The sequence below is a fragment of the Syngnathoides biaculeatus genome, chromosome 16 (assembly GCF_019802595.1).
Source record: "Syngnathoides biaculeatus isolate LvHL_M chromosome 16, ASM1980259v1, whole genome shotgun sequence".
Classification (NCBI taxonomy): domain Eukaryota; kingdom Metazoa; phylum Chordata; class Actinopteri; order Syngnathiformes; family Syngnathidae; genus Syngnathoides; species Syngnathoides biaculeatus.
The window spans coordinates 9,311,733-9,834,635 of NC_084655.1; the positions used below are offsets into that span (position 1 = coordinate 9,311,733).

General features: G+C 40.3%; 17 protein-coding genes, 1 long non-coding RNA gene and 1 other non-coding gene across 31 annotated transcripts; 10 read left to right on the forward strand and 9 right to left on the reverse strand.

Annotated features, from left to right (window-relative positions):
- Window positions 1-8,785: 8,785 nt before the first annotated feature.
- On the forward strand, window positions 8,786-68,515 carry smg1 (SMG1 nonsense mediated mRNA decay associated PI3K related kinase). The gene is made up of 64 exons (XM_061845738.1): window positions 8,786-9,028; window positions 14,435-14,583; window positions 14,777-14,929; window positions 15,087-15,223; window positions 15,309-15,367; window positions 15,764-15,977; window positions 16,451-16,576; window positions 17,763-17,835; window positions 18,029-18,126; window positions 18,204-18,377; window positions 19,453-19,674; window positions 20,433-20,534; window positions 21,614-21,904; window positions 23,809-23,939; window positions 24,959-25,120; window positions 25,266-25,384; window positions 25,479-25,566; window positions 27,005-27,106; window positions 31,278-31,418; window positions 31,774-32,000; window positions 33,794-33,993; window positions 34,642-34,803; window positions 34,891-35,045; window positions 35,274-35,407; window positions 36,804-37,115; window positions 37,292-37,433; window positions 37,578-37,728; window positions 38,133-38,253; window positions 40,225-40,470; window positions 40,678-40,829; window positions 40,947-41,082; window positions 41,481-41,625; window positions 41,774-41,912; window positions 42,074-42,292; window positions 42,591-42,771; window positions 44,597-44,758; window positions 44,874-45,088; window positions 45,223-45,377; window positions 45,505-45,727; window positions 45,855-46,101; window positions 46,723-46,952; window positions 47,078-47,323; window positions 47,439-47,577; window positions 47,754-47,863; window positions 50,705-50,923; window positions 51,040-51,233; window positions 53,543-53,715; window positions 54,031-54,310; window positions 56,282-56,554; window positions 56,664-56,898; window positions 58,444-58,655; window positions 58,766-58,922; window positions 59,888-60,077; window positions 60,197-60,471; window positions 60,808-61,017; window positions 62,811-62,948; window positions 63,175-63,327; window positions 63,424-63,603; window positions 64,827-65,054; window positions 65,168-65,379; window positions 65,456-65,556; window positions 66,294-66,467; window positions 66,727-66,833; window positions 67,307-68,515. Exons 1-64 carry the CDS (start codon window positions 8,949-8,951, stop codon window positions 67,382-67,384), a joined length of 10,959 nt encoding a protein of 3,652 aa, XP_061701722.1. The 5' UTR covers window positions 8,786-8,948; the 3' UTR covers window positions 67,385-68,515.
- Window positions 68,516-70,884: 2,369 nt separating this feature from the next.
- On the reverse strand, window positions 70,885-86,140 carry col1a1a (collagen, type I, alpha 1a). 2 transcript variants are annotated; one of them, XM_061846021.1, is made up of 49 exons: window positions 85,893-86,140; window positions 84,257-84,448; window positions 84,034-84,059; window positions 83,625-83,660; window positions 82,755-82,847; window positions 81,783-81,851; window positions 81,663-81,707; window positions 81,169-81,222; window positions 81,032-81,085; window positions 80,898-80,951; window positions 80,752-80,805; window positions 80,619-80,672; window positions 79,791-79,835; window positions 79,643-79,696; window positions 79,505-79,549; window positions 79,358-79,411; window positions 78,809-78,907; window positions 78,675-78,719; window positions 78,506-78,604; window positions 78,373-78,426; window positions 78,162-78,269; window positions 77,802-77,855; window positions 77,600-77,698; window positions 77,456-77,509; window positions 77,286-77,384; window positions 77,128-77,181; window positions 76,989-77,042; window positions 76,797-76,904; window positions 76,656-76,700; window positions 76,324-76,422; window positions 76,127-76,234; window positions 75,877-76,038; window positions 75,658-75,711; window positions 75,458-75,565; window positions 75,320-75,373; window positions 75,177-75,230; window positions 74,919-75,080; window positions 74,615-74,722; window positions 74,389-74,496; window positions 74,220-74,273; window positions 73,595-73,702; window positions 73,418-73,471; window positions 73,234-73,341; window positions 73,078-73,131; window positions 72,886-72,993; window positions 72,517-72,796; window positions 72,043-72,233; window positions 71,703-71,945; window positions 70,885-71,568 (listed from the first exon to the last, which is right to left on the reverse strand). In XM_061846021.1, the coding sequence occupies exons 1-49, from the start codon at window positions 85,972-85,974 to the stop codon at window positions 71,422-71,424; spliced, it is 4,347 nt and encodes a 1,448-aa protein (XP_061702005.1). In that variant the 5' UTR covers window positions 85,975-86,140; the 3' UTR covers window positions 70,885-71,421. The 2 variants fall into 2 exon arrangements, with proteins under 2 accessions (XP_061702005.1, XP_061702006.1); XM_061846022.1 differs by lacking the exon at window positions 85,893-86,140 and adding an exon at window positions 84,843-84,952.
- Window positions 86,141-126,102: 39,962 nt separating this feature from the next.
- On the reverse strand, window positions 126,103-127,537 carry LOC133514541 (cytochrome c oxidase assembly factor 3 homolog, mitochondrial). Its single transcript, XM_061846321.1, has 2 exons — window positions 127,337-127,537; window positions 126,103-126,536 (listed from the first exon to the last, which is right to left on the reverse strand). The coding sequence occupies exons 1-2, from the start codon at window positions 127,503-127,505 to the stop codon at window positions 126,430-126,432; spliced, it is 276 nt and encodes a 91-aa protein (XP_061702305.1). The 5' UTR covers window positions 127,506-127,537; the 3' UTR covers window positions 126,103-126,429.
- Window positions 127,538-155,133: 27,596 nt separating this feature from the next.
- LOC133514786 (homeobox protein Dlx4a-like) lies at window positions 155,134-164,087 on the forward strand. Its single transcript, XM_061846747.1, has 3 exons — window positions 155,134-155,431; window positions 157,932-158,128; window positions 163,425-164,087. The coding sequence occupies exons 1-3, from the start codon at window positions 155,134-155,136 to the stop codon at window positions 163,665-163,667; spliced, it is 738 nt and encodes a 245-aa protein (XP_061702731.1). The 3' UTR covers window positions 163,668-164,087.
- Window positions 155,876-193,055, reverse strand: LOC133514785 (homeobox protein Dlx3b-like). The gene is made up of 8 exons (XM_061846746.1): window positions 192,899-193,055; window positions 191,708-192,359; window positions 182,814-182,998; window positions 175,673-180,228; window positions 175,139-175,267; window positions 174,977-175,052; window positions 166,763-166,936; window positions 155,876-157,344 (listed from the first exon to the last, which is right to left on the reverse strand). The coding sequence occupies exons 2-4, from the start codon at window positions 192,027-192,029 to the stop codon at window positions 179,803-179,805; spliced, it is 933 nt and encodes a 310-aa protein (XP_061702730.1). The 5' UTR covers window positions 192,030-192,359; window positions 192,899-193,055; the 3' UTR covers window positions 155,876-157,344; window positions 166,763-166,936; window positions 174,977-175,052; window positions 175,139-175,267; window positions 175,673-179,802.
- Window positions 193,056-201,206: 8,151 nt separating this feature from the next.
- Window positions 201,207-225,482, reverse strand: LOC133514911 (26S proteasome non-ATPase regulatory subunit 11A-like). Its single transcript, XM_061847004.1, has 13 exons — window positions 225,300-225,482; window positions 224,585-224,686; window positions 223,635-223,831; window positions 223,468-223,525; window positions 222,248-222,442; window positions 220,942-221,086; window positions 219,615-219,675; window positions 218,200-218,262; window positions 217,435-217,560; window positions 208,670-208,705; window positions 208,544-208,595; window positions 207,667-207,810; window positions 201,207-202,266 (listed from the first exon to the last, which is right to left on the reverse strand). Exons 1-12 carry the CDS (start codon window positions 225,388-225,390, stop codon window positions 207,668-207,670), a joined length of 1,269 nt encoding a protein of 422 aa, XP_061702988.1. The 5' UTR covers window positions 225,391-225,482; the 3' UTR covers window positions 201,207-202,266; window position 207,667.
- Window positions 225,483-226,219: 737 nt separating this feature from the next.
- rpain (RPA interacting protein) lies at window positions 226,220-231,703 on the reverse strand. 2 transcript variants are annotated; one of them, XM_061847259.1, is made up of 7 exons: window positions 231,508-231,703; window positions 231,229-231,420; window positions 231,070-231,142; window positions 227,472-227,583; window positions 227,326-227,389; window positions 226,947-227,081; window positions 226,220-226,640 (listed from the first exon to the last, which is right to left on the reverse strand). In XM_061847259.1, exons 1-7 carry the CDS (start codon window positions 231,577-231,579, stop codon window positions 226,611-226,613), a joined length of 678 nt encoding a protein of 225 aa, XP_061703243.1. In that variant the 5' UTR covers window positions 231,580-231,703; the 3' UTR covers window positions 226,220-226,610. The 2 variants fall into 2 exon arrangements, with proteins under 2 accessions (XP_061703243.1, XP_061703242.1); XM_061847258.1 differs by having other exon boundaries at window positions 226,947-227,084.
- Window positions 231,704-238,476: 6,773 nt separating this feature from the next.
- On the forward strand, window positions 238,477-240,574 carry LOC133514721 (cyclin-dependent kinase 5 activator 1-like). The gene is made up of 2 exons (XM_061846616.1): window positions 238,477-238,992; window positions 240,044-240,574. Exons 1-2 carry the CDS (start codon window positions 238,477-238,479, stop codon window positions 240,533-240,535), a joined length of 1,008 nt encoding a protein of 335 aa, XP_061702600.1. The 3' UTR covers window positions 240,536-240,574.
- A 5,706-nt stretch (window positions 240,575-246,280) lies between these two features.
- On the forward strand, window positions 246,281-283,595 carry LOC133515032 (vesicle-fusing ATPase). 2 transcript variants are annotated; one of them, XM_061847252.1, is made up of 21 exons: window positions 246,281-246,409; window positions 265,879-265,964; window positions 266,300-266,399; window positions 267,815-267,854; window positions 268,356-268,522; window positions 268,623-268,733; window positions 271,668-271,743; window positions 272,363-272,518; window positions 272,709-272,908; window positions 273,000-273,165; window positions 273,352-273,426; window positions 274,405-274,592; window positions 275,607-275,702; window positions 275,790-275,946; window positions 276,551-276,684; window positions 277,648-277,794; window positions 278,024-278,158; window positions 278,398-278,511; window positions 279,385-279,440; window positions 279,607-279,672; window positions 281,724-283,595. In XM_061847252.1, the coding sequence occupies exons 1-20, from the start codon at window positions 246,398-246,400 to the stop codon at window positions 279,635-279,637; spliced, it is 2,247 nt and encodes a 748-aa protein (XP_061703236.1). In that variant the 5' UTR covers window positions 246,281-246,397; the 3' UTR covers window positions 279,638-279,672; window positions 281,724-283,595. The 2 variants fall into 2 exon arrangements, with proteins under 2 accessions (XP_061703236.1, XP_061703237.1); XM_061847253.1 differs by lacking the exon at window positions 279,607-279,672.
- Window positions 255,951-256,023, reverse strand: trnas-aga (transfer RNA serine (anticodon AGA)). The gene has a single exon. It is a non-coding gene; the product is annotated as a tRNA-Ser (tRNA).
- Window positions 283,596-284,010: 415 nt separating the features above from the next.
- Window positions 284,011-410,614, forward strand: LOC133514796 (thyroid hormone receptor alpha). Of its 4 annotated transcripts, none has more exons than XM_061846770.1 (12): window positions 284,011-285,082; window positions 300,260-300,303; window positions 322,604-323,738; window positions 348,116-348,344; window positions 368,885-368,946; window positions 371,652-371,773; window positions 374,164-374,311; window positions 375,748-375,953; window positions 376,692-376,838; window positions 377,534-377,792; window positions 380,310-380,437; window positions 410,552-410,614. In XM_061846770.1, exons 4-12 carry the CDS (start codon window positions 348,289-348,291, stop codon window positions 410,555-410,557), a joined length of 1,134 nt encoding a protein of 377 aa, XP_061702754.1. In that variant the 5' UTR covers window positions 284,011-285,082; window positions 300,260-300,303; window positions 322,604-323,738; window positions 348,116-348,288; the 3' UTR covers window positions 410,558-410,614. The 4 variants fall into 4 exon arrangements, with proteins under 4 accessions (XP_061702754.1, XP_061702751.1, XP_061702750.1 ...); XM_061846767.1 differs by lacking the exon at window positions 410,552-410,614 and adding an exon at window positions 343,990-344,141 and having other exon boundaries at window positions 380,310-389,565; XM_061846766.1 differs by lacking the exon at window positions 410,552-410,614 and having other exon boundaries at window positions 380,310-389,565.
- LOC133514933 (uncharacterized) lies at window positions 352,265-357,298 on the reverse strand. Of its 2 annotated transcripts, none has more exons than XM_061847045.1 (2): window positions 356,949-357,298; window positions 352,265-354,313 (listed from the first exon to the last, which is right to left on the reverse strand). In XM_061847045.1, the coding sequence occupies exon 2, from the start codon at window positions 354,126-354,128 to the stop codon at window positions 352,641-352,643; it is 1,488 nt and encodes a 495-aa protein (XP_061703029.1). In that variant the 5' UTR covers window positions 354,129-354,313; window positions 356,949-357,298; the 3' UTR covers window positions 352,265-352,640. The 2 variants fall into 2 exon arrangements, with proteins under 2 accessions (XP_061703029.1, XP_061703028.1); XM_061847044.1 differs by having other exon boundaries at window positions 352,265-354,292; window positions 356,949-357,297.
- LOC133514797 (dual specificity protein phosphatase 3-like) lies at window positions 406,018-409,293 on the reverse strand. The gene is given in 4 exon segments (XM_061846771.1): window positions 406,018-406,217; window positions 406,947-407,066; window positions 407,069-407,178; window positions 409,010-409,293. Coding segments are annotated over 4 exon segments (558 nt in total). The 5' UTR covers window positions 409,138-409,293.
- A 366-nt stretch (window positions 410,615-410,980) lies between the features above and the next one.
- On the reverse strand, window positions 410,981-414,824 carry prl (prolactin). The gene is made up of 5 exons (XM_061846107.1): window positions 414,740-414,824; window positions 413,050-413,162; window positions 412,842-412,949; window positions 412,049-412,231; window positions 410,981-411,967 (listed from the first exon to the last, which is right to left on the reverse strand). Exons 1-5 carry the CDS (start codon window positions 414,780-414,782, stop codon window positions 411,776-411,778), a joined length of 639 nt encoding a protein of 212 aa, XP_061702091.1. The 5' UTR covers window positions 414,783-414,824; the 3' UTR covers window positions 410,981-411,775.
- A 2,071-nt stretch (window positions 414,825-416,895) lies between these two features.
- LOC133514798 (uncharacterized) lies at window positions 416,896-428,999 on the forward strand. 3 transcript variants are annotated; one of them, XR_009798852.1, is made up of 5 exons: window positions 416,896-416,980; window positions 418,649-418,805; window positions 426,489-426,603; window positions 426,966-428,364; window positions 428,484-428,996. It is a non-coding gene; the product is annotated as an uncharacterized LOC133514798 (long non-coding RNA). The 3 variants fall into 3 exon arrangements; XR_009798851.1 differs by having other exon boundaries at window positions 416,899-416,980; window positions 418,597-418,805; window positions 428,484-428,994; XR_009798850.1 differs by lacking the exon at window positions 416,896-416,980 and having other exon boundaries at window positions 418,491-418,805; window positions 428,484-428,999.
- Window positions 429,000-431,656: 2,657 nt separating this feature from the next.
- On the forward strand, window positions 431,657-451,806 carry brsk1b (BR serine/threonine kinase 1b). 2 transcript variants are annotated; one of them, XM_061846764.1, is made up of 20 exons: window positions 431,657-431,796; window positions 433,379-433,473; window positions 435,839-435,924; window positions 436,165-436,305; window positions 437,023-437,139; window positions 437,843-437,876; window positions 437,946-438,014; window positions 439,708-439,854; window positions 441,512-441,543; window positions 442,038-442,202; window positions 442,707-442,804; window positions 442,930-443,080; window positions 443,156-443,216; window positions 444,202-444,805; window positions 445,332-445,380; window positions 446,226-446,349; window positions 446,478-446,579; window positions 446,885-446,993; window positions 448,122-448,211; window positions 448,310-451,806. In XM_061846764.1, exons 1-20 carry the CDS (start codon window positions 431,703-431,705, stop codon window positions 448,516-448,518), a joined length of 2,577 nt encoding a protein of 858 aa, XP_061702748.1. In that variant the 5' UTR covers window positions 431,657-431,702; the 3' UTR covers window positions 448,519-451,806. The 2 variants fall into 2 exon arrangements, with proteins under 2 accessions (XP_061702748.1, XP_061702749.1); XM_061846765.1 differs by lacking the exon at window positions 435,839-435,924 and having other exon boundaries at window positions 431,756-431,796.
- A 3,681-nt stretch (window positions 451,807-455,487) lies between these two features.
- On the forward strand, window positions 455,488-485,087 carry cpt1a2b (carnitine palmitoyltransferase 1A2b). Its single transcript, XM_061845584.1, has 19 exons — window positions 455,488-455,683; window positions 462,051-462,193; window positions 463,492-463,631; window positions 465,475-465,652; window positions 466,152-466,253; window positions 466,351-466,488; window positions 466,965-467,042; window positions 467,500-467,607; window positions 468,922-469,009; window positions 469,188-469,383; window positions 471,337-471,525; window positions 476,877-476,982; window positions 477,593-477,709; window positions 478,972-479,136; window positions 481,086-481,214; window positions 481,356-481,511; window positions 482,242-482,355; window positions 482,494-482,586; window positions 483,385-485,087. Exons 2-19 carry the CDS (start codon window positions 462,053-462,055, stop codon window positions 483,511-483,513), a joined length of 2,367 nt encoding a protein of 788 aa, XP_061701568.1. The 5' UTR covers window positions 455,488-455,683; window positions 462,051-462,052; the 3' UTR covers window positions 483,514-485,087.
- A 20,720-nt stretch (window positions 485,088-505,807) lies between these two features.
- pih1d1 (PIH1 domain containing 1) lies at window positions 505,808-512,583 on the forward strand. 3 transcript variants are annotated; one of them, XR_009798835.1, is made up of 12 exons: window positions 505,808-505,925; window positions 506,545-506,629; window positions 506,824-506,965; window positions 507,053-507,110; window positions 507,190-507,378; window positions 507,748-507,809; window positions 508,379-508,460; window positions 508,530-508,626; window positions 508,753-508,779; window positions 508,895-508,968; window positions 510,529-510,672; window positions 511,312-512,583. XR_009798835.1 is itself a non-coding variant. In XM_061846629.1 (12 exons), the coding sequence occupies exons 3-12, from the start codon at window positions 506,885-506,887 to the stop codon at window positions 511,345-511,347; spliced, it is 855 nt and encodes a 284-aa protein (XP_061702613.1). In that variant the 5' UTR covers window positions 505,810-505,925; window positions 506,545-506,629; window positions 506,824-506,884; the 3' UTR covers window positions 511,348-512,583. The 3 variants fall into 3 exon arrangements, 2 of the variants coding, with proteins under 2 accessions (XP_061702613.1, XP_061702614.1); XM_061846629.1 differs by having other exon boundaries at window positions 505,810-505,925; window positions 508,895-508,973; XM_061846630.1 differs by having other exon boundaries at window positions 505,858-505,925; window positions 506,545-506,590; window positions 508,895-508,973.
- Window positions 512,584-513,498: 915 nt separating this feature from the next.
- tnnt1 (troponin T type 1 (skeletal, slow)) lies at window positions 513,499-522,182 on the forward strand. Its single transcript, XM_061846631.1, has 13 exons — window positions 513,499-513,608; window positions 515,922-515,949; window positions 516,049-516,065; window positions 517,369-517,494; window positions 518,216-518,237; window positions 519,864-519,924; window positions 520,022-520,138; window positions 520,328-520,405; window positions 520,530-520,643; window positions 520,719-520,828; window positions 521,142-521,232; window positions 521,844-521,884; window positions 521,980-522,182. The coding sequence occupies exons 2-13, from the start codon at window positions 515,924-515,926 to the stop codon at window positions 522,023-522,025; spliced, it is 849 nt and encodes a 282-aa protein (XP_061702615.1). The 5' UTR covers window positions 513,499-513,608; window positions 515,922-515,923; the 3' UTR covers window positions 522,026-522,182.
- Window positions 522,183-522,903: the final 721 nt, after the last annotated feature.

The window sequence follows — 522,903 nt, forward strand, 5'->3', positions numbered from 1 at the left end:
AAGAGAGGAGAAAACATACCTAATACTGTACTCCAGATACTCCTGATATTGCAGAATCTCCAATGTCATTAAGGTCACCAGAATGAGCGCATATCAGCACCCAGGTTGAGATCAGAGTTTAAAATTGCATTAATTATGTTTACTTGTTCTTTGTTGCTCTTTGTTCTGAAGGGCAGCACCAACTCCCGGAGAAAAAAATCCTCGTGTGTTTTAACACACTTGGCCAATAAAGTTGATTCTGATTCTGGCACGTCATTGCTAAGACCCAAACTATTTTTTGACACAACTGCTTCAAAGAACTTCCTCGAGTCACAGGCAATACACATTAATCCAACTTCAAAGACATCCTCTCTAAATTAATTTAAATGGCGTACAAAAGAAAACACAGGCACAGTCTACTTTATCAAATGCATTTATTATATATTAATCCTATTTTTTGTAAAGTGCTTGATATGAATTTAGTTTCTGAATGAATAAAGGTTTTGGAAATCACAAATGTAAATATCAGTAATAAACATGGTCGTGAGGATCAGGTGGTTATGTATGGATACCTTCTCAAAGACAACTGCAATTCATGGTTAGAACTGTATGTATGCATACTACAGCTACATTACTCTTTGTATGTACATAATGTATGTTATGTTGCATTACGACACCTATGTGACCTTGGTTGAATGCGCATTGACCTTTGACCAATGACCGCTGACAATGAAAATTTCACCTTTTATCCGATGTCTCAGCTCAAACCATAAAAGAATAAAAAGAGTTCTGATCTCAGTATGCATGTCACGGCAGAGGCAGTGACATCAGGTTGGAAAGCAGGGACTACATTACAGTATTGAAAGTGTTCGATAGAACGGGATGTGGTCACACTGAGATTAGGACTGTCTTGTATCTCATTCCCATGGAAAACACTGAAATTGAATTACGATTCAAACTGCATAAAGATGAATGAATGAAAACAGTTAAGTTAGCACATGTGCACTCACAGGAAGAGCCGACACTGCGGTGGAGATGACTCAGCCGCTCGGGTTGCCATGGAAACACACCATCTTTCCAATCAGTCTCTAAGTAACCGCGCCGTTGCTGAGGACTGAATTTGTGCGTGTGCATGTGACACACGCAGCTTTGAATACCATTAGGTATGCTGAGAATGACCAAAGAGATGGTTCATTCAGCAATTTTCATAAACACAGTTCAAATCCAAGTATTTATTAAAACCTTTTTAACATCATTTATTAGAGATATACACAGACATATCAAGACAGTTGGAAATAAAAGAATGACTTAATTGTAAATAGGACCATGTACAGTTCTGTATTGTAATTCACTGTTCACGGTGGATACTGGCAAAAACTGTTTGCTGTGAAGCATACCTGAGATGCATAACAATCACCTCTCAAAGGTATTTATTATTCCTACAGTGGAAGGTAAGATAATGTCACTTTCCTGGCCCTTCAATGACAAACAAACAAAGGCAAGAGAAAAAACACAAAATGCATGTTTTTGACTTCACATTGCATCTATCGTTCACAACATAGACATCATAACATTACTGGTCCATGTATTTATTCTAGTTTATATAAGAAAACATTGTCTGTTATTGCATTATGGATTAATACAATAATAATGAATATTTTGTGAGGGTATGGGCAAACCAGCCTTGCAGAAGTAATATCAACCCCTGTAGTTTTCAAAACTAAATAATCAATTTGTTGTTTCTTGATCCAAAGCAAAGTGTTCAAAACTTTTGTTGTTGCAATTGAGACTATCAGAGTTTAATCCTTTAACATATTTATTATTGGCGGTGGCGTTTGAGAGGTGTATAAAATGATTTACTTGTCAATACATGAGACGAAATACCTGTATGAGATAAACTATTCCACTAGTGTGGTTTGAATGTACAGTGGACTACGATTTCAGCGTATAAAGTCAAAGATAATTATCATAATCTGTAGTACGGAGTATGTAAAAAAAATGGAATCAGTGATATCTTTTTCCAAAATCCCTTAAATCAGACATGTCGACCTATTAAATAACTGCCCGTATTTCCTTGCACATTCCTTCGCCTTCATCCACCTTGCTCCCCAGCCCTCTTTCCATTCATGTTTTTCATGCTATTCATTGTGCTCCGCTACCAAGATAAGATAACAGACCGACCTAACCCACCCACTGCAAGCTTTTTCTCCACACAGTGATCTGTGTGTTCGGATGGATTGACGTCAGGGCTGACGCACGGCAGCCTGGGATGTCCGGTGCCATCAAAGGCCTGTATGCCAGGCCTTGAACAGGGGTATTATTGGCCAGCAGAGGGAGAGCCACACAAAAGGAATAGGATGAGAGAGGAGGGGAGGAAAAGTGAGTTTTTGAATGAACCTCAGAATATCATGCAGATGAAGAATTATTTTATTACATAGCACAGTCAACCCTCGCTATTTGTGTTTGTGAGTGACCTATGCAAATCATGAAAGCTCATGGAGCCCGCCCAAATATATTCATCATTGCATATACTAACCCTAATATGCTCCAAACAAAAGATCCAAACTCAGTTATCAAACTCATTTTACGCTACCCATGAAAATAAACTGTTGTAGGGAGGATTTGATTTAGAAAATATGCAGGCGTGGACTTGTACAAATTATTACTTTGCTGTGAGCAATTTGATTTTAGTTTTGACTCATTATTTAATAGAGACCCTCAATTTCTAAAATTCATCCTGCTGCATGGACTCTTTTTGTAGACAGTGCAAGTGTGGTCGAGCACAAAAACTGCCATATAATAATAATAATAATAATAATAATAATAATAATAATGCATTACACTTATACAGCACTTTTGTAGGAAATCAAATGCACTTTGTCATGCACTATCCATTCACTGCTCTGTCACACCTGTTGGTGGGAAACTGCTTTTGAAGGCACAGTTGACTTGAGGCAGTCTGGTGCAAGCATGGCTGCCATCCTGCGTCTACGGCCCCTTCAACCACCACCAAACATCCAACTACATTCCTTCACGATATCTTGATTTCCGTACGCATGGACGGTGTGTTTGATCATGACTCAGACTAATGTACTCTTGAAGATGCACCTGGCGGAGTGAGAATTTGATGTAAGAAAGTCCTTTTAACCTTACAACTGCTGGGACCATGTCTACATTTTGTGCATCTGGTCTACGCAATTTTGGTCAACCTGACCAGGCCACATGCAGACAGATAACATCCTCAGACATGCATAGTGAATGACAGACATATTTTAACAATGAGCATCAGATCCTTGTAATCATTGTAGAACTCAACTCTTGCAACACATTATTATTGTCGTTGTTATTATTATCATTATTACTATGATTTTTAAAATATCCCACTTAATCACTGCCACGCATCCCTGGTGGGAGCACATGAATGTTCGTTGGTGGGGCTAGATACTGTACATATTTACGTCTTCAGTGGTTTTCAACAGCTTATTCCCTGCTCAATAAGAGTACCCACTAATGTCGTATGTTGCCACACTCGACGAGTGGGCCTCATGCAAGGATCGCTGGATTTATTCAAGGTGCGTCTCCATTTAACAGTAGTGCGGCACATTTACAGGGAATAACAGGAACCGCTTTGATTGGAGGTGAATCAAGTTGGCTGTAGGCAGCTCAATTTTTTTAATACACCGGGTAAATTTAATCATGAAAACCCTGTCTAACATGCCTCAGAGCAGAGTTATGTCACGCACCACATGTAATGTAAGATGGACATATTCATTCCCTTAATATTTGAAATGTATTTGTGATTATGTTACCTACTTACACCTCAGTCCTCTGCACTACTAATATTTACCAATTGCTCCTAGCATTTTTTTTTTTTGGTACTATTTTATTTATCTCCACACAATTTCAGGCATTACAGGCAAACTTGAGATTTTTTCTTGGACAACGTTTTTATGTTCTGTAAAGTTATTTTGAGGATTTAAAAAAAGATTATATTATTAAATTCATCATTATCATTATTAGTATTACTTTTGTTGTTGTTGCTTATATATGCTTATATATGCTTAAAATCTTTCCCTTTCACTTTTGGGGGGGATTTTTATTTATAATAACCTCTTTTGTGTATGAGTGTCAAATGTTGCCTGTATTTCTAAATTGTTGGAGCTGCATCATACTTTACAAAAGAAATTATTGCGGCCAGTGGAGTGTTATATGTGCGGCAACCAGTCCAGGACGTACCCTCCCTCCTGCTCGATGACAGCTGGGATAGGCACCAGAACTCCCGCGACCCTTGTGAGGATAAGCGGCTCACAAAATGGATGGATGGAGTGTAAAATGAACGTTTTTAATGACGCATTTGATGCGGTAGGATTCCCTCTGGTGGTCAAAATGTAAAGTACAATGTTGCCTCGAGATTTAGTGTCGCCTTCACAGTAAATCGGCTTAAATGTGTGGTATACAGCACAAGGCAAGCACTGAAAAGACAAAAATCATGGTTTTAAAATTGATAGCACGAATGAACAAGACTAATGTCTCTATATCCCTGGGCATCAGTAACCGAACCGTATTGTGTGAATGCTGGGATTCGAACATTACCAAAGTAATCACCATCACTCAGCAGATTATAACTGAAAGCGCAACAAGTGCAGCTCCTTTAGGACTCATTTTTGGTTTATACATTTTGTCTATGGACCTTTCCTGGAAGAAAATTGATAACAAATACAGTACATGGAGTATTCATAATATACCATGTATGTAATTAAAACACCATTTTCGATTACCAATGTTTTTGCATTAGAATGTAAATTCTTGTTTTTTTTTTTTTTAATATCTGTATCAGTTTCAAAAATAGCTGTTTTAACATAATCTTGCCATAACAGTGACACTCACCGTAGAACATAATGTTTCGTGTTTTATTTCAATGAACAACCATCACTTATGTCATGTCTTTATTTGCTACTACTTGGTGACTAAAAATGAAAATGTGACTACAAAACAGATTAGTAGACAGTATCAATCAGGACCTGGTCGGCCTTGGTCGGTTAAACCCAAAGTAAGTAGGACTTCTAGTATGCCCCGGTCGGTAAGGCGTAGTAGCTCTTAGCCGTGTCGACCCATCTCTTGGATGTTAACTTCCAGGGATCTTGGAACCAATAGAGCCAATAGAGGTTGGGCTGCTCCCCATTGACCCAGATCTGGTGGAGTCTGTTCCAGTAGTTCTCGGTCCAGATGAACCACGTCGAGAAGTCTGTGGTTGGGTCACCCAGTGTTGTCATTGCCCAACTGGTCTCTTGAGCAGCTGCATGGCAAAAAAGACACAAAGTGAACTATGGAATTGTTTTGTTGCAAACTTTGTCAGCCTAATAGCATAATTTCCTTTAAATTATGTTTCCAGATAGCAAGATAAAAACATCAAATTCAACAAGCAAGAAGAGTTCAGTGTCAAGATGAATTAAATTGAGTCTGTGGGTAAGAATGTGTGTGTGTATGTGTGTGTGTGTACCTGGGGTCACCGCAATTCTTTCTCCACTGGGACGGCCAGACGCGCCCATGATGACCACTGTCATCAAAACCAGGATTTTCATCTTCATGTTGGTTTCCATCTTGATCCTCACACACACGCTCTGTTTGTGGGCTGTCTTCCCTCCCTGAGAGCATGGATGGCTTGTGTGTGTGAGCGTGAGCCCGGGTGGGTTTAAATCTGCTTTCTTAAGTTTCGTTTTGACTTCTTACACTTGATAAAGAGTGTCACATCGAAGCAGATTTGTAGCGGGAGGGATGTGACAGTGATGTAAAAAGAAGCGATGACCTTGGAAGTAGTTGAGCACTCGCTTCTAATACTACTGTATATCAATTGTGCAAGGGGTGTGTGGAGAAAAATCATTTTGGAAATCGAATATATTATTAGTATATTTATTACACAGCATAATTTGCTGTTTTGATTGGTGTCCAGTAAACGTAGTGTAACATTTCCAGTTTTTTTTTTTTCCTATGGACTCTTATTTTCTCTGGCGGCACGGTGGTGCGACTGGTTGGAGCATTGGCTTCACAATTCTGAGGAATGGGGTTCAAACCCCCGGCCCTGCCAGTGTGGAGTTTGGATGTTCTCCCCATGCCTTTGTGAGTGGGTTTAGTGGCTTAGAAAATGGATGGATGGTTGTATTTTCCGGTGGCATGGTGCCGCAGCTGTAGAGTGTTGGCCTCACGGTTCTGAGGACCGGGGTTAAAATCCCGGCCCCGCCTCTGTGGAGTTTGTATGTTCTCCCCGTGCTATACCTCCTGCTGATGATAGCTGGGATAGCTTGCATGTACATGGAACCCAATCCTCTTGATTCTAGGCCAGCAGTGTGAGCCTGGGCTTGTTCCTTCTCTGCCTCATTGAAAATGGGATTGTGCCTATATCACCCTTCTGGGGCCGACTGGTCTTGGATCTCCTCACATGTCGGCCTTATACCTGGGGACATTCGCAGTCAGGTCCTTCAGGGGACAGGGCTGGCGCAGGCCATAATTATGCCAATGCCAAAGCTGGTTTTAATGCCTCTGGTCAAGTTGCTCCACTCCTCTGCTTGGCCAGTCCCCCGATTTTAATGCATCATAAAGCATTCAGTGGGGAGAGGGCCACGTTTGGATGGGGACGACATTTGGCTGGGTGTCCGGCACCCCCTGCCTAGTTCCCACCCCACCACCACATCTTACATTGTTTGTTATTTTTTTGGGGGGGCAGCAGGAGTCCACTCTCCTTACCTCTCCACTGGGGGGTGGTTGAGGCGGATTGGTGGTGCTGGGAGACCACGCTGGGTCTTGGGGGCATAGGTGAAGTCCACTTGACTGTATCTCCCCTATGATGGGTGTGTTGGCTATATAAGACTATTGACAGATAACTACTATACTCAACCACACATTAGTCGCACTACCTTGATTATGATACCTGTCCTGTCCTGTCCTACCCTGTCCTTTTCTGTCCTGCCTCTTCCTGTCCTTTTGATTAGTTGCTGCATCCTTTCGTCACAGGGTGTGTCCCCAGTTCACAAATGAGAAAGCGACTCCTTTGTAATGTCATTTTTGATCCAATAGCTAGCTATTTCACTTCTGTACTTTGGTACCCTATTCCGCGTGTCTGTTGTGTCTCTCTGTCTCTCTGCTCAAAACCCTTTCATTCTGGCTGCATTTTTAGTGAACACAATAATACAAAAAAACAACAGTGGGGCATTTTAAATATCCCTATTGCACAGCAAAATACTTAGAACATGGAAAATGGCACACAGACCCACCATTCTGCCAGACTATGCAGCTGAACAGGACAGGTTAAAAACATAATAATGGAATAATAATATTTATAACAACACATATCTGCATTCCTCAGACCGAGGAGGATGCTTGGCACAGGGGACAAGACATCCCATATTTCACAGGTGGTAACAGTGTATCCCACTCAGAATGTGAGGGTTGGCCATATCTCTTGGTGACTCAAGGTACAAGGTCATCATTCCATTGAATTTGTACATTCAGTAATCCAGAAATTAGTCCAAAAATGTAATCTAAACTGAAACTGCGAGGGAGAAAGAGACTGCAAATACAAATGTTTTAAGAGCTCATGTTTTGTTGTTACATTGAAAAAAAGTGTGTGTGCCTAATTGCTGGGAAGAAGCCTCGTTTCTGGTATTTATTTTTCTGGTATTTATGTGCTTATATTAATTTTGGAATTTTCATTACTTTGCTTTAGTCTGAGGAATAGTTTTAATTTTTTATTTTTGTAATAGTTTAAATTGGCCGGCACGGTGGATCAGCTGGGAAGAGCCTTGGCCTCACAGTTCTGAGGACCCGGGTTCAATCCAAGCCCCACCTGTGTGGAGTTTGCATGTTCTCCCGGTGCCTGCATGGGTTTTCTCCGGGGACTCCAGTTTCCCCCACATCTCAAAAACATACAACATTAATTGGACACTCTAAATTGCCCCTAAGTGTGATTGTGAGTGCGGCTGTTTGTCTCAATGTGCCCTGCGATTGGCTGGCAACCAGTTGAGGGTGTACCCCGCTTCCTACCCGTTGACAGCTGGGATAGACTCCAGCACTCCCCGTGACCCTTGTGAGGATAAGCAGCAAAAGAAAATGAATGGATGGATAGTTTAAATTGCCCTTTGCCTCTTTGGTCTGGAGGACACGATATCCATGAATTCACAAAACAATTTGAAACGTGGACTTGTCACACCACAGGTCACTTTTCAACTTTGTGCCAGTCCATCTCTAAAGAACTCGGACCGAAAGAAGCTGGTGGCATTTTTGGGTACTGTATGTTAAGAAGTTATTTCATAAAAGGTAAATACAGTTTACAGTACATTTGTCCACTTTGATCCATATAAATGAAAACAATGATCAAGAACATGGTTGAAAATAGTTTTTATTGAGACATTTCCGATTACTATTACTATTATTTGAAGCAAGATTTGCAACAAGATAATAATCAATAGTCCAAATGTATTGGTAATTATTTGAATGAATGAATGAATGAATGATGAATGAATGAATGAATGAATGAATGAATGAATTGTCATCATACGACTGTACTGTACAAGGAAATTGGAGAGCCTCTCCTGAGTCGGATTTTATGGGATTTTTTTTTCATTATTCCACGAATATACTGGTCCAAGTGAGATCAAACTGGAGTGAATGCCGCCCCAGACGTAAATTGAGTTTGATATTGACACCACTTGCTTGCCAGCATACATTTTCAGTAGAGCCAAGTACACTAATACAGTACATTGTAGTCTAAGGCAGCAGTCAATAGGTGGCAGTAAAGAAAGAAGACGTATGATTGGGATGCATCTTCCAGCACGAAGAAGGCTAACCAAACACAACCTCAAGCTAACTGTACCAACGAGTTGCGATACTTGACATTATCAGAAAGTGAAACAGAAGCACGCGGTATTCGCTTAACGTTACCGCTGCAAGCGGGCCATGCAGCTCCCCAGAAGGTAATGAGCCGGAAAGCCTCGAGGTCTCGGCTCAGCGGTGCCCACAAACTGCAGCAGCCACACCGGAATGACTGGCAGCCCAGGTTGGTTCCCTGTTTCGGGATGACCGATGAAAAGAAAACGCTGTGTTTTGGGGCCTATCCTCAGCCTCCTCGATAATTTGTCACCGCGTGGAAGGGAACTTGTTGTTATTCCCATGGTTGTTAAATTAAATCAACAGCTATCCGTGGCCTAGTAATGGCCTAGTAAAACTACGTGCTTGCGAGCCGTCACTTGTCTAGTTTGGGCTTGTGTGCGAGCCTTACATGCGGGATTGATTTGGCGGTATGACGCTAACGTTAGCATGGCATTCCTTTCAAACATTTATTCGTAATGTGTCAATGCCTGCTAAATTCTGAACAGTATTGGTTGGACGTCTGGCTTAAACCGCGCGCCAACGTGTCAAAAATTCTGACATAAATTTGCCTTTGTTTGATGCTATCTGGCGCCGAGCTGCAGTGGAGCGGTGTGTGTTCATTTGCATTATACGCGTTCATAGAGTTCAATACATCGTCTGATCTGATGTTTTCATGAAGGCAGCTCATCCTCACCAGTGGACCTAAAATTGCCCAAAGATTCAACTAGGTTTATTTTGCGAGGCCGAAGGACACATTTCATTGTTTTCGTTTCCACGAAAGCTTCCCCCGACCTACCTTTCCCCTCCGAAAGCGTCTGTTTTATATCCACCCCTACCGCCTTAAAGTTTTGTTTTAATTCGCGGCCTAGATGATATCCGGTTGATGAGCACTCTGTGTCCTCTCCATATTCAACTATGACCATGCGGAAACAACAATAAAGTGTGACGGCACTGCTTAACATTCTCACAGTGTTATTTGCAAGTGCTTATATTTGGATAACGGTCACATTTTGTAAAGTTAGTAACTTTTCCTTGGAAATGTTATACAGTACAGTATATTAGTGAAGGGTCCTGCACGCTCGCCCAATTGTGTCGACACAGCGGTGTGTTGTGTGTCGCTTCATGGTGACATCTGGTGGACTTAAAAAGAAAAAAACAATTTCAGGATGGGTGCATAGAGTGGAGTGCGGTCTATTAGTGGACAGAGTGGACATCAAATGATTAATTAACGTGCTTACCGAATGAAAGAGGTGGGTGTATTTCAGTTAATTTGAATGCCACTAAAATGACTAATGCATCAGTCACTAAAATGTTTTATTACATGGAAGTAAAAATTACATTGTAAATATGTTTAAGGTATCTGAAAATTACTTCTGACATATGAGTGCCTTTGCATGTTTATGAGCGGACGAATGAGGGGTTTCTTATTGAAAACTTATTGCTTCAAATTGTAGGCGGTGAATAAGATCTCTGAAACCCTCATCTTCCACGATGCTCAGGGGCTGACAGTCTTTGACAATCACATTGACCATCGCCTGATCTACTGTTTGCTATCGAGAAACGTATAGTCCAAAAAGATAGTTTCTTAAAATCTCATGGAATACTCATAGTAATATCAATCAATGAAGTGGTGGCTGCTGCTTTTTCAAGGAGGGGAAGCTCAATTTTTTTCTTCCTACATCATAAATGTTTATTCATTTACAATGGTCACATTGTAACATGTGATTAAGTAGTCAATTATTAGTTTCATTTTTTTGCAGTTTGTATTTTTTTTTTATTAATTTGGAGATTACCTTCTTTTTATTTATCAACATGTTGCGATGTTGTTTCAAGAATGACTAATGTTCAAATTGCGAGGTTCCACTGTTCATTCAAACTCTTCTTAAATGGGAGCACACTTTCCACCATTTAAAGTGTCTCTGATTAACCCAACTTAAAAAACCAAAGTTCATGGTGTACTTTTGTCCAAAGTTTGGTGAGATAGACTCCAGCCCTCTCACAACCCTTATGAGGATGAGCAGCTTGGAAAATGAAAATGGAAATAAAGCTGCTCTGGGAGCCATTGTCAGCAAAGAACCTCTGCAGGATCGAAGGGATGTTGTTCACAGGTTAAGGGTAGGTTAGGTTAAGCGAAAGGTATGAAAGAATTTGAAAGCGTTGACTGTTCCATCTATTCAATTTCTTAGCCGCTTATCCTCACAAGGGCGGCAAGAGTGCTGGAGCCTAACCTAGCTGTCAACGGGCAGGAGGTGGGGTACACCCTGAACTGGTTGCCAGCCAATCGCAGGGTACATCGAGACAAACAGCTGCACTCACAATCACACCTAGGGGCAATTTAAACTGTCCAATTAATGTTCCATATTTTGGGGATGTGGGAGGAAACCGCAGTGCCCAGAGAAAACCCACGCAGGCATGGGGAGAATATGCAAACCCCACAGGTGGGTCTGGGATTGAGCCCAGGACCTCAGAACTGTAAGGCCAACGTTTTCCAGCCACTCCACCATGCTTCCGCGTTGACTGTTCTTTGAAACGTAAGAAAATAGGGCACATAATTGACAGTACCAAGAATTGGTCATCCTGCCAAAATTGATGAAAAGACATGACGGCAAAAATGGAAGTTTGGTTTGACTAAATTTGCTGGTCAACACATTTAAGCAGTATTTTCACATTGGATCAGTATTCTATTTAGAAATAGCGTTTCATTTTTTGGTAGTTTTGTGTAGGAATAGGCATCATTGGAATTTGAGGAATGGTTCCTTATTTCGATTCCAGTTTGAAACGATTCAAATTTTTTTTCGGGGACTGGGTCACAAAAAGTTTCCATTGTTTGAGTAAAGAGTGTCTAAATTAGTAACATCTATTTTGTTAGCAGCCCGCAGCATTGACTAAAATGAACATTTTGCCAACCTCACACTCAACACCTACACATCCAGGTGTACTCTGAGTGACGTGTAACCTTTCACAGGATGGTTGCTACGCAGGCTAAACCATTGGACAGTGTGCCTCAGAGTGAGAGTCCAGGCATTGTGGGCAGCGCCAAGCCGTCACCGTGCTTGCTCCTTTCCCCCAGAATTCCTTGGAGTGGTGTTTTTAAATACAGATCATAGAAAATCAAGCTGAACTCTTTCATTTGTTCCATATTGTTGGCTCAACCAGTTCAATATTATTTCATATTGTTGCGTGTGTGCATGAGCTAAACTGTATATCCATTTAAGTTGCTATATTTGAATTTATTTCATGAAACACTTGCGGTAGCTTGTTTTAGTACACAGGTGTCAAACTCAAGGACCGGGGGTCAGATCTGCCCCGCCGCGTGATTTTATGTAGCTCGCGGAGGCAAATCATGTGTATCAACATTCCCTGATTTTTTTTTTTTTTTTTTTTTCCCAAATCTGTTCCAGAAGTTCAAATTGTTCTATCATAAATGATAACGTTGGGATCTTAAAAGCATTTTTGTGTTACCAAACAACAATAGTTGGAAAAACCCATTACCCTTCCAAAACTAATTTCATGTGTAAATATAATGAGGCAGTTAAGGATTTTTATGGTTTCACAGATATAACGGCCCTCTGAGGGGAAACTGCAAGTACAATGTGGCCCGTGACAAAAATGAGTTTGACACCCTTGTATTAGTAAGTACTTGGGAACTTGATGTGAGTTGAAATTGCCTTGTAAGATTTCTTTTTCTGCAAAGTAAAATAGCTGTTGTCTTTATGTGAGGCATTGCTGCCACACGATAGTCACCAGTGCTAACTGAATTTAGGATTTGAATTACGCATACATGCAAATAAATTGCCATTCTGTGAAATTCGTGTGCACTCGCGACCTACTTTGGATAAGTCACAGGAGTTGGCAAGACCAGAAAACACACCTCTGCTGCTTCTACTGTTAGAAAGTGATGTAATTTTACTTCTTTATAATGATCTGTCACTTGCGGCATTTATCAATTATTGGTTATTAAGTATTACCTCTGCTAGACTATGATGGTGACTTTTGCACTGGCCACTGTTTGAACCAGTTCAGTTTCAGGGCTAGTGACGGTTAAGCCTAGTTGGCCAATCAGACAACACAGGAAAGTCACATGACCTCATTCAGCGTCTTTTGGGCTTCCTAGGCATGGGTATCTACACTAGATAAACTAGCCCAGCTGATCGTAGTGCTTATTTGGAGGCCATGTTGGGAAGGTCTTTGTTACTTTGAAGGCAATAGTGGGCTACTTTTTTTTTTTTTTTTTTTTTTTACATTTAGGTGAATGAAAACAACAGCTTTCATGTATTTGTCTGACACTGTCTGCACAAACGTGGATGTTTCAGATCACTTATAACTAGGGAACTGTGCAGTAAATTGAAGATGTCTTAAGACTGCATGCGTGCACAGACTGCAACATCAGAAATTATTTTAATTGATGTTCATGCTGTTATTTGAAAAATCAGAAATTACTATTTACTCATTACTTGAGTAATTATTTTGCTGTGTACTTTTGACTCTTAAGTAATTTTTTTGGATGACTTCACTTGAGTCTCATTTTTATTGTAATAGTACTCTTACTTGAGCACAGTATTTGGGTACTCTACACACCTTTGAAGCGTACACCCTCTATTGTTACTCTTGCATGTAAACAACATTTTTTGTATATCAGATCAGCCAATGTCGTACCTGTTACAGTGGGATTTTGTATTTTCGCGTTGAGGTGCTTCGGGTCGTGACCCTGGTTATGCTCCCAGCAGAACTGCGAAGTACACGTAACATTGGAGACAAGCTGATCCATTAGTACAGCTTGTATTAATGAGGAAATGCACCTAAAATTATCTAATTATTTTATGGATCTTAATGGTAAACTTATTAAGCGATAGTGCAATTTTAGGTATTATGTCATAACACAGAATGAACTACAAGTTCAGAAGTGGCCAATAAAAATGGCAAAACATTACACTTAATATATTCCTGGAGAATGCATTAGGGTTTAGGCCTTGTCTTTGCTAATTATGAAAAATGAAGTGAAACAGAGATCAGGCCAAAATAAAAAAGCCAAGAATGGAGGCAAATTTAATGTTAAATGTTCAATTTCTATATCAACCTGTACTTAAGCACTGTAAATACGTTTTTCTCTGTGAAGTATTTATTTTTGTCAATTATTTAGCAACATTGTATGATTAATTTGTTACACAAAAAAATTCTGTGCGAGGGCCTGGGGGATCTTCCCAGAGTGCACAATAACATTTTTTTGGGGGGGGCATCTTTTTATGCTTTCTTTGTTTTCATGTCTGATCATCTGCTCTAAATTGATCACCCCACCCCCCAAAATGAATAAATATGATTGCACTGAATTTGCAACAAAGGAATTGCACCATAGCGAAGCATTCATGTACTCTAAATATGTACTCATTTTACTCCTACCAGAAAAAGGTTTACATTACAGTGTGTTATTCAGAGCATTTGTTTCAGTACTTTGCATTTTGTGGATTTACAGGAACTGTATTAAACACACAAAGCAAAGTTTCCATTTTTTTCCCCTTTTAACATTTTGAAGCATCCTAAAGATATCCAACGCAGCATTCATACCCTTTTTGTCTGGATATGTTCTATTTTCCAGTGTTGATAGTGTGTCATTCATCGAGGACGGAGTGAGGTCCAGAGAGCTCGGTTCGGCAGAATTTTCTGACACATTGCCCTTCAGCTTGGCTGAGCAGCCCGTGGTGCCCAGCGATGCCTATGCTGCTGCAGATGCACTTCTGGAAGAGGGTGCGCCTTCTGCACTTAATGCGCCAACAAATTAAATTTTCTTTCTGATTTGAGATAAACTCAGTAATCTGTTAGTCAACAAGGTCTTAGATATGTGCTATTGAGTAAAGAAAATAAAACACTCTTTTAGGTTTATGGGAACAGTATACATGTGAAATGTTGTTTTAATACAGCATATGTTAACTTCCCTCAGGTGGATATGAAGCTGGTCAAAGTGTCTGTGATACTAATTTTGGTTGGAAGTCGCTGGGGCAAGAGTTGAGGGCAAATGACGTGACGACGGATTTAAACTCTTTTCAGCATGGAAACCGTGCTATAGCTTCAAAGGACATGAGGAAATCGCAGGGTGAGACTCACTAAAAGTAGATTCCATTCAAATATTCAGTGGTATCTATCCTGATTTATCTAAAGGCTGTTCCAGCTTTACCAAAAAAGTACAACAATCTGAGTTCACGCACAACAGCCTTAATATTTAAGTGTTTCATGTCAATGTGTTATGATAGACAGAGGGATGGCTCACTCAGATGAGTCTCGGTTGGCCAACCTCCTGCGCCGAGTGTCAAGGGAGGATGATCGTGATCGACGGTTGACCACTCTTAAGCAGTTAAAGGAATTCATCAGTCACAATGAGAACAAAGTGGTCAGTAAAAACATTGCTCTTGGAAAAGAAAAAGTAAGTTTCACTTGCTAACTCTGTAAATGAATGTGGATATATTTTGTTTCAGAACTTGGTCAAACAGTTGGACACCATCCTCAGCACCTTGAATGATATTTTGAATGAGAGGTAAGATGATGAATAACAGATATTTGCTCAGGTTACACATGCATTCATTTTTAAACATGTTTGCAAAAGTTTTCAAATTAGCCGGGTTTGACTTCCTAGGCCTCGAGTAAATGCGGGTTACAGGTTGTGGACAGTTGAGCAAACCCGCATCTCTCTCATTGCGTATCCATTCTATTCCCATCTAGAAATTTTAACAACTTTCTTTATAAAGAACTATTACAAAAGCCTCAGCTACAGCAAAAATAAATAAAAGCTGAAAATGCAGTTTTACTGACGCTTTGAGAAGGTTTAATTACCTCCAGAGTCCTTGTGTACAGTACAGTGCAGTGTTTTCAAACAAAATAAATCGGAAGCCTTCTCCTAACATAGTCTTTGGTGTGTCATTGTTGGGTATAGTAGTAAGCTGCTCTGGGAGTTGCGTCAGGATGCAGCAGCCTGCTTGGGTCTGCTCTGCACTGTGCTCAGTTATGAGGCAGAGCGCATCTTCAAATGGATTTTCCTCAAGTTTACATCAAGCAGTCGTGACGAGGTGAAGCTGTTGTACCTGTTAGCAACACAGCGTGCTTTGGAGGCTGCGGGGGAGAGAAAGACCTTCACTCAAGTCATGCAGGTAACCAGAGGCACAGATCTCAATTGTGTTCAACAGGTGCTTGGTTCTCATTACTTTGTGGGGATAGTTTCTGAAAAGCATGTGTTCAGAATTTTTATTTTTATTTTTTTACAAAATGCCATCATCTGTATTAGAGCCATTTTTTAAAAGTTTTTGTCAATTTTCATTCATTAATTGTGTAAAGTGTACAGTGGACCCCTCGTATTTGCAAGTCCAGACTGCAAATAGTGAAATTTGCAAACTATTAACACCCATTATAATTCCATCGGGGGGGAAAAGAAACACACCAAAAAATGTAATAATTGGTAATAAACAACCAATAAGCATTTTTGAGTGAATGGAAAAAAAAATGGAATAAGAAATGAAACTGGTGTGACCTTGGGCTGGAAGGATTACAAGCTGCAAGTATTCATGGGTCCGCTATGCATATTTTTTTTCCCATCATTTATGACTTAGCCTTTTTTGTGTTATAGCTGGTGATGAGCAATCTCCAGTCAATCTTGGAGAACGTGGACACTCCGGAGCTGCTTTGTCAAAGTGTGAAGTGCATTCTTCAGGTGGCTCGTTGCTACCCACATGTCTTCAGCACAAATTTCAGGGTGAGAGTGTTGACCTTGGATATGATGTTGATGCATATGCTTGGGATATGTAATAATAATTAGACTTAACACCGATCTTGTCTCATTGATCCATAATAATTAGCATTTTATGCTGATCGGTTTAATTTCATAATTCGCCGATCTGATCGGTGACATTGATCAGCTCCGCAAAAGACAACTCCACATTGTCATCCCGTACAATATATTTGAATCCAAAAGCTTTTTTTTTTTCCCCGAGCCCTGTTGCATGTCTTTTGATGTAGAACTTCAAAGATCTGACTACCCCCCCAACAAAAAAATAGGCGGCATGCATCAGACAATACATCTGAAACAGCACATAATGCCTGTATCAGACTACAAGACAAATTGGTGTTTCATGTTTTCCGTCAGACTATAAATGATATAATGATAATAAAATGTCGCTCTCTGGTCAACTCAAATGTGAATGGATACACTCGTTACCGCGGCAATGATCACAATTGATTGCGGAAATATATTGTGGGTTGAATAATAAAATAAGGAAAAATGTGCGGGGGTCATCACCGGTGCAGAAGAGAGGATGTTCATTCATAGATTGCTTGAGGTATGTTCACATACTTTTGATAGATTACTGCTCGCAAGCAGGCAACTCAACATTCTGTAGCCGAACAAGCCTGCGCTAACACTAACGGCTGTACATAAACTTGTTAACATTCTGGTGAATCATGCTCTAAAGGTTTGGTGTGTGTGAAGTATTTTAATTATAATAAAGTCATTTACACACATTTTAATTGTTTTAATGTAATTTAATTAGATTTTACACTAAGTTAGCACCCATTAGTTTCATCATGTTGTAATGTTGGTTTGATGCGACTTGAAAACTTAATGTTTGTCAGTGGCCAATCTTTGAATGCCCGTTGGAGGTCATTGTTGTACCTTTTTGTCTGAAATGCTAGAGAATACTTTTGAAAATACTCGGTGTACAGTACACGGGTAGATACAGTAAATGAAAAAAATCATTTAAAGAGGCACATTACTATCTTGTGATCCGATAAGGGATTGCTTATATTTTTAAACCTGTTGGTGGTGGGGAACTGCCCCAAAAATCCTGAACGTTTAAGTCCTTTCAATAACAATTTCTTATAATGTGCAAGAGCATAAACATACTAACATTGTAACTCGTGCTTCCACCTCCTATTTTCATTAGGACACAGTGGATATCTTGGTGGGTTGGCATATTGATCATACGCAGCAGCATTCACTCACTCAGCAGGTGTCAGGTCAGTATCAATAGTGTTTTTTAAGGGAGGAGTTTTTATGTTCCTAAAACATATACCTCTCCCCAATTAAGTATCATACAGATACTACTGGTATGTGCACGCAATATTTGGAGAAAGAATGAAATGTCACCTTCATTATACCAGTATAATTATAGATTAATATAAGATCCTTGCTTTTTTTTCATGCATAAAGCCTGGCTGCAGAGTCTGGAGCAATTCTGGGTGGCAGATTTGACTTTTTCCACCACTCTGCTTGGACAATTCTTGGAGGACATGGAGGCATATGCAGAGGTCAAACTTGTGTTTCTGTTTGTATGTGTCCTAATTTTTTTAATTAAGCAGGCCTACTGACTTGATTTTGTTTTTAGGATTTGAGCCATGTTGTGTCAGGTGAGGTGCTGGATGAAGACATCCCACCTCCTGCAGTGTCTCTACCCAAACTGGCAGCTCTTTTGAGGGTGTTCAGCACAGTAGTTCGTAGTATTGGCGAGCTTTTCAGCCCCATCAGAGGACCACCCATCACCGAGGTCTACGTCACTGATGTAAGAGCAGCAAACATTGAAACATTTCTGGACTGGTCTATGTTGATGTGATCAAATATATGTTGAATTATTGATTTAGGCTACCAAGTCAGTTGGGAGAATGAAAATTTGATTGTGTCATATGGTGGGGAATTCTTGCAATGCATTATGTAAATATCCATAACCAGACATTCCAATTTTTGAAATGCATTTTCTTCAAATACATTGCATGTCAGTAGAGAAATCAGGAGAGGAACTAGTTGAAAAATAAAATTTTCTAAAAACAAAGTATTTCCTTATGAATATGTCAAGATCGATAGTACTGTAGAACAGTGCTTCAACTTTACTGATTTCCAATTGCCCAGGGCAACTCAACTTATGGGCAAGTTGGAAAACATACAACATTCGCAATTGGCCAAGCGTGTGTGTGTGTGTGTATTTATTTTTTGTATGTAGTGTCACAATATTCATGATGCAGCAAAATTAGAAGTCGTAAATTTGTCTCGGGACAAAATAAAAATAATGAGCTATTGTGCCTATATAGATACTAGCCTATAGCCTATATAGAGACTCCTTGTTATTCGCGCCGGCCTCTGTCCCAGCAAACGTAACAGTATCAGGCATGATTGTTGCTGCAGCAGTAATAGCGTTTAGGAAGTACTGTATACCTGATCACTGTATTTATACAAATGTGAAAATTTGAAAGAATACAATATCACCATAATATATGACATGAAGATGTCTTTTTTTTTTTTTTAAAACTGTGGGCAAACTCTGGCTTTAGTGGGTAGTGTGATTATGCGAGGAGGAGAGGTTTTTCACTATTGCTGCTTTCACCTCCTGGTTTTAAGTTTTCCATCACCCTTCCTGCAATACCGTGAGATTTCTCACAATACAGCATTAATTACCGTACTGTGAGGTTAATACCTTGATTAAACTGAACTGTAATATTTAGCAAACATTTGAATACACTTGGACAAAGAGGACAAGGTCAAATTTGATATGAGCAAGCAAAATTTTTTGGGCACTTTAAAAAGTTCATTTCAAGCAGAAAAATGACTAGTCAACCATTTAGCTTCCCTGTGCTTTTTTCCAGATTCTTAACCGGGTTCTGGCATGTGTGACAACAGCCAAGCAGGTTGAGTTCTCTGAGGCAGTTCTAACTGCAGGGAATGAGTGTGTGGGTGTGTTGCTGGCCAGCATGGAGCCCTGTGGTCAACTAATGGAGACAGTCTTAGCCTATGGCTTGGACCAGTTGGACTGCTGCCGTGCTTGTGGTTCAGACTACAACCTAGCAGCACTCAGCCTTCTCACTCTGGTATGGGCACATTTAATTCGCAATGGGCATTTAACACAATTCTGAAATTCGATGACAAATACTTTTTACTTGAATTTCAGATGTTTCCCCCCACAATTTAATCTACTTTCCATGAAGATCCAAAGTTACATTACTGCTCATAAAATTAAACATCAAATCTGTTCAATCAATAATGAAAAAAAAATGTCTATGCAGTAGGACAGTAAACGAGCTGAAACTCTTCATGGTTATATGCATTGAAGTGCTGACGCTTAAATCTTGCTGAGAAATACGACCAACAGCATCCATAGGTACTCTTACAGTCCATTCAGTTTATTGCATCAACTCGATTAAGCTTTGTTTGTACTTTCAATCCATTTGGATTTGAGGACAACAAACATTTATGGAATGTACTTCCTGTTGTAGGTCTTTTCCAAATTCCATCCTGTCTTCAAATTAAATGCGCAATAATGATTTCGACCCTTTGCTGTTTGTGAAACTAAAGGCCCATCTATGGTTGGCGCTGCACAGCATAATTATAATTATCTTAGCTCAATCAAGTTTCAAATGAGAAAAATAAAATCTTGGTCAAATATGTTAATTGAGTGAAAGTGATTTCCATTAAAGATGAATGTTTAACGCATGTATGTACACAAGTGAATTTTCAACTGTGCCATTTTTGGGTGGGGGGGGGGGTCAAATTGTTCAAATAGGTTATTTCCTTAAGTGTTGTATTTTCTTGATGAATTATTCTCCCCCCACATTTAAAAATGTTTCAGATTGTGGAGCAAATCAACACAAAGTTGCCTGCTTCCTTTGTGGAGAAATTATTAGCACCAGAATCACAGCTGCTGGAATTGCGTTTCCATCGAGAGAAAGAGGTTTGTGGATGTTTTCTTAATAAACGAATGACTTGTTTTGGAAAATACGTTTTGCTGTTAGGAAAACTCACTTTTACACACACAAAAAACATTGGAAAATACAATTCTCATTTATGGTTGTGTCTGTGTTTGTCATTCCTGGGTGCTTCTTTGATTGGCTACATTTCCATGTCACCATCCTCGGCGTCATGACTCAGGAGAAGTTCGCGTTCCAAACACACATGGAAAAAAAACATTTGTCATTCTCGACATGTTTTGGACCCTAAAATTGGGACATATCCACTTTTAAATCTCGTAGGATACATGCATTCTGTTACATTTTCATCCGCCACCCCCTGGACAATCGTAAACCGCATACTCATGAACAATATGCAGTGTTGCTACAATAGGATTTTTGCTTTCCCAGCAGGCAGAAACATTCTATACATAACCATAATTTGTTCAAAAGGTCACAATCCAGTATGCCTCCGTATATGGATTGTTTTAAAATGTAGGGTAGAAAAACATAAAATTAGATCATTTAAAAACAAAACAGTCTTTAAAAAATAGATACAAAAATCTCAGCAATTCCTATACAAAAAATAATTTTGTATATTACGATTAGTCCATAGGTGTTGGTTTGTGTGCCCTGCATTAGGCTGGGAACCAGTTCAGGGTGTACCCCGCCTCCTGCCAGAAGATTGCTGGAATAGGCTCCAGCACTCCTGCAACTCCTTTGAGGATAAGGGACTCAGATAATAGATGGACTAACTGTTATTATATGATACATATTTAATATTTTAAACCCTGTGGTTGTGTGTCAGTAATCTGCTCTGACAATGGGTTTTAATGTGGCTTGCTAGGACACAGCCCAAAATTTTGTGAAAATTTGTGAGGAAATAAGCTCTACTCTCGACTCTTGTATTTGATCCTGTTACCTTTGAAAAGGGGCCATATTGTTGTATGATAAAGTGAAGGGAATTATAATTTTGTTTTACATTTTGCATGTGCAAAATAACATTTTATTTTAAATCTGTGTATGATAGAACAGATTTTAAACTTTGACCTTGCTAATCTAGTTATGTATGTGCACTCTACAGGTGGTGATGAATGTACAAAGCGTGTACCAGGCACTCCTGAGTCTGAAAAACATCCCCACCCTGGAGGCAGCTTATAAATTGGTATTGGGAGAGATGGCGTGTGCCTTGTCCAGCATTCTGGAAACCCTGGATCTGTCTCGTGGATTTGAGCCACCAGATACCCCCTGCCTCAGCATCCAGCACCCTGTTTTCGCTTCTATCACCCTAAACCCAGAGAAGGCACAATTCATCCTCATCTTCAATCTGAGCACTCTCACCACCATTGGGAATACAAAGAACTCGCTCATTGGGGTAAGCTTAGCAGGTTACCAGCTCATTGGTGTTCATCTGCCTTCAATCCAAAATGTTTCTACATCTTTGCAGTGGAATTAGGCTTTAAACAAAATTCTATTTGTGCCGCTCAGTTTTCTGTAACTGCAGCTACCGTCTTGGCGTCAGAAAACTCAACTTTGTGTAGACGAGCGGCCATATTTTAAACGCAGGAGCACCCACATGCACATGCAGATGGCCATTCAGACTCTGATACTTTGATTCAAAGAGCATCATGGTGAAACCCATTGTGTGTCTGCTTTCAAGTCGAGGAAGTATTTTTTCCCCTCATGTTGTCTTCTAAAACAATTGCTTTACAAATATACCAGGGGTGCCCAGACTTTTTTACTTCAAAATCTACTTTTCAAACAACCAGCCTCTCGCAATCTACCAACAAAGGTGGGGGGGGCATATTGGCCACACCTGAATCGAGCGAGGAGATGGATGATAGTTGCAAGGCGCATTCACTCATTTGCTGTCAAGCTGTGCTCTCATCCACTCATCATCCACTGCTCCCACAGGTTAGACAAGTCTGCCCTTAAAGCTCTGAGTCACAGAGATACCAAATGCCTGTAGTATTTTGGCTAAGCCTTCCTGTATGATGGCTGGTATGGAGTTGAAAACGTTTTATTCATTTTTTAACTGTGGCGCAATGTGCGCTCGAATGCTAGCCATCATTAGTAGAGCTTTTCGTGCTCTAAAGATGCCATCCAGACCCTTAGTGTATCTGCATATTTCACTACTTGCATCTTGTAATCTGCCGAATATTATTTTTTCTTCAATGCCATTTTTGTTCAGCCCTTCTTAGTTTTTTTACAAGTTACTGCTAATGTTGAAATGATTAATTTTAAGAGGTTCAAAAGTAGCAGGTACAGATACACAGGCCTTGAGCGCCCTCTTGCGGTTGTCATTGTGAAAATAATGGATAAGCGGTTCTGAAAATGGATGGATGGATAAATTATGTTATAATTTCACATATAGATTGCTCTAGTATACATTGCACCCCCTATGAAAAAAACCTGCAATTTCTAGTCCTAAAAATACGGTATTTGTGAAATCAGGGCCTGCTAAATTGAATATAAAGATGATATGCTCGCAGGAAGCAATGAATTATTCTAGAAGAATCACCTTTCTTGTCATGAACATGCGTGCATGAACACCAATTTTTTCTGTATTTTACCCACCAACACACTCTTGTTAATGGAACACACCATAGCAGGGGCATTTAAAGCACCCGGGGAACAGTTCAGGGTATCTCTGTCTTGCTCAAGGACACCACAGCCACGAGACTGGGATGTTGGTTGATGGTCCGGTTAGGGTCTTGAACCCCAATGTCTCCCACAGTGGCAAGTGATGATCTTAACCATGCGGCCATGGCTGCCTTATCTTCTATCGTATGGAGGTCAACAGATGTTTATTGTATCTACTGCCATAGCATTTGTCTATGCTGGTAACTATTCTTTGCTGGCCTAAGAAATGTAAATCAATAATAATAATAAACTAGATTGTGAATAAAAATTAACTAATTTCCACACAATTTGGTGAATGGAGCCCTTCATTCTAGTTGAAGATCTCAATCATCTAATCTGAATTTTTAGTGTTATAATGTTATAATGAGGTTTGTGACCATGGGTTTGAAGTTACATTGTGATCACAATTTCCAAAGATGTTCGAGTATAAAAGTGCTACATATTTTGCTTTTAATACAGTAATCCGGAAAACTTTCCATTCCATTCCACATTTGAGCTTTTCACTGAAAGTACATGAGAAGCTTGAATAAACATTTTGACCTGCTTGTTTATTGTTTCATGGAAGTATTTGAAGAAAGGATGGACTGCTTTTTTCACTGTCTCTAATGTTCTTTCTTTTTTTCTTTACCCCTTTAGATGTGGGCTTTGTCTCCTACTGTCTTTGCCCTACTCAATCATACGTTGCTGCTGGTGCACTCTGAGTTGGGAGTTTACTACCCTGCCATCCAGTATGCTGTACTTTACACCCTCTATTCCCACTGCACCAGGTAATGTATAAACTAGCTCTTGGACCTGGCCTGTATATCCCCTCTGTGTGTGAGAATGTGTAAGAATTGATATTAAAATAAATATAATAAATATTTGTTGATTGAGTGAAAAATCCTTCATCTATTGGTAAACTTTGCAAGTCTTGTTTTGCAGCTGCATATTATTGGAAAAATTAAAAGAAAAAAATTGGAAAATGCGTGTTGAGCTTTTCACAGCCTGATGGCAATGTCAAATCATCTAGCGTTCGAATCTAAGAAGTCTGTGGTACATGCATATGCATATTAACATTTAATTTTGTGTGGAACAAAAAAAGAATATGGAACTGTGCAGTGACCAAACCAAAAATCCAGTATTTCCATACGTTGGAGGACATTTCACCCAAAAACCTACCCTTGGAGTAGAAGCAAACTATCATACACTGCAGGATTTGTTCTTTCAATTTCATCTGCGAAATGTGTCAAATCCTTTCCAATGGGGGATCTACAGAAGCGTTTAGCTATGGATCAAAATAGCTGCATCTGCAAACACATGGAGGTAGACTTTTTAAGTAAATGCAGCATGGTTGCAGCTTTTGTCAGAATTAAGTAAGTAATATGTTACATGCAATTCCAAAACCGCCTACTTAACTCTGTTTATAGTACGGACGGTAACCTATTATGTACATTTTATGTTGGTACGATGTCTTGTGGTTCGAGTGTGTTTTGACCATTTCCTGTGGTTCGGATTTACAGGGGAATCCAAAATGACCCCAAACTTAAGATTTTGAAGTAGAAGTCTAGATGTTGTTCGCTTCAAGCTGCTGCTCCTCGCTTTATTCGGCATGTTGTTGTTTATTCGAGTATGGCTTCTGTCCATACAACACGAATCACCCCCAAAGCACACCTCTCAGTGGGAAGAGGTGAATTGATTCAGAGGATTTGATGAATCAATACTGAATTGTTGAGGAGCAATTGTAATGGATTTTTTTTAAACCAACTCCTAACTGATGCTATATCTTCTTATCTGCTTTCTCAAATAGACACGATCATTTCATTTCATCCAGCTTGTCATCATCTTCCCCATCCCTGTTTGATGGTGCTGTCATTAGCACTGTCACAACAGCTACAAAGAAACATTTCAGCACTTTGCTCAACCTTCTGGGAGGGCTGCTGGTGAAGGAACATCTATACCCTGAAGCCAGGTTTTTTTCTTTCTCATTCTTCAGTCATAGCCCTATTAACACTGCCAAAATAAGTGAAAGAATTTGATGTTACTGTAAGCTTTGTAACATTGGCAAGTGGTTATGATATTCAGTACAAACAAACCTTTGAGAGTTTATGTATCAGGAGGCTGCTGCTGACATGGGCTCAAGAGATCTCACTGCTGATGAAGAAGTCAGACACGTACAGCCCTCTCTTCTCCTTGCCTTCCTTCAAAAAGTTTTGTCGTGGCCTGCTTTCCAATGGTGAGCTTGGGCTGTCTAATATTCTCTTATTAGGTTTACAGATTTTTGACAGTTAAAAAAAGTTACTATTTTTCTCTGCTTTTTCACTCAATAGCCCTGAATGAAGATCAGAGTATCTGCCTTCAGACCTGTAACAGTTTACTTATCCTCTCTTCATCTTTATCTGTGGAACTTCTGCAGAGGTAAATGCATTCTTGCCCACACATAAGACTGCTTCAGGCATCGTGTAGAATTTGACCAGTGACATGGAATACTGTGCTCATTTGAAGCTTCAGCACAGTCTGTTCTGTGACATTTGTTTGCATAATGAATAAATACATTTATCTTATAAGAAATAGAAATGAAGTAATTTGATGAAAAGTAAGCTTTTCATCATCATGAACTTTAATAACTGTACCAGTGATGAAATATGTTCGTTATTGTTCGATGAATGAAATGGGTGTGATAGTTATTCCAGACTCGATTAATTAAATATCTTCCTGGTGAGCCGGCGTGCAATTACGCTATTTACATGTAAAATGCGCTTCTACTTACAAATAAGTCACGTTACGACTTCTGGAACGGATTAGTTTTGTAAGTAGAGGTACCACTGTAGGTGACAACAGCGAATGTCAACATTTATTTATTTAACAGGTGAAGGGAAACAGTCATGTGACAAGAAAATGCTTAATACAAAATTTCTCAGCACTTAAAAATAAAAATCTCCACTTATGAGCTCTGTCGGAAGCTACCATATTTACGCCGTGCACATTTACATTGAGATGACGCATGAGCAGACAGCTTTTCCCGCCTCCATTCTAATGTTGTAAGTTACTTCTGATTGTTTTGGCAAAAGGAATGTTCCCCCCTCATTTGGATTTGGTCTTTTTATTCTGATTGAATTTTTTTATGGAACATTTTTATTTATTTTGGGTTTCTAAACTGATTATAATCTGAATAGAAGGTCTAAAGTAAATGAGGCTAGTTTGGCACCTCTTTATTCTTTATTTCAGAGCTAGGGGACACATATCACACAGTAAAGGAAAAAAAAACCAAGAAGTAATACTTATATAAAAGTAAAAAAAATAAGGGAGGGCCTTATTTTTTTTTTTTTTATGATTTCCAGACATTCTAAAACATTGTTCATCCTGAAAGGAAAAATATATCATCTTTAAAAAGTGATCAAGATAGGCATATATGTAACAGTTTAGCATGGTTTATTTTTGTTAATATTGATAGAAATACTTTGTTACTTCAAGTCATAATAGGTTGAAGTAATTGCTCATCAAAAAGATCTGAAAATTAATCAAAACCTTGTCTTTTGACTGCCAGTTAATTTTCAGGTCCATTTTCAGTTGTATCATAATTACCATTTTGATAATGCATACCCAGACACACAAATGCAAAAAAAAAAAAAAAAAAAAACCCCCCAAAACAGAACCTTTAAATACCTTTACTCTGAGGCAAGGGTCTCACAGTTTTTATTTGGTTTCTGAATTCTTGTTCAATTGTTGTATGACTGTCTGTGAAATGCAATTGTCTAGTTGTGTGACTGCATGACCATAGAGATTCTAAGGATCTGTTGCACCTTGACTCTGAGCTGCCTCTCCTGCTGAATTCAGATCATGTTTTTTGTTTTAGGTGTGTGGATGTGTGCAGAGTCCAGCTAGTTCACTCAGCGGTGAGGGTGAGGCAAGCCTATAGCAAGTTGCTTAGGACAATCCCCTTGGATGTTTCTTTAAGGTAATACTGGTCCCTTTGGTGGTGTGTTTCCGTTTTTAACATCTACATTATAGTCTTTGTTGTTGCAGCAAATCATGAGTTAGATCTTATGCATGCATGTAATGTAATGGCTCATGTTCTAACTTCTATCTTCATTTGAATTTTCAATATATTTGTAGGTTGGCTCAAAAAAACACATTTCTCAATTACTTTTTCAATACTATGTATATTGTCAAGTCTATACTAGACGACTAGTCCTAACATCTCATTTAGTTTGTTTTACTACGATTCTATTCATTAGCGTTGGTGTAACTCATCGTAGCAGAAAGTAAATAGTTTCTTGAATGCTTTTGCAATTACTTATAACAGTCGTGGATATTTTGACCAATTTTGTTTTTCTCTACGCCACAGAAGTAGTCAACGTCAGACGTACATTTGCATGTGCTCGCAGGCAATTGGTTTAATCGCAATCATGCAGAGACTGTGAGTTCATAACAACAATGCTTCTGAAGCTTTAGCACCCTTAAAGGACAGTGCGCAGAAAGACACTGTAGCCTACGAAGGAGCGGACTCATACTCGCGTAAACCTACAGCAGAGCTACCGGAACCGGCTCAATTGGGTGCGGAAACATGGTTGTTGGGATGGGCTAACAACTGAGCTGAAAGTTAAACCCCCTTGAGTGATGTTCCTATCCATCATCCTCTCCAGTTTTACTTACTGGAAAATGAATTGGATCGTCTACAAAAGAAGCTAAAGTCAAAACACGAACAATCCTCCTTTGTTGGAAAAAAACTTATTGTGCATACCTACTTTAAGATAAGGTTGGGGTTGTGCGCGTTTTTACCTATTTTTGTTTTTCTTAAGTGCATTTTATGCACCTGGTCTGCCAATAATCTTCCAAAACATTGCCTGTTAAAACCGCCAATAGTTACTTTTTCTTTTGAATCATTAAAAAATAAAATAAAATTCTGTACTTTCAAACACAGAATCACTTCGAGTTCTACAATCGAGTTGAGTTCATAAAAGCAGCGTTTAAAAAGGTGTGCAAACTTCAAATTTTCTCATTGTATTTAATGAACACAAATGCATTGAGGACACTGCACATTCTATTTCAAAGCAAGAAAATTGGGGAAAAGTCATTCAAGTTATTTTACAGAGTCAAGAAATATGGTAAACAAATACATGTTGACGTCTGCAAAATGCAAAAAGGTAATGTGTAAACTAATAAATGCCTGAATATTTCCTGAGAATAACAAACCAATATTAATTTGCATAACCATGGTTATCACATTTGTGATACATGGAGTCAACCAACTTCTGGCACCGGTCAACCTGGGATTCCAGCCCAGGGATAGTACCATGTTCCACAAGTCCTCTGCATTTCTTGGTTTTGCCTCATGAACGGCATTTTTTTATGCCCATAGATTTTAGATGGGATTATGATTGGTGAATTTTGCTCGCCATGCCATTACTTCAATTCTGTTTGTCTGGAACCAGGATTTTGCTTGCTTGCTGGTGTGTTTTGGGTTGCTGTCTTGTTGAAACACCCATTTCAAGGGCAATTCCTCTTAAGGATACAGCAAGATGACTCTTGCAGCAGTCTGTACTCAAATTGAACCATGATTCCTGGTATGAGATGAATAAGACCAACATCGTACAATGAGAAATATTCCCATGTGCGTTCATCTGAGATGACACGCTGTGGCGACCCCTAACGGGACAAGCCGAAAGGAAAAGAAAAAGAAGATGATGCTTGCACCACCGTGCTTCACTGTGTACTGTGGCTTGAATTCAGTGTGTGGAGGACATCTAACAACACCTTGAATGAGCAATCTTACTCTCATCAGTCTAGAACAGCGGTCGGCAACCTTTGACACCGAAAGAGCCATTTGAACCCGGTTTCCACGGAAAAGAAAACACTGGGAGCCGCACATCTAAAATGAAGAAAAAAAAAAAACTTTTACTACTTTACCGCAGCATGTTTCTCCATTGGCTTTGCCGGGCTTGAAAGTCGCTCAAAATAGACGGCGTTTCAGCGGGTATACCCGCTTCCGCAGTGTGACGTCTATTTTGAGCGACGAAAAAATAATATCAAATAATTTAATTAATATTTTAATATTTCAAGATCACAATCTTCAAATTTAGAACTAAAATAATATAAAAACTAACACAAATAAAACGCACTTCAATTAAATACAAAAAAAATTTTTTAGTAATTTATTTTCCCAAGCCAATGAGAGCCGCATTATAAGGATGAAAGAGCCGCATGAGGCTCCGGAGCCGCGGGTTGCCGACTGCTGGTCTAGAAAATACGACCCCATTTCTTTTTTGGCCAGTCAATATGTTCTTTGTCATCCGTTTGTCACAGTACTCATGGGCAATCCTAGATTATGTTTGATCGTCCTGGAGCTGCTCCTTGGCTGAGTCTTTGCCATTTTGGTTATTCACTGATCCATTCAATCGTTTTTCTTTTTCTTCAATTTTCTGATTTTGGCTCTCATTTTAAAGTGTTTATCATTTTAGCTGAACTTGATAGGTTTTCCTCTCTTTTATTAATTTCCTAATCAAAGAACACTCATCTTCAGAACAGTCTCTTGAAGGAACAATTTTCTGTTTTTCTAGAACAAATAGACAGTATGTGCAAAGTCTCTTACCTTGATCCTTTAATAAGTGCCATATTTAACCTTTTTTTCCACACAATTAATCTTTTTCTTTCTCTTTCGGCTTGTCCCGTTAGGAGTCGCCACAGCGTGTCATCTTTTTCCCTTTAAGCCTATCTCGTGCATGTTCCTCTCTAACATCCTCTGTCCTCATGTCCTCCCTCACAACATCCATCAACCTTTTCTTTGGTCTTCCTGTCGCTCTTTTGCCTGATAGCTCCATCCTCAGCACCCTTCTACCAATATACTCACTCTCTCACCTTGTCTCCGAAACATCCAACTTTGGCTGTCCCTCTAATGAGCTCATTTCTAATCCTATCCAACCTGTTCACACCAAGCAAGAACCTCAGTATCTTCATTTCTGCTACCTCAAGTTCTGCTTCCTGTTTTTTCTTCAGGGCCACCGTCTCTAATCCGTACAACATGGCCGGCTTCACCACTTTTTTTATAGATTTTGCCCTTTATCAAGGGGGATTCTCTTCTGTCACATTTCTTCACTTCCTTACCACACTCTCCATTGCTCTGTATTGTTGACCCCAAGTATTTGAAGTAATCCACCTTCGCTATCTCATCTCCTTGGAGCTTCACTCTCCCTCCTCTGCTCCTCTCATTCACGCACATATATTCTGTTTTACTACGGCTAACCTTCATTCCTCTCCTTTCCAGTGCATACCTCCATCTTTCTAATTGTTCCTCCACCTGTTCCCTGCTTTCACTGCATATCACAATATCATCTGCGAACATCATGGTCCAAGGGGAATCCAGTCTAACCTCGTCTGTCATCCTATCCATTACTTCCGCAAACAGGAAGGGGGTCACTACAGAACCCTGATACAGTCCCACCTCTACCTTAAATTCTTCTGATACACCAACGGCACATCTCACCGCTGTTCTGCTACCCTCATACATGTCCTGTACCTATAACATATTTCTCTGCCACACCACACTTGGGCATGCATTACCATAATTCCTCTCTTGGTATTCTGTCATAAGCTTTCTCTAGGTCTACAAAGATACAATGTTGCTCCTTCTGACCTCTGTACTTTTCCACAATCATCCTCAAGGCAAATAGTGCATCAGTGGTACTCTTTCTAGGCATGAAACCATACTGCTGCTCGCAGATACTTACTTCTGTCCTGAGTCTAGCCTCCACTACTCTTTCCGATTACTTCATTGTGTGGCTCATCTTTATTCCTCTGTAGTTTCCACAGTTCTGAACATCGCCTTTGTTCTTGTTCTACACAATCATTGACCTCATTAATTGAACTTGGCACTGCTATTTTTTTTAACACACCCCTTTCAGTAAATCATGCAATTTCACTGAATCAGAAGTACTCGTCTTGCCTGTTGGGTCTATGAATTTTCTATACCTTTACTAAATTTAGAAATGTACATGCAGTGTAGAAGTTGAAATTCTAATAAGTGATTAATCTTGCTACTGATGTGGGACTGCTATTATTTTGAACACATCTGTGTATGTTTGCTTCACTTTATTTATTTATATTTATTTATTTATTTATTTTTGTATCAGTAACAACAGTCGCCCAGAGATGACTCAAATCTCAATGGCCATCCGCCACCACATGAACCGAGCACCAAGCAGCACCTTGCACCCCCAGGACTTTAGTGACCTCATCAGCTTCATCTTATATGGAACCCTGCACCGTGGAGGGTATGCCCTAAAAGGATTCATAAATTCCCAATTTTAGCTTAAATGCATAATAAAGTATCTCTATCTTTAATATAATGAAATCTAGACATTTTATGCAGTTGCAGAAACAAAGTAAAAACCACTATTCTTCTCAAGTTTAACACTTCAGTTCAGTGAAATATATTGGTAGATACTCATATCCGCAGTGATATCCTCATAGAAAACAAAATTAAGATCCCTATTTTTCGTTAATGATGAGGAAAAAAAAGTTTTGTTAAATGTTTTAGTTGGGAACCCAAAACCACTTATGTGCTATGGTGAACTCTGTCTCTGTCAATATACTGAGGTTTTCTAAACTTGCCATTCTTGTCCACAGCAAGGATCCGTGGTTGGAGAGACTTTATTGCAGCTGCCAGCGCCTCGAAAAACGTGATGGCCGGGGTGGCGCTGATAGCACGCGTCCTGGTGTTGTGCCCAAGGCTCTGTTAAAAACTGAAGTGGTGCTGTGGCAGTGGGCAGTGTGGGAAGCTGCACAGTTCACTGTCCTGTCCAAACTACGAACTCCACTGGGCCGAGCTCAAGACACGTTCCAGACTATTGAAGGTGATAACGAAACTCGTGCTTGTATTGCAAGTTGATTGTGGCCCTATATCTGAATGTTTTTAGTAGTAAAGAGTAGACATTGCCGGGATGACAGCCAGCATCTTCAATGGTTGGTCGACATATAATGTTCAATTGTGACCTTCCAATTACCAATAACGGATATTGTGGGATCCTTGGTTTAGGTTAAATCACTTGGCTAGTATCATAACAACATTGAGGACCTGTCCACCCCACAACTGTAATGTGATGAAAGTCAAGTCAAAGTCGATGAATGAATGACATATGGAATGTTTTGCCGTACAGCAGCCCCCAACCTTTTGTATGGCCTGTACCATTTTCCCACCCTCCGGGCGAATGTCATCCAACCCTGCAGCCTTGCCACCGAGGAGCTTTTTAACTGCCTCTGTGACCTCAAGCCCAGAGATAGGAGAGCCCGTCCGTCTCAGAGAACCCAGACTCTGCTTCCTCATTGAAAGGCATGTCAGTGGAAATAAACACACTCACAATGTCTTGTTTTGAGGTCAGCAGTGCCTCATCATCACTCTACATGGTGTTGGTGGTGCACTACTTCCCCCTCCTGATATGCCAGATTGTGGAATATCAGCTGCCTCAAATGTCCCACAGGCCAAAAATGCCCGATAGGACTCCTCCTTCAGGTTGACAATGTCTCTCACCATTGGTGTCCACCAACGGGTTCGCGGATTGCCGCTATGACAGGCACCGACCACCTTATGGCTGCAGCTCCAGTCTGTTGCCTCAGCAATGGGGGTGTGGAATATGGGCCACTTGGACTCAATATCCTCTGCATCCTCTGGAACATGACCAAATTTCTTTTGGAGGTACAAGTGAAACTCTTTCCGCTAGATGTTCCCAGCAGACCATCACAATATTTTTGGGCCTGCCACGTCGAACCAGCATCTTTCCCACCACCTGAGACAACTCACCACTAGGTGGCAATCAGTTGAGAGCTCTGCCCCTCTTCATCTGAGTGTTAGACATGCGGTTGCAAGTCCACTGGTCGATTGCAGGTGTGATGCTGAGCTGGAAAAGCTTTGAGGAGATGAGTTCAGGGATGATGGTATCGAACGCAGAGTTGAAGTCCACACATTGGATCCTCGAATAGGTGCCCACGCTGTCCAGTTGTTCAAAGATGAAGTGCAGTTCCGTGTTCACTGCATCATCTGCTGACCTGTTTGCTTGTTAGTCAAACTTCAGTGGGTCGAAGCAGGGAACTTATGATGCTCTTGAGGTGGTCTAACACAAGGCATTCAAAGGATTTCATGATCACAGATGTCAAGGTGATAGGCCTATAGTCATTGAGACCCGAGACTGCAGGTTTCTTGTGAACCGGGATGATGATGGTGTATGTGAAGCAGGACTTTATTTCACACAGTTCAAAAGATCTGCTGAAGAAATTTGTGAAGACTGGAGTAGGTTGGTCCATGCAAATTTTGAGGCAGGATGGGTACACAAGGTCCGCGCCCGCAGCGTTGTTCGTCTTTAGTTGTTTGAAGGTGCATCTCACATCCTGTTCGTGGATGGTCAATGCAGGTGTTGTCGGTTGTGTGGCAAGGTGGGCGTGGGGTGTGAAAGTGTCCTTTTTAAAAGTTTGTTAAATTTCTTGGGACCAACAACTCAGAGATGCTGATGATTTTGATCATTTCCATTTATTTCTAAAGATATTATTCAGGGTATGCAAAAAAAATACAGGGTGCTAATCATAGTAAGCATATTTTTTTCTTCATACTAGCTTGTCAAGCCTTACCTTTTTCTTAACCTGATATCTATTTCAGGTATGATCCGCAACCTGGCAGCTCATAGCCTAAACCCAGAGCAGGATGTTGGACCATGGGCTGGTGCTGGAAGTGACGGAGATGGTCACCATTCCAATCAGCTCCGGATCACTCTACTGCTTCAGTATCTTGAGAACCTGGAGAAGCTTATGTATAATGCATATGAAGGCTGTGCTAATGCGCTCACTGCCCCACCAAAGGTAGGCTTTTTATAATCTCCCACTTGCATGGCCGACAATGCGCATATTGCGTCACGTGATCGACGTACTGGTTCCGTCCGGCCCCTTTGCATCACTTGTACACATGGCAGAAACTCTTGCCCGTAGAATCCTGTGAAAAAGAATGTTTTGTTTAGTTAAGTTGCATTGTTATGAAGTTTTCAGTGTTCACCTTGGTTTCACGTACCACCTACACTGCCTTCTTGATCGATTCTGCAACGACGTGTCATTTGGTCACCTAGATCCATTTGTTGCAGGAGATGCTGTTTCACGGTTGCCATTGTTACTGCCTTCTTCTGCCAAAAAAATAAAAATGGGTATCAAAAATGGCCAAAAATTACAGAGGCAACGCCACGCTGTGGTGTACTAGCCAATACCAGCCGTTGCAACACCCCTGACTAACTGCAACACATTTTCAACACAGTGTCTGTGGGTTGCTCTCTCGTAAAAAGACAAACTCCGTGTGGACAAGCCACAGTGATGACAGCACAATCAGTGTGCACGTGAGCCTTAAGTCTCACTGCACTATTTAAAATAATTATCTGGTCAATGTGTTGGGCATGGACAATATTTACACATTATTTACATCTACCTTTGTTTGGATAATACAAGTTTTTGCTTTTTACTCAGGGTATCAGGACATTCTTCTACACTAACCGTCAGACGTGCCAAGACTGGCTGACAAGGATCCGCCTTTCACTGATGAGGGTTGGTCTCCTGTCTGGCCAGCCAGCAGTGACCATACGTCATGGCTTTGATCTCCTTGCTGAGATTAAAAATAGCAACACCCAGGTTAGGATGAGGACATTCTCAGTAAATATTGCAGGTAAACAACCTCGATGCAAATTCTAATAATGATTTATCTTTTCTTCGCTTCAGGGTCCAGAATTAGAGGTTCCTCTAACATTATTGGCAGAAGCTCTTTGCGAGCTACGTTGTCCTGATGCTATCCAAGGACTTGCTGTCTGGAGCCTCTCTAACACTGGCAAGAGTCTCAGCTGGTTGTCCTCAGTTGCTTTACAAGCAGAAGGACGGTAGGCAAGCTAAAAACACTTTTAAAATTAGGTCAGCTTTCTTTTGCTGTAAAACATAATGTAATCTGTTATGGTTTATCTGGGATAAAATTAAAATACTCCATTTATTTGAGAAGTTCTCATTTATTTTGTTAGCGAAACAAGCCAATCATTTTTGTTGAATTAAAAAAATATATTTATATTTGGGCATTGTGACATGTTTTCTTGCATTTGTTTGTATTTGTTTAGGTTTGAGAAAGCAGCTCTGGACTACCAAGATCAGCTGTCTGCAGTTTCCGGGATGGACTGCAGCATCAAAAGCTCTGACTGTTACCTGTTGAAACTCTCCAGTAATGCTATCAGCCCCAAACATGCAACCAATGGTAACTGCTAAATTTACATTTTAACAAAGTTATACATGTTTCCTACTAGAGCTGCGCAACTAATTGAGTTTTATCCGTGGTGGTGGTTTTGGCTGCTAGAATTAAATAAGGCTTTTTTGTTGTTGTAACCTTTACAATGTAGGCACTGCTATATATGAAGAGTAGCAGTTTCCACCATCCAGTAAGCCAACCACCAGTGGGTGAATGTATCGTCTAGGCCAGGGATGCTCAATGCGTCGATCAGAAACCCAGTTTTGGTTGATCGCGTGACAAAAAAAAAAAAGACCTCGGCCTATCATCCATCCTTGATTCAGGTCTACCGAATACGTCAATCGCATCAACTGACTGACAGTCTGTTTGACCAATCCTGGCATTTTCCAACTTGTCACTGGGGATTTGGACATAACTGCGTTTTCTAGCAACCTGATGAGTTGGCCTCCAATGTATCTTCTGATTTTTTTTCATGGCCATCACAGTGACGATACGCTTGCTTATGTGTTCTTTGGAGTATCATAATTGTGCCACCGTCAGCTCTATCTGAAAAATTCCAAGTGTCTGAATGCCATGCTGTTGGGCTTCGTATTAAATGTGGTGTCATTAAACAATTACACCCATAAGCCTGCAAAAAGCCCATTTGTTTCTGGGGAAGACAGACGGGGCGCTGAAAAGAGATTTTTTTAAAGGAATAAGAAAACAACAACAGCTCCTGTGTTATAAGACCTCCTTTGAGGTTTAAAGACTCTTTGGAGACGGACCGGAGCAGCAGGAGTGTGTTTTCTTATTTTCTTTTTAATGAAATTGACACCTTTAGACTCGGTTCATGGTAGTCACTCTATGGAGGTCTAAATTGTTGTATTTTGCCCTTCTTAATAAACCATACTTTCTCAACAGGAAACAGGTTTGAACAGCTGGCAGGGCACTCGCAGTCTTTCACTACAAAGCCATACTGTTGTAACGTGCAGAACGCGGTTTCGCATAGTCGTGTCTAAAGGAAGACGTCCGTGAAAAAGTTGTTGCTTGGATGGCATCATATTTTGCTTTAAAACTCTGGGGGTATCTTGCAGCATTCATTAATGGTGCTTTCACAGATGCGCAAGTTACCAATCCCTTCGGCTTTTAAACGTTACCATAACAATCCATATGGTCCATTCCCCAAAACAGTATGAAATGTGGTCTCGTCTGACCACAGCAGTTTTCCACTTTGCGTTCGTCCATCTTAGATGAGCTTTGCCCAGACAAGCTGGTAGCCTTTTTCTCATGGCTTTTACTTAGGATTGTTTGAGTTTTAACTTATGTTTGCAGATGTAGTGACGAACTGCCAGCATTTACAGTATCTAACTAAATAATTATGTCTTTTCTACATAGAGTAATGTTTTTTTCCGTTTTCTTTAAAAAGGTGAAAGCAGGAAAACTGTGTTGCTGAAGTCAAATGAGTGCTCTCCTGAGGTGGTCAACCTCCTGGCCAACAAAGCATGCCAGTGCTATGTGGCACTTTGTGATTGGCCCTCAGTCAAGGAATGGCAGTCCACTGTTCATGCCCTGAAACAGAACTCTACCAGTCTAGTCAGCATCAATTTAAGGGCTGATTTCAACTACATTCAGGCCCTAACCCACTTTGAGGATGGAGATTTCACTGAATGTGGCGCTCAGCTGGAACTTCTGCCTGGAGAAGACTTCTGCTCAATTTCCAGTAACAAGGACAAGATGGGTAAGTGTTGGCTTATCCCTAGATTTAACTTTTAACTTAGGGAACAACAAGCAGTAATTTCAAAAAGGGTGACTGTGAGTTAGTTAATACTGAACAATACAACTATAATAAGGGACTGCACATAAGAGCTTTGCAAGTATTCCGTACTAGATGGGTTTTGTGTCTGTCTGTTTTAGATCTGAAGAGACTTCTGCCCTCATTGAGTCCTGATCCATTAGAACTTCAGAGAGCCATTGAGGTACAGCTCCTACGAACTGCTGTTAATGCCTTAGCTAAAGCTAGTCAACCAGTGGATCAAAGGGGCACAGCCAATCAAGAGTGAGTATTTACAAATAGGCATTGACATTCATTTAGGTTCTGAATGTGTCAAACTTGCCTTTAGTCAAATGACAACAACATTATTTGGTTTTACTCCAGTTATAATCTGTAGTCTTTTTTTTAACGAGTTTTGTATTTTTGTAGTACATCTGTGCGATGCCTGAAACAAACTGGACGGATTTGTCTGGGTCCTCTTCGCCTGTCAACCCTGACCCTCTCTGATGCCTTGCCCACACTTTCCACTTTGCAGCTCCATTGTATTGCCACTCTAGAGAACACTCTTTCAGGACAAGAGGCACGTACACAGCCTGTTGCATCTTAATGTTTTTTCCTAACAATGTCTTAAATGGTTAACCTGTTGGGGAAAAAATGTGATGTGTTCATTTGGGTATTATGACACTGCTGATAAGTTGTTTCAATTTTCACAAATGAAAATGGGGAAAAAAAACATTTCATGAGTCATTGTTGTTTGTAATTCTAAACAAACATTCTGTTTTGGAAAATATAATGGTACCATCAGGATGGTACCAATTGTACTGGTTTGAAAGGATGAATTGTCAACATATTATTTCAGATCCAGTACTCTTTAAACATGACTGGCTTCAGTTTGTCTGATACAAAATGACCAATGTAAACATCAATCCTCCGGCATGAATATACTGTTGAAGTATTATTAATTTTTGTTTGTATTCACTGTAGGACTCTGTGGTTCCTTTGAACAGCGAGGCTCTGAGCTCATGTAAACAACAGGATGTACAGCCTTTCCTTCAAGCCCTCAGATACACCATGTTCCAGAGACAACTCTTCAACAAAGTGAGAGGTAATAGCATTTCTGGGGAAAAAAAATCTTCCTCCAGTGTATATCTCTTTATTGCTCTCACTATATATACATTTTACACTCGTTAATATTGCAGCCATTTGCTAAAATTATGTATTTTTTTTTTCCTTAGTGTGCACACAGCACCTCCGTATTGATTTTATTTATTTATTTTTTTATGCCACTCGCTGCCATAAAGCCCCGACTGGTGAAGGGCATTCAGTGATGGTTGACTTTATAGAACTTTCTCCCACCACCCGACTGAATCTCTGGAGCTCAGCCACAGTGATCTTTGGGTTCTTTAACTCTCTCATCAACGCTATTTTCCCCCAGTTTCTCAGTTTGGCCAGCTACTTAGCTCTAGGAAGAGTTCTGGTTGTCCCAAACGCCTTCCATTTAAGGCTTATGGAGGACATTGCAGCAGAATTTTTTTTTGTCAACTTGGCCAGATCTGTCCCTAGGCACAATTCTCTCTCCCTAGCTCTTCAGGCAATTCCTTTGTCCTCATGATTGTCATTGGTCTGACATACACTGTGAGCTGTAAGCTCTTTTATAGACAGGTATGTGGCTTTCCTAATCCACTCCAGTCAGTATAATCAATTACAGCTAACATACTGACACACTGACATAAGTTACGATCCAATCAACATTACATGACAGAAATAATGGGTGTTAACTGTCTGTAATTAAGTTACTTTATTGCAATTAAATTAACAAATACCGTTAATAACATGCTCACTCTAACCTTGTCAGTGTCCCAGCTGTGAGTTTGCGTCCGTTTGGCTTTTTCCTTTTCTCTGGCTGTTTCTTGAATATGGAATGCTTCTCTTTGTGAACATTCTTCACGTGCTTGATCAAATTTGTTGTTAGAGCATGACATTCCCCACAATATACTTCAGTTGTGAACTAACAGCAAATGACACATTGCTTGTCTGAGACACCATATAGAAGTTCGGCAGAGATGTTTTTTACAAGATTGAAAAAAATATTTATTTAAAAAAAAATGTAGATAGCTTACTTTGCCACAAGGCAAAAAAAAAACCTTTATTGATTCATACGCGATGCAGAGTGAAGTTTTGCGCAGCCAATAGATGATGTCATTCATCAGATCAACCATTTATTACATGAAAGCCCATCAGCCAATGCCAGTCAGATTGGCGTAAAACCAAAAATTAAGTACAGTGATACCTCTACTTCTGGACGTCTCTAGTAACGAAAAATTCAGGTTACGAAACGGCTCCTCGGAAAAATATTGTTTCTAGTTACAAAGGAAAATTTTGGATACGAAAGGGAAAAAATAAGTGCTGGATTCGCAGCCCCCAAATTCAACCAAACGTGAACATCCTGTATCTTGGTTTGTGTGGTGCGATAGAGTTGCTCTCCCATTGGCTATCACCGTAGCATCTTTCTGGTATCCCATTGGCTAGGAAGAACATCACTTTTTAGTTATGATGCCTTTTGTTTCCCTTGGAGGCTCATGTGTCACAGAATCACACACTGTTGCAGGCTACCGCATTTTGGAAAAGTAGAACTTTTTTGTTTTTCATTTGTTTTTGGAAGTTTATTCATTTCTTCACCATCGGCACCAAGAAGCTTTAGTGGAATTGTGTGCGTGCGTACATTTGTACGTTTTGTCTCGGCTGTCAAACATTTCCCCCACAATGCCTTTTGCTTGTCACTCACACTTCTCTTTGCATAGTCCCCCAATGCCTAAGGTAAATGAACATAATTTTTATTATTCTTTACATTATGTACTTTGCTTATTTTGGGCTGTGTCGTAGGCCTTTAAACATTTTAGGCTATTTAAATGTAAAATGTGCTTCTACTTACGAAAAATTGATGTTATGAAACTACTTCCGGAATGGATTAAATTCGTAAGAAGAAATACAAAAGAAATACATCAGACATCGACCCAGTCAATTCAAATTAAAAACATATTCCCGAATCAATTTTTTTTTTTTTCTTCTCTTCCAGGTTTCTCTCCTACCATAGACTCCCACCTCATGGAACTTTGTTTGACCACTGTAAAGTTTGCTCGAAAAAAAGGCAATATTGCCCTGGCATCCCGCTTGCTCAACCAGTGTTGCGATGGAACCCAAGACGAGAAGCAGGGCGACGAACTAATAAAGGCCTTCCGGCGCCTCAATGTGGAAGGCACACTGGGAGAGAAGTGGGGACCAGAGCTGCAGATAGAAAAAGCCAAAGTAGTGAGAACTTCAGGTGAATTCAGTAGTCACTGATAATTCAGTATGAGCTCAATAAAAAGTGCGACCATTATTATATAAATTTAAGGCTTGCATGATAATTCAGGTCATAATGAATTGTCTGTAAAGCTAAGTTAGAACTGTCCAGATCATATGCAAGCAGCAACAAATATTTTTGTTTGATCAGCCATGTCACCATAAATATTGGAACTCAACTCCACAGGCCAGTCCATTACAGCAATGGAAATGCTGAGTGGGGCTGCTTTGTCATATTGCTATGTAGGCAAGAATGAAGGTGCTGCCTGTCGCTCACTCCTCACGCTCTGCAAATGGCTGTTAGCCGACTGGAAGGACATGATACCCCATCTTAAACAGGTACACCTTTTGAAATTGGTATTCATTTGGCGGTATGATTTGATTGTGTGAAAATTGTGATGTGCAGGTATTACTTTTTTAGGTTCTTTAAGTATGCACTGTGTTGTTATCCTCTAGGTTGCAAAGATGTCAGGGGCAATAAACTCATCCAATGCAGTGAATAACATGTCACCTTTGTGTCAGAACATTTCTGCTCTGCTCGAGCTTCCTCTCGTGGAACTGAGCATTCCCCACATCACCACTGAGACTTCAGGTAATTTTGTGTGCACCTATGCGCATACAATTTCTTATATAGTGCCACTTAGAGATGTTGTCGTTTAAAAAAAAAAAAAATTGTGAAGTAACGTTTTAGACATTTTAAACATCTTGTGGTCAAGTGCTCTCTTCATAATACTGCTTAAAGTCTGGTTGCCTCGAACATAAAATGCATGTTTTCAGAACATGGGTGGCAAGAATCTATACATACACTCCTTGCGCATAAACCCTATGTAAAAACGTATAGAGCTCTGGTTTGCATTTTGAAGAAATGTGATGAGCAGTCAGTCTAGTTTCAAAGGGTTATGATGTTTTAAAGGGTGTGACTATCGTATGACTGCTAAGCTTAACATGATGCCTAATAATAAATAATAAATGTTTGTGATTTCTGTGCAGTGAGTGTTGGCGTTGGGGAGCCAGACTTTGTGCTTGGTCAACTCTACCAGCTCTCCACTAGCTTGGCCCCAGAGGTAGCAAAATCCTGGGCAGCATTGGCAAGCTGGGCATACCGCTGGGGTAGAAAGGTTGTCGATAATGCCAGGTTAGTGGACTCCAAGCAGTTACAGGATATGACTGAACGTCAACATTGCTGACAATGATTTTGTTTATTTTTTTTTTTTACTTATTTATTACTGCATTATAATTAGACTTATAGACCTACATCACACTATATGTTTATTTCCCAATAGCCAAGGTGAGGGATTGCCTCTTCTTTCTGGAGAAAAGAAGGATATTGAAGAACTTCTCCCTGCAACTATAAGTGAAGAAGACAAACAAACTATTTTTAGCATCCTTGGTCAAGCCATGTGTCGACCAACTGGCATACAGGTAGAGTCTGACATCGATTAACATGCCTGTACTTGCTAAATTGATCTTACGTTTACTACAAAGAAAGCACATGCTTTATATTGGATTATTTGGTACATCATCCACAATATCTGTTGAAATGTTTGTTATATTGTTCTAATTGTATGCATGTTTTTCTTTAGGATGAGGATATGGCACTCCAGCAGGAAGATGATGAGGATGACATGGTGGATGTTATATGGCGACAGTTAACAGCTTCCTGTCCCTGGTTAGCAAAGGTTGGGCAACCTGTTGCAGATGGGCTGATTCGGGTTTGGAGACGTGTGGTTGACCGAATATTTGGCCTATACCGGCTCTCTTGCCAAGCGTATTTCACGTTCTTGAAACTCAATGCAGGCCAGGTAAGATTTGGGGTCGTCTTTGACATCCTGGCAAGGGTATCTGCACTGGGGGGCATCCTAGTTTTCTAGATGTAGTAAATGTGAAAAATTTCTACCATTTTTCTACCAAGAAAACATAACAAAAGAACATAACGTTCTTCACAACTGTTTTGTTGATGCTGTAATACATCAGTAAACATATACACAATGTATGTATTTTATGTATTAGGTAGAATAAAAATGAACAACAACTGACAAGCCATCATTGCCACTTGACTCCATGTGTGCGCAGCCTTTCGTCAAGGTTCTGTTGTTTCAGGTCCCCATCGATGAGGACGACCCAAAACTCCTACTGTCCTGTCCTAACAGCAAACAGAGTAATGATGACGTCATAGTCATGGCAACCCTTCGTCTCCTCCGTCTTTTGGTCAAGCATGCTGGGGAACTAAGGGAGGGGCTTGAACTAGGTTTGGCCTCCACTCCGACAGCACCTTGGAGGGGTATGCCAAACTTTAACAATTTATTTGCGTTTAGTTTGTATTAGGCTTTACATGATTAGGATTTTTGGGGCCGATCACTAATTCCCGATCAGCGAGTTTAGAAAATAACCAATCACCGATTCCATTACAAGATGGAGAATTAATATTTAAATTACCTGTTTATTTGTTTTCTATACTTTTGTACTTAATTGCTGAGAAATATATATATATATATATTATATTTACATTATTGTATCTGTTCATCTGTTTATGCCAGTGAGGCATAGTGACATACAGACCAAATGGTCTTCTCTTAGATGGCAGTAAGTACATACAGCAATTAATGTATCTACATTTTGTGACATTTTTCACTGTTGAAGTGCCATGAGCCATGTACCTTGGCTCCAAAAAGGTTGGAATTCGCTGCTCTGCTCAGATTGTGTTCAACGGAGGAGCTCCATTTTTACACACAATCGCTCGTGCTAGCACTGGCTTTCTAGATTAGGTAAAGTTTTCTTTTTCTGTCATATCTTATGAAAAGTATGCGAACATACCTCAAAGAAGCCTTGCACATAAGTCCTCTCTTGTCCTGAGCATTGGTGACCACAAACACTTTTTCCCCCATATTCTTTTTCATAAGAGTTGGCATGATCCGCTCGTGTTGTCATCCCACCGGTAATGACTGTATACAGTGGCATTTGAGTTGACCAGATAAAAGTCCACTGATCGTAAAAAACAGGATGTAGTGGTATAAGAATACAAGATTTTATTGCAGTAGTCTTACATAGTGCAATTGTGAGAGCAAATTTGTCTTAGTCTGGTCCACACATTGTCATTTCCCTCAGCCATCCGTCTTCTCTGTCCCATCCCACCGACATAGATTTTTTTTTTTTTACCACTGTACCTTTACTGACTGTCAGATGTTGACAGTCCTGTGTGTGTGTGTGTGTGTGTGCGTGTGTGTGCGTGTGTGTGTGTATATATATATATATATATATATATATATATATATAAAATACACACGCACATATATAGAAGGAAAATTCAGGATATGAAAGGAAAAAAAATAGACAATGGATTCGTAGCCACCAAATTCCACCAAACGTAAACAACCTATATCTTGGTTTGTGTGGAACGATAGAGCTGCTCTCTCATTGGCTATTGCCGTAGCATCTTCCTGGCATCCCATTGGCTAGGAGGGACGTCAATCTTTACCCATGATGCGTTTTGTTTCTGTTGGATGCTCAAGTGTTTCTGAATCACACACTGTCATACAGTGGAAAAGTACAACTTTTTTGTGAGATTTTTGTTTGTATTTTTGCAAGTTTATTCATCTTTCTTCACCATGGGCCCCAAGAAACTTTAGTGAAATTAAGTTGTGTGTGTCCGTACACTCGTACGTATGGTTTCTCTCAGCTGTCAAACATTTGTTTCCTCCTCTGTCCCCACAATGCCTTTTGCTTTTCACTCACCCTTCTCTTCACTTTTCTTTAACGCCAAAAGTAAATGAACATAATTTTTATTATTCATCTATAGTGTACTTTAAATGCTTATTTTTGCCAGGGCGGTGGGGGGTGGAGGCTTGGAACATGTTAGGTTATTTACATAAATCACATTACAAAACAACTTCCGGAGGAAATTAAATTCATACGTAGTGGAAACACCGTACTGTGCACAACGTGACTCGGAGTAAATGTCCAATCCGGTTGAGCCGATCAGGCCAATCAAATCTGTGTAAAGTCTAGTGTGTAAGTAACTTATTCTTGATGGAATAAAATCTTAAATTTAATTGATTTCAAAACCCTGTGATATAATTATTAATATTCTGAATGTCTCGCTATCTCAGGTATCACGCCACAACTTTTTTCACGTCTTAATCATCCAGAAGCATACATACGACAAAGCATATGCAGCTTGCTCTGCCGAGTGGCCCAGGACTCCCCACATCTCATCCTTTATCCTGCCATTGTGGGCTCACTGTCCTTTGGAGGGGATGCTCAAAATTCAGGTAGGGCTTAATATTTGTATTTATTGCTTATAGCTCATTATAGTTATTTTATCATGCATCACACTCACACTTAGAGTGTAATAGTCCTGTAAAACCGCTAATCTTCTAACGATAGGGAGCAAACTGCCATCGGCTTTGCCCACATTTTTGGGGAGCATTCAAGTAGAAGGCCTTGGTGAAGAGGAGGAGCAGCCAGAGAGTGGTGACAAAGGAGACACTCAAGAAGAGCTGGCAGCATTCTGCTCCAGTCAAGACCAAGCCATGATGCAGGATTGTTACAGCAAGATCGTGGAAAAGCTGTCTTTAGCGAACCCAACCATGGTGCTTCAGGTAATGGGCTTCACAGGTAGATTAAATTATGATATTGAGAGTTTGCACACTCTCAATAATAGTATTGTTTAATTTTTGTGCATCATTTTTAATGTTTCTCAATAACATCCTAACGAGTCGTGTGTCCCGAGCAGGTCCAGCAGTTAGTTGGTGAGCTGCGCAGGGTGACGTTACTCTGGGATGAATTGTGGCTCGGTGTGTTGCAGCAGCAGCACATGCATGTCCTACGCAGGATCCAACAGCTTGAGGACGAGGTTAAGAGGGTTCAGAATAATAACACGCTCCGCAGGTGCGATGTGCTCTCTACCCTCTGAAAAGTTTAGCTTCTTGTCACCAAAATCGCCATGGATATATTGCCTTTATTTTCAAAGGCAAAATTAAGCCTGACTTAGCTTTTTTGCTATTTTGTGCTTCAGGGATGAGAAGATAGCGATAATGCGCGAGAAGCACTCTGCTCTGATGCGACCTGTAGTTTTTGCCCTGGAACATGTCTGCAGCATCACATCAGCCCCTGCAGAGACACCTCATGAGACCTGGTTCCAGCATACTTATGGTGATGCTATAAAGTCTGCTCTTGAGCGGCTAAGGAACCCCCACAACCCTGCCAACCCTGCCAGCAGCTGGCTCCCATTCAAACAAGTGTGTTTGACAATTGTGACGTTCTACTCTAAATGTATATGATTTATTTATAGAACAGCCTCAACTTCAATGCTGTATGTTTTATTAATATAAGATGGACATAATTACTTATAGTTATTTTTTTTAGATTATGTTAAGCCTGCAGCAGCGTGCTCAGAAGCGAGCTAGCTATCTTCTCCATTTGGATGAGATCAGTCCACACCTGGCATCTCTGACTGCAACAGAAATGGCCCTGCCAGGTACGGTGTCAGCATCAGACACTGTGACCATTCAGAGCATTGGCAAATCCATCACCATTCTCCCCACCAAGACCAAGCCAAAGAAGCTGTTTTTCCAAGGCTCTGATGGTCACAACTACCCATACCTCTTCAAAGGTAAAGACCAGTTTACTACTGTTTATTTTCTTCCTTGATTGATTGTGCATTGTGCTTAACCCCCAAGTGCCTCAATCTCTGTAATTTTGCATGGACAAGTTGCCACAAAAGATGCTTTTGAAATCCAAACGACAAATTACAGGTTAATTGTGTTGGGCAAAAGTGTGGTCTGACGAGTCTACATTTGAAACTGTTTTGGCAAATTATGGACATCATGTCCACCAAGCCAAAAAGAAGGACTGTCTGGATAATTATTAGTGCAAAGTTCCAAACCCAGTATCTGTGGTGGTGTATGTTTGTGGCCATGCCATGGGTAACTTAGACATCTGTAAAGGCTTAATTAATGCTGAAAGGAACAAGCAAGTTTTGGAGAAACGTTTGCTGTCATCCAAGCAACCTATCCCTGATGACTTCAGCAAGAGGATGCCATCCCACCTTTTCCATGTTACGCTTTTCTTTTGTCGCTTTTGTTTTATGGTAATTTCTGTCCTGATGCATGGTGAAATTATAGATATTGAATTTAGCTTTTTAAAGGCAACTTTTCAGGTTCTTATTTGAAGCCGAAGACAAAGTAGGGAAATAACTACAGAGTGGTAACAATGATATTGTGCTGTATCTCAGGTCTTGAGGATTTACATTTGGACGAGCGCATCATGCAGTTCTTATCAATTGTAAATACAATGTTTACGAAGATCAACCAACAAGAGCACCCACGCTTCCATGCTCGCCATTATTCTGTCACACCCCTTGGAACACGATCAGGACTGATCCAGTGGGTTGATGGAGCCACACCACTCTTTGGCCTATACAAGCGCTGGCAGCAGAGGGAAGCTGTGCTGCAGGCTCAGAAGGTAACATACTAAAATGCTATGCTACTATTTACTACTACTGAATGATTACTAAAACTGATACAGCAGCAATATTTGTTGTACTTTAATTGCATAATTGAATGCAATTTCTTTCTTTCCTGATTCAGGCCCAAGACTCATATCAGCAGCAGCCAGTGCCTCTTGTACCGCGCCCTAGTGAGCTCTATTACAGTCGCATTGGTCCTGCCCTGAAAGCAGTGGGTCTCAGTTTGGATGTAACACGGCGAGATTGGCCGCTTAGTGTAATGAAGGAGGTGCTGAAGGAGTTGATGGAGGCTACCCCTTCCAATTTACTGGCCAAGGAGCTGTGGTGTTCCTGTACCACACCGAGTGAATGGTGGAGGGTAACCCAGGTAATCGCTGTTGCCATTTTTATATGCTGTATTGTATATGGTATCTTGATTGTAGGGATTTACAGTATTACATTTAATCCTTAAGGATTCTCATTTCTTATTTTCTATTCTGTAGTCTTACGCCAGATCCACTGCTGTCATGTCAATGGTGGGATACATAATTGGCCTTGGTGACAGACACCTTGACAACGTGCTTATTGACATGACCACTGGAGAAGTTGTACACATTGATTACAATGTCTGTTTTGAAAAAGGTAAGGAGAGATAATCAATTAAAATTATTTTCATTGTCAAATCTTAGTGCTACTAGAGACAAATGCTCACTCACACAATAAGTTGGGGTTTACTTTATTTCCCTTCCCTTTATGGCCTTGGTTAAATACCTGTCATTCTTATATACCTTATAACATAAATGCTTTTTGTGCTTTAGGAAAAAGCCTAAGAGTCCCAGAGAAGGTACCATTCAGGATGACTCACAATATTGAGAGTGCACTGGGAGTTACTGGGGTGGAGGGCATCTTCAGGCTTTCTTGTGAACAGGTAAAAGGCAGATCTTCAACGTACTAAGTTCACAATAACTGTTAACACTCCTGCCTCTGTATGTTATTTAAGACATATAACTGTGGTATGGTTCTTACAGTGTTGTCTTGCATCCCAAGCGAATTGTGTTGTTCATAATGAACAGACTTTGATCATAGTAAAGCCACACTATTTCAATAAAATGCGTTACAGTGTTCCCTCGCTACATTGTGGTTCAGTTGTGTGGCCTCACTATTTTTTTTTGTCTACATGTAAGTTTTTATGTTGTAGCAGGCTTTTTTTTTTTTTTTTTACAGTGTATAAATGCTCGTTGTGTTCTGTATTGTGATTCGCTAAGGGAAACCCTGCATTGTGTTCTGTGTTCTGTGTCCTGTTTGGCTAAGGGACTGTAGATCATTTTCAACCGCCCTAAGTATTAGACTGCTACTGGCTGGACCCACAACGTTCTGATGCGTTGTGCCCCAATTGTACCGTGGCTGCGGTCCGGGTACCTTGGGCGGGCAATGGCACCAAAACAGGTGCCCAGTCAATAGGGGGGGACATTGCGTGACGTGAAAGTACGCAAATCCCATCATGGTCTCTAAGCCAAGCAGAGATAGTGAAGGGGAACCTTTTTCTAATTGTTAATGTGCGTATGTACACACGAGCGAGCACGCTTTTGAAATACGGGCCCTCACATGCATGAAGCTAAATAACCAGACAATTGAGTGATTTTGATGGATGACTTCCAAAGCCTAATGCCATCACGATGATGTAGGAACATTTTGGTGTGAAGCCTGATGAACGCAACTATCCTGCTCACACCAATAAGCTAATAAGTGAAATTTGTAAGAAGTTGCAACAAAAACAACAACTTAAAACCCTCAATGTGACATTGTCCGTTTCAAACACAATCATCCCGCCCAATTTGTTGAGTTGGAAATAAAAAAACACGGTGGGACATTTCCCATTTCATGTCTTCTTACAATTATGGAACCTTTTCCCCATCAATGCAAATCCAAATGTGACAGCGTACGGTACAATCAGTATCTGAGTTACGACTTTCATCGATTCCGACAAACCAGATTGGTCGTAAATCAGAGCATATACAAAATGGCTGGCAAGAGGGTTATATTCCAAGATACATGATATCTGTTGCATTTTTAAGTTCTGTATTTTCACGACTATAAGACGCACTAAAATTTTAACATTTTCTCCAAAAAGGAGGGGGCGCCTTATAATGCGGAGCGCCTTATGTTCGCATCGATGTCGAAAATCTGTACCTGGCTGTAAGCATTTCCTGCCGGCATGCTTCTTATATAGAAAAAAAACGTACATATGAGAGGACAGCATGCAGACGTTACAGGAGGAAGTGTGGCTGTGGGAGAGAACGCTAAAGGCAAACCCCCCAGAAGGTATATAATGCCAGTGTGCATAGTGTAAAACATCGCTTTGGGTAAGGACCCCCAAAAATGGCACCAACGGAGAGACTCTTGCGAAGCACAGTTTAAACTATAAGCCATCAGTTGCATGGAGGAACATGGCAATCGAGAGAACTCAAGATAAACTTTATTTGTACAGTAAATTAATATATAATTGTACTGTATGATGAGAGATATTAGTGTGATGGTATCTAGTTACTGAGTGTAGTAGTGGAATGCTGCTGTGAGATGCTGGCATGCTGTGCTGCCATAATGGTCTTACATGATGCTGGGCAGCCACAACTGTTTTACGCACTGCACTGCCTGTAAAATCATACCTGTAAGGCATCTGCTGGACGTGGTCGTAAGTACGGGTGATCGTAACTTGCCAACGTCGTAACACGGATACTGATTGTAAATGATGCGTGTGTGCTTCCTCACATTACAAAAGGTATAGAGTTACTTGCAACTGTAATAGATGTAGCCATTGAACATGTTGACAAAGGCTGCAGACTTTTGAAAGGAAGTTTGTGTAGCAAATCCTGAATCGAAACAGCTTGCTTTGATCAACTTGTGTAGCTCCCGTGGTGACATGCGCTGCTTCAGTTCTCAAACAGAATTAAAGGTGCCAGGTCTCTTTATAAGAATATTCTTGGCCATAAGAAAAAGCGCACCAACAAGCAATTTTTTTCCACTCGTAAACGCACACTTGCACCGAGGTGCTTCAGTGGAAAAAGATGCCACAGCAAAGCCCCGCCAAGTGGAAGAGGCAGGGCCAGAGGAACTGTAAAATATACCTGAGTTGCTATTAATAATTTCTTGTCCAACATAATTAAAATGTTATTTATTTCAAAAACTAGATTTTTATTTTTATACGAAAACCTATTCAAGCAGAAGAATATGGATGGAGGGACGTTTATATATTTCTCAAATGTTTTGGGCTCAAACACGTTCTAGAATAGAACATTCTAGAACAAAGTGGTGTACTTAAAAAAAAAAAAATATATATATATATATATATATATATATATATATATATATATACACACACACGACAAATGTATAAAGTGTGTGGTTGGGGGTTTAACAGCCTTAGCACATACATAAGTAATGAATAAAAAAAACAGTAAATGGAAAAATCAAGAAATTAAAAAAAACATCCTGTAAATGAAAAAAATGTATCCTGTAAATTAAAAAAATAGAATGAAAAAAATATTGTACTACAGGGATTTCACTTAATGCAGGTATTTTTGGGGGGACGCAACCTCTGTGTTAAACAAGGTAACACGGTATTTGATATTTCTATATTCTTCCCAATGCCGTGCCTTTTAATTTTCACTGACTATTGTGCCATCATTGTGAAATTGTTCAAGGCCTTACATATCAATAGAGAAGGGAAAATTGCCATCAAACTGTTTCTTACCAGGTTTCAATTTCTCAGGTTGTTCAAATGATGCGCCGAGGCAGAGAAACACTTTTGACCCTCCTGGAGGCCTTCGTCTATGATCCCCTGGTGGATTGGACTGCTGGGGGGGAGGTGGGCTTTGCTGGTGCAGTGTATGGAGGAGGGGGCCAACAGGCTGACAGCAAACAGAGTAAAAGGGAGATGGAGAGAGAAATTACACGCTCCCTCTACTCCTCTCGAGTAGCAGAGATTAAGGTAAGGCCCAAGATGACTTAAAGAACCACAAATGTAAGATTGGTTCCTCCATGAATACCCACCCAATTGTTCTGGAAACAAAATAATGTTTTGAGTTGAGTATGCGCTTTGTGAAGGTCAACTGGTTTAAGAATCGTGATGAAATGCTGGCTGTCCTGCCACAAGTGGAAGAGGCTGTGGAAGAATACTTGGACCTTCAAGATTTGCTTTGCCGGGGAGAGAAACTACAGGCCAAGCTTCAGGAGGAAGTAGCCTTCCTGGAAGGAGCAAAGAACCAACCAGATCATCGAATTGTCACTCTAGAGCAGAGGTAAGCCTGACACAATGCTTAGTTTCACTCACAAACTACAATTCAAAAGTTGGACATTGTAAAGAACACAATTTATAAAAAGAATACAACGATTTTTAAATTGATTTTAATCTGTATTAAATTCAGTATGGTACAAATACAAGCTATTTAATGTATGATGGTTTTTTTTTTTGGGGGGGGGGGTTCGAATATTTTGTCATTTTAAATTTGATGCTGCATCACAGTCCAAAAAACTGGGACAGAGGCACCAAAATACTTGAGGAATGGTTGGGGGGAAAAAAATGTTTTTTGATCAGTCAGTCAGTTTGAACAGTTACAGTGGTACCTCTACATACAAACGTCTCTAGTAACGAAAAATGAAGGTTACGAAACACCTCCCCGGAAAAATATTCTCGAGTTATGAAGGAAAATTCATTCATCATGAGCAGCCCTCAAATTCCACTGACGTAAACATCCTGTATCTTGGTTTGTGTGGTATGATAGAGCTGCTCTCCCATTAGCTATCGGCGTAGCATCTTCTAATGGCAAGGAAGGACGTCAATCTTTACCCATGATGCTTTTCATTTCCCTTGGACACTTGTCACCAAATCATGCTAGCACACATTGGAAATGTACAAAATTTCTGAGTTTTTTGTGTTTTGCACGTTTATTCATCTTTATTCACCAGGGGCCCTAAGAAACTCTAGTGGAAGTAAGTGGTGTGCACGCACACATTCATACATATGTTTTCTCAGCTGTCAAATGTTTGCATCCTCCTCTGTCCCCCATGATGCCTTTTGTTTGTCACTCAGCCTTCTCTTTGCCTAGTTGCCCACTGCCAAAGGTAAATGAACATAATATTTATTACTCAATCCTCTTGGCATTATTTATATGTAAAAAGCACTTCTACTTAAGAAAAAAAATGTTAAACGACTTACAGAACGGATTCATTTCATAAGTAAAGGTACCACTCTCTTTGGAAACAGGCAAGTCGAATGGTTGGGTATAAAAGGAACTTTCCCAAAAAGCTCCGTTGTTCACAAGCAAGGGTGGGTTGAGGTTCACCAAAAATCTAAGAATTTTGTCAACATACATGCATCCATTTTCCAAGATGCTAATCTTCACAATGGTCACAGGAGTCCCAACATCAATGAGTGGGAACTGAACCCACGCTTTCTGCACGGAATTGAGGTATTTCTTCTGGTACAGTCCATCATAGCAGTCACTCACATTTGAAAAATGTACAGGTGTGTTCAGGCATGCCCCCATCTATAAAGTTACGGGTGTGGTCCACTAATCATGCCCACAGATATAAAGTTGCAGGTGTGTGTTATGTTTGTAATTGAGTATTCCCCTTTAAGAGCGGAGGGGGGTGGTGTCACATAAATTAGGAAGTAGAAGTAGGTTGAGCAGTAGCTGGTACTGTTTTTTTTTTTTTTTTTTTAAATAAATAAAAAAAGGCGTCAGGCTGTGGTTCACTAACAGGGCTCAGCTTAGAGGGAACATTGGCCAAGACTACACAAAATAAGCAACGTCTTTCAATATATGTATTTCTACTTGTAACAAATTTTACACGTGTGACTTTTGATGCTCGACTCTGCAGATTTGCGAGTGCGATGGGCCGCGTATGTGCCAGTGATATCGCAGTGACTGTAAGAGCATCAAATAATTCCAAACTGGGGTAGAAATCTCTGCGTAAGGGATGAGGCCAAACCCAACATTGAATGCTTGTGACCTTCAATCCCTCAGGTGGCACTGCATTAAAAACTGGTTTTGCTGTTAAAGGACATTGCCATGTGGTCTTGGGAATGTTTCAGAAACCCATTCTCAGTTAAAGTTCAAGTGTGCTGTGGTCTGAGGAGTCTACATTTCATATTGTTTTAAAAGGTCATGGATGTCATTTTCACTGGGGCAAAGAAGAAGTGCACCATCTGGATGATTATCAGTGCCAAGTTCAAAAGCCAGTATTGCCCATGGCATGGATAAGTTAACATTAATCCTGAAAGTTACATGCAGGGTTTGGAGCAACATTAGCTGCCATCTAAGCGGTCTTTTTTTAAGGATGTCCCTTATAGTTTTAAGCTAGACAATGCCAAGCCATATTCTGCATGTGTTACAACACGATGGCTTCGTAGTGACAGAGTGTGAGTACTAGAGTGGCCAGGCAGTAGTCCATACCTAACAGTCCAGAAGGAGGACCCTGGGCTGAGTAACTGAAGTTGTACATCACGCAAGAGTAGGAAACAATTCCACCAACGAAGCTTAAACAGTTTGCTTCGTTAAAAGGATAGGTGTAACACAGTGGTGAACATTTTCGCTCCTTTTTACAGATATTCTGAACACACCCAGCTGCAATCGCGGCAGAGGACTGTGCAAGAGGCCATTCAAAGTAAGCTGGCCGACCTGGATCAATGGATTTCGCAGTACCAGGCCGCATTTTCCAACCTGGAGACAACACAGCTGGCTGCTCTGCTGCAGGATATCAGTAGCGCCATAGATCTGGGTATAGTCTTATTCGTTTTTTATGAGTTGGCATGTCTACCATTGATCTTGTTTAGGGTCATGCGTTAGCTGTAGCCTCTCCCAGATGATTGTGTGTATATATAGTACACCAATTATTGGTCACAGTCACTCATTGGCAAATATAGACATGGGCAATTTAATGTTCGGTTAACCTCCCCTCCATATTTTGGGATTGTGCAAAGAAGCTTTACTATAGAACTAGAGAAAACACACTTAAGGAAGTTCAAATTGTGTACTGATCACATATGCTAAAATTTGTAAATGTTATTAAAAAAATAATAATGATTCTCCCCAGGTCCTCCCAGCTATGTGCCAGCTACAGCCTTTTTGCAGAATGCAGGCCAGGCCCATCTGATCAGCCAGTGTGAAAGCCTGGAGGCCGAGGTGAGCTCCTTGCTTCAGCAGCGCCGTGGGGCCCTTCGTGTTTGCTTGGAGCAGCTGCATAGCTATGCAACAGTTGCTTTGCTCTACCCACGAACAAATATGCTGCGCCATCGAACCCACCAGTGGAAGGCCTGGTTGGAGGAAATGCTGAGAGTCATGTCAGTTGATCACTGCCAGAATATCTACAGACAGTAAGCAAAACACATCCATCAATGCCTCTATTCCTTATAGCAATTGATAATGTTCCGATGCAACATTTTCAGTTCCGATACGATACTAATATTGTAGCCTGGATTGTTATGCGAAACTGTTATTGTTCTGACAACATAGCAACACGAATTATACATATTTGTACTTATTTTCTAGTGTGGAATGTTAGATACCAAGTGATGTTGCCCAATTCCATAGTCACCATGCATAGGTATAAGGAAAAATGTAAAGTATCTATATCTATTATTAATCAGTGTTACATAAAGTTTAACTGTAAACACGAGAATAATGTTCCCTTGCTACAGCAGGGTTCACTTTGTGTGTAATTCTTTATAATGTAGAAATGCGTATTGTGTTCTACTGTATGATTTGATTTGCTAAGGGAAACCCACGTGTGCTGCATCCCGATTGGCTAAGGGACTGTAGACCATTGTCAACCGCCCTGAGTATGGGACCACCAAGGGAGGGATGAGCCCCGTGGCAGCGTTTAGGCCTACCCCACGGTGCGGTCCCGGTACTTCGAGCAGGCGATCACAGTAAAAGAAAAAAAGAGGGTGCGGAGCGTTCAGGGTCTCAGTCGTGATAAAGAGGAAAAAAAACTTACACAACAGTAAAACCTCACATGAAAGACGTTATGGTCTCTAAGCCAAACAGAGTGACTAAACAAGCAGGGACCCTTCGTCTCATTCTCCAATTGCAACAAAAAAAGAGAGTGCCCGGGTGCCCATGAGGAAAATAAAAATAACTTTGACGTGAAAGTTTGTGTGTATATGCACTTGAGCATGCGTGCATTTGAAATACGGGCGCTCATGTGAACGCACCTATCCTCCTCACACCAATAAGCTGATAAGTGAAAGTTGTATGAAGTCGTAATAAAGATGTGTTGTCTTAAACCTATAAACCTCAATGTGACAAAATCAATTTTAAACGCAATTATCCCACCCAATTTCTTCAGTTGGGAACAAAAAACACGTTGTGACATTTCCCGTTTCATGCTAGCTTGCAATTAGAGAACTATTTGCCTCAAAATCCAAGTGCAAATATGAAAAATGTGTTCATATTCTATAAAGTAGGCTGTAGCGTTACCTACTTAGCCATCGAACATGTTGACAAAAGCTGCACATTTTTGAAAAGTAGGCTACTGGGCAATATGATCTCCCACTTTAACTAAAGGGGGTTGCCAGCGGACTCTGGCGTGTTTCGTTGTGGCTTCAGTTCCAAGCGTAATCAAAGCTGGTTATGAGAATATTATTGCTCAGAAGAAAAAAGTGCACCAACAAAGACCCATAGTCGTTGTTTTCACTCGCAAGCACACACCTGCAACAAGGTGCTTTAGTGGAAAAAGATACTACAGCGGGGGGGGTTTAATGGCCAGTTGCTAAATAATTTTTGTGTCCAACCTCAATAGATTGATCATTAAAATTAATTTTATTTCTTAAAATTGTATTTTCCTTTTTATTGGAAAATGCTTATCCTAGATAAAGTGGAGGAAAATGGATGGAGTGATATTTAGACATTTATTTCTCAAATATTGGGTTTTTTTGGTCTTGATCTCTGGTTTCATTCTGTACAATCGTGTTCTTTGTTTTTTAAACTATGAAGGTTTGAACTTTGAGAGTGTTTAAGCAAGAGAAATGTGAGAACATGTTAATGCCTGTCTGAGAAGTTTAGAAAGTGTGTGGTTAGGGGGTTTAACACCCTTAAAACATATAAGAAATACTGTAAATGAAAAAAAATCTCAAAATATAGTACTGTAAATAAAAATATAGGAAAAAAACATAAGCATACAGTATTGTACAATCGAATGATTAGATGAAAAATTTTGAAGACAATGAAAACCTATAAATCCGAATTAAATCGAAATCCAGAATAATTCTTCACTTAGCCCCTACACAACATAACTTTGTTTATATAACCCTTTGATTGACGTGAGCTATTATTTTTCTGCACAGATATGAGGTGCTCTTTGCCCCTCAGTCCAATGCAGCCACCTGCCAGTTCACGTCCAATGTAGAATTGGCTCTGCAGCGGCAAGTGGGTGAGACCAATGACCGTGTGATGCACCAAGCTGAACGCCTGAAAGCTGAAGGCACAACTCCAGCAGCCTGCGAGGAGCAGTTGAAGGAAATTGAGCACTGCATTGGGGTCTTCCTGCGGGAAAATGGAGAATCAGGCTCACTCAGTCTAGTTGGGATAATCACCTCTGCCCTTTGCTCACTCTGCAGGTTGAAATAGCTAATATGCCTAACAAATCATTTAAGACATCCATTTGATTTTCATATTACTAACTATATAATCATTTGGAAGAATATAATCGCAAATGCTTTTATTCAGGCGCAACCTTGTGATGGAGAGTGCAGCAGCCAGTGCTGGAGAGCAGCTGGTAGACCTTATGTCCCGGGATGGTGCATGGTTCCTAGAGGAGCTGTGCAGCATGATTGGAAACGTCAGTGCCTTGGCAACACTATTGCAACGCTGCCCCTTTCTCCCAAATGATCTAGAGCTCCCATCACCCTCTGCCACCATTCAGACCATTTACCTGGCCAATTCTGTATACACCTGCTTGCAGGTAATGTAGTCACAGCCTCAAAACACCAACCATGAACCTGGTTTGACTATCAAGTAGAGATATGATCTCATTAACTTCATTAACTTCTACCAGCTTGCTACAATAACGCTTTAATATTACTATATTACGTGGAGAAAACTGACATGTGCTAATGTGTAAACATTTGTCTCCTGTTAACTCAAGTCAACCACAGACTACAGTAATCCCTTGCTATACTATTTATTTGCTATATTTACTGTGGATTCAGTGCATGACTGAATTTTTTTCAAGTTCAGTGTAGTGCAATTACTCACCTGAACCTGTACATCTCTGATACAGTCATCTGTATAGGTCAGTTTGTTTGAATTTGAGTGATTCCGGTGTGATGGTCTGAGCGCTCCCGGTGCTGAAAAGTCTCCTTGTAATTAATGCACATTAATGCGCATGTATTTTGTAAACTTCCGGCCAGTCTGAAACGTCCCCATCCATGCTTCAACATGTGCCATTCGACTACTTGTCGCCAAGTGTTTGTGTTCGCTATGGACGTCTCAAAGACGAACACAGCGAGCGTACATATATGTATATATTTTATCAACTTTTGTTTTAAGGTTAGTTTAGGGTTAGAATATAAAGTATGTTAGCTCCCTCTATGTAGAATAAGGGAAACAATGAGACTGGGGGATTTCCCAGTAAGCGTCTACTACGTACCCAGAGTTCCCCTGTTAGTAACACATACGCATTAATCACAAGGAGACTTTTCAGCATACCGGTCTGGATTCTGGTTCATCATTTTGATTCCTGTTCCAAACAATTCAGATTATTTTAAGGAGCTGGGTAAAAAAAGGTTTGCATTGTTTAAAAAAAGGGTGCACAAATGATGAAACATTCCTTTTCCTAGCAGCCTCCAGCATTAACCAAAATAAACATTTGACTTTTTTTAAATAACCAGTATCAAAATCAAACCTATGAACTAAAAGAGACTGTGTGTGCAATATGTAGCATAAATCATGTTGCTTTTTGTAGTAAAGAGACGATTTAGCTGGCCTTCAGCGATTATACCCAGCGTCATGAATTGTTGACAGTGTTCTATTTTGATCTTCCATTGTCCAATAACAGATATTGTGGCATTCTTGGTTTAAGTGAAATCACTTGCTTCGTATCATCAAACCAGTTGAGTACCTGTCCATCAAACTAGGTGTTGAACAACTATAATCCGGTGAAAGTTAAGTCAAAGTTGATTAATCAATGACATAAGTGGTGTTTCACAGTACAAACACACAAGCACAAACCATTTATTATGCCATGGACTGATGTCACATGAAACATAGCATGGCAACAAACAAGTGATTTCAAATCCAACTTACCATCACGCTGAATGTAGTTGTTGTAAATACTGGGACCTAGAGTTCCGGTTCCAAACTATTCTCAATTGTGATTTTTGTATATTCAACAACAAACTAGGATAAAGAAAAAAAATCATCATCATAGTCATATTCATTTATCAACTGAATTAAAACATATTCCTTGAAGACTCTCCCCCGCCCTTTATTTATTTATTTTTTACAGGAACTTAACACCAATTTCCGTCAGATCATCTTTCCCGAGGCTCTGCGATGTATGGTCAAAGGAGAGCCCACCCTGGAGTCCATGCTGTCAGAATTGGAACAACTGGTTGAGCAGAGCTCTGATGGTCTTGGCTTGCAAGGGTTGGTTGACAGTCTCATGGCCACCGCAGAGCTAGACCATGGTGGACACAACCAATGTCTGGACATTACAAGGTGATCAGTTGTTATTTAGGAATTTGATTTGAAACTGCATTTGGCAACATATTTCAAATGATAAAGTAAATACTATATGCTGCATGTAATAATATTGTGTTCACTCACAGAATGTTGCGTGCCCAGTACTCTGAGCTCATTCAGCCACGCTGCACTGACGGGACGGGCCAGGACTCGCCGAAGATGTCTGCTGGTCAAATGCTCCTTGTGGCCTTTGATGGAATGTTTACTCAGTTAGAGACCGCTTTTGGACAGCTCACTGAAAAGGTTAGGCCCTGACTCAAATTGTAATAGTAATCAACACAAAGTCCCTGTATATGGGGAGTTCTAGGGTTTTAAGGTTATTTTGCTAAATGTCTTTTGAAATAAAATGAAATCAAAACACTCTCTGCATGCATCTTGAAGCCAATGTTTTCCCCCACTCTAGTCAGTCATTTTTTTTTTTTTGTAGTACATTGGATTATGAGTTCCCTAACTTCAGGTTACAAGCTGTCGCTTGGTCTTTTTTGTTGGGGTGGAGGGGGGTGGGGGGGGGGTTGTATATCTCCAACCTGACTGAACTCTGGCTCCTGATGTCTTACAAGGCCACGCTTCTAGAGGCAAACCTCAACATGAATACTCTAATTACTTTTAAATTACCGTATTTTCCGCACTATATAGGGCGTACTGCATTATAAGGCGCACCTTCAATGCATGACCCATATTAAAACTTTTTTCCATATATAAGGCACACCGCATTATAAGGCGCATAAAATAGACGCTACAGTAGAGGCTGGGGTTACATCATGCATCCATTAGATGGAGCTGCACTAAAGGTTCACTATTGATCCATATATAAGGCGCACCATTGGCTTTTGAGAAAATCAAAGGGTTTTAGGTGTGCCTTGTAGCGCGGAAAATACGGTATTTAAATTCTTCTGTTTTATTGTTTTTTAGTTATACGTTACATTACAATTTTTCTTTATTAAAATGTGACAAAATATAATCTTTGGAGGAGGGCTGAAAGGACTTCAGTTGGGGGAAAATAGATTGATAAAGTAGATTGATTTGCAAGCTTGTCCATACAACATATTAAACTCGTAAAACTATAGTCTGAAGTCTGAAATATTTATGTACCGGTAGTTAATATAAAAGAACTTTGACGTGGTTGGGCAGCTGTAATTTTTTTCGTACAAAACTATCTACAGTTTCCCGACTAATAGCGACCCGTTTTATCTACTGTTCATCCTCAGTTGAGTTCACTAGAAGTGCCATCAGCGTGGAGGAAAGTAGATGTTATGAGAGAAGCACGCGCTGCACAGCTCCACTTCTTTGACAGCCTGGCTCAGCGGGAAGTGATGGAGGAGGTTTTCTTCCTTAAAAGACTACAAACCATCAGAGATTTCTTCAGAATGTGCTCCTGCTTTGCTCAGACACTCTCTGGTTAGATTTATTTACTGCCAAAAAGATAACACATATGTACTTAACTTTTAAATATACAGCCAATGACGAATTCGCTAAATGCCTGTTCTCTTTTTTTTTTTTGTAACCTGCATGTCAAGGGCCCCCTGGTGATGAGCATTTGAGCTCCAATGGACCAGTCGGTTTAAGAAAGCCTTTCTACCGACAGACGAATGCTACTGCCATGAGTGGAGCAATAATCAGCGAGGAACAAATGACCCGCCCCATTAAAGCTTTTACTGCTGAATTTGTTTGGCAAATGCTCATGGGTCTGCCCAGCCAAACTCTTGGGCTAGCCCTCTGCAGCACCCTGTCCGCACTTGGTCTGGATGTCGTTGCCCAGGTTGAGGCTAAGGATTTTGGTGTGGAGAGCAAGGTATAACCTTTTTGCAATGAAATAGTTTTTGACAGAACTCAATATACTTTTCTCCCCCATCATGAACTGATGTAGTGTGAAGTCAGTCATTATTTTACTGGCAGGCCTTATGTCTTATGTGGGGTAGTGGTAGAGGGGGGGACTGAAACTGTGAAAGATTGTTTATATGTGCCCTGTGATTTGCTGGCGACCAGTTCAGGCTGTCTTCTCGCCCAAGTATCGCTGGGATAGGCTCCAGCACACCTGCAACCCTAGTGAGGATAAGTAGTACGGGAGATGGATGGATGATTTCCCATAGCACACTTGGGTCTAACCAACTCTTTAATGTTTTGGAAGGTGTCTTTGGACGAACTTTGTAAGAAAGCAGCAGAGCAGAACCTGGCATCAGGCCATGTCTCCCAACTGTTGCTAAACAGAGCCACAGTGCTCGCCGCTTCTTATGACACAGCCTGGAAGAAGTTGGACCTGTTGCGAAGGTTGGAAGGCAACCTGGATGCTGCAAAAGCCAGCCTACAGAGGATTCAGCTGCATGTGGCTATGTTTCAGGTACTCACCGGAGAGGTTTCATTCCGATCCTGATTTTGTTATTGTAACTTCTCATCATCTTTATATCTGTATCTGTGTACTCGGTACAGAAAGTATTAGACCTCAATACATTTTCCACTGTTAATTGCAACTATTTGCTAAAAGCATTTTTTTCCTCACTTACCTACAAACAGCACCGTTTAATACCAGAAAAAGAGGAATTGTGTGTTCCAACTATAGAGGGATCACACTTCCCAGCCTCCTTGGTAAGGTCTATTCAAGGGTGCTGGAGAGGAGGGTCTGTCAGGAAGTCGAATCAACTGTAGGATTCAGGAGGATCAATGTGGTTTTTGTCCTGACTGTGGAAGAGTGGACCACCTCTACACCCTCGGCAGGATCCTCGAGGGTGCATGGGAGTTCGCCCAACCAGTCTACATGTGTTTTGTGGACTCGGAGAAGGCGTTCGACCGTGTCCCTCCGGAAGTCCTGTGAGAGAGTTCTTTGGGAATATAGGGTAACGAACTCCTTGATACTGGCTTTTCGGTCCCTGTACAACTTGATTCCGAGTTTGGTCTGCATTGCGGGCAACAAGTCAGACTCTTTCCGTGAGAGTTGGACTCTGCCAAGGCTGCCATTTGTCACCGGTTTTGTTCATAACTTTTATGGATGAAATTTTTCGACACAGCCAAAGTTGTCCGGTTTGGTGGCCTCAGCATTGCATTTCTGCTCTTTGCAGATGATGTGGTTTTGTTGGCTTCATCAAGCAAGCAATTCATCAATGACCTCTAACGCTCACCGAAGCAGCTGGGATGAGACTCAGCATTTCCAAATCTGACACCATGGTCCTCAGTCGGAAAAGGGTGGCGTGCCCCCTCCGGGTCGGGGATGAGATCCTCCTCCAAGTTTAGGAATTCAAGTATCTTGGGTTCTTGTTTACGAGTGAGGGAAGAATGAAGCGGGGGATCGATAGGTGAATTGGTGCAGCATCTGCACTGATGCAAACTTTGTATCGGGCCATTGTTGTAAAGAGGGAGCTAAGTCGAAACGCGAAGCTCTCAATTAACCAGTTAATCTACATTCCTATCCTCACCTATGGTCACGAGCTGTGGGTCGTGATCGACAGAACAAGATCACGGATACAAGTCACCAAAATGAGTTTCCTCTGTAGAGTGTCCGGGCTTTCCCTTAGAGATGGTGTCAGAAGCTCGGTCATTGGGGAGGGGCTCAGTGTCGAGCTGGCAGAAGAGGTGGCTGGGGCATCTGATCCAGATGCCTCCCTGGTGAGGTGTTCTGTGCACATCCCACCAGAACGAGACACTCTGGATGACCCAGGATACGCTGGAGAGACGAAGTCTCAGGGCTGATATGGAAACGCCTTGGGATCCCTTCGGTAGAGCTGGATGAAGTGGCTGGGAAAAGGAAATTCTGGACATCCCTGCTAAAGCTACTGCCCCTGCGACCTGACCCGGAAAAGCGGTAGAAGATGGATAGATGGCTATCCTTCCACATACTGTACACACACAACTAGTTCATGGTGTACCCTGCCTATCGTTCAAAGATAGCTGGGATAGGCTCCAGCATGCCCGCGACCATAGTGAGGATTAGTGGAACGGAAGATGAAACACTGAAAGTGTGTGTATATCGATATGCATTTCGCTGTCTTTTATTTATATTATATACATATATTATTTATATTTATATTTTTTAGTGTATGCATACATATTTTTTTCTTGTAAATTACGACGACATTGAATTGTAAAACAGTTTTCAATCATTTATTGTTCAAGTAAAAGTTATTTTTGTCTTTCCTTCAGTGGCAACACGAGGACACCCTGGGTCCCAATAATCAGACACTAAGTGTCAACATTCCCCCTCGTGCAGTCATCCTCAGCAACATAAAAAAGAAGTTGTATAAGCTCAGTCAGGATGAGGGAGCCATTGTTGCAGTTCAGGTGTGTCATTACATTGTTAAATGTTGACATGTTTCTCGACCAGGTCAATGATATTACCTTGAATGCCGACAAAGCCTTTTTAAAGCAGAATTAGGCAGTCAAGCTGAGAACTACTTTGGTCTTGCATACAAGTCAATGATATTTTTTGAAATTTGTCTGCTTTAATTTAGCTCTCACGTGTTGAACAAAAATGTATTTTCTATTGTTTGGTAACTGTTTTCTTCAGGAGAAGCTTTCCTCACTGGAGGGCAGCATTGAGCAGCGCCTTAAATGGGCTGGTGGTGCAAACCCAACACTGGCCCCAGTCCTTCAGGACTTTGAGATGACCATCAGGGAAAAACGTGCCACGATGGCCAGGGAAAACCAGCGAGCAAGCCAGGTGCCGCAGCTTACAGGGCCTGTTCAGCAAACCTGAGACTGCATAGTGACCCCGTACCAAATGGACCACTCATTTTAACAATGTTTTGCCTTCTAGGTCACCTTCTTGTGTTCCACCATCCTTAACTTTGAAGGCCTTCGCACTCGATCCCCTGAGGCTCTCAACATGGACGCAGCCTTGTTTGAGGTGTTGAAGCGCTGCCAGCAGACATGTTCCTACGCGGCCCAGTTTAGTAACACAGTTTCTACACTGGAGCTGGAACTATTGCAGAGGCTGGTGGGTTTGACTGCTGTCATTGGTGTGACAGTGTATACCATTTAATTGCTTTTTACAAGACTTCTTTTTTTTTTTTATGTTCAGCAAGCTGACTCGTACTCGTACTTATTACAAAAAGTAATCAGCTCTGTCTGCATCTTCAACTGGAACATAGTTTGACTGGCTGTTTCCTTTGCAAATATAATGTCTGAAATCTACAGCTGAAGCCAGAAGTTTCCATGCACTGTGCAATTTTTTTTTTTTCTCACTGTTTCTCAAATCTTGTTCTGGAGTTGATTCGCACATTTCGGACCAAAACACGTTCATCTCTTGGACAAAGAGCCCATCTCCTTCCTGAGTGGTGTGATGGCTGGACATTCCCATGATGATTTTAATTGCGTTTAATTGTTTGAACAGATGAAAGTGGCACCTTCAAGCAACTAGAAATTGCACCCACTGATGAGCCAGACTTGTGGAGCTCTTTCTCTGATTTCCTGCTTGATTTTCTTTTTCTTCTTCTTCCCCATGTGCTTGAAAGACACAATACTTAATGTATGGAAACTTTTGACATTGAAGAAAAAAATACACAATTCTCTAAGAAATTGTCGTTATTGTGGCATATAACGAAAAATAATTTTGCTGTTCTTGACTGACCTGAAACAGGAGAGGTTTAGTCTATGACTTCAGATAGTAAGAGAAAAAATAGTGTGTTTTTGCACATTTCTGGCTTCAACTACACATGTGGTGGTGCAGTAATGGTTAACCGGCCATTGACTAAATGAAGTATTGAAAAGCTAAGAATGAAATTAAATGCCAAAGTATCAGAAGATTATACCTGTATGTCACTTGAAGTCATGAGATCCAGAATGATTTCAAAATCGTAAATGTATGTTAATGGCAATTTTATTGGAGAATCCAATGAGAGCTCTTATTGTTGCCAAAAGACATAAATGCTATATCTTTTAACATTTCTCTGTGTATATTTTCAGTAACCAAGGGTATAGATTGCATTTTTTTAACCGCTAGTACTTAATTTGTTGCCCATTTTTAGGGTATTGAAATATGTTGTTGTCAATGTTTGCCTTTGTCATTCACGTTAACAGTTCCACAGCATGTTAGCTCCATTTCTATCTGATATACGACAAAAGTCATTTGTGTCACCTTTTTCAGCATTTTTAATTGTAAAAATGAGCATGTTACACAATATGAATCATGCTTAAAAACTCTTTTTATTCGCACTACAGTGTCCGGTAATAGACTTACCAATAGGCAGCCCCGATTGGCTGAGCTGTGCCCAGAGACACCTGGAAGAGGAGCTAAGTGCGGAACAGAGGACGCAAGAAGAGCGTGAGCAGCAGCTGGAGTCCTGTGCTGAAACACAGCAACTCCTCGTCGACTCCATTAAAACCATTTTGTCCACCCACAACCGCCAACTGGCCGATGTCAAGCACCTCCTCCGAGCCATGGCTAAGGTACTTTCTCTCAGTTTGGGTGTGAATATGCCTTGTAACATTGCATACTATCAAGCCATTATTTTGTTTTTAAGTACTCCCGTCTGTTTAAACCTTTCTTTTCTTCTGTACAGGATGAGGAAGCCGCGCTGGCCGATGGCGAAGACGTGCCATATGAGGGCAGTGTGCGGCATTTTTTGATGGAGTACAAAGCATGGCAAGACAACATCCAGGTGGTCTTATTCACTGTCATTCAGGCCAGTGGGCAGCCACGTAATCAGGAGCAACTAGAATTGCTCGAAGAGATCCCTGCCACTGTGAAGGAGCTCCAGTCCCAGAGTCAGAGGTACTCCCAGTCTCGTACACTCAAAAATTTGCTGGTATTGATCAAGTGTTCTTTCCCTCTGTTTGCTTCTCTACAGTGTATATAATGGCCTAGTGGGCTTCGCCTCCCCACTGGTGACAGACAGAGAAAATGAATGTGCCAGCCCCCTGTCAGTAGCCCAGACGAGTTTTGCAGCGGGTAGGAGTTTCACAAATTAACACAATACATACCCATCAAATGCATTGTGTGCGTGTGTGTGTGTGATGGTGTGTATATTTTTTTATTTCAGTCTGAGCAACATGCCAGAGACTGTCACTATATCTAGAACTGTTATGTGGTATAAATGTGATCTGATTCACACAGGATAACTGTAGTCTTCTATGGAAGAACCACTTAAATGAGCTGCACACAAAGTAGAACAACCTTTTCGCAAGTCAAACATATTTTGATTTTTCAACAATTCCAAGAAAACGTCTAAATATTGATAAAGCATTTCACACCAAAACTCAATCACCGTCATAAAATTTTAACTTTGAAAGCTATGTTTTAAGTAATGTTAGCACGCTTATTGGCCAAGTAAGAAAACAAATTTAGCCACTTTTTTATTATGTTACAAATAAAGCCCTGGAGTGTAACGTGCAGAATACATTTGTGTTAATAATTTCACATGATTAATTTCAGATGCCTGAACATAGCCATGCTTAGTATAATTTCCTGAGCACTAGTGACATGCTGAGGTATGGGTGACTTTAAAGTTGTGGTTCCCAAACTTTTTTTGCAGCACCCCGCTTTTGGAGGTGAAATTATTTGTGTAAAATTGTCTTGGTTTTACATATTTTACTATATGACTCATGAAGTGTTTCCATTGAAATTGTCCATTCTGGAGATGAGAGGTATTTCATTCAATATGAAAACCAGAATTTCTTATCCTTAAGCTGTTCGATGCAGTGGGTTGAAGACCCAGCCAGAATCCATGTCCCAGAATGCACGGAAAGCTCTGCCACGCAACCTTGGAACCCCCGCAGACACCCCACCCAGCACACTTATGAACAACAAAGGCCTCAACCCCAGCCCCAAGAGGGCTGTGCGAGATCCCAAAACAGGAAAAGGTATAATAACTCTGCATTCACAAGTACGACCTAGGCACAAATATTGAGTTGCCTTTTGGTTTTAAAGAGGAATACAAATGCAAATCTAGATCTCTCTTATGAGCGTTGTGTTTGAATACAATCTACCAATGGAAACGTTCACTCAAAACGTTGTTATTCATTGCAAAAGAAGGTAAGTTGCGCTATACAGCAAAGCCACACATAGTCGCATAGTACTAGGTGCAACTACTTCAATTTCTACCTCTTCCTTTGGCTACAGCTGTCCAGGAGAGGAATTCGTATGCTGTCAGTGTGTGGAAGAGAGTGAAAGCAAAGCTGGAGGGCAGAGACATCGATCCCAACCGGAGGATGAGTGTCGCTGAGCAGGTCAGTCTTAAAATAAATGCTGCAATCTTTCAATCACTGTAATGATTATAAGATATAAACGCCCGGGGCATTCAATTATCTTGGTTAAATCTCAAAAGCATAATTTAAGACGGGATGTGTAGTCACTGACAGAGTATGCTTGTGATTGTTGTTTTTACTTTCCCAGCTGATAGTCAGAAAACTGAATTATTATTCTGGGGAAAAATAGTTATTTTAATCTTTAATCTTGCTCCTGCTGTCTGTTGTCCAAAAGGGTACTTTCACACTAGCACCGTTTACGCCACTGGAATTACAGAGATGGTCTTCTAAAGAGAAGAAACCAGTTTACCAGTGTACAGTTAGCTTGTAATGTCGGGCCAAATCACGCTTTCTGGGGTTTCACTGCACTGTAGTTTGAAGAAATCATACCAGCTCTGACAATTAAACCAATGAAGGGATCCAAATGTAACTGCTTTGCAACTCTTTGCTTACAGGTGGACTTTGTCATCAAGGATGCCACAAACATGGACAACCTAGCCCAGCTGTACGAGGGCTGGACCGCCTGGGTGTGATCACGGCACCAGGGTCATTTATGTCTTTGGTCCAGTGACGGCTTCGAGATCCACTAGAGTCCAGCGGGTCGGAACAGCAGTACCAGGCCACACTGCGAGGAGGAAATGGAAAGCGGAAGCTTAGCCCGCCCTCCCAACCTCCTGGGCACCCATACCGGGCTCGCCCCCCTCCCGTAGCACCGCCGCCACCACACTCCCGCAAACATAAGCGGGGCCAACGCAACGCTTAGTGGGTCTGCCGCCCCACCTCCTTTTCGGGGGTCCGACCGGGCAAAGCTGCGCTGGATCAGGGGAGGGGCGGGAAGGAGGGCAAACGCCTTCTCGCCGTCACTTGCGAGATACCCTCCCCCCCTTACCTTCGCAGCCCACTATCAAGTTGTACCCCAAACATCACTGCATCCTGTTGAGCTTGTGAAACTCCGCCCGAGTTCAGGATAAAGCAGGAAGTGAGCAGTTCCCCTCTGAAGTGCGGTGTCATCAAGCTGTGGGTGGGACTTTACCAAGGGCCCAAAGCTCATCAATGGCTTGTTGGCATAGCTCCCTACCCCTGTTCTCTTGAAACTCTCCCTCAACGGGTAAGTGATATTGATGGCCTGTGGGCCAGTTGGGCCAGAATAAAAAGAATGAAGGTTCCTCAGAATTCTTCTGAAGACTGAAACAGGAGGTGAAATCGATAATCAAGCTGTTCTTTGATTGATCAAACCATCGTTGGACTTGACCAAATAAAAGCTTCTTCGGATTGATTTGCTTGTTGGTCCTTTGTGCTTTTATAATGTCAAGAAGAAGCACCAATTCACATGGAACAGTCAAGTGTGAATTTATTTAGAGGAGACATAACATCCCTGAAATATTTCTTCTGTGTGCATCTTGATTAGTCTGTGTTGTGCTTTGTAACATATTTAGCCTTCTTTACAATTAAGTGTAGACTGTTGCCGCCTTTTTTGACTATCCTACGTCAAGGTTCTTGCTTTCCTTATTAGTCGTAACTCCCCAAGCCCTCATGATTGTATTTTATTCATCTGGACTGTCTAGTTTTACATTTTTAACGGGACATATGATGCTTTTGGGTGTTGGTGAAAATGTTTTCTGAAAGATTTTATTTGTTTGACTCCAAATAAACATTGAATTCATGTCTTGATTTTTTTTTTCCATTAGCTCACATTAACCAATTAGGCATTGAGCAAAAAAGAAAAATGAAAGGTGTTAACCAGTTTCCCCCAACCTTTCCCATTATAACATGCAAAAACAGAAAAAAATAAATAAGTACCAGAATTGTAGTTAGGAGTAAGTCATCAGAATTTGCAGTGAGTCCCAGCACCACATTTTTGGGAGACGTCATGTAACTTAGCTACAATTTAAAGTACTGTGTATATCTTGTATAAATTTGCAATTGGAATGTCCTGTCGTCATAAGAAATAACAGGAATACATTTGTAAATACAGTAGTGTATACTTAAGGTCTCCAACTATAGTTAAAAAGGTACAGCACTTTTAATGGGCCTCCACATCAAAATATACCGTAATTAGGCCCACCAACTTCAAATAATACATTCACAAAATGCAGCGACATGATGATACCCTGATGAGAAGCGGTTTATAAAAAGTATCAGATTGCCTTCACATTGCTTGATGAACAATCATCTTTATTGCCATTAATTTTCATGAACTATGACCATTGGTTTCAATCCGACACAGTTGTGAGCACAGCAAACTCGCACTGTTAGCTGAACACTGGAGCAGCTGGCTAACATAAGGGCCTTTTTCGGGGTGTCCGTTGCACTGTCCAGACCTGACAAAGCTGGAATTTTTTTTGCCCTCATTCTATTGCTGGTCGATCTGGGATCCCCCATAGAATCAGTCGGTGATCGTTACCACTTGGTCACAGGCCCACGGCTACCTGCTAAAATATATGTGAATGGAAGCTCTCTGCTATCACCTTACATTATTATCTGTATCTGGTCAATATTGATATTTTCCTTCCCTTTGTCCTTTCCTGGATTTACCAATTAGTCCATTTCTGATGCTCAAGCTTAATGCATTGACACAAGCCATCCGAGGGGGTTTCTTTTTAAACACAGCCTCTCCTGTGTTGGCAAGCGAGGAGGTCGGCATTCGTCTCTCAATACCTCTGGTACAGGGCCATATTCTTCAGAGGAACTTCCCTGGTGAGTGCGGGGCTGTACCCTCAAAGTGGACAATCAGCCTCTTTGTGATGCCCACGGCTTGCGCCTTGGCTGTACTCAGACAGTCTGGCTGTTTTGCTGCTGGAGATGTGTGATGCAGCCATTCAGGATTACTGCTTATGGATAAGCAAGAAATTTGCTCTCACTCCGATTTCTTGGTGGATTTCACCCCCATCCCACCTCACAATGGATTTTATATTTTCAGATAAATTTTGGGACCTCACAGGAACTTCTGAGAGGTAAGCTGCTTCACAATTAAGACAGTGAATATTGTCATTACAATGTGTGTGTGTGTGTGTGTGTGTGTGTGAGGGGGGGGGGTGAGTATGGGACATAAGAGGTTTTAAATTATTCAGATAAGTACTGTGATATGTCAAGTGTTACATTTATGAACAGTGTAGCCCTTTCTACAACCATGCAGTACTAAAGCCAGGAGTACTTTTAGGATACTCAATTTAGGTCAAATATGCTCCAGCACAACCAATTTGGGGGGAAATGTTTTGTAATCGCCTCTCTGTCTCTTTCCTTCGAAGCATTCTAAAAATGTGTTAAAGTTCTAGATCAGTCCTGCAGGGGCAGTCAGTGAGACAGTGAAGGCAGGATTCATTGTACGACCACTTAACATGCTTTATTTCAGCATTCAAATAATTAAAAACATCTCAAATTATTATACATATACAAAATAGGTACAGATCTTTGTGGTGTTCCTCCCAATTGATGTTTCTTTCTCTCCATGGCTCCCTTTCTGTGCATTTCATTTTTTTTATTTTTTTTTTGTATGAGAAAACCCACCTCCAGAAAACAAGAAACAAATGACAACAGAGCTTTGGAGGTTTCGATGAGGGTTAAGGAGGGGGAAGGCTTTTGGAGAATTTGCTGGACTTACATGACCAGGAGGTTGAGAACAGAAATACATGACTGAAAAAGAGAAGGTTTCATTTTAGGTGGTTTCATTTTAGCACCAAAAAAGGCCTCTGTCACATCACTGAGCTCAATAGTCAAGAACAGAAGAGACAAAGTGGATGTCGGGGACCCTAAACAAGAGAATAGCACCTGTTTTGTTTTTACTAAAGTGTCTCAATGACTCCACTGACCGCCACAACTCCTGCAGGCAAACACACTGAAACTTTTTTTGAGGTAGCCGTAAGATGTTCTTTCAAAGAAAAACAAGTTTTAAACCCATGTTTCTCTGCTGGTGGTTTTAATGTGACTTTCGAAAACAAGAGGAACAAACAAGAGAGTCGCCACAACAGCAAAACCGACGTGGTTTCGGGCAGATGGAGAGCGGGTGGCACAACAACAAAGACAAACATGGCTGTCAGTTTCACCGTTTATTCATCAACACCTGAAACGTGGTACAAAGCAATCGGGTTCTGTCTGTCGGGACTGTCCTTTCATTCCTCTCACCGCAGGGCGGGTGTATAAAAATACAAAAGTCACCTGTGTGTTTCTGTAAACTCCAGAGAGGCCTGGATTGGCTTGGTTGAAGAGGGGGAAGTCAATTTTTTACACTTTACAGAAGCATATATTATTTTCTTGTTGCCAGTGAAAATCTTCTCTATGTGATCCTTGGTGTTGGTGATGGTAAAAACGACAAAAAACAAAGAGTCAGAAACAAAAAAAAAAGTAGTGGTCCCAAACGCGACGATGCGAGCATTGCCGCATCACTGCCATCTTTGTTGAAGTGCAGGTTTTAGGCATGGTAGACCATTGGAACGATGGTCGTATAGTATCGGGGGCCAGATCATAAAAATGTTTTGGTGGCTTTTTCTTTTTTTAAGAGGGATGGTTGCTAGAAAAAAATAAAACACACACACTCACGCACCACAACATATTCAAGTCCAGATTTCTTTTTTTACAAGAAACAGACAGGTCCAACTTCAAGGCCAAACTCTTGGTCTGGAGCACCAACATCCATAGGAGCGATGTCAATGATGGGCAGGCGAGATGTTTTCGATGTCTTGTACTCAATGATTGTCTTGCCCCATGCACCGGTGTGTGACTGCAGGGGGAGAAAAGACATGGGTAGGATCAATATCAGGATGTGTAACATGTTTAAATGTGTACACTACATTTCTACATCAAATTGGGTTGTTTTGCCTATCAAGAGCCACGGATCCAAACAAATGTGCTCACCGTGCAGCCATCCTCCAGGACACTGTAGGTGAAGCGGCTGTTGCCCTCAGCTCTGATCTCAATCTCGTTGGAGCCCTGGAGGATCACAGCCTTCTTCAGGTTGCCAGTGGCAGCATCCATGTAGGAGATGCTGTTCTTGCAGTGGTATGTGATGTTCTGGGAAGCCTCAGTTGACATGAGACGCAGGAAGGTCATCTGGATGTTGACATCTTCTGGCAGAGAGCCCTCGCTGCCGTACTCGAACTTTTGTGAAAGCAGAGAGTAGAGGTGCTTATTGTACGTTACGATGGATAAGAAACTAAAAGAGAGCAAGGGCCTTGTTGGATTTAATGGGTTTTACCTGGAAGCCCTCATTCATTGCCTCGCCAAACCAGACATGCTTCTTCTCCTTGATGTTCTTGCTGATGTACCAGTTCTTCATGGCAACCTCACGCTGAGTTGGGGCCACGCAGGTCTCTCCAGTCTCCATGTTGCAATAAACCTTGATGGCATCCTGAGTGCAGCCCTGGTCGGGGTCAATCCAGTACTCTCCTGAAGATGGAGGGGTACAACAAGTTGTCAGAAATCCATCTCCATTTTAAAAGCCACCACACAGCATTATCTAATCTTTATAGTCTATTATGAATGCTATGTTGTTGTTCCTTATTCTTTCTTCTGAATGTCTTACCAGGGCAGCACCGACTGCCGGAGAAAAATTCCTTGTGTGTTTTTACACACTTGGCCATCAAGCTGATTCTGATTCTGATTCTATTCAGGTCTAATCTAAGTCCGTCTGTGTGTACTACCCTTTGAATAAACTGATAGAGAGACTCACCGCTCTTCCAGTCTGGGTGGCACATTTTCAGGTCACGGCAGGTTCTGGCAGGGTTCTTGCGAGTACCATCGGGGCTGCGGATCTGCTCAATCTGCTGGCTGAGGGTCTTCAGAGTGCCGTCCACCTCAAGGTCGCGGTCACGCAGAACATTAGCGTCATCGGCACGGTACAGACGGAAGGGATCGGGTCCCTTCTCCTGGGGCTGGGCAATGAAACCGAGGTCAAATCCGCCACCAGGGGCGCCTGGTGCGCCGGGGGGTCCGGGAGGTCCGGGAGGACCCTAAATGCAAAACAAGGGGTGCAGAATGGTGCCTTAATACAAGTTGGGTGGTGCATCTACTGTAGAACACAACATGATGCGAGCCTTACAGAAGGTCCCATCTCGCCAGAGCGTCCACGAGGTCCAGGAGGTCCAGTGGGACCAGAAAGGCCAGTCATACCATCCTTACCAGGAGAACCGGCAGCTCCAGAAGCTCCCTGTGGAAAGCGAGAAAGGCATTCTTAACTCCTCTAAAGGAAAAAGTACAACACAAAGCAAAGTAATTCTGTGCATTAACTCACTCTAGGTCCAGCGGGTCCAGCAACACCAGCAGGTCCTGCCTCTCCAGCATGGCCCTATGGGTGTACAAAGAAAACATTAGTTCAGACCCGAATGTGTAATTATCCACGCTCCATTAAAAAAAAAAAAAAAGTGATCATGAATTTTGAGTAACATACAGCGGGTCCAGGAGCTCCCTGCATTCCAGTGAATCCTCTGTGTCCCTTCAGGCCTCTCTCACCAGTCTCACCAGTCTCTCCCTTGTCTCCACGAAGTCCAGCGGCTCCCTATGAGGAGGTGACATGATTCATCTGATCTTTGTTCCTATTGTAGAGCTCTATTGCTCGTGCTTATCATGCTTACAGCGGGGCCACGAGGTCCAGCAGGACCAGCAGGGCCAGCAGGGCCAGCAGCTCCCTGGAATATATCAAATTAGCTGTCATGTAGCAACATCCTGCACATTCATTTATTTTCTCAAGTTCAGTAAAATCATTATGTATGAACACAGCATTAAGTTGATGTTAAAGACTTTTCACTTACAGTCTCTCCACGGTCACCGTTCTTTCCAGCAGGTCCGACGGGTCCAGGGGCACCAGGGGGTCCGGGGGCACCAGGAGCTCCAGCAGGGCCAGCCTCTCCACGGGCTCCCTAAATGGTTCCACAGGATCATCTCAGTTACTCTCTCTTTCAAACAGATTATTGATGTTGTAATAGCAGGTGGCCAATCTGTAGACGTGCTGAAATAGTTCACCATTCTGTAGTGTTCGAACTTTTGCACTTTTTGTACCATATACAGTATCTTGTTCAGTGACAGAGGGGAGCCACACCCTATCCATCCAGACTTGGTTCAAAGCAAGACAAGGCAAATGTATCTATATAGTGCATTTCATAAACAAGGTAACTCAATGTGCTTTACAAGATTAAAAGCATTTTAAAGAATAAGAGGCAAGGTACTGACTGCATTGCCTTCCAATCAAATGTGGGATGAATATGAATGGATCACCAATCGGGATTCGAGCTGTGGTTAGCGTAACATAGCCATTTATGTGATGATGCAAATAGATGACTGCAACTTGGGTCATCGCAGTCTGGTGCTGTCACTGGGGCTACCTAAGTGGTTTCTGATTGCCAGCACATATTTTGTAGTGATGTCCACTAAGCTTACCTTGGGTCCAGCAGGTCCATCACGGCCAGCAGATCCCTCATTACCAGGGGAACCCTAAAACAGAGACACAAGACCGATCAATTGTGTGACACTGCCAAAGCACTGACATCCATATACACATGGGTTCGACATATAACTTCAGTGACCAAGTACAACTTTCTTGTCATACCTCACGTCCGGTCTCACCAGCGGGTCCAGCCAATCCAGGGGGTCCCATTGGGCCAGCAGGTCCACGCTCACCACTGGGGCCAGCGTGTCCCTGCTTTCCGGGCTCTCCCTGTGGGTGACGTCAATTGTGTGATCAGTTACCATAGCCTAATAACCTTTCTCACAGTATCCTATCTGAAAGAATCAACACTTGATCATTTTGGGACTAAATAATGGTATGAGCTTACAGTAGGTCCAGGGAGACCGGGGAAACCTCTCTCTCCTCTCATTCCAGACAGACCGACAATACCACGCTGTCCACTGATACCCTGAGGTCCAGGAATACCAGCACTACCCTGCAAAAGATTGCAGAAGATAAGTGTTAGAGAGGCGGTTGTAGAGTGGAACAAATCACCATTACATGGGCTCAAAATTATGTTTAATACTTGCAAGCGAGGTTAGTAAAAATCAACTAGGAAGTTGTAAGTTGAGGGCCTTATTGCGGTCATTATTTTGTGGGGTAATTTTTATATTAAAGTGATAATAACTTACAGGAGCACCATCGGCACCAGGGCTACCCTTCTCACCAGCGGGACCAGGGACTCCAGGAGCTCCAATCTCACCAGGGCGACCAGCAGGTCCGGTGTCACCACGGTTTCCTTTGGGTCCTTCCTTTCCACCGGGTCCAGAAGGCCCAGCAGGTCCAGCATTGCCCTTTTCAAAACAAAAATAGAATAAACTTATCCTCAAGGTTCTCCAGCACCCTCAGTGCTATCACACTGATGTGTTTGAGAATCACTATAGACTTACAGCGGGGCCAGGTGGTCCAACTCTGCCAGCAGCACCAGGGAAGCCTGTAGCACCCTTGGTAAGTACAAATATAGTTCATTAGAAGGGCAAAAATAAACGTGACTTTTACATATGAGGTTAGAACAGTAAGAATTCTAACTTACAGGAGGTCCAGCGGGTCCGCGAGCTCCCTTGGGGCCAGAGTTTCCAACGGGACCCTGAATGATTGCAGTACACAGTTCTTTAGCATGGGAAAACTAATAATGGGCATCCAATCTAATGATGGATTTTGGTTTCTTGACCTGAGGTCCGGGGGCACCAGTGGGTCCAGAAGGACCAGGAGGACCAGCATCACCCTTAGCACCATTGTTACCAGCCTCTCCCTTAGCGCCAACAAGACCATCGGCACCCTAAAAGTTGGTGGTGAGGAAAAGGTTCGGTTGAGAGGATCTTTAACAACAGGAGATGTCTGTGGGGGAAGCCAGACCATTTATGAACTTACAGGAGGTCCAGCAAATCCAGCAGGTCCGGGTGGTCCTGCCTCACCACGCTCACCCTATGAAAGAAGAAAAGTATGAGAAGATAATGAACTGAAGCTTCTTCTGCTCGTGGATGGTCAAAAGAAAAATAGTACATCTGCATATCTAACTATGTCAAAGGGAGGGTTGGACGAGAGTCTACAGTGTTTCATTCAAAGGGATGTAGACAAGATGTAACTCACAGGGGCTCCACGGGCTCCAGCAGGTCCAACAGGTCCAGCGGGGCCACTCTCACCCTTGTCTCCGGTGGCTCCAGCAGGTCCGGGAAGTCCAATAGCACCACCCATTCCACGAGGACCATCTTTGCCAGGAGCGCCATCGGTACCCTTAGCTCCTTGTTCACCCTGGAAACAAGAGAAATCATCATGCATGAGATTCTGATACAACTGGAGCTTTCTTCAGGTGGAATCTGATGGAGGTGTGACAACTCACTCTGTCTCCTCTCAGTCCTGGAAGACCGGCAGCACCACGCTCACCAGGCATTCCCTGCAGTCCGGGTGGGCCCTGAGCTCCGGGAGCACCAGGTGCTCCAGCATCTCCCTAAAATTGAGAGAAGGACATTTAATGATTATAGACAATAATTACTACAGGTAGAATCCAAAACATTATTCAACTTCTGGCAAGGTTACCTTAGAACCCTCATTTCCAGCAGATCCAGGGGATCCACGGGTACCAGCAGGTCCCATGGGACCGGGGGCACCACGCTCACCGGGGAAACCTCTGTCACCCTGAAGTGGAGGGGGAGCACCAAGTTAGTACAGGTTCAGTTGTATCTAATTGTAATATGGCCTATTTTCTGGTTGCTCTGATTCAAAGGACAGGGTTTGGGCAAAACTAATCTAAAGGGCAACTCTTGGCCAACAGGGAGTCCAAAATGTCCTCATTGTGCCAGTTTTGGTTCTACACATAAAACATCTCAGTCATTACAACCGGTTGTCAAGTATTGGTGATTGACACTTACTCTAGCACCAGTAGGTCCTGTAGCTCCAGCCTCTCCGGGCACACCCTAAATAAAAACAAAGTTAAGTTTGTTAATTCATTTAAAAAGATGTAATTTTAATACTACATGTAAAAAAGTGATCACACTAAATTAATCCCACACCTGCTCTCCGGACTTGCCAGTCTCACCAATGGCACCCTGGGGTCCTGGAAGTCCCTGGAATCCAGGAGGTCCGGCAGGTCCCTGCTCACCTCTCTCACCAGCAGGTCCCTGAGAAGGGCAAAGGAAGGAAGGTTATAACCAAGATTGAGCAGGCTCAATTCTGAACTTTTTTTAATGTGTGCATCTACATACGTTAGGTCCAGCAGGTCCCTGAGCGCCAACCTCGCCGTCCTTTCCGGGGGCACCCTAAATGACCAAATATGTTGTTTTTGCATGTCTAGCTAGCTTCTATGTATAAGAAGGATTGAAGAGCGTGTCACAGAGAACTTACAACAGGCCCAGTAGGTCCCATCACTCCTCTCTCGCCGGACTTTCCAGCATCGCCCTAAAGATAAGTGGTGGGGAAAAAAATTCAATTATAAGAGTCATCTCAACAATGATCCAGATCATTTCAGGCATCTGATCAAATCAGTACGACTCGGTACTCACAGCAGCTCCCTTGGGTCCGGGGAATCCCATGACACCGGGCTGGCCTCTGGCTCCAACAGAGCCAGGGGGTCCAGGGCGACCATCTTGTCCAGGGGCACCCTGATGAAGTATATTCATTAGATGATTGTGCACTCAATTCAAAGACTGAGTGCATTCAAATGTGAACTTACAGTAGCTCCCATCTTGCCATCGGGTCCAGGGCTGCCAGGGCTGCCAGTCATACCCTAAAGGTCAAACAAATATGATCAGATGATGGCTTGGGGCAGTAAAGAAATCCTTTTGTGTATAAGAAATAATTAGCCACAACATCTTACCTTAGCTCCGGGCAAGCCAGCCTCACCAGTGCGGCCGGGCTCACCGGTGGAACCTTTAGGTCCAGCAACACCAGGGGCACCACGCTCACCAGTGGCACCCTAAGATTGTCAGGCAGAAAACAAATATTTGAGCACAAAAGACTTTAACAGAAAACAAACTGATTGTGTATTAATTGCTTATGTGATGACATGGTTTACTCACTTTGGGTCCAGAAGCGCCATCAGCACCAGGGAAACCACGACCGCCAGTTGCACCCTGTAAGGCGGATCAAAGAAAGCTTTGTTAGGTCTGTGACCAAAACCTTCCATTTTTAACTTAGGTTGATCCAAAATAAAAATTAATGGATTGTGTATTTGTATTGTTTGTTCTCGAGGTTGTAGCCTTTTTATTAACTACCTGCAGGGGGCACTATAATGTTTCTGCATGTAGTACAGATGATATTTTATGATGGTGGTACTGTATTCCTGTGCAATATTTTGATGTTGCCTGTGCTTGTTGCGTACTCTTCTCATATATCTTGCTATGAGTTAGAAGGACAGAGACTTTTGCTATGCTACTTACGCGCTCGCCAGGAACTCCACGGCCTCCAACGGGACCAGGCTCTCCTCTTGCTCCTCTCTTGCCCTCCTCACCGGAAGGTCCAGCAGGTCCTTGAACTCCAGGGGCACCCTGTTTGATAAAAATGCGCAGACCAATTTGAGTGACCCCCATTATATATGGTACTTGCATGTGCTTCTATGAGATCCAAACAAGTTGATGGCGTTGAACGTACAGCATCTCCCTTGGCACCAGGCTCTCCCTTGGCTCCAGGGGGACCAGCCTCACCCTGAGACAAACAAATGAGCAAACATGAGAAAACAAGACCAAAAACAAATTTGCATCTGTTTTGCAAGCGCTTTACTCACAGTGTTACCCTTGGGTCCGGGGGCACCAGCAGCACCTTGGTTTCCTGGGGGTCCACGGGGTCCGGGGAATCCGGGAGCTCCAGCAACTCCAGCAGCACCCTGCAGGGGGCAGTGCACAGCTCAGATCTGAGTGTCAGGGCAAATTATGAGCGCCTCATTGCTTACTTACAGGGAGTCCCTTAGGTCCAGCAGCTCCATCAGCTCCAGGGTTACCCTGAAAGGATAAAAAAATATATATATATATTTTTTCAACTCAATTAAGTCTGAGACCATTATAGAGGGATAAGTTTTCTTTTTACTTACAGAAGGTCCGGCAGCACCAGCGGGTCCAGGGTTACCGGGCTCACCACGGGCTCCAGCAGGGCCCTCGGGTCCACGAGCACCCTGGGCTCCAGCCTCACCCTGAAAAGTGGGTAAAATGATTTAAAAAAAAAAATACCCTCCAGAAAATAATCTAATGTTCAACTTAAACCCAAAACATATGATGAGACCTCATTTAAGATCCATCATAATGACAATGAAATTCTGAACACTGTAATTCATATTGTCCAGTATCAAGAGGATGCAAATATACAAAAAAAAAAAAAAATAGAGTAGTAGTAGAGTATCAAAATGGTGATATTTTCCCAGTTTCTATAATGGAGTTTTATACAAAAGCTAATATTGTGCTAATAGATGCATTATGTTTAACACGATCTTGGTAATAAACAAATCGAGTATACATAATTTTCACTCTTCTATCAACCAAATGCAAAACTCCTAAACAACAAGCTCTGCAACTGTCTAAGAATCTAAAAACAAGCCCTCATAAGGAGCACAAACTGAAGCAGGTACAAAGTGTTGTAGTTGTACCTTAGCTCCAGGGCCACCGGGGAATCCAGGAGGTCCAGCGGGGCCACTGGGACCCTGAAGAGAGCACAAAAACATCCATCATGTACTGACATATACGCGGGACAGGCGACTCAACTTTGCCATTCGGGATTTGAAATGCACACTTACGGGAGGTCCGGCAGCACCGGCGGCACCATCGTTACCACGAGCACCCTGCAGCATAATGATAGCCAAGTTTGGCTCTACTCTTGCGCTGTGACCATTTTATGGAACGATCAAGTAAAATAAAAGGCGGGGGGGACTCACAGCAGCTCCAGCAGGGCCAGCGCGACCTCTCTCACCAGGCAGACCACGAGGTCCCTGAAAGTCGGGAAAATTGGGATTAAATCCGCATCATTTGGTCACATCTGGAAGAGAATCCAATATTTCTGGTGTTTTTTTTTTTTTAACTCACCATAGCACCAGGAGTTCCGTTCTCACCAGCAGCTCCAGTCTCTCCCTAGAGACAAATACAGGTTGGAAAGTGCAATTTCATTATAAAAGTAAAATGTTGTTGCTGAGGCTAAAATGAAGCCAAACTTCATATTTATTGCAAAATTAAAGAAGACTTAATATCAAATGCTTCCATTCTACTAATACCAATACACTACGACTACCACATAGCAGTTAGTATAACACACTCTTCTTTTCCTATTACAGGTACAAATATTCTATGTACTTCTACTTGCCTAATTGAGGACTGACTGATTGCATGTCTGTATTATTTTACAAAATGGTATACCTGAATCTCTCTTTTCAAAGCTCAAATTTAAGTTCTCGCAGATCAAGCTGAAACCTTGTCTGAGTATAACTTTTATACCTTTGCATAATACAAAGAATCACTCAAAATGATCATTTTATTTTGTCACGTTTTATCGTACAATGTGTCACATTCAGTTCCACCAAAGTAGAGCAGAAAATGTAATTTTACCCCGCCACTCGGGCTATAAAATTAAAGAGAGTTAGCCCAGTTTTAAGTCAATATAATGGGATGTACAATCGTACATGTATACTGTCGGGATAAGTACTGTACAATAACAGCAATTAGTGATTAGAAATGAAATGCTTAATGTGACGGTGAACCCACTACTTTTGCCTACTGTTAAGTCGGGTGTTGGTTGTGGAAGTGACAGTTGCAATTTCAAGCGCTTTCGAACAGTGAAACTGAATTTGCAGCTTGACAAAGCAAAATGGAAACTCGTCAAGAGTTCCAACCCCGTAGTGTGTATCAGTAGGTATTTACCTTAGGTCCAGCAGGGCCACTGTCTCCCTTGGCACCATCCAGACCACTGAATCCCTGAGGACAAGCAGAGATTTACACGTCAAGTGGAGTCAAGAAAATCTTTTGAAATGTTTTTTTGAGTTTTTTTACTCACTCTGTGTCCCTTGATGCCGGGCAGACCGGGGGTTCCGGGGAAACCGCGAGCACCCTGAGGTAAAACGAAGTGCAAGAGTTTGTTGCTGCGCCTCTTTTGTTGACATGATGCCGTTCGGGTGAGGTGCGGTGTCAGCGGTGACTTACCTGAGCGCCGGCGGGTCCACGCTCACCAGGACGTCCTGGTTTGCCAGATTCACCCTGGTGCCAAAAGAACAAAAAAATGGTGAAGTGAGGCACCATGAAGCTAGGAACATTGAGACCAGATTCAAGCAACTTACATCCTCTCCGTTCTTGCCAGAGGGTCCAGGGGGTCCACGGGGGCCCATGGCTCCCTGCAGAGAACAACAATTGCGCATAAAAACTCAGAAGTGTGTCAAGACAGATTCGTATTTGGTGCTGCATTTGTAGTACTCACAGCAGGTCCGGCCTCTCCAGACTCACCGGGGGGACCAGTGAAACCCTGGGGGCCCTGAACAGAGGATACAAAAGCACTGTTAATAGTGCTGTCATACACAAGTTTTATACTGTAACTACATTGTAACCACTACAGGAAAGGTAATTTGTCTCTCTCTAGTTATCTTTACATCCATAGATGTAGTATGTTCATGGCAATAATGATATCATTCACAGTAAAAGATGCACGACATACAATTGTGTTCATTTAGTATGAGCCACATGCCATTTGCTTATAAATGAGATGCATGTTTACTGTAGTTGCCATAGCAACACTGTCACTGTTGTATTTTATACCCAAAATGAGCATGCATCATGTTTAGTGAAGCCTCCAAATGAGTGGGAGATTCTTTTTTTCACATGGAAATGGACTCAAGTGTAGATTTTAATGTTGATAATTTAGTGTGCATGTCTCCCATCATTTGATATTAAGGAGGAAGGAAGTTGTGTACTTACGCTAGGACCAGGAGGTCCAGGGGCTCCACGAGGTCCCATTGGGCCCTGTAAAAAGGGAAATCAGTGAGGCCAAAGGGAAACAATGTGTGTGTTGTGTGTGTGTGTTGGTGAAAGACTTACCATGGGTCCAGGAACCGGCATGACAGGAGACTTGTCCTCATAGCCGCTAGACATCTGAGGGGAGAAGTTCTGGAAGAAAAACAGAGCACGTTTTACACACATACAGTACAGTAATGGCAAAACAAAAAGCCAATAAGTCCATTCGGAAAAACTACACAGTACACAAAAGTTAATGTTGCTGCCCAATGAATGGCTGATTGTCCAGAGGGATATAAATGATTGGCTTATCACCATAAATCCATTTGTGTGTTTATTGTCATACAGTATGCTTCTTTTTAATTAATTCATTGTGTCACACACAAAATAATATAACTGCAGATTAGAGTAGGCAAGTGTGTGGTCTGTTTCCAACCACATTATTGACTTAGTTCATGTTGTCGTAAGTCAGTATAGATCTAAGAGTATATACAAAAATATCTGCAACAGTCACACCTTTCCGTTTTTCTATTGAAGCTTCATTGAATGTTAATACTGATAGAAAATAAGTACATGATCACTATTAGTATCGTCTTGCAAGATGACTTGAACGAGGTTTGGATCTGAATAACAGTGGTTATTATTTAAGTGTGCTGATGTAGGAAGTGATATCGAACTGGCTTGGTCGAGCATTAAAATTAAACAAATTCTACATACAAAAAGAATACTTTTTTTTTTTTTTTAAATCAACCATTTCACAATGTGACTTACTGTTTGTAAATATTGTGCTTCAGTAAAACTTCACGCATAATAAATGGTTATTAATAGTTAAAATAATCTGCCACAATGTTGCTGTGATTGTGCAATACAGTAATAATAATAAAATGATGAGTATTACTACAGAAAATACTGCTGACACACGTTACTTCACTCTACTAATTTGTAAACAAGTGCCCAATGGCAAACGCTGCAGTAATTACGTTCATCGTCTCGCAACGCAAATGGATCAGCAACAACAGCAAAAAAAAAAAAAAAAAAAAAAAAATTTTGACTTACTCCACCGAGGCCAGGGGGTCCAGGGGGGCCAGGAGGTCCAGGCAGACCAGGCTGGCCGGGGATACCATCGTTACCAGCGGGACCAACAGGACCCTGCGGGGGGGGATAAAATGAAAAAAAGGGTCTTAAAAGTCATCAGGAAAACACAACATTGTCATGTCTCAAAGATTCATCGTTCAAGTTTTTTTTTTTGTTCTCTCTGCAGTGACAAAAACAAGAATAATCCTCTATGAGAGTGGACAGCAATGACAGGGACTGTGTGACCATGTGGGTCATGTGACCATCTGGGTCATATGACCATGGGAAACGGGAACTAGGTAAGAACTGTTAAACAGCTTGAGGGGGATGCAATAGTCATCACAATGTCCACATCCTAAATTAATTACCAGTATTCTGAAAACAAATCACTAAAACTACTATACCAAAATAAAATTTGACAGCAAAAAAAAAAAAAAAAAAAAACACCAGGACTTTCAGAATTAACATAAAATTCCAATATAGCTCCTAAGAAAGCTGAAAGACTTATTTTCTCTGAATGACATTATTTTAACAATTCAATGTTATCTCACGGACGCAGAAGCCAATTTTGCCTTGTGCCTTTCAAACACATCCAGGCTTCAACTTGGCGTCCGCATTTTCATTCACTGATATTCAATCTATACAAACTCCTTAAGCAAAAAAAAAGTAAAATCCTTTCCATACTTTCCATTTCAATAACATGACGCCGCTTAAGTGACACTTGCACGGAACTCAATGGGATTTTCGTTACTTCTAATGACAAAATGGCAACACATCTGCAGTTCCCGAGCAGAGGCGCACGCATGCGAGAACAAAACAAGAGCTGAAAGGTGGGAAGGAGAGCGGCCTTACCCTATCTCCCTTGGGTCCACGATCTCCCTTGGGTCCCTTTAAGGGGGAAAATAAAAAGACAAGTGTCAACATATTAGCAAAACACACCGTGAAAGTAGATTAATAATGTGAATCACTTATCAGATTAATGTGGTCAAATACAGTAATGTACTTGCGATTAAGAAACATGAATCAACAGTATCTTACATTTTAGAACAGTAGGTAGGGATATGTAAATGTGTGGAAATCATTCAAATATCAAAACAAGCAATATTCAAATCAACATGTGTTTATGATTTTTTTTCTCTGGGTAAAATTCTTGAAGATATGATTTCATTTACAGTAATACTCGACACAAATGACGTATAATTAGCTTTGAATAAAAATATGTACCAATGATAGTATTGTAATAATGTGATAAAGTATTTACCTCGACCTGAGATTGACCATGGTAGCCTGCAGACAGACAGATATGAATTTAGTTGGACATGTACAAAGGGTTGACACTATTTTATTTTATTTTATAAATAGCGGGGCTTCGTAGCAGGTTGTGAACAATTATTTCACATTCATAGTCGTGTAAAAATAAAAAAATAAAATAATGCCTCTAGATGAAAAATTTTAAAAAGAAGGGAAACTAATGGTTGTAGTACCGTCGTCGGGACAGATGGGGCAGCACTCGTCGTGGGGGATGACGGGGTTGGGGCAGTCGGTCGTGTCCTCGCAGATGACTTCATCGCACATCACGGTGCCGCTGTCGCACACGCAGATCTGGCATGGTTCGGGTTTCCACACGTCACGGTCAGCAAACACCTGGCCATCGTGGGTGCAGCTCCCGCTTTTGCCTGCAGGGGGCGGCAGAGAAACGCGGACAGGTAAGACACCACACTTACGAGCCAAGAAGAAATAACAACGGAAATAAGTCAATAATAATGTAGCACAATGTAAGCACCATGGCTAAATCTGAATCTGGTTTGAAATTCACGAGAATTTAAAAAAAATATATAGAATTATAGGTCTTTACCCGACTAGCCAAAGAGATAAAACATCAAAAGTTGAAGCTGAATACAGGTAACATGATCAGTGAGGGAGGGAGAAAGTGGGGAAAAAATGCATGCCAGGACGCGATTTAAACCGATAATCATATTAAATGCCGCACGTTTCTTTAGTAAATCGCTCATTTCTTTGTCTTAGCAAGAAAAATCAACAAAAAAAAAGATAATAAATCTGCTAGAATACCAGAGAGTTGAGCTCAGAGGATTCGCCAGGCTGCGGGCTTGGCAGCAGCTGCTGGAAACACTTTCATACATGTGTTTTCAATCAGAGTGCCGAAAAGAAAAGGGTGGGAGGGCGGGGGTGGTAGCAAGGGGGGAAACGGTGCTCCAGATGTGCTTGTGCGAGGTGCACAAAGCCACCCCTAAGTGGCGCTAAAAGACTGGCAAATCTCATGTACATTATCAGCGGGTTTTACGACGAACTCAAGCTAAACCACATCTGGAGCATTGAATTTATGCTCCTTTGTTCTTGTTTTCGGAGCTTACTAGACATTACTGAAACCAAATCACACTTTGGTAACTGTTCACTTTTTAGTCGGACACAAGACGTTTCCTGCAGGCAAGACTACGCCTGCTCACCTCCTCCTCTCCCTTCCTATTTTTCCACCCCCAAGGTCTCACTGGCCTTCAGCTGGCAGGCTCCAAAAATGGGCCTCAGGCACTGTCTAGTTTGACGCATCAATCTAATGTCTCCCACATTTAACCGATGTCTCCTTGAAGTCATTGATTATGCTGCCGGGGATGCATCGACACTGACTGGAAGTAAAGGGCAGTTCAGGCCTATCTGCGTGCCAAAGGTTGCAAATGTGTCTGTGTTTTATAAAATAGAAAGCCTTAGGGAGATTTCTATCGAGTAGTTTAAAGCAAATTATGTTTGTATTTGGTAAAGAGTATTGACTGTGAGTCTATGCTAGGAAGCCTGGCCTGGAGGAAAGCCTGGAAAACCTGCAACGACTTGCTTTGCATGCATTATGGTGGGGGCGGGGAGGCAGAGAGAAGAGAGATGGGCCTCCTTGGGATGCCCATTGCATGACGCAAATCCGACCCTAGCCTGCATCTATCTATCTTGTGGAAACAATGTGTCAAAATTGCGATATCTAATGCAAACGCTTTCCTCCTAAATCTAATCCGTCACGTCCACACGAAGAGGAAAATATCCATTTTCCAAAATGACAAAAAACAAAAGGTCGGATGACAAGCTCCACAAAATCAGTGATGAGCTGATGAAACTTACTGTCGTCCTCGCCCTGGGCTCTCACCAGAAGCACCGCTGCGCTGAGCAGCAGCGCCAGCCGCATATCCACAAAGCTGAACATATCTAGATGCCTCTAGACATGTAGACTCTTTGAGGCAAGAGAGGAAAAAGTTGGGGGTGTCTTCTCTTCCTGCTACACTCCACTCATACACGGGTGTTTGGGGCAGGGTCCGCTTGTTCCACAGTCCTCCTGACCCCAGCAGAAAACTCCCTACTGCCTACACTAACTTTCCACCAGGGTTTTTATATGGGAGTCTGCACTGGGAGGCGCTGGGACTGGAGCGACTGGGACGCACCCTCATTACCCTTTTGCTGCAGCTCACGTTTAGGGAAGACAAGAATGGACCCCTCCCTCAAAGGAAGAAAAAAAAACAGATGAAAAGAAAGAAATGAAAGAAAAAAAAAGTAGGTCCCTCCTTGTATAATTCCACAGCAGAAGGGTTGGGGATTGGATCAGGAGAGGAAAAGGGGGTTGAAAAGAAGGAAATCTGACCCTTAAGAGCATCGGTTCGTTGGAGGAAGACCTCATCATCCTCCTCCTCCAGCGACGGCGGCGGCGGCGGCAGCAGCAGCAGCAGCCGCGCGTTTAATCCAGATTTTCTTTGTGGGCCTGGTCTACTTTCTGATTCACATCGACTTGACTTCCATCTTGTGAAAGTCAGGAGTGTTCACATTATCCAGGTTTATTTGACAAGCTCCTGCTGGCGTTCAGGCCTGTGTGTGTTGTAGTCCTGGTTCATGCAAAAACCCTTTGGACTGTATCTTGAGTGTTTGCATGGCTGGAACCTCTTGAGTACATGCTTGATGGTGGTAGCCTTTTGTTTCTTTTCCCACCTTGATCAACATTAACCATCTAACAAGATTGGTTTGTCTTTTTTGCATCCACTGCCTAAACGTTTAAGACAAAATCATCTGCTTATTGTTAATCTTTCACGTGCTCCTGTATGAATTGCACAGGCGCCACAGATGTCGAACATAAGAAAGCATCTAAATAATGGAACGTAAATTATCATCCACTCTTACGCTACACTGGCTCCCCTCAATCTGTCTAAAGATCCTGGATAAACGTCTCAAAGCTAATCTTCATAACAGACCCACTGCTGTCTTTATTCTGGTGTGTCATACCAACTCATACGCAACAGATATTAAGAGATCAGCACGTGGCCCAGGAATCTTCCATTATTGGGAATAGCGATATAAATAAGCATATTCCCAGCAGAACTCCATTTTATCATGTTATAATGGTAATAATGTTGCTCAGACTTCTGCTTCTCTTCAGAGGTTTGTTGCGAGTCACATCTTGAGGTTAACTCAAGCCCCCATTTCAGTAACAGTTAGCTACCAGGAAAAATGTTCATTGGATTTCGGGGGTGAGTGAAGGCTCAACGCTCTCTTATCTGCCCTTAAGAAGTTTCTAGGTAGATCATTGTTTATCTGATATCAGTATAGTTGAATTATGATCTCATGGAGCGAGATGGAGTGTTTAGCTTTCCTGCTTAGCAGTGTGACGTGGCTGTAAAATTCCTGGATTCAACTACAGTAACACCCGACACTCCTTTTAGATGGGAACACACACGAGGACCGCAAGTATTTAAACTGGTCTTTTCAAGTCATATCGGACAAACAGGATCATTTATTGTGACCAAATGGCATCACGGGAGAACCAGATGTTTTTGCGTACTTTAGGTACTCGCAAACCGCCTGTTTAGAAACGCCTCGACAATTGAGAGCCACATTCTGATGAGTTGCGATGAATATTCAAAGCCTTTTTGGTGGCTTCTCCTTCTGGCCCCTCCCCCACCAGCACCACCTTCAAGGTGGTGTTCAGGTGAGCTGTAATTAAGTGGAAGCCAGTCATTATTACCACGCAGCAGATGAGCTGCAGGGAGACGCGGGGCCATCTGATCCACGTTGCAAAATCTGAAGTTGGCCAACAACTTCTCAAATTCACTCCTCCTCCTCTCTTGCTTTCTCTGCCCTCCTCTCTCTCTTCTCCTCTCACACGCTGCAGATACCTTCATATTATCCATGTGTCGGCCTGTTCCTTTTTTTTATTTTTTTTTACTGGGAAGAGGATGGAATGCGATCTGCCTTTCTGGAGGAAAGAAGGCAGGCAGAAGAAGAACAAGAAGTGCCACCTCATCGTTCCCTGATTCGACCTTCACTCAGCTGTGTGAGCGTCACAAAGCAGCACAGTCGTTTGCACAAAATCCGACAACTTAACCAAAGCATGCAAAAATGCAGTACAATTGAACTGATTTTTCTCATTTTCTGTTAAAAGCGGTCTACACGTCATCATATCTTAACAGCTTGAGTTCCAGTCCATCAAAGATAGACAGAATAAAGACTTAATAAACAACTAAATAATTTTGTAAGTAGAGCAGGGGTGTCAAACTCTTTTTTTTTTTTATCGTAGGCCACATTGTCGTTCTGGTTTCCCTCAGAGTGCTGTTATGACTGAAAATATAGAAATCTTTATCCCCCTCATTATATTTACACATGAAATTTATGAACTAGTTTTGAAGTCAGAAATCAAGGGTAATGGAGTTTCCAACTATTATCGATGTTTGGTAAGATAAAAAAAATGCTTGCTGTGTCTCAATTTTATCATTTTTGATGTGACAGTTTGAAATTTGTGTACAGATTTGAACAAGAATCATGGAGATTGACACACATGATTTACCTTCGTCGGCCACATAAAATCATGTGGTGGGTCGGATATGGACCCCGGGCCTTGAGTTTGACACCTGATGATGTAGGGGTACACACACCTGTCTATGCTGAGGGCAGCGTGGGATTGATTCCCGCTCAGTGATGGTGTTGATTTCTGCCCTGCGACTGACTGGCGACCAGTTCAGGGTGTAGTCTGCCTTTACATGAAGCTAGCTGGGATAGGCTCCAACTTTTCCACAACCCTCGTGAGGATAAGCAACTTGGATAATAACATGACATAATTATCCAAGTACTTCTGTACTAAACAGTGTCAAACATCCATACTCATTGTATTTGTAGATTTGTTTAATGACACCCTTCGCATGGTAACTGTTGGCTCTATCTTGGTGTATCTTGATATTTGTGCAAGGGCAGGGCCCGCTGTGCGTGTCTGCCAATTTGCGCCAAGATGCCCGTTCCAGCCCAGCAAAGGCATGTCATTTGACGCACAGGCGAGCGTAGTGAGAATTTGGTGGCAGAATGCCGAGCTCAACTTACACCTTTTGAGACGATTTCTATCATCGCACAATTTTGGTAAAGTTGATCGGGCCACAAGCGGTGAAGTACGTGAGCCTCATGGTTGTTTGTGGTGGATGCAGATGTATTTAATTCCTAAATATTTGAACACCAAACATCAAACCCTTTGTTTCTATGTGGAAATGTCTTCATTCCTCATCATTTATGGTGCAAATGAACGATCATGGATGAGGATTGATACTTGAGGTCTGCAAACGTGGTTATGTCACCAGCATTTATAAGCATTAATGTATTTAATAAGGTCGAGAACAGAAACGTTTCCATTGCCAGAGTAATTGCAGCATATTTAAAGGGAATGAGAGGAGCCACTGTGATTGGCCAGGAGTTGTGTTTACTCCTACAACCCTGTAGATCTTTGATTAAATACGTGTATTTTCCAAATCCAAAAAATGGTCTAACCCACCTTGTTTCAACGTTACACCACATGGCAAGCTCGATTTACAAAATGTCTTCATATTCACTGAGTTGGACCCAGTCATTTTTTTGCAACTCACAAGTCTCAAGTCTTCACCCTCAAGTTCCGAGTGGACTATGAAATAAAATTGATCCATCACTCATTCAATTTATGTTTTGCTTGTCCATATTAGGCTCGTGGAGCCTATCCCAGTAGACTGGTCAGTGGTCACCAGGTCACATGCGGACTGACAACCACTCACACTCAATTTCACACTGAAATCTTCAACAGGAGGAGCATCCAAACCCCCACTCAGCAATGCTGGAGTCACTAAAAACTAATATTTTATAATCAGACTATCTTTCTTCCTCCCTTCATTGACTTTACATATTGATTATTAACATAAACTGTACAAGGTCCGGAAATCCTTGGTTATCTTAAAATACAGTCACTGACGAGGAACATCAATCGTATTCTAAAACAAAAAGGAAAGTCAGAGTGGTGTATACAATATACAGTCGGTTTGGGCTACATTTATTTATCAAATCGCATATTGATTTTCAATGTTTATCTGGCAAATCGATGACTGGGGGAGAAAGTCATGGAAAGGGTTTGCGATTCCAACGCCACAGGAAAAAAGATTAAAATGACATTAGTTATTCCCAAAGGCTGTGGACAAAGACGGTCTCAGTGAAAGTATCTGGCAAAAATATAGTGATAAGATATTTGAAAAAAATGGATAAGAATAAGTGACAAAACAAGGCTATTGCTCAAAAATGTTTAATTTGCGTCCAAACATTCTACTCAGGCATCACAATGCACCACACAAAAGGACAGCAAGAAATGCCCACCAAACTGCACAAACTTTCTCCAAAATGTAACTAGATTACCTTTGGTCTATTGTGTCCTGGCCAGGCCCGGCCATGTAGACTTGACAGAATCCTGCTAAATAGATTACCATTTAAAAAAAAAAAAGGATGGGATTTGAGACTGAAAGGTCAAAGTTTTGAATCCTGAATGAAAAAAGTGACTAACACCCTGGACTGGTCGCAAGGGCACATACTGTAGATGCCGACGAGCTTTCATGCTTAAATGTTCTCTGTCACTGAGTGGAAAATGAAACCCACCGCATGCACGGAAATCACGTGACCACAGCGCTAGTGACTTGCCAGAAAATATTATTGGTGTAACATTTGGAGGACCAGCAAAAGCAAATAATGGCCATCCAGAATTATGATCGTCGAGGAATGTGAGAAACGTGCAGAGACAACTGTTAACAAGCTGTGAAGTTGACTTTTCTTCCCTCTAACTATGTTTGACACTGAGATGGCAACACGGAATTGCTCCTACCTGTGCTCCCTCAAAGGTTTAATGATACATAGTTAGCGTGTCTCCATGCTTCCTTTAGTGCAGACTTTATTTAATTGGCCCTTGGTGTGATTATGAGGGCTCTGTGATTGGCTGGCAACCAGTTCAGGGTGGACCCCACCTCCTGCCCATTGACAGCTGGGATAGGCTCCAGCACTCCCTGCGACCCTTGTGAGGATAAGCGACAAAGAAAATGGATGGATGGAAGAATGCTTTACTGATAAATGAACTAGTTCACTTAAAAAATTGCATTCAATTACCACTGATTGTTAAAAAAGAAAAACAATCACAATACATTTGGTTCATACATTTTCTGTGAACTACTATATACTCATGCTGACATAGTACATCCAAATATTTCCTTCCATTGTATAAATCCAGTGACACAACAATTCTGCACAGAAGCCAAGAAAAACATCTGGAACACTAACATAAGGTGTTTGTTTAAAAAAACAACAACTAAAGTTAGGGGTATGAACTGTTCTTGAACAGCGGTGAATTACTGTATTAGATTCATACCTAATCATTATTATGTAACTTCCAAAATACTATTAATTGTTTTTGAAAACTTTGTTTCACAGTGCTGACTCTTTTCAAAAAAGGAGACTTGTGCAGGTGATCACAGGCACACAGAAAAACAAAAAGTTAAAGGGATCACTTTGTCATCATCGAAGCTGTTCAGGTTGTGATGCGCCACGAGGCCTTTTTGTTACTCTGGCAGGACAGTTATTGAACCTTCTGGAGAATAACTTGGATTATGCTTCCAGGAGACAGAATTTCCAGTGTGCAGGTGTCCAGTTGGAGGCTTCTGATGGGTTTGGGATTGAGGGTGTGGAGTGCACCAAATCAGCATATTCATAATATACTTTTCATCAATGTTGTACTGCTTTCCTTGAGGTGCGCCATTTTGGAAGGTTTGGGTTGTCTTGTCAATTATGCGTGCATACATTTAGAAAATAATGTTCCGATCTTGACGACTCCTATTAAGATCGCAGTGGAGCCGCGGAATCCAAAAGGGGTTGAAGTTGAACAATGCCAATTGTAATCATAGTTTTCTGGAAAAAAAAAAAAAAAAAAATACAAAGTAGAATTTCAGAGGTTGACCATCACAAGAGACAACATCTTGTGAGACGTTCAAATTGCATGGCACACTTTTGTGTGTGTGTGTGATGCCATTATGAATGCGACGGTGACCATAGAGTTAGAAATAGAAATTAATTCCACGTCCAGAAATCTCTAAATAGCTATTGAATATTTGTCAACATATTTAACTAACTTTCCATGTGTTCTGTTAAAAAAACAAATCGGCAGTTCACAAATACATAATACACAGAAATATGTAGAAATGTCAAAATATTTAAAGTAATAATGTGCTTTAAAGAAAAGTTCAGCTGTGTGACATTTGCAAGCCAAATTGTCAGGTGTACTCCTGGAAAAACATTTTCAAAAGGCAGCGGGGGTCTCAAATTGACAGCCCACGGGCCACTTGCGGCCCCCGAGATGATGTTTTATGGCCCCCACCTTACTATGAAGGTTTAATGTTCGTACGGCCCTCAAGTTTTATTTGAATGACACTTTTACAGTGTTGTGTGTGGAGCTGATGAATCTACCAATCACGGTGGGGTGTATGGCTCTTGGGGGCGTGACCTCGACCGGGCTTGGTACAAGCAGAGAAACATTTTTCAATGAGTGCAAGTTACAGGAATGTTGCCATAGTGAGTTTTATTCGTAGTTTTGCACATAACTTGTTTACACCAGCTTCCTTGTTTGTCAGACGAAATAACTTCCAAGAGAGATGCTGTCTTCAAAACCTTCATTTTAGCTTAAACCTAGCCCTTTCTTTTTTTGACCGAGTTATTAAAAACCAGATCGGGAAGTGGTAGGAAGAATGCAAAAGATGACACAATATAAATGTAGATTCTATTTACAGCTATGCAGCTCTTATTTCGTTGAGCGAACGAGTTACACAGCATGAACATATTGTATCCCAAAATTCATGTATAGTACCTGGGAGGTGAGTCTCTTTCTATCAACCCTAAGAAGAGCTGAATTTCCGATATGCATTATTGTATTCTTTTAAAAGTAATTGTGACTCTTGGTAGTTATACTACCCAAGACAGAGACGTGAAGAACTGCACGAGTTTTAGGTCTGAAAGTCTCTTGCCTTTGTGTCACTTTCCAGGTTCCAAGGTATATTCTCCAGTTATAATGCAATTTCGTTTTTCAGATTAAGATGAGGCCATTCATTTTTGGTATAGACTAAAAGGCTCAAATTTAAACAAACAAACAAGACTTCAGTCGGTGAAATTAAGGCTAGGATAGCATAGTGCCAGAAGGGACTTAGTGTAGCATGACTGTAAAATTTGCTGTACCTCAAGAATCCTGCAATCTACAGAATGAGACACTTGACATTTTTAAGTGTCCTAATACTGTAAGGCTAGTCTTGAGCAGAATGTGTGTACTTCAAAATTCTTCACAAATGTACTGTACTTTAAACCTTTCAAATTAAAAACCAAGATTTACATATAATGTGGCACACCAATAGAGAAGCCTGACCAAATTGATGAATTCATGATTTATTGATGAATTTGTGATTTATTTGATGTATTTTACACCATCCGTGATCCTTGTGGTATGTTAACTGGAGCCAACAGTTTTAGCCTTCACTACAAATGATCAATTGTTTTGCAGGAACCATGCACTAAAAATCACAAGTTACAATATCCGTGGAGAAAGACAGAAGAGCGTCATATTGAAAAGTTCAAAGTAGTCGGAGTGATCGTCGCAGTCGTTTTTTTGCACTTTACTGCTGAGACTGTTCACTCTGAAAGTGTGTTATTATTTGGCTGGGACATGTGGTCAGTGGACAGACTGCTTGGGTGGGGCCGTAGTCAGCGCAACCACTGACCTGCTGGCACGTCATCGGTTGCAACGCAGGACCGACACTTTGACAAGCAAATGCAAGCAGACAAAATTTTGTCTACAATAACTTCTAACACTCAACGTGAGTGTCAAAAGATCTCATCTGTGTTTGTAGCCATCCAGGAAAATCCTACACTATTGATAAATATGATGAGTCAATTTTTACTTTTGTCAGCCTGGCAATTAATGATTGTGTAATTGAATGCAGCAGAGGACCGTCTCTGACTGACTTGTGGGAGATCCTTGAATGTGTCTTCTTAAAACTGAGAACTTCCGCTTTCCATAACACACAGAAATAGAGTCTCTGGTCAGGAGACTCCTGCCTGTTAAAGAACCGTAGCCCTTTTTGAACTCTCCCTGCGCGAAAGTTATCCTTGCTGTGAACAAATGGAATTATAGTGTGTGTAACGTGAAACTGAAGAGGCTTCAAGATGTGGAACTGGAATCAGAAGAACGCAATGGATCCCAAAGGAATTCCCAAAATCTTGATTATCTGTCTCCCTGGTGCTCTGTTATTACTATATGCAGTATAAGCAAGAAATATATATATATATATTACCATCTAGAATCATCAAAACACTGGAGAGGTCGCCAGTATATCACAGGGAATAATTGGATATCATTTCCAAGATTTAGACTCCAGACAAATATGTCTAAATAATTTCTATTATAGTACCCCTTCCAGCAAAATCCTTTTTTTGTTCTTTTTTTCACTTTACTGTTTTCTGCAGAACATCGGTCAAAATGAGTCCATGACCTAGTCTTAGTTTCTTTTCTATACAGTTTATCGATTGAACGCAAAAGACAACAGACGGCAGGCACAAGGCTAGCAAACGACTGGATGAAATTTACGTGCGTTTGCGAGGGAAAAAAATCCGCTAGTGGCGGGAAAACTGGCTGAAAACGCGGCTGTGCCGTGTGCAAAGCTTTGCATCACCTGCCAAACATACACAAGTTAAGGAGTAAATATCTTCAATTTATTTAGCTAGAAATTCCAAAGAGTTTTGGCAACAGACTTATGCTGTGTAGAGATTTTGTACCATTTTGTAGTGAAATAGTAGCTGCCAAGCTATGCTAATACAGTACAGTGCATGAAGAATACATATATGGCATTGTGTTTTACAAAATTGCTTAATTCTATTCATGACGTTGAAAGCAACAACGGCCATGTCGCTGTTCCCAACATGTGTGTGGCACATGAACATCTCAAGACACTTATGTGAAGGTTGTTGAATGGGACAGGCTTTCAAAATGACTTCTTTTAGTTCACCCACGTGAAACGTCCTCTCCTCTGGGCGGTTGCGACTTGTGAGTAGTGGGCAAACAATCCAATACTTGGTGAATGCTACTTCACGATAAGACCCGATCGGCGTCATATGCGAGGTCGCTGTGAACGCTTTGTTGCCGAGACATGGCCAACAGTCAGTTAGCCAATCAGAGTGGAACTTTTTTCCATATTTAAATCTAGAAGATGACAGATGCAACCAGGTTTATTTAATTGTTGCATATTAATAAGAAATCAGATGTCTCGACTCCCACGCAAAATAGACCCACTAGAATATGTTTTTTTTATTTTTAAGAAGGAGATTCTGGGCATTTTTAACCCAAATGATCTTGCAAACCTGATAGAAGGTCAGTAAAGTGTATCTTTTTATATTTTTATAGTCTGCTGATACGATCTATCTGTGTTTTGTGTTGCTGTTGCTGTTTTCACGACCATATAAAACGTACTCAGACTGTGACACATATGAGAAAAAAATAAATAAAAGTATATCACTTGAAGCACAGTGTAAATCCAGATTTCCAACTCTTCACATGTATGGCTCGTTCAGTTGAGTTCACATGACTTTGACAAAGATTTTCCAATCAAGTTGCTCATTGCATTTGTTATGGATGTGCTTTTATGTGTGGCCAATAGCACATCATCTTTGTAGGAATATGAAATTTTCAATGGGTTCGAGATGAAACTATCCAACTTGAGAATGAACTGTAGACTTCTGGCTTTAGTTTAAGATGTTTAAGAGGGGGAAAAAAAGACACATTTCAACAAAGGGGACGTGATTGTAAACATAGCCATAAATATAGCTACAATAAACAATACTTGGATGGATTCTTGGCCAAAAATAATCTACAATTAATGATTGGCAGGTGTCTTGATCTCACCAGCCACTTCATTTGTTTCTTTTTGATTTGTGGGTCTTGCAGCCATAACTTTAATTTTAATTCCATCCTCTACTGCCTTCAAATCAAGCAGCAAGCGGACATGGACTCAAATAGTTTTTACTTTTCAGGTGCACATAACTAGCATGTGGTAAAACCTTTCCTCTCCACTCGTCATCTTGAAAATTTATCATGGCATGATTTCCGTGGTACGTGCTATGATATCAGCTATTTTCTGGCGAGATTCGCCAGCCAATCGCAGGACACACACACACACACCACACACACACACACACACACACACACACACACACACACACACACACAAAAAAACCTTCCTCCTCACATTCGCACCTATGGGCAATATAGAGTCTGTAAGTAAGAGCCATGTGTAAAAAAAAAAATCATCTAGGTCAAATATGCAAATTTAAAAATATAGTAAAAAAACGTCATGTATGGAGGTTACATGAATTATTAATGTTATCTTATCCTCACTAGAGTCACAAGCATGCTGTAGCCTACATTATATATGGAAACTATGGAAATGTGATGACATGCATTGTAGTAAGTGTGCTGTAATTAATGGTATTGTACAAAGCGCTTTGATGTTGCTCTACTGTTGAGTGTGCACTTCCTCTGAGGCAGTAAAAGCCCAAATACGCAGCTGATTGTCATCATACACAGCAAGACTGTGTGCATGTGTGTGGGTGTATACCTGTACGTAAGACACACATACAGAGTGAGCCCTAGCTGCTTTTTCCTCATTACTGCATTTAAGAGCGTCACTAATAAACTTGTATGTATGCGAGTGTGTGTGTGTGTGTGTGTGTGTGTGTGTGTGTGTGTGTGTGTGTAATTTGCTCTTTATGAACGGAAGCTATAGGCCGTTTGAAGTTTATGCTACTGGAAAAAATGAGAGAAAAGACAGATGAAGGGGTAAATACATGGCTGCTCAACTTGTCTATAAATGCGCATGCTTCTTGTTAATAATCATTTATAGCAAGAGTGTGCATATGGAGGGCACAATTACCAACGTACAGTATAAGATGTACCCGGCGCAGTGACACTTTAGTAGCAGAGAGTTAGTCTAAATTTACATCCGCTCAGAATTGTTGAGCAAGGCAGGCCGAAGGTCTAATGTGATTCTGGTGAACTTGAATGAGGGGAAAACTAGATACTGAGGTCCACTGACACAGTGACGTCTGCGACAGTGATCACTGGCCAAGGGGAGAGGTTTTGTAAATGAATATTACTCTACATCATAGCTACCATTGGTGGTCAAATGAAACATTGGAGAGATGCAGTTTCTTCTCCGATTTACTAGAACTAAATCCTAGTATGGGCCCTCATTAAAGTAATTTAACAAAAACTACTGCCGAGGAAGAGAGCGCCAAGATCAGTGCCATCTTCACATTATAAAGGAATTTCCTGGGTAGGCAAACGGTGGCAGATTGAACGAGAGGTGAAGGCCGAAGCAGTGCTGAGACCAAAGTCTTCCTCCACGGTAGAACTCGTTCTTGCTGTGGCAAAGGAGATAATTGAAGGCCTTTCTTTGGTTTTGGAAGCAACCGGAGGGATGGTTGAAGAATCAGACAGAGCTCCAGAGGGGGAGAGAGAATGGAAGGGAAGCCACGTCCACATGCATGACTCACTCTCCTTCCCTCCTTCCCTTCCTCCTCCTCCTCCCCCTCCTCTGTAATTCTTTCTCTGGATACATTATGGCCAGTAATCATAGCATTTATTTCGAGCAGCAGTGTGAGGCACTCATTGGAACTGCGGCAAATGTGTGCTGGGAAAAAGTCTGACGGTAAAAAAAAAAAAAAAAAACAAAAAGTATGCAAAGTTGAATCCAGTTTCAAGTCAGATCTGTGACTTTATTTCCAACAGGGTACTGCTACACTTTATGTACAAACTCTTCTCTTGGTTGTTGGTCTATGAAGCATATTATGATGTAGGTGATATGCGATTTTGAGTTTTACTCTTTTCAAAAGTACCGAGAGTTTGCAGGCCAACAGACAGACAGACAAAGAGATAGAGTGAGGCCTACGTCAGCAGTGTTTGATGCTCTAGACTTGCTCCGCTTAGGTACACGAGATCACCTTTTCAACAGCCAATCACGGGCTTGCTTTACCTGTCAAGAAGGTTTTACGTTTGCATGCATGTAACCGTTTAATGAAAGAGATTAGATACAGTGATGGAAGAAGAGAAATTGTCAAAAAAAAATCTTTTAGTGGCATTATAAAGAAAAGAAAAGAAAAGGGGGAGGAGACAAGTTGAGAGTGAACAAATGGAAAAAAATGGAGTGAGAAGTTACAGCCAGGCTGTGCAAGAGAGAGAGAGGAATGTTTAACACTTTATGTCTCTCTGTTGCGCTTCGGCTCCCATCCACAGAAGAATATTGGAGCCCTTCCCCCCCTCCCCCCAGCACAGAATCGAGACACACGCACGCACACAGACAGACAGACACACACACACACCACACACACACACACACACACCACACACACACACACAACACACACACACACACACACACACACGCGCACACATACACAGAGCAGACATGCTGAGGATGGAAACTATGAGTACTGCAGTTGCCAGACAGCAGAGAGAAATGATCAACACCAGTTAAAAAAATAAATAAATAAAGAAGACAAAGGACTCTACTTATTTACAGATCACTGAAACTGCTGGAACTAAAATGACATCACCGTATTGATCACTTCACTTGAACGACAACACAATTGTCAATACATTGGAGTCTCCTTTTCAATAATACATTGACAAACTAGTAAAACAGTAATACATTATAAATACAGGCAATAGTCCACAGTGTATAAAGCGCTTGATGTGCGCATCCTATGTATGCGTGATATTTCACATTAAAAGTTATGACAATAAGTGAATATGGATAAATATACAAACATGCTTATGAGTATAATACTGACTGTACATGTGAAAAATGTGTATCTGTTATCTTTTGTAGGTGTACAGCATTAACACGCTGTGCTAGTTCTCAAGTCCTGAAACTGGTGTGGTCTCTTGTGCTGCCAACAGGTGGAGGCAGGCCAAAGAACCTTTCCCCTGAACATCTGGACCGGGACCAAGTGGTGGCGGTGGAGTGGCTGTCAACATCTGCATGCTGAGGGAAACGAGACACACATCACAGAAACGTCATCGTCATAGAAACGGGTAGGTGATTGATAATCAGCAAATAAAGCAAAAGCGAAGGCGCATTCAGGTTGGCACACGCCACCGTAGCGGAACTGGAATAAATTGAAAGTACAAATAACAATGAAATGGGCTTATGTCATGTATTATTAAAGTTTTTATTACTCATGTTTTTGTGTTCGCTTTTATTTCGTAGTTCCGCTGTCTTCAGCCTGGTCGACATTCAAATGAGGTTTTTTTTCAATTGCCTTACTGAAATACATAATCATTAATAGAATATTTGATTGCTAATCACGTTTGGAAAAACCAGAAACGAGTTCATCCTGATTCTGAAATCTCTTGCAACGTGATTTTTTTTTAAAGGTTGATCTTGAATATGTATAATATATTTCCAAATCCCTTATGCGTTTTACAACTTGAGGAATGTGGGCTCAAAAATCATTCCGTGGGTCCATTTTATTTTATATCGCATTTACAATAAATATATAAAATGCTTTGCTATAGCGTGTGTGTGTTCAAGAAAGGAGCAAATTAAATGTGTACGTGTTTATGTTGTCTTATAACCTCTGGCAGTTATCCATTTCCTGGGTTGTAAATCCACTGCCTCGAGTCTCCTGTCACACCTGTGTGTGTCAGTGTGTGTGTGTTTTGTGCACATTTCTTTATGTGTGCTAATGGCTTAACTCAGGCGCCATTTCTATGTATTAAAAGTCAACCCTGCTGAGTGCTGACTCGTTTCGGCTCGACCACATGCACAACTGCACTCTTGTGTGTTTGTAGACACCACTTGGTTTGAATCTTGCTTTAATACGTTAAAAAAAAGCAGAAATGTTTTTTTTTGCGGTCTTATTTACCAAATGTGTGAGGAAATGAGAGCAGCATTATCGCCAATCTCTGTAAAAACTAAAATGATAACACCAAATTACCAATGGTGCGTACCAAAAGTGTAAAAACTTACGGACAAGAGGTTTTCGCCAATGGGGTCCGTGAAACTCGTGTCGAAGTCCAAATCCGAATGAACGCTCGATTTAGCCTTGTCAAATTTGAAAGCAACTGATCCCTTGAACCCAGAATGCAAGTTGGAGAATTGACTTTAGAGGGGTTACAATTGATCAATTGATCGAAAAATAATTGATCATCAACACAATCAACTATTTTTATGATCGATTCATGGTTTAGAGTCATTGTTGAAATTAATATTGTCCGATTCCTCAGATTTCAGCCTCTCAACAATTACTATTCTCACACTTTCGCAGTCCTCGTTGAAAATAATGTTATTATCTTTGTATTAAATTAAAATATGGTAATGTCAAGCTTTCGCAAACATTTGCGTTTACGTTGGAAAACAAATATTTTTCGGATTCTCAGCTATCCCTTAAAGTTAAAACATTATCTTGACTGGTAATGCTCTGATGTGGGTTGTATTATGAGTGCTCTTCTTTCTGAAAAAAAATATTTATGATGGAAAATTCTTGAATGTGTGCGCTTCAATAACAATTTGTCCAAATCACTGACTCCGTATAGTGACAGGAAACGGAAAGATTCACCCGCCACAATAAAAATGATGTAATGTGATAATGTAGTAATTGTATAAGATAAATATTTTGGCTAGTTTGTTAAATTTGTTTGTGTTCTTTGTGGTAACAATCATCCAGCGGGCAACAAGCTGCCATTTGCAAACAGCACAACTTGAGGTGTAGGCGGAGCTTAAGAATCCCTAAACATTCATCTCAAGGAACTTCTCGACAGTGAGAGTTTCAGCTTGCAGCACCCCCCAACCCTCCGGCGCCCCGCAGCTCCTCTCTCTGACACTTTCCCTGCAGACAGCAACCACAAAGCACCCAAAATGTGCATGTGAGTTTAGTTATACTAACAATGATTCGCAAATTTACCTTGCCCGATTTGCAACAAGACCTGATGAAAAACGAAGGAACTGTCTTAAATTTGCATCTTGGTTAGTATCCTGTGGCCAACACAGCAAAGGATGTCATAAACACGTTTGCTTGTGTTTATCCGTACCTCGAAAGTTCCATGCGAGAGCTGAGACATCATACTGCTCCTCTGCAGCTGGAGGTCAAAGATCCAAGCGACAGATTGGTGGTGGGGGTTGGAACCATTGGTGGCCCTGACACAGTAAAAGCTTTAGCGACTTCCTCATTGATTTATCCACTAATTTGATGAGGTTCACTTTTTACCCACAACCCAGATGAGTTGAGCTTTGCTGCGATTAGCAACCAGTTTACCTACAAATAGTCTTAAAGTGATCACTTTTGATCAAGTGTCTCATGTCCTTCACCAAAGTAGGCAAGATGTCTGTTTAACGGCGTTCACTCGAACTGTCTTTGACTGGATGTGGCCCAGAAATACTGCCTGTTGATTCTGAAAATTGGAGTAAATCAATTTGCTAAACTGGGTCCTTGGTCTGTAAATCAGTCCTCCCTGTGTTTTATCAATCACTGAGGCTCACACATGTTAGCATGGGAAAATATGTTCGCAAAAAGGCCCCCATTGAAGCAAGAGATGACTGACAGAAGACTTTATTTTCCACAAAATCCTGCTAATATTATAAACTGTAATATTGGATATATTTTTCCTTGTACTGTACATCAATCTGTGTTCAGATTTAATCGGTCACATTTGAATTTATGTTAAATGGGAGTCAGCATAGATGCACGTCCCCTTTAAAGATCTAATCCAGAGGACCTGTATTTTGTCCATCATACAAATGTAGCTAAAATTCCATCCATCCATCCATCCATCCATCCATCCATTTTCTTTGCCGCTTATCCTCACGAGGGTCGGGGGCAGTGCTGGAGCCTATCCCAGCTGTAGACGGGCAGGAGGCGGGGTACACCCTGAACTGGTTGTCAGACAATCCCGCGCACATCGAGACAAACAGTTGCACTCACAATCACACCTAGGGGCAATTTTAGAGTGTCCAATTAATGTTACACGTTTTTGGAATGTGGGAGGAAACTGGAGTGCCCAGAGGAAAGCCATGCAGGCATGGGGAGAACATACAAACTCCACACAGGCGGGTCCGGGATTGGACCCGGGAACTCAGAACTGTGAGGCCAACGCTTTACCAGCTGATCCACCATGCCGCCCTAAAATTTAATTTAAAATGTATTTTTAAAATTCTCAACACAACAGGAATGAAATAAATTGGAGTCAAAGTCATTCTCAAGGTATTAAAAATGTCACTTAGATTCGGCAAGTTCCGTAATGCCCTGGAATGTGACGTCACATCCAGACAAAATTTAGCCAAAGAGTGAAAAAGCTAGCAAAGATGGTGAGGAAGTGTGTTGTATGCTGCTGTTCTGCGTCAAACGTTGACGGAGTCAGCTTGTATGAATGGCCGAAAGATGAACAGTGATGCAGGTTATGGACCAGGTTTGTGAAGAATTGGACTTGCAAAAGAAAGGGGACAGTAATACGTTCCAAGCATTTTATGGAGGACTGCTTTGAAAACCTGGTACAGCGTTCACTTGGCTTCGGTAGCAAGTAAGTACGTACGTGTTCAATTGTTTAGTATTGACAAGTATCTACCTCATTTTAAATGTAAGTACAATACTGATACAGATATATATGTCAGCTAATATCCGTATCCATGTGATGTTTAGGAGGTGACGAAATTTGGACACTGTATGAAGTTAGTGTACTGTTGACGCTGAGGTCTTCCTGAAATGCGACTATGGCAGTGTGTGCTCACAAGTGTATTATTGAAAATACGAGCTAAATGCATGTAAATAATGTGAAGAATGGACTATAAACATGTGATCTTTAAACACAGAACGATACCGAAGGTTTAGATTTTTCTTTTCCGCCGACCCAGTCTCTCGTACAACAACAACAACACGAAACGACTCACTGTTGTGTACATGCGCATCAGACGTTTAAATGTGTTTGAATTAGATTATTTCGTTAACAATTTCTACGTAGATTTCATGCACCTACCAGTTCCACGTCAACTTCGTCAGGTCTCCCCGTATCCTGTCCTTGTGTTGCATTCGTCAACTCAGGTTCGAACATATATGGTTGAATAATCGCTGCATGGGATGTTTTTCGAACATGGGAAGAATAAGAAAATTCCTCCTCTTCAGTTCCTATCTCTTCCACAGAGCATTCCATAAAAATGTCTTCATCACTGTTTTCTATCTCCTCTAGATCCCACTCGCAGCGTGTATGCTTGTTCATATAGGAAGCCATTTCTGTACTGAGGTTGTCTTGGAGTGACGTCACATGGAAGCAGCTTCTACAGAGCCTCGGTTTGAAACAGACATCGGAGGCATTCGGTTTACAAAGAAAATGTGCACTTTGGTGCTAATTTATTTCTTAGCTCTAGTGTTGATAATTTTTAAAAAATTATGAAAAATTAGCTATGTTTGTCTGATATAAAAATAAAATATAGATCCTCTGGATTAGATTTTTAAAAGGCCACTGATTAACTCAAAATAAAGTTCAGCAGTTCATGTACTGACTTATCCTGACTTTTTTCTAGCAGAATCCTTACATTTTCCTCCCACTGACTGCTATTTGTAACTGCATAGTACCCCCTGTCTTGACTAAGGAACCAGTTCCATCTAAAGTGAAGCAGCCCCAAAGTTTGATGCTTCCACAAAAAGTGCTTAGGTTTATGTACATTGTATTGCTCTTTTGGTGATGAGTAGTGTTGTGTTTGCACTAACTTACTTTTGAGAATTGTGGACCAAAAAGTTGAACCTTGGTTTCATCAGACCATCATACATTTTCCAATGTGTGCTGAATATTCAAAGGGTTTTTTTTTTTCTTTCTAAGGCTTTACACTTTCTCTTGCTACAGCTCATATATGATGAAAACAATAGGCTGTTGTCACCTGCACTACACAGCCAATAGTTGGCAGAAATTCCTGCAGGTTCTTCAGTGTTTCTGTCAGCCTCCATGACCATTTTTCTTCTCAACTTTTTTTTTTTAATCAACTTTGCAGTCTTCCAAGGTATATTTCATGCCTGGGAAGTTGTTTTGTACCCTTTTCCAAATTGACACCACTCTGAGGCTGAGCAAGCATTAATTGGACTTAGCTGGCAGTGACTGAAAATCCATCTGCTCGAGTTAACCCACTGAAGCAGGGGGGAACCTGCATAGTCCTAGTGAAGTCCCAAGCCGAGATCCGAAATCAGGACCTCTCCACTGACTTCTCCTTTTATTTGCCTTGATGCATTCCAAGCTTTAGTTCTGTACCTCGTCTGTCTCCTAGCTGTAGAAATGTTTCACATTGGAGTTTTTGATGTCCACTTCTGATTAAACACACGTCTCATGTCACTGTCAGTCCCTCGCTGAGTTTCTAATTCTGTTCTGTAAACTCTTTTGACCTCTGCTTGAAGGAGGGGAAGCGAAACGGCTTGGTGCCCATCCTCGACGTGGCAGGATGGTGGAGCAAAACAACTGAGAGAGTCAGTCAGAGACAGACAAAGCGACAGAGAGCGTGAGGGAGAGGCAGAGAGAGTAGAATCAGGCATTTTTTTTTCTAGTGTGCATTGAAACTAGAGATGATGACCATTCAAGACTTTATTAATATGATTCAAATATTTCACTGAAGAAATATAAAAAAATAACAGTAAAGGAGTCAATACAAAGGAGGGAACTTCTACAAATAAGCACCAATTGACACTCAATATATATTTTTGAGGTCAACGAGAGACCTTAGACATTGAGAAGGGTCGGAAGAAGCACAGATCTGATATCACTTGCCGTTATCTTATGGACCGGGCAGGAAATCCTCACTTGAGAGAGGGTGGGGCTTACACGTGCGGAACCGGGGGAGAAGGCATGGCCACCCCTACTGGCTGTAATAAGGCATCGGCTGTCAATCAAGCGCATCTTTCCTTGAACGTTAACCTTTTGTTGGGGCCGAGTGAAGTTTGCGAGATCAAACTGACTTGGAAAATGGTTGAAAGACAAGGCTTGTTGTGCTGACATCAGAATGTTCTTTTAGGGTCACGGTTGAGGTGCAGCCTCGGTTTTTACAGTTTTCCTAGAGCCCATCAAAGCTGATTTTGTTGCTTCATTTTGGTCTTTGAGCTTGATTTGATTTGCATGAATTATGTCTTGATGTGAATAAGCTGAATTACTGCATTCGTCACATTCCTCAATATGGAAAAAGTTGCCGATAGCTGATCGACGATTAAAGCAGTGAATGGGATTTGCAACAGATCACTGAACAAATAGCAACATTTGCCTGACACAAAAGTTTAGGATGGGGAGAAAAAAATAAATGACAGTTCTGGAAAAAGAAATGCTGCACTAGAGAATAAACATGGTTACATTAAAAAGCATAAAGATGAGGTTTTTATGACTCACAAAAAAATCATGCATTAACATGAAGAATGCTTTAAAATAATTTTGTTATATTCCAGATCCATTCAGTTGGGTGTTTGCAGTAGATTGAACATCATGATACTGAACTGTACTGTGCACTCTGTTTGCTCGAGCGTGAGTTGGGAATTAAGCTCAATTTATAGTCTTTTAAAGCCTTCTAGGACACCTACTGGTTGTATAACCACAAAACAAGCTGGTTATGCTTACACAATGTCAGAGAATGGCCAAAGCTTGGCCGGCTATTTTCATTCAATTATTAGCATCTTAATGGGAATACTATTCTAGCATCCATTTACTTATTTGAAGAACGTGATCAATATTTGTGGGCATTGGACTCAACGGTGAGGAAAAAAGTGAGTAATAGGAGATCAGGCAAAAAAAAAAAGAAAAAAGTGAGAAAGAGTCTGGGTCAAAAGTGGAAAAAGAGCATTCCCTTTTTCTCTTTCCCTCCCTGCACTCCGTGGCAGTTTAATCTAAGCAGTATGTGTGCGACTCGCACATGAGGGGGAGGAGAGCGAGAAAGAGGGAGACAGAGTGAAAAAGACAGAAAGCGAGAGAGAGGGTTTGCATTCTTTTCCATTGAGGTCAATGTTTCAGCGAGTTTTTCACTGTGCACAGAAAAATGGGGACTTCCTTAAATATCTTTATTTCGCATCATAATCAATACTCATGTAGAGCAATTCTGCTGTTCTCTCTTTAAAATCTTTTAGACTGTCAAGTGAGCATTCCGCGGAGTCTCCAAAGGTGATGACTACCCCAGATGTTTTTTTCCCTGTGTCTGTGTGTGTGTGTTTGAAGCGAAGCGAAGCGAAGCAAAGCAAAGTTACTGCCTTTCCACTGTTATTAATCGATTGGGTATAAGTGAAGTGATTGACATCATGAAGAGTTAAAAATTCAGTGAGCGTTCCCCCTTTGAAATTGCACGTTTGACTTTTCCAAAGTTTTCCTCCATTCTCCTCCCATCTGCATCTCATTCTGCTTTTCTTTCCTCCTCCTTCTCCTCCTCTCATGTCCCCATCTGCTCAATCTGATTTTCAGGATTCTCAACCTCAACCCACCCCCCGATCAGCCCACGTCATGTGCACATTATGCGGGAGTTTCAACAACTTCCTTTGCTTCTTTCCATCACTTCCGTTCTCCATTCCTTCTCGTCTCTTGCTCTTGTACTACTTCCTTCATTTTTTCTTGACACCCTAACGGTCTGTTCTTCCCATTGTTCCTCATCTGCTATGATGTCCTTATCCACTTTCCTCTCTCGTGTCTCTCTGGGCAAATGATTAGTTTATCAATCTATGAACCCAGAACAGTTCTGTAGGAATATAGAGTTTTTTCTTATTCTGATATTCTGATCGTCTCCTGTAATGTAAATGTGTCAACCAAAATATTGATTTTGTCATGCCATCCAATTCCACACCGCTTTGTATTGCAGAGATTATATTAAAACATTACAGTCTATGCTTAATAATCTCTGACTGTGTCAGTCAAAACTGATGTTTGTTTCTTTATTTATTCTTTGTACAGGAAGACATTTGGCTCACATTGGAATTAGTTACATGATCAATAATATTAGTGTAAAGTGGTTTGAATGGATCTATACATTAACATTAGCTATGTTAAGCAAAGCAAAGCAAAGCAAATTTATTTGTAAAGCGCGTTCCATTCACGAGGTAACTCAATGTGCTTTACATGATTAAAGGCATTTGAAAACAAAGAGATAAAACATTTAAAATTACATAAAAACAATAAAAATGACAAACAAAATATAAAAAAAAGACAATTCAAACTGCATACAGTGCAAGTAATATGATCAAAAAGTGGATATATTCTAAAAAGTATGAGAAAAAAGAAGAGTTTTCGATCTGGATTTAAAAACATTCACACTTGGGGCTGACCTCACCTCTGTTGGAAACGTATTCCATTTGTGTGCAACATAAGAGCTAAATGCTGCTTCATCATGTTTGCTTTGGACTCTGCGCTTCACTATTTAGCCTGAGTCAGTCGATCTCAGAGCTCTACTGGGTTTGTATTCTGTAAGCATTTCTTTCATGTATTCAGGACCTAAATATAGACCAGTAGCAGAACTTTAAAATCTACTCTAAAGATAACTGGAAACCAGTGCAAGGACTGCAGGATTGGCGTTATATGCTCTGACCTCTTTGTTTTGGTCAGAACGCAGACTGCAGCATTCTGAATGAGGTGCAGCTGTTTAATACTCTTTTTTGGGAGTCCAGTCAGAAGACCATTACAGCAGTCAAGTCTACTTGAGATAAAAGCATGGATGAGCTTTTCCTTGTCTGCTTGACACATACAAGACTTCACTCTAGATATATTTTTCAGATGGTAGAAGGCAGTTTTTGTGATTGATTTGATATGATTGTTGAAAGTCAGGTCGGAATCAATCAGAACACCAAGGTTTTGGACTTGGTCTTTGGTTTTTAAAGACAGAGTCCAGGTGTTTACGAACAGCAATTCTGTTTTCTTTATTGCCAAAAACAATTGTCTCCGTTTTGTTGTGATTTAGTTGAAGAAAACTTTGGCTCATCCAGCTATTTATCTGATTTAGACAGTGGCACAATACCTCAATTGAACTGTAGTCATCTGGAGACACTGCTAAACATAACTGTGTGTCATCTGCATAGCTATGGTAGTCAAAATTAAAGGATTGAAGAATTTGACCCAAGGGTAGCATACACAGACTGAACAGGAGAGGTCCAAGAACTGACCCTTGAGGGACCCCATAGGTCATTGCATGTAGATGATATTGTGAAACAAACATCAGGTGTTGACTCCTATTCGCTTTAACATGAAGGTTTTGTCGAGGAAAAATGTTGACTCAACTTTCCAATGTAAACTGTGACAGTGCTGTACAATTGCACTTTTCCTTTTTAAAATATCACCCACTATTTTCTGCCGTGTCATTAAAGTGCTTATGAAAATGACAACAACTGTGGAAGGCTGCCTCTCTATGCGATACGGCATATACAGGCCTTCGAACACCCAAAATAAAGTAGGACGCACACAAACACACACTTTTAATTTTTTATTTATACAAGCTACCCTGTAATTTCACACCATGCTCTGTGCAGTTCTGTGCAAACGACTTCTGCGCTTTCTCTTTTTCTAACCACTCCCTAACATGAGTTATACCCTCCACCGCAAGTGTGTGTTTTGTAAATGCTTTGTCGGAGTCCTCGGTGTTCCTTTTATTTTTTCTCGTTGTGATTTAGTTATTCACAACGTGCGATGGCCTTCAATTCAATTTTCAAAGAAGAAACATGTTAACGAATTGATTTTGTGCTTCTTTTTTTCTTTTTCCCCTCTCGGTCTTCCACACTCACTTTCTGGTGGGAGTTTCTTTTCCCTTTTGTCTCCCATTACCACAGTCTGCTTTTTCACTTTGTGGCTTCTCTCCTCCTCTATGCTAAGTCATTTAACCACGTAACTTCCTCTCTCCTCCTCCTTTTCCACCCTGTGTTGTTCCCCTCATATCAAGAAGTCCATTTGGAGGTGATCATTCTTTAGACTACTCGGTGCTAGGTTTGCTTAACTGCAGTTGTCACGTGAAAACAGTAGAGCTGTGACTGGGCGTGGCGACAGTTATCACATAACTGAACTTATTTAAACTCTTTCAACAACTCTGAATATGTTCCTTTTCTCTTCTTAAAAACATAATCAAGCGGCACGGTGGATAAGCTGTAAAGTGTCGACCTCACAGTTCTGAAGTCCAGGATTCGATCCCAAACCTGCCTGTGTGGAGTTTGCATGTTTTCCCCATGCCTGCATGGGTTTTCTCTGGGCACTCCGATTTCCTCCCACATCCCAAAAATATGCAACATTAATTGAACACTCTAAATTGCCCCGAGGTGTGAAATCAGTGTGACTGTTCTCTGTCTCTATGTGCGCTGCGATTGGCTGGCAATCAGTTCAGGATGTACCCTGCCTCCTGCCTGTTGACATCTGGGATAGGCTGCAGCCCTCCCCGCGACCCTCGTGAGGATAAGCAGCTAAGAAAATGGATGGATGGATAGATGGATGGATAACATAATCATGGTCGACAACAGTGGAGTGAATAACACTGGTTGTAGATGACAATAAGTTAGAAACAGAAACAACTTCTGACAGATTCTGTACAATCAGCTTCAATTTACAATTGAAGCTGGCAGTACAAAGTCCAAGGCGTTTGCAGTTGAAGAAAAATCAGGGAATGAGGAAGGCATGTTTAACATGGGCCTTTGAAATTCTGCGACCAATTCTGCAAAATACATTTCTCAACACAATCTTCTGCCACTCCATTTGTTATTATCATGCGATTTGAGTTTTACCTGTTTATGAGAGCAGAGATGTGCCTTAGTGTGCGCATGCAAGGGGTGTTTGAAACAAGAGTACAACACTTTTGTCTAATTTGCAGTTTTTTGTCTTTAGTCAGGTGACAAAGGGGTCATAAGTTAGTTCAAAGCAAAACTTCCAAAAACATTTGCGTTGCATTGTAAAATTACAGAGCAACAAAGGCACAGGAAGGAGAAACACTCACAGCTGGTGAAAGAAAACTGACAGTGATGATGATAGCTTTTGAGAAGAGGCTTGTCTTTTTGTGTAAAGTTATTTTCCTCTTTTTTTCAGTGTGAAATTCAGAAAAGCAGCAATCCCAAAAGCTTCAGGTGGTCAAAAAATTATTCAAGTGGCCATATTTCACCAAGATACTAAATATAAAATAGAAAAATACTTTAAAGTGACTACAGGGTTTGGTCAAAGCTATCAAATAAGTAGTCAGTAACCGAAGCCATGGAAATGATCAAATACTGAATTTTTGTCTGGAAATACTTTGCAGGGTGGTCCCTGCAGATGTGTTTCCTTGCTGCTTGTTCATGGGTTGTAAGCGGGAAACACACATACCCCAAACTCTGCCTATTAGGCGCATCTCCCACCTTTAGATCAAAGTCAGTAAAGGTTTGATTATCGAATGTGTCTAAAAGAATATCAGGATCAATCATTCAGAGGGGTGGAACGGTAGATGTAAAGTGTTGACCTCACAGTTCTGAGGTCTAGGGTTCAATCCTTGCCTGTGTAGAGTTTGCATGTTCTCCCCCAGCCTGTGTGGGTTTTCTCTGGACAATCCGGTTTCCTCCCATATCCCCAAAACATCCAAGATTTATTGGACATTCTGAATTGATTCGCTCCAGCACTCCCACAACCCTTGTGAGGATAAGCAGCTAAGAAAATGGATGGATGGATGGATGGATAAATTATCCAAAGCTGTGGGATGTGATTAGAGTGATCGTTTCTCACCAATCTACTCTGAAAACGGTGGACCTGGTAACCACAGTAATAGGGTGGGTCATGGGTCTTGAGCTTTCTCTTGGCTCAACTTCTGGGGCCTGTCAACACTTCCCTTATGCTGTACACTTGTCACCCTTCAGTGGAGGTTGTGAGCTCCTGGCCACGAAGCCCTAGTCATTCTGAAGAATGGATGTTTTTCACTTGAGCTGGTGATCAATAGTTGTGCTCTTCAGGATTAAACAAAAATCTTGCAATGTCACATCTCTCTTTGTTGGTGTCGGAGCCTAATTTTCAGACATTTAGGCATTGAGGCTCAAGATGGATAAACAAACATACAACACAAATCCAAAGACATGCTAGGATAATCGGAATTGGTATGTGGGCTTCTATTTCCCGTGTCATATTGTTTATCCTTTCATTTTTACTCTGACAATATTTTGGAAATGGGCTTTTCAGCATGAACCCTGTGACTGAAAACTGTCCTAAATCTCATGGCGAAGTTTCAAGGAGGCAAGGAACTCATGGAAGATGGAAGCTGAGGGAAAAATCCGGATTGCAACATTCTAGTATCTACGTATATTCATGTCATTCCACTTAAATCAGCATGTCTGAAGACAGCACGTCCTGTCCAATCTCAGTCCTCTGAACTGTATTACTATCACTCACCACCTGATCCTTACTGTACTGGACTGGAGAGAGAACATAATATTTTAACAGATCCACATGTTTTTTTATTCTTTCTGCGCCAAACTGTCATTAATGGGGAGAAGAAGAAGGGACGAGTGACTTGCGTATTTAGTAAAACACAAATATGAATGAATTGACACAAACAGCAGAAGAAATAATATAGAGGGTACGCATTCCACTCACAGAATGCAGTCACTCAGTGGTCCAGCATGTAGGAGCATGTTCATCATGGAAGAGGAAAAAATGGAGTAAAAAAAAAAAAAAAGCAAACAACATTTTCTTTTGAACAACTGGACAGATCTGACCGACCTGAAGATGCAACTGGGCGTGAAGTGCCAGTTTGTAAAATTAAACAAACACGTTATGTATATTATGTCAGCTGAGACCTGTATATCTTGGGAGACATCATAATTTCAATTAGTTTTGAATATTACTATAGTAAATAAAAACATGATGTGAGAGACAGATGTAGAGAGACTGTATTAAAAAAATAACTTTTCAATGATAAGTTTACTACCCCATACACAAATGCATTAAACACACTTTTTAAACATAGTGGAAACATTTGAAAATACAAAAAAAATGTTGCAAGCATGAAATGTATTAAATATATTGGACTTATTGTCTTTGTGTTATATATAGCGACCTTGGTGAATCTGTATGTGAGTGTCTCGTAGTGAGCTGTGGTAGGCAGCAGCTCCTGTGTGTGTGTGTGTGTGTGTGTGTGTGTGTGTGTGTGTGTGCTGTTAAACTATTCATTTGTCCCAGTCTTATTTTGGTGGTCTGTGAAACAAACAGCATCAAAGAAATTTAAGGATGCTTAACAAGAAACTGCTTGGTTGACTTGTTGAGTTTTTCTAGAAAAGTGTCCCTGTCAAATTCATTTGTACTCGTGTCTGACTAGTCAGTACTACTCAGTAAATTCATCTCAGACCCTTATTCAGCTCAATCAATCAAGGGATGTGAATATAATCTAATCGGTTCGATCATTTCAACAGTGTGTGGGTGCATGTGTGACTTTGTGCGTGTTTGACGCCAAAACCCGGGATTTAATTCATGAATTCTGACGGCCTTTACTGCACGTCACTGGACTACAGAAAATGTCTTCTTTTTAAAGTGGACCATTTTTGTTCATTGTACTTTGATTGGTCATAATAATAATCATATTAATACTGTGTAGCAAAATAATATTGACTTTCCATGAGGAAAATGAAGGTCATTAGCTATCAAGCCAGACAGAAACAATACTATGGATGACAACAACTACATGCAGCTGGATGGCGAGTTGTATTTTGAATGATTTGTTAATTTCTACGTTATTGCCTTGCGTGAAGAAGGTCCCCCCAATGTAACAAAATAAAAATTAAAATGAAAAAAAAAAAGGTTGAAGACGGCTGAGCTACAGGAAGGGAGGAAGAGGCCTGAGACTGGCGGGGTGTAATCACGCCTCTGTTTTCCTCCATCCGCTGCGGCTTTCAGACCAGTCGGGCTGCTCAAGCGGCTATAAATACACCGTAAATTAGAGACTCCTTTTTGGAAGTTGCCCTTAGAAAGACTGAACTTTGAAATTTGTACGTTACATTGATGCACCCATAGAAGAAGGCCTCTTCCTCTTTCCAGTACTTACATTTATGTGTATTTTTCTTAAACATTTAGCTCTATTTATGATTTATTTAATAGTGAATTTTTGTGAGGTGTCAGAAATGTCTAATTTAATGGTTTATAATATTGCATCAGTGAATATCTTATCCCGTCTGACGCAAGCTTCTGTTGGGAAACACTGCTGAGGTGCACCAGCGCAACGACATGTATTTGTCCACACAATCTGTTATCTGCTAGCAGATGTGAACAAGCTCTAAAAAGCGTCCAACCTTTTCATTTGGTTGAACACTGAAAAGACACGCAAGCAACCATTAACATTACTACCACTGGTTGTCTTCTATTAAAGGTAAAGGCCTCGAAAAAACACTATAACTTTCCTCAAAACAGATGTTGCGTTCATTCCTGGTTCCATTTTGGAGTTAAGTGTGAATATTTGTTGACCTGAGGTGGTTGATCAGGAATCGATCACCCGTTTATTTTGTGCAATACCTGAACATGAACAGGAGTGGCAGCACATCAACTGATTACATGTACTGTATCTTGCAGTACAGCAAGAGTATGGAGAGTTTGAAAAAATATGTCTGCGTGTCTGTTTGCAATAAGGAGAATATTCTCAATCATTGCTAGATCACCAATATTAAGTACTATTATTATGTTTGTAGTTGTTGATGAATGTTATAAAAGAGTATGCCCACTTTTGGGACACCCCGAACTGCTGTAACACTCGTGCTGCTCGGTGGAAGTCTTACGTCACCACATTATTCTGTAGTAGTTCAGTTGTGCTATTTCCTACTCAACACTTGTGAGACAATAATGTCCGACGACCTCCGAAATGTCATATTATGTCATTATCCAAGCCACTTATCCTCACAAGGGTTGCGGGAAAGCTGGAGCCTATCCCAGCTAGCTTTGGGCGAAAGAAGGACTACACAGTGAAGTGGTCGCCAGTCAGTCGCAGGGCAGATATCTACACCATCACTGAATTGATCCCACGCATCCCACACCAAAGGAAGACGTGTGTACACCATCTACTACCATCCACTACACCATCAGTGACTCCCACCTCCAAAATGTGTCAAATGTAAATTTAGGTGACACATTTTGTCACAACCCCTGCTGAGATTGCGTTTATTACCAGGTAGATTTATGACCTTCACTCGTTCATGCAAAATCTGCAGGTTTTACCACCTGAGCTCCAAACAAATTTGGGGAAAGCCCCGCTAAGAGGCACATTTCTACTGCACATTAATGACGCTATTCATTCTGGTAATTGGCTCACCTTTTTGCCCTTTAAAATGCATTGAAAATGATTTTACTGCAGCAGTGTGCATACGTGTGCACACCCTCTCACTGTGCCTGGTGGCCCTGGGGGCTACTGTTTTTACAAAGCAAAAGATCAAGGGGGATAAGCAGAGAGCCTGGTGGGATACTGGCTGGGTTTACTGCTTCCTTAGAAACCAGAACCACATACTGGCATTTTATTGTGTATTTGTATAAAGTCAGCAAGAAAGACAAACAACAGTGAAAAAAAAAAAATATATATATAGATATATATATATATATATTGTTTTTTTTTTTTTCAAAAAAGGTGTACCTTGATTTGGTTTACAGTTTGTGATTGCTAGTTTGCCAGATTCGCCTATGACAAGCTGGGCATTCTGGCGGAAGGAGGGTGAATATTAGCAGAAAGAAAGACTAAACTTACATCTGCTCAGACTGTTGGTCTAATGCAAATTTGGTGAATTTGATGGTGCCACAAGCAGACAAATACCGATCTGCTGCGGACATTAAGTTGCCAGCAGTTATCACGAGCTCATTCTGTATTTAGTAAGGGTACCCGCTCAGGCCCTTGGAGTGTAAGGTCATGTTTTACACTTTTTAAAAAATGGAATACAGCTTTATCCGACTGTTTTTGCCTGTATGCTAGCAAAAAGGTTTTACACTACAAACAAGTTATTGGACACGTTAAGCATCAATGAATATAAAAATAAAATTGTAAACAGGCCTAATTGTCATAATAGCTCAGACAAAAAGTTGCCGTTTAACTGTTTATGTTCCTTTCAGCTGATAACCTACAGCAAGGTTAAACATGTCACTAGAAAACTCACAATATATGCGTATATAAGTGTTTTATTTCAAGTGAAAGGAGCATAATACAGTAAATGGTTTTTTTTTGGCCTATATAGCCACAGTAATTTGGCTAACATGCACCAATAATAATAATAATGTCACTTTACTGAAACTAAGTGATGGTTCTATTGCTCCACTTCAGTACAAAGTGAATTGTCAAGGTGTGGTTAAAGGGGGAAGAATTTATTTTCTCCAAAAATATAAACACCGCACGATAAAGTGTTTTCATTGGTTCATTGATTACATATTGGACCTGCGGGTGAATTTATGTTTAAAATTCACAATAAAGTGGAGATATGTGATGTTAATTGGTGAGTCATGGATGTAACATATCGTATGGTAAAAGTTTCACAGCAATGGAAATTTGTTTGCAATTTTGTTTACACTTCTTAGCCACAAACTATACTGCCATTCCACTTTCTTAAATATTGTTATCATAGTTGATTTTTACATACAGTAAGACACTTCTCTTTCAGACAGTGGCTTACTTCTTCTTATACTTATTTGACAGTTAAGAACTAAGATGAAGGTTTTATAAATCTGACCAGAACTCGCTATCTACCCATTCCCCTTCTTTTGCGCTATTATTTTTGCAATATTTAGTCTTGCTATTCTTTAGAAAATTAATTTGCTCTCAGCCGAGATCAGTGACAATAGAGTAATGATCAGTTGGTAAAAAGAAAAAGAAAAAAAAGGGATAGGTGTAACAACAGAACACCACCGTAAATGACGGGATTTTCTCATCACCCTTTGCCACATGACCAGAAAACCACAACCATGAACTCTGCTCATGTGGACCTGCAACTCAAGGACCTCGTTGCAGTGCTAGGCACCTATACCTAAATGTCTTTGTTTAGGAGTTTTAAACCCCCCCCCCCCCAGCATTTTCCAGCATGACATCAGGGGGCCACAAGTCACCTCTTCCTCCCCTTTCTTTTCCTCTTTTCATGTGCTGCTTTCTATCGCTCTCAGCAATTTACAAATGGTCCTTCTTTCCAAATTAACAGCTCAGGTTTAATAACGTGAGCCCCTAGTCCATCACCTCCACTCACGCTGTTGAACAGCTCCAAAAATGCTGGTTCCTGTTAGCACTTAGCTAAGTTAGCAGGGGGGTTATGGATGAAGAAGCAGAACTGCTTCCATTGAGCCCTGCACGGTTTTGAAGTCTAATGTTTTTTTTGTTTTAAAGAGCCAAATGGGGAAGTCAAAGATTTTCCATTCGACCTTGTTTCTTCATTCTGTGGCCATTTAATGTTACTGTACGTGTGAAAGTTGCCTTTTCCTCCAATGTGAGCTGAATAATTGTCAAGGGGCATTTGTAATCAACTCCAGAAGCATTATAGTTGGGTATTTCAATGATACATCCATCCATCCATCCATCCATCCATTTTCTTAGCCGCTTACAAGGGTAAGGGTCGCCGGGAGTGCTGGAGCCTATTCCAGCTGTCAATGAGCAGGAGCAGGGGTACACTCTGAACTGGTTGCCAGCCAATCCCAGGGCACTTGGATACAAACAGCTGCACTCACAATCCCACCTCGGGCAATTTAGAGTGTACAATTAATGTGGCATGTTTTTGGGATTTGGGAGGAAACCGGAGTGCCCAGAGAAACCCAGGCAGGCATGGGGAGAACATGCAAACTCCACACAAGCGGGTCTGGGATTGAACCCAGGACCTCAGAACTGTGAGGCCAATGCTTTCCAGCTGCCATCGAGGTGTTCTTCATCTTTTTTTTGTTGTTGTAGAATTCACTTGCTCAAGTGAATCTGTAAAGCACCAGTGACCTTGTTCAGTGAGCAGTTTTACATGTGAAAGGTCTTCCTCTGCCACGTTTGACATACTGCATGATGTGGTATGCATTGAATCATTGGCTTCTTTAGCCATACTTTTTTCAACCCATCTGATACAAATTTATCTTGCTGCTAAAGATTAGAGAATGTTTTAAAATGTTTTCTGGTTAAATACGTTTCAGCTTTTTTGTTCTTGATTGTAGCTGTCTTTTGAAATCTGTTGGGAATCTATTGTGAATCTGCTGAATTCAGATTTATGAAGCTATCTCTTGGAGATGGGAAAGGGTTTTCCTTCTTTTTCTTTAGGCCATAACAAAGGTTTATGCCATCTCTCTTCATGTTCTTTTTTCCATCAAACAATGACCTGAGTGTAAGACTTATTTCACCAGCTGGCAGCCAACCTTATAAGTCATTGTAGAAATCATTCATTGAATGCATTATCATTATCATAATCACAATCTTTTTTTTTTAAATCATCCCACACGGTGGTTCATTCTGCCATCTCCATTCAAGACTATTGCCCCGCGTTTAAAGGGAATGAAAGAAGCCACTTCCATTGGACAGGGTAGAACTCGGCAATGGCGACGCCGACGTCAATACTGACACTCCATCTTTTAATGTTTGCTGGGGTCACGCTGGTCCACAAAATTACTTAAATCGCAACTAACCTGCTTTCTTGCAAACCTACACCACACTTAGTGCTAGATTTGATCCATACAGGTGGTGCAAATGACATGTTGACAAATTTGAGTTTGATCCGTCAGAAGCTAACAGATAACATGGCTAGTAAATGTTAATCTGTCCAAAATTGCAAATTTGCCACATCGCATATTCAGCAAAATCCAGAAAGGCCTGTTTAAGATGTACATTTTCAAGCTGCTCACAAAATATTTACTTGATCGTAACTATTTCATACAAGCAATTTACAAGTAAAATTTTCCACATTATTTCCTATTTAAAGGTCGATTACTAGCTGTTCAAATTGTCACTGTTTGTGTAGGCCTTTGTGAGAGATTTTGGTATCTGAACAATGAACCTAAACAGTTGTCAGTTCAGTTCTGCAAATTTCTACAGCCTGAGGACAACCAGTTTGCTCAGGTGACCGACATTTCTCCTGCCATGTTCCAATCACCTAGAATCACCTTATTCAGCGTGTTTGTGTTCTCCTTCCTCACACATTCACTGATTGTCATTGGCTGTAACTTGGTTTCTTTTTTGTGAATTGTGAATATCGCTACTGAGCATTGCATTTCCTTATGGCTTCAAGATGTGAGAGCCCTTCAAAAATGGCCCCTGCAAAATATTTCTGGGGCTTCAACTAGAAATGGGATGTTCCCTTTCTGCAACAGGCCTCAGCAAATAAGTGTCAAGGCCTCATATGATTTAAACCTGGTTTCTGCATGTGTGGGTGGAGCACAGTGAAGTAGGTGGGCTCATGGAAATCGTAAGGTTGTGATTGGTTGACACGTGATTGGCTGCTGCAGCGTTGGGTCACAGTAATAGCTGCCGAAATGTAGCCATGATGTGATGCGCAGAGGATGAACACCCCACGTCACATATTCTATGGCAAGCCTGTACTGCGATACTTTTATCATTCTTGCTTATTGCATCCTCGTCTTTTGTTTATCCTCAACTAATTGTACAAGTGTCACCATGACAGTGCAGATTTTGGACGATTAATGCCTAAAGTCCAAATAGATTCTTCCTCTAAAATGAAGCATTTCAAAGCAGTTGTATGGATACAGTTTTAGTTGTTTGATGTCACAGAATGAAGACTTATATCAAACAGCACTGACCATATATCAGCTCGACCTTCAAAAGCAGTTGAGAAGTTCAGTTTTGCCGTAAACAGGAAATAGTAGCAGTCAGTTTTAAATGAACCTCGTCGCTGTGATAGATCCCAACATGAGATAACTTGGACTATATTAGACAACTTTATCAGCCAGACTGTTCTCTGAAACAGAAAGTTGGTTTCAACTCAAACTGTGGACTGACAAACCATACATAAAGCCTGTACTTAAGGTCACCATGTTGTTCAATCCTGCTCATCTCAAAATTGGAGAGCCAATGCAATGCCACGTTTAAGTCCTTAGAAATCTTCCTCTACAGGTTTCGGACAATGCTTCTAATTTTGGAGCAGTTTCAACTCTGAAGGAAACAATCATCCTAGCGGCACCTGCTGGCCAAACTAAAAAAAAAAAAAAAAAAAAAAAAAAAAAAAAAAAAAAAAAGCATCCTTTCCACGACCAGGACTTCCTTTCACACACATAGGCCCTGCTGTTCCTCCAGTAAACCTGAACTAGTACTCGTCTTGGTGACGGGCCACTTAACTGCTAAAGTTCTAAGACACGATAAGACATTAGATTACAATTAGCAATGACATGAAAGACGCACGTGGTGTCAGTAAAAAGTGAGGGAGGGCAACTGATGGCAGGGCTCTGGACGAAACAGGGTGGAGTTTATATTAGGGCGGTGTTGAGAAATAATGGACCGTCTCCAAACAAAGCCAAGCACTCCGAGCTGCAGCCAGATGTGCCATTTTGTTTTGTGATGTAAAGTGAATTGTCTGTACAATAAAGCCAGACACATTTTTCACCAATCCACTTTCTCTAACATTATAATTCAGTCAATAGAAATTCATGGAGCATTATTTGGCAAACCTGATGACAAAACTGGCTGCAGGCAATAAAATAAAATAAAAGTCATAATTGAAATCAGTTCAAAGGTGTTCTAATAACATGTCTGCATGAACCCCAATCAAGAAACACATCTTTTCTCACTCCCCATTTTCTTGTCGAGCTGAGATTAATCCATTTTTGGGGGCTAAGATAAAATAAGAGAACATAAGAAAGGATAAGATAAGCTAAGATAAGATAAATGAGACAAGATCATCTTTTCAAGAGCCTGAGTGAGGCAATGTAAGTGTTACAGTGTCACCGAAGAAAGTTCTTCAGCGCACCATGGATCTACTGTGGAGTTGTGAGGCCTACTGAGTTGCCAAGTAGGTAGATTTGTCAGTTTCAAACACTCCTGGGGTGATGTAGGGCAAGTCGCTCTTTCTCCAGACAACCTGCATGCAACCGAGTCCGAGACTTCCCGTGAGAATGGCTTCTTTTTCTGGAAACAGAGCCCAGAGTGAGGAGAACAAATTGAGCTGCACGATCGTATTTCGCCCGCCGCCGCTTGAAAGTGGCTCCGAATCTTTGCTCGGCATCATCACGTCACGGGCGGAGAAACTCAGAGGAAGGGAGGTTAGTATGTCAATTAGCCTCATTGTTACACAACAGCGGCGCGGAAATGCAAAATGGCTATCCTTTCGGACACTTTTCAGAACTAGGTGGAGAAAAGAATTACTTGGTTGATTGAGTCCACACGTGATGGGTGGGCAGCCACTCAAGACAATCAACTTTTTGCATTTATTTAGCATTAAAAAACAAATACCCCACAATGTGTCCACTTTGAAAGGATAACAATGATAAGCATCTCTGTTAATTTTTAATTCATAACATGTTTTTACACACCAAACATACAGTAGAAAGGCCTTTGCCAGCTAGCAGAATATAGTAATTACTCATTTATCACGGGGGATGGGTTAGGATCCACACTTGCAAGAGATGAAATCTGTGAAGTATCAGGCACATATTTTTGGGACTGATACATACTTTAAAGCTGTGTGAACCTGCCCACAGTATTATTTATCTTTCCCTCGCTGCTATCAACTTCTACCATACTCTTCCCAACTCAGGCACTTTTGAAACTTTTACACATACAGCAATGCACAATAGTACTGTACATGATGACATTATTCATTGTAATGTGTTGTGCTTTTCTTTCTTTTGTTATCACATATGATAATGGCTACGTGTTTTTTGAAAGTAAGCATCATGATGTGGATTCCGTTGCCATAGTGAATTCTTTCCTTAGTGCAGTTTTAACAATGCATTATTCGGTTTTCTGGTTCAACAAATACTGTGTAGGTGTGTGATTATCATCTGGTTGGAAATATATGTCCTGTCATGTCACTCTACCGCTTGAAAACCATTATATGATGAACCTAACAATAAAATCCATTTCCTCATTCAACAGTCATCTGAACATGTGCTCTTGCGATAAAATATGCTTTTGGATATCATGTATGTTCAATATTCTTTTTTTTCATGTAAAATGGCGACTTTTTGTGTTTTGTGCCTTTTAGAATAAGGTTATAGAGAGTGGAGTCATCCATTGCTGTGTGACTGCGGCTAAAAAGGATTCTCTGCTGTTGATGTGGATCAGCAAGCAACATCAGCACACCAGATGTGTGCATGTGTGTGTGTGCGTGTGTTTGCTTGAAGAAGGTGGAGCAAAAGGAACTGGAAGACCTCTGAGTGGATGTCTGCAGATGACGTTGCAATTCACTGAGGTGTACTTTTGGCATTAAATATTCCTCAGCTGCGTTCATTCTATATTTTCCCTTCCCCATTAGCTCTTTTGGGCGTGTGTGCGTGTGTGTGTGTGTCCGCACTCACACACACACACACACACACACACGCACACATGCTCCACCCCATTTGTCCACACTGGATGGAAAAAGCAGATTCACCCAGTGAAATGATTTTTGTGGTCCTCCTTTTCTCTCCATTTTTTAACATTTCAAAACGACAGATAAAAAGCGATTGATTTAGCTTGATTTATTACGTGTTTGTCATGTTAAGTAATACTCAGCCACTGGCCACAAATATATGACCATTTGCACAATGGAAATGGGGAAAAATGGTAAAAAAAAATGCCATGAATGTGGCTGTCAACCAATTTCGTGAAACGATAACACTTCACGATAAAAAAACAAAAGGGGTTACAACTCGGTCACGAGGGAAAATGTTATCCTGACTTCAGTTTCAGTTGCCTTCTTCTTTTTTATTTTTTTTTAATCTAACATGTACACTGCAGACGTTTACTCCCTTCCAAAAGTATTGGAACAATGAAACCTGTTCCTTTTTTTTAGTTTGGCTCCTCAGGATGCAAAGCCTGCCACGAGAGCTGCTAAGATACTCATTGAATCGATCTTGTGTACCTCCATCACAGTCTGGTTTGGTGCTGCCACACAAAAAGGACAAACTCCGAGTGCAATGGACAATCAAAACTGCTGAAACGTTTTCGGTACACCCTTCACACCCTCGAGGACTTCCATGCTGAAGTTAAGCTAAGTCAAGAGCAGACAAAATCCTGGCCACCGACCCTTGGAACTCCTTCCCTCGTGTAGGCTCTACCGAGCAACGCAAAACAAAACTAGCAGCCACTCCAATAGCTTCATCCCCCTCGCAATTAACTTCTTAAAAAAATGTCATTCAACCGCAACATGCTGCCAACGTTTTTGTCTTGGGGTTGTTGTCACGTTCTGCCAGGCCCATTATTATTGTATAGAGCTCGTGCACGTGACGCCATGCTGTTGACCAATACTAGCCTCTCGCAGCTGATTAGCATCTGCTCCCCTCCTCCAATCGAGTATTCACTTTAAACTGCGTACACTCCTTGAAGTCTTGACACCCTTTGCACACTGGCCATTGCGCTGGACTATTGCCGTATTAATCATTCTGACCTTGCGAACTTTGCACAACAGCGAGTTCATAAACATGTTCTCTGCTGTCTGCTGTCGTACTCAACATGTATTGTATGTCATACTAGAGCAGCTCCAACTACAGGAGACAATTTCCTTGTGTGTTGTTTACAACTTCTTCTTTTCCTTTCGGCTTGTCCTGTTTGGGGTTGCCACAGCGTGTCATCTTTTTCCATCTCTTTTTCGATCTCGTGCATCTTCCGCACTAACACCCACTGTCCTCATGTCCTCCCTTACAACATCCATCAACCTTTTCTTTGGTCTTCCTCTCGCTCTTTTGCCTGGCAGCTCCATCCTCAGCATCCTTCTACCAATATACTCAACATGTCCAAACCATGTAAATCTGCTCTCTCTCACCTTGTCTCCAAAACATCCAACTTTGGCTGTCCCTCTCACGAGCTCATTTCTAATCCTATCCAACGTCGTCACTCCGAGCGAGAACCTCAACGTCTTCATTTCTGCCACCTCCAGTTCTGCTTCCTGTTGTCTCTTCAGTGCCATCGTCTCTAATCCGTACATCATGGTCGGCCTCACCACTGTTTTATTTTATTTGTTGTTTACATACTTGGCCAATAAAAATGATTCTGAGTGTGTAATTTAATAATGTATGTCAACTGATTAAAGCCACTGATCAGGCTAGTAAGGTTAGAATTGGGATTGACCCATAGAACTGACAATTCTAGGTCTTGAAATAGATGTACATCAGTACAGTACTCATATGTTAAGTAAAGGTACACATTCAGATTTCTTGAAAAAAAAAAACCAAAATGTTTCTGGTACTGATTTCACAGAAGTTAAACTAATGAAGTGCATATACTGTATGTTAGCAGTAACCAAAAGAAGGGTATGAAGAAAACACAAAGTGGAAGTTGGAGATACTCTTCGTTATGCTTTAGATTTTCCAAGTGTGTTCATTAATAATGCAGTATGAATTTAGTGTTCTTTACTCAAGGGCACAGGTGTCAAAATTCAAGGCCCGGTGCCCAGATCTGGCCCGCCGCATGATATTATGTGGCCCGCAAAGGCAAATCATGTGTATAAACTTTCATGATTTTTGTTCAAATCTGTACCAAACTTTCAAATTGTTATATCATAAATTATAAGGTTGAGATATTGCAAGTATTTTTGCGTTGCCAAACAACAATAGTTGAAAAACCCATTACCCTTGATTTTTGATTCCAAAGCAAGTTCATGAATTTCATGTGTAAATATGATGGGGTTCAATACTTTAATAGTTTTACAGTCATGCCTTTCTTTCACTTTTTGCAATTGTCAAGAAAATATATGCACAGTGCACAGTGTTAAAATTGAAATGAAATGCAGTTTGTGGTTCTGAGTTTAGAAGCAGAATATTATTGATCATAGCTGTTTTGAGACCACTTTAAACCAGTGTATGTCCAGTGTATGTCACTGTCCACTGTTTTAATTGGGTTGAGAACTTAGTTTTTGTGTACATGTGACAGTATTATAGCCAAGGTGCTACTAATTAGCTGAATGACTGACATGGACATTTCTAATGACCCAATAAAACAGCCTGTAATTGGGAAGTGACCAGTTCAGGGTGTGCCCCCACCTCTTGCCCTGAGTCATCTGAAATAGGCACCAGCACACCAAAACCCTAGTGAGGATAAGCGCGATGGAAAATCAAGGCATGGAATAAAACATACATTTATTACTGTATGCCAAAAAATGTTGACTTTATTATGGTTTTAATTGTATACTGTGTATGATACTGAAACACTTACTGTATGGTAGTCTAATAAATAAAATTTTGGCTGATGCTATGAAAACATTTTTAAGGTGGTTAACCCAACCCAGCCATCTGTCAGCAACATATTGAGATTACAAACAACAAAAAAGGTTTCAAGCTATACCTCCACAACTGCGTACTACCGTTATTTAGTATGTCTTCATCTGCACATTTCCAGCAATTATCTTCAATCTTGTATAATAAATAAAGAATCAAGGTCATTATTTAAACTACACTTTTATCCATATGCTCACTTACACTTCAATTAAATGTATTTTTCCAAGGCCTGTGCCCCACTTCTCCGCCTTGGTTTGTGAAAATCAAACCGCTGCAGAAAATAACAAATACACTGTATCATTGAATCAATGCATATCCCATTCATTTATTGATTGGGATGGCAAAAGTAATCACACTGTAATTGTTAGAAGATATGGTTTAAGTTTTACTTTTTTTTTTTTTTCCTTGAATGCAAAGGATCCAAACGCAATTTGCGTTGGCTGGACAACCCATAAATTGCCGTGATATCGCCAAAGACCAGTCAGAACAAAGATGTTTGCTGCATTCAAATGAAGAATAACAGCGATCCAATCTGATTAAAGCTAATTTTCGCATCAAATATTACCAGTAAGGTCATCTGTCTCACTTGCCAGGAGGTAAAGGACTAACTATTGCACATACAATATTATGAAATAAAATGTGATTGGACCTTTAAGTAACGCAGTGGATGGGGAATATCTTGGTTCTCTGACTTAGTTGTCCCTATTATTTTTAATTTTGATCTACTCTCATCTAATAGCAAATGCTGCCAGGAGTGTGTCGCATAACTTGAGCTTCGATGCGCCTCTGTTCTTTGATTAATGCAAAAAAGATGAACGCTCTTGTCAAGCGCTCCCGTTGGGAAACCTTTTAAATTTCAAAAGTTGTCTTTGCACAGTTGATTGGACGTCACAGGGCCACATTTGTGTCTGGGTGGATCTTGAAGTTGGATCCTTCAACGACAAGCGCACTCGAGCGGATTTCTGGCGGGGAACAAGTAAGGTTTTACACGTGTACAGATTTCTCCGGGTTTGAGAGGTTGGCCGTCTCGCGTTGTGGTCTAGACGGATCAGGGAGAGTCGTGCATTATGGGAGTTCGTTTGTCCAACCATGTCACTCCACGTCAAAGGGTCTCATTTTCTGAACTACACGCGTATGCCTTTGACCTCGGTTGTCGAAATTCCTCCCGTTTAATTAAATGAACCCAAATTGTCGTTTGGACTGAAGAGCAACTTCCTTATACGACTCCCTAACACGTGCCAAGCTCCGTTCACCTTTCCTTCCAAGTGCATCTTATTGATTTACCTCTGCTTCATCAATCGATCGCTACACTAAAACAACCCATTGCACGTCCCTCCTTTTTCGGCTCTCTCTGTGCTTGTAGCGCCCCCAAGCGGACATTCTTGGATGTTACATACACTTCTGACTTTTGGGAGAAGCAATGTGTGACGGCTTAAGTTCAGGTTTTAATGGTGAATTGAGTTTGAAATTTTCCATTCATACCTTTCCTGAAACACGAAAAGCATAGATAGTTGTTATAACCCCCTCCCCAAAGTTAATAAAATCATCCAACATTCCTCTGGAGGTGTTTTGTGATGTACCACAAAGTAACAGGTAATAGTATAGCTACTAAATATTGTGTCTTTCCTTTGGTGGATGATATAAAAATGATTAAATAAAAAAGATGCGACACTTTTTGACTGAATTAACGTAGTTATTTTAATATGATACATTGCACGGCAACAGCAATTTGAATTAACTCACAAAGCGGGATTTTCCCTTGATGTTGATGAACTGTTTATCACTTTCTCAGATTTTAAAAAAATGAAATAATGGGAAGAGAAAATGTTGATAGCGTTGCATGACTCCTGACTCTCATTACTGATGTTTGGAATGGAACTTTATCACACAACTGACTTTTGAGAAAGTGTACGCTTTCAGAGCTTGGCAGCCACCAAGCAGCATCCTTAGTTACAAATGATGTAATCTACAGATGTCATGAAAACCGACAAGACAGCAAGTTCTCGTTCACGAGTTTGCACCATGCCGTGGACCTCTGATGGAATGGCTCCTGGCTTCATCGTCGATTTCATCCAGGATTCTCTCTTGCTTGACGGACAGGATGGTGTAACTAACTGGAAGACTACAGGTTAAAGTGAAACATATGACAATTCATGTACAAATATTCTTTCAATTACTATCAGACGTGTAGACTAAGTGGCAGATAACACATTCAATTTAGACAGCGTTCAAATAAATGTTGCAATCTCCTGCTGGTTGAAAAATTGAAAGACGAACAAATTAACTCCAGGGCAAAGAGCACTTGCTTCAAGAACCAAAATCTCCCATAAACCCACTAAACCTTGCATTTTTTTAGGACCACTTATTATCAGCAAAATATTTGCAACTATGGTGTACATAATCTAGTAGCGGCACGGTGGGCTCAGCTAGAAAGCATTGGCCTCACAGTTCTGACGTCCCGGGTTCAATCCCGGCCCCGCCTGTGTAGTTTTCATGTTCTCCCCGTGCCTGCGTGGGTTTTTCCGGGCACTCCAGTTTCCTCCCACATCCTAAAAACATGCAACATTAATTGGACACTCTAAATTGCCCCTAGATGTGATTGTGAGTGCGACTGTTTGTCTCTATGGGCCCTGCGATTGGCTGGCAACCAGTTCACTGTACCCGCCTCCTGCCCGTTGACAGCTAGTATAGGCTCCAGCACTCCCGCGACCCTCGTGAGGATAAGCGGCTCAGAAAATGGCTAGATGGATGGATGTACATAATCTATTTGGATTTAGCTCACAACAATAGATGGCATGTAAAATAAGAAGATAACTAATGTTACACAGTAGAATACTGTATAACCCAAAAATTCCACTCCATTTGGCGTTACATCACTACCAAGTGAAGGACAGATCGTCCACAACAAGGATACACATGCCGAGCACAAACGCGCCGATACACAAGCCGGTCACAAGGTTCCTGCTGCGGATCCGCGTTGCGTTTTTCTTCCAGTAATCCAACTCTTGTCGGCGGCGAAGGAGCTGCTCCTCTGCCGTCGTTAAGGTCCGCTTTGCTGACTTCGGTGCTTCTTCGTTCGACATGACTACCACAGTAGTTTTCGTTCGCGCATGAAGATGACGTTTACTATTATACGCATTATGATTGGCAGAACATGGAAGGACCGACGGCAATTGGCTCCCTGGGAGAACAAAAGTAGTCATTGGCTGTAAATTTGTGTCTGAGTTTCTGGTGGTTCGAAAGGTGAATAGCGCCCCTCTTTGATAAAACCATTGATCTGCAATGTAGCCACAGAATGGCTTCCAGACTGGGGGTCGTTATCTAAAGCAGGCTGATTGAGGAATTGGTCAACTTTTGTAAGTGACATTTACAAAAATTAGGCCATCGAGGGAAAAAAATGCATGTTCTCATCATCTTATCTTAAGTGCCTCCAAATAAATTGTAATCATTGGGCTCACACGAGGTTTCTTGGGCCCTCTTGAGCTCCGAGACAGCATTTCCGGGGTGTGCAAAAACAGTTTGGTTACTTTCAAATGTCTTTCTTTGATGACAAACTCATCTGATCATATCTTAATAGATAAATAAAGATACATGTTTGTGGAAATGTACAAAGCTGTTATTAAGAAGTTGGTTACCAAACCTCATGGTAAGATAAAATGTCCGATTGCAAAGATGTTTATTTTATCGTTGGCTTTACAGCTGGTTTTAGCTGAACTACACGCATGTATCCAATGCATTCTGCTAAGCGTTCTTGTTACACAAAAGAATGTGTCAGGATTCTGAACATTTTCCAGAACACATTCAACCATGCCTTTGTTGCTGTGCCCTTGATACACTGGGCCAAAGTAAAGTAGACTGCCCCAAACAAATCCCACACAGTTGTCAGCACACTATTCTCATATCATATCTTAGAACATTATACTGTATAATTTAAGTAATGACATAACTGAGAGCTATGCCAGACTTTTCTCCACATTGTCAATCAAAAATCCATTTTGGAGGTTAATCCCCATTTATGGGGTCATCCAGAAGCGATAACTGGACAACAATGTACTGTAGTTAGGAACAAAGATTTACAAATGAGCATCCTTGCCAATTGCTATTTGCATCATGTGCATGTAAATAACAAAATAGGAGTGATTACAGCATTTCCAGTTTTGCCTCGTTTTCCTGGTTCCGTAGATCTCCCGTGTTGGTCGAGATCATGATTTTGTAGAGCTGCAAAACATGGGAAATATTTGCTGTACCTTCCATTGAGTAAATAAATATACATCCATAAATGAACAAATTTAAAAAACATTACACAGTAACTGCTGTTGTTGTTATATTCATTCTAGGAACATACAGAAGATAAAAAAATAAAATAAAATAAAGATACATTTTCAGTGAGAAGTGAGGTTCAAAGATGGACATATTTCCAAATATAACATTTGAATTGAAGTATGACTGGTCATCCGATGAACACAGCGGCAAGGAGAGAAGCCTGGAGATGTCACTTAACTTCTTTTTTATAGCCTTGGAGGCACCCGAAGCAACTGAAACCAAATAGAAATGTCAGGTTACAAACAATTGGTAAAAAACAGAAAAACAACAACAAAAAAAAAACCCAAACGTTTTTTTTCATTATATATTTTTTTCACCTGCTTCCATGTGGAGCTTTGTGCAGCATTAAGGAAGCCTAAGTTGAAGAAAATAGCAGAACAGTTGCACACTGTGCTGCCCTACATATATATCATAATATAAAAATGTATTTGGCCTCATGCAGCCTATTTGGCATCACGTGGTCAAAGTGAAATGTAGTGTTTGAAGTCAACCACGAAAATGAGTTTTGCACTATACGCTGTCTGTTAGAGTGTTCAAACAAATAACGTTTTTACTTTTTGTTCAGTCTTTGTAGGTTGAACATAACAATATAGTAATCACACACATACTTGTGTTGTTAGTTGTTTGGGTTGTTAGTTGAATAAGTTAAGAGAGCGCTCCCTTCGCATATGCATCATACCTCTATTAAAAAAAAAATCCCATCATCTGTTGCACTGAATTACTGTAATTAATATTTAGTACAGTCAACCCACAGCTGTTAATGCATCCATTTTGCTTCCATTTTAACCTCAGTAGGGTCGCAGGTGTGCTGGCGCCTATCCCATCTGACTCCAGGCGAGAGGCGGGGTACACCCTGAACTGGTCGCCATCCAATCGCAGCAATGTACATGTCACGGCTGTAATTACATCTCATTAAGTTTGATCATGGTTTACATTGCTTATCCAATTATGTATAATCCACGTAAAGTAGAAGTTCCTGTGTCACTGGAACAATCATATTAGGTAATCGGCACAATGTGATATGAACATGTCATTTTCATTAATTTAGTCTTCAGTCTCACTGGTTTTATTGGTTGATTTAAGCACACGCACCATACACGTACGAGTGTGCACCTCCGGAACACAGAAAGGAGCCTTTGTGCAAAATGAAACAACAACAACAGTCAAATCAAGGCACATTATCGTTTGGGAGAGCTGAGTCAACAGCGCGCTATTGTCATTTACTCCAAACATGACAAATTCAAAATAAATACACAGGGCCCCGCGACTTACCACATCACCTCCTCTTTTGGAACCGATCTTATTTTGTTGTGCAAATATGTAATAAAAAAGACCAGGTACTGTGTACTGTCCACTATGTATGCATACACGCTCCAAACTTGGTAGGATTGTGTTCTCCAATCATCATCAAGGTCACATCCGCCAGAACATCTGACCCAGACCAACGCACATCTGGCTGCGTGCGCGCACACACGCAAGTGCAAGCGAGTTCAGCCTTCAGGAAGTCATTTGGGCACGTGGGATCAAAGATTCTTTTTTTTTTTCTTTTTTCTACAAATGTCAAACAATGTCCGCTTTAGTCCGCCTCTGCATCACACATCTTTCTTTATTTACCTGTCAGTGGCATAATCCAACCAACTGCGACGGCGCTGCAGCAGAATTATAGCTCCTGATTTTTGTTGTATTATTTGATATTGTTCATTTTTGTATTATACAAAAACGCTTTAAGCGTGTCGTTTATGTAGTTATATCAAAATCCGCCCCCCCAAAAGTATTTCTAAATGACCTGTAGAGGGCACTAGACACGTACAGTCTCGGTATACTTGTATGTCCGTGTTTTGTTATGGTAACGTTCATCCTTTAATGACTGGCACAGTCACACAGACGAACGCAAAATGAGAACACTCGCAAGGAGCTGCTGTGAAGCCACAACCACTTTTTTCCCCCAAATCTTTATTGGTACTCTTGGACCCCCCCCCCCCCTAAACACCATCAATGAAGACCTCAACCAGCTTTTACTGCTCCTTATTTAAATTATCTTTTTTTTTTGTCGACATCGGTTCTGTTTAAAAAGGCAACAAACCTATTTGACAGAGTAAGGTAAACGTCCAAATGTAAGATTTATCTGACCCTGGGGATCTTTTCCATTTCCATTCAGAGAATTTCAATCACTCATTGCAAGAAATTTTTATTCTGACATTTTTGAGAATTTGACATTGGAAACCATCAAATGAAAGCAAAACTGTTTCCTTGGCAAGTTACCAGGGAAAAGGTTCTTTTGCCATCCAAGGTAATAAACAGGCTTTTAAGGGGAAGTATCTTGGATGTCAGCACAATATTTAGTCACGCCAATAAATTTGAAGACAAAAGGCTGAGTCAAAATAAGTATAAATGTGCAGGTTAATGAAGTTTTGTTTTTTTCTCACTAAAAATTGTGAGAAAATGGTTAACAGCTTGTAGGGATCAGCGTAGAGAACCTCGGTAGTGCCACCCTGCCACTCTGCTGCCACACAAGAGCCACAAAATGGTAAATTGGTGTCAGTCATAATGACAGATTTGGACTCACAATCCGGGTGGGCTCAGTGATGTGCTTTGACGCCGCTTGTAGGTGGGCACAAAGCTTTTATTTTGCTGTTTTGGTTGGGCCTTGCTGATGTGCTCTTCCAAGTTCCCCTTTTTGTTCATTTCTAAACCTGCTTTGTCACTCAGGTTGGCTTTCCAATTAATGCCACCGGGAAGAGTCTCAATAGGTTGTCGCAATACACTAAAGGGATCTGTGAGTGAAGGGTATTCACACAATAGCAGACATAAAAATAAATGCTATTTCTAAAAATTGAATGAAAACACAAATTTGTGAATGTGTACATGAACCATTGCATGTCTTTTATGATTGAATAAAGACAAGCATGTGATGGGCTTAATGAGTAGTTCGGAGTCTAATTTTTGACGTGTCTGAGCAAACACGCTAAGCCCGTGAGCACTCAATGTGAGCAACATCAGGTGTATGCACTGTGGTCAGATTAGTGTTATTCATTGAAGTTACATGCCTCATTAAAAGATTCATACTACAGCATTTACATTACCATCAGAAAATTTTAAGAACAGTTTTGTGTTTTTTGCAAATTTGCAATGAAAATGTCAACAAACAAAAAAATACATTGCTAACCAAACCAACCCAAATATAAACTAAATTTGAAATGTTGCTTCCAACTTTGTTTCATTGATTTATTTTTAACCCACAATGATATCCCTGTCTGTTTTTCTTGGTGTAAAACTGAATTTTTGTTTGCAGAATCTCTGTAGCAATGCATGTTGAAAGCTGAACGATGCTACTAAACAGTTTTCAGGTTAATGTTATGAGGTCTCCTATTTTTAAAATACAGAATTGGATTTTTGTGCACTGTATTGTCTGTGCTTTCATCCTCTATCAGGCTGTGTCAAGGTGGAATTTTAACATTACACACAATCTCATCCTGCACTTTCTACATTGGCTTCAGTCCAGACCTTTTTTACTCAAAAAAGATAAAATCTTGTCCACTTTCACCACTTTTTCTTCATTATTATTAATATTATTATTATTATTATTCACATACTCCGACATTAATTAAAGCAACAGCATTTTTTTTTGTTACTTTTGGCATTATTATCGAGAGTAAACATAAGCAGCATGTCTCACTCGTCTTTGCTCTACGTTGCCCAGACTGTGTTTCTAACTAAAGCACCGGTGGAGTCCGGTGTTTGTAATTAGGAGGCGGTGTCAGGTAAACAAGGAAGTAGAGTGTGTGGCATGGTGTGGCCAAGCAGCCGCTTGTTACAGACCGCATGCTGCCGTGTTTAAAAAAAAAAAAAAATCAGGCTGTGGTTCACTGCACTGGATCGGTTTTCATGTGCGGTGAGTGAGCGCTACAAGTGCGCAATTGCATAGTTAAGCAGCTTAGAGGGAACATTGGTTCGGACCATTTATCAAGTTTTATTCGTAGAGTCTAAAGGGCAACATTTGTGAGTTGTACAACACAACTGTTGTCTCACTCTGTGTGCCCTGCGATTGGCTGGCGAACAGTTCAGGGTCTACCCCGCCTCATGCCCGATGACAGCCGGGATAGACCACGTCACTCCCATGACCCTTGTGAGGATAAGTTGCTCAGAAAGTGGATGGATGGATTACAAGAATCTTTACTGTTATTGATGAAATCATGTGAAAATGCCCCATATATAACATTTTCCCATATATGCTTGGATAAAAACCTCAGCAAGAAGTTTTTGGCACGTCGGGTTGAGTCAAGACGTCAACAAATTTGAGACTTCAGCTCAGTGAGCTCTGAGTTTTATTTCAGTCTTGCATTTCCTTTGGCTAGTTTTTTTTTTTTTAAACACCTGTTCCAAACCACCGCTATGCGTGACATCATGGAAGTAGTTAGTATATCCTCCGAGTCCCCAGCGTACCTCACAAGACCTTTACACATGTTTTCCATTTTCTGTTTTTTTTTTTTGCCATTTATTCCAAAAGAACAACCATCCTCAATAACAACTGTAAAAAGAAAAAGAATGTACACTGCAAGTTTTTTTTTTTTTTTGCTGCCGTTACGATCAGTCAACAGTGTCAACAAACAGGTAGAGCGCTTTATTATTTTCATGTGTTTTGTTAATTATGATGCATGAAAGGCATCTGCTACATGACCCTTTACTCAGCATATTACACCTGCTACTACTGGTACATAAAGTATTGATTGTAAAGTACAGATCTGAATAACAAAGGTTTCCTAATAACGGCAGTTTGAGCATGGAACAAATTATTTTCATTTCTATTTGATCCTGTGGGAAAACGATTTCTCATGACAAAGTGGTTTGAAGTCAGGCACTGTCCTGGAACAACTTGTGGTAGTAGATCTTGTCAGTTCTGCTGTACTGAATTATGATGCGGTATTACACAGTCCATGTCGAGTGAGACTTCCGCAACTTTGCGCGTGAATGACACACTCTCTGCTCATTTTTTTTGTATAGACATTGAAGTGAATAATATTATATGTATTTTTCATAATAATATCAGTTTTAAAATGTATATAGGGATGTCGGTAGACCTTTGAATATACACTTTATTCTGCGATAAAATGTTGAAAATGGATGTGCCTTTTTTAGATTCAAATGTTGAGATGGTCACGTGACACCAACCATCTGTCATACATAATACACGTGTTTAACGCCACAGACCGACAGTGTAAACGAACAGCTGTACTGCTTGCTTTTTTGAAATTCTATCATAATAATCAGGTGTAGCACTCCTACGATTGATTACATCATCAGGTTTGAGAGCAGTTAGTAATGTTACACCTTTCTGATGTAAAAAAAAAAAAAGTTTTTACATTGATTCATTTAGTAAAGGTTTCATGATGACACAGGTCCCTTGGAATCAGCTATAGAAATGTTCTATAACGTTTGTCCAATTTGAAATCCAAAAGGCAAAAGTCATCAGATTCCCGTGACAAATGACCACAGCCTTAAAAGTTTGCACTATGGTTTTCTTGTCAATCTCATAAGGATTTGCACGGTGTGCCAAAGCGCCAAGTGACATTCGGACAGGAAGCAAAGCAGCAGCAGAAGCGTGAAGGAAAAGCGTGTACGCAATTTTGTTCTGCGCTCAGATCTTCAGAGTTTCAGAGCAGCAATTACAGGAAGTGTTACCAGATGCTTTTTTTTGACACTGTTTGAGAAAAAAGTAGACAAATCTGCACAAGGTTGGCCTGTCTTGTGTGTCTTTTAGTGTCGGTGAAACAGATTTGATACGGAGTTTAAATCAACTACTAATCATTCGACGGGAGCAAAACTGAAAAGTTCAATTTAAATATTGCAGGTTTTATTTTTGCCAACTTTCTCTTCTCCCTGTAAGTATTTGCTCTATCAAACTAATTCAGTGAGAAACAAAATGACTTCCAAGAGCACACAACACATTCATTGATACTTACAGTATGCAGTGTAGTAAAAATTCACCTCATCGAGTGCTAACTCAGACACAAAATTGAATATTTTCCAGCAGTGTTGTTACAATACAAAATATGTTATTATGACATATATCACGATGCTTATAGAATGAAGAACACATTCACTTTTATTTTACGAGGTGTTCCTTAATGCACCTCATGCAGCTGAACCAGCACGAACTGCAGAATAGGTCCAGACAGGTTAAAAAAAATAGCAGAATGGAAATAAATAACAAAATAAAATGAATGTAACCTGAAACAAAGTATCCCAGTGGAATGGTCAAAGGCAGCTTCAGTTTTCAGATATTTTTCTGGATGACACGTGAGCAATTTTAAATGAGTTCAAATCACCTTGGAAAGAGGACATTTTTGTCAAAACAAGGTCACATTAAAGATGACATAAAGAAGAGTTTGGTTCATAAGCACTGCTAAGAGTGTATTACACAGTAACATGCAAAATAGGAACAGAATATGAAGACTTACACACTGCATTAGGGGTGTCATTGAAAAATGTGACTGACCACACTCCATTGCTCGTACACCTCTTTGTGTGGTTTCCTTCGGCAGCCTGAACACCACATAATTTACTGTATGGTGTATTTTATCATAGGGTTGAACTGGTGCGCTGTTGTGGACCCTCCAACGTGAGGCAGAGTGCAGTCTGAAAGCTTTAGTTGCTATTTTATGCAAAAACAAATTTCAAAACAAAATTCATTAGCTTGACAATGTAACTTTGAGTGCACAATAAAAATGTTACAAAAAAAGAGAGAAATAAACGCTCTTCTCAATACAGACGTCCTTAATAACCAGTTAGGGATTTTGCAATCCTATAGTAGGTTCAGCTACTCGCTGCCTCACTTTGCATCTCGCCCATGAATCTGAAAAACATGTCCGGCAATTTTCGACAGTGGCATTATGGACATCATTAAATTCAAACTGAAAACACGTTATGAAGCACAGATGAGAAATTTCACTGAAAAGACTTTGTGTAATCCATCCATTCGCTCTCAACATCACTCAGTCTGTTCAGGGTCACAGTGCGAAAGCTGCCTGGACCGTAGTCAGGCAAATGGAACCAACACCACAAGTTTCATGGAATTATTATGGTGAGTAAGAAGATGATGATGATGATGATGATACCATTATATAATAATAACAATTATCATTGTTTTAATAATAATATAATAATAGTCATTATTATTGTCATTATTATTAATGTAATTTTCACTCTACATGGTGGAGGTGAGGCTCTAACACGTGGTCCCTTCACCTTGGTAATGAATAATCAATATCATAGCATGTACATACAGTGTAATGGGGCAATATTCTTTGAGATATAATTGGATTTGGGGAAATACAAACATAATTATCGAAAATGATCATGAAAGATGCTTTGAGGGACACTGTGTTCAGTAATTTTTTATCTTTTTTTTTTTTTAACCTTGACAGCCTACTTCTGGATTTATACCAACATATCAAAATGCAATGTCTCGTTTGTCTTTTAAGATTGGCAAATTTGCTTTTTATCCCCCCAAGAAAAATAAACTGATAACAAATCTTATAAAAAGAACAGAACTTAAGGACTCATTCACTAATGTGATCTGAGTCGATGTATGAAAAGGTAGGTGGAAGCGAAACTTCAAGGTGTCAACATAAAATTTTATTACAGTATTTGGACATCTAGTAGGTGTGTCAGCGATGACTAAACTAATGAGTGTGATGAGAAGCTGTGTGGTAAAGATCTGTTTTCAATGATGCCTGTCTTAAGTGACTGATGGTGACAATGGAGGACCCGATCGGCAGTTCGGGCAAACCCTCTGTAACTGGAGTTCATAGTACAGGGTGCTGTATGTGGGAACCAGCGGGCATGGTGAAATCTTGTAAATTCTGAAAACGGAAGACGGAACAAAGTTAGCTGCCATTTGTGAGTGAGTCCTTCTGAATTTTCCCGAGTTTTCATGTCGTTACTTAAAATATAGCACCCCCATCACGAAATTCTCCTCCCACAACCCAGAAGGTAGCCTGTACGGAAATCTGTTTCCCTATTTAAGCAACGACCACAGTCCGGTCTCGATGTATCAATTTCTGGTTTTCGAATGACAAGTAACTGGGTATGTTTTTCCGAAAGAAACTGTATAGCTCTTGAGGTATTTTTTCGTCAATTGATGTAGTTTTCTGTCAATGCTTACGTGGTGTCTGGGGGGTTTAATGTATTTGAACATACATTCAGTTTAAGAGGGGCCCCGTGCCCCCACTTTTGCCCTCTTATTCCTACACACAGAAGCGGCGTCTATGTTCTCCGACTACTCTCCGGGGGTGGGGGGCTTAATAGCTGCGGAAGTCGGCCTACTGAGTTCCAGCCGTTTGTTAGCCTGATAGGAATCGGCAAATAAATAAAGTGCAAATTATTTGCTCATGGGATGAAAAATGATGCATTCTTCCTCTGCTTCTCTGACTTGTGGTTGGTGGCCCATTTGCAGCAGAACTACAAAATCAAATTAGTCAGAGTGTCACTAAAACGATGTTGACCTGGGCTGTTTCAAAAACACAAAAAAGCTCAAGGATCAGAAAATAGAGTCAATCTGGCAATTTTGCCATTAAACTACCTCTTTGCAAGCAACTAGTCAGTCCTGTAAGACACATATGCAAGTCACCAAGTAGAAAAGAAACTAATTTCTGCAAAGTTTAAATAAGCATTGTTGAGAAGTGTCATAAACATCGCCACATAATGTAAAAAAATGTAATTACAACACTGCAACTTACAGTTTAGATTAGTTTATTTTCACTTTCAATTTGATAATCTTTTGATCAAACATAATAGTCGGGTAATTACACAATTACAACAATGACTGTTCTCCATGCTCACTTCTTTTCAATGTTGCTCAACTTACTACACCACTCAACTTTTAACTGCATTTCTTGTTTGATAGGTTACCTGCTGAAATATTTTAAATTTCAAGCTAAGCAAGAAGTAAGAAAAGGGAAATATTCGTTAAAGATAAAAAATAAAATAAATCAGGTCATTTTCATTGTTTTTTTATGTTAGTTGTTGCTTTACGTATTGAAAAATATTCATGTATCCAACTTTATTGTACAGTATTTAGTAAACGATATTTTACATAATTCCAGAGGTATTATTTGCATTTTTTGTTGAAACCATTCAGTTGTGGATTTACTTCTGTCCTTTGTGGTCATTGTCTTGTTGCATCACTCACCCTCTACTCGTCTTAAATTAGAAGACCCACGAAAAATTCTTAATAGCTGGAAATTCATTTTAGAAATGCATCCAGGCCTTGAGGTTGCAATGCCCAATGCCCCCTCCGCCTTATTTCCCAGTTATGGGTAATGTTTTGATGGTGGTATATTGTGACTTCTCTCTCAACACATAGCATGATATGTTTCTTCAAAACAACACATATTGGGTTTCAACTGTCCACATAATAATTTACTTGTAGCTCTTGGGATGATACACATGGTTTTTTTAGGGATGAGAGTGGCTTTTTCTGTGTTGTCCTTCACTGTCATCAATTTTCGTTTGTTTTACTTGCCATAGAGTAGTCTTTGTAAATCTACATTTTAAAGGTGCAATTTATCGGTGTTTTCACTTTTGCTGAAATACTGAAAAATGCTGAAATGAAATACTGCTGTTTACCAACTTAAACACAATAACACACCAAAATCATATTCATTAGCTTTAAATCAGTTGAATACACAATCTTCCTAAAAAATTCAAAGGTTTCAGAGCTATGAATAATGCAGTAAATAAAGTGATGAGCTGGTGAAGAAGTTTGATAGGATTACATTCCTTTGCACGCACTTACCTTTGTGGGTGAGGCAATTCCCTTTTCAAGCAAAACATTACAACAAACCATTTTTAACAAAACAAATGCATTATTGTCAACCCAACCCCAAAAAAACAATTATGGTTCACGTTACCACAGAGTGAGGGCAAATAGAATTTTTCAATACTTCTCAGGCAGTTGAGCATTCAAGAGTGTTAACGGATTTGTTCTAAAGCTATTATCCACACTTTAAAAAACTCAATAATGCATAAAATCAATCGACGTCAGGGGACAGACCAAGAGTATGGCATCTGCAAAAGCCATCATTCTTTCCAATCTGTCAGCGGAAACAACTCAATGTAGAGCAGAGGTAGAGGTTGACTCTCTACTGGTGCCTCGGCAGCACTTTTGCTCTGCAGCTAAAAATGGATTCATCCATCAAGGTCCCCTTTCATGTTAGTTCATTTTTGAACATTGAACTGGTCGCCTGCCAATCACAGGTAACATAGAAACCAACTTGAAGTCACATTCGCACCTACGTGCAATTTAGAGTCTTCAATTAACCTACCATGCACTGTTTGTGGAATGTGGGAGGAAACCGAAGTACGTGGAGAAAATGCAAACTCCACATAGGCGAGGATGGGATTTGAACACGGGTATTCAGAACTGTGAGGCAGATGGTCATTGCGCTGCCCTGTTCGATTCTTTTCCACAAATGCAATTTTAATCAGAGTACTGTGTTTTAGATACAACGTGCTCTCACTTTCAAAATTTCTGGGGCTTAGTTCCCCTTTAAATCTATGATTCCATGATATATTTTCATACTTTTATATTTTGCCTCATAATCTAATCTCAGAATCTGTTATCTAGATAAACCCACCCAAGGGTGTCAAGGTGATTATCTGACGAGGAGGAATGTAGTTGTCTTCCCACCCACACAGCGAGCTCTAATTTAACCGCAAACAGACAGTCTCACAAGACGCTTCCGGAGGGAGTGGTATAAACATTTTTTTTCATTGAAATTATTTCGGTTTCCATTCCCACCAGGGCAGGAGGTTGCAGGTAAAACTTGTTTTGCATTTTAAAAGTAAAGTGATGAGAAATGGCAAGAGGAGACACCCCCCCCACCCCCACCGGAACCAACCCGCATATGGCTGCAATTGACTTAACGGTGTGGGTGGATAAATGGCAGCCGTCCAGCTGAGGGTATAATAATCTGACCAGCCTTAAATAGCAGTCTTGTTTGCACTAAAAATACACTGTCATTTCAGCCTACTAACATATGACCCTTGACATCGGACCCTGGACCGTAAAGGGTAAAGGTCAGCCATCTTTTAGTTTGGGCTGAAAATAGCAAAGCCTTGAACCTGAACCAAAAAAAGAGGCTTTGTTTTTCAACGATAAGTTAGCAATCAGTCATCTTAACTACTTTGCAAAACTTCTTCAGGCCTAATTGAGAAGTGAGGTAAATATGTTTCGATGGATGTTACCATAAATGCTTTAATAATCTCCTTCCTAATGAAACCTGATGTTAGACTTCAGCAATTCCCAAGCAGGGTGCGATCGAACGCTAGCGAGCTGTAAGCGAATGTCAGTGGTGCTGCAGGAAACAATCCAATTTCACCTCATTTGTCGGACATTTACAATTATCTAAGGAAAAATAGATCTCTGTTCCTCGATAACGGACCGTGATAAATACTGACGGGCACAGGAACTAAATGGTCTTCCGATAGATCTGTTTTCATTAATAAAACAAAACAAGTAATAGCTTCCTGTGAGTTTCACTCTAAGTAATTTGTGAGTAAACCAACATCTTCATGATTTTTTCAGTATTCATACCGATACTTTTACTTACTCCTCAAGAAGGGTTACATCAGGAAGGGTATCTGCCGTTAAAACTGTGCCAAACAAATATGAGCGTTCATCCGAGATGTCACGCTGTGGCAACCCCTAACGGGACAAGCCGAAAGAAACTTATATTTTTTTACCAATACTTTTACTCAGCAGCATGCGGGAGAACATGAGCAATACACACAGAAAGGTCCTAGCCAGCTTTTACACCAAGAACCTTCTTGCTGTGTGGCAGATTTGCTATCCACTGAAAATATGAAAATAATTTGTGAGGGTTTTCATAATCCCGCTAACAAATAGCAATCAAAATAATTGCTGTCGTGCTTTCTCTTTTAGGTTTGACAGGTAAATCTCAGAGTCATGCTTTGATGGCACTGTAAGCTATAGTGTAAACGAATCAATGCTCACATTTAAGTAAGATGATTTAATGATGACACGGACACTTTTGGTTGCACTTGAGTTGAGCGTTACAAATGCAGGCAAAATTCTTGGTACACTCCCGTTAAAGAATAGGAGACCCAAAGTGGTTGCTGAAATAACTTGAATCAAATCCAAATAGAACCACAATTTGCCAAAATGAATAGTGAACAGCCACAAATGTTGTGAACATACAAGAGAAAACAGGAGCTTTTTTTGATTACATGAAGTATGCCTTATGTCGACAGAAATGAAAGAGCGCTACTGTAAACTTGCCCCATTCAAAAAATACCTTCACTTGACTTATGTAGTTGTTTTTACACTATGTGACTGAAAATGACTGAAAATAATGTTTTTGTGAAGCTTTTGTTTGTGACACAGGATGTCCCTATATTGCTTTTTTTTTTTAATTCCCCTGTTTGCGAATGAGTTGCACACATCTCCTTGCATCTTGAAGCACAAATTCTGCCACCTGTTCAGCCACCCAACACCCTCCCTCACTGTGGCCCACACAGAAAATCGTTAATGACCCTGACCTGTGATTAGGATAGCCCGTGGTGTTCACCTGCAGATCTGACTCAAAGCAAGCACACACAGCGGATGCACAGGCTAAAAACCGTTGACCCGTGGAATAATACACACATCCAGATGTGGCGTCAACTACAGGCCCGAATAAGCCCGACACACACGAAACGTCCAAGCCCCTGACAAACCTACGCGCTCAATCAAAACGTGACAATCGTGTCTTTGTTTTTTGCTCCAGCAAAGCAATTAGCAACGTCGGTCTTTGTCGAACCAGTTCGGACTGAAACAAGAGTGGCAAGTTGCAAATCATTTGATGTCTATCAGGCGTTCGGCCTCAGGCAAAGAGAAGCCACTTCAGTGTACGCATACTCTCTCAAATTTGCCATTACTAGCTTCTGTATTCTCATTTAAAAAGTCCTGTACTGAATTTTTTCTTCCATAGAACAGCCCAAAACATACTAGTTTTTAAAGTTACAAAAGACAATAATCAAATCCTACTACTAATTAATCAGAAAATTCTATATTTTCTATCACAAAACTGGACAATGAAGTGTGAAGTGACAAATTAGCAATAGCACATTTGATAAGGAACCCTTGTGAGGATAGGCGGCTCAGAAATGGATGGATGGATGGATGGATGGATGGATGGGTGGTGTGAGTCCTGCACTACTACATTAAATTTTAGTAATTTTTGGATAAATCGGAGTCATCACAGCAGTTTGAATGCTACATATGTTTTGCTTTTGAGTTTAAAAAAAAAAAAAAAAAATTACGTGACTTACCGTGTATTCTCCCCACAAGGAAAGTTTATTTCATTTAAGACCTTTATTGTGTAATTCACATAATTTATTTTGTTTTATAAAGATTGTTTTTTTTTGTTATTTTTTTGGTTCAAATTCTATTGTTGGACAATCTGAATTTGCATATTTCTACTTTACAATGGGTGGCACGGTAGGGCAGCTGTAAAGTGTTGGCCTCACAGTTCTGAGGACTGGGGTTCAAATCCCAGCCCCACCTGTGTGGAGTTTGCACGTTCTCCCTGTTCCTGCGTGGGTTTCGTCCGGATATTCCGGTTTCCTAACAACATCCCAAAAAATAAGCATGGTAAATTGATTGCCTGAGGGTGAGAATGCAAGCATGAATAGTTGTTTGTTTACTCATGCCCTGTGATTTCCTGGTGACCAGTTTAGGGTGTGCCCGAAGATAGCTGGGATGGGCGGTGGCACTAGTGAGGATGAGTGGTGTGGAAAACCAAATGGACTGACTGAAAGAACATGAATACGTCTTAAGCTGTTCCCGATGTTTGGGATGAAATGATGACTCTGAGGAAGCATATGCACAAGACTATTCAGAAATGGTTCAGTCCAGTCCAGTCCAGGGCGTAGTCTACTTCCCCCTCTCCCCAACTCATCTGTGGTGGTCTACATGTGCCCCCAAACAGGATCAGGCACATTGAAAATGTATATATGGCAGAAATAAATACGTGTAATATAATGATTTCAACCATTTTCCTCCCTAACCAAACAAGAACTGGCCAATAACACCAGCAAAGGTTGCTTCATTTGTTGCAAGGCAGTTTTATTTTAAAAATAATACTCGCTTTTGGCAATCAAAAAGTCACTTCTGTCGGTAGTAATAGATAGCCCACACTTCATAGCAATGGCCTAACTAGCCAATGCTGTTGTCGTTACAATGGAGGCCATATTTAACCATTTGGTGTAATCCTTTCTTCTTCTTCTTTTCCTTTCGGCTTGTCCCATTAGGGGTCGCCACAGCGTGTCATGTTTTTTCATCTAAGCCTATCTCGTGCATCCTCCTCTCTAACACCCAATGTCCTCATGTCCTCCCTCACAACATTGATCAACCTTTTCTTTTGTCTTCCTTTAACCTTTGTATATGTTGTTGGAAGAATCACAAAGAGCTTTTATTAAGATACATAAGAACCATGTATAAGTTATGAAAAAAAAAGTGTCTGCTTTATGTTATGGTTGTTCCAACAAGGTCCAGTGCATTCAAATCCACAATGTTCAACCTCCCTCCATATTGTACAGATATGAGGCATTCATTGTGTCAAAACAATAAAAATATTATATCATAATATTTGAAAAAGGAATGAAATGACAACTAATCCATTTTTCAAAACAGATCCTCCAATGCATGCAAAGTATCATAGACAGCATAAACCAGACCCAGATACCCCTCGGAGTAAGCCACTCGCTCCAATTTGACCTTTTAAAGGACCGAACCACATCGCGGATCCTCGGAAGGGAGGCAGAGGCTTTAAGCTTTCACGACCTCTTTTATGAGAGGAAGCGTCAAAGTTTCCCGCAAGCTCTTTCCGCTGATCATTAAACACTGTCTCAAGATTATAACAGCGGGTCTGAGTTTTATACTTTATTGAGAGCAAACAGCCAGCATGGGCTCTTCCTGGGCTGATTGGCTTCACATCATCGCAGCCTCAACCAGCATCTTCCCTTGTTATATCTCACGAGTCTTGTCCACACTGTTGACTGTTTCGCGGGTTGTATTTTAGTGTTGTGTTTGGGATAACTTTTTTTGTTTGAGCCACAAGAATTTTTGATAAGTTAAGCCCTTACAGTGCCCATCCTTGAGAACCTGCAAGAATTGTGCAACATGGCAATGGCAATGCAACTATTTGGACAAGACATTGACGGCAATGTGGTTCAAGCTGTCAGGTTTAGGACTCGTGTTGTTGGGTTTATGTTCTTGTACATGGTAATTTTAAATTTTTAATTTTAAAACAAAAACCACAAGTACACAATCACCCTGTTTTTTGCTACACTGTCAGCACCTCCAGCAGAAGTTCTTGAGTGAACCAAAAGGCTCTAGGAGTTAAGTGAGAATCTCTCAATCGCCACCAGAAGACAATTTTGATGAATGGTAATTACTACCTATAATGTACATATTACACCACACTACATATAAACACTGTTTGTTTGGTAGTCACAAAAATTCATGGGTAGTGGGCGGGGGGAAATCCTACTTTGTGTTTTTTTAATTTCCATCGGGGGTTCTGGTCACCATTAATCCTATTAAAAACAAGTATATATGTACGTATAGTAGTTTTTTGCTCGATAAAATAAAACTAGCTGACATTTACAAGAGTATCAATTCATTTTGGAATGACTGGTAAATAACTATTTTTCTCCGGCATCATCAATCAGCTGCCATGTGATGTCAGCTGTAAACGCAGTGTGTACAAAGGGGAAAAAAAACCCCATCTTGGTTGTGTTTCCAACAGCGCTTTTTTCAGTTTGGTGATATACCTTATTTTTCTATCATATACTGCAAGCACACATCAACAGAGCGACACTCAAAAGTTATGCTCAACTGCTAATTAAGTACACAAAAAAAAAAAAAAAAAAAGCTCTTTTCTTAAGGTTTCACTGACTTAAAGGTAGAAAAATGATGCTGGGCAATTACCATCCTAATGGCAAGTTTTTTTCATTGTCAGGCTACCACACAGGTGTCAAACTCAAAACCCGGGGGCCAGACCTGGCCCGTCAATTGATTTTATGTGGCCCGCAAAGGCAAGTCATCGGTGTCAAAATCCATGATTCTTGTGAAAATATGTCTCAACATTTCAAATTGGCATTTGTCATAAATGGTAATGTTGAGATATCATAAGCATTTTTGTGTTATATGACCAATGGTTGAAAAACCCATTACGCTCGATTGCTGATTCCAAAACTAGTTCAAAAATGTAATGTGTAAATATGATGAGGCAATTCAGGATTTCTATGGTTTCACCATAATGACCCTCTGAGGGAAATCGTAACCACAATATGTTTGACACCCCCCCCCCCGGGCTATCATACATTATTTTACACTTATTTCAACACAATATACAGACATAGTTTCAAGTCCTGTCTTACAATAAGTGCCAATGTTCAGAGCATTAGAAAGGACCTTTAAAGGTCCATTTTCCTTCAACTTAAACCTAGCCGACCCCTTTAGGTCATTTACATACAGCTATGAGGTCAAGACCCTGATAAAACAAATCCACATTAGTGCGTCAATGACTGTATCTATCATCTCTTGGGATGGCTTACTTTGAGTTAGTCTGCTTGATTTGCGGCCAAGAACGCTGGCCCTGAGCTACAGCTCCTATAGGCATTCTTCCATTTTTCATGCATATTGTACACACCTTAGAAACATAGGGGGTGGGGGCCTGAGGGCACAGAGACAGCAAGTGGACCCAGTGCTTCTGGGACATCCTCTGCTCATGCAAAAAAATTAGTCCTCAGCACAATGTTGATTGTGGACTGACTTATGTGGATTCCTAATTTAATGTCAGTCCTCACACCCTTTCATCGATTACCATCCCAGACCTTGAAGAATCAGGTTTTCTCTGACAGGTACACTTAATTAGGTATATTTCTCTTCAGCACTTCTAAGGGAATTACATTTGAAGGTTTAGCAAACCACAAATTATATTTCAGCCTTTTTGTTAGAATGCATTGAAAAATTTGCTGTCAAGTGTTCATTATAAAATACACATGACTGCAATCCCAAACAGTTGCAATAGTTCATAATTAATAAAGCTGTAAGAGACAAACATTGGTATCCAACTGACCAAACTATAAAATGTTGGGATGGGTTGGGATTTAAGACTTTTTAATCAAATAGGGCCAAACATTTCATAGTTAATTAGTGGGGAACACTCAAAAGATTTAGGAACCATACGTGGCGTCATGACTTCATGAAGTTCTGGTGGGAGAGAGTCTCATCACTCCTACAGGAAAGCTGATCAAAAGGAGGCCATTTGAACTGTTTTGGTTTTGAATTTGTCTTAAAACTGTTGTCTAGATGGCCCAAATTTGGAAATGGGAAATGCATTTGTGCGAGGTGGACATGTTATAAAAGTCAAATGTCAAAGGTACAAGAGCAATGTCTTCGATGGTACTGATGTAGTAACAAGCCAAGTAAAAATAGTATGACAGTACGTACTTTAATGCCCATGAGAACGATGATGGAATTTAACACTAAAAATGATAGCACAGTGTTTGTCCTTTAAAAATACGACAGTACAACTTGAAAGTCGAATGCCCCAGAAGTCAAACAACTTGGATCCCAACCAAGAGTCAAAACAAACATAATCATGTATGACAGCTCAGTATTTGCGAACGAACACGCATCACGAGTTGTTAATATATCTGCATTATGTTAATTTGCAGTTGCCTGTTAATTGGTATAATTGGGACGACATTGGAATGCGTTTAAGAAAACAAATTGAAGTTGGTGTCAAATAATCGCAATCCAATGCAAAATGCATAATGATGAAGGGCAAATTCTGTGTGGTCAAAATGTGTGTCAACAAATGGAGACCATTTACGAAAGATCGTTTGTGAGAAGAAATGAAATCCCACCAATGACTTTTATTTTCAAATTGAGCCAAAAAAAAAAAAAAAAACATGCACAGAAGCTCCAAGGACCTCTGATATGAACTTTAAGTGTCTCATAGTTTGCAAATACCCTTCAGGAATCTGAACAGACTTGCCCTTCCCTCCAGTCACAACTAATTGGTTGCGAAAAGTTCTTTCCTCTGAGAGCGTTCCATTAGCTATGTTTTGATAACACCCAAGTTTTTGTCATCATAGGTAACAGGTGTGTGACTGGCATGTAACCAGCTATAATTAAAGAGAACATACATTCATTATGATACAGTATTTTCCATGACATGCTCTCCTAAATCTTAGAATATGAGAAGGCGTTTCCTTGTAATTTGTGGAGGAGTGCAGGTTTGTTAACAATGTTAACAATGATGCTAATCCAGTTTAGAGTGGAGGCCTTGGTGGAGGTCTTCACTTGATTTAGTGGCATTCAGCATTCAGTTGATTTTTTCTCCCCTAACCCCTAACCCTGATATGGATACATTTCTCATCTTTTGTCTCTAAACACCACAGTGGATTTGAAATGAGACCAACACGATGTGTGTGAAAATGGAGACCTTCAGCATTCAATATTCTGAATCCGGCGTCAAGTCATTGTTCAAATGTCATCCAGAGCCTCCAGGCAATGGAGAATTATTACTGCTACTTACTTCCAACTTCATTTAGCATATCCTCAATTATTGAACAGTGAAATCCGCCATTTCATTAGAATGTCAAGTACTTCCGGGTTGCAAAAGACCAAGCAATAAACAAAGCCACCACGAGTAAACAAGCCTCTCTATGTTTTTTGACCAATAGCAGTTGAGGGGAAAAAATGCCTTCACTGATGGCGTTAATCTTCTTCTTCTACTGTAAGTCTCAAAAGAAGACATTACCCGAGCTAAGTTGCTTAGAAGTGAGACCAAAGCCGAGCCACTATTTCCATTTCCATTAGATAAGTGAAGAAAATGAAGAAATTCATTGAGGGACTGAGTGCAAGTTTTCTGTTGCTTGGATTAATGCCATAGACGTGCTCTTTTGACTGAGTTATGGAATAGCATGCTATAATCTATTAGCAGGCTTGACATTGTGTTGCCAAATTATTCAAACTTTTTTTTTCATGTAATTATTTGTATCAGTGAGAAAATGCCATCCGTAAGCCCAAATGGTGAAAGCTTGGGTCCCAGTCCATCCCTTTGGAAAAGACTCCTCGGACACAGAGTAGTCTTGCTAACTTCTCTGCAAAACTCTTTGTGACAGCCACTTGATTTATTCTACTCACCCTTTGGATTATATTATTTATATATTTTTTCTTCTTTCAGACAATGACGGCGCCAGTTTTGTGTTTAGATGTGCAACGTAGGACAGGAAGGGATTGTCTATGGCCCCACTGTATATCCAATGTAAAACAACACAAAACGACGTCAACCAAAACCCTCTCCTCTCCCTTCCCGTCATTTCTAACACACAGAAAAAGACAACGTGAGCAAGTTTGCCGCCATACTGTCTACAGTATGCTATGGAGCATTATTATTAAAAGTGCTGTGAAAAGAGACTCCAGTATACAGTATATGCTTCTATTGGTCTGCTGCTGCAGGGCTTTCCTTTGTTGTGCACTTCTTTATGACACAGCAATAATTACAGTCTTTGCCGACCTTGCCACCACCTACTTGCAACTCGCCGAAGGTGCGCACGAGCACGTCCCAAGTTATAGCGCGTTTTTTAGCAAGTCACTGTTCTGTATGCACGTCACTGACATAAAAATGTGGGCAAGAATTGATTGTGAGCTGTAACTTTAGAAGGCAGGGCTGTCAGAGGTGTGGACTCGAGTCACATGACTTGGACTCGAGTCCAACTCGAGTCATGAGCTGAATGGCTTGGGACTTGACTTGATAATGTGTTACAATATGTTGCAAAATATGGTGTTATATGTTGCAACTTGACTTTGAACAGCAATGCCTTCAGACTTCACTTGAACTTGAGAAGGCTTGCAAATTGGAGCAAAGCACTGAGAAAACAAAATTTGTATCTTCTCAGTTATCTGTGGCACTTGTTATACTATAGGAAAATATGACAAGTGACAACATAATGCTGGGAAATGGGAAAGATTTTTTGGTCAAAATGTACCACACCATTATTGTTACAGTTACTCCTTATGATCTTGATGCATACAATTAACACAATGATGGGCACACTCTTGTCCAAAAGTTGACCAAGAGGCCATTTTTTTGTACAAAACCAAACATAGTTTCTTGGAGCAATTAATGTGACAGCTAGCATCAGCTCATCACCCTGAACAAATCATCCCCACTGTCAAACATGGTGGTGGCAGCCTCATGGTTTGGGGCTGCTTTTCTTCAGCAGAGACAGGGAAGATGGTTCAAATTGATGGGAAGATGAATGGAGCAAAATAGAGGACCATTCTGGAAGAAAACCTGTTGCAGTCTGCAAAAGATCTGAGACTGGGACGGAGATTTATCTTCCAACAGGACAATGATGCAAAACATAAAGCCAAATCTACAATGGAATTGTTAAAAAATAAACAATGGAATTGTTAAAAAATAAACGTATCCAGGTCAAAGTCCAGACCTGAGTCCAATTGAGAATCTGTGGGAAGAGCTGAAGACTGCTGTTCACAAACGCTCGCCATCCAACCTCACTGAGCTGAAGCTGTTTTGCAAGGAAGAATGGGCAAGAATTTCAGTCTCCCGATGTGCAAAACCAAAAGAGAAATACCACAAATGACTTGCAGCTGTAATTGCAGAAAAATGTGGCACTACAAAGCATTAATGCAAGGGGGCCAAATAATATTGCACACACCCATTTTCAGATATTTATTTGTTAAAAAAGTATAAAATAACCAATATATTTCGTTTCACTTCATGATTTTACTGTTAAGTAAAATTTCTAATTGGCTTCAACCTCCGTCATCCAGAAGCATCTCAGAGTTAAGCTAGCCCTCCTCCACACTGAGAGGAGCCAGATGAGGTGGCTCTGGCATCTGATTAGGACGCCTCACTGGTGAGGTGTTCTGGGCACATCCCACCGAGAGGAGACCTCAGGGATGACTCAGGATGCAGGGGAGAGACTATATATCCTGGATGCCTTGGGAAGGCCTTAAGTGGCAGGAGAGAGGGTAGTATGGGCTTCCCTGCTAAAGCTAATGCGCCCCCGACCAAACTTCAGACAAGCAGAAGAAAATGGGTGGATGGGAAAATGACTCAAAAGGACTCTAAACTCAAAGTATAGGGTTTACGACTTGATTTAGGATTTGCTTGTCTTTATTTAACGATTTTTGTGATAGAGCCGCAAATAAGTATTTGAACACCTGTCTATCAGCTAAAATTCTGACGCTCAAAGACCTGTTAGTCCGCCGTTAAAAGTCCATTTCCACTCCATGTATTATCCTGATTCAGATACACCTGTGTGAGGTCATTAGCTGCATAAGGACACCTGTCCACCCCATACAATCAGTAAGACTCAAAATTGTAACATGGCCAAGACCAAAGAGCTGTCCAAAGACACCAGAGACAAAATTGTACAACTCCACACACCTGGAAAGGGCTACGGAGAAATTGCCAAGCAACTTGGTGAAAAAAGCTCCACTGTGGGAGCAATCATTAGAAAATGGAAGAAGCTAAACATGACAGTCAATCTCAATCGGAGTGGAGCCCCATGCAAGATGTCACGTCGTGGAGTCTCAACAATCCTTAGATAGGCAAGGAATCAACCCAGGACTACACGACAGGTCTTGGTTAATGACCTGAAAAGAGCTGGGACCACCGTTTCCAAGCTGACTGTTGGTAATACAATAAGACGTCATGGTTTGAAATCATGCACGGCACGGAAGGTTCCCCTGCTTAAACCAGCACATGTCTAGGCCTATCTTAAGTTTGCTAATGACCATTTGAATGATACAGAGGAGTCATGGGAGAAAGTTTTGTGGTCAGATGAGACCATAATGAAACTTTTTGGTCATAATTCCACTAACCGTGTGTGGAGGAAGACGAACAATGAGTTCCATCCCAAGAACACCATCCCTACTGTGAAGCATGAGGGTGGACATGGGACAGGACGACTTCACTAAGGAGAGGATGACCGCGGGCAGCCAAGTATTGTGAGATTTTGGGGAACTACCTCTTTCCATCAGTCAATGCATTGAAGATGGGTCGTCGCTGGATCTTTCAACATGACAATGACTCGAAGCACACAGACAGGAAAACCAAGGAGTGGCTCCGTAAGAAGCATATCAAGGTTCTGGCATGGCCTAGCCAGTCTCCAGATCTAAACCCAATAGAAAATCTTAGGAGGGAGCTGAAACTCAGTGTTTCTCAGCAACAGCCCAGAAACCTGTCTGATCTAGAGAAGATCTGTGTGGAGGACTGGGCCAAAATCCCTCCTGCAGCATATGCAAACCTGGTCAAAAACTACAGAAAAAGTTTGACCCCTGTAATTGCAAACAAAGGCTACTGTACCAAATATTAACATTGGTTTTGTCAGGTGTTCAAATACTTATTTTCAGCTGTATCACACAAAAAAATATTAAAAAAACATACATAGTGATTTCTGGATTCTTCTTTTTAGATTATCTCTCTCACAGCGGACATGCACCTGCTATGAAAATTTCAGACCCCTCCATGATTTCTAAGTGGGAAAACTTGCAGTATAGCAGGGTGTTGAAATACTCATTTACATCACTGTAGTTGATTCTTGGAACACAAATGTTTGGAGCAGAAATTTCAGCTATGATCAAATTTATAATCCTGCTGAGGGTAGACAGGTTTTACTCACAAAAAACGTATCAACTTTGTTTGAGAGTTAAACAGAAAAAGAGAATAAGAAGAATACTTTATTATACTTTTTTTTTTTTTTTTTTAGCATAAACCTTCCATTTCACATATTGTGACTGTTTGGTTCCAAGATCTGGGGATCTTGTTTCTGAATATTTATTTTCAGATGAGGATAAGGGATGTCACAAAGGGCATGAAAAGACATGTTCAAGTCAAGCAGCAACGGCGTGGCATTTGTGGCTTAAACCTGTCAACCCTTAGCAGTCCAATGAATTTGATCTTTGCCAAAATGTCTCCTATCTACTTTTGTGTGAATGAAATGGACATTTGCTTCCAACAATAGTGTTTTGTGTTTGAGCGATTGAGAAATACTGTAACTCTGATCTACCATAAATACCACTCCTTTTGCGTTTAGTTTTAACAGATTGTGTCAATAGGCTTACATGTTAAACCACAAATGACTTGATGAAGTCCAGATATGATCTCATTTTGCTTCACGACAAAGGACAAATGCAGGTTGTCTTTCTCAGTTGCTTCTTGAAACCAGTGATTCTCCAAAGTGTGGTCCGAGTACCCATGGTAGCATGCCTACTCCCTCTAGTGGCATGCTAAAGAATCACTAATTCCAGTGTACAAACTGTATGTTAAGCTTGGTACACACATAAGTATTATTGAAACATTAAAAGATCTTTCTGGGATTTGTTACAGACCCCAGAGAGGAAGATGAAAATTGAGGCATTTAAAAGTTTTGGTCATACGGTGTGCAGTATGCCAATTTTGAAACAGGTCGTGCAAGGCTTAAAGTCTTGCCCAATCACACAGCAAAAGCAAAAACAAAGGAGACTATGTTGCGACCAAAGTTTCTCGAGGGTTTGTGAAGGCGCAGGCGGCTGGAGTGGTGTGGATTGGCAATGTCAGCAATATAGATTTGCTTGAAAAGATAATGCTTGCCGACCATAGTTAGAAGATCATCTATCCATCCATCCATCCATCCATCTATCTATCTTCTACCACTTATCCGAGGTCGGGTCGAGGGGCCTCCGACTCTCACTAGAAACGAGTCAGACTTATTGCCAGCAATGTGGAACAAACTCTGACACCGGTCGTACAGGAACCAAACCGCCTGTATTGGGAAGTTCGGTACCTCATACTCCCGAAGGACCCCCCACAGGACTCACCGAAGGGGCCTTCCTCAAGTCCACAGAACACATGTAGACTGGTTGGGCAAACTCCCATGCATGCTTGAGGACACTGCTGAGGGTGTAGTGGACTGTGCCACGGCCAGGAGAGAAACCACATTGCTCCTCTCGTCATCTGAGTGTCCAAAACATCTGGCCGCAAGTCTGATGATGCAACCACAAAGTCAATCATACGGAACTATGACCTAGGGTGTCGTGGTGCCTGAACATGATGTTCGTTTGGATGATCCCTGATGAGCAGAGTAGTCGAGTAACAGAACACTGCCTTTTTTTTTTTTAAAAACAACATTTTTTAAGTATAGTTGTGTTGAATTGAACTTTGTGAGTCCAACACATTTGCAGGTAATCTGAAAGAACATTTTTTTTTATATAGCGGTACAGCATTTCTTTAACTGTTGTGCAATACAATTTCATTTGATAATATACTGTAAGTACTATTTTTTTCTTCTCCTATATTAAAAGTCCATTGTTGGCATTCAAACTGTTTAACATGTTACACAATGTAAATTATTATTCACACAAATTACTTGGGGCCTACCACGCTGCTATATTAATGCTGTTAACCGTTAACAATGCTCAACACTAAACATTGTCAGATCATAGCCCGAGTCAATAAAAAAAAAGAGGAAAAACTACAGGAGTCATTCTAAACTACTTGGGGGAAAAAAAGAAAACACAATGAATAGCTCACAGAGCTGTCAAAATCACCTTTATTATTCACAACAGGAACATATTTTGCAACACAATAATCCAGTTAAGTTGCTTGTTTTGGATTTGGGCTTCAAATATTCCATGATACAGTATGGGAAGTGTACTGGTGAGTTTGACTGTTTGCAGTTGAAACTGTGATTACTTTCGAAATGTATTGCATCACTCCACGCCGTGTTGCCAGCTGACTTTTTCCCTCCTTTTCCACAAGAGAAATTAAAAAGCATGACTTTGGACTGAATGTCAGCCTTGACACAGAAGGAGGGTGTGCCCATCCGGAGGAATGCAGATGAAAGCGGGAGCGCTGTGTTGGATGTGCGAAGATTCTGCTTGCGTCCGCCTCGTTTCCATCAGAAGCAAAAGTAAAATGCGACAAATTACATTTTAACACACACACACAAATAATAAATAATGAGGGGTGGGGGACCCCCCACACAAGCAGAAACGACTCGAAAACTCTCTCGTTAAAATGCAAATTCGTCATTAGGAAATCGGAAATGGTCCGGTCCACACTCATGCTGCGCTTTGTCGACACGACCATTGAACTGAAAAGAAGCTAAGATGTTACTATATGGCCAATATCATTTAAGTTAAAAAAAAAAAACAATCCTGAACAGGGCAGCATTTAAAGAAAAATACGTTCGTTCGTTCGTTCGCCGTTACGTTCATTTCGTATTGAGCTAATGATGAAAAACTTTCAATGAATTTGTAAACAGGTGTATGCAACTCCTTTTCCAGATGTTCATTAAAAACCGTTTTGCTTTTTTGTTGTTTGATGGATATTTAAGCAAGGCACCTGATATGAATGTTACTCCTTTTTATTTACAAATTGTTTGCATTTGCAATTTTTAAAATTGTACTTTAAGTGTGTATCTGCGTGTTTCTGGTATTTATAGAAATTGTTTTATCCTGAAGAGATTGAACACGTATTTTGCCACTACAGTACTGTATTAAAACATCATTTGTCATTCTTGAAAATGGTTCATTTAAAACACATTTCCTCGTGTGTTTGAAAGCATTGGATGTGGGCACACTTTATCGGGGCAAATGCAACCAAACCAATTTAAACATGAAAACTGTTGCAAAATGCATCACAGTTGTTCCCTCTTCCCCGAAAATATTGACTCGTATTTTTCAAGTTCAAATAAAAATAGTCACTTATAATAATCACTTTGATCACCGCCCTTAAGTGTTTATTGCCTTGCGTTTAATTGTGATTTGCACTTATTTTGTACTTTTCCAAAAGCCGCGGTGACTATTTGGTCTGAGCAGGGACACCTTTTTTTTTTTTTTGTACTTTTGTTGTTGCTGTTGAGCCAATGAGCGCTCAGCGCGCACGGCGCCCAGTTGAAGCGGACACGCGCACTGACTCACTTTTGCCTTGACACGCACGGACGCACGCACACACAAGCACAAACAAGCAGCAGAACTGCTGAAGAATAAAACAACCCGCGTGTCGTTTCGGAACTAAAAAATAGATTTTTTTTTCGGCGGTCTTTTGTAGCATTTGAATATTGCTTTTTTTCCCCCCTAATTATTTTTTTAGTTTATGACTGCGGCTCCGTTTGGATCCACGTGTTCTGATTTGCGACTGGGCGCGGAGGACTATGCGCACCGTTTGATCCCCCAAAAATATTCACCTCTTTTTTGCATTTTATTTTATTTTATTTCCCCAACTAGTTCTGTTCCCCTTATTATGACATTGAGGTCCAATCGCTGAGCGGCCGACTCCTCTTAGTTGCAGCCAAATGATGACGATGAGCTCGATGGCAGACACTTTAGTGCCCCCCGATCCTTCCAAATCGGCCTTTTTGGAGTTCAGCGGGCACAGCTACCCCGGACACCAGCAGCCCTCCCCGGGATTACCGCACACGCATTACCAGCTCCACGACGGCCGGTTCCAGTCCTCGGCGCCGTCCTACGGCCGTCCACTCGGGTACCCGGCCTACCATAGCCCGGTGAGCGCGCACCAACCCGGGTCATACTTGCCCTACCCGCACGGAGGCCACGGCGGCCCGCTGGGGCAAAGCAGACTGGAGGAGAAAGGTGGGTTGATTTTATGCTTTTCAACTTTTTGTAGTATTACCGCGGCGGTGAAGTTTCGGGCTCTTCATTTCAACGATTCACAGTGAAATCAACCAGTGGGCCTTTCAAATACTGGTCCGGGTCAGACTGGATCAAATGAAATGAAGCACGCGGACCTGCACTGGTTGCCCGCATCCCCTCTTTTGGGATTTGCCACTAACTTGTCTTTTTCAAACTGTCCTTCATTTATTCACCTGACATTTATGTGTGGCTTGTGTCCACTCTTCTCGGTTCGTTTTTGCACATTTTTGTTTTGTTTTGCAGCAAATACTTTTGAACAAAAAAGGGAGTAGTCAACACAAAGAAATGTCCCATCAATATATTTAACTAGAACAGGTACATCAGTACAATATGTCAAACTCACATATTGTTAGACCATTTTCAAGGAAAAGAGGGGGGAAATTACTACTATTTTTTTTTACTTAAATACTTCAAGCAAAGATTACTTTTTTAGTGTGTACGTATAACATTTAAATTTCAAAACAAATCAACACACTGGATGCGTTAGAAATGAATGCCATTCATGAGTTTTAATTTGCAAAATGAAATGATAAATAAAAAGTTAACATTGTCTATCTTTGTTATTACTGCAATTTCTTGCAAAAGATCAGCCCAATGCCAAGTTTTCAAATGAAGAAATTTAAAAAAAAGAGTGGACATTGTTGATTTCCTCCTGCAAACACTAACACAACATACAAACTACAAATGGTCTGCAAGCTCAAATGTGAACATAACTGTTAACATCAAGTCTGCAACTTATCAGATGTATACTCTACCCAAAGAGTGTGTAACAACTCAACTTTACATTAACATAAGTGACAAAGTTGTGCTTCCATTGCCGTTAACGCACGATGGCTTCACTTGAATGCCTCACAGCTTCTTGTGAGGCCACAGCTGTTCTTTCCCAGCTGTTCTTTCCAAAATGTGAAAGCACATTTGCATGCAACGCAAGAAGAAAAAAAAATTGCTTTTGTACGCCGCTCGCCAAGAATCAGCAAGTAATCCACAAAACGTATCACGATATCAAAATGTGCTTGTGGGAAACCAAATTGCCTTGCGCCAATGTAACAAATTAGAAAGGTGCAAAATGTAATTGCAAATTCTGGAACGTTGAGGTATGTTTTATCGATCCAGTATTTTGGCCGGGGGAAAAGTCTTGCCTTTTTGTTTTGGTTTATAAAGTCTTTTTCACAATCATACAGGGGTGTCAAGCCAGATTGTTGGTGTCGTTTCCTTGAGAAGGCCACTCACTATGACTGTGAAACCACATACTGTAGATGTTTTCATTGCCTCATCGTAGTATTACATACAGCACGTAAGCACGGCAAATTGAAGCTCTAGTTTTGGAGTTAATAATTAGAGTTTGTTGTTCAACTTACAGTGTAGAACACTGGGGTGTTGATATGAATGAGCGACACATTGGTCCCAAGACCCACAACCCAAATCCACTCAGCACCAAGTGTTCCCTTGCTATAATGTTGCGGATTTGGTGCAAATGCAGATCTGTATAACACATATTTCCAAATATCACAGGGTTTCGAATGGATCCTGTAATTTTTTGGATGGTAAAACAAACGCTTCCTTGTCTCAAATAAAAAAAAAAAATCTTTAAAACATGAGGTACAAGGGATAAAATGTAGTGTACAGTACTACTGTGCATTCCCGTATGTTTAAGGATAGAAAGTGTTTATAAAAAGTATGGAAGAGCAGTGTGGAAAAGATTAATAAGAATTTTGTCAAGTTCATACAGCTATAAAATATGTGTAAATTTCATCCATCCATCCATTGTCTAAGCCACTTATCCTCACAAGGGTCGCGGGAGTGCACGAGCCAATCTCAGCTGTCATCGGGTAGGAGGCGGGGTACAGCCTGAACTGGTTGCCAGCCAATCGCGGGGCACATGGGGACAAAAAAAAAAAAACATTCAGACTCCCATTGATTTCTAAGGGGAATTAAGAGTCTCCAATGAATGCATGTTTTTGGTGGAACCTGGAGAAAACCCATGCAGGCACAGGGAAACATACAAATTCCACAAAGGCGGGCCCGGTATTTGAACCCCGCTCCTTGGAACCGTCAGGTAGATGCTCTAAGCAGTCACTCACCGTGTCACATGTGTATAATTTAATCCCAAAAATTTATGGTCACTACTTTGTGGATTTCACCTATCACTGGGTTGGGCAGGAATCTAACCCCCCAGGATAAATGAGGGATTACTCTATACGGAGAGCAATTAAAATACACTTCTGGAGCAGTTGTGTGCAATGTGCAGATGCAGTGTGTAAACGTTTTTTTTTTCTTTGCAACTCCATGGCCAATAAATGGTAAATATTATTTTTTTGTATGCCGAGCATTCTCATGTAAACATGACGTACATTTTTTTCCGCTTTGGTTTAAGGCAATGTAACTTTGTACTGAAGTGACCCTGTTGAGGTATCTATTGCTCTCTTTCTTCCGCAACCAGAACACGAGAAGCCCACCACGATATTAGAAAACGGAGAGCTACGCCTCAACGGGAACGGGAAGAAGATCCGAAAGCCTCGGACCATTTACTCTAGTCTGCAGCTCCAGGCCCTCAACCAGCGCTTCCAGCAAACCCAGTACCTGGCTCTGCCTGAGCGGGCTGACTTGGCCGCTAAATTGGGCTTGACGCAGACACAGGTAACAAATACACAAAGTTTGCCTACAAGAGGAGTTAACAAGTGATGACAGGGTGGACAGCAATTTCAGGGACAACATCCAAAATATTCTATGTAATTATGAAAACATTGTACGATTCAAATCAGTCTTATAAATTAGTAATTGCCTTTTATCAAATAACATGTTGTGGATAAGAAAACGATTTGAATATATTGTACTACAGTACAGTGCTACTAATCATACACCCTGAGGTTAGCGGAACACTGAATGGGACGTGCCATAATTACACCTATCCATGGGATGGGGTGAGGGGGGGGCAATTATATGAAATAAAGAAAACGCGTTTGAAGAGACGCATCATTGCACTGGTATGTGCGCAGATGTTTGGTAGCTTCCAATAAGACCTCAGAGTATCTATCTATCTATCTATCTATCTATCTATCTATCTATCTATCTATCTATCTATCTATCTATCTATCTATCTATCTATCTATCTATCTATCTATCTATCTATATCTATCTATCTATCTATCTATCTATCTATCTATCTATCTCTATCTATCTATCTATCTATCTATCTATCTATCTATCTATCTATCTATCTATCTATCTATCTATCTATCTATCTATCTATCTATCTATCTATCTATCTATCTATCTATCTATCTATCTATCTATCTATCTATCTTCTATCTATCTATCTATCGGTCCCATCAGCCTGGCAGTTGGGTGTTTTGGTACGGTTTGTCACTTTTCACACACATGCTGTTCAAATTGGGTTTTTTTTTCTTTTCAAATTCGAATAAGACCACTCACTCAGTTAATGACCAGCACGTAGTAAAAGCAGGACATGCCACTGAAGTATTCATGTGGCAGAGCAGAAAGACAGGGAGTAGCACCATTGGTGCTGAGATGAGGGATGTGTACGTGTGTGTTTTATCAGATATACTCAATCAAAATCCTGAACCGCACGTTTACAGAAGTCGGTTTTGTTTGTCTTGTCTTTTGTAGATTCGAAGTAGATGAACGAGGTTGGCTGCAACTGAGGCACATTAGCAAGATTACCAATCTAGATTTTAGGGATCTCGTACAAACTCTTCCCTTGTGTTTTTTAATAAGGTGTTTTTTAACTTATAGTGAACGTTTGAACGGATATGAGACACGGTTGAAGGAATGCAGAGGGGGCGTTTGTTTTGGTTTCTCTTTTTGCACAAAACTAGGACCTGTAAATTATCCTCCTACTTTATTGGGCAAATATGAGAGTAGTACGGCAAATGTTTGTTTGTTTTTATAATGCTTTAACACTCCTTTCATTTAAATGGGTATTTAAAAAAAAAAAAAAAAAAAATATATATATATATATATATATATATATATATATAATGAACCACTGCTACACTTAACAAGGGGAACTCTCAGGATTTTTTATTAATTTAGACATCTTTTTTTCCGAGAACATGTTGTATATTGTATAACTTTGAAGAAATTTGCCATGATGAATTCTGCTATCAGAATTAAATGTGTGTTAAGAATAGAAATGTGCCTAGTCGCATAGACTCGAAGAATAGCATCATACATCTCCATCATCTACGTGCCATCAGGCCGCTTTGCCTCTGACCTTCCGCTGTTCCCACGTGCAGCTGTGAGTGGCACGTTCACTTGAAACTACGTTTACTTACATACACTGCATAAAACGATACAAACACTATTTTTTTCTCACTGTCTGACTTGAAATCAGAGTCAACTTTTACTTTTTTTTTTTAGTTACGGTGACCAAAATTGCTTCTATTTGCTAAATAGCACAACAATGAGAAGGAATTTTGAGAGAAATGTTTCATTCTTTTCTTCCAAGTCAGAAGTTTACATAAATTTCATCAGCATATGGTCCTATTGTCTTTTAACTCTAGGACTCGGGTGAAATGTTTTGGAAATCCTCCCACAAATTACTCACAAGAGTTGGCAGGAACTTTTTATTTTGTCCTGACGAAACTCGTCTAACCCAAGCAAGTTTCTTCAGATCTGCCAATAAATTTACAATAGAACTGAGAATATCTGTACCACACAACTATGTATACTGTATATTGGAATTCCAGTTCTTATTACCTTAGCCAGATTGACCATATAGGTACAAGGCACAATGCACATATTTTACACAGACCAGTTTATTGATATTTTACAGCGGTACGTCTACTTACGAAAATAATGCGTTTGCAAGTAGTTAATAGTTCTTGGAGTTTTCTGGATGATTCTTTGAAATAAATTTGGAAATGTCAGGGAATTTGCTTCAGGTCATTGTAGATTTGAAAAACCCAGTTGCGCCTAAGCTTTAATGTCCTGGGTGACTCGAAATGTTGTTTCAGTATTTCCACATCATGTTCTTTCCTCATGGCGCCATCTATGTTGTCAAGTTCACCAGGCTCTCCATTACCAAAACAACCCCGCAGCATCATTCTACCACCCCCCATGTTTCAAAGCTGGGATGGAGTTCTCAGCCTTACAAGGTTCCTTCTGGTTACTCCAAAGTTACCGAACGGTTCCATTTTAGTTTTTTCAGACCACACAATGTGTATTAAAAAGGTGTTAGTCCCTGTATACATTTGTACACTACCATCTGACATTTTATGTATCTTTTGGAGTCATGGATTCTTCTGGCCGAGTGGCTATTGAGGACATGTTGCTACAGTACTCGCCTCATTATGGATAATGATACACTCCATCCACATTTAGCCATTTTCTTTCCAAAGCATTTTGCATTTTTCTTGTTTTGTTCAGTTCAGTTCAGACCAAAGAAAGTAAAATCTCGAGGACATACAGCCCATATTCTTCTTGAGGAGTATGATGGTTCAACATTCCCTTGGCGTTTACACCATAATTATAATTGTTTGAACAGATGAACTTGGCATCTTCAGGCAACAGGAAATTGTATCCAAGGAAGAATCACACTCGTCCAAGGTCACAATTCTCTTCTTGATGTCTTCGCTGATTTCTTCCAAATTTTCACTGATGTCATACAAAGAAGCAGTGCGTTTCGGGTGTGCCTACTTCAAAATAATACATCCACAGGTGTGCCTCCAATTAACTCAAATGTTCGTCAGTAAGCATCAGAAAATGTCAAAACAAATTACATCATCATCTGGGTTTTCCGAGATTATTTAAAGGCATAGTAATCTTACTGTATGTAAACTTCTTATTTAGGGTTGCGTCAGGAAGGGCGTCCGGCGTAAAAATTGTGCCAAACATATATATGCGTTCATCTGAGATGACACATTGTGGCGACCCCGAAAGGGACAAGCCGAAAGAAACACACACACGTAAACTTCTTATTTGGAAGGAAGCATTGAAAACTTGCCTAGAAACATCCTTCTCTCATTAATCCGGCATTTAGAAAATAGGATGTTTTTTTTTGTAATTATAATTGACCTAAAACAACTGTTTTTAACTGTAACACTTGGTTTTTCGTTGACTTTTATAGTTTCTCTATTGTTGTCCTTGTCAATCTGTCTGTAATGTGTGGACACACACATAAACATGCAGGTACACACACACACACACACACACACAGACTCACACAAGCACACACCCCATACCCCCCCCCCCTTCCATACCCAAGCAAACACTGTGCCACCTGGCATGCCTCTCAAGCACCCTTCTTCCCTAATGTTTGGGTGATTAGCCACTCTCACAGAGGAGCTGTCAACTCCATGTTGCTGGTGGAATACGAAACCAATAATCACAGCAGAAGTCCTCCTGCTCAGCCTGCATTAACTAAACATGGTGTTGATTGACCAGGGGACTCATAAGTAAGATTTACCGGAGCTCTGCTCATTCGCTGTAAGGTTTCGACTGGTACTGCACTCCAAGTGATTATTTCAACTGCAGGGAATGGTCAGCTTGGTCGTTTTACAAAGTCATTAAAAACAAAAAACAAAAACAAAAAACAACTTTAAGATAAGGATACTCTGAGACACTAGACAGTGGATGACTCTGAGAGATACAGTATAAAGCTACCTTCAACACAGTTTGTAATACCTACTGCAACCATGAATATAGGGCTCTAGCTTTGTTGACGGTGCATTTGTGGCAGAGTGCAAAAACTGCCGTACCTTGATTTTCATGCAAGGGAAAGGCTCACTGTGCATGTTTCCCAATTTGGAAGACCGGTCAGTGGCATATTTAAGTCGCCAGAGGTCATCATCAGCTCACTGTATTTAATAAGGGTACCTATCACATCGTCTGTTCCCACACCCACCAAGAACAGTCCCAATGGTTTACTTCCACAGAGATCACTCTTCTAAAGAAGGATTTCTCCATGCAAGACTTATTGTGCCAGATTTAAAGGGAGTGAGAGGAGCCGCTTTGACTGGCAGTCAATGACATTGGTTATGTTCACGGAATTCAACTAACAGTGAAAATCTTTTAGAATTTCAACTTCAGTTGGTCTTTTAATGAGCGAGGAGTGTGGTTCTCAAAAAGTGCCTTAGGACAGCTCGCTAGAAAAAGAAATATCAAATTGGAATTTGGAATTTGGAAAATGGACAGTGAAGGATTGGTTAGCACGTCACAGTTCTGAGGACCTGGATTCAAATTCAGTCTTGCCTATGTGAAGTTTGCATATTCTCCCCATACCTGCATGGCTTTTCACCAGGTAATCCGATTTACTCCCACCCACCCCCCTTTACTTTTGTTCTTTTTGTTGTTTTCCCACCGATGGTCATGTTGACATTTCCGATCATCGTCTCTTGTTTTGAGGGCAGCTTAAACCTGTTTGACAGAAGTGTATTCACGAACTCTATAATTATTCATGATTCCTATGTTCTTACTAATCTGATAGTGAGCCTGAGAGGGACATCCATGTCATTTGCTCAATTGCTCAATTTGCAAACAATTTGGAAAACTACTCTAAACCAATTAAATGCACAAGTCATCTAACCACACAAAAGTCATTACAGAGGATTTAGCTTAATATTTTCTTATATTCAAATATGCAATTTTGTAATTGGTCATGAGCTAATTCCACTCATACAGCCGCTTTACACTACATTAAATGAACAAATTGTCAACAATCTTCCCGTTTGAATGAAGAAGCAGTTTAAGTAATAGAGACATTAAGGATGTTGTGTCGTTTGAACTACAGTTTTTTTGACCGAGTATGCAAAGTTGAGTCAGAGTACTTACTTGTGTAAGACTTAAAGGCAGTTATAAAAAAATAAAAATACAAAACAACACTATTAGTTACTCAAGGAATAAGAAAAGCTGCTTCTAAGCTGTTGTACGGCTCCTTTTTCACATTGCTCCTTCTTTTTTTTTTGTCTTTCAGGTTAAAATATGGTTTCAAAACAAACGATCAAAGTACAAGAAAATCATGAAGACCGGGCCATGCGGATCAGACGGAGAGGCCAGGCCCACCCCACTGCAGTCTTCAACACCTCCATGCTCAGTATGGGACATGAGCATGGCTCCTAAAGGCACACCAGTGCACTCTGGTGGATACATGAACAATTTTGCCCACTGGTACCCAGGACACCCGCAGGATGTCATGCCCAGGACTCAGCTGATGTGACACACCCCGGTATCGGAGGGTTCTCTTTCCGTGAAAAGAAATGCCCCGTACCCGAGACGAGACAGTGTCGTCAGTGCAAGACACTGGAGCAAAAATGAAGTGAGAGGCAGCTAAAAAACCAACGAAAAAAAAAATGTAAATGGAAAAAGGGCTTTAAAAAGTGAGGCAGTTCTGGCTCCTTTTCCTCGCAGCTATAAATACTCAGAAGTAAAGTGCAGACAGGTACTGCACCTGATTTCTTTGGTGAATGGTTTTGCTTTGAGTTGACTTGATTTCTTAGTGCCGGAGTTAAAAGAGTGAACTATGATGTGCCTATTCAGTCATTATGTGGCATTATAAACCCACTCAATGTTATGGTTTTTTAATTGTAGTTTTCTTTGTTAATCTTTTAACTAGATTGCAAAAACCATCTCTGACAAAATGGCGGCTCGCATGCAACATGTTCGCTATTAATAACTACAGCAGAACAACCTGTTCTCACAAGCAAGCTATAAAGACCATATGACTTGGAAAAACTTTGACAATGTCAGGATAGGACAAAACGTGGGAACTTTATGATGACGATATGCACTGAAGTTAACCTCTTAAGATTGTCGCGAAGTATGACAAGTTTTGTGTGCAGCATACTGTTATCATCAGGTTATAGGGTACTGTGTGTTGAAAAAAAGTAGCCCATTTGGGTAAAATTATGCCAACGCTGAATCGGAAGCATCCCTGATTCTGGAAAATTCTTCTTTGTTTTTTTTTAAAAATATATTATAATATATTTTTGGGTGGGATTATGTGGCACAAGCACATTTGTGTAAATGGGTTTCAATGAAGGTTTTTTTAATAGTTTGAAACTGGTTTTGGTGAAATGAAAAAAAATGATCATATTAAAGAAAGAAAAAGAAAATGGAAGAAAACTGATATGATTCTTTTTAGTGTTTTAATAGCACATGAAGAAATGTGCCATTATAATTTGATTGTTTTATAAAGCTATACAGCCTGTAACCATATTGGACATTGAATGGCAATAACTTCTAACTCCCATGAGTCCCATGCAGTTATCTCTCTTAAAATAAGTTTAATTCAAAATCTAAGATTTAAACACAGAAACACAAGCAAAAGAAGCAATGTATGTGGAGAATTAACATTCCGTGTCATTGTTGAAAGGTAAAAAAAAATGGGAATTGTGTGATGTTTTCATTTTTTCAATATGTGGGCACATTGGTGAAAACCAAAGGACAGGTGGATGCTTTAACATGTGACAGATCAGGGTTACAAAATGAATACTGTACTGCAATAAAGTTTTTTTTTTTTAAATGTTCAGTTTTCTTTTGTTTGTGAGAGCTGAATGATCGACTGCGTCCGTCTCCTTCCATAGGATCTGTTATGTGCTCAGACTAAATTTGTCAGGAAGGCTCAGTTTTGTCTCAAAGTCAGCAATAGCTCCAGAAAATTGTTACTAGATTTTATTTGGAAAAAAAAAAGCTACAAGACGTGTTTTAATTCTCACTAAAAATAAAGACAGGTTCAAAGTTGGCAAAACTGCATGGTCCTTTCCTTTCACTTTTGACGCCAAGCAACTTCTCCACCTTCTCCGCCTCCACTCCTTGTAGCCTTACAATTTCACTGGCCTCCCTTTCATTGGCGCACATATAGTCTCACTGAGGATTATAATGTCATTTGTCAACATCATAGTACACGGAGACGCCAGTCTGGTCTCATCTGTCGATCTCTCTATCACCAGAGCAAAAAGAAAATGACTCAGAATAGAGCCTTGCTGTACTCCCACTTCTACCATAAAATCATCTATCACTTCAGTACCACACCTCACACGACAGTATCTTCTGATGTCAATGACGACTACTGCTACGACTGTAATTTACCCAAAATTAGTCAGGTGTAGACACAAAGTGCTAAAAGTGATGTACTTATCTTAACTATATGGACAATGAATGAATTAAAAAAAATCTCAGAGAATGTGAAATCAGGCTTTCAAATGGTCCAGAAGTGAGACATCCTTTCAGCTTTCTGATGCTGTTTTTTCAAACGGATCTTAGAGATTGCTCTGGAGACCCCTCCTCCACATAACTTTGAGATGCCAATCAAATACATGCGTTCTCTCACAGAAGACTCACATGCTCTCATGAGCTGCAGAGAAGCAGCCTCTGACCCCCCCGGCAAAATTATCAGGGACAATTTTCCTTCCTTTGCCTTACTTGAAATTCAGCTGCCAAGGCAAATTTTTGTCCCAGTTCACTCATGGAGCTTATCCCAGCTGCTGTGGGGTATAGTCTGGACTCGTCGGCAACCAGTCACCTTCCACATTTAGATAAACAACCATTCACACCCATGAGAACCTTGAATGCATGTTTTTTTCGCCGAGCTGTAACCAAGAGATATGAATATACCATTTACATTACTTGTTTAAGCTAGGTAAAGATGAATATGAACCACAAGGAGCAACACTTCTGAGAAAAATGTAAAACTGTAATGATAAGTGTTTGACAGCATGCTAATCCTCACTTTTTATGCACTTATTAATTCATACACATGCTGTGCACAAATACAAAGTTGCTTTGAGTGCAATTGAGGTTCAGTTGGAATATGTTCATTCAAAGTGGCATCATCGTCTAAATGTAGTATCAAGAACTATTAAGGCCGTGCTGAAAAGACAAACATGAGTTTTGATTTGGAAAAAAAGCCATTCTATTACTTTGCATAAGAATGAAGTTGTAATCCTAACGTGTGAATGCCAAAAATGTCACCAAAAACTTAATTACTACACTTAAATGTTTAAAAAGCAGTGGTGGTATCTTGACACATGTGTGTAGACATTTGGTAATAATAAAAATGTCAGTCAGTTACTGAGACAAACAGGCTTTACTCGTTTGAGAATTGTTGATGCTAATGTTAGCTCATGTTGCCGTCTTGAGCTTGTTGAGCATAATAATCTTTCACTTAAAGCCTTTGAACAAGCTAATGTCGGCCCGGGTAAAGCTTTCGCGCTCTCCGAAGCCTCTGGTGAATCAAGCTTTTGTTGTGAAGGAGTTGCAAGGGAGTTCTTACTGTCTTTCCACTAAAACCTGTTCTAGAAGTTCAGTTTTTACCTCTGTGGTTGGCAAATGCACATGGCCATCAACATGTGAATCAGCAGCTGCGGCCAAGTGTGCAACACCGGCTGCCCAATAGCTTTTCTTAAGGTGCGAGTGGAGTCGATGCCAAGACAGAAGCAGCGAGGAGGGATTCTGCCAACAGCCCAGGATTGGCAGGTCTTCGTGGACCTGGAGAGACAGCCAAGATTCCCGAAGCACATCAGAAACACCATCTTTAGGGATAGATATACCTTTGGTCTAAGAAAATACTTTTCATGTAGCTGACAGTGCGATGAGAAAGACCACTTTGTGGACACCCATGAAAGGAAAAAAAAAAAAAGAACAACTAGACATCAGCTGTCGAGAGCGGACCTGAAAGGCCCAAGTGTATTCCCTGCTGTAGAGGATTTGTGGGTCTGTCACTTCACACTGCTCTCAGCGGACTGGGAACGACAGGAGGAGCAAAGACCAGAGTCAGTAAGAACATCACTGAAGCCTTGAGATGGCTCTGATTCCGAAGAGACATTCTATGGGGATTCCATGCCATCGAAGAACACTGTGCAGTCTGATCAACTGTGGTAAGGTCACCTGAAAGAGGTTGTATTGTGTAAAAATAAGAAAGGCCTGGATCACCAAGCACACCAGGTTACATAACTGACGGTGCATGGGTTGGATTTGTTTCATGTTTTTCTGTGTTCCATATTTTCCATATCTTGAGTGCTCATTTTGTTAGCTGTGCCCTCCCTTGCGTTGACCAATCAGCTCCCTCCTGCCACTCATGTCTTGTCCAGGTTTGACTCGTTGTCTGTGAATATCTGTGTACTTACAGTAACTCCCTGGTTTCTTTCAGTTCTTTTCGGTCCATTGTTTGTTTATGTTATGTTTTTTCTGTGCCGATGCCATTGCCCCTAAGACACGTCTTCTCCCGTTTCCAGTTTGGCTTTATTTAGGGTTTTCTTTGTAACTTTGATCATCAGTTGCTGGACTCTGTTTGGTTTGTCATTTTTGGACATCAAATATCATGTTTTAGAATCGTGGACTCCTGCCTTCCCTCCCTGCTACCCTGCACTTGGGTCATCCACCTTTTTTTGCCTTTCTCGGCTTCCCTTGCACCATCCGTGGCAATACCCTTTGTTGGCAGTGACAGACTTCAAACATTTTCAGTAAGTCTTCACAAGGCTTTCATACACTGTTGATAGTATTTTGTCCCCTTTCACCATGCAGGTCTCCTCGAGAGCAATGATGTTTTGGGGCTGTCGCTGGAGAACACAGATTTTTAACTCCCTCCAAATATTTTCTACAGGGTTGAGTTCTGGAGACTGGCTTGGCCAGTCCAGGACCTTGAAATACTTCATTGCCCAGGAGACGTTTTTGGCATCATTGTCGTGTTGAAAGACCCAACCACATTTCATCTTCAATGACCTTGCTGACAGAACGAGATTTTCTCTCAAAACCTCACGATACATGGCCGCATTCATTCTTTCCTTGACATGGATAAGTTGTCCTGGTCCTTTTGCATTTTTTTCTGCACCAAACACGACAAGTTGAGTTTCATCAAAATGTTCTGTCTTGTTTTAATGCGACCATATGACTTTCTCCCAATCCTCTTCTGGATCATCCAAATGCTCTCTTGCGAACTCCAGATGTGTCTAGACACGTACCGGTTTAAGGCGGGGGACACAGCTGGCAGTTCAGGGTTCGAGTCTCTCGCGGCATAGTGCGTTACTGATTGCGGCCTTTGTGACTTTGTGACCCGGCTTTCTGCTAGTCAATCAGTATCCCCCTGTGTGGTTCTGGGACTTTAGTTCACCGTTCTTGACATAATGTTGACCCCATGCGGTGAGATCTTGCGTGGAGCCCCAGATTGAGGGAGATTATCAGGGGTGTTGTATGTCTTCCATTTTCTAATAAATGCTCCAACAGCTGATTTCTTCACACCAAGCATATTAGCTATAGCAGATTCAATCTTCCCAGCCCTGTGCAGGTCTACAATCTTGGCTCTGGTGTCCTTTGACAGGTCTTTGGTCTTGGCCATAGTAGAGTTTTAGACTGTGCCTGTTTAAGGTTGTGGACAGGTGTCTTTTATAGTGAGTTCAAAGACATGCCATTAATACAGGTAATGAGAAGAAAATTGTCATGTATATATTTTTCCCCCATTAATCAGAATTACGCATCTTTATTCGTGTTCTCTTCCATTGGATGGCAGAAATTACAATAAAACTATGTATCCACCTGTTGCCATTAATACAACAGAGTAAGTGATGGCTCACTGGAGGCCCCGTAGCTCAGTGGTTAGAGCACTGGTTTGGTAAACCAGGGGTTGTGGGTTTGTATCCCACTAGGGCCTCCACTCCCTGTGAAGGGTTGTGTCAGGAAGGGCATCCGGCGTAAAAATTGTGCCAAACATATGCTGTGGCGACGCTGAAAGAAACATAACAAGTGATGGCTCGCTACAAATGTATGAGATTTGCGTTCAACAAATTTGGAGCTAAAATGAGAAGTTACTGTTTAATGATTTTTATCATTTTCTGCAACAGATATCATGCGTTGGAGAGTCAGTCATAGTACGCCGGTGTCGCGTTCGTCTGGGATGTTATGCGAGTAATGAATGGCATTCGAAACAGGTATCTGGGGCCTGTTGATAATCTCTTTAAGGTCCTGGCATGTGTAGCAAATGTTCTCAGAACAATGCATGAACAAGCAAAGAAACTGAATAAAAAGTCAACCAACTGAAAACCACGAACTGAACCATTTGGATGGTTTTCAAAAAGTAGTGACCAAAATATTGTTATTACATTAATATTGTTCAAAAACAAAAGAATTGGCAAACTATGTTAAAAATGCTGATTTTCAACTGTGAACAAGCAAGACTTGTCAAGGCAAGTGGAGTCTCACGAATACCAAGTCCAGGTTAACATGAGTCTTTGTTTCCACAAGCAAGACCCTAGTCCAAAAAATTGAATCTTACTTAATTCAAGTCATGTGACTCGGCTCTTCAACTTCCGATCACCAGTGTTACTAAAGCCAAAAATGAACCTTGAAAATAATGGTACAACAGTCTAAACTACACTTTTTTCAAAAACAAATTCACCTTTGGAGGCGTTCACAAGTAATACCAATACCAAATTAAAAATACCAATGTAGAGATAACTAACTACCTCCCAAATGAACTCTGACTAATTGGAAAATACACTTACAAAGATTGACAAGTAAATGTTGGGTTGCATTACTATACAACACTCAATAACAATTGCAGTATCTACTTGAAACAAATAAAATGGTCATTAATGGTAATTCTCTATTATTATCCTTCTGTTGTTGTCAGACTATTTGTCATTGTTTTGTCACATTGCAGTTCCATTAACATTGTCGTCATCAATTAACCTGTAACTCGAATCTCACTTTAACATCAGTTAAACGATTACAGTGACGCGGCGCCAAACAAGTATGGAAAACAAACTAATCACTCTAATTACTCGGAGACGAAAGGCTTGTCACAGATTATCATTGACATTATCGAATCCAGCATGGTGACATAACTCTCAGGGGTTGAGCACTCAGAATTATTTTCTTCTTCAGGAAATCCTTGACAGTTTAAAAAATGTATTTTCCAAATTAAGGCCTTAAATCAGTCATTTTTTTGTCTGTGTTGAACCGGATGATAAGTCTGTTTTTTTGTCGTGGATCACATACTCTATTGTACAATGTGCGATGCAGTATTTCTTAAAAGATTGTAATATTTAGCCCATTTAGTGCCCACTACTTCCAGTCACATTGACTAAATAAACTTCATTAAATATGGCATCCTTAAACCTTCACATAGGTCATTTTTGTAGAGAAATAATCTACCGGATGTTGACACTTTTTTCACCTGTGTTGAGTTATTATTATAATCATCCATCCATTTTCTAAGACGCTTATCCTCACAAGGGTCACAGGAGTGCTGGAGCCTATCCCAGCTGTCAAAGAGCAGGAGGTCGGGTACATCCTGAACTGGTTGCCAGTCAATTTCAGGGCACATTAAGACAAACAACCACACTCACAATCACACCTATAGGCAATTTAGAGTGTCCAATTAATGCATGTTTTTTGGGATGTGGGAGGAAACCAGAGTACCTGGAGAAAACCCACGCAGGGACAGGTAGAACATGCAAACTCCACACAGGCGGGGCTGGGATCGAGCCCGGGTCCTCAGAACTGTGAGGCCAATGCTTTTAGCAGCTTTTCCACCGTTCCACCTTATTATAATCAATATGAGGAAATATGTCAGAGAGATGATCAGAGGCCCTGTAGCTCAGTGGTTAGAGCACTGGTTTGATAAACCAGGGGTTGTGGGTTCATATCCCACTGGGGCCTCCACTCCCTGAGAAGGGTTGCGTCAGGAAGGGCATCCGGCGTAAAAATTGTGCCAAACATATGTGCGTTCTTCTGAGATGACACGCGGGACAAGCCGAAAGAAACTTACTTACTTACTTACTATGTCAGAGAGATGATCATTTGATGGAGCTGACTTCATTTCAAATGAACACTGTGCTTTACTTGGAATGTTCATTTACTTTGGGCGTATTTGAGTATTTATTGACACCAATGAAAATATTACATGTTCTACCACATAAATATTTTCCTACCCTAAATATGAGATTGAGTTATATTTAATGACACCCTTCATTCTACCAGGACAGGCAGTTGCGTTTGATGAAACACTATTAAAGTGGATAAACAATCGCACAAACTATTCCAGTGCCAATTCAGATACACGATAATATACTCTCACCAGATACTTCATTTTTTAAGCTTGAACGATTCAGCAACATCTAACACAAGAGCTGCTCCCCAAATTTTGCCTTTATTTAAATACTGCAATGGCCAGTTTTGATTAATTGTCAATTACAAGCGGAAATTGTGAAAAACACAGCTAAGTAAAGTCAAGTCTTTGGCAAAATACATGATTAGCCCGTACGGTGAGTAAATTGTTGCTCGAGGCACGGAAAACTGTTTTTCAAGCCACTTTAGTCACGCTGTCTTCCGCTGTGGGGTTTTCCTCTCAGTCGCTGATGTCATCATCTCGTCTCATCCCCTGCAGCCTCCACAAGCCCAAAACTGTGAATAACCATAAAGCCTCCGACTTGAGCTTGTTGGTAATTAAAGATTTCAAATGCCCAGCGGCATGTATGTTCTACTATGTAAGTAAATGTGAATGTCTGCGCTGTATTTCCAGTTTCCACTTTATATATATGCATTCCATATGCGGATATATATTTGGAATCACGTACTGTGAGTTCCATTTGCAGATGAGACAATGGTTTTTTTTTTCAGTTGAATCATGATCACGTGTGGGTTTGGTAAAAAACAAACAAAAAAAAAAACACGTTTTCTGCAAAGCATCCACAGGTAAGTCCCGTTTGGCTGTCTTTGAGACATTCATACACATTCTTCATTGACATCTGGAAAGTGAGGGCTCAATGCAGGAAGGGACATCCTCAGACATGCACACATTAAAGGCATGAAAAAGGTAAGAAAAAGCCCCCCCCGCAATTATTTTATTTGGTTTTGACATACATTAAATAATCTGGAAGACATAACAGAAAACCAGAAGGGGGGGTTGGAATCTATCTCCACCATTCAAGTACATGTCGCTGTACAAATTTAAAATGCAAATTTGCCTCATTTCTTTGCTTTTTTTGTTTTGGCCTCCCACCTTAGCCAGTCTCATCACCCATTTTGCCTGCCTCAAGCTGTGCCACATGAATAGCATCCTCCTCTTTAAGCACTCATTCTCAAAAACAACTGACTAAAAGCATTGTCACTTCATTTTTCACTATTATTGGCGAGTGCCAATTGTATCCGCTAGGAAAATATTAATCATAATATTTTTCTGTTTTTTGTGGCCATTTTGGAAATTTGAAGTTAGCTCACTGCGTTGTGACATAATCTTTAACACTGCTTCATTGATTAATACTTTCTAACATTGCCAGCAGTAAACTAGTAAGATGATTGTTGCCGAGTTTCTTAATTAATATAAAATGTACCATAAGATCAGCTCTTTTTGCCAATGTTACATGTGCTTCCCGGTTCCACTGGGACCAGACCAGGGCCAAAACTGGCCACACCTCAATGTGAAAATACAAAAGACCAGCGCAACAAATAAAATATTGAGTGATCTACAGTACTTTCTTTCGGCTTGTTTCATTAGGGGTTGCCACAGCGTGTCATCTCAGATGAACACTCATATTTGTTTGGCACAGTTTTCACGCCGGATGGACTTCCTAATGCAACCCCTCTTGGGGAGTGGAGGACCCAGTGAGAAACGAACTCATGACCCCTGATTTACCAAACCCATGCTGTAACCACTGAGCTATGGGGCCCCATAACATTAACATAACATCCAATAACATAACACAACATTGAGTGATCTGATAAGCAAAAATATTGCTTAAACGTAACAGTAACAATAGAAGATGTATGTTCCAGAGGTAGCTAGAGTAGCCAAATACTGTACTCAAGGAAGCGTACTGTTACTTGTCAATAATCTGATTCAAGTACAAGTATATAGTAGTCCTCACAAAAAAAAAAAAATTGATACATAAGCAATATATATTTTTTTTTTAAGTAGCGAGTAGAATTTAGATCAATGCAATGGAGTAAAAGGACTGTGACATCTTAACAGTCAACATGTCGGAAGGATTTTTTTTTTTTTCATCTCGTAAACTTCTGTGACTCCGAGCGCACAGGTGGAACCTCAGACTGCAAATTAGTCGGAGTAATATTCATAATTACATTTGTGTGTGGATGGTGGACGTGTGGAATGAATCTAGCTGCCAGCCTTCAGGAATACGAAACAGCCTATGACATCAGTGACAGCGAGCATCTGCACCCACCCCCCACCCCCAAGGAAAACTCATCGGATCTATGCGATTTACAAAAATGGCCCATTTCGAGTTCTAAATGGAGAATTACGCTGAAAGGCAAATGATTTGCATGTATGCTAAATGAACATAGTGAGTGTCCTCCAAGATCTGTGGCTGAAGGCCACTCCCTTTGTTTTTCTGGGTTCAGATGAACGTGATGTCATACAGTTTTGTAATGGGGCACTATTTCAGGCATATTAAATTGCAATACATGGGAAATTCTCGAGTGCAATGGCCTTGTGGTGGTACGATTAATAGTTTTTGGAAAAAAAAATACACCGAGTCACTGATGGTGTAGCGGTGCACACGGCTGACTTTGGTACGGGTAACTTAGGATCGGTTCCCACTCAGTGATGGTGTCGATATATGCCCTGCGACTGACAGCACTGTTATGACACTTCTGAGGATAAGTGGCTTGGAAAATGGAAATACTACACTTAGTTAGGACTAATGTTGTTATCTGGCCTTGCCCGTGTGGAATTTCCATCTTCTCTCAGGTTTCCTCCCACGTCCTAAAAACATGCATGAAGAGTAAATTTCCCATAGCTGCGAATGTGAGTGTGAATGCTCATTTGTTTGTGAGGATAAGCAGTTAGGAATATGAAGGGATAAATGAATATTAAACCTCTGCAGAGGACCTAAATTCAGCAAGCGTCAAAGGATAAAACATATAAACAAAGGGTTTTAAAAGGCCCATAGTATGGATTACTATAACGTACATTTAAATAGGCCGTGTGGTTAGCATGTCTGGGTAAAAAACTTCAGCTCGGAGTCTGCACATTCGCCCTGCGCTTGCATGAGGGTTCTCCAGTTTCCTCCCACGTCTCAAAAACACACATTTTCCACAGGTGTAATGAATGCAAGCGTGAATGCTTGTTATTGGCTGGCGACCAGTTCAGGGTGTACCCTACCTCTCGCGCAAAGAGTGCGCAATTTTATTCCCTCCCTTGACACTAATTGAGGACAAGCCATATATAGAACATGTCTAGATGAACTTTATTTGCTTGTCAAGGTTAAAGTAGTCTTTTGTTGTTTTCTGTACTAAAGTGGATCACTTATACATCACTTAGGTGAAAATTATTTGCATGGTAGAACATACTGTGCAACTCGCTTAACATTACTCCTTTCTAAGCCATCATTCAAGTTTCTTGTTGACTTTTTTTTTTTTTTTTTAAATACTAGCAGCGGGGAACTTGCTTTTACGTGTGCCAGTTAATAATATTGTCGGGTTATTCGCACACAATTAGCAGGCCGATTCACGAAAGACAGCGTTGCACTATTTCCTATGGGAAAATTTGTAACTCCATTGAAATTTTATTACCTCTACTATGGCAATGTGATTTCATGATGGCTTCTTTTTGATGGTGTCGTCCTAAAGGTTAACTTCTGGGTTTGGTCTGTTGAGTTCAAGGGAAGAAAAAAAAAAGGCTTGCTTGTCACATACACACCCATACTACCCGATCACACACACACACACGCACACCTCCTCCCCTTCCCAACTGTGTACCACATGAAAGGAAATATGCGCTTCTCTGTTTCGCTGCTGTGTTATTAGATTCCAAAGACTCCAGAGTGTCTGCTGCACCGTCACCTCCGAGAACCCCCGCCGTGTCTGCGGCGTGGACGTAAGAGAGTCACAAAGTATACGCGTGTACAGACACACACACACACACACACACACACACACGTTCCGGTTATTTTCCGAATTATTTCAACCACACAAAGTAGTCAGGTGAAAAGGTTTTATTTCAAATGAACAGACAATTGTACCAAATTTGATCAAAATATATAAATAAACAGACCAATAAAATATACACGTTCTATTCAAATGTTTTAGCACCATTTGCCTCTTGTCTGTCTATCTATCTATCTATCTATCTATCTATCTATCTATCTATCTATCTATCTATATCTATCTATCTATCTCTATCTATCTATCTATCTATCTATCTATCTATCTATCTATCTATCTATCTATCTATTTAAATTTATATTTAGTAAATGTGGAGTGTCTCACTTTCTTCTTTCCACTTGGGTTTGTTGTTCCCGTTGCATTTGAAGTTTGGCAAGAGGATTTTGCAATCTCTTATTATATCCCAAGATTACCTTACATAGTCCAAATTTATTGTAGTTTATAAGTAGGTCACGTTCGAGTAAGCATTTGGTAGTCCGGGAGCTCTCATTAAGAACAAATAAAGCACACTGTGCGATGGTGGCGTTTTAAAGTCTTTAACACTTATGACAAAGCAACTAAAAATATTTTTATGTTGTCATGGCAACTGGACAAACAATGGTAAACCACTGACCATAAAGAGACAACACTTTTTTTTTTTCAATTTAATGATTTGTCTTCTGTCCGTGTGTCATTAACGCTTAATAAGAAGGCTCTTGGTCAGGTGGCATCAAGAGAGCAACATTTTGTTTGCCAATCGCACTTGTGCAAGCAAATCTGACAGTTGGTCTGACCTATGACTATAATAAGAGTACTGAGCAAAAACAAATAGACTAACATAGAGAGGTTGGCGGCACATGTTGCTCCACTAAGTTAATTACAAACCTGACATATCCTCATACCTAAATGACAAAATAATTGTACTGTGGAATGAATGACACCACCTACCAGTCTTAATTGTTACACAGAGGGCTGAAATACTTTCTAAGGGTTGGTAAACGTCATGGCTTCCTTTTTTTTTTTTGATAATGACGATAACAGTATCCTACTCCTGGCTTTGTTTCAAACGTAGACGATCGGTAAAAAGCTTTACAGCACCCCCATTTTTGCAGCCTATTTTTTAAAAATTGAATTTATATGCACTTCAATTTGTCATTTTACTCCGAAATGAAAGCACAGAACATGAACGATTGAAATTTCAAAAGAAATCATGGACTCAATCTACTAATAAAAACAAATATTCTAAACCTTTGACTCATTTAAGTAGCCACATTGGGGAGATAAAACTGCTGAACACAAATGTGGCATTATCTCTAAAATGGAAATCAAATATTCGACAGAAATGCCTGTGTTTATTGCAGTTGGACTGCATGACTTTGAATTCAAGAGAAACAAAAACCAACAACTAGAGAAAAAAACAAACCCTGCCACATTATTATTCTTATTATTATTATTTTTTGGTAAGTTAAAAATCAAGTAGTCAATTCCTCCACTGGAAGAAATCTTTGTGTTGCAAATCTTCTGACCGCTAGCAAAACTGATGTTTTGGAGCACCCCAGAATTTTTCATTTTTACCTTTAAAAATGAAATTCAAGTAAGTCAAGCCCCACGAATAGCCGCACAGTTATGAGGACATCCACAACACATTTGGGAAAAACTTGCTGAGGTATTATTGATTTGCTCCTCCTGGCTACTCGCATGGGTCAAAAAAATGTTGTCACTTGCTTTCTGTTTTGTTTTGTAACTTGAACAGTTCATCGGTTGTGTTTTCATTTAACAGTAAAACGATAAGTCAAAATGTATAAAACTTTCCAAAGCTGACGAACTAACATTTCTGACCAGCACCGTCACTCCCAAGATACACATAGAACTTCAAAGACAAACACAAATCAAGCAACATGAGGCTGATGGACGACATGCCTGTCAAGCGCAGCCACCGCCTGCCCTATTCATACTTTCTCACACTAATTAGTCTTCACCTGACGAGTGTCATGAGCATCGCGGCGGCATGCTGTGCTTGTATGACGACTTTCAAATGACTCAACCTTCATCCGCAAACAACAGTTAAAAAACAGGTACTAATTATGACGCACTAACATTTCGTTCCTTTTTGTATCTTTTAGGGCTCCTTTATGTTTTATTTCCACATCAGCGTTCTTGGAGTGAATCACAGGGGTATTGATATATATATATATCATTGCACATTATCTTCTAAACCAGTAAAATGTGTTGCACATTTTTTACGTGCAAACGGGAAAATTATTTTCTGAAAACACATGGACCACAGAGACTACATATTCATGAATGCAATACTGTAACTCTGTCTCAGCACCTTAGTGTGCCATGAGATATCTAAAACAACCCACTTGATCGGTCTGAAGATTACCATTTACTGCAAATAATGCGTACTTGTTCAGCCATTGCAGTGACTCCCAACCTTTCTTGAGCCAAGAAACGTAGCTTACATTTGAAAAATCTCACAGAATATCAACAAACAAAAATGTCACAAAAAGCATTTATTTGTTCTGTTCGTCTTTATATGCCGCTGCCATAGATAGATGAACAAAGATACATTATTTCTTGCGAATAAATAATTTTTCAATTAGTTAAAGTGGAATTTGAAAATTTCCCCCAGTACACCAGAAGAGCTCTCTCTCACTGCAGAAATGAGTTGCTCGTCCACTAGATGGCAGAAGGTACCATTGCATGTATAATAGCTGTGTTCAACTAATCCAGCCCGGATTTGACACTAAATTGAGAGTTTGTGCGCAGAATGAGGCAAGATTATATTCATTTCATTCTATACTTTTTTGTCTGATGGTGTGCCGTGAAGATTTTGTAAAGGAAAAGATGTGCCCTGGCTTAATAATGGTTGGTAATCACTACAGTATTGATGACAGCGAAAGTCATCCCTTCACTTGAATTGTGTTCCTTGTTCAATTCCTTGGTCGCAAGATGGCACCAAAAACACATTTTTATACTAGACATGGCTTTGACCGGAACAAATATTAATAGCGGATATTTTGGAGGAGAGGATTAATTGTGGCCAACTGTGAATGTGCAGAAGTTCGCCATAATCACGTAGCAGCCCGCTTCTTCTTTGTTGGTAGTAACTCACCATGGGACAACTACAGAACAATGTTCTGTGTGGTTTATATTCTAACAGTGGGCTGAGGACCCCAAAAGAGAAAATCATAGTTCCAACCCCCACACAAGAGTGAACCCAAAGTTTACTGATGGGTCCCAGTGAATTTCAGGGGTTTGAGAACAATCAAGGAAAAAAACATTTAAACTAAGATAACTAAAGCGGCATTGCCATCCTGGGGAGAGCCGAAAACTCAAGAAAATAGGATCTTTATGATTAAACTGTACACTTGTTTTTTTTTTCTATTGGTTGCACAACCTTCAAAGTGCCCCAGAAGTCGCTATTTTCATTCCCATCAACATTTTATTTCAGGCATCACTGAGGCCATCAGTATTTGGTAACTTGGGCTTTGCAGTTTTTATAAGCATTTTACTTCTTTACCCATGGCTCGCCAACTAACATTGTAGCTGCATTGCAAAATTGCCACCTGGAAAGTGTTTTTTTCTGTCCCCGCTGCAGCTTAGTGCCAGTTTGACAAGGTGCTCTGACGGAAAACTGAATTTATGCTATCCTTACTAAGTTAAGATGAAGAGGATCTGTTCTTGATAGACTGCGCAGAGGAAAGTCTACTACCAAGGGCCATTGTTGAAAACCTCAAACTCTGAGCGCGGACGTTCGTGCAAAGTCTATTCAGAGGGCTGAATTGGTACTCGGCGTCAACAAAAACTTGATTTAGCGAATTTGAACTCAGCACGGGTAAAGTGTCATCACCATCGGCTTCTCAAAATGGAGCAGAACTACAGTTGGGGAGAGAAAAACATCTTGCCAAGTGGCAATTTTGCAACACTGCTCCAATATTACTTAGCGAGGGTCTGATCTGCTTACAAAAAGCGTAAATCCTAAATTATCAAATACTGTCCAAGTAATTCTCAAGTATAGTGACTTTTGGGAGACCCTGCATGATTTCCAAGCACCATTCTGCTCTGTGAACTGTAGCAAATCATATGTTGAAATATTCTTTAATTCCACTCAGGTTATGCAATGACTGTTTAAATTATTGTTAAAATCAAATTTAGTTGGGATGTGGACAAGAGGAGGGTCCAGTAGTTTTTTTCTTTTTTTGTATTTTTTGAGGGGAGGCTCACTGTCCCACACTTTGAAAAAAAAACCCAACTTGATCTGGAGGAATATCAGTAGTAATCGGTCTTTTGATATAAAAGGCTTTATGTTATTATCCTACTGTATCTATGCATTTGGGCACGATGGTCATATCTAAAATGTCAAAAAAAGTACATTATCATTTCGCTTTCGAGGCATACCTTCAGGTATGTATTCCTGGATGATCGAAAAACGTCCCTCCTGTTTAAGTCGAATGGGTCCATTCATTGACTCAGTAAACGGCTCCGATCGGAGCTGGCGTTGCCGACGACGACGGGTGGTGGGTCGTGCTGGCTGCCTGCAGACCTAAATGCGCGTCCTGCTGCTGGTACCAATTGTGGTGCGTGTACTCATCGATGTAGACTGAGGAGGAATCAGCTGGAGACTGATAGGCTTCCTGCCCCCCGCTGGTAGGGTCCAGCATTGCATTATTCTTCAGGCCGTTGCTACTGTTTGTATCGCTGCTGCTTGTGTTGTTGGTGCTGGGGTTGGCGCCGCTGTTGTTGTTTTCCCATGCAGCCGGAGATGGGGGAGAGTTACAAGCCATTGAATCACTCGCCTCCGGGCTGTGCTCCAGCGCGATGTCCCCCAGTGGAAACTCGCCATTCTTGTAGAGTTTCTTGAATTTGGAGCGACGGTTTTGGAACCATATTTTGACCTGAAATGAAAAGTTTAACGTGAAGACCTGTATTAAACAGCAAACTGACAAATGAAAGCCTTCAGTGTGCAAAGCAGTCCACGTTAACAGCTTGTGATGCATTATCCTCACATTTAAAGACTTATTTTATAAAACTGACCTATACATTTAGTCTAAACAAATAGGGAACTATTGTAAGCAAAGCCCCATGCGTCAAGTGTTAAATTAAGAAAACATGTATGTTGAATGCCTCCGTCTGAACATGTGTGTGTGTTTTGCTGAATTGTGATGACAGTTCCGCTAATCTACATAATAACCACCGCCAGACTGAGTTTCTTGGCCCCGTGACTTGTACGGCAAATACGACTTGCAAACATCCACCACCTTCAAGCCATTTTGGGAATACTCCATCTGAAAAATCATGTTATTAAAATGTATAACAGATTAGTGTCTGATGAATGACACGCGCAATCGTTTGGTGAAGTTGCAGACACGGCGGGAGGTAGCGGCGGTGTGTCCGCTACGTGCACGACACACATTTCTGCGTACTAATTGTAATTCAGCGGCTTGTTGATGAAGTAATTCATGTTGTTTTTGTGCGAGGTTTGTGTATGCAGTCGCTTTTTCAGATGTGGGGCTGCTACTTCTCATACTTTTAATCTTAATTTGGTGGGAGTAGTTCATTGCTTTTATCTTTTTAATGTTATAGGCAAGAAGGATATTTCTGTTATTTGAATTGATAGGCCGACAATTATTGATCTTTAAACATTTCAACAACTTTCTCACCTCACTGTAACAGCAAACAATATACAAATTCAAAATTTTTGGCATTCTGGTTGCAACAGATATGATGGTTTTTAAGCATAACTCAAGGCCGTTTGTCAATATAGAACATTTCACGACAAATCTGTCCTTTTCACGTCAGCTGTTTTTATTTGATCTATTGGTAGTTATATCTATAATATATACAATTTCTTTTGTCCACACATGGTCATTCAGGCAAAATGACAGGAAAAATCAGTACAGCTGTAATAGACTCAAAAGCATGACACAAACTGCTTGGATTGAACTATTGATGTTGTCGTTGCTCATTTAACCACGAGATGACTTCCAAATTGAGCACACTGACAGCTGACAATATCTGAATACCCACAAAAAACTCAAAGTGAGAGCCTGATAATCTTGATGGACGGACAGATGGATGAATGGGTTGATATTAATCCTTAAAACGTAAACACACTTGTGAGGACAAGCAGCTCAGAAAGTGGATGCTATTTTCCTTATCAACTTTAACAAAAAGTTAAGACTTAATCAGTTTTTAAAAATAACCAATGTATTTATAAACAATACATAATTGCTTGACTATATACAAAATATATATTAAATGTGGGCAGGAGGGTGAGTCAGCTGGTAAAGCGTTGGCCTCACAGCTCTGAGGACCCGGGTTCGATTCCGGCTGCACCTGTGTGGAGTTTGCATGTTCTCTCCTTGCCTGTGTGGGTATTCTCCAGGCACTCCAGTTTCCTCCCACATCCCAAAAACATGCAACATTAATTGGACACTCTAAATTGCCCCTAGGTGTGTATTTTCCAAACTCTTGAATCGGGGGGAATAAAACGGCAATACGTATTTTCAGTGTCCGGTCCCTGATCCAAAAAAGTAAAAAAAAAAAAAAAAAAGAAAATTAGAAATGCGGGGGGAAAAATGACAAGAATATAGACTTTTTTTTTTTTAAATCTTGAACATAGGTGAATTTGCGGTGCTGAACCGTGGTGGTCCAATGTGGCGCCAACTGAGGCATAATTCTCACTGATCACTTAACCACTAGGTGAGATCCAACTTTTTTCCCCCTCAGTCATTTCATTACATGACAAAGTCAATAAAATAAGCCACAGTTGTCAGAATGACGCTGTACTTGTCTACACCACCAACGACAGTACACTCAAAACATACGAGGTGCGTCATAAAGGTTCCAGGGCTATGTCACAAAACTCGTTTCAAATTCAAACTACGACCAAGCTGTCCTCTTCAAAGTAATTCCCTTGGAGTCCAACGCACTTTCCCAACATTCTCCGTCTTGCCTTCATGCACACCTGGAAAGATTCTTCTGAGATCCTCAGCAGTCAGGATGGAGGATCCGTGGATGATCAAAAAGAGGAAAACTCTCAGGTCATCCAGGTCAAATGATGGGACGGGTTGCTCCAGCATGACAGTGTTCTTCTTGATCGCGAACTGTCGGATGCTTGGGGGATTATGAGCTGACGTGTTGTCATATTGAAGCAGCCACAAGCTGACCTGTCACAACTTTTGCCTCTTCTCACGCACTGAACAAAGTAAATGCTGCAGGATCGTTTTGTAGACAAACTGGTTGATCATCTGCCCCACACTGAAGGGAAAACTTGGCATATTTCAGGTTGGGATTGAAATATATGTTTTGTGAGAACAGTCCGGGAACTTTTCCGACACACCTTGTCTCGTTAATGCAATACCTTTTTGATCGTGTCAATCCAAACATATATTACTTTAATCCTACTCTTGACCATCAACTATCAAGTGGTCCAAATGCTCTATACTCAGCATGTCATTATACCGCACTGGAACCTTACCTGTGTCTGTGTCAGGCCCAACTGTGCAGCCAGCTCGGCCCTCTCTGGTAGCGCCAGGTACTGGGCCGACTGAAATCTCCTTTGTAGGACTGCCAGCTGGTAGCTGGAGTAAATGGTCCGCGGCTTCCGAACTTTCTTGGGCTTCCCGTTTACCATCCGAACCTCCATCTCTGGCTCTTCTTTCACTATAGGAGGAGGAACCTTAGGTTAATTGTGCTCATCTCATTTAGGGATAAGTCTTTACAAGTTTATTTCCAGCACCTCCACCATTTTCAATGAGAAAGTTGAATCTTAGAATTCTGTATGTCCTCCCTGCACACGTCACACAATAAAACCAGCTTGAAATTGGTCTTCACAAAGCAGAGATATAGTCCAGAAATAGCCACGGCCGCTACAGCCTCTACATTTCAAAGAAATTCCACCAGCACTCAAAACTTATAATTTTGGTCTGAGTGTCCCCTAGAGCTGGGGCGGGAGATGGAGATTTATTGGTGCTTTTCATGTTGTCTGGAAGACTGGTTCTACACATACATAGCTCCTATTGCTTTTGCATCACTTTCTTGTACTTTTCCAATATTAAAGCCACCCAATGTAGATGTAGCGAGTTTGTTTTGATCAATAATATTGGGTGTTGAGCTGTAAATTCGTGACACAACATAAAAAATTGCATCCTAAACACTGAATAGCTATTTTAAGAAAGAAAAAATGTACTTGTGACCAAGTTTTTGGAACATAATTTTCCATTCATGTGAAGCAATACTCTCTTTTGAAAGTGCAAAAGCTGTATTATGAAATATTTCTCGGCGTGCATATGTTCTGAGGCTCCCCTTGCAATATCAATCTATTTGGAACTCTCTTTGAATTCATGTAAGAAACAATATTTCTCTTTTATTCATTTTGGGTGTCACAACAGGCCTTGCGTGATAAAGAGCCGGGTGACGTCAGATGATACAAAGGCCAAGGCTGACTGACATGTCGTGACACCTGATGTGTTGTCTGGCTGTGGGCCAAAGTCCCTCGGAGCCATTTCCAGCAGTTAACTCCCAACTGGAATGTCAAAAAAGTGCACCAGCCTGTTGAGTTTGTGTTTCTTCAAGTTGTTCACATGGCGATAGCTTCCCAATCAAATCAAGCTGAAAGAAAATGTTTGCCTGGCAGGGTGAGGTGACTGAAAAGGCACTTAAGTGTTCTGCAGGAGGATGGCACATTTATTATAGTTGGTAATGCCTTTTTGTTTTAATATTAGTGATCATCGAACTGATGTTTTACTCCCATGTTGGAAAGGTTTGTATGCAGGTGCACTGCAATTGGTTGGCAAACAGTCCATGATTTACCCCACCTTACGGCGGAGGTCAGCTAGACTGGTCTACACCACAACCGTGTCCCTGTTGAGTATAAGCAGCATAGTCAATGTCTGGATGAATTGGTTGACCTTTAGGAAATTTTAATTTACAGTTCTTCATACACCATGGTAACGTGAAAAGATTTGAGGAAACTGCTGCTCTCACTTTGGCCTTTACTTCACCACAGATTATTTTCCTTTACTGCCGCAGAGAGCATTTGAAGCCACTGGTTTCCTCCATTTTTCATTCAAAACAAATCTTCAGTGATACTCTGACATGGAAGATGTGAGTTGTCTTAAATTTGTGCTTCAGAGTTGCCACTGCGTCACATCACTGTGATGGTTTCAGAAGCGGCTCCACTGACAATAAATGCTGTGCTTATTTGTGTTTCAATCAAGTGATCACTCCCCATCACTGCCTCCTATGAGCACCGTGTTGTGTGTATGGGTGCTGGGGGCACCCATCCCAGTGGTCCTAAAGTACCATGAAAAACTATTGGTCCCCTTCTCAAATTTTCATTTTCTTTTGCATAGTTTCCCCACATTAAGGTCATCAAAAATGTAAATATCAGTTAAAGATAACCCATGTAAAGATTAAACACACATTTTAAATGGAGATTTCATTTTTAGGCAAAAAAAAAAAAAAAAAAGTGAAACTACCTGGCCCTGTGTGAAAAACCTCATAACTGGTAGGCCCACGCTCAGCAGCAACAACTGAAATGAAGCGTTTTCGATAACAGATATGTTTTTATCTCTGTGGAGGTATTTGAGCCCACTCTTACTTGTGGATTGTTTAAATGAAGCAACACTGGAAGGTTTTGTTTTTACCTTCATGCCACAGCATTTCAATCTGAGACACATTCAGACTTTGAATAGGTGACTCCAAAACTTTCATTTTTTTCTTCATAAAGCCATTGATAAATTGGCTTACTGGTGTGTTTTAGTTGCTGCTTGCTGCTACAGAATCCAAGCGTGCTTCAGTTTGCAGTCATCACCGGATGGCTGACCATTCTCGCTCACAATTTTCTGGTAACGAGCAGAGTTCATGGTTTCATCAATCAAAGCCAATGCTCAAGGTCCACAAGGAGTGAAGCAGCTCAAGACCATCACACTACCGCGGTATTTTAAACTGTTGGTATGATGTTATTATCCTGTTGCTTTGTTAACTCGTAAATGAATTGTACCTGCGCTTTCGGTGTAATTTTTGTAGGCTGGCCAATTCTGGTAAGGTTCACCACTGTTCCATGTTTTCTCCATGTGAGAATAATAGCTCTCCCTGTGGTTCAAAAGAATCCTAAAAATGTAGAAATGGTGTTGTAACCCTTTCTCATACTGAGAGATGTCAATTACATTATTTCTCATCTGTGCGTCTATTCTGCTGGATCATGGCATTTAGTGCCTACTTTTTTTTTTTATATCTTTTAACCAATTTCATTTAGTCAAAGAGGTTGTATTTCTGTGATTTTTTTTTTTTTTTAATGAAGAGGTCTGGAGATAATCAAACGGGTGTGATTGTGTAAATGCCCATCCCCTTCCCCCCTGCTCCCCCCAAAAAAGATTAGCCACAGTTAATTTATGATATAACTGGGGCCACGTGACTTTGAATATATATATATATTGCCTTAATAGATAGCCAACACTTAAAAACAGTATTTTAAGTTTACTTGGGTTATCTTTGTCTGAGATTTAAATTTTTGTGATGTGTTAAAAGAAAGTGGGAAAACTATGAAAAATAAGAATTTGAGAAGGGCACTAATTTTTTTTTTTTTTACAGCACTGTATAGTGTATCTGTTCAGTATTGATTTTTATGATTGATCTAAATCCCTAAGAGCTTCAGTTTCCTTTCAGCAATACCAAACAAAGCAAGTCAAAACAAGGCCGAGTCATGTTCAACAATAAAACTTTGGCCTGTGGCTTACAGCTGCTCAGATGACATGATGAACAGGGAATGGTAAGGAAGGGTGCATTTAAAAAAGCAGAGGAGAGAGGAGTGAAGTATTATGGCATGAGTAGTGAGAAACAATACTTTTAAGAGCCTCTTAGCGACTCCTGAATTAGGATTTCTAAAAATGATAACTTGAACTACCAGTATTTTTCCTACCATACTGTTTTTGAGCTTTTACTAAAACCAGTCTAAAACAAAAAGCAGATTCACTGTGTAATCCTAATGATGATGATGATGATCATAATAATACATTTATTTGAAGGCACCTTTTAAGACACTGTCACTGTACAGTACAACAACTTCACAATAAAAGCTGATATACAATTAAAAAAAATATGGCGTAAACAAATATACAATACTTCACCAGAATAACAGTGAGAAAACCATTCACAGTAGATAGGCCCCTTCTACAAAGTAAGCTGAAGACTCTGGACCCCATGATGGACTTACTGTGTAAGGACATCAGTTGAAGGATGTTCTTTTAGGTGACATGTATAAGGTCTGTAGAAATCTTGGAGGCTGATCATATTTGAAACGGCAAAGCAAAGAATTGCTGGAATGTATTTTTATGAAATGAGACCTCTCAGGATACGCAACTATTACTTGGGTGCATTCAAGTAGTTATGCGCGCCATGTTGCGTCAATGGCTCTAAGCAATTAATAAACGCCCAATTTGACATTGACATCATGCTTAGCATTATACTCATCCCTAACTAAATTCTCCTTAGTTCCAAATTCTATCCATTTGCCATTTTTTAGTCCTGGTGCAAATGAACTGAAGTCAAGTAAGTTGCTCTGTTGGTTATAGTAGTGGAACTTTGAGGGATCAAAACTGTTTTCTGTTGGAAAACTTTCCTCACTAAATCCGTCATATAGCCACATTCTTCCTTCTTTCCTATTTTAGTCCAGGAAAATGTATTTCAAAAAATGGATAACTTTGGAGTTCAAGAGATACTGTACAGTATTGTACGTAGTGTACGTGCTGTATGATAAATATATAGAAAGATAATTAGTCTGTTTATCATGTCTAGCATTAACTGAACCCCACGGGTGTACTGCTTCTTTCAGAAAGTTTCTGTATTTGCATTTCTGGATCTAACATTTTACCCTGGAGAAGGTACACAGTACACACAGGAGACCAATATAGTCCACCCGTATGGGGTATTAGGATAGTATTCATCTGGAAAAATATCCGGATATAAGCTGCAAGGCCACAACCAACATTCACCGCTGATGACCTTTGATCACGTCAGGCGGCACTGCATTTAAAAAAAACGAAATCATAAAATATCACTCAGGAACACTTTAGAAAACTGCCGTGGGATAGCACAGTTTGTCACAAGTTAGTACACATGCAAAGTGAAAGCCAATACCAACACCCACAAATACGGCCATCTTCTCTTTATTTTAGATGGATTAACAGAAAATGGAAGAGTGCTCATTAATAATCTTGTTTTTGTAGTTTAATCAATTCATTATAGGTCAAAATCGAATTTGCAAGTCATTGCATTGTTTTTATTTACTTACTACACAATGTCCCAACTTCACTGGAATTGGGGTTTGTACTTTATATCCTCGTGTATATGATGTAAAATGAAGTTTAAATGTACCTGTGTGGTTCTGGAAATGCTTTACAAAGACTTGGACAATAAAGTCCAAGTATGAGACTTGTGTGTACAGTACGGTACATTGTACATTGAAGGACAGATGTAACCTAATTTCTTTATCAAAATCATTCAGTTTGAACATATTTGAACCTTTTAGCCCAGGAAAAGGTACATACAGGAGTGGAATTAGTAACCCTACGGAGAACATGGGGTTGAAAGGCTGTAATCCTTACAAATTCATCAGAATCAACATCGTTCAGTTACAACATTAAGTATCTGTTTGAATGTGACCAAGGAAAGGCTGCGAGAAGCACCATAATAAGGTAAATGGTTGCCATACATTGTAACATTCAGAGGATATATATAAAAAAATATTGGCTTGTGTTTAAATAGTTTTAAATAGATTTTGGCTACTCATGAACCCATCCATGCATCCATTCATCCATTCACTAGGGTCACCGCTGAGCTGTAGCCTACCCCAGCTACATTTGGCCAAGAGGCAGGGTGCACCCTGAATTGGTTGCCAGCCAGGCACAGGGTACATAGACACAAACAACCATTTATCCATCCATGCATCCATCCATTTTCTTAGCTGCTTATCCTCACTAGCGTCGCGGGAGTGCTGGAGCCTATCCCAGCTGTCAACGGGCAAGGGGCAGGGGACACCCTGAATTGGTTACCAGCCAATTGCAGGGCACATGGAGACAGCCAACAGCCGCATTCAGAATCATACCTCGGGGCAATTTGTAGTGTCCAATTAATGTTGCATGTTTTTGGGATGTGGGAGGAAACCGGAGTTGCTGGAAAATAATCACACAGGCGGGGCGAGAATTGAACCCAGGTCCTGAGAACTGTAAGGCCAACGCTTTACAGCTGTTCCACCGTGCTGCCACAACCATTTATACCTATGGACAAACTAAACTCTTCAGGGAACTTAAAATGCATATATTTGGAATGTAGGAGCAATTAAGTAATGAGAGAAAAACAAATCAAATGAGTATGAGAACATACAAGCTCCACAAAGAAGAGATGCAGTTGGCCAAAAAAAAAAAAAAAAACCTCACCGCTGTGCAGCACATGTGCACACACTATTCATTCACTGTGACAACCTCCACCCATCAGGCGTGAAACTAAATGACCAAGAATATCTTCTTATCCATGATTGTGCAGCTAAGCTCCTTAGGTCCACCATTGTCTAGCATCTGGCAGACTCCAGCTGGCCAAGGAAGCACTACCATTGGCCAGTGATAACTTCCCAGTGGTGTGCAAGTGCCTTTTATTTGCAATCTGGATGGCATGTAAACATCGACATGGGAGATGCCTGTGAATATTCGCATTCCTCCCGGTCTCTCTGGGAAGATATTTCATCTCTCCTCCGAGCAAGCGTGATCAGACCTTGTGGTTGATGGATTATGTTTTTGTTATAAAAACACCGCTCGGCAATAAATCTTGCACAGTTGGCTAGTCATATAGTGCCACATTTGGAAGGAGCATAGGTTTGTGAGATAAGCAGCAAATGCCAAAACCAAAGAGCTCATTTTACCATTGACCCTTATTTATTGTTTGGTGATTGGGTAATCAAAGTTTAAAGAAACTGGACATATTAGCAATATAATAATGTATTCATTTAACAATTAGAAGCCTCAGTAGCGTATGGAAGAACCACACTCCCCATGCTCGTGACACACTGCTGTGGGATGGCATCCCATTCTTCAACCAGCATGTTACAAATCAGTCAAGCTGATCCCACAGGTGCTCAATGGGTTTAGGTCTGAATTGCTGGCAATCCATCCCATTTTGTTCGCTCCAAAAGCCGCTATGTGAGGGACATCACGGGACAGAAATCAGAAAGTGCGTTTGTGGACTTTCTGTGTGTGCTGCGCTAACGAGCGGAATTTTGGTCTGATGACGTGATTGTTTCAACCTGAACTTACTAGAGGTGGGTTTTCTTTACAGCTGGTGTCTCTGTACCTGTGTATCATTTATTTACACAAATATATGATACGATGCATCTAAACACAAACAAAGCCAAAACAAAAATTGTATTCTTCTAGTGATCCCTTGTATTTAAAAAAAAAAAAAAAGAAGACGTACACATTTAAGGTACCTGTGGGGACTTTGTCATGGTGCCCTTTGCCGGTTTCACCAGCCAGAAGTGCTTGGACTTGTTTTACCAAATGGGGAAGGAGTTTGCGCAAGGAGGGATTCGCCAACAACCCCTACTCTATCATTTTATCCAGAATGTAGGATTCTCAACAAATTGTTCCAATTTGTTTCATTTCCCTCCCAAAATTCCAGCAAATAGTGATCTCAATCTCTGCATTGTGATGCCAGCCCACACCACCTTACTGCCTCCCAAAAAAAAATGTTGCCACCCACTCTCAAATGAAGCAGGGTTAGTGCACAGAGGCGCCTGGAGGTACCAGAACCTCTGTTATGGGGATGTCCAATGTTATTTGAGTTCACTGTTAAGCAATTTTGAACAGACACTTCCTACTCAGGGCTTAATGAAACATCTCTTACATTCTTGAATACATTTTTCAAATTGCAAAAATAAAGAATTTTGTGTTAGATCAATTATTTCCTTGTTGTAACAGTATTTCTTGGCAATAAGTCTTATAAAGCATTGAAAGCTTCTTTCCCTTTTAAATGATGCCACATGTATAAGGACTGTGTATTTGTGAGATGAGCAGCATAGCGTAGTATTTTTTTCTTTCTAAATACATTAAATGTGTTTGAATTGCTGATAACATTTGTAAACACTTAAGACAATGTGATGAATTGTTGGGATCGAGCTTAACATTTCATTCACTACTTGAATTTTTCAGATTTTGTGTGTCGAGCTAAATCACAGCCCTTGGAGGGGTATAGTTTCTGCTGCAAGTTCCCTTCCCGACTATATCCAGGTTAGTCTAAAGTGATGTCCTTTCGTTTGGCTATGCTGCTAAGTTGTGAGTTAGCTTGCTTAGTTTCCATAACAAGGCCAATTCACCACTCCAACACTGTAATTAGCAAGCTAAGCCAAAATTGTGTCTTCACTAAATAGCTCAACATAATGAACAGCTTGGTGCTGATTTTTTTAAGATTCCAAAGTATGAAATAAATAAGCGATGGGTTCACTTTTTAAAGACACACGCAAATGGTGAGCTGAACATCGACAACACCAGTGGACTACATTTTGTAAACTGATCCCAGTGATGATTTAGTTTCATAACTTTATACTTGTGAATGGGGCAATGCTGTCAAAGTACCTGGGTTTCCTCCTCGTGTTGTCAGGTGCCGTGTTCGTCTGTGACATTGTCGCATTATTTTATATTTTTATGATTATAGTGTAAGATAGTCATTCAATTTTGAAGTTGAGGCTCCTAATGTGATTTTACATAATATCACCCCTCAGTATGTTTGATTCCTTTTGATGCATCCATTGAGGACCCCTACAGCATCTGAAAGCTGAGAGGTGACCCTTATTATTCACACTTTGAAATCTGTTTTTATATACTTGTTTTTTTAATTCATTCAAATCTGGTAGGCTTGTTAACATGACTGCAGTGTCAAACTGATGTCCCAATTTTTTTTGGCCTGCTTATATAGTGTCACTTTAACCTTTAATTACACTACATTTCCATATACCTTCATCCCTTTAAAATGTTTGAAACATTATTTAGGGAAAATGTTCATCTTAGTGCAAAATATTTTGAATTGAATAATTTTCCCCTGCTATATTTAAGAACAATAGTGATGGTAAAACTATGCATTATGTTACAGTAACAAAATTGGTTAGTTAGTAATCAATACTGTGCGGGAAATAAAACTCCTTATGGTGTTACTTGGTGGAAAAATAAGTAATCACTTATCTATAGTACTCTACTCTTCGGAATTTTGCTGATTGCATTGTTTTATTATTTATCGCTCAACTTAATTGTGCACTCAGTAACAAATGTGGTTTTTGGCATTGAAGAGTTTTTTTTTTTTTTTACACGCCAAGTTGAGCTCACTCACCACTGTCTGCTATTGTTGACTGCGTATCTCTGCTGAAGCCCCCAGGCTCTCTGTACGCCGAGTGCGGGTACGTGTACTCGCTTTTTCCGCAAGGGAAGGCACCGCCGGGAACCATACCGTTCAAGTTGTAGTGGGAGTACGAGTACGGGTTCATGTGTTGAGCCGAGTAGGACTGCTGCGCCGCGTAAAAATCCTGCGAGCCATGGAGAGCGCCGTGGCCGCCGTAGAAGCCCATGTCCGCCGGTGAAGACTCCGGCATGCTTGGGGACGCGCGGAGGGTCGGTTTCTTCTCCTCGAACGCAGGTGATAGCTGGCCGTTCATCGTTGAGGATGTTGACGCTCCACCAAGGCTTCGGGAACAGTAAAAGACAAGTGTGTGGAGCTGGCGTTCTCAAGTTATCCACGGTGGCGGCGACCAGCCCACAAGTGGAGCTCCTAATTACAGGGCGCGCCGAGCTGAGCCAAGCCGGGCAGGAGAGAAGCAGTCGATGTCTCCCTCTCATTGGCTCCCCTTCGCACTCCCAGCCTCTGCCCCGGGGCCAACACGGCACCGCTTGTCGCCTGTCTGACTCCCTTCTTCTCCCCGCAGAAACCTCCAACGAACCTCTCCCTAGAGCCGTAAAGACACTAAGGCGCGCTAGCAACCAGCCAGCTTAAAAACAGACAAAAACAACAATAACAACAAAAACCCACTCGCATGAGCGTCACCTGCGTGTATTTTCTACATGATACACTATGCGAAGGTGGCAAAAGTACTAATTAGCATTTGTACTGTGGAAGTACTTGAGAAAAATCTCCCATGCTTTGGCTTCTTTACTAAAATACGTTTTAAAAAAGTATAAAATGAAGTGAAGTGCAAAATTAAAAACATTTTCGTCAGTAATATAAGATAAAATGTTTTTGAACCAAAACCAAGCTAGCTAGGTAATTTTGGGTAAGGCTTTTAGGCTATCAAACCAACACATTGGCTAAACAACTGTCCTAGAAAGAAAAGAAAAACAAGCTAAACTACTTAATGATAAAAAAAAAAAAAATACTAGTACTGTTTTTTTTTCAAATTAAAAATAATTTTTAAACACCAGAAGCTGGTGTGTTTTTGTGCTAACCCAAGAAAACACATTCACAACAATTGATTCTTGGAGCAGACACCATCAAACAATTCATTTAAGCAAAGCCAAGGATTGGGAATACCTTGCTTCTCTGAATCTGTTGCGTCATGTCGTCGATGCTCCCTGATTGACATTCCTGTGTCATTGCTACCCCTCCTTTTCACGTATCTCACTAATCACTTGAGCTTCACCGCAGTCTCTGTAGTTGTGACTTTTTAAGTGTCGTCATCCACAGAGGTTGAAAAAACGAGCGAGGCCATTTTGACAAAGGACTAACAAGTACAGACATCTTTTTTTTTTTTCAAAAGAAAAAGACAAACATATTTACTTTGTTACTTCCCATCACTAGCAATTGGGGAAAAAAAAAAAAAAAAAAATACAAATTTAGTCAACAAACTTGTATAATGGGGTTGTGATAAGGTATGTTTACACATTAGCTTTGTGCCTATTCAAATGTAGATTCTGTGCTATAGACTCACAGTGGGAGTCATTTACAGGGAATCAGGGTTTCTTTAGAATAGAGCTTTCGGCAGTTACAAATGTTGACTTGAGCCCCAGGGCTCCCATCATGCCCCTCGGGGGAGCCAGTCATTATGCCGTCGACAGACAATAAACTTACAAGTAGTACCAGAAAAAGTCCCACTGGGATACTCAAAGATTATAACTTTAACTTTTTTGGGTTGAAGAATTCATTCATTGGTTGAAAGAGCAAAGAAATTGTCTAAAAAACTATGTCCATGCGCAGGACATCACACATTGCTATGCTAAACAAGCTGATACCTGGTTAGTCACCATGACATCATGGTACAAAGTGGCTGACCGTGTCATACAATGCTGAGGTTGCAAATGACAACCTGTGGATGAATACACATTTGTGTGCTGAATAAATTTAAACAAAGAGAAAATATAACATTATTCTTTTCCAGTGAAGTGAACAAAGAGAATATTACACTGTTTAAAAACCTTAGTAATGTAGTTCAAATACACACAGGAAATACAGCATGACATTTTGTTTTCAGATAAATCTCTGAAGTAACATTTGATCGTTTCTGATAAGCATCTCAGAGCTGCGTTGAGTAGAGTTAACCAACCTCGAGCAAATATGAACTGGTATTCCAACATACTACTTCCAACATGCTACTTGATTACTGGTGTGTTTAGGACCATTGTCTTTAAAGGTCATTTCCTCTTTGGTATAAGGCAACATGTTTTAAAACAAGTCTACGATTGGTATGCAATAAATGGGCCTAACCCATTAGGAGGAGAAACATTTAAAAATCGTCATACTTGCGTCAGGAAGCTTCACCAGATTGTTCATGGGTCTCGGACCATGTCAGATACCCCCCCCCCCCCCCCAAAAAAAAAAAAAAAAAAACCAAACAAACAAAAACACTGATGTTACATATGCAGCCCCAAAATAACCCTGCTTTTATCAGTTCATAAATTGTTGAAGCTTTTCTCTTCAGACCAGTCAATGTGTTCTTTGACCAGTTGTAGCTTCTTCGGCAATGGGCTTTTGCAGCGATTTCTGGTTGATAGATTAAATAAGCGCATTCAAGAAACGCAGAGGAATTGCGGAATGTACTCCAATTGTCCTTGTCTTGAATACCAGCTGTGGGCATTTAGCATAAGACTAATAGGACTGGTAATTAATAGGAAATCAACAGATCTCTATCCAAATGAAGGAGGCCGAAATGAAAAAAATAAACAAACCTCAAGAAAGATTGCAAAAACATTAGCTGTGGTAAAATGATCAGATTGGACAGATACAACCAAAACAAATTTAAATCAGATTGATGGAAACAATGTGTGGAGAGGGGAAAGCCTTCTTTGTTTGAACATCATTGCAAATTATTTTATAACCCCAATTCCAATGAAGTTGAAACATTTTGTTAAATAAATAAAAACAGAATACAATGATTTGCAAATCATGTTCAACCAACATTTAATTGAATACACTACAAAAAGGAGCTATTTAGTGTTCAAACTGATGAACCTTGTTTTTAGGAAATAGTCATTAACTTGGAATTTTATGGTGTGCCGAAAAAGCTGGGACAGGTTCATGTTTACTACTGTGTTATATCACCTTTTCTTTTAACAAGATTCAATACATGTTTGGAAACTGAGGACAATGGACCTTTCCAACATCTCAATCACTCCTACAATAACAGCCAATCAGAAAGCCGCATTGTCTAAACCCCTGGCTTGTCCCAACCCTCCCGTAGCCATGTCCCACACACAACAGTCGGGAGCGTGCGTTTTGAAAAGTTAATGTTGGGAAGAAAATGGTCCTCAGATCTGCTTGGGGAACATGCAATTCTGACGAAAGATATCCTGCTCGGTTACAATGGGTCCGTTTTGATTAATTTTCCAACGCCTATAAAACAGTTAACGAAGTGTCTACGATGGATTAAGGCTTGTGGAAGAGCACGCGTACAACTAAATGTTAACAATATCAACAAACACAAGGCTGTATGTTCGAAGGTAAGTGAGGGAGAAGTATCTTCTGTGTTTGATTGAATTGTTATCAATGCTTTATACATTGTAGAAGAACAACTTTTACTTTGTTAGCGAATCATTGACCTGCTGAATGAAGTGTGTAATGTTTTATGCTTAAGGGTCGAGTTCGTAATATGTAAATGCGCAATGTCATGCAAGAGAAATGTCTATTTGCCTATTTGTATCACATCGGACTTTTAAGACAGAAAATTGGGTTCCATCACGAGCTAAGTCAAATGAATACACCCACTCACTTATAAAGACTACAATGATATTACTCGTGATCTTTCCAAGTAAAAAGTACTCACCCTGCTTTACATGCGCAGTATGATTCCACTATTTTATCCTGTTGGATTACAATATAAGGTTTGTGGGGATGTCAAACTTTTTTGCATCAATCGCCAACATTTCGCTGTAACTCCGACATTGCTTCCTGCTCCGTCCAAAATCTTAATTCCGTGTACATATCTTTGCGTGGAATAGTTGAGACCTCTCTGTAGATCTCTCTTGGACAAGTCTGAGGCATTTGGCAAAAAAACTACCCCAATATTATATGGAACATGCGATAGAGGACCCAGTTCAAACCTATGATGTTCAGGAAGATTGTGGGGCATGACAACTGTAGCTAGAGATGAAAGTGGACGTTTGTGAAAATTCCTGAAAAGATAAACGTGAGTACTAGGGGGGTCTGGGGGCATGCCCCCTGGAAAATTGTAGGAAAAATAGGATTGCTGTGGTGCATTCTGGCGATATCAGTTAACAAAAATCAGACAAAAATTGAAAGTAAAATATCTAAGTCCTGACCAGAAAAAAAAAAATTGGGCAGAAGTTCCCCAAAAAATGTTAAAGAAGTTGATCTGTAGTAATTACTATTAACATTTAAGTCTCAAACTTCTTATGTCCCGTTATACTGATAGTCCACCACATTGCTCACTATCTTAAATATTGATCTAGTAATACTAATAGTATAATCAGTTCCCTTTAATATATACTGTATATGTATATACACACACTCACTCACATTTGAAAAATGTACAGGTGTGATCTGTCATGCTCGCAGATAAAGTTGCGGGTGTGATTGGGGATGGCCTTAAAATAACTTACTGGATTAATATACTATAACTGTAAATTAAGAATAAAATATAAAACTTAAAATGTCAGACTCCGAAATGATAATTTCCAATTTCAACTGATACTAGTAAAACATGATATAAAACAGTATTTACAATTTTTCATCAATAAAAATTCTTGATCTGATCAACTTTATCTGAAGAAAAGTTAAATGCACTGGCCTGTCAAGGAATAAACACGAACGGTCTATACCCGCAATGTTTTGAAAATGCTGAAAGTTTAGTTCAACATAATCGGCGTTCGTGGCAACAAGCTACCGATACATTGTAAACAAACATTCCTGTCGGCAATAGTGACGTATCGTTGTGGGCGGGGGGTGGCGTGGGGGGGTCACGCACCACGGGACTGCCGTAAATAGGAGGCCAGCTTGCTAGAATGCGCCTTTATGTGCATGCGCTTGATGTATTGGCCACACCTGAATCAAGCGACGAGGTGGATGATAGTCCGTTTTTTTTCAACGCCATCACACCGCCTCGCGACGGATGCAATGAGCACCCCTGGTGTAACGGAATTTCCTTTGACATGGCTCATGATGTTGATGACTTTCGACGTAAATGCGCTCGCATTACGTGAAGCAGTTCTGAACATGCGCTTTCGTACTTGCTCCGTACATGCTGAGTACAGTTAACTTGCATTTCCTGTTTCCGGATGAATACCGGTTGGAGCAGGCTTGGTTGGTTAACAACGTTTATGAAATAAACACGTAAATTAATGTCAAGACCACACAAAATAAGCGACGTCTTGAGAGAATGCGAGGGGAGGGGCATTACTCTTACTAGTGTTAAGTCCCTCAACACGGCTACACTCGTGAAAACAAAACAACGAACTCAAACGCAGGTTAGTCCAATGTTGTCAATTATATCCGGATTAATTTTAGGCAATTTTTCCTCAATTTTCCAGAGCTATTTTCATGAAAATTTAAGAATCCGGAACTCCGGGAAAATCCGGAGGACTTTCATCACTGTGTAGATAAGGGGGGAAAGCTGAAGCTCGCCAGTCGGAAAGGTCCATTGTTGAAGCTTTGTATGTGGAATTTTTTCCCATTCTTGGTTGATGTCCAGCTTCAACAGTTTAACAGTCAGGGTCTCCGTTGTATTTTACACTTCATAATGCACCACACATTTTCAGTGGAAAACATGTCTGGACTGCAGGCATGGACTCTTACTATTAAACCACATTGTTGTAACACGTTCAGAATGTGGTTTGGCATCACCTTGCTGAAATAAGTAGGGGTGTCCATGAAAAAAAATGTTGCTTGGATGGCAGCATATGTTTCTCCAAAACCTGTATGAACCTTTCAGGATTAATGGTGCCCCAGTTTTTCCCACTGAAAAACATCATCGCAACATCATGCTGCAACCACCATTCTTCACTTCAAAATGACATTTGGCATTCACACCATTAAGTTCAATATTTTTCCCCCATCAGATGACAGAATTTTGTCTCTTATGGTCCTTCAAGCACCATTGGGCAAACTCCAGGTGGGCTGCTATGATCCGTTTACTAAGGAGTGACTTCTGTCTGCCCTCTCTACCATCCAGGCTTGTTGGTGGATTACTGCCGTGAATGTTGTTCTTCTGGAAGGTTCTCTTCCACAGAGGTTGGATTGGAGGCCACTGTGCTCGTTAGGGCCTTCTCAGCAGCAGAAATGTTTATTTGTCCTTCCTCAGATCAATGCCTTCATTGTTAAAATGAATGTTTTTTTTTGTTACTTCCACTTTTTTTTTTTCCCACAAAATCCATAATCAACTGGACAGTCAGGAAAGAGTTGCTGTCCATCTGACGGAGATGAGCCAGAGGGAAGTGTTTATTTCCTTGGTCGATATGAGGGTCAAAGGATGTTATGATGCAGTCTAAACCTCTTTGAGGGAGTAGGGTGCCTTAAATTGCAGATAATTATCAAACTAGAAAGTAGACACCTGATTTTTGTGTTTTCACCTTTTGTCCGCAGGCTGATGATTTGGAGGAAGAAATGCCAATTGGGGTCAATGTAGGCCTACTCCCCATGACAGGAGAAGCTGTGGATGGCGAAATGATCACATTCTAGATATTGCAGTGATACTAGAGGACAAAATAATCACCCGTCAGCTAATCAGTGTTCCAAATGCCTTTGCTGTTTGAATTGGTCTCCAATACAGTCTCAACATTGACTATCCAAAGCGACTGAAATACAGCTTTGATACGTTCCAGAAAGTTTTCATGCTAGTGGGCAGTGCAACACATTCATCCTAAGTTTTTGCATTCAAAAACAACACTCTGCAACAAACTGTTTGAACATGTCGCTTTAAGTGACAGGTGGGATCACTTTTATCCATTTTGGAACTGCAACTATTAAATGCGATCTGACTGTTCAAGTCCTGGTCTACACATATTTTTAGAGCTCCTTTTACTTCTGTAGCCACTCTTGGGGTCTTGTGTTCACCACCATTGTCTTCTTTTCCATGACGTTTTGTATCCTGGTCTCCTGAGCAGCATGACAACCCTCCTCGGGGCCAAAGATTCAGTGGCCATTTTTTTTTTTACCATTTTCATTTATTTCTTCAATGGTAAACATCGCCGAGATCAGATTCCTGGCATAATGCAGTAAGACTGTCTAGTCTCTTTCACTGTCTTTGTATAATACCAGAATGAAGGTACAAGGGAGTAACATAAGAGCAGCTGTTGAGAAGAGATATAAAATGAAGGAGACACATTTAAAAAAAATAGACAAAATAGGCCAAAATGAGTGTCAATGCATTTCAAACAGTACCTGTCAGTTATTCAGCACATAAACAATATCTGCATTGTAAGATTCAGATACTGTAGCTCTAAAAAAATTCACACTTTTTGGTGTGCAGTTCATCAAAGCACATCCAAATTCGCAACAGATTTTCATTGTTTTATAATTTTGTGAACAAAAAATCATTAAAAAAACAATTTATGTATTCCACTCAGTCATTTTACAGAATGAGTCATTTAGTTGACCTGAAAAAACAATAGTAAAGTCTACTTGAGATAAAAGCATGAATGGAGCTTCTCCTGGTCAGTTTGACATTCAACCCTTCACTCTATATATGTTCTTCAGACGGTAAAAGGCAGTTTTAGTCATTGATTTGATTTGACCGTTGAAGGTCAGGTCATGATCTAAGGAAAGGAAACCTAGGTTTCGGACTTGGTTTTTGCTTTTAAAAGATAGTGAGTCTAGGTATTTACGAACAGCAATCCTCTTTTCTTTATTGCCCAAAACAATTACCGGATCTCAATTTTGATATGGTTTAGTTGAAGGGCATTTTGGCTCATCCACTTATCTGGTTTAGACAATGGCACAACATCTCAATCCAACTATAGTCACCCGGAGACATTGCTGAGTAAACTGTAACTGTGTGTCATCTGCATACCTATGATAGTCAAAACTAAAGTTCGGGAAAATCTGACTCAAGGGTAGCATTTACAGGCTGAACAGGAGGGGTCCAAGAACTGACCCTTGAGTGACCCCAGAGGTCATTGCCATTTGTTGAGAATAAGAACTTCCAATGGTTACACAGTAGTTCCTTTCCTCCAGGTAGGGCCTGAACCATTTAATCCTACCGACGTTTCCAACCTGTTTAGCAATATATTGTGATCTACAGCATCAAAAGCCGCACTAAGATCCAACAAGACCAAAATTGACACCTTTCGTGATTCAGTATTTAATATTATATCATTTAGCTCTTTGATAAGAGCAGATTCCGTACTGTGATTAGTTTGGAAACCTGATTAATTTAATTACTTTAGTAGAAAATATTAAGTTTATCTGTTTAGCACTTTCTTATTAGTCAATTTAAATGCTTTTTGTAAGTGGTATCAACTTACATGGGAGTTCAAAGAACTATAAATCCTTAACTCTCAACTCAAGTTTAAGGCAACCTGGTCCCCCAACTAAGTTGAGCCAACAAATTCTTCATGGTGTTGTTAAACTTCCTTTGACTTCATGTTTGGTTTGTGCTCTAACCTGCACTCTCAACAAGTTGTGTGGAAAAGGTGAAACGTTGGGCATCTTTTATGACACAGATGTCAAACTCCAGCCCTGGCAGCCACATCCGGCCCGCCACATCATTTTATGTGGACGGTGAAAGGAAATCATTTGCCTCCCCTGCCACGTTTTTTTCCTGTAATGTTGGGATATTGCAAGCATGGTATCAAACTCCTCCTTACACTAACTTGATTAAAAGTTAAACTAAACATTTCTGATTTCAAAATTAATTATCCAACTTATTGTCTATGATGAGGTGAGGAATTTATATGGTGTATTATTTTTTAAACTAGGTAACACAACCAGTGGGAGTTGTTCAAAGTACAGCAATGACAACTTAGATATGCCTAAATAAGCAGCAACCTCGTTTAACTATTGAAGACATATTTAGGCCAGAACAATTTTACCAAGCGTTAACATTTTTAAAGAAAAAAGCCACATTTTCAAGTAACACTTCTCACTTCATTTTATATTCATATTCTATTTTTCATGTTTTGTATTAATGTAAAAAAAAAAAATCTTAAGAATGAAACAAAAGACCTGTATTAACCTGATGATGTATCCAACTTTATATGAAAGGAAATGACTAGAGTAGTTTCAAATGTAACATTTACCATGAAGAGAATTCATTAGTTTTACTAAAGAACTTTCATTACTTACATCTGAAAAGTTAGCTTCATATTGTTACCAAACATTTTCATCCCAAAACCTATTGGGGGTGTGGCTCAAATACTTAAGCCAAATGCCCAAATAATTATTTAAAAAAAAAAAAAAAAAAAAATCACCACCATTTAATATATACTGTATGTATATGGTAAACCCAAAGTTCCAGCACTCTTACATTTTAAGGAATGTACATGATTTTTTCTGCAACCTCACCCCCCCCTTTTTTTTTTTAAACACAGTTACTCTCAACATCTCAGAATGCAAAGTTCCTCCTTTGCTCAGACACTAGAACATTGAAAGCACTTTGTGCGACTGGCCATGCTCTCACTGGTGAGATCTACATGTTTCTCGCGTCGTATAAAAATGAGACCTTATAATTACATTGAGAACTGGATGAAGAGCAGAGCTTGGCAATGTTATTTACATAGAGGTTAAGTGCGGGTGAGTGACACAACAGTAACATGATGGTCTGCCTGTGGCATCGTCTTAAAGGAACACAGTATTATAACCCTAGAATGCCTTAAGTGACTGAGACTGCTTGGAGGGGGCCAGGCCTGACACTTTTGCACGTACTAATGTGGATACAAGCAAAATTTGCATTTGGTCTAATCTAAAATATCAAGTCTCAGAGCCAAATGACAAATGGAGGGGAAAAAAAAAGGTACAACACAATCTCATTCCACAGTCTGATCTGAATTCTTACAGATAATGTTTTAGAGTTGATTTTACATGTGTGTTGTGACTTTTCTATTTTGTGTTATAAGATTCCCCGATGGTCAGTGCAGAGAGAAAAAAATGAAAAGAAAAGGTAAAGACAAAACATCGTATTGTACATACAGTAGAAACCATTGTTGGGAGAAGTGGGGCACAGTGCAGAGATTTTTTCCAGAGGGAGGAGTACTTTCTGTCTGATCAACCCTTTCCAGTTTGGGATGAGGAGAGTAACGGGAAGAAGGAAAAGCTGAGAGCTGTGGGAGGTATTTCAGGAGCATTGTATCCATCCCATCCGTCTTTGCTGGAGTGTTTCCACAGGTTCACCAAGTATTTCAGAAAAATTCCTGTCCTCCTTCCCTAATACCTCCAAGGGTTGAAGTGAGAGGGATTGGAGGAGGTCTGACTGGCCCACGACGATCCGGACTGGAGGACTACTGGCTTTGGTCACTCTGTTTAGAAAAATAAGACACAAACAGAGACTGTATTGTGATTTCTCCACCCCCCCCCGCCCCCCTCCACATCTGGTTATTAGTGTCAATGACTTTTCAGGCTGGCTGTAAATGATGGAGCATAGTTTTCCAGAGACTTCTGAAGGTCATTGAATTCCATGAGAAAAATAAAGAAAATTTTACATAAAAAAAAAACATATATATCCGTGATGTCAGACAGTTGGCTTTTTCTGAACTGCTTCCGCTAACTCACACTAATAGTTTGAAAGACAGCGTGCTTTCTTTTTCCTCTGTAGGACATAACTGAAAAACAATCAGAATATTGTACTTATAACTGAATGCATGCTTGAATCCTCATCAATAATAATAATGAAAATATTAATGGGAGTGTTGTATTGATCAACATGCTGTGCCCAAGTTTCCTTTCACCGAGGACCAGACCAGAGTCACTATCCATTGATAACTTTTTCTCATACTTTCACCAGTTCAATGTTAACGATCATCAAACAAATAGTTGGACAAAGTTAATCCAAGTTAACATAAAATGCTCTTATTTGTTGAGAGGGAAAATCTATTCCAAGCTACCTGGCCATGTGTGGAAAAAGTAATTGTCTGTTAAATCATGAATTATGTGATGCTAATCGCATTTTATTTTTTAATAGCCAAGTTCATTTTGACTGATCCCAGCCATGTCTGATTCCCTTCAGGTCTGTTTGACTGAGAAATCACACACACAAACTAAATAAATACATAAATTAATAAATAAACAAATAAATAAAAATATTTGACAAAACAGTCAGCCAAAAGATACCTTTATATATATATATATATATATATATATATATTAAAAAAAACAAAAAACAAAAAAAACAAATGGAACAAAAAAGCAATGAGTTGAGTAATTGACAGTCATTGAGTAATTGACCCCTCCGTAGAAATTGCGCAATCCGCGTCACTGACCAATCAGAGGCCAGAGATCTGCATAAACCATGCCCCTTTTTTGGATCCGCAGTTTTCTCAGACAACACTGGATGGTCCAGTATAGCGTCTGTTGGCGTTTTATCGCGTATTTGGGTTCTTTAACAACAGATATGGTTAAGAGGTGTAGTCACAGACTTTATAATAGTGACGACAGGTATCCTGAAAGGCTAGTTGGTGGAGTTCCCTTTCCAAAACTGAAGACAGAGTACGAAAAATGTCTTTGATGGATCAAACTTTGTGGAAGACCGCATGATCAACTGAATCCACCAACCAGATATGTTTGCACGAAGGTAAGTCCTATATTTGATTTTCAATACATGTCTCATATAAAGGAATTAGCAGTTCTTCGCTTGCATAATATAGCTATGTGTGAATGATTGACACACTTGATCTGTGTTGAGCGATATTTTGCGATGATCTGACTGCACAAACGTGTCCCTTTGTTCACGGCTAATTAGCTAAGCTAAACCGGACTAGCAGTCCTAAAAGCCTTCGACGTGCACCGAGACACCAAGACTGAAGGAAGGATGTTTGAGGACACTAAAGTAGTGATTGTCGTACTCGGTCGGGACTTACGTAGGTTCAGCACTAATTCAAGAATAATTATTGAGGGCAGCGCGTGACGTTACACAAAGAAAACGAGAGAAACAACTCGTAAATCAAGGCTCGCCTTCTTTTCCTTCATACGGTGGTTCACAAACGGCTATACAGATACATATACAGATTCTACACACAAGTGTGATATGTAACACGAAAATAGGAAACTGTCAATGACGAATTCGTCTTTGGGTTATAATATATATTATGTGGCTTCTCGGTCTTCCTCTGACTCTGGAAATATCTCGCGCTAATATCAATGGTTTCTCCGTCGATATGCATGTAAATACCATTGAAATACCGCTCGCTGAAATACTTGAAGCCCTGCTGTCTGCTTTTCAACGATATTTCACTGTTAGCTAAGAATGCGAGTGAGAAATCAGACGGTAAATCGGACAGTTTTGCTCTATTCTTTTCATGCTGCGCCGATATTTTTGCTAATTGTTTGTCTGACGTCAGCGCACGTGGCATGACGTCACTTCAGGAGGCGTGGTTAAGTGCCCTGTATGGAGGGGTCAATTGACATCAGTCTGGTCTGGAGTTAACAAGCCATTTCTAAAGCTTCATGACTCCAGCAAACCACAGTGAGAGAGGCATTACCCACAAATGGTGACAACATGAAACAGTGGTGAAACTTCCCAAGAGTAGCTGCCCTTCAAAAATTACCACAACAAGACAGAGACTGAATTGAACCCAGATCAAATAAAGATCTGCAGGATTTGCCTCACTTCACTAAACAATAAAGAAAAGACTAGGTGAAAATGGCACTCATGGCAGTGAAAACCGCAAACCAACCAAAAAGAACAAAGGCTTGGCTAAAAAAAAAAACCAAACGAAAAAAACACGCACACAATAAATTGCTCAATGAATTTTTAATTATTCCTACGACATCTGGGGAGAATCTTTTAACGACTAATGAGACGAAAGTTCAACTTTCGGAATGTTTCCAGTTACATCTGGCATCAATCTAACAGCATTGCAGAAAAAAAACATGATACCAACAGTCAAACATAATGTGCTAGTCTAGGGCTGCTCCACTTATTCGGATGGAGACAACTAACTGTGATTGATGGAATTATAAATTCTGCTCTTTAACAGAAAATCCTGATGTTGGGCCAGCAGTTCATACTGAAGTGCAAGGTTCTGTAGCAGGACAACTATACAAAATACTAAGAAGTCAACTTCTGAAGAGCCCCTAAAAAAAAAAAAAAAAAAAAAAGGAAAAAAAAAGGATGGCCTTGGAGTGGCCAAGTTAAAGTCTGGACTTGAATCCCATTTAAATGCTGTGGCATGACAGTAAACAAGCTGTTCATGCCCGAAAACCCTCCTTTGTTGAATTGAAATTTTTGCAAGGACGAGTGGCCCAGAATATCTCCACAGACATGTGAAAGACTCGTGACAGTCATAGAAAATACTTGCTTTCAGTTGTTGGCACTCCGGGTGGCCCAGCAATTTATTAAACTTGTGTGCGTGTGTGTGTGTGTGGATTACCTATACACACATGACCAGATAGCTTTGAATATTCTATTCCTTTCAATAAATAAAATAACATTTCAAAATTCAATTTTATGTTCACTTGGGTTATCTTTGTCTGATATTTAAATTTATTTGGTAGTCTTTAACAAAGTGGGGAAACAAATAATTGACATCCATTTTCTGTACCGCTCACCCTCATTAGGGTCGTGGGCGTGCAGTAGCCAAGCGGGGTATACCCTGAACTCGTCATCCAGCCAATCGGAGAGATATAAACAATCACAGTCACATTCACACTAATGACTTGGGGTTTTTCATTTAATCAACTATGCATGTTTTGGGGAAGTGGGAAGAAACCGGAGTACCTGGAGAAAACCCACGCAAGCACAGGGAGAACATGCAAACTCTAGAGAGTCGAGGCTGGATTTGAGGCCAGGTCCTCACTGTGAGGGGTACGTGCTTACCAGTCATCCACCGTGCCACTGCCTCTTTGATCAGCTCAAGAGAAATTAGTTTTTTCCAGTCTCTTTTTTATACATAGGATGTGAAGTCACTTAGACAGTGTGGCGACAATACAGCTCGAGAGCCAAGAAAAGCAAATGGGCTCAAATTGACTATAGAATAAGCACGAGGACAGATTTGACAAGGAACATCCAGCTTTTCTCCACCCAGAGCACACATCTGGCATAAAGCTGGGTAAATGACAGACTTAGGTGGGCAGGAGAATCTGTGCAGCCAAAAAAGTCAAAAGATGCCCCTTCACATAGATGGCCTATCATATAAGAAAGACCATCACTTAACAGGAGGGTGATTATGACGTCACCTCTCCCCTTTTGTTCATTCCAAAGAAATTAATTCTGCCTCCAACTAATAGCATGGCCTCCTTGATCATTAGGCACCCTCACTACGACTAAAACGCTGTATAAGGCCATTTACAAATTATTTGAAAACAACTACTGTAGCACTATTAGATGAAAGAAAATGGCGATGAAAACAATATTTAAGGGTTTTAAAGTTTTTCTAAAGAGGCCCTGTAGCTCAGTGGTTAGAGCACTGGTTTGATAAACCAGGGGTTGTGGGTTCGTATCCCACTGGGGCCTCCACTCCCTGAGAAGGGTTGCGTCAGGAAGGGCATCCGGCGTAAAAATTGTGCCAAACATATGTGCGTTCATCTGAGATGACACGCTGTGGCGACCCCGAAAGGGACAAGCCGAAAGAAACTTACTTACTTACTAAAGTTTTTCTAAATCACGTGACCTTGTTAATTTTTTAAAAAAAGTTTCATCAGTAAAATAACATTCCTGTTTGCTTCTGTGTAGGACTGCGAAGGAATAAAACTATTATCATGCAATGGTGACAGAAGGGCAGAGCATGGGCCAAGGGGTAAGCCATGACATTGTGGGCCACTTCTGGAACGCTGAACCTTTCCGACAACATTACATGTTTTTGATAGATTATAATGCTAGAAATACACCCAGATGTACACGGTGGGTTCTGTGGCTATTGGGAGAGATCACTGGACAGCCTTCTAATTGCTGTTGTGTCTTGTCTCAGTTTGGAACCCTGAGTGTGACCCAAGGCTGTGCAGCTTGGATGCAGAATCCTCTTTGAAGTATTTTTAGTGGTAGTTTTTGTCTATTCCTCTTTGAATGGCAAACATCAACACTGGTGTTTTGCTGCATCTCACTGGCAAAACTACAATACCTGATCTATAAATTACAAAAAAGACCAAAACACGTGACTGCTTACTAATATATATTACATTACATTCAGAACCAGTTAGGCTTTGATAAGAACAGGTAAATTGTGAAAGTAGGTTTTCTACTAAGCTGACTTTAAAAAAAAAAAAAAAAAAAAAAAAAAAAAAAAAAAGACAGTTCCTTATTTACTACAGTTGAAGTCCACCAGAACGTTTTTCGGCATTATGATAATCAACTTGGACATTATCACTAGTAGCAATGTGGATAATTGAGCAAGCCCGTGTTTTAGTATGCTTGACCATCTGGATTACATAAGTAGTTGATTTCCTTTTATACTTGTGAGCGTTAAGAATAATTAATACTGTATAACATTAACCCATTTCCCAAACAGTTAAACATTTTAGATGGGAAATAAAATTTTGAAAGTCAAGCAGCATCATGAAATGGACTATGCTTGACTTCAAAGTACCACTGCATGATCAAACCCGGTAAAGTTCTTCCTCATTGATTTGGAAAGTAAAATAAGTATGTACTTGAAATGTATTATCATAAAAATGCTTTGACAGGACAAATATCACATTTAACATTCAAGAAAACTGATTAATATGAGCACTGATGACACAAATGTTCGTGGTTCAATTGGACTAACCTTATGTTAGCTTCTTGGCTTTGTTGTAAAGTGAGTCCACCACCTTGCTCATGTTCTGGATGATCTCCAGGGCTGCCTCATAAGTTTTGTCAGCCACAGGTTCATCAAAGACGAAGAGCACACCTTCACCCTGGTCTAAAATACCTGTTAACATCAATGGCAGCATAGACAACAGTAGCAAAGGGAGTGAAAAAAAACCTTGAGGAGCTGGGAAAAGTTGGTAATGTTTACCTGTCTGTATGTTGCATATTAATTTCATGGACAATATTAGAGATGTGTCAAAATATATTAAGGCATGATGGTAATGTGGTAAATTTGTGATTTATTGTTGCAGTAATGAAAATACAGTGCTGTGAAAAGTATTGCCCCCCCTTCTCAAATTATTTTAGCTTTCTTATTGTATTTTAATTAACTATGAAGAAAATAAATTTGGCTTTATGTGAAAAAGTAATGGACCCCTAAACCTAATAACTGGTTGGCTGCCATCTTCATATGTGTGTGTGTTTCTTTCGGCTTGTCCCTTTTGGGGTCGCCACAACGTGTCATCTCAGATGAACGCATATATATGTTTGGCACAATTTTTACACCGGATGCCCTTCCTGACGCAAACCCTTCTCAGGGAGTGGAGGCCCCAGTGGGATACGAACCCACAACGCCTGGTTTACCAAACCAGTGCTCTAACCACTGAGCTACGGGTCCTCCATCTTCCTATGTGTGCAGATGGGAAATAAGTTTCCCTATTTAATCACGGATTCCTCAAACAAACTACTGAACAGTTTGCTCAGCTCCCAAAACAAATCATGTAAATACTAATTGCATCTCATCATGCTATATATGCGTCTGATATAGTTAACTACAAACAGCTTCAGGTACATACCGTGAAACTTTTTGTCCAGAATCATCTGTGATAATTTTCTTTCAACATCACCCTGCAAGAAAGACACAGACTTTGCAAATTTCACTTCACAAAAAAAAAAATGAAAATGCAAATAACAATACATACCTTAGACAGTTTAATGATGGAAGAAATGTGTGCCATCTAGTAAAGAAAAGACCAATAGTAGAGTATATTTTAAAATTCTACTCATTATATTGACTGAGATCTGAAAATGGTAGTCTTTTCCTCGCTATATCAGTTAACATTTTGCAGCTATGGTGCATCGCAGTTTTTCATTATTGCAATTGCATCCCAGATTATTCTATACACATTGTTGACGTGTTTACGGCGGGGGTAATGTTCCAATAAATACGCACATTAAGTGAAATCGTGTAGTAGAAGTTTTTTTTCCTTTAGTTATGTTTTTTTTCTCATTTAAAGTAGTTTTTTTTTTAATTTCTTATATGTTTTAAGGCAGTCAAACCCGTAATTAAACATAACGTAACATTTTATAAACCTCTCTCAGCCAGGCATTAACATCTTCTTACATTTCTCTCATCAAAACACTCAAAGTTCAAACCTGCGGAATAAAAAAAAACAAAGTACACTACTGTATTCTTGAATGACATCAAATATCCAAACCTGTTTGAGGCCAAAACATTTGAGAAATAAATATAAAAACATCCCTCAATCTATTTTCTTCTGCTTTATTCAGCACCGGGTTATCTATTTTCCGATAAAAAGAAAAATATTCTAGCTTTTAGAAATAATAAATCTAATGTTAATGACCAATCCATGAGGTTGGACAAGAAATTATTAATAGTGACTTGCGCATATTTGACAGTTCCTCTGACCTTGGCTCTTCCTCCTGGCGTGACTCTGGTGAAGTTTTTTTTGCTTAAGGACCTTGGTGCAGGTTTTTTTTTTTTTTTGCGAGTGAAATACATAGCTATGGGTTGTTGTTGCTGCTCTTTTTTTTCTTCTGGGTGAAAATATTTTCATAGACATGCCGCCGCCAAGTGCGTCAAAATGCTGGCCACCCCTTACTTAAGGTGTTTGACAATGGTCTAAAATCCCTTTGCCAATCAGGACCCAGAACATGATACGGGGTTTGCTTTTGCCTATCAAGATAAAGAAGACAATGTGCAGTGTGATACACTGGAAAAAAATTACATGCAGAAAATAAATATTTGTGTAATAGCGGGGCTGTGTAAAGTGAACCGTATTGTAGTGAGGGAACACTTTACTCGATATTGTGGAATTTCACTGCAACTAATTTTCCCCACGGATTGTTACTGCAGACTCATGTACTTATACGAGAGAGGCGGGAAGAAAGAATGTAAAAAGAGCAAATATCCTATATCTATAAGATAATCTCCCACTTAATAAAAGAAGGCATTAATGCAGTGTGTCAATTGCGGAGAACAACTGGGTTAGGTTACACAACTGCACATCTACAACAGAGAAAACATTGTCACCTTATTAAATAAAGTCACCACTGATAGAGTGAATTGTAAACCATTTCAGGTGGATAAAGGGAGGTTAAAACAGCCACTGGTTTGCTTTATTGAACAAATACAAAAATACTGAAAATACAAGCAAGCATAGCGAACCTGCCAATGGCCCAGTTCAGAGAGAGAGAGAGAGACAGAGACAGAGAGAGAGACAGACAGAGAGAGAGACAGACAGAGACAGACAGACAGAAACAGAAAGAGACAGACAGACAGAGACAGACAGACAGACACACACACCACACACACACACTGTACAGTGTAAAATATATGAATGGCTACCTCAAGTGGACAAAATTATTACCTGCACCTCACACGCATATACAGTATGTCTGTATGACTGTAGAGAATGAAGCTTTAAAATACAAAGCCAAATCCAATGAAGTTGGCAGATTGTGGAAAACAAAATTTGCAAATCATGTTCAACCTATATTGAATTAAAAAAAAAAAGAAGATATTTAATGTTCAAATTGATAAACTTTGTTTTTAGCAAATAGTTAACTTGGAATTTTATGGCTTAAACATGTTTCAAAAAAATCTAGGACGGGTTACAGAAAAAGTCTGAGAAAGTTGAGGAATCCTCACCAAACACCAGTTTAGAACATCCCACAGGGGAACAGTTTAATTGGCAAAAGGTGGGTGCCATGATTGGGTATAAAAGCAGCTTCCCTGTGTTGTTCAATCATTCACAAGCAAAGATGGGGTGAGGTTCAGCTCTTGTGAACAAGTGTGGGAGAAAATGAACAGTTTAAGGACAGTGTTCCTCAATGTACAATTGGAAGGATTTTAGGAATTTAATTTAGAATTTAATACATCATCTACAGTCCAACTCATCATCAAAAGGTTCAGAGAATATGGAGAAATCACTGCATGCGAGCAGCATGGCTGAAAACAAAGAGTGAATGCCATTGACTTTCAAACCCTTAGGTGGCAATGCATCACAAAATGACGTCAATATAAAGTAATGGATATCACCATATGGGCTCAGGAGCGCTTCAGAAAATAAATGTCAGTAAATACAGTTTGTCGGTAGATGCCCAAGTGCAACTTAAACCTCCATTATGCAAAGCAAAAGTCATTTAACAAAAACACTCAGAGCCAGCTTTTTTGGACCCAAACTCATCTACAATGGAATGATGCAAAGTGGAAAAGTGTTCTGTGGTTCAGCAAGGCCACATTTCAAGTTGTTTTTGGTCCTCTGGGGCAAAGAGGAAATCCTTTATGGACGCAAAGTTTAAAACACAACATCTGTGATGGTATGGGACTGTGGTAGTGGTAATGGCATCGGTAACTTACACATCTGTGAAGGGACCATTAACACTGAAAGGTTCATACAGGTTTTGGAGAAACGTATGCTCCCATCCAAGCAATGTCTTTTTCATGGATGCCCCTGCTTATTTTTAGCAATGTGTCAAATCACATTCTGTACCAGTCACAACAGTGTGTCTTCATAGCAAAAGAGCCCGGGTACTACACTGGCCTGCCTGCACTCCAGGTCTGTCTTCCATTGAAAATACGTGCCACATTAGGAAATGTAAAATACGACAACCAGGCATGTGATTGATTGAATAAAGACTGAAAAATAGCCAGGGGTCTGGGGGCTGCAAGCATGCTCACCAATTTTAACGAGCAAGTTTTATAAATTGTATTATGAATGAAATATATCTAGTACATCTATAAATAAATGCTATTCTGTTTTCAAATTGCACACAATATGATCGTTCATTATTCATTATTTAATGCAGCCCTATGGGGGCACAAACCAGTGCAATCTGTAGGCCGGTCCCAAGCCCGGATAAATGCAGAGGGTTGCGTCAGGAAGGGCATCCGGCGTAAAAACTGTGCCAAACAAATATGAGCGTTCATCTAAAGAATCCCATACCGGATCGGTCGTGGCCCGGGTTAACAAAGCCCGCCCCCGGCAATGCTAACCTGCAGGGCGTCGGTGGAAATTCAGCTACTGTGGGTCGAAGACAAAGAGAGGAGGAAACCGGATCCATCGTCAGAAGAAAAAGAGGAATGCACAGAGCCTACAATTGAGTGTAGGGACTTTGAATGTTGGGACTATGACAGGAAAAGCTCAGGAGTTGGTTGACATGATGATTAGGAGAAAGGTTGATATTCTGTGCATCCAAGAGAGCAGGTGGAAAGGTAGTAAGGCTAGAAGTTTAGGAGCAGGGTTTAAATTATTCTACCACGGAGTAGATGGGAAGAGAAATGGAGTAGGGGTTATTTTAAAGGAAGAGCTGGCTAAGAATGTCTTGGAGGTGAAAAGAGTATAAGATCGAGTGATGTGACTAAAATTTGAAATTGAGGGAGTTATGTAAAATGTGGTTAGTGGCTATGCCCCACAGGTAGGATGTGACCTAGAGTTGAAAGAGAAATTCTGGAAGGAACTAGATGAAGTAGTTCTGAGCATCCCAGACAGCGAGAGAGTTGTGATTGGTGCAGATTGTAATGGACATATTGGTAAAGGAAACAGGGGCGATGAAGAAGTGATGGGTAAGCACGGCATCCAGGAAAGGAACTTTGAGGGACAGATGGTGGTGGACTAAAAGGATGGTGATGGCTGTAGTGAACACTTATTTCCAGAAGAGGGAGGAACATATAGTTACCTACAAGAGCGTAGGTAGAAGCACGCAGGTGGATTATATTTTGTGCAGACGATGTAATCTGAAGGAGGTTACTGACTGTAAAGTAGTAGTAGGGGAAAGTGTAGCTCGACAGCAAAGGATGGTAGTGTGTAGGATGACTCTGGTGGTGGGTAGGAAGATTAAGAAGACAAAGGTAGAGCAGAGAACCATGTGGTGGAAGCTGAGAAAGGAATAATGTTGTGCGGCCTTTCGGAAAGAGGTAAGACAGGCTCTCGATGGACAGCAGAAGCTCCCGGAAGACTGGACTACGACAGCCAAGGTAATTAGAGAGACAGGCAGGAGAGTACTTGGTGTGTCTTTTGGTAGGAAAGGGGAGAAGAAACTTGGTGGTGGAACCCCAAAATCCAGGGAGTCATACAAGGAAAGATTAGCGAAGAAGAAGTGGGATACTGAGAGGACTGAGGAGAGGCGAAAGGAGTACATCGAGATGCAACGTAGGGCAAAGGTAGAGGTGGCAAAGGCTAAACAAGAGGCGTATGAAGACGTACACCAGGTTGGACACAAAAGAAGGAGAAAAGGATCTCTACAGGTTGGCCAGACAGAGGGATAGAGATGGGAAGGATGTGCAGCAGGTCAGGGTGATTAGGGATAGAGATGGAAATGTGTTGACTGGTGCCAGTAATGTGCTAAATAGATGGAAAGAATACTTTGAGAAGTTGATGAATGAAGAAAATGAGAGAGAAGGAAGATTTGAAGAGGCAAGTGTGAAGGACCAGGAAGTGGCAATGATTACTAAGGGGGAAGTCAGAAAGGCACTCCAAAGGATGAAAAATGGAAAGGTAGTTGGTCCTGATGACATACCGGTAGAGATATGGAAGCAATTTGGAGAGATGGCTGTGGAGTTTTTGACCAACTTATTCAACAGAATACTAGCGGGCGAAAAGATGCCTGAAGAATGGAGGAAAAGTGTTCTAGTTCCTATTTTTAAGAACAAAGGGGATGTTCAGAGCTGTGGGAACTATAGAGGAATAAAGTTGATGAGCCACACAATGAAGTTATGGGAAAGAGTAGTGGAGGCTAGACTCAGGACAGAAGTAAGTATCTGCGAGCAACAGTATGATTTCATGCCTAGAAAGAGTACCACAGATGCATTATTTGCCTTGAGGATGCTAGTGGAAAAGTACAGAGAAGGTCAGAAGGAGCTACATTGTGTCTTTGTGGATCTAGAGAAAGCCTATGACAGAGTACCAAGAGAGGAACTGTGGTACTGCATGCGTAAGTCTGGTGTGGCAGAGAAGTATGTTAAAATAGTACAGGACATGTATGATGGCAGCACAACAATGGTGAGGTGTGCCTTAGGTGTGACAGAGGAATTTAAGGTGGAGGTGGGACTGAATCAGGGATCAGCTCTGAGCCCCTTCCTGTTTCCAGTGGTAATGGATAGGCTGACAGATGAGGTTAGACTGGAATCCCCTTGGACCATGATGTTCGCAGATGATATTCTGATATGCAGTGAAAGCAGGGAGCATGCAGAGGAACAATTAGAAAGATGGAGACATGCACTGGAAAGGAAAGGAATGAATATTAGCCGAAGTAAAACAGAATATATGTGCGTGAATGAGAAAAGTGGAGGGGGAAGAGTGAGGCTACAGGGAGAAGAGATAGCGAGGGTGGACGACCTCTAATATTTAGGGTCAATAATCCAGAGCAATCGTGAGTGTGGTAAGGAAGTGAAGAAACGGGTCCAAGCAGGTTGGAACAGCTGGCGAAAGGTGTCTGGTGTGTTATGTGACAGAAGAGTCTCTGCTAGGATGAAGGGCAAAGTTTACAAAACAGTGGTGAGGCCGACCATGATGAACGGATTAGAGACGGTGGCACTGAAGAAACAACAGGAAGCAGAACTGGAGGTGGCAGAAATGAAGATGTTGAGGTTCTTGCTCGGAGTGACCAGGTTGGATAGGATTAGAAATGAGTTTGTGAGAGGGACAGCCAAATTTGGATGTTTTGGAGACAAGGTGAGAGAGAGCAGACTTAGATGGTTTGGACATCTCCAGAGGCCAGAGAGGGAGTATATTGGTAAAAGGGTGCTGAGGATGGAGCTCCCAGGCAAAAGAGCGAGAGGAAGACCAAAGAGAAGGTTGATGGATGTGGTGAGGGAAGACATGAGGGCAGTTGGGGTTAGAGAGGAAGATGCAGGAGATAGGCTAAGATGGCAAAAGATGACACGCTGTGGCGACTCCTAACGGGACAAGCCGGAAGGAAAAGAAGATGATCGTTCATTATTTAGGTGGATACCTTTACCCCCCCCCAAAAAAAAAAAAAAAAAAAAAAAAAAATCACATTCAAATACAAATACAACTAAGTAAACTACTTGAAGTGAAACTAAATTTAATTCAGATTTGCATCATGGCATGCAAGCGTGCGTTCATAGTGTGTATATCGTATCCATTCAAAAACATTTTAATTTCTTGTTTTTGTAAATAATTGAAACTCATGAATTTGACAACAATTATTAACGTCATGTTTTGTTATCAGTAAATAATATAGACATATTTACAAGTACAGTGGTACCTCGGTTTTCGAACGTCTCTGTTTTCGTACAAATCATTTTTTGAACGAAAATTTCAAGATTTTCTTGCTTTGGCTTTCGAACGAAATCGGTATTCGAACGCCTCAACCACCTGACCCACGACGATTTGTTGTTGAGCTTTCAAACGCACCCCCCCAAAAAAACAGAAATGACATAACGCATGTGACGCAACCAGTTGACCCACCCACTCCTATGCACACGTCTTCTAATTGCACAATATTAACCCGCAATCATGGCTCCAAAGAAGGCAAATGGAACTGCTGGTGGCAAAAGAAGTGGGATACACTCCGTTGCTCGCCATGGGGAGGCTGCAAGTTTGGACCAGGCCGCCGCGGAAAGGTTCAAAGCCGAGTTTGCCTGTTTCGTCAAGGCCGAGGACTAGCTTCCCCAGCAAGTTTTCAACTGTGATGAAATGGGCCTATTCTAAGAGAAAATGCCAGAAAGGACCTCCATCACGCAGCAGGAAACTTGATGCCAGGTCACAAGCCTATGAAGGACAGGTATTTATGTGGTAATGCTAGCGGCGATTGCAAGATCAAGCTGCTGCTAGTGTACCATTCTGAGAATCCCCATGCATTCAAGCAGAACAACAGTATGAAGCGTACATTGCCTGTTATATGGAGGTCCAACTCTAAGGCTTGGCTGACCCGGCAATTTTGTACCGAGTGGGTGCATGAGGTGTTTGCCCCGACCGTGATGGCCTACTTTGAGGAGAAAAACCTGCCCTTGCGTTGCCTTCTGCTTATGGTGCTCCAAAAAAAAACAGCAGAAAAAGTCTACATTAGATTCTCTTTGTTAAAAAGGGGCGAGTCACCCCCACCGAAGAAATTTGAAACAGTTTTTTCTTTTGTTCCATTAACCCTACCTCTAGTTGCAAGTTAAATTTTTTGCAAGTTACATATTTTCTGTGCAAATAAATAATTTGTCTGTTTTTTTCCCTTTATTATTGCTTGTTTAAAGTTATTCTGCATTTTTGTTGATAAAAAAAAAAGGTTTACAAGGCTGGGGGCCAAGTTGCTACAGATACGACAATGCACTCCCAGCCTAGCATACTCTACTACTACTACTACATTTTAAGCAAAAAATAAATATATTTCTTAAATTATTTAATAATATACACTATTTAGACTAAACATGTATTCCTACTATGCAGTTTATTATCAGGAAAAGCTAAACAAAAACACTTTAAAAAAATTTTTTTTAGCCTTGGAACGCATCATTTCATTTTCCATTCATTGTAATGGGAAAACGCGCTTTGGTTTTCAAAGTTTCACTTTTCAACCGGCCTTCTGGAATGGATTGTGGTCAATAACTGAGGCACCACTGTAATTGCTTCTGAACTTTCACCTCGTTATTGATTACTCTCTCTGCAACTGGGTTTGGTTGTTTCGGTGGATCTTGCCTCTCAATACCGGTATTAGTGAACGTAAACAAGGGATGATGTCCGTAAGGTTTGTTGGTCTTGGGTTGACATTCGAATGTAACAGCTATGGAAAAGTTCGTTTTCCTTGCTTCCAGTTGTTTGACGTGTTTTTGTCGGTTCGCGTGAACTTCCAATGCCTTGAAACCTCGCTTAACAGAGTGATGACTTCCTTCTTTCCAACTGCATCGATGATTTCTCGTTCAATCCAATCCCAATCGGAATCTATTTTTGACATATCTATCAGTTTCTTTCAATTAAGAGGCGTCTTTCCCCTCAACCACCACCATTGTGTTCACGTACAAATGGCCCCATAAACTGGCTCTTACACAACAAGCGTTTTCATTGACAACAGACGTGTATCAAATTTTCTGCCTCGCTTGGAATTCGGATCGGAAAATGAACGACTGTAGATTCTGGCACGGGTTACGGTCGGAATATTGCAGAACAACAATTTTTTTTAATCTATGCAATTTAAAGAGACGGAATTCCCCCTATAAACGAAAAAATCACGTCTGGACAACTGAGACCCCGGACTGTTGAACAACTGAAACTGTACATCAAGCAAAAATGTGAAAGAATTCCACCACAAATAGTGTCCTCCATTTCCAAAGCAGGGATTATTGTACATAAATGAATAAAGCATTCATCCATTCATTCATCCATCCACCCATTTTCTGAGCCCCTTATCCTCATCAATTATTAAAATTTAAAACAAAATGTGTAGTGAACATAAGGTAGATAGATGTGCAATCATAAGTTCCTGCAGAACTTACTTGGACCCTGGAAAAAGGCTCAATGACCCTGATGAGGTTCTGCTCAAGCAGGTTGTCATACAATTTGGTAAGATGGGTTCTGATGATGGGATCGTCCCTCAGTTCTGCTTTATAGTCACTCAGTGCCTTTGGAAGGAAGGAGACCACAAATGACACACACTAGTTGCACTACTGATTGAGAAAGGTGAGCAACGAGACCAACAAATTTATGAGACGACCCTCAAATGGAGTGTTTAACCCTCACCCTATATCGACAGCATGCATATTTAATGTACCAGTATGTAGACATGACATAAATAAAACGATATCCATCAATTTTCTGAGCCACTTATCCTCAAAAAGGACACGTGAGTGCTGGAGCCTATCCCAGCAATCTTCAGGCAGGAGGCGGGGTACATCCTGAACTGGTTTCCAGTCAATAGCAAGGCCAAAAAAAAAAAAAAAACAACAACCAGTCACACTCACCTATGGACAATTTAGGTTCTTCAACTAACCTACCATAGATCTTTTTGGGATGTGGGAGAAAACCAGAGTGCTCGGAAAAAACATACAGACACCAGGAAAACATACAAACTCCGCATAGGCAGGGACGGGACGAGAACCTAAGAACTGTGAGGCAGACACACTAACTATTCATTCACAATGGCGCCTGAATTAAAAAAAAAAAATAATTAAATATGTTTAAGATTAATTTATGCTGAGACAGAGGTATTTGTGATCTGATATCTATTTTGTTAAGGACTGAAGTCTCCTATACATACAAACCTTTTCAAAGTCAGAAAGTGATCGATTCTTGCTAGCCTGTGCAACACATTTCAAAGAATCCGTCTGTAAAAAAAAAAGAAAAGAATTAATAACGTTGCAGGAGATGAAAGTACAGTTTACCTTGGGTTGGGTGAAACAGCCTTAAAAAATAAATGATGAAAAGGGAAAATTTTTGACTGACATTCAAAACAAATTTTGGTGTTTGTTTGTGACCCACAAACTCAAAACAAAAAACTGGCAGCATGTTGCTTAAAAGGGTTCTACACCTTCACTGGATTCCAGTTTTTTTCATTAAACTGGCTGGACTTGATTAGTAAAGCCGCACCCCTGTTTATATAAGACCTTACACAGTGCATGTCAGAGTAAATAAGAATCATGCGGTCAAAGGAACTTTCTGCAGACCTCAGACAGAATTGTGGCAATACATAGCTCTATATAAATACTACTACATTAAAATAAACTAGCTTTTTGATTCAGATATATTGTGCACGACAGTGACACGGAGTAAGTGTCTTTCTCTGAGCCGATCAATGACGCCGCTGACCAGATCGGAGAATTATGAAATCAAAACCAATCAGTAAACGATGCCAATTATTGGCCAATCCGATCATGCAGATCAAATCGCCGTGAAGTCTAAAAAATAATTTATTTTTTGAAAAGTTGGGATATCACACAAAGAAAATTTCAACCTTGCATCGATGTAAGTCCATTTAAATAAACTGAAGCATACAAACATTTTACTAAAAAGTGAAATGATGGAAGACAGATTTCTGGGGCAGAAAATGCATGTTATGTACTAATAGGTGGATGATTTTTTTGCCCCGATATCATGTTAATGGTATGGTCATCTGAGAATCATACCATATTATACAGGACAGCCCCAAAACATCACTGCTCTAGATATGCATGGAGAAATAGGCCACAAAAACATAGCAGCAGCAGTGTGTGAAAACCTTGTGAAGACAGAAATATTTGACCTCTGTCATTGCAAACAACAAATATACAAGAGAGCATTGAGATGAACTTTTGTGATTGACCAAATACTTATTTTTTTACCATAATGTGCTCATAAAATGTTAAAAAAAAAAAAAAGTGGTCTCTCATAGGTGAGGTATAATTGCAGGCTTTTCGTCTTAAGTGAGAACTTACACAATTGGTGGCTGACTAAATACTTTTTTTGCCCCACTGTACCTGCCTGTATTGTAAAGTTTCTTAAAATTAAACCTTGTAATTAAGTTTCAGACACCGAAAATTGCTATAGTACAATATTAATTAATTAATAGGTAGATTCGTTCAAATGTAACAAATGACAGGGACAGGAATACCCATACAACAATTTAGCTTACAGTCAAACATTGAAATTGCCAAAAACGTCACATTTCTTCTACTTAATGGAGAAAAAAAGTATTCAGAACCTGTCTTCCAGTGTACCGCAGAATGAGTTTGCCACCGATGAGGGCCTGGACATCTTCCGGTCTGAAACAAAAGCAAAGCATCTATGTAATGTAGTGCTTTAGGATACTTGTGGTGGTGACAGACTTCAAGGCAATGAGGTTGCTTCTCCAGGAGCTAAATTATTTGGAGATGAAAATAGTACTCACAAATATATTAGTCATACGTTTAAAATAATTTTACTGAGCTATATTACAATAAGTACCTCAATAGTGTCTGCTGTCACAGTAAACCACCACCAACAGCTAAGCATAAAATTAGAGAACATTAACACAATTATTTGGCTACAATTAGTTTGACACTGTTAGAATATAAATAAGGCCAACTTGTATTTGTCCTTTATTTGGGAAAAAAAATTTTTAAAAAGAAGGCAATTTGTTGTAAGATGGAAGCTAGGTTATGAGTTTGCATATTACATTTTTTGAGTGATTGCAGGCTCATGAGATTGAGTTTATTTTTACAGTTTTAGAAATATTTCAATGCTCTTTAGTGACATCTTTAATACCTTGAAACGGCATATTTAGGGTTTAGAGAAAAGACACTTTAAACGGAACATACAAAACAAACTACTTTTAAAATCACTACTAAAGCAAAGCAAATTTGTATAGCACACTTCATACTCAAGGTAACTCAATGCGCTGTACATGATTAAAAACATTCAAATACATAAATGAAAAAAAAAATCAAAATTTTAGTTCAAGAAATATCACTGAAAAGTGGAACTACTACTAAAATGCATGAGAAAAATAGTTACTATAAACATAGTTATTCGGAATGCCTGCACACTCAACTGTGAAATCAAACAACCAAGTAAATCGCATTAGCCTAGTCCTGAGAGTTTTGATCAGTTTTTCCGGGTTGTGATACAACAATACAGCTAATTTAAGTCCTAATGGATACATATTTTCTCCATGTATGAGGTAGCAGCTAGGCTGGGCAATGATATGCAATTGTCAAGATGGACAGAGTCTGGCTGGCAGACTAGAAGAAAAGCACAGTTAGATCTAGGCCAAAAGGTAAGCAGAGCTGTTGTGTTAATACAGAATAGCATTAGCAACAGATAACAGCGTAACCAGAATTAGCTTCCGATAACGTGCACATAATGAATGTTGGACAAAATTTTTTATATGGGGCCGGGGGTTATTTGTGTCTGCTAACATTTCCTATCCTAACGCAAACACTGACCACAATGGCAAAAGGTAAGACTGATAATGTAAAACTCAAACTGAAGATAAAATACATATTATATTTTGCAGGGCAATTTGCATAACCCAGAACTTTATCACTTACGCATTGAGCATTATTTTGCAGAGCAGCATATATTTTACTCCTGTGATGGCTCGAGGACTGTCAATGGAGTTGTAGCCCTCAAAGGCCTCGTAGAAATAGGAGTACGCCGTCTTCCAGTCTTTCTCCTCTGCTGCATGAATAATCCCTGGAAATAGACATAATCAGGTCACAAGTGATGTTGGATAATAAACAATCAATCATGTTTTACGGACAGCTCCTGCATACTTGCAGATTGTCACTCAAAACTTGTCCTATGCATGGACATTCTTTTCAATTTTATTTCCATTTCTTTTCTTATTTTGTTATTTATTTTCTTATTTTGGTTAACCGCAAAATGCATATTCTTAGTTTATCCATGCTAATTCAAGAATATTGTGGCTACAACAAAATAAAATTCTCAATGCAATTATAATAAGCATCAATTATCCACAGTTTCACTATTCTCGGTCCCTATTTCCTGTGAGTAAGTAGTGGTCCACTCTATCTGTATACAGTGGTACCTCTACTTACAAATGTCTCAAGTAACGAAAAATTCGGGTTATGAAACGCCTCCTCGGTAAATTATTGTCTCTGGTTGCGAAGGAAAATTCAGGTTATGAAACGCCTCCTCTGTAAATTATTGTCTCTGGTTGCGAAGGAAAATTCAGGATATGAAAGGAAAAACAAGGCGCTCCACCGAACCTAGATGTGTGTGTCTTGGTTTGTGTGGAGCGATTTGAGTTGCTCTCTCATTGGCTATCGCCATACAATCTTCCTGGCATCCTATTGGCTAGGAGGGACGTCAATCTTTACCCATGATGCTTTTCATTTCCCTTGGACACTTGACTGTCACCGAATCAAGCTAGCGTTTTACACGTTGTCACACACTAGTACACATTGGTAAAGTACAACTTTTTCGTGAGTTTTGAATTTGTGATTTTTGCAGGTTTCCTCATCTTTCTTAACCATGGGCTCCAAGAAACTTCAGTGAAATTGCGTCCAGGCGTAAATTCGTACATATGTTTTCTCTCAGCTGTCAAACGTTTGCCTCCACAAGGCTATTTACATGTAAAAAGTGCTTCTACTCATGAAAAATTCACGTTACAAAATGACTTTTGGAACAAAATAATTATGCAAGTAGAGGTGCCACTGTATTCGAAATTATATTTTCTATATATTGCTTCCAGTTATTCCTTAGATCCAGAACACTTTCCATGACTTAAGTCTTGAATATTGTTTTATGTTTCATAAATAAACATTTTTTTTTAATGGCACACATTTGATACCACTCACTAGTGATTCTACTTTGATAAGTTTTGCTTTTTACCTGATTGCATGTCTAATGCTGCTTGTAATTTTGGTGGGCAGTAGATGGCATTGGCAGTTGTCCTGGCTGACGTGAGGGCAGCGCGAGCCTTGGGTAGGTTACTGAGGGCATGATATGTTTTACTCTCTAGCAGCTGCACCTCCACCAGTAGGGCTTTATCATCCATCTTCTTCAGCTCCTGCAGTAACTGGGAGCCTAGAGGTGGAAATCAATATGCAGTTTTACAGGACATAACTGCCTTAATCTAAATACAGAGAAAATGAGATGGAACTAGATTCTATTATAGTTCCTGAAAATAATACTACTTTAGTTAACAGGGCAGAGACTGTAGATTGTAGTGTGGTTGACTCAGAGGTGGGTAGTAATGTGCTACATATACTCAGTCACATTTTGTATTAGTTCTTATAAATTAACCATACTATTTACTTTTACTTAAATATTCATGTAAAAATGAAAAAAATAAAAAAAATCGATAATTTTAGTATGTCACAATGATCGACATGCCACACACTACTTTTATTTATTTAGTGCCTGCACGTTCTATTTTTAGACGTCATCAGATGTCTGCATAGGACGCCATTGCACCCAATCTAGTGGGATCATTAGTGTCATATGACTCCAATTCACCTATCAGATGACCAAGGCAGTCACATGACCGCACACATACTCTACGTTCGGCAATAAAAGTGACTAATACAGGAGGGAAAATACTGCCGCATGAGTGTTTGTTTACGTACTCCAAAAAACAACCTTTGTTTGAACGCAGCTCTTAAATGGTCTATTTCAGCCCACTTCTAACTTGTTTTCTAACTTATCTATTTCTCTCTCTCATGCACACACAGACCCACACTCATTAAAGCCTTGTTAGCAACCACCTTCTTCACTCGGTCATTTAGGTGAATAACGCAAATAATATTTCTGTAGGGCCCAATGCATGAATTCTTGTTTTTTTTGGCCAGTTCAAAATTGAAACAGTGTCTGGTGTGACTGGGTTCCCATAGATTATTATGTTTTAATTTTATTTTGGGCTTATGCTCTGAGTTTTTTTTTTTTTTTTTTTGGTACTTACAAGTTCTTCAAAGTAGACTTTTGACTGAGTACTTTCATACTCTTACTCAAGTAAACATTTGGAGGATTACTTTTTACATTTATAACAGTACTTTTACTTGAGTACAACATTTGGCTACTCTACCAACCTTTGAGTTCACTAGGAAACTCACCAAGTTGTAGGGCTTCCTGGTAACACTTTGTGTCGAAATATAGTGAGATAAGTCGAGCCTAAAGACAAAGCAGGATAAAACTCTCATAGCTGAAAGGAACAGGGAAAAAATATAGACAAAAATATCCCATGCAGATTATTGTTATTATTATGATTAATATTTTGCACCTCTAGCGCCTGTCTGAGGAAGGTCCTTTTCTCAGCCTTGGCCCATTCGATGCATTCAAGGCAGAGTCCTACTTCCTGACCAGTGGCGGCCTCCATGTCCAGAAAAAGGTCCAGCAACGAGCGAACCAGTCGGGCTGCTTTGGCTTTAGAGATGGAGTTGAGGAATGGTCGCACATAAGTTAACAGACCCCCAAGCTCTGAAGACAGAGTTGAAAAAGTATAAATTGTTATTAATACCTTCATATGATCGGAGCTCACGAAGTACCCCTCAGCATCAAAAAGGTTGGTGACCTCTACTTTTGAGGATGAGCGGCTTGGAAAATGGACAGATGGGTCTATCATTTATTTTTTTATTTAGAGATTAATTTTGCACATAAAACTGTTTACATAGTTTATTGATAAAGTGATGCAAAATAAATACTTTTCCTTGACGTGAGGAATAATCAGTAGTACAATATTGTTCAAGATAACGGTGATTATTATTTTGGCCATAATTGTACAGCCCTAGGTGCTTGGGCTGTTTTTGTAATAATCCTTTTTACGTGTAGTTGGCTGGTTTACTCAAATAAGAAACGATGGCTGATGTAGTTCACCAAACCGGTAGAGGGTAAAGCCCAATGTTTGCATTGGATGCTACGTGCACATAGTACACTGCTTTCAATATGGGAGAAATTGCAAAATATGTAACAGTCACTTTCTATCATCTTCAAAATATGATAAAATAATTCACTAGACAAAAAAACTAACATTTTCCATTGAATACATTTCCAATGCTGTCGGCGAAGTCTGGAAAACATTGTAACTCATTCACAAGTTAAGCAATGAGATAAGGGGGCTTGTTATTGAGCAAGCAAGCAGTGAGTTACGGGGTCTTGTTATGGAGTGAGCAAAGACCCGTTTTGATGAGGTTTTCCCAAAATTGTGGAAACGGCAACAGTTTTTGTGTTTACCTTCAGCCTGTCCCGTCTGGGCCAGCAGTCCGCCCAGCTCCAGGATGCTCTGCTCTTTAACGCGCACAGCTTCCTCATCACTACCCTGAAAGTCCCGCTTCACTGCAGCACACACATACAAATATGGTCACATCGAGAAGACCTTCAATCTTACGTCGAGCTGATATTTTTAAAAGAAGCAACGGCAATTCAAAACGAATACGCTCTAGTTGAGTACTGAAATCTGCACTTATTGACAGATGTGACGTTGGCCAATAGATGTGCTGCGTGTGATGGCAATCATGACAAAATAATTATGACAATTGTATGATGAAACCTTACAAAACCCGGCTAATGACCGCAACAAGTTTGATACTTTTTTCACTTGATAATAGGAAGAAAGAGGGAAGCCACTGACGAAAGACCAAGAACTAACATGAACTCTGCAACTATCGCCCAAGTTCTTGATCAACGAAGGAATGCCGGCTGGCGTGGCTAACCTTAGCATTAGCTTAAGCGATCTTCTCAGCGGTGCTGGGCTAGCCGGTTAGCACACCGTTGCTGACTCACTCAGCACGGGGACACGATTATCAGCTAACATATCGCAACGTTTAATTGCTAACAACAAATATGTCTGATTCAAATAGCGCTCAGATTGTTTTGGCATTTGTAGCTAGGAAGACTAAACAAAAACAGACATTACTTTCGAGTGTCAGCCCTTTTCGGATATATTTACCTATTGAATGTAAAATATCTATTGAGGCGTTCCGATCTGTTACAAGAAGCGATTGTGCTCTCTGATACTCAGCCACTGCCGCGGCTGCCATCTTTCTTGTACCTGCCACACTGCTCCGCTCTGCTCCTGGGTCTCCGCTACTTCACACACATTGCCGGAACAATGCTGCCACCAAAAGGTCGTGCTTTGGTTGGTTCTTCCTTTAGGGAGTAAAAATATGAGTCTGGGGCCCCTCTATTAATTTTTTTTAAATATTATTATTATTATTGAACAGTTGTTTCTAGTACATTTTGGAGCGCACTCAAGCATCCATATATTGAATCCCAGCACCACTAAAATTCGAGATTCTTTTGTTTGTATAAAATATCTATATATATAAATAGAACCTTACAGTACTCGGTCACAACGCAAATTTACAGAAACCAGCCTTGCCTCAAGAAAGGATGGTTTAGTCACTTTCCCAAAAAGTGTTGCACCTGTCTTTCATAAACGTGGGAATGAAATTGCGTTAAAATGTACAAAACACTGAAATGGAACTTAGGAGATCCAGGAGCTCAGCACACTGGAACTTCTGAGCGGAGAGCCAGCTTTGCCAAATTATACTACACACCCTGTTCAAATGACATTTTTTTTTTGTCACATTAAAATGAGAGCAAGATTAATCTCATTTTTTTTCCATTAATGTGACTATGTGTCAAAAAGTAAAACCTTTGTTTCATTAGCCCACGTGTTTTTCAGTTTTGTTTTTCTTCTGTCCTCTCACTCTACTGACAAAGAAAATAAGATTGTTTCATGTACTAAGCAGCTGGTACTTGCCAGAAGTTCCTGCAGCTCCTTCAATGTGTGCCTTTTGGTAGCCCAGCTAACTACTCTATGGTACTTAAGTGTAATTAGCAAAAAACATAAACCAACCAACCAACTGAGAAAAGAAAAAGTTTATTGAACACTTTCATTGCTTAAAAATAAGTTAAAACATCTATTTTTAGAAACTATATAGTGTAAGACGCAGAGTCAGCTGGATAAGCACACCCATTAACAAGTGAAAAAAGTGGTACAGAAAATTTGAAATGAGTCACTATTTGTATCTGTGTATGAGTTCAAAAAAATAAATATCCATACATTGCTATTCATAAATTGTACATAAGGGAATAATGTACATCTGAAATTTCCCACCACAAACATCTTACAACATTTAGTGAACATTTTCTGAGTGCAAAATACTTTTGAATTGGGTGGAAAAACTGTCCTTCATTTAAACAAAAAATTACATTCATACAAAATAAACCCCACACTCATTTATGATGTTCCAAGTTATAGAACGATGGAGAGGTAGTCACAAACCTGTAAGCAGAGTAAACAGAAAATATGATGCAAAGTTGTAGAAAATATTAGGAGGTGCTAAAAACCAAAACGCAGTACAATATCGGGACTTGTAATTTACAATGACCCGAAGTAACATTTCATGATTATAAACAGCACCACGGGAGTCACAATAAGAATTTGTTCTCGAGTCCCTACAGTTTTTCACTCGACTTTTATATTTATGGTCAAGAAGTGTTTTCATACAAATATTTACCATAAAATTTCTAAAAATATGACACCCTGAAGTTATTACTCAGGTTACGATCACTGAATTAAGTGCTGTACCTTGCAGCTTATGATCAGGTTAGGAGAGAAGTCAGAGTTTGACACCAGTGAAAAAACAGGGTTGTAATTGCAGCCTTCCATGTGCTCCAGGACCCTGGATTCCAGAAGATTCTGTACGACATCAGGGGTGATGTTCTTCTGAAACCAGTGTACAATAAATATAACAATTTCTGCAAAAACTTTAATCGAATTGAATTTACTTCAATTTTCACTCTTCCAGACACTGTGTTTAGAGGGAGCCACACACAAACATTTCTTCATATTCTCATTTGTTCAGGTGTTGAAATAGTTTGTTTTAATGTGGCATAAATTATGTGTGACAATCATTTGCCAAACATTTAGATTTTTTTTTTTTTTTTTTTAAATAGAGTAGACAAACCGTTGTATTTATGTGGAGTCCACATGGGCAGGAGATGAAATGGCTGTTGAAGTTCAAGCAGCTCCTGCCCGACATAAGGTTACAGTCAGTCCTAAACATTTCACAAAATACTTCATCCTCAACAAAAAGTATTATGTTGTACTTACATGTGGCAAATGGGACAAATAACATGAACCTCGTCCATTCCTTCCACAATGGAGGATAAATATTGCTGCTCTTCTTGTTGGTCTCTCTCATATTCTTCAATAATAGACATTTCTGAACAAAAGAGGGGAAATCATATATAGAGTTTACGGTGATTTGATCGGTGATATCGTATCGGACAATCATGAGAATTTTATGCTGAATGGCTGATCAGCTTTATTGTCAATTTACAGAGCTGATCAATGACTATGGACTATGTCTCTTGACAAAGTAATGTAAATAAGTGATATCTATCACCAGCCAATAAAGTTAAGAAAAAAAAAAAGTCAAAACTATGGAGGACAACGTGTGGATCAAACTACAAGACAAATTTGCTCTTTAAAAATTGCACAATGTCAGACTACTGCAATAAAATCTCGTATCTTGTACACTGCATCCCATTTTTTAATGATCATTGGGCTTATCTTGTCAATTCAAATGGGACTGTATACAGTCGTTACTGTGGTAATGACAACATGAGTGGATTGCCCCGACTGCATTATAAGAAGAAAATGGGAGGTGGAGGGAACATGTTGGTGGGGGTCCGGTGCTCAGGACAGGAGAGGATGTCCATCTAAGGCAGGGGTGCCCAGACTCTTTTACCCCAAGATCCACTGGGATGAACATTTCCTTGTTGGGGAACACTTGTTCAACATTGGTGACTATTCACCGTTGTGGCTCAACTACTCTGTTCTTGAATGCCTATTTTGTGTTAGCTATTTTATCGTGTTTTTGTTGATGTGTGTGAGATTAAATTATCAGAAACACAATACAACTGCCTTGTCGCATTTTGCTGGTTTGATCAAAGGGCTCTAAATTCACACGTAACAAAAGTAAATGAACAGATCATTTAAATAGACTCATTGCTCCATCTTGTGATCAAGTTGTTTTCTCAAGTAGTTTTCTTAAAACTCACTGATCGGCCCCAAAAATCCTAATCGTGTTAATCCTAATCATACAGTACACGATATAAATGAATGCCAAAGTGTGAAAAAATACCAAACCAATTCCAATGAAGGTGGGACGTTGTTAAAGCCACATTTAATTTAATACACTACAAAGACGATTTATTTAATATTCAAACTGATGAATTATTTTAAGCAAATCATTAACTTTAAATTTTATGGCTCCAACACGCGCCACAAAAACCTAGTACAGGGTCATATTTCCCACTTTGTTACGTCACTTTTTTTTTTTGTTTAAAACAACATTGAATAATTGCTTGGGAACTGAGGATACTAATTGTTGAAGCTTTGTAGGTGGAATTCTTTCACCATTCTTAATTGATGTACAACAACTGTTCAACAGCCGGGGTCTCCGTTGTATTTTATGGTTCATAATGCACGACACATTTCAGTCTGGTCTAGGTCTGGACAGCAGACAGGCAAGTCTAGTAGCCGCACTCTTTTACTATGAAGCCACGCTGTTCTAACGTGCAGAATGTGGTTTGGAATTGTCTGGCTAAAATAAGCAGGGGCATTTTGGGAACATGTTGCAGCCATAAAATTCAAAGTTAATGATTATTTGCTAAAAACAAAAGCTTCTCAGTTTGAACATTAAATATCTCATCCTTGAGTGTATCCAATTCAGTATAGGTTGAACAATATTTGCAAATCATTGTTTTCTCAAATCAAATGATAATAGAAAAGTTTAACAGTGGTGCCATCAGATATCGCTTGGCCTTTTACCACCTTTAAGTACAGTACCTGTTGCGTTAAAAGAAGACTGTGTCGAAACTAATAGGAATGGGAGCACACGTTAAAAGTTAGTAGATGAGGGTTCAGTGTTTCTTTTAATGCCACAGTTATCCATAGATTTCGCCAAGAAACATCTCTAAATTGGAAAAGTATTATCGAAATTCCTCTCTCGCTCAGACATTCCAATGAGCCTGGCTGGAAAAATGACAGCCAATCAGCGTTTGCCACGCCTGCAATGCTTCCTGTTCTGACCCCCCCCCCCCATTGCTCGTGGATCGCCATAAATAGTAACCAGGAAGTGATGTGTTCTGAGAGCCAGCAAAGCGAGTATCAAAGCGAGTTGATTCTCCATGTTATTACTATACCGACCAATGAGCAAACAAAATAAAAATAACAATGTACAATGTTCAAGCATTTGAGCCAGAACACACACAGGCGGAATTCTATGTGTTGGGAGGGATGTGGCGCTGACGAAGAACAACAACAGTCCCATGAAATGGACCGTGGAAATTTGATGCTTTTCTGAGTAGTTGGTTTAGATGTAGAGAATATATAGCAGGTGGCCAGACTTTTTTTTTTTTTTTAAACACCAAGTTGTACTTTTCAAGCAGCAAAACTTCTCGCGATCCACTAGCGTCAGGGGTTGGGGGTGGGCTGTTGCACGAGTGGATCGCTGTAAATAGTAACCGGCAAGTGTTACACGTATATAGCCATCCATCCATTTTCTTAGCCGCACCATGGTTGAAGGTATGCTGGAGCCTATCCCAGCTGGAGGCAGGTGACACACACGCAGACACGGGGAGAACATGGAAACTCCACACACAGAGGTCCAGGATTGGACAGCTGCGCCACCCTCATAACGTATGTTGTTGCTTATACAATACCAGCACGAGAGGATACAACATAGCGGCTAATAACCAGTAATGATTCAATGCGTGGAAATTTCCCCGCTGATGAATGAGCCTCAACTGTGACAGCCACAGCTTAATTCTGTCAGGTTCACCCCACGGGAAGTTAAAGGACAAATTTGGTGTGCGCTTTCTCAGTTTTGGTGCAGAACAAGTCGGCATCTTGGCTTAGCTAGAACGAATGGTCTATAATGCTAAGCACCAGCGACGTCAGGGGCGGGGTCAAGGATGTTTCTTTCAGTTTGGCTCTGAGAGCTGCCACATATCCAGATTTTGCTTGGATTTCAAATGTGTTCTTTATTTTCACGTGTTTTTTTCAATTAATGTCCAAAATATATGTAATAATAATATTCCTTCACATTGGAGGGCTTATTGTACATATGAGTTTTGGGGAGAGTCTTCCTTTAAGTACAGTACATGCAGCATTAATAGTGACGTGTCCTACTAAGAGACACAGAAAGGAGCAACTGGTTCTATTGAGTGTTTGCAGACCATCATTCCCTGTAATATTTATGACAAGAATAGTTTGTAACTGCAATGCACTTACCAGACAAGGTAATAGTTAGCCTAGCTACCTCTACGACTAACTGCAAAACTTGCGATTGTCAGTAGAAATATTTGTGTTCGTGTATGCAGTGCACTGTGTTGGTCATCTCAAATACACCACCCATAAGAGCAGCATACACACAGGAATAGTTTCCTCTCACATTTGAAAAAACTAAATAAAACAAAACAGAAGACATGTAAAATGGGTGTACGCACATAATCTAAATGGATAGGCTTCCAAGGTGAAGCGTGATTTTTTTTCTATCCTTAATTTATCCGATTGGTCTAAGGGTGGTGACGTCATCGGAAACCTACCCATTCTGGAAACTGTGTGTTGAATGGTTGAAAGAGTGCTGCATACAATACTGTTATCTTTTTTCATTTTGGGCCGCAGTTGTGAAACACATTACCGCAAGATAGGAGCTCCTGTTGGATTTCCTCCAAAAGTGCCAGTTCATCATTGTCCTTCATAACATTCCACATCTGTTTAGAAAATTGTCAGGGTTTTAAGATGTTAGTGCAACGTTGGGGTAATGAAGGGAAATAGCGATCGAACAATGATTGTATACCTCCACAACGCCCTCTGGACCCCAGAGGGATGGCAATCTCCAACCCACCGACTTCAGAGCAGTCCACTCCGCCTCCATGACTTCCTGCACGAGCAAAGAGGTTGTGGGGTCGCCGGACTTCGGGCCCTCACCCATCTTGCGATATCTGTCGAGCAACCTCGACCGGCTGCCCTTGAGTCTCTCTACACAGCGCTGTCAAAAATAAGAGGATAAACACGAAAGAACTATTTACTAGCGATGTCATTTCTGGCGTGCAAAGTAACAGTCCAGGCACTGCACCTTTCGGTATTCTTCTTTCCATGGTGGGGTTGTTCCTTTATAAAGCGAGCGATGTCTGTGTAAAGCGTCCATTTATAGGCACACTGTACGCAAACTACCTTGACGAACACCTTGTCCTGAAAGCGAGAGACACCCGCAAAAAGAAAGTAGAGCCGGTTATGATACAGCGACCCGGAAGTGAAAGTGTGCTGCCACGTATTGCATTGTGGGACATGAAGTATAAGACGCTGTCGGCAAAATATACGCTACGTAGATCAAAGTAACAGAGTAATTTCATGATGCCATCTTTTTTACTTTTTTCAGAAAAGGGATATTTTCGCTCGACAGTACACGAAAACATTTACCTGCGTAAATGAGGACTCTTTCAAATTGAGAAGTTCAACAGGAATAAATGACTTTAAATTCATCATGAGATTACCCTCATACAATTAATTCATTTTTGCATTGTTGGGCCTTCTCCTCTTGGAATTGTACTACACTTTACATTTAGAAATATTTTCAAGTTGATCACGATCAGTATTTATGTATTTATTTTGATAGAGGCAATGACGATATGAGAACGTGGCTCGTAAATGTCAAATGGGATTTTATTTTCATCCATCCATTTTCTGAGCCCCTTATCCTCGCTAGTGTTGCGGGAGAGAGCTTTTGCCTATCCCAGCTATCATCGGGCAGGAGGCGGGGTACACCGAGAACTGGTTGCCACCCAATCACAGGGCACATGGAGACAGACAACACGTACACAATTACAATCACACTTGGGGGCAATTTAAAGTCTCCAATTAATCCATGTTTTGGGGATGTGGGAGGAAACTGGAGTGCCCGAAGGAAACTGGAGTGCCCGGAGAAAACCAACACGGGCACGGGGAGAACATACAAACTCCACATAGGCGGGGCCGGGATTTGAAACCCGGTCCTCGGAGCTGTGAGGCCAATGCTCTAACCAGTTGGTGCACCATGCCAACCTATAAAGCATATATTTCAAAATCATTGCATAATAAATTCATGGTATGCACTACCATTTCTATGATTAGAGTGACAGGTTTGTCAATAAATACTAATGTTAGAGTTTTTGCTCAAGAGTACATGCTAACAGTGTTCGTGTCTAGCCGAACTGGTCAAGAATAAATTTATCTGTATAATAAAAAAAAAAAAAAAAAATTGGGCACGGTGGCACAGCTGATGAGCATCGTCCTCACAATTCTGAGGAATGGGATTCAACCCTGGCCCGCCTGTGTGGAGTTTGCATGTTCTCCCTGTGCTTGCGTGGGTTTTCTCCGGGCACTCTGGTTTCCTACCACATCTCAAAAACATGCATTAATTGGAGACTTTAAATTGCCCCTGGGTGTGATTGTGAGCACGACTGTTGTCTGTCTCCATGTGCCCTGCGATTGGCTGGCAACCAGTTCAGGGTTTACCCCGCCTCCTGCCCAATGATGGCAGGCATTGACTCGTGGACTACCATGACCCTTATACGGATAAGCAGCTCAGGCAATGGATGGATTAGAAAAAAATTGAAAAACTGAGATATGAAAATATAGTTTTCTGTTTCTGTGAGTAACAGAGTGAGTGTCACTGCATAGTGAGAGAACTTAGGTTGATCCCTATCCAACTGAGTCATCAAGCTCACTTTTTTTCTCCTTTTCTAGTCGGCTAAGAAGGATTTTATGCTGAGAGATGTAGCTTCACGGCACAAATGTCTGATCACAATGCATTTTTTAACAATTAGATGGAAGACATATCACCAGATCATTCACCAAAAAGTTGATTTCAATCTTATTTTATCTTATTATTTTGTAGGATGCTTCAAGAGTAATTTGTTATGGAGGAAGAGGGGTTCATTTCATTTGTTGAATTAATTACAAATTTAGTGTTGTGTTTAAGCATATGGTTGATGGATGAAAGTCATTTCAATCATGTTAATATACTCTTTAATTTGTTCACAGTTTCCTGCATGCAAACATGTTGTGCTTTCAGAGCTGGATTTACTTATTTAATTTAATTACATTTATTTTGTCCTGCCTCTCTCTGTTGGTGTTTTAGGGCAATTATTTTCCTGCGAAATCCAAATCTCTCATGCAATAGGTAGATCTCCGTCTGTAGGAAGTATAGTTTTCGTAAACAACATCCATGCCTAGAAAGAAAATGTTGGCAGTAAAGACAAAGCGAGCAATCTCATTGTGGTTCGTCAAACTAAACTTCATTATAGCTCGTGTATGTCACAATATTCCAATAATTGTAATATTAATATTGTAATGTAAATATTTCACACATATTATCTGGAAGTGAGGAACAGCAACAAGTTCAGTCTTCAATACTATGATTTAATTTGGGAAAATGTTCTGACCGTTTTGAATGTGTTAAATTGTGCACTTGAGGACCTGATGTTTGAATTTATTTTCATTTTCTAATTTTATGGATATTGGCGACAGAAGACATCAATATTTCTCGTGGTGGTTGAAACTGAAGTTTGTACGCTGCATTTAAGAAAAGTCTCAAAGTGTAGGGATTTGCGAGTTTGGACCCTACGCGTGTTCACGAATCGAGGAAGAGATGACCAACGATTAGAAAAGGTTAACAGCAAATGGATTTATTACAAAGGAATGTGGAATACAGATGTCCGGGTCTTATCTAGGTATCTGCCGCACACGAGATGTGTGTCTTCTGGCAGGATAGCCAAAGAAGAAGACAAAAGCTGCCCAGTAACACAGGGCTTTTATATGTATGGGTCCATGGTAAAAGTGGCTAACCCCCCACCCTCACCCCACCACCACCCCGCAGTCTGGTCCTGGGCTGGGATGGTAACTTTCCGCTCCTTATCTGGTGTCGTTTGGCTCCATGGCAACGCCTGGGAGAGGAGGATGGCGCCAGCTGGTTTTCTGCATACAAAGATCAACGACAACCACCGGCTCCACAACACATCCTTGTCTGATTAGCAAATGGGCAACACTTTATCCGGTGATTAAATGTATAATGTCATATTTAAGCAAATAATAAAAATGCAATAAAAGTTAAATAGTCTTCAAGATGCAGTGCAATGTTTATGGATAGGATTGCATGTATTTACGTGACAGCACTAATTTGTATGTAGTACACTACAGCTACAAGTACATTTCAGTATACTGTAAAAGAGTTATTTTAGGTTTCCCAGCAGAAAATACCCCACAATTCTGGACTGACCAACACAGTGGAGGTGGGGAACATTAATTAATACTCTGCATGGGTTCATCTTCCTCTGCCTGTCACCACTTCCTCCTCCTCCTCCCCCTCCTCATCCAGAGCCGTTCCGATACATCAGCACCTCGGACAGCGGATGGGTTCTGATCGGCCGGACCCAGTGAACTGCCAATGACTTCATCCGCCTGCCTGCAACACAGGCGGCGAGGCGCTGTGCTGCCTGAGCAGCAGCAGCACCAGCGGCGGCCGCGGCGGCTTCAGCATCCTCTGTGCAACCAATCAAAAAACGGGATTTACCTTCCCTATCCAACCCAAATAACTCTAGACTCCCGCATCAAATCTCTCTCTCTCTCTCTCTCTCTCTCTCTCTTTCTCTCTCTCGGAATTACATCGCAAAGGGGAGACGCTGACGTCTATTTTTGGAATTTACAGATGTAATTTTCTCCTTATTTCTTTTAGTTTCACGCATTAAATGTGGCTCCATTTAGTGTCGCGATCCTTACGCGGTGTGAGCCTCATATATCTGGGGCATTAATTACCGCGACCGTGTAGATTTTCGCGTCTCAATGGACGACGTTTTCCGATTTGCCATCCAGAACATTTGGCTGTTGTGTTCTGAGTATTTCTATTCCCTCGAGTCCCATTTGATTTTTTTTGTTTTAGAGATGAAATAGGGGAAAACAGTTCGCCCACGGGGACGAGACAGAATCTGGGCCTGTAGCGTGGGGCTTTTCACGGACTGGATCACGGCGAGTTGCGGGGAAACCCGAAGAAAAGGTCTGGAATTGCAGCAAGACGGTCACAAGCCTCCATGGATCGTGCAAGAAGAGTCAATTAAACATCAGGTAGGAATGCGATGCCGTTTTTTCATCATTGAGCAACAACTCATCATCACCCAATAATTACTCGTAATTCAGCAATATAAACACACCGATGCACAATACAGGCTGTATTGGACCTACGCCGTGCAGGTTTACATGTCCCCTCGGTCAAATAGTTCATAAAAGCAACGCAGCAAGCGTTCATTGCGGCACTATTCTTTTACATTATGTATGTGTGACACAACGTGATGCTTCTGTTAAGCGTTGTGCTAAAATAGAAGGCGGGGTGGCTTGTTTTCAAGGCTTCCATTTTGAAGCTAAGATGGATGCTTGCGCACATTTTCTTTCGCATGCATCCGTGGCCCATCTATTCTTATATAATAACGTTGAGCACTGCAGCCCTGTGCTATGGACAACTGAGACGCAGTAAGATAGCATAGCCTCGTGCATACACCTTGAACTATCGTACAGGTGAAGGTTCAACCCGAATTGAATCTATTTTATGGATTGCATGTGCAAGAGTTTTTTTTTTTAAACACCAATGCATCCATTTTCTATGATTCACCCCACCCCCGACCTCACCCCCTGAGCAAAAGGCAAATTACAGCCACCCTGGAAAGCTCGCCTTACAATCCCAGGAAAACATACAACCATGTCCTCTCACAGGCACGTTGGTGACTGGAGTTGAACGCACACAGTGATCATTTTTTCATCAATCAATCAGCAGGCAGGCTCCGATGTGACAGCTGCACTCCTCCACACACTCATTACACAGTGCAGTGCCATTATGGAGCCCATTTAAAGAAGTTCCATTTGCATAAAATGCTCACTCAAGTAGCAATTGCTGAGTATGTAGTGGTTTACTCACTTGACATCAGTGCGGACAGTGAGGGTTCCATTCCCACTAACCGCATTTTGGCAATCGCACATAAGGACGACTGCCATTATGGACCAGATTTATTTATATATGCATTTATTCATTTGATCAATCAGACATCAATATGACATCTACCATTTATTACCAAATGACAGATTCATGACCAACATCATACCATTTTTAGTGAATCATTGATTTTTTTGGTGGTAATTTTTTTTTTTTTTTTTTTTTTTTTTTTAAGCACAGCACAGTGGGATAGTGGCTTGCACATTAGCCTCACAGTCCAGACAAAGGTCCAGGTTGGAAACTCGGCTCAGGCCCTCAGTGCTGCGTTTGTGTGTCTTGCTTATGCTTGCAAGGGGTTTTCTGGCCTCTTCCCACATTCCCAAAACACGTGTGTTAGATTAATTAAAAACCCTAAATTGTAGATAGGAATGTATATGCATGTGAGTGTTAGTTGTCAATCTCTACACAGTATGTGTGTAGTCCACCTTTCTCCAACAGTCAGATGAGATGACCTCCATGCTTCCCATGACCATGAAAATTTAGAGAAAAGGGAGGATTATTTGTCTGTATTATTGTATATTATTGGAGCTACTGTATGTTGTGAACATAGGTAATTAATTAGTTGAAATCATCAGATAAATTCACACGAGACCATTGCATATTTATCTTGTCAATCAAGACTAAAAGCAGCATCTGTCATGATAGGGTTAACCATCAAAACTCACTGAAAATGTGTATTTAACAGTGAGAGGAAGTGTGTAAAATGCGCTATGTACTGTAAATAAACATGCATTTCATTGCTATAATTCCCATATTGACATTGTGAATTGACTGTACAATGATAACCCTGTGGAGATTAACTATACAGTATACACAAATATAAGACTATATTAAAAATAGCAGGATTTAAAATATTCTCTTAAATCTTCCTTTCACTTGATTATCCTGGAAGGGCTGGAGGCTGCTCAGTTGTCATGGTAACTATAAGACTGTGAATCTCAGCGAAAGCAGCTATCTACTGTACTGTTGGAAGACAATCCGAGTCAAATATTAGGATTTCGTTTCATAGCTCAGAGGGAAAATGGCGGATTTTTTTGTCTGTAAGTGTTCCAGCAGTCAAACATTCGATGTGTATTGATACATTCATGTCGACAAACATTGGTGCCCCAAGGCTGGCAATAAAAAGAAACACTTTTTTTCCCGACTGTCTGGCATGAAATGATTTTCCTGTTTTAGGTTAAACAGGATTACTAATCATTTGTATTTGCTACATGCCAAAATATTGGGAGGAATATATACTGTACATGTATTTATATATTTATACTCTATGTACTGAAAACTCAGATTTGTGGTCAACTCAAAGGATGAGCATATATAATTTAAATTGGTTTATTTTGGGAGGCACGATGGCGCATGGAAAGCATTAGCGTTACATTTCCGAGGACCCGGGTTCAATCCCGACCCCGCCTGTGTGGAGTTTGCATATTTTCCCCGTGCCTGCGTGGGTTTTCTCCAAACACTCCGGTTTCCTCCCACCTCCCCAAAACATGCAACATAAATTGGACACTCTAAATTGCCCCGAGGTGTGATTGTGAGTGCGACTGTTGTCTGTCTCTATGTGCCCTGCGATTGGCTGGCAAGCAGTTCAGGGTGTACCTTGCCTCCTGCCTGTTGAAAGCTGGGATAGGCTCCAGCGCTCCCGTGACCCTTGTGAGAATAAGTGGCTAAGAAAATGGATGGATGGATTTATTTTGTTGACAGTATTTGTTAATTAGGATTATAGTGAAGTTTTTCATGTGCAATCTTATTGGAAGTTGAGTATACTCATCTCGCTCCACAGTGTACTTAGCAAGCTTAGTCAAATCAATGGGTTGGCAGTAATTGCGATTACTTTGAAATGTATATGTTTTTTAGCCATCCTGTGTGTATTTGGGCATGATAGCGATCTTATATCAAGACTTCTTTCTTCTTTTCTGCTTACAGATTCACAAAGGTGAGTCACTTTGGCTCTTTTCCCAACAAGGAGGTTTCCTCTCACTACTCCGAACCACCAGTGCTGCGTCACGCTGCTGACCCTCGCCAGGCAACATGGGTACAGTGCTGTCCCTCTCCCCGAGCTACCGCAAAGCAGCCCTGTTTGAGGACGGGCCAGCTACAGTGGGTCACTATACAGCAGTCCAGAACAGCAAGAACGCTAAGGATGCTGCGGCAGCTGCTACCAAATCCCTCAAACGCCCCTCCATCATCAGCGTGCTCCCATGGAAACGTATTGTGGCCGCATCAGCCAAGAGAAAGGGCTCCAAGAAGCTGCAGTCCGACGGCGGCGACAGCGGGAAAGGATGCTCGCCAGACGCAGATGACGTCATCACCTCTAATTCGGCCTCGAACAGCTTGAACCTGAAGAAGTCTCAGTCCTGTGCAAATCTTTCCTCTTATTCTTCCAGCCAGGATCACTCGGCCACCACCTTGACTACCTCCTCCCACCTCCCGACCTCCAAGACCCTGATTAACGTAGCTACTGTCGCTGCCAAAAAGAATTCCCTCACTGGATCTGGCATTCAACCTTCAGCTGCAGTCGGTACACCAAAGCGTGTCATTGTTCAGGTAACAACTTTTTCTTTATGGTTCATCCTCAGCGGCTGAGCTGACTCACTTTTAACCGTTCAATAACTTTGCATTCCTGAATTATTGGGAATAAAACATTTACAGAGTTTGTTCTTTATGGAAAATAGTGTGTTGATATCGTACGTAGCAGTACTTTTATCGATTTACCCATCTACGAATTAAATATTTTTAAAACACATTTACTGCCATTGACGGGTTTAAATGTCAAATATCCATGTTAACTGGGAAGGCTAGTAGTGCCAAAAAAGCTGCAAATCAAAATCAAATTTACCACTGATGACTAACTGCAGTGTTGAGGTTAGAACTAGTCAATCCCGAGTAGGATATTTTACTTCCGAGCACTTTTGAATGCAGAATGTCTCCGACTAGGTGGCACTAGTGCCATCCCCTGTGCTTCTCACAGCCGAAAGCACACAGGTGTCAAACTCCAGGCTTGGGGACCAGATCTGGCCCGCAATGTCACTTTATGTGGCCCACAAAAAAATGTACATTTTTTTCAAATTTTTCTTGGAAGCAATGACAGTAAATATTCTAATTCCAAATGGATCTATTGTTTTCATTAAGACAACAAAATTGTATCGAAATTCTAATTTTAACAATACTGTACATTTCCTTTACAACAAATCACTTCCCACTTACTGTAAACATTTTCCGAGCACAACTTTCCCTAAATTCTTATTTCAGATTCAGTTAGTTTTTAATAAAATTTAGAACGATGAGTTTCATGGGCAGTTGTGTATACTTTAAGTAATGATACAATGAGGTGACTATACATTTACTGGGGATGTTTTTCCCAGACTTCTGAGGGAGTAATTAACCAAATGTCTGTTAATAGAATTTAATTTCGTACCCCTGTTCTATAGCACTGTAAACACACCACATCCTATCCTTTGGGTTGGGTTAATGCATGAATGAAAAAAGGAAAAAAAAAGTGAATTATAATACTCAGGGGAATGTCATACTGTTTTATCACTACCAGATTGCTAAATTGTTGTATTCCCCTTCACCCTCTCTTGATCCCACCTGACAGGCTTCCACCAGTGAGCTGATGCGCAGCCTGGGCGAATTCCTGTGCCGCCGCTGTTACCGTCTAAAGCGTCTCTCGCCGACCGATCCTGTGCTGTGGCTGCGCAGCGTCGACCGCTCCCTTCTCCTTCAGGGCTGGCAGGATCAAGGCTTCATCACGCCGGCCAACGTGGTCTTCCTCTACATGTTGTGCCGCGACGTCGTCTCCGCCGAGGTAGCCTCGGAGCGTGAGCTGCAGGCCTCGCTGCTCACGTGCCTCTACCTGTCCTACTCCTACATGGGCAACGAGATCTCCTACCCGCTGAAGCCCTTCTTGGTCGAGGCCGAGAAGGAGGCCTTTTGGGACCGCTGCCTGGAGATCATCAACCGCATGAGCGGTAAGATGCTTCAGATCAACACCGACCCGCACTTCTTCACCCAGGTGTTTGCTGATCTGAAGAACGAGAGCAAGAAAGAAGACGAGAAGACCAAACTCTTTATAGGTCTTGACCGATAAAAGGACGTTTGAAGGAGGAGAAAGGAAAAGATGGATGTGGGTATTGAGGGGGTTGATAGGTAGATGACAAGTGGACGACTGTAATGCAGTGTAAAGCTACTTTGGAACAATGGTGTTGTCTGGCATCTCTAATGATTTATGGTACTGTACACCAATCTGTTATTGTAGACGAGGAGCCACAGAGTCTCACGAGGCACCGATATACAAGACGACAGTCTCATTTAAATGCAGCAATTATTATTACGTGTTTTAAACACTTCAATTATTATGATCTACTTGGGGGATTAAATTGTCACTGATGACCTTGGTGCCAGTGGATATTTAGAGAGCTCAAAAGCAAAATCTTACAATCTCGCTGGCTAGGTATATTTTTGGCCAAAGTGGTTGTTAAATTTGACATTAACGAAGACTCAGGTCGTGCCAAAGCCGTTTTTGTGTTTGATATTTGAGAAAGAAAAGAAATGGCAGCTTCCAATCCTGTTCAAGTGTCAGCGATAGTGTTTTTCTTTTTAAGTCAAAGAAATTAGAAACGCCAGACAACATTCATTTATTATAAGTTAAGCTAAAAAATATAAACATAAAAATACAGGATATTGATACCACGTTGCATGAGTTCACATCATATGTCATTGCACATGGCCACGTGCTTATTGCCAACTCCACTTAACCTTATTCCTATTGTCATCTCTCAGCTTATTGCACTCATCAACACCGGTTGTGAGGCCCACGGTTGACACTTCAAAAGTATACGATCAAAAATCACATCTGTATTAGATATTATAGTGGAGGCATCGTACGTAAAAAAGGTATTAGTCAAAGGTGCTTGGAATTCATACAGAAAGAGCACACATGTAGTCAGCAAAACGGCCAACGGTAAATTGTTGACAAAAAAAAACAAAAAAAAAAAAAACGACCAGAATGCATCACTGAACCCTCCCATGCATATCCTGAATGGGGTTTTGTATATTAACTCTCCATATTCCTGCACTTTGTCCTAAAGGTCCATATTGGTGCTGTCTTGAATGGTAACAGGAAAGAAAGGCTTTAAATTTTATACAGAAGTGTGAAAGTCAGGAAGAAAATGTTGTTAGTCACTGGCCTGTTTGACCATCAGCTGAAAATTCAAGTAGACATCCCCTCTTTTTCCCCCTAAATGCTGCCACCGCTTTTACTGTTTCTGAAACTGCCCCTTACTCATATGTCCATTTCTAGCTTTCATAGACCCTATAAAATGATGGATGTGGATGCAGATTAAATTCTAACATTATATATTTTCCCGCCAAATTTACTTATTTAAAGATGTGCGAGTTAGAGCAGGTTGTTTTGTCAATAACGTTCTATATGAACAAAAGTATAAGGTTGGCAAAAAAAAAAAAAAAAAAAAGGAATTAAACCTGACATTTGGCTCCCCGTTGGAACAGCTTTTCTTTCACGTTCTACAGCAATTTGTGGGAGCGAGTGTGGTAATTTTGCAGGAACAATTAAGCTTTAGTGCAAGTAAAAAGTCTAGTCCACCCCTGAAATTTGTGAACTTTAGTCCATACTCATACCATATTCATACTCGCCACCGTGTATAGCACTCGGAAGGTAGTCAAACTGTACATCATTTCCTCCTGCATCACTTTAACACAGTCTATGCTTTTGACACCGACATACACACATATTCCCCTCTGAGCTTGACTCATTCAGCAAATTGCATGCTTGCGTGTACAGCGTCATAGGCATGCAGTTTTTGGCTGACCATTTGCAGAGCACAAGGGCTCAAAAAGAAACTGCTGGTCATGGCATGTGGTTATCTGCACACAACGTGTGAAGATTGCTGTACTACCCCGGTCAACGCTGAGGCAGGGTTGCGATTCACTTCAAAATCTGGAAACATAGTAGCTGCTTTTATATCACGAATAATAGTTTATATAAAAGAGGGATAGTCATTTGATCAACTACAGCTCTAAAGATGAAATCATCAGTGAAATCTGTTTTAGATATTCTCCTTTTCCTCAACTCAACTCTCTCTCTCTCTCTCTCTCTCTCTCTCTCTCTCTGTCTCTCCTCAGCTGACTGTTCTGAACTTGATGCAAAGAGTCATATTGAGCAGAATAATGCAGTTTTTATGTTGGCGTAAGCACTAGCGGACATGTTGCTGAGACAATGCACTCCGTTATACCTCAAATGCAAGGCACAGTTAAAAATAACATAACAATCAATTCCAAACAATAGCCAAACATCGTACTGATTTATTAATTGATTATGATATCCCCATCCCGATTAATCAATTTTGACTAATTCCAGTGAACGATCGTTTTCCGTAGGCTTCAGCACGCCGGGTACCCTAATGAGATTAAGTGATCCTGTTTTTGCTCTAGTATTGTATTCTGGTAATAATGGCTTGACCATGCTGTAAAGACAATGTAGCCCAGATCCAGAATCTGACCTCATGCGTATGAGGAATGACTCCATGATGAACACACTTGTTTACATCACCTTCTGCTTCTGTTTCTGATGGAAAACAAGTAGCATTTCTCTTAACAACATTTTAGATTGTATTTTGCTTAATGATACAAGGTACAGTAGTTTTGGAGAAAAATATGTAATTGCAGGCTTACTGGTACGTTCAAAGATGACTACTAGATTTGGTGATGAGAAAGGATTTAAAATGCAAATCAGTATTTTTCTATTTAATACAATGATTCCATTATCATTCAAAGTCTCAATTGTAGTACTAAATAATGAGAAAATAAGAATTACATTCAGCCACCAAGTACAACAAGAGCAAGACAACACAGTCAATACTAGCCATCTACAAATGGCTTGACTGGACCACATAATATTTATGGTTTATATTAGAACACAACTTTTAATGATTTCCTTTTTTATATATATATTCAGAGAGGCGAAGTGTAACATCTGTTGCAGATTTGGAATCAAATGTGATGCACTTACTTTCATTGAAAATGTTCTCCAGCACATGAAAACACGGAATTGACTATTTTGTGCAATGCAGATTTTTTTGGGGAAAAAAGTGGATGATAGTGATGATGATGATGTGCAAAACATGATGTGGAAATTCTTCACAAATTTTTCTTGAAACTGATTCCACCTGGTTTGGTCCAACCGGCAATTAAACGATGAAAGCCACAAGGAAAGGTAACATTGAAAAGACACTTACCTTCTGAGAGGATTGTGACTTTGGGGCAGAAGACTTGGTTGACACCCTTCCCACCTCTCCCAATCATGTCTCATCAAACATGTGCCATATTTTATCTTGCAACACTTACGAGACAAAAACCATTGTGTAATGATGATGATAGACTTAATGTTTTTTTTCTCCCATGTGTGAACCATATTGTGTACCAAGAATCTTTGTTCAAGTTTAATGCTACTAGTGTTACTAGAATACTGATGCTGCAGTCTGTTACTATGTGGATGTATGAATATGTATGCAAGAAAGAAGAAATTGATCAGCAGTTACAGGTACTTTGTATAAAAAAAAAAGATTTACAAGCAGTTTGGTTTGTACTCACTCAATATTGGTGCATGAATAATCAGTATGGTTGTTATATTCATATATTTATATATTATGACAATACAGGAGCAATCTGTTTTTTTTTTATACTGCTTATCTTTATTGGGCCATGGGTGAACTGGAACTATCCTTGCTCGCTTTGGGCAAAAGGCCTGGACTGGTTGTCAGTCCAATGCATGGGCAAATCCAGGGTGAATAAAAACATCCTCGAACAACAACCCAACACCATTCTGGAGCATCCGAGGTAGGATTTAAAGCAAGATTTCCTAACTATCAGGCAGACATGCAAACGAGACCATTGTGCAACCCAGCAAGATCATTTCAGCATTTAAGATGAGTCCATTATTCCGCTTATCCTCACTGGGCTCACAGACGTGCTGGAGCCTATTGCAGTGATCTATACTTTGAATTGGTCACTGGCCAATCACAGGGCACACAAACACACAGCAATCTCCACTCACATTCAGTCACATCAGTCGCCAGTTAACAGAACATCCATGTTTTGGGGATATGGGAGGAAACTGAAGTGCCCAGAGGAAGCCCACACAGGTGTGGGGGAAACACACAAACACCACACAGGCGGGATTGGATTTGAACCAAAGTCCTTGGAACTGATGTGCTAGCCAATCGTTCCGTGTGCACCCATTTCAAATGTTAAAATGTTATGGCTGCTCAAGATGTCATCTTAGCCAATACTGCAGACCTCTGGAGCTAGTGTAATTTAATGTCTAGAATCTGGCCACAACACCAGTACCTGAGTGGAGTGTGACTGGAATGCATCATGACAAGTCATGAATCTTCCAGGATAAATAATAATAATAATAATTCGAAAAATGACAATGACTTGATTTAAAACTTGTACGATCTGGTCTTTTAAAAAAATCCCATTGCATTTTCATAAACAAAACAAACAAACAAACAAACAAAAAAACGCCACATGTAATGTTAGTAAATTGACCAAATTTTTCCCTTTGGGATTTATATGGGTAAAAAACTGGCGATCAGCCACTCGCCATCGAATACTCTACAGTTTCAACTATTGCTATTGGTACAATGCTGTATGCATTTCCTATACAATCAACGACAGGACATTCACACTCATTAAAACCTGCAGGTAATTTACAGATATCAATGACTGCTACATTTTTGGGATACACCATAAGCAAACAAAAAACATGCACACTACTTAGATTACATTATCACAGTATACATGTTTTGATCACATTTATAAGATGGACAAGGACTTTACTGAGGCATTTGGCTTGTTGATAGTGTTGTTGTTCAAGGAGGCCAGCAGAGGCCCCCAGAAAACCTCGAAGCAAGGAAGCAATCTTTTTAGTGCATGCGGCACTCGCAAAGAGAAATATGTGATGATGACCACGGAACAGGAAATGAAGTTTATTGTGACGGAGCAGTAGTGTAACAAAGCCAATCGCAGGGCACATGGAAACGAACAACCATTTGCACCTACAACCACACCTCAGGGCAATTTAGAGTCTCCAATGAATGCATGTTTCTGGGATGTGAGAGAAAACCGGAGTGCCTGGAGAAAACCCACGCAGGCACGGGGGAGAACATGCAAATTCCAAACAGGCGGGGCCGTGACTATGTGGCCAGCACGCCAACCAGTTGCTCCACCTTGCCACCTGAACCCAAAATTTATTTAAAATTACCATATACACTTGAGGCTGGTATCGACAGCCCTGATGAGTACCTGGTATTTTTGAAATAAGGCTAATAATGCTACTCATCTAACGCTAATAACAAATCAATATTTAACGCCTTTGAGAGAGGCCTGGAAGAATGTTGCTGTCCGTGGTGCTGATATAGTCACCGAAGGCAGTTACGTTAATATTTACTACGTTTTCAAGGGAAATGAAAAACATAAATATGACAGGTAACACTTAAAACTCAAATGAAGTGTTATCGACTATCGGGGTAAGCATGCGCATCATCTCATGCTGTATATTTCATTGTTGCATACTTTTCTAAATGTAGTCTACTCGAATCGGGCCAGTGTTGGACATTATGTTAATCATTTGAATACACGTTTTCTCCCCCCAGAGCCCACCCCCCTTCCAAATAAGCGTTTGAAGCGCACACGTGAGGGTTTCGGCACGTCATACCCACCCGTTCAAGTAGGCTTGACCAAATCCCGTGAGCAAATGAGACACGTCCCAGCCTGCGAGTTTCCGGTTGGTGCAGCCAATCAGATGAGAGTGCGCTACGCCTTCTGAAGTCATCCGCTGTCTGTCAAACCTTCCTGTTCGTGTCCCCCTGTCCTCTGAACCTGCCCCGACCATCACTACTGCATCACTGACCCACCACAAGCCGTAAAGATGGCGGCCCGGGTAAGAAAAAACTATCATTTTATTGTTCCATGTGGTGTTTTTAGACGATCAGACGCTTCCCGGTGTATAGCGAGCGATATCTAATCAAACGGGCAGCAAAATGTCGGACTGTAGCACGCTCTGACTATATTGACCACAGCCAAAGGAGTGTCATTGCGAGTGTTTTTTATTTTTGTAATTATTATTTGGTGGGTATTTATTCATTTAATTGGACTGGACGCGTGCGTGTAAGGTGCAAGACATATTCGCCACGCGCGTATAATAAATCGAAATGAGCACCTCGAGGAGTGTGGCTCCCTAATCCCGGGAGCTGCTTGTCCTTGAACCGACGCCGCTGCGATAAAAGCGTCACTGATTATATACACCCCCCAACCCACCCCCTCGGCGTCCACAAACGGCGCATCTACCATAACGATGTGCACCATTCTATCGAATGGGCGCAAACTCAGATGCGTTGCGTGCCCAGCCCTTCGTTCAGTTCATATAGGGTGACAGTTTTGTCCAGACAATTGCCTTCATTCTGCAATCTTTTTATCTCTGCGCACAGGAAACGCGATTGAGGGGTGGCACAGCATAGTTGTGCATAGACTTAAGTCCATGTTTATTTTATGTACTCTCAGGTGACATGATACCTCTAATCTCAAGATGTGTGTATTCAAAGTGTTATGATTGTTAGATGGTGGTTGTTTTCTGATAGACAAACCTCATGGTTGGTTCTTGTAGCATCTTGAGAGTGTCCTGTAAAAAGCAGGCGAAGTACGCATTGTTTGGTTAAATTGCTCTAATGTGTAAAATATTTGATTAGGTATATCATACTCTTTACATGATCAGGATTTTTGGGGTTCAATTACCGATCACCGAGTTTAGTAAAAACGATAACCGGTTACAAGATGTAGCAGTTTGTCTCTTTACATGACTTGGCCATATATACTTGTTTGCTGTATACAGAGTAACTTAAAGGACTTTACTCAAATCTCGTTCTATAATCAGTCAGGTCAAGCCAACGTTACAACATCATTGAAATAATGGGTGCTTAATTACTGTAATTAAATTACTTAATTGTGATTGAAGTACTTCACAAACACCTAAACCTCATAATACACATAATGCCGCCCATTATTGTTGTCATCGTCATGGTAAGGAGTGTCTGCAATCACCTTCAATTTGACAAAATAGAGCCCAGCGGTCAAAAAAGATGGGCTGTATTGGTATTACAAAATAATATTTTATTGCAGTATGCAATTGTGAAAGAGCAAATTTGTCTTGTCTACAGGTCCTTGCATTACATGTTGTCTCAGACGTGTTGTCTGTCCCACACAATGGTAATTTAAAAAAAGAAAACCTTTATTTCCGGCCGGATATTTACAGTACTTCATCAAAAGACAAGTGACAAACTGGCTTTTGGATTCAAATATACCGAGCATGATAGCAATGTGGAGTAAATGTAACATGCATATCAGGTTCATTGATACCTCCAAATGTGAAGGTGAGTGTAAATGGTTCAACCGTGCCTCTCTCCCAAAGTCAGCTGAGATCAAAGAATACATTACAAATATGCATATATTTCAAACATATACACTTTAGATAATTTTTTTTTCTTTTCTTATCATGAACCCAGCATTTGTAAATGGAACAGGGTTTACTTTTACTTCCTCATAGTGTGGTACTACATTGACTTACTTCAATTAACCAATTAGGATTTCCTGGTCTTTAAAAGCTCTGCTAGTTGATTGTTATTTATTAATGTATGTGAAATTAAAAAAACTGCAAGACAGCAAGAATGTGGGAGACCTCTGCTTTACGCATTATGCAGCAAGCTTGTATGCCTGTTAGGTTTGTAGAAAATTAAAATATTTCTGATGACATTTCTGATGACACACGCCAGATTACATTTGAGCTACATGTCGCTGCATACAAGAGAATCAATGACATCAATAAGTTAATACAGGCAATTAACTTGCTAATGACGGGTTTTGTCATCAAATATAAATGCTCGTACATTTCTCCTTGTCATCATTTTCAAATTGCACATTTGCCAAAAAATATGGTGAGACTGGGAGGGTTATTGTTCTTCTAGCCCAATCTACCAAAATTGCGACAGCAGTAATTTTCTGTGTCAGAACATCCTGACAGCTTGGTTGTGGTTGAGCACCCACAGGAGCTCGGCTACTCTCATCTGTTCAGCCATTTTCTATACTGAGTCCTTAAGCTATTCAAGGTTGTGGGTAGCCCCTGCAGACTTTAAATGAAGGTGGACATTTAGACTGTCACTGAGTGGGAACTGAACCCCTGCCGGCTGCACTGCAGTCAGACAAGCATAGCACTCACTATCCCAGCCGTGAGGTGACTGTTACTACTTTTTAGAGATAAGCATTTGTATTTTTCACAAGGTGGCCACACAATGTTCTTTGGCTATAATCATACCTTTTTCAAAATTACTTCTGATCTTGCACATGCCTATAGAACACATATGCGCATGTTTCATTTGAGAACACCTACCAGCTTGGGATCAATCACTACATTGGTTTATGAATAAAGCTCTGTTTTGGTAAATGGCCCAACTGCAAGTTCTGGTGTATTTTCATGATTTTCGTGGGGAGTCCAGTCTAAGGCAAGATAGGCATTTAGGCCCAGTGAGGGCGTATCCTTTGACATGTACTCTGCAGATTGACAAATTGGTGGCAGCAAGTCAGTCAAAAGTTTGGTCAAAAATTCTAAACTCAACCCTGCTGAAATTAGTTCATGGAACACAACCAATGTCATATCATATTACCACATTATATTTCCAAAATTATCCACACTGACTGACAAGCAGGTATTTTTTTATTCTAATCAATAATAATTACAGCAATTCCATTTTCCAATCCACTTATCCTCACAAGGGTTGTGGGAGTGATGGAGCCTATCCCAGCTTCCCTAGGGTGAAAAGCGGACAACATCCTGTCATAATAATCATCATTATCCTCATCATAAATATTTACCTTAAAACAATTATTATATCCTCCCACTGACTGGCACAACCATGGAAGGCACAAGAATGATAAGAGATTGAAATCAGCAGTGTTCTCTCCAACAGCGGCACAACTTTTCTAAACATGCCTTTTTGCGGTCTTTTGCGAAATTAACAGATAAACAAACAAACAAATTTAATTCAACCTGCACACAGACACATGCCACTATCCTGTCGTGAAAATAGAGCCTAATATGTCAACAGATCAAGAGGATAAAATGCAAGACATAATGCCAACACCATGATACTTTCACTAAAACATGAGCTGAGTTTGTTGCACAGCCTTTTGTAATAACAATATGTCTTTTCAGTATTCTTCTTTAATGCTAGGAGGCTCTTAGATGTGATGTCTTTTGTGGATCTTTTCAAGGATAAATCCTATAAAAGCCTAGAAGCAAACATAGAGGAACGTAACTGAGCTGAGAATCTAGTATGATTTCACATTTGCATTTCGACCCAATTTCAATTATGTCACCTAGCATGAATCTGTGTCAAAACCAAATACCATTGAAAAGAAGAAGTCACCATTTTAATGAGATTGAATTAGTATTTTGAAATATTTCATTGTTGGTGAACTTTATATTCAGATTTTTTTTCATCTGTAACTTGACAAGTCCCTCAACAGTCCTTATCTTAATGCAGTTATTCTTATGTAATTAATATATACATACATGCAGGTATATACTGCACATATATCCAACTGGAAGTCAGATATCATTGACTGTGGAAATGTTTTTGGACAGAAATGATGCTCATCCATTGTGAGTCAAAATGGCTCCCGGCCAACACTGACACACACACAGACATACAGACAGACACGCACACAGTCACTCGCATATTTGCACTGGCCATTCTGTTTTTGCCTATGTGCTGTTGCCCAGGCATACTGCAGCTGGTCAGTCGAACAAACAGTTTCACTTATTGCATAAAAAAGATTTCTTTAGTCAAGTATAGCCCCGCCAGCCACTCACATTGTTGATAGTTAATTTTCTGCATCCCAATTTGATTAAATTGATAGGTTTTAGGTGGAACAGTGGGAAACTGGTTAGAGTGTCCGCCTCATAGTTGTGAGGACAGGGGTTCAAATTCCGGCCCCGCCTGTGTGGAGTTTGCATGTTCTCCCTGTGCCTGCGTGGGGTTTCACCGGGAACTGTGATTTCTTCCCACATCTCCAAAAAATACATTGATTGGAGCCTAAATTGCCCGTAGGTGTGATTGTGAGTGCACATGGTTGTTTGTCTCTGTGTGCCCTGTGATTGGCTGACAACCAGTTCAGGGTGTACCCCGCCTCCTGACTGAAGACACCTGGGATAGGATCCAGCACTCCCGTGACCCTTTTTTAGGATAAGTGACTCCGAAAATGGAAGGACAGTTGTTTTTTTTTTTTTTTTGCACTTGCATGTTTGTATTCCTGATGATGATGATAAGTACATGTTTCCAGGAAAATTATTATGGTTTACTGATAGTCAATATGGATAAAAATGTTACATCATAGTACACTCGAAAGTAGTATATATGAGTGTTTGTCTTTCTCTTCGATGAAAAAGCAAACCTACTGCTTAATTACGTATGAACAAATGTTTGCTAATTCAGTTCAACATGTAATGTTACAGTTTTACTTTAGTATGTTATGATTATAATAATAAAAAAGCTTTTTCACTCAATATGACTTTAAATTGAACCAAAATCACACATATTGTGTACTACTACTACTACTTTTTCTACTAAGGGTTTAGTTGTCACTGGGCAAAACAAAGATCCAAATGTTGAGTAGAGCCCACTGGAAAGTATCTTATGTCCAAAATATGCTGGCTTAAGTCAGTCTTGACTTGTGGTTGTAAATTAGAGTTATAGGACCAACCCCTGTCACAAAGTTTGAGGGTTCTGGGGAGCCTTTCGATATTTTTTCCAAGGCTGGCTTGCTTGTGATGACAAATACACTTCCTCCACAGATAGAAAGAAATGTCTATACAGGAGAAAGCACTTTTAGGGTTAAGACTAAATGGTCATTTACGAGAGGCCCCGTAGCTCAGTGGCTAGAGCACTGGTTTGGTAAACCAGGGGTTCTGGGTTCATATCCCACTGGGGCCTCCACTCCCTGAGAAGGGTTGCGTCAGGAAGGGCATCCGGCATACAAAACTTTGTCAAACAAATATGTGTGTTCATCTGAGATGACATGCTGTGCTGACCCCAAAAGGGACAAGCCAAAAGAAACTTACTCACTTACAATGTCTGCAAGCCTTCACTTAGAGCTCATTCAGCTGCAGAGTATTACAGTATGGACATTTTTTCAGAAATGTCTTTGTTTTAGTACAACCATGTTATTTGTCTCAGATTGCAGCTCAAGTGGAATGAAGATATCAAATGGGTTACTGTGAAAACCTCTCTGGAATTTTAGTTCCAAGAAGACCATTTCTTGTAGTTACCAACAAGTGGTCTTAAAAACTGGGGAATCGTGGCAGAAGGGAGACTGTATCAGCAATTAGTTGTTATTTGAACGTTACCGGGTAGACGTCCAGTTATAAGCACAACATTATGCATATTTTTTTTTGTACAGCTTCCCACTAAATTTGAGATCTGACAGATAAGATACAACAAATGGAAAAATCCTGATAGTTCAATAGCTTGGACCCTCAGCCAGCAATGAGGGCTTTGTTAAGTGGATTACTAGTGCGTGTCTGCTCTTGCTTGAACAGCTTGTTGCCCAGAGACTGGATGTAGGCCAGTGTTGGGGCGTGATAACAGTGATCATGAATTCAAGCTCACCTGCCTCTTGTCAACCTTTCTCAATTTGGGCAATTGTCAGGTAAGCTTGATCTAATAGCATCAAGGGCACGCTATACTGAATGCAATCAGGAAAGTAATTATGTCCAAATTGTGTGTTGCAGCAAATATCTGGGATACATATGTGCCAAGAGTCTGTGGGTTTGCTTCCCTCGTAAATGTTGAATCCTTAATTGTTTTCCTCTGCTTCCTGTTGGCGTATACCACCCATTCAATCTATTTTATGGCCAAGAGAGGAATTATGGAGGCTCAAGACTTTTAGGATGTTGCTGTTGGCTACAATTAACGAGCTCCCATATCTACCTTAAGCAACTACCGCAATACACTTTTTTATTGCTCTTTACAAAAACCTGGACACATCTTTCTGCCTGTATTCTTGGAATATTGTGCTTGTTCCATCCATCAGTGCTGGACAGGAGTTTGATGTGTATTCTCAGTACCATCATGTAATGTATGTCTGAACAGCATCCCTTCAGCCACGTATCCATTCCGTTGGATTCACACAGTTTAATAAATCCTGATCAGGCTTGCATGTTCATCATTGGCTTGTAGGATGAAGAGAATTTTATTTTCTTAGACAATGGAATTAATGTGAGTCTCGCGGCAATATAGTGTGCAACATGTCAACTAAATGAACTAAAATACAAAATGGTACCGAGGTGAATGCTGATGCACATAGACAAGCAACACAAACTGCTTATGATCGCCTTTCTGTTGTCAATCAAATGTGTAAGAAATATTTTATTTCTTAATGCCAATCAGTAACTGACAACTTGCCTACAGCTGCAATTTAAAATGACTCAACATCCATTGTTGATTACATGTACAGTGGAACCTCAAATACAATGGACAAATAGGGTTTGAAAAAAAGAACTTTTTTTGAGGCATTATACATCCAGAGAACAATTTGCTTCATTGGGAAGTCAAGGTGCTGCGAGGTATTAGTGTGCTTCCTAGCCCCAAATTGCCAAAGGTGAACAACTTGGCAACATAACCATACTGTACAGCAGGTTCCAGACTCCAAAGACTTGTGTTTTTATTTACAAAACATGCAGGCTTTCAATAGATGGACACTTTCAAAAATAATAATATCTGATTGGTATATTAATTGAAATGAGTGGTTATCTATCCAATCCTGAGTGAAGTTCACCCCACCCCCTTTTTTTTTTTTTTTTTTTTACAATTCACAATAGTTCCCCAGTGTTTTTTACATGATTTCATGAAAATACATCCAGAATCTCATGTAAGTGAGCTAGGACTTACCCCATTTCATATTGTACTGCTTGGCCAATGGTGAGGATGGCTGATGTTTCGAGAATTCAACATGGCTCATCCACAGACACATGATCAAACATCGACAGGTACCAAAAGAAGAATAACCAAGGAGAGATTGTTTGATTTAACACTTGATGTCTAGACAGAGAAACTAGAGAAACATTCATTAGTATACAAACAATTAAAAGCTTGATTGTCCTTTAAAGGTCCCCTTAAAATGTTTCTTTTTGGGAAATAGGATAATTTCTCTCCGAGTATTTTGGAGCTAGCAAGTAAGGTCACTTTTTAAGGCTTGGTTTAATCAATACAGTCATCGCAGTGTATGTGTGTGGGAAGGAGAACTATAGCTACATATATTTAGACAGCCCTTTCCTATCAGACTGCAGCACCTTGCAGAAGACACAATGTTTTCTTTCAGAAACAATAACACATTAGAGTGCATGATCATGAAGTACACACAGACGACAAATAGAAAATGAAGACAGATTCAAACAAACACAGGTACACATTTGTTCTTCTGTGCTTCTGGATAACTGGGAAGCAGCTGTTTGTGTGTTTTGTCTTATTAAATGCAGTTTGAGGGTGTTCCCTTAATTTACTTTCCAGTGCTCTAATCTACCTATCTGAAGATTGTGATCTTATATTTTGCAGTAGTCATGCACCGCTTTAATTATTGTTATTATTTATAATACTTGTTATGAATTAAGCATTGTAAGTCAGTTTGCCATTAAACATTACATTGTGCTTAAGTTTGATGTAACATACAAAAGCCAATACACTGATACACTTTCGTGATCTTAGTGAAATTCATCTAAAAAACAACTTTTTTGTAAACTGAGTAAAATTATTACTTTATTTCTAATTCTAGGTGGCATGGTAGCTCAGTTGGAAAACGTTGGCCTCACAGTTCTGAGGTCCTGGGTTCAATCCCGGACCCGCCTGCGTGGAGTTTGCATGTTCTCCCTGTGCCTATGTGGGTTTCTCCAGGCACTCTGGTTTCCTCCCACATCCCAAAAACATGCAACATTAATTGGACACTTTAAACTGCCCCTAAATGAGACTGTGAATGTGGCTGATTGTCTCAATGTCCCCTGCGATTGGCTGGCAACCAGTTCAGGGTGTACCCAGCCTCCTGCCCATTGACGGCTGGGATAGGTTCCAGCACTCCCCCGCAACCCTAGTAAGGTTAAGCGGCTAAGAAAATTGATGGATTATATCTAATTCTACGATAACCCAATACTTATTGATCTAGATATCCATCAATCCATCCATCCATCTTTTCCTGCTTATCGTGGCAGCAGTAGCTATCCAGCAGGGATGCACAGACATCCCTTTCCCCAGTAACTTCATCCAGCTCTTCTGAGGGATCCCAACGTGTTGCCAGCCCAGCCAATAGATGTAGTCTTTCTAATGTCTCCTGGTTCATCCCCAGGGTCTCTTTTTGGTGGGACATGCCTCAAAAACCTCACACCTCATCTGACTCCTCTCAATGCAGAGTAGCAGCGACTCATCACTGATCCCCTCTCGGATGACCAAGCTTCTCACCCTAACCTGGACACCCTGTGGATGAAACTAATTTCGGCTTATCTGCTTCGCTTGTATCCTGTTCTTTTGGTAACGACCCACAGCTCGTAACCATAGATGATGGTAGGAATGTAGTACAACTGGTAAGAGCTTCACTTCATCACTGGTTGAGAGCTTCGCCTTTCGACTTAGGTCACAGAATGGACCGATACACAGTCCACATCACAACATACGCTGCACTGATCTGACCGCTCCATTCTTCCCTCACTCTTGAACAAGACTCCAAGATACTTGAACTCCTCCACTTGGGACAGGATCTCATCGCGAACCTGTAGAGGGCTTGCCACCCTTTTAGGACTGAGGACCATGGTTTCAGATTTGGAGATGCCAATTCTCATTCTAGCCGCTTCCCACTCGGCTCCAGTGAGAGTTGTAGATCTCAGCTTGTTGAAGCCAACAGAACCACATCATCTGCAAAATGCAGAGATGCATACTGAGGCCGCAGAACTGGACCCCTTCTGTGGCTCTGCTGCGCCCAGCAGGGGTGGCCAACCAGTCAGAGATCAAGAGTAACATTTTTTACTGTGCTCCTGAAAAAGAGCCCCATCATTGACATGAAAGAGCCAAAGAGGCACATCATACACATGAACGTCATTCCCTCCTCACGCACATACCATTGCCAGCCAGATTTATTGTAAATGTCATACTCCAACATGATAACAAGAAAAATTGACGACAAAAGCTTTTCAGAAAAGCATTGTCATTCATAACCATAAAGAACCATCAATAAAGGTTGTTCTTCAGTCATATGTCATTCCTTCCTTCCTTCTTCTTTCAGCTTATCCCTTTCAGGGTCACCACAGCGTGTCATCTCAGATGAACGCACATATGTTTGGCACAAGTTTTACGCCGGATGCCCTTCCTGACGTAACCCTTCTCAGGGAGTGGGGGCCCCAGTGGGATACGAACCCACAACCCCTGGTTTTCTAAACCAGTGCTCTAACCACTGAGCTACAGGGCCTCCTGAAATCTTTCTTAGTACCTGTTAAAAAAATGATACAAATTTGAAAGCTAAATGTCATATTAAAATAATAACAAAAAACAATCTTTCACAAATTTTGCCAGGTTATGTAAACTCATGAACCCAGCTGTTCATATATGCAGTCATACGTACCACTGTCATATTGGAATGACCTTTCTCATAACCTCTAGGTGGCGGTGCCATATCGCATTGAAAGTGTGAATTATTTTCATAACCTCGAGGCGGCGGCATACATTTATAAAACAAACGTTTTTATTCTTCCCCATATATAATCTGCAACATTAACCTTTGATCATAGTTTGGAGAAAAAAATGTGCACTGTACACCTGAAATTACTGTACCTGTAAATGGTGCCTACTCTCATTTCTCATTTATCTTTCCACCTAAAAAAATACAGGGTCTTCTTTGGGAAAAAAATCAAAACCTACTTCATAGAGTTATGACAAGTTATGTCATTTTACTGCCTGTCCATGCAAATTATTATTATTATTTCAAATCTTTTTAGCCTTCATTATTTTGGCTCAGGTGCTGGATAATACAAAGAATGTAGAGTTGACCTTTCTTTTTGGGTGCTGGATCATACACTTGATAAGTCTGAATAGTAATAATAGAACATATATCCCCACCCATTTCACCACAGTATACTGTATATTTACATGTTTCTATTAAAACCATTGTGCCCCACCCTGATCCTGCAGCATTGATTGTTGCTGCAGACATGGAGCTAGATTCCCTCCTGAGGAATAGCCAGCCGATTAATAATTCAGTGGGATGCTTTGGAATGAGACGTTTCAAAGGAGCAAGAGCAGGTGCCGAGAGGGACCACAGTATAGCTGTACATGTAGCCACCACAACTATAGAGGATACACTTTAAAAAAAAGTAGAAAGAAGTCAAGCAGCAACATTACACATGTGTGGGAAAATGATAAGATGCAGGAATTAAGTCTTATCATGCTTGGAGAAATTGTGCGAGAAAAGAGGTGCCAGATATGGGTGTGTCTGAATGCAAGTTAGTTATTGATTGATACCATCATTAGTGTGACTTATGGTACTACTGGAAATGACTGAAGTTATTAAGGTCATTTAAAAATAGGACTGTGGAACACAAAATGGTTCCCTGCTGCCACACAAATGAAGTTGATCCTTCATAGCAAAAGTGTGTCAAGAATGTTTACAATGTTATTTATTTATTGTTGTACGGGTGGGTCCGGGGGAGTGGTTTACTGGAATTGAAAAGATCAGCAGATTGTCCATGTCGCGTCATGTATTTTCCCCCCCAGAAAATAAAGCACTATTTACCGAATCTCTTTTTCAAGATAATTTTGATGTTTCAATATGGTTGTTTGGTTAAATAGATATTCAGATATTTAGGAAACTTTAAAATCATTCATCATGTAAATATCAGATATAGAAAATTACATTAAAAAGTAAATGATCTGATTTATTCAGGATGAAGAAATATTCAAAGCTAACTTGCTCTGTGAGAAAAAGTAATTGTTAAATTGTGAATTAACTCTGCCTCATCACATACTTTGAAAAGCAGAGTTCATTTTCACATACCACACCCAAACCTGATGACCTCCAGAACTGTTCAGTCAAAGAATGTCTTAAATAGAATCTGTCTGACAAAAGAAAGTTGGTGTAAAGATCTGAAATAAATTCAAGAACAAATATGAATAAATTGACTTCAGTCCGGGAAGCTTTAGGTCTCATTACAGCTGATGAATTGCAACACAGCATTTCGATGGTCTGGCGGATTTTTTCTTTTAGGACCTGGGTGACTTGTGATCAATGAAACCATAAATTCTGATCTAGAGTAGAAAATCCTGAAGGAGAATGTTTTGCCCATTAGTGTGTGATCTCAAGCTGAAGAGTGCTTGTGCTCTGGAGCAGTACAATGATCCAAAACACACCAGCAAGTCAACTTCTGAATGGCTTAAATAAGATGTGATTGAAATGTTGTGACGTGACTTAAACTGGCCAAGCAGAATGCAGCTTTGGTGGTCACAGAGGCCAAAACTCGGGTGTGGGAAGAGTTTGGTGAGGCCATAAAGAGTGACTTCTGGATGGCTTCAAGGAAATTCTGGTCCACCATCCGGTGTCTCAGAAGTAGGAAGTTGACCTCGACTCGGGATATTGTGAATCTGTGGGGATAATATTTCAAAGACCTCCTCAATCCCACTGACACACCTTCCCATGTGGAAGCCGAGTCAATGTTCTCTGAGGCAGGCTCCCATATTTCTTGGTTTGAGGTCAGCGAGGTGGTTAAAAAGCTCCTCACTCCACCAAGGCTGCCTTTTGTCACCGATTCTGTTAATAAATTTTATGGAAAGAGTCCCTAGGCACAGCCAGGGTGTAGAGGGATTCCAGTTTGGTGGCCTCAGTATTCCATCACCGCTTTATGCAGATGATGTTCTGCCCCGGGACACACTGGAGAGAGTCTGTCTCTTGGCTTGCTTGGGAACGCATTCGGATCCTCTCGGAGGAGCTACAGGAGGTGGCTTTGGAGAGGGAAGTTTGGGGTGCGGATAAGCAGAAAATAATGAATGGAGGGATTATGATAATTGGTCCGCGACCAGTTCAGGATGTCTATACCCCAGTAAGCTGCAGCACACCCGCGACCCTTGAGAGGTTAAGCGGTATGGAAAATTGATGGGTAATAATAATATAATGTAACAAGTAATCACGTGTCATCATGGTGTCTTCTTTTCTCCAGTTGTCTGTTATGGTTTCAGGTCAATTTATTGTTGTCAACATCTGTCCTCGCTAAAGAAAAGGATTTTGCCTCACTATCTCACCAACACAATTACTGAAAATGTACCATAGCGCTTTTTTTTGCTATCTGGTAAACATAGCAGAAGAACAATTACATTATATTAACTCATTGATTCTTAATTTGAAGTACTTCTAAGGACATTAACCTGTTGCTGATTGTGCCTTCCTCGCTTGTGCTTCTTTACCCCAAATTTCCTCATGTTTGGCTCTGATTCTCTCATTCTGTCTTGTCATCAGTTCATTGTGCCATGTCTTATTAAAAAAGTATTATTTATAAAAATAAAATGGAGAAAGATATTAGGATGTTGTGTGAATCAACATTATCGCAATGTATAGTTACTGTAGATGAATTATCCTCTCCTTCATTCTCACTTGTTTGTGTGTCATCATTCACGACGTTAAGACTGCTGTCACTCTTTATCCTTAAAATGGGCGAATGATCTCTGATATTATATAAACAGCTGCATAGCGCTTTGCATATTGATCTCATCATATATGACGTACCAGATTTGGGGTATATTGCTCATGTTTGGATTTCACATCTTCCCAAAATATATACAGTAAAGAAAATAAGTATTTGAACACCCTACTATATTGCAAGTTCTCCCACTTAGAAATCATGCAGGGGTCTGAAATTTTCATTGTAGGTGCATGTCCAGTGTGAGAGAGAGAATCTAAAAAGAAGAATCCAGAAATCACAATGTATGATTTTTTTCATGATTTATTTGTGTGACAGAGCTGTGAATAAGTATTTGAACACCTGTCTATCAGCTAGAATTCTGACCCTCAAAGACCTGTTAGTCCGCCTTCAAAAGTCCACCTCCACTCCATGTATTATCCTGAATCCGATGCACCTGTGTGAGGTCATTAGCTGCATAAAGACATCAGTCCACCCCATACAATCAGTAAGACTCAAACTTGTAACATGGCCAAGACCAAAGAGCTGTCTAAAGACACCAGAGACAAAATTGTACAACTCCACACGGCTGGAAAGGGTTACGGCAAAATTGCCAAGCAGCTTGGTGAAAAAATGTCCACTGTTGGACCAGTCATTAGAAAATGGAAGAAGCTAAACATGACGGTCAATCTCAATCGGAGTGGAGCCCCATGCAAGATATCACGACGTGGGGTCTCAATGATCCTTGGATAGGTGAGGAATCAGCCCAGGACTACATGACAGGACTTGGTAAATGACCTGAAAAGAGCTGGGACCACCGTTTCCAAGCTGACTGTTGGTAATACAATAAGACGTCATGGTTTGAAATCATGTATGGCACGGAAGGTACCCCCGCTTCAACCAGCACATGTCAAGGCCTGTCTTAAATTTGCCAATGACCATTTGGATGATACAGAGGAGTCATGGGAGAAGGTTTTGTGGTCAGATGAGACCAAAATTGAACTTTTTGGTCATAATTCCACTAACTCTGTTTGGAGGCAGACAAATGATGTGTTCCATCCCAAGAACACCATCCCTACTGTGAAGCATGGAGGTGGTAGCATCATGCTTTGGGGGTGTTTTTCTGCACATGGGACAGGACGACTGCACTGTATTAAGGAGAGGATGACCGCGGCCATGTATTGTGAGATTTTGGTGAACAACCTCTTTCCTCAGTCAGAGTATTGAAGATGGGTCGTGGCTGGGTCTTTCAACATGACAATGACCCGAAGCACACAGCCAGGAAAACAGACGAGCGGCTCTGTAAGAAGCATATCGACGTTCTGGAGTGGTCTAGCCAGTCTCCAGTTCTAAAACTAAATAGAAAATCTTTGGAGGGAGCTAAAACTCAGTTTCTCACCGACAGCCCAGAAACCTGTCTGATCTAGAGAAGATCTGTGTGGATGAGTGGGCCAAAATCCTTCCTGTAGTGTGTGCAAACCTGGTGAACAACTACAGGAAACGTTTGACCTCTATAATTGCAAACAAAGGCTACTGTACCAAATATTAACATTGGTTTTCTCAGGTGATCGAATACTTATTTGCAGCTGTATCACACAAATAAATCGTTAAAAAATTACACACTGTGATTTCTGGATTTTTCTTTTTCGATGATCTCTCTCACAGTGGACATGCACCTACGATGAAAATTTCAGACCCCTCCATGATTTCTAAGTGGGAGAACTTGCAGCATAGCAAGGTGTTCAAATACTGATTTTCTTCACTGTATATTTGTTAAAGTAAATATTGGTGAATGAATAAAGGCCAAAGAATTAGTATGAAATACCCTCATCTCTAGCATTTGTGTAAATGAATAGCATCCTCCTTTGTACAGTTGGTATGCATGTTTGTGGCATGCATGTGAGTGAATCCATACTCATGACTGCCTATGATCTTCACCACGGAAAGCACTGCTTCGTCCCCCTCCATCTCAAAAACTGTATTCTGTCCTTCTTCTCTGCTTGCCTACGCTGGCGCCACAAGGTGGTAATATTTTTCAAGGTATGTATAGAAACGCAACCGTTGAGTCGATTTTCTTATTCCTTGAGGAAAACATTTGCTCTTCCCATCTGGCAGCGATGCGCAGTAATTGCTCGGGGAGAACTAGTTTCATAGAGGAAGTGCGCAACTGGGGTCGCCTTGGATCCCCGGGGTGGGACAAAGAAACGACAGCAGAAGGAAAAAGTATGTGGAATTTCCGAAATTTCTGTATAAATTGAAAATAAAATGTGGCGTGGTCTTCATCTAAATCACAGGGCTAAACAAACAGAGTCTGCTTAAACTAATACCATACCAACAATTATATGTTTTGTTTTTAGTGAAAATAAGACAAACATTCACAGGACAAGAAGGAAAAAGTATATGAACTCTGTTTGTTTATCCTTGTGATTTAAATAAAGGGCAGATTGCATTTTACGACCAATTTATGTAACAGTTTTAGAAATTCCAAAGGGTACACATGCTTTTTCCTCCCAGTGTACATCAACCAAATGTTTTGGTGCCATTGCAGATTGCCACTCAGTGTCACATGCAAACTCAGAATGTGGAAAGACTCTCTTTTTCATATTCATTAAATTACACCCCCGGGGATTGTTCAACTTGCGTGGAATTCTTTATCTTTGAGAGCAAGCAAGATGGATTCCTTGCATTACATTGCTATTTTAATGAAGGTGGCAATCAGAAGATATTCCTTGTAATCAAAAGAAATGAGATATTGACGTCTTTGAGCACCAGACCTTGTCGGCCGATAAAACATGCTTGCAATAGTTTTCTTCTTTGTAGGCATCATACTTTAAAACAGATTTTTTTTAAAAAAACAAGCTTTCAAATGTTCTTCCACCACCTACCAGTTGCTGAATTAGTACAATCCATCCAAAACTAACTCTCAACTACAACACAGATAGATTCTGTTAATAATATAACTGTACTCGAGTTTTGTACAACCACCGCACACGGGAGTCTACCTTATATTGTCTTTAAAATACTCTATATTGAATTATTACAAAAAATTAGACAGCAAAGTATAATAACAACAAAACAAAATTGAAAACACAAATCATTATAATGTCGTTGTTATTGGCCTCTCACAAAGATGGCACTTGCTTTAAATTCTCGTTTCTGTGAGCTTTGTGGGAGGCAAAAAAAAGGCGAGAAGCAATTCTAATACTTCACCCTGAATATTTCCCCCCCTAAAAAAAAACATAATCTCACTATTCTATGAATTAATTTGAACCAAAAAGGAAAAGAAAAACAAGCATGAGATGCAATCAGTCTAGCATCTAGACAAGAGGCTCTTAAGAGAGTCTTTGCAAATGAATATTACTTGTGAGGTTATCAACAATTTCAAGTTGGAGCCCACCCCCATAAAATAACTTGCATAATACACTGTCATTAAGAATAAAGCTGTCTGCATCATTTGCCTGTTTTTCCTCCTCTTCTTTACTTCTCTTGACAATTTGTGCATCTGATAGTTTGGACTTTTCCAGTTCCACGATTACAATAAATAAACAAATGTCCTACCATTCGCTTAGAATGACCCCCCCCCCCAATAACTCCCATCTCTCCTTGCACCTTTTCCACAGAAGGCGACTGCACAAGTAGGCGGTAAATTCCCCATACAGTGCCAATGACTTCAATGTCATGATGTCAAATGCGTCCACATACATTGCACATGCCAGAAATCACCACAAATGCACAGTAGTGTATGTTGTCCATATTTAAACCGAGAAAGATGTGTTCGTCCATATTTTCCATCGGCAGTCTAAGCCTGACTCTGCCACATTTTTCACACTTCAGGATATTCACTCAAATCGTTTAAGAACAGGTGGGGAATATCAGCACTTTTGAGATGGAGAAAAATGTCTGAATTGCAATCTGAAAGTGCATAAGCGCATGGGACTGAATGACCTTTAGAGGGGAAAAAACATATTGGAAAATATGAGTGTGAAGCTTTTTAGGTTATTTAACAATTGTCCGACCTTCATTTGTGGCAGAAGAACAATATCCTAAATATTTGGGACTTATGATGGAATGGTGCCAGTACTGCAGTAGTTGTACAGTAATTTATATTCAAGCCTCTCAAGAGTTTTCGTTTTTACTGGCAATAACTGGCAGCCGCAGGGTACAGGCTCCATCTCCAAAGTAGTCGTAAAGTTACCAATTTTCTATTACCAGTATTTGGGCAGTGTAGAGCAAAGTACTCTGTCAGAGGTTGCGGGTTTAAATATCTTTTTTTGTTTGTTCTGGCCCATGTCTGTGGGCACTTTCTCTGTCGTCTGGCTTCCTCCCACATTACAAAAACATTCACATTCATACTATTTTCACATGCCTGGATGCAACCTGTAGACAAAGAACCTTCATAGTCCCATTTACGTCATTTGACAATTTAGGATTTTTTTACAATTACTCCACCTATTTTTAATTTATCCCACTTTGATATGTAAAATGTCCTTGTACCCACGCTAGCTGTGTGAGAATATGGAGGAAAATAATTCGGAGAATGCAGAAAATGCTCAGTTTGCATCAGTAACACATCTCAGTGGAATGCATTTTCACATTCCAGCTCAATAAATTGTACCGATTTCAATAAATAAGTTAATGGAGACACGCTCTAGACTTGTCATAGACAGTTTTTTCTTCAATCCCGGGTATCAATTGCTTTCCGAAACCTTGCTATCCTTTTTTTGTGTTTCTATTTTGGTGAAATACTGTAATACTGTACTTCCTTCTTCCGCTTGCATTGTCATTGTCGCTACCATTCATACTTCATGATGTAACACCCGAAAGGGCTTTTTATTTTGTCAAAACCTGGAAAATAAAGGGAAACCTATCCGTTGCACCCTTAGAACTGCATTTTTAAGCCACATTTCAGGAGACAAGGGAAAGGAATAACAATATTACCTGTTTGCTTCACTAATAAACTAAATTATAATGAAAATTGTTTTTCTGTATGGAATTGTCTGCGATTGATTTACAAAGTTGGAATTCGAAACATTATTGAAGAAGGTTGTTTACTTGGTGCTCGAATGTGCTGGTAGCCACAAAAAAAATTACACTCTTCTGAAATGTCAGAGAGTAATCACTTTGTTTTATGGGTCGTTGTTCTAGTTTCTTTATTTTAAGTAATGCAGTGAACCAATGTTTATGATGAAAGATAGGATTTAAATCCACCCACAATAAGTGAAAATCCAGGATATAGTGAGTCCATAAAATGAAAAAAATATATATAGTTCTACTCTTCCTGTGTGCATTAAACCCAATTCAACTTACTGAAATGTGCCTTTTAAATGCAGTCTAAATGCATTTTAACACAAAAACATGCAAGCATGAAATGTATAGAAAATACTGTCAAGTGGAGCTCACTATTCACAGAGGACTATGCCTGACCAGAAATAACAAAAGTCCACAAAAAAATAAATTGTCTCACAATATTGATGAACAGAATAAGTGTTCTATCCAAAAATGCGTGCAGCATTCATTGGCCAATCCAAAGATTCTGCTTGAATGTTAATTTTTGTGTGTGCACAATGACTTTTGACACTTCATTTAATCAATTTTTACATTTTCAATCCTGCACAATGTTAATATTGGCTGCAAACCCAGGACCTTCATATGGGGGGTGTGTGTAGGTGGGGGGTGTTCAATGTACTTTCCACCTGTAACCGACTCAGCTGCGATGTGCTCCAGCTCACACGTAACTCTTAATAACAAGCATACAGAAAGTGATGGAATGACACGTCCAATAAACTTTGGAATCTTGAATTCAGGAGTACTCTAAGCGTGTTATATGATAACATTTCCCAAAACTTCGGTGTTGCACTGGAGCAGCACAGAGATCAAATCGGATACAGAAGCACTGATATGGAACTGATTTTAATGATTCACTTCAAGAAATTTCATTAAACAGTATTTGCTTGAGGAGTATTTGTTGCCTCTGATGGATCTGCCAGCAGTAAACATGATTAATTATCTGAGGCACTTTTGGATTGCCTTAATGTAGTTGCCGTGGTTACCATGCCGTGTGCACAGACTGCAGTAATGTGCATTGGAATTTCTCCATCGGCTGATGCCCGCTTCTGAGTCGATGGTGCTGCCCAAGTCTTTTCGTTTGATTTTATGCAGATAAAAGTGAATGAAAACAGGCAGCAATAAAACAAGTGGACATAAAACGCCATCATCATAATCACACTGATGAAAAAAATACTGCATCCTGTTTCATTCCAATGAAAGCTCATATTTGATGACACTAAATAGTGATATAATGATATTGATGGTGTCATGCTCCTGGCATCCTGCCCAGGCTGGGCGTGGCCAGCCAATTAGTCAGGAGGCCAGGAGCATGACAGAAGGTATAAAAGATTTTTTGTTGAAAGGAAGTGTTGCGATACAATTCAAACTTGAAATATATTTGCCAACTTCACCGAAATCTACTCTGCTTCTTGTCATGTAAGGATTTTTGTTTTTTTTTCATTTTTACTTCTCCAGAGCAGAGCAAATTGCAGTATAATCAAGCTTGTCTTTGTTGCAGCCATTCTCATGCAGTCATTTCGCTTTTATGGTATGCCCAATGCTGTTCTCTATCTCCACCCATGATCCTGTCTCCCTCTCTCTCACTATCTTTCAAGACCATGCAAGCAGCACGATGCCCGACAGATGAGCTTTCGCTGACAAATTGTGCCGTGGTCAGCGAGAAGGATCTGCAGTCTGGACAGTGAGTTGCCGTCATCATGAGCATCCGTTTTGCGATTTGGGATTCAACTGGACCTGAACAGCCTCAGGGAAATTGATATTTAAAGACTCCACTGAGTTTAAAAACAATCAGTCTCAGTCCAAGTGTATCATCACACTTCCTCTTTCCTATTTAACAATTATGTATTACTTATTCAGATTTTCTGCATTGTCAGTCATTGCCTCAAGATGTTCCCAAATGAACAACTAATAACAGGACACGTTAATGTTTCAAATAGACTTCACATAAAAAATTTCATGCGATGGTGTGTGTCATCAATTACTGACAAGTTTAATAAGGACACTATTACTCTACAGACATGTGACTGTGAAGACCACCCCCAACCACAAATTTGTGTTCACCGTCAAGACCCACCACACTGTGACACCTGGTTCCATTGCCTTCAGCCTGCCGCAGGTTGGTACTCACACAAACGCGTACATCGATATCGAGTTGTTTCATTTTAGGTTGAAAATCATTTCAATGTTCTGATCCCTTGTAAAAATATTTTTGCTATTATTGAAAATATGTGATCATGACATGGCAACCATAGAGTGTATCACCAATCTTGTTAGCACTTGCATCACTGCAAACCTTCCTTTCAGATGAATACAAAGACTGTGCAAGTTCTGAAATGCGATAAAAATGGATTAGTCAGTCATTTTCAATTAGTGTTTGTGGTTTGTATTATGGGTGTTAGGTCCATGGAATTTATTTTTTTAAGAAGGGTTTCAACCGACACTACAATTAAACCTCCCATAATTTTGAACTAGCCAAATTTTGAGATGAGTTTTATTGTTGGGCAGCTAGTTAGTTAGTTAGTCATAATTCTTTGGCCGTGGGTTAAAATCTGTCCTTGCCTATTTGGAGGTTGGATGTTCTCCCTGTGCCTGGGTGGGTTTTCTGGGGGTGCACCGGCTTCCTGCCACATCCCCAAAACATGCATGGTAGGTTAAGTGAAGACTCTAAATTCCCTCTAGGTGTGAATGTGAGTGCACCTGGTTGTTTGTTTCAATGTTTCCACGACCTTGTAATGAGGATAAGCGTTATGGAAAATGGATGCTTTGATGGATGATGTATTGTTTTTTTATTGAATGACTGTCTTTTGTTTAAAAATAACTCAAGCAAGAAAGTAATAAAAGGCCTGAAGAGATTACTTGTTCATTCAGGTTGTTTTTTTACATTTTAAAAATGATTGACGGCCCTCTCTTCAGATGAATTGAAGGGAAAAGAAATATTTGCACAATTCTAAAGCATTCTTGATTATTTTATTTTTATTTTATTATCATTATTTTCATTAGCGGGCTATTCGTTTATGACAATGAATGTCCAGCGCTGCTTTGTACTTTTATAGACAACGTTCTCCCAGCACATGTAAGATGTGACATCTGCGCTGGTGTGAGCGTCACCACACCCGACTTCAATCCAGCATCTTTCCTTCCCTTTAAAAGCGGAAGAGGATTCCGCATGAGTGACTGGAGCACCTTCATTAATTACAGAATGAGCTCGTGGAAAGCTACTGCTGATAAATATGTCCGACGACCTCATTGATCAGCATCCTCTTCCACTAACATTCATCCCACTGTGTAATGGCCAGATCAACTTTTTTTTTTTTTTTTAATGGATTGCTTCAACTCATTGACTGCCATTGACAGTTGTTGAATTGACTGGCAGTCAATGAGTTCATCTCGAAAAAGAACTCACCGTTGTTCACTTGGCACGAGTTGTAATGGTTATCAAGAGTGATCTTGAACAACCTCATGCCAGTTTTCTTACATGAATAGAAAGTTCTTGTTGCCTGTTCTCATCGCTCTTTCCGTTATGTCTTTCAGCGAAAATGGGCCGGTCTCTCCATTGGCCAGGAGGTGGAAGGTATTATTATGTTCTGTGAATGTCAAATGATACAGTAAAACACTATCACTTTCGCACAACAAATACTTAATATCGTCACAGAGTACTTGAGTGTTTCCCAAATCATGGATTGGTGAGCCCTCCAAAATCACACAAAACTCTCATGCGTTGAGAGGCTGAAACAACATTTGTAATATCTAGAAAGCTAATAACGTTTCAAAAGCAAAGGAAGGAAGAGTAAAAGATCTCGGTTAAAGAATCTTGAAAGAATCTTATTCTCATCTCATATTGCCTCAGTTATAAGTGGGATTTAAGAGTGTGAGGATTCCAATGCTCATTTGTAATCACACTGAAAACATTATTTGATTAACAGTGTACATCCTGCTGCATGCTAAAAGTCTTCTTCTCCATTTTATATTCTGTCAATGTACGGATTAATACAACGGAAATGGATGAAAATACTTTAGAAACATATTTGTTGGTTGTTTGAGGATGATATTGATAGTAAATGTCTCCCCTTAGTGTCCAACTACAACTTTGACAAGTCCAAGCAGTGCATCGGCGCCATGACAATCGAAATTGACTTCCTGCAGAAGAAGAGTACCGATTCCTCACCTTATGACTCGGATAAGATGGCTGCGGAATTCATCCAGAAGTTCAACAGCCAGGGATTTTCTGTCACGCAGCAGGTTTATTTGTCACTTTTTGCTCAGAATTGTGTTTCGTTCAGTCATTGATTCATCTGTGCGGTCTTCTTTTTTTTTTAATGTTTCAAACTTTTTCTCTCAGCTGGTGTTTAGTTTCTGTGACAAACTCTTTGGACTGGTCGTAAAGGACATTGAGGCGATGGATGCCAGCATCCTGAAAGGTGAAGCAGCCTCTGGAAAGAAACCACAGAAGGTACACGTCCACCTACATACTACTCACTTCTTTTTGTCAGCGGTTTTGGACATTAATGGCTGTGTATTGAGTTATCTTGAAAGGACAATGACTTCAAAATGTTATACAGGCTGACTACTTTAATTTGTAGCTAATTGTCATTCCTTCACTTTTGTCTCATGCTAGTTACACTAAATTTGAGGGGAGAACTAATTTTTGTGAGCTATTGACCCAGGAATACTTCCATCGGTCAAGTCATGTAGATTTTAGACCTTAACTTGACTACTGTATTAGTATATATTAGAAATAGAATGCAAAGATTATTTTGGCAATATTGGGCAATATTGATTTAGCACCTCAGGATTTCCTGTGTCAAAGTCCTACTTGTACCTGCATGTGTTTTCTCCAAATTCTTCTCAAATTCTTTTCCTATTCCATAAATGTGCATTTTAGGTAAACTGAACATGCGTAAGTGTTCATAAGAAAGTCTGAGTGTGTGTGTGTGTGTGTGTGTGTGTGTGTGTGTGTGTGTGTGTGTGTGTGTGTGTGTGTGTGTGTGTGAATTGTTGTTTGTCTATACGTAAACTGCAATTGGCATTCAACTGCTTGAAATTCTACCCCACCTCTTGCCCAAAGTCAGCATGAAGGAAGGTCCCAACTCATCTGCAGCCCAAATGATGATGTTCAGTAAAGAAAATGGATGGATGAGGTGGTTCAAATATTTTGTCTCTTGGGCGTTGACCGGATTAACAGGGTCAAATTGCATATTACGAGAGTAAGTGTAATCACTTACCGCACTGATGCAGTAAGTATTGTTTAGTGACTTCACAGAGATTTCAGACCATTACCCCCTTTCCGGCATTCATATCTGTATACCAGGGGTGTCAAACTCATTTTTGTCATGGGCCACATTGAAGTTATGACTTTCCTTGGAGGGCCGCTACGACTCCGAAAATATTTAAATGAAAAATTACCTCATACACTGTAACTGCATAGAGTATACACAACACATTGATTTAACTCAAATTTTAAAATCAGAAGCCTATAAAAACACGTTTTTTTAAAGGGCGATTTGATATCTCAATGGTATTACACCAGAACACAACTGTCAATTTTGATTTGCTTTTGCAGGCCACATAAACTGATGTGGCGGGCCGGATCTGGGCCCCAGGCCACCAGTTTGACACCTGTGCTGTATAATGTCAGGATTTTAACATCATCATGGATGAGAGAAATGACAAGTACTTTGAGAGATACTGGAAATAAGCAGGCCATTAATATTCTACAACAATCATTTCTCAACCTGATACTCTAACCGTAATATACTGTGATTGCATTATAGTGCATAGTTTATTGATATGTTCTGTTGCTTCTTTAAGAATTACCATTACAATTTAATATCCTTCCAACGCCACTCTACCTACCAGGACGCAGTTTTCTAATAGTCAGCGAATAAGTGATGTTACTTACGTGACGTCAGCTGTGCAGCACGTTAAACCCGCCGCCCGGACGACAATGAAGTTGAAAGTTCTCACTTTTCATTGCAAATATTATTTAAGATAAGTATTTTAAATCCATCAGTGAGACAGTCCTTAACCTCAATGACCAGTTTATGAGCACCCACGGTAGGATGACCCACAATGCTCTACAAACCTAACAAGCCAGTAAAAGTCCAATACTTAAGTGTAGATTAAAAACGTAACAACATTATTTTTTCTTAACAAAGTAAAATGATGATGGTGGTAGTAAAATTGTGGTTTTCTTTACAGTTTTATGGGGTTTCACTGTCACTGTGCATTGTAGATTAAACAATCACATCCCAATCCCCGTGGTTTCACATTGCAGAAAGTTTTGTAGATTATAAAATGCCTGCAAATGTTTTGGAAAGTAGTCTTTGAGTCGTTAACATACAACTGTGCTCCAATGAGAAAATGTCTAGATACTCTCACAGGTAAACTAATGCATTACATACTTCTCTTGTTTCTTAAAAAGGGAGAATCACTGCTCTACATTCACTGTTGACATTATTTCTCAATGGTCCACTGCTGATGGTTGAAGTGTTCAGAAAGGAAGCAGAATCGAAACGGAACAACCAAAGTCCACTCAATGTATCACTGGACCTGCCACCTGGTGGAACCAGTGTGTATTACATCACAACCCGGTGGAACCATTGGACATTACAGTCAAGATCCCGTGTGGTCATGATTTTGGTGGTGGATTCGGGCAATTTTGTACCAATCTTTGGTGGGCTGTATTGAAATGGTTAATGTGGCAGATGTGGCCCACGGGCCATAGTTTGTCCACCCTTGGCTTGGACCAATAATTTACATTTAAAACTCACAGAGACATAGTGCATACTAACGCAAAACATTTATTTATATTGTAACAAAACAAATTTCCGCCTACCATGCCGGTCAAAGGAGTCTTCTTTAAGTTCTGAACAACTGTGACACAATGGGTGTTTTTCCACATTTAAATCACTGGACTCTGTTTATTTCACATTCAAGTGACTGCTTACTGCTCAAATTCCCTGAACTAAGACCAGACTTGATAAAACCACTTTCATTTTTTTTCTGCATACTCCGGAATACTCTACAACAGTCACTCAAATGTTACAGCTTAGTTATGTACACTGTCAATAACTTGATCAAACAACATTTTTCTTTTGAATGTAACAGTTAATAATAATGTTTGTTGTCTCTGTTGCTGTATAACCTCCTTACAGCATCAATGAAAATGAGGCCTTGCCCTCGATGACCCTGAACTGATCGCCAGAGCGCATATAAACGACCATTCAGACTCACTTTCACACCTACGGACAAATTAGTCTTCAATTAACCTACCATGAATGTTTAAAATAAAATTTCAAAATGAAATCAATTAAATCAAGCAAGATAAGTGAAGATATTCTGCAGGTAATCTGACTGACTGTTTTTTCCCGGTTTGGTTTGACAGATTGATGTTGGGCTGCTGGTGGGCAACAGCCAGGTGATTTTTGAGAAGGCCGAGAGTTCATCCTTGACACTTGTTGGTATGTTCCTTACTTGAAAAGATGAAAAATGAATGACCCGGTATTTTATTCAAACATTTAAATTAATTACAATTATGCATGAATGAATAATCGAAAAGGCGTAAATGTTTTGGTATTGTTCCTCCCAGGGTACCAATTCTCTCCACGAGATGGCAGTACACGAGCTTCAGTTAATGATGTTTGAAATTATCGTACCAATAAAAATATATCATTCATAACATTTTGGTAGAGTCACTGATGGTGTAGTGGTACACACGCCTGTCTTTGGTGCAGGCAGCTTGGGATCAATTCAGGGATGGTGTTGATATCTGCCCTGCGACTGACTGGCGACCAGTTCAGGTTGTCGTCCGCCTTTTGCCTGAAGGTGGCTGGGTTAGGCTTCGGTTCTCCCGTGATCCTTGTGCGGATAAGCGGATTGGATAATGGATGGATGGATAGCATTTTGGTACCCAACAAATGATTGGTGTCGAATGATAAATTCCTTTTCCCAATTCCTTTTTTTGTCATTGTTTCGTTATTGTATTTATTTATTTATTTATTTATTTATTTATTTATTTATTTATTTGTGTTTGTTTTAAATTTTTTGTTGTACCAGTACTTACTTTTCATTACTTTGTAGGTAAGGCAAAGACCAAGGAAGCACGTCAGACAATCATCAACCCAGACTGGAACTTTGAGAAAATGGGCATCGGAGGTCTGGATAAGGAATTCTCTGACATCTTCCGGAGAGCTTTTGCTTCTCGAGTCTTCCCTCCAGACATTGTGGAGCAGATGGGTGAGAAATTACCTTCATTTTGTTGTCGTTGTTGTTTTGCACATCATTTATAACTGATATTTCAGTTTTTGGTCTTAGTGTACTAAGTTAGGCACACAAATAATCCATTATGAAGCAGACATTTTCTATTTCGATTCTCTATATTTATCACAATCCACTCTTTTGTCCCATTGGTCCTATCTTTGTCCAGGTTGTAAGCATGTGAAGGGCATCTTGCTGTTTGGACCTCCAGGCTGTGGTAAAACCCTAATGGCCAGGCAGATTGGCAAAATGCTTAACGCCCGCGAGCCAAAGATCGTCAACGGTCCAGAAATCCTCAACAAGTATGTGGGCGAGTCAGAGGCCAACATCCGCAAGTTGTTCGCTGATGCAGAGGATGAGCAGAAACGGGTGCGCAGCTGAGTGATTGTTTCCATTTTACAAATGCAACGATAAAGTTGCGATTTGACGTGTCTGGGATTGTCGTCTTTGCCTTGGCTAGCTGGGAGCCAACAGCGGCCTTCATATCATCATTTTCGATGAGCTGGATGCCATTTGCAAGCAGAGAGGCACAGGTGCCAGCAGCACAGGAGTGCACGATACTGTGGTCAACCAGCTTCTCTCCAAGATTGATGGTGTGGAGCAACTTAACAACATCCTGGTCATTGGTAAATAATATCTTTATTTCATTATGATGTGTGATTGACTCATGTGTAGCTTTGGTACTCACGCTCTCTATTTAATTATTATCAGCTCAAAATATCCATAACGAATGGATCTATAATCCATCATTTTTTTCTTTATTTTGTGTTTGCTTTTCTCTTCTGCATCACCCCTATTTCTCTTTTCACCAGGGATGACCAACAGGCCTGATCTAATTGACGACGCACTGATGAGGCCTGGAAGGTTTGAGGTCAAGATGGAAATTGGTAAGTGCTTTTATTTGAAAACTGTTCCTTTGTTGTTAATATATTCTCAAGAAGAGTTTGTAGTTGTTTGCACTGTGTATGTGACATACATTTGAGCATTTTGAGTAAGAAATATACTATTCTACATTCACTGAAGATACACACAGACATTCAAAATCAAATGTATGTAGTGTGCCTTGGACTCACTTTGTCTCTCTCTTTGGTCAAATGTTGGATTCTCTAATAGTTACCCTGAGCTACACCTAATGAAAGTGACTGATAGGGTTGTGGTTCATAGGCTTGACTGTGACAGTTCAGATCCTCTGATTAACTGGAAACCGGTCCAGGGTGTCATTTGTCTTTCCTGAAGTCAGTGGGGATGGCCTCAAGGTCCCTTTCATTTTGAACAATCGTTTTTTTAATCTATGAGCAAGGGTTGAGTTTGACACGCAACAACCCACCAAATGCAGGTGAATTTCAGATGTGGCAGGTACTAGCCACTTTGTTGAATGTATTTTGGTTGGGGAAAAAAAATAACTTTTAATTTGTGGCTTGCTAAAATGCTGAGTGGCTAGTAACTCTGGGAAACCCATATCCACATTGGCTAGTGCTGGCTGGTAATGTGACACAATCATTTAATAACTGTCCAATAATTAATGCGAGCTAAAAAAAAAAAAAACCCCACAGTAGATTAAAAAATAACTAATTAAACTAAATAAAATAAGAAATTTTGATAAAGTACATATTAGCAATACAAGAAACATAAAAAGTAAACTTTTGTTGTCAAAACAGTTTGCTGAACCAACAATGTTCCGATTGTACCAGTTGTTTGTAGGAGTGCTATACTGACCATAAAGTGATAAAGCTATTATATGAAATATGTTCTCATGGGAAATAGCAAGCAGTGACGTAACATACAATTGTGATACTATTTCTATGGCTTTTTTTCTTTAAACGGGGCTCTTACCAGTCCCCCTTGTAACCTTGCCACAATCCCAGGTCTTCCTGATGAGAAAGGTCGCGTTCAGATTCTCACCATTCACACTAACAAGATGCGAAGCTTCAACCTGCTGGCTCAAGATGTCAACATACCAGAGCTGGCATCTGAAACCAAGAACTACAGCGGTGCAGAGCTGGAAGGGCTGGTCAGGGCCGCGCAGTCCACTGCCATGAACCGACACATCAAGGTCAGGTTGCCAGTAATGATGCTTGTTAGAAATGTCGGTGCATTGTTTGTCCTGCTCTACAAAAGGTTATTTTTATGTTTTACTTTGAAATACAAGTAAGATTTCACCAGTAGATATACAACTTTTCTAGACATTCATGTTTTTTTTTTTTTTTAATGATCTATCTTTTGAGATAATCATTGGATGTGTATCTTTTGATTACATGGTGGATCAGCTGGTAAAGCACTGGCCTCACAGTTCTGAGGTCCCGGGTTCAATCCCTGCCCAGCCCGTGTGGAGTTTACATGTTCTCCCCATGCATGCGTGGGTTTTTTCCGGGCACTCCAGTTTCTTCCCATATCCCAAAAGCATGCGACATTAATTGGCCACTCTAAAATTGCCCCTAGCTGTGATTGTGAGTGCGGCTGTTTGTCTTTATGTGCCCTGCAATTGGCTGGCAACCAGTTCAGAGTGTCCCCCTCCTCCTGCCCGTTGGCACCTCTGATAGGCTCCAGCACTCCCCGCGACCCTCGAGAGGATAAGCGGCAAAGAAAGTGGATGGATGGATAGTATGTCATTATGCATTTGAAAAATAATTGAGTACTTCCACTTCCATTTTAACAACTTCGTTTACAAATATTGTTTATTGTCCAATAAAGATGTAGGCATTTTCAAGGCAATTATTCTAATTGTTTGGCCTTATGATAATGTACTTAATGTGCATAGAATACATGTATGTATGTATACCACCATATTGACTCTTGTTATATTATTTTGTTATTTGTTGTTATTTTTTTAAGGCAGTTAGTTTCTGGTAGTACAAATAGGGGAATGATTTTTCCAAACCCTCCCCCTTAAATGTGTTTGCCTTTCCAAAAACAACAATGCTTCATTTTGAGTTTACAGTTTTTTGTTTTGTGGTGGCATAAAACAGCATTTTAACTTCCCGAGATGTGCTTCTAATAAGTTAGTGCTTGTATGTAGGTCATTGCTTGAGAGATATTTGGGATTTTATTCATTTATTTATTTTGTCAGGCTACATCTACAGTCGAGGTTGACATGGAGAGGGCCGAGAAGCTGCAGGTCACCCGGGATGACTTCATGGGATCCCTCAACAATGACATTAAACCGGTGAGTCTCACATCTTTTTCAATTCCTGACCCTGTGTTTAAGTCGGTTTGAATTTCATTGTCAAATAATACCGCTTGTTTTTCCCAGGCATTTGGTACAAACCAGGAGGATTATTCTAGCTACATCATGAATGGCATCATCAAATGGGGTGACCCAGTTACACATGTCCTCGATGACGGAGAGCTCCTGGTACAGCAGACCAAGAACAGTGATCGCACACCACTGGTGGCTGTGCTGCTGGAGGGTAACCATTTGCAGTTGTACAAAATACTCTAAAGATGAGAAACTTAAGCCAGCACAGTAGAAAAAAATACTACTCATCACTCACTTAGAGATGGCACTTACAGTGTCGTGGGAAAGTATTTGTCCCCTCCATCACTCAGTGACAATCCAAACAAATTCAAAATGCTGTTTTAAAAATGAGACTTTATCCATCCATCCATTTTCTTAGCCGTTTATCCTCACGAGGGTCGCTAGGAGTGCAGGAGCCTATCCCCGCTGTCAACGGGCAGGCGGTGGGGTACACCCTGAACTGGTTGCCAGCCAATCGCAGGGCACATAGAGACAAACAACCGCTCCCACAATCACACCTAGGGGCAATTTAGAGTGTACAATTAATGTTACATGTTTACAAAGCACAAAAACATCCAGATATGAAAAACAACCCAAAACTGAAAACAGGAGGAGGACAAATACTTTGTCATGGGACTGTAAAAAAAGATGACACATTGCATAATTCATCACGCTGAAATAGATATAATAAGATCAGTGATACCTTATGAAGTAAAAGGGGCATATAAGGTAATCCACTGCGACAAACATCATTCTACTTGTCAAATATCCTCCAGGTCCACCCCACAGTGGAAAAACTGCTTTGGCAGCCAAGATTGCAGAGGACTCACAGTTCCCCTTCATCAAGATTTGTTCTCCGGACAAGATGATTGGACACTCCGAGATTTCCAAGTGCCAGGCCATCAAAAAGGTTTGTGCCGCACCGTTGAACCAATTGTGATCCAACGTCCCAGCTGTTTTGTAACTTGAGATTAAAGACAAAAACACAAAAGAGTCATTTTGAAGCAGTGATCATTACCAAAACATGCTGGGGTAAAATGAATCCAAGTAAGAAAAACAACTGTAATTTTCCACATCACAGCATCAAATTCAAGACCTGTGAGTCAGATCTAGCTCTAGTGGGTCTTGTGAAAGCTTGGGAAAAAATTTCTCTGCTGTCAGTTGAAAACAAGCTAAAACTCAACTAACTGGCAATCAACAAATGCAGGGTCACTTACCGAAGACTGTGTGATGGACCAGAGATTCCCTCACAGACCATATTACAACCACAGTGTGGCTCAGCTTCTTGTAAGGGCTCGCACGCCTAGCAATATGCTTTTAGCAGAATATAATTTTTTTGTTTAAAACAGCATCACACAAACATGAATATGATTGTAGTGTGGAAAAAAATTAGTCTGGCACAAAAAAACTTGTCTCCACAGACCTTTTCGGGCTTCACAGGTAGAGTTGAAGCCATAACAAATTTAATTGTTGATTTTCTAGTGTAATAATTTAGATTGTCCGCGATGTTGTGTTTCAATTGTTGGCTGGGGGAGGGGGTCTCAAGGGTTATGGAGAGCTGATATTAATTTAATCTCCAAAGCATCTGCAAAAAAATGTGAACCACACTGCTGTACACACAATACATAAGCAGATCGCTTTGCATTTTGTTCCCTTTCTGTACCCATTATGAACCAAACAATGGCTTTAAAACCAAGATCTATACCAAATAGTGATTTTTATTGTATTGATTATGATGTTATAGCTGAAGCCTGTAAGTACAATGTAGCTCATGTGGAAATGAAGCATGACACTCCTGTTGCATAAAACCGATTCACTACTATTCATCAGAAAATCCAACAAATATTTAAAAAAAAAAATCCCTCTATTGTAGGTTTTTGATGATGCTTACAAATCTCAGCTAAGCTGCGTGGTGGTCGACGACATTGAACGTCTGCTTGACTACGTCCCCATCGGACCGCGTTTCTCCAATCTGGTTCTCCAGGCCCTGTTAGTGCTCCTGAAGAAAGCACCTCCCAAGGTCAGAGTTCATACATCTGGAACCTACATATTATACCACGCCACCAGCCACAAAATTATGATTCCCATTTAGGACAATCTAGCAAGAACACCTACGAGAGCTGTGCCGAAGAGTTTGCCTTTGTAAAGTTCATTAGGATGTTGTGCTCACCACGAATGGATGTATAGTGTGCCAGACGTAGATTTGAAATTATATGTCAAAGAGGAACTTTAATTGATTTCTCCTGCAGGGTCGGAAGCTCCTCATCATTGGCACTACCAGCAGGAAGGACGTCCTCCAGGAGATGGAGATGTTGGACGCCTTCAGCACCACCATCCACATTCCAAACATCTCTACTGGGGAGCAGCTTGTTGATGCTTTAGAGGTACACTATAGACAAATTTACACAAGCACTTAAGTGAATCACGCACGTTCATTTTCTCTCGCCGAGAGCTACACAGTCATATACAGACACTGCACTGAAAAATATGCAAACCATGTAACCATGGTTTCCAATTATCCATTGAATGAAATGCCCATTTGGTTCCGTGCTGCAAAAAAGCATTCAGCTTCGAAGATTTTTGCGAGCACCACTGACAAACTTGACAACCTTTTTTTATGCAGCTGTTGGGGAGCTTCACAGACAAAGAGAGGGCTTGCATCGCACAGCAGCTTAAAGGAAAGCGAGTTTGGATCGGCATCAAGAAACTCCTCGTGCTTATCGAGATGTCACTGCAGGTACGCGTGATACTGAAACAACAAGGACAGCATCATCATGTGTAATGATCTCATTAGTCCTTCATATTTGTATGAAAAATATGGCATGAAAGTGAGAAGTCTGCGTGTGCTCTCTAATTATATACATATAACAAACTATACATTTATAGATAACATTAGCAGAAGCACAGTGGAAATGTGATAAGCAAGTCTAGCTTACAACTGAGGAACTACAGTATGTAAGAAGAAGAACGCAGTTGTCTTAAATGGCTAAAATACTCACTAAGATAATTACCAGGGGTTAGATAGTTTGAATTCAATTCAGTTTCAATGGGTATTAAATTTAATTAGATTTAGCTTTTAAAAGTTGTTTCTGTTGTATACGTGTAGAGCAGCTATCCATTGTGCTCACATTCAGTGTAAACATTTGAGATGTAACATTTACCAATTAACTGATTACTTTATATGAGCAGAAAAATAGAAGAAAGAAAGAAAGAAAGAAAGAGACAAAAACAAACAAACAAATGAACAAGCAATAAATTTCATGTCTTGGCACAGTTTATCTTCAAAAAGAAGCAGGAAGAAGTAAAAAAAAAATTGATGTATGCTATACCTATACATTATTATTTCAGCAATCGCTAAGATGTACGCCATTTTATTAATGAATAAAAAAAACAGGGGCATATATACAAGCATAAAATAATCTTTTTGTAAAACTTCAGCAAACCACATCTGAGGCACCACATAAACAAAACTCCAAACAGAAAATAGACAATCAAGACACAATTTCAAAGAAATCAAAATCACCAATGAGACATTTTGTGGTGTGTTTGAACTAATATTTGTGTTAACTTAGATTTTCCTTCATTTAGCCTCTTACCTTATTGTCTCTAGATGGATCAAGATTACAGAGTGACCAAGTTCCTGTCTCTCCTGCGAGATGAGGGGGCGTGAGTATATTTCCCCCCTAAATCAAAACAATCACCCCCATAAAGCATCAGCACACCTTTTTTTTTTCTCATCTGCTTCCCTTTTTTCCCCATTATTGTCTCCATCACTTTTTGTGTTACTATAACTGCAGTGCCTGCCTTCACCAATCATTTTATTTTGCATCAGGTTGAATGATGGCAATCAAATCCGAATTTAAGATGTCCGTCAGTGATACGCACTGTGTACTTACCGGTAAGGTCAACGACAAATGAGACAAATGCGTTAAGAGCATTTACAAAAGAATAATCAAATATAGCCATTAGAGTAGTTCCCATTCTAGACATTTTTCTCTAGTGTTGTCTTTAGTCATTTAATCACTTGCATCCTGCATACCAGAGAGATGTTTATTTTGAATTCAAGCAATTCGGGATGATGGAAGCTGAATAAGAAGTGATCAATTAGAATTTTCAACAAATCAAATGGTCCTGCTTTAAAAAAAAGTTGCCTTTTTTTCAGCAATGTTTTGGTGATTTTTTAGTTATTTTTTTACATCTTTCATTCATGAAATTCATTCTTGGAATGTTTTACGCTCTGTTTATGCTTTACACCAGGTGTCACCAACTCGGTGCCTGTGGGCGCTTGGTTGCCCGTTAGGACCACTTAAGGCGGGCGGCGAGGCATGTTGCAAAAATGGCACAGATCACAAATTATCATTATCATTATTATTTGGGTTTTAAATTTTGAATCTGACTCACTTGCATTAATGACATTTTAAAGTAATGTTGTATAATATGAAGTATTTATATATTTGGGAGGTATAAGGAATGGACCTTTCCGACCTGTCAGTCACTCATCCAATAATAGCCAATCAGATAGCTGCATTGTCTTAACCGCTGGCTTGACCCGCCCCTCTTGTCGTCATGTCCCACAAGCAATGCTGGTTATCGGTCACGTGCGCTTGGAAAAATTAATGTCATGAACAAAATGGTCCTCAGATGCGTTTGGCGAACGTGCAATTCTGATGAAAGATATCCTGTTTGGTCACAAGGGCCTCGGTCGATTCATTTTCCAAAGCCTAAAACACAGTTAACGAAGTGTCTACGATGGATTAAGGCTCACGGAAGAGCGCGCCTACAACAAAGTGTGGACAATATCAACAAACACAAAGCTGTATGTTCGAAGGTAAGTGAGGGAGAAGTATCTTCTCTGAGTTTGATTGAATTATTATCAGCGCTTTACACATGGCAGGAGAACAACTTTCACTTTGTTAGTGTATCACTGACCTGCAGAATGAAGTGTGTAACGTTTCATGCTGAAGAGTCGGGTTAGTGATACTAAATGTGCGATGTCATGCATGGGAAATGTCTATTTCCCCATCTGTATCGCATCAGAGTTTTAAGGTAGGGCGCTGAGTTCCATTACGAGCCAAGTCAAATGAATCCACCCACTCACTTATAAAGACTACAGTGATATTACTCGTGATCTTTACAAGTAAAAAGTACTCACCCTGCTTTACATGTGCAGTACGATTCCACAATTTTATCCCGCTGGATTTCAATATGACGTTTGTGAGGCGTAGAACAATTTTGCATCGATCGCCAACGTTTCGCTGTAACTCTGACATTGCGTCCTGCTCCGTCCAAAATCTTAATTCCCGTTACATATCCTTGTGTGAAATACTTGAGACCTCTCTGTAGAACTCTCTTGGACAAATCTGACGCATATACCCAATATTATCTGGAATACACAATAGAGTATCCAGTTCAAACCTGTTATGTTCAGTCACCATTTTGGAAGATTGTGAGGCATGCCAACTGTAGCTAAGGGGGGCGGAGCTGAATATCGCCAGTCGGAAAGGTCCATTTTGTTGCCCTTCATATGATTGGTCCTCACGGAGTAGCCCTCAGGCTCAAAACGGTTGGTGACCCCTGCTTTACTCTTTCCAGTGTATATTGTATTTTTAGCACTTCTATATCACTGCCCCAGTATTTATTTTGTGGTGGTGATGGGGTTAGTAAATTCATACTTTTACATGCAGTTAAGTGACTCAGTTGGATCACCACAGTCATTCACAGTTCCTACATAAAGAGATTGGTCAGACCTAAATTTACATGTACTGTACTGCCAATTTGGTTGAGTCAGCTATCAAAGTAATAGTGTACAATGTGAGAAGTCACAGTACACACACAGATTAATACCAATTTGGGATGTCATGTGGCAGCCAAACCTTATTGTAAACAACAACCAGGCTTATCTTCATCCAGAATTGTCCATGTCTACTTTTTTTTTCAACTAATTCACAGCGATCGCAGCTTTTATGAGTAGAGGAGCTTCAGAAATCCAACAACTATTCCATCATCAACAAGCCACAAATATGATGCAGTGAGGATGAGTGTAAGGGGAGAAGAGGAAGAAGAGCTCGTTATCCGTCTGTCCACCAAGTCATTCCTTCATCCATCTTTCTAAATATACATAAGGTAAAAGACAGTATACAATCCCCCACTCTCTTTATCTCAGCATGTTTCTGTTTGCAATATGACTGTATCACTGCTCATGTGTCATCCTGTCACCAAAGTATATTTGTCGACATATCACTGAAATCTACGGGAAGTCGTAGTTATTAAATTGTTATCTGTAAAGATATTGCAATAGATGATTGTAAAAAAAAACAAAAAACAAAACAAAAAAAAGTGCTGTTTTGTGCATCATGCTAAAAAAAAAAAAAGCTATGTTTTTAGCTTCTTGTGTAGGATGTGCTGTATTTGTTTTTGTCCTACTAAATTATAGTCAGTATCATATGTACCTGCGTAAAGGAGGCAGTTCAAAGAGAATGTTTCTAAAATGGAGATAAATACAGTGCAGATTATTTGCTTTGTGGACTATCAGAGGATTGTTGTGACTATTTACTGGCTAAGTAAAGTACTAAAGTACTTTGTTCCGTGTGTAAATGTTAAGCCTTTAAGTCTCTGTAACCTGTCCACGGCTTCAGGTCAGGGTAAGACCAACTTAAGCCGAAAATACATAGTATATATAAACACGGGCAGTTTACTGAGAATCATTTCAATGATCCAAGTTCTTTCCAGACTATATAGACAAGATGTATCAGTATGATTTGTTATCCTTTATTGTTCCAGAAATTGTGACTTTATCAGGTTGTAGTGGAAGTGAATGTTGGATTGTTGTCTGTTGTGTACAGTTTAATATAGTTTAGTAAAGCTAGTGTAGCTTTGGCATTGTCAGTGTTCAATAAAAAATGAAAAAAAATGCACTTTTAAGATGGATAACAACAACTGAACAAAAAATAATGACAAAATACTAATACTTAATGGTTCTTCATGGAAGCTTGCGCTTGTGTCTACTCGTGTGCATGCGTTGGATCCTAAACGCTGCATGTGTATACATATTAAGGTGTATACGTACACATTGAGGCTACATTGTACGTGGAACACAAATGATGAAGCACTCAATATTTTGTTGAACAACCTTTTGAGGCACTCATTTTTTGACTCTAGGCGGCCCATTTAACTCCAGAATGCAGAGATTGAGGACACCGTTGTATTATTTTTTTCCTGTGCGGCTTGTACAAAGAATAAAAATTTTAAAAAATAAATAACGACAGTGAGGTTATTTTCCAGGGCTGCTCTGCCACATCCAGTACGGCCTGCTTTGAATCTGTGCGGGGTACAATGAAATCTAAAGATCTCCAAGACATTCTGGGAACAAATGTGCTGCTCAGGCTCAGAAGAGTGACTGCATGTGGTTGTGAAGCAAAATATGAAGTTAAACATGCCATCACCTTAATCCAGGTTAGATCTATTATGGTAGTTTATTTTAATAACTCTGTTGGACCAGAAAAAAAAACATTGTGATTATTTGCTATTACGTTTTTTTTTTTTTTTTACCATTGTGGGTTTTCTTTTGTAAGTGAAAGGGTAACCAAAATTTACTGATGCTAGTTGTGTATGTCCGATCGATCAACAAATCAGTGTATTTATTTTTTTTTCATTTTGAATTGTGTTTATTACTTAATGTTCAAAGTTATTGTTTTGTTCTGACCATTGATGATGTGTGAATTGGTGTGTGTGTACGCGTGTGTGTGTGAGTGTGTGTGTGTGTAAATATATATTTCCAGATGTATTATTGCAATAAAAAGCACTGATGCACAGAAAAAAACATCCTGTTGTGTATTACTTATTTGTTGCTGGAAATCACACCAAACAGACATGTTGGTGTTGACAAAGATATTTTTCATAAAATCATCAAATGTGCATGACGTGAATGACACACTACATGAAGTTACTGTATTAGATATTGTGAAGCCACACAAAATGAGAAACACAAGAATCTATGTATTGCTGTTAAAATACAACAAACCATTTTGTCAATATAAACAAGAAGACTTAACATGTAATGAATCCACAAATTGGATTTTACCATTGACCCAAGGCAGAGGAAGCATTCTTTTGTGACAGAAACAATAAACAACTGTAAATACAGTTTTGAACAGGTATGTGTAACCCTGCAGTTTTATGGAAATTGATAGTGTACTATTTCCTGCAAACAAATTGCATTCAAAACAATATTACAAGTGTGGTTAAAATATCAGTCCATCTTCTATAAATTTCTTCTCTTCATTAGGTGACTTAGAGCGAGAAGTGGGGTACACCCTGGGCTGGTCGCCAGGCAATCTCATGGCACATAGACAACCATTCGCACATATGGCCAATTTAGAGTCTTTCATCAAGGTAATATGCATGTTTTTTGGAATATGGGAGGATGATGGAATAAAGCAACCTGTTTTGTGCCGTGACTTTCTGCCACCAAATTGTCACTCTGCCAGATGCATAGCCAAAGATACTTCCTCTGCTGCTTCCAGAAGCCCAGCTTGTTACGAACTGGTCCGTCAAACTGGCAAACACGCAGCAAGTACATGAAAATGAGGATCTTCTAGCATTTGTGTGGTCTACGAAAAGTTCGAGGTGCCGCGGTGAGGAAGCTGGAAAGTGTTGACCTCACATTTCCAAGGACCGGGGTTCAAATCCAAGCCTCCCCTGTGTGGAGTTCGCATGCTCTCCCTGTGCCTGCGTGGGCTTCCTCTGGGCACTCCCGTTTCCTCCCACACCCCAAAACATGCATACTCTGAAGTGCCCATAGGTGTGATTGTGAGTGCAACTGTTGCCTGTCTCCGTGTGCCCTGCGATTGGCCGGCAACCAGTTCAGGTTGTACCCTGCCCCTTGACCCGTTGACTTGCCCGGATAGGCTCCCGTGACCCTCGTGAGGATAATGGATGGATGGATGTACATCCAGTGCATATTTTCAACGACGTTGCTGAGGTAAAACATCGTGTCCTGTCCCTTTAATTCTGCCGGCATTCCGGAGGATTTACGCAACTGTCATGTCGCGGGAGCTCCTTGCTACGCCGCTAGAGAGCAGCCGTGAGCCTCGCGACGAACCCTCCGCCACAGCCGAGGCAGCCGGCTCAGTCCTGACCCGCATTCGGCCTCACTCGCAGCAGCAACACAGTCATGGGGGAGGACGCAGCGCGCACACACCGACTGTGGCAGTGGCAGTGGCAGTGGCTTTGACAGTTGCGGTCACACGCGCACCAGTTAGCTGTGGGAAGTGGGCCACTGGGAGAGGCTCGGACGCCTTTCTGACACGGTAAATGCTACTCTGCTCGCTTTCACTTCCACGTATGTGTTCTATGTTGTTTTTCTCCCCCCGCTGCGTTTTACCCCGTTGGCGTCGGTGAATTGTTGACCGTTCTTCGGATGGTCGTGTAGCTAGTTGTGGTGCCTGGTGAGTGTCGGTCTTATCTGCGGTCCACCAAAAAGAGAACATTGAGTGAGGGCCACGGGGGCAAGGTGAGCGCTGTCCTCACGTCAACCCGGCCGGCCGCCCTGCCTGCTTATTGCCTGTACGCTAACGTGACCTATACATGAACGTATAGAACCCTGTGAAACGTACAGAAACTCAGTCTGCCTCCTACTCTGTGGTACCCGAACGCTTTGAGACCTTTATGATTTACAAAGTACATGGTGTTTTTTTTTTTTTTCTTTTTTTTTTTTTTTGAAGACATGCGCGATATTATGTTTTGCCTTAAAAATGGCTGAGCGTGTTGCCTTTATGGCAGATGGGACATTGTGTATCTCGTGAATGCATCGCTATAATGTAATGTAATCCAGCAACAACAAGTTTACGTACTGCATCTATGGCCGATTTGTTGACTGTCAGAAAAGTATGTTTTTATCCTCTACACATGTAATTTGTGTGCAAATATGGTCGTCACAGAATAGCAACATACAAATGTTGCATTGCAACAACACTTGAAATGATGTAACATGAAAGGTGTCATCTTCATTAAGCCAAACCACGTTACTGTACATACGTAGCTGGACACAACTGACAACATTATGGCGACTTGACCCTTGCACGACCGTGATAAATAATGAAAGCTGTTGGTAAACACCCTGAGACCAGAATTCATGCAAAGTACCTAATGTTGTTTGGAAGATGGATTTTTCATTGTGTTTTGCCTTTAAAATGGCTAAAGTAGTTTCCATTAAGCACTAAGCAAAACTGGACATAGTGTACCTCATGAATCATGAATATTGATGTACTTTAAAGCAGTCCAGCAACAACCCCTCTATCCATGCATTTTTTCTGCATATCCTATTCATATCAGGTTGTGGGGACAGTAGCTTTAGCAGGGAAATCCAGACTTCTCATTTCCGAGCCACTTCATCCACCTCTTTTCTTTTTCCCAGACACCCTGCGGAGAAAACTCATTTAGGCCGCTTGTATCCAGAATCTTGTTCTTTCGGTCACGACTGATAGCTCATGACCATAGGTGAGGGTGTGAACGTAGATCGACCGGTAAATTGAGAGCGTCATCTTTTGGCTTAGATCCTTTTTCACCACAATGGAGAGATGCAGTCCGCATCACTGCAAATGCTGCACCGATCTGTTTATCGATTTTGCGATCCAGGCTTCCCCCACTCGTGAAAAAGACCCAAAGATACTAGAAATCCTCACTTGGGGTAGGATCTCATTCCTAACCTAGAGAGACCACTCCACCATTTTCTGACTGAGGATCATGGTCTCAGATTTAGAGGTGCTGAGTTTCATCCCAACCGGTCACACCCGGCTACAAACCGCTGCAGTGAGAGCTGGAGATCACGGCTTGATGAAGCCAACAGAACCACATCATCTGCAAAAAGCAGCGATGAAACACTGATGCCACAAAACCAGACCCCCTTTACACCTCAGCTCCACCTAGAAATTATGTCCCTTAAAGTAATGAACAGAATCGGCGGCTAAGGTTACCCTCGGTGGACCCCAGCTACAGCGATTCTACTTTTTTCGTTTACAGTGTCAAGAAAGTTTGTATTCTTGTAAGGTGAAACCTGCAGAGAAGTATAAATGTGTTGCCATTTTTGTGTAAATGTAGTTGTCTAATGGGCACGGTGGGTCAGGTGGTAAAGTGTTGGCTCACAGTTCCGAGGACCCGGGTTCGATCCCGGCCCCCCTTGTGTGGTGTTTGCATGTTATCCCCGTGTCTGCGTGGGTTTTCTCCAGGCACTCTGGTTTCCTCCCACATCCCAAATGCATGCAACATTAATTGGACACTCCAAATTGCCCCTAGGTGTGATTGTGAGTACGAATGGTTGGTCATCTGTATGTGGCCTGCGATTGGCTGGCAACCAGTTCAGGGTGTACCTTGCCTCCTGCCCGTTGACAGCTAGGATAGGCTCCAGCACTCCCCGTGACCCTCGTGAGGATAAGTGGCAAAGAAAATGGATGAAGGGATGGATAGTTGCCTAATGCTGTTTTACCAGATAAACTATTTAATGAATCTAGGATATTAAGTCCTGCCAAGAATTGCCATTTTTAATGTGTTTGTGCAAGTGTGTTCCTCTGTTACTAAGTGGATTAAAATGTTGAAATTTAGGTCGCTTGGAAAATGTTGGAAAATGTTTAAAGATGGAGTTAAAGTTCTCGCAATTAATCAATTAATTGACAAAATATCAATCATCGTATTGGTTCATTGTTTTACTTATCCTACTTATTACTTATAGTGTACTTGTCGTGGCCAAAAGATTGTGACCACCTCTGGCGTACTGTACAAAAAGGTCCTGCTCTGTAACGTCAGATAGGACCAAATATGACACAACGCACACCTAAATTAAAGCTCCTGGACAACACACATAAGAAACTTGATCTCATTAACTTTTTTTTTGCATATTTGCATGGTCCCAGAAGCTCTCTCTGAAAGACAGATGAATTGTGCAACCTCTGACCATGGGCAAACTACTCTATTTGACTAGTAGTGATAGTAATACTAACACATTGATGAAGAAATTACTTGGTAAGGGGTTACTTCCCAGATGTTCACATCTTTTCTGTACTAAATGATAATATGCAAGTATGGTCTTGGAACAGCTCTTGATGTACTCTTGTAATACTGTATTATGACAAAGCCACACCACAGTACTGTAGAAACTGTACACCCCTCACGACAAGATTATGACCAGTTGGCCCTTGCACCAGACCGATAAATACTGAGAGCTGTTATTAATAATCGGCATACATCATTCAATTACATGAGTAATTTGAAAATATCAGACAGGACTCAGTACGATGCATGGTTTCTATAAAGCAGTGGAATTAAGAACACATTGTTACATTGTTTCTCTAAAAGGGTCAATCAAAACTGAGCATTAATTACCTTTTGTGCTTTCTGTGTCTGGCTTTGTGTATGTGTCTCATCTATCATGTGGGCGTTGGATACTAATACTGTTTATTTATTAAAGTACGTGGATTTGGCACTGGTGAGGGTTTTTTTGTTGTGGTCCTGTTCTGCTGTTATATCAAGCAGAATGAAAAATCTGCATCCCTTTTATGCTGTAACAGTTTTACTCGGTCACAGTGGAGTTTTTAAGTTTCCCCTGTGGATCACTATTATTATAATTTACCTTTATTGAGAACCAGGGTTGTGCTGAGAAGTGTTTTGTCCATGACAACATGAAAATGTCACAGTTCATCATCTCAAATCATTGTGCAAAAATGGTCTTTAAAACAGTATATAGATGGATTTGACTGAGCATAATCTTCACCTCGTCGGCATAAACTGTATGAAAGGCCTGTTGGTGTATATTTTAGTACAGTCGTGCATTTCTTGATGAGCTTCACTCACTTCCACATTTCCCGAGTCTAGTGTGGACAAAATGTACAAAAGCTGGAATGCTTGAACTACTTCAATAGGCTTGATATGAATCATGCATGCGTTAGACAGCATGAAGTATGAAACGTGAGTCACACATTTAAGGTCCATTGGCACATTTTAATGCATCCTGACCACAGGGAACACCACAGCACAGTAGTCACAGGCAGGCTGACATATAAGAAATATTGTATTGTACATATCTGCATCGTCCAATGACATCACTGACTCACAGAGCATATGAAATCCATAGTTTGTAAATTCCACTGTTGAAAAGCATCAAAGTATGTAACGCTTTGATGTGTAAGATAAATAGACTGGAAACCATAAGCTCTCTCTAGTGTGCAGAGGTCAACCTACAATATAAAATTACTTATGGCATTTTAAAGTATACAGTGTAACCTATACCCTTTGGCTACTTTATTTATGTGGTTTACAAGGTACAAGGTACTTTTATTGTCAATTCTTCAGTATGCGTAACACAGGTTTGAATTATAGTACTCAAGGGTACAAAAGACAGTACAAATAATAACATCAATGTAAAAGCTAAATAAAGTATAGTATACAGTATAAAAAGTATTAATTAGTGGCTGGTGCTTTATATATCCATCCATCCATTTTCCTTGCCGCTTATCCTTACAAGAGTCGCGGGGAGTGCTGGAGCCTATCCCAGCTGTCAAAGGGCAGGAGGCAGGGGACACCCTGAATTGGTTGCCAGCCAATCGCAGGGTACATGGAGACAAACAGCCGCACTCACAATCACACCTAGGGGCAATTTAGAGTGTCAGCCAACACTTTACCAGCTGAGCCACCATGCCGCCTGTTATCCATTTGTGTGTGTGTTCGTAATTATTGGCAGGTTATTTTTTTATGAATTATCTTGTGCAGAAAAAGTGAAATGCAACACAAGAGCAAAAAAAAAAATAAAAGGTAAAATCAGTCAAATGTTACTTGACAAAAGATTGGCAACTATAATATAAGATTTGCTCAGAATTATCGGCTAAACACCATTTTACCTTTCTTATTTACCTGATTTTATTTATTTCTATTCCACTGAAAATAAACACACACCAGAGATGTTTGGAAATATTTGAAGTACAGTTGTACGTATCTTTGCATTCAAAGCTGTAATCTCCGCTTTGCATGCCAGCAGCTAGACATGACCTGCTTTGACATCCATTGGCCGTCTCCCAACACTTCACCCTTCTGCCCTCCCTCTTGCAGTGTTCCCACACAGGATATTGCTGCAAGGCTATGTTCTGGATTTCTGAGGTTAATGCTTAATGTATAGTGCATGTTTGCGGTGGGGGTTGTTGAGAAAGGGGGAGGATCAGAAAAGAAAACCAGTCTCTTCTGCCCCGCCTGCCTCCGTCCAAGAGAAATTCGTTACATAACAGTCGTAGGATTCACAGCTTGCCTACGTCACAGAGGTGGAGACTCAATGCAGGTGGGGCTCACATGGTTCTGTCCACTTTGCCAATTTAGCAAAATACGCTTCATACCCTTCAGTAGTATGATTGAAACCCATTGAGAAAGGTGTTATCAATCTGTATCTGCCTTTATCATCCATCCATTTTCTGAGCTGCTTATCCTCACAAAAGTCATGGCAGTGCTGGAGGCAATCCCAGCTGTCATTGGGCTGGAGGCAGGGTACACCCTGAACTGGTTGCCAACCAAATGCTGGGCACATGGAGACAGACAACAGTCACACTCAATCACACCTCGGGGGCAATTTTGAGTCTCCAATTAATGCATTTTTTTTGGGATGTGGGAGGAAACCTGAGGGCCTGGAGAAAACCCACCCAAGCACGGGGAGATCATGCAAACTCTACACAGGCAGGTCCCGGATTGAACCCGTGATCTCAGAACTGCAAGGCCAACGCTCTAACCAGTTGCTCCACCGTGCTGCCTCTTGACCATATGTACCATATTCATTAATGAGAAGGTCAAATGAAGTAGTCTCATATCGCTACTTGCGAGTCAAAATTCATATTTTCAAAACACATTGAAAAGCAAAACTGGAAACCATAGACTGTTCGATGGATGCTCAGAAATAACAACACGATTATTTTGTTGTCACCGAAAAGGCGGAAGTGAAGAAAAGGTTGGTTGCTCATGCGGGAAGGGCAATGATGGGTTGCTGGGAAAAATGCAATCGCAAAAGATGGAAAGAGGTGAAAGTGTGGTGGCGTTTCATAGTGAAATGCCAGGAGTGCACCAGTCCCATTTAAGGCAGTAACATGGTTCTTTTTCTCCTGAAAACTGTGTATAATGGCTGAACCCTTGCTGAACATACTATATACGAGCCTTCACACCCCTGACATATGAAGGCTTGTATTGTGTTCAGCTGGGTTTATCATAAACTGTATTTTGCCACCGATTCAGTGCGACCACCGTCTCCATTCATTGTTACATACCAGCTGGTTTGTGCGCGAGGTGTGCTCGAGGCCACCGCTTAAATGCGAATGAATATGTTTCTTTGTAATGCAGTGCATAACTGTAAAAATAGATTATGATGAAAATGAATAGTATGAGAATCTTAAGTTAAAAGGGTTAGAGTTAACCCTAACCATTTGTAAATAGCTAGAGCTGAAATTAATGCAATGTTTTCAATGTCGTATTCTCCATCGTTCCTGTCATATTTAGCATCTTGTGAGTTTGTTTGTAAATTACAAAGTTTTTGTTTTGATTCCTCATTAAAAAAAAGACAATTGAAGCAACAAGTTTTTCCTTTTTTTTTTTTGTTTGAAAGGGTGAGAGCTGCAGCTGGCTACTAGTATGGACCGAATGCATGGCAACATGGGGGGAAATGAAATGCCAGTAATGTAAATTAAACATTTAAAGCTCAAGTGTAGTCAAACGGACGATTTTTGGTATATTATTAATGAAAAACCCACAGCCAATATGGTCCCATGTGTTTTTTCACCACAAAACATGATTTTGACGTATACAGCTTTTTGTAACTCCCGCCATGAAAATCCGCTCAGGAATTTGTTGTCGAGAAGAAGTAGGAAGTGACGTAAAGGACAGTGGCGCCCCCTCGTTGACTCGTTTGTTTCCATTAGTTTTACCTCCACGTAGCTTGTTGTTCCTTCGTGTTAGCCAAAATGCCGGCTCATTGCATTGCTGGACATTGCTTGAACACTCGGGAGAATGGAATTACCCTTCATAAGTTTGAAAGAGACCCTGTTCGTTGTGAATAATGGATTGCACGTGTGCAAAGGACGAGAGCTTCGTGGGTTCCAAATAAAAGGTCGGTGTGTATTCAGCTATTAAAAAAAATAGTTTGGGGCAGATCACGGTCTCTCTCATAACGTAGCAAAAGATCCACGTTTGAAATGTGTTGATGTGCACATACAGCTACTAAAAAAAATAATAGTTTGGGGCGGACCAAGTAATCGGTCTCTCTCATAACGTTACAAAAGATCCGCGTATGAAATGTGCGCGTCGCCCAGCCAACAATGTCTCACTCAGCCTCCAACGTAGCTCGGCTCCACCCCCTCCTTATATAGCACGGCGGGCCGAAACTCTACCACACCGGCTGAGGCGCCGCGTTCGGCGGTCACATCTTCCGCGAAGGCTGCGCGTTGGGCTTTGCGACGGGGGCGGCTCTGAAGAACCCAGCCGAGAATGCGTTACTCAGTCGCGTGCGAGCATGAAGCGCACCGGCTCGACTGTGAACACAAAGCACCACCGCTCGGCTCCGTCATAAGCCACACCGGCCGGCTGCGATGAGCCACGATGGCTCATCTACGCCACGGAAGTTGATCGGATGGGTTGCGGTTTGGCCGTGATGGCATATAATCTGAATATGGCTCGAAACAATAGTGTAATATTGATCTGAGGGCTCGAAACAATAGTGTAATATTGCCCCGGTAACTTCACTCGGATGTGTGGTGTTGTCCTTTTCGAAAAGAGCTTCTGTGTCCGAAGGGGCGTTGGAAAAATCTGGATATCTCTGTTGTTCGGCTTCCATAGTAGCAGGCATTGCGCGTTTTCACCGGCGGAAGTGACGATGACGTGAAGGACTGATGACGCGACTAATATGGCGACCACTTGGATGTTGAGGGACACTCAAATGCGCAATTTTGTGCATGGATGACGTGCTCTCCGCTCACTTTTTTTTTCGTATAGACATTGAAGTGAATACCTTTATATGTATTTTTCATTACAATATCTATTTTAGAATGTTTATAGGGATGTCACCCGCACTTTAAGTTCAGCAACATCCATCCCTCTCAATTTTCAACACCGCTTATCCTACTAAGTGATGCGGGGCGCTTGAGCCAATCCCAGCTAACTTTGGGTGAAAGGCGGACAATTAACGAAAGTTTTTTGGAGGGGTTTGTGTAGAAAAATATCGTTCCAAATACCGAAGTTACGTATACATACAAGGTGCAGAAAAGTTTTGCTCAGTGTAGTTTCTGTTTGACATAGAGTATGGGCAGTATACCATTATCCAATTTGTAGGTGGCGACACTGAGCCGTGTAAGTGAAACATGCCAAATTTGATCAAAGAGGAGTAATGGATAAAAAATATATTTACCCAAACACAAGAAGGTTTCAGGGGATACTTGAGTACAAACATATTCAATAGCTGTGGTCTGACATTCAATTCCCTATTGTGTTTTCATATTTTTATTGTTTAATAAAATTCCCGCTTGGGAGCCAGTGCCATAAACTTGCTAAAAAAACTGCTTGTCACAATTAGAAAATTGCTCCTCAAAGAAAAAAACAAACAAACCTTGGAATCATGCATTAATCGTGGCCACTGGACTATTATTGTTTGAATCGGTTTCACCTTTCATCCAAAGACGGGCAGAAACGACGCCTAAATTGTGAACACAACCACGGTCCGTGCACCCATCAGGGCATAATTTATTTGGGGGGACGCTACAGCTAAAATTTAAAACTGGAGAAACTTTTTGGATTAAAGGTGAAACATCTTGAACAATTAAAAAAGATTTACAGATTACCGTGGCCCAGACGACTCAGAAACGACACAGACGCAACAGTCAAGAGAAATATACTTAACTTGAAGGGAATTATTAACTCAGTGCTGTACTGTCTGGCTTCAGCTACTGTGATTTCACTCCAACTACTAACTACAAAATACTTTTTCTGCCAAATATAAATGACAAACAGGCACAGTCATTGAGTAAGGCTTAATTTGACATTAAACAGATGAACAGCAACATATTTTAACGATGACTTAATTGAGGAAACATGATGTCTAGCCAGAAAGCAATGGAATACAAACTAAAGGATGTTCATAACAAACAACTCAACCACAGCATATTGGAGCAAACAGGTTCAACATGGTTTTAATCTAAACCTGAGCTCAGAATGTACTTCCCCTTTTAAAATAAATTCAAATTTTACAAACTCTATCTATCCTGGTCCGGAACAGCTGAATTAAATTAGTTCACCTTGAGCTGAGCTCGTGCACAGCCACAACAAAAAGACATCAATGCAGGTATGGTGATTCACCACAGAATCCGATCCAAAAATCAAGTTATTTACATTCCCCTTGGAATTATAAGTGCAAATGTGGGGGTGTAGTGGAAATATTAAAAATATTTTCTTTGAAACACAAAGCACAAGCAAACCTGCTCTTGCAGCGATGGAAAAGGAAGCAATTAATCCACGCGCATGATGTGTAACTTTAAATTTGTTAGCTGATTTTTTTTTTTTTTTTTTTTTTTGAGGCACTGAATTAAGATTGAAGTGTATGTATGTATGTATGTATGTGTGTGTGTGTGTGTGTGTGTGTGTGTGTGTGTGTTTACGTGCAATCCCGTATCAGAAGAGCATACTTGGAAGCGAGGCATCGGTATGTCTCAAGAGATAATGGTGAGTGCCATGGTAGATCACTCTTGGGTCTTGTTATTTTTGCAGCGTCTTAACTAGTTCAGCAGTCCATTCCTGCCATGACAGTCTTCGACCTAATGGGTGCACACACAGTCTAACAACAGGTTGGACGCTTTGTGCTTCTTATTCTTCCTCCATAACTCTTCCCTCCTGACACAACTGGTGACAGCGTGGCCCCAGCCATCTTGTTCACTTGCAAGGACCTCCCAGCTATCTACGACAATGCCTGTGAGATACAGGGCACGCTTGCAGACATGTTTGACGGGACGGTGTCCTGCAGCCAGTTAACCATACAGGAAGTCCTTCATTATATAGCCGTCTTCTAGCAGATGCATATGGCCAAGCCAACAAAGGCAGTGGTGATTGCACAGCATGGAGTGCGTGAGGGGGGAACCCGTTTTTTTTTTTTTTTCAACACAGTAGTGCTGGAAGTAATTAAATTAAATTTGAAAACATCATTCAGACAGGCGAAACATATTTTATTTGGCCATGGTTGGACCTCACTCAGTTTTAACGAATAGTATTTGACATTTATTAACAGATCAAGTAAACGTTCATTTAATACTCAACGCATCTTTATTCAACACAATTTACATTTATATTTGTCATTTATATGCTGACCGAAATGTAACTGCCTATATTATGAATACAAAAAAAATTACATTTGATTTCTACTCACAAAACAGAAAGACATTTTCTTCCAGAGTAGTGATAAGTGTCTCAAATATTTAATGAGGTAAATTAGTATGAAATAAATCAAATAAAAAAATTATATAATTCAATTATTTTAGGTACATTGGCAAAATTAAATAATATAAATAAATACAACCAGTTCAAGGTGTGCCCTGCCTCCTGCCCAAAGATGGCTGTGATGGGCTTCAGCACTCCTGCGACCCTTGTGAGGATAAGCACCTCAGAAAATTGAGGGATATAAATAAATTTAAAAAATTGTCGTGCCGTGCCCAGTTTTAAAATAATGGATAAAATTTAATTCAAGCCATTGAGTCGGAGGTGAGAGGTCATTTTTCAAAAGATCATTTTAACTTGACTTAACTTTTCTGTCAGGTCGCAGAGACAGTTTTAACATTATTGACAAAAAGTAAAAGACAGTACTGGAAGTATTTGGGCTGTGAGGGGCCACCATTAAAGAGGTTTCAGTTCATCAGTTGCCATTACTATATTTCTGTACAATAACATCAGAATATGACATTGTCAATGCTTCCTCCCAACATACTGGATGTAATGGACCAGCGGTGAACACCCATGTTATAGATCACAATAATCATAAAGTTGGAGTCCATAAGGTTATGTCAAATGCGCATTAAGTAAGTGCTCTATATTCTTTTAATCGAAGAGTTAAATGGCATATAGACTAGCGTGTTCCCCGAACTGCGGCTGGCAACAAATTCAGGGTATACCCCACTATTCACCCAGAGTCAGCTGGGATAGGCTGGGGCACTCCCACGACCCTAGTGAGGATAAGCGGTATCGGAAAAAGATGGATGGATTGATGGATGTGCCTAGAACTAAGCCTGGCAGTTTTCAACCAGTTGGATCTATCTTCACTGCAGCTCTTAGTGGAACACGTCTATTACTTTGTATCATCATCTAGAAAAATAATGTCTTTGCTGGGATAGGCTTCAGCTCCCTGCAATTCCTAAACAGAATAAATTAAAATGGAAAAAAAAGATGGCATAACCATTTTTTTCAGAATTAGAGGAATTAAATTGAATTTTTGAACGATAGTCGGATGACATAACACAAAATAAAATCCTGTTCAAAATTAAACTGTTTTGTGGACTCACGCACGAACATAAAGGGTGTGGTGCATGTGATAGAGAAACAACTTTATAGCCAGTACAGTACAGGCAGTACAGCAGAACTTTCAACCACTATATGTTTTATAGGCCAATAAAAGGTACTGTTTAATGAGGTTTAAAGGGGACAGATCTGGCCAAACCAGCTTCTCTAGTTTTTGGTGTGTATTATTGTCTTAATGGTGCCTCAGTAAATAAGTGACATTAAAATTGTCCAAGCATTCCTCAACTCCAAACGTTTTTCTGCCGAGAGGCCTGAATTCCGGTTATTCTAATTTCTTGCGCTTATCTCCTTCACTAGGGAAGATCTCCGCCTTCCTTTTCCACTCCAGAGCCAGAGCTGTCAACATAACAAACACCTGTCCTCTCACAAGTGGGTCTCCTACATTGACGCAATCAATCAGAGGAAAAACAGCAGTCTTAGCCAATTAAAGCCATACAAATCGGACATAAAACTGTGTCAAACAGAAGTAGCTGTCAGAGGGACCTTTTCTGGACAATGATTTGGCAAAACCAAAGTGGTCTAAAAAATGACTTTTATGTTAGAGGCTCACTCTCTGGATGTCTAAATACCGGTGGACAAAATGTGCGACCTTTAACTTCGGACATTCAGTAAGGTCTTGGAATGAATTATGTACAGTTGTAATCTATTTCACTTCTTATAGTGCTCCTCAGGCATCAGCCGATGGAGGGTTTTTTTTTCTGACTGGATTTCCTCATTGTACCAGAACATTGAATTAAAACAGAAAAATGCTTTTGAAGGCCTTTTTAAAAACGGCTTTAGTATTGACTTTGTGTAAGAGTGACGGCTGGTTTCATCCATATTGTCATTATCAACTGAGTTCTCGTGTGGAGAGGAAATGAGGGCACATAAGCAGCTGATAGACAATGAAAATTTTTGTAGATAAATTGCATTTTAAATAAAAGACCCCATTACTGTGTACACTCATTTGAGTGAGCGAGGATATGCCACAAATTTGCCACAGATATCAGCTGAAGTCTGTTGAAGTTGACAGTGGCACGTTCTTAGGTGTATTACAACCCAAATATTATTACTCCCCCAAGTGTATCTTCTGATGCATTTTACATGGCATGTCTTAACAATGACAAAACAACAATATTATATCATCACTGTTGTCTGTCCATTTTTATTTTACATTAAAACGGTTTACTTTGTTGTTTTAATCATGCAGTTGCGACTTTTAGAATATCATTTCAAATCTAAAGACTAGACCATATTTCAGGAGATCGCTAAATAGACACAAAATACAGTAAAAGCTGATTTTGAAAGACAGCTGTGGGTAAGCCTGATATTTGTTTAGTAGTTTATTATTTTTTTTCTCTTAGTTCCACTGAAGGATTTACAAAGCTTATAAGGTGAAAGTTCTCCCTGAATTCGGAGCCACGTGATTTTACCAGACCTGGAGTCTGAGAATTCAGATCGTTGCTCTATTTGTTTGTTTAATTCTAGCGACTTTTAGTTTTAGGAAAACAAGGACACTCACTGTTCTATTCTTTTTTTCCAGAAACTATTTCTCTGGGGCCGAGGTTGTACATAATGAGAGAGTGGAATTCAGTTTTTGTGTCTCGTACTGGACATCTTCAAAGGACTGCCAAATTTCAAATTGGCCCGAAGCCTTCTTTCAGGATGTGATTGACAAGGCTAGTCTTTTTTTGGTCAGCGTCATACTTCATATTGAGCGCTTTCATGCAGAACACATAGCCTTCACATTTTGTACTAGTAAGTCCATGAGTTCAAGGCGTGTCTTGCTGTATACATATGTAAAAGAAAAATAAATTTTAAAAAAAAGGGAAACACTGTGAAGAGAGCCAGACAGAACTTACAGAAAGGTTTACTCTTTTACACATTACACTCATGCAAATTATTATGAAAATAATAATGCTTCTCTCTGATCTCTAGTCACTACAAACAACAGTGATCATAATTTTCAAGACAATAACCGTTAGAGTATAATTAAATGGTTATTGAACAAATCCTCCAATGATTACAATACTTTATCCCCCAAAAAACCCAAACATATAAAAGCTCTACAGAGTTTTAGTATTTTATAGGTCTTTTGTTGAATTTGTAGCACAAGGATGTCATTCACTGAAAAGCTGTTTTAACCCCAAAACTCCCAACAGGTCAAGTTCTATTTTGCAACATAGCTTCACAATTCTTGCATCCATTGAAATTCTACAAACTTGCATGTTTGCGCGGCACTCAGCAGCGAATTAGAAACGAGTCCTGTCGTTCTGAGTCCACTGTAACCGTTTTTGCTTGTGAGCATCGGTTACCCAAGAGCAAGATCCTAGAGGATCCTGTACTCCAAACAGCTTCAAATATCTTTTTTTAACCACCTTATAATGACTTTTTAGCAGCTGCTCTCTTAATTGGCTCTATTTTTCAGGCAGACGCTTCGAGGCAACAGTGGGATCCTTTCTTTATCCCATGTTGCTTGAAAATGTAATCTGCTTCATAATTTGGAACGTCCTTCTTCAGTGGTTTATACCCTTATTGGACTCACTTGGCAAAATTATTTTCACAGGTGGCTGAGATTGGTTGCAGGTATCCGAAGAGGCCTGAGACATAATATGAGTATAATTGGGAAAAAAAATGAACTTTATGGCATTTAAATACCATTTGCATGATAATTTTGAATCCTGTGTAGACATTTTATCAGTTTTATTTCAATTAAAAATGTTTATTATTTTTTATAAAAGATGGAGGGAAAAAAACATGTCACATATTTTCTAATAAAATGCCACGAAGGTCTCCCAATTGAGTGTTGAAGATAGAAATACAGGTGGCACGGTGTACGCTGTCTAATGTGTAGACACGACCCTTGTGAGGCTAAGCGGCTAAGAAAATGGATGGATGGATTGTCATACATTTTGTAATTACAGGTCCTGGGCAAAACTCTGTTGTGTGTGTTGTCAATCAGATATATCCACGCTGGCCTTCATAATTCCAGTAAAAAGTTACGGATAAGTAATCCAATAAGAAATAATTTTGCTAAGTCATTCCCATAACAAATGAATATACAGTATGTGGAAGGGTGGGACTGGTTAGCACATCTGTCTCACAGTTCTGAGGAACTGGGTTCAAATCCCTGCCTTGCCTGTCTGGAGTTTTCGTTTTCCCTGGGTACTCCTGTTTCCTCCCAAATCCCCAAAACATGCATAGTAAGTTAATTAAGACTCTAAATTCCCTGTGGGTGTGAATTGTGAGTGTAAATGATTCTTTGTTTATATGTGCCCTGCGATTAACTGACATCCAATTTAGCGTGTACCCCGCCTCTCCTCTGAAGATAGCTGGGATAGGCTCCAGCGCGCCCACAACCCTCGTGTGGATATGCAGTATGGAAAATGGATGGATAGATATATGTAGAAGTCAAAATAGAAATGCTCTATCATAAAGAGCAGCACACAAAAATTGGATTTAGCAGTCTATTTGATTTACTTTGGTATAATATTTGGCATACGCACATACACAACATAAGATTAACTGCCCAAAGTGGGTTTCTGATTCCTGAAAGATTCTGTCCTTCGCTTGCTCACCTTTGAGAAAGACATACAGATAAACAAAAATAAGATAATAAAAATCTTCCCAGAGGTAACACCAAGGAGAGCGCTAAATAGCTGAATGATCCTGCTCACTTCACCTCCTTTTCAAATAGAATACAATGGTTCATTTAAAGGAAGTATTAAGTTAGAATATTTTATTTTGTATTTTTGCCCTACCACTCATTTACTGTATTTCTTCAATTTGATGACTGTCAATTGTTTTACCAAAAATGAATATAAAAGTTAAATACAAGTATACTCTTTGGTGGTTTGAAATGGAAATATTCTATTTCGTTCCTATCAATCACTGTTTAGAAAATGTATCAGTTCTCATAAGTGTTTTTTCTATTCTTTTTACAGAATATTCAGCTTTCATTGAGGAGACCTGCCCCTTAGAGGAACAGGTTCGTTCTCTGCTCATTCATAAGTATATTGTGGATCAAGTATGCTAAATGTCACCATAAAGACACCTCTCTCATAATTTAATTAGAAGAGAATTATGTTTTTATTTCTGGGATTTTGATGATTATTATCTTAAATTGTTATTTTGTTTTTGTCTAGCGCTCTGCTGCAGGTGCTGTTGTTAAAGTACTCTAGAAATATAGTTCAGTATTAAAGCTGAACAAAATCATTCATTAAAGTAATAATTGCCAAATGTAAATATAACATACAAAATTTTCCCTTGTCTTTCTATCTAATTACAAAAATAATTAGTGTACTTTCATTGAAAACTACAGAAATCAAATAATTTTTACTGTTGAAAATCTGAAATAGAATTTGGACAATTTTCAGTTAAAAGTGGCTCTTTATCTAAATAGTTGGGGATTAATTTGATGGTAGATTATTGTGATAGCGCTAAATGATTTATATTATATATATTATATTATATATTATAATAATAAATATTTTGATTGACTGGCCCGGGTTTAGTTGTCTTGGTTTTGTGGAAATATAACTTTATTGACAATCATCTGATTAAAATATAGATTGTACAGGTTTTTGGTCAGATTTTAATCGGCATCGTAGAAGCAGCTAAGAATGTGTGCCATTCACACGTATCCCTAAATCCAGTGAATCTCAATTGTTTTCTGTTATGACCCCCTAGAAAGAAGAAACAAAATTGTGAAGACCCCACCTGCAGCCCCCACGAGTATACCTCTATATAACAATCAAGGATGAGAATTTTCCGCTGATCGGCAGATTTCTGACTTTTTCAGACCATTCTTGAGAAAAGCGCAAAGCCGTTGAATTTTTTTTTTTTTGGGGGGTATCATGCGTCTGCCTCCCAATGGTGGGCTACGAGCTGCAAGTTCATCTTAGTGCTAGCACGACTATCACATGCCATTCTAACTTCCTCGGTAGTGTAAATATTTACATTTTGCGACATAAACATTAAAACTTGTTTACGGCAGATTACTCGATTGGATAACAGAGTTATACAGTATAACGATCCAATCGTGTTGGTGGTTAGTCAAGTTTCACCATTTCCTTGTACATGTGTTCTCGGTTCTCAGAAATCGCAGTGTAACTTGTTAGTTAGCCAAGTAATGGCGCATGGGACTTAGATCGCGCGAACTGAGCGACGGTGTGTTCAAAGTTTTACGATGGCGAAAGTGTTAGGAAAAAAAGGATGAAGATCGAGCGAGGGCAATTGACAAGGATGCTGGAATGAAAAACTGTTTCAGGCGGGCATGCCTTGAAGATAGTGTAACCGTGCAGATAGGACCGAAAACGGTATCAACATGTCTAACCGAACACATACAAAAAGTGGACATTCCCGGCAAAGTGCTGTGCACTCTGTGTTCCGATAGGAGCAAAAAATATCAAGGAGGAAACTCAACCCCCCCCCCCCCATTTTCAGTGTTTTTCCAAATTGGTCATTCTCATCCCTGAACAATGTGTGTAAATGATAATCTAATATAAACCTTAAAAACATTGAAGAAAGTACCAAAGAAAAATACCAATCAACTTTTAATAAAGAATACATTTATTAGTTGGGTTAGGGTTAGGGGGTCATGTTCTTCAGGGTTTCACATGCCCCCCTTGGGACCGCAACGCGATCCCCAGGTGGTCGGCCCCACTATTTGAGAAGCACTGACCTAAACTAACAGGGCACTCCAAGGTTCTAGCATTCTGAGTGAGTCTCCAACATGGATGTTTCCACTCACATCCCTTTGACTGCCAGCTAAGAAATGAAGAATAGTGAACTGAGTGAAATAAGTGTAAATAACGTTGAGTAGAGACTGGAGACCAAATTGGATTTTTTTTTTCCACCTAACAGTGACCACTAAACTGTAGGGGTGGCATGTTCTCCCCATGGGTACTCAGGATTAGGTGAACAAAGTCTCGAAATTGTCCCTATGTATAAAGTGTAAATGGTTGTTTGTTAAGAGGCCTGCAACTGACTCACGACCAGTGTAGGGTGTACTCCATCTCTCGCCCAGGGTCAGCTGGCAACTACAGCAAGCGAGAGAGAAAATGGATACATGGGCATCTGTCCAAGATAGCAAATGTTTTAATTTTAGTCGCCCTTATGATGTCGTGCGCAATATGTCAAATAGCAACGAGCTAGTATTAAACAGCTATGGTGAGTTAATTAGAAGTGCATGATGAGTTTGAGGGAAATTGAAAACTGGTGTCTTTAATACACAAGTTAATAAGTTGATGAATGATGATGAATTCAGTTGTTGTTGTTTCACTGCCTCAAAATCATTACTGCATTTGCACCTTGCAAACGTTCACAACTTCAACTAAGTACTTATATATTTTAATTCTTATTTTATTTCACAAGTCATGAGACTATTGGGCTAATATGGGATCACGGGAATCAAATTTCACGTCATATTGTGTATAAACGTGTTGATATGACGAGGTTCTTGAATATAATGTCCTGTATAGTACATAATAATGTACTGCATAGTACATTATATCAACATGTTTTTTCTTAATTCACACAGTAATTATTCATTTTTATTTAAAAATAGTCATTAATCTTCTGTGGCTTTTGGGCGTGCATGTGGTCATTCACAGCCTGGTCATCTGTGGATATAACAAATCATTTGTGGCCAACGTGAAAGGCCTTATCTAATTACTCTATGGCGCAACTTAACAGGTATTGTGGAACAGCTCTCATTATGAGGCAGTACATTTCTACAACACAGCAAATTACAATTACCATTATAAACGTTGTTAAATTAAGCAAAACTGAGCCTTTTTATTATTGTAAAGGCAGAGTTTTTTTTTTTTTTTAAATGAATATCCTTATATTGCGCAAGAGGCCAAAAGAGTTGTAGCTGGTCAGTGTCCAGTAAATCCCGTTTATTGCAAGGGATATATTCTATCCATCCATCCATTTTCTTTGCCGCTTATCCTCACAAGGGTCGCGAGGGGTGCTGGAGCCTATCCCAGCTATCAACGGGCAGGAGGCAGGGTACACCCTGAACTCGTTGCCAGCCAATCGCAGAGCTCATACAGACGAACAACCATTCACACTCACAATCACACCTAGGGGCAATTTAGAGTGTCCAATTAATTTTGCATGTTTTTGGGATGTGGGAGGAAACCGGAGTGCCCAGAGAAAACCCACACAGGCACAGGGAAAACACGCAAACCCCACACAGGCAAGGCCGGGATCGAACCCGGGTCCTCATAACTGTGAGGCCAACGCTTTACCAACTGAGCCGATACATTTTAGACCCAACCCAATATAAAGAGACCATGTAAAACACAATTTATGAAATAGTTTTTCTCTTCAAACTCTTTAAACACATTTACATGTTGAAAGAAATTTAAAATTATTAAAACACTAGACACTACAAATTTATTAAAGCACACTTAAAAGTATTCCTTTTTACAGTTTTCCAAAATGCAAAACGTACTTGCTTCAGGCTGTTTAAGTGTCGCTCCCAGTTAAAGTTTACTGTAAAACACACATGAAACAAACACTGCATATTTAAACACCAACATATTTAACCAAATCGTCTAAAAGTTAGCTTAATGTCAAATCGAATGCAAATTGCCAATGGGTTTATGGATATTGGCATAGATGTTACAGAAACACACAGAGCAGCGTGACATGCAACAAAAGAAGACCACGTATCGTACAATATGTTTTAACTCTTAACGTGCTCAATCAAATCATTCAGTTAATAAAATGCTGACATTATTATGGAAGTAATTTCGTCATTATGTTGTACAGAGAGAAAATGGGGCCTGCCAGGTTCCTGTTTTCTTCTTTCAGCTTTTAACAATGACATTACAACTTTCACAAACCATACCTTACATAGATTTTTTTTTGGGGGGGTTGGTCTTTGTTACTTGTGTGTTCACTTAGTAAACTAACTTTAAAGCCCCACTGACACAAAAAGCATGATTTTTAGTATGATTTTAATTGAAAAAAAGGAAGTCTGAATGAACCAATCTGTTTTTTCACCACAAAATAAGATTTGGACTTTTTGTAACACCTGCCATGAAAATCCTCTCGAGGTATTTGTTTAGGAGAAGAAACAGGAAGTGACGTTGTCAGCAGGCACTAACGGCCTCGTTTGTTTATACCAGTTTTACCTGCGGGAATGTAGCTCTTTGTTCCTTCGTGTTAGCCAAAATGCCAGCTCCCTGTATTGCTCGTTGCTGGATATTGCTCCAACACTCGGGAAGATGGATTTACTCTTCATACTTTTCCAAAAGACCCGGTTCGTCGTGAAAAATGGATTGCACAGATGCAAAGGACGGGAGCTTCGTGGGCTCCAAATGACAGGTAGGTGTGTATAGAACTACTAAAAAAACAGTAGTCGGGGGGAGGGGACATAATCTTCTCAGAATGTAACAAAAGATACGTACGTAAGTCAGGGGTGCGAAATCTGTCGATGTGCCCATCGGGGCTGCGGACGGGTTCGGCTGCACCGCAATGATCCACCCCGGCCGAACCCGTTCTCGGCGGATGCGCCGGGGTGGCTCATAAAAACTGCCAGGAAGTCTGTTGTTAGTTAGAAGTGATCCGCATATCATCAAAATATGGCTCGAAACGAGAGGGTAATATGGCCCTGGTCACGTCACTTGATTGTGACATGTTCTCTTCTTCAAAAAGAACTTCCGTGTCCCATAGCAGGTGCCACTACGTGTTTTGAATGGCGAATGTCCCGGTGTAACTTCTGGTGATGACGTTGCAGGCAATATGGCTACCACTTGGATGTCGAATGAGACTTCCGCAACTTTGCGCATGAATGACACGCTCTCCGCTCATATTTATTTTTTCGTATAGACATTGAAATGAATAATGTTGTCTGTATTTTTCATTATAATATCTATTTTACAATGTATATATGGATGTCAGAGGGGCTTTAAGTTGATCAATTATTCAATTTAAGAATAACTGCCAATGTTCTGACAATAATAGCAAGCTTAATGTCTAGTAGTGCGTTTTTCTTAGCCATGGCGTGTCACTGTATCAGTGTCTGCTACTGTACTCCTAGATTTAAATAGACACACTTTGGCTGTTTTCAGGGACTACATTTTTGTGACGTTTTAAAATATGGAATGTGATTTAATGGATTTTCTTTTATCTCACAAAGCATAAATTATTTTTACAACAGTTGTCCCCTCATGGCTATGTTTGCATTGTCCTAGTTTCTTCACATGCAACATGGAGCTGAATAATTTGGAGCAGCTAAGAGTCGGATGTAACCATACCAAATGGTGTGCCAGTTACCTTTAGACTGGCTGGGGGGGGGGGGACAGCTAATTTGATCAACTTCTTAGTCATGCAAATAGCATTGGCAGGATATGTACAATATAGAAATACATTCACTACATTCTGGTCATATCGTCCCATCAAAGTATCAGGTGGGCGAAACCCGCACAAGGCTTCAGTTACCCTTGAGTCATATAAAACCAAGCAGCGTGTAAAAATTGATGAAAATTTAAAATCTGTTAGACTTTCTTGACTTGCTATTGATTATTTTACCATTTGAAAATAATAATAATTTTATTATAACATTTTATAAAAACAAAGCGAGAGAGAAGAGAGACAACGTCATAGATATGCGAGTCCCAGGATGCACATGTCTGGAAACAATGAGTCCCAACCCTAGAACAAGTAGTCCCTGCAACTTACCATCACGGAATACAAATACAGGAAATCTCTACTGTATCAAGGTTCTTGCTTCTCTGTCCTGCTTTATTGCAGATATTTATTACAGTTGTTACTCTTTTATTTTACTCTGTACAACATGATCCATTGTGCTCTCTTTCTCTTTTTTTTTTCAAAATTTTTTTTCAAATTTTTAGGATGATGTAGTTTTTAAAAGCAAGTTGTCCTGACATATGATAGTATAGTTGTTTTTTTATGGGCCTGATATATTATTAGAGCATAGTAATTAATAATAAAGTCCATCCTTTTTCAGAACAACTAAAAAAATACAGTATATTAAACATTGGCATTAAAATGTCGTACAATCAATAAAACGTTAGATAATCAAAATATATAAATAAAACAAACTGAACAAATATTAAACATTTGGCACAGAGATAGAAAGTCATTAATCCCTGCAAATACAGTTTCCAGTTGGTTCAGAACAAATGCAAAGTATAGCTATATTCATAACAATATAATTGAATCAGCGCTACTGTATATAATGCGAGCATACATACACCATATTGGAGACTCTAAAATGCTCGTAGGTGCAAATAGTAGTGTGTTTCTATGTGCCCTGTGAATGGCTAACAAGTTCAGGGTCTACCCCACCTCCTGCTTGAAGATAGCCGGGCTCTAGCACCCCTGCGACCCTTTTGAGGATAAGCAGCTCAGAAAATGGATTGATGCATGTTGTGACATTTGTATTTGCGTTACCTACCAGCGCGCTGTCAGAAAAGCTTTTAGAATGCTTCGTACATGAGTGCCTGCATTTGAAAAGCACGCAGACATGCGTGTCACGCACACTGGCACGCATATGGCCAATCAGAGGAAGCGTGGGAGGTTACTCTCCTGCCCTTCAGTATCTCTGATTGGTTTAGAGAGCAGATGGTTTTTATGCCTCTGCTTTCAAGTTGCTTTTTTTCCTTCAAATGGCTCGGGCGTACAGGTGGACTTGCTCGTTCTTTAGTTTTAGCAGCATCATTCATAGTTAGGAGACATATATGACCAAATAAACCACACTCTTGAGCATTGTCATTTAAAACAAACAAACAAAAATCATACGGCAGTTTTCCAGCATCACACTTGACTTTCTTTAATCCATAGCATTGGAAGCAGATTAATTTTAGGTTATGCGTCCCTGCTCAAAGGTTTGAAAATTCAAACTAATTTAGGTAAGACCCCCATGTGCTATACAGTTTTTCTGATATACAATGAAACACTTATACATCAATATAAACATGGCTATTTTTGATTTCTGGAAGTCTGGGAATTGTTGGAACTCTGCACACTGTTCATGAGTTAATGTGATTAGTCTAGAACTTCACAGCATCTTAAGTAGAACTTTTTCCAATAATTTTGGACTAGTCTCATGAGCGAGTAAAATATTTTTTAGGAACACCTCCAAATATGACTGGAAACTAAAACCACAATAAAGGACATATTGTTAAAGTAATACTTTGATAATCCATTCATCCTTCCAATTTCTCTGCCCTCTGTCCTCATTAGGCTCGTGAGTGAGCTGGAACTCAGCTGACTTTGGGCAAGAGCCAGTGTGCTTTCTCGACTGGCAGCCAGTTAATCCCAGGGGGCATACTTTATATAGCTGGTAAAACAACGATTCACACCTATTGATAATTTTCAACAATGTTCAATGAACCCACCGTGTAGGTTATTTGGAAAATGGGAGGAAGCTGGAGTATTTGTAAAACAAATTATGCAAACACAGGGAGAACATGTGTAGGAAAATCCACACTAAACCTTACAGCTATGAGGTATGTAGATCTAGTAACCATTTGCCCACTGAGCTGCCCTATCTAATCATCTCACTCAAAACCACAGATTATTACTTTACTTTTGTAATGGTTGAGTATTCTGTACAGCTGTTTTCTTGGATATGATTAGAATTTGCAAGTGGTCATAATGCTGCGGCTGTTCAATATACGAGACATAATATTTTAGGTACAATATCTGGAAATAAAAACCTAATACTGGTTTGTATTCAAAGACAGTGATGGCCAGTTTATCATATGGCCCACTGAAAGTTAATTACACACAACCCTTAAATTTCTTGATGCTTTCTGTCATAATTTGATCCCCGAAAGGCACATGATGACTCATGACTCTCAGAACATCCCTTGTTTGCCTGATATTAAAGGCGGTTTATTTTGAAACCAGACCCTTGTCTGACATGCCCAAGGTATGAATGGGAGCCGCTTATCCTCACGAGGATCGCGCGAGGGCTGGAGCCAGTTCCATCTGTTATCTGTTATAAGGCAGGAGGCAGGGTACACCCTGAACTGGTTGCCACCCAATCACAGGGCACATGGAGACAGACAACAGTCGCACTCACAATCACCCTTCGGGGCAATTTAGAGTTTCCAATGAATGCATGTTTTTGGGATGTGGGAGGAAACCGGACTGCCCGGAGAAAACCCACACAGGCAGTGGGAACACATTCAAACTCTACACAGGCAGGTCCGGGATTAAACCCGGGACCTCATCCTCAGCCACATGCTGCCTTTGACATTCACATCCATTGTGTATGTGATGAAGAGGCAGCATCAAGTTTTGACATCCTGCGGTGCGCTGCGTCAATGCATAGGACGGCTGACCCTGGCACATCCTCACATGGAAAAATATTCTATTCTGAAGAGGTGGCACCATGATATCAGACAGCTTCTCCAATAGGAGAGGGGCTAACTTGGTGATTTTGGAGTACTATTTTGGCGAACTTGTCCTGTAAACGGAAAGGGGAAATGAAGGACGACAAGAAATTGGACTCTCCCATTAACCCAAACCTAGAAGCACTCTTCCTGGAATTATATACTGTAGCTCATGAACGAGCTAAAAGTCATACTCCTCCATCAAATAAAAAATGTTAGGGCTTGCTTTTCTAAGAATGACAAATGCATATGGCCGCGTTGCGATCCACTTGGGGTAAAGCCTCCCGATTTCTTTGTTGGCTGCTACATCACTGCTTCTAAATATGGGTAACAGTCGTATTGGCTGGCTTGGTGTCTGTTATCGTTGTTTTGCTGCGGGGACTTTTCATTCCGAGCAAGTTGAACGTGAACAAGATAATTACTAATCAGGGACGTTGCAATGATAAGTGCAGGAGAGGGGAGAGAAGGACAGTGGTAAAAGGCATGATGGAATCATCATGGTTCCTTTCTCACTTAAGTTATATGAAAGGTATTAACAGGAGGCCTCGTAATAGAGGACGTTACAGAGGCTCAAGGGCATCAACTTTTTAAATGCCTCCCAGGTAGTGAGGAGTACGAAGGAACTGTCTATCTGACTGAGAGACAGCAAAGGTCATGGAGGGCTGTGCTGATATGAGGTATATGTGAGCAGGTGTGCAGCTGATATTTCCACATACTATATTTTATTGAGGACCTTTGTGGTACCTGAGAGGGTTCAGCAATACAGGAGAATCTCAGAATACAGCGATGGCAAATACCACTATATCATTATTATCTACTTTAAATTTATTGGCATTACTAATGAAAGCTCATGACCACGTAGACTGTGTAAATTTATCTTTTGCACACCATCTCCATACAAGTGTGAGGTGTAAAAATGACCTGGTGTTGTTTATTTAAAAGAATGCAGTCCTTAAATTCCCTTACCATTTTCTTGGTTTAGCTGTTCATGTACTAGAGCAGAATCACAAGAACACGAGTCGAGTGAATGTGTGACTGACTTAACTAATGGTGTCATGCAGCTCCCCAAACAGTACTTGCTGTAATATCTCCAATGAAATCTAAGAAAGGCCAGCATATGCATCTGTTTGGGTATGTAGTACATAGTCATACAATGTTGTAAATATTAGAAACTTACTGTACCTCTTTAAAGGACTCTATAAACTTTTTTTGCTATTCACTTTTTGTATTAATAAATTATGGGTTCTTGGGGAAAACTGTTAATAGCCTCTGTCACGCTGAAACTCCATTTCTGTCATAAGCACGTATGGGGTTACAGAAAAGGGTACATATTGTTCTTTTGCCATGATGAAATAAGTGAATCTTCCTAGCTGGGGTGGGTCTAGAATGGAAAGTGTGTTACCAGTCACAAACTAGGCTCAGCAAAGACAGACACATTTGTTATTTTTACTCAGAGCCTCAAGGAAAGCCTCTGGAAGGTTGACACATCGTCAGTGACTTTTATTTCTTGAAAATATGGTGTAGTGGTCCCTCCCTTTTTGCTATCCACAAATTCACCCATTGAAAAACTTTGTGAAACAACAGGATGCCACAAGAGGTTGATAAAGCCATGGCAAAAAGGAAAGTCATAATAGGTTTCCAGCAACTATGTTGATGCAAACATCTCAACTGTTGTAAGTCAAGGAGGCACAAAATTTAGCCTGGGTTCTAAGCGAAAGAAGTAAGTGGCTAGTGGCTATTAAAATGCTCTCGCTAAAAAATGACGTTGGTCGGCAAAGGGTTGCAACAACCTCGTACATTTTCAATAGTATGCTGCAAAACAACATTTGTTTGTATAAAGAACCCCCGAAAATGGCATCAGAGAAGAAACATGCTTCTGAGACACAATTCAAACTACAGGCTATCAGTTATACGATTGGTTACAAATGGTAATCGAGCAGCTGTGAAAGAATTCACCATCAGTGACTCTATGGTTCTGAGGTTGAGGTGTTAAGAATATGAACTACGCCGAGTTAAGAAGACGAAATAGAGTTTTCGCAGGAACAAAGCGAAGTGGCCACAGTTAGAAGACGTACTTGAACAATGGATTATTGAACAAAGAACAGCTGAGAGAAAGTCTCTACAGTCACCATTGAAGGCAATAACAATAGCACAAGACGTGAAGATCGAACACTTTCAAGGAGGTCGGTCTTGTGCTTTCGTTTTATGAAAAAAGGTGTCATCTCTCCATCTGCGCAAGGACCAACAACCGCCAGCCGATCACACAGATTGATTTAAAAAAAGATTGTGGATTGTTAAATGTAATGACGACACAGTGTTTTACAAATATTAAAAAAAAAAAAAAACAGGCCTCAAGTTTTCTAATGCCACTCTGTTATTATTCACTCGACATAAAACAAATATTTACACATTTTTTTAAAGTTTGGATTAGGAAAGTCCGCCCAATTTGTTCCTAACAAACAATGCAAAGGACCATTGCTGTGCTAACGGTAGTATTGATAGTTGTGTCTGAATACAAGGAGGTTTATATTGGCTCCTTATAGCCAAGGTGGGGAGACCAGGAGGAGCAGTACCATGAATCAGATTGGAGCATTAAATTATGATCCACAAACTGTGTAATTCCTTACATTTAAAAAAATGAACAAATTGGTGTTTTTTTTTTTTTTCTTTGCACTTTATTTTTGAAAACACATTTTGGTACCCAATTAGTACAAAAGATTGCACTCCATTTTAGTAACATTGAGTAAGTGTTTGTGTCTACCAAGTTGTATAAGATAACACTTTGTCAAATAAACAAAAAAAATGTTTGAACTAGTAATCTCTGCTCCCTTGCAGCCAGAATATCAACTGCTTTTAACCATTAAAGTTTGAAGATTTAAATCTCAGACTGCCCCATTGTTTTAACCAGACTATACAATGGATAGTTTATAATATTTATTAAAAATAATAATAATTTTTCAACAGTCACCATCATCTGTGACCATAAAGCCGTAATATTTGACGTGGATTTTTCTGTTCTGTTCAACCCTTGTTATGAAGTCTGTGGTGGTCATACAACATGTCAAAAAGTATCTCACATCATAGTACTCCTTTAAATTGAATAGCTTTACATGAAATGAAAAATGTTTTTGAAGTTAAGTACCTGTTTTCTTCGACAGATATCTATGTAAAGTAAAGTAAGTCTGCTATAAGATTGACCTAAATGCTATTGTATAGCAAATAATATATCATGTCTATGTAGTGTAGCCATAGAGTATTTTCTACAGCAAATGATGTTACAAATATATGAATTATTTCTATAGGTGACTTTCCAGAAGGATCCAATCTAGATATTTTCATTCATTTTATTTCATTGCAGCAAAAATCATCAAATTGGCATCACTGTTCCAAGTGTATGAAGCAGACGTAGTCACAGCAACCAAAATTGTTTTGTCTGCTGTGTGATTCAGGCCTCATTTAGGGAAACATTGATTAACAGTGGGTAGGCTTGGCTAATCCGGAATGAGGCCAAGATAATACTGAGACAAGTGAAGCTTTGTTTCCATCTGAACGTACCCCAAAACCACCATCACAGTCATTGTTCTAGGTCTTCGTCATTGTTGCATGATTGAATTGAACTTCCAGACTCCAGCTGACAAGTGCCCGTGTACTAAACTCATCGTCAGGTTGGGCCAGGGTTGGCCATGCCTTGATTGAATGATGGACAAATTTGAGATAGTGGTTTTTATCCAGGGAGGAAGGGGGTTCAAACAACAAAAGATGAACAAAGTTGCAAGCCCAGACCTCATGTCAACATCCTGTCTCAAAGTCTGCATGGACCAGCTCACTCCATTCTTCACACAGATCTTAAATACATCTCTACAACTGTGAGGCCTACCATCCTGTTTCAAATGCTCCACCATCATCCCAGTCCCCCCAAAACATGCAATCTTGGGTTTGTTGCCTTCACATCTGTGGTCATGAAGTCCTTGAAACATCTCTTTTTGAACCAGCTCCAAGAGCGTCACGGGTCCCCTGGTGGACCACCTGTAGTTTGTCTACTGAGTAAACAAGTATGTGGATGATGCAGTCAACATGAGACTACACTTTATCCTAGAACACCTCAAATGTATGGAGGACCTGTTGGTGGACTTCACCTCTGCATTCAACACTCTCATCTCTGAGCTCTTCTCCTCCACTTCTCCAAAATAGCAAATACAGTATTTGTGGGAGAGATGCTCGTCATCTTCCTGGGTACTTTCAAGGTGCCCTTAAGCAAGGTACCTTTCCATAAAAAATAAATAAATAAATAGTGATTTAATTGAATAGCATATAATAAGATAAACATATTCATATTGTCGACCAGGAGGCTCAACAATGCATGTTATTTATTTATTTTAATAAGTTTTTAATAATTATCCTACTGAAGGTCACAGGGAATTTATTCTATTGTGCTTTCATTCACAATAGACAATCATCATTCCTTATAAATAATAGTGGCACAGAGGATGACTAGTTAGCACATCTGAATCACAGTTTTGAGGACCCATTTCATTAAGTACATGGCTTAAACAAATGTAATGTGTCATGAATATGTCATGGGACTTTTTGTAACTGATCCTTTAAAGGGAAAAATTGACGCATAGTTTTGTGCTTAAATTCTTTCCTCTTTTTTTATCATAAGGGTATTTTTAATTCTAAATGATAGCATGTGAAATTTTCCTTCAATAGTAATTAATTGGTGTCCATATGTTGTAAGAAAATGAAAGACCGAAAGAAATCCAAGTCCTGACAGTCCCACAATGGGGAATGTCACACCTAATTTATCTTTTTTGATATATTTTATCTAGATATTGAATTTTAAACATTCTTTCTATTGTTTGGTGACTAAACACATGATACCACATAAAAACTGGCATATATATGTTTCCAAATGCAAATTTAGAATAACAACATTCTTCACTGACAATAAACCGAAATCCTCAAAAGTTAATTTCTTTGTATATTTTTTACTCAGATTGAGTCATACTTTTGTTCTTGTATCTCTCCCCCTTGCTTAAATGTCGATCATACAGCCTTCCATGTTCTGGTCTTCGCTCAGCTGCTGGCGCAATTTGGAGCCCTTTAAGGTCACCCGTACTGTGACAAAAGGGCCGTGATTGTAAATGCATGTATGTGTATGTGAGTGGAGTACCGGTACTACGACATCACATACTGTACGAATACTCCAAACTGGGCTACAATATTGTTTTACTGTATGTTACATTGCTTCCTTTTATTCATGGTGTCATTTGCCATATATTTGACATATACATGTACTGTATGTACAGTATGTCATGCAGTTCAAGAGCATGTGATACAGCATGTGTCCCCAAGTTGCCCGGTTGTATAAGCATCCTGTATAGATGGTGATATAAGAAGTCTGTGCTGTGCTGTGACACATGCTAGACTCATTTCTGTCTGTATGCAGTCACTTCATTCGGCAAATATTGACATATCTATATTGACATCCAGTGTTTGGGTAGGGACACTGTTATAGACGACACAATCGATTTAACGTTTAAAGCTGCAACACTCTGTTCCATCCACTGTTCTGTTCTTTTGTAATGTGTGTCTTGTCTTTGTGCGCCCATGCATGTCCATGTGTGTCTAATTATTTATTTCAGACCCTAATTTCAGTAACTCTAAGCACCCTATATTATTGTAATAATGTTTTACAGCAAATATTGCAAAATAAGCAGTGGCACAAAGAATGACAAAAAGCAACATTTTCTCTATCACTCTATTTAGCTTCACACTTTGGAGCCTCACACACTCCAAGGCACAAGAGTAAATGAGCCATAAATGTCAATTTCCACTGAAAACATACTTGCTATGAATATAATATTATTTACTGTGTGAATAGTATAATACTGTGCATGTAAGTTTTCTTTTTTTTTTTTTTTTTTTTTTAAGATCATTGAGGATTTGATTGCTCCCTACTTATAGAATGCCAGACTGATTGTAAACATTCACTAGAAGAATGTTTTAAAATTCAACACAGACAGCACAACACAAACACAAATATGACAGCTATGCTTTTTATTTTGGGAAAGCATTACAAACACTGTAATAAGAACTGATAACTTGTTGCGCGTTTCCTTTTATAATTGTTCTTTAAGTGACTTTCAATTTTAGACTGTTACTATAAATATCTGGTAATATCAGGGTGTATCAGACATAATGCTATTATGGTACTTTGAGTTTAGGTGAATTTTTAACAAATAAGCCTCAAAGTTCTGTAGTTTGGGGTTGTAATCTGAGGGCCGGCCTTCATGTGTGGAGTTGCATGTTCTCCCTGTGCTAGCCTGTGTTTTCTCTAGATATTCCAACTTCCTCCCACATAACAAAAACGTGCATTTTAAGTTTATTAAATATTGTAAATTGTCCTTACATGTAAATGTAAGTTTGAATATTTTTTGGTCTATTTCTGCCCTGCAACTGGCTGACGACCAGTTCAGGGTGTAACCCTCTACACTGCCTTTAGCAAGAATTCTGGAAGTAGGTACGCATGATTTGCTTTCCTGGGACACATAAAATGATGTGGCCTGCCAGATCTGGCCCCGTTACCTATGCCCCACTTAATTCAAACAGTTTTTCAAGGTCATTATACTGCTTGGCAGTTTGGTCACTACTCCAGTTTAACTGGGGGGGCTTCAACACCCCACTAAAATGTGTGCATGTATATTATATATGATCCCACTTGGGCTGTAATTGTGTGGCACAAGGACTGTGCATTGAGCAAGAGCCAGACTTCATGAACAGTGTGAAAGCCAGTGACTTAGTTAAGCTTATTTCGGGTGGGGGCGCTTCAAATCTAAGTGAATGATTTGGTTGTTTAAAAAAAAAAAAAAAAAACTTCAATGAGTGGGGAAGAAAAATGGAAAGTTATTTTGTCGTGGGGCAATAAGCAAAAGATATTAATGAAATGTTCACTGCAAAAGTTTTAAATTTTAGGATTGATATGAGTATTGGGGAGCCCGTTTATGTGCAGCACTGAGCTTGCCGCCCAGTACAAATACAGTACGAAGCATGTAACTCCGCTGTGCTTTTAATGTGCCAATCATCCTGCGGCTTTCTCGTTAGCTAGCTGGCTAGCTGCCTGCTTAACATAACCTGAGTGATCCACCGTTGCGCTGTCACTAGTTGTGGGCACGCCGCTGCTGACAAAAGCACAGCTAAGCGCAGCAGCCAACCTCGGCAAACTCAGTCACTTGGCTTTTCACATCCACATGAACTCAAGTAATGTGCTTTCGTTCACTTTCCACAAAGGGTAAGTACTTTGTAATTTCAGTCTAATTTGTCATGCTTTTTGCGTCTGACAATTATTACTGTACAATGCACTTTTTTATTTTCTCCTGCTGTTAATTATATATATATATATATATATATAGAGAGAGAGAGAGAGAGATATCATCCAAAATGCTAAGCATTTATTATTACAAAATTAATTTCCTAACCAAAATAAAGTCCTTACATTCCTTTTGTGTGTATAGTATCAATAACTTTAGAGCTAGTGTTCATGAAATACTTATTTAAATGATAATAAATTGTTTATCCACTCATTAACTGATTATTTGTATGCACTTATTCCCTGTCTTTTGCAGTGGTTACATTTCTGTTCACCTCTGCAATAAATTAAATCCAGTATATAGAAATACCTATTTAAATACACTTTAGGCATGTTCTTGTAGCCTTTGTGGTTCTTAGTTTTTTGAAAGGTCTTTAAAAACATAAAATACTACAAGGACATTTAAACATTTACAATGTACAAGAGCATTGGGTGACAAAAATATTTCACAAACCATATAAAAAACAGACTAATAACTGTCATAATAATCTTCAATATACTGAGACCACAAAACACAAACACCCCCACATGTTGCCCTCGAAGCTTGAACCCTGCCCCTACCCCTTAACCCACCGTTTAATATTGTGCCAGTTTAAAAAAAAAAAAAAAGCAGTCACTGAGTCTGAAGTGAGACTGGAAATAATCTAATAATGACTAAAAACCTTTACCCAGTATTCTATTATTTTAAATATGTCCAAACACATTAAAAAGCCATTTGTCAGTTTGCTGGCTACTTGTGAACATTTGTGCTCACATCTTGTACATTTTCTGGAGGTTAACCCCGCCTATCCATAAAACCTAGTGATAAGCCAACTGTGCAGCATAACCTCCAAGTGTTATAAAACCACACTGCTAAAACAGTTCACCTTTGATTGTTTCTAAACCTTACAAATGTACAATCAATCACATATTAGTCTATCGACAGCGCAGGCTGGCATCCACATCACAAATTCTCAGTTGATGCACAGTTCTGCCGTAAGTAAGAATCAAACTTCTCATCAATGCTCAATTGAATGTTTTTGCCACAATCTTTTGCAATCTGTCATTTTAACTTATTTCTTGATATGCTGCCAATGAATTGAGAGGTATATGTGTGTTGGCTGACTTTTACAGTTGCAAATTATCTATTCTAATGGGTGTCAGTGAAGTATTCACTCCACACCCTACTTGGAAAAACCACACCCAGCTCAACCACGGGAACTGCAGTTTTCCTAGGTGGGTGTAATAGTGAACTTTTGTCAATTTATTGGATATATTGTGGAATAGGCTACATTAGTTTCAGATAATTTAGTCACTTTATTACTTTAAATGTGTGCCATTAGTGTCATGGTATGGTTTCTCGTGGTGAAGTGTAGGCAGTAAAGATAGGCAGACACAAGAACAGGGAAGCAGGGACTACACTATCTAAAAGTATTTATTTTAAAATGTACCATGTAGCAGGATGAAAATAAATATTGAGAAAAGACCCAAAAAACCTGGAATATAACTACACTGTCAGGATAAAGGTGCTAAATTTGGACCATTGAGGGTCCAATGATTTATCACATGGGTAGTACTGTCAAGCGTACATCTATTGTGCCCCTTAACCGGGAAATATTTTGGGCCCCTTAAAATTTGTGTTAAGATAAGAACATTAGATTGTTGTATAGCAATTCTTTCTTTAAACTGCGTTCCAGCTTTCCGTACAACTGTTGACTCTTCCGAGATGAATTTGCATCAGAATCAGAATCAGGTTATATGGCCAAGTTTGTAAAACATACAATCAATATGTACCAAAGCATGTCAAGAAAATGGTACAGACAAGGTGCCTTTGGCAGTCGGGACCACTTATGGAACATTTTCCAAATATTTTAGCTAATACCAATACCGGTTCGATCCGATACCAGCAATAATCATATATGCTTGACTTATTTTGTTGTATAGAATGTTACAAAAGGCTTTATGAAGTTGTATTCCTCAAAGAGACCCTTAATCAGTGAGGTATGGCAAAAACTGACCAATTTATTAACTAATAGCTGGGACACGGTATAGTTCTTCTGTGACCCTTGTGAGTATAAGCAGCTCAGAAAATCGATGGATTGGTGGGTTACATTAATTGACTTTAAAAATGAGAATATACTGCGGTTGAATAAAACAAAAATCATTTCTATTAAAAAATCTTGAAAAATAACTTCAATAACACCAATAATTAAAAACCATTATTTAAATTGCAGTATACCCACTGGTGTCACTGATGGTGTACTGTAGTGGTACATATGCCTGACTTCGATCCAGGCAGCGTGGGCTCAATTCAAATAGGCTCCAGTACTCCCGTGACCCGTGTGTGGTTAAACGTCTTGGAAAATGGAATGGAATAACCACCAGTTAACTTATACTAGCATTTTGTAGATTTCAGTAGATTCAATAAAAAATACATTTAGAAAAGCATGAAACATAACCTCAATAAATACAGTAATACGTAAAAATGATATTTTAGTTCAATTCCTTTTTATATATATTTTTTTCAAGATGAGAACAGCCTTTGCTTTCTACATGTCTGGACAACACACTTTTGAACTTCCTAATGCAGCTGGCTCTTGGTGTTAATGACAATATCATACATAGCAATGGGACTCATGTAGCGATGTTTGAAGTGTTTAGCTTTTTCTCCGTGTGCTTTTATTATTATGATCGCTGTTCCTGCTGTGGATGTTTTGGCCTCTGAAGGCCAATGTACTGCAGGCAGTGAGATACACACTTGTAATAACAAAGTAGAAAAATTCATGATCCAGTATTTTTATTATTTATTGTTGTGTTTGCATGTGTTTGTTCAGCCTTTGTGTAGCAATATTCTTTATTTTCAGAGATGAGTGCAGCAAGTTCAACGATAATGTTTGTGAGCTTGTCAATGGTGATTTTGATTCAATGTTAGCTTGCCTTTTTTGTAAACAAAAAAAAAGATCATATTGTTGTGATCATTCGGGCTCTACATGCTGGTCAAGCACTGCTGGATATACAGTAAGTGCTGGAGCTGAGCATGGGAAGGACTGCTTGTAAGTGTAAGTGAGATTTGAGATCCAGTCCGAATATCCATTCTTGTTTTTGTTTTTTTTTTATTATTATGACATCAGACTTATTTCTGATATCAAAGATCAGATCAGGACACCCCTAGGTATAACATCCAAAATAAACACTGGAGGACAGACAAATCATAAATAACAGGACATGCAACATAAGATGAAGATTGGAGAAACTGAGTAAACTGTGAGCTAAATACAAACAGACTGACAAGACAAGGCGTGCCAGGAAAGGTTGGAGAGACGTAATTGGCTGGTATGAGTTGAGCAGGGCTGACAAGAACAGGTATTGCTACAAACACAAAGTGAAATGCCAGTAAAGAAGGTATAGACAGGGAAGCACAGAACTCCAGATAATTAACCCCAAAAAATGCCTAAACTGATTTTTTTTTTTCTGAACCAGACTAAAGTCCTAAAAACCTAAAGCTTAAGAAAAAGATCATGACAGTCCGCAGTACCTCTGGCTGCCCAGTTGGGACAAGAACAGGTTACTGGCCTAGCTGCTACTTGATGCATGAGCAGTCACAGAGCCGGCATAGATGCCATGATCAGGTGGAGCGTCGGAAAAGGAGCCTTAAAGCTTCCCGCAAAGCTGAAATTTGGGCCTTGAGCTGCTGGCCAGCCAGAATTAAGGCAGCATTGGTCTAATTAGAGTTTCAGGGACAACAGAAACAAGGGGAGCAGAGTGTGAAAGCGCTGGAGAATGTGAGCTAATATTAAGGCGTGACCAGATGCACCATGGGAGGTGAAGTGTCAGACGTGGAACTACATGACAATGGAACAGTTTTGTTACTGCATGCAGGCAAGGCAAGGCATGGCAGGAGTGAAGAAATCTTCCCGGGCTGTGTGCAACATCCGGGACGCACCGAATTTCGTAAACTCCTTAAGCCGCTCTATAAAATGCTGCCTGGATCCAGCTGGACCACCCAAACACCTGGCCACTCTGTGAGCACCCCGAAAAGCAGTCTTTCAACATCCGTCATCCACTCGCTCCCATCACAAAGGTGGCGAGCGTCATAACGCACTATGTCTTGTCAAGTAATGACAACAAAGCAATGATGTGATAAAGTACAACTGCAATTTAGGACTTAAAATAAATAGAATAACTTGGCTAAAATAAGTAAAACAAAGAATTTCTCCCTCAAAGTTCTACTGGGACTAAAAAAAAAAAAAAAAAAAAAAAAGATCCACCCAGAATCTTGTTTGCTAACTATAACCATTGTCTCACACAGACCTTTATTGCAGAGGGATGCAGTGTCAGGCCACTACAGTATTTGAAGTGATATACGTGTAATGATGTATGAATGAGCAAAATGGCTGTTAGCTTTTTTCATTTTTTTATTTATATTTTTTTTACATAAAGAGGTAAGCGGTGCAGAAAATGGATGGGTGGATTGGTAATCACTAGTGTGCTCATGCTTGTAGTGGGCTACTATAGGTATGGTAGCATATAATAATACTAAAAAAATAATAGGCAACCTCTCTTGGGGAGAAAAGAAATTGAACCGATTAGTCACAATGTGTTGTGGTGTTTTGGTCTTCAATTAGTCACCAAAGTCTAATATCCAATCTCAATATTAAACTATATATTATATACTACATATTAATACAGCTCTCTAAAATGTTTTTTGTGATGAAAAACTAAAATTATAAAAATGTACGTCGTTACACATAGAGTGTAACTAGCACCTGAAATACTTTTGAATAAATGTGCCTATACTTATTGACATTCATCCATCAATTTTCTGAGCTGCTTATCCTCTCGGTCGCGGGAGTTCTGGAGTCTATCCTATTTTGTCAACGGGCAGGAGGCAGGTTACACCCCGAACTGGTTGCCAGACAAATACAGTGCACATGAAGACAGACAATAGTCACCCTCACAATCACACCTAGGTGCAATTAAGTGTCTCCAATTAAAGCATACTTTTGGAATGTGGGAGGAAACTGGAGTGCCCGGAGGAAACCCACACAGGCACGGGTAGAACATGCAAACTCCATACAGGTGGGCTGGAATTTGAACCCAGGTCCTCAGAACTGTTGGGCCAACACTCTAACCAGATGCAGAAGACTCTGCATCTTGCATATCTGTGTCTCTTATAAGGAATCGTTCCTATTAACAGAATGCCTCTTGTTCTTTTTTTCTTGTTACTTTGTTTGTTCTAAATGTCGTACCAGGGTGGCCCTGACTGTCAGAGGCAAATTCCTTGTGTGTTGTTACACACTTGGCCAATAAGGCTGATTCTGATTCAGTTGCTCCACCTTGCTACCTTCTTGCGTACATGTATGTTTGTGCATTGATTCTTAAGAAAAAATGCTTGGTTGAATTCCACATTATTCTTGAAAAGAATGAAAGTGGCAAGTAAATGAGGTCCATTAAAGTTGTTCACATATGACAACCTGGCTTTTTACAAGGATGTATCGACATTTTATGTATGTCGCTTTGTCTGTACAAAAGTAAATTGCACTTCACAATTGTAAAGGGAACGCCACAACTCGATGAGAGGGGGAGGGGGGCATACCTTTTGTATGTCACGTAAACATTTCAAATTAATTCCTGAGCTACTTCAAATGATTTGAGGCAACAGATTTTTGATTGAGCACCTTGAATTGGACTGCGTATTTAGTTGGTAAAGCTCTCAATAATCAGTCAGAAAATAGCGAGTTTATTGCGTTCACTCCTCCCGAGACTCATGCTTCACTTTATTGATGGCTGTCTTTCAGTTGCTCTACACCATGATATAAGTCAGAATCAGCTTTATTTGGAGAAGTGTGTTTAAAAAAAAAAAAAAAAAAAAAAAACACCCAAGGAATTTTTCTCCACCAGACGGTGCTGCCCTGGTACGACATACAGAAACAAAGAACAACAAAGCAGGAAGAACAAGAGACATTTCTATTTATGGAAACTATTCCTTATAAAAGGCGTGCAAGATGTAAAGTCTTCTTTGTTTAAAACATGTATGAGATAAGTGTGTTAATGTCCCACATTGTGTAAAGCTTGTACGGTCCATTTACCCGTTCGCAGTTCATGTAATAGACCAGTGCAATGACAGTTGTGCAAAAGGGAGCAGGTTAAAGTGACGAATCGTGCGATGGTCTACAAAAATAAATTACTAATACTGTTTTTGATTGGAACAGCAGAATGTGAGTGTCCCAACAATGACACAAGGCAGAAAATAAGAATATAATGACTTATTTGCCTGCTAGTTTTCACTTGCATTGATCACTCTCCCTCAAGCCCCTCATACCTAAAGATACTTAACATGCAACAACTTTAACTAGCAAACACAACATCCAACTCACAATAAATGGAGACAATGTATAAATGTACAAATGTAGTTAACTTGATTTCCTTAGTTACAAACAGTCCTTTGTTTTTGGAAAATATTGGTTTTCATTGCAAAAGTGGTCTTTGTAATTCTAAAATCAATTTTTTTCCCCAGTGTGCTCATATTCCAATATGTCTCTGGTTTGTCTTTATTGTAGGTTGACCGACTGAAGAATCCTCCCTGTAAAAGTTAGGACAACATCAGGCCATCCAGTAGTAACTTGGACCACCAGGCTTTTTTGAAGAAAGAATTGGTGCACACTGACTTCCTTTGGTGGTGCTCAGGCTGACACTATTCTTTGCAGTCAAAATCACCAGCATTATTTTTTACATGATACGAGATTTAAAAAATGTTTTGACAGATTCATCTCCTACCATCCTCTCCTCCATCGGATAAGAAGAAACATCTGCTCTATACCTCTTGTAGAAATACAAAAGCATCAAAAATACTATCTATAATATTAGTTCCTATATTTTTTCTTCGTGCAACATTTATATGAATACCTCGGGGATACTCTTCAATTACCTACCTCTTCCATTAAAACAGCCAACTCAGTGACCAGAACACAGCAAATCCACACCTGCGACCTCTTACTGCTGTTACCGGGACAACCTGGATTGCCTCTCAAACTCTGCTTGCTGCAGTTGTTTCAGCTAGCAATGACTGGACCTCATACTTGGATCTGCCCATCATCTAAAATTGTACTTGCTTGAAGCCCAAGTTAGTGTTTAGTGAAGAAAAACATTTTGCTGTCGAGGGGCTGCTGTACACTTGCCGGAGCCTCACCTGTCCAATAATATACCTCAGTCGATAAATTGTCTACAGACTCAAAGAAACAGAAGGGAACTAGCAACATCAACCAGAACCCTGGTGCTTCAAATTACCCAATGTACCAACTATTTCAGCATTGTTCATTTGGCTTAGGGACTGGGGTGTAGCAACTGTGGCCAAGGAGTCCTCCTTTGAATGGTTTTGGACTCGATGATCGCTGATCTCCATTTCCTTCTCAACTAGTCCCATTGCATATAAGTCTCAACGTTTATGTAGAAGCGCAGATAAGCTATTGTCTAAAAGGCCTGCAGAAAAGGTGAAGTTTCATTCCATTTGCACTTCCTCTCATCCAATGAAGCCTCCAGAGAAATGCTGAGGAGGACACGAAGAATGCAGACTTCTTGGAAAATAGAACTCAAAGCACTAAATTAATTGGCAAGTTAAGCGTGAGAAGATCATCCCATGTACCACGAAAGAACTTAAGAGAAGATGCCTTAAGACAAAAGAAAAGGAATGCAATGGTGAGTTTTGATTTTTTTCAAATTTTTCTACTTCATTAGTTATTCTTTCCGACAAACTTGCTCCACAGACAATAAACATGATTTATTGTAATGTTGTGGATATAAATATTTATTTTATGAGCAGTTCTTTACATTATTTGTTTATGCATGCCACAAACTGGCATTTATGGTTCAACTGACACAGGGTAGGAAATTCTACTGAAGTTGGAATGTTGTGCCAAAAACCCCCCAAAAAACAGAAGTAAATGATTTGCAAATCCTGTACACTAAATCAAATCCTTAATCAGTACACTAAAGGCATGGTTTTTAATGCTCATGTGCGATATGTTCGCAGAAGCTGGAACAGGAGGAACAAAAGACTTGCTAAAAAAAAATAGCTGTTTGGAGCTTTCCACAGGTGAACGAGGTAATTGGAAATGAGTGTCATAATTGGGCATAAAAGGAGCATCCCAGAAAGGCTAAATTGTTCACAAGCACTTCTTTCTGAGAGCAAATAGTCCAGGAGTTTAAGAATAACATTTGTCAACGTATAATTGGAAAGAATTTAGGGATTTCATCATCTATGTTCCAAAATAGGTGGCACGGTGGCTCAGTTGGTAAAGCATTGGCCTCACAGTTCTGAGGTCCCGGGTTTAATCCCGGACCTGCCTGTGTAGAGTTTGAATGTGTTCCCACTGCCTGTGTGGGTTTTCTCCGGGCAGTCCGGTTTCCTCCCACATCCCAAAAACATGCAACATGAATTGGACACTCTAAATTGCCCCTAGGTGTGATTGTGATTGCAACTGTTGTCTGTCTCGATGTGCCCTGCGATTGGCTGGCAACCAGTTCAGAGTGTCCCCTGCCTCCTGCCCGTTGACAGCTGGGATAGGCTTCAGCACTCCCCGAGATCCTCGTGAGGATAAGCAGCAAAAGAAAATGGATGGATGGATGTTCCAAAATATCAAAAAACACAGAAAAACTCTTTACATATAAGACGCAATGCCCCAAAACATTTTATGTCCATGACTACAGCTATAAACGCAAGGTAAAACACAAAATCACTTAGGTGATATTGGTACTTGAACAAATGAATAAACACAATGTTGCTGATTTTTGAGGGCACAGACATAACTTGGACATCAGCTAGTTAATAGCATTGCTCAGCGTCACTTTGGAGACGCTACCGAATGACCGGAGTTTGAAACCCACAGACTGGATGGCTGCCTCCCAAAACGCGGCGTACTCCGTGTGACGAAGGATGAGTTGCTCTCGGAGTTTCGATTGCGCCAGCTGATAAGGTGCATTACTCTTTAGTCTCATTACTGGCAACACGAATTGGAGCAGGAAAAGGGAGATTCTGAGTGGCTGTTGTCATGTACATTCCTGCCATGTTAGAGCGAGGAAATATGAAAACAGTTGATCATCAAGAATCTTTTCACAGTATTTGATCTAGAGCATATATATTGGGTATGGAAAGTATTCAGACCCCCTTAAATTTTTCATTTTGCTACAATCATTTTTCTTTTTCCCCGCTCATTAAAGTTCACACAGCACCCCATATTGAGAGAAAAAAAAACTATTGTGAAATGTTTGCATATTTATTTAAAAAAAAAGAAATATCAAACAGCCATGGGTATTCAGAGCATTTGCTGTGATACTCATATTTAACTTGGGTGTTGTACATTTTATCTTCGGATCATCGTTGAGATGGTTCAACACATTCATCAGAGTCCAACTGTGTTTAATTATACTGACTGGCCTTGTTAAGGGAAGTCACACACCAGTATATCAGACGTTACAGCTCACAGTGCATGTCAGGGTAAATGAGAATCATAATGTCAAAGGAACTGCCTGAAGACCTCGGAGACAAAATTGTGGCAAGGCACAAATATGGCTACGGTTACAAAAAAATTGCTGCTGCACTTAAGGTTCCTAAGAGCACAGTGGCCTCCATAATTCTTACATGGATGACGTTTGTGGGGACCAGAACACTTCCCACCACTGACTGTCCCGTCAAACTGAGCAATCGGGGGAGAAGAGCCTTAGTGAGAGAGGCCGCTGATGACTGTGACTGAGCTCCAGAGATGGAGTTTGGAAATGTGAGAAAGTTCTAGCAAGTCAACCATCAATGCAGCCCTCCACTTTCGAGGCTTTATGGCTGAGTAGCCTGATGGAAGTCTCTCCTCAGTGTATGATTCATGAAAGTCCACATGGAGATGCTAAAAAACAGCTGCAGAACTCCAAGATGGTGAGAAATAAGAATCTATCATCTAAATAGACCAAGATTCAACTTTGTGGCCTAATGTAAGAGGTATGTGTGAACCACAGTGAAGCATGGTGAAGGCACCATTATGCTGTGGGGGTGTTTTTCCAGTTCCAGGGACAGAAATAATGATTAAAATCAAAGGAAAAATCAATGTGGCGAAGTGCAGCAATATCCTGGATGAAAACCTTCTCCAGGGTGCTCACGACCTCAAAGTGGGGCAAAGGTTCACCTTCCATCAAGACAATGACCCCAAGCACACAGCTAAAATAACAAAGTTGTGCCTTCAGAACAACTCTGTGACTGGTCTTGAATAGCCCAACCAGTGCTCTGACTTAAACCCAATTGAGCATCTCTTGAGAGACCTAAAAATGGCTGTCCACAAACGTTCGCCAGCTATCCATCCATTTTCAAGCTGATTATCCTCACAAGTGTTGCGGGAGCATTGAAGCCTATCCCAGATAACTTTGAACGATAGGTGGACTACACCCAGAACTGGTCGCCGTCTAACCTGACAGAACTGGAGAGGATCTGCAAGGAGGAATGGCAGAGGATCCTTATTCCAGGTGTGAAGAACTTGTATAATTCCCAAAAAGACTCATCTCTGTTTGAGCTCACAATGGTGTTTCTACTAAATATGGAGCAAAGGGTCTCAATATACTTGGCTGTGCGATATTTCAGTTTTACTTTAATAAATCTGCAAAAACTTCTGAAACTCTTTTTTTTTTTTTGTACAGGATACTGTGTGTACATCGAAGGGAGGGAAGGGAAAATCGAACTTAAATGATGTCAGCAAATGGCTGCAATATAACTTTTTGAAAAATATAAGGGGGTCTGAGTATTTTTCGTACGCACTGTAATTGCCCAGCCCTAACCTGACTGTTCTGTCCCTTTCCTCATCATTGCCTGTTGCACGTGTCTATTTTGCTGAACAATCAGCTGTTTTTGCCTGTTGATGACTTATAGGTCAGATAAAAGCGACTTGAGCGTCTATACCACACTCAAATCAGATAAATATCTGATTTATATCCATGTCCTGCATCACATTTGAAAGAATCATAATTTTACCGTTCATTCATTCATGTGAAAAAAAATCAGATGGGTCACATCGGGCAAATAAATCAGAATTGACCCACAATGAGAACATAGCCTATGTTTTGTAAGGACAGCGTTGTTCGGAAAACAGAATTCTATTGACTAATATGACATATTATGTATTAGGAAAGAGAGCATTTTTGTTAGAATGTAAGGCACAAAAGGTTTTGTGACCACCGTCTGTCATTCACATATAAGATACTCCATCATTGATAGTCTCCTCACATTATAGCACCACAACTTATTCTTGTCCTCTATTCCAGTTGCCATAGCAACACAGTCTCCTGCACCACCTGTGGCTTGGAAATGCTGTGATGTATAGGAAACTGCATCGACCAATAAGAGTTTTGGCTTGGGATGAAAAGATGGGGAGGGGTCTCTCCCACTCAGAAATCCTATTGTGCTTAGAACATGCCAAAAGGGGAAGGGCAAGACGACTCTATGGTGTTTGTCTATTCTATGTGGACACATACATGACTAAGTGACCCAGTTTTTCTGTTGGAAAAAGTACACCGGGGACAAACTAAGGTGGGATTAAATCCCATTACCTTGTAGTGAGTGTGTGTTTGTGTGTGCATGCGTGCGTCTGTGTGAATGTGGTACACATAGGTACAAGGGCACGTATAATTTGGCCATTAGATGAGTCATTCACTGTCTGTCTGGGGACTGTGGCTACAGTCAAGCCACCCAATTGTGTTTGGGAATTTATGCACATGCAGTTTAATCAGTAAGATGCGTTGCAACAGCAATCATCAAAGAATACATCAGTGGAGAGAACCTGTCACTTACCATTGTCTGTAGCAGTGTTCACTTTTTACTATGACCCAGATCATACTGCTGAGGTCACAAACATTGCCGGCTAAAGAGACAACTCACTACAACGTTTACCAACAAGGTACTACATGCAGGATCTGGACAGTCGGTCTTTCAAGGTTGCAAACATGATACAATATGAGTGACTTACTCCACTGCTGGTTGTTTATTGGTCGAGCAGATGTATTATCACATAATTCCTTGGTGCAGCCGTCATTTTGAGTGAGTCCCGTTTGTTGACTTCCATATTTCATCTCTGCTTTTTGCAGATGATATGTTTCTCTTGGGTTCAAAAATGCCCTGATGGATCATGAAAAAAAGCCAGAATTTTCAACTCTCACTAGAGTACTTTGTACCCAAATGTGAATCGGTCGGGCTGAAAATCAGCTCCTCCAAATTTGAGACCATGCTACTCAGTTGGTAGAAAATAAAGAGTGCTCTCTCCAAATCAGGGGATTAGATCCTGCCCCAAATGGAGGAATTTTATTATTCAGTGTCTGCCTGTTCAGCTGCTGTACTGTCTTGGTCTGTGTTGTTTGTTATGTGAGAACCAATATCTTGAAAATTGAAGCCAAAATTAGCCTACTTTAGGATTAAGGCAGGGTAAACAACTTGCCCAAGTTCAAATGAAACATTTGATGAAAGTGCTGTGTACACATAAATAAATAATAAAGACTAAATATTTCCGTTGTGTTACATATAGCGTACACAAATAAGGAGAGGCAGGTCTTAAAGTATAAACTTAAATAAAAATTAGTTCTTAAGTCGGACTTGTAAAAAATAAATCCCTGATTATTTAGTTACCTGGGTTTTGTGACTATTTTTGCTTCTTCATGATTTTGAACCCAAGCAATAAAATTGGGGTTTCAAAATTGTCACCTTTCTTTATTCAGACGATTAAATAACTGGAATTCTTACTCAATTTTGCTTAATGAAGAATTGTTCTCACATTCTTTTACTACGAAGCCACTCTTGTTGTAAAACATACAGAATATTGCTTGGCATTGTCTTGCTGAAATAAGCACGGATATCCCTGACAAAGACATTGCTTGGATGGCAGCATATGTTGCTCTAAAGCCTGTACCTTTGAGCATTCATGGTGTCTTAACAGATGTGCAAGTTACCGATGCAATGAGCACTCACACACTCCCAACCAATCTTGGATGCTAGATTTTGAGCATTGGTGATGGTACATTTCCTCTTTGGGCCGGAGGACGTCCATAATTTCTAAAAACAAAGCGATTGTGGGCTTGTTAGAGCACAGCACACTTTTCCACTTTGCGTCAGTCCATCTCAGATGAACTTGGTTCCAGAAAAGCTGCCAGTGTTTCTCGGTGTTATGTGACTTTTGCTTCCTGTGGGAGAGTGTTAAAGACTAGTGGTAGCAACAAGCTTTGTTAACTGACAATAGTTTCCTGAAGTATTCCCGAGTTGACATGGCAATAACCTTTACATAATTATGCAATTTAGCTGTTTGTGTTTTGATGGCTCCAGATTCTCAGAATATTGTCAATGATATTATGGACTGTGGGTGATGGAATCCCTAAATTCCTTGCAATTCATACACATTGAGAAATGTTCTTAAACTGTTGAATTATTTGTTCAAGCAGTTCTTCACAAAGTGGGGAAAATCGTCCCATCCTTGCTCGTGAACAACTGAGTCTTTCCAGGATGCTCCTTTTATGCACAATTATGACACTCACCTTATTCCAATTAACCTGTTCACCTGTGGAATGTCCCAAACTGTTTTTTTCAGCATTCCACAACTTTCCCCATGTTTTGATACCTCTCTTCCAGCTTCTTTTTTTAAATATTGCAGGCATCAACTTGAAAGTCAGTAAATATTTGAAAAAGACAATAACAGTTTGTCAATTTGAATGTTAAATGTCTTGTATTTGTAGAGTATTCAGTTGACTGTAGGTTGGAAAGGATTTGGAAAACATTGTATTCTTTTATTTTCATTTTACACAATGTCCCAACTTCATTGCAATTGGGGTTTATAGAAACCTACCTGAATACACTGTCTACGCTGCAGTCAGATTTTTGCTCAAGAACACTCTATTTCATTGACCAACATAAGTATTTTTTATTTCACTGTTTCCCTGACCCCTCTCAGTATGCAAGGAACTGCATGGGGGTTGTTAACCACCTATCGAGTATTTTTTCTGGCTTCATGATTCCACCTTGAATTTCTTATCTCTTGTCTGTAGGATGGTGAATCGTGAGAATACGTTTTGGCCTTTACATATAAGTCAGACAAATCAGTTTCACAGACTTAGCCTTGAATTTGTCCAACTCTACACTGTCCAGGTCTTAGCAGGGTCAATTACGCAGGGGTCAATTACGCAGCAGAGGGCTCTTGCCTCAGCTGAATGAATACTGTGGACATTTGAGGGAGAGTGCAGTCATTGTAACACCTTAACATAAGGAGAGAGATGAAGTGAAGACAACCGTAACAGAATTATGACAATGGCAAGTCTCACACTGGTTGGAGAGTGGAGAAAGAGAAAATGAGATATGGATGGGGCAGATGGGAGCAAAACGGAATATTTGAAGAGAGAAAGACCGTTTGCAAAAAGAGGACAATAAAATGGATACAGGAAGGTGGTGTGTCCGAAAAGTCCCAGGACTTATCGCACAAAAGTTATAGTTTAGTCCCAAACTACTGTTTTGCTCCTTCAAATTAATCTTCTTGGAGTCTAACAAACTTCCCTTTCCCTATCTTTCTCTTTTATACCTTTTTGCACTCCAGCAAAGACTCTTTCTGGATCATTCACATCTACATCACCACTGCGACCTCCATCCATCCATCTTCTTTGCTGCTTATCGTCACAAGGGTGGCGGGGAGGTCTGGAGCCTATCCCAGCTGTCAACAACCAGGAGTCAGGGTACACCCTGAACTGGTTGCCAGCCAATCGCAGGGTACATGGAGACAAACAGCCCGCTCACAATCACACCTAAGGGCAATTTTGAGTGTCCAATCAATGTTGCATGTTTTTGGGATGTGGGAGGAAACCAGAGTGCCCAGAGAAAATCCACGCAGGCACGGGGAGAACATGCAAACTCCACACAGGGAGGGCTGGGGTTGAACCCATGTCCTCAGAACTGTGAGGCCAACGCTTTCCAGCTGAGCCACCGTGCCTCCCTTGATGATGTCCATGTCTTCAAAACAGAACCCTTGACAAACTTCTTTAGCATGGGAAAGAGGAAAAAAAACACAATTAATCAAGTCAGGGTAGGAGTATGACAATGTTCTTCTCACCTAGGAACTGTCAGATGCTCAGGGCATTGTGAGCAAGTGCGTTGTCATGGTGAAGCAGCTTTGGATTGTCTTTCCTCATCTCTGGGCTCTTCTCGTTGACTGAACAATGCAGACACCACATGATTGCTTTGTAATTTATAGAATTAATCATCTGCCCCCCATTTAAAAGGGAGCCTGTAACTGGAGTGTTTTGGATAGACCTTTATGATTGATCTCTTGTTCCAATGAAAACAATTGCGGTCAGCATTCTTTCTATGACATGACTGACTGGTTTCGGTGGTGCATCTTTTGGTAATGCTGTTTGACAGAACGATGCTACCCTGAGAATTTACAAATCAACAGTGCTTCAGAGTTTCTGAATGGTGCGTCGTGTTGTGGAGTGCCCTCGAAGAATATTTTCAAACACAACCATGCTCTTGCATGAACCAATGTTTAACTCTGGGAAACATAGTCCCAATGCCCATTTGTGGCACATGCCAACGAGTTGTGGTCTTCCATAAAAAAGCTACATTACCTCACACATTTACGTGTGTCTCGAAGACATTTGTTTTTAGCAGTTATTTGGCTCCCAGGCAAAATTAGCTGGACAAAGAAGTTCTTTTTCATGTACTGAATCATTAGTTTGTTGCAAATTCATTCACCAAATTATTTTTTTTTTCCTCAGAGAATCATTCAAGTGCTTCCTCATTCAGTTGATGATTTTGCCCTGAGGTTTATGTTTACTCAACATGTCCATCGAAAGATGATGGAATTGCGAGGAGAAAAACTCAAAAACAAAACAAAAAACATTCATCACCTGCTTATCTCTTTCTTAGCAAGCTCTCGAACACCGGCTTCAGTGGTGACTTATGAAAATCCATGTGGAGTTCTCAACTACCACACATACTGTATTCTTCGGCATCCCCTTACAGTCACCCAGGTCCCGCCAGCTGGCGAGACTTGTCTGCATTCCAGAATGGATGCCAGCGCTGTTGACACCAACACTCATGCTTCCTGCTCACCCACCTTACTGTTATTGTCATCTGATTGGTGTAAAGTGCATTTGATTGGCTAGAAAGGCACTGTTTAAGTCTAATGTATTATTCATTCGTTCATTCATTTCTTATTCTTAGTACTATTGAACAAAAAGCTTTGATAATGGCATTAGAGACAGATGGATGATGTGGACGGGTACATAATGTATACATGTATTATTAATTGTAATTTTACTTTAAATATGTCTGCTTGTTTTCATGTGCTTGACTGATTTAACATTACCCCTGAGCTTGGAGAAATGGATGGTAGTGAAAGTTATCCTCGGGAGGACGAACAGTAAAAATCCCTCATGGGTACATTCACTGCATGGTGTGTTGTTCCTTGTGCGAACTAATCATTCATCGTCCTAGTTTGTCTGCCATGAATGACTCATGCAGAAGTTCACTGCATACATACTATGTTGCTCCCTAGCGGATTGCTAACCATGACGTTCAATAAATCACTCATGCCAAACAGTACATTCAATTCACTTCAGTACATTCAGTTCACTTACTGCTTGGCGCTGGCTGCTCATTGGTCATTTGGCTCAAATTCAGAATGAGTGCCAGTACGCTGCAGTTCTTTGGCGTAGCGGAGGTCAACTTGGAAAAAAAAACCTCCCACTGTTGTGAATCCCTTTCCTCGTTTATATATCGTATTTATAAACTGCATACAATGAATTTAATGTTGTTTCCTCGTAGGCCTGATCGACCTTTAACTCCCATATCTGGCAAATCAACAAATAAAGTGAATATGTAAATGGCTGTTTTAAATGAGTTTTGTTGCACTGAAATGTAAACTATAAGAAAACAACACTTGACAGACAAATTTTGATACAAAATGTACAATTTTATCACAAATTATCATTACAGTGATAATGCTAAATACTAATTGCAGTAGACAAAAATGATATGATGTATGTGTACATGTATACGTGTTCTTTTCCATTTCTCCCCCTTTAAACTCCCTGATACTGCCGCTTCAGTTTGCCTAGCACTGACGTATCTAACTCGCACATCGGTCTGCTGTCCTCATTACTTTGTGTAGTCTGATAAGATTATGTAGACATCGTCCAACCAACGCTCCGCGTGTGTGTTTGTTTTAATGTGCTTGACTGACTCAACATCAGCCATGAGCTTGAAGAAACGGATGGCATTGAAAGCTATCCATGCAAGGTTGTCAGGATGAACTGTTGAACTCACTGATGAGCAGGTTCACTGTCCATAGAGTATGTCATTCCTCACTCATGGCAGAACAGTTCACTTAATATGCACTACTACATTGCTCCTTCACGTATCCAACGAATGAATCACTCATGCCTGAGAATACAGTCCCTTATTCTATTCTAATCTACAAGTATTTCAATTTCATTCAGTGCGGTATTCTTCAGGTTTGTTGTACATTCAATTCTGTAGTACATTCAATTCAGTTCAGACCCTGACTTCACAGTGCTGCCGGATGCCTCCTGCTAATTTGTCATGCTACTGTAATGCAGATTTTTTTCCACAAATTTGCAAAAGTCATTAGTGCATTATACATATATATAAAATATACATATTAGGGGAAAAATGAGAATTTTTTTTTTATAAATGTATACCACCATCTCGAAGTAATGAAAAAGATGTACTGGGATAGGCTACAGCACTCCCACGATCCTTGTGAGGATAAGCAGCTTGGAAAATTGATGGATGGATGTTCACTTTGATTCCAAAATGCCACCACCACCTCGAGGTTATAAGACGGGTATGTACTTTCATTCTAATATGCCATCGCTACCTAGTACTTATGAAAAAGTTGTAGCCTACACTTTCATTTCAATATGACAGGGGTACGTTTGACTGCATATACATAGAGTTGCGCTTGTAAATTTACAAACCCTGGCAGAATTTGTGCAATTTTTTTTTAATATGACTGATTGTGAACAGCCACCATTAGTTTCCTTTGATTTGTTTAATGATAATCCTTTCCTGAAATGCTTGACTGTTTAATTTTAATCCCGTTAAAATAAAAATAAATGTGTTGGCTTCCCCTTCTTGTTTTCTTTAAAAACAAATGTACCGATCATACAAATTTTTCCTCGGCAATCGAACATATGAGTACAACTGTGTTTTTTCCAATTTACTAAATATGGGCAATGAATTTCAAAATAAGTAAAAATAAATATAAGAAAGTATTATGTGTTCAAATCGTGTTTCACTTCCGAATAATTATTTGAAAGAAATAAATGAAATACAGATAACAGTTCATGTTTTGATCATATGAGTAGAAGTAAAGTAAAATCTTACTTTGTAAAAATGTATTATACATAAGTAATTTAGGTGAACTTTGGGTTTGCATTTTACATGACAAATTATGGTAAATCCAAAACTGATGTATTAGCAGGAACCCATTACTTTTGTTATTTGAATGGCAGCTGCTTTATTGTAACTTTTGTCAACCTATACATTCATCATTTCAGAAGTACTTTTATTGAAAGTGACAGTGAATACAGATTAATACAAACACTGAAGAAACATAGTATGTAACTTTCCAGTAAAATGACTGATCTTCCAGCACTGAAAACTCAATTAAATTATTTAGTGGGAAAGCAACATTGTGCTTTTAGGTACATTGACATGCACTCAGACATCAACCAGGACCATTTATTTGGTACAATTCTGGCTATATTAACACTACAAAGCTCATAACGTACAAAAAGCAGGCTTGCATGCACGCAAATATGTTTATTTATGCCAGAAGACAAAGACTCATATGCATTCTTTCGCCAAGAATTGAACCAGTATTAACAAATGCAGGTTAAGGCACACCTACATTGTCACAGTATAGTCTAAGAGTGAAAAAGCAATTAAAGCACAGATAAAAGAAGGTAAATTTTTGGACCCAATTAATGTGTGGCAAGTGAAGACTGTTGGAGACACAAATCCCTTGGTAGAGATTGGAATGTGGCCAGGACAAAATAGAACGATGCCCTCATATATTAAATTAAATGAGAGAAGGCATAGATTAGATTAATTTAGAGTCAGTTAAATTAGGACTGTGTTACTGTCATGAATACATTTATACATGCATTAGACCATTGGTGTAGCTTTAGGGGAGTTATATAGACGGCTGAGATTCCTTGCGCTCCAGTAATACTGCAAGGAAGGCAGAGCCTATGTGCTCAGGATTCCTGGAGTATGTTAATTGAAGGTTTTTTACCTTTCAGCTTGTCCCGTTCGGGTTTGGCAGAGCATGCCATCCTTTTCCATGTACGTCTATCTTCTCCATCTCTCAGAACAACTGCCCTCATGTATTCCTTCACGACGTCCATCAACCTTCACTTTGGTCTTCGTATAGCGCAACATATTGGTTCGCAATCGATTATAACTGCCTCAGAGATCGATTGCTACAGTAGTGTTCAGAATAATAACAATCCAATGTGACTGACCAGATTGATTCACGTTTTCAATAATTTTTTTCGGTTCTACATGTCAAACAAGTTACCAATTGGTGCAGTAGATTCTCAGAAGACCCAGCATTCTTGATATACACACTCTGAAGGCTGTGCAATTGGGCAATTGAAAGGGGTGTGTTAAACAAAAAATAGCAGTCTGCGTTTGAATTTACAAACTTAAAACTATTTTGTACAAACCATTGTTGCTAGGATTTACCAATCCTTTAAATCACTAAACTAATATTGAGTTGTATGACTACAATTTTTTATAACTGCTTCACATCTGTGTGGCATGGAGTCAACCAACTTGTGGCACCTTTCAGCTGTTGTCCCACTCCAAGACTCCTTAACAATATTCCATAATTCATTTTACATTTCATGGTTTTGCTTAACAGTATTTTTGATGTCACCCCACAAATTCTTGATTGGATTAAGGTCTGGGAATTGGGCTGGCCACTCCATGACACTAATTTTGGTTTGGAACCGAGACTTTGGATGTTTACTATTGTGTGTGGGGTCATTGTCTTGTTGAAACACCCATTTCAAGGGCTCATCAGGCAACATGACCTCTTCAAGTATTTTGACATATGCAAACCGATCCACGATATGTATATCCTGGGTTTGCCATAAATAAGACCAACAACATGATTGGAGAAACATGCCCATATCATGATGCTTGCACCACCATGCTTCACTGTGGACTCTGGCTTGAATTCAGACATTGGGGGTTGTCTCACAAACTGTTTGCCCCTGGACTCCCCACCAAAAAAATATTCTCATCAGTCCACAAAATATCCCTCTATTTCTCTTTTAGCCAGTTATGTTTTTTGGCAAATTGTAGTTTCTTCTGCACATGCCTTTTTTTTTTTTTTTAAACATAGGGACTTTGCAGTGATTCTTGTACATAGATTGCTTCACACAAATGTCTTCTCACAATCACAGTACTTGCGGGTAACTCCAAACTGTCTTTGATCATCCTGAAGCTGATCATTGGCTGAGCCTTCACCATTCTGGTTATTCTGTGATCCATTTTGATGGTTGTTGTTCCATTTTTTTGTCACATGTCTCTGGTTTTACTCTCCATTTAAGGCATTAGAGATCATTTTAGCTGAACAGACTAATTTTTTGCACCTCTTTGAGTTTTCCCCTCTCCAATAAAACAATGGAAGTACACTGTCCTTCTGAACAATAAGTTGAATGACCTATTTTCATCAGGCTTTCAAGGAGAAATGCATGTTCAACAGGTACTGGCTTCATCCTTAAACAGGGGCCAACTGATTGACACCTGTTTCTTTTTTGTTTGGTTTTTTGTTTTTGGTTTTTTTTTTTTTTTTTTTTTTTTTTCACAAAATTGATGGACCTCTGTGATTAAATGCCACACTGCTATATTTTTTAACACACCCCTTTCAACAAATTGCCCAATTGCACATCCTTAAAAGTGTTTATATCATGATAGTTAGTTGTTTAGTTACATTGGACTGCTATTATTTTGAACACCTTTGTCGATCGTGATCCACACATTGGGCACCCGTTCTCTAATCCATACATCATGGCTGGCTTCACTCGTCTTATAAATTTTCCCCTTCATCCGAGCAGAGATTCTTCTTTCACATAACACACCCGACACCATCCAACACCTGCTCCAACTTGATGGGACTTATTTCTTCACTTCCTTACAAAGCTTACCTTTACTCTGGATTGTTAACCCAAGTATTTGAAGTCCTCCACCCTCACTATCTCTTCTACCTCTTGCCTCATTGTTCGCTTTCCACCCCTTTCATTCAAGCACACCCCCTTTCATTCAAGCACATACAATTGAAACCAGAAATTTACATACAGTGTGCAAACAGACGCATTTATTTATTTTTTCTCAATCTGAAGCCAAATAAGAAACCTCTGCTGTTTCAAGTCAGTCAGGATCACCAAAATTATTTTGTTAAAAACCACAATAATGAGAGAGAGAGAAGAGAATTTTACATTTTCTTCAAAGTCAAAAGTTTACATACATTCCTTTATACTGAGTAGCATTTCCTTTGAACATGGGTCAAACATTTTGAGTAACCTTCCACAAGCTTCTGACAGTACTCTGCTGGAACCCTGGCCCATTCCTCCTGACTCAACTAGTGTAACTGAATCAGGTTTGTTGGTCTTCCTTGTTCACAGACACCTTTTCAGATCAGGGCTCTGTGATACCCACTCAAGACATTGATTTTGTGATTCGATCAGGGCTTTCTGATGGCCAATCAAAGACATTGACTTTGTTGTACTCAAGCCACTTTTTTACAATTATTTCATTATGGTGAGGATCATTGTCAGTTTGGAAGATACATTTGCGCCCAGATTTTAGCTTCCTGTCTGATATCTTGAGATGTCGCCTTAATTTCTCCATGTAATGTTCTTCATGATGTTGCCTATTTTATGAAGGGCTCCAGTTCCTGCTGCAACAAAACAGCTGCCGCCTCCAAGCTTCACAAGTTGGTATGGTGTTCTCAGGTGAACAAGCTTCCCCCATTTTTCGTACAGATGTAACAATGGTCATTTGGGCCAAACAGCTCCACTTCAATTTCATCAGACCATAGGACCACGTCTCCAGAAGTTAAGATCTTTGTCCTGGTGTCTTTTTACAAACTGTAATGTGTTTTTTGTTTCCTAAGTACTAATGGCTTGATTCTTGGTGAGTGGCCTTTCAGCCCATGTCGGTGCAGGACTTGTTTCACTGTGGATAATGACACTTTCTTCTGAGCTTCCACCAGCATCTTCACAAGGACTTTTGTTTTAGGGTTGATTTGCACATTTCGGACCAAAACAAGTTAATCTCCTCGACGCAGGCCCCGTCTCCTTCCTGTGCGGTGTTATGCCTGTATATTCCTATCTTGTTTATACTTGCGTATGATTGTTTGAACAGATGAATGTGGCACATTCAAGCATCTAGAAATTGGACCCAAGAATGAGCCAGAATTGTGGATTTTTTTTCTCTGATTTCCTGTCTGATATCTTTTGATTTCCCCATGATTTCAAACAAGGAAGAATACTATTTGAGGTGTAGCTTTAAATACATCCTCAGGTGTGTCAGCAATTAAATAAAATACTGTCAGTTTAACCTACCAGGAGCATCCTAAGCCATGACTTCAACATTTGGGCTTCCCCATGTTCATCAAAGACATAGTATTTTTTGTGTATGTTAACTTTTAACCTCAAAGAAAATAATATAAAATTCTCTAAATTGTCTCATTATTGTGGCATTTAGCAAAATGTAATAATTTTGATGATCCTGAATGACCTGAAACAGGAGAAGTTAGTCTGAGTTGAGTTCAGACAGTCAAAAAGTGAAATGTTTTTTGCAGGGTACATAAACCTCTGGCTTCAACTGTAGGTCCTTCTGACCTTCTCTGTAAATTTCAATCAACATCCTCAAGGCAAATAATGCATCTGTGGTACACTTTCTAGGCAGGAAACCATACTTTTGCTCTAATTACTAGCTTCTGTTCTGAGTCTAACTTCCTCTGCTCTTTCCTGTAACTTCATCGTGTGGCTCATTTATTCTTCTATAAGTCCCACAGCTCTGCACATCACCCTTGTTCTTAAGAATGGGCACCAGTACACTTTTCCTCCATTCCTCGGGTATCGTTACCTGCTAGAATTATGTTGAAGTAACTCTTCAAAAACTCCACAGCCACTACTCGGAAATGGTTGCATACCTCCAAAGAATTTTCATAAGGACCAACGGCCTTTCCATTTTTCATCCAGCACACTTGGTTCTTCTACTCTTCCTTCTCTCACATTTTCGTCATTCATCAAAACAATGTTTTCCCTCCACCAATCCAGCACATTATTGGCACCAGTCAACACAACCTTAATCACACTAACCTGGTGCACATTCTTCACATCTTTATCCCTCCATCTGGCCAACTTGTATAGATCTCCTTGTTTAGTGTTCAACCTTGCATACATGTCAACCATTGACACCTCTACCTTTGCCCTGCTTCACACCTCAATGTATTCCTTTCTCCTCTCCTCGGATCTCTCAATCTACTACTACTTCTTAGCTATACTATTTTCTTGTATGCTTTCCTGTACTTTGAGGTTCCACCACAAAGTCTCCTCCCTTTTCGTGGCAGAAGATACACCAAGTACTCTCCCATGTATTTATCTGATCACCTTGGCTGTAGTTGTCCAGTCTTCTGGAAACTCCTCCTGTCCACCAAGAGCCTGTCTCACCTCTTCCCGAAAAGCTCCACAACATTTTTCCATTCTCAGATTTAGTATGTTTTGTATCATCTGTGCTGAAATTTTGTCTCTTTAAAATCCTTACACAATTGCTTTTTAAAAGGTGCAGTGCAACCTAGGGTAAATATTTTACATTACAAATGTTCTGACATTCTAATGTCTGTATACAGGGGAATATTGACCTCTATACTGACACGTAATGAAAATGCCCTACAAATTGAGTTTTTCTCCCCCGTTCCACGCCACTGTCTGTCCCTACCTACAATTATGTGTTTTAATATCCAAGACAGGGTTATTTATTTACTCTCACCAACCACATTACCTCCACACTATATGATCATTGTTTACATTTTAAAATACAATACGTCAGAATAAAACATGGTGGGAGGCACCCTAGGTGTTATTATGACTGGCTAGCTATCTTTTCACATTGTCACTTTCCCAAGCGAGAATGTTTTATTGATTTTACAATCAATGTTTAAAATTAAAATGGTAGACATCACTTTTATTTAATTTCCCTCATTTGCTATTAAATTAAGTTTCATTAGAGGTTCTCTAGATAAAGCCATGTTCATTGTAGCAGACTGATGTCAGTGTGCATACGGTGCCTTTTCGTGTCTTTGATTGCAATTCCTTTCTCTGATTTCTAGTTTTCATTTCTTCAAGTATGATGATTCTTGCTTTGTTTGATGTGAAAGTCTTTGTCTCTCCCTTCTGTGGCCAAACAGTTCAAGTACAAAGTTATATGGAAATTAGCTAATTAGGAGTGCACCAGTAACTTCCCTGTCAGTTGTTTTTGATAGGTACTTAGAGAACAGAACACAACAGAGCAGAGGCATGCAAATAGTAACAATGCTGAAATGTGGATTTCATCACTTATACATAAAGCAAGCTATATTGTATAATAATTCTCCTTTTAAATAACTTAAAAATTATGTTGATGGTACACTGACTTATGCCTCGATAAGACTACAGGAGTTTAGACCCAATATGGGGCTCATGAGCTATTGTAGCCAATTTCCCAGATTGGTCCTCACATATTTTGTCAGGAAAGACAAAATATCTTTGCGTGTGACATAATCCATGACCAACGATTTAGCCCTATGGAGCCAAAATGGAAAGTCTACCACATTTTATTTTTTTGGGTGGATATCGTCCTTGTAGTGTGACCTATCGACAACTCTTGGACAGCCTACTTTGACACCGTCCAAAAGACTTGCATATTGTGACTGGTGCATTATCTCCCATGCTTCGCCATTATCTCTATACTTGCATGCCTTTGTCAGCATTCATTCAACCACTCAAATCAGTTTTTACCAACGCTAGAGGATAATTCTACAGAAGACTAGCATGTTTACTTTCAACCTTGAGTATTAAATTATAAGGCTACATAAAATATTTTTGCCTGGATTTGAGCCATATCATCTTAAATTTGCATGATTATACCTCAAGCAATCCATGAATGAACATCCTCTCCTAAGTGGTGACGACCGCTACACGTTTTTCCTCATTTTGTTCTCAACCGCCCAACACACACATACAAACACACTATATTGGCGCACCATACTGTTGTTGTTGTCGCTACGGTAACGAGTGTATCTGTTCACGTGACCGTGACAGGTTTTCTAGTTTCACCTCTCCAACATTGTTTGATTTTACAAGACAAAATAGAGTGTTTGTAAGAGCTGGGTTGTGATGGCATCGGAATACATGTCGTGTAGTGTTGCCACTGTGTTGCCAAATACATCCAAACTTTTTTGCACACTAAAATCTTGATGTTTTACAGAAAAACGTGATCAGTAAACATACGGGGGAGTTTAAGGAGAGACCAAATGCAAAACCAACTCCACACAATATCTGTATTGTTTTAATCTTGAAACAGCTCTTATTTCTATGCATCAGCTGTAAGCGCATGTTGGACTGCAATATGCTTATATAACACTGCATCGACACCATCCCAGTGCCCAAAGTGGTTTACAAAGCCTCATGTTCACTCATATTCATACAACAATGAGCAGCTGTTGCCATGCAAGGTGCTGCCAAGGCCTCTTGGGGTAAATTTGTGTTTGCATCCCAGAGTGTGGACTATCAATTGCCTTTACTGGTTTAAAAAAATAAATAAATTAAAAAGTCCATGACGTGTGCGAACTTTCAATCAGTGTAATTTTCTTGTTTAGTTTTAAAGTGAAATGAATGGCAAAACAACTTTTATCAAGCAACATTCACGCTTACTCCTTGCTACCTTGTTAGGACTTTAGCAACCTGTTGTTGTTATCATGTGGGCTCTGCATGATGTCTGGGCGCTGCTGCATAGAAGTGCTAGAGTGGAGCACGGAATGGACTGCTCTCATAGGAGTTGTAAAATCCAAAATTGTAGATGCAGTATGATCTGATTCCGTATTTGTTTCTTTGCTAACATTGGTCCGATATAGATGCAGTATGATCTGATTCCGTATTTGTTTCTTTGCTAACATTGGAACGAGTTCCGATATTTAAATATCAGATCGAGACACCTCTAACCATTTACACGGGTTCCCAGATGTGACATCAAATCCAACTTTATATAATAAGTTTTCCCCTAATTATTATTAGGACAAACAGATTATATATGTTGAATTGCCTTTAAGTGGAGTCTGATCTTCTATTGCTTTATGGATAATTTTCTTTTATCTGATCTTGTCCCACTAATGAAGTCCTTAAACCTACCTTAAAGTCAAGGAAGGAAGGAATGTAAAAGATTTATTGATTTATGTCCATTTGAAATCAACATGTTTCTTTTGCATCATAAAATAATTGCATGTAGGGCCAGCCAAATATAAACATGAACATTTATGGGTTGCATAAAGAATCTGAATCAGCTTTAATGGCAAAGTATGAAACAACACACACGGTGCCGCCCTGGTACGACACCAATCCAAGTGAAAGAATGCATGGAAGCATACGCTGTCTACCCAGCACTCTGCCTAAGTAGGTTAACACAAATCAGCTCTAATACTTCTGTAGGTTAACACAAATCAGCTCTAGTACTTCTGTGTACTCTGTGATGCATGTCCATTTAAGCTAAGAACAAGACTAGCAGTTTAGAAGTCATGAACCCATTTGGACCGACACAAAATCCTCTGTTCAGCCCCATGGAGCCTCTTGAACTGACACATTTTAACTGCTGATAGCAGGTAGCGACTGATAAGGTTTTGCATAGCCTCTTCAGAAAGTGAATATGGACTATTAGGTACTGGCAACAACAGTGGTTCAAGCAGCAAACATATTTAACATGCACTCAGCCAAACGTTCGCCTTCTAAATGTTACCAAGAGCAAATATCTTGATTGTTTGGTGTGTTTTCCTGCATGTGGTGTAGGGGTCAATAAATATGTAGAGTATTATTCTGATCATTGTTTTGCTCACTCGATTCATTCTCGTTGATATGATATTTGGGATTTTTATATTCTCTAATAATAATGAATAAAAAAAAACAATTTAATACAACTGCACAGAGTGGAGTTATAATATGTTGGTGAATATGTAATTAATCATCAGGCTACTTGATGGAAAGTGCCATTGACAACATTCAAGGAAAAAAGAAAATACATTCCTCTAGCCAACTTTTTTTAGTCTGATGTCCACCAAAATTTTAGATCAAGCCAGGTTTCTTCACGCTTAGTATAGGAAAAGATCATGAAATAGCATTTGAGCCAGTTTTGAAAGCCTGTTTGTCCAATGCTCCATCCCCATCACCAGTCATGAGTTTTTTTCAACATATTAATAGTATTCAAAGTGTAGTATTACAATTTAATAAACAATCATGAAAATATCAGAATTCCAATAATGAGCAAACGAAAAATTTCATACACCAAATAGCATATATAACAAGAGAATGGAAAAATTTAAATAACTAAAATAAAAGTCTAATTAGAAAACAAACGGTTGACAACATTGTATATCATCAAAGCTTGTTTGATTTTGAGTCATTACATGTTCATTAAAGATTTCATTCATTAAACTAAAAACTATTGATGGCCTGGAAGTGCAAAACACTATAATTTTTTTTTTAAATACATAACAAATTAACAAAAGTCAAAACTATTTTATATTCCAGAAAACAAATTAACAAAAGCTGAAACACAGAAAGCAAATTCAACAATAACCAAGACATTTTTACGTTTCAGAAAACACGAACAAAACCAGAAACAAACAATGCAACGAATTCCAAAAGACGAAAACACCCCAAAAGGCAACGTCCCAATTCACAGACCTTCTTAGAAATCCCACGCCCTTTCTCGACAAGACCTGCCCCAGTTCAACATGATCTTGCTATGTCGTGAGTTAATGTCACTATCTTGTGCCGTTTGCAATTGTTTTGACCTTTCGCGCCCACAGTAAAACACTTTCTTCTTTCTACACTCTCTTTGTTGCGAGCATAGATGAATAAACAAAGATATTCAGTATTTGTAATTAATAATAATATTTTGAATAAACAAGTGAAAATGGATAACACGTTTATTTATACTGTACATTAGAAATGCACTCAGGATATTTTTCAATCGCAAAATGTCACGTGTCTATGATATTCTGTAAATTAAATATTGGCGTGTTTTTAGGTTGACTAATATTAATTTACACATATGTAATGATTTACATGTGCTATTCTAGCAGCAGTCTACCAGCTCCTTTTCACTAATTTCTTCCAAAAGATCTTTGTTGACATTTGTTGCTGCTTCTGTAATTCAGGTCACTTATTTAAGTAAAAAAATTGATTACCTTACCAGGCCCTCAGTGCCAGCTCTGATCACAGCTCACTGAAGTTGTTGACCATTAATATTTCAAATCGCAATAACAATGACAACTGTTTGGACTGCACGGTATTGTATTTTTAAATCCCAACATATCCCAAATGCTTTGCAAGAATCAGTGTTCATTTCCCTCACTCGCTTATGCCATCTACTGGCACACACGGAGATGTGACAGGTTTTCATGCAAAATCTTTTTTTTTAATCAGTTATTGTGCGATTACAATTCAAAACTGAAAAATGCTAAAGTGACACATAACCAGTCTTCTTCACTATTCAAAAAATTCTAAGCACTTTATACTGTTACTTATGTCACTAATCCCTGATGTCATTTTAGTGGACTCAAATCTTTTCAAGAATTCCAAATGTGAACACACGTCACCTATATGTTATGGTTGCCCCCATCAAGCTCTGTTGGTTATGCACATTGTGTTTCTATGTGGTGTTATGCTTGAGAATTAGCTTTATGTCAGATGTGGGCACAATGAGTTAGCAGTTAGCACATACACTTTAGAGTTCAGAGGTTTGGATTTCAAATCTCAATTGTGGCATTCCGGTGTGATTTTGCCATGCTCTCCCTGCGTTTGTGTGGGTTTTATTCCTGCTTTCTCCCACGGTCGCAAAACCTGCATGTTAGTTTCATTGATTATTTAAAATTGTCCATAGGCTTGAATGTTAACGGTTGTGTAAATTGTGACTTGAGACTGGATGCTGACCAGTACAAGGTTTACCCCGCTTCTCACCCAGAGCCAAATTGGGTTGGTTCTAGCTCCCCTGAAATCCAACTAAAGATGAATGGTATTTAACAATAAATAAATACGTGGATGGTGAGATGGTAGGTGTGTGCTTTCTCTACAGTGAGTTGTTTAATTTCCCCAGTGGATACTGCAAATTTCCCCATTGTGGGAGTTATAGTAGTTCTACCACATGCTGAATTATATCAGTGTAACATTTGTTCAAGCAAAACCTCACAAAAAAGAATAGAAATTTCTACAAAAAAGAAGGTTACTTTTCTTTAGTAACCAAGCGTGGCCAGGTTATAGGAGCCACTAGATGGCAGCAGACTGAGGTCAATAGCAACCTTCTTTTTTGCCAAAATATCTACTGTTTGTATTATACGTCCAGTGCCCTCACAAATATAATTGCCGTGTAAATGGAATAATTGTTTCTATAACTCCAATGCCATATTCTGTTTACAATTTACTGTACAAGATATAGAATAATATTTTTATACACTGCATTAATTGGACACTCTAAAATTGCCCCTAGGTTTGATTGTGAGTGTCTGTCTTGCCCTGCAATTGGCTATCATCCAGGTCAGAGTCTACCCTGCCTCCTTCCCATTAACAACTGGGATAGGCTCCAGCACTCCCGCAACCCTTGTGAGGATAAGCGGCTAAGAAGATGGATGGATGGATGGATGGATGGATGGATGGTAGAATTGGAGTCACAGTTTCTTAGGTCCGAAGTTGAAATCTCGGCCCCACCTGTGTGGAGTTTCCACGTTCTCTCCGTGCCTGCGTGGGTTTTCTCCTGGGACTTCGGTTTCCTCCAACATCCCCAAAACAAAGAGGGTAGTGAATTGCATCTTCTAAAATTGCCCGTATGTCTGAATATTCGTGCAAATGGTTGTTTGTTGTTTGCACCCTGCCTTTCGCCCCAAAGATAACTAGTATGGGCCCCGGCACATCTGCAACCCAAGTGAGGATAAGTGAAACAGAAGATGAATGAATAAATTAATTAAAAACATAAATCATAATCATAAGGCAGTTGCACTTTTAGGGTTTTTTTTTTGTATATTTTACCCTGCATCCATCTATCCATCCCTGCATTTTCTTCCACTTTATTTGATTTTATTCAATTATAATTTATACTGCATATTTAAACTGTACCATGCCAAGGGCAAGTTAGAAGATCTCTATATTAAGTTCAGAATTTAAAAAAATATGTAATTTCCTTACAGCTCCAAGTGAAATAAAGGTAGCAAATTTATTCTATCCAGTTCAATTTAAGCAGGACAGTCGAGCTTTTGTTGTCCTCGTTACTGATATACACCACAACAACCCAGGATCTCCAGGAAGATTCACTCTTTTGCCAGTTCTTATATAATTATTTTTTTTATTATTTACAATCTGAAATTTTGTTTTTATCCCCATAAGAGTCTCAAACATGACATGACATATCTGGTTTGTCAACTTGGAGTGCTTTGTGTCTTCACACATTTTCATACTTCAGTCATAATGTAGCTTGATATGTGTATGTACCATGTGATTTTGGGGTGGGAGGGGTTTCGTGGATCAAGCAAAGCAAAAAAAAAAACGTTCTTTTTCTGAGCCGCTTATCCTCACAAGGGTCGCAGGCTTGCTGGAGCCTAGCTCAACTGCATTTACCCAGCAGGTGGAGTTACACCCTGAACTGGTTACCAGGCAATTGCAGGGCACATAGAAACAACCATTTGCACTTGTGAATAATACATACGAAGAATTTAGAGTCTTCAATTAATTCATGTTTTTGGGATAGGGGAGAAAACCGGAGTGCCCAGAAAAACCTATGCAGGCACAGGGAGAACACAGAAACTCGACACAGGCAGGGCCGCGATTTGAATCCCGGTCCTCAAAACTGTAAGGCAACCACTCCAACCTTTCTTTCAACGTGCTGCTATACTGCTCCAAAAAATCGATAAGTAAACATTCACAAAAGAAGAAAATTCTACCAACACAAGACTGCCAGATATTTTGCTGTTTAAGCAGCAGTTCATTTGAGTTTGCTTTTTTGCCCAGAGCAGATAACACACACAGTGGTGAATGATACAATAAAAATACAATTAAAAAATTCTCACAAATTGACACACATCCATGATATTTTGTAGATGTGACATATGGTTCTGTTTATTGTATTTCTTTATTTTAGTCATGATTGTACATAACTGTAACCCATCACTCACAAATCAAACGATAGAAAGGATAGTTGAGAGCAAACAGAAATTACAGGGCAAAATGTTCATTATTTTCATCTCATTTCTAATTCCTACAAGAACATGGTCTCAGTTATCACCATGGCAACGTTGGACTGCCTATTTTGGGAGCCTCTCATGTTGTGTTATGTGAACATCAGTGCTGATCTGACTGTTCATATTTGTCAGCAGTGCTATTAAAAGACAAGCTGCATTATTGTTATTTCATATTTGTAATCTTTATGTAGTCGGGATTTTTGTTACTGTTTAACAGGTGCATGTATCAGTTAAAGATAACTGGAATAGATTAAATATATATATTTTTACTATTATTTATTTAAACTAGAAAGGTTATGTTAACATTCTTTTCGGATGGTCAGCCCAGTAGCAGAAAAAAAATTCCTCTGAAGTACATCTTGCTTCAAAAGTGTGATCTGATTCCCTAACCAGTCTAACATTTATGCGTTATGTTGTATTATGTATATCATTCACCGCACCATTTGATTGTCCAGTTCTTGATGTCGCCATTTTTTCCTGTCTTACCTTTTCCAGGTTTATTTCGCCTCAGCTGTTGTTGTGCCAACCATGCTCCTCCCAGCCAATAGCTGCAACCATTCCCATGTGGCTGCCTATTGAAGGGTCTGCCAGCAAATCCTGAGCAAGCTGGCAAGGTCTGTGTCAACCTCATTGTCCTGTCATTGGCTGCTGGATGGGACTTAGGCCGAATGGAACCAGAGTCCAAGAAGCAGAATAACGACTCATCGGAGAAAGATGAGAAAGGGTGAGCCAGATTGTGCGAGTGTATGCGTGTGTGTACGTGTGTGTGTGTGTGGGTATGTGTGGGTGTCAAAATGCACATTCAGTAACCACAACATTAGGTACATCCACACAGTGCACAATTGAATTCATTCTAAGGAAAGAACACACAAATTTTTAGAAGCCTGTCAGAGCAAGGATGCACTGCGCTTCTACACTACTACCATTAACAAATAAAATAATAAACGTTGATTGACAAACCCGACTTTTACTGTGCCACTCAAAACTGAGCATTGTAGTTTTGATTGGTTTTACTGGTTTATACATGCAGTGTGTGTGTGTATTTTTTAAAGAGGCAGGTGATGGAGCTCTATTGGATCTCATTAGATTGTGGGTGTGCACAGGATGAAAGTTTCAATTGAGCGAGTGCACATTATGTACTGTTGTTTTTTTGTGCATGCATGCGTGTGTGATTGTGTGACTATCAAACCTGGGATGTAAAGCTCACAGGAGAGCAGAGATTAACTGGTGATGTGATATGAAAAATATGTGGAGTTATTTTCTGTTGTTTCAAATATTTCTCTTGATCAGTTTAACCAGACAGAGCATAACTATAAAACCTGTTCCAGAATATGATGTATGTATAAATGAGTAAGCGTTTGAAAGAGACTGGGTGTATTTTGGGGAGATGTAGAGGCAAACTGAAAGGCAGTAAACACTGTCACACTGCCATCTGTGCTGTCGCTCCTCCTGCACATGTTCACTCACACATGCTGCCCTCGATGCTTCATTTAACAAATTCACTGAGTGAGTTCAGAAGCAACTAGAGGAGCATAAACCAGAACAAAGATAGCTCCTCTTTATTTTCCTGGATATTAGAGGGGGATAAAGCTTTGGTCATATTGGCCAGGCATTCTAGGTAGATTGGATTTGCACTTGTTGATTTTTGGCTGACTGATTCAGTTACTTTAGAGATAGAAGCCTATAGGGTCTATGGGTATACTGAACGTTTGTTTCGGTGTCTTTTAACTTCATTTTGCATCATCCTGAACACTCGCTAAGGAATGTAAGCTGTTCTATTACTGCTTGTACAAATTCATATTCTAGTACATACATAACTCAGTCTTACTTGTGAGTTGGAAACACTGTTAATAATAATTGTATATTTTCTGTGAAAGTGAATGTGGTTCAGGGGTCTCAACATCACTTTTGTCACAGCCAAACTGGGTGGTGATGACTTCCCTCAGAAGGCCACTACCACCGTGAACCCATATAAATGAAAGACTAAATCATATATTGTAATTACGTATAGTATACATAACACAATAACCAGTTTGGAAATCAGAAGCCTTAAAAAATGTGTTTTTCAACAATTAAGTTTCTTTTCAAAGGGTTATTGGTAACAAAAATGTTTGGGAAAATCTCAATGGTTTTACACCAAAACAAAATTAGCAGACTTGATTTGCTTTCGCGGGACACATAAAATGATGTGGAGGGCCGGATCTTGCCCCTGGGCCACCAGTTTGGCACCTGTGTACTATACTGTAGGTATTCTACAAGGATGAAAGTGGGTTTCACTTGTACAGCTCAAACTGTTGTAGTCCTGTGAAACAATAATTATAAAAAATAGTAACCAATACAGTGTATACTGTAGACTTCATGCCGAATTTGTCAGTGATGTCCGCATTGCCCGATAATAAGAATTTTAACCTGATCGGTTGATCGGCTTTAATGTCATAATACAGTACGCCAAGGAATCGATCGGCTCCATAAAAGATAACATAAAATTCCCTGACGCCTTTGTGCCAAGTATATTTTAATTCAAAGCAATTTTGTTTTTAGCCTTCTCGCAGGTCTGAACTGTAAATATCTGACGGCAATTAAAGTTATTAAAAAAAAAAAAAGAAATGTCTGTGGCAAACGCATGTTATCTACAAAAGCAAGTTAAATGCCACAATGCAACCTGAAAGGAAAATCAGAACAACACCCAGAAACAACACTGGTTTCACTAAGATAGAGCTCGTCTTAGATGGACTGAACCAAAGTTAAAAAGTCTGCTGTGATCTGACGAGTCCACATTTAAAACGTTTTTTGGAAATTGTGGATGTCGTGTCCTCCAGGTCAAAGGGGAAAGGATGAACGGGATTCAAAGTTCAAAGGCCACCATGTGTGATGGTCTGGGGTGTATTAATCCCCATGGCATGGGTGATTTGACCATTTGTGAAAGTACCATTAATGTTGAAAGGTTCATACCAGTTTTGGAGCAACAGCATATGTATGCTGCCATCCAAGCAATGTCTTTCTTTAGGGACGTTCCTTCTTATTTCAGCAAGCCACTTTCTGTACGTTATAACAGCACGGCTCATAGTAAAAACGTGTGACGAGAGCCAACCGTCCAGACCTGTCCCCAATATATGATAAGTGAGACATCGGTCTTGAACTACGGAATTTATATGTTCAGCAAAAATGGGAAAGAATTCCACCTATAAAGCTTCCGCAATTAGTGTCCTCATTCCAAAACACTTCTTGAGTGATGTTAATATGTAAGGTGATGGAACACAGTGGTAAACATGCCCCATTCCCAGCTTTTAAAAATCTGTGAATATTTGCAAACGAAAAAAAAAAAGTTTTCCAGTTTGAACATTAAATATCACATCTATGTAATGTAGTCCATTGAATATATGGCAACAGATTTGTGAATCTTTGTATTGTCTTTATTTACCTTTTACACAATTTATCAACTTTGTTGGATTTGGTGTTTGTATTGTTTTACAATATTTACATGTGAAATGCACAGGATTTCCTTTTGCTGTTCTTAAATAATCCTGGCCTCATTTCAACACATCTACACAATGTTTTTTCGATAATTTGTTACTCCAAGTTTGTTTACCAAATTTCAGATTCAGAGTTGGGAATTTGACTTTAGTTTCATTTATCAGAAAAAAGAAGACCACAATCACTTTTTTCAAACACACTTGGTACACTCATAAAAATTGTCTTGTGTGTTTACCTCATAAATATTTATACATAAAATTAATTGTTAAAGTGCTTTTTTTCCACGTGAATGTGTGTGTGTTTTTGTCACGTCCCATCGGAACGGGGGTAGGACCCAAATGCAGGACTAGGACGATGCAAGGTAGTTCAAGGAGAAACGTTTATTATATGCCGAGGTCGGGGATCGAGCAGGCAGTCCGGTGCAGCCGCGGTAGTTGGGACGCCGGGCGAAGAGAGCAGGTGAGCGTGCAGGCAGGAGTCGGTACACAGGGGAACAATCAAAGTGGGCAGAAGTATCAAAGGAGTCAGGCTTACAAGGTTGGTCGGAGAACAGGCGAAGGTCGGTACACACGGGTTGTCGATCAGGGATACCGGAGCACTCGAACGGGACATGAACCTCAACGAACTGGCGCCGGCCAGTCGTCATCGGGGTCATATAAATACACAGCATAATCAGGCTGCATGAGGCGCAGGTGTGCACCTCTCAATCAGAGCAACCGCGCGGACACCCGCACAGCTCAGGCTGGAGCGGCAGGATCATGACAGTTTTTTAATAAAAATGTCAAGTGTTTTAACAATTAAAACAAAACCAGACCAAATTAATCACCTCATCTTAGGCCCATCGGAATCACTTCAAATTTAATTCATATGCCATATAAAAAATGGAAAAAAGTAATATAGTATATTATATATATATATATATATAAAACTATTTCTGTCCAGAGGCATTTAGTCCAACAAATCTAAGTAGAGGTAAACTAACATGCTAACTTCTGCTAGTCTGGCTAACTTTTGTAGCATGTGTACTCCCCTACTAACACCAGATGTTTAGAAACACAATTATTGTTACTGTCTGTTTTAAAACATTTCTGATACCTCGCTCAGGAGTTCGGTATCAAATTTTAATAGGTTCGTCGGAGATAGGCACTCAGAAATGAAGACAAGACACAGTTCTGGCTACCAACAATTGGCACTTTATTGGTCCCACACAGAAAGGGTAACACAAGCACAAGCACAAATCACGTGGTATGAAGCTAAGTAATATCCAATCAGCTCTTAGAAGAATATCCAGCTCTTACCGTGCGCCAATAGGAAGGAGAGCCAACACTCCAGGTAGAGAGCAGCTTCAATACCGGCTGGGCATCCGTACGCAACCCGCAGCAGACTCTACCGAGAGTATCTAAAGTTCTCCTTTTATACTCTAAGCGTGTGAAACATATACGAAGCTATTGCGAAACATCTTTTAATTATGGAAAAACAACACAATAAAATTATTCTTACTTCATTCCACTCTTGTTTTTCCATCATTCAAAATGTAAGCAATTGATTATAGGCGATTATATATTTCCTTCTCTACCTCAAGCCGGATGCGTCGCACATAATAGCAAGTTCCCATATTGCATAGCGTAAGCACACAAATAACAATCATTAACACGATCAAGGGTGGCAAGAAAGTAGTACGCGCAGTGGAGGACATTCCTGTGAAGATGTCCCACCAATGATAAGCTGAAGCCTGTTGTACTAATTTAGCGGCATGCACTATTTCCCCTTTTACTACCATAGTTGACACCATGAGACTGGAAATCTTAGACGTATGTGACTTGATGAGTTTTTGGATGTCTGTAGAACTCTCCAATGCGCATTTGAATCGTTCCAGAGACACTGACCAGGGGGAGCGTAGTACCTCCCACTGGACCGCAGTCAACCTGCGGGACTCCGAATAGTTAGTCAAACGATACGTCATGTTTCCCCAGCGCCATATGTGTACATCTTGAAGGCATCCTACAAAAGGAACCGAAGGTACTTGTGAGTTATTTTGTGTTGTAGCCACACAGAGAGTATGCGGTCCAACTTGCCACATCATCTCTCTGGCTGGCTCCCTAGTCCAATCACAAAGTACAACCTCTGAGTCGGTTAGGCACGGATTCGAGTACGCATGTTGTAATCTGCAAGCCAACCCTTGGTCTGTTAAATCACATAAATCTGATTTAAAGGTTTTGTTGGTTTTTGGTTCACACCACTCTCCGTCCATGTGTAAAAACCAATATCCACTTGTCGTTATAACAGGCAAAACCTGATATTTACAAACCACCTTTGTTGTCGTCACGTTGTACTGGGTCCAATACCCCGTACATTTATTTTTGTTACATTTGGTGTGTTCGGGATGTAATGTCAACCACAAAGAGTCAGAAATGTTCCAAACCTTCCGCCACTCTTGATAATTTCCCGACGTAACTATCCTTAGAAACGACTCCTTTTGAGCCGCAGCGTGTAGAGTTTGAATACTACATACTGTCCAGCTACTCTGTTCTGTCAAGTTCTGAAGCACGTTCTCTGCTTCGTCCCATAATTTGATATCCCAATTAAACACTGTTTTCCAAAGTTTTGCATTTTCTTTTTGTCCCACCAGAGCTTTAGGAAGCCAAACCCCTATTTGATGCAAGGCCCTGGCAGAGTGTTCTCCAGTATTGGACAGCATGGTCCTAGTTACCTCATTATCAGCAGTATTTGCCAATCCCAATACGGTTCCCGTTCCCCCCAACAAAGTATCATACCATGCCCTTTTTATTCTGTTACATATCGGAATCGGGGGAAAGTGAATTGTCCAGTATATCTTGGTTTCAACCACTGCTTGAGCTAGGTGTGTACAGGTGTCACGAATTGGAGTCAAGTGTGTTTGAATGACCGTGACCACATACCCCCACCTCAAATCACCATCATCCCCAACCTCCCCGATGGTGAAATCCTCCTCTGCAATTGCCGTCCAAGTCGTTCCTCGATGATATCCCGATGAACTGGCTTGTCTCGCACGCATGACCTTCGGTCATTCCCCAGGAGAGTCGGACCATGGCACCAACGGCAAGGAGGCAGATGACCCAGTCATTTCCAATTCCTCGGCGCCGGATGTCCTCCATCTCTGCGTCCTCCCGTCGAGGGTCGTCCAATCAGCAGCTCCCACTTCAACAAGCACCCACCAAGCTGCAACAGATATGGTTACCACTATTGACAAAAGAAAACATGATTAGTATTCTCGCATGTAACATTTATTCACGGGTACGTTCACCCATTTTTCCTCTCCTTGATATAAAACACTGACTGTGGCATCAGACCCCTGAGCTATAATTTCCGCAGCTCGAGGAGGTCCTGATTGCATTTTCCCCAAAGATATGGGAAACGGTGTCATTTTTACCTTTCCCACCAATATTGTCCGCACATCAATTCCTGTTCCAAATTGAAATTTACCTATTCTCAAATACAAAGTCATTCCAGCCAGGATGTCCATTCCAATTATCCACTCTGGGATGGGGGTGACGACCACTTCAAATTTCCATATTGGCATTTTCCCAATTTTCAATGGAAGAATTACTGCTTTTCCATTTACAATTTGTCCCCCCCAATCCTCGCAGTGGAACATTTTCACCCTTCATTTTATCAGGGTTTCCGTGTCCAATTGAACATGGGGTCTGATGTCCCCAACTGACCATCGATTGACAATTTTGTTCTGGCTGGTTGACTGAGTTTGTCCTCCATCCTAGCTGAGGAGGTCAAAGGTACGTGACCTCTTGTCCTTATTTTTCCCCTTACTCTTGGGTTTCGCTCGGCCCTTTCTCACAGCAGCCACATAGCTGGGGCCTCTTGTGTCTACTAGCATGTCGTCGCTTGAGTCTGTGTCTTGCTCTTCCTCTTCTTCATCCTCAAATGCATCCAAGGGAGGGGCTGTTGGTTGAGCTGCCGGCGTCATCATTCCCTTTATGATGGTGGCCAGCTGAGCAATTTCTGATTTTCCCTTTGATCCCCTGCTCAAGCAATTTACCTTCAATCCCCTTTGTTTGCATCTTGCAGCCAAGGCACTTGTGGGTAGCCCGTCAATTTCTTCTGCCGGTACTCCCGCTACAATGAGTGCTTTCCACATTTCCCGCCTACTACTCCCGGCTTCGGGCGGTTTCGCGCGCGGTCGTTTGCCATCTGTTTCGGACCTGTAATTCTCAGGGCAAGGCTGATGTACTGTGTCTCCCCAATCTCCCAAAGTCGCCAACTCCAACAAGCGCGTTTTTACGTCACTGAAGCTGTTATCGACGGCTCCTAACAAAATAGTAAGTATCGCAGACCTGTAGTGGGGGGGTGCGTCTCGAATCATTGCATCACGCACCACCTTTGGCACTGCTGTTTCATCAATAAAAGCATGACCCGCTCACGATATCGACTCGCGTGTACACAATCTCCCCATTCTGTGAATTGCGTCGCGGATGGTTACCCAAGGCCCTTTGATCTCGGGCCAATCATGCCACGTTGGATACACAGATTGCGCTGTCATAGCATACAAGGCAAATAGCGAAAAAGAATCACCTACCGCCATTGCTCTCCCGTTTGCACGAAACTCGGCATTCATTCGAGAATCTGAACTCAAGCCTCCAAATCGCGAAAAGTCCTCTGAGTCAAGCTCTATGGCGTCAGCTCCTTCCTCATACATCCGCCTGAGCCAAGAATCAGCTGGTTCTCCCTGCTTTTGTCGATACTTTGATGTTAAATGGGCTATCTCTTCCTGAGAGAAGTCCTCTTTTGTTATCGTCATTCTGGGCGGCGGCTGAGGCTGTTCTATTCGCCTCATTATAGGGTTTCCTTCCCTATCAACTATAGGCACATTATTCTCATCTCGCTGTTCTTCAAAGACGGGCAAGACAACATGCTGTTCCTCCCGTCTCCGCGAGATCGGTTTAACTTGGAGATGTCCAAGTTGTGGATACAGCGGTTGAGGTTTCATTTCCCCGCTATATTGCATGTCACCATCTCCCCATATGTCGCCATTCCATCCCTCTGGCTCCCAGTCTTCCTGGAGTGCCACAGCGAAAGAGCGGACCTGTTTTGGGTCGATGCGACGCGGTCTTTTATTACTTTTCTCGCGCGCCATTGAAGAAATAAAAGCCACTGATTTCTCCAAGATTTTCTGCGCTTTAGCTTGGTCAGATTCGAGCGCTTTAATATTCTCTTCAAGTTGCGCTATCTTTTTATCTTTTTGCATTTCAGAAGCGCATACTTTATCCAAAGCCTTTGTTCTTTCCTTCCAGGCTTCGGCAAAAATCCACAACATCTCTCGGACGCCACCCAGCGGGGCTTTGTCCCTCACATCCACCCTGCTTAACATGCGCTGTAGCAGCGGTGGAGTTGCCAAGGGAATTTTTCCTATCCACGGCTTAGGGCGTCCCCCGTGCCGTCTAAGGAGTTTCCCTATTTCTTCAAATCCAAGGCTCTCCCAGTCGGAGACGCCATCCTCATTGGGAGCCACCTCCGCTCCCTTCACAGTTTTACACTTAAAACTTGAGGCCACTTCCGCCTCCTTCACAGTTTTGCTCTTAAAGCAACAAGCCATTTCTGAATGTATTCTCCGCGATCCTGCCGACAACGCCAAAAATGTTTTAAAACATTTCTGATACCTCGCTCAGGAGTTCGGTATCAAATTTTAATAGGTTCGTCGGAGATAGGCACTCAGAAATGAAGACAAGACACACTTCTGGCTACCAACAATTGGCACTTTATTGGTCCCACACAGAAATGGTAACACAAGCACAAGCACAAATCACGTGGTATGAAGCTAAGTAATATCCAATCAGCTCTTAGAAGAATATCCAGCTTTTACCGTGCGCCAATAGGAGGGAGAGCCAACACTCCAGGTAGAGAGCAGCTTCAATACCGGCTGGGCATCCGTACGCAACCCGCAGCAGACTCTACCGAGAGTATCTAAAGTTCTCCTTTTATACTCTAAGCGTGTGCGGAAGGAGGGGTGAGTGGCCAATTCATCCCGCCTGACGCCACACTATTCTTTGTTACCAACAAATGGCGTTGCACGACATCATATAACACAAAAACATCTTTTTATGACATTGCTGGTTATTCAAAGCTATTGCGATCGTCTTTTAGGTTATACAAAGCTATTGCGAAACATATACGAAGCTATTGCGAAACATCTTTTAATTATGGAAAAACAACACAATAAAATTATTCTTACTTCACTGTCCCTGTGGTTATAATACAGATTTTTCACGAGATGGAAATCCTCCTAGACCTAGAACAGGCAGGGGAAACCATGGGTGCTGGGTCAGTAGTTGGCCAGGAACTGGACTCGCATTTGGTCTATGAAATTTAGCAATGTATAGCAATGCAACGGGAACACTATATATTTCATCCAACCAGGGAAACCTGCAGTTTCAATTGAATTAATATTTGTCTGTCAGCACACTTTTAAGGGGAGCATATAGAAGACAACAAGATCTCTCCTCGGGGTAAAAAGAATCTGTCTTTCTTTGAATTTACTGTGACATTTGTGACGGTCATTTGTCACCAGGCTACAACGGTGTAACTACAGTTTGATGTAGCTCATTGTAAAAGTAGCATGTACCTGAAGAAGTTATTGGAACTTGGCAGCTGTTTCAGTAAACTGAGCATGTGGGGCAGCTGCATAGGGGCGTTTCTCTGTGCCTGGATTAATTTGTGTTGTTATACTCATCGGGTATCTACTCTGAGCATACCCATCTAATTCTTGTTAATATTTAATCTTTTCATGGGGCAATACAGAGGAAATGACACAATGTAAATTAGTCCGTTTACAGCTTGTATGGATGTGTAAAATGGCAAACTCGCTCGTTAATACACAACCGTTAAATAACTAAACTGCTGGCAAAAGAAAGTGGTTAAATTGATGGATTAGACATTAATTGCTGTATGCTGACGTCGGTCAGATTTTAAGGCTATAATAACCCGTGCAAAAGTATTGCAGTTTTTCTGTATCACAATATTGTAATGAGATGTATAGCTCTAAAATGTGTTATTTTTACATTTTTGGATCAATAACTTTTTTTCTCCATTGAACAAAATATATTTCCTTTTCAGACTATATGTCGAGGTGGAAGAATCTATGACTGGTTAGCATACCTGCCTCACTGTTCTGAGGACCAGCGTTCAAATCCAGCCTTGTCTGTGTGTGTTTTCTCCGAGTACTCCGGTTTCCTCCCACATCCCAAAAACATGCAGGTTAATTGCTGGTCGGTGTGAAAGTGAGTGTGAATGTGAATTTTTTTTTTTTTTTTTTATGTGTACCCTGCGATTGGCTAGCGACCGCTTCAGCTTTCTCTTGCCCAAAGATAGCTGTGGAGTATTTGGTGCATTAGGACTTGTAAAAACATATATACTTTTTTTAATATAAAGTTAAAATTGACTACAGGACAAAAATGCTGCGAAGAAACGTTCGAGCACAAATGAGCTGATGTGACCCATACTAGTTAGTCATGTTATCTGCCAAGGTAGCAAGTATATGATATATTTAAAACAAATTATTAGCACGCTAACTTTCGTACTTGTTTTCAAACATTCATTTCAAGATAGCGTTAAATTAATGTTGATTCATTGTGTCCATGTGCGGATGCTACAATCGTAATGTGTGTGTGTGTGTATGTACATTGTGTATATTTGCATGTGTCATACGGGTTTGTGGATTAGAGTGATTAAATGGTGGGGAGGGCAAAAAGCAGAGGACAGCTCAGGAAGCCTCGATATATGACATCAGCAGGGGATTGTTGCTTTGTGGTTCTGCGCATGTGCATGTTTCTCACTGTGTCACTGGGAATGCACGTGTTCTTGTGAGTGTTGCCTCATGCCCTGTACCCTCCCCTTGGTGAGCGTTCAGTCTCTGGACACTCACACAAGCAAACACACATACACGCGTGCGCACAAATACACACACGTGTGTCGAAGACAACTGTGAAGGTGGAAGTAATGGACAGGGAAATCTGGAACATGATTATGTTTGAGTGTAAGGTTATAAGATGTGTTTAAACGTGTATCATATGCTCTATATTACCAGTTCAAACACAATTATTCAGAATTTAGTGGTATTCATGGCAGGTCTTATTTGGTTCCGAACCCCCTGTAAAATGTGTGTGTTTACCATAGTTGGAGTGTTTTGACCTCTTGGACAATTTTAACTGTGTTTTGGTTAATTATCCTCTTAAAGGACCATTGACCTGCAGAGACCCAGTTTCTTACACTGGACAGCGCATTTAATAAATTCCATTCTATCGTGGGCTTTTTATCTTTAAAAGAAGTCTACCAACTGTGAAACGTGGAAGAGCGTCACTTATAATATTTATTGCACAAGCATACAATAAAATATCAAGAGTATCACGGCATTTTGGAGCGAAATGTGCTGCCCAATGTCAGGAATTGGCCTGAGCTGCAAGCCAAGTTTCCACCAACAGGATAATGAATGTAAACACATTATCTACAAATGGGGGACGGGGGCGTGAATAGCTCAGAACAAAACATTGAACAGAACTGTATATAAAAGTGACCTGATCTAAATCATATTCAACTTCTATGGATAGGGCTGAAACATGCAGTCTGAAGTAGACTCGAGATAGTTAGGAATAGTTTGTTCAGGAGGTGTGCGCCAAAATGCACATTTCCAGGTGCATAAGTCTCATCCGTTGGACAATTAGGCGATGACAAATAAGCAAAGTCTGATTATGTTTCACTATTTTTATTTCATTTATTACTTCACTATTATTAATCAGTTTGAAGTTACTTCAATGACTAACTTTAGCGGCTTTTTCATTAATGAAAGCCTGTCACTATAATTACTATATTGACCTATCATTCGGTAAATAAAAATGACACAATAGTTTTTCTGCACTCTGTAAATTGTCATTGTTGAGGGGAGGTGGTGTGCGGATGTCGACACAGTTTGACGGCTCTGTTGGTGGTGAGCTAATGGTCTCGTAGAATGCTGGCGAACCAGTACACACTTGCTGGTGTTGGTTCTGCCTTACACCACGTGCAGCGCAAAGATTCACACAAAGACACTTAACGGAAATTTAACCGTTTGTTGCGTTTGTTAGCCCTGCTTTGATTATTTTTCATAATCCCAGAGGCATTCAGTCAATCACTCATGTTGTGAATTATCATGATTATGGAGAAAAATATCCTCTTAAAAATGCTGACAATGTGAATTGAACATTAGTTTTTTTTTCGGGTAGTTATAAAGTTAGGGGGAAAAAAAGTTAATTTGTTGAACGGCTATTGACGTGGATATATTGTAAAGGCAGTGTTTGAGACAATTCAAGAGTGTTTTCTTTAAGTCAGCAAGATCATCGCAGTTCCTTCAGAGGTGCTTGTGGTTTTGTAGCATGTGCATTTCCTGCAATGCCGAGCATTTTCGATTATCTGCATCGGGTTTTGAAGTTCTTATGCTTATGATTGTGCACAGGGCCTCTTTGTGTGCCACGTTAAACATGTAACCACATGACCCCACCTTTCAACATCATCACTAATTTAACAACCCTGCCAAGCCAGCCTCTCCCTTCATGTGACAAAACAACATTATACAACTCTTGCTTGGCGCTTCGAGCCAGTGTTCCTCATCATTTTAATTAAATACCCAAGAGTTATTTAACTGAAGCATGGCAATCACATGGACAGTCACAGGGAGTTTTGGATCTGTACTGTTAGCCTGATTTGTATTTAAATATGCATCAAATTTTAATTAAAATTAAATTAATATTAGCTTTTAATGCATAAATCCTGTGAGTAGAACTCTATTAATTAGTACCTTTTTTTCTGAGAACTCACAAATCTATTTTTAGTTCCATTTAGAAGCTTCAGCTGCTACTTCCTTGAATTTGGCATGAAGATGTAATACTGTGGGTGACAGCTGGAATAACAGTCTCGGAAAAGACATTCACTGAAGACATAAGGATGCAGACACATATTACTGTATCCAGTTCAGTTAGTGAATTAGCTGGGGGGGGCATCAAGTGGTCAACTACGTTTGAAAGCAGAGAGCTCACTGATGATCAGGCGCGTGATATGATACTTTAACCAAAAGTGATGTGACTATGGAAATGATCAACACCACTTTTGTTGTTTTCTTTTTTTTCCTCTTACAGAAATTAATTTTACACTTAAAGTTACGTTACGTTTTGCAAGTCGCTCATCCTCACAAGGGTCGTGTGAGTGCTGGAGCCTATCCCAGTAAAGTTTGGGCGAGAGGCGGACTACACCCTGAACTGGTCTAGAGTCTGTGTGGTATAGTTTCCAAATGTATTCCTATAGCATTCACATGTCTTGGGAAATCTTCACGCTCCAGGACTTACAGCCAGCCTCAGACTTTAATGAGTCATGCCTCTGCTGGGTGCGTACACGAGCTCCTTATGCACAGTGAGTGGGCCTGAACCCATGATGGCAGGATTCACGTACCTTGAAGATAGACAAGCCAGGCGTTTAAAAAAACACAAACGGGCATTGTATGCTGATCGCCTGATCATATTTAGTCCCATAATTCGCAGATTCAATAAATGACGTCATTTATTGGCTCTGCAAAAGACTTTCTCCTTGTCACCATCAGGCACAGTATGTCTTTGATCATATCCAAAAATTTTACTTTTTCGCTGATGGTCATCATCTTCCTCTTCTTCTTGGGCTCTCCAGAGTAAGCTTTCTCATCAACACAGCACTTTGTGAACACGAGAGGTCATCGCACAGTCACAGCATAGAAAATGGTGGAAAGGAAGGTCAAGGGAACGGGTGAAACGGAAGTTGCTGGGTGAGGCTTCGATGATGCATAGCCAATCAGCTCACGAGATAAAACCACACATGCTCTCATTGGTCCATGTCGCGCCGGGGACCAATCACACGCCTTGTATCAATGCGCCTTCCTGCATACTGTATGGCGTGCTGGCTGTTTGTTTGCTTTTTTTTTTGTTTTTTTTATGGGGAGCAGGTAGGGGACGCAAAGCACTGAAGCTACAAAATGTGAAGCACAAAGTAGCTGTTCTGGAGTTGGCACACACTCCTGTGAATGGGAAGTGTGGTGAACTCAGTTGCATTAGACAAGACTTTCAACAGGTCTTCATGAATAGGGTGAGAAGTGTTCTCTAATTTTTGAGGTTTCCTATTTTGACAGTGGCATGTCACATGGAACAGAATTAGTTCGTGGAAAATTTACACAATGTCTTCTTAAAATTGGTTGTGTAAGGCCTGTTATATGGTCAAGACCAAGTCACACTTGTAAAAAAGTTGGTTTTATACCAAAAAATTGGAAAGGAAAACCAACAACACGTCAAAGCAGAACATTTTCAACGTGTCCTTGTCTGGAGTGCAGGGTGCGATCAGACTAGCCGAGACTGGAATTTACCTAGAGGTGTGGTTAAAACTGTTCTTTTGAGGGTGAACAAAAGGGCGCTGTCACCTCTGCAATCAAAGAGAAGCTAGTGATTTTGTTTTTGTTCTGAGTTCTTTGATTTTACCAATATATTTTGATTATTTTGTGATAACATTCAATTGAGCAAAGTAATACAGCCGTTGTGTTGTTTGAAAATATTGTTTCAAATAAATATTATTTTAGCTAAAAATTGTGTACAAATAACAGTGCACTGTAGGAATTAATGAGATAATCATCTCATGTTATCGCCAGAAGATACTACTGATCCAGTACTGTGTTTTGATCCTTGATACTGCCCAGAGCGGTGGCAGACATTAAAAATGTTGCACATACTCCATTGGCGCAATTCAGTTCAACCAAGTTCATTGATCAGCAATGGATTTCTTGTTCATTTCCATGAATTCAAATTAAATTTGCCATAAAATTTTCATTGAAACATGATTACACCGATGAACAAGTTTATTGTCTGACATTTTTATCTGATTTTGGACAGTTTTGTTGTGCTGAGTTAAATCCTGTTGGTTTTGGCCACTTTTTTTAAGATGTACAGATATTTTTGCTTTAGAAGTTATAATAAACCAAGGTTCATGCACTGAATTTGAAATAATTTACATGTACTTACTTTATATATTCAATTTAAAGTAAGAAAAGTTTATGAAATTTTGATGAATAACCAATCAACAACTTGGCATAAAAACCTGACTTGAACAAGCAAATCAATTTCGGGTTCATCGAATCAAAATATGTCATAAATCAGTTAAAAAAACTTAGACAATAACAGTTTCTTTTCTTCTATCCCATTGTTATCTAACATTTATGTAAAAAGGGTTTTCAACACAATTTGCCAAGGATAACTGTTGAAAGAATACTGAAACTAAAAAGAACTAGCTGCGGAAGTAGGCTCATTGAGAAGTTCTGACTAGCATAATCAAATCACTTGTTCTTGATCATGCGAAATCCCACATCCATGACTCAAGTATATGACTGAACCTCTTATGGTATGATTCGAGTGACAGATGCAGATCAGTACTTCACCTCGGCTTTGTATCTTTAAAGGGCCACTGTCATGCAATGGATGATTTTTAGTATGTTATTAATGATAAAACCGCAGCCAATATGGGCCCAGGCGTTTTTTCACCACAAAACGTGATTTTGGTGTATACAGCTTTTTGTAACTCCCGCCATGAAAATCCTCTCGAGGGATTTGTTTTCGAGAAGAAGCAGGACATGAAGGACAGAGGCGTCCCCAAGTGGACTCATTTGTTTCCATTAGTTTTACCTGCGGGAAGGTAGCTCATTTTTCCTTCGTGTTAGCCAAAATGCCATCTCGTTGCATTGCTGGACATTGCTTGAACACTCAGGAGAATGGATTTACCCTTCATTAGTTTGCAAGAGACCCAGTTCATCGTGAAAAATGGATTGCATGGGTGCAGAGGACAAGAGCTTCGTGGGTTCCAAATAACAGGTCGGTTTGTATACAGCTACTAAAAACAATGTGTGACACTGGGGAACACAATTTATTTATTTATTTATTTATTTTTATTTTTTATTAACAACGTGTGATTGCACAACCATTACAGTAGTTGGCAGTGGCGGTCTCATTATCAGAGTGTGTTTTTTTTTTTGGTAGTTTTTTTTTTTTTTATTGCACTGAGCAGGTCACCTGAAGTACAGTAAACAAAACCAAAAGAGACAACATGAAAAAAAAAATTAACAGGCGTGAAAAGAAAGGTGGAGAGAGACAAAAGACCATGAAACAAAAATAAAGTCAAGATGAGGAATAATGACGAACCATATGTAGTGGGAGATGAGGACAGAAAGTTGTGTTTACTGTGTCTAAAAATGTTGGCAGTGGCACTTAAAGACATTATACCCAAGTCATGCTGATGAGCTGCTGGATTTTTTTCAGCAAAAATTTGCTAAATATTGCCAACAATCAAAGCTAGCGAGCACTGTTAGCATCATATAAGGTAGCGTACTTAATTGCTCAGTTTTGTTTTGTAAACCAGCAAGTATATTGTGTGTCGTAGTTAATGTTGCTGAATTCATTTTGACGTTATTTTATTTTATTTTATTTTTCACTATCAAATGGTGCAATAAGTCAGTCAAAAATGCTTACAGTTTAAGCAAGGACTTTTTTAAATTTCAGGCAAATTGATGCACTTAATTTTTTCTGTTACAGCCTAAAAATCAATGTTAATAGAGTTATTCTTCATTGTGAATTGAACTTTATTTCCAATTTATTTTTTGTTTTCTTTAATGTTAATAAGGATACAATGTTATGCAGAGCTGTACTGTACAATTTTATAAACAAATATTTATAGTCACAGCAGAGAGTGGGGGGGACTCTTAATTGTTTTCTTCTAGCTGGGGGGGTGTAACAGAAAATAAATGAGACACACTAGACCACTGTAATTTCGCGTGTATAATGCATTTTTTTCACCAGAGCTTGTCAAACGTCAACAGTGCGCATTATATATACGTATAGGGGGAAAAAAATCTAAAGTTGATGAGACAGCGCTACACTTTCATTCTAACATACCACTTATAGCAGGAGTGTCAAACTCAAATTCACAGCGGGCCAAAGTTTTCAATCGAACAAAGCCGCGGGCCAAGGTTTAACAAATGAACCTTTTAATATGGAACCAAACAAGTGTGTAATATTTGTAATACTGGCAGGCCAGCTCTATTATTAATTTGAAATTGCCTCGCAGGCCAAATATAATTACACCACAGGCCATTTGTGGCCCACGGGGCAGAGTTTGACACCCATGACTTATAGGTTATGAAAAATATGGAGTGTACATTTTCATTCCAATGTGACAGGGGTACGTATTACTGCATATATCTACAGTTGTGCTCATAAATTTGCAGACCCTGGTAGAATTGTTTATATTGTTTTTCTAAATATGATATGATCGCTGAACGACAACCATAATATATTTCTTTGTGGTTATGTTTTGTTTAATAATGGTTTTCTGATGTGCTTAAGTTTATTTGATCCATCTCTTCATTTTCTGTACCGTTTATTCTCACTAGGGTTGTGGACATGCTGGAGCCAATCCCAGCTATCTTTGGGCACAAATTGTAGTACAACCTAAATTGGTCGCCAGTCAATCACAGGGCACATATACTGTAAACAAACATGCATACAAGCTCACCTACAGCAATTTAGAGTCACCAGTTAACCTAACGTGTATATTTTTGGGGATGTGGGAGGAAGCTCCAGAGAGTACCTGGAGAAAACCTACGCGGGTAGGGGGAGAACATGTAAACTCCACACAGGCAAGGAACCTGGATCATATAAAAACAGAGAGGCAGATCTGCTTACCAGTTGCACACCGTGACACCAGTTTAATTTGAATCCCATGAAAAATAAAATTAAATGTTTCTTTTGGCCTTTCATGTTGTCTTTAAAAAATTGTACTCATCTTGTAAAATTCTAAAATTCTGCTTGGGTAATCAGACTTGACCACAATTCTGTGCTCAGCCAAATAAATGGAGGGATGTGAATTTCAAAATAAGACCAATTAAATAAATAAACTCCGTTAACTTGAGAGTAATATTTTGGAAAAAAAATTCAAATACAAATAATACTTAATGTTTTCATCATATGGGTAGAAGCAAAACAATGCATCATAAAAAGGCATTACACCTCAGTCGAAAGGTTTTCCAGAATGTTGAGGTCCAATTTTGGGATATGTATTATACATGGGTGTGTATTATACATGAGAAAATGGGGTAAATTTTGATAATAAAGAGGATACTTCATTTTTTTCACACTTTGGCCTTTAAGTGTTGAAATGGTACTTAAAAGTTTCTAGTTGGAAAGGTTTTAGTTTAAATGTGCCTACACACCAAACCTAGTTTGACGAGAGAGGTTGCCTCAGCTGCCGTTATGTAATCGTATTAGTATTTAAGCTTAAGTGAGTTTGAATGTAGAAAGCCCTTTTTTGGGGAATTATATTCCTACGAGACAAAGAAAATGAGGAAAATGCTGGAGGGGAAACGCCATGAAATGAGTTAACTTTAAATTAATCTACCAGCAGCAATGATAGTAAAATGAGATGGAGACAAAGATTAGCAAATGAGAAGGACAAAGAGGACACTCGGGAGCAGAAAAATACAGTAAGTTTAAATCAAGACTGGCAGACCGGATATTGGAGCACTCTTAAAAACAGATCAGAGTGAAGTGATTTGTATTGCAATAGCCGAGAATGCTACATGCTGACATGCACAAACACACACACACACACAGGGGGCTGGACCAGAGCAGCCAGAAAGGAAGAAGAGAGTGGAAAAGGGAGGGGAAGAGGGGGAAACAAACATTGTAGTCATTCTTGCCAGCAGCCAGTCTGAGGCAAGCGGACTAACGCTAGTTATAGCAGAACACATACTCGAAGCTTGACTTATTTGATAATCTGTTGAACTTTTACTGGTCAACTTCAGTGTGGAGGTCACAGGGAGGTTGTTGGAGTTCAGACCTCCATGTAGAAGTAGATGAACGTGTTTTGCCAACCGCAATGAGGACCTCGACATACTGCACTGACAACTGCAAACAGAGCTGCTGAGGACTGCATGTACTCAGTAAATTAGACTGCTGGGAGGCTGAAAGTGCAAAAAAAAAAAAAAAAAAAGTAAATAACAGGAGCAGCATGCATATTTTACAGCCATACTGCATCAACAGGTTGGTGTTTATGTGTGTGGGTTGATGCATTTTGCAGTTAAGAGATCTGTTTCTGTTTGTTGTATTGATCGTTTTAACATAAACACCATTGTGTTCTTCTTGGTAGTCTCGCACAAATGTTTCTTTTTCAACTGCTCATTGTTTGTTTGCTTTGCTCGTGCAGCATGTGTTGTTTTTCCAATTACCGGTGTTGTTCTGTATTATTAGCACAATTTTTTTGTAATCTTTTCATTGTCCTACATTGTTTTAATTATGTCAGCAAAGAAGATCAAATTTGCTACTATACAATTATTTTAATCAATGCTAAAAAGATTAGAAATTGCGCTCATGAATATCAGCACTAATTTATATGCATGCAAATGCTTAAACAGTCTATCTATTCCAAAAAGAGCTTACTTTTTTTTTTAAGTTCTGTTTGTGAGCACTTGTAACAATCCTAGAAAATTCTTGAAAAATTTTTACAAGAGCCATGCCATTATACATAGTGAATAAATGCAAGATAACAGTAATTTGTTTATCTTGTGCTGGCAAGTTCCTGCTCTGAACCATGAGCCAAACGATTGTCATTTATCAGCAATTTTGCAGTCCACCTTCCAGATTATATGATGATGACAGCTCATAACCCAAGATACTATATGTACTCCCCTCCCGAAGTAACAGTTAGGCCAATTCCTTAGTATTTTTGACTGAAAACAATATGATAAAAAATGTAGAATACAAGACAAGAACTCAACATTACGATGTGTGTCGATTTTGCTAATCGTGTCTCTCGTATCAGTCTTATGTTGTGAAACCCAAATAACTGACCTCACTGTTACAATACTTTTGGAGGGCAGTATCTATATACTGTACTGTCGTATCAACTTCCTGTACCCAACAAAACCTCCGTTATTGTGAAATCATGGTGGGTTTTTTTTCACTTGTGTAGAAATGACAATGTTTGTGTTTTAGTTTCACAGCTCACTTCTCAAAGCTTCTATAGCAAGCAGTGTTGATGGATTCTCACAATGTTACTGAGTGAGCATATCAACAGCAATAAAATTAATATGATTGTCCTTTAGTGAAGTCCAGTTCCAACTGAGAAAGAAATGTCATTGTTCTTGGGGGGCTGCGACTGCATTGCATCTTTCATAGGGGTGTTATATCCATCCATCCATTTTCTGACCCGCTTATCCTAACGAGGGCCGTGGGACTCCCGTAGCTTATCCCAGATGTCACCGGGCAGGAGGCAGGGTACACCCTGAACTGGTTGCCAGGCAATCGCAGGACACATGGAGACAAACAACAGTCGCACTCACAATCACACCTAGGGGAAATTTAGAGTATCCAATTAATGTTGGATGTATTTGGGATGTGGGAGAAAACCGTAGTGCCTGGAGGAAACTCACGCAGGCACGGGGAGAACGCGCAAACTCCACAAAGGCGGGGCTGGGATTTGAACCCCAGTCCTGAGAACTATGAGCCCAATGCTCTACAGCTGCATCACCGTGCCGAAAGGGTGTTATATTGGGAAGAAAAAAAATGCTAAAATGCATTGAAATATTACATATTACAGCTGAATGAACATGAAGAAAATTGTATGAGTGATTTAACTGTTGATCAGATCAAAGTGTAACCAACTAATAATAACAAAAAAATATTTTAACTCTTTCCTCCTTGTCTTGCCTTCTGCAAGGTGGCTTGATGTGCCAAAGAGAAAAAGGAAGAACAGCCAGTCTTCGATGAAGAGTATGTCTGGTAAGGATGATTCACCCCAAACTAACACCATCCATGTTTTTGTCATCATCATAACAAAACAACAAAAAAGGGTGTCTGTCTTGGAATATTCGCATAAAATGCACCAGCTTTTGATATGTAAGAGGAGTCTAGGTTATGATGTTCAGTGCAGCTCATCATTCTCGACTGGAATCCCCTGGTGGACTGTGAAAGGTGTCCCATCTCTCAATGGGAGGAGCGGCGGCTTTACTCTGAGGCCCTCCCGGGTGCCTGATCTTCTTACCGTATCTCAAAGGGAGAGTCTGGACACCCTGCGGTGGACACCAATTTTGCCTGCTTGTATATGTGGTTTTGTTCTTTTGAGTACAAAGTGCAATTTATGACCATAGGTGAGGGAGGGTAGGAACATTGATGAGCCGGTAAATTGAGAGGTTCAGCTCCTTCTTCAGCACAACAGACCGATCCAGTCTGTATAAATGCAGATGCACGACCAATATTCCTATCAATCTCCGTGCTTCCCTTACTTATAAACATGACTCAAATATACTTGAACTCCTGTTCTTGGTGTATGATTTCATCCTTGTTCTGCAAAAGGCAGGCAGTTGTTTTCTGACCAAGGATCATGGCCTCAGACTCATCCGATGTTGCAGTGTCGTGTTAACCAGGACAATCCCACAATATTCAGAACCTTTAGGAAGTCCCCACAGATCTCAACCCCAGAGAAAGGAGAGACAACGTTCGAGTCTCAGACTCTCCTTCCTTATAGAAAGGTGTGTCGGTGGAATTTAGGAGGATGATGAAAGTCTTAACTTATTTTGACTGGTGAAGTTTGCCAAACAAACTCTGGGAACATATTTTCTTGTTTGGGTTGCGTGACTTTAGAGGTTGCGACGCACATTCACTTGTAACATGCCTGAGGCTAAGGTACATCACAAACTGGTTGCCAAAAGAAATTCATGGGAAACAGGTTACTGTGGTCTTAACAGTTTTCTTGCTTAGTTAAATAAATATATTATTTGCACGGGGAATCATGTTGTTGTTGATAAGGTACATTTTAATAACAGACATTTGTGGAGACAAGAACAACTAAGGCTCAATACACTCATCAAGACAATCAAAATATGTTTGTCCTGATTTTGCCCCTTCCCAACCAAGCATGTCAAATGCCAGATTATCTTTTATTTTATAGGATTACCTTCTAAGATTATCATTCGGTCAAAAGATGTGTTAAGGAGTGTATTTTTCCCCATAATTTTGTCCAAAACAGGTCAGGTTCAACATTCTTTAAATAATGACGTTTCATGATGCTGTGATAAAACGGAATGAAGTCAATCAAAAAAGCACAGTGACTGAGGAACAACGAAGTGGCCGTAGATTTTTTTTTTTTTTTTTTTTTAAAGCATGTATTACTCGCTCCTATTTTTTGGGATAAAACTGTGTTCCCCAGATGGCAAAAAAATATTTTCCAGAGCAAGTCTTTTTACTGAAAACATTGCCGTTCTGATACAGTCCCCACCCCCTCCGGTCCTTTTCCCAATACTCAAAGCATACCCGAAAGTGTCTTCCCGTCTTTGTTTTTGTGAGCTCACGTGTGATCACGCAAGATTTCCAAATCAGCAACGGAACAAAATGTTCATCTGTGTTGTGTTTTGTGTTGAGATTTGTGGAGCACACCACACACACACAACACAATACTTCCCAAATTGTTAAAAGACAGATTTTTTTTCTTCTTGTGTGGTTTCAGTCATAGATAAAAAATGCTTTTGGTTTTTTTAATGTCAAACGGGTGCATTGGCGTGAGTTAAAAAGATGAGATTAAATCCTATTATCTGTCTGTGAGTTTTTCGGTAAAGCGCTGAATTTAAAGGGAATTGGGGGTTTTCTGGAAGTCATAAGACAATAGTTTGATCAAAAATGCCTTCAGTAGAAGATCACATCCGTACTCCAATAGTAAAAAAAGAATAGAGCACAATCACTTAAAACTCTGCCTACAAAAAAATGTGGTGATACCGTACATTACCATAAATTAATGAAATTCCAATTCAGTATTCATATTTTAACAGAAAATAACTGAAAAGCATTTCTTTTAAATCAAAAGATTTTGAATCAATGAAGAAAGCTATGACACAGAATGCAAAGTCTAATCAGGTCCTTTGCGCACAAGTAGACTCGACCTTCATAACCTCAATACAGTAATGGACTATGTAGTGAAGTATCATCCAATCAAATCAAATATGTTTTTATTTAGAAAGCCCTTTTCATACAATGACGAGCATCTCAAAGTGCTTAACAAAGTTAGTCTGATGATTGCTTTGATGTTCTAAATATATGATTGCTTGCTTTGAGTGGGACCAAACGCTATCATGTGAAATAAATGTCTAGCATGTGAAAGCCTTGCGTTGGAGCCTGTTGAGACGTACTGTATGTGTGTGGAGAATTATGGCGGGTATAAATACAGTACTTTTAATTCCACATCACAGACCCTCAGGGTGCCATACAAAAAGGAGCTTCATTGATAAGCCCCGTTTTAATGCAAAGCCCCTTCTCCGCTAGTACTTGTCATTGTCTTCGCCGTTGTTATCACTACCCGTTCCTCATCCCTCAAAAGCTTCCCTGTGTCTGATCTCCGTTATTGTCTGCTCATCCGCCTTATCCGGCATTCTTTATTCACCTCTCTCCTAATTCCATCCCATCTTTCTCCTTAACCTCCTCCTCCTTTCCTATAGCTCTTAGCATCTCTGTTCCAGGGTACATCCCCAGCTACCTGGAAAAGGATGAGCCATGCGTGGTGTGCGGCGACAAGGCGACCGGTTACCACTACCGCTGCATCACATGTGAGGGGTGCAAGGTACAGTAAGAGTCTTCAAATTGAAATTGCCTTCAATTCTGCTGGGTGAATCAGAAAAAAAGAAGACATTGCCTATAACATTCACAGTGGTTAGTATTAATTTGTTAGCCCTTTGACGCTCTTTAGTATCTGCAGAAGGAAATTCAGTCCACGCTTTTTCCCCCCCCCATCAGCAAATGAAATAATTTTAAATCCTAACCCACACTATGAGCTTTGTACAATGGCATGCAATTAAAAAAAAACTCAATTTCTGTTGGGCTTTAAGTGATCCCTACACCAATTCTTTAAAAAATGAAGTAGCTGCTGCCCTGTTGGGCTTTAAGTGATCCCTACACCAATTCTTTGAAAAATGAAGTAGCTCCTGCCCTGTTATTTATTTAAAAAAAAAAAAACCCTTTTAAATAATGTTGAATTCAGTCATCTGAACTTTTGAAACTCCATGCATATTCATCCAGATTATCATGTTAAATGTTACAAATAAGAGAGATTACATACAAATATTTACTTTGTGCCTGAACATTTGCAACATGTGTAATCCTTAACCAGATTTTCCTGATGAGACTCTATTAAACAATGACAGGGATCAACAAAAGCTTTCCTCTGGGTTTCTGTATGCAATGTTTGATTTATTGTGTTGAAACTCAAGAAATGGAACATCGGAATTGATGTTTGCATGAGAGCTGCACATTTGATCCAAGAGTAATGGCAATTCTACTTGAGACAAACTCCATTGGGTGTCATTTTGTAAGAATCATTGCTCAAAGTACACTGTAGCCTCAGTGTTCGTATCCACTTTCAAACAACTTTTCCGTCCCAGTTTAAGTACGTCCACTTGATTTTGAACAGCCTTCCATGTGACTCAGACACTCATTTCATGGAATCTCGCCCCACACAAAGCATCCCATGCAGATGTGAAACTGTATTGCGTTATGTCTTGAGTCGGCCTCACACTTGTTCTTCATCAGTCACCAATCCACAAGATTTTTCTGATAATTTATTGAATGTGACTGTTCAATAAGAAGCCATGGAGACAAAGAAGGTTCCAAAGAAGCCAAAAAAATACCATAGATGAGTAGCAAAGTACGAAAATGGCAATTCCTCTTCCATACACCATCTCTACAGGCAAATTTGATGCTTAACATTTCTTCATCCATTTCATTGATCATTTATAGTTAATTCCCATTGTTTTCTGTAGGCTAAATGATAGTCTTTCTCTAGAAAATCCATCCATCCATTTTCTTAGCCGCTTATCCTCGCAAGGGTTGTGGGGAGTGCTGGAGCCTATCCCAGCTATCAACGGGCAGGAGGCGGGGTAGACCCTGAACTGGTAGCCAGCCAATCACAGGGCACATGGAGACAATTTAGAGTGTCCAATTAATGTTGCATGTTGTAGGGATGTGGGAGGAAACCGGAGTGTCCAGAGGAAACCCACGCAGACACGGGGAGAACATGCAAACTCCACACAGGCGGGTCCGGGATTGAACCCGGGACCTCGGAACTGTGAGGCCAACGCTTTACCAGCAGATCCACCATGCCGCCCTCTCTCGAAAATATTTGTTGTTAATATTATTGGGTATCTCAAATTAATTGGATTAACATGTTACAGTTTGCAGTGTAATAGAACATTTTTGAAAGCCCATTCAATCGAATTTATAGTGTTACATAAAATTAACTTGATCAGACTATGTAACTTTTTTACACGTTTTTAATACCAGCAGCATTACATAATGTTTATAATGTCAGTCGTATTTGCACTATACTTTGCGCTGATACTAGCTGCAGACCAGTGGTGGAAAATTAATTCAATATGGAAATCTAATGGCGGCGCCAGAAAGACTAGAATGTTAAATATTGAGATTCTCAGAGCCCGTCCTGCTCGAGTTGATGACTCACATGAGACTTCAGATTCTCTTGAAATGCCGCAATGGTGTTGAAAATTGATAATGCGCCTCCTTTTTCCAGGAGACTCACGAAGTGACAATTTTATTGCTATTGTAGCATTATAATCTGAAAGTCTATTTGAGATATAAATGCACCTTACAAAACATCCATTTTGCTCTTTGCCAACAAGGACGCTGTGTTTGTGCCCTTCAGCTCTTGTTTTGTTTGTGTGTGTGACAGTAAGATTAGGCAAAACAACAACTGGAGTGATGTAAAAGATTTCATTTTGGCTTGATGCTTTGTGGCTCATTTATGACTCACATTTTCGTGCAGAAGCCATCTAATTGGGGAAATCCCGTTTTTTTGTTTTTTTTAATTCAACCCTCTCTATTTCAATGAAGCAGTTACATAAGTTTATCAATTTTGCTCCTTCCTGTTTCCTGTTTTTCTCATTTTATCTTGTGCCAATCTTTTATCTGTGCCTCCTTGTCTCTTTTTTACCCTTGCAGGGTTTCTTCCGTCGAACCATACAAAAGAACCTCCACCCAGCGTACTCGTGCAAATATGAAGGCTGCTGCATCATCGACAAGATCACCCGGAACCAGTGCCAGCTATGTCGTTTTAAGAAGTGCATCTCTGTTGGCATGGCCATGGACTGTGAGTTTATTAAAACAATATGTTCATAATATCCATGTATAAAGCACCTTGACTTACGAGTGGCCCAACTTAAAAGTTTTCGAAGGTTAAAAAGTTTGCGTTGCAAACCAAAATTTAAGTCCTATGCCCAGATATGGCACTCAAGTGATGTTAACGTACTGTAATGCCCTCAAATGTGGACAAGGAGAGAAGTGAGTCACATCTCATCATTAAATTAACAATTTAGGGGTTGGTTCACAGTGATTGGCTGGCGACCGGTTCATGGTGTACTCTGTCTTTCGCCCAAAGATAGCTGGGATAGTCTTCAGCACGCCTGCATCCAGAGTCAAGATACGTGGTACAGAAAATAGATGGGTATATATGTTGGTCCATTCCCACAGCACTGTTCTTCAATACTTGGCATGAACTGTAGTGTGTTATCCAAGGGAATATTCATACAACTGAAGAGTGAGATGACTTGAATTACAGCATCCAAACAGAAAAACTGGGACATCGGATAGTTACATTAATTTTGATGTGTTTGTTTTCCTTAAAACATGTCTGGTGAACCAGAAATTCACCAACACTCTCCAAAGCACTTTTTTTGCAGCAGGTGTTGTCCATAAAGTTTAGCTGCGGTCCCTTATTAAATGTCATTCTTTTACTGAGGGGATTTTTTCATTATTATTATCAATGCTTTCCAAAATCATTGTACTGCCTCTCATAAATCCACTCGGAAATTGTTAGGACCAAGTTAGAGCTCTTTGTTAGAAACTTTTTGCACTTTTGTAAATGCACATGAGGCTGGGATCAAACTACGCCTGAGATAAACTTCTACCTCTTTAGCCACAACATATCAGCAGTTTAAAAAAAGAGAAAAACATTTGAACTGATTATTGAAAATGTCGCTTTGGTTGGAATTTGTGATGCCTAAAGGTAATGAGCTTCTGTCACAGTGTTGTCCTAATATGAAGTCCAACATGCGGAACGTGTACTTCTACACCAGCATGTGATTTTACAAAATATCAATGGTGAGCTGTTTTTTTCTCTTGACTTGGACAGTTTCAAAGAGAGGCAGCCATCAACCGCTGTTGCTACCACTATTGCGATCTTATCGTCTAACAATTTTTGAGTCTGCAGTTATTGCCCTGTTTACTAAACTGTGAGGGATGCTAAGGACTTATTTCTACCAACCAGTCAAATATTCCCAATTTATTGAGGGTGCGGGTCTTTCCTTGATATTGTCATTTCATTACATTGAGCATTTGCCAGTCCCATTTTGACATTTGCGTTTGTGTTTACACCACCACTGACGATCAAGTCACCTAGTTTAAATCAATAAGTCACAAGAACATACCAGAACCACACTACTAAAACTGCATACAAGTAAAAGTGAACATGACTAAATAAACTCCACTACATAACAGCAATTTTTTTTTTTTTTTCTCACCCATCAGTGGTGCTGGACGACTCGAAGCGTGTGGCTAAACGGCGTCTCATCGAGGAGAATCGTGAGAAAAGAAAAAGGGAGGAGTTGGTGCGCACGCTGCAGGTGAGGCCAGAGCCAAATACCACTGAGTGGGAATTGATCAGGATGGCAACTGAGGCCCACCGACACACTAACGCGCAGGGATCCAGCTGGAAACAAAAGCGCAAGTTTCTGGTAAGTGAAAAGACAAAGTACTGTAATTCCCGGCCTACAGAGCGCACCTGGTTATAAGCCTCACCCAGTCCATTTGTCAAGGAAATACCATTTGGTACATACATAGGCCGCAGCCGTGTAAAAGCCGCAAGTGCCCACATTGAAACCCACATTGAAACACGAGATACACACTAGCGCAGCGGTAACAGGGCCAGACCGGTAAAAGTTACTTCCTTGGCACGTATATTCCACCGGTCTCACTCTTACCTTTTCGAGTGCCCTCTTGTGGCCGTTAGAAAAAATGCACAAATTAGTCCCATCACTGCATAAGTCTCAGGGTTGAAAGCGTGTGAAAAAAGTCGCGGCTTGTAGGCCGGAAATTACGATACTGTAGCTTGTGCCTTAGTTTAGCATCCTTGCCTTATACTCCCTTATTTTAATTAGAACGTTTATTGAATTTAATTTGATTTAAATAAGATGTTTGTATCATTTCAATTTCTCTGTATTTTGCCTAATGTGCCTCATGTAATCTATGATTTAAAGGACTCATGTTAAAACACTGATAATGGTTGGGTACATTAGTCATAATACTAACCTTGTACTGTCTGAACAATGTCAGGTGGTTTCAGACACTACAGCAAATTGTGACAAAAACACGTAACATATTTTGCCATAGGTTACTATTACCTATACTTCCCCCCCATCCCCTCCCTCTCTCTACTTGGCTGATAACATTAACCAAATGAGTTTTGCCTACAGCCAGATGATATTGGCCAAGGAAAATTGGTACCCACATCGGAAGGTGACAAGGTAGACCTGGAAGCCTTCAGTGAGTTCACCAAGATCATGACGCCTGCCATTACTCGTGTGGTGGACTTTGCCAAGAAACTACCCATGTTCTCAGAGGTAGGTTAAAGCGTATGTCGTTTTCATTTATTTTGTGTGAAGGCAGGAGAATTTATTTGGAGTGGACGGTGGCATAAGGCAGGCTGACCAGAAGGTAACAGGGATAACAATGAGCATTGGAGCAGCATGTAGAAAAAAATTAAGAAGGACAAAAACAGGCCATCAGACACACAAAAGGACAAACATCCATCCATTTTCTGAGCCTCTTATCCTCACAAGGGTCGCAGGAGTGCTGGAGCCACTCCCAGATGTTCACGCTGTACCCCAACTCCTGCCCGACAATAGCTGGGATAGGCTCTGGCACTCCCTCAAACCATGCGAGGATATGCGGCTCAGATAATGAATTGATGGATCATTTAAAGGACCATTCTCCCATGTTTTTCACATTTATAGCATTATGCCCCCCCCCCAAAAAAAAGCTGTCAAATTATAAGCCATCACTTTTCAAATCATAATTGTAAGAGCATTTTCAAATCTTGAGCAGCTGAGGAGTCTCTTTGTTCCCATAGCAGTGCATCTGCAGTGGCTTTAAGTCAGTTTTCATCCAAATGACATTGCCTGCTCTTTAATGTCACAGAAAAATTATGTTTTTCACTCAGGTAGGTTAGAAAAATACTCAATACAACTAAGATCTCTGAAAATCTGCTTCTTCAGGTTCTATTTGTGGTTATGTCCATGTTGTGTTTACTTCACAGCTTCCGTGTGAGGACCAGATCATCTTGTTGAAAGGGTGCTGCATGGAGATCATGTCACTACGCGCTGCCGTACGCTACGATCCAGAAAGCGAGACACTGACACTAAACGGCGAGATGGCTGTGAAACGCGAGCAACTGAAGAACGGCGGATTGGGTGTGGTGTCGGATGCCATCTTTGATTTAGGCAAGAGTCTGGCCCTGTTTAACCTGGATGACTCTGAGGTGGCGCTAATGCAGGCTGTCCTTCTCATGAGTTCAGGTGAGGGAAATAATTGAATTGAATAGTCGGGTTCACTGATCACTGGTTGACAGTGAGCTAAAAAAAAAAAGAAATCCTGCATTCAACTGATGATGAACCATGTGTTGTGAGAACAAGAACGTGTGTTTTTCTAATAAAGGGGGTAACTGTTTGTAATTTTTTAAGCATTCAGATGTTTGTCACATCATGGATTCCATCTCGTCAAATGCCAATATTTCTCTTCTTCATCTCTGAATGCTCTGAAATTATTTGTATGTGTGCCTTATGAAAGTATCCCCCCCCCCACACACACACACACACCGCCACCACCACCACCTCCACCCTTGAACTTTTCAACCTTCTGCCACATTTCAGGCTTCAGACAAAGATATAAAATGTTCCTTTTTTTTTTTGTCAAGACTCAACAACAAGTGGGACACAATCATGAAGTGGAACGAAATGTATTGGATATTTTATACTTTTTCAACAAATAAAAACCTGAAAAGTGGGGCGTGCAATATTATTCGGCCCCTTTACTATCAGTGCAGCAAACTCACTCCAGACATTGAGTGAGGATCTCTGAATAATCCAATGTTGACTGATGATGATCAATAGAATCCACCTGTATGTAATCAAGTCTCTGAATAAATGCACCCACCCTGTGATAGTCTCAGGGTTCTGTTTAAAGTGCAGAGAGCATAATGAAGACAAAGAAAGACACGAGGCTGGTCCAAGATACTGTCGTGGAGAAGTTTAAAGTTGAATTTGGATACAAAAAGATTTCCCAAGCGTTAAACATCTCAAGGAGCATTGTGCAAGCAATCATATTGAAATGGAAGGAGTATCAGACCACTGTTTTGGAGAAGAAGTAGGAAGTGACGTTTTTTACAGAACCCCAGACTGGCGTGTGTTTTACCAGCAGGAAAGTAGCTGTTTTTTCCTGCGTGTTAGCCAAAATGCCGTCTCGTTGTATTGCGGGATATTGCTCGAAAACTCTGGAGGATGGATTCATTCTTCACACGTTTCCAAAAGACCCGGTTCATTGTGAAAAATGGATTCCACATGTGCTTTTTTTTATTAAAAACATACTAAAAATCATGCTTTATGTGTTGGTAAACCTTTAAGAACATAGTATTCTTTGTGTATGTCAACTTAAGAGAGGCTTAGTCTGCTTTTAGTTTAGACAGTGAGACAAAAGATGAAATGTCTTTTTACCATTTTATGTAAACTTTTGGCTTCAACTTTGTATGCTTTGAAATGAGTTCATCTCGATTAACCATGTTTTAATTGCATCATAATATTAGTCCTTAAATACATCCTTTACTTAAAATAGACAACTGAATCAAATCATTGACACCGACAGATACATTGTTAACTTTAGAAGACTGGATTTAATTGGATTTCAATACAAAACTGTATCAAAACAAATAATCATCAGACAAAAAATATCCCAAGCCAAAATTAAACAGAAGTTCTATTTTTAGCCATTTTTTCCCAACAGTATTGCCTTTAAATGTTTTTTTTCTTAGCAGTTGAAAAGTTGGAGCACATGTCAGAGGTGGTGCGAAAACCTTTTTGCACAATTTGCACAAAACCATGCTTATCCATCCATCAAGTATTCCATCAAGTATGTTTTTTTTAATTTGCTTCCCATCAGTCCTAGCAATGCAATTTCATCCAATTCCTCCATTTTGCCATCCATAATTGCTTTACCAAGAAATTGTGCTTTGTTTGGAACAAAAGAAGATTTAAAATGTTTTTTTTTTCAACTAATGAATTTGTATATAAATAATTACTCACAATTAATGTGTTAAAATCCCAGGCTTAGTAAAAATACATTTATCAATAAAAATCTTTGCCTCAACAGTCCACAAACACGTCCGGAATGTTTTAGGCTTGTCGTTGTACTTTTTGCCACATTCCATTGTGGCCATCTTATTCATATCGTTAATACAGTGGTTTTCAAAAGTGGCTGGGGCGTCACGAGAGAGGTGGTGTGCGACAACCATCAACTATCATGAAGACTTTTCATTGTTAAGTTACACACAGCTGCTGTTGTTCATGTTTTTGTTGATTCCCAAGGAATGATGTTGGCAAGCGCGGGCGTCAGCGCTTTTAATTTTCCGTGCGACACTCCCACCCCCGGCTGGAAAAATTTCAAGCTGGGGGTATGAGCTCTGAAAATGTTTGGGAACAGCTCTTAACACTATTAGTTCAAGCAAATATTTAGACAATCGTTCAGATTGATTTTCCATCTTATATTAGCTTCAAAACTTTTTTTCAACTTTAAATAGCCCTCTGATTTCTATGATGGTTTCACCTCTAACTGGTCTATATTATGTGTTCACAGACAAAGTCTAAATCTAACATCATCTTAGACATAGGGAACTATTATTTATTGTTTGAATGATCAATTTATGGAAATTTATCAAAAAGGTCATACAAGGTGTGCTTTTATGAAAGAATTGTTTTTTTTTTTTTTTGTTCCTTAAACATTCTTTGACTTACATTGTACTAATATTCCATTTCTCCCCCAAGATCGTTCAGGGCTTACGAGTGTGGAGAAGATCGAGCAGTGCCAAGAGGCTTACCTGCTGGCGTTTGAACACTACATCAACTACCGCAAGCACAACATTCCTCACTTCTGGCCCAAGCTGTTGATGAAGGTAACAGACCTGCGCATGATCGGTGCGTGCCACGCCAGCCGCTTCCTCCACATGAAGGTGGAGTGTCCCAATGAGTTGTTTCCCCCACTCTTCTTGGAGGTCTTCGAGGAACAGGATGTGTGACTCTAAAACAGTGACGCACCCCCTGATAGAAACACCTTGACACTGACTAAAACTCAGTAAGGGGGTGCATTTCATCTTCCTTGATGGGATCATTTGGCTTTGGACACCCACCACCTATCACCAGCACTCAACATCACAAAGAAAAGAAAAATAATGTGGCTTCTTTGTCGTGTCACTTTAAAAGGTACATTTACTTAAACTTAAACTCAAGTAGAACGATATGCAGAAAAACAAAAATCCATCAGGCCTACTGTCTCCCTATACAGGCACCTTTCAGCTCGTATGGTGTGTTATTTTTTTCTGATTATAATCTCCTCAGATGATCCCACTCCACAGGCTTCTTTGCACCTTCCTTATCAGCGGCGAACCCACTACAGTTCAGCCTGACCCCCATTCAGCCGCTATCAGTGTTCGCCAACCTACCTCCCTCACGTAGTGAGCTCTAATACACACACGCTCCCCAAAATACAACAGAAAAGCCTATAATTTTACCTCATAGCTTGTAAAATGTAGTGTCTTATTTATTGACGGCTTGCTGAGAAAATACACAACCATGTAGTCTTAAGCCTCTGCTTTGTGCTTTTATAATGGGTCTTAGTATGAAGCTGCAGTACAGCATAATGTATTAGTTAGAATTAATGCCTGGCATGAGATGCAGCTTACCCTTGCTGCAAGCTTTTCTTTTATATTATCATGTGTTACAAGCACAGGCTTAAGACTTTCTTTTCGGGCTTCATAATCAGTGGCGGCTGGTGGGATGTTTTAAATGCGCACCTGTAGACCACCCCATCCAATCCAGTCCCTTTCAGATATCACGGGGCATGGAGGTATTCCAAACACAGAACCGCTTACCATATTTGACAGGTATTTTATTCCAAGCTGCAAATAAAAATGATTATTTTTTAAGATGCCTCTAAGGATCTTATTTTGGTGTCAGTGGGGAAGCCAGATGCAAGAGTGAAGTGGAAAAGGGAATCAACCGTTAGCTTTGTGGATAATTGGATGGAGGGAAAAATGGGAGTTGATTGTGGAGTTGCAATAGAAAAAAAAGAGATGGATTAAACAAGTTGAGACACAGTTTGGTCAAAAAAATCCTCATTTTCAGATGCACTTTCATATATGTGCAACAGCCAAATACCTGTATATAAAGTGAAGTGAAACAGGCTGATATTGAAAAATTCAATTAAATTCAAGCTTCACAGAGAATTACTCCACCACTTTAAGCTCTTTGTAATCAGAGCAAAGTTCATGTGATGCATTTACTGGACACTTTCGCACTAGACTTATTTTGGGGGGGGGGGGGGGGGAGGGACCTGATTCCCAAGGTGGGCTAATTGATCTGCCGTCTTGATTAGGCTGTCTGGTAAACATCTTGCAAGTAATTTATCAATTGAGTCTTCTGTTGAGATCTGCATCGATCCTCAATCATTGTAAAATCATTTGTTGTTTGGCCTCAGGAATATTGGCACCCTCACACCCTCTTTCTTAGCCAGCCGTCCCTGATTATATCGAGTCATCATCCCCTCAAGCAACAAGCTGACAGTTTGAAAGTATTTTTCAGGCAAAGAGCCCCCTATTTTCCTCAGGAGTTGCAAACCAGAACCAAAGGAGTGTGAAGGCACCGGGTAAAATGGAACATACATTTAAAATCCCTCAGATATTTCATGTGAATGCTGAGAAATGTCACCAACACAAAATGAGGATGATAAACACTGCTTTATCCACCACAGGATATCATATCAGTATCCCCCAATATGCAAATTACTCCCCCAAGTGGTTGTGGGCAAAATTGGGATAACGTTTGTTTTGAGCCAAGGCCAGGACATTAATATTGCTACCCTTTTATTTTGATTGCGTGAACACTGTTAAGTGCAATAAAAAGGAATGCCAAGAAAAATAACTATTAGAACTGGAACTATCATCTGTCTCGGCATTCACGCTGTTTTTTCTTATTTTTTTGTCTTCAGTAGCAATAGTGTCAGTGCTTTTCTCAGCATTTACATTAGACTGGCTTTATAGAATAATTTAGCTTCACAACTCCTCTTTCAGTGCTAATGTAAAAAATACAAGACTGACAGAGGTTACCTGGTTGCATAAGAATAATAAATGTAGTAATATAGTATATAATCGCTCAGACATGATTCAGAGTTTATCTATTATATCTCCAATATAAACCTCCTTGCTTAGCTTCATCTTGCACACACTTTACACTTTCCTTAGAAACTATTATCATCTTATCTACGCCAATCGCCAGGAAAAACCAGATCTCTTTTTCTTTCTATGGGCCACAAATATATTATCCATATACCAAGACACGACCCATCCCCCAGATGTCAACCCCTGCTGATGATTTATTTTTTTTTTTGGGGGGGGGCGGTTGGTGGGTATGATGTCGCTTACCTCGTCGCTCGAACTTTTCAAATCCCTGCTGAAACGGACCGATTCTACCTCACCCCTCATCTCGGTGCGGCTGCCATCTCATCTGCAACACAATAACACGGATGGATAGTACATACAGGATAGACACAAACAGCAATGCCAACCTGTACATCAACAGTTGACAGCCAAAGTCGCCCAAGTCAAATTGTGGGACCAACGTGACTGTTTTTTTTTTTTATTTTAAAAAACAGATATAAGACCCTATTCACATGCGATCTCAACATGTGTGCGTGTGTGTGTGTGTGTGTGTGTGTGTGTGTGTGTGCGTGCGTGTGTGTGTGTATCATCACATGTTCAGTAGGCGGTTCTGATGGAGTCACCCGGTCATAATTGCATCCATCTCACATCATGTCCCTGCTCTGTATCCAAATTCATTGCAGCAATCCCAAACAGCAAATGTGCTCTTTAGATTCCAACACTTTTGTCAATTTTTAAGCCTGTTTTGGACAAACCCATTTCATGGAATTGGATATACAAACATCTCCGGTAAAGCACACTAGAGATACGTTGATGTCTCGTTTGAATCGGGCCTCTTTGACTAAACATGGTTCAGATTGACCCGACGACCAGTGGGATTGAGACCTTGTAAAACAGGACTCCCAATAGGAGCCATTTGACCTGATTGGATCAAGTCAAAAATTACAGTGTTGGCAGTTAAATAAACAAGTCTGCACGATTTGCCTCTGGATTCAGCCAAGCCGAGAGGAAGGAACCAGCACTTGGTGTCATGTGACTTATTGCACAGAACTGTTTTCTTGAGAGCACCCAACTGCTTGTGGCTGCGGAAGTGGACGCTAAGCTATTTCCCGTAACGGGGGGGTTGAAAGCTTCCTGAGCGACTCTCTTATCCTGAAATGTACACTTGGAATTTAAATACTGCTGAAATAAGCTCCATTCCGCATTTTTAGCTGTCAGATTTTTTTTTCTGCTGCACTAACGCTACAATGGATGTAATAACACCAAACACCTTCCTTTATCTCTTTATATAACATTTCCTGTTCTTGTTTGCTTCAAACTATCTTGATTAGGGTTGCAAAAAAAATCTATCTTTCGAAGAGGAATATATGAGAATTTACAGAATATTATAAATAAAACAGATGTTGAAAATCGTGAATCTGTGCTTGCAAACATTTAATATATGTCTGTGTATAAATTTGAAATAAGTAATTTAACAAAAGAAATTAGTCAAAGATCAATCAATACATGTGTATTTTTTCATTAATTTTCATAATATATATACATTTACAAATATTTCCAGAATTCGTTAGCATCCCTGTGTAACATTTCTAGAAACAATAAAACCAAAATTATTCCACCCCTTTGCAACCCTAATCTTGACAATATTCAAGATCATAACTTGGCACGCACACACATGGCCTGTTTTCACACCTCTCTGTTGCTTAAATAAACAAACATGGGGCCGTTTTCACAAAGGGGAATTTTTGATCAAGTGATAGCCATTTTTTTCCCCCTTGGTAACAAGCAATAGCATCTGCAAAAGCATAATTCCAAACAATGCTTGTATGATCAGACTTTGCAAAGGAGGCAAATTATCACACATAGAAGCCATTTTGAACTTTGTGAAAGAAGCCCCTCATAGAGCCATGGCCTTTTAAGTCCCACCACGCTTTGTTGCTACGTTGCATGCTATTTAAATAGAACTGTGAGCACTGATTAAACAAGGGCGCTCACACACACACACACACACACACACGTCCACGTAACAAAAGGATGATCAAGTCGTGTTGTTTCCCAGTCGCCGCATCCAAGGGCTCCTGTGATCTCACTCACTTTTACGGTCACAGAAAGCCACATATAGTAGTGTTCAAAATAATAGCAGTCCAATGTGACTAACCAGATTGATTTACGTTTTCAGTATATTTTTTTATTGGTAAATGTCAAACAAGTTACCAGTATGTGCAGTAGATTCTCAGAAAACCAACAAGACGCAACATTCAAGATACACACGCTGAAGGTTGTGCAAATGGGCAATTTGTTAAAAGGAGTGGTTCGGCTAAGCTCATGTACTGACGTTACTATAAATATCCACACACACTATACTATATGTGATTTTGTTAAGATCATCAGTGGCCAATCAAATCCGAAACCTATCCAGTCATGTAGCACATCTGTATTCGTATTAGTGATGTCATCGTGGAGCGTACACATCACAAACTCATTCCTACGCTTGTCATCACCGTATGAACGTCACATTCTACAATTTTTTTAAAACTCAGGATCATATCCCTGAGCACAGAGAGCACTCGTGTGTTCCAGTTTAAGAACAAAAAAAAAAAAAAAATGTTTGGCGCCATTCTTTCTCAACCACGGGAAGAAAACCTCCTTTTATGATAAAAAACTGTCACCAGCACCACAGAACGCACTGCCTTCAGCCATGATCACATGCACCAGCATAGCGGAGCGACAGACCAACAGGCAGTGGTCATCTTCTTTACCTTGCCAGTGACTGCGAGGCCATGTTCAAACAAATGAAATCAGTTTAGATTGCCGTTTTGACCTCAATTTCGCCGCTCAATTTCAGTGTCTTATTTGCACGTAAATGTGTCGGGGTTGTTGCGTTCGAGAGTAATGTGGAGTCAGAAATATACTGCTTGTAGCCTGCGAGGTTCAAACTCAAATCATCAAACAGAAACACATGGCTGAGTATTGCCATATCTCCTTTGTGTTTCGGAGAGATCGTTTGCCTGTCGGCTATTTCTATGCAGAACCAGTCGGGTTGAATAGCGATATCTATAAGCAACACGCCTTTCAGGGTACATCAGATTCAAATCCGTCTACAAAAGAACATTTTCGTAAAAGGATTTTGGTTTCTTTTGCTTAAAAGTGTTCATATACGGACAATCAGTGGTGTGCAATGGGATGGGCGGATAAGAGAGAGGGCAGTGGCCCCAGACAAGCAAACAAGTTTGGGTGGGCATCAAAAATGACACCTCTAGCCTCGACCACTTTATTTCGATCAAGAATCAACCTCCGTCACCGTACACCCCGACCCCCTTCCCCCCTCGTCGACCCCCCCCACCCCCCATCACCAGCGTTCTGTACGGCAACACATCTTCGCTCGCCACTACTTGGCATGCCGTGCTCGTATAATCATGCAAACTAACTGCTTGTCTTTACTGTCTCATACAAAAAATCAAACTCGCCTTTGGCGTACATTCTAGTTGAGGATTTGAGTTATCGGAGATAATATGTTCAATTGTTGTTAGTTTATTACCTTAAGCGATGCACACAAAACAACAGTCCTGTGTTAGGGCCACCATTCAGAGTTTTGTGACGATGAGGACCAAAAAAAAAAAAAAAAAACACATTCTCAAGTGTTTATACAGGCACATTAAAGATGATGTTTTTCATTTTGTCGCTAAAACATTGGCCGTAGTATAATCTAGCAGGCAAAATGACTCGGTTGTCCTCCATCTGTCGTTGAAAGCAGTGCAGATCGGACCATTCATCGTGTCCCTGTGGGCTCCACCGTTATTATGCGAGGTCCTATTGCCACATTTTTTTCGGACCTCCGCTGTCGTAGCAGTAAAATTGACCTATTAAATGTGTTTGAGCATGGCTTTCGTAGTACGTGAGACAATTGATCTCGTTGGAGCTGTTGCCTCGGGGCACGATATTTGTTTGCGTATCCTTTGCTACTTTCCTTTCACAATTCCAAAAAGGAAGCAGTCTTTTTTGCCACCCGCTGACCACTTTCCCTGAGTCTGTCACTTTGTATACTCGTTATGTTATACCTCATGTTTACAAGAAATTAAAACTGTGAACCTCGTGTTTAAGCTGTAAAAACTACACTTTAAAGCCTCGACTCTCATGCGCCTGCTTCAAAACTGCTTTTAATTACCCAGGGAAAGCGTGTTAGTCAACACCCTCTCTGTCTTCGGCACATTTGTCCGTCCCAAAGCTCCCAATCCTCGTCGGCGTTAGCCTCTCCTCCCACGCCAACCTTCTCACAGAACACCTGCCCGAAATCTTTCCAGCACTGTTTGATGGAGGAAGATGACAATCCTCTAGGAATATTGTCCACACGTGGAATGTAAAATAATAGCAATTGTACCATCAATAACGCGCTGTGAAGACCCACACACACGTTGTTGGTGGATTTGATGTTGCTACATATTGTGCATCAACGTCCTACTTGTTATGCCTGACTGGCTGAGTTTGCAGGATGACAGAAAGGCAGGATTGAGTGGTAAATTGCTGTTGAATTTATTTTATATATGGAAATGCCTGGAGTGAGGACTTAAAAAAAAAAAAAAAAAAAAAAAGACGTGATCCGTGTATTATAATTGTTGGGGTTTTTTTTTCTTCTCTTTTGACTTCTATTTATATCTGAATATGGTGTCGAGAAAATGTGGGTCTATTTATGTTCATTGTTGGTGCATTTTTGGTGATCTAGATTTAATCAAGTATTCTGTTTCTCTTTGTTGACAAAAACATTGATCCAGCCTTTTTTTTGGGCATTGGAGGACCCACAGACAAATTGGTAAATAACGGCGTTTCTCCAAGCATATGGATAATTTCCTGTAGTTTGTAATATAAGAAACTTCATCACTAGTTAAGTGTCTGACTCTAAAGAATTTTTTTTCCATTCCTAAAAATATGACACATTTAATGTCTTTCTTAACTTTACATGCTGTTGTTCTTTTAGGACAGCAAAGGAGTATTAGGGCCACAGTAAAATACGCTATAATTATAAAAGAAAGCCAAAACTGAATGGCAATATGAAAAAATTACTTAACTTGTGAGAAATTTGTTTTTCGAAGATCAAAGTTCTAATGGGGAAAAGAAAGTTAAAAATAGCCAACAATGAAGTTTTCCTATTGTAACATCCTGTCTGTATGTATGCGTTATGAGCATTGTTGAGGATCTTGTCAAGTTAAACCTTCACAAACAATGGAATGATTAATGTGGAATGTTTCGTGTGTTTTGGGAAACATTTGTGTGTTCCTCAAAAAGAATGACTTCATCACTGAGAAGGCCTCTTTTGCTGGGTTTGTCAAGAATTTTAACAGATATTTGAAATGAGCTGATGTTTAAAATGATTGGTCTCCTAAACGACAGACGCTTATGTTGGTCTCGGTCTGTGTTTGCTGTGTCGACATGAACTCATGAAAACGTAAATGTTTAAAAACAAAAAAATTCAGATTTGCAACTTTTAAATGTGGCTCTAATTCTCCGCAATGCAGTAAAATGATTAGCATGCAATTCCTCCACGAGGCTCATGTTTACATTTTTACAGCTTTCCTTTTATACTTGTACAATGTATCCATGGGTTTTCCTTTCGACATTTGATTTCCTATACAATTCAGGTAGGTGATGAATGTTGTGAACTGTGAACTGCTTTTCAAATTTGGAATCCAAAACGTATTTTGTCAGTGAAAGTGAAAGTGAGTCTCATCTTGTTGACTCGAGCATTGCTTTTCCAAAATAAGACGCTATGGCCGTCGCTTCGCTTGACGTTCATTGGACCTTCAACTCAGGTCCATCCTGTAAAGAAGAATAAAAGATACAGTAACTCAATGTTGTGATAAGAATATTGTTGTTTGTTGATTACAAAAAAAGGCTTGTTAACTTTCAAGATAGTATCCAAACCAATTTTAACCTTTCATTAAACACAGCACTGCTTTTTCTTTTTTTTTCTTTTTTTTTTGCCAGAGTCAGCGAGGTATTGTGACTGTTTTTAGCTCCTGCTCAAGTTCCAGGGATGTAATCTCGGCAGAAGGGGAGGAAAAAAAATGTTTGAAAAACGCATTGAGGGGGGAATCATGTAGCATCTGTTAAGGATTGTAAGATACACTTTTCTCAATGTTTGTGGCTCTAAAAACTGACCGCACTTCCTCTGTTGTGTCTATAAGCATAAGCATGACCTGAAGCCATTCTTTGACTATTTAGCATCAGACGGCCGATTTTCCTTCACTGCCTCAAGTACACCAAGAGAGGACTGCACCATCACGTGAGCAGGAGTGCTATACACTAGGACTCAGCCAAATTCAACATCTATCACTGGCAAAGAAGGATTTAAAAAAAAAAAAAAAAAGGTCAAGAGATTCTTTTTGGGAGTTCAAAAGCGATAAGCCTTTACTTGATTTCAGATCCGAGGCCAATCAATTGTGCCTTGAATGAGCGATTTTGGACGACAAGTCAACAGAGCGCTGTTATTGCCATGATGGAGATGTCCTCTCTTGCTTCTGTTTTGTCCTTTTCACTGTGACTGTACAGTATACTGCCCGAACTTGTGAGAGCGTCCACGTGAAAGGCTGTGTTTCCTTTTTGGGCGAAGCACGCACTACTTTTTTGGCGCGGCACGAAGTTGAATGTAAAAGTGGAGAGTGATGATGGTCTAAAAGACCCCCTGTGAGCGTTTCAGGGTGTATTTAATACACTACTGCTGCTTGTGGGTTTGTCATGGGCACAGTTGTTTTTTTGTCAGTTTATTGTTTGTTTGTTTTTTCTGTGACAAATGAGTGTGGCACAATCAAAGAATGGCTTCTGAAAGCTATTTGTATTTGTGGCTCTGTTATATTTTCAGCATTCTATATAAAAAAAACCCATTTGATATCAAGACGCACACCTTGTTTTCTTATCTTCCACAGACAAGCTAAGGGAAACTTATATATGTAAGAATAATATGCGCCAGGGGCAACACGGTGACTTAGCGGTCAACGAGTCTGGTTTACAGGCGAGAGGTCCTGGATTCAAATTTAAGCTCAGGACTTTGTGTGTGGTGTGAGGTATGAGGTGCAGTGTACGTTATGTAGTGTTTCTTCAACTGCTACCTTAACAGCTTGGTTGAAAACTTCATTCAAAAATTAAAATAAAAATATTTGGAATTATTTGGAAAAACTGGAGCAATGTAAGTTACAGTAAACAATCCAAACTTTATGAAATTAGATTATCATACAAACGTTTGTAGCTGTTCCTTCTCATTTTATTATAATCAGCTCTTCGCAGAATCTTAAGGTTACGTTTTTTTTTTGTTTGTTTTTTTTATCAGAATCAGAAAAAGCTCAGAGTCACGCATGACTCCAACCAAGACAATCCTAAAGAAAAAAATTGGGAATTTGCTCCCAGCATGCTTATAACCAAATAAATAATAAAGGCATCTTGTTTTTAAAAAAATAATGTTTTGCCTATAGGCATATTAGAAAAATCCACAGTTCATCATTACTTTGTCTCAAATAAGTGTCTATTGTTAATTCCATTAATTTTGTGTGGTTTGTGTAGTTCATTGATTCTTTTTTATTTTCTGAAATTCCCTGAAATAGTGGCTCAATTCTGGTTCTTCAGCTCAAAATGTGCTTTAAAAGGACAGAACATGCCTTTGTATCGAGTTCAAAACAAAGCTGCTCTATGAACTCATGCAAAGCAAATATGTCTGAGTGAATTTGACACTCATTCAACATGGGCATACCTTTTGCTAATACTTTTTAAACACTTCAGTCACTATTAAATTGCAATGATTTTTTTTTTTACTCATCCATTACATTTGTTTAAGAGCTTTTTTTAAATCATGTTTTATTATAGCATACTAAAAAAAGTCTCACAAAAACCTGCAGGTTCAACTGTCACCCAAATCGTGTGAGCACAAGGCAATTCTGAATGGATGAATTCCATGTTTATTTTTATTTAATTTTTTTTTTTTTGCATATAAGGGGAAAAAAAAAAACATTAAATCTGTAAACATCAACAATCACAAGAACGGAATGTGCACCACAAAGGCAGGCAAGTTGAGGCTTGAGATGAAAAGGTTTGCCTCCCGGGCGGATGAAATCGTCTTGTTGCGCATCAGCACATAACGCATCCACGTCGCTCACACGTCATCGGGATTAATGGTAAGAACATAATTTGTTTCACTGAACATATTTTTTTCCCCATGTTGAGTCGTGAAGTCCACTCAGTAATTTTCCATTTCCATTTTATAAAATTTGATACCTTTGCCAAACATCCATAAAAGGATGAGTAATTTTTGTTTTACAAAAAAAAATGCTGATGACGGGGTTCATAGCAAACCTCTGCTTTTTTTAAATCCAAAATCAAAACAGTACTTAAGAAAACTGGATAAAATAGAAGCGACAAAGATAAGCTAAAGAAACCAAGGACTGTTTGTCCCCCCCCCCCCAAAAAAAAAAAAAAAAAACACTTAAAATACTTCACGCAGCAGTGATATTAACTCAATAAATTTCCAACTGGACTTTCCATGCCAAAGACATTGTGTTTTGTTACAAACCAGTTTATGATTTGCAGCATGCCAAAGCTGGGCAGTCTGCCGGCCACCCATTCAAAAGATTTTGGATTCCATTCTTGGCTTAACATTTTTCCAGCATGCTCCCATAGTCCAAAAACATGCATTTTCGGTACATTTAAAACTTTAAATAGTCCATAGGTGTGAATGGGAGTGTGACGGTGACGGGTCCAGGCTGTACCTCTAAACACAGGTCCCGTCAAGTGTGCAATATGTGGAAACAAGTTACTGTATTATTTTGAGAAGACTCATCCATCCTATATGGAGGCCGTTGTAGGGGCGATGATGTAACAGTGGACAGTTTTAGTCTCCACCAACCCAGGCTTTCGCTGACACACACACCCCCAACCCCACCTCCCTTAGGAACCCACCGAAAACACTCAGGGGCACAGCTGTTATGCAGCAGACTTGCAGTCACTGAATATTTGTGTTCTTCTCTTACATTTGTTTGTTGTGTCTGAAGACAAGAATCCCACCACAATATGGGTGCAGGCGGCCATGCTAAATGTGCTTCAATTGCCAGACAGCCATAGTAATAAAGACAGTTCCATATTTGGTTCAGTTCCAGAGAGACTCTGTTACATGGATTGAGTATAAAAGTGTCAGTCATTTAGGAAAGAAAAAAAAAACTGCTAAGTTTTGTAATATAAGTGTCCTCAAAAAGCTCCTCTGACATCTACATCTGGTTGACTCAGTTTTGTATTTTTTGTCAGTCCATATTTAGCGAGGACCACTCCCTTTCTTTCGATTGTTTGCTTCTGTGTAGAACACCCACTTGTGAGAGTACACGTGAAGGGGAAGGTGGAGATCTTCCCTAGTCACGTAGATAAGATCGAGAATTTGGAATGACCTAATTTCAAACCTCTTGTACAAAAAACATGTGGCATTCGGCAATGTGTGGATGATTTTAATTCATATTTCACGTTTACTGAGGCACCATAGAGACAATATTTATATCCCAAATACTAAAACAAGTTTATTTGGCAAAATATATTCCCTTTAATGATCTTTGGAGGATCTACTCTGAGGGCCATTGTGACTGTGAAACCTTATGAATTTTAATCGGCCATACATACGGTCCTATATTTTGCTCACTCTCACTGGAACAGCCGAGTGTGAAGCAACTGAGATGAGAATCAGCACCTCCAAATCTGAGACCATGGTCCTCAGTTGGAAAGGGGTGGCATGCCCTGTCCAGGTTGGGGACGAGATCCTGCCCCAAATGGAAGAGTATCTTGGGGTCTTGTTCACGAGTGAGGGAAGAATGGAGCAGGAGATCAACAGGCGGATCGGGGCAGCGTCTGGAGTGATGCGGACTTTGTATCAGTCCAATGTGGTAAAGAAGAAACTAAGCCGAAAGATAAAGCTCTCAATTCACCGTTCAATCTACATTCCTCCCCTCACCCATGGTCACGAGCTGTGGGTCGTGACCGAAAGAACAAGATCCCGGTTACAAGCGGCCAAAATGAGTTTCTTCCCAAGAGTGTCTGGGCTCCCCCTTAAAGATAGGGTGAGAAGTTTGTTTATACATGTGGATCTCAGAGTAGAGCCCCTGCTCCTCCGCATTTAGAGGAGCCTGATGAGGTGGCTGGGGCATCTGATTCAGATGAGGTGTTCTGGGCACATCCCACTGGGAGAAGATGCCAGGGAAAATAAACGTACCTGTAGAAATTCCCAACACTACTCTTGTATATATTACTATAAGGGAAAGTGTGTTGGGCATTCTCCAAGAACACGATGTATCACTTTGTTTACATACGTTAGAATGTATCTTGAATTGTGCCTCTACTGTTCCATCCACTTTGTGTGCAAAAGGCTGAATGTAACAATTGGATTGAGTAAGTTACTGCCATATTTGTCTTGAAACCTCGGAAACTTTGTCTTTCCAGGCTCAAATACGGGACAAAAAAAAAAATTGTGTAATCTTGTAAAACAAAGCCATGGAATTGGGATTTTAATAATCAAACGTTAACCTGATGTATTTCCCCTCAAACAAAATGAAATCATGCCCCAAGATGTTTTTTGGAATAAGATCAAAACATTGATGATCATCTTTTTATGTTTCATTCACTGTTGTTAGTTACTCTTGAAAAGTTGTCAACAAAGTCATTACACACGGGGGTATTACATCTCTGCTACAATGACGCGACGTGGCAGGTCAAGGGCTTTTTCTGGATAATGGAAAATGCAGTCAGTGAAATAGAAATTGGGGGTGTAATGCTAAACCCCACTGGGTCCTTTTCTCATGTTCCTACTTACCTGCTCCAGGTAGCCATGGTTGGCCTGCACTGACTTGGTTCGGAAAAAAAAAGCAAAGTCCAGAGAGGGCTCATCTTAATGAAAGAATAGATGAAAAAACATTTTCTTCCTTTTCACCTCAGTGTATCCTCAGAAGTTGAATTAATTTGATCAACAAAACCGTTATGATACAAGTTATTGTGGGATAAATTAAAATCATCTGTGATTCACCCCAAAATCTACCTTTCAAGAAAATGCATGATTAGAGGTCATTTTTGTTTTTCCCAAAAGAACAAGATCAAGCGGCTGGAATTATTTTCCGTTGCAAGGTGCCCAGGCTTTCCCTTCGAGATAGGGTGAGAAGCTCGGTCATCTGGGTGGGGCTCAGAGTCGAGCTGCTGCTCCTGCGCATTGAGAGGAGCCAGATGAGTTGGCTGGGGCTTCTGATTGGGATGCCTCCCCGGACAACACCTTGGTAAGGTGTTCCGGGCATGTCCCAACGGAAGGAGACCACGGGGACGACCCAGAGTACTTCGGGATCCCCGGAAGAGCTGAATGAAGTAGCTGGGGATAGGGAATTCTGGGTATCCCTGCTGGAGCTAATTGCCTCACGACCTGATCCAGAGAAGCAGTAGAAAATGGATATTGGATATTACTTGAGAAAAACTCTTCAAATATCTGACGTTAAGTATACAAAATTAAAAAAATCCAGCCTCGCTTAGTGCACCCCAAATATTGAGAACAGCTTCTTTTTTCTTTGCCATGACGATAAGGGACGCAACTAGGGTGATGTGAAGAAGCAAGCACTTTTACTACAGCACAGAATGTGAATACCCAAATGATGTGATTATGCAATATTTCCATTACATTAATGGTCAAAACCCCCAACAGCTGTCTCACAGAACATTGTCAGAAATGGGCTAAATAAAAGATTTACTTAGTCCTTGGATTTCACCTTTGCTGAGTGGGCAGACACTCCAGAGAAACAACGATTTGTACACAAGCACCTCGGACATTCATGCTCGCACAGCCTTGTGCCTCGGAACACTAAAGTCCTCCTCCGTAGTCTATCCTCACCAACCTTGACACAAGCAGAAATGAATAAGAAATTGGAGGAGTGTGCAGGAAGATGAAGTGACCCCAATGGGAGAAACTAATTTAAAAATGGGGGGGCAAGGAGTTTTCAAATATTACTTTTGGGAACACTATCAGTCAGGGGTGTCAGACTCATTTTGGGGACACCCTGTAGTTATGGTTACAGTAGAGGGTCATTGTGACTGTGAAACCTTGTGAGTGGAGTATAATCGGCCATGCAAAGAATGTATGCAAAAGAATGTTGAAAAAAAGCTGCTTTTTAACATGGCAAAGTGTTGCTCTAGCTGTTCAGCTGTTTCATTTATCTTGAAAGGTGGTTTACTTCATGCATATTGAGAAGAAAATTCATCCATGACAGGGACTCATCCAAAGTTAACCCTTACATGCATAAAAGTAAGTTTCTTTCAGTGTCCCCACAGGGTGTTTGCACATATATGTTTGGCACAATTTTTGCGCTGGATGCCCTTCCTGACACAACCCTTCTCAGGGAGTGTAGGCCCCAGTGGGATGCGAACCCACAACCCCTGATTTACCAAACCAGTGCTCTAACCACTGAGCTGTGAGGCCTCTTTAACCCTTAGATGCATACGTGGGTCAAGAATGACCCGATGATGTTGTTTTCTTGAAATATGAAACGTTAACATTTCATATTCTAGGTATTCCTCAACACGTTTTTTATATAATGTCATTCACAATTTTAACTTACCTTTTATACATTTTAAGAAATTTCAGTTTTTGTATTACTACCCCTAGCTTCCATAAGTGGGTCAAAAATGACCCGTGTGCATTTTCTATGGAGTCTAATGGGAACCACTGATTCTAATCAACTTGGGCTGTCAGCAATAAATTAACTGTGGACGATGCAGACTATATCAGAAGTGTCACCCCTCAGGAAGATTATTTTACACAGTAAAAGCTGATACATGTAAGTATTATCTTCATATAATATTGTTTGTGTGTCTTTCATGACTATTATTTATCTACAAATTGGCGTGCTTTATAACTAGCTAACACTAGCTAGGTAACTAAGATAGCTAACATTCCTATATGCATTGTCTGTGTGCGCATGTCATTCATGACTGTTTTGTGAAAGAGTATTTTATTATCAACAAATTAGCCTACTTCAAAACCAGTGTATATGTAAAATTTTCTTTCCGTGCTGAGAAAGCAGTTGGTGCTCATAACACCTGTTAGGTAACATTACTATATGTAGTGTGTGTGTGTGCGTGTGCGTTGTTGTACGTGTGTGTGTGTATTTATTTATGTAACTACATATTGATCTTTTGAAAACACTACTCTTGTCTTTCCTCATCCAAGATGTCATGGCTGCTAGATACACAGCTGAAATGGTCCGGCAGATGCTGGATGATGAAGAGGCAGTAACAGGGTTGGACTCCGAATCTGAAATTTCTGATGAGGACCCAGACTATTGTCCAGGTGGCAGTAGGAGTCGTCCATCTGGAAATCCAACTGAACAGGATCAATCTGACTCAGAAGATTCCTCTTATGTTTCCTCTGAAGAAGAAAGTGTCCAAATAATGTCCAACAGAATGAGTCGGAAGGGCTCTTACTGGAACGAGTTTCCTCCCATCCAGGGCAGGACACAGAGCCACAATATTCTCAGAAGACCGTCAGGGCCTGTACAAGGGCTTACCACCACTGTCTCACCCAAAGACGCTTGGGAGCTCTTTATCACGGATGATATCATCCAAGAGGTGGTGAAGTGCACCAACTTGGAGGACAGAGGGTAGCAACAGCTAGAGGAAAAGAATGGAAAAATGTCACCAAAGAAGAATTCGTGGCTTTCATTGGATTGACTCTGCTTGCAGGGAGTGAGAAGAACTGGGATGTATCTATCCGTGAGTTGTTCGTAAGTCCTCTACATAATCCTATGTACAAGGCCACTATGGCTGTTGCGAAGATTTGAAGACATTCACCGTACCTTGCGCTTTGATAAGAGGACCAGAGCCTTCCGCCTGGAAACAGATCTTATGGCAGCCTTCCGCTATGTATGGGACCTGTTCCTGGTCAACTGCAGACAGCGATTCATCCCCAGTGATTGTATCACTGTGGACGAACAACTTGTGCCATTAAGGGGTAGGTGCAAGTTTCAACAGTACATGCCAAGCAAGCCTGCCAAGTACGGCCTAAAGATCTTCTGGGTTTGTGATGTACGCATCCCCTATGCAATAGATGGTACAGTTTACATGGGGAGACAACCAGGGGAAGAAGTTCAGAAGAATCTGGGAGAAAACATTGTCCAGCAGTTGTGTAGTAGATTTAGAAACACAGGTCGCAACATCACCATCGATAACTTTTTCACCTGTGTGGCAGATGCGCAGCATCTCCTGGAGAAGGATCCCACTATTGTGAGGATTCTACGTCAGAACAAGCCAGACATCCCTCCTCTGATGAAGCCTTCCAAGTCCAGGGAGGTTTACAACACAGAGTTTGGATTCAACGACAGCCTTACTATGGTCAGATACGTCAGAAAGAAAGGAAAAGCTGTTGTGCTCCTGAGCATGATGCACCACGACAAAGCAGTGGATGAACATAGCAGAAAGAAAAAAACAGAAGTGATCACATTTTACAACGAGACAAAAGGAGGTGTAGACACCATCGACCAGATGGTTGGCAACTACACGTGCAAGCACCAAACACAGAAGTGGCCCATGGTGCTGTGGTACAACACCCTGAATGCCTACACATTTTTCATGTCTCAGCACCCAGATTTCAAGAGCGGCATCACCAATGCACGACGGCTGTTCCTCAAACAGCTGTCAAAGGAGCTTGTCACACCGCACATGAGGAGTCGACTGGAAAGGTGCCCCCAACTGCAAACCCCGATTATTGTATTAATGGAAAGGTGCAGGGTGACAAAAGCCACAACCCAGATACAGGAAAGAAATACACATGGCCAACCAAAGAGAAAAATGTGTCAGATCTGCCCAAGTAACAAAGATCGCAAAGTCAACAATAGGTGTGGGAAATGCAATGTACCTGTGTGCAATGATCACTGCCAGAAACAGGTAGTTTGTCTGAATTGCATACAGTGATGAGACAAGAAGGCAAAACAGAGAAAAGAGAGAGGAACTGTCAATCAATGACTGGACAGTTCTACACGTATATACACACAGACAGACAGACACACGCGTACGCACACACACACACACACACAACGGATGCTCACATTTTTCTATTGCTGTTCTGAGTCATTTTCTTTTTCAAAAATGTTAAAAAGTGAAAAATAAAGACAGTTCAAGCATGAAATCATTCTTGTATGGTCCTAAATATAATACTAAATACTATACAAGTGATTCTTAACCAAAATGATGAAAATTTCATAAAAACGCATTGATTGTATTATGGATAATTTTTTACCCACATCTGAAAGAGTGTAGGGTCCAGTCCCTCGTGCATCGATGGGTTAATTGTTACCAAATTTAAGGCAAGGATGAATGTTTTGTTTTTGACATTTAACAATGGTGACATGCTTTTGTACATATTTTTAAATATATAGTTAAGAACATGAAAAAAAAAACCGTGAGGAACAGGGCCTTGCAGCGACTTTGGGAGGGGCAGGAGCTCTCATTTAAAAGGCGGACATTATCAGGTCACCAGTGGTTTTCTGCGTGTAGTTTTTGTAGGCTGGCACGTTGGAACTGGAACGCAGCTGCAAACCATCACCTTGCAGTCTTAAGCCAGACCCAAATCTCGCAAGACCGCCAGATCAACTTTAAGCCCTTTTTACACCATGCTTGGGTTTCGTGGCGGTGCACCGTGTTAGTACGTCAAGCGCGACCGTGACCCGGCGCAGGCGTGTCCATGTTTGCTAAGGTACCAAACATGGAGTATATTTTTAACTGCGACTTGTCAATCAAAAAAAGTGATCCTCAAGTAGCAGATGAAACACAAAGTTTGAGGCGATATGTTGATGTTTTTCACTTGAAGCTTTCATCTCCCTCCATGGAAGAAGTGTTGTTTTTCAACTTGTCCTGCACACGGATTACCGCCTACTCTTAATTAGTGAATGGGATGTGTGTATGACTGCTTTAAATACCGCATTAGTTCATTTTGAATACCTTGTCGTACCTTCCAATTGAGGTATTCTGCATCAAGGTTGCCAAGTTTGTCATTGTCTACCTGGACGGGATTCAGATTTTTTTTTTCCCTGCCCTATGACGAACATGAACAGAATGTGTGACAATTCTTCGAGACACGCTTCCTTTGTGGAGGTGGGTGCCGTGCCAACATGGTACAATGCCCTCATGTGCCCTTTTCTCTTGCAGATTCTTCCCAGCAGATCCAATTACAAAAGCCCTCACAACCAGTCCAGGAACTTTTGAGTTCCTGCTACTCGAAGTTTCTGCTTGCAAATGGTTCCTGTGGCTCATGTGGTTTCAGTTTCCACTGCTGCTCTAGTTTAGCTTATCCAAATAAGACTGATGAAGTCAGAGAAATGGTATGATAATTTTTCCCAAAATATATGTCACAAAGTACAAATATGTAGTGCCTCACTTCTGCTGGGGAGGGCTTTTTATTAAATAAACAGTTACATTTGAAGATTAATGGCTGCTGAAAGTGAAATGTATTGTTTATGATCGAATAAGGAGGTGATGAGTAATGTTGGGAAAAACAGTACTAACATACACTCCAGTCGTGTTACATCGAGGTTACAGTATTTCACGAATTATATGTGAGTACACCACTCACATTTTCGCCGGCAAACGAATCGTGACAGGTAGACAACAAACCAAACTTTTTGGGGGGGAAGCTGCGGACAAAGTATTTTGAGGGGGCTTCAACCCCCCGTAAAATAGACCTATTGACACCCCTCGTGTACCGTGTTAATTTTCTAATGTAGAAAAAATACCTTGGCTCAGTAAAGTTTAGGAAACTTGTTACTGACAGAGTTACATCATTGGATTAAATTCATCCTACCATTTTATTCGCCGCTTATCCTTACGAGGGTCGCGGGAAGTGCTGGAGCCTATCCCAGCTGTCAAGGCAGGAGGCGGGGTACGCCCTGAACTGGTTGCCAGCCAATCACAGGGCACATCATGACAAATAGCCGCACTCACAATCACACCTAGGGGCAATTTGGAGTGTCCAATTAATGTAGCATGTTTTTGGAATGTGGGAGGAAACCAGAGTGCCCGGAGAAAACATGCAAATCTCCACAGAGGCAGTTCCGGGATTGAACCGGGGACCTCAGAACTGTGAGGCCAACACTTTACCAGTTGATCCACCGTGCCGCCCTGGATGTAATTCTAGAATGATAAAATGTATCCATAAAACAGAAATATGTGTACTAGGTTAAACATTGCTACTTTCTTGTTCACCTGATCACCCCTTGCCTATGCACAGGCCAATGAAAACGCACGCTGGCCCCTCCCCCATTTGGATCCATTCACCCAGACTCGTACGTTACGTAACCACGTTAACCTGCTCTCCTCACCGACCCGGTGTCCTCGCATCAACTCCATGCGTCAGAGCGGGATACAAGAGAGCCATAATAAAAAAGGACAGGCCGTGTGTAATTAGAAAACAAAAGATGGAGACGCAGTAAACGGAGTGAACCGGAAAGGAAACATTATATTGGAGAGAGAAGTCCAATCAGTGAAGTGCAAATCCCAAATAGTGGAACATGCACACATGCACTCACACACCCTCGTTTGCAAGCCTGTAGGGATTTCATTTCCTCGAGGTTTCAGAACCTGCGCTACCTGCCGACCCCAGTTAACTTTAAAAAAACAACACCGTAAAACTGTTTTTGTGGATGTATTCCGGTTTGAATTCCCACAGCACAAAAAGTGCAGTGGAGCTCAGGAACATAATTAGGAGGCCTTTGTCAGATTTATATAAAATACAACCCCGCTCTGCTAAACATTAACACACTGGCAAATGGTTAACAACAAACAGTGGCTTGGTACAGAAATGAGACACATCTAATCAGTTTTTAGGCTTCACTCCAACATGGTAGATATAATAAATATGATGGATTTGATAGATATACAAACAAACACAGCAGTGGGTAATCCTGGGTTATAATCCTTGTATTGGGTTGCGAGGACCATCGCAGATTAAACAACATGCAACGACACTCGGGCTCAATCTGTCCTCAACTAGAAAACGCCATTTAAATCCACTTGGCTGTTCATCATTCGATCGATAGCAGCGATTATCAGATCTAAATACTCTGGATTATCCCGAGGTGTAAATTTGAGTAGAAATGGTTGCTTGTCAGTATGTGCTCTGCAATTGGCTGGAGAATAATACAGGGTGCACTGGGTCTTGTGCTTAAAGTCATCAAAGTCATCTGTGAGGGCCTCCAGTTTACCCAGAACCCTAATGAGGACTAGTATAGTAGTCTTGAAAATGATTAGATGCAATGAAGTCATCATTGCTCACTTTTCATCACTCACACTTGCTATATATATATATATATATATATATATTATATATATATATATATATATACACACAGAGAGAGAGAGAGAAATTGAAAATTGTCATAATGCTGATAGTCAGCTATTTGTATTCTAATACAGTGGTTTTCAAACTTTTAAGGGCACGCTCCCATTTTTGGAAATTAACTTTTTCACCCCCAGCCCCCAGTTGAAATTTTCTCTATTAGCACTGAAAATTGTAAACCGGGATTAATTTAAAAATTGTCGGGGGGGGGGCTGAAATGATTTGCGCCCCCATCATGACGACAAGCCCCTTAGTTTGAAAACCACTGCTGTAATGGGAGTCAAATGGGGCCATCTGTGCACTCTACAGGATAAAATATTCTAATGTGATCCATCCATTTTCTTAGCCGCTTATCCTCACGAGAGTCCCAGGGAGTGCTGGAGTCTATCCCAGTTGTCAACAGGCAGGAGGCGGGGTACACCCTGAACTGGTTGCCAGCCAAACGCAATATTCTAAAGTGATTTAAAAAAAAAAAAAGGCAAGTTGCAGAAATAAACATAATCAAAATTATTTTAAAAAAACACACAACTATATATATAAAGAATTGAAAAATAAAAACTGTAACAGCATGTTGGTTCATTGCTGAAATATTCTTATTCATTCTCATGCATATATTGAATGACGTTGGAAAAAACATCTTAGCACTGAATAGTTTATTTTAACTGTACTGTTCACCCAAGAATTACAATATTCTCCACATTTTATTGCCGAATACATTAACAGTAGATACAATCTTTACAAATTACAATATAGTTTGGAGTACTGTGCTGCTGTACAATACAAGTAACCCAAAAATTCTGCCTGATCTCCCATTCCTGTCATGTTCAGGGTAGAATGGAAGTATGAGTTACTGAGCCTTGTACTTCACCTTTGTTTGACCTTTCCCGATTCAAATGTGCTTGAGTGATGGCTTACATCTTTGCAAACATTATTTTCTTACAAGCACGTTCATTGAAATACTTCCACGAGAGCATTGTAACCCTATAGAATTACAACAATTTGCACTGTTCGACGTTTAATCATTATACTGTATTTATATTCATGATACTGTTGAGGGCAAAATTAATCTAGTTTTATTGGACCGATCATTTAGTTTGTTTAGGTTTATTTGAAAATGGATGTTTGAATGGTGTGATTGATCTGCAAAAATAATTTTGTTAATATAATTAATGAATATATAAGAAGGGTGACCAGAGGGTGTGTTCCAACTACAGGGGGATCATACTCCTGAGGCTCCTTGTTGAAGGTCTATTCAGGGGTGCTGGAGAGGAGGGTCCGTTGGAAAGTCAGACCTGAGATTCAGGATGTGTTGAGTGGTTTTCGTCCTGGCCGCGGGAGAGCAGACCAGTTCTACACCCGCGACAGAGTTTACGAGGGTGCATGGGAATTCATCCTTCCAGATTACATGTGTTTTGTGGACTTGGAAAAGGGAGTACGACTGTGTCCCTTGGGGAGTCCCGTGGGTGGGTGCTTCGAAAGGATGAGGTACTGAACCCGTTGATACAGTTCGGTCCCCGTATGACTGGGGTTGGACTTTGGTCCGGATTGCACGACGTAAGTCACACTCGTTTTCAGTGAGGGTGGGACTCAGTCGAGAATTCTCTGTCACCGATTCTGTTCATTACTATTATGGACAGAATTTCTAGGTGGTTTCAAGATGTAGAGGGGGTCCAATTTGGTGGGCTCGGTGTTGCATCTCTGCTTTTTTCAGATGACGTGGTTCTGTTGGCTTCATCAAGCCGTGATCGCCAATGCTCACTGGAGTGGTTGGCAGGGAGTGTAAAGCAGCTGGGATGAGAATCAGCACCTCCAAATCTGAGACCATGGTCCTCAGTCGGAAAAGGGTGGCATGCCCTCTCAGGGATGAGATCCTGCCCCAAGTGGAGGACTGCAAGTATCTTGGGGTCTTGATCACGAGAGAAGGTGCAGCATCTGCAGTAATTTGGACTTTGTATCGGTCCATTGTGGTAAAGAAGGAATTAAGATGGAAGCTGACGCTCTCAATTTACCAGTCTCTCTTCGTTCCTACCCTCACCTCTGGTCAAGAGCTGTGGGTCGTGGCTGAAAGAAAAACGTCCGAGATACAAGCCAGCAAAATGAGCTTCTTCCTGCTCGATCGTCCAAGAGGAGCTCAGAGTAGAGCTGCTGCTCCTCCGCATTGAGAGGAGCCAGATAAGGTGGCTCGGCATCTGTTTTGGGATGCCCTCTGGATGCCTCCCTGGTGAGGTGTTCTGGTCACGTCCCACGGGAAGGAGACCCAGGGGACGCTCCACGACTCCCTGGAGAAACTGTCTCTAAACTTGCTTGGGAGCACCTTGGGATCCTTCCAGAAGAACTGGATGAAGTGACTGTGAAGAGGGAAATCAGTGCTTCCCTGCTAAAGTTACAGCCCCTGTAACCTGACCTTGGATAAGTGGGGAAAAAAATGGAAGGATGGATTAATATATATGTATAATCTTATTTGTTGCCCATCCTTTTTCAGGTCATAACAATTCCCTTCAGTCAGTGGATAATTTATTGAAGGCGCTTGTAGGCCAGAATAAGGCAGACACTCCTGGCATGCAAACGTTTTTTCTCTGTTAAGGGCAGATCAGATATATATATATATATTTTTTTTTGGGGGGGGGTTCAGTATTTTTTTCTGGTTAATATTGGAATCTGCTGGGGTATATAATTTTCTTAATACATCACCCCCACAAAATGACGTTAAATCTCCGAAGGTCTTTTGTGCTGGACTGTGTGGGATTAACCCGCTGGGTTTGTGGCTTTTGAAAAAAACTATGAAGATGAGCTGCACCATCGAGTAAAACTACTCTTAGATTGCATACATCGTGGTTGCCATGCCTGCTTCGCAGTTTTTAATCTCAGCTCAAGCCTCCCTGTGTGGCGTTTAGGTCCTCTCCATCGTTGTAAGGATTTTTTTATGTTCTGTTTTTTTGTTTTGGGAGGGGGGGGAGTACTGCAACTTCCTCCTGCATTCCATAAACATGCATATTAGGATAATTGAACATCATCCAGGTGATAATATGACTTTGAATGCTTATTTGTCTGTATGTCCTGCGATTGGCCCATGACCCGAATGACATTATTAAGCAGTATAGAAAATGGGTCATTAGTTCAACACTATAATCACATGCATTTAAGCCTGGGTCCCTGCTTGTCTCTATTAAAAGTGTCGATGTACTATCAAAGACTTTTCATCCAAAAAGATGATCAGAAAGCTAAGAGAACATCTTGTTCCAGTCTCTTGTCCTCACAGAGCTCCAATGGGGAGGGAAAAGTGAGGCGTGTGTGCCCTCTACAGGATAAAATTGTCATTAAACAGCAATTGAGTTGCGGAGGCGTGGCAAACTAATATACTGGATTTATTTATGCTCATGCACGATTTAAATAGAAGTGGTTCGAAGATCCTTCACCATCAGGTGACTTCATTTGAGCTTTACTGTTCACCTAATAATGACAATCCTCTCCACTATATATAAATAATATATTGAGTGTAACACCAGTAAACTGCGTCATATCAGATCACAGAAAAAGCATGTATGGTTTACAAATCAACAGCTCAGCACCTCGCTTGGGTAAAGACAGCTCGATCGATAAGGACAGACCAATTGAAATACTCGTATCAGTAAAATTGTCCAAATGAAATCCGGCGCGCCATGTCTTTGCCGTTCTTGATCAATTTACAGTATATGAAAATTACCCACACACACAAATGTATTTTAACAATAGATTACGAGTATATTTACCATAGTGATTGAGAAATGTTTTTTCCAGCAAACCTGGAAAAAGTTTGGCACAGCTTTTTTTTTTTGGGGGGGGGGGGCAATAAGGATTAATTAGCATTTTCTTAAAATAAAGCTGGGCGGCACAGTGGATCAACTGTTTAGAGCAATGACGTAGAATAAAAACTGGACTGCGCACTCTGCATCCATCATTGGTTCCGCCATGGTCAACAGGCTCTGATTTCTGGTCAGGGCAAAAAGCATGGTGAACATACACACATTGTTATCGAAAATTATGCGATAAATATATAATAATTAATAGGTCACGATGAAACACACTTACCAGTGAAAAGTTACTTCTTTGCGACCGCCTACACGGTCTTGACAGCCAACAACGCAACAAAAAAGCTAAACCTAATGTATTCCAATTAAATTCAATGATATTATGTTTCACAATGTACAATTGTAAGGATGTCAAAGGACAGGGTTAGGTAACTTTCACGTCAAATAGTACCCAAGCAATGTTTTGCCCTGACCGAGAGTTGAAGCCGAATTACCACGTGAAAGGGGCCTGTACGCATTCCAGTTTTTATTCTACGTCATTGGGTTAAAGTGTTGGATTCACAGTTCTGATCCCAGCCTTCCCTGTGTGGAGTTTGCTTCCTCGTGTCTGCGTGGGTTTTCTCCAGAATCTCCAGTTTCCTCCCACATCCCAAAAACATGCAACATTAATTTGACACTCTAAATTGCCCCTAGGTGTGATTGTGAATGCAACTGTTGTCAGTCTCTATGTGCCCTGCGATGGGCCGGCAACCAGTTCAGGGTGTACCCAGCCTCCTGCCTGTTGACAGCTGGGATAGGCTCCAGCGCTCCCATGACCCTTATGAGGATAAGCTTCTCAGAAAATGGATGAATGGATAAAATAAAATTCGATTCAATCACAGACTGTGTTCTTTAAATAATATATTGGAATTGAGATCGGATATAGGCAATAAGTGACAGCATGTACTGTAAGTAAACGTGAGCATGATAAAATTAGGACATTTCCCACCAATGTCCTGACGTTAGAATAGAATGCGGGTGTCAAAAAAAATATTGCAGGGGTGTGCGTCACACAAAATTAAAACATTTCTTTCCTCACGAAGCTGCGTCTCTTTTAAAGTACAGAGCAAGGGGAGTAGAGTGTAATTGAGCACATTCTCTTGCCAACTTTTGTTTTTGCTTTATTTGTTCTGGAACGATCCCTCGGCTAGTCTCCGGTTTAGTCTGCAGAGCTGGCAAAGGAAGCCGTCATTAGGTCCAATCGCTCTTCTGTGTCTCACTGTGGCCAGGGCGCTGTGCAGATCCATGTTGCGGCGAAGCATCAGGTAGGCAATGACTAAGGTGGGGGAGCGGCTGTAGCCTTCCCTGCAGTGGACGTATACTCGACCTGTTGGACCAACACAAACACGTGGCTTCTTAACCACTGGATGCAGGTTTGCAGCAGAATTTGAAAGATTTGTGATGAAACTGTATTCTTTCAGCTTCACTTCAGCGTAATGGAATTGAAAAAAAAAATGCTTGTGTATTGGATTGCATTTAAGATATCCATTGGGGTACATTCTGATCATTGAAAACCACACATTTTTACTTGGAATTAGACTTAACAGGTCAACATGTTATTGCAGTATTTCTCAAAAACTACCCGCTATGACTGTGGTTAGCACATTTGCCTCACATGCGAGAGAGTCGAGGTTCGAAGCCAGGCTGTTTGCTTGTATCTGTTCTTGCTTGGGTTTCCCCCGAATATTGTAATCTGGTTTCTGCCCAGACGCCAAGCTTATGCATGTCAGGTTCATGGAAGGCCCTAAATTGTCCATCCGTGGATATAAAAAGTCTACACAACCCTGTTGAAAGCCAAGTTTTTCTTATGTGAAAATATGAGAGATGAAAAATTTGAAAACCTTTTTCACCATTAATATAGCCCATCATCTGGACAAATGAATTGGACAGGTTTTTTTATGTTTTCAGGAGACGAATCAAAATAAATGAAAAAAATAATTTGCTATTTAAAGACAGAAGGGGGGAAAAAAATCCACAAAGTCAGTAAGTTCAAGCTGAACATAACAGCCCTCTCAGAGATTTCCACAAAATCTCTCTTCCATAAGCTAACCTTTTCCGTTTTTCCAAGCCAGCGCATTCTCTATAAAATCTGCTGCCTCTTCGAAGTAAACGCTAATGTCGAAGTGATCGCTGTCGCTGGCTGCCACGCCATGGTAGGTGATCCCTGTCCGGCATAAAACTCTGCGTTGGTGTTGACGTGCATGAAGGAGTTTCCCTCTGCTGCATTGAGGACGTGGGTGACGCCCAAATGCTTCAGGCGCTTCGTGTTTGTCGCTACAAACCTGGATTGAAAAAGCCAATGTGACAAATGTGAAGGAACTCACACTAGACAATGTAAAAAGTATAACATCGTACAGTATGCTGTGACCCTTTGGGAGGCCAGTTTTGGCCAACGGGCCATTCATTTAACACACTGCTCCTAACGGTTAGCAGTGGTGAAAACCTGCAGCAACTAATTACAGCGACCCGTTGACCTTTAAGTAATGGAGCTTTCCGATCGGCGATCTTCAGCTTCGCCCCCCTTAGCTACAGTTGCCATGCCCCACAATCTTCCAAAATGGCGACTGAACAGAACAGGTTTGAACTGGATTCTCTGTCGAGTATTCCAGATAATATTGGGGTAGGTTTTTTGCCAAATGCGTCAGATTTGTCCAAGAGAGTTCTACAGAGAGGTCTCAACTATTTCACGCAAGGATATGAACACGAAATTAATATTTTGGATGGAGCAGGATGCAATGTCAGAGTTCCAGCAAAATGTTGGCGATCAATGCAAAAAAGTTTGATGCCTCACAAACTTCATATTGAAATCCAACAGGATAAAATAGTGGAATCGTACTGCACATATGGAGCAGGGTGAGTACTTTTTACTTGGAAAGATTACGAGTTATTTCATTGTAGTCTTTATTAAGTGAGTGGGTGGATTCATTTGACTTGGCTCGTAATGGAACCCAGTGCACTACCTTAAAACTCCGATGCGATACAGATAGGAAAGAGACATTTCTCATCCATGACATCGCACATTTACGTGTAACTAACCCGCCGACTCTTCGGCATAAAACGTTACACATTTCATTCAGCAGGTCAGTGATCCACTAACAAAGTGAAAGTTGTTCTCCTGCAATGTGTAAAGCACTGATAAGAATGAATTCAAACTCAGATAAGATACTTCTCCCCTCACTTACCTTCGAACATACAGCCTTGTATTTGTTGGTATTGTCCACACTTAGTTGTACGCGCGCTCTTCCGCGAGCCTTAATCATCATAGACACTTCGTCAACTGTGTTTTAGGCTTTGGAAAATGAATCGACCGAGGCCCTTGTGACCAAACAGGATATCTTTCATCAGAATTGCACGTTCGCCAAACGCATCTGAGGACCATTTTGTTCGTAACATTAACTTTTCCAAACGCACGGAACCGATAACCAGCATTGCTTGTGGGACATGACGACAAGAGGGGCGTTTCAAGCCAGGGGGTTAGACAATGGAGCTATCTGATTGGCTATTATTGTACGAGTGATTGACAGGTCGGAAAAGTCCATTGCTTCAAGAGAAGATTACATTTGAAGGTACGTCTCAGGTGCTGCGGGGTCGTAAAACACAAACACAAACATGCTATGCAATGAGTATTGAGGCTTTAAAGATTGGGTCAAGTCTTTTTTTTTTTTCCCTTAATGCACGAAATATGTGTGAAGTGCTGAAAAGAAGTAACAATTTTACTGCTCCGGTATATTGTTGAAATATAGCATTAAACTATTTCCACCATTTCAGTTGCCCAGAAATGAAATTTGAAGAACCGCCCCTATTAGTTAACAACACTCTTTGTAGTGTGTTAAATTTATAAGACATTTGTGTTTCACTTCCCAGGGTCCTTGCAGTCAAAACAGGGACAGTGTTGTGCACATTTGAAAGCAAAATGTTTACTTCTGTACTGGAGAGACTGGACTATTTAACTTTTACATTAGTAGTTGGGTTAGTACAATTTACCCCCCCCCGACCACCACCAACACACCAGTTTCTATCTTGGTCACGACTCGTTTTTTGTTTTTTTTTTAAACGCTGCGTGACCTACTTTTCACAACACATGTTGGAACAAGCAAGGAGCAAATAACTTACGCATTGCCAACGTAGATGCGTGGATAAACCTCATGAACGTGTTCAGTCGGCCAGCTATAAAAGCCGCTATCGTCCGTCAACAAGTCGTTGAGCTGCTGGAGGGTCACTTCGAAGGCTTCTGCTTCCATGATGTGGAGTGGGGGTGGGGGTGGGGGGGATTTTTCATTGGTGAAGCCACAAGTGCCCTAAACATGGAGGAAGGTTGTCATTGTTGCAGAAAGGGAGTGAGAGGAGGGAACTGCAGGAGCCATTCTTTTGTTTTTGCTTTTTTTTTTTACTGGGGGTACCTGTCAATGCACTACCGCGGCCTCGCTTGCAAAATTGAAATATGAACATTCAAAACGGACATGATGCATTCTTTTCCACTATTTCAAATGGTTCCCTGGTGTCTTAATCATGTCTAAATTGGTGGAAAGTGTCCTAAAGTAGATTTGTTGTAGATTAGTTGAGCCTTTTTGTTTTTTTTGTATTTGCTTTTTATATTTACTCCCTACGTTTAGTAGATGTCAGTACTTTGCATTCTTTGTCAAAATAGGCTGGTTACTTTTTTCAACCTCCAAGGTTGACAACACGATGCAAACAGAGCAAACTGCACTATCCAGAGCAATTGTGAATGTGGTAAAGAAGTTAAGAAACGGGTCCAAGTGGGGTGGAACAGTTGGCGGAAGGTGTCTGGTGTTCTATGTGACAGAAGAGTCTCCGCTAGGATGAAGGGCAAAGTTTATAAAACAGCGGTGAGACCGAACATAATGTACAGTACAGACTAGAGACGGTGGCGCTAAAGAAACAACAGGAAGCAGAACTGGAGGTAGCAGAAATGAAGATGTTGAGGTTCTCGCTCAGAGCGAGCAAGTTGGATAGGATTAGAAATGAGCTCATTAGAGGGACAGCCAAATTTGGATGTTTTGGAGACAAGGTGAGAGAGAGCAGACTTAGATGGTTTGGACATCTCCAGAGGCCAGAGAGGGAGTATATTGGTAGAAGGGTGCTGAGGATGGAGCTGCCAGGCAAAAGAGCGAGAAGAAGACCAAAGAAAAGGTTGATGGATGTTGTAAGGGAGGACATGAGGACAGTGGGTGTTAGTGCGGAAGATGCATGAGATAGGTGCAGATGGAAAAAGATGACACGCTGTGGCAACCCCTAACGGGACAAGCCGAAAGGAAAAGAAGAAGTCATGGAAAATGCTTTTTGTTTTGTGCCAGCCTAAAAATCATCATAGACATTCAGAGAAAAGGAGCTAAGCGAACAATTTATTTGAGTGCTTAGTTTGGTAATTAATGGCAGTGCCAGGAAATCCGGACTGAACTGTTGTATTTGGAAAAATTTGTTGAAATTTATTCCATCCACCCATCCATTTTCTGTACTGCTTATCCTCACTATATTTTATTAAATTGAAGGGGAAAAGACATCAAATGTGAAGCTTGTATAAAAAGCAATGGAATACTTGGCCAAGCATTTTTTGTTGTTGTCGTGCCTTTCAACGTGTCACAGGGGTCACCGCAGTGAGTCACATGTGGAATTTTCCTTTTTTTTTTTTCCTAGGTTTAGGAGCAGCAGTGTCTGGGAATTAAAGCCATGATTCAGGATCGAACTCGCACCATTTGACTCTCCAAATGTGACATTACCCAACCAAGTAAGTCTCATGTAAGCAATGACCATTTTCACGAGAAAAGCCTGATACTTTAAAAAACAAAAAACAAAAAACAAATATATATATTTATATATATATATATATATATATATATAATAGGATGTAAAAACAGGTTGAAACAGAACAAGTTATTTTCCCCTTTTTCCAAATGAACTTTGGGAGCTTAGGTGTCAAATTTGTGCACATGTAAATGTGTCTTCATGTTAAAAATGATAAAAAGCGGTATTGAGCATCCCTGGTCTAAAGCTTAAGTTGTCTTGAGATGAACAAGATGTTGAAGAATATCTCCTGGTTAAATGATTTTTGCATGTGCCAGAAAATATTTAATTTTTTTCAAAAGAAAACATTTCAGTTATTTCAAAAACAAAAAAAGCTTGTGGAAAAGTTTCATTACAGTGTAAATGCTGCAAAATAGGCATTACAGACAAAATCCTTTCATCCCTTCATTGGTGGCCAATGTGAATCATATACACCACATTTTTCACTGATCAAATGCAGTAGTTGCATAACGGGGGAGATACAACAAGAAAAATAAATATTGATTATTCATTGAACTCTATACTCTCTTAAAAATATCAGCAATTCATGCCAGACCAGCTGGAAATAATAAAAACTGGATGCCACTTGATCGCAAGGATATGACAGTTACAGCAAAAATGATGTCATTAGTTCGTTTTAATTTGGTTACAATTAAATGTGACTTTCATTCACAACGTGGAAAAGGGAGACTTTTTTTCTTGTAAACTGTGAATTATTGCTATTGTTGCATCACACTTGGTATTTTATTGTATCTCAAATCTTTTCACCAAGTAAAAAAGAAAATTTAACATATTAGGTGGCCGTGATCAAATGTTTTTCAGTCTTGAGTAAACGACAAAACCGACTCATTTAATTGTTGAATAACGTTGTGAAATGTGAAAACAGATTGGCAGACAAAAGATGAGTGGACACTTAACAAACCACCCTGCATCATCATTGTTATTATATTAAATAATATCAGCAATCTAACGCACGCTGCATATTGCTAGGGATTGTTGCCTACAGTTGCTTTACGATACAAGCTTTGCCAAAACTAAAATAAAATCTCCAAGGTTTTCCGTGGAGTGTTTCGCTCTTTAGCACAAGTGAGGTTGCATTTTTGCCGCGCGGCAACGGAGGACTTTCAAAAAGCTGTCGATCTTGTGGGAGTCCCGGCGGAAGCAGGACAGGAGGAACTGGAATCTGATGAGTTTGGATATTTTGTCCTGACCCATGTCAGCGCCCCCTCTGTACGGCAGAGAGGAGATGCTCTGAGCAGCAGGGTCCATCTGCGAAGACAAAGACATTTTGTTTATTTGCCGTTGAAATGAGTGATGTAAAAAAAAAAACAATATGATTGTAATGAATACTTTGCCAGATAGTACGTTCAGGCCATCTCCCAGGTTGTTGGAGTGTTCTTGCAACTCTTGAATCTTATTGATTATTTTGCTTTGAGACGGGTGAGGCAGCGTGTTAGCAGAAGAGGACAGGAGCACCAGCGGGTCCACCCAGGCCTGGAGCAAGGAACGAGCCAATGAGAGCAACTCCGACTCCTGGGAAGGGACAAATGCACACGACACTAGCGGGGAGTTCAAACGAAGAGGAAAAGAACGCACAAAGGATTTGGATTGCCCAAATTTATGTCGAATTGTCTTTGGCTCTTTTCCGGATACCAAATTGTTTTGTGCGAGTTCCTTGCAACATTTTCCTTTCATACTCAAATGAAGGAAAAATCCATCCATCCATTTTCTTAGCCACTTATCCTCACAAGGGTCATGGGAGTGCTGCAGCCTATCCCAGCTGTCATTGGGCAGGAGGCAGGGTACACCCTGAACTAGTTGCCAGCCAATCGCAGAGCACATAGAGACAGAGAACAGTCACACTCACAATCACACCTCGAGGAAATTTAGAGTGTCCAATTAATGTTGCATGTTTTGGGGATGTGGGAGGAAACCAGAGTGCCCAGAGAAAACCCACGCAGGCACAGAGAGAACATGCAAACTCCACAGAGTCGGGGCCAGGAATGAACCCTGGACCTCAGAACTATGAGACTAATTCTTGACAGCTGCCCCACCGTGCTGCCACACTAAAGAAAATCCGACAATTTTTTTTTGTCCAAAAACATCCAGCAGTTCAAGAGCAGGTTTTGGAAAAGCCACTCACGGACACTTGAAGCGCCTGCTCTTTGTCGCTGGGTGTCTGCAATGAGGACGTGTGGCACACCGAAGGCCGGGGCATGATCATTCGACCCATAGGAGGGAAATGAGAGTCCTTGGCAGGAGCACATATACAATGTCTGTCAATTCTGAGTCCATTCGGAGTTTGCTGATTTATTGGCATTCACGGTTGGCAGGCACGCACGGATACTCACAAGCTCGTGGGTGAGCGTTGTGCTGAGCGAGTGTAGTTTGTCGGAGTGCTGAGAGGCTCGCTCCAGCAGGTCACTGATGGGGACGCCACTGCAAACTGCCACCATATACAACACTTTGGAGGGAAAGAGCATCTCCACTTTAGAGTATGACGACAGACCAAAGTGTTGAACTCGTCCATATATCCATCCATCCATTTTCTATATGACTTATCCTATTCTGGGTTGAAAAACCCAAGACTGGTCTGGTCCATCACAGACAGGGAAACTCTTTCGAGTCCCCTTATGATCATGTGAAAATCATATACAGAAATGTAAAATCACCTCTAGGATATTACATATACACAGTTGCCATAGCATTTGATTGTTATGTATACTACATTGTTAACAAGAAGCTTCAATTTGAAAACATAATTCATGGGTAATTGATATTAATGAACAGCTGTTCAAGCTGTACTAAGAAATGAAAAATGCTGATAATATACTGGTTGTTAAAAGGGGGGGGGGGGGTTAGTACAAATGTGGCAAACTGAGATGGGGCATACTTTCACCAAAATGTAATGTGACGGGGGCACACCACGGTAGCGCAGTTGGAAAACTTTGGCCTCACACCTCTGAGGGACCGGGTTCAATCCCAGCCCTGACTGTGCGCAAGTTCTCTCCGTTTTCACCTGGCACTCTGGTTTCCTCCCACATCCCCAAGACATGCAACGTTAATTGGACACTCTAAATTGCCCCTAAGTGTGATTGTGAGTGCGGCTGTTTGTCTCGATGTGTCCTGCGATTGGCTGGCAACCAGTTCGGGGTGTACTCTACCTCCTGCCCGTTGACAACAGGGATAGGCTCCAGCACTCGTGTGACCCTTGTGAGAATAAGCAGCCAAGAAAATGGATGGATGGATGTCATCTTGAGCATAAATACGCTACATAAATTTGCTTTGTATTAACGATTATCACAAGTCGGGTGTCAGGCAGGCTGGAGTTTATCCAAACTGAATTTACGCCTGCACCAACAGCTGCAGCACATAATTGTCTACATTTTAGAGTTTTTCATTCAAAACCAACATACATCTTTTTGGAATGTGGGAGGAAAAGCACAAAGAAACATTAGTTAGCGGTCACCGCACATTGATGGTGTTAATTTGAGGTTGCTAAAACTACAAATATCCAATGGGTAATAAGAAATACACGGAGCGTAACGAATGGCGTTCTCTAATGACAAAGAAAATAAATTGTTGGGCATCGTCCATTGTTGTTTTGTTTTTTCCATAATTAGTTCATCAGTACTGTAATTCATAAACTGGCTAAGCTAAGAGCAGGGTTTAAACATTTATGTTAATATTTTGAATATAATTATTATTTAAATACTGATTAGGTTAAAAAAAAAGTGCAGTCCGTTTGTTATGAATTTTCTGACATTAAGAATTGTCAGGATTAAGGATAAATATTTTTCACATTTGTAAGTCACCAAATGTGTTTTGCTGTTGCAGAATAGTGAACGCGATGGTCCTTGATGAACAGTAAAGCAGATACTTCAACTACTGCAAATGATATCAATCTTCATTGTTCCATGATCTTTCAGTTCCCTGAAATATCAGTCAAAATAGATGATCCAATGATTTCATAATCATTTTTTCAAATGATGAAACTCCGATGGTGTGTTTTATCAAAGGAGTGTGAGTGTCACCACTTACCTGTGATGAAAGGTTTCCTCCCATTGCATCTTTTGTGGAGCATTTTTCCTCCGTGGCCTGCAAATTTGTTGTTGTTTTTTTCTTCTTTCACTTGCCGTCTCTTTGTTTGGACTCCGTTTTCCATCCATTTTATAGTTCTTCTGCTTCAACCGTTTGCTTATGCAGCAGGAAGAAGACTATGCGCTAATTGTTTGCCACTTGTTGGTCTGCTTCATAATGCAAGCATAGTGCAGGAGATGTGAATGGATGCAGCAGCTGCAGGTTGATTTTCAGCACGCACACTCGTGGAAGTGGAAAAAGCCGCTTGATCAGAATTACATGGATGAATAAAAACACGTATGTCCCCACAATGTTTGTCAATGATGTCCGTGACGTGCTTTGTTCTCATTTTTGCTTAGTTTGATGGTTGAATTCAAACAAACGTATGTTTTAATCGTCAATTTGCTGTCCGTTTGAAATAGTGTGAGCCACACCAAATTTTCAAAAAGGATGTGACAAATTTTCTAATCATTTTGAGAGGATGGACAGAAGATCAAAATTGTTCATTCATGCATGTTCTGTACCGCTTGTCCTCGTAGTATCTGCTGATTGTATGTTATGATGTAGTAACTACTATATTAGTCCTCAATTCAGAATTAAATTTCAGCTATTGCAAATTCTTCATTATTATTGTTAATAACATTATCAACAAACAGTAAGGTATTATCACGGCTTAATGATTAACATCTGTTTTTACATTCCAGTGATGGCTACTGAATATAAAGCAATGTTGAATTCACAAGAGAAGTCATTTTGTTTCTGTCATTCACGAAAGGGAAGCACAATGTCATATGATAAATGTATTTTTTTCTGTCTTACTAATACAGGCAAAAAGCCTTCAGCGTGCTTCAAAGGGACAAAAAATTCGACTACATTCTGTCGTGTACTGTTTATTACTATGAGCGTGTTATCCTTGGGTGTTCAAGAGAGGACGGTGTGGACTGTCCATTGTTCAAGTAGAGCTTGAGGTAATGTTCATATACTTTTAATACTGCCAGCAAGCAGGGAACATAATGTAATGTAGCTACCTTAAGAAAGTACACTTTATTAGTCACGTCACGTCACTAAGAAAGCGCAACTGGATTGGCTGGCTGTTTGGTTCTGACGTGGAGTAACCCTGCCTGGTGACACAGACGAATTTTAGACAGCAAATTGTAACCGGTTGAATTTCAGACAGCGGATTGTAGCCAGTTGAATTGTTCACATTGAAAAGTTACAGTGAAATGCAACCATTGAAAATGTGATCACTTTACATTTCAAATTCAAATCCTGTTTTCTGTGGCATTTCAAATTCATATCCTGGTGGCTCATATTTACTTCCATACTAGCTAGTGCTAGCGCTAAATTTGCACGTAAACGTGATATTGCTTTCTGTCAATTTATGCTCTGAAAAGGTGCTGCTGTCAAGATTTTCTTCAATTTTGTTGCTCCACTCATCGCTCTTTCTCTTTGGTATAGTGCGTGCAAATTAATGTTGACAAAAGAGACCAGAGGAGGTGAACCACTTTTGCAAAAGACAGTGCTATTGGTCAACGTCAAGGCGCTACGTTGCAAATGTTCTCGTTTATGCGTCACAAAGATATGCTACATTTCATTTTGGCATCTTCTCCATAGCCAACTCGTTGATTGTGGATTATGTCACGTGACAAGGAGTTTTTGTCGTTCTCAACAAAATCTGTTGGGTGCGATCCAAAAAATCAGACACCGCAGCAAATCAGGCCAATAAGGCCGATCCAATTAGATTCCACCGGATCCATAGAGGAGAGAACTTTTTTTTTGTAGTTTGGATTTGAACTACAGTTTGTGTCCCCGGTCCTGAAACATTTGTTACCCGGCTCGTAGGTACTTAGTTATCCAGGTCATTAGCAAAAAAAAGAAAAAAAATGCACAACGGTAGTTTGTGTAATAACCATGAAGCCTGTTGTCTTATTTTATAATATTTCATATTATGCACATATTTGTATACACTCCTAAACAGAACGTTGGAGAGCTTCCTTGCAGTATCACGTCTCGTTTTTCCCTCCCCAGCCCCCCTTTTTTTCTGTTAGAGCCCCGCTGGTGTTTGAAATGCAAACACTCATGCGCTTACCACACAAATGAAACACACTCCCTTGCTAAAAGACCACACTCTGCACAGAACTGTTGCAGGCTACTGGCACATTGGCATGTGAAGAGGGTTCCCTTTTGGACTAGGACATATTGGTAGGAACTTACATATCTCATTTTTCATTTCTACAAGTGTGTTTCCTAAAGTACACAATTTTATTTTTTGGCACATGAACTCCCACAGTGGGTGGAATGCATAATTTAGTAATTGGTTACTATTCGGTTGAAAACTTCTTTTACTACTTTGATTGTGTAATACACCTTGATACTATATTCTATACAAACAAATTATATTCATATTATAGTATAGAATTTGTTCATTAGGGAGCGATGTATCCTGTAGAAACCCTAATTGGATGACATTTGATGCTAATGTAATCTAGACACTGCACACCGTTTTCATATGAATGAGCTTTTGCATTATTTTGGAAAACAGCTCAGATGTCCTGGATGCAAAGTGCTAATCAAAGATGAGTGGCTGTTAAAAAAAAAAAATATCTGAACTAAGAACCAACATTTTACCTGTCAGCTTTTTTTTTTTTTTTTTTTCGGGGCTGGGGTGGGATAACCTTCAAATCTGGTGAGATGTGCAATTTTCTCTTTTATCTCAGATGGCTTGTGAAATGATTTAATATGAATGATTACTAGAATGTAATGTGCCTGGATAAGAATTGTTTGCTGTCAAAAAGTGAACAAGTATTGTGACATAACATTACACAAGTGCCGGTAATTGTCTGGATCACATAAAATGAACTCCTTTGAATACGCTAAGAAGTACTTCCTTATCTTATAAACTAAAGGACCCATTTACCCACATCACCCCCACCTAAAAAAAAAATAATAATAATAAAATAAAATAAACACCCTTGATCAATCAATTCTGGCATATCATTGAATTTTTTAACTTTAGATTTTTCCATATAAAAAAATGACCTTAAATACATAATCATACTGTGCATTTATGGGGTATAGGAGTGACTGTTTCTAGTTTGATGAACAAGTTGTGTGGAGTTGTCAAATACGTTATCATGTACCCAAGTAAATGATGGTACTAAATTATAAGTAAAATCCATTATGCATTATGTTTGTGACCTTGGTTCTGGTTTGAATTGTTCACAAAAGGTCACAACGCTGCTCATGTCTGTTGCTTCTTATGTGAAAGTGAACAACAATAACACCAACAACAAAATTACAAAAAGGATTTCCGCCTCCTGCATCATTTACCACTAATGTTCCTCACACAAAATGTCTCACCTGCCATGAACATTTATCTACATTCTCTTTCCCTTGACCAAGGTTCCAAATGATGTGATGTATAAATCCGCCACTTGGGGGCGCACCTCCATGTGCAGATCTTGTCGCAGGATTGGCTTTCAGGAGATTCCAAAACACACACATAGTTGTGTTGAGCTTTTCACTTTTTCACATTCTCTACTGTACAAATTTAACAGTATTGAGTGATAGCAAAAATGCATTTTTTAGAAATTGCATTAAATCATATTACGAACCTGTCATAATAAAAAAAAAAAAAATGCCATTCCCCCAAAGTCTCTTCCTGTCTCTTTGCAACCTGTTCCGTCCCTCACAATGTGACCTTTAACCCCCCCCACCACCACCACCACCATCCGCAGGCTCCCATCCTGACCCGTGCGATCATCTCACGTGTTTTATCCCCTCCCACCTCCTCTTGTGTGCCCTCCCCTTTCACTTAGCTGCGTTCCCACTGTCTCTCTGTGTCTCCATTGGTGGTGTTCGGATCCCCAGGCCGACGTTTGGAGGACAGGAACAGGAACAGAACACGCGCCATCAACTTAGCCATCAGCACCACAGACATGTCGGACTCTGAGACCGCCGCCGCAGCACCCGCCGAGGCCCCAGTTCCTGCTCCTTGTGTCAGTCTCAAAGCTGACCTGGACAAGTGGTAAGTGACGCATGCATGTGGAAGTGGATGTCAAACTTTGAATGCTGTTTCTTGTACTTTTGCAAAACCTTCAGTGAAGAACTGACCTACCAACCATCCAACCTTGTATGGGATCCCGAGAAGTCCATATAACATGCAAGACCTCATGCATCCACAGCTATGTCATGCAATAAAATAAAATCAGTGAGAAACAAATTTCCTCAATATCCTTAAAAAACATAACTCATTAAAGATTTACAATTTAGGGGGGGGGGGGGTTCAATCCTAGTGGATTTGGCAATATTGAATGGTTGATATAACACTTCCTAAAATCCGCCATACTAAAATGGAGTCTCTTTCGATGACGATGTGGCGCTGAAAGTCACCTCGCAGCCTAGCTCTCGTTTAAGCGACTTTGACGCTGTTAGCAGAGTCTCGGGGTAAAGGTCATGCAAACTTGGGGCGCCCAATGTTGGAAAGAGAGATTTAGCGATTAATGGTGTTTGACGGCACGGTGAGGTTTGATGCCCATTTGTACGCATGGATGAAGGCTGGGAATCTGCTTACGTCACTAGCCTCCTCTTCCCAGAATCCCTTGCGTTAGCATTTGTCTCCCTTTCATCTCTCATGTTGCGCTGCGTCAACAATTAGAAACAGCGATTGTGTTTTTCATGTTGTTTTTATTTTATGGTATTTTATTTTTGTGGAGACATATTACAGACACCGAACAAAAAAGATGCCTGATCTGTCCAGCCGAGCGAGATGCAGTGATGTAATACTTTGATTCCAGTACACTACTTGGCACATGGCACATAATTTACCTACAATGTGTGAACAAAAAATGAACAGGATGTCAGGGTTCAGCACTTTTTAAGCTCTCACACGATACAGGCCCAGCTTGTGTAGGGCCATGATAAAGTCATGATGGCCGTGTGACTGGGCCAGATAAGACAGCATTAGGTGGTGAATCGGGGGCTTGGTTTCACCAAGCCTTATATCGACTCATGCAATCTTACTCACTTAGCACAAAACATTCTTGGTTTTAATCGTAATCTCTTACATGAACAACTTGAGCATTCATTCGCTTTCATAGTTGTGTCTTTTATTGTGGCTTGTAAAAGTCTTTGCATGCCAGTACGCGAAGGGGAACCACTCTGAGAAATTAACCCTACAGGTTCTTCATGATAAAATAGTTTCTAGCTCTCACGACATAGTTTGCGGTGTTAATTGGGGGAGTATACTCGTGTTATTGTGCACATTGGCACAACATGCAGAACAATGTTCGTTGCTCAGAAGTAAAAAAATAATAATTTTAAAACAAAACAAAATTATTTTTGTATTGTTTGGCTGTTCAGCCGACTCAGTGTTTGACATTTGAATTTTCAGTTTATTTTATTACATTGTCATTCTGATGGTAGTTAAAGTAATCTTGACTTTATAAAGGTGACTATTTAATGACGAGGGACGAGTTATTGTCCAGTCACACCATCAAGTTTGTTTGTTTTTTGACTAGCTCTTAATCACAAAAATTGGATGAAAGGGCTTCACGGGCCCAAAGTTGACAAAAATGTACGACAGGTCCAAGGCACTGTAACATTGTACATAGTTTAAATATTTAATTCAGTGATTCTTATGTGTATCACGAGAGGGGGCGCACGTATCATTAGAAATATCTGTACTATTGTTTGAGAAATAGTGCTAGTATAGGACCATCTGACTTCTTTTTAGGTCTCTGAGTTGCCAAAAGACTGTTGCAAATGTGGGTTTCTTAAACGAACATGCGGTATCACAAAGTCAGCAAGATACGAAGGCCATGTAATATTTTATGAGCAAGTGACAAAATGTTAAAATGGCATCGCAAGTGGATTCAAGTCTGATGACTAGTTTACTTTAGATTAATAATCCATTTTCAAATAGGTCAGCATGATGTTGTTTAATAGTTGTCAGAACACACCAGTAAACTTTTGGGCTGCACTTAGCTGCACAGTTAACGTGTAATCAATACTAGAGCCTCGCGTGTATTTATAGACAACAGCTTTTTAACGTCTCATGTCACATTTCCAATTATATATCAACTTATTTCTCTACTTGTCATCTACTTCTTTTCTACAGGGAGTGCTAAGGTGGGCTATTAACTCTGGTCACTTATGAAGTGTATATATGACCTTATGAAGGTCACATCTGAAAAGGTATTCATTTAAAATACAAAATGCAGGAGTCATTTTAGGTTTGGTCCCCTTAGTTGATCTACTTATATGGCATGCATATATGTACAAACTATAAGCTCCAAAAATGACTTGTAAAGTTTTTTTTAATCAACCTCTTCACACATTGAATACTTTAACTTGTTTTAATGCAAATATAACTGATATTTTGCCCTATGAAAGGCAACGTATGTTTTAAATGTACAGTATTTTCCTCTACGACTTGATGTGGTGGTAATATAGAGAAAATATATGTCGTGTCTTTATGCACATACAGCAAGCGCAGCTGGGATATTCTTTGTTAATAGTTACGGTGAGCAGTACCCGTATGTTGCAAACATGTACAGCCGGCATTCAAGTTGGTAGTTTTTTTACTTTGGGCCTTTGCATCGGACTAATTGAGACCCACACCCCCATTTACCCTTCAGCCTTTACACATGCACACAAACACACGCAGTACACTATCTCTCTGTCACTGATTGACTGCAGTTGCATGTGTAAACATGTGCCCTCATTCTTGCTTTTTATTTTCCATTTTGGAATTCAGTGACTCAGCAAAGGTTGGTAACGATAGTGCAGCGTGCGGAAAATTTGTCGATGTCATGAGACTTCAAGAACTTTGTGACTCTGAGCTTTATTGTGCTTTGTAAATTTCGAGAAAATCAAATATTCGTATCAAAGTAACGTCTTCCTCTTTTACTCTGCAACAAAAGTTCAAACGAACTTTTTACCCTTATGTCTGTTTCATGAATTTACATACACAAGAGACAAAATTAGGGACATGTGCACAGATTAATGGGAGCCAATTAAAAATTGCTGCATCAAAATTATAATTTACAAAAATGGTTTCATTGGTACATACAGGTAGCTGCTGTAAAACAAAAAGTGCTTATCATCCACACATCCATCCATTTTCCATAGCGCTTATCCTCATGAGGGTCGCGAGCAAGCTAGAGCCTATCTCAACGGACTCTGGGCGAGATGCGGGGTACACCCTGGACTGGTTGCCAGCCAATGGGAGGGCACATACAAACCAACAACCATTCGCACACACATTCACACCCACGGGCAATTTAGAGTCCTCAATTAACCTAAGGTGCATGTTTTTGAGTGGTGGGAGGAAACCGCAGTACCATGAGAAAATCCACACAGACACAGAGAAAACATGCAAACTCCACACAGGCAAGGCTGGATTTTAAACCCGGTTCCTCAGAACTGTGAGGCAGATGTGCCAACCAGTTGTCCACCGTGCCAGCAGTGGTTGCCATATATGAGTTTAATAAATAAACGTATCTCAGTATGATGCTGTACACCAACTAGAATCACAATAATTAACTTTAAAGTACTAAATGAGTTGCTCTCTGCCAATGTGAATATTGAAAATTTGACCTTCACAAGAATGAAACTTTAAATACAGCTGACATTTTATGGGGTGTGTGTACCCAATGAACTGTCCAATAAGTCTATCTGAACATAGCTCATTTGACTAATGTTTTACATTATTTGTTGCCGTCGCACCTGCTGAGTGATCTATAATACATGTCGGGGTCCCAGAAGACAAACTACAACACGATCGTTATAAATAATTCAGCCTTCTTTTGTGACAGACAAGAGGACGCCATCACACGGCCTCGACGATGACCGGATGTATCTAATGCACCCTCATAATTATGATTCTAACATGGAAAACTCGAATCGATATGCAGTCTGGGTTTAACCGCAATTTATCAGTTTGAACTGATAACGCATCATTGGTGGCCATGGCAACCTGGTTTTGCCCCATGACCCTGCAATATGATCTTGCTTAACGGTGTGAGTACGCTCTTTTGGGACATTGTGTGATGGCTAGTGGTGATGTCATCATCTCTTCCTCCTTTCCTGTAATCCTAGCGCACACACGCGCACACACACATGCATACTTCATATGACGTAATATCAGCAGCCTCTACTTCCTCCGTGACACACATACCATCCACCGTTTTCAGCAACCTCCTGGCATAGTAAAGTGCTGAGTGCTGAGCTGCGGCTACCAGCTGCATGTTGCATCACGCACAGGCACAAAGCCATGCAACACACCCAGAAAAACAGACGGGCTTATTTCTTTTTTCTTTTTTTTTGTTTTCTTTTTTTCACTTTGAATGTGTTTGTATGTACACTGATTATTATTATCATCATTTTTTTTTTTTTTTTTTTTTTACGACTTGTACATCCATCAATTGTTTTGTACCGCTGTCCCTCACGAGGGTCACAGTCTCAGGTGACTCAGCCATCTTATCATTTAATAATATCCAATACTGTTCAAGAGAAAAATTGAAAAAAAATTACCTTTACGAAGATTGCTCAATTTTAATTTAAGCAAACAGAAATTTCCCCAAACATATTGCATGAGGTTGTTTGTGATAGAACCATTGAGAACTGGTGTGGGCAAACACCACTGGTGTCATTTTGCTTGAGAGTGTTTTGCATGTTTTATGGCAGCAATAAAACCTACGGAATTTATATCTTAGCAGTTTACATTACAATGACTACTTCATGTGGATCCTTGTTGTTTTCCTAAGATTTTGGCATCTTGCCAAATCAAAGTTTTCAGTTGATGTATTTCATTGACGTTAAAAAATAATATTATTTTAATAGAACATATTGTGGTATTATAATATATCATTCAATAACTAGTTTCATGTTTCAAACTTTGCACATTAGTGGTTTGAACCCAAACATCTGTCAAATCTATCGACATCCCATTAAAGATGGTAATTAGTATCAGCAAAGATGCAAATGGATTAACCGTGGACTCCATCTGCATTGGTCTACGAAATTAACAACACTAGTCTAATCTCCCCCTGGCACACAGTTGCACTTCCTGCCACACTGGATTGATGGCGTTCACAAAATTAGGGCCCACTGAGTTTATGGGCATGGCCGTCTTGGAATGGAGGCACTGATTAATTAGGAAAAGTGCTGAATGCAACAAGGGACCACCCCCCTATATTTTTAAATAGGAATTAAGACTTTATTTCAACCAATATTCATCTCAAATGTGTGACTTTTCCTTCAACATTTTTGCACTCCAAGTCCCTATAAAAGGAAAATAAACGATTATTACTGATTAATTTGACACACCAACAAGACAAGTGTTGCTACCAAGCTGGCTATATGTGAATGAATGAAAATACCCCCCAGTTATCACACGGACTGGCAGTTCTCTGGAAGCCATGGAGTGTCGCTAAGGTCGTCCAGTATACCACCACCTCACTCGATGAGGTGTTGTCTGCGAGCCCACATAACAGAAACATGTCAAAAATGTGTATATTAGACATTAAGTCCTATGTTGTGGTACATCACAGACTTTTGAGTCACCTTACAATGCGTTGTATTTCAACATATCACAGTAGCGCTCGGCACTTGGGAATATAGCTGTCACCGAGCTGTTCTGTAAATTGCGGCATCTAGGAAAGATGTTTGTTCAGGTTGTAGGCGTAGCTAGTTAGCTAACTGCATGCTATAGTGGAAGAAATGAGCCCTGCAATAAATAGTAAGTAACTCATAATTGCACAGGAAATCCATTGATGCAAGAAGGCGCTCAAGTTTTTGAATGGTGGTAGTGGTCGCGGGGTGATTCATGCCAGAAGATCACGTGTCACTGGGCTTCATTTCAGCCACATACAACAAAAAAATCAAAATTGTACCGCACAATACATGGAGCTGTGCCCAATATTCTGATTCTATCATGTTTGAACAAGGTAAGCAAAATATTTAAGACAGCTGTCATCGTGATTTAGCAAACCATACTGGGACCAATAAACTCGCTTACAGTGTCAATCTTTAAAAGGTGGTTTTATTGTGTAAAGGGATAATAATTGAAGCAGGTTTCGTACTGGATCATATTAGATTGTGTCAGTTGACGAAGTTTTGTGTCCAGTAATTTTAAAAATATATTTTAAATAATCTTTGATGTCTTTTCATCGGGTTTACAAGATACTCGGGGTTGAAGATACCCAGAGTGTTCTTTTCTAAGCTATTCTCGGTGGGAGGTTTTTTTATGCCATGCAGTTGAAGCAAACAATTTCCTATTAATATGTGGCATGTAAATATGTTTTGCTCTGATTGTATTTTTTCTGATTGTAGACTTTAAGGAGTGTAGGCAGTTTAAACTGACTTGTCATGTGGGCCGCCCACTTAGTTAATCTTTTGTTGTTTCCATCACACGTCCTGTTCACGGATGGTCATCCCAGAAGTCGGAAGCGTTGAAGTGATCGGTGGTGTGACTCAACTGAAACTCTCCTTTTCAAATCTGCAGTAAAAGCTGCTCAGGTCGCCGGCTAGCCTACTATTGTTGTCCACTGGCGGGGATGGTCGCTTGTAATTGTAATGCGTACCAGACTGATTTGAAGTAATTGGCGCCAAACTGTTTTTCCAGTTTTGCTGGATAATGTTCACTTATTTAGTCTGCTGGTTTCTAATGGGATTGTACATGACTCTATCCCCACTACGATATGCGACCTCTTTAGCCTGGTGAAGTTTCTTCAGTTTTTCTGTACACCACGGCTTGTTGTCACTGAACGTACGGAATGTTCTTTTTAGTTATATTCTTATAACTATTCACTATGGACTCTTGTGCCTAATACCATGAATGGGTGGGAGGAGTTAACCCATGACAAAGAAATCATGTGCCCCCCCCAACCCTCTAAACTGAGTCTTCTACCTGCGTGTCTTGTCATCGCTCCATCATCACGCAAGCTCCCTCGCTCCCTCTCTCCGCCCCTCCTCTGTGGAGTTCTGCCAAACAGATGGGTACACGGAGACACTGACTTGTGTATTCATAACTCCTCCCCCTGCCCACCCCCCTTCTCATGCGCCATCACCCTAATGCACTTTGGCAGTGTCGGATGCAAAATTTGCTGCTGCATGAGAGCCTGAAATAATCTCTCAGCCTCAAAATATCTCCGGCTTCGTTTGACTCATTTCTGCAGTTTCTTGTGGCAGTTTTCTTTATTCAGTGGACAGTTTCAATATCTGTTTAAATACTTTCTTTCCATCCATTCTGCACAAACATAAGGATAAGATATTACAATACACCTCTTAACATAATACTGTACAATACAGTACAACATCCATCATTTTCTGTTTGGCTGATCATCATCATGGTCGAAGGTGCACTGGAGGCAACCCCAGCCAACTTTGGGCTCGAGGCGGTGTTACACCCTGGACTGGTCGCCATCTAAAAGTCCGTCATGTGTGGGCAAACAACTTCACTATACACATTTACAGTAACAAGGTTTCATCATTTGTTCCAAGGACGTTGTTGAACATTTTTCAGTTCAAAATCTGTTATCACATGAAACAATGGATCTGTTTTGGCAACTTCATTATCATCTTCATCCTGCTCACTGTTATTCATTAAGATACATGCACCGGTGCAGAATGGGTCACAATATTTGATATAAGATAAAGAATCTTGTATGAACAAATGTCTCATTCTTTGGGTTTTTTTTTTTTCCAGCATGTCAGAGAAGGGAGAAGAGGCGTGCAAAAACTTCTTAGAGGCCTTCGAGGCTTGTGTGAAGCATGTGGCTGAGGGGACATCATGAGCCAGGAGTCGCCCTCCAAATCTCAATGTGAGCGAGCATGAGCCATTCTTTGGACTGCAGGCCTTGTTTGGGGTCACTTCAGCAGAGTGTACTGTACAACTTTTATTTTCAGGCCAAACAATTTATTGAAAATGGAACAATATCACTGCACACTAAAAATACTAAAATGGAACGAAAGTAGATATGCTGAAATGATTTTGTCTCTCGTTCACACAAATGTACAAACTCGGTGGGAAAACTGGGCCCTGTTGAGTTGACCGCAAATCTGTTATTCTGTCCATGAATGCTGGATTAATTGTACATTCTGTCATCTATGTCATTGTTCTGCCTGTCACTATACGTGGTTGGCACGGATTGATGAACAAAAATATGTTCCTCCTTTCTTTTAGGTCCACTGCACTGCACTAAGTCCTCCGAGTTCCCAGCATTCCTTTCTGCACACCAGCATAGGACTAAATGGCAACAACAACGACCGTGATCACGGTGTGACTCGCGCTGTGTTGATTCGGGCTGAGTTTGGGACCTGGCAGCAGTAACCCTAATCCCCCTCCCCACAACCCCACCCACCAAACCGCCCCAACCCTGCCCGCCATCTGTTTGAAACCTTTACTGATGCCCTTCAGTCTTCCGCCATTCCCTCTCTCCCTTTATCGCTGATGTATGATGCATTGACCTGTCAATACTTCCAGAGAACTAATGGCTAGTCTTAACTTGAAATGAATATTATCAATGGAAATAAAAGTACAAAATGATTGGTATACAAAAGAAATGCGGTTATTTTGTTGTTTGAAGTGAGGGCTATTAAATAAGTTGAATTACCTCGCAAATATAAAGCTGCATTAAAATGTGTACCATATTTATAGAATACCATGTGATATCAGGAATTATTCAACCACAAGAGTGCATAAAAGTTACTATTACAGTCATTTCTATATTGTTTTCATAGTGCTTGTACAATATTTTTATCCATTGCACTTGCTTTCTCTCAATATCCATTTAAATATGTTTGTCTTGTTTTAAATTAGTTAAAAAAAAACTTAAAAACACGCAAAGGTGCCAATAATGTTAAAAAAAGGGTTTGAGCATGATTGTATCTAAAAGGAAGCTTTGGCCCTCCGAAAAGACTGGCAACCCATCGGTGGTGTACCCTGCTTCTTGCCCAAAGGCAACTGGGCGAGATAGACTCCAGTTCACTCCAGAAAATTGGTTACTGATTGTGATACCTCAAGGGGAAATTGTACTTGCACATATGTGCAAGGAGAGATGTCAGAGTGAAAGAATGTACTGCCTCTCTTGAGCTAGGGTATGGTCCCTTGATCAAAGGTACTGCGGCAGCGTCAGTATGCAGACTCCCCAATGACTTCTGTCGTTTTTGTCTTTAAAAAGCCTTTCAGCGGCTCTTTTCGTCATCCATTGTGGATTCTGTGGTTTATTTTACAGCTCCAGTACTGCTGAGTAGAGTGTAGACTTTGCACATTTAGAGCAGTCGGTAAAGCCTCTTAATCCCATTTGACTGGCTGACGTGAACCCCTCCCAGACTGGCACACTAAGTAGTTGTCACTCATTCACCCAAAACGTTTTTTTCCAACTGTACTGAGTAGTATATGATGATGTCTGCCACAATGTTTTGTAACTCCACACGTCTGCATCGTTTGAACTTCACATGCTGCATGACCAATGTAAGCTGGTGCGATGTTGTTCCAGGATGGTGTGACGTCAAAGACCAAACCATTTGTTCCGCTGTGCATGAGAGCACTCACAACCACAGATACACTCAGTGAAGCAACTGTACGTACACATAACTTCTTATAGGCCTGTCATCACCTGACACTTTCAATACAATTTCTATTGTGTTTCATGTGCTATATATTTTTTGATCATCCTTCTATTGGAAATTCAATTTGCAGTTTGCTGTATATATGGGGCTCACACCTCACAGGGCACCAGATCAGACATGCAACGGGAGAGTGAAAGGAGAGTGCAAGGTTGGAGGGAGAGATCACTGCATTGCTCAAGGGCACCAAGAGTTACAAGTACGGAAACAAACCAGCATCTTGCCGATGAATAGTTGCCATGGTTCATCTTTTGTCCTCAGCAGGGCTCGAACATTAAGCCTCAGTCATTACAGATGCGCTAATGTTGGATGTTGTTTTATACAAAGTTCAGTCAAGTTCATTGTTTGAGATGCCTATCCTCACAAGGGTTGAAGGAGTGCTGGACCCTTTCCCAGCTATCAGCAGGCGGTAGGAGGGGTAAACCCTGAACCAGTTGCCAGGTAATTGCAGTGTGATGCCATGGAAGCAAATTTAACAACACTTTCAAGTAATGACGATACACAGTCAGGAAAAAATATATATTTATGCGTTTGGCATCTTGCCCAAGCATATTTGGACAGGGATTGAACCTACAACCTTGATCTGAGGGACGAGCACCTTGAACAATGCAGATTATTTTCAGGCTAAATAAATGAATAAATAAATGTGTGATTTAGTACAGATTACTGCACAGTTATTATAAACTACAACCAACACAACTCCAACAGAGTCAAGCAAAGCTGTACAAGTACGGCCACATTCTTGTTACATCACACAATGCGTGATCAGTCATATAGAAGTTTTGACTGTTGAGTGTATGAAGCGAAGTGCAGTACTATATAGCAAAATTATTTCTACCATCTAAGTAGCTATAACAGCACCATCCTGTGGCTGGAAGGTATACTTCACCGAGGAAAGGAGTTGCAGTCTGTGTATGTACTGTAGTTTTTCATGTTGTGTTTTCCAATCGGCCTTTCGGGTAAACTAGTATTATATATTAAATAACAATAATATTAAATACTATAGCGGATAAAGATGTGTGAACCAACAGGCAGACCTGACAATGTCAACATCAGCCACCGCACTGTCGCTGGACCTGTGGTGGGATGTGAGTACTCAGTCAAGTCAATGAAATGGTACAAAGGATATGTGATGAAAGATGTCATTTCGGCCACTTGTATCAACCATACCTTTTTACATATATGGATTTTGCATATAACATACATACGAACAATTTGCTTTCACTTCCACTTTGTGTGTCGCCCCCCTATTGATATGGAGTATGAAACAGGAAGCACCACTTCCCTTAGGGTCACTAATTAAGCAACATAAATGTTAACTATTGCTACGAATGAAAAACAGCATTGCATCCACATCTTTCATCTTAAACTATTTAAGTAACAAACTACGAGTGACCTGCATGATCTGTTTGGTGCGGTTTTGATGCGGCCCACACTTTTTGTGTTCAGGTATTTCGCTGGTGTTGGGGCAAAGGTCAGGAATTGAACTCTTGCATGTCCTCCAACCTCGGCATGTCCGCTACACTAGCAGTGCAAAATAATAACCCCTTAATAATATTTAATATGGGTTTACTTATGGGAAGAGTACTTTGGAAATGTAGATGGTGACAATAACTCACCTGTTGAAAATGTAATAGCGTAACATTTTAATAACTTTCTCAGAATAATATAACTAAACATGTATGTGTAAATTTCGATTACTTTTCAAATGTGTATTCAAATGTGCAACTACGCGTGCAAGGTCATATTTACAAAACAAATTGTAGAAAACTATCACATTGAGAGCGCAGCAAAATGGCACATGACCCGAAACAGCCAATCACAAGCGTTGTTTTTCAAGGGAGGAAGTGATGTAAAAAATAATAATTGAACTTTTGTGGCTAATTCTCAAAAGAACTAAAATCGCAATCATTGAAATTTCCAAGAGCGACTGTGATTTAATTACACATTTTTCTAAAAGTCATCAGCACCAATTGCATCAATTGAAATGTTAACTTTAATGATTTAATGCTACTGACTAGCTGCAGGCAATTGTACTGGAAGCAACTTTGTTTTTTTTTAAAGGAGAAAGGGTGGATGCAAGAGAAAGAGAAAGGGAGAGCGTATGATGGAGGAGAGTGGGGGAGGGGGGAGCGGAACCCGGATGCTGATGCTGCCCGTATTGGATGAATAGAGGCAGGCAGTGGGGGGGACTGGAGAGAAGTGGAACATTAGAAGACTGCAGAGTGCTGGATGCAAGCCATGCCGTCAGTGGTGAGCAACTTCTGAAACATCTGCCTTCCGCCCCCCTCCGAGTGCGCCTTTTGGGCCCTTCTATTGCAAGAAGGAGGAGATGCCGGAGATAGGATGAGCGGGGTCGGCCAAAGCAAGGCGGACGGCAGGCAGGAGGTGTGCTGAGCTGAGGGATGCCGCTTCGGGCTTCCTGGAACGAGCGTCACCGGCGGCGGGCCCACTTTGCCCGCTTCTCCCGATCCAAACAGCGCACGTCTCCTTTCGGAACCAGGGTGGGTTCGCCTTGTGTTTGACGCCCTCCCCCCTTCTTCCTGTATTTCCTGATGCAGGGCCGAGGAGGAGGAGGCGGAGGAGGAGGGGGTGAGCCAAAGCCAAAGTGTGTACCGGATATTGGAAAAGCCATTCTGGATGCTGATGCTGCCGTGATAACACACGATTATCCGGACTGACGTCGAAGGAGGACATCAAACAAGCCCAGACGGATTCGGAAATGTATTTTTGACATGAGGAGAGAGGAGGGCGGGGGTCCCTGCTATCGATCAGGGCACGGAATGAGCCGTTCTGACTTGGGATATTTGAGACTGTGCACTTCCAGAAATCAATCTGTTCGCCTTCCTGTTCACGTCTGAGTGAGATGTGCCGCATGCTCGAAAGCAAGGAGCAGTCCCGTTGATTTCGAGCAGGGAGCGGGGTGGCGTTTCCCATTTTGGAAGCACCTCCACCGTCACGTCATCCTCCTCTGATCTCCACGTTTTGCTACGTAAAAACCGCTCATCCCACTAAAGCCCACATCGGTTTCCTACTTTACTCTATACTGCAGTTTATTTTCTTTTATTGCTTTGAACTGCATGTATTTTTTATTTTTATTTTTTTCATTTTTGAGCAAGGGAGGGCGGTTTGAATATCTCAAGCCGGGTCCGGAGGCTTAGACGACAGACAAATGGGAGTAGCCTGCAGGGCCCGGCGTTAGATCACGACCACCTCCGACGCCGAAGTCTCTTGGGATGAGCCTTGCTGCATTGCGAGTGGGAATCTGCTAATTCGTCTGTAATTTAGTGCAATGTCGGGCAAGATGAGCAGCAAGGAGCTGGGCCAGTCCAACCAGTATGTGGGGCCTTACCGGCTGGAGAAGACCCTCGGCAAGGGACAAACTGGTAGGACCCTCCTTCTGGAAATCTAATAATTCGTCCTATGCCTTACTTCCTTGTATAGGACGAGTCACTTCATTAGGAACACCCACATAATGAAACGAGATCTAATAGCAAGCTTTTTACACATAATGTTACATTTGGATTGGCACTGACATGGCTGTGTTAGCTGAATTGACAATATAGAGTAACTAATAATTAAGCATGCAAGGTGGGTCTCTTTCCCGGCAGCATAGTGTACTAGTGGTTAACACATCTGCCGTTTTATCTGAGGTCTCTGGGTTCAAATGTCAGGTCCGGCCCTACTGTGTGGCGTGTACTCTCATTGAGCTTGTGTGGAGCTTCTCCATATATGCTTAACTGAAGATGCCAAATTATCCATAAGTGTTGATGTGAATGGTAGTTTGTCTTAATTGTGCCTTGCAGCTTGCTGACTTACCCTGCCCACGGTCAACTCTGATCAGCCCCTAGTATGGTTCCCAGTGAGGTCAAACTATAGACGGATCAAATATATTACTGTGGCTGTCTTTGCAGTATTGCATTGCATCATACCAAGAAATTTTGGTAATATTTTGGTTGATTCAATGTGGTTGAACAAGGTAACCAACCTCTAAGAAACAACTCCAGGGGTGGGACAGTGCATCTTCAATAAGAATTGATCTTGTTCTCTCAGCTCTACGTAACGATTTACCTGCATTGAATAGTCATAGTGGTGCCCCTAATATTCTCAACAGTTGCAAACAACCATGTAAAAAGAGTTTCATTTCATATTTTATTTTGAAATGGCTTGATTCACTCACACAATGTTGTGTTGGGAGTTTTGGAAAATAGAAAACATGCTTTTATGAGGTTTCTCTTTTAGCATCGATATTGTTTGCTGCAGCATAAGCCTATGCAGCACTATGGTAAACATACTGTTAAATTCATTTCTGACGGTGCCAATCTTGCTGCACTACTGTCATTTTTATGTACAACTATTGTATGGTTGGTTCTGTTATGATTTCAGCATGACTATGATCCCCACCCCCATTCTATTCAGGAATGGCCAAAATAACTTCCGAACAAGTTAAACTCTGACTAAGGTAAGGAGCACAGTAGACCAGTGATTAGCAGGTCTGCCTCATAATGAAAAGGGCCCAGGTTGCTATCTTGTCACAGCCGGTCCTGTGTGGGGTTTGCATGTTCTGCCCCCGCAGTTGTGCGAGCTTTCTTCAGTGGCTTCCTCCCACTTTAAAAACAGTAGGTTGCTCTGAATTATCTAAAGGTGATATTGTGAGTGCGAATGGTTGTTTCTTTGTATGTGCCCTGTGATTTTCTGGGGACCATTCCAGGGTATACCCTACCTTTTGCCCAAAATAAAATAGCGTAGGCTCCAGATCACCACATTGAGGACAGGTGCTGTAGAAAATGGATGGATAGATGTAAGGACAAATAGATGGACTATCCACACAGGTCATGGATAATTCTGAACACCTACGTAAATGTTCATCCTAGGCCTCCCAATTACTTTGAGTCAAAATAATTGTTATAGTCTTTGTCTTCTAAAGTTTCAGGCTGGCCTTTAATTTTGTCCCCCTTTGTGTTTCAGGACTGGTGAAGTTAGGTGTCCACTGTATAACTGGACAGAAAGTGGCCATAAAGATTGTCAACAGAGAAAAACTGTCAGAATCTGTTCTCATGAAGGTAACTTTTACATTTTCTGTCCTTTCAGTGCCTCAAGTGCAAGTCCGGCACCTCCAAGACCTTTAAAAACATAATCAGAAACCTTTTGTTTCAATACTGTCTGGCTTCTGAACATTGAGATGATGACAATGAATTGTTAGGAGCTTTTGACACCATGCATTTATTGAGTTCTTTATTGGCTTATTTCTCTCCACTGGAAATGTCAAAATGAGGCACTAAACACTGTCATCTTTTTCTGTAAACTGTGATTAGCTGAAATTGGAATAATTCCCACTTTTTGGTTTAGCTTGGTAACTCATAGTCATAAAACACACGGCATGTCCGGTCCTCTGTCTGTGGGTTTATAGTGCATTGGAAAGATGCCCACTGACTACTCTATGCACATCTCTAATGGCAGGTATCGCTTTGCCGATGTCGACAGCAAACGCTTACTAAAGCAGACTGCGCTACAAGTACTTTCTCTGTTGATGCTTGTGTGTGTGTATGTATGTATATATGTGTGTGCTTACACTGTATATCCATCCATCTGTTTTCTGAACCGCTTATCCTCACAAGGGTCGCAGGAGTACTGGAGCCTATCCCAGCTGTCATCGGGCAGGTGACAGAGTACACCCTGAATTAGGTTTTCTCTGGGGACTCCGGTTTCCTCTCACATCCCAAAAACCAAAAACATGCAGTAAATGGACACTCTAATTTGCCCCTAGGTGTGATTGTGAGTCCAACTGTTTTCTGTCTCCACGTGCCCTGTGATTGGCTGCCAACCAGTTCAGGGTGTCCCGTGCCTCCTGCTCGATGAGAGCTGGGATCAGCTTCAGCACTCCCGCGACCCTCGTGAGGATAAGCAGCTCAGACAATGGATGGATGGATGACAATATAGTGAAATTTTAGCCTGTTTTCTCCCTTGCCATCAAAGTCTGCAAAGGCCCAATAAGCCAATCTGACATCTCTGAAAAATTATCATGTGCTGTCAGCTGTGTTAAAAGTTATTTGTCTTCCTTGATATGCCAGGAAATGGTCAATGGTAACAATCATAGATTATAAATATGTTGAATATTTCCACTTGCAAATTCTTGTGCATGTTGTCAACGGACTCCATGATTGTGAAGTGAAACCGAGTCATGGCATATTTGAGTATCAACGTAACTACAAAACATACAACCAAGTTATTCATCACACCAAAAAATGACAAGAAGAAGAGTTTGCAAGTGCAATGTAGTTAACAGACCAGCTAAGAGTTAGTATAGCTTATCCTACTTATTCTAGTGCTACTATTCCTTTATCTTGGTGTTTTGTGGTAGTCTGAATGCCCTGTGGCACCATATTGCCTCTCACCAGTTAGTCTTAGTACTACGACCAGAGCAAAATTCCTATGTACTGACTGTACTGTGCCGTGTTAGTGTTCTTGATTACACCACACACAATCTGAGCAGTGGGCATGCGCTGTGATTTTATTTTATTTTTTTATTTCTCACATTTTCAAAATCATTTGCAATCTTAAAAATCTGTTTATCTGTACCCTAGTTGTTTTGGCCTTTTTGACAGTGTTGACGTCCTGGTTCTAAAGTTCTCCCAGAGCAAACCAGTCTAACCATTCACATTGAAAGCACCTTTCCGAAGATGGCTCCACAAAGTTGGAAGCATACAATCTTCCAAAATATCAGATGAGGATTTCAGGGGCATTACGGGTTCCTGTCCAACCGTCAGGGGCATCAAGCTCATTTTTTGTCACGGTCCTATTGGAGTTATGGTTTTCCTCAGAGGGCTAATGTGACTTACAATTTACACAGCAAATTGGTGGATAACTACAATACTTTTTTTTTTCAACTATTGCTCAAGTTACTATTAAAAGGGGTTTGCTAACAAAGGAATCCTTGCAATTTCAAATATTTATTGCATATGACCATTTTAATTTTGGTACATATTTTAGCAAGAGTCATCGATGTTGATGCTTATGATTTGATTTCACGGGACACTAATAAACATGTGGCAGGCCAGATCTGCCCCCCGGCCCTTGAGTTTGACAGTAATTAGCGTTAATGTATCTCAATCTTTTTGTCAACAGAGTTTTATGGTGTTCATTAATGCATGCATTTTCAAATATTTTTTTGTTTCCTTCATATCTATTCACTAATGCTTCTTAGTAGTCTACCCTTTTTGCCTCATTGTTTTCGGACACGCAATAGAAAACCCACACATGAGGTCGACCACTTCTGCTGACTATCTTAATACCGTTTCTCCCTTCCATCATATTTATATGTCACTGCTCCCTTACTCTTCATTTTTCTCTATTTTAACATCCCTTTCTCTATCTTTCTCAACCTTGTAACATCCTGCTCCCCCCATCTCCCTCCATCTGTCACTGCAGGTGGAGAGAGAAATAGCTATTCTAAAACTAATTGAGCATCCTCATGTTCTGAAGCTGCATGATGTCTATGAAAATAACAAGTATCTGTGAGTATCACTGCGTCTTCCTGCTGACTAAATGAATCTGAACAAAAACAGCATTCTACTATCTAGATCAACCGAGTTAGTGTCTGCATTTAGACAATAGTGGAAGCATCAGCAATGTTTTGACACCGTGTGCGTATTGATGGCCGTGTGTTTGTCGACGGTTTGTTTCTGTGTGAAAAGACTCTTCCGTCTCTTCACTTGCTTTTATTTTTATTGTCTTTGTTTCTCTCATCCTGCCAGGTACCTGGTGTTGGAGCATGTGTCTGGTGGGGAGCTCTTTGACTACCTGGTGAAAAAGGGCAGGTTGACCCCCAAAGAGGCCAGGAAGTTCTTCAGACAGATCATCTCCGCTCTGGACTTCTGCCACAGCTACTCCATATGGTCAGTTCTCTAAAGTTCAAAACGTTTTTCATATAATGTAGCTTAAAGTTGATTTCACACACACTAATTTTGTTTTTTTTCTGATTTTTTTTTTTCCAAACTATGTCATTCGCCAAACAAAGACTGCCCCTTGAAAGGCAGCATGGTGCCAAAAGGCATTCAGACTGCCGGAAAACACAAAGAAAGAGAAAGAATAGTAGGAGTAATAGAAATACAAAAAGCCAGTCTGGTTGATATCTTATCTGGCAATTATATTTCCTAAACGTTTCACTCAGCTTTGGTACACACAAGACTTTTTCAAATCTGGTACACACGTGAATTTTTCAAATCTTTCAAGATTTTTTTTTGGTTCTAGCGACCCCACAAGTAAAAATGATTTAAAAATCCAGCATGAAATAGTTTTGGTGGTATTGTCTGCGTCGTGTTCCTATAAACTCAGCAAAGAACACCACGCAGCAATATTCTGTTCCACCACCAATCAAGTTTTGGTAGGCAGAAATCTTGCGTGATCACACGCGATCTAACAAAACCAAAGAAGAAATATTTGCGGTATACGCTGATGTTACCCGCTGATGTTAAAGAGTCACATGGCAATGCTTAGGTCTTGTGTAAGGACTTCAGAGGAGTCTATTTTCGGAAATTATAGGTCTGTTTCTTAATTGAATAGTTTACGGGTTTTCCATTTCGAGGTTCCACTGTAACTTTTTTTATGTCCAGTCACAGAGACTTGAAGCCTGAGAATCTTCTCCTGGATGAGAAGAACAACATCAGGATAGCAGATTTTGGCATGGCCTCACTACAGGTTGGGGACAGTCTCCTTGAAACGAGTTGTGGGTAAGTCATAACTTTTTGTTCATGTCCACACATGAATGATATTTGGGAATGTACTCTTTTCACAATGTCTGTGCTAATGTTAAAATAAATGTGGCCTTTTGCAATGTAGACTAATAAAAAAAAATATATATAGCACCGTTGACCCTAGCTAACAGAACCAGCTGGCTATGTTTCAAAATCACTAGACCACCATGTGCCACTTCATTTATTGATTTTTCCACACGGCTTATCCTCACTAGGGTGGTGAGCATGCTGGAGCCTATCCCAGCAGACTCTGGGCGAGAGGCAGGCTACACCCTGAACTGGTTGCCAGCCAATTGAAGGGCGCGTTCAGTACAAACAACTATTCACACTCGCATTCACACCTACAGACAATTTAAAGTCTTCAATTGACCTACACTGCATGTTTTTGGGGATTTGGGAAGAAACCAGAGTACCCAGAGAAAACGCACGCAAGCACGGGGAGAAAACGCTAACTCCACACTAGCAAGGGAAGATTTTGAAACCAGGTCGTCAGAACAGTGAGGCGTAGTTGCCAACCATTTTCTTGCCATTGTGTCAATTGTGCCAATTATCATCCTAAATAATTTACACAATTAATTACTCCATATCTAAGAAGGCTGTCTGTTCATCTGAGAACAAGAGTGTAAAAATCAATTTGCTCACCTGTGTATTTTTTAAAACTTTCTCTTTTTCATTATAGATCCCCACATTATGCTTGCCCTGAAGTAATAAGGGTAAGTGATTGCATGTACACGTGTATAGTTTTTGTTTGTTTAAGGATGTGTAAGGATGTTTTGTTCTAGGGTGAGAAGTATGATGGCCGTAGGGCAGATGTCTGGAGTTGCGGAGTCATCCTTTTTGCACTTCTTGTGGTTAGTATTTATTTTTTTATGTTTTAATTATTTTTAGTCTGTCTCTTTGGTCAATGTAGCCTGAAAGGCGGCACAAGCCAGTCCAAACTGAAGGTCAGTCCCCAACAAGGATAAAACCAGAGGGTTGCGTCAGTAACTGTCTGTCTTAAAACTGTTAAACAAATAAGAGCGTTTATGGAAATAATTCCGTACTTGATTGGTCGTGGCGCAGGATAACGTCTGCCACCGGTACCATTGACCAACAGGGCGTCGCTGGAAATTCAGCTACTTCAGGTCAAAGACAAACAGGAGGTGAAAAGCTGGTGGTTAGGCATATGAGGACTTTTAATGCTGTGATTATGGTGGGAAAAATTTGGGAGTTGCTTGTCTTGATGATTAGGATAAAGGTCGATGTGTTGTGTTCCCAGGAAACCAGGTGGCTAAGCAGTAATGCTGGAAGTTTAGAGGCAGGGTTGAATTATTTGGCAATGGTGATAATGGGAAGATCAATCAAGAAGGGGTTATTTTAAAGGAAATGTTAGCTAAGATGTCTTGGAGGTGAAAAGAGTGTCAGATTGAGTGATGAGGCTGAAACTTGAAATTGAGGGTGTTATGTATAATGTGATGAGCGGCTGTGCCCCAAAAGGTAGGATGTGACCTAGGGGTGAAAGAGAAATTCTGGAAGCAACTAGATGAAATAGTTCTGAGCTTCCCAGACACAGAGGGAGTTGTGATTGCTGTAGCTCGTAATGAACATGTTGGTGAAGTAAACAGGGGTGATGAAAAAGTTATGGGTGAGTACGGTATCCAGGAAAGGAACTTGGAGGGACAGGTAGAGGTGGCAAAGGCCAAATAAGATGCATATGATGACATGTCTGCCAAGTTGGACACAAAAGGAACAAGAGAACGTGCCATACAGATTGACCAGACAGAGTGATTTAGATGGGAATCGTGTGCAGCAGGTTAGGGTCATTATGGCAAGAGATAGAAAGTTCCAATACTGTGCTGGATAGATGGAAAGAATACTTTGGGGAGTTGATGAATGGGGAAAATGAGAGAGAAGGAAGAGTAGAAGAGGCCAGTGTGGTGGACCAGGATGTGTCAATGATTGGGAGGGGGGGGGGTAGAAAGGTGCTAAAGAGGATTAAAAATGGAAGGCAAGTTGGTCCTGATGATATTCCTGTGGAGGTATGGAGCCATCTAGGAGAGGTGGCTGTGCTGTTTTTGACCAACTTGTTCAACAGAATACTACTGGGTGAGAAGATAGTTGAGGAATTGAATGGAAGTGTGCTCATTCCCATTTTTAAGAGCGTTTATGTGGGAACTAGAGAGGAATAAAGTTGATGAGCCAAAAATGAAGTCATGCAAAAGAATATTGTCGTCTACACTCAGGACAGATGTGGATTTTTGTGAGTAACTGTTTAATTTCATGCTTAGAAAGCATATCACAGATGCATTATCTCCTTTGGGAATGCTCGTGGAAAAGTACAGAGTAGGTCAGAAAAAGCTACCTTGTGTCTTTGTTGATCTAGAGAAAGCCTATGACAGAGTACCTCGAGAGGAACTGTGGTCCTGCATGCAGAACTCTGTGTGTACTCAGTGTGATTCGAACCCTCATCTGACATCATGCTGTCCTTCTTTAGACTGCAAACAAGTGACGACTGAATTAAAAGTTGTGCACTCCATTTTGCCTAATTTCCCCATCTCGTCACAGGGTGCTTTGCCGTTTGATCACGACAACCTACGGCAGCTTCTTGAAAAGGTGAAAAGTGGAGTATTCCATATGCCCCACTTTATACCACCTGACTGTCAGGCGTTGCTCAAAGGAATGATAGAAGTCAACGCTGACAAAAGACTCACAGTAAGGCCAGAACGTGTTTTATTACCACCATGAAAGATGTTCTTTATATTACTTGGGTCATACTTTGTAATGGGACATTACAGTCACCTACAGGACTAGAGTGGAACAATGATGCTCAGCATATTTTCAATCAAATGACTCAGATATGCAATAGATAGAGTTTCCAGTTTTCAAACTGCTAGTAAGATTTGCAGCCTCATTTCACAACCCAAACCTGCAATCAATCATCCGTCACAAAATGCAAAGGTGTACGAGACATTCATTGCACAAGCTAATCTTAGTGATTGCTAGCGGCAAGACATGTTCGGCCAAATAACACAAAACACATTACACTTCAGGGAAGATGTATTTATTTAAGTTGTGGGCAAACTTACAGTTGCAGCCCATGCCACCAGAATTAGGTGAAGTTACTCATTTTATGTACAAGGAAGTGCAATTCCGTTTGCCCAGCCCACAAAATTAGGAGTATTTAGAAGTTGAATAAGAGTTTCAAGCCATATCTCAACAATTCAGTACGATATTGTTCTCAGTCTTTGTATGTTTTGAGCACTTCAAACATATTTTACAGTATATTATACACTTATATGTAGTTATAAATAAAACGTGACAAATTTGCTTGGTTGCTCCTCTAAGGTCATAAAGAGAGTTTAAACGTACATGACAAAATGGGGTTGTTTTATTTTTGTTTTTTGAAAACTGTAAACTCTGCTCTGTTTGCCATTCTGAAAATAAAGATGGCTCAGTTGAAGGAAACGCCAACATGGTGGTCATCTGCTCTAGTCACAGGAATTTCTAAACTATACAGATAAACTTGCCCTTTATAGGTTCCCCAGGACAAAATAGGTGTGACCTCAAGAGCACACCAGGCCAGGTCTTGAGATCTTTTTCAGAACAGACAAACTGAAGGGCTTCAAAAAGCTTCATTATAATGCGATGCCTTTTCCCTGGCGTTAAGAATAGAGTTGCAAATTCATTGTGTAAAGGTTCCCCTTCATGTATACCACTACAGTTGGGTTGTAAATTAATGCTCTGGAGGAAAAATGAAAATGATTATGTTGTCACAAGGGAGATAGACAGATAACTTCGATCCATTGGCACAAAATATGTAAAATAGAAACAGATAAAGAGAATGTATCATCAGTTAGTCATGCAGTTACTACGGATCACAGATTTAATCAAAGCAGTGCGTTCGTCTGATGAACTTATGATTAATGGAGCCAAAAACAAGGTCAGACAGTCGACAGCCGTTCCCTTCATAGAAACCACCCACTTGCACAGAAGGACACATGCAAGTAGTGTTCAAATATAGAGTACAGTGTGTACTTTTTGAAAGGAGACAGACACTGAAACCACCCATCCTGAATTGTTTGTGCTCTATAAATAAAGCCGAGTTGAGTAATACGACAATGACGTTATGGCTTTATCCCTAAAGCATTTAGGAAGCATCCCTACCAAATTGCTCTGATAACATCCCCTGGCTGCTCACAGTTTCCCGGTGGTTTACAATATTTGCATGGTATCAGGAGTTATATGCTATAATATTCTGTATTACCGCACACAAGACTATGAGCACCATTGATCTTTAAGGTAATTCATTTTATGTCATTAGTTATTGGCAGATACTGACATGTGCTTTTGTATTTTTTACTGATTACAGCTAGAAGCAATACAAACCCATGCCTGGTACCAGTAAGTGTATAACTTTTTTTAAAATAAATATATAATTGTATGTTTGTTTAGTTTCTTCCATTAATACAAATTCATATCATCCATTTACAGAACATTCAATGCATCCGCACAATGAAATAAACACAACAAATGTCTTTGACAAAGATGACTAGCTCTGTCAAAATTGTATCTGTATACATTTAGTACTGTGGATATAATTCGCAGCGCTGGAGACTGCACTGCATCATCCTGAGGTTGAGGCTTTTCTAATTATTAATCACCCTATTGAGCTACTTGATCGGGACAGTATTTACATTTTCTGTATTTACACAGTCCCTTTCCAAAAGATTTTTTTTTCCTTTACAGCTACAGTCAGTTATTTTCCATCTTAAAATGTACATAGTTAATACTAGCCTGTGACCTACTCTACGCTACAGTTGTGAAATGCTCATGTCCCCCATGAAAATAATCTTCTCAACTTGTTACAATAGCAGACTGGCTTTCTTTCCTGTCAGGAGTGGTCGGAACGAGCCGTGCCCTGAGCAACCCCCTCCCCGTCGTGTATGTGTGACGAGGGTGCTGTCGCTGACGGACCTGGACCCAGATGTCTTGGAAAGCATGTACTCTTTAGGGTGCTTCCGGGATCGGGTCAAACTCACACGGGACCTTACAAGTGAGGAGTGAGTAAATAAAACCCATCCAATATCTTCAAAATGAATCACATCATTCCTATATGGTTAAAAAAATGATCATGTTGTTATTTCTGAAAGAAAAAACTGATCGTGATAACTAATAAATGAAACATGCAGGATGTTGTGACAGTGTTTACTGCGCCAATATAAACAGCGTTATAGTAATAATGGTTCAGCTTCGATCAGCAAATACATTGACATAAGCAAACATACACAAAATCTATCTTTCTTTTATCACCTCATTACAGATATGGATTATTTATCTTTGTCCCATGGCAGGCAAAAGAACAGATAAAATCAATCTTGCCGAACTCTGTTAAAGAAAAAACAGAAAATTAATCTAAGCAACAGAAAAACAACACTCAAGATCAAACAGTCATTATTCGTTACTTAGCGGGAAATCGACCCATTTGACAGCGCTTCATCTTTTGGCACGTGAGAAAATGTTATGGGTGAATTGTCCTACGCTAAATCTTATTCTCCGTAATCTAGAGAGAACCAGGAAAAGATGATTTACTACCTCCTGTTGGACAGAAAGGAACGCTATCCCAGCTATGAGGATGAGGATCTGCCACCGAGAAATGACGCTGGTAATAAAGTTACCTTTAACTGTTACACATCCCAAATATGAAATGCAACGTTAACAGTCAAGCCTTTTTTTTTTTTTTTTATTGTGAGTTGTGCCTCAGCCATTAAACAATGTTTGTTGTCAAAGACCCACCTCGGAAGCGTGTGGACTCACCCATGTTGACCCGACATGGCCGCTGTAGACCAGAGAGGAAGAGTCTGGAAGTTCTCAGTGTCACTGAACAGGGCTCTCCTACCCCACCCCGCAGGAACCTGGACACTAATGCACACAGCCAAAGGTAGATCTAAAAAAAGTTGGGATACATGAATTGTTTGACTTGACCTGATTTGGTGCTGTTTGCGTTTTCCAAAAGGTCTCGTTCAGTGAGCGGAGCGTCCACAGGTCTGTCTTCTAGTCCTCTCAGCAGTCCCAGGGTAAGAAGCTTGTTTTATTATACTCTGCTTTTTTCCAGATGTACTTTACCTCAGCTAGATTTAGAACTGGAAATATCTAAATGACAAATCTGTGGCTTGTCGAATTTTTCCAGGAATTAACCGTGTGATATAGTGCACCTTTTTCATGCAGTGATTGTGACACATTTATAAAAAAAAAAAATCTTATAACATTGGATAATCTTAATAGTTATTCATAGTGTGGAGGGATAGTTGAGGTCAAAATGTTCATGCTCCCATTTATTTTTAATTTCTTTTTATTCTGTAGATGTATTTTATAGTCACTGATGGTGTAACTATCTAAATTTGGTGCAGGCAACGTTGGTTCAGTTCCCACACACTGACGGTGTGAATGTGAGTGGGAATGATTGTCTGTCTCTATATATGCCCTGCAACTGAATGCGCCTTTCGCCCCGGATCCGCTGGGATTGACTTTATCTCATCACAACCCTGAACAAGATAAGCAATATAGAAAATGGATACGTTGTCTGTTAAATATTTCTTTTGAAAGAAAACATTCTGTGGTGACCAACTATTGCAGAGCAATGTGACCAATACTGCTTTGGAATGTCGGTGGCATGTTTGTCTTTTTAGCCTTTGGTTATTCTTGTGCTGAAAGTACAAAGCATTGTAATAATTTGAATAATTGTATTGAAAAACGCCCAAGTTCCACAATGATAATCGTTACAATGTTGGGCATGGAGGGAAAAAAAATTAACAGATCCAGTATTGTTAATAGAATTCTAAAAGCTTGGGTTACCACACGTCACATGCTCAGCCATACGCATCCCCTGTCAGACATGTCATTATAGATAATAGTTTTTCTTTAGTGTGGATGTCACTTGTTAATAATGAAGAGTAGGGAGGAGGATCATTAATTCATCTTCCATCTTGCTTGTCAAAGAATCGCTTCCATGCATCATTTCATGACCATTGCTTTCTCTCTCATCTCTCCGCATCCTGTCAGAGCCCGGTCTTCACTTTCAGCCAATCAGAAGTCACCTCAACTTCCTCCACTAAAGATCCCAAAGCAGCGACTGCAACCGCTCCTCGGCCCGTCCGCCCTACGCCCGACCCAAAAACTCAGACCCTGCCATCAAAAGGCCCCACTGACCGTCCCCATCTTAACTCCATGAAGTCCCTCCCTCTTCAGACCCCTCGCACTCCATCACCATCCCCCTCTCCTCTTCTCTCTCCCATCCCACGCTTTTTCAACTTCCCTTCTCCATCTGTCTTCAAGTCCAAAAATGCCCACTCATCCACTAACTCCTCTGCCACCACTCCTGTGTCGCAGGTCACACCACAAGGCTCACCTCTCCCCACCCCGTTGGGCACACCTGTACACCAAATCCAACACCCTTCCTCCACAACCCCTCCCTCTTCTTCCTCCTCATCTTCTTCTCCCAGAGGGGATGGGTCTGGAGGGGCTTCTCTGTCACTGACACCGCCCTCCAGCCCAGGTAGCAGCGGCGGCTTGGCCTCCTCCAGCTCCGCCCACTGGAGAACAAGGCTCAACTCTTTCAAAAACAACCTGCTGGGGTCGCCACGCTTTCACCGCCGCAAACTCCAAGGTGAGCAAAGTTTCCATCAAATTAAAATAAGGAGCGTAGTCATCTTCTGTTGTGTACCTCGTCAATCTCAAGGCCGGGGGCCCGGATCTGGCTAGCCACATGATTTGTGTGGCCCACTGAAGCAGATAAAGAATTTTTATTACTTCTATTTTGGCAATAATCTCTACCAAAATTGCCATTTTTTTAAAGTGATTCAATGAGGTAATAATACATTTGTATGATTTTATAATGGCTCTCTGAGAGAAACGACAACAAGTCAGAAACTGTAACGATGATGTGGCCCACGACAAAAATGAGTTTGAGACCCCCAATTAAATGGACTCTATAGTATATTAGACCAGTTTTACGTCTGTTGAATGTCATCACATCCATCCTAATACTTCTCGACAACCAAGGATCACTTTCTGACTTTCTGGCAATTCAAGACATTCCATCATTAGGGCTGTATGTATAGTTGGGACTTTTACATTTTAATCCATTACCCCTGTACCTAACTGTCTTTTTTGTTTGTGTGTTCATTCTGTAGTCCCAACATCAGAGGACATGTCCAGTTTGACTCCAGAGTCCAGTCCAGAGTAAGAACATGTTCATCTTTGCTTCAAGTGTAAAGATTAGACTGAATGGCTACATGAGTTCTACTTGTAGCCTGACATCATACCAGTGGACAGCCTAGAGTAATTGACCTGTGAATTCAAATCAATCAGAAAATAGAAAATCATATAATAAAACACGGGACAAAGAAAACAAATGAGAATTGTTTTATAGGTGTGTAGAAACTACAAACTTGAATAGATCTTTACTGGATTGCTTGAAATTAGTCCAATTATGAGAGCCATGGTACTTTTTAAAACTCACTGATTAGTACTAAGGGCTCTCAGTTTAATACAAAAAATAAATTAGCTTGAATTTTGGAGTGTAAATCATCTCCTCCTCATTGATGCGTCCGCTTGCTTGTCTCCAGAAGTGCTGCGTTTTGGTCTTGGGCGACAGTATTGATCTTTGAACTGTACTACTTTATTTTTTTAAATAATGAAATTTTAAAATGTTTTCTTGCTTGTTTTATTATTTTTGACTATCCATATGAAGAATTATGAAGCATCTCATTAATGAAATTTTTTACCCCACAAGCCCACGGAATCAGATTCTGAATCACCTTTAATGGTCAAGTATTCAACACACCACAGGACACCCATGTGGTCCTTGGGGGCTACCTACATCCCAAGGAATAGATGTCCAGTGTACAGTTTAGTCTCTTTATTTGACCATATTTGATGTTTTTTTTTTGCCAAAAAGTAATGCAAATCATGACATACAGTGAAATTTTAAAACAGTTTTGCGACTGAGACTACCTATTCAGAATACTTTGATTTGACACAATTTTGCTGCTGCTCTAATGTGTGCCTGTAACTATTGTTCACAGACTGGCAAAGCGGTCCTGGTTTGGAAATTTTATCAGCCTCGAAAAAGAGGAGCAAATCTTTGTTTTGATTAGAGACAAACCCCTCAGCTCTATAAAGGCCGACATTGTCCATGCATTTCTCTCTGTAAGTATGACTCATTTTAGATGAGCCTCAGTGATTAAAAAAAAATGAATGGAACTTTGACTAGACACACTTTTTTTATTTATTTTTTTTTTATTTGCTGAATTCCGTTTCATTTTTTCCACCTCCAGATCCCTTCCCTCGGTCACAGCGTTGTGTCTCAAAACAGTTTCCGGGCAGAGTACAAGTCGTCTGGTGGCCCCTCTGTCTTCCAGAAGCCTGTCAAGTTCCAAGTATTATTTCCTTTTCTTTCAACTTCTTCAGTCCTGACAAACACTTCTGAAGCTGACTAAAAGATTTCTTAGCCCTTTAAAATGTACTCAAACAGATTGTATGTGAAGTGTATGAGTTTTTTTGCTACCTTCTAGTTAGCCAGGCTCCATATTTATCACAGAAGAATATCCATTATCTGTCAAGTGGTGTGACTTAAAAAAGGAAGGGCAAAGTTGCAAATGAGAATATTTTTATTTGAAGTTCTGTCTATCCGATTGTGTGGTTGTCTTCTCTTATGAATCGTGTGCTCTGTCCTCCCCTTCAGGTTGACATTGCTTTCTCAGAAGGAGATAGAGAGCTGGAAAGGGAGCGAGCAGAGAGGGAAGGCAGAAGAGCATTCGGCATATACAGCGTCACCTTCACCCTAATAACGGGTAGCGTGATCTATATATTGTTTGGTAGACAGATATGTAACTGCAAACATTTAAGAATTTGACATCTGCCGCCAATACGTTTTCGCGGCATTGTGCATGTCGACTGCCTACTCCCCCAGATGTGTCCTTTGAGAATCTAAGTACAGGACTGAACTCTTGACTTGAGAGGTATTTTATACAAACATTAAATGCAACCAGTCGCTCCTCGACTTGTGTCTGGCAGCTTCTTGAGTTTCAGGTCGCTTCTGATGAGGTTGTTTTTCCATTTCAGATCACAATCATTGGATCTGTGGCTCAGTTAAAAAATGGAGCAGGCCACACACACACACACACAAGGAATTGTAATTGAGATTTTTTTTTTTTTAATGTTTATATGGGACGGCATGGTGGTGCAGCTATAAAGCGTTGGCCTCACAGTTCTGAGGTCCAGGGTTCAATCCTGACCTCATCTGTGTGGCTTTTGCATGTTCTCCCTGTGCCTGCGAGGGTTTTTCTCTTGGCACTCCGGTTTCCGTCCACATCCCAAAAACATGTAACATTAATTGGACACTCTAAATTGCCCCTAGGTGTGATTGTGAGTGTGACTGTTGTCTGTCTCTACGTGCCCTGCGATTGGCTGGTAACCACTTCAGGGTGTACCATGCCTCGTGCCCATTGACAGCTGGGATAGGCTCCAGCACTCCCGCGACCCTTGTGAGCATAAGCACCTAAGAAAATAGATGGATGGATGTTTATAGGAATGTTTTCTTCTAGTTACAGTATAATCCCTTAAAATGAAAATACACCTGACACTCTTATGTACATATTTTCCATTACATGCCCCATAACAAACCTGTTCACACAAGAATGCAAGGAGATGTGTTTGCAATGAAAGGGTTTTCAAACTGTGCAGCACCTCTTGAGCAAAATTTGGGTGGGAGTGGGGGGGACTTGCTAAGGGGCACATTAGTGCCCAAAAATTGCTTTAACGCAGTCCACACCACGGGATCATTGTTCAGTTAATCTGAATGGTCAAAGAATTGGGCTTTTGCTGACTTTGATCGGAAGGAGCGAGATGCTTGAATTCACCTTGATTATCAGTATGTGTATACCCAGGTTAAGAGATTTTCCTGTGGTTCTTCCTTTCAGGTCCTAGTCGCAGATTCAAGAGGGTGGTAGAAACCATTCAAGCCCAACTCCTTAGTACTCATGATCAGCCTTCTGTGCAGGCACTGGCTGGTGTGTAACACACAAAAAGGCATAAGCTGTATTTACGTGGAGGTAAATTTGAGCTCATCTAATTTCTTTTCTCTTAAATTTTACCTTGTGACCTTCAGATGAGAAGAACGGCAAACCCTCTCGCCAGCTCAGCACACCTCCACATCAGAATTCTGAGAGTGGGTCGGATCGGTGCGAGAAGGAACGTGCAGTGGACGCGGCGAGTGGGAGCGGCAACAATAGCGGCAGCATCTTACAGAGGCAAGGGTCAGGGAAAGACAAGACCAGACTTCTCTCGACATCCAATGGGACACAGTCACACCCATGAAAAGAATGCTTTGACGACCAGGCAGGATATCTCCTCTGTCCTTTATTCTACTCACATCCTTTCAATCCTGTTTTCCTCCTATCTGCCTTGCTATTTGGCCGTCCGTCCAGTAGCGACAGATTGGAAAAGGGAAAAGGTTTTTACTTCATGCTCAGTGGATGACCTGATCTTTTCTCAGTCCTCAAGGACAAGTCGGAAGCAAGATTCCCCACCCTGCCCCTCCAAAAAAATCCCACCTTAGCAGAAAATTTCACAAGAGAAACACTTTCACTCGCAAGCAAAGAAAGCACATGACCTGCTCACTAATGTATTGGATGCTTCACATAATTCACACGGCTGCAATCATTTGATTAACATCCAGTGACGGAGCATCTCAAGACGTCTTCATTATCATCTCCTGTTTTCATGAACGCTCCTCAACATTACTTTGCACCGAACTAACATGATGAGTCAAAAGATGTTATGGAATGTCCATTTAAAATGAGCAAAAAAAAAGTTTTCTTGAGAAATGGAGAACATGATGGGTCTGGTCTTTATTGATAAGTAAAGCGATGCTGTATTTTAGCAAAAACAAAGTGAAATCACTGGTGAAAACACAAAGACATCACAGAGGTTGGATGTGATGGAACGGGTTTGTAATGTTACCCTTCAAATACTGGATGTAACCCGTTTATCAAAAATAAGCCCCACTTATGCATCTTGTCCTCGAGTGTATGAGATGCATTAAGTCTCACAATTATTTCTGAATTATAATGAGAAACGCTACGATACCGTATTGCCTTTAACGGAGGAGAAATAGTGGATCGCCATTTAGATTTATCCCCATTTTCCACTCACGACGCACACCCACATAAAGAGTCCCTCAAACAAAAAGCCTGTTAGATGCTACAGAGAAAGAGACAAATCATAACGGATCACAACAGGTAATTGAAGGACAACAAAAGTAGCAGAAAGCATCATCAATCAATTTAGAGATGACAATGAAAGTTATTTTATCTCGTTTTATTGTCTTGTTGTTTAAATACGAGATTACCTGGTTGTAGGTGTCATCATATGATGGACATCAACATACTTGTGCTTCATTTTCACTGTAGTTTGCCCTTTATGTGTATTGTGATTCCAGCAGTGACCTAAATCCACAGCCCCTGTTGCACAGCCAAATCAATTCTTACCTTCAGACGCGATGACGTTGGTCTCTCGTGGAAACAAGTTCAAGTTCCCGAGAGTCTGACAAACACATAATAACTTATCGTGGCTTTTAATAGCAGCTTTATTTTCAAGAAACAAAGAAAAAAGACAACCGAACGAAAGACTTCCATGATGCTCACAGTACATCCGCTGTGACTGCTGGTTGTCAACATAAAGAAGTTTAAAAAAAATAATTTTCAAATTGGCTTATTCAGCCACCATTTGAAAATAGATATTTTGCAACTATAATTACATTTTAATGGCGAGCTACAACAGCCAGTGAGTGTAGCTTTATTTAAACGTGTCTGTTTTTATTTTATTGTTCTACCAGATGGTATGTTATTGTATTTTTCTGTTCCTCATAGTTATGTTATTTACTGAAATATTTTACAAAAACTAAATAATACTAAATGGTTTGATTGAATTAAACTGCCAAGACTTCAAACAAATGTTGACAGTCATTGCTTTACAGTTGTGACGGAGAGGGTTAATGATGGTAAACCAGAAATACTTTCTATAAAGAAAGAAAATACTGTAAATGAAGTAGTATCCACATTCAGCATCCTGAATAAAAATGCTGAGTAATGAGAAATTCAGAAACCATCAAAAACCTTTTTTTTTTTTAAATAATATGATTCTAAACATGAAATGACAATGACAAATAATGTATTGCTTGCAAAGGGCAAAAAAATCATAAAAAAAAACAAATGTAAAACACATTGATTGTGAAGTATCTGTCATAAAAATGCTGCACATGGGTTGCTTAGAAGAGGAAATGCAATAGTAAATTCAAGGCACATGTAAAGAATGATTGTTTTCCTTTTTTGTACTGTACTCTGGTCTTTCAGTGTTTTCATTCCACCAGCAAAATAGGCAGTATCAACAGGAATGTTTATCATTTTAAATATTTATTGTATTTATTTTTTCCAATTATGTATTTACAGTATGTATTAGTTGACCTTATGATGCTCTTTTACTGACCATTGTAGCTCTTAAAATTGTGAAAATTAATGCTGCAAAAACACTTTCCAGCTTTATAATGTTGCGTTATTTTGAACCCACATTCTGTCCATTTGTTATTGTTTACTATCATTTGCTACAACTTACGCCTCCAAAGATAAAAATCCCACCGATATACGACAAGAGGTAACCTAAAGATTTTTGTTCTTTTTTTTTTTTCTTTTTAATCTATTGTTGTCTTTGACATTCTTGGCAAAAGAGAGCACGAGCGACTGTATGTTTCTGGAATGTAAAGAAAATTAGTGCATATGTGCATGTAACACTGTTTGAATCACAGCCACGCCACTTGAGAAAAAATTAAACATAATTTGTAGCTACACTATAGCAAAGTATTGCAGCGGTCCTTCAGTCCTCCCAAAAATATCGATTGAGGTGTTTTAATTTTATTGGTTTAAATAAACATTTTGGTGTATGAGATGAATACATGCAATCGCCACATGTTGATATTTGCGTTGAGCTCAAAGGTTTGAAATCCCGTGCGGCTCACAATGCCACGTTGTGACTGCTGAATTATATTTGTTTCTTTCTGCTTATTGATTGAAAATAACACTGACATGCATACACATTACTAATGAGCTTGCTTTTATTTTTTTACTTTTCATGCACTGAATGGAGAAACATGACATAGTCAATGAAAACTGTCATTGTTTTCCATATATTTTTTAAGGTATTCCAGACCTAATTCAACACAATCACTTTCTCTTTTTAAAAAGCTTTTACTTCTTCTCCCATACTAAGCTAAAAAGGTAAGCTTTGAAAATTGTGGCCCACCCAGTTTAAAGGTTGTAGTGTCAGAAATGTTAATACATATACACATGAACAGAAATGAGAGAGATGATATCAAGTCAGAATGCATGACAACTATTGAAAACAACAATCCATCCTCAACCCATCAGTCATCTCACCTCACCCTTTGTCATTTAATCGATCCTTCCCTTTGTACACATTTTACACTGATAACTTTGATGCAGATGCACACTATACGCCTTTGTCTGTCTCCATTGTATGCCATCTGTTTCCATGTAGCGTTCTTTGTCTTTGATCGACACTGTAGTCGCCATAAAATGTTCTCCCTCATTATCCTTGTGTCATTCTTCCACTATCACTTGTACTGGTAACATTACAATCATTTGTCAACTACCCACGTGTGCACAAGACGCAACACTGTTGCGGACCCTCTACTCAAACTGCTAAAGATAAAACAGATTCTTAATGAATAATATTGACTGATGTGCTCAAAAATACTAAGTGTAGAATCCTATGAGAAATGTTGACCAATAAACAATAGAGTAAGTGATGCTCATGTTCACATTTAACTTCTGTGATTGGATAGTTACCTAAAAACAATTGGCTGGCACCCAGTTCAGAGTGTATGGACCAATGACAGCTGTGATTAGCTCCAGCACATGCTCTCGTTAGGATAAGCGTCTCAGAAAATGGATGGATGGATGGAAAAGACAAAAGATACTTTGTTTTGTTGTTGGACTGGGTCATGGCTAGGATATTTTACTATATGAAATTACATAGACAATGCAGGTTGACCTCTAACGTTGAGCACGATCCATTTAGAAATAAACAATAATAATTCAGAGGAAAACACTGTGATCAGGATCGCACCATGTCTCCTTTACAGTCGAGAGGTACTGGGTTTGATTCTGAGCACAGGTCTTCCTGTGTGGAATTTGCATGTTATCCTTCTGCTTGTGTGGGTTTTCTCTCACATTCCAAAAGTATTCATGTTTCGCTAGTTTAAGATTCTAAATCATCCATTGATGTGAATATGACGGGCAGCCAGTCGAGGGTTAAGTCTGCCTTCGGTCCAAACTCAGCTGGGCTAGGCTCCAGATCACAAACAACCATAATAAGAAGTGACATAAAAGTAATGCATAGATAATCGAAAAAACTTTCAACTTTACTCTCATACAAGTGCAGGGTGGGGAGGGGCTGCCCCCCCTTGTCTCTGTGCTCTTAAAGACGATCAGGCCAGACCTTGCCCCCAGGAGCCTCGCGATTACTTCACACACTGCACATACTTCACACACTGGTCAGACGCTGTCATTTTATAGTGTACTCCACAGGACTGGCACGAGGACCCATGAGGCAGATGTCAGACTGGGTGCTGGTGGCACATCTGTGTTGGTTTCCCGTGTGGTCGCCACTCACTGCCCCTTCTCTGCCTTGGCGGTCTTCCAGTTTTGATGCAGCATACACCCGTTGCTGGGGTGAGGGCAGTGTGGGTTGGGGAAGTCACTTGATCATGTGTCCTGACACTCCAGCGTCCTCTTTGGTCTGCTGTGCCTTTCCCATGTGGATTTTTAACGCATCGCATATATGTCCACATTCTTTGGGGAGCAAGTTGGCCTAGGTGGGGGTGACGGTTATGGGTCATTATTGCACTGTGAACGTCTCAACATAAACACATCTAACCCCCACCTGTCTCCCCAATTTTTCTGCACGACACACCACCACTTACTGTTGCCCCCATGCTTTACAAGGGTTGTGGGGGATGGTGGAGGCATTGGGCCATGTTGGATGGAGGGTGGGGTGGGTGCATATTAGACATGGCGGGGCAGTGGCCTATGTCCTTTCTTTTGTGACTGGTCGGTGTGCTTCGATTGGGATGGCAATCAGGGAGTGGGTGGTGACCCCCTGGTTGTGTGCCCTGGTGGACGTCTCGCTGGCTCTCTCTCCGCCACCTCCACTGTTGGGTGGAGCAGCCAGACTGGCCGACAATTACTCGATGTGCCAGCTCAACAACTCTGGACACCAATTGACTAACATGCATCTGGTATAATGTTCATTCATTAATAAGTTCGATAGCCGTAAATTTCATGTGCGGGGACCACTAATAACAACACAAGTTATACTAACATATTAACTCACGGGTTCTTACAGATGTTTAGACACTAACACGAACCCTATCACATCACTCATCAGTAGCACTGCCTTGCTCAGTTCCCACATCTTGTCCCCTGCTGTCCTTTTCTTGGTTGGAGCAGGCAGCGCATCAGCAGGCACTGGAGGAGGAGTTCACAAGAGGATACATAAGTACGTGGGTCACCAAGTAATCTTTTTATAACCAAGAGGAGGAAAACAAGAGTCGGCCAGTGTACAAATACACTGACGCTGGATCGCTGGATCACTGGATCACTGGACTTGGAAGCAGGTATGCGGGCAGGGAGGTGATGATTGAAACGATGCAGAAAGTGGCTTCTCAGTTCTGTGGCGGCATTGCAGGGCACAGATCATGACTACAGGTCCACCATGCTGCAAGGCCATGCAGCTGAACGGGACAGGTAAAAAAAAATCATGGAAGTAAGGACTGGTCCACCAAAAGCCTTACAAGTAGGATATTTCAACATTGCCTGGAGTCTGAACTGCTTGTCAACTGGTCTAACGTGCTGCACTGCTGACGTTCACACAGGTAACTCACTCTCCCCCCATCAATCACAGCATTGCTAGTTAAACCGCTTGTCAACAGGAACAAAAGTAGTTTTCTCTCTTTCCACATCAAAATGATGATGGTGGGAGCAAGTGTGTGTCTGTGCGCGCATGTGCATGCATGTGTTGTTGGGGGACAGAATCAGGAAAAAAATACCAACAACTCCAACGCAAACAAAATGAGTACTGTTGGCCACAATCACAGTTTTAAAAAAATATAAATCCAGTCCTGTCTGTGTCACCAGGCCTGACATCGAACCATCGCACTCACATTTTAAAAAAAGGTAATTAAAAAGTTACTAAAAGTTTGTGATGTAATCTATTTACTTTTGAAATCAAGTAGTTAGTAAAGTAATTAAGTCCCTTTTAATCTCTAGTCATCACTAAAGTAATTCACTTACTTTTTCAAGGTAACCGGGGAAACATTGGGTATGACTCAATGCTAGTATTGTGCAGTATGCTGAGGTTCAAACTATAGCTAAAAAAAATTGGGGGGTATAATTTTCAGATGTAGGACTCTTGGGGTTTCAATTTAGTGATTATTTTGCATATGTTTAAACAGAATAATTGTCTCTGTGCATGATCAAACTGTTCTTACTGTACATTTCCCATTCCTAATTACTTTTCCTTGAGGAAAACGTGAAATTCTCATTTCAAATACAGTAACTGTTAATTGTAGATTCATGCAATGTAATTTGTTGTGCCAAAAAATATAGTCCACAACATGTTTGCATGTGCCCTTTGGATGGTAAGCAGAGTGTACACCGCCTCTTGTTGAGTCAGTTCCTCCACAAAGTACAGTATAGTAAATGGATGGATGGATCGATGAAAGTTGGAACACACTTGAGTTATGCTTGAGCTACTTCACTTCGCCTCATGCAAGAAATGGCTGCTCTGACTTCTCGATGAGCATCTGGATCGTTTTGCAAAGAGCAGAAAATATGATTGTTTTTCTTTACTCGAAAATGATAAAACATTTTAAAGGTACAACTTTAAAGTGTCAATTTAATAGATTTATGATAATGTGAAATATATTTAATCTGCCTATTCCTTTTTCCTTATTTTAGTCATCTTGAAGTCATTCTTTTTCCATTTTTGGACGCTCAAATTATTGTCCATCCATCCATTTTCTTTGTCGCTTATCCTCACGAGGGTCGCGGGGAGTGTTGGGGCCTATCCCAGCTCTCAAATGGAATTCGTCCTAGCTATAGAATCATTTTCATCCGGATCAATAGAAAACGCTCCGTGTACTGCATGTAATATTCATGCAGTACTGGCCATCACCGCCAAATCTGGCGACAGAATCGAGCCAAGAGTAGTTCCTCTGCCTCTGCAGACGATCTTTGGCCGGTGGCGGTGAAAACCGAGTTGGTATCAAGCTAGCTAGCTGGGCTAGTTTTCGCTGAGAGCGGAGCGCTCACTCACTTGCTTCCATAATCGGCGTGGAGGGAGGGGCACACACAAGCTTCTCTGTCGAGTCACATTTGTAAAGCAAGCGGATTCCAACAATTTCCAGGTAAATTTCAACTCACACTAAATTTCATCGTGTTACTTTTGTAGCGAGGTTTTATATCAAGTATGTCTTTCCCCGTTACTCGTTGTGTTTAGCGCGGGTGGAGTTGGTGCGGAACTGAATGGAGCTCTTGTCTTCTGCTACATTACTGCTCTCCCCTCCCCAAAAAAAGAAGTGAAACGCCATGCATTGGTGTTATATGCTCTGGATTGAATTTTTTCTTCTTCTCCTATTCATTTATGTTGTGTAGTTGCCCGCTCGGTTTCTATTTCCCACCGCTGGACGCGGATGGTGTTGGGATGGAGAGGAGCAACATGGTGCATGTCATTAGTGCCACGGAACCGGTTAACGAGAGAAAAGCCACACGAAACAAGTTTCGCCGAGGGTTGGGATTGTTGCAACATTTAACGACGCACAGGGACGCCTTAAGCGTGAAATGGATTCGTTACCAAGCAACCTTCAATTAGTGGGACGCGGAAGAAGACAGCTCCCTGTTTGACTCACTGACGTCACTGTTAACTGCTCCGTTTATACATTTTAGGGCTGACTGTTAGATGCTTGAAATTCTTAAAAATATTTGAGTAACAATTGTTGATCGCTTGCATGCACACGTAAGATGCGCAGCATCAATTTGAATTCAATATCTTAATTGCCCTTACCAAGTCAAGTTAGGAATTACATAACTTTTCAAAATGTAGAGCAAGCCTTTTGTATAATAGCCTACAGTAGCCCGTCCGAATTTCATAAATGATTCATCCTTGGTCAATGTTTCAGTCAAAATGGGAAGTGTATTTTTGCAGGTTGTTATCGTTGACAATGCAGATCTTGCACCTGTGTCAAGGTGGTTTCTGACCTCATACATAAAAAGTTCTGGTCACACAGACTCCTTCACTCTTTTGAGATTCCTTTATGACCTTTCAAAGACCACCATTTGTGTGTTTCTGTGGGATCTGTTGAAATTATGGTTGAAAACAGTTTCCTAGACTACATCAAGTTCTCCCTTGAACACTGTTCGCATTAAGAAGTTCTGTATACTGTATGTATGTTTATGGCGTCCACGGTATCAAGGTTTTCTCTATTACCACCATTTTCCCTTGATTTAACAAATCATGGTAAATCAAAAATTCCAATCTAGCCGAGCCTTAGTGTACACACGTTTTGTAACATTTATACAAAAGAAACATCATGCCCTTGTTGTCATCCTTCTTTTTATGTTACTGGCCATTTGTCTTTGAATGTTCATTAATCGTTATTTAAAAGGTTTTTATATCGTGTGTTTTTTAAGGCATTTCAAACTATGTTAACACATATCCTACAGTAGTAGATTTTCAAGACAAATCAATGTTTGTTTAAGTCTAAAATGTATAATTCTGATCATATTTTAAAATTCAACAGGGAGTGTTAGTAAATAGCTAAAGGCAAACACGTTGGGCCTTTTCAGTTTCTAGTTTTGCTTAGTAACTTTCCAATTCAAGTGAGTGGACTCGGAATTACTCGCAAAGAATTATTGAATTTTAGAAATGTTTTGTAAAAGTGCCTGGATGCAACCTTTGACCCACCTTCAGCATACAATACTCTTGCCCAACCTTTACGATGGTACCCATAATCCTTTCCAATCACACACAAGCAACAGATCACAGATGAAGTTTTAAAGAGTTGAGAGTGCAGAAGTCTTTGTGCAGTGCAGAGTCTTTGAGAGGGAAAGTTGCTTGGGAGTGCAGAAGCAAAACGTAGAAGAGACGACTCAAGATGAGTAAAGGCTTTTTTATGCTCCCGATTGCGCTGACATAACGGCAGCTCTCCCACACGTAGTTTGGTTCTATACTCCAGTGCAACCCACTTGTGAAGTTTAGAAAATGTGCTGCAGTTCTTCTCCAAGTCAGAGGTGTCGCTACGCCTGGTATTAGCTCGGATGCGACTGAGTAGCGTTTACTCAACACATTTTGTTCATTTCCAGTTGCCGTTTTTTCTTTCCTCTCCGTAACAAAGAACCTGCAGCAACTTTTTTTTTTTTTTTGGACGTGTATGCGGCAAGCTATGCAGAGGTGCTGCATCAGGCAATATGAAAGTTACATCAGAATCTGCGTTATTGGCCAATAAAGCTGATTCTGAAAGTTATGTGATGCAATGCGGGCATTGTCAACCGCGAGAGTATAAAGTGGTCTTCCTTAATTTACTGATCTGCTACGAAACAATTACTTGTGTAGTTAATATTAGACCACGTTTTAATAAAGTACCAACTTCACATTTCAATAAGAACTACTTGGGGGAGTTAAGAGTTTTGGCTCAGTGTTGGCTACAACATTTGCAAAATAAAAACAAACATGCACGGGGTCAAAGGAGTGCATTTTGTAGTCCATCTGCGGAAATTAGTAGCTTCATGCTAGATACTTGGATCAGCAATACAAACATTATGAGATTCAACCTTTCGAAGAAACCAGTTAACCATTTTTGGAGAGCTGTTTGGTATCTGCCAAACTGCAGACTGAGGGAGGACAGAATAGTACTTTATATAGTTTATGACTGGCTGGTATCGGGTGGCATAATATCGGAGCGTTTTTACAAGTATAAGTACAGAGCCGCAGTATCGTGACGACTCTGTAGTATTGGATGTCAATTCCACTACATCCTCACAGCTTTGCTGCCTTTTCAACAGCCATTATATTTCCTTTTCTTTAAATAGATGGTGCTATTAACAGAATTCAGTCTAGCAATCGTAATTTTTGTTTAAAATGTGCACTTTCAGTATTTCATAACAGTGGAAATGGCAGCTGTCTGGCTCATTTGTCAGTAATATTTGTGTTGTTTGTGTGGATCCACCATATGGATTCAAGCCTCAAAGGAACTAAGGAAGAATTTACTGTACTATTTACTGTTAACCATCCAAGGTGCTTGTGTAAAGGTGCAGTCTCAACTAGTTGACTGTCTAAAAAAGAGGTTATTTGAAAACCCGCTTAGTGTATAGCTAATTAAATTCCTCTTGTTTGATTAAGAACACTGAATAGCATATCAGTTGTTGAGTCTCCCAAATGCCTATGGCTACTTCTGACCAAATCAATATTGAAAAAATTACTTATTTTTTTAAATTAAATGGTAGTTTCTGTTTAAAATTGCACCGTGTTCACCGTGCGGGTGTTGAACTATACGTTCTGGCCACCGGATCAAATCACGTCAAGGTCTGACCGTTTTACATCTGCTGACCTGATTAGCAGGTTTCCAAGATGGTCACACTTTCCCCCACAATACTAGTTTGGTAGCTTCTCGTGTCACAATAAACCAGTTTCACGGGGTGCTATTCATCTACTGTATTTTAGTTTTTTTTTTTTTTTTACTTTGGTTCAAGAAGTGTAATCTAATTAAGATGTGTGATATTGCTTAAGCTAATTCATGAAGATATAGGCATTCAAATTAGCTAAGGGGAAAAAAGGCAATCTTAAGCACTTTTTGCACATAAAAAGATTGTAAACAGCAGCAGCCAAAATTAATTTTCATGCCTGCAAAAACCTGCGAAATGAAAGTATCTTCAGACCTGGATACTTTTGTATATAGTCCTCTATATGCCCTGTGTTTGGTTTGTTTGGTGAGGTGAAACGATGCTAGCATACTAAACCGAAGACATGTCTGCTAAATTGAAGTCTAATCTTTACAGGTACATGCTACCCGACTGATATCAGCATAATAATTTTTAAGCACGTAGAGAGAATATAAATTTAAACACCTCCCTATAGCTATATATATTTTTTTAAATGTAACGATACAAATGTTTTTTTTAGCCCTTGTTTCAGATTGGTTGTGTTAGGCTCGTTTGTTATTATAAAATCTCTTCTGGTTCATTTAACAAAAGCCAAGAGGCTGTGCCTACAACATTCTTTTAAAAATATTTTTAAGTTGACCTGAAAACCAGTTCAAGCACTACGTTGTGTATTGCAAGATTATTGAGGAGCAAAAAACTCTCTTGAGATTGTTTTTAGTTCTAACACATTATTAACAAGCCCCAAATGGTCTTCATTCTCTTTTTCTTTCTTCTAGACATGCCAGCACACATTCGCCACATAGTTGTGTGTGAGCAAATGACACATAATATTACAAATATGCAGCAATAAATCTCTGGCTACAAACACATGAAAAGACCCGCGCGCAGACACACACACATTGTCACAGACTTAGGACTTGGTACACCCTGAACTGGTTGCCAGACAGTCAGAGGGCACATATAAATCACAATCACATTTAAAATGAATGATAACTGGGTTTTTAAAAAATCCAATAATTTTTAAATTAATATTAAGGGCTAACAGAATAAATGTGTTATTACCTCTGTTTAATGTCACTTGCCTTGAGTGCGAAACAACACCAGTCAACGACTGTTGATTTGTTTCAAGGCACTACTCACCATGATACACCCCCTCTACAACTTTTGGAGTACTTTCTTCCTTCGACATGACTCACGATCAGACTTCAGGTTCCTGCTACAGGATGTGGTCGCGTGTAATATAGGCATCTTGATAAAGTAGAATAATAGTTTTCATGTTTTTACCACTGCTAAAAATTACTAAAACTGCAGTAGATTAAGGCTGTGTATGAAATACCATCACTATCAAGAATATTTGTACCATCCCACATTGTTTCGCAAACCTTTTAGGTTATTGAAAGACTTATTTGATGTTTAGCCAACAGCAAGGTTCTCGAGCAGGGGTTTTTAGCGCGGGACGGGGTGCCCCCCCCCCAAAAAAAACGTCAGCCAATATTCCCTTGAAACTGTGCGCGTGCGCAATTCTGCACCGCTGATATTCCAGATATTCTGCGTTGCGTGCAAAAACACAAAATCCAATGCAAATTGAAAGTATAAAATACAGCTATTCAGTTTGTAGTATTTTGTAATGTGATTCAATGAGTGAGGGATGACTGGTTGTTACATCCAATGGCACAATTCACACACATGCTGTAAAAAATTAAAAGAAGAAGCCACTGGTTTCTTTTAGGCAGCACACGGAACTTTCTTTGACAATGACCGCTTCTTATGCAGCCTATCAATGTCTTTTTATAATGACAGCATCCACAGTCGGGACAACATAGAGCAAAGACGAGCTAGTCATGCTGCTTATGTTTACTTTCGATATTAATGAACAAAGTTAAAGATGAAATGCTGTTCTTTTAAGATGCAATGACTGTCGGAGTTTGTGAATAATCTAAGAAAAAGTGGTTAAATTGGATGAGATTTTCTTTTGTCCAATTGGGAAAGTTTTGGTCTGATGCCAAAGCAAAAAGTGTTGGATGAGATAGTGTGTAATTTTAAAATTCTACCATGGCATAGCCTGAGCCTGGATGAAAGCACAGACAATACAGTGCACAAAAAGCCAATTCTATATTTTAAATATATATATTTACATATAGTATAATATATCACATAACATTAATAACATAATATTGGGAGCATCATCATCACCCCCCCCCCCCCCCCCAATCGTTGGTAGCTCGCGAGAGGCTGGCTGCTTAAAAAAGTAGATCTCGGGGTAAAAAAAGTCTGGCCACCCCTGTTGTAGAGTTATTTGCACTAACGTACTAATGTCATCCATAATTCATGGTGACAGACACTAATAACTGCATCATAATAATTGGTGACCCAGACATTGTGCTCTGGTAAATGCTTCATATTAAAACACCAGCTGTATCCTGAGCTCTGCAGCAATTTTGTTCAGTTGCAACTGATATAACAGGTCAACCTTCTAGGAGTGAGGATTTATTATTTTACAGTAAGGATGGGATGATATTCATTTTTTTGATCATTAAAAATTTAGATGATTATTTGGTGTTTCGTAAATCTAACATTTTGCATGAAGGGGCAGGAGATTTCATCCATCCATCCATTTTCTTTGCCGCTTATCCTCACAGGGGTCGCGGGGAGTGCTGGAGCCTATCCCAGCTATCGACGGGCAGGGGGCGGAGCACACCCTGAACTGGTTGTCAGCCAATCGCAGGGCACATCGAGAAAAACAGCCACACTCACAATCACGCCTAGTTGCAATTTAGGGTGTCCAATTAAAGTTGCATGTTTTTGGGATGTGGGAGGAAATGGGAGAAAACCCACACAAGCAGGGGTAGAACATGCAAACTCCACACAGGCGTGGCCAGGATCGAACCCGGGTCCTCAGAACTGTGAGGCCAACCCGTTACCAGCTGCTCCACCATGCCGCCAGAAGATTTCATTATAATATTTACGGCTTGGTGCTTAAAAAGGCTGTGCAAAAAAATATAATAGAAAGTAAGCACGCAGTGAGCAAAGGTGTATTTGAACCCAAAAATGTAGGTCACAAATACAAAATTGTGTATTCGTGTCAAATTAATTCCATTTTGTTCTGTTTGTCCACAGCCATGGCAGAGGCTCACCAGGCTGTAGCATTCCAGTTCACCATAACACCAGAGGGCATTGATTTGCAACTCTCTTATCAGGCCCTGAACCAGATCTACCTGTCGGGTGTACGATCGTGGAAAAAGCGTGTCAGCCGCATAAGGGTAGGTAACTGAAGGCTTGTGATTTGTCTGCCTGATTCATGTTTATCTCACAAACATTCACTGTAGTTAGCCATCTTTTGACCAAGCAGCTTCTAAGTTATACTCATTTAGTCTACAACTTTCACCAACTTCATGTGTACCTGAACCCACGGGGCCTAGCTGGGCACAACCCCAAGAGGTAATGTTGAGTGGGGGGTTTCATACAAAATTTAAGCATGGTTGTGCATGTAGCACCTCTTTGTTCAAATATGATTAAAAAAAAAGGAGACCTACCGGTAAACCTTGTGTTACAGGGTTAATTAGTTGACAAAAGAGGAACTATGTTGGCAAGTCTGCTACCAAAACAAAGAAGTTCCTCAACATGGCTTTTTTTTTAAAAATTTGGGATTTGCTCATTTCCCCATTTGCGGAACGGATAAAGGATATCTTATTCTATCTTCTCTTGTCTTCGCTTGATTTGACCCACCGCTGCCTTAAACTTATGGCCATATAAAAAGGAATCATGTTCGGTTATATTTATTCAAATGAAAATCTTTTAAGAAAATTCAGATCTTTTGAATGCACTTTTTTTACTTACTACATTGCCAAAGTCTTGGTACTCTGAATCAGCTGACACCCAAAATCAGGTGTCTCAAACTCGGGTGCAAAAAAATTTGATCAGGACATGACTAATACTGTATATTAATCATTTCCCTTCACACTTTTATAGAAATGTCATCTGAATGTAAGCACAAGTATGTTTAATGAAGTGATGTTTTTGTATGTTAATTTTGAAAAAAATTAATTTTCTTTAAAATTTTACATTGTACGCAATATCATGTGGCTCCTCCCTCTGTGAGGTTATTTGATAGATATTACGAGCATAGTTTAATTTTATTATTATTTTTTTATACATAAGTGGATATATGGGACAGTCATTTGTGTGCAAAGAAGTAAAATGGAGGCGAGCCTTTCAGGCCACGATAAATTTAGCTGGCTTAATGTTATAATAACCCAATGCGTGCTCTCCACCATGCATGTAAAGACAGGTGGCAAATGTTTACATTTGCTTGTGCAGGTGTGTGATGGAAGATGCATCCTTGCTGATACATTTGCTGTTTTTAATTTAGTAAAGTCTTCCCAATATTTGAAAAATTCAAAATGAAATGAAAATAAAATGAAACATTCCTTTGTAAAGGGCGCACTTGATTGGTCATGTTTTCCTCATGTTTCGAGTATTTTTTATCTATTCAGGAATTTGCTTTTACAGATGCATTTCCCAAAGGAATAATTTTATCCATTTTTATTTTTTGCTGTAGAATCGGGTGATCAAGGGAATGTACCCTGCCAGCCCTTCATCCTGGTTGTTTGTCGTCATTGCTATCCTGGCCACCATGTACATGCGCTCTGATCCTAGCATGGGGCTCATTGCCAAGATACAGCAACGCCTCCCCCTCAGGTAGAACCACACAGATGAAGACGGTATGAGAATGTTTGTTTTGACTTTTTGACTATTTCATTCTCAGATCTGTTTTTACACCAGGCAACTTGTTTTTCCAAATACTCTGATAGTGGCCTTATAAATATGAAAAGAAAAAGTAATAATTAAATCAAGTCACATTGCCAATGTATAACTTTGTGATCATCTTCCGGTCAATCGTGTTAGCATAACACATTACATATGACACACCATGTTATTATTTCTTGAATCCAGGAATAAAAAAATGTAAGTCGCTAATCCACAAGCACTGAAGCGCATCTGACTGATGAGTCAGAAGTGAGCTATGTGGGTGTGTTGCCAACACATGAACTCTGACCTACATCACAAATTGCCTCTTGACTGACTGTCACTCAGTGTTACTGACTCACTGTTTGCATTATGGTCAGTCACATTCACGGAGACAGACACACACACAGACATACACACACCAGCTCTAAACATGCACACAAAAAATATACACGCACGTCCTTTTCAATTTGTGCTTTTGTACTTCAGCATCGTAATATCACTATCGTCACCATCACAAGCAGAGAGAGAATATATTGGCTTTGTTTAAATCTACAACCTTGTTTCTTATAATCCCTACATAGTTGTTTGAATTGTCACATCTGGTCCAAGTAGTACACTTTATTTCACTATATACCGTGCATTCTGAACCCGTCTGGTTCTAAAAAAAAAATGTCATAAATTCTGCTGTGGTCATACAATACGTGATATGAAGATACTTAAAAAGATGATGATATACAGGACATAAATACAGGATAATGGTGCATTTGGAAGCAACAGTACACATTAACCCACTGTTTTACCAACAGTTACATGTTATAATTGATATTTTTTTATAAGCAAATTATTTTAATAAATTACATTTACATAAAACAGTATTTGTAGCATTTACTGGACACTCCTCAGCCACTTTATGTAGACCTTAACTATACAATCTAAGGCCTGCCGCACACCGCCCAACCCGGGCAAACCCGGCTTGGATTGATTAACCCCGAAAAAATGACAGTTGGCGATTCAACACCACACACTCAGCAGATGTCCTGAATGGCGAGTGTATGTCTGCTTTTGAAGCTGCACATTTAGCACATTGTAATCCCAACCCCCCAAAAAAAGTATAAAAAGACCATTTAAGAAAGAAGGATGTTGCAAGAGGGAGAATGTGACCAAAAATTAAGAGAAAAGTGGGCATCAAATGAAAAGCTTACCTAACTCTCTTTTAACTTGACTATTTGGTGCGAATTATAAATATGGTAAAAAGCAGTATATTTATTCTTTATATACTGCATTTGTATGGCTTGTCAGTGATGCAGTGGCCAGCTAGTTCTGGTTTGCTTACTATGCAGAGATCTGTTTTTAGCGTGTGTGAAAACGTATGTGCATTTTGATTTTCTGTAATCTGCAACATTGTCACATCGCACAACTGCAATTCAAATTTCGAATTATCACTAAATTGCCAATTACTCAGCGACTCATGAAAATATTTGCAGAACCCTGCATACAGGGCTCACGATTTTGACAGAAATGATTGGTTTGATCAATATTGGAATCACGATTGTTAATAATGATTATACACACTGGGGAAAATGTCTGTATTCACCTTTTCTACCTACACATTGAAGGGGAGATAAATCAGGTATGGGGACATCACTCGGTGTGCGACGGGCTAAAAGAGATCCAATGTAAAAGCTGTGAATGTCCTAATTTAAAAGCTTCCGGTCTGATTAATGACTCAAGATTATAAAATAAATATGACATGCCTTCTGTTTTAAATGTTCTCTCATGCTTTTCTATCCAGCCTCCATGTTTCTCTCAGCGCTCAGGGCCAGACAATGCTTTCCGCGCTGGTCTTCAGCACCCTGCTCTGGTTGTCCCTCATCCTCGCTCTCAGGTTCTGCCTCAAGCTGCTTCTCTCCTACCACCAGTGGATGTTTGAGCAGCATGGTCGAGTTTCCAACACCACTAAAATCTGGGTGGTAAGCAATACTTCTACTTCTACTATTATGGCAACTGTGCAGGACTTGGATGTTCATGCAGTTTTTCCCCAATGTTAGGGATAATTCCTGAGTCATTCATGCCCCCGGAAAAGGTTCATAAACACCTACACTTTTGTCAAAATGAACCTTACGAGTTCAGTAACTGACTGAGAACTCAATTTATGATATCTCAAAGTTTTCACTGAGACTGGGATGCAGGGTGGATTTTTGTGGTGTTCTCTGGCACCATCTATTGGCAGCACACCTGTTAGTCACCTCAATCTGGTTCACGACACAAAGCAAAATTGACTCTCGTAACTCATGAATTGGTGTACTAGTCAAGTTTTTAGTTTGAATGTCACTGCTTGCATATGTTTTGATCCATGTTAAAAATGTAGCATCATATATGCTAAAAAATGTGATCCTAATTAAATGTGGTAATGTTTTATCCCAGATATTTCAAATTATTTCTGAAATTGTGACCATCTTTTTTTTATAGACTCTTTTGAGGCTCTTATCTAGCAGGAAGCCTCTACTGTACAGCTATCAAACATCGCTACCTCATCTGCCTGTTCCTGCCATAAAGGACACCCTGAGCAGGGTGCGTAACACATCTTCATTTATAGTTCCATGATTGATTTGTATAATAAAACGGCATAAGCAGTTAACATGCAGTTAATTCTGTTTCTCTGTCTTAGTACTTGGAGTCAGCGCGCCCTCTGTTGTCGGATTGTGAGTACAAACGGATGACCAAATTGGCTTCTGACTTTGAATCCAACCTCGGAAATCGACTCCAACGCTACTTAAAACTTAAGGCTCTCTGGGCGACTAACTATGTAAGTAAATAGCCAAACTATCACACTTGCTGCTGTGGATTTGTATGTGATATTAACTTGCAACTTCTTTATCAAGTGAATACAATGCTTCAAATGCATTTGAAAATTAGCCCTTTTTTTACTGTATTACTCATCATTCAAATAAAAAAAAGTACCATAATTTGATTTGATATACTTAAATTTTTCATCCATCAGTACTGTACAGTTCTGTGGTCACTCAAAAATAGTGAAGCCATTTTTTATTGCATGTAAAATGTAATATTTCATATTACTGTGGGAGGAGGGGTTACAGAATGTGTGCTAATGTATGGATGACAGTCTCTCGACTGTATTTTATTGACCAAGTTTAATATAATAATCAAGCTATGCCATCCATTCAAGTGAATGAAGAAATACATTTGTTTTTACAGTAGAATTATGTTTTAGTTTATCTGGAGTTCAAATATAAGATCAAACTTTGACTGTGTTCCTTTCAGGTGAGTGACTGGTGGGAGGAATACATTTACCTCCGGAGCAGAGGCCCCATAATGGTCAATAGCAACTACTATGGCATGGTAAGCTGCTTCATTTTTTGTTCACAGGGAGTGGCAATTCTTTCTAAAGGTACAATATTTGTGATAGCATCTTTTCTTCATGTCAGTTGATTGATTTTAAATTTATTTTGCACTAGCATGTCTTTATCCAGTCAATTCCATCTTAACTCTCAGCATTTGTTAATTTTTCTTACACTTTCTGAAAGAACGGATAACATACAGCAAACCTGTCATAAAATCTCTATAACAAAAAGCAAATATTGTAATCGCATTTGTATTTTTCCCCCTCCTACACTGTACACCTACATCTTTTCCATGCAAATGTTCCATGTCAAAATGGATACCCAAATGGGCTTTTTTCATTTCTTCACAGGGTATGATAAAACATTTTATCTTGTTGTCTTCGTTTCCCAACTGTGTGTGTGTGTGTGTGTGTGGTGTGTGTGTGTGTGTGTGTGTGTGTGTGTTTTTTTTACAGGACTTCCTGTATGTGACTCCGACTTGTGTCCAAGCTGCGAGGGCAGGCAACACAATTACTGCCATGCTCCTCTACCGCCGCAAGGTCAACCGGGAGGAACTCAAACCGGTATGTAGAAGTTCTGTTTCTGGAAATTATGTCATTTTTATGTGTGCTTCAATGTAAGGGAAGGGTCACAGATTTGCTTTTGATGTCATGATGTTTTTTTAGGTCAAGAATTTTTCATTTCTTTTGTGGTCTTTAAAACAATTGAGGCAGCATGGTTAACGCAGGGATGAGAATTTTCCGCCGATTTTCAGACCAAAATGACTCGACTTCTCGAGATAAGCGCAAATCCGTTGAGAAAATTTCAGGGGGGGTATCGTGCGCCTGCCTCTCGGTGGTGGGCTCCAACCTGCAAGTTCAGCTTAGTGCTAGCACAAGCACGACTATCATATGCCGTTCTAACTTGCTCGGTAGTGTAAATATTTCCATTTTGCGACATAAACATTAAAACATGATTGCGGCAGATCACTCGATTGGACAACAGAGTTATACAGTATAACGATCCAATCGTGTTAGTGGTTAATCGAGTTTCACCATTGCCATGTACATCTGTTCTCGGTTGTCAGAAATCGCAGTGTAACTTGTTAGTGAGCCAAGTAATGGCGCATGGGACTTAGATAGCGTGAACTGAACAGCGGTGTGTTCAAAGTTTTACGATGGCGAAAGTGTTGGGGAAAAAAAGGATGAAGATCGAGCGAGGGCTATTGACAAGGATGCTGGAATAAAAAACTGTTTCAGGCGGGCATGGCTTGGAAAAAGTGTAACCATGAAGATAGGACCGAAAACGGTATCAACATGTCTAACCGAACACATACAAAAAGTGGACATTCCCGGCAAAGTGCTGTGCACTCTGTGTTCCGATAGGAGCAAAAATATCCAGGAGGAAACTCAAACCCACCCCCATCAACAGACATTTTCAGTGTTTTTCCAAATTGGTCATTCTCATCCCTGTTTACGACCGGTTCATCCATATGCCTCACTGTTTAGAGGTCATGGGTTGAAATCCAGGCCCTTGCTTTGTTTTGCAGAGTTTGCATATGGGTTTCCTCTGGGTACACCAGTTTCCAAAAATTATGCACGGCAGATTATATGAAGACTCTGAATTGTCCTGAGGTGTGAGTGTAAATGGTTGTTTGTTTAGATGTGCCTTGCATTGGGCTAACGATTAGTTCCGGGTGTAATCTGCCTCTCGCCCAAAGTTAGCTGAGATAGACTCTAGCTCACCCATGACCCGGCAGGTTGCTAAGCAATAGAGAGAATTGATAAAGGAAACGATTAATGTTGAGGAACATTATAATGTAAAATGTTTGTTAGAAAACATAAAGTTAATTAATTCGATAATAAACATTCTTATCTTCTTATGTCTCTCTGAATAAGAGTCGTGTTCCAGGTACTGTCATCCCTCTTTGTGCTGCCCAGACTGAGAGGATGTTCAACACAACACGCACTCCAGGACTTGAGACTGGTAACACACATGCACAGACAGAATTTCTGCAAGTGTGTTCGCCATGTTGGACAGATGTATATTAGCAAGTCCGCTTTCCCCCTGAGCAAGCATTTTTTTAAGCAGACAGAATAAGAAGTAAAGTGGTTTATATACACAAATCCTGATATAACTAGACTAATCCCCTTCCCCTCCACAGATGTTCTCCAGCACTGGCTGGACAGTGAGTTTATTGCTGTGTATCACAAGGGACGTTATTTCCGCTTGTGGGTGTACCAGGCCGGCCGCCTGCTCTCTCCCAGAGAGATTGAGTACCAGATTCAGAAGATCCTAGATGACCAGTCACCCCCACAGCCTGGAGAAGACAAACTAGCAGCACTTACTGCTGGAGACAGGTAGAAACCCTTTACCACATTGGCATAGTATTTAAAAGGGCCACTGACAGCCCATTAAACAACTTAAAATAGATATTATTCACTTCAATGTCTACACAAAAAAAAAAGCAGAGATCGTGTCATTTATGCACAAAGTTGCGGATGTCTCGCTTGACATCCCAATGGCAGCCAATGTGCAAGCAATGTCATTTCTAGATGTCACACTGGGACAGTTGCCATAGAAAACATGTAGTGACACATGCTATGGGAGAGGAACAAGAGAGATTTTTCTCGCGCCCCTTCGGACACAGAAGCTCTTTTCGAAGAAGAGAACATCTCACAATCGAGTGAAGCGACCATATTACCCGATTTGTTTCAAGCCATATTTGGATGATATATGGATCACTTCTAACTAACAACAGACTCCCTGACAGTATATAGTGTACTCAGGAGGACCCATACTGGGCGAAGTAATTACTTCAGGGGCACCCAGACACCGGTGGCCGGTGGAGGGGAGAGCTCCTTTCTCCCGCACGCGGCCAAACCACCTCCCCGCCCAATTCACCTCCACGTCAGGGCCAACCGATACTGGCCTCGGTGGTGGCAACTGACGCCGTGCCCGCTGGTGATAAAAATGCTGACCCATGCACATCGACACATTTACCACCCCTGACTTACGTACGCTTATCTTTTGTTACATTCTGAAAGATGGATTACATCGTCTCCCCCAACTATTATTTTTTTTAATAGCTCTATACATATCTACCCGTCATTTAGAACCCACAAAGCTCTCGTCCTTTGCACCTGTGCAATCCATTTTTCACAACGAACCGCATCTTTTGGAAACGTATGAAGAGTGAACCCATCCTCCTGAGTGTTCGAGCAAAATCCAGCAATACAACGAGCTGGCAAGGGCGAGCCGCCCGCTGGCCTTGTCGACACGGCTTAGGCCGGGGTGGCTCGTTGCGGTGGCGCATCTCTGCCCGGGAAGTGGATTGGACGGGGAGGCGGTTTGGCCGGGGCGTCGTCGTCGCTTGCGGGCAGGCGGCGTTGTTTTTATCACCGCTGTGCGGAGGTAGATCGGGCGGGGAGCTGGTTTGGCTGTGATGTGTATATAATCTAAATATGGCTCGAAACGATAGTTGTGAGATGTTCTTTTCTTCGAAAGAGCTTCCGTGGCTGACGGGGCGTGTAGTATAGTAGGGGCCACAGTGTGTTTTCAATGGTCGAATGTCCAGTGTGACATCACGGGCAGTAGATGCAGCCAATATGGCGACCACTTGGATGTCGAATGACACTTCCGCAATTTTGCGCATGGATGACGCGCTCACCGCTAATATTTATTTTTTCGTAGAAACATTGAAGTGAATAAGGTTACATGTATTTTTCATTGCAATATCTATTTTAGAATGTTTATAGGGATGACACTTGGGCTTTAAGGCAACGTCTCAAGAGATCACCCAGGAAGCTAAAACTTGGGTCCAAATGGGTCTTCCAAATGGACAATGATCATAAGCATGCTGCCAAAATGGTTTAAAAAGTGGATTGACAATAACGGTCACTGTCTTTGAGTGGTCATCAAAAAGCCCTGATTTGAATTCCATTGAAAATTTGTTGCCAGATCTGAAAATCTGACAAACCAGACTCACTTACACCAGTTCTGTCAGGATTCTAGCAGACAACTGTCAGAAGCTTGTGGAAAATGACCTAAAACGTTTTACCAAAGTCATGCAGTTCAAAGGAAATGTATGGAAATTATTGACCTCAAAGAAAACATTAAATTCTCTCTGTGGGATTTAACAAAATTAAGTAATTTTGGTGATGGTGACTGACCTGAAACAGGAGAGATTTGACAAAAAAAAAAAGAAATGTTTTTGCACAGTGCATGTAAACGTCTGGCTTCAACTGTATATTCCACATTGTTTTAAAAGTCACCAGCATTTCTTTATTTCATGTGCTCCAATCTTTTCTCAGGATACCTTGGTCTCAGACGAGAAAGCAGTACTTCAGTACCGGCATCAACAAGCGATCGCTAGATGCCATCGAAAAGGCAGCCTTCTTTGTGACGTTGGCTGATGAGGAGCAAGGCATGAGGGGAAATGACCCAGTAGGAAACTTGGACCGCTATGCCAAGTCGCTGCTTCATGGCAAATGTTACGACAGGTGAGTACAAAACTGAAGAAGTTGATTCCAATAAGTAATAATCATCAACACTTCTTGTGACATCTTGTCCCAGGTGAGTTAATTTTTTTCTACTTGGGAAAACTGAGAAATGTACATGTGCCTCTCTCTTTGGAAGAACTGTACAAAAGATTTTTCAAGTTCCAAAGTATCACTTGGAGATAGTTTTCTGTACTTTATGTACGAGGAGTCTTCAGATATGCTGCTGCTCAAGTGAAGTTGAAAAAAGGAGCAGGCGAGGTACTTTAATGCCCTCACATGTGGGCAAGGACAGTGATGAAAGTCCTCCGGATTTTCCCGGAATTCCGGATTTTTAAATTTTCGTGAAAATTGCTCTGGAAAATTTAGGAAAAATTGCTTAAAAATAATCCGTATATTAGTTGACAACATTGGAGGAACATGCGCTTCAGTTCGTTGTTTTGCTTTCATACTTCACGTAAAGCGAGCGCATTTACATCGACAGTCATCAACATCATGAGGCGTGTCAAAGGAAATTCAGTTACACCAGGGGTGCTCGTTGCGTCCATCGTGAGGCAATGTGACGGCGTAAAAAAAAAAAAACAAAGAAAAAAAACCATTAGACTATCATCCACGTTGTCGCTTGATTCAGGTGTGGCCAATACGTCGAGCGCATGCACATAAAGGGGCGTTCTAGCAAGCCGGCCTCCTATTTAGGGCAGTCCCGTGGTGCGTGACTGACCACACCCGTACATGTTTCAAATGTGAGTGACTGTGTGTATCAAAACTGATTACACTACTAGTATTACTAGATCTTTATCTAAGATAGTGAGCAATGTGGTCGAGTGTATCAGTACAACGCGACGTAACAAGTTCGAGACTTAAACGTTATTAGTAATTACTACAGATCAACTTAACATCTTTTGCTGTAGGGTGTAGAAATTCTAGAATATATTTTCGTGTATATTCTATAGCTATAATATGTATAATGTGGGGAAAACGACAATTTTAGATGTATTTTTACTGAATAGTTCACTTAATTCATTTGTCTTGAGATAAGATGGCATAGTTTAAGCATATTTTCATGACAAATGTGATTTTTTACTATCAGTGATAGGAGGATGGGGGGGCAAAAAAATCTGGGCTTGGCCCTTGAGGAACTTCTGCCCAATTTTTTTTTGGGTCAGGACTTGGAAATTTTACTTTCAATTTTTATCTGAATTTTGTTCACAGATATCGCCAGAATGCATCACAGCCATCCATTTTTTTCAAAAATTTCCCAGGGTGGGGTGAGGGGGTGAGAGAATGCCCCCGGACCCCCTAGTGCTCGCATTTGTATTTTCAGAAATTTTCATAAAAGTCCACTTTCATCTCTACAAGGAGAGCCACAGTTCTAAGATGCATTATCAGCTGTTTATTGAATGGGACATTCAAAGATAATGACAAAATGAGCACATGCACAGGGAGCAGGTGTAGGCCCCAACTGGTGCCCGGACACTCACTCACAGGACAATTTGACTCCGGCTCTTGACATGACTTACAAGGCCACGCCCATAAAAGGCACACATCCAACACGATGCATCTGTAGGTATAGTAAATACACTTTATAAAGAAAACTTACTTTCCTTTTTATTTTATAAATATTTAGACACTGCAGTGGTATTTATACAATACTTTGGTATTTTTCTTGATTAAAAACATGGAACAAAATACTCCTTCAATTAATATTGCAGCTGAAAGTTTATGCATTAGGAAATGGAGTTATGAGAACGGATCAGGAATGAATTGAACTAAAATTAAATGAATTTACAGCTGCATATCAATATTTAGGAAAAGCGAGTCAAATCACCAGATTACTAAAAGAATATTGACTTTATTTAATGAGACAACAACAGATTTTATACTGCAGATTTTTTTTCCCCACAGTATTTAACGAAGCTGTTTCTCGCGTTGTGGATTAGAATTCTTGTTTTCCCCGGTGAGAATTAACAGATGTTGAGGCAGATTTTAGGAAAATAGCCTCCAGATTGTAGTTGCGAGACCCAATAACTGTGCTTATCAGCAACTTGCTTACTTAGTTTTTCCATTCCCAAAACAGTAATACATAATTACATGCTTAACAAATCTAATAATGATGATGATGATGATGATGATATAGTGTTTTGGGAGTTTTTCTGGCTCTGCTCTGACGGTTTAATTTTATTTTTTTCCCATTTGGCTGTTAGTTCAAGCAGGATAGAAGATATGTATCCCTTTTATGCCAGAACAGTTTTACCATGTCACAGTGGTGTTTTTAAGATTCTACTGTGGTTTCTTAGTGCTACAATTGACACAGAGAAGGACAGAAGTGTCCTGTAATTTCTCTTGCTGCGCCACGGATGTTGAGGACACCACCCAATAAATCGTGAGGTGAGATCGGGCCCAGGGGTCCACCCACGAGCAGCTTGGTAGACGGGACACGTCTCACACCAATGGACCGAGGGCGTTCTGTCAGCCCCACCGAGGCACCCCAATAGCGTTAATTCCAGTCACAGTTAACATAATTTAAGATGGTGCCTGTGTTTGACTTGATGTGCTCTCGACTGTAGTACTTTCACCTAGTCTGTGTCTTTGGTTTAGATGTTATGTTGCTTATTTCAAGAAAGACTTGCTCAACATTAGGGCGTCTACCCCAGACTTTCTCTCAAGCAACCTTCAAAAATCTGCTCAGTTTTGTCTCTGAGTCAGTTGAAAACAGCGGCCAAGGTCCACGCCGCATGAAAGCGAAGATGACTCCACAGAGGGAAGTGAGCTGGAGTGCAGGTCAACAACCGTAAGAGACTAATCCGAATGCCTCTCACATCGATTCATCTCGGAATTTTACACTGCCTACCCAAAAAAATGGACAAGCTTCGTCCTCTTACAAAGACTAGGAAAAACGTATGATCTTCTGCTGCCCTGTGCTTCATGGAGATATGGCTTTGTGACCTTAATGGCGTAACTCTTCCAGGCTTCCAACTACACCGGACAGACCGCATCACGGCCCTATCGGGGAAAACAATAGGCGGCGAGGTATGCCTCTATATAATTGAAAAAATTATTTTCCCCACGTCAATTAGCTCAGGGTAGTGCAGCCCGGACTTGGAGTCACCATTTTAGAATTGTTAGTCACTCTACTCGATGCGTTCACTGCTTCATTCATACTAGTGGGTGTCTACATCCCTCCTCAAGGTAACATGAATACCTCATTGCTTATGCTAACTGACCAAATAAATGAACTTGGGGGAGTGGGTAAGCACCCACATTCACCAGCCATTAATTTTATGCACTTTAACAGCTAAACTTAACCATGAACTTCCTAAATACAAGCAGCACATTGACTATCCTGCTAGGGGAAAAATTCTAGATCACAACTATACCATGCTAAATGACGCATACCATCGTATCCCCTGCACAACTCTGGACTCATCTGATCACTGCTTAATTCACGATACATGCAAAAACTTAAATGTGCAAAGACTGCGGTGAAGACTGAAGAAGCAAAGTTAGAATTTCAAGACTTTACCGATTGTATCTTTGAAACTTCAACTGGCAGCCTGTATTTATATATGGACACAGTTATATCCTATATCAGTTTCTGTAAAGATATGTGCACCAAAAAAGATAGTTTGCATGTTAAACAACAACCTGTGGTTCTCTGCCAAACTTAAGCAACTTTCCCAGGCTAAAGAGGACGCCCACAATAAAGCGCTAGCTGATGACTTGAATACCTTCTGCGTATTTGAAAAGGACCCTTTCACACACCCATCCAGACACACCAGCGACCACCATCAAACCCCTCACTCCCCCTCCTGCGTTGACCATCCATGAATATGTTGTACGAACCATCTCAAAACAGCAAAAGGTCAGGATCTAGACCATGCATCCCCAGCCTACCTCAAAGTCTGGGTGGATCAGCTCGCTTCAGTCTTTACCCATATCTTCAACAGATCTCTGGAACTGTGGAAGGGTTCCATCCTGTTTCAAACACTCCCTCATCTCAGTCCCCAAGAAAAATGGAAACTTGGTTCTAAATGACTCCACGTCTTTCACCCGATATCTGTAATCATGAAGTCCTTTGAACGCCTTGTGCTGCACCACCTGAATAGTATCACACGTCCCCTGTTCCACCCCCTGTTACTGAGAAAACAGGTCTGTGGATGATGTAATCAATGTAGGACTGCCCTTCATCCGAGAGCACCTCAGTGGCACGGGAACCTAAATAAAGATCCTGTTCGTGGACTTCAGATGTGTGTTCAACACCATCACCACACATCGGGCTGCTCTCGTCAAAGCTTTTCCAGCTCAGCGTCTTGCCTGCCATCTGCCAGTGGATTTATAGCTTCATTATGGAAAGGAAGTGAGGCTGGGGGACACCAGCTCACCTACATGCATCTTCAAGACTGGGGCGGCCCAAGGATGTGTCCTCGCTCTGCCACTCTTCTCTCTCTACAAGAACAACTGAACTTCAACGCAACCGGCTGTCCAATTCCTGAAGTTTCCGAATCACACCACAGTCATCAGCCTCATCAAAGACTGTGACAAGTGTATCAACAAGAAGTGGAGTAGCTGGAGCTCTGGTGTGTGGCAAACCAGAACATGGTACTGAACATGCTCATGACTAGAGAAGACTTCATAGGCCTCCTTCACCACAGCTAACTGACATGCTGTCCAACCACCCTGTGTCAACTGTCAATACTTACAAGTTTCTGGGAATTACAGTTTCTCAGGATCTGAAGTGGAAAATCAGTATCAACTGCACCCTCAAAAACTACTTCCTGGGAATTCAGCACTGCCGCTGGAGTTGTTGAGAAGTTGGTCTACACCGTGGTCATCGAATCTCAGTGTGGTTTGGTGCTGCCACAAAAAAGGCCAAACTCCAACTGCAACGGAAAATCAAAACTTTACGTTACACCCCCTACCTACCTTTGAGGATTTTCATGGTCCTGGAACTAAGATAAGAGCATGCAAAATTTTCTTCGCCGCTCCGCATATGGGTCACCACCTCTTCCAGCCTCTTTCTTCAGGTCGGTGCTGTCGATCAATGCAATATAAAACCAGCAGACATTCCAACAGCTTCTTCCCTCTTGCCATTAACGTCTTAAACCATTTACTTAAAACAGAATTGTAACATTGTGTTTTGTGTCTATTTTCTGTGGCTGTCTGTTGTTGTATTAGAGTGGCTCAACCTAATGGAGACAATGTCCTTTTTTGTTTTTGACTGACTTGGCGGATAAAGATGATTCTGCCTTTTACCTGTCTCACATACCAGCACCTTCACTGACACCATTCACAAACTTAATCATGTAAAGATTGTGTGTGTGACTCTCTCCTGCTCTCTTTCTTTCAATTCTTAGGTGGTACGATAAATCATTTTCAGTTGTGATCTACAAGAATGGAAAGAACGGACTGAATGCCGAACACTCTTGGGCTGATGCACCAACTGTGGCTCACCTTTGGGAGGTGTGTGTAATCAATACAGTATGTCAAATAAATGGCTGAAGACTTGTTTGTTGTGAAAGAAACAAATACATTGAAATACAAGTTTGTCACTAAAACATTGCCGTGGTTTCATCTGCTGCTGCAGTTCTAGTTACTGAAAGCTGACTAATACAAAAGTGTCACCAGAATCAATATATATACAATTCAGTGAATAGCGATGATTAAAAAATAAATAATTGTCCAACAGTAACAAATGTGGGGTGGGAGATAATTCCCAATGTTTCAGTAATCATACATTATATATATTTGACTAAGCACTTGAGAAAATACAGTACTTTTCAGATAATTCCTGCCTAATTTCTACATGAAAAATCATTTTGTTTGTAGCATAATTTTCTTGTTTATGGAGATGTTGAATTCGTTTTTTTTTCATTTGTTGTATTATCGTCCAAATTATACATATTAAAACAAATGTTGGAATATTTCACGCCGACCCTATGACTTTTTTTTCCAACTGCTTAACACAATTAAGCTTTTAACACTGATAATTTATTGAGATGTAAAATGCACTAACCCTGATAGTTGAACCTAATTACACCATCTCTAAACATTTGAACAAACCCCTTTTCAGTACACGCTAGCCACTGATGCTTTTCATCTGGGATACACTGAGGATGGACACTGTAAGGGGGAAGTGGACCGCTCATTGCCAAACCCCCAAAGGCTTATCTGGGACATCTCACAAGAGGTATTAGTTCATTATTATTGTGTTCCTCTTTGTATTGTGTAACATTGTGCCTTGGTTCAAACTTGAAATTCCAATCGCCCACTCATGTCAAGACAGAAACCACCACCAAATTCCACTTGTTATCCTATCATACATACTTGCATCAGAATCTTCTCATAACAATTTTCTAACGTGTTTGGACAGGCTTCAAGTGGTTTTTCCTACAAACATATTGTTATCCAGATTTTGCATGTATCTTAAGTTTCTTAAATTCACTTAAACACAGAGACAAAGAGCTCCATTGTCAGCTTTAACAGTGTCTGATTTACTATTTTAGCCAACATTCTATTTCAGATAACTTTTCCTTACATTTCTGAGGTTTCTTTGTAGTCGTAGCTATTCATGCAAAGATTGTCTGGAGAAAATCAAGAATCCAAAAATTTAATTTTAAACTCTTCAGTTAACCTGTTTTTTGGAGTTCTTTTTTTTTGGGGGGGTGGTCATATAACTTACAAAAAAACCCAAACAGGCACAGGGAAAGCATGCAAACTCCAAACAAACCAAAGCTAAGATTCAAACTCAGAACCTCTCAACTGTGACAAATGTGTCAACTCATACTCCACTTTGCTGCCCAAGGTACATAGCTTGACTTAAGATTGTATGGTGATATGATTAAATAAAGCTTTATAATAAAATAATAGTGGAGGGTTTTTTTTTTGTTTTTTTAAAAATCACCATCATTCATATGGGTATGCTGCTAAAGCTCTTGTTTTCAGAATCACATTCCAACTCATGTTGCACAGGACACACTTGTCACCATTGAATGTGCTCCTGATTTGCTGTTAACCCAAATAAAGTTCAGCTGTTCAGGCTTTCTTTGATTTCTGCCCCCGGGCCCCTCCCCTCTTTCTAGCAGAACCTTCACCGTTTTGTGCTAAGACTGGTATTGAAAGTGTTCATATTTCCCTCCACCTTGTCAAAGTCCCCATCACCAGCTGAGGAAAATATGGCTGCGACGCATGATGCTGTCACCTCCATGTTTCACAGTAGGTTATGGTGTTCTTTTAGTGGAGAGGTCTATTCTGTTTGCTCCAACCACTCCTGTTGGAATTGTTGGAGGCTGATTTCAACAGACGATAACAAAATCTACCAGACATGGGGAAAAAGTGTTGAGCCAGGCCAAAACTCAGAGGAGAAATAATGTGCTGTCATGAACTTTATACATGCCAATAAAAGGCCACACTACACATTTTGTTCAAGTCTCTCTTCTCTCTATCTTGGAGGTTCAAGCTCAAGTATGCCACTCCCTTGCTGTTGCCCAGGCTTTGGCTGACGACGTGGACTGCCACGTCTTCCCCTTCAGAGACTTTGGAAAAGGTCGAATTAAGAAACTTCGGGTCAGCCCTGACGCATTCATTCAGATTGCGTTACAATTGGCATACTACAGGGTGAGACGCGCCGCACAATTCTTTGATGTAATGGTTTTGCAACTTTGGGGTTTATCCAAAAGGAGCAAAAATGAGCAGAGGGAAGTGTCTCTGGCTGGAGCTGAGAAATCGGCTTTTGAAAACAACTGCAGATGAATATCATTAACTCCATGAACAGCTGACATCAGGCTTTCTGTAGATGCTCAATACATCTTGGGATATACTATTGGTTAAAATGTCTATTCTATGAAAAAACATTGGTGTCTATAGAGTTGCTTTTTTTTTATATATATATACAAATGTTCCATCTTTGTCACTCAAGCTGTCTTTACCATAAATGCCACCGGAAACAACCTCATTTTTGTTCCAATACAGCAGAGCACTTGTGTCAAACTGAAGACCTGGGGGCCAGATCCAGCCCACATGATTTTATTTGGCTCACAAAGGCAAATCATGGGTATCAACGTCCATGATTTTTGTTAGCATCTGTACCAAAATTTCAAATTGTCAAATCATAAATTGTGATGTTGCGATATTGCAACCATTCTTGTGTTACCAACATTGACAATAGTTGGAAAAGTCATCAGCCTTGATTTGATTCCAAAATTAGCTCAGAAATTTCATGTGTAAATATGATGAGGCGATTAAAGATTTTTATGGTTTCACAGTCATAGTGGCCCTCTGACAGGCTCCGTAACAACAATGTGGCCTGTGACAAAAATGAGTTTGACACCCCTGCACGAGAGGGATCTGTTATGAAATGCTACCATTTGCTCTGTCAATAAGGATTGACTTTGCTATGAGTATTTTAAATCTGAAATCATCAATAACTTTTTGAAATTAAGACTATAAATGTGTCTGTCCCTGCATGCAAGACATTTAGTCATATCAAACTGAGGCAACATAAAAGAATGATAAAACTAGAATATTTTCCATTTTGTTTTTTTATGTCTTTACCATTATTGATAAAATTATTTGAAAATGATCCATATAATCAAATTTTCCCTAAGGTTGCAATTTTGTTGCATTTCCAGATCACTGATCCAATCACAAGATGGAGCAATGTGTTTGTTTAAATTACTTGCACATTTACTGTATATACCTGCATAGTGTATACAGAGGCCCCGTAGCTCAGTGGTTAGAGCACTGGTTTGGTAAACCAGGGGTTGTGGGTTTGTATCCCACTGGGGCCTCCACTCCCTGAGAAGGGTTGCGGCAGGAAGGGCATCCGGCATAAAAATTGTGCCAAACATATATATGCGTTCATCTGAGATACGCTGTGGCGACCCCGAAAGGGACAAGCCGAAAAACACACACTTGCATAGTGTATACTGAGTATCTACAAAAGCATTCTCCATTCAATTCGTGTATTCTAATCATTTAGCCCAAAACACCAGAACGTGAGAAAAATACTGGGTGCTAATTTACTGTAAATAAATCGCTTATTTGCAATTAAATTAATTTTACACACACTGAAGATGAGTCGACAGAACGCCAGAATGTTTACGTAGAACTGTTAGCGCTAGCACTAGCTCGCTAGACTACATAACGTTTTGTATGTGAACATACCTCAAGTAATCTTAATCAGTCCTCCATCGAGCACCGGTGACCAACACACAATTTTCACCATTTTGTTCTTATAATACACATTGGTGTCATCGTCGTCATGGTAGTGAGTGTATCCGGTCTGGTTTAGAGTTGACAGAAATTTTTTAATAACCTTATTGGTGGTAAGAGATTTACAGTACAATGTCAAGGTATGCGAGATTGCTAAAAATATACTGTATATGACTATATACTGTATATCAATGTCTTGTAGAGCTGATCAATGACGTCTTTGATTTAGGTTGGCAAATTATGACAATGCCAATCCGATATCTATCAAGGCATATCAAATCGTGTAAAGTTTAGTTTCGATTAAAGATGTCGATCAAAAAGTCATCTTTATTCCATTGTCCTCCGTTCAACAGGATCGTGGCGGTTTCTGTCTGACTTACGAGGCGTCAATGACGCGTCTCTTCAGGGAAGGAAGGACAGAGACTGTGCGATCCTGCTCTAATGAAAGCAGTGCCTTTGTGAAAGCATTGGAAAGTGGAGAGGTAGGCATCTAATCTTTGCATCGTATGTGTTTAACGTAAAACAGGACATTTTGAAGTCACGTGTAATATTGCCTTTGTTTTCTTGTGATTTTTATTTATTTTATTGTGACAGTAAAGTGAAGTGTCTTTTTGTCTGAGCAGGCAGCAGAACAATGTCGCCACCTCTTTAGACTGGCTTCAGAGAGACACCAGAATCTTTATCGATTGGCTATGACTGGAGCAGGAATTGACAGACACCTCTTCTGCCTTTACGTTGTCTCCAAATATTTGGGAGTAGAATCACCATTCCTCAAAGAGGTAAGTTGTGCTTCACTTAAAGGTCTAGTTTGGTTTAGCCAGAAAGAGGGTCAGTGTGGACACTTCCCTTTATTAAAAAAAACAAAAAGACTGTCAGTATCCCAGGAGTTTTAGGAAGGGAGTGTACAGGTTTTCCTATGTATATTCTCTGTAAAGATAGCAGTGCTCACACCCATTTTTTTTTTTTTTATTAATTTGGATCTAGATTTCCGAACCCTTTTGTTCACAATTCTTGAATTCAGCTCATGAAAGAGAGAGTTTGATTTTGCTTCTCTGCTGATGTCACAACTATTAACCCCGTATTGTCTACTACGCTATTTGAAAGCATTTCTCATGAGTTTCATGACTTGTACTGATCGTATGAATTACTCGTGCACACATTTGTTTGTCCATGTGTGATGTCATGTCTCTTTGCGCTCGTTTTATTTAGGCTAATATGCTAGCTAATACTATTGCTGAGCCTCATGCGAGAGTGGTTTCTTTGCGTTGAATAATTGATCTACGAATACATTCGTTCCTGGACCACACGCTCGTAATTGTATAGAAGCTAAATGATGGCGTTGATGCTTTACGATCCTAAATGATGGCGTTGATGCTTTACGATCCTCTCTGTTTAAAGTGCTTTTCCTGTATCTTGTGGCATCTATAGACATACATTATTTATGGATTTCCCTGACTTCAATGTCATTCACTCTACTTCGCAATGTGTCTCGCTTGTCTGACATTTCAGGTTTTGTCCGAACCTTGGCGCCTCTCCACCAGTCAGACGCCAGTTCAGCAAATGGAGCTGTTCGACTTGAAGAACCATCCGGAATTTGTATCGCTAGGCGGAGGGTTCGGACCTGTGAGCATTACATATTTTGTTTATGCTAGCTGGAACATTTTACTGTATATACACAGATAATGTCTGGACTGTAAATGCAAATAATCTTAATGGTGTACACACCTGCACACATCTCACATTGCTCTGTGGTCACTTCAGGTTGCTGATGATGGTTACGGTGTTTCTTACATCATCGTGGGTGAAGATATGATCAACTTCCATGTGTCGTGCAAGTACTCCTGCAATGAGACTGTACGTAAAATCTGTCACTTTTTTTTTTTTATAACACAATCCAGATGAAGCCCAGAACGTGCGACACGAATGAAATGTGTTTTGAATTACATAACCCATCATCACAACCCTTGCATGATGGTCGCTCTGATTTAGGATGTTTTAGCAGTAGTGGGCAATGTATGGCCCGCAGCCCTCATCGAGGTCGCCACTTTTTTTTTTTTCCACCAGGCCCACCATCCAGTTACATTTTCTGAAGGCCTATAATATTTGCTGCATTGATTTAGTCATTCTTTTTTAAGAAATTGGTAAATTAAGACACATTTATGTATATCTTGTGAAATTGTTCTATGTGAAGAATGTAAAATATTCAACTATTTTACATAATTTTAATTCAATTATTGATCAATGTAATTACTTTTAAATGGTGAAATAAGACTTTGAATGATTTTCCAGTTACAATAAATATGTATTTGTGTATATTATGGTTTGCTTTTGTCTGACTCATCACATTTAATACGGTTATTTAATTGAGTCACTTTAAATGACAAAATAGTAGAATCTACATTTGCAATTATTTTATTTTTATTTGCATTGGTTAATTGTAAATGCCTTTTTTTTCCATGAGATTTAAAAAAAAAAAATACTTGTTAGAAATTACATGTTGCATGTGTTCTCCTGCATTTTAGTATTTCCTGAACTTGTGATTAGGCAGCCCAAATGTTTTGAGTCTGCCCCTGGATCACACGAGGCATGCTAGGCAACCGTTTTTGCTCTCTGAATGTGATCGAGACTAATCATTTCCTGTTTCTGTTTCAGGACTCCCACAGGTTTGGAGCTCAAATTAACAAAGCTCTGCAGGATATTATGGGTGTCCTCTCTGCTGACACCAAAACTCCCGTGTTGTCCACAGCTGCAGTAGAATCTCAACCTAAAAAGACTCTATGAACGCAGTCATGGGTGTACTATACGAGTATTGCCCTCACAAACACACTGAAGTTTCTGTTATATTGAAAGTGGAAGTGGAAATAATAAGATGAAGTGTTTAGTTCATACTTCACCACCAGAGTCGATCAGAAATTGGCACTGCTGCTTTATATTTGACACATCTCTTGTACTGGATCCTATTGTGCAAGTGTACTTAATGTGATTGGTGAGTGTTTTCTAAAAGAAAGATGACACTTGCATCTTTAAAAGGGAAATGGAGGAAGAGAAATTAAATTGAAGCATATTTAAATCTGAATAAGTTTTCTGGAGCTTACTTGAATTTGACAGTTGTGAGTCTTAACTACTGTGGCCTTTTTGTGAATATCCGTTTGTGTATTCTGATTTCCTGTTGAAGATGATTCGTCTGTACGAGTTTTGATTAGCAGTGGTTTGGAACCGAAAGTAGCCTTGTAATGAAATTTGGAGGAAGTGGTTAAAGATGTTCAAATGGCAGCAGCTCTCTGCCACGGTTTGAGAATTTCCTTGAAACCTTGGCTGTGGAAAGAACTCAAACCAGAAAGTGAAAAGTCACTGCATCTTGCTTTGATGCTTTTTAAGTGCCAAGCGATGGTCTTTCAATCAGAATGGACAGCAAATTTGAGTTAAAGGACTGATTGAATGCAACCATTTTAACAGCAAACAAATGGAAGGCGGATTGAAGTACAGTTTTTCTTTTTTTTAATTGTATGTGTTTGGTCAGTTTTAATTTTTTTCATGTTTTACTTACCGGTGTATGTATTTAAGTCATTGTAAAGGTATGTATGTTTGGTTAAGTCTCCGTCGGGCCAGACTGCTGTTGCAAGAAACACCTCAAGTGTTGAAAACTGTCAGCCTAGTCATTGATTTCACTAATATCATACTTAATCCCTTTAATAGCGGCCTCAGTCCGATAGATCCATTCTTTTCTCCGTATGTCAGTAAATGAAGCTTTACAATAGCAGTCAATCGCACATGATAGCACGTGACACCTCAATTTGTGTTTACCTTTGTAAATAGCGTGACATCATAACAGCACAGCATGACAGCATGTAGCTTCTTCTCCCCGCTGCTATATTATTGAAGAATAAAAATGAAAAACTAAATTTAAGATTAAGACTGCGAGTCACAATTCACCGTCGGCGAGTCAGTAGCTGTGTCTTTGTGCAAAGAAAAACATTCATTCATCGATTTATTCCTTTATCTCCCATTCTCCTTATCATAAAAATGTTGCTTCAAATAAGCACCTGGTTAAATATCCACAGTCACCATAAAATGAAATAATATGCTTGATGTTTCAGGCATTTTTTTGTTCGTTTATAACTCAGCTTTTCTGAGTAAAGTGCATCTCCAAAGTTTCATCATAAAATTGCTGAAAAGGGCTTCAAAATAAGTGCACTTACTGCTCAACTGCATTGAGAAACATTTTTTTTTAAAGTTTATTATGATGGTTCTAGTTTTTTTTTTTTTTTTTTGGTAGTATCTGCTCATGGAAATATCTGACCATTTGTGACAATTTACCAGTACTGTATGCACATAAGTCATCTCAAAACCATACACATCTACATACAGACAGCCCTAAATCACATTTGCCTTCTAAAATGATATTTTTCCAAACTTATACATTCCTTTGTCAAGAATGATGAAGAGGATATGTGCACAGTCTTTTATGCTTGCAAAAGAAGGTTTCTGATAATGGTTATGAGATATGTCAGATCACATGAGTTACCTGGCTTCAGTTTTAAATTGTTTCCAAGTTATTTCTTTTACATCATTGAGTTTCACTTTCTGCCAGATCCTTCCAGGAATTGAGTCCATTTAACAGTTACAAATGAACTACACTGTTAGCAGTTTTGGAGATATATTACCATTTTGGATAAATGTTGATTTCCATGTTGTTTTTTTCCCGATGTCCTATTTTTTTCCATGTATCTGTTGAATTTTGGCTTTAAATATTGTATTACGGATTTTTTATTTTTTGGGGGGGGTTTGTTTTTCGTGTTATTTAAATGGCGACTGTTGACTTTGTGACTTATACTTTTTAACGTATGGTGATGGAATGTTCCTTGAAATAAAATAATTCCTGACCTTGCTCTATTCATGTGCATCTGCAATTGCATTTTCCCCCCTTTTTGTATATAGTCTGCAGTAGAATAAAGTAAGGCTGGGCTAGGCTTCAGCAGCTCAAACTGGGACCCCAAATGAGAACAAAAATGTAGACAGTTCAATATTGTTGCGGTAAGCATTTTCGATTCTATTTTTTCCGTGCAAGAGAGCTGGGGCTTTACCTAAGGGACTTGGGCGAGAGGCGAGGTACTGTACAATCATTGCCTGGTGGCCAATGAGTGAGGTCACAAAAAGATCAACATGCTGTCTTGCAAGTGATCCTTGTTTTCCATTGCCTGATACCCAACAATCACCGAAGCGGGCGGGACTCGAGCCAGAAAAAGTAAATGCTAAAAGTGAAAGTAAGCAGTCAGAAATGGGCGACGCTCGGGGTGAAAGCAGACAGGCTTCATCGACACCGACCCACGGTGAGTCCTCAAATAACCTTCATTCATTGTTGCTTTATGTACTCATTACTGTTCGGCGAGTAGAAAGAGAAGCGCGACGGCTGTCGGGGGGACTCACGTGTATTTAGTTACAGCCATGTGTGAGCATGGGGAGAAGCTTGTCTCCAAATTGCGTAAATGACTATTTCCACCGTTTACCCGTGCTTATGTTGTGAGCGTGTATCACTACTTTTAATTGGTAAATATTCATTCTGCGTGTGTACCGTGGAAGGTCGATCCGTACTGTTTTCAACATCTACAAGCCACAGCGGAGATACGTCACCCGGTGTTTGATGGCCCTCTCGCCTCCACCCGCTAGGCGGCAGTGTTCCTGTCTCCGTTCAGAGCATAACTGCAAAATAGATCATTTTTTTTTTATCACCGGGCTGCCGCATCAACATGGAAAATTATTTAAACAGTAATAAGTTTTTTTTTTTTGTATCTTGTTGGCACATGAGGAAGGTGATTAATTTTTATTTGTACTTACTAATGATTTGCATTTGCGCGCCTTGTTCAGTCATGGCCGTTTTTCCGGGGCATTCAGCTGGATAGGCCCACAGATTGTTAGGATTTCCATGAATATGATTGACAGTCAAATTATCAACTGAGACAGCCGTGTAGCAGCTCGGGGAGAACCTACAACACAAGTGGATTGCGTCGCCTGTATTATATGAAGAAGATTTGGGGCGGTGCATGTGTTGTGGTTACTGGTAATCAGGACAGAAGAAGACGCTCGTGTAATTAGTTCTATCTCTCAATATGCCTCACTGGCATAAATAGAGGAACAAAGACACATTATTGTCTGTAGGTATACATTTTTTGAGCAAGAAAGTACACATTTATTGTCAATAAATGACCTAGTCTTCTAAATATTATCAAACTTGACGTAAACATGCTGAAATGGTACGGTCATTGCTCAGCATTCACTGCCGACATTTCTTATTATTGGTATATTCCTAGCTGGTGAAATGGTCAGAGCTGAAGCGAAGTAGAACCGAAATAGTGTTGGTGGAGTTTGCATGTTCTCCCCATGCCTGTGTGGGTTTTTTTCTGGGCACTCCAGTTTCCTCCCACATCCCAAAAACATACATTAACTCGTAACTCTAAATTGCCCCTAGCTATGATTGTGAATGCAACTGTTGTTTTTCTCTATGAGCCCTGCAATTGGCTGGTAACCATTTCAGGGTGTACCCTGCCTCCTACCCGCTGATAGCTTGGATGGGATTTTGCACTTCTGCAACCCTAGTGAGGATAAACAGCTCGGAAAATGAATGACCTCACTGCATCACCGGATCCTCCACCTGGTGGAACCAATGCGCATTACAGCACAACCTGGTGTAACCATTCTGCATTTCAGACAAGATCCAATGAATGTAATCATGATTTTGGTATGATTGGGGCATTTCTGTACTAATCTTTGTCAAGCCGGATGTGGCCCGTGGGCCATAGTTAGAACACCCCTGTGGTAGCGGATATACTGTAATATCCTTATCTGAATTGGTGATACTATATCTGTCTCTTCCTCTATAAATGAATGGCAGAAGTGAAATTTGCCCTTGAAAGAATGATGTTCCTTCTTTTTGAGTTGCCGAAACTATTCACGGATGTCCGCACCACTTGCCCCATGTAGCTGTTAAATATTAAGAGTGCATGAATAGTAGTCTCTGTTTCTGGCTCCTGTTTACGTCATTCTACTTGCTTCTGCAATCCCTTCAGTTTCACTGGGGAGGCCATTGGCCTCGTTGCACCATGCAATTTACACCCTTTGGTATTTTGAAGAACCTCAGCTGCAAGAAAGCGCCTGACCGAGTTGAGATTAATTTCTGACTTGAGATCGGACGGTACTGGTTAACCAGTTTTTTTTTATCCCACTTTGTTATCATTTGCTGTAATTATTATTATTTTTAATGTATGTAAACAGTGCAGCACATCTTTTCTGTATCACAATTGTGAGATCCAAGGTTTTCTGGTTTCCTCCCAGGTTGCAAAATCATCCAATTGAGGTTAATTGAAAACTCTAAATTGCTCATGAGTGTGGATAGTTGTTCGTGCGCCCGACTGACTGACTGGTGACCAGAACAGTGTACACTTCTTCACACCTTCTGCCCGATATTCAGTCACTTGTGTGTGTTAATATGGAGGATGAAAAAAATAACTCGAAGTCAGCATCACTAATAAGTCGGGACAGTTGTAGTAATGCAGTATCATACAATGAAGTGGGGGGTTTTTTTCATTTTATTCAATTGAAAAAAGGCGGGACAGTGGGACAATTGTTTTGTACATCTGTATCACAGTTCTGAGATCCTGGGTTCAAATCCTGGCTCCCTTGTGTGAAGTTTGCATGTTCTCCCCGTGCCTGCGTGGGTTTTCTCCAGCCACTCCTGTTTCCTCTCACACCCCAAAAGCATGCATTGTAAGTTCTTTGGCGACTCTAAATTGCCCATAGGTGGGACTGTGATTGCGAATGGCCTCTCGCCCAGAGTCAGCTGGGATAGGCTCCAGCATGCCCGCCACCCTACTGAGGATAAGCAGTATGGAAAATTGATGAACGAGCTGAAACTACAATGTCAGCCAATAGAATGCAGACATCCGTCAAAAATGACCAGTCCAAAACGTGTGTAGCTATCTTTCCTGATTTGAATTGTTTTTGTTTTTTTCTGTTCATTATATAAGATCTGAAAAAGAAGCTGTGTATGAGCCTTTATAGGATGTGGGATAAAGCTCTCTCACTGTCTGTACCCACAAGACAGCCAGCAAGTTTTTTCTTCTTTGTCAAAGTTTTCAAATCGCGTAGTCAGACTGATTTGAAACTATCCCTGGTTGTGAGCACTCCACCAGTCATCTAATTTTAATTGCCACTTGTGACCTCGTTCTGCTAAGACATCATATCATACAGTAAAACTGGGTTTCATGATAAAATTGAAATAATGAATTCAAAAAATCTAAGTGGCAATGCAGGGCCTATCTTTTCACTTTTCACTCACTGTTTAGTATTTAATAAAGAAGTACAAGTGGAAATTCATCTTTCTCTTTAAAGGAAACAAACAAGGAAGGTAAAAAATCACTTTATAGTATTGCTTTTTTTTTTTAGAATGGTTGGTAAAGTGCCTGTAAAGTAATACCAAGTAGCTTTCGGAAATGCTTTCCAATTGAAGCTGCCTGCATTGAAGAGCATTAAATGAAAACACATGACTAGAAAGCCATCTAAACTCAAATCAGAACATAAGGTGAGCTCAAGCAGAAAAAGCTCGACTTGAAGAGCAACTGACACCAAAATAAACATTTTAAAAAGTTATCAAAACTGCATATAATATTAGTCACTTTGATGATAATATGAGTCCGAAAAAGTGAGTGGAGAGCGTTTTATGAAAGCGCAAAGCTGCAAAAGTCTCACTCGCCATCCCAGTGGTGGCCATATTGCCTGCGACGTCATTTCCAGATGTCATACTGGGACAGTCTACATCGAAAATCCGCTGTACCACCTGCTATTGCAGATGAACAAGAGAGATTTTCGGATTTTTCTGACCCCACTTCTGAGACTGAAGCTCTTTCTGAAGAAGAGAACATTTCAGAAGCAAGTGAAGTGACCGGGGCCAAATTACCATTACATTCATTTCGAGCCATATTAGACGATATGCGGATCAGTTCTAACTGACAAAAGACTCCCCGACAAACAGACAAGGAGGACAAAGAAGCCGATCAAATATTCAAAATGACTGGCCCATAATTGTTCGATTTCCTAACCCTTTTACAAGTCTTGTGTATGTAGCATACTCAGGAGGACCCATGCCGGATGAAGTAAGTACGTCAAAGGCGCCCAGACACCGGTGGCTTTCTCCTCCCCGCTGACCCACCTCTGCAGTGGCGGCGTAACTGCCAACCTGCCTTCCTGGAACATTCGCTCGGAATAACATTTGTTCGAGCTTAGTGACTATACATTGTTTGGCTATTTACAGTAGCTCGTGTTACACGCTACTAAACTGTCTTTGTACTTCTATTTTGTTATTGTTTTGTCTTGTATTGCGTGTGATTAAATTGACTTAAACACAATACGAGTGCTGTTGCTGGTTTGACCAAGGAACTCACTGACTTGCGTGTTTTCTTGTACTGTCATTGTTTGCACATGGGCATTGAGCTAAAGGTCGGAAAAATACGGTTGATGTTTTTTTTTTCTTGTGGCACACCGTCGCGATTGACTAAAACTGCCTCGCGATCGACCAGTCGATGGATTGAGCAGCCCTGCAATAGAGGTACAAAATTGAATGGAATGGAATTGAATTTAACTGGTCCAGGTTGTAGTCTGCTCAGATTGGCTCCTGCTGAGCCACGCCACAAATGAGGAATGAGATTATACTGCATACAATACTCTATACAGATACGGGCTATGCTGTTCTTGTACGACTTTGGTTCGCATGGCGTTAGTGTTGTGCCAAAATTAAATACTCAAAAGTGTGTTTTGTGTAAAAATTATATTTATATATATATATATATATATATATATATATATATATATATATATATATATATATGGAAAAAAGATTTTCCACAAATGTGAAGAGAAAAAAAGAAAAATAGTACTTTTACACGAAATATATTTGTGAGTTATGCCACCACGCAATTCGTTGTTGTGTCCATGGACAAGACGGTGAACCAACTTTGTATATGAACACATGTTTAGTGGTTGTCGGAGGGGTTGTAGGCACAGAATGGCAGCCACTTCCCTCAGAATATCCAAAAAGCAAGTCTGGCTAAAAAGCATCTTACCACCAAAACAGTGTGACTGTCAAGTGAAGTGTCTTTGGGTTCATAAGTTGACTTTATTGTTATTATTATTATCAACTGGGTCTGAATTAGAATGCTGCCCATCAGAAATAATTAATGTACATTTCTTTTCTCATGTCACTTTTTCTACTTTCGTAGTGTGAGCCTGTGGGTGTTCACGGTGCCAGAATGACTTGGAGGTTTGGCAAACACTTGTGTCTCATTGTAAGTAACACCAGTAAAACCAAATACTTGCATACATTATATGAAAAAAACAAAACTATTTTTAACCCCCTTCTCTTTCGGACATGAAATCAGAAGAAACTGTTCCTGTTTACCAAATTTATTTTTGTTTGGTAAATGTCAGAATAATGAGGAAAAAATATGAATGAGTCACTCCAAACATTACGGTTAGCTTTCAAGAAGCTACTCACAATTCATTCCTCATGGCAGAACTGGTTTAACCAAACCGAGTTTGGCTCGCGTGTGCCTTTTCAGGTTTGCCCATAGATTTTCGGTAGGATTTGGTTTTGTAATTGCCACTGTAAAACATTGACTTTGTTATGCTTAAGCTAATTTGACGAGTGTGTCAGCTGATGGTCACTATGCCAGCTCAGAGGTGGCCTCTCTCCAGCCCATGAGACCCTGGACAATCTCCGTCACTGGAAAATTCTCCTATCCCTGCTTAGGAGCCATGAAAGAAGGCATTTATTTGAATGACAGCTGAAAGGCAGGATTTTTTTTTTTTGTTTCTTAGTATTATAATTGGAGTTTATGGCGAATCAGAGTTGATCAGTCGAACAGAACAGAATTTGTAGAGGGGGAGGAGAGAGACAAAGTGTTATTTTTAAACAGGATGAGATCAGCAAGTCTTTATCTCCAAGTATATACAAGAAGGAAAAAGTTAAACATGGATGTTGCATGAGACTGTAGCGCTGCATCCTGTGAGGGAAGGACAGGACAAGATGGGACAGGAGAAGCAGCATGCAAGACAAGGATCTTGAACCCAGCTATACAACTGAAGTCTGCTGGGACAGACTAAGTAAATTGTAAAAGTCTCCAGAACGAGAATATAAGTGGGGGATATACGAGCAATTCTGGTTACTTGTCACAAAACAGGGAAAGAGTCCCAGGTCTGTTTGCCTGCAGACGCATGCAATGAACTGACACCGTTTTATCTGCACAAAGACTGACAGAAATGTCCTGTAATTGCTGTGCCTGCACCAAGGAGGTTGAGGACCCCACCCAATCAATCCAGGATAGGACCGGCCCTAGGGGTTCACCTGAGAGCAACCAGGTTGACCTGGACACATCCCACGCTGAAGGACCCAGGATGGGCCGCCAGCACTGTGAAGCCCCCGGCAACAGGCCACACGGCGAGAGCTGCAGTGACCCAATGCCACCCCCAACATCACCACTGTCCCACCTCATCCCACCCACGGTCCACCATTGCCCAGAGATGGGTGTATGTGGTGCATTAAAAAAAGAGGGGATGAGCGTATTTAGTGCATTTGTAATCTAGCAGGTCAGGATGCACAGACCACGAAAAAGCACAAAGTTACCGGAACCCATTCCAACACTCACACCATCCCAACCCTGTGCCGGTCCCCCAGGAACCCTTTGATATTTGGTCAGATGTGATTAGTGAGAAAGTATGTACAGTGAGTGTGTGATCAAGAGGCATGCTTCCTGCAGGTCAGGCCCATCAGGCTGGGGACCCACTGACAAAGACGTCTACCCTACCCAGACTGCACTGTTACCCCCCCCCCCACACACACACACACACACAAGCGCACACATTCTCCTTCTCAGAAACCACTACCCAAATGCTATTGATTGTAATCAGAGTTCATTTGGCAGAATCTCTTCATGTGGGAGGCAGGATTTTCTTCTTGAGAGCATTTGGTGACGCGCCCACAGTATCTGGAAATTGAAAGAACATTTCAATTCTTGACCATTTTGAAGCCCGATTTCATATACTATGCCATTTTTTTCAACCTATTAATTTAGTTTCCATCATACTAACAGGACTGTTTTCTATGATGTGTCAAATTTACTGTATTTTGGTCTGTTTGGTTGCGCTTTAAAATCTGATGCCGTTGACACAACTGTCTGTTATAGGTATTCCTGAGTTTGATTGAACCATCAAAAGAGAACTGTAAAGACTATTTTACAGAGGATGAATGGGTATGTGTTTTCTCAAGCCGGTGATGCAGAAATAAAGTAGAAAACTCAAAGGAGGTTCCAAGGCTTTTCTACATTTTTTTTTTTTTGTTTGAAATTATGTGATGGTAAAACAAGAAATATAAAACTTCTCCGGAAGGGTCTGGCTGCTCACTACAATACAAGCGCAACATTAAAAACTCATTCATTTATAGTGAAGAAGAATGTTCTATATTATCTTACCAGGTCCATTTAGGAAGTTGTGGTTTTATCAAATGTGTTAATAACAGAGATTGGAACACGATGATTTTCATGATCTAAAAATGATCGTTCTTCTTTCATTCATCTCTTGTCACAATTTCATAGGTTTTTGTCAATTGCGTTTGTTACATCTTGCACTCACGAAACAGGAAATTAAAATTGACTCTTCCGTGTTGGTCCCGCATGCATTAAAAAAAAAAAAATATCACAAACAAGGCAGAATTAACCAATAGTGCACCGGCAGTGTAGGCGGCACGGTGGAGCAGCTGGAAAGCGTTGCCATTTGGTATTAATCTGCGAGTGTGGTTGCCACACCCTCATTACTTCACAGTCACATCTTTTAGATGTTTCTTGAAAAGCGCCTTTCTTTTATCTGCCAGCTCTTGTGGAGAATTCTCTGAAACAAAATCTCTAAAAAAAAACCCATCATAAATTTAACGGCACTGAACTCAAACATTTTGTTTAATTTTATCCCACAGGAAAATTCAACTGAACTTAGAATGGTGTCCCTTGTGATGACACAGAACAAGGCAGTAAGTCACCCTAGCGGCAGTCAAAATGAATTTATTTGTTGATTCAGTAAAGTGCTCTCACCACACGGAATGACATCTGTCTTTTTATTTCTCAAAGGATGTGGGGGAGTGCACTTTAAAAAGCTATTGCTCTTCGAAACAAAAAATGTGCAACGTGCTAGATGACTGCTTTCCTAATCATGTGAGTGACTAAATTACAAATTATTGACAGTTTATTATGGGAAAATGTTTGCATGCTTAATATTCACATTTTGTTTTCCTACCTCAGGACGCACCAAGTAAAAAGTGTAAACCTGTGGGGAACGTCACCGTTCATACTCATCACTTGATGTGCCTGGTTGCCAAAGCGGTGGATTCCCATAAAACTGTAAATGGTATGAAACTAACACACTTTATTTTGTACAAATGCAATTCAATTTGTATGCTTTAGTCGTGCTCTCATTTGGAATTTAATTTCCTTTCATTTCTTCTCCATCTTGGCTAAAGTCAAATTTGAATTTTTAGCATAATTTCTTTCTTTTTATTTTGAGTAATCCTTTTCTAAAAATATATTCAGGGTCAGTTATTAGGCGAATGTGTTCAGAAAAATATGTTCACCCAAGCACTATATAGGAGAAAAGTACATTTTTAAAAAGTGTTTAATATTTATTTAAAATATGGGCAAATGCCTCGGAGTAGGCCATTTTCTGCATAATTCAATTTTTTTATTTGGATCACAAAATGAGATAATGAAATATGTTACTGCTTCATGAATCTATATAATAAATTTCATATTTGGAGTGGAACTAGTGAAGTAAAATGTTTATTTTTATTTATTAAGAGGCACCTGTGCTTCAATAAGTTTGTGATGACTATTGAGAGAATTAAACCTGTTGAACGTGATTGAGATTTGAAAGAATGATCAATTTACTGTATGTTTTCTTTTGCAATGCAGGCTGTGAATATGGTGAGTACTGGATATGCTTACATTACTTTATATTCAAATAACATTTCCTACTATTCACATAATTGTGCATTTTCTAACTGTTTCAAAGTAAGGAATATCTTCTGTGGTTCTGTCTTTTTCAGCAAGTGTATGCCCATTCTTTATGGAAAACCGGCACGCTGGTAAGTGGCTTGAAATTTATTTATTTGCATTATTTGACTGGTGAATATCATACAGCCACAATAAGTTGTTTTTTGACAAGAAATAGAAAAATCCAGATGAGCTACTTAACTGGTGAACTGACTTGGATGTCACTCTGTTGCAGCAACCCAGAGACATGGTTTCATGAAAATGAAGCGTGACATAAATTAAAGCAATAGTTAAATAAGACATTCAACAACAACAGCAACAAAAAAATCGGTGTAAACACTTGCATCCTTATCATTCATGAACATTTAAGGATTAACGTCAATTACACGTCTATTATTACACACTACACTTTAGTATTTCATGGTACAATGTATGCTGGAAACCGCACATCTTCACAATTCTGATGGATGCCAAATACTGTAGAGCAACTCTGTGTGACACCAACCAAAAGCTGTGGATACTGGTGAATACATGGTTGGTCCTTCATAACTTGGCAAATAAAATAAATAAATTAATTTAAAAAAATACCTCTACATCACAATCAAATTCAGCTTTATTGATTGTTCCAACCGGGATCAGTGTTTTGAAAGACTTTATGTCAGATCTTGTCACTTTGCTACTGGGATAACATCCAGCTTACCCAAGTGAGGATCGGGAGTATGGGAAATAGATGGATGTATAACTTAAAAGGAATAAAGTACAAAATAGAATTGCATCTCATGCCAAGTTGATACTTATGAAGTAGATATTGGGGAAGGAGCTTTGGAAGATTATTGACATTTTTTTATTTGACTTAGCGATGTACATTTGTAGTCGGGGCGCAACGGATTTTACATTTTCAGAGTGTCCCTTTTTTCTGAGAACAACAACAACTGCAGTTACTGTATATTCACATCCACACAATCCAAATATATTTCTAGCGGGAGACTTCTTCCACATTTCAAAGTTCACCGGAAGGGCTGGATTTTTTTGGCCAGGAACTGCAATGCCGACAACAATGGCACCGCAGACAAGAGCGACATCACCGGTTTGGTCATCTCACACTGCGCCGCTGCCCGCATCCCATGAGGGGTCACCAGAATTTAATTATTCGGGAAGAAATGAAACACATGCCCAGACTGTAGCCTGTCAAAGCAACGGTAAGTTTTATAGTTATTACCAAAAAGAGAGTATTTGTGATGTTTTGGGTTTTATTTTTCAATTTTCAGTAAAACCTCTGAGGTTGACCGTGGTGGTCAATCTGTAATCTGTCACCCTCATAATTCCATTAATAATTTACATCTGTTATTTGGTTTAAAAAAAAAAAAAAAAAAGATACAGTAAATAAATCTAGCGTATAGGACATGGTGGAATACTATCGTGCTTCACCTGTCTGCCTCACAGTTCTGAGGTTTGGGATTCGATTTCCGGGACAAGCCATCCTGGGTGGGGTCGGCATGTTATCCCGGTACTTCTCTGGCCAGTTACTCCCACTTCGTCCGTCAGTTCATTGAAGACTCGAAATCGGGGGTCACCAACATGGTGCCCGTGGGCACCAGGTCATCTCCAAAGACCACGCGACTAGCCCACTCTTGTGGCGTTTCATAAAAATGAGCGTTGCATATTGAATTGTAATTGTTTCTTACCTTGGTAAATCATTGAGAACTATGGTGAGAAATATTTAAAATGAATATTTTCTGTATATGCCAAAATTTCACATGTTTCATCTCTCATGTTTGACATTCAAGAGCCGTTTTTTTTTCCAGAAAATGTTCACGTAAATTCTGAATTGTGCAATTTAAGGGGAATTTAAATTTGGAGATCCCTCTCAATTTATAACTTTTGAAAATGTGTTTTGTGGGGGTGTTTGGTTTGATCAAATCATAAAACCCAATTATTTCTCTGTCTTTCTTTGACCAGACGTTATTCTCCTGACTGTTGTGTCAGCGATTTCTTCAACCCTCGCCATCGTCTTGCCATTTGCCGTTTACTTTTACATGCGCCCCCAAAAGACGCAAGAAAGGAGCTGGCAGGTGAGTCCAAAATGGTGACAAGATGAGGAAACGTCCATTTTTTTAAGCAGTTACACACAGTATTTATTCACAGGATATTTTGATTAACACCGTAATTAAAAAAGAAAAAGTAATGACTCAAAACCCCTACGTGAAATTGTAGCTTATTCCAAGAGAGGCAGGATACACTCTCGACTGGTCGCCACCCAATCACAGCTGTGTGCATGTTTTTTGAATGTTGGAAGAGGCACGACTACATCCTCCCCATTCAATTGCAAAATCTACACAGGAGGGCCTGAGCCGAGATTTGAAACTGAGACCTCTCAATTGGGAAGAAGTTTCGCAGATTGCATCTGCAGATTCTGATGTACTGGTAAGTGTAAATGAGGATAATATTGAAATCACACTTTTAATACAGGTCATTTTATGTATTAGTTAAATGTATCTACAGTATACACACTCAACCAAGTTGAGAACCATCTGGTGTGAATGTGAGTGGGAATGGTTGTTTGTTCATATGTGCCCTATTATTGCCTGAGGACAAGTTCCGGGTTTATTCCACCACTTGCCCAGAATCAAATGGGATAAGCTCCACCATGCTCAACACGCTTGTGAGGATAAGTGCTACAGGAAATGGATGGCTGTTTTAAGAGACCGTTTGACCTTTCATCTAGTTGGATTTCAAACACTTTGTCATTCCCAAGAACATAATTGTCATGTATCCACCGTATTTGCAAAGTAAGTTAGACCAGTGTCTTTTAAAAAGTATACTAAAGAATAATATTACCGTAATTTCCGGCCTGTAGGCCGTGACTTTTTTCACACGGTTTCAACCCTGCGGCTTATGCGGTGATGCGGCTGATTTTTGCATTTTTTTTCTAACAGCCGCAAGGGAGCACTTGAGCCAAAAAGTTAAGAGTGAGAGTGGTGGAATATGTGTGCCAAGGAAGTGACTTTTACTGGTATGTTTTTTTTTGTTTTTTTTTAAACCAGCCCATTTAGCACCACGCTAGCATTAGCTTCGCGCTACCATGTTGCTGCTGTGTTACTGCCGCATCTCAGTGATTTAGGTATGTTTTTTTTTTTTTTTTTTTTTTTAACCGGCCCTGCTAGTGCTGTGCTACCGTGTTGCTACTGTGTAACTGCCGCAGCTTTTTTTGTGGGAGCACTTGCGGCTTTTACACAGGTACGGCTTATGTATGTACCAAATGGTATTTCCTTTACAAATGAGGCTTATAATCAGGTGCGCTCTAAAGGCCGGAAATTGCGGTAAGTTAATAAAATGAAATACAGTTCCATGAACACTGTTAAAGTTACCTGAATAAAATTGCAACGTGACGAGGAGAAATAGTACAAAAATTGAAATAGCGCATCCCTGAGCTAACCATGGGTGAACCAGGGTAAACAATGCAATACATTCCTGGTTGAATTGGTGATAATGTCTGGGCTTTGTGTTTTTCTTTGAAGTTCTTGTAAACTTTATGTGTTCCCTCATGGTCCTCAGGGATTGCTCATTGCGTCTCCACCAATCAGCTTTGTTCTTGCAAGTGTCTTGTGTGCCTCGTTGTCTCATTAGTTTGTGTGCTTTTAGGTTTTATGACTTTTTTAGGTCTCGGTTAAATTTACATTTTTTACTTTAAAATATAATTTTTTTTTTATTTTATATATTTTAATGTATGTATTTAGATAAAGTCAACATGTAGACCTTTATGTCTGGAAGTGTATCTAGAAGCTTACTGTGCTCTCTTTTCTTTAGATGGAGAACGTTGGAATCTCTGCATCATAAGCTACACATTAGTGTCGAGGTGACAACTTGACAAGCATAAAGAGCCAGAGAACAAATGGATGTCCGCACTAACACAGAGAGCGACTTACAGCTTCTGGCCACACAATTAGGTCACCTTAGCACATGAGAAGGTCAAAATATTCGTAACAGTTCTCGGCATCCTGCAATACACTTCTACACTACAATGAAGATCTTTCAATAGTAACTTTATGTGCATTTGAAAAGCTTCAGGTGTAGCGTTTCTCTCTCCTCCCTCACGCTTCTTGCTCCACTGGTCTCGAAATTGGTTACATGAGGTAAAACTTCAATCTGTCCCCCCAGCACTTGTTCAAGGATTGCCTTCCCACCCACTGTCCCAACATTACGACATTCATTCATTCTTCTTGGACGTGAAAAAGAGTTCCTGGTTCCGCCTCACCCAACCTGGCTTAGCTTGGTCTGAACGCTGAGGAGCTAAACAATAACCCGGCTGATCTCCAATCTTCCTCTCCTCAGCAGAACTGTGAAAAATGGCAGCCTCTCAGTTTCATTTACTCCAGCAAAAAATACTTGTTTACTCCTCTTTGGATTTGTGCTTTGCTTTATGATATCCCGACTCTTCTTTGTGTAACCCACATTAGCATTTATAGCTCAAAACCCCCCAAATTGTACATTATGAGAGCAAGCAAGCCAGAGCGTGCTAGGTGCATGATTATATGATGGAAAAAGTTAGTCATCTTTAGCACATTCCTAAAATGTGAGCGATATCGACCTGGCTGTTCCTACAGTTGTTGATAGGTTTGCCCCACCAAAACCTTCATTTCATTTTTTTCAAGTGTGGAAAATTAAAATGTCAAGCCAAATACTGGTAATTGATATGATATAGGATATAAGATGGAAGGATGGATGTAAGATGGAAAATATGATGTGGACATTCTATTTATTGCTGGCATCTGGTGGATGTTTGTTTAGCCGTTAGGATTGTATCTTTAATGAGCATTATGTAAAAAATTATATATTGCAGGTTTTACTACCTTGCCCCCCCCCAAAAAAAAAAAAAAACTTACATGAAATAGGATGATTCTTTGATAGCTGTACATTGCTTTGAATAATCACTTCCATTCACATTCAGCCATTTGAGTACAATTTTACAATGTGTTTTTTTTTTTTTTTTTTACAGATGCAGTTAATATTGATCTACCCACTCTGAAAGCTGATTCTGAGAAACAGCATTCAGATAGCTTACGAAGTCCTGCCCTGGAGGCATGGCAACTGTATTTATCATAGGAAAACTTCACATAATATTTGTATTTTTTGCCTTATATGATATTTTCAGAATTGCTTTTGCTCTCGTATCAGTGCTTACAAAGGCTGATGGGAAAATATTTGAACATGAGAAATCCAATTGCAACAAGTCAAATGTGACTGCCATCTTTGTTGAAAAGTATGGCTGGAGAGCTTTAAGGACCTCTGAACTCCATTTGTGTTTTTACGTACACTTTTTAGGGCAAGTGATTGTTTAAAACGTCACAATAATTTTGACACGTCCTCGGGGAATCCCTCAGAAACACCGTCACCGTGCACCGCCCCACAAGTTACAATGACTATATTGTCACCACTGCTAAAAGGTTATCAAAACTGTTTGTCCAATTGACCCCTCCGTACAGGGCACTTAACCACGCCTCCTGAAGTTACGTCACCCCACATGTGCTAACCTCAGACAAACAATTAGCAAAAATGGCGGCCCAGGAAGAAAAGACTAGAGCGAAATTGTTGAAATTTCTCACTCGCATTCTTAGCTAATAGTGAAATATCGTTGAAAAGCAGACAGCAGGGCTTCAAGGATTTCAGCGAGGAGTATTTCAATGGTATTTACATGCATATCGACGGAGAAACCATTGATATTAGCGCGAGATCTTTCCGGAGTCAGAGGAAGACCGAGAAGCCACATAATATGATATATTATAACACAAAGATGAATTTGTCATTGACAGTTTCCTATTTTCGTGTTACATATCACACTTTCATGCAGAATCTGTATGTGTATCTGTATAGCTGTTTATGAACCGCCGTATGAAGGAAAAGAAGAAGGCGAGGCTTGATTTACGAGTTGTTTCTCTCGTTTTCTTTGTGTAACGTCATGCGACACGTATGACGCAATTTCTACGGAGGGGTCAATTTGAAACTGTCCTATGGAAATTGGTAGTGTTGCTAGTTTCCAAAACGTCCATTAAATGTATGTGGACTTATTTAACAATTTATAAATGTACCTCTTGTCACACTTTTCATTATTGTTACTGTTTGCATTGTTTCATATATTCCCAGGGGTTTAATTTTGGGAAGCTTTCTATGGAGCGCAGGGCACAAAGTATTGGGACAACAGGGACCCCGGACAGTTGAGCAACTTAAGTTCCATCAAGCAACAATAGGGAAGAATTCCTCCTCTAAATCTTCAACAATTCATGTCCTCTTTATGCAAATGCTTGATTGTTGTCAGAAGAAAACGAGATGTCACACAATGGTAAAAATGCACCTATTGCAACTTTATTTTTGAATGGGTTGCAAGCACTAATTTCCAATGAGTGAATATTTCTCCCCCCACCCCTTTCCCAAGATATGAATGAATAATAATAATAATGAATGTTTGAAAATTAAGTATTCTGTCAATGTAGTTTATGCAACTGAATATATGTTTTTTATACAATAGCAAATAATTGTGTTCTGTTTTTCTTCACATTTTGATATAGTGTCCCAATTTCAATGGACTTTGGGGTTCTTTGTTCAAATGACTGGTGATCTGGCCAAAGGGCAAGAGATAATTACAAAAAGTAGGGGACTCAACTTTGTAGAACACCACAGAGGAGAGGGACTGAGGAACACTTGACCGAATGAGACCAAATATAAGTTCTACCATAAGGAAGGCAACAAAGCACTCTAGCTGGCCCACTCAATCTTGGAGCCTTTTAAACTGGATTTGGTGTTCAATTGTTAATAAAAAACAAACAACAACAAAAAACCGCGGCCGTCAAGAAGCCCCAAGCACTTGTTTTGCATCTGTGTTCAGTCTTTTCAGACTGACTGGATGGTTTAATCACCCAAAGCCGTTTTCACTTTTTTCGTTAATGATTTTTGTTTAGACGTGGTCTGAGGCAGAAAGCTTATTGAATTGTTGTAACAATGTTGTTGGGTTTTTGTGTGCAATAAGAAACATTTAGTTAAAAGTGATCTTTGAATATGATGTTATTCAATTTTCAGGTTTAATAAGGCACTGGGGATTTTTCATTTAAACTCGAAATCACCCGTAGGTGTGAGTGTGAATGTTTTGTTGTTTAGATGTGCCCTGGGTGTGGCTGGCCACCAGTTCAGAGTGTACCATGCCTCTCACCCAGGGTTACCCGAGATAGGCGCTAGTGCACTGCAGACCATAGTAAGGATAGTAGAAAATTGATGGATGATTGCTAAACAATTTATGAATTGATGTATCATACATTTAAAAAAAAAATTGTCCAATTGTTCCATCCATCAATTTTCTTTTGCCACTCATCCTCACAAGGGTCGCAGGGACTGCAGGAGGCTGGGTACACCCTGAACTGGTTGCCAGCCAATCGCAGGGCGCATCGAGACAAACTGCTGCTCTCACAATCACACCAAGTGGAAATTTAGAGTGTCCAATTAATGTTGCATGTTTTTGGGATGTGGGAGAAAACCTACACAGGCACAGGGAGAACATGCAAACACCACATTGGCTGGGTTGGGATCGAACCCGGGTCCTACAAACTGTGAGGCCAACGCTTTACCAGCTGCTCCACCGTGCCACCCTCCAATAATTATTGATGGGTGGGATAGGCTCTAGCACTCCCACAACAACTGTGAGGATAAGCAGCTCTTTTAATGGATTGATGAAGCTGGAATTTTTATATTGTTTAAACAAACTTAGTTACATATGTTAAAAAAAAAAAAAAAACTTCCATGAATGACCTGTCCCACCTGTTGGTTTAAAAACTCAATTGTAGCCGAGTAGCAAATGCAGCCCTATGGGGGCACAAACCAGTGCAATCTGTAGGCCGGTCCCAAGCCCGGATAAATGCAGAGGGTTGCGTCAGGAAGGGCATCCGGCGTAAAAACTGTGCCAAACAAATATGAGCGTTCATCTAAAGAATCCCATACCGGATCGGTCGTGGCCCGGGTTAACAACGCCCGCCCCCGGCACTGCTAACCTGCAGGGCGTCGGTGGAAATTCAGCTACTGTGGGTCGAAGACAAAGAAGAGGAGGAAACCGGATCCAGCGTCAGAAGAAAAAGAGGAATGCACAGAGCCTACAACTGAGTGTAGGGACTTTGAATGTTGGGACTATGACAGGAAAAGCACAGGAGTTGGTGGACATGATGATTAGGAGAAAGGTTGATATTCTGTGCATCCAAGAGAGCAGGTGGAAAGGTAGTAAGGCTAGAAGTTTGGGAGCAGGGTTTAAATTATTCTACCACGGAGTAGATGGGAAGAGAAATGGAGTAGGGGTTATTTTAAAGGAAGAGCTGGCTAAGAATGTCTTGGAGGTGAAAAGAGTATCAGATCGAGTGATGAGACTAAAATTTGAAATTGAGGGTGTTATGTATAATGTGGTTAGCGGCTATGCACCACAGGTAGGATGTGACCTAGAGTTGAAAGAGAAATTCTGGAAGGAACTAGATGAAGTAGTTCTGAGCATCCCAGACAGCGAGAGAGTTGTGATTGGTGCAGATTGTAATGGACATATTGGTAAAGGAAACAGGGGCGATGAAGAAGTGATGGGTAAGTACGGCATCCAGGAAAGGAACTTTGAAGGGCAGATGGTGGTGGACTTTGCAAAAAGGATGGTGATGGCTGTAGTGAACACTTATTTCCAGAAGAGGGAGGAACATATAGTGACCTACAAGAGCGGAGGTAGAACCATGCAGGTAGATTATATTTTGTGCAGACGATGTAATCTGAAGGAGGTTACTGACTGTAAAGTAGTGGTAGGGGAGAGTGTAGCTCGATAGCATAGGATGGTAGTATGTAGGATGATTCTGGTGGTGGGTAGGAAGATTAAGAAGACAAAGGTAGAGCAGAGAACCATGTGGTGGAAGCTGAGAAAGGAAGAATGTTGTGCGGCCTTCCGTAAAGAGGTGAGACAGGCTCTCGATGGACAACCGAAGCTCCTGGAAGACTGGACGACGACAGCCAAGGTGATCAGAGAGACAGGCAGGAGAGTACTTGGTGTGTCATCTGGTAGGAAAGGGGAGAAGGAGACTTGGTAGTGGAATCCCAAAATACAGGGAGTAATACAAGGAAAGAGATTAGCGAAGAAGAAGTGGGATACTGAGAGGACTGAGGAGAGGCAAAAGGAGTACATCGAGATGCGACGTAGGGCAAAGGTAGAGGTGGTAAAGGCTAAACAAGAGGCATATGAAGACATGTACACCAGGTTGGACACGAAAGAAGGAGAAAAGGATCTCTACAGGTTGGCCAGACAGAGGGATAGAGATGGGAAGGATGTGCAGAAGGTTAGGGTGATTAAGGATAGAGATGGAAATGTGTTGACTGGTGCCGGTAGTGTGCTAAATAGATGGAAAGAATACTTTGAGAAGTTGATGAATGAAGAAAATGAGAGAGAAGGAAGAGTTGAAGAGGCAAGAGTGAAGGACCAGGAAGTGGAAATGATTACTAAGGGGGAAGTCAGAAAGGCACTACAAAGGATGAAAAATGGAAAGGCAGTTGGTCCTGATGACATACCGGTAGAGGTATGGAAGCAATTTGGAGAGATGGCTGTGGAGTTTTTGACCAACTTATTCAACAGAATACTAGCGGGCGAAAAGATGCCTGAAGAATGGAGGAAAAGTGTTCTAGTTCCCATTTTTAAGAACAAAGGGATGTTCAGAGCTGTGGGAACTATAGAGGAATAAAGTTGATGAGCCACACAATGAAGTTATGGGAAAGAGTAGTGGAGGCTAGACTCAGGACAGAAGTAAGTATCTGCGAGCAACAGTATGGTTTCATGCCTAGAAAGAGTACCACAGATGCATTATTTGCCTTTAGGATGCTCGTGGAAAAGTACAGAGAAGGTCAGAAGGAGCTACATTGTGTTTTTGTAGACCTAGAGAAATCCAATGTCGGAGTACCAAGAGAGGAACTGTGGTACTGCATGCGTAAGTCTAGTGTGGCAGAGAAGTATGTTAAAATAGTACAGGACATGTATGATGGCAGCAGAACAATGGTGAGGTGTGCCTTAGGTGTGACAGAGGAATTTAAGGTGGAGGTGGGACTGCATCAGGGATCAGCTCTGAGCCCCTTCCTGTTTGCAGTGGTAATGGATAGGCTGACAGATGAGGTTAGACTGGAATCCCCTTGGACCATGATGTTCGCAGATGATTTTGTGATATGCAGTGAAAGCAGGGAGCATGCAGAGGAACAATTGGAAAGATGGAGACATGCACTGGAAAGGAGAGGAATGAAGATTAGCCGAAGTAAAACAGAATATATGTGCGTGAATGAGAAAAGTAGAGGGGGAAGAGTGAGGCTACAGGGAGAAGAGATAGCGAGGGTGGACGACTTCAAATACTTGGGGTCAACAATACAGAGCAATGGAGAGTGTGGTCAGGAAGTGAAGAAACGGGTCCAAGCAGGTTGGAACAGCTGGCGAAAGGTGTCTGGTGTGTTATGTGACAGAAGAGTGTCTGCTAGGATGAAGGGCAAAGTTTACAAAACAGTGGTGAGGCCGGCCATGATGTACGGATTAGAGACGGTGGCACTGAAGAAACAACAGGAAGCAGAACTGGGGTGGCAGAAATGAAGATGTTGAGGTTCTCGCTCGGAGTGACCAGGTTGGATAGGATTAGAAGTGAGCTCATTAGAGGGACAGCCAAAGCTGGATGTTTTGGAGACAAGATTCGAGAGAGCAGACTTCGATGGTTTGGACATGTTCAGAGGCGAGAGAGTGAGTATATTGGTAGAAGGATGCTGAGGATGGAGCTCCCAGGCAAAAGAGCGAGAGGAAGACCAAAGAGAAGGTTTATGGATGTGGTGAGGGAAGACATGAGGGCAGTTGGGGTTAGAGAGGAAGATGCAGGAGATAGGCTAAGATGGCAAAAGATGACACGCTGTGGCGACCCCTAACGGGACAAGCCGAAAGGAAAAGAAGAAGAAGAAGAAGTAGCCGAGTAGCACAAATTGAGTAATTTTGCTCAACGCTTTTATTCTGAAGGAAATCTACCTCGGAAATATTCGTACTTCCGGTGCCACAAAAGTCTAACGTATATAAACAAGTTCTGTTAAAGAAAGGTATGTACATAGCTGTTGTCATTGTCCTGTATTTGCAGGTCAACCTCGACCACAATAAGGAAGTGTTTGTTTGTAACCTCTGGCTGAGCTGCTTGATTCCATTAGATAGGCGGTGATATTTCGCTAAAGTCTACTAGCCGACTGCTCTGTTGTGGCAACGTGCTGTTTGCTAGCCAAGTTTTAACCACACCACGTTTAAAAAATGAATTTTTTCAAATACTTAATTGGCGTTCAACAACGTATCATAAGTGTGACACAATAATAAAACACTGTATTCTAGTAGCTTCTGCTTCTTTAATAAATGATATTCCCAATTTCCTGAATGATGATTATACACCACATTTGTTTTTGGTATGTTTAGTTTAGGCCTTGATTACTCTTGAACAAGCTCAATGTGAAAAGTCATTTTTGGCTTTGATCCTTTTTATCATGAGAGCAGTGAACACAATGAGGCAAGATTCCTTCCAGAATGATGCCCACAGTTATTGCAGGGATAATGAATAATAACATTAAATGAGAGATTTTGTGACTACAGTACACAAAACAGATGTTCCCCTAACTGGCTGAGAAAGATTCCATCAATCATTCATTCTTTTTCCATATCGCTTATTCTCACTAGGGTTGGTGGCATACTGGAGCCTATCCCAGCTGTATTTGGGCAAGAGGTGGGGAACATTCTCAACTGGTTGCCATACAGTTGCAAGGTACATAGTAAAAACAAGCAACCATTTGGACTCACTTTCGGATAATTTAAAGTCCTTAGTGTTTGCATTATTGTTGGTCCGTCACTCTTATCACAGTTCTGATTTTTGATATTTATCAGCACATGCTCCAGAATACTCATGCCGAGGTGATTACAGCATATATCTCATATGTGGTGCAACATTTACTGATTTAGGTCAGCAACTGCAAGTGACCAATTGGGACACAGCATCATTGTTTAATTTGACCCTAAAACCATGGCAACTGACTCGACACTCCTCAACTCTGAGATGGAGTTACAGCAGCAAGAAGATCTGTATGAGCAGCTGTTATCACAGGTAATTTCACAGCGACTCTTTTAATTCATGGAATGTGTTAAATCCTCCTAGTGGATTTGCAAATTATTAGCATATTTTTAATTGTAGACATTAGGAACTATGCAGACCGCAAATCCAGATTCAAAAGTGATTCGACCGCAACCCGGTGAGTATTTTCGCAACATAAATTTGACCAAGTGACACAAATATAAGACAAAACAAAAATAATTTGTCCGTCCTCTCAGGGATATGTGTGAAGACGACGTCAGAACCGGGCAAGCAGAAGGTCTTCGTCAACATCTGTCAGTCAAACATGGTTCCATCACCACCGGAGATCTCCAGAGAGAAACTTTTGGACTTGCTGCAATCCGAGGATCCCAGTGGCTACAGAGTTCCCATGAGCCTCGGGGAGCCACACACTGAAGTGGACAACAGTAAGAAATTGGAGATATTTACAAACATAACCAGCTGCATTCTTAACCCTTAGTCTATAGACGGTGAACATGCATGGTCAGCCACATTATTGCAGTTGTTTTATTTTTACTTCCCCTGTTTAAAATATTTTGTAGTGAGTTTTATAGGTCACAGAAATGCTGGGAATTGGATTGACACCCCCTCCAATCCCCCCCAAAACCCCATACCACTAATACCAGGCATCATGTGTACTTTTTATATCCAACTGTAACTGTGGAAAACATAATTTTGCATTCCCACTGTTTATATTATTATACTACTTTTTTTTAACAAATAAGAACCATACTATATTCTTATGATGTATCACTTAAATTTAAAGTTCATGTCAGATTCTCAGGGTTGCACAGCCTATGATGTGGTCATCAACCAGGAATTTTTCCAAAAATGTCAGGTATGTTCGTTGCTTTTTTTTCTTCCACTGTTCATAACAATAATTAACTAATTTCCTAATCTGCCTCGGTAGAGGTATATATATTTTGACATAAATTAGAAAACATACACAGTGAAATTGTATATAGTCCAACTTTGTGGGGTGAACTTGATTGAAATACAAGAGATAAGAGTGAAATGGTGAGTAAGCAAATCAAATCTAGAGTATCATATTTCTGGAATTGTCAATCACACACTGATTATTTAATCCTTTAAATGGTGACATCAAAAGTGACGTCTCGCTCCAATTAGACAATTGCAATTTTCGAATGACTGAACACCAAATCACCCCTCACGTTACAGTCCATTGTTTACACTAATATGTACGTACACCCTCATGACCTAATACAAGTTATTTCAACTGAACAACTTAAGTGGAAAATATTTTTCTCTGGATGATGCACAGTGCGGATCACTGCAAACTACAATTAATGCCTGACTGCTTATACTAAATAATATATTCTATACTTGTGCCGAAATGTTTGTCTATACCGGTATAGGTTTATATATTTACCTATATGTGTCTTGTAGAAGGAACCGCTGTTCCAGCAGTTTGTTATCATGGTGTCTTTGGAAGGTTTAGAGAACAAATACAACATGGATCTTAGTAGAGGTAAGTGTCCCTTTTCCTTATTTTGTAGTCCAAACTGCTACAAAATGTGTGGTTTTTGTCTTTTCCCAGAATGGAAGGTGCTGAAGAACAGGAAGTTCTTGGGCTCAGTCAGTGAGCAGAACATTCGCACCAAAAGCAAGCCAGTTATTCAAGAGCTGCAACCCCGGTAGGTCGCAATGATGAGAAAGTTGGCAAGCTGCTCATATAACATCTTGCTTTTATTTAGTTTTTAACAGCCTATGTAAACTGTCAGAACCAGGAAGACATTTGACATTTCTCCCTTCTTTTACAGGGACATCTCCACATCAGAAGCAAAACGGTAACTTCGTTTTTAGAAATGTTCAATTACTAATTTATTTTAACACTCTTTCAGTTTAGCTTGTTTGTGTAAGTGGCCCGTCGCCACTGGGCCTCATCTTATTGAATTTCCTCAGGCCAGACTTCACCTTGTATGTGGAGCCCCCTTCTGGTGTCCCCGAGTACCTCATTGCAGAAATCAAGTTGCCTGGTGTGGTGAGAGATTCATTAAAAAAAAAAAAAGCGCAACAGAAACAAATAGTAAATTTTTTATGCCACTGATACAGTGATATTGGAGCATAATAAATACATCTTAAAGGAGAAATCCAGTGCCTTGGATGAACAGTGTATCCAATAGATCCTGCAATTTGTATTTTGACAATGTGATGCTAAATACTCTTTGATTTAATATTGTTTTGAGAAGATTTTTGTCAACAATTACCAATTTTCAGGGGCGCTGCCATTTTCGCGAGTCATATGATGTACGTGAGCGTATGTGACGTGTTACGTGCCGTTCCAAACACTCGATTACATGGGACAGCATTATGCCCAGTGCTGATTTCTCGGACTTATCCTCATCTGATGAAGAAATAGCAGTATCGGTTGATCGAGAAAACGGAGGAATACTTTCATACCTGTGGCTGTAATTAATGTTGAATATTCGGATGGTTCTTCGGGGGGAATGGCGCGGAGGCCGACGTGCGGCGTAAGTGCGTAAACAAAGGCCCCCGGGAGCTCCACGCCGGCAGCCACGGATGGTTCTTCCGACAGGAATGACACGGAGTGTGACGAGCGAACTCCGGCGGCGGCCGCAAGTCGGGGTTCCCGGCGGTGGAGGCCGTTAGCCCCGGATGCGGAAGCTAGGAGGCTAAAGGCCTCCGCCGCCACCGAAGGCGGGCCACGAGCTCCGGCGGCAGGCCGCGAGCCGAACTTCAACGTCCGGGGAGGCCTTTAGCTGAGCTAACGAAGTGGCGGCGGCGGGCCTCGAGCTGAGCTTCAAGGCGGTGGAGGCCGTTAACTCTGGACGCCAAAGCTCGGCTAAAGGCCTCCGCCACCACCGAAGCTCAGCTAAAGGCCGCCGCCGCCTGAAAGCTCGGCTAAAGGCCCGGAGCTAACTCGTCAGACATTCCCATCCGAAGAACCATCCGCGGCTGCTGGTCCTGAGCTTCTGGGGGGCTTTGTTTAGGCACTTATGTTGCGTGTAGGCCTTCAAGTAGTCAGACTCCGCGTCATTCCGCCCCAAGAACCATCCGAATATTCAACATTAACTCCAGCCACAGGTTCAAATCTCAAAGCATAATGGTGTCCCATGTATTCCAGCGTTTGGAACAGCACGGTAAAAGTCACATATGCCCACGTAGGTCATGTAACTCGCAAAAATGGCAGTATCCCTGAAAATTTGTAATTGTCGATAAAAATCTTCTCAAAACACTTTTAAATGAGGATTTCGCATCACATTGTCAAAATAGGGTACATATTACATGACCTATTGGATACATTGTTAATGCAAGCACTGGATTTCCCCTCTAAACATTTGCCATAAAGGCATAAACACACATAAATGCCTTAACAGGCACTCCGCTGCCAATCAAGTTTCTTGTTGGTTAAAAAAATGCCAAGTAGCAACATTAACAACATAAGGAGATCAGGATTTATATTCCTTTTTAAAAGTTGCACCTTTGAACCGATTCACCGTAGTAGCTCGTTGGTGTTACCGGGACGACCGCCCTCATCCGGCTGGAAGTCTAAGCTTCAGCTGTCACTTCCGCAGGTGTCGTCGCGCTCGCTGGTCCTTGATGTTGGCGAGGATCGCCTCGTGTTGACAGCCCGGCCTTCGCTTTACTCTCTTGACATCTTCCATCCCTTCCTCGTTGATCAGGAGACAAGCGTGGCGCAATACAACCGCAGCACTCAGGTACAGACAGCAAAACGCCGGATCTGAAACTCAGGACCTGCAAAGTAAACAAAAAAAAAAAAACAACAACAACAAGCGTTGGACACTTGTGATCATGTGTTTTGCATAGTGATGCAACCAGTGTGTCCTGTTAGCAAAAATCAAACATATAAACATTGATACATACTTTGACTTTAAACTTTAAGGGCAATTTTCAAGTCACATTTTACATTCTCAACTATCATACAAGTTTGTCTGTGATGGTAGAAGATAACCCGGGGATGGGCAAAACTTTGTGCTAAAGAACCACATTTGTTTTTCTTTTTTTTTTTTAAACAAACCGATGGGTTAGGTCACTTATAAATAGGGTAGTTAAAAAATGTAAAAAGCTAAAATATTTATAAAAAAATGAATAATTCTGTCATTTTCTATTTGATTAATTTATATTAATTAAATGATTATTACATTTTTTTAATATCTTGTTAACCGAATATCCGAAATTCACCCTTTTTTCAAATAAATCCACCGACCAATTATTTACTGAGATAATTTTTAATCACTACTAAATAAATATATACATTAAAATGTCAAGCAGATTATCAGTTATTTGCTTTGATTGAAATCCTGAGCCAATTTGGTTTTGTTCTTTGTGTCTCTCAGATCCTCACAGTCACTCTGCCTGTGGCGTCATCTTGAAACAAAAGACGTTAGCGCCACTCAATCGTCAAGATGCTGTGAAAATCATGCTGACTCTCCGCTTAGTGAATGAAGTGACTGGAGAGCATCGGTTCTCACCCGTTGTCAGTCACCCCAGAATCCGGATTTCCCTATTACTGTATTGCATAGTCGCCACCCACTTTTACCTAGGAGCAATAAAAAGAAGCTTTTTAAAATGTGTACGATATATTTATAAACATAACTTCGCCTGCTTATATGCCCAAAGTACCTTTCAGAGAACCTTATTAACTGAGAATGAACATGACAAGTGCTTGCACAAAAACAAACATCTTGGCGCTAACTGTTCATTGTTAGATATTCTAAAAATAGTTTGTCACAAAATAACCATAACTGTCTTGCTTGCTTAGTTAACATAAAGAGGGACTTGGTGCGGAAAATGCTTTCGATAGCTAAATATGATTATTTATTCCTTATGAGAATTTAAAATGTTTGTACACATCTTGGCAAGAATCATGGAAGTTGAAGAAAATGATTTTCTTTCATGGGCCGCATACAATGATGTAGTGGGACTGATGTGGTCCTCGGGCCTTGAGTTTGATAACTTGTGAGCACCAGTTAAGTTAATGCTTATGTTAATATTTCATTGTTACAATTATGTCTGGGATATACTGTGTGACAAATGAATTTCATTTACACTGACCAGCCACATTTTGACATTGTTAATGAAAAAAAGTCTGCATTGTTAGTTTTGCAAAGCCAACCTTTGAGCATATTGCAGCAAATGAACATAATGTTGACTCCTTGGTGTGTGTTTCTTTCGTCTTGTCCCTTTCGGGGTCACCACAGCGGGTCATCTCAGATGAAAGCATATATATGTTTGGCACAAATTTTTTTTTTTTTTTTTTTTTTTTTAAAAACGCCCGATGCCCTTCCTGACGCAACCCTTCTCAGGGAGTGGAGGCCCCAGTGGGATACAAACCCACAACCCCTGGTTTACCAAACCAGTGCTCTAACCACTGAGCTACGGGGCCTCACTTGATGTATGTGTGTTATGTTCACGAGCTTGCAAAAGAAATAATGAGATTAAGTGAGAATTTTAATCAAAAGTGGAGAGCTGCAATGCATTCATTTCTTTTTTTGGGTGATTATACTGTACATGGGCTTTGTTTTTGTATTCTTTTACTTGGACAAAAATGCTGAGGGCAAACCCCAATTGAAGAAAAATCTTTTTAAAAATAAAATGCTTCATGTTCATATTTTTCTTTACATTTGAATTGTTTGTTATTGGTCTCATAATTATCAACACTGATGTAAGGTAACAGCAATTGGCACACATTTACAAAATAAGATCCAGTCATTTGTTGACCTCCGAGTGCAATAACGAGCAATATTGTTGCTTCACGCTTCCCAAATGGATCAGCGCAGATGGAAACCTGCAATACAGTAGACCCGCCAATGGTTCCGCACGTTGTCCCTTCCTTAGACTTTCCTGGCTCAGTTGCGGGTGCTAACTCATTCGGAGCTCCGATAAATCATTTGTGGATTAGGATGCAATGAAACAAATTCTGTGGTTGATTTGCAATTAAGCCTACTTTAGGCTACAATAATTACATAATTGAGCGTGACTAACGAATGCTTTGACGGGATGAACTTGTGTGAGTCAGCCGGGCTTCGGCTTTTATCCGCCGTCACATAATCCGAAACCGAAACTAAAGGAGGAAGATTGGTCGAAATATTGCAACAAGTCAAATTAATTGTACCTTTTAGGAGATTTCAAACTTGCACTTTGTAAGACTTCACATGATCTGGAAACTTTTTTTCAAGAAAAATGAAAGTTCAAAACTGCTAGCTAACAAAACAGCTGGTCAAACAAATAAGGGCATTCTCTATAAAAAAAAATTCTTTATGAATATACCCCAAATCTTAGAGAGACTTTTGTACATACTGTAAATTATATGTATAAATATCACTGATGGATGGCACTTCTGCCGTGTTTGTGTCCTGCCTGCTTTCATTTCAAGTCATTCCCGCCCCACCTGTCCTGCGCCACGAGCCTCCATTTGTCCTGTGAGGTCAGCGCCGCGCTGTTCCCCTTAATCCCCGGGGGCGCTCATTTTGCGGCCGCCTAATCCACCCGTGGTCGCACCTGCTATTTTTTGCATCATACTCATTGAATGCATGCACACAGATTGTTTCCCCCTTGCTATAAAACTCCCCTTCTTAGCAACATAGTCACACTCCTGCTTGTGCGTGTCAACTGATCCCACACCTTCATACAGGTCGGTTTGTTTTACTTTGTTGCGTATTTGTCCAATATCTCTTTTTTTTTTTGTACTTACCTAATCTAAATATGACATGGCAAAGGACAAAAGAAGACTTGTAACCCGTTATCTATTTATGAGTGCTTTAAATTGCAATTGGCCCCTACCCTTCCTGAATTATCCACTTCCACCGACAGCGTTTACTAGTTAGCACCTCTTTGTCTTGTGCCTGTGAGCTCTTAAATGTTTGACAGCTACTAAAGTTTTCGAGTGTGTGTTTGCACTGAATCATCAAATTAGTTTTCTGATTACCTTTTAACCTTTATTGACTTGACAGACAATGTTTTACGATGCAGTGCAACTCTTTGTATAAAAGTAAGTTTACTGATGATGATGATAGAAAACCTTTTCCTTTACATTTGTAGTGGGAAAAGTCTTCTACAAAGGAATGTAAAACTAAACTTCGACATTACATTTGCACAAGTGTGCACACCCTTTTATAATTGGATATCTGGCTCTGTTCCGAATTGACGAATCACATTCAAACTCCAGTTTATGGTAGTCAGCACACACCTGCCATCATTTAAAATGCCTCTGATTGACCCTGACCAAATGTTCTAGTAGGCTTTTTTTTTTTTTTTTTTTTTTTTTTAATAGTCACACCTTGTAGAAAGCTTTCATAGCAGCAGAGGGATGTCATTGTTCAAAGTTATCAGAAGAAGGGTACAAAAAGAATTTCCAGAGCACTGGAACACAGTGAAGACAGTCATCATCAAGTGCAGAAAATGCGTCACAACAGCGGCATTACTAAGAATGACATATGCCTCCGATACTGATGAGAAGAAAAGTTGTCTGGAAAGATGAAAAGAAACTTTATCTTCCTTCCTGCGTGACATTACCCAGAGCACGTGTCCAAGTCTGCAAATGAATGGCTTCAGCAGAAGAAGATGGAGTCCAGACCTTAATCCGATTGACTATCAGTAGAGTGATTTGAAGAGGAATATGCACAGGAGGTGCGCTCTCAATCAAATATTTCCACACCAATTGTACTGTACCAATAAACCTCCAAAAAATATTCCTCATCTAATTTCTTTGAACAGGGGAACATTGATCTTCTCTTTCGACTTACTATTGTTCCTTATCTCCTCTCATTCTTCCTGTAACTTCAGCACTTGCGCTGACAAGGGATTCTTTGTGGATGATGAATGCATCACAGCATATTATAGCAACGGATGGAATTTGGGTGACGTTTAAATGCGTTTCACCGCTTGTCCGTTCATGATGTCATCGTGCGTACGATAACAATTGTGGGGAAACTTTAAAAGACACATGGTGTCCTTGACTAAAATTAGCCCACCTAAGGCCGGCAGGCGCTTTTTTGCCTGCTCGAACTTGACGCTCCCTAAATCCCCTGCTTTATCAAGCCTACCACTCCCTTTCTCCTTTTAGCCGGTACGGACAGCTTCCGACATCGATGCTGACAAAAGCATGTGTCATCTCGCCTTCTTTTAACGTTATGAAGCCTGCAAGTGTGACTAAATCACTGAAGATTTTTAACAAAGAGCATGACAGAGAAAAAATTGGGCTCAACCACAAAGTGTGAGCAATTTTGGAAACAAGAGGAGGGAAACTCTACCTCTCTTTGTTTAACCGTTGTGACATTCTCACCTGTTGTTCTTCCATCAATCCCCCAGCATCCTTTGCCAGGAAGGCGTCAGCACGCTTTGTTTTATGTCACGGCTGCGACAGCTCAGGCACACAATTTATAACCAGAAGCATCTCGCCATGTGTTATCTTTCCGTGTATTTAAAGGGACCTAAAACCTGTGATACATACTTCGAATAAGATCTTCAAGAACAAATGATCCAGCATTGCACTTAACAACAGTGAAATTCCATTTTGTTGCTTTTTAAAAAAAAAAATTATTGCTGTCATCGACCTGGTCGGGTCTCTTGCAAACCTTTATATGGTACTTCTTTCAGATTTTAATAAAACAAACAAAAAAAACTTTGTTGGGCTCCAACCATCTGAGCAGGTTATTTATTTATTTTTATTCCATTGGATCATTTGGGCCATAGGTTATTGTAGTTGTTCATTTAGCTGAAATAAGGCTAATAATGAAATAAAAAAATAGTCATTTACGGTGCAAATGCAGTGCTTGTAACTAAACTGAAAAATCCTTACCATTTTTTTAAGTGCATTTTGTCATTTTGCCAATATGGTGCACATATGTTGTCACTTGCTCTTATTTGTATCTTTTTAAAGAAACTTGACCCTTTACTGAGTTTTTCTGACCCCTTCTGCATTCATGATCTCGTGTCTTCCTTTCAGCCATGTCTGACATAGAAGAGGAATACGAGTGAGTATCCAGTCTCTTCCTCTTTCTGACAAGCAATCAGGATTGCGATGATTGTATGTTATATTTTGGTAAATCTTCTTTCTTTGTTCTTTTTTCTAGAGACCAGGCAGAGGAGGGTAACTTGCTGAGGGTCTGATCATGCAGCTCTCTTAAACTCTTAAACGTATCGAAAGCATTTTAGTATGTATGAATGTAAATTGGACCACTGCATAGACACCATTGGCCATTCGGAAATTCATCTTGTTTCAGGTTAAAAATGAATAAAAAAATTTTAATTTTCCCCAGTTATTTTCAATGTATATATTTTTTTGTTGTTTGTTTTTTCTTTTTTAATTCAAGATTTTTGGGGGAGTTAAATTTTTTTTTTTTTTCAGCGGCGTTAATTATCAACAGATTTATGCTATTCGTAGCCCAGTCCAGTTGTGTATATAATGTGTTTAGGGCTGTTGCAATGAATCGAGTCATGAACAAATAATCGAACATCAAATTAATCAACAACTGTTTAGATACCTGATTTAGTTTGAAGACATGAACTAAAACTTGTCCAAACCCTGAGATTTCTGCCTCTCAATATAAAATTTTCTCCGATTTCTGTAGTCCTTTATAAAAGTAGACAAATTAGCGTTTGTGTTTCAGCAAGATAACACATTTGCAAACATGAGCTTTTTACTTTGGAATACAATGTTCAACCTTCCCCCACCCTTTTTCCTGACATCTTACACACCAAGCCAGTAACTGTATCGTAATCAATTCATGGAAAAATACTAACCAGTTTAATACATGTTCAGAGTGAAGGCTTACATGTGTCAAGCGACTAGGAGAAATTCATCCACGCTTTTATCTCAGGTAGACTTGACTACTGTAATGGTCTTCTGACTTGGCTCCCTAAAAAGAGCATTAAACAGCTGCAGCTCGTTCAGAATGCTGCAACTCAGGTTCTGACCGCAACAAAGAGGTCAGAGCTTATCACTCTAATACTAAAGTCTTTACACTGGCTTTCAGTCAGCTTCAGAATAGATTTTAAAGTTCTGCTACTGGTCTCTGTGGGCTGGGCACTGAATACATGGAAAAACTCAAGAGCATTTGCACTTTTAAATGATCTTTCTTGCACTGTATGTTGCTTTAATTGTATTTTTATTTTTCACCTGCAACCTGAGCAAGGATAACTAGTTCAGAAAATGGATGGATGGATGAATGTTTAAATGTTTATAAACTGTTTCTTATGCTTTTAATCATGTAGAGTAGGTTAGGTTACCTTGTGTTTGAAATATGCCATACAAATAGATTTGCTTTGCTTTCTTTATTGTATTGTGATTTTTCAATAAACTGGAAAGCAAAATATTTTATGTGATTAATTGATGGAATCATCGACTGTAAGAATATTTTGCTAGCAAGCGATGTAAATCGCTTTTTGTCCAGAGGTAGAAGAGGAGGAGGAGGAGGAGCAGCCACACCAGCAAGAGGAGGAAGAGGAGGAGGAGGAGGAGTACGAGCACCAGCATGAAGAGGAGGAGGAGGAGCAGCCAGTGTACGAGGATGAAACGGGTAATGTTAGGCCGTTATGTGTTAAATCAAAATTAGATACTTATATACTGTGTAAAAGAAGTTCAAGCCACCAGTGGTGGGAGATAATAACTTGCCAGTACTTTGTAATTGTGCTTAATTTGAATTTTCCAGTATCAGGATTTGTTTAGTTACAATGTGTCTTTTTTTTTTTTTTTAATTGTATTGAGGAGCAATGGTATTTTTGCTGGCAGCGCGGTGGAGGAGCTTTTGGCTTCACAGTTCTGAGGACCGGAGTTCAAATCCCACTCCTCCTTGTGTGGAGTTTGCATGTTCTTCCGGGCACTCCGGTTTCCTCCCACATTCCTAAAACATGCATCAATTAGACTCTCTAAATTGTGCCTCGGTGTGATTGTGAGTGCAACTGTTGTCTGAGGTGGGTGGTGGGAGGAAACCGGAGTGCCCGAAGAAAACCCACGCAGCCACGGGGAGAACATGCAAACCCCACACAGGGAGGGCCGGGTTTTGAACCCCAATCCTCAGAACTGTGTGGCCAGCACTCTAACCAGTTTCACTACCATGCGACCCAGTTACATCCTCGTCAAGTCTACAAATTATATCATAACTATACATTCGTATTACTTTAGTTCACATTTGCAGAGGCTTATATTTTATATTTCTTCATATTGATCATCTTGTCTAATCATTAATATTTACCGCTGTATTTCTGATCCTCTTACATCTTTTTTTTTTCCCCCAACAGAGGAGGAACGTCCTAAACCAAAGTAAGTGGTTTTTGAGCTTACTCTGTTTTTCTGTTTTACTCAAGCAGGGTACCTACACTAGAAAAAAAAAAAAATGGTGGTTACCTTTGATTCCAATAGGGAACTGTTGCCATTGTGACTCTGCATCACCTACTTCAATAGCACATAAATATTATTAGAATGGTCACAAATACTTTTAATGGCCTCTACGTACTCTGCCTGAGATCCATGTGGGAGGCGTTTGTTCTGTTTTTTTATGTGGAACCCGATAAAGTGGATTTTGCTGTGATTGTGTAAGCACACAGCAACACTCCATCGCACAATCAAATAAAAACAAAACCAGGTGAAAGTGAGGGCCCACTTTGAATCTAAATCCCAGTCTGTCGGAAAAACCAACATCTTTACTCTACGTTTTTTTTGTCTCTTGTGTTCTCAACTGTTCTCAGGTTTTATATAAGGGTTAACTAAAAATGTAATTCTTTTGAGTAAAGATAAGAAGGAAGGTAAACAGCTACGTCCACTTCCATCTTAGCCCGATTTATGCTTTAATCATTAAAATCAAACTATCTGTCTCTTAAAGGGACACCATATCACTTTTTAAGTGTATAATATTGAGGGGAAAGTGACGAGAAACCTTCTTGTCTTTTGTCTTGTAATCTGAAGGTTGCTACATTTTATGAAACTTTGACTCCCAGAGGTTCATAGTTAACCTCAACCCACACAAAACACAGCCATTTGTGGCATTACATAGAATATTTAATGACATCTAGAGGGAAATGCATAATGGGGTCTAACTAAAGAAAGAAAGTAACACTAATCGCAAAAAGGAGAAAGAAAGGTTTGTGAAAAATAAAAAAACAAAATGGTCGAGCTGCTAACAAGAACCAGGCGAGGAACCAAAAGAACAGAGAAACCTGGAGAACACCACATACATCAGCTTGAATCTAGTCTACAATTTCACAAGTGGTGTAAACATCTTGTCCTAAAATAAAATATTCCCACCTTTGGACTGTCTAGTCACAGGTCAAGCACATATTTGAAGAGTTTGTTTTCAAAACGAGACATAGGCATTTTTTCAGATTTACGAAACTCGCGCCAAAATTATCCATTCAGAGCTGGATAATTTTGGCGCGAGTTTCGTAAATCTGAAAAAAAAAAGGCCTATGTCTCGTTTTGAAAACAAACTCTTCATTTGTTCATATTTTAATTTTGTCAAATCAACTGCTTATGGTTTAAATCGCATTTCATGCTGCTTGGAGTCAAATCAAGACAAACGGTTCAGAAAATCTTGCAGCTGCGCCAGTTCAGTTGACACACGGACACAGACATCAAGGCATACATTTGGAATGTTTCTGCAGCGTTTGTAAAATATCAAAACAGACATTTATCTTTGGTTAAACAGCAGATGAGAGTTCACGGGTTGTAGTACTCTCAGACGCCAGTACTGTCGGTGTATTTGCATCCCATCCCCGACCGGTCCCCTCTTGAGCTCTGCCAGTTCAAATGAAGAAAATGACACTTTTATGACTGTAAACCAAGATTTCAAGGGGACCTGCTAAGTACTTTCAGGTCCACTGGGCGTCTTCCTCAGTGAATCTCATAGCATGGACGCTCGATTCAAGTTTTGTGTTTTCTCCTTTCCTCCAGACCAATGGTGCCTCAAATTGCCCCACCAAAGATTCCAGAGGGTGACAGAGTCGATTTTGACGTAAGAAGACTTTTATAACTGTTTATTTGCATCATGGCTGGAAGGGAAAAGTCGCAAACAAGTGCTGTTAGCATCATTAATTCATTGGTTCCACCAGGACATCCACAGAAAGCGAATGGAGAAAGACATGCTGGAACTCCACACGCTGATTGACGTTCACTTTGAACAGAGGAAGAAGGATGAAGAGGAGCTGATTGGGCTAAAGGAGAGAATTGTAAGGCACATAAAACATTGTTTGGGGTCAAAACTTGGACCAGTTGATTTATTCATTTTTTCATTGAATACATTAATACAGAATATGGACAGAAATATAATGCCAATGGATACTGTTTGACACAGTTTACATGTTCTAACTTGACAAAACACTTCAGTAAAAGCACATTCTGTATTATGTATCCATCAGGAACGCCGTCGGTCAGAACGTGCAGAAATCCAAAGAGTCCGAGCTGAGAAGGAGAAGGACAGACAAAACAGGATTGCGGTAATGTTTGTTTTTCATATAAATGATTTACCAAACTGTATTGTTTACTTCATCAAGGTTAAGAGAACACGACAGGACATACATGAGTTTCCCCTCATGATTCTTTCTTTTTTTTTTTTGCCAGGAGGAACGTCAGAGGAAAGAGGAGGAAGAGGCCAAGAAAAAGGCTGACGATGAAGCCAAGAAGAAGAAAGTACTATCTGGCATGGGGGCCAATTTTGGAGGCTTCCTGGCCAAGGTCTTGCTACTCCCAGCGATCTGAAGGAAATAAGGTTGCAGCCGCTGAATCGGGGCTTGTGTGTGTGCGTCCTAGGCCGAGTCGAGGAAGGGCAAGCGTATGACTGGCAGAGAAGTCAAGAAGAAGACGCTGGCCGACAGGCGTCAGCCACTCGGCATTGAAAGCATGAGGGAGGATGGCCTAAGGTGATGCATTGCACTTTAATATTACTGTATATTTATCATCCGTCAATCACAGGGCGCAATAGACTAACAAGCATCCACACTCACGTTCACACCCGTGAACTGTTTTTTTTTTTTTTTTTTTTTTTTAATGGATGTTGTGCAGGTTTAACCACATTTGATTAGGGATAGAAAGAAACATGTTCATAAATATGACATGAATCCTGCAGTCCAAGCACCAAAACCAAGGGATCGTGGCATATAGGAATATTCCTTTTGGAAGCTCAAATGCTTTTTCTCTTCATGCCCCCCCCCCCCCCCCACACACACACAAAAGACAACGAGCCCAGGAGTTGTGGAACTGGATCTACCAGCTGGAGTCTGAGAAATTCGACTACATGGAGCATATGAAACACCAGAAATATGAGGTGAGTTGATGCTTTTCATGGACCGCGTTATTAGCTCTTTATCAATGTGCAGCATATGATTTAATTTAATAGAATACACTTGAAACATGAAATTAAAATGTACAATCTTACAGTTTTAAAGGAGATGTGCAATAATTTCTCAAAGATCCCAGGTGTCCTGAAACAAAGGTCTCGGATCTCATTTTGGTCCAAAATGCATTAAAAAAAAATAAAGAATTGCAGAACACTTAGCATTCACTTCATCACACCGTGATTCCAAGTTCTGTCTCATGCAAATACTGAGTCTTTGGCTTTCGTTACCATGACAACCAAAACAAAGCTGGTGCAAACTGACAAACGTTAAGGCCAACTTGATAGTTGTAATTCATTAATGCACATTTAAATATTTGTACTTTTCTCCTCACGCTTGCATTTTTGTTTCTTTTCTCTTTTTTTGTTGTATTGGCTACTTTAACCATACACCCCCACCCTTCATAAAATATATGGCCCATAGTAAAACCTTATTGAGTCCTGGTGTACAAGAATATCATTGTTTTTACAGTTGTCCTAATGAGAGCATTTTTGCTTTTTTTTTTTTTTTTTTTTTTTTTTTTTAAATCTACTACATGCAGATTATTGTGCTGCTTAACAGAATTCAACACGCTCAGAAATTGTGAGTCCCATTTGTTTTTTTTTACAAAATAAAGCTACTTATTGGCATTTTTCAGGTGTCTTTCTACTTCAATATCTTTTCTTTGTGTGTTACAGTAAAAAGGTACACGGCAAAGGGAAGGTGGGTGGTCGCTGGAAGTAAAAAAAAAAGTGTAGAATGAAGAGCCGTTCATCAAAACCGAAGTATTACATGAGGAAGGACGCTATTCTTCAATCTATAGTAGCTTTACAGCTTCCTTGTGCGTGAGACTGATTGTTTATTGATAATGTATTATAATAAAACAACATGATCTCTGTGAGTTGCCATCCTTTTTAGTTTTTACCCCCACAAAGCAGATATTGTTTAGAAGTCAATTCAAAAAGTTAATTTTATTAATACAGTACCCCCCCCAACACTGACTCCGACACCCCCTCCTACATTCCCCTGTATAATTACATTTGATTATATTTTGATTGGTTATTTTGAATTAATGCCCAAGCCTTTCATGTTTCCTCCAAGACAGTTGCAAATAAATTAATACAATTTAATGTAAGTTGTATATGTGAGTGGATCAAAGTATGTAATTTCACTAGTGAGTTTGGATATGAGGCGGTGAAACAATACCGCCAACAGATGGTGCTGAGGTCAAACAGAAACACCATCCAGCAAAACCCATCCATCCATTTTTTTTTTTTTAGCCACTTATCCTCACAAGGGTCGCGGGAGTGCTGAAGCCTATCTCAGCTGTCATCGGGCAGGAGGCAGTGTACATTCAGAACTAGTTGCCAGCCAATTGCACGGCATATTGAGATAAACAGCCGCACTCACAATCACACCTAGAGCCAATTTAGAGTGTTCATTTAATGTTGCATGTTTTTGGGATGTGGGAGGAAACCGGAGTGCCCAGAGAAAACCCACGCAGGCACGGGGAGAACATGCAAACTCCACCCAGGCGAGGCCGGGATTGAACACGGGTCCTCAGAACTGTGAGGCCAACGCCTTCCAGCCGCTCCACTGTGCTGCCCTCCGGCGAAACCTTC

Coding starts and splice junctions, on each gene's coding strand:
- smg1 (XM_061845738.1), top strand. CDS start 8,949: ATGAGCCGGAAAGCCTCGAGGTCTCGGCTCAGCGGTGCCCACAAACTG. Junction 18,378..19,452: donor CCGAGGTCTACGTCACTGAT/GTAAGAGCAGCA, acceptor GCTTTTTTCCAG/ATTCTTAACCGGGTTCTGGC. Junction 61,018..62,810: donor TGCATGTGGCTATGTTTCAG/GTACTCACCGGA, acceptor TCTTTCCTTCAG/TGGCAACACGAGGACACCCT.
- col1a1a (XM_061846021.1), bottom strand. CDS start 85,974: ATGTTCAGCTTTGTGGATATGCGGCTGGCGCTGCTGCTCAGCGCAGCG. Junction 82,848..83,624: donor GTGGACCCAAGGGAGATAGG/GTAAGGCCGCTC, acceptor CCCCCCCCGCAG/GGTCCTGTTGGTCCCGCTGG. Junction 71,946..72,042: donor CAATGAATGAGGGCTTCCAG/GTAAAACCCATT, acceptor CTTTCACAAAAG/TTCGAGTACGGCAGCGAGGG.
- LOC133514541 (XM_061846321.1), bottom strand. CDS start 127,505: ATGTCGAACGAAGAAGCACCGAAGTCAGCAAAGCGGACCTTAACGACG. Junction 126,537..127,336: donor CGCGTTTGTGCTCGGCATGT/GTATCCTTGTTG, acceptor GTAGTCTTCCAG/TTAGTTACACCATCCTGTCC.
- LOC133514786 (XM_061846747.1), top strand. CDS start 155,134: ATGATGACGATGAGCTCGATGGCAGACACTTTAGTGCCCCCCGATCCT. Junction 155,432..157,931: donor AAGCAGACTGGAGGAGAAAG/GTGGGTTGATTT, acceptor TTCCGCAACCAG/AACACGAGAAGCCCACCACG. Junction 158,129..163,424: donor TGGGCTTGACGCAGACACAG/GTAACAAATACA, acceptor TTTGTCTTTCAG/GTTAAAATATGGTTTCAAAA.
- LOC133514785 (XM_061846746.1), bottom strand. CDS start 192,029: ATGAACGGCCAGCTATCACCTGCGTTCGAGGAGAAGAAACCGACCCTC. Junction 182,999..191,707: donor GTCAACAATAGCAGACAGTG/GTGAGTGAGCTC, acceptor CTCCTCCTATAG/TGAAAGAAGAGCCAGAGATG. Junction 180,229..182,813: donor TGGGCCTGACACAGACACAG/GTAAGGTTCCAG, acceptor TTTTCATTTCAG/GTCAAAATATGGTTCCAAAA.
- LOC133514911 (XM_061847004.1), bottom strand. CDS start 225,390: ATGGCAGCCGCGGCAGTGGCTGAGTATCAGAGAGCACAATCGCTTCTT. Junction 218,263..219,614: donor TGCGGTACACTGGAAGACAG/GTTCTGAATACT, acceptor TTTTTTTTACAG/ACGGATTCTTTGAAATGTGT. Junction 208,596..208,669: donor CCATCATTAAACTGTCTAAG/GTATGTATTGTT, acceptor TCTTTCTTGCAG/GGTGATGTTGAAAGAAAATT.
- rpain (XM_061847258.1), bottom strand. CDS start 231,579: ATGGACGCTTTACACAGACATCGCTCGCTTTATAAAGGAACAACCCCA. Junction 231,421..231,507: donor GGAAAGAAGAATACCGAAAG/GTGCAGTGCCTG, acceptor TATTTTTGACAG/CGCTGTGTAGAGAGACTCAA. Junction 227,085..227,325: donor GACTCCACATAAATACAACG/GTTTGTCTACTC, acceptor CACTGGTTTCAG/AAGAACATCACCCCTGATGT.
- LOC133514721 (XM_061846616.1), top strand. CDS start 238,477: ATGGGTACAGTGCTGTCCCTCTCCCCGAGCTACCGCAAAGCAGCCCTG. Junction 238,993..240,043: donor CAAAGCGTGTCATTGTTCAG/GTAACAACTTTT, acceptor CCCACCTGACAG/GCTTCCACCAGTGAGCTGAT.
- LOC133515032 (XM_061847252.1), top strand. Junction 265,965..266,299: donor AAGGATCTGCAGTCTGGACA/GTGAGTTGCCGT, acceptor ATTACTCTACAG/ACATGTGACTGTGAAGACCA. Junction 275,947..276,550: donor GGTGGCTGTGCTGCTGGAGG/GTAACCATTTGC, acceptor AATATCCTCCAG/GTCCACCCCACAGTGGAAAA.
- LOC133514796 (XM_061846767.1), top strand. CDS start 348,289: ATGGAACCAGAGTCCAAGAAGCAGAATAACGACTCATCGGAGAAAGAT. Junction 368,947..371,651: donor TTCGATGAAGAGTATGTCTG/GTAAGGATGATT, acceptor CCTTTCCTATAG/CTCTTAGCATCTCTGTTCCA. Junction 377,793..380,309: donor TGTCCTTCTCATGAGTTCAG/GTGAGGGAAATA, acceptor TTCTCCCCCAAG/ATCGTTCAGGGCTTACGAGT.
- LOC133514933 (XM_061847045.1), bottom strand. CDS start 354,128: ATGCGTGCGAGACAAGCCAGTTCATCGGGATATCATCGAGGAACGACT.
- prl (XM_061846107.1), bottom strand. CDS start 414,782: ATGCTCCACAAAAGATGCAATGGGAGGAAACCTTTCATCACAG. Junction 413,163..414,739: donor GAGGAAACCTTTCATCACAG/GTAAGTGGTGAC, acceptor TTCCCTCCAAAG/TGTTGTATATGGTGGCAGTT. Junction 411,968..412,048: donor TGAACGTACTATCTGGCAAA/GTATTCATTACA, acceptor TTGTCTTCGCAG/ATGGACCCTGCTGCTCAGAG.
- brsk1b (XM_061846764.1), top strand. CDS start 431,703: ATGTCGGGCAAGATGAGCAGCAAGGAGCTGGGCCAGTCCAACCAGTAT. Junction 431,797..433,378: donor CCTCGGCAAGGGACAAACTG/GTAGGACCCTCC, acceptor TTTGTGTTTCAG/GACTGGTGAAGTTAGGTGTC. Junction 445,381..446,225: donor ACTCCAGAGTCCAGTCCAGA/GTAAGAACATGT, acceptor TATTGTTCACAG/ACTGGCAAAGCGGTCCTGGT.
- cpt1a2b (XM_061845584.1), top strand. CDS start 462,053: ATGGCAGAGGCTCACCAGGCTGTAGCATTCCAGTTCACCATAACACCA. Junction 463,632..465,474: donor CAGCAACGCCTCCCCCTCAG/GTAGAACCACAC, acceptor TTTTCTATCCAG/CCTCCATGTTTCTCTCAGCG. Junction 467,608..468,921: donor ACCGGGAGGAACTCAAACCG/GTATGTAGAAGT, acceptor TCTCTGAATAAG/AGTCGTGTTCCAGGTACTGT.
- pih1d1 (XM_061846629.1), top strand. CDS start 506,885: ATGGCAACTGACTCGACACTCCTCAACTCTGAGATGGAGTTACAGCAG. Junction 506,966..507,052: donor ATGAGCAGCTGTTATCACAG/GTAATTTCACAG, acceptor TTTTAATTGTAG/ACATTAGGAACTATGCAGAC. Junction 508,780..508,894: donor TCCACATCAGAAGCAAAACG/GTAACTTCGTTT, acceptor GAATTTCCTCAG/GCCAGACTTCACCTTGTATG.
- tnnt1 (XM_061846631.1), top strand. CDS start 515,924: ATGTCTGACATAGAAGAGGAATACGA. Junction 517,495..518,215: donor AGTGTACGAGGATGAAACGG/GTAATGTTAGGC, acceptor TTCCCCCAACAG/AGGAGGAACGTCCTAAACCA. Junction 518,238..519,863: donor GAGGAACGTCCTAAACCAAA/GTAAGTGGTTTT, acceptor CCTTTCCTCCAG/ACCAATGGTGCCTCAAATTG.